Genomic DNA, 576716 nt, shown 5'->3' on the forward strand with positions numbered 1-576716 from the left:
CCTGGTCTTGGAGTTCTGCTCAGCTTGGTTGCTACGATGCCTGAGAGGAACTTACATTTTTTGGAGAGGCAGGTAATCAGCCGGTAGTTCAATGGTGTCCTACCCTCACAGGGATCCTTCATGATCAGGATTGTTCTGTGTTAACCAGTGTGGATGAGCACCTGCTTGCTATTAGCATCCCCCTTATTTTTTACTGCAAGCAGTCATGGTCATATATATACACACATATATATACATATATATATATATATATATATATATATATATAATTCCCCAAAAAGTTGTCCAGGTTACTTTTTTGGTATATTTATGTCACATGCTTCCAAATCTTCATGGCTTTAATAAGTATACGGTTAACCCTTACCGTAAGATTGTCTCTGTTGTTTCTGGGATGCATCGGGTTTAATGAAGCCTGAACAAAGTTTAGGCAATAGGCAGTGTAAATCTTTGGAAGGTTACTACTGGGTTCACAAAGCTTAAAACATTCTAGTCTTTATTACCCAATATCAGAGAAAAGGATTATTATACCAAAACCTTTTTGGAGGATTGCATGAAATATTGGGAAAGAACTATGAAAGATTTTATGAAAATTTGCCTTTGATATTGTCCTTTATTAGTACATCTGTGTGTACATGCAGGCTAAATTAGGTTGCCAGATTTGAGGCAGAACAATAAAGAAAATAGTTTCATAATAAATACACAGTGCAAGAGAATAGCGGTGCTTTGTGCCTCCAGTACGAGCACACATAATCAACAGCTGTGTACCTGGCTTGCTATTTTGATCAAACTTCAAATCCAGAGTGATAAATTCTTTTAGTGTTAAACAAGTTGAACTTCTAATAAATTAATGTACATTTTATATGAGGTTTATTCTCTCCTTTACATAACCAGTGCCACTGCATTATGTATTGTGAAAATGCCTGCCGGGTCAAAGTCAGTGTTAAAATATGCAAAAATCTTTTGTTGGTACTGTGACTGTAAAGATGTGATTGTGTTCTGCTGGAAGAGTCAAATCATTAATGCAGGGCAGCTATATTGTGTTATTAGATGCAATGTACTTAATTAGTGTATGCAAATAAGTGCGAGATCACACCTTGCTCAAGTATGAGACAGTGCAGTTGTGTGTTGCATATGTGTGTTAATTAGTGAGCCCACTGTCTTCTAAAGTGTGAAGAGGAGGTAGTGGGGCTGATTCAGGTTGAAAAGTGTTGTCTGACAGAAAACATTTGCACAGAAATTGCTCAGACTGTCCCTGGATTTAAATACTTGTTTTTTTGTTTTTGGTAATGCACCTCGATGCTGTACGTCTGCATCAGCATAAACAAACACATGCATATGATCCCGGCTTTCAGGGTGACACACCACAGGTAGGAAGCTGGTAGGACATTGTGGGGGGAATCTAAAAAGCTAATTTTCCCAGTGGCCTTCTCGCACCTCTGCCCTTCATATACAGCCATTTCCATAAAGTGCTCCCCCTGGGGAACCAACAATAATAAACAGTTATTAGTAAATGCATTATACCAGCACGTCCCTTTTGCCCTCTTGCCTCTCCTTAATAGTCAACCTACAAACATTCACAGTGCCACCGCAGCACCCAACTGGACCTGACACGGGGATGCATTTGTGTGTGTGAGTGTTTGTATTTCTGACCCAGCTCACCACAGAGTACTGAATTCGTGAGGGAATTGGGCTAATGCTCATAATAGCGGTGGCCATTACAGCAAAAAGCTTTGGACGCTGTACGCCTGCCAAACTCATAACTGTCATGATTTCATCTGATTGCCTAGTGCTTTTAGTTATGAAATCCATTCCTATCACTTTTTTTTTTTTATTTATCCGGTTATTTTGCACTTTCCATTAAAGTGGGCTAAATTGCTCTGAATTAAAATTCAGATGATATTATCCCTGATGTTTAGTGATTCAACCTCTTCAATTAGTGATCTGAGACTGGTCACCTGTGTAATTGGAGATGATACTACACCTGGGTTTGTACGCAGCCATATTGTGCCTAAAATACAGATGGATTGGGGTTTATTTTAATAAGCTAGCTAAGCTAGGCTAGGGTCCAAATTTTGGTCCAATTTTTTCAGTCTTGTTTTGTGTTTAAAGGTGACTGGTGACACATGTTTACAAGGCTAAATGTGCAGCACCAAAACAGTCTTTGCCATTACTGCTATTTTTTTTTTTTTTTTTGCATGTGTGTGTTTTTGTTGTTGTCATCAGTGCTCATGGGAGCAGGCATGCACACAAACACACCGGTGCACATGCAGCATCTCATCTCCATATGGCGAAATACAAGCGTCCTTTCAAAAACATCTGAACTGGCCCTTCGTCCACATGGAAGGATGGGAGCCGGGGTGAGAGAGGGGAGACAAAGGACAAGCACTTGGCCAGGCCTCTCTAGTGTGAGTGCCCCAAACAAAGGTCCCTAGATGCATGAACTTATTTACATCTCTATTGATTCTGGGAAACATAGGGAGGCTGGGGTGGTGGGAGGTGGGTGGATGTGAGGGCACACAGCGTGCCTACCTGAATGAAGCTGGCCTGTTGTGGTATAGCGGTGAAAGATTGGTCATCAGGGCAGCTGGAGATGCACTCAATGCTCAAAGATTCTGGTTTGTCTATGAGTGTCTGTGGACGTGTGCCTTTGTATGTGGGCCTATTCACCACATCCTCTACCTTAATCTGCTCTGCCCCCATCAGGCCTGTGTGGCACTTGTGTGCAGATATTGGAGTATAAAAACAGTTGTATTTTTTAGGACAATGGTGGCCTACCCACTCTTTATCCTAGTCTGAGGTTAATTTTGTCATCAGTACATGTCCTTAAATATATCTCTTTTAACACTTAGCATTACATTAGTTTTATAAATACTTTTTCAGAAACGTCATTATTTATTTTGCATGTGCACTTTGGTAGCTTACCAGTTCTACAGATTAGCACATTTAGCATTAATGTTTGATTCATGCGCTCAGAATTGAGCGAATTATGTTTTTTGACTGCCTTTAAAAATGCCTTTATATTTGGGACAGTTGCTTGTCTCCCAACTGTATGTGAAATTTAAATGTTTACCCAGTTTTGCTTGATATAGGACTTTAGCCATCCAAGGTCTTCTTTTACTTTGGTAGGAACGTGTGCAGAATGTGGTTTTGCTTTGCCTTATTGAAATATAAAAGACCTTCCTAAGAAAAAGACATCTGGATTTCACTTTGTGCAAGTTACCCACCTGAACGCGCTGAGATCACATCCATTCACTATTAGTATTCAGCCTTTTTCTCATTCTTTTAGTTACAGCATATAGGCTACTGTACATGCTGAAATCCCCATACTCTGTGGGATGCTCCTTTTGCCTTTTGTCGCTTCTGGCACACTATGCTACATGAGTACAGATGATGTGGCTCAACCCATACCAAACCCTGTTTCTTTGGTGGAGACTTTCTATTCCTCATCAATTAGGTTTGTTTTATTTATTCAAACATTACTACAATTCTCTAGGTTGTCCTCTAGCTCAGCCTGCAAGTCAAAGTTTTCACCTGTTGTGCAAAATATGATAACAGTCACAATCCTTCAAGGATTAATCATCACTCCAAGCACATGTAGTCATTGCTCTAGCTGTACTTTGTTTGCAAAGGTTAATTGTATTTGTATAATCTTCTTCATAAACTGATGTTGTGGGTTGTAAACCATCTAAAACTCTACTTAATTGTGGTGCAAAACCATCTCTGCTAAAAAGTGGACAATATTTTGCACCAAAATCTGCCAATTGAGCAAGAAGGACTGACTTGACTAGCAAAAATCTAGCTGCCGCCCAATACCAATCTAAAAGGATTAGACAATAGCGTGTCTCGCTTTAGGGTTAGAGTTTAGTGGGCCTTGAAAAGAAAACACTTATCCAATATCTTTAACAAGGATGACGAAGGAAGAATTTCTGTTTTGAAAGACAGTAATTCTTAAATTATTGCCACATATTTCTCAAATAATTAAACTCACTTTAGAAATTATGATAAAAATATTTCACTTTAAGAAGATCTTTAGAGCATTGTGGATTTTGGTTAATGGGATCTTCTGTTGTTTGCAACTGGAGGACAACCATTAATTACAGCAACAAAACAGGAACCAAAAAATGGTATTTGGGTTTTTTTCCCTCTTTTTTTTAGTCTGACCTACTCATTGAATTGGTCTGATTCTTCAAAATAATATATATATATATATATATATATATACATATATATATATATATATATATATATATTTTTTTTTTTTTTTCACATAAAAAGGATCCACCAGGTCAACAGTCCACCAGTGAGATTTATGCTTTTTCAAATGAGGCTGGAAATGCCTTACTAAAACATATCAAGACCAGTTACCTTGAGACCAATCGAAGAACGGAATCCATTCATGTTGGAGCAGATTAATCCTAAAATAAGATATTATGACTTTGTTGGCTTTTCCAAGTCAGATTTAATAAAAGGTATGAGTAGAAGTCTAACACTTGAAGATAGATTTTTAGTTCTAAGGTACACACACACACACACACACACACACACAAAACTTGGATACTGAATTTAGTGTGGACTAGAAGTATTCTATATGTGAGCGAAGATTTAACTGAACTCATCTTTAACACATCACATCATGAGAAAAAATAACAAAGACAAACCTCTAAAGACATTAAAACAAATGAAACACAGAAGGAGAGAGCGAGAGTAAGATGGAGCAGTGTGGTACAAGCAGTACTCATAAACCAATGAAGGTCAGGGAGGGAGAGACGGACAGAGAGAGAGAGAGGCGGAGTGGTCTAATTTGTACACGGCTGCTAAGTAAGGAGAGGAGGCTAATTACTGGCTGAACAGGGCAGGCACGGGCTGCTCATGTCAAAAAGGACAGAGCCACTTATTAGGCATCAAAGTGCATTCATATCACAGCACAAAGGAGATGGGGGCCGAGGGGGCACGAAAGAGGGGTGCAGCATTTGTAAATGGAAACATGTTGGGGAGTGGCTGGGGCCCCGGGGGGTTTAATGAATGTCATTGAGAGGTGCATTATGGGACCCTCTCCTTAGGCCCGTCGCTGTTTTAGGGCAGCGGGAGGGTGCGGAGGGTTGTGTTGCTTTGATTGTGTCCAAAAAAGAAGCAGAGGAAATGACGGCGGGATGGAGGGAAGAACAGAGGCCTCGTGGGAGGCATTTACAGAAAGTTAAAGGGCCAAAACACAAGAGAATTTGGCTCTCAGGTGAGCAGGAGAATATGATCTCGGCACAGTCTCAGTGGCCCAACGAGTCAGGGGTTTGTAAAAAAGTAAAGTGACCACAAAGAGAAGCAAAGCATCCAGCAGCACATTATTTCATAATCCATCCAGAACTTGAGTTGTAGAGCAGTCAGCCTTTGAGAGTTAAATGTATAGCTGAGTTACCTAAAAGCAGTGTAAAATATTATTTAAACTTTTATTTAACTAACTTGGTTAATAGAGTAAAACTCTTGCAGATTCACATCGTTGACCAAATCATTGCTTCCTTAACTTTAACTGTATTGTTGTTGGCAACATGTACAAATCCCGTCTTCCTTCTCTCGCCCCAACCGGTCGCAGCAGATGGCCCCGCCCCTCCCTGAGCCTGGTTCTGTTGGAGGTTTCTTCCTGTTAAAAGGGAGTTTTTCCTTCCCACCAAAGTGCTTGCTCATAGGGGCACTACATGATTGTTGGATTTTTTCTCTGTATTACTGTAGGATCTACCTTACAATATGAAGCACCTTGAGGCGACTGTTGTTGTGATTTGTTGATGTATAAATAAACCTTATTTGAATTGAATTACAAATGAAAGAAATCAACAAGATGTTTGCATCAGAAACGTAAAGAAGAAAAGGGGATTGTCATTTATGGTTCTGCAGAACTTTCTAACATCATTGTTCCTGACTGGTTTGAATCGAAGAGATCAAAACGTGATCAAGATGATTCTTACTAGCATGCTGTTTCTTCAAAAATGATGAATAGCTTCTCCTCATATGAATGAAGTGAACAGAAACACTTTGTAATCTCATGCACACATTACTGCCAAAAGTTTTTAAAAGGAGCAACAAGACGTTCTTCAATAAAACATTAGTGTTAAAACACTTAGACAAATTGAGGTAAATTTTTATATACTGCGTTTCTTTAATTGTCTAAGAATCAAGTATCTTTTGTCCTGTTTCCATCCCCTCACCACCAAATGTTCTAAGTTTTTTTTTTCCTGTTATAAGGGAGTTTTTCTTTCCCACTGTTGCCAAGTGGTTGCTTATAAGGGGTTGTCGGTTGTTGAAGTTTTCTCTCTTTTATTGTAGAGCTTTTACCTGACAGTATAAAGTGTCTTGAAGTGACTGTTGTTATTATTTGTCACTATATAAATAAAATTGAACTGAATTTAAGTTAGTATCTCTGTTGCTGTTTGTATATTAAGCCAGAATGAATGTTGATGTTTTTCCAAGCCCAGTAGCATAACCAGTGGATAAGGAATTGTGGACTTTGAAACCCTCTGCTAATATATAGGGACAACTCTTCATACGTGCATGTTGCTGAATTGGAGCTACTGGCTATAGCAGGATCATCTGTATCAGAGACGCCTCAGTGGATATTCTCCAGCAATGAAAGAGATGAGAAACCGACTGCCAGGAAGGAAGTGTGCCGATTTCATGTCACCGCTATAGTTGAAAAGCAGTTGTTTTATTTTTCTTGCCAGTGCCGACTTAAAGCTGCTATTACCTGACAAATCATTATTGTATATGTCTGTAACAGTTGTAGTGTTACAGTATATAATAATACTTTAGCTTGTTTTTGAAAACAGGGTATATGACCTTATGCCTTACGCACTCTTCTTTCTTTTTGGTTGTGTATAGACTTTAGTTTTTAAATTCTGAAGTCACATTTTATTGTCATAATTCAAATAAATCTCTATAAATACACAATGATAATATATGTAACTTAAAATAAAACTTAGATATGAACGTTTTCATATTTTTTTAATAAATGAATGCACAACTTTTTGATCGCGAGACTGAATGCCAACATTTTAAAGTTTACAGTTTACATTTTCATTCTCGGATGACAAACATAACACAGATATTCTTTATCAAAACAGGAACAGGAGTCATTATTTGATAAGAACTGTATTCTATTTGATTAGTGCCGTGTACCTAAAACAAGAAAAAGGTAAAGTATAAGAGAAAAACACATCTTCTATTTCATTACTTGTAAAACCAAAGATAGCATTTTATTTAAACCCTACAGTCAGCTGTAAATTGCCCCAGCATTCTTCTGTAATCTAATTTATTCAGTAGCTTATCAGTAAGAACGCTCTCTGCTTATAGTGTGTAAATATTTGGATGTTCTTTTTGTTAAAGGAATGGATCATAGCTGAATTCAGCCCAGTCAAAACAGCTTTCTTTTTGTTTTACACTGTGTTTTCTTTCATTCTTTGAACCTCTCAACATCAGGAGGTTATTGGTGAACTATCTCGGGGTAGTGACTGGGTTAGAGATAGAGGTGGAGTTTGGTTTTGGCCCCTTGAAAAAAAAAAATTCCATTTGGGTGATCAAAACAGGTAAAAAATGTGCGTGTGTGTATATTTGTGTTTCTAGAGAGACAGAGAGAAACTAAAAAGAAGTTCAAATGACAACAAACTGATGCAAAACAACTAGAAACTGATAGAAAATTATGCACGACATCTGTGATATACAGAGCTGGAGACAGAAAATGCTTGAAATGACATGGATCTCCCAGACTGCTGCAACTTTTACACCTCTGTATCCAGGAGCTCGTTATTTCATAATCCATCAAGATCTTGAGTTGTGGAGGAGTCAGCCTTGGAGGGTCAGATAATTCATCCAAATGTATTACGTGGGTAAGTGTAATGCCAAAATGTATGTGATTTGTAAAATTATAATGGGCTCCAGCTCCTGCGCGAACCTGAATTTGATAGGCGAAATAATGGACGGATATCCTAAAATTTAAAATTTTGTATGTTTAGCTTGTGGCTACATGAAAACCAGCCCTAATTTGTCCATGACCTGTTGAATATTGAAACGCTAAATAGTTACCTGAGTGTTGCGTCAATGACAGTGTTGCATCTCGTCACTGAATGCATGGCCTTTCAGTTTTGTATAAGCATTGTGCTGACAGGGTTAGCACTAATGACACACCCACCACTTGAGAGCAAAGGTATTTGAAAGCCTGTTGCGTACCATCTCAAAGAAATGTATTGTCCAATCCAGCAACCCTAGCAAAAAGCTGATTTTTTTTGTGTGAATGTGTCAGAGGATTCCAGTATGAGTTTGTTAGAAGTCAACACAGTACCGACTGGACAAGCAACAACAGGAATAGCAACTGTGTCATCAGTGGTAAGAAATCCGCAGACTCTCATCAGCAGCTGATTCATCTGGCAATGAAAACTGATGTTCTCTATGCCACAGATTCTATCCATGAATCCATATTATAATCAATAAAATTCCATTATGTCTTTACTTTGCAGAGTTCCCGCACAGCTGCATTCCCAGGCAGTGAGTGATTTCATCAAATCTGATGTTGCATTTACAGTCCCAGTCAAAAGACACTAAAGACAGACAGAAAGGGAGGTAATGGGACCCACATCCGCTGGTGGTAAAGCAGGAAAGTAGATCGTAAACTGTTGCTTCCATCCCAGAATCCTGGGTTTGCTGGATATGAAGCAGGGAACCAGAGGAACCAATAAATCCTGGAGTTCAACCCCTAGCTGCTCACACCCGGCCTGGGCTGGCATGGGATGAAAGGCCAGCTACAAACCCCAGGCCCAACCGCACACACACACACATCTAACCATGACTCACCCCCCACCAGCCCCCTGCCTGGACCCTGGCCTGCAGCCCAGTGCCTATGGAGCGTTTATTAGAGAGAAGACTGAGCACCATGTGCTGTGGCCGGGGCTCGAGGAATGTGCCTGGTCAACAGCAGATTACAGTGTGGAGCTATCTGCAAAGAAGGTACTTATTTGTGCTTCTTTGTGCGTGCGTGTGTTTGCGTACAATATTTACATGTTTCCTGCCTTTATGGTAGCAATAAAAATGTGTGCATATGTTGGTGTGTCCACATTAATGCACGCAGTTGCAGGAAAAAAAGCTTTACATCCATTTGTATATAACTGAATACGAGTATGGCCCATATGTATGCTATTACTGTGTGTTTGTGTTCGTCAGTGGGGAGGCAATGTATTAGAGAAGTCCAAAAAAATAAAGCCTTCATGTTACCATGAGTGCTTTCATTCATGTATGTGTTAAAGACAAATCTGTGCTTGTTTTTGTGCCAATCTTGAAGTGCATAATGCAGATTTTCCATGTATGTGTACTGAATGTTTCACCAAACAGCTGTATTCTGATTTACCCTGGAAGTGGGTTGGACACTGGAAAGTTCTAGAGATCTGCACTTCACATTTTAAAAGATTCCCACTGATGTTACTCTATATTTTATGTGATTCCTGTCAGGTTTGAATTAAACATTTAACGTTATGAAGTAAGTGTTGATTGCGCCGATCAGTTTATAGTGGTTGGTCTACAGAAGGATGCATGGCTGATGATTTTTGTAGGCCAACCTGCAAAATAATTCTCTTGGCTTTTGTCAACCCTGTGGGACATTTCCATAAGCACAGTTTATTTTCTCTGATATTCAAAGAGTTTTGTTAAATAAGACCATCTCCACTAAGCGAGGCCACTTATTATTTAAAATTAAAAATTATGACAGCACAGCAGTTGTCTATTGCTACTTCATACCAGAATTTAGTTTTCTGTTTACACTCATTTTCATCACAGAATCATACAAAGAAAACTTGCAGATGGCTGGAAGTCACAATGTGTTATTTTTCTGGGTGGCTGTGGCTCCTGATCATCTACTAAGGATGAGGTTAGTGGTCTGATTCCTGGCTGCTCCAGTCTGCAGGCCAAAGTTTCCTTGGGCAGGAAACCGTATGGGAATACTTGATAGAAAAGCACTTGAGTGTAAAACAAAAAGCAGTCTCAGATTAACACAGTATATTAGATCCCTGCAAGGATCAAAAGCTGGAATAAACAAATACCAGACATATGAATTCATTAGAATTCTGCAGCAGAGAGGTTCAGAAAAGGGGTGTGTGAAAATTATTGGGAAGCCTATAAAAGCTGACTGGATGTGGACTGTCATGTAAAACCTTAGTAGTGGATTGCGGTTGTTTTTTTGTTGCTGATTTCAGATGACTGCTACTCCCTGAGATCTGCTGGAAGTTTTTTCATGTTAACAAGGAGTTCTTTCTCCCCACTGTCACCACGTGCTGTTCAGCAGAGGTCGCCTGATTGTTGGGATTCTCTCTTTGGTATTATTTCATCTGGCTTAACACCCTAACTTGGGCAGATGTGTTGCCACAATGACACATGGGTGAAAAGTGTCAGCAGGAGGTTTTCTATTGCTACTGTATCTTGTAAGACTCAGTCTCTGTCATGTTGCTTCCTGCTTTATTTCGATGGTTATTTTTCCCTTGTCATATGTTCTGATTCAGTTCAGCTGTGTTTTGGCCAGTCTTCATTTTCAGACTGTTTAATTTTTGTCCTTTTTCCAGACAGAGCAGGGAAGAGTTGACAGGAAAGCAGAGGGGGAGAGAAAGGGGAATACATGCAGCAAAGGGCTGCAGGATGGACTCGAACCCAGGATAGCCTCTCTCCGCCATGAGGCTCATTGCAGTGAGCTAAACTGGCGCCCAAGTTTCAGATTTATCTCATCAGTTTTCCCAGTTTTCATGGGGTATGGTTTCTGGCTCGGCTGGATGAGGAGAGACAGAGCAGGATGGTGCCAACTGGGGCACCTGTTGGGGAGAGTGACATACACACCTGTGCTATTCTCTCTCCACATATAGTAGGTGCAGGGCCGGAAGAGGACCAAGATGACTATAATGAAGCACAGCACTACTGGAAGTTGATTTTAAGAGGTGAAATCCACGTAATGAAAGGTCCTGCAGGTCCCGCTCACTTAATGGGAAAAAATGTCAGCATTTGGAAACTTCACTGATTTCTCCTAGTTTTCCCCCCACAGTTGTTTTATAACAAATAACTATAATACATATATCCTAAAGTATTCTGTGTTTGTCTAATGTTTCCCAAGTTACCATGTGTTTATGACACACATTCTACACACTGGATGTCATTTCAACACATCTGTCAGCTCAACCTGGCAACCCACCACAAAATGATTCAAGGATGGTGTGCACAGCTGCTCTTGGGACAGGCAGACAGGCAATTTAGGATGCTTCACCACTTCAACTGTCTTTACTTAGCTAATAACATCAGTAACAATGGTTTAGAAGACCGTGGTCATGTTTTCTATGATGTTAAAAGATAAGAAATTACAATGAGTGCAAATTTATTGCAATTTCAAAATTTAAATGGTGACATCAGTCCTTGATAGAAAATCAAGATCGAAAAAATGACATCAGGAGATTTTTTTTTTTAAAATTTGGCCCTGATAAAAAAAACAAAAAAACATGTTGTTGGTTTTGTTTGTTATTGCAGCAGGTAAAAGGCAAATCATGATATGAAAAAAATCCACACATCTGTTCAGAGCACCTAATTTGTTCGTATATAATAATGCAATTGTTTATTTCCCCGCTTTATACAAGTGTTTAAAACAACAGACAACTCAGCAGCAGCTGGTTAAGAGATTACAATGTTCATGTTTGCAGTTAATTAATGAGACATCACTAACAAACAGCTTTAAGGCACATACTGTCTCGCTCTCTCACACACACACAAATCTATATGTATATACATATAGAAATTTAGTTCTGACGTGTGTGTAATACACACAAAACACATCTGTATTAGTAAATTGCCAGAACTAAATTTAAATACATACATTTGTGCGTATGTATATGCACGTGTGTGCGTATGTATATGCACGTGTGTGCGTGTGTCTGTGTGTGTGTGTGTGTTTAGGTGTGTGTGTGTGTGTATTAGTAAATTAGCATCCCTGCACTCTCATTCTCACTCTGGAATTTTCAGCCATCAGGGTCAAAACCATATTAGCAAGAGGTGAGGCTAAACAAATGAGATTATAGCTGAATTAGCTAATTATCATTATTTCCATCCCTAACAACCTGTAATATCGACGGCATAATGGTGCTTGTCAGATTTATTGTTGTGTTTGTCTGGGAAGCCTTTGCCCTCTGGTCTCACCTGCTGAAACACATCGTCCATCCATTAGAATGCATTATGGAAATGAAATCTTTGTTGTTGTTGTTTTTTTCTTCTTCTTTTATTACCAGCATTGATATGACAAGTTGGGTTTTTTCATTTCAATTGTTTTCTTTTTTAACAAAGAGAGTCGAGAAAGAGCGGGGATAGAGAAGGTGTAGAGAAAGAAAGACTACAAGTATATGGGCCTTCTCTCAAGGTTAGAGCAAGCTGGAATTGGTGAAGTAGTACCTATTACAGACAGACCTTTCAGAGGAAAATTGGACCCGTCTACCTTTTAAGGACGACATGCTAATTCATGTCAAAAAGGCTTTTAGTCAGGAGGACAGGGCCGGAGGAAAGGCTGTTGTGTTACATTCATATGGGCTGATGTGCACTCACTTCCAGGATAACGAAAGCAAAATATTGATGTCAAGATTTGCCTTACAAGACTAAAGAAAAAACACAAAGGATAAAAACGAGACATATTGTGTTTTCATTGCATTTAAATTGCATTTTATTAAACTTCTTATTCAAAAACACATCCAAGGTACACTGGAAATAAAATTGCAAATGATTGCTTTTCCAGTGAAAATCATTTATTTCTGCAGTTAGTGATTTTTTTTTTAAATGATCAATCAACATCTAGGCACTTTACAAATGCAGCATATGCTGAGAGGGAAACAGGCACATTAGTTACATCATAATTAAAGATTTTTTTAATTTTTTTTAAAAGGTTAGACCTTTGTACCCGTTAAAGCAAAGAAGAAATGCATAAAAAAATTAAGATAAACAAATAAAAATAAAAAATCTAAAAAGATGCTTTTTTAAATATGCATGATAAAGAAAAACCTTTCCTATTATGGTATTGCGGTACATCAGGCATTCATTTCTCACAAATAAATCAAGATCACCCAGAAGCTCTGATTGGGTAAACTACAGTTGTCATATATACTACTACTGTTACTTTTAACCATTTTGTATCCACTTTATCACTAAAGGTGTGGTAACGAGGTGCTGTGTGAGAAAGGTGCAGCTGACAGTATGAAGCTACTTCAAGTAATTGTGTAACACACATGAAACTAATCAATCACAAAATATTTAGAACTGGATATGAAGTTAATCATAATACTTAAAATACAGCCACTTTGAAGAAGTCAACAGGTCTCTGCTAGGCATCACTTTCTTTAATCACTTTCTTTAATTCCAGTCACTGTATCAGAATCATTGAGCCTTCAAAATGAGGACTCCAGTGGATAATGTCACAAAGGGCACATCCATCATTATGTTTAGTCTCCACTTCTGTGGCCATTTCAAATAGGATCTTCTGTTGTGTTTAACATGTGTTAAAAGTCAGATGGAATAGCTAACACTGTATAAAAACATGGCTGAAGTCCAGTCATTCCAAATTCACAATAAGCAGTTGCATTGACTTTTCTACACCGAAACTATTACATATCTATTCTGATAAAGTTGTGTAAACTATCTGAACAAGGTAACTTTAATAGCACATTACATATGTTATCCACCTGTGTTATCCACATTCAGCTCTACTGATGTTTATATGCTAAGTAACGTGGAAAGAAAATTATTTTAGGCTCAGCCATTTGGATTCTTTGAATCTGTGTCATGGGACAAATCAGCGCTATAATTCAGAACTTTTCTGACAGGACAGGCCCGGTCACGTTGTGCGACCTAAAGGTTGTTTCGGGCCTGCTGGCCCTGTTCAGCGTGAGCCCTGGACCTCCTGCGATCCTGCAGCTGTGAGAACTCAAACAAAGAGCTGAAGATAGGTGGGGGAAGACACTCTACCACAGCTGATAACCTCTTCACCTGGTGGGCACTGACAGCTCACACAGAGTATACTACTCATGCACATGCTCTGTAGCAGTCCATACTTCTACAACATCCAGTTAAAGGTAGCACAATATATTTGCTTTATTTTTAATTTTAATTAGTTTCTCTCTGCTCTTGTCTCCACCTATGCCCCTCTTCTCTCTTTTCTTCCACTGAGATAGAAAGCAAAGGGTCCTTCATTTTTTTCTGACACTCTTGTCCTTCAGCCTATTGATTGGCCACTGAGACGGCAAGCCCCCGTCAGCTGCTAATAGAAAGTGAAGTTCATCAGCCTTTCCCTTCCCCAGACACACACACACACACACACACACACTAACTGAGCCTTTCACCGCTGAGGGACCCTCCCATCAGCAGACAGCCGGTGATTTACTGTAGAAAGGCCAGCAAACTAACCTTTGTAACACTAGCCTTATTTCGTGCCAAACCTTGCTCTTCCAAGAAGACTGTATATTCATTTTGGATGGTTTAGTCCCTGAGTTCCTGTCTCCTTGTATTATATCAGTATCGTGACCACTGATTAGTATTTTTCACTTGAATTCAAGGACAAATAGAAATTATTGTCCTTATGTTAAATGTCCATGAATTTAAAAATAAGGTTGTTATGGGGAATGCTGGACTCAGAAGTGTGCCTCAATTTGAATACCGAGTTTCCAAACTAAGGTGATTTTTGTACACTTTTATATAGTACACTACCTTTTTTTTAACTTGCAACTGCAATTTTTGAGCGTTTGCAATTTGTCTGCTTCTTCATCAAAATGCTCTGTCTTCATGAGGTAGCTTCTAACTTTCTCAACTGCTGTTGAATGCAGTCCAGAAAAATGTGTTTACAGTTGCTTAGTAAGCTTAAACGTGCTACTTTCAGTACTTTCATTTTGTTAGGAAACTCTTTGAATTGATTCTAAGGAGTACTGAAACTTTCCAGCAACACCTTGCCGAGACATTTTGTTGTTGTTTTTTTCTGTACATCTGTACATCGTTTTTATGTGAGTCATTAAACAATGACGCTTTAGGGAACCCACTGTGTTCGAAAGCGACACCAAAGTTTCTCAAAAAGTGTCCATGTGCCATAATTTGGGGGAAGAGACTATTAATAGAGATACCATCAGCTGTGAAAAAATGGTAACATTAAATGGTGTGGGTAGACTGAGCTCATTATGTCATTATTGACATGAGATGGTCATGTTAGCTAAAACTGTACAGGCATTACTCTACACAAGCTTTTCACCATTTTAAGAGTGAAGTATCCAATCAAAGGCGAGCATCACTTGCTTATGGGTCACCTGGGTTGTCCTTTCATGGTAATCATCTTAAAACACAGATATCCACATACTTACCACTGCAGTAAGCATTCAAATTTGTGACATAATCAGGTGGAATGGCGAGAATACTGGGTTATTTTCTTGTTTCCTCCCAAAAAACAAAGGAAAAAAAATCCCTCTGAAATATCTTCCTGTCTATGATGACATTTAGAGTTTAACTCTGTAATCAATGTCATTCAGTCCAGTTCATGAAAACTGAATTATGCAGTGAACCAGTGGTATATCAACCAGTGGTGCATGGTCATTTATTCATATGAAAATGTCACATATTATTACTTAAATTCACAAAAAGTACCGAAGAACCCTCAGGCTCTAAAGAGTGCCAATTTACCATCACATCGGTTTTAATGAGCTCTCCTTGGCTTGCTGCGCTCCTACGACACCCACTGTGGCTTTGCTTACATTCTACAAGCAATCGTGGCATTGTAAGAAAGTTTCACCTCTCACTGAGCATTCATGTCTAAAGGACAAAGTTGTCTGCACTTTTTTTAAGGGGGTGGGGGCTGCTAAAGCTGGAACCCACCTTGAAGTGAGAGAACATGCTCACTCATTTTCTTCATTCTCAGCCTCTCCTCTGTCAGGTCTTGAGCCAAGACCAATGACTCCTATTAGTGAGTGTGGCAGGGCAGCTGACAGGCTAGTCAATATCCATGAGAAGGCCACTTCATTAATGATCCCTACTTGCTCAGAGAGATGGAGGGGCCAGAGAAAGTGGCCTCTGACAGGCCACAGAGAAACACAAAGGGCTTGGACTTTATTTTCAGTGAGACACAGTGAAATTGTCGGGGTATCTGACAGTTATATTTGAGAAAAATGTATATCCGGTTTTATTTTAAAAGCAAGAAACTATGTAAAAAAACAAATTAGATGGTACTTCCAAAATAAAATGTAGGAATATGAAATTGATTAAATTACAGAAAAACAGCTTCATGAAAACACTCAGCCCTTCGATCACACTCATCTATCACAGCATCTTCCTGTGGTTTTATCTCTGTGGTTGCCAAGGACAACCTTTTAAACTACACATAGCTGGAGTTCATCCACAGAATGAAAGATTTATTGGAGATAAATTTATTGCTTAGTTATGTGTCACCTAGCAAGTAGATTTGAGGATGAAAACCTTATAGATGGAATAATTGAATAAATAATTTCAGTCCATAGATGCAGGTATATATATATATGAAAACAGCTCTAAATACTCCTTCTGTATGAGGTCAGAGAGATTGGACATCCTAATATGGTCATCTCAGATATGGTTGTGAGCACATTAACCCCACCCACCAGCTGGTAATACCATCTTGTTTATCCTGCCAAGTATTTTAAAATCTACGTCCGTTATTTTAAAAGACATTTAGCCTTTAGATATTGGATCATCCTTTTGATATGCTGTGTATTTTACAAAATAAGCAGACAACACATTTAAATCCAAACACATTTATACTGGAGTCATGTTTGCTCATATGTTGCTGAAAGAAACTGCGATCTAAGGGAGCATGCTGCCCGTCCACAGACCTGAGCCAGCAGAGGAATGATGGGGAATTAGAGTGGTTTGGTTGGTTGTGGGATTGCAGTGGCGATACGGTTTCCTATAAACTGTAATACTGTGGAGTGCGTTCACTGGCAGCGAGTTCTGTACCGAAAAAGAAACTGATAAACCATTTCAATGGATCGCAAGTCGTTTAGATAAGTTGCTCTTTCCGGACCTTGGTGAATACACATCCCTTTTTCCCCACAAAAAATGCACAAACACAGCTCAGTTGCACACCCACCTGCCTTTGGGCCCTTGTTTTCCATCGTGTTGAGGCGCTCGTCAGCAGGTGTGTGTTCTGGAGGTAAAATGATGTTTCTGCCCTCGACGACATGGGAGAGCTATCTGTGTAATAGAATTATCTGGAGAGGCCACTCAAAATTAACATAATACAGACTCAAAATGTAAATTGTCTTTTCTGTGAAATGTAATGTGCATATGAATCTGCTCTCTTGCTCTCTGTCTTATCATCCTCTCTCTCTCACTCTCTCTCTCTCTCCCCTACACTTTCGCTTTCTTATTTCCTGTTTCTGGGAACTGATAAAAATCCTCTGTGTTGATGTGGCCGCACACACACGTCCACACATTTTGGGTGCAAATACTTGAGAGGTGTGTGTTCCGCTGACACGTGTGAAGCTAAATGCCAACGTACCATTTAAGAGAGAAAGGGCAGCAGCACATCCAACCTTTGTAGTGTGTCATTCAGCGATGTTCACAGCCGTTCACATATAAAAATGAGGTCTCCTCTGTCCCGGGGAGCAGCGGATCCCTTTCACCCCATCAGGCAAAGGAGAGGAGAGGATGTTAACAACCACACAGACATCTGTCGAATGGAGGGAGGAGGGACAAACAAGAGCAGGATAACTTCCCCCCCCCTCTTCATTATCCTGAATTTAATATGGTCATCTTGTTCCTTATCAGGATTTATTTCATCTTTTCCTTGTTTCCTGCATGCTCATCTCCTTATTCCCTTCCTGTCACACTGCCATGATGAGCACTTTCAGAGTGTTCAACTATTGCATTTAGCCATTCAGAGAGTTTGATAAAGCTACAATCCCCCCCAACCCCCCCTCCGTGCCTCAGAATTACACGGCAAAGGGAAAAGGCCACCTCTTTTTCACTAAATGCCTCTCCCATTCATTCACATGACAGCAAAGTAGTATGTCTTTTCCCACGGTAAAATGCCAGATTTGAAAGCCCTCTATTCGATTAATGTTTAGAGTAAGGTTGTGAGCCACCTTTAAACCTAGAAGTATTTTACAGTCAAATAAGAGCACCTCTAATTTGGGGGATGGGAAGCTGGATTGGCAGTGGAATCACAAATTTTTCCCTATGTCTTTTGTAAAGAGCACTTCCACGATGAATATATATGGATTTGCTTGGAATGGTTCTGAATGCTGTCAGCTTAGCATTCAGACTTTCTATGTATGTTGTTATTTAGCCGCCTTATTGTCTATCTGGTCATTGGTGATCCATCTAGGGTTCAGGCTATGTCCTCCTCTTGTCTTGTCTGAGCCAAAAGACTGCAATGGCAAAATGTAAGAGACTTTATTTGAAAGTAAATGGCCTGTATTTGTATAGCGCTTTGCTTATTGTATAGCGCTTTGCTTAGTCCCTAAGAACCCCAAAGCACTTTACACTACATTCAGTCATTCACCCATTCACACACACATTCACACACTGGTGATGGCAAGCTACATTGTAGCCACAGCTGCCCTGGGGCACACTGACAGAGGCGAGGCTGCCGGACACTGGCGCCACTGGGCCCTCTGACCACCACCAGTAGGCAAACATGGGGTTAGTATCTTGCCCAAGGATATTTGGGCAAGGTAAGATCTTGTCATTTTATATCTACGTATTTAGCATGAGGCTAAAACAAGCCTGAATCCTGATAAGGACAGTGAATTCTCTTCATTGAAATTAATGCTTGGCATAGATATCATGACTCTTCTGACTATCAAATGACAGAGAGGAGAGGCTCACACAAAGAAATGTCCTACAGTCAACAGATAGGGGCACTGATCTTTGTGTCATGCTGGTACAGACATACAAGACCCCAGCAAGGTAAACGAGTTAGCATTTTACCCTGTTTGGATATATCGTTGACCTATGGATCTCATACTGCCGGCTTGTCTGTAAGAGGGACTGCGCTCTATTGAATGAGAAACCAATATCTCTTAAAAGGTTTTGGCGGCAGTTAATCGCAATTTGAAGCATTTTTGAAGTCAACATGCCAGCCCCAAAAATGACTGATCATCATCTCTCTCTCAACCACATGGCTCAGAAGGAGCGAAACACAGTGACAGAACTTTGCAGAATATTTCTAGAAACAAAGGGTTTATACTCAGGGGTGCACATAAGTGGTCCGCAGGTGCGCATGCGCTGTCAAAATAAAAGACGTGCACCAGATAAGAAGTTGCAACGCGCGTTTGTGTACATATAAAAGGCGCTGTTTTTGTCCACCAGAGTGGGATTTTCATGGCATATTCTGCACTACATCTCTGTGCGTTCATCATTTGTTTGAAGCCAGCTCACCTCTTGCAACCACTTTTCTGAGAATACGTGCTTCTTTTGCGGTTCAGACTCCTTCTGACATTTCTTTGGAGGTGGAGGAACACCAAAGTAATTGCTTAAAGGAGCTTCTTCAAAATCTTTAAGAGTTCTAAAGGAGTCTGTCCTCCTCCAGAAAATCTCTGTATGCAAATGTGTGTTGCAACTTCAAATTTGTATAAACTATACAAATTATATATATATAAACTATACAATTTTCATAAAGAACCAGCAAAATGCAGAATTTCATTATCTGCAAATGACAACAGTTTTTTTAAATTTATTTAGCACATATTTAACACTGAAAAACATAAAAAAAACCTTTCCTATGCGAAAGAAAGTGAAAACACAAAATCTAATAAAACAATGCAAAAGAAGACAGAACAAAAGAAAACAAACAAACAAACAAACAAACAAAAACACTTGTTGAGTGTAGGTCTGTGTAAATAAAAGGGTTTTCAGTCTGTTTTTAAATGTATGCAAAGATATAATTGATCTGAGATCAGGAGACAGTTTGTTCCAAAGAACCAAACCACAATATCTGAAAGCACCTTCAGCACACTTGGATGTGCTTCTGAGAACAGTTTAAAGATCTGCGCCTGATGACCTGAGTTGTCTGACTGGTCTGTAAACTGTAACCACATCAGCGATGTACTGGGGGCTAAACCACTGAGAGCCTTAAGAACTAGTGAAAGTATTTTAAAGTTAATTCTATATTGCACTGGGAGCCAAAGAAGTGCCTTCTATACTGGGGTAATGTGGTCAGTACAGATACATTTAACTCATGTTTGGTTTTGAGCAGCTGGTGTTGATTCTCAGCTTCCAGTTCCTGTGTTTCTGTCCTTGAAATGCTTTTATGCTTTCATCCTTTCATCCTTTCATGGTTTTGATCAAACTTTCATTTTTGACCCATCATGTCTGGCTATAGTACGTGAGTGACCAAGCCACAGGTCATTCAGATCTTTCAGGTTTTTATTTTTCTGCCATTCAGAAAACAAAGCAAAACAGTAAGTCACACACTGCCTCTTTCACTGTTGCTCTATAATTCAGCACCAGTGTTTTTAAAAATGGTCTTATCAAAGACTGAAATAACTCAGTGCTAACAGTGTCTTTAAAGGCTTTTTAGAGTTCAGACCGAGCTCTTGTCAAGTGTTACTACCATCTTGATGAAGGTCAAGGGTTGTTTTTCTTCACTGACCACCCCCCACCGCCCCACCCCCCCGCTGAAAAGCAGTGTTTGCGTTCTTCACTTGTGAATAAATGTTGGTGGTGAACTGTACAAGCTTCTAGCATATAAACTGAAGGTAGGCTCTCTGTGCTGCTAAAATGCAGAGATAGGTTGTGTGTGCTAGTCAGGGCACAGCTATATCCTTCAGTCAAGGTTTGCACCGGTTCCACAATGCAAGACCAAGATGTGGGAAAAAAATGATTCCTTTACTACAAGTTTTTCCTTTTCCTCTTTTTTTTTTTTTTAAATTCCATCAACTAAATGACTGCACTTCAGGCAGAATGTGCGTTATCATTAAATAGCTTTAAAGCAAGGACCACTCATGTCATGAATTTGTACCTTCAATATCTCTGAAAGATAATGATTGAGGAGCTTGAGAGATGCATCAATTTGCCCTCCTTGAAATCACTGTATTTTATTGAATTGACACTTTGTCAAGAGGTTTTCTTCAGATCAAGGCATCTATAAGTTCCAACTCTGAATCTTTTCCTGAGTAACACTTATAATTCTATGTCTCACAGTTCAAAGGTCATCATAGGAAAATCTAATCGTAGAAAAACTCCAGAAAGAGGATATAAGCACTGATGCTAAAGGCTTTAGAGTTAGTGTACAAAAAAAAAGTGAAACTTTGATAGACATAAAGAAAAAGCAAACATTAGAAGGATGCAATGGAGATACAAAAATATACTCCGGTATTCTATTTTAAATACATCTCCAATTGAGATTAAATGTTTTCCGGACATGCAGGAAGTGTCCATGTATAGAATATATCCCATATATACCCATTTTAGAGAATCTATAGCCCTGCTAAGGCCTTCACTTATCTGTCAAAGCAATGACTTTTCGTACGTATGTCCTAACACAAAAGTTATTGTGGTTTCACCCCAAACATAACATTTTTGAGGGGGGTGAAAGAATTCTGGTCCTCACGTAGCCCTTGGTTCCTCTGGTAGAAACGTAGGTAGAAACTTAATTCCTCTAAAGGTTCTTCCCTGGGGACAGTTTCTGTGGAGAAAAGAGCGTACACAGTCTACTGGTTTTAATTCTCACAAGATAATCAATATCATCTCCATGCTATATGCTGTCTTCCATTCAGACTCTCTTAGTCTAAAAGTAAGTAATTTTTAAAATAGATTTTTATGATATGATAGCTGTCTGATGAGGCCAACATGTAAAACTGTAACCAATACACGAGTACTTATCCACTTTCGCTACTGAGTTGCTGTAGATCTACTCTCAAAGCTTGCGGAGGCCAGACTGAACGAACTGTAGGGCCCTCACAGGGATTCACGCTTTTTTGTTTCTCATTTTCCACCAATTATGTCCTGGAGACAAACCCAAAGACAAGGCTGAAATAAATACAGAGCAACACAAACACTCATTTGTCTTTGTTGGGCTGAAAAGAAACACTCACACATTTTTGTTGTTTGCGTTTTGAGATTTCTGATTGAAAAATTAGTCAAAGAGTATAAAGCAGTGAATAGGAACTCATACATTAATGATTTTTTGCTTTCACATTTACAATAAATCCTCAATACGCACACATCAACTGGAATTCCTAAATTGCTTAAAAAGTTCAATTCAACAGTGTTTTAAAGAGACCTTGTCATGTCAGGCTGGACAATCAATGATTTCCCTCTGGCATTAACGGTTAATCAATACTATTGATCGGCCAAGTAGGAAGACTTCAGGAGTTCATTCACTTGCATACATTTCTGGTTTTGACTTGGTGAAGCACTGTCCATTCTTGATGAGGTTTTGGCATTACAAGGCCAGAACCTAATAATTTCCTTATTCCAAATTAAATATTAAAGAGTAATTAGCCACAGGCTTCAATTTCCTTTTATCATTTATATTTTCAGGAGGCTTAAAATAAAAATGCTTTAAACTTAACAGCCAGTTAAGATTAAACTGTGGCACCACAAGGAAGCACACAATTTCTGGATTTTATTCATGCGGAGTGTGTTTTATGCATTTCTCCAATAAAGCCACAGAGGAATTGGATTTAATGTCTTGTATACTACATATTTGAAGGTGGAAATTAAAAGCTATGTACATTATTTAAAGCATTTTCACTGCTTTCTCTCCATTATGTGTATATTATACACAGGCCTTTTAAGAAGTGGCCCATAAATTACTATTAGATCAACATGATTTTACAGTTCTAAGGACAAAGCAGTTACAACGTTTGGGCCTGTTGTTGTTGTTGATAACAGACTGTAATTGTAGTGTCATTGTTAAAAAGGCAGTATCAAAGAGTGCTGTATCAAAGCTTATTGAAAGTTGACGGGAAGGGGAAAATTTGATAGAAAAAGATGCACAAGCAACAGGTATAACCAGGATTGTACAGAAAAGATGATTCAAGAACTTGGGAGAGCCTTCCAAGCAGTGGACTGAGGCTGATGTCAGTGCATCAACAGCCACTATGTACACAGCAGCTTCAGGAAAGGGGCTACAACTAATGTATTTGTAATATGGCTCTTTATGTGCCTACCATGGTGACTATGGGAAATGGGGAATCAGGGTTCAATTGCAGAGAGGGAGCCTAAGAAACTGCTACCACATCCAAAGAAAGCAGCAGGCAAATTACCCACTCCTGACTTGGGCAGAGAGTGATGAAAAATAATAATACAGCACAGTAGCTCAGGTGGTGGTACATGTCACCTACTAATCCAAAGGTTGGTGGTTCAATCCTTGTCTTCTCCAGTCTACATGCCAAATATTCTTGGGCAAGATACTAAAGTTGCTCTCTAGCACTTAAACAAAAAGCAGATTGAAAAATGTGCTTGTATGAATGAGACACGTTCTATAAAGCGCTTTGACGGCTCAGAGGAGAAAAGTTCTCTTATTTACCATTTAATATCAAACTACTGTTGAACCACAGATGTCACAAGGAGCCAAGGAGAAAAAGAAGTGGAGTGTTGCTCAGCGGGCCAAAGTCTTGTTTTCAGATGAAAGACAAATTTAAATTTCATTTGGAATTCATGGTTCTAGAGTCTGAAGCAAGAAGGAAAAGGCACAGAATGCAAACTACTGAAAGTCTACTGTGAATTTTCCAGTTTTTCCACTGTGTCCAAAGTCAACACAACAATGTACCTGGAGATTGCATCAAGACTGCATCAAGGTTCCTGCTGAGTGACACATGCCCAAACTGCCAAAATTACTACCAAATGGTTTCCTGATCATGTGCTTGACTGGTCAACCAACTCGCTGACCTAAACCCCACAAATAACCCAATGGGGTATTGTCAAGAGGAAGATGAGAAACACAAACTTTTTGTGAAACACTAGTATTTGAACAAACAAAACTCCTGTGCCATCGCCTGAGCCTGAAGTCTCATTGTGAAGCCTCAAGTTAAGCCTGTCACCCTTTGCCATGTTGGTATTCTGACCAGACATGAGTCACAATTCAGGCCCACTCTAAAGGATACCCTAATTAGTCATCTTTATTAGCTCTAATGTGGACTGTCATATTGAGTGTAAATAAATATCATGTTGTTTTTAACAAAAGTTGAACTTGTTAAACACAACATGAACCAGAACAGTGTTTGCTGAGGTCACAGAACAAGAGAGGGAAATGGTTGCTTTCCCAGGAAGGGCTTTTTTTATTTTGCAACCATAGCAGTGGAATCCTGTCGGACTTTAGAAAGGTAGTAAATTTGAAATCTAGTACACCAAACAGCACTGTCTGGCACTGAAATCCAACAAATAATTTCCTCATTAAGTTGATGTGAAAAAGAGAACCTAAATAGTAGTACAGTACATTCCTTTGATTTTCTTTTTCAAATCATGCTATAAAGAAACTCTATTGACAACCAAGAGTTTAGCCCAGAGGTGATGCTGAAGCTGAGAGGTTCTTTTTTTTTTTTTAACACATTAATGATACATCCATCACAATGACCTGAGGACTTACTGTGCACCTCATTGCACCTCATTAAGTAAACTCAACCATGTTTTCTGTGGATGATGTGTGCTACAGTGGGGCCATGACAAGGACAGGGCATTTTTATGGGTAGCTTCAATGCCAGAGATAAAAATAAAATAAATAAAAAAGTAATGTGAGCCAACACACTGCATAGATGTCGGCAGGTAAATCGACTGCTGCATTTACTGTTTCAATTTCAAATGATCATAGTAGCACATGAAAATGTTTGCCAGAACACATTTTTGGGGATATAGTAGATGTGTTGACATGGACATCTTTAACAGATTTGGATTTTTGTAATATTCTGTTTTTGTGGTTGCACCTGTTAACATCCTATCCAGACTTATGAAACTGAGACAAGTTGTTATGTGTGTGAACCATTGTGTGCATACATCTTATCCAGATCATGAACGTGATCAATTACAGCCAGGTTGTACAGAAAAGCAAGACTTGTGGTTTATATTTTTTGTGCTCTACACTCTTTTCAGAGTTTTGGTTTAAAATTAGCTTTCAGCTCCACATTTTCACTCTTTTAATCTTCAGTGTGCTCTAAGTTTGATATAGATTCTCTACTGAGGATTTAACTTTTTGCATACACTAACACAGCACAAGGAAGCTGTGCTGTAGAAATGTAGATGTAGTACGTGCTCTATATGTACTCTATCAATCAATGCTGACTGGAGGGAGAAATCAGTGAACACAAACAATAGAGAGACTCTGAATTTAGTGCAAGTACATAAAAAAAGTAACTAGAACGTTACATTATAAGAAATTTAAAGATTAAAAAAAATCTGCTTTTTGTATCAGTAGTTTGCTATGGCAGATGCAAACATTTTTTTTTTAAATTGAGATTTGGGCAGGTTAAATTCACTCAGTGTTTTTGAAGTAGCTACACTGTTAAAAAAACAAATCCTAAAAAAACAGTAATATTCCGGCAGCTGGGGCGCCAAAATAATACCAGAAAATAACAGAAAATAACTTTCTCATAAAAATACGGTTATTTTCAGTAATGACAATACAGTTTGAGCGGCGGAAATGAGCTTCCTCCAAAGGGTGGCTGGCCTCTCCCTTAGAGATAGGGTGAGAAGTTCGGCCATCCGGGAGGGGCTCTGCTGCTCCGCTGCTCCTCCACATCGAAAGGAGTCAGTTGAGGTGGTTCGGGCATCTGACAAGGATGCCTCCTGGGCGCATCCTGGGTGAGGTGTTCCGGGCATGTCCCACCGGGAGGAGGCCCCGGGGCAGACCCAGGACACGCTGGAGAGATTATATCTCTCGGCTGGCCTGGGAACGCCTTGGTGTTCCCCGGATAAGCTGGAGGAGGTGGCTGGGGAGAGGGAGGACTGGGCTTCTCTGCTTAGGCTGCTGCCCCCGCGACCTGGCCTCGGATAAAGCGGATGAAGATGGATGGATGGATGGATGGATGGACAATACAGTTTGTTGCCCTAATTTTACATGGGATTTAGCCTTTTTCAAGTGCTTTTAAACATTAAATTAGGAACATTTTAATCTGATTAAACAATGAAATTACCTATAAACAAGGTCACTGAATGCAGCAATATGAATAATAATACTTAAATGTACAGAAATATACAGTTGACAGTTGGTTTAAATAATAATGGATTGCATGCCCTGGGACAGACTGACAGAGGCGAGGCTGCCATATCGCACCATCGGCCCATCACCAGTAGGTGGTAGGTGAAGTGTCTTGACCAAGGACACAACGACCGAGAGTGTCCGAGCCGGGGCTCGAACCGACAACCTTCTGATTACAAGGCAAACTGCCAACTCTTGAGCCACGATCGCCCTAAATAGCAATTATTATTATTATTTGATGTAAAAAAAAGTTTATGAGAATCATTTTATATATTTTTCCATAGCATTACATTTTAATTTAACAGTTCAATCTTTCAAATAATGGACAAATATTTGTGAAATTATGATACATTTGTGAATGTATTTTAACAATCTAAATATGCATATGTACAGACAAATACATTTATAAAACAAGAAAATTATGTTTTATTACATTTACAGTGGTTTTATGTTAATTTACATTTGAAATGTAAAATCACAGTCTATTTATGTAGTTTTAATGATATTCTAGAAAAACAGTACAAAACTGTAAAATACACAGTAAAAATACTTTTATATTACTTTTTTTTTTTTTTACAGTGTAACATAAGCAGACTGACAAGGTAAGGCATAATGTAAGAATTTGTGTTTCAGCCTCTCACCTACTGTACAGGATGTATTTAACCAAGCTTGCCAGCACTTGCTCCAGTGATCCAAACTCTCATTCAGATACACTTCTTGATTCAAAAACCCAAAGTGGCAGATAGCCTAAAACCTATGGTGGACATGAAGGTGGTACACCTTTTATTTACTATCTATGATACCCACTAGTCAGCTGAAAATAGCTAAAAGCTTAAAATATTTAATGTAAAATAAAAAATGTAAAACTGGCTGATTTTCTCCACAATAGTCAACTGATATAACTACTCACAGTGATGTCAAGTCATCTGCCATTGCTGAATTAATTCAGCTGGAAGATATATATGTATACAGCAATATGAAATATGTCCAATGCAAGCTTTTCTTGTGTTGGCAGCATGTCACTGGTGTCAGGGATGTTGGCTTTGATCCAGGGGCACAGCAGGTATCTCAGGTCCACAGACGGCCTCCCACAAGAGGACCAATAAATCACCAGCTCTGACCTTTGCTGGCATCAGAAACCTTAGTGCCTCCAAATGCTAGAGATGAGAGCAAGATTGAGACTTGGAGAAGTGATGATGAACTGCAGATGGCTACGCTTACTACACACACACACACTACTGCATGCCACTCACCTCTCTATCCAGCTATATGTCTCCCTCTCTGCATTTGGCTGTGTATACTGGACTGTTTTTCAAATGGATGCATTCAAAAGCTCCGAATTTTTACCTATTTGGCATGCCCACATGAAACATTATAAGAGGAAACCTTTAAGGCAAAAATGAATACAAGTCTTCCAGTGTCTGAAATTTAGTTTGTTAAGTAATTGGCTAAACTGTAATCTAACCCTACCCCTAAGAGGTTCATCCATGACATGGTGGACTCTAACTAGTTAAAGAATCAGGTAAATGTTATGACATAATACCATTTGACCTGTTTTGATTACCAGTTGAGCTACTATTTAATGTAGGCCAAAATATTTCTCATAACGTAGGTCTACAATTAGGAGGGTGGGAATTCATTTGACTCATTGAAGTTGGAAGTGCAGAGTGGCAACACCAAACCCGATGCTACAAACCAAATTGGTGGTTAAGAATGTAAAGAGTGGTAAAACTATTAAATTTTATAGTTATTCAAAGCAGTGACCAGACCATGGTTGTGCCACTTTAATACCCTGGTGAAGAAAGCACATCATTGCTTCTACCATTTCAGACTATTAAAGACTTTAAACTCAGGGTGCTCAGGAACTTCTACACTTGCACTATAATGTGGGAGTATCACCACCTGGATGGGGACCTGCGGCCGATGAGACCAAAGGAGGGCCAAGTCCAACCTTCCCAATCAGCAGGACATTTACAAACAATGCCGATCTAGAGCCAGGGGGGTTCCAGGGGATTCCACGCACCCCAACAACAGTCTGTTCTCTGTCCTGCCATCAGGGAGATATCACCGTCTGCTGGCTGCCAAGACAGAAAGAATGAGCTGGAGCTTTTACCCTCAGGCCATCAGAAACTGTGACTTAAGACCCCCCACCCACTACTGAACTACTCAATTACTCACTCCTGGACTATGGTTGTACCACTAGTAACTGTAGTAATGTTGTCTGTTATTACTTAAAAAAAAGGAATGTTAATTACAATTCTTTTCTAACTTCTTTTTATTTGTTTATAGATCTGAATATTGTTTTTAGAAAAATAATCCCTGTTTTCACTCATTCCAGCAGCCTGAATGCTCGCTGCACACTCCTACCGCCAAAAATGTTCTTTCCAATGACCGCCATGAAACATATATTTTGCCTTTTTTTTGGCATGCTTTGGATCCCATCCTCTGATGCACGACATGTATTTGTTTCTTTCAGCGTAGCTCTCTAACTGGCCCCACTGCCCTCCCTGGCTCTCCCTCTCCACCGGTGGCAGAAGATTTCCATATGCGAGCTGTCATGGCCTGGCGGATGCATACTGTCAGGCGGGCGTGTCGTGCCCAGCATGGAACTTGGCTGGGCAAGATGGAAGGTGAGCCAGCCAACCACGCCACACGGCTGGTGGCCACATTAACCCTTGCGTGTCAGAGTGTGCAACACTGACGAGAGGTTGTTGCTCTGGTGTTGCTACATACGTTCGCTGTCTAACACTTCCTTCTTTTCTCCAGCACACGCACATAGATTAGAACCCCTGTGGTGCAGAGAATGTATACATTTATCCTGCCAGTAAAAGAAAGGGGTGAGGGGGGGCAACACGAGGTCTGGGGAATCAGTAAAGGGTAGAGAACAGAGAGAAGACTGGAAAGAACACAGAGGCTCTTTAAACAAACTCTGTATGGGTTGCATGTAAAGTGCTTTCCACATCGTTTCCAAAGTAAGTGCATCACAGTGAAGCCTGGAGTGTCTTTCTTTTATGTGTTTTATTATTGTGCACTGAAAATGTGGTTTTAATAGATTTTCTCACTTGATATTTTGTGTAAGAAACAAAAAAGAAGCAGAGAGAAGAAGTGGCAGCTAAGTAGAAAAATAATAAAGCAAGATTTTGCTGAGCTCAGTTTCTTGCCCTGCAGTTTCCCCCTTACCTGCTTTGATGTTCAGACCAACTGTAAATGATTAATCGGGTACAGCTATAAATATAATGACACTGATCAGGCAATGATAAAACAGGAAGTCGAGCACTACTAGGTAGAAATTAAGAGCAGATAAAATGTTGGAATGGATTTGAAAGTAAAAGCTTCTTTCTCTTTTTGTGGGTTGTTCAGTGATTCCATCAGGGATGTTTTTGAAAGCAGATTTTCAATTTGCGTCAGCTCCCTAACATCTACCAGGATCCTAGGTTGACCCAACAAGGTTTAGGGCTGAGTTTAGGATTTTGGTTTTGAGTTTACCCCTTTTTATTATAAAATTTGTTCGTGTTTGGAATACCCAATAGAAAAGCCTTCAATAGAAACAGAACATCTTGCAGTTTCTATTGAGTATGTGGCTCAGACAAAATCCAATCCAACTCTTAAATGGATCACCGGTGACCTGGAGGGTGTTAAGAGTCAAACCCATTTGGTACAACAAGAAATCTTGTTTAAGTATATTTATTTTTAAAGTTTATCATTTTTGATCTCCTGTCAGCATTAGTAACATGTGTTTTGCGTGTCATACATTTGATTCACAGGTTCAAGTCTAAGACATGATGGCCTATAAATAAAAGCCTATTTCATGCTGGTAATTACCCCTAGCAGAGTGACGTGAACGTTTTTGCCCAGATGACAGCTTGTATTTACAGGAAATTCAATATGACATGAACTCTGCATCACTCTTGGCATAACTGTCAAGCCACTGTTTATTAGGTGTAACTATTCCTAATCAATGCATATATGTAAGCTGACAATACATGGTGAAACCTGCCATTAGCTTATTTAGAACCAAGTGGTGGTTTCATTATATAAAATAAAGATTTCCTCACATTCCAGGTGCTATTTCTATAATTTAAGTTATGAATAAGTAATATGGTGCTATTAATCCAAATATATGTATTTGTTTTCACGCTGCATTATTCACCAAACAAGTAAAAGAAAAAAAAATATTGTGTTAACTATAAGTACTGACCTTTCCATCACACCCTCCACTGGACAGATCTGTCAAGATGGCATCTGAAAATAAAACAAGACAGAGAGAGCGAGAAATCAGAAAATGATGTTAATGCCACATGGAGGATTTGGAGCGGTGACTCATGACTAACTTCCCAACGACGATATCAACCAGCTGTCACCATGGTGCTGACCTTTACTGTGGCCCAGGGTGACCAGCGCTTTAGCGTCAATGTAAACCTGACCCCTGACATTTCCATGGCTCAGTGCCACCGTGAGGGAGTGAAGGGGGGCAGCAATCAGGAGAAATGGATGTGGTGTGTGCTTGTGTGTTTCAGCAAGATGGATGAAGAGCATACAAAGTTCATTACCATCACACCTGCAAAGAAACACTCAGCTCCACTGGTGTCTGAATTGTTAAGGTCATTCATATTTTTGATGTCCTTGTGATTTTGAGACACCACAGAGTCTGAAACTGACAAGCAGGGGAAGAGGATGAAAAATAATTTCTTCAAGTGTGTCTCCTCTCTGTAGAGATCTGCCTGGAGCTGGGTTAATGAGGACATAATTGTTTGGTTTCTTTGTTATTTTGAAACTCTTCTCCTAGCAAAGAAGCTATAGGTTCTTGGTAACATTCTCCAACAGTTACAAGTGGAGATGAGGAGATGAGGAGATGAGGAGTGGAGATGGGCCTCAGCAGCTAAAGCATAAATATCATTATATGTACATTAAAGTAAGTACTCATACTTGAACATACAGACACATAAACGTGCAGACATCCATTTGAATATACACACGTCCATACTTGTAAACAGTTGTTAAGTATGGCCCAAAATAAAGGGGAAAAGATTAATAGAAAACTAACCTATAAAAGTGTGTTTTCAGTAGCTGTTTAAAACAAATCACAGAATCAGCCAACCAGATAGGCTGAGGAAGGCTGTTCCAAAGTTTGAGCACCATAACCTTAAGAGCACAATCCCACATGGGACATGTAGAGTTTTATATGTTAATAACAGGATTTTTAAGTGGATTCTGAATTTCAAAGCCAATGAAACAACACAAGAATTGGTGTGATATATGAAGGCAACTAGTTTTTGTTAGCAGCCTTGCTGCCTTTTTTGCACCAATTGGAAGACTGAGCAATGCAATGCACCTCAAAAGTACAGCTGTGTATCATCTGCATAGCAATGGCAGAAAATCCCATCAAACTTTTTAGTAGATGACCCGGGAATAACATTTCTAAAGAAAACAGAAAACAGGTCCAAGGATTGGTCCCTGGGGATATGAGGGGTGCAGATGAGAACATACATTGGTTAATATGAATTCTGAGTATCTGTATATATAAGTATGAAAACTATTTGAGAGCAGTTGACACCAACCCAGGTTTGAAACCTGTTGGTAGGAGTATGCTTAATGGTATCAAAGGCTTCAGGTAAGTCTAGGAGGAACATTTATCATTACCAGCCACCAAAACAGGTCTCACAACGGTTTCTTCTTGGGGAAAAGCAAAAGGTGCACCAAGAAAACTAATCATAATAGAGTTTTAGCAAATTACCATGAAAAAAGCTTCATTGGTTTCCAGCAACCACAAGTTGAAATCTAATAACTCTGATCTAAACATGTTTGACAACTGTATAAGGATCAAAAACTTGGCCCAGGATGATAAACTTACAAGCGGACAAAGAGCCAAGACTTTGTCACCAGGACTAAACTCATGCAAGTCCATGTAAATATTCTGTAAACAACAACAAAAACTAAGAGAGAAATTGACTAACAGTGAAGCACTGGTTTTATTAAGCCTAGCTGCAGTTGCGGAAATATGGAAAAGTGCAGACTCACCAATGCATTGCTTGCATTTTCTCTCAACTTTGCTGCCTTGGGCATCGCCAACAAAGTTAAGCAGAGTGGAGCAAAAATGAAAGTGCATAAGCAGGAGAACTGCTCTTCCATCCATGCTAAACATAACATACCATGATATTAGCTTTCCACCCGTTTGCACTCAGTATCTAAGTTAAACCCTTAAACCCTTCATATTGAAAACCTATGACACACAACAACTGATCACAGTGCTGCGTCAAATGCCAACTAGCCATTGTTTCACTACAGCTACTAGAACTCTAGAACTCTAGAATGGAGCGCCAACTAATACCAAGGGGCCTATGAAATGTTATCTTGGTACAGTATGCGCCACCTGAAACCCCCAACAGGATAAAAACAGCAGTAAAGTTGAGATGATCTCTTGTTTCTCTTCCTAGTTTTCAAGTAGAGAATAGAAGTGAGGACGTAGCCATCTATGGAGCACATAATAAAGTGCGTGCACGTGTGCATATGTGGAGAGGTTTTTCACTTATGTCAAGACTATAACAGTGATCACTGACAGCATCAATATTGAAACTATGAAGATGATAAAAATGATGTAAGTGTAATAGTAATTACATTCATATATATCTATTTTTATTTTAAACCAATTAATAGCTTTATTATTGCTGATGATGACTCAGATGATAATGACAGACAGTATTTTATCTAAATAGACGCAAAATCTCCACGATGTTGACACTAATTGTTATGAAGATTATAATGATGACATTTGATTGGATGATTAAAATTATACAAGAGTGGTGGTATTGATTGTGATGAGTGTAAAAATGTTAGGGATGATGATGGGACTTGGAATGATTTTGATTACAATGATAATCGTGATCTGATGATCATGATAATCATTCTAATGAAATGATGATGACGCAGGATTTGTTTTACTTTGGAAATGAGAATTAGAGATCTCAGGCTTATAGATTCCTAAGTCATCACAGGTGACAACACTAACAAATGGGCTTTTTAGAAAAAAGGAAAGTTATTTTAATGTAAGCCAGAACCATTGATTTCTTTGGTTCATTATCAATAAAACTTGAAAAAATATTTAATAAACAAAATTTACACATTCTGTTAGACTTGGGGTTTTCACCGATGATGAATTAGAGACGGTTAAAATTAATAAATCACTTTCTTGAGAAAACATGATGAGGGAAAACTGAGCGGCCATGCCAGCAAGAGAAAAGTAGGGAGTTAAGTCAGAAAGGATAGAAGGAGAAAGAACATGAGGTGTAAAAGCAGCCAGAAAAAGAAAATGTAAGTGATATTAGTCCCAGGGATGGAGATAAAAGCTGTATTGCAAGAACCTAATGGTGGTCTTCACAAGAAGTACATGAATCACAGTCCTCGCCTACAGTGAGAGAGAGACAGAAAGAGAAGGGGAGAGAGAGAGAAATACATATGCAGTTTAGTTAAGTGGAAAGACCTTTGAAGTAGTAGTTAGTGAGTTGGCAGCTTCGTTGTCCTTTGTCTGCCTAACACCTCTGACAAAAGTGACCAAAGAAAAGGAGCTAAAGTGAAAGAAAAATACTAATTAACAAATATAAAAAACAAACAGAAAACAGATACAGACAATGTAAGCACACACTTCAAGTGTTTACAACTTTGATTTCATTCAAATGAATGTTTTTGGGGGGGTTTGGTCACTGTTCTTCAAAGTATCCAGAATAACAGCAAAATGTGGTATCTGCTGAGACACAGCCTCATGGCAGTGAAACAAACACAAAAGCGAGATAATAAGAGAAAATACCCCCCCCCCCCCCCCGAAAAAAAAAAATATGTTCAGCAAAACAGTGAAGGATACATCCTCAACAGTCAAGGTGGTGACGTGCTAGCTAGTTAGCAAACACTAGCAGATTTTCTCAGGCATGAAGGTTAGTGTTATGATTTAGGTTACTGTGTTGTCATGGTCAGAGGTGGGCTGTAATGCGTACCATACTCAAGTAATGAGTATGGTAAGGGATTACTATTGCAAAGAAGTAATTAGATTACTGTTACTTTCCCACTGCGCTACTAAACCGTGATTCTGTTTGTGAGAGTGTCTCATGACAATGATGTACAAGTGTGCGATGTCCGTGGCAGCAACAAACAATGGATAATATGCGGGAGAGAGCACGACCATGTAGCGTTCAAAACTTGAAAGTACTTACATTACTTTGAGTTTGATTCCTTAAAAAGTGACAAAAACATTAGTGTCCACTATACACTCTGCGTGGGAATAAAACTTTCTATAGCGAAATATTAAACTTCAAATCTGAGCAAGCACCTAGCACGCTGCCACGGGAATGTGAATTCACAGAGAAACCCCCGGATCCCCATCACTGACATGACCGCTGAAGCACTGGGCAAACCGGCACCGGCCCCTCTCCTGCTAAACAGGTGACAATAGATTTAAGAGTGACAGGACTTAGTGCTGCTGAATCTTTGATTTTATTTATTTTTTGCTGTGTTTTACTTGCATCTATTTGAAAGAGTGACTGTAAACACAAAACATTATTTTATATGCCGGAATATGCAGAAAATAGGTTTAAATGTTAAACAAACTTCTTCCAGTCATAGACTGTTGCATATAATTTAATTTTTGCTTGATGCAATGTACATGAAATTAACAGATTAAAACTAATAAAACAAGTTTAAAAAAAATGTTTTTTCATTTGATTGGATTTTATATGATGGATTATGCAGAAAAAATAGAATTGGGCTGCAAGGTCTAATAAGTAACTTTTTTAAAGTAACTTGACCAACACCGGTCATGATGCTGGTTTCCCTAACCTTGTTAAAGTGTTTTCTTTTCTATTGAAGAGAACAACTTATCTTTGTGTAAATGTATAAACAAATTTCATTACTATTTTACGAACTGCAGTAAAACAAGTCATAGTTAACATTCTCACCAGTTTCTGGCTTGTTAAACACACTTTGCATCAGCATTCAGCTCATGATTATGACAAACTTCTTAATGGCATTAATGAAATAATACTGGAAGCTCATATGCTCTTTTAAATTGAATGGATATCATGTCACTGCTTTATTGTATGTAGGATAATTAAACTGTTATTTAGTGTTTAGTATTTAAATTGACAGTGGATATAATTACATTTGCCCTTTGAGGTGTAAAATAATCTAAAGCAATTAAGTTATTTTAAAAAAATCCAGAATATAATAGTAACATCAACATTTGGTTACTGATGTTACAAGGGAAAATGTCACAAACTAAAATACTGTGAAAACTAGCTAAAAGTAGATAAGGACCGTGGGTATTCAACTACATTTTACCTTGGCCTATGGGCATTTTAAGGGCTAACATAATAGCCAATGCTCTTCTAGCTTGTGTAAATCTATTTGCCATAAGTTGCGGTTCCTTTTATCTTGCACTGAAAAAAAGGCCATGTTGGATTTACTTGATTCAATAGTGGACATCGGTTGCACACAAATGTTTTGCTTTGGCAGAAACTTAAACAATTGAGTTCAATCAACACAACTTGTTCATATTCAATAAACCTGTGCATTTTGTGTTCATAAAACGCGATTGAAACATGTTAAGATGAAGTAAGTTGAGCTCTTGGAATATTTTAATCCTTCACAATTTTGTCATTTTATTTCAACACTATTCAATAACTTTTACCCCAATACTACTTGGTCACTTAAATACTACATGTTCTCTTCATATTAGATAATGTTCAACAAAGTCTAGATCCTGGTTACCATAAAAATTGAATGGATGTACAACAACTACCATCCTCCCCTTTATCCTGGTTGCAGGAGGGCTGGAAAATAACCCTGACGTGATAGGCAGGGTACACCCTGGACAACTCATAAGTCTATCACAAACAACCATTTGCACTTACATTGACAGGTAATTTAGAATCACCAATTAACCTAACTCTGACAACTGCATGACTTTTAACTGTGGGAAGAAACCAGAATACCCAGAGAGAAACCAGTGCAAACTAGCCATACTGTGGATTTGAACCCAGGATCTTTTTACTGTGAAGCAACAGCACTAACCACAATGCCAACAATCCAGACTTAACAAAAGTAGGAAAGCTATGATTTCAAGGCTTGATGCAGAATTTTTTTGTACGTTTTTATCCTTGACAGGTTAAACCACAATAAATAGCAATAGCATACACGTGGTGTGTGTGTAATTGTCTGCCTCTTATAACTCCAGTGATTTTCCTGCAGTTTGACATCTCGTGCGATCTTGTGAATTTCATGAGTTCAGCAACTAACCACTCTTACTAGATTGTATCATGTCATCTCAACAAGAACAAGTTGTTGGATTTCATACAGATCCTTCATGATTTAATTACGTTTATAGAAACATGATATTATTGTGTTTAAATTACAAGTTAGACTTTTTTAATGTAACAACCACCCAATTTGCTCGATTTGACTGAGATGGATGCCTTCCTGAAACCACGATCCAAAGCGTACGAGACTGAAAGTTATTGACTTACTTCACTCGAACATGATATGAACAATTCAATCTAGCCTCTCTGCATATCATGTAGTTTCTACACTATATAGTTACACTTAACTTTAAAGCATGAGGCAATTGTGTTAAATACACGCAAGTTGCTTACATAAATCCAAGAGCTGGCCAATCCCTTTTTTTCAGTGCAGGCTGAAGTAATGTAGAGAACTTGTGGGATCCATGCAGTCCAACACAATGTGAGCCAGAGCAAGTAGCTGCTCATCTGGTTTCAAAGTACTTTGTTAGGAAATCAATGGAGATTCTACTTGATTTTAACTTATATACCAAATTGTTTGTATCTTAGTAACACTTGAATTCCTTTCAGTTCTATATTGTTGTTATGTCAGGGTTTCTGAGTCGTTGACCCAGTATTTTTAGTTCATGTTCACAGTTTATCTTCTGCCTGTTTCACTTCCTGTTTTATTGTGTTAGCCTTGGTCTGTGTGCATTATGTTCAGTCCTCTTCCCATGTACCATTAGTTCATTATGTTCAGCTGTGTACTCATCGGTTTCTAATCACTCATCACTCAGCCTGTGTATTTATGTTCCTCAGTTCAACCAGTCCAGTGTCGTGTCATTGATGTTATTGTGATGTTATGTTGTCGTTTCCGCCTGTGTTCAGTTCAGCCAGCCATTCAGTCTTTCAGTCAGTCAGTCCTTTCGTTCCTGCCCTGTTCATCCACGCTTCGTAATAAACCATCTTCAGTTCTTCACTATCCACGAGTCCTGCGTTTGGGTCACTTCCTCGCCTCCACACGACACAATCCCTGACATGTTAAGTACAATTAGAAATTTAAGCTTAAAAAAAAAAACTTTTTTGTTGTGGAGCGATACCCATACCTGAAAGGATTTTGTGAACTTGGAGAAAGAACTGAAAAAAATTAACTTATGGAAAAAAAATAGCCTTAGTTTTGGTATTTCTGAATTTGGTAAAATGTGTTGTCACAAACTGCCTTTTCTGGTTGCCTATGCTTTTACTGGTGTGTTTATTGAGGCTTCCCACAATGAAAAGTGACATCGGAGTGACGTCTTTTCTAAGTCATATTTGGACGTCCAGTTTTGGTCCACTGAAGGGGTTGTTTTGCAATGCCAGGCAACATCTTTTTTTCAACGTCTGCTAAATGTGTGGTGTTGACGTCTATAAGACCTCCGTGTATGGGCTATTTATAGTCCAAATGTGGTCGCTGTGGATGTCTTTTCAACGTCAAACTTAGACTCATTTTAGATGTCATTTTTATACTGCTTCTATAGTTTCTGTAGTACCATGTTTCCAGAGGGTAGAGGACATGTTTTTTGTACAGAAACAGTTATGTGTGAAGGAATGCAGAGTGATCAATGGACATCTCCAAGATGGCGCGGGCTCTTGAACTAAAACAAGAGTGAGCAGCTGCTCATTGGATTTGGAGCAGAAATGTCCTCAGCTCCTCACAGGGAGTTTGCAAAATGTCACATCGACAAAGACTGTCGAGCAGATAGTCCACTTCATACATACACACTTGCACAAACTTCTCGTACTTTCTGTCGCAGCTACTCTCAGTCCTGCCACTGATCACAACTACATTTACTTCTTCCTACAACGTTCTCACAATAAAACAGGATACTAACCTTGCTAAAATAAAAACGATCCATAAATAATGCAAATGCTCGTTTAAACTTATTAAACACATCGTACTTCTTTTAAAAGGAATGCCAACAATGTGTAACCATTCTTATAACATTTTTAATATATCAACTCATATTAATAAATGTCAGTTTTCACCTGGTTACAAACAAATAAGTTGATTAATTGAAATAAATAAGCCAGTTAAATAAGAACAGGAAAATGTAAAATAAGAAAAAAAGTACTGAATAAATCAATAGGCTAAAACATAATAAATCATGTTTGCTTATCATCATGTTGATAACAACAATGTTGATATTTGTAAATAAAAAAATATTACATTTATTAATTGTGTAAATTTCCTGTACCTGTCATAGACATCCACATGATTTCCCCCAAAAATTGCCCAGTTCAAATGTTGAACGTCATATTGACATCCAAGTTGGGCCATGGTTGGACATCCAAATTATGGACCAAGTTTGGACGTCCAGAATTGATCATGGACCGATGGACCCAACATCATGATTCATCTGCACATCTATCTGACGTCCAATGTTTAGTTGGTTTGTACGTCTAAAAGACTTTGAGTCAACAGCTTTGAAAAGTTCAGTTTATACTGTAAATCTATTTTCTAAATCTTGCCTCTGGCATTTGCCATAAATAAAATAACAATTAAAACAGACTAAAATAAACACTAAAACTAACAAAACCTAAACTAAAAATGTTCATATAATATAAGCTAAACTGAAACATGCAAACTCATCCTGAAAACTAGCTGAAACTAAACGGAATTAACCAAAAACTCAAAATCAAATCAAATAAAAACTAAAAAGAAAATACAGGACTAGAATTACTCTGGCCTGCCTCAAATGCCTCCTTTTGCTGTGGGACTCTTTTAAGCCCCTCCCAGAGACTAGCATCCTTACTCTATCTTTAACTCGGAGCTCAGTCACCACTTAGAGGAACCTTTTTTCTGCCATTTGTATCTGCAATCTCATATTTTTGAGTTTACATTCACCTGAAGTAATATTAATATTACATGGATGTCTAAGGAAGAATAATACAAGACGAGCCTATAGAAGCACCTAAACTGATGGGTAGATTGTGAGTCCAGAATTTTTTTTTGGAGCAAGGCAAGTGTCAATGTATAAAGTACCACTCCATAACCCTGGCATTAGAATCAATTATCTGAAAACCTGCACAATCATATAAACTCAACAGAGCTGCTGGAGTCTCTGTGCACAGTGCACATATTATGGCCTATCTTTAAACGTAATAACTGTGCCTTTTATTTGATTCATTAAACACACAAACTTCCAATGTCATTTTAAACAGGCTCTAATCACATTCATCTGTTTAAACAGAGGCGCATAGAGACAGAGTGAGAGGGGATGAAAGCCACGCGGAGTGAAAGAGAGACTGTGGTGAGAGGGCTAATGAAAGAGTTGACAGTGTTTACTCAAGCTGTGGAAAGTAGGCACGAATACAGAGAAACAATGGCGGAGGGAGTGGCGAGGATGGATCGCAGCAAGTAGTTGGTACCCATTCGTACTATAAATACAGTAAATTCTCAAATAGAAGCCTTAGCCTTTATTTACTTGAGCTGCAGAGAGGACCTCTTCATTGCCTTTCCACCCTTCTCTTTCTGGTATATTTTGTCCTCGTTATGTTTATTTAATCAGATTTTTACTGAATGCTGTATCTCTTTCAATTTTAACAAATGGCTACAGATATAACAACTAACCAATTGTTACATCTTGTTTACATATGTTCTGATCTTGATTGTTACTTTCATTGGTTGGTTCTTATAATTTTTTTTAATGTAGCAGGAAACACAGTGAAGAGGTTCACTTTCAGTGACTGGAATTCCTGAAGGTGAGGCCTAGTGTTGGCACACCTGTCAATCAAAGCAGCCATGGCCATAAGGTAACCTCACTGATGTTCAAATTGGGGGAAAAAAAAAAAAAAAATTACCCACCAAAGAAACTCTTCAAAATGGCCAAAAATATTTTGATGCCAGCCTATAACTTGTTAATCGGTACTTTCTGGCACTTTCTGTGAAGTTTGATGTCCTTGTGGAGTCAGGCTCAAGTGGCCGTTGGGGGAACTGCAGTTTTTGGCACTGATTGAAGCTTAAAGCAAAAACAGATCAGGGCTTGAGTGCATTATTTTACTGATGCTGTTTCTTTAGAATTTTCTATTTGAGGCATATACAAGCAATTTAGACTCTCTTTATTAAGTCTGCCTATCGCTTCCTTATATGGGCTTTTATTTTTACAGCAGCCTGTTGTAAAAGACTTTTACAACAGAGTGAATCAGTTTTCACTCTGGAAAACACTTGCTTTACATCAGTATCTGCTAACTCATTATTTTTCAGTGTGGTAGAAATGAATTGCACTTTGCATTGTGCAAGCTTTTAGGACTTACTAATAAATTAAATTAGTTTATGCTTTGCTGTACAACCTTTCATTCTGTTTGCATATGTGAGTGCGTCCATCGCTCAGTCACATATGTGTGGAGAGGAGCATTTCTGCACAAGGAAGTAAGATAGAGCAGGCCGGGGCATATTGTAATTACTCGCTGCATTAAAATCGCTCTGTGTTATGGATCACAGGGGGGACAGTGACGTCTGAAACGGCTGACAGCCGTCTGCTTCAGCGATTGTTACTTTATTTGACAGCAAACATACAGCACACAATTCAGACAGAGGGCAGCATAAAGGGGAACATTTTTATAGATTTATATCAAAATACCTCGATAACTTGACTTTTTCTGTTCAGCTTTTTCCATCCCAGAACTTCCCTTTGTCTGGCCGTTTGAGGAGAGCTTCTCCCTGACCTTCTGCTACAGAGAGTGATGACAAGGACAGCCCACACTGACCTTGACATTCACCATGCTAAATGGCTCTTTCCACAGCCAGTCAACATACACATAGGCAGGCAAGCAGGCAGGAAGGTGCACCTCTTCTGGATAGTGGCTATGTGGCATCTTACTGTGGGAAGAAAGATGCTATAAAGAAGAGGAGGGATGACTCTAGGAGGACGTTTTAATACTACCACGAGGGTAGTTTTAATAGGATCTTTTAGTTTATTGGTATGCAGAGGTTATGCACACAGTCATTCCATTTTTGGGCCGTTTTGTGTAGTGCAGTGAATAGAGCCAAGTCTCCAAACAATGCAGTGGTAACCACAGTGAGATAAAAATCACCTGCCTATCCCTCAGTAAACTCTGTACTTGCTGCACTTATGTAAGGACATTTTGTAATACACCGTTATAATACAGAGAAGTACCACTCGTGCAGTATTATGATTTATTGTTTTTCTGTTTCTATGTATTCACTGAAAAAAGACAATTCAGTTTAACATAGTTTCAACGCAGAGGATGAAACTTATGTGCTTCACACAGAGTTTATGGTTATGACTAATTTCTAAACCTTGTCCTTTGTTGGGAAGATTTTCAGCATTCAATTTCATAAAACCAAAATACATTAAAAATACACAACTAAAATAAATACACATATTAGAAAAATATAGTGTGATTTCCAAAAGTATTAAAAACTGTAAAATTATAATTAACTAAAATGACTACAGCTCTGATTTACCTTTAGTAAACCTTTGACCTTTACTGCAAAAGATTTAACATTTGTCATCAATTTGATTTCACTTGGAAGTGCAATCCATACACTGAAAGCCTTCATGGAGAATGCTGATTGTCGAAATGTAGATTTGCAATGTGACATTTTACAGCTCACCATGCTCCTAGTAATGTGATTCAAGGGATGTGATATGATCTTGTCTTCAAATATATCTAGAAAGACACTCTGGAAAGCTAATTAAAGTAAAACACAAATGAGTGAAACTCTCAAATGTGCGACAAACCATCAAAGATAACAAAAAAACTGCATGGCATTCACTGAGAGGTTGCCGTGTATACTTTTTCAGTTCAATTTCATTTCTTTTTTTTTTATACAGCGAGCGCCAAATCACAAAACAATCAAATGTCCCCCCCATGAGCAAGCACTTTGGCAACAGTGGGAAGGGAAAACTCCCTCTTAAGGGGATGAAACCTCCGGCAGAACTTCAGCTTTTGTATGTTATAACTTTGCTCTTCCCAATGGCTGGATGACAACAGCACAAGCTAACAGATTAGCTGTTGTGACAGCTGTAGCTGTTGGTCTGCAAAGTTATTCTGTACAGGACCAATGCAAAAGTACAAATAAGCCATTAACCTTGTCTATTTGATCACAATCTTCTTTTCAGCTAGAATAATCCGACATATTTAAAACTGTTGCATCCTAAACTAAGGTCAAGAGATGGTCTCATGGTCTTAGACAATGAGAGGCACAAGGCGTTTCCTGGCTATGGGCAACACATGGTACAGTAATACTGTTGACTCATAGCAAGAACTCTTTACCATCATTCACAGGCACATATGTTATGGTAATTATTGCTTCTAAACTGGCTGTAGGTGTTGATGGAAGAAAAATAACAAATAACCCATTAGTGAACACTGGTTGTTTTGAAACCTGTAATGACTGACGGTCAGATCTCATTGAGAAATTGCCCTTGGATGCTAATTGGCTAACAATTTCACATGGTAACGCATATTCTGGTGTACAGTATTTCTATACATTAATATAGTGCATAATTTACAAAATTAACATAATTTGATAATACTTGAAACTAGCAAACTAGTACCTAAATTATTTAGGTCACATCTGTAGAAGAATGATGTTATTGCCAACATTCACGTTGACCATACCTGTTTCTTATATAAGAAAAAAAAATTTCTACCAAAACAAAAGTTTATTGCTATTGCGTGTGACCATTCTAACTTTAAACTCCTTACATTCTCGAACACATCTCAGATCATCACAGAAGTGTCTTCTTAAACAACAAAGTATGACACTGCTGGTAATTTCTGGCTTGCTGTCCCTTGTCCCTAATGAGATAAGATAGTGTCGGGTGAAAACAGCGCTAACCTTTCTGCTTGTTTACACTCGTCGCTGACATTACCTGAGGATGGGCTGGAACGAGGGATGAGAGAAGGAAGCGAAGAGGTGACCTCTCCAAAGTTTACCCAGTAGCCCCCCTTGCTCTGTACCCCATCTCCCCTCGAGAGTCTGCGTTTGGGCCTTAATGAGGGACCCGGTGGAATAGTAGGGACGTCGTCTCAAAGAGCACTGGGATGTTGAGACCGGCCAGGCGAAGGGGAAGAAGAGCGAGTATGTTTGTGTATGTCTGGCTTTTGTCTTTGTTACCAGAGGAGCTTTTGGAAGGTAAAGCGCCCAGGGAGAGTAGCCATATTCACAATGAGGATGTTTCTGAAATATATGTTTCTTTAGATGATTGTAGAATGCGGTTTTATTTTATCTCAAAGCCTCAAACTTCGGAGTAACACTTAATTCAATAAACAATGCTTCACAGATTTCCAATCTTTTTCAGTGTGCGATAAATCCGGCCTAAGCAATGAAATCTTAACTTTTAGAAAGATTTAGGTTAGAATTAAATCCACTTACAAACACTAATACCATCTCCTAGAAATTAAGCTTTACACATAAATTCTTTCACCAGTACGTTTTGGTGTAATGTAGACAGTGTCTTCATCAAATAGAGGCCTGATTTTTTTGTTTAAATTAAGTCAAACAAATTAATTAATGACTTTTCATTTGTGAACTGCACTGGTTCAGTGGGAGGTGGCTGGGGTTTGATGACTGGTGCACAAAGCACACTCTCACACTAGAGGCTGATGTCTGTATCAAGACGTAATTAAGGCAACAAAAGAAGTTTGATTAAGGTTAAAGAGAGACTGGTTGAGGTAAATGCAGCACATATGTTGTAACTCACATTATAATGAACAATGAATGTATTGTGTCTGAATTTTGTCTTTTTTTTGTTACAGTTGTGTCTCTTCACTGCTAAACCTTCTCCTTTTAACTTTCCTGGGACAGTCGGGCTGTTTTGTTGATAACTAGAGGAACTGGAAAATCATTTAGTACAACTGGCAAAACATAAAGATAGAGCAAATATCTTGGGTTTTTTTTTCTTTCTGTTCTTTAAGGCCACAATAAGCACGTTCATACTGTCAATGAATAAAAGAAAGAGTCTTTCAGGAAATACCTTGAGTTTGAAATGTTCATCTGGTTTGTTTGGAAATGGCTTTTTGTAGAGACAATTGTGAAACAAATACCAGCCTTGTTCAAAGTTTCTTTCTGAAGTTAGTTAATATTTCTGAAGAGAGTGTCTACGCAAAGGAATTAGAAGAATGCAGATATCGAGAGGTCTGAATTTTCATTTTATTCAATGTGTTATGAATGGGGTTTTTTTAAATTAAAAAGAAAAAAGCAAAGGCTTTTTTTTAACCACTGAACTCTTCGTTTGTCCTTCACGCTATACAAAATCAATTGCCACTGACCTTAGCAGGTTTTTTGATTGTAAAAGTGAAGAAGTAAGTGAGAAAAGTAAACTGTTAAACTTCCAAAAAATGTCAAGATTTCCTTTTTCAACATTCAACGTGATGTTAGACTTTTGAATGTGAATGACGTCACAGACAAAGGGCTGCAGTATGAAACTTGAGCTAGGAGCAGCCCCCTCATTGTGTGAGAAGAGTTAAACAATCCCTGTATAGCCAAGAAGTGTGAGTGTGCGTGTCTTAAGAGCTCTGAGAGACTAAATATGACTCATGGCTTTATGAGGCTCTTTGATGGGCATCTGAAACTGTGAACCTGGCTGAACTGTACATTTCCTTAATTGCTCCAGTCCTTGTAACAGGGTAATTGCAGAGCTCTCCTTCTCTCTTTTAAATTCAGTCTGCTTGGATCTGTAGGGTCGCTTGTTCCGCTTGAGACCTCAATAAGGTAGACCGAGAGATGGAAAGAGAAAGAGAGAAAGAAGGAGCATATTATCCAGGAGTGATGCAGAGGGAGGGATGGGTGGAATGAAAGCAGTGTTTTATCTAAATTGATATTGGACGATGGTCATGACAGGTTTAGAGTTTGAGCTGAGTAGGACTGGAGACAGGTGGGGTGAGCTTGTTGGACATTTTTATATGCAGTTTTGAAGTACCACATAGAAATCAGACATAATAAAGAAACATACAACAAATAAGAACACATGGGTTTTTTTTCTCACATGCTCTTTTGGAAGACAAATTAATAAAATCCATGGCTTGTTAAGTTTTTAAAACATAGCAAGTTAACACTGTAAAATATGTTAACACTTTTTTGAGAAAGTTAAATGCATGGACTGTGTGAGAAAGATGGATATCTCTCCCAGTCTGCAAAGTGAAGTCAATGGGAAGACTCCTTAAACTGCTTTCTTTTTAGTAGCCAGCAGGGGGCAAATCCTCTGGTTGCAGTTATTTTGAAGTCTAATCATAAAACTCGCTTGATATATGAAGTCAATTAACATTTTGCTGACGGGTTTATGGGCTCAATTGCTAGTTTTGATGCAACATGATGTTCATTTTGTAAATTATGGTCCATGTTAGCCTCAAAAAAGAGGGTATTCCTTAGGGCAGGGGTGTGGAACTCCAGGAGTTCCAGATATCACCCTGGGTCAACACACCTGAATCAAATTACCAGGTCTCTGGAGAACTTCAAGACATGTTGAGGAGGTATTTTAGCCATTTAAATCAGCTGTGTTGGATCAAGGACACATCTAAATCCTGCAGGACACTGATTTTTGAGGCCTGGAGTTCCCCACCCCTGCATTAGGGCGTGCCAGTCTTGTCTTTACAAGTCGCAATCCTTCACCTTCTCTCTAAAATTTAGATCCAGCTCATCTCGTCCTATATAAAAACACCAAGATGTAATGACAAGAAACCATTACATCAGGACTTCACCAACCATGGGTGACATCCAGTGGTACATCCACATTTTAAGTACTGGCAATGGTTTAAGGAAGTAAACTTTAAACATGCGCCAAAGAAGATATCAGGTTAGCTGCTTCCCCTGTTTCCAGTTTTTAGCCTATTTTTCTTTTCAGTTAATATCTTGATATTTTTTTGAACTCTATCCATCATCCATCCATCCTCTTCCGCTTATCCTTGTCAGGATCATGGGGGAGCTGGAGCCTATCCTAGCTACCAGTGTCCCAAATGGCTAAATGTCATTTAGCATGGATGGCTAAATGATTTTAAACCATTTGTTAAAAAGGTACCTTGTACCTAATTATACAGGGGCTTCATTCACTCTGAGACTTTAGGTTACACACTCCAAATACTTCTTTGCTGCTTTTACAATCTTAAACAACTGTTACTCAGCTAATCAAGCTTTCTGGTTGCCTTTTCATTTATTTAAAATTAGCATGATTTCAACAGTTTAGTCAGAAACACTAGTCAAAGAAGATTTATATTTCTATTTGCAAAGATTTCCATTTGTTGGCTTGGAGTGCAGAACAACACCAACAGCAACACATGTGACACTAAGTCAGCTACAAAGAACAGAGCTGGATTGGAGGTGGTTTGCTAAGTTGCTTGGATGCGATGTTGTTCCATGCACAGCAACTCTGGGCAGGCTAAAGCAGCTTAAGTAGAAATCTGATATGTGATTCTCTAATTAGATGTGCAGAAGGCTAATCGCAGCTGCACGATAAGTTGATGTTTTCTTCAGGGGGGGGGATTCATGTGTTATCTTCATTTTTCACTCTAGATTAGCTGATTAGCTTCCACTAGATAAACTACACGACCGAAAAAGGGGCATTTCTTTGTCATTTTACATGGAGACGGTTTAGTAGTTTAGTAGGCATATGAGGCAAAGTTTACATGTGCCAAAGTTCTCTCTCCCATTACCGTTATTGTTTTACATAAACAGAAAAAAGCATCTGTACCTGCGGTCATGCCCAGAGGTCATGTTGGTGCCCTGACCTTGAGCAGTGACTCGAGTGTGTTTGCGCGTGCTTGTGCACACCATCAAAGGCAGCATCTGCGTCTTGGTGTGTGACTCTCCGGCGCTGAGACTGAGGACCATCAGGCTGTGCTCGCATGCAATTCAGATGAGCTCTGCAAATCCAGCATGAAATTAAATTTACGACTTGGACCACAACACACACTCCCTCTCTCCCCTCTGATGGCTGCCTTGATAACACATGGCCCTGTGTGCATATGTGTGTGTATGTGTGTGTGTGTGTGTTTTCGCTCTAACTCCAACAAAAGCATTAAGTGACTTTGCAGTATGCATCAATATTTTTGCACTGATGCCATGATTCATATTTGCTTTAACGGTTTGATGTGTGGCCTGATAGTGGCTTCATGATTCAGTTCAATGACAAGTCGAATATTACAGAGATATGTTTGTGTGTGTGTGTGTGGGTGGGTACGTGGGTGTGTGTGTGTGTCCATTTGCCTTGCACCTCCATATTTCTGCATGTTATGTATATTGCCCCACCCTGGCCTGCTGAATAATAGAACATTTCCAACAATAACAATAATACTAATGGCTACCAGCATTACACCACAATTGTGGCCACATCCATAACAAATGCCACACACATACACGCTCACACACACTTCAATCAACACCGAGTCTGGCCCAATCATGTCAGCTCTAGCTTTCCCCATTTGCATAAAACAATTACCCCGGGTGGACTCAGGGTTCAATGTCGTCTAGACGACATGTTTCACCGCGGTACCATCAAGCCTGTGTGTGTTTATGTGTGCGTACGTGGAGGTTGGGGGCGGTGGGGGGGGACACACACACTAGGTTGGTTGTAAATTAGCTAGGGTATGGTTGCTCGGGCACTGGCCGCATCACATCACCCTGAGGCGCATGGGGCTTGGAAGGATTTATTCACATAGATAAGACGCGCACACACACACAGACACACACACGCAAATGAGGCAGTCTGGACATGCAAACACACACACACCCATAGCAGTTAGGGGAGAACCAATATTCATATGGGGGCATAGGGCAAAAAGAAGGCAGTAGAAATGGGATTTTGTGTGTGTGTGTGTCAGAGAGCACACACACGTTTCCAGATCTCTTTTTCTCTCTCCATCTCCCTCTCTCTCTCTGTCTACTAAGCTTTCACCACCCCATTATTTTCTGCTACTGAGCCTCTGCGATCAATACACGCAACACACCGGGCATCAGAGAAAGAGAGTGAGAGAAAGGTTGGCTCTCGCCTCCCCCCCACACCTCCTCCCCTCTGGCTGACCAGAGGCCACGAAGAAAAAAAAAAACAAAAGAAGGAAGGAGCAATAACAAACGACAGGACACAATTTCTGCTTATTTGCCCCTGAACTGACTTTTGTTTACAAGAGCCGCCGTTCAAGACCAATTAGGAGACGAGAGCAGAGAGCGCCGCTTGTGTGTATCTAACGTGCGGACATGTGTGTACGACTCCTGCAATGTGAGGTCTGCCACAGACACACAGACAGGCTGGAAGCTCATTCCTGTTGACCTCTTCATATCCAACAAGTCGACAGCAAACCACTCAGGAGTAGGGCTACTTTTATATGCATTGGACCTTTTCTTATGAGAGTTTCCTTTACGTATGGCATACAAGTGAAAAGTCAACAAAACCAGCCCTAACTCCACCCCCTCAGTCGGAACAGATCAGGTCTTAGTCCCATCTTTGCTTAGTCTTTGTTTTGGTACTTTGGAACTTTTACCTGGCTAAATGCACATGTAGAATGTGGGAAGTATAAAGCAAGTCATTTTTTTACATAAAGAATTTAATACACATCTGACTGCTTAAACTGTTTTACTTATTTATATAGCTCAGTGCATGTGGCTGTAACTGTTACTTCCCATAAACAAACTACAGTTTGAATTGCTTGCTTCAGTGTGACACATTGCTATGCTGTGATTAGTTTTTATGAAACAACAGTTATTATTGAATGGGAGACCATAATTCCCCGTTTTGTTTTCTTTTTTTGGAAGGATATCCTGAGTGATCCTCATGCACAACCTCAGAGTGTCCGAGCATCCCCAGTTTGGGAAGCTGTAATAAATTATGCACAAGGGAGAATCTAGACATCTCCAAGCCAGTTCTGTGTGTGTGCGGTGCCTGACCTGTTTCATCCCATCCAACTTCACCTCCCAGTGATCGAATGCACGCAAGAAACGTGATTTGAAGGCTAATGCTCCACTTTCTGAAATGGTGCGGCTAAAATCAACCCTAACCCTAACCTTTCCCAAAAAGGTGGTTTGCGTATAACCTGGTGGATGTGAAGAGGTTAACTGCAATGTGATTCAAAGATTGAGTGCATTTTCTATGAAGAAAAGAGATGTCTGACAGGAGGAGGTGGTAACGAGGAGAAGGTTGGGGAGGGTAAATTATCCCTGGCAAAGGGGGTGGCGCAGTCTGAATGGAGAGGCAGAGCGAGTGGGGCACAGGATGACAATTCCTTGCCCTTCACACACACGCACACACACGCACACACACAAACAATAACAGAGATAAAGAACGGGAGTGCTAAAGAGAGGGCAGCAGAGGGAGGGAGAGGCTGTGCCATCCCAGACCCAGACTGCAGGATTAATGATGAATAAAAAAGAAAGAAGTGCACACAAAGGAGTCAGAGGGAGAGAAGGACTGGGGGTGGGGTGGGGGGGATAAAAAAAAAAGGAAAGTGAAAGAGAGAGAGAGACTGAAAGAGAGGAAAGAGAGACCCTTTTTTATCCCACAAGGATGGATGAAGTGGTATTGCAAGTCAGGCCTCCTAGGGGTACAGATCTATAGGCGTTCACATGCGTGCACATTTGCACACACATTTCAAAAGAGCACACACACACACACACACATAAACCGCATGTGAATGCAAGTCAACACAGTGATGGAAATAAACACTTCCTTATCGCTTCATCCCTTCATTACAGTCAGCTTGCAGCATGTACAGTAAGTATAATCCCCTTGCATTCGCATACACTCACACACACACAAACATATATAACACAGCCTGCTCGCACTCATGCACAAGTGCATGGCACTGTGAATCAGGGGATGCTTAATCAATGTCAGAATTCAATCAATAGCCCAGCCCCATGTGACGGAGGGGGCTCTCTCTACCCCACACCCCCTCCGCCTCACCCTCCTCCTGTTCGTCCACTCTTCTTACTTTTCTCTCCATTTCCTGTCATTTCCTTTTCCTCTGCCCTTCCCCATCATTTCCTCCCCTCATCCTCCTCTTCATTTCACCTTGCAGATACCCTAAAGTCACAAAGGGCACTCGCTCTATACTACACAACCACCACGGTTTCATCCCCGCCACACAAACCTGGGACAAAAATGCTGCTTGTGGAGTTGAACACAACAAATCTTTTGATATCATGAAAAAATATCACATGAAAAAGACTTCAGTCAACATGTTGCATTTTTTGTGTTTGTTGCCGTTATCGTGCTTGTTATTGTTCAATATTTGATTTGATGTGTTTTTTAAAAAAAATGTTTTTAGTGGAGAGGATTTTTTTATGCCTCATTATGCTTTTGAAATGTTTTTCATCCTGGTTCAAACATTTAAATGACTGAAAGTTTATATTCAAAATAAATACAGTTTTCTGCAAAACATTTTAGTCTGTTTTTTTGTCAATAACAGACTATTTTTTAATGTTTAAGCTTTTATAAGGCTTTTAGAGGCTACAGTAAAAACTGAATATAAAGATGAACCATAGTTACCACTTTTGAAGACAAAATATGGGATTCTTTTTGCTAAATGATGTAATTTCAAACTAGTCTGTGCAGCAGTAACTTCTAAAACCTCGAGAAACTTCTTAAACACAGACAAAAGGTTCTGTTATCGTTTATCTTAAATGTAATTATCTGCCATCAAGCAATTGTTTTCAATTCAGAGATATATACATGCTGTTTATTTAGAAGCGGGGAATAAAAAGTATTTTAGCACTTTAGCTAGAGGTGCTCATTCACTCAGAATATTCAGAAAAGTACTCTAATGTGCAGCCAGTGTTTGTACAGTAGGATCAACATCAAGTAGAATGGCAGATCTAGCTAACTTCTTTTATGGATATATTGATTGCAGTGTTTGGTTGTTTTGTCATACTGGTAGAGATGTATACGAGCGTACAGTGGAAGTGAACTGAAAATAACATGTCAGTTCAGAAACATTTCACGTCGGATTTTTCAGTTTTTAGTTTATGACAACAAAACTGCCAGGGTTAGGATAAGGGTCATGACTTGTTTGTCGGCCCAAACTAAATTTTTGAAATGAAAAATGAATGAAAACATTAAAAAAAGATGCACACATATGTCATGACACAATGCATCAGGATGGCAGGAATCCAAAATTAACAAGGATTTTTTCCCCACCACATGGCACCTCTGAGGCTACAATAGTTGGCCACAAACTAACCAGGTCTTACACCTCCATCAATAATAACAAGTGAACTTACCTGGTAGATGCTACAACTAAACATGGTCAGTTTCAAAGAATGAGCTCAGCATATATGTAAGAAATTCCCAGTGCAGCCCCACCTACTTGTTTTGTTGGTTACGTGCAGGCAATTAAATGAAAGATGTCATAAAGAGACAGGAAATGGAGTTAAAACTTATCTAATACAGCTGATGAGCCGAAGGGGTGCACCATAGACCAGCGCAGAGAAAAATAAGCAATTATTTTGACCTGTGAAGAATAAAAAAGATAGAGCTGGAAAGAAGCATAACAGACTCTTTTTAACTGTGACAAACTGGAATATTATTTTTATATATTATCCAGGCAAACAGAAATTTCAGTGATGGTCAACACCTATTACAGATAAAAGCAGGGACATTACTTGCTCATAATTCCTGATTCAGATATAGTTAAAGTTTCCTGTACCTGGGTTGAAAGAAAAAGCCTTATAACATATGCAGCAGGTAAAATGTTTGTTTACTGGTAACATATCAACCGTGTGTGCTTGATGCAGTAATACACCTCATCTCGAAAAAAATAAATAAATAAAAAAGACCTAGTGGATACATTTCAAAGATAAAGAGTATATGTGTGAATGTGTATTTGTCCCTCACGGTATGTAGACATGACAGTTTTGCTTTTCTCAGGCTTCCTTTGGGACTTCACTTGTGTGTGTCTGTGTGCCTGCGTGTGCACTACATAGTAAGTTCATGAATACTAAGGCTCGCAAAGAGTAGCTAGCAATAAAGTTGCGTTATTAAAAATTCAATGTTATGTGAGCTTAATGTGATTGTACCATAATATGTGCTTATGAGGATGTAAATGGTAGTGTGGGGGACTACTTTACATAGCTGTTATTGTTTTGGGTAGGTTTAAATGACAGAGAAATAACCTCTGCTTGTCCGTCTGGAATAATAGCTTTCCCCGTGTTCATAAAAATGCAATTTTTGATGAGCAGTTATGAGGTTATGTCTGTAGGAGAGTGAATATGGTATTATTTTGGAACTTGACCAAACTGCATCTTCAGAGCGCTGCTTTATGTAAGGTACTGCAATCTGAAGGAACTCTTTGAACGACCCCTCCAAGCAGTTTTACTCTAAAAAAGAAAAAGAAAAAAGATACAAAATTATGGTTTTTGGAATGTAGGTGTCACATGAAAATGTCTAGTAGTTCTACATGTCATTAGAGGATCAAAAAGCTTTTTTTTTAAAGTTAAAATTTTTCTTTTTTTTTAACTCATCCATTTAGATACTGTTAAAGCTTAAAACAGGACACTTTCAATGACAGTGGGCCAACAAAGGGAGCCAAAGTCTATACGTATCTATTAGGTTCCCTCTCCACTGATTCAGTACTTATGTGTGGAGAGCAAAAAAGTTTGTTTCCAGAATTTTTGTATTTGTGTGTCATCTTGTACTAATTCAACAGTATCTGTGCAATGCACCAATACAGTTTATGGATGCAGTCCTCTAACCAGTCCTGCTGGCTAAAGCTAGCAATATCCCACTGATAAAAACCTGTCACCTCTTTATGGTTATTGTTAATTTTTCTATAGTCACTTTGCAATGTTTCTGTAACTGTCTCATTTTGTGTCTTAACCTATTTGAACACTTACAGTGCTTTATAGTACAAACTCAACAACTTCCACTTCAGCAGCTGGAAACAAGTCTAACTTGACAAACCCAACAACACCCAAAGCAACGAGTTCAAATGCCTTCTCCAAGTAACAAAACACATTTGGACTGGTTAGAGAAACTCAAACACTCACTTAAGTGCTCTTAAGAGGGACTGACAAGTGATTTGACTGATCTACATTACTATTCTTACCTAAAGCCACGTACTGTGGAAGTCACCAGAGAGCAAGCTACCGAATGAAGAAAAGTTCTGTCAAACTGTCGCTAGGCTCACCCTTACAGACATGGTGATTAGAGCTACTGTTCTTCCAAATTGTAAGAGCATATTGAGGTGACTCGGGCATCCAACAAAGATGCTTGTTGAAAAAAAAATGGCAGCAACTTCTTTCATACTTGTTCAGTTTTCTAACAATAGAAACAGACAAATATTTAAATGAACCAACAGTGTGTCGTTTATTTATTTATATATCTACTGATATATCATCAATTGAGGCTGAATGGAGGTTGGGACATTGGGGAGAGGAGACACATTTGAAGTATCTTTGCTCACATTACATTTTACTGTAACATTCAGAGTTTGGTAATCTTTCATATCCAGTGAGCACAGACTGTTTGATTGTACATATAGTAGATATATTTTGCTTGCCTGTTCTGCCAGCAAACAGCAGGTGTTGCAGTGTTTCTGCATATTTGGATTCAGCATAGCTACGAGGAACACACTCCTCCCTCCGTCTGGCCTGAGTGACTCACAGCAAAACCAGTAGATGATCCACACAGCACACACTCACTACAGTGCCTGACAATTACAGTGTCTGACACATCACACAGAAGTAGCATAAACTAACAAATCAATATATGCACATGTTGTAGTCAGGCAAAAGTGTGTGTGCAGCTTGTCTGTGTGGCCTACATGCATGTACGGAGACCATTTTACCACCTATACCTCTCTGTGTCTTCGGTGTCAGAACAGATTTAGCAATTGGAAGAAGGGGAGAGAGAGAGAGTGAATGTATGCATGGACAATGTGACCCGCCAGTAGTTATGGCTCACGTGCGTGTGCGTGTATGCCTGTGAGACTGCACGTGCATGTGTGCATATCTATACGTGTCTATGGCTGTGTGTGTTTGCATGTGACCAGGTCGCCCTGAAGCAGCAGATTTGATCTTTGTAAAGGCTAACATCTGTCGCCTGTCATTTTAGCAAGATTGATGACAACTACCAGAATGGACGGGTAAGAAGGAGGAAGAGGAGGAGTGAGCTGATGTCTAGGACAGCGGAGACAGAGGAGAGTCTGAGAGTGGTTGGAGTTGGATGACCAGGTAATGACCAGGCCAAAGTGGGGTCATCGCAGACACGAATAATTAGTTGAGCCTCTGCATCTCAGTGATGTGGATGCTGACTGGATTGAGATGCCAGGGTTCTTTTTCTGTTCTCTTTAAGTTGAATCTGATCTCAAACATATTACATTGAGTGTATATGCTTTTGCTTTTGAGCCCTAAAAGTTTTATGGAGTTTTCATAGATTTGTGACAGCATTTATGAAGTTTTTGTCAGGCTCGTGTGCCAGACGGTGACCTGGAGGGCTTTTCTTTGGTGATTTTACTGGAGGTTTTTTGAATTCCCTTTTTTTGGAAAGTTTCAGGTTCTAATTCAACTTCAGAAAGTAATTTCAATGCTAAAAATACAATTGCACAAAATATGGTATTCTGAGCACTAGCAATAAAATAGCTGAATGAAAAAAAAGAAAAATTTAGCAAAAGACATTTTGATTGTCAAAAAACTTTAATGACTGTATTTTTATCTACAATTGCTGAGAAAACCTATGAAAGAAAATCTCAAGTTTTTCACTGCAGGATGTAGAAAATGCCTCATGTGTGAGAAGGCATTAATCATTTAAAGGCTGACATGAACAGAATGTAGGCTGACTGTGCCAAATTGCCAGAACTGCCACTTCCATACTACCATGATTTTTTTTGCTCAAGCACTTCCATTTTTTTTTTAAATGAGGGACGAGACCTATGCACAGTCCAGTTGTTCCTGTTCAGAAGATGCAGAAGGGGGTCTCTTCTGATGTTTCATATCATCATTTTAAATACTTGCTTGTCAGTTTTGATGAAGTCTCTGATTTGTGGATATAAAGAGTCAAATTAATTTGATTCAGTTCTTTTGTATAGTGCCAAATCACAACAACAGTCATGTAAAGGCACTTTATTTTGTAAGGTAAAGACATTTAACAACAAAGAGAAAACCTCAACAATCAGATGACCCACTTATGAGCAAGCACTTGGCGACAGTGGGAAGAAAAAACTCAACAGGAAGAAACCAGAAGAAAGAGCAGGCTGAGGAGGGCCAGTCATCTGCCCTGACCACCTGGGTGTGAAGGGACAAAGACAGGACAAAAAACCCCTTCTGTAACAGAGCCAGACACGAATAATAATGATTAAAGGCAAAATGGTGTTTAAAAATATGCATGAAAAGCAGTGACTGAAGAAGAAATGCCCAGGGCATCATGGGAAGCAGTTTGGGAAGACTATTGCAGTTAACTAAGGGAGGATTCAGCCCTAAGTATATACTTTACCAAAAAAAATTAAGTTTTAAGACTAATCTTAGAGAGGGGGTCTGTCTTCAGAATCCAAACTGGGATCCAAGATCTTGATTCTAGATTTAGATCTAGAATTTGAGCCGATGAAGAAGCTAACAGGGGAGAAATATGCTTTCTCTTCTAGCATGTGTCAGCACTCGCATTGCACCATCAACTGAAGGCTTTTCAGGGGTATTTTAGAAAATATAATCACATATTAAAGTTCCTCCATGTTCCCTTGGTTCATAGTCAAAGTTGTAACACTCCACCAGAAGAACAATACTTAAGGACCCTCAAAGGCACTCAAACACAAAATAAAAGGCAAACATAAGGCCTGGAACGACTGTCTTAAAGCAGGTCCTAGTTTAATGTACATAATGAGCCAATGATATGGCTGCAAACTATGTCACCACAATACTACATAGCTTAACATGCTATCTAACTTGTAAACTAGCCTTTGCGGCACCAGTGTTGGTCAAGTTACTTGAAAAAAGTAATCTGATTACACATTACTGCCCATCTCTGCTTGGCACAGCAAGAAAAATCAATAATCAATAAATAAACCAATTTTTAGCAAATTTACACAATGTCAATATAGGGTTTAATATATATTAGCAACAAATCACAATTTAACAACATTTACTACTTAAACTTGACTGAAGCACCACATTTAACACACCCAGGCAGTGGATCACTGAATATTTCAGTGGGGAGTTTAGCTCAAGTTAGCGTTAGGAAGGTGAATCTGCACCTGTTCATAGCATGGCAATGTGGAAGAAAGTCTGAATACATTAGCTGAAAAAAATTGTGGGGCTGAAGTGACTGTAAATAACTGCCACTTTTATGAGCTCCTCTTGAGCTCTTTATAAGCAGAAACCAAATTACAGTCCTCCTTAAAGAGCCGAATGCTATCTTAAAGTAATAAAAGTACTAAGGATGTGTATTCAGAGTTCTGTAACTGAAAATGAAAAGAAGAAAACGCACGACGGTGAGAAACTACATGTTAAGAGGCATTGACTACAATTCTGTGGCATGTTATATTAGCCACTCAGTATTAATTAAACATTGACATAAATGAATGGAGACCAATGTGTTGTAACACAATGGATTCAGGCTGCTGCATGACAGTTGTGTTATTCTTTGCTTGTCAGAAATGTAGCTTATAATATTTATTCTTTCAAGTCACAAGCAGTAAATTGAGAGTAATCACAAAGCTGCTCTCACCATCATGAATAGTCACCTGTTACATTAATAGCATTTACAGATATGTCGGAGAACCTGCAGCAAATCAAGTGAGGGAGGTATAAAGGCAAGAAGCAGATGCCAAAAAAAGCCATTAAGTCTTTTTTCTGTTTCTTTTTTTTTTTTTTTTTTTGATAACACCACTTTCATACTGAGTGTGAGGGGCAATGACATTACAGTGAATGTTACTGATTAATGATACAACAACCTGGCACTGGCAGTAAAATTTAAGAGGTACATTGCCAGTGGCCGGTGATGATATACTGTATGTTGTTTCACTTGGAACTTAGATGACTGATGATTAATATTGTGTAACTGCAACAGCCGACAGCATATAAACAAGATAAATAGAGAGCAGTAAGCAAATTTAGTAAACGAGCATATTGAGTGTGTAACAGAAATAACCATGCAGAGTTGTAGAGAAACAGAACATAAACGATGCAGGAAAATATTCAGATATAGAGAGGAGTCATTCAAACTGCTAAACTATTAATGTAAGAGTGTGCTTTTCATACTATTAGTGTTAGAGTATTAGTGTTTTGTTTTTGATCATATCATCATCGTTTGGGTCTGCTTTTTTATGCCCGATGCTCACGAGGCCAATATTTGGTGTCCATTTATTGATTTTTTGGTCTCCATCAAGAATCGCATCCATCTACTTTCTAAATCCTGCATTTACCTGCAAGTAGAGTTAAGCAAAATATGACAGTTTTCCTACTGGATGCTGTCAGTCCTACAATCAAGCATTGCTCACATAATCAGAGAAGTGCTTTCTGTATATGCAATGTATGTGTAGCATGCACTTATCACTGCTGAAAGCAATACAGAAACCTATTTGAAATCCTTTTGGCTTTCAGCCTTCTAAGCTACACTACAGACTGTCCTCCTTAAAGAAAGAGCCTCATGTGTGCAAGCACTTTCAAGACCAACAATTTCAAATTTCGTGACTTCTAGTCTGTGAATAACATGTTTCGCTGGCACTGACCTCTGTTTTGGTCACTCTGGGTCAAATAAAGTATGATTCTGTTTATGCTAGAAAACAAAGATCACCAAATTAATTTTTGAAGACATCTTTAAAAAATCAAGACTGTATATGTGAACTGTGGCAGCAATAGTTATACAACAAAACTTCCTGAGAAGTAAAGCAGAAACTTTGGCAAACTTGATGTTTTTTCTTTATTGAGTAAACTTTATTAAGCTTAAATTCAAAGGTCACTGAAAAATGCCAACTTTTCCCTTATAGGACTATTAATAAGTTTTTTAGTTTAGATTTCCAGTGCACCCCAGTTATGAAATTGTATTTAATGGTTCTTTTACTGTGTCGGTCATCTTTCAGACACCTTATTACAATCTACAAGGTAAATCTTCTGTAAAAGTGACCCCAAAAAACTTTGTTCTATTCTTCTGTAATCTACTACACAGACACAAAGACACATTGTCTGTGTGTAGATGGCACGCTACACCAACACAAATATACTGGAAGCTACCTGGGGACAGCTTTATTGAATGCACACTAGCGCCTGTGTCTTGGCCTTGTCAGCACCTTTGCAAAAGTGACAGTGACGTATGACCCTTGACCAGTGACCAACACAGGGGCTGGTTTGGATATTAAGAGATGATTTCTTCTTGTTTTCAGGGCATTCTTGTATTTTTGTGTGTGTGTTTGTAAGATGATTTTAAAAGTTCAATGAATCTTTTCACAACCTTTTGGGTTATTTGCACCAATGAAGCGTAGAAGCTGTGTAAGGAGCAGCCAGGGTTTATACCTCCCTTTTGACAGTCATGGCAGTGGCTAGAAGTCAAAAACACTATTGGTTTAACAAGAGTGGGTGTTATAACTTGCTTTATGTATTTAATAACCTTATTCATTTTATCTTAGGAACATGGTCTTAAATCAGGCGTGTCCAAAGTCCGGCAGTTTTAATTGGCCCGCAAGTAATTTTATAAATTGAATAGAATATGGCCCACACTTCAACTTTTGTTTGAGTGTATTGCACTTCTTAGTTTTAACACCAGGGGGAGCTGCTGTTGATCAAGGCAGTTGCTCCACCAAAAAGGACAATCACAGAAGAAATTTACCCCCAAGTTACTAAACATGGCAGAACCAAAGAAGCGAAAGGTCGAAAGTGAATGCAGAAAATTTCAGACACGGTGGGAGAGTGAATATTTCTTCAAAGAATTCAAGGGGAAGTGTATCTGTTTGATTTGCACTGAAACTGTGGCAGTTATGAAAGAGTATAATGTACGATGTCATTAGGCTGCAGGTCCTGATGGCATCCCCGGTCGTGTTCTCAGAGCGTGTTCTGGGGAGCTTGCAGGAGTGCTGACAGACATATTCAACCTGTCCTTGGCCCACGCTGTGGTACCGGCCTGCTTCAAATCCACCTCCATCGTCCCGATACCCAAAAACTCCAACCCATCTTGCCTCAATGACTACCGCCCAGTAGCACTCACCCCCATCATCACTAAGTGCTTAGAGCAGCTGGTCCTAGCACACTTCAAATCCTGTCTTCCCCCCACCCTGGACCCCCACCAATTCGCATACCGCCAGAACAGGAGCACAGAGGATGCAGTCTCCATCGCACTGCACTCTGTCCTCTCACACCTGGACCGGCTTGAGTGAACACTGGCGCGCCTGGCTGCCGCTACTGGCTGCCGCTACTCACCGGTACACTTTCGTTTATTCGGATTATTTGGATTCCGATTTGAATGTGACTTGAATGAACAGGGACATTCACACTCAGGACCATATCGATCTCTGCCAGGGATTGATTTGCACCACTTGTCCTCAACATCTGCTATTTCAGCTGAATGTGCTCTGACGTCTTCTTCTCAGTGAGCTGCACTAGCTTAACTGTTTGAGCTATTCTAGCCTACCTGTTCGTCGCTCCGGCCTGCTCGGCCCCTTTTTCTCCACATAATCGAAGATGTGGGCCAAGATGTTCCTGAACTGGTCGGCAGTATTTTGTATTCTCCTGACGCTCGTCTACCATCCTACGGCTGGACTGCTCCGCTATTCAGCCGCTGAGCTCCTCCGCCTTCGCGGGCAGCTGCCGCTCCCGTCGCCGGCGGAGCTCCACTACTACCCAGACATCACTTTCCAGCCTCGCCGGAGATACATCCATCGCGGGTCCCGCAGGATTTTCCATAACTCCAATGGAACTAAATCGTTTTGGTCTGCTACTCGCCGCCATCACAGGAACCCTGATCGGGCTGTCAACCATCGATCTCTAGCCCACCTGCCCAGGGCGCCCACCGCGATTAGCAAAAAAGAAAATACTCCACTCAACTTCGGTCTTCTAAATACTCGTTCACTGACAAATAAGGGACCTCTCATCCAAGACCTCCTATCTGACCGTAAGTTTGACTTTCTTTGCTTAACTGAAACCTGGCAACAGCCTGATGACTTTTCTCAGCTAAATGAATCTACTCCTCCGGGGTTTGTTTACTTTTCTAAATCCCGCTGCTCAGGTCGTGGGGGTGGTCTCGCGATCTTCCTTCGCCAGCACTTGAAAGTCCTGCCAGTTAATGTTGGTACCTTTAGTTCTCTAGAGGTCCTTGCATGTGAACTGACTGGACCCATTCCCACCATCATAGCTACTGTATACCGCCCCCCCCAAACCTAACCCTGTCTTCCTCAGTGACTTTGCTAATCTACTAACCCATCTTTCATCTCTCTCCCCAAATGTGATCTTGGTGGGAGATTTCAATATTCACATGGACAATAATGACCTTCTGCTCACCAGAGAATTTTCTTCCTGTTTGGAAGGCTCTGAATTTAAACAATTTATCGACTTTCCCACTCACTCTAAAGGACACACCCTGGACTTGGTCTGCTGTTCTGGTCTTACTCCCTCGAATCTTTCTGCTACTGAAATCCCCATAACTGACCACTTCCTCCTTTCATTTAACCTCACTCTCTGCTGCTCTTCTACCAAGCCAACCCGTCTCATCTCGTTCCGCAACATCAAGAACATTGATATGGACATTCTCACTACCAGATTGGACAATGTTCAGATTCCGGACTTCTATTCTACTCCTGATGATTTGTTGTTATATTATAATAATTGTCTACGCACTGTCCTTGATTCTCTGGCTCCTGTAAAAACCCACACTGTTTCCTTCGCTCGCTCTGCTCCCTGGTTTACCTCTGACCTCCGAGCTTTGAAGGCCAAAGCTCGGCAGCTAGAGCGTAAATATAAGAAATCTGGTTTAACTGTTGATTCTGAAATCTATAAATACCATTTACTTCAGTATAAAGACTCTATCAGCAAGGCCAAACAAAGCTTCTACTCAGGTATTATCAACTCTTATGAGGGTAATGCAAGGACTCTGTTTTCAGTTTTTAACAAACTAATTCAACCCCCCAACGCTTTACCACCACACTTCTATTCCTCTGAAACCTGCAACTCCTTGATGCTGTTCTGGACTACGAAAATCAATAACATCCACCAGCAACTCAGATCAAATGTTGTGTCTACCCTCTCTCCAGAACCTTTTCTCCTTTTGGAACCGTTTTCCACTTTTCATCTTCCTGATTTATCTGATATTTCTGAGTTCATATGTAAATCAAAGCCTGCCACATGTCATCTTGACCCCATGCCCACGGGGCTTGTAAAATCCTGCCTCTCTTCTTTACTCCCACTCATCTCTGCCATCATTCACTCTTCTCTCACCACCGGTATCGTTCCCTCCTTATTCAAGACTGCTCTAGTCACTCCTATACTGAAAAAACCTTCTTTAGATCCCAACAACTTTAACAACCTCCGTCCGATTTCCAATCTACCCTTCATTTCTAAAATACTCGAAAAAGTGGTTGCAGCTCAACTTCATTTACACCTGGGTAATAATAATATTTACGAGAGATTTCAATCTGGTTTTCGCTCATGTCACAGTACAGAAACTGCTTTACTGAAGGTCACTAATGATCTTCTAATCGGAGCTGACTCTGGTCTTCTTACCATTCTCGTCCTTTTAGATCTGAGCTCAGCCTTCGACACTATTTCTCACTCTGTACTTCTAAGCAGACTTTCCTCTCTCGGCATCTCTGACACACCCCTCGCCTGGTTTCAATCATATCTCCTTGACCGCTCCCAGTTTATTCAACTAAGATCATTCCGCTCTCGTCTATTCCCCGTCACCTCTGGTGTACCCCAAGGCTCAGTCTTAGGCCCTCTTCTCTTCATAATATACATCCTCCCTCTAGGTACCATTTTCCGCAAATTTGATCTCCAGTTTCACTGTTTTGCTGATGACACCCAGTTATACCTCTCTTGCAGACCTGACTCCTCTCTACCACCTTCCTCCCTTTCAGAATGTCTATCCGAGCTAAAATCCTGGTTTACCTCTAATTTTTTAAAGCTCAATGAGGATAAAACTGAGATCCTCCTTATTGGCACCAAATCCAACCTTTTGAAGGCGAACCATTTCTCACTCACCATCGATAACTCCACAGTTTTCCCTTCTCCTCAGGTTAAGAGCCTCGGTGTCATCCTAGACAGTTCACTTTCCTACAAATCTCACATCAATAATCTCACCCGTTCTGCCTACTTCCATCTACGCAATATTAACAGATTACTTCCTTCTCTTTCCACCCAGTCTACGTCCATTCTTCTCCACAGTCTTGTTACATCCCGTATTGACTATTGCAACTCTCTTCTGCATGGTCTCCCCCAAAAACCCCTCCATAAGCTTCAACTGGTTCAGAACTCTGCTGCTCGCATTATCACCAGAACCCCCTCCTACCAGCACATCACCCCTGTTCTTCAGGAACTTCACTGGCTCCCTGTGAAATCCCGGATAATATTCAAACTTCTTCTGCTCACCTTCAAGGCCATTCATAACCTCGCTCCTCCTTACCTTTCTGACCTGTTAACCACTACCTGTTCTGCCCGTTCACTTCGATCTTCCTCTTCTATCCAGCTTGCTGTACCTTCCTTCCGCCTCACCACCATGGGAAGCAGAGCTTTCAGCTGCTCTGCTCCCAGGCTGTGGAACTGCCTACCCCCAGAAATAAGAAACATTGGTTCTCTCCCCCAGTTTAAATCCCAACTCAAAACTCATCTGTTCAAATCTGCATATTCACTGTGAATCCACTGTTTGTTAATTTTATCTTGTGCTTTGTTTTATTGTTCTTATTTTTATTGTTTTACTATGTGTCTTCCTATTGTAAAGTGTCCTTGGGTGACTTGAAAGGCGCTTATAAATAAAATTTATTATTATTATTATTATTATTAACAACAACACCTACGCCAGAATGCTGTTTATAGACTTCAGTTCAGCGTTCAATACAATCCACCCCTCACAACTCATCAGGAAACTGACAGACCTGGGCATCAGTTCCCTCATCTGCAAATGGTTACTGGACTTCCTGACCAACCGCCCCCAACATGTCCGGCTGGATAACCACTGCTCATCTACCATCACAATGAACACCGGTGTACCACAAGGCTGTGTGATGAGCCCTTTCCTCTACTCCCTCTTCACCCACGACTGCAGACCTGCTGATGGTTCCAACACCATCATTAAGTTTGCAGATGACACCACGGTGATTGGCCTCATCAGTGACAACGATGAGGCCGCCTACAGGGAGGAGGTGGATCGTCTGGCTGAGTGGTGCGACACAAACAACCTGCTGCTTAACACCGAGAAGACCAAGGAGCTCATCGTGGACTACAGGAGGAATGCTGACCCACATCCACCCATACACATTAAGGGGACGGCTGTGGAGCGTGTGAGCAGCTTCAAGTTCCTGGGAGTCCACATCTCCGAGGATCTCACCTGGACGACCAACTGCTCCAAGCTGGTCAAGAAGGCTCACCAGCGCCTCTTCTTCTTGAGGACTCTGAGGAAGAACCACCTTTCCTCAGACATCCTGGTGAACTTCTATCGCTGCACCATCGAGAGCATCCTGACCAACTGTATAACAGTCTGGTACGGGAACTGCTCTGCCTCGGACCGGAAGGCGTTGCAGAGGGTCGTGAAAACTGCCCAGCGCATCGCCGGAGCACCACTTCCTGCCATAAAAGACATCTACAGGAAGCGGTGTCTGAAAAGGGCTGGGAAAATCATCAGAGACCCCAGTCACCCATCACATGGACTCTTCACCCTCCTGCCCTCTGGGAGGCGCTACAGGAGCCTCCGGGCTAAGACCACCAGGTACCGGAACAGCTTCTTCCCCACAGCTGTCAGACTCCTGAACTCTGCCTCCTGACATCTGACCCACATTAACACATGGACTGAACATACACACACCCACAATGGACAACCGTACCCTCAAACACACAATAATAACATGGACTGAACCACCACTCACAACCACTAGAACTTTATACAGCCTCTGTAGAAATGATCCACACTCTCACTTATCTTAACTGCACTACTGTATAGCTCTGTGTAAATAATCATTCTGTACATACAATAATTTTTAACCTTACAACTGTTTACAACTTGCATAGTTCCCATTTCTGTATAACTGTATATCTCATATTTCTGTAAAGTTATTTATTTCATATTCTGTATAGTTTTTCATATTTATATCCTGTTCATATCCTGTACATAGCTTGTACTCACTACAGCCTGTACATACCTATAGTTATAGAATATTCACAACATACTTCATACCGTGTACATTATAACATACCACAATAGACCCATTTCTGTAATATACTTGCATATCTATATTATTGCTAATATATATTGTAATATATCTATATCACTAAAGCACTTCTGGATGGATGCAAACTGCATTTCGTTGCCCTGTACCTGTGCATGTGCAATGACAATAAAGTTGAATTCTATTCTATTCTATTCATTATGAAACCAAACATCAGGCCTATGCATCCTACACTGGTGCTGAGCGAGAGCAGAAATTAAAGCAAATGCTAGCTATCCTGCGGGGTCAGCAACAGTATTTTTTTTCGTGCTCAAATTGTCCAGAAAAAGGCTCCAATAGCAGCTATGAGGTCGCCCAACTCATCGCAAGACATGGCAAGCCTTTTTCAGATGGAGACCTCATAAAACACGGCCTCGTTAAAGTCACCGAAATAACGTGCCCGGAAACAGTGCAGGACTTCAACGATGTCGGCATGTCCAGAAATACAGTTGTGCGATGCATTGAAGACTGTCAGCCAACATTAAACTGCAACTGTCTGATAAAGCTGTGCTTTTGATTTTTACACCATCGCATGCGATGAGAGCACTGATGCCACAGACACCGCACAGCTGCTATTTTTTTGCGGGGAGTGGACGAGAGCACGAGCACTTTAGGTAAGTAAAAAATATATTCCACAGTACCCGTGTGTTAATAAGCATGCATGTGCAGGTACACATGCTTCAAATATCAATAATGCGCATCAATTCTGTCACTACCCTGCTTTTGCGCACCACTTTCTTATATGCGTTTTTCTTGTTAACACACAGAGTACACACCGCTGTGCACAGCGCACGCACACGCAAAGTCAGCTGATCTCATCTGATGCAGATCTGCTCCTTGGTCAAGTGACATTTGTCTGGATTTTTGCCACGAGTGGCGTACGATGAGCACCGCGGCTGGATGGCCCGATTTAGATACCCAGCGCAGCTGATACTCCAGAATAATTTACTAAAATTATATGCACTCCTGTTATTAAGTCCAGTGCAGTCTGTTAATGTTGATAATCGTTTCAAACGAATGTTAATAGATGTTTTGCTAAGCCTAATAACTTAAATAACAAACTTGAAATCTACCCGTCCCATTTTCCCCTTTATTGTTTTTTCTCTGTGCTGTAAATCTTCTGTCTAAGAAGAAATCTGAGCTGCTGTTCTGAGAATGAGCTACCAAAGCTTTTTCTGAATAAATCAATAAAGATCCATTTATCGAAAGCTGTGATGAAGGCAGTTTTGTCTTTATTATATTCAACAATATAACACATTTGACCACTTTTAAGTGATTTTTAATACAGTAAAGTTAAAGTTATATACCTAATTTCTAGTAAGTGGCCCAGCCCCTCCTATATTTTTATGCATGTGGCCCTCAGTGAAAAAAGTTTGGACACCCCTGTCTTAAATGAAAGGTAGATTTCTTTGTTTTTGTTTGTCTGTGATCATCACCAGTTTATCATCATCATATCATTGCTCATTCAGATGCATGGATTCATTCCATTTTTAGATCAGGTAACTGAGTGGAAACCAGAGCAGGTTCCACCTTGGGTGAGGAAGTAGAACAAGTGAGAAGTGTTTAGACTCGGCGTGCTATCACAACCAAATTCACTTCCAGATCAGGTCGCTGGGCTGTTTACTGTGACACTGATAAGTGCATTTGTCATTGTCGCACGCTGTCACTGCAAATGTTAGATGCATATGTTTAGATGACCAGATTTGATCATAGCAGGGCTTTATTTTTGTGGATGTGTTTAATAAAGGGATGTAAAATTTTGCTTTATCTCATAGTGTGCACAGACATGCTCATGTTACAGTGTATGGGATGGAACAAATTAAAAGAGTGCACCATGTGCAGCACACTTCATAAAAGTTCTCTCCACAGACACAACCAGACTTACAGAAGAAAAATGACAATTTTGGTAATGCACGTGTCTAATTTTCACGTTCACAATGTAGAAAAGCTGAGAGAGAGAATTTAAGTCCTCGGAGCTGTCACTTGATGCCGCACAGACACATCAGCTGGTTCATGACATTCAGTGCTGGGCTCAGATGTTCGTTTCCATAAAGTTAAAGTGTCTAACATACTCACTAAACACATCATTAATGTAATTCATTTGTTTTTATAGAATCAGGAGGTCAGGACAGATGAAGACGAAGCACTTTTGTCAAGTACCAAGTCCTTAAAACATCAGAAGAAGACATTTTGGTGCCAATCTATCGTGCTAAATGAGCACGTTGCCATGGTAGCAGGAGGAGACAAAGTTGGGCCACTGGACTTGACATTTATGTTTTCCTATAGCAGCTGGCCTTTGATGATGTGCTTTGCATTAGTTTTGTTTTAGTTAAGTGCACTATCCCTGAAGATGATTTAATAGCAAGTAATAAGTGTCCTGTGTTCTTTTAATTTAGAGCATAGTTGGTATTCTCTTCAAAAAGAAGGTCTTTGATAAGGTGATGGCTGTAAAAAGGCTCCAGGAGGAGGATGTGATGCTCCTGAAAGAGATGATGCAACTCTAGAAGACTTTCAGGTAAAAGGAGCTGAGTTTGCAGAATGCCAGTGTGAGGCGCAAGGCAGTGACAGAAGAGAGGCTGTCCTAGCACAACTCCTCAAGTTTTTAGGCCCTGTCCTTAGAGGTTTCTAAGCAAGCCAAAATATTCTTCTGACTTACTGAAGCTTGAAAAAGTTGCAGCTATTTATTTATTTATTTTTTAAATGCCTGTTAGAAGGCCATTGTGGTATACTTAGGCCCGCTGCTTACAGTTTTTCTTCATCTTCCTGGCATTCAAAAACTCCAATTTTAGCTGTTCTTCAGGTTCTAAAACCCCGATGTTCAGTCGTTACTTTCATGTGGCAGTTTTGTCATGTGAAAAGTAATTAAAGTCTCCTCACTGAACTGCTGTGCCGTTTTGTGTGTAACGCTGATGTGTGAGGCCTGCCCTGCCAAGCATGCTTCATGTTTTTGAGACAGTGTCTAAACCAATCACATCATGTGACAGACTAACACATCAGAACCTTTTGCTCTGAAGTCAGTCGGTGAAGACCAACTACAGTTTCTGACGCCAAAATTTTGTGACTCCCTGTTCTCCCGAGTATTCTCTCAGTCATCACTGGTGATCAGTGGTGTGCAGGCCTTGCTTTAGCCGTCATCGCAGGATTTTAAAATCTGGGCAGTAACCTTAATTCACCTATTCATTAAGCGTTTTGTTCTTGTATGGTTAAATTGCCATATAAGTGTTATTTGCTTGAACAGTGTTTGTGTGTCTATGCCGTCATACTGGTGAAAGGCACTTTTTCCCAAGTAGAGGGCCTGGTCTTTCCACTGGAACAAAATGGAAAACAATGACTTGACAATGACAAAAAAAGGAAAAAGTGATTTACTTTGTCACCGATTCTGTGCGGAATTTTTATGGATGGAATTTCTAGGTGTAGCCAAGTGGTGGAAGGCTTTCACTTGGGTGGTTTCAGAATCTCATCTCTGCTTTTTGCAGATGATGTGGTTCTGTTGGTTTTATCAGGTGGCGGCAAAGGGTGGAGTGTCCACTCCGGGTCAGGGATGAGTTCCTACTCCAAGTGGAGGAATTTAAGTATCTCTGGGTCTTTTGCACGAGCGATGAGAGAAGGGAGTGGGAGATCGACAGGCAGGTTGGTTCTGCAGCTGCAGTGATGCAAATGCTGTACCGGTCCATCGTGGTGAAGAGAGAGCTGAGTGTAAAAGTGAAGCTCTCAGTTTACTGGTCGATCTATGTCCCTACCCTCACCCATGGTCACGAGCTGTGGGTAATGACCGAAAGAACGAGAACACGGATACAAGCGGTGGAAATGGGCTTCCTCTGAAGGATGGCTGGCCTCTCCCTTACGGAGAGGAGTTCGGCCATCTGGGAGGGGCTCAGAGCAGAGCCGCTGCTCCTCCACATCGAAAGGAGCCAGTTGAGGTGGTTGGGGAATTTGACAAGGATGCCTCCTGGGCAGATAAGCAGAAGAAGAAAGATGGATATACAATATAACAACAACATCTAAATAATATGAACTATTGAACTAAAAGCACCACAGAATCCTTAATAAAAAATAAACATTTTGTATTGTAAGCCCTAATAATAAATAATAGGATATAATGTAAAATTATGGTATTTGAATGCAGTGATTTTGCCTAGAAGCATGTAATAGTTTTGCAGCTTAGTATTTGTTTGATTAATCAAACAGATTCTCCTACCCTACTCAATTTGTGAATTAAGTTACATTATAAATCCTTAACCAAGCTCATCATTAGCTAAGTACTATTTACTAACTATTAGCTAACTACTGCTGATGATGCTGACATAGAGAGGTGTATGTACAGCAGTAAATATACAGTATATGGCTGTTTAGCCGGAAGCCACAAGTTTCTGTCATTTGGCTTTCTTTAGCGTTAATACTGTTGGTGGTTAGCCTTACACATTTTGGGTGCAGTAAGAACCTCTATGAACCACAACAAATAAATGAATGATATAATGCATAACTAATAATATAGTTATTGTATTATTCATTGTCATTTTGTCTGTGGGCCTTTTTGTCCGGTTCTGCTCTCAGATATTCGTTTTAACACACCATTTCATTAATAAAAATTTGGTCATAAAAAGGCATGGCATCTCTTCTCAGTGGAGTGTTTCCCTTAGATGCCATCCAAGAAGCCTAAAATCTTGATAAAAAGTGAAGCGCTAGTCACATTGCTTTGTAGGTGCATAATTGAAGGAAACAAAAAACATATATATTTTTTGAACTGGAGAACTTGTTGCTTTGTTAAACAGCCAACTCTTGGTTCAAACACAGGCTCCTGGCCAGCACACCTGACTCAACACACTACGCTGCTCTGCTAGCCAAGATAACTAAGGGTGGCTGTGGCTCAGGAGGTGTCTGAATTTTAGATAGAAAGCGCTTACATGGGAAAAGCATATCAAGAAGTGCTTGTATGAATGGGTGTGAATGAGGCAAGTTGTATAAAGACTTTTAGTGCTCAGAGTAGAAAAGCGCTATATAAAAACCAGTCCATCAATAAATGAAATAAAGTAAGGCTATAGTGGAATTTCTGTATAAAACTCCCCACCAGAATTTAGTTATTTACATTTTAATAATTTTTATCTGATCCACTTACCAGTGTTTTACTTTTTATCTCTTTTCTTTCTTCCTTCTCGTCTCCAAAGTACAAGTCCTCTATACTGTCATGGACTCTTTCCTTGTTCTTATTAAGTTTGTATAAGCAGAAACATGCAGGGCATTTTCAACAGGAGTGACTGGAGTCAGGTGGGACCCCCCCAGGAAGGTTATGTCTTTTCTTCTGTCACTATAAACTGCCACGGCTGTAGTTCAAGTTATGTCAGCCCTCAGGGTTACCCCCAATGGCTTGGAGCCTTTACCTGGTGGCATGTAGCGCCTCTGAGTGGAGAAAAGTGGCATACCAAAGGACCTTTAAAGTGCTGTGTCAAGGGCTAAAAACACAAACAGCTGACAAATGTTTCATTCATGGGAATGGAGGCTTCCACAGAGGTGCTTTATTATACGGGACTTATAACTGACAATAGGACTGCAGGTTTTTACAGAGCCGCATCATTTGTACGTGATTATCTTGGCACAACTTTCAACTGTACCTCAAAGTGGATGCCCCCACCACCTTCATGTGCTATTTAGCAATTACTCATTGCTTATGTAAGGTCATTGTTTACAGTATTAAATAAGGAATTAAATAAAAATCATGCTAAAAAAAGAAAAAAGTCTGCATTAAAATCTACAGGCAGTGAACTATAGGTCTGTCTTCAGTAACAGGTATTTTGTCCAATAAATAAAACCCTACGTGAAAGTTTGTGTATTGTTAAACTTGCAATCACTTCCTAAAAAATACTGATAAATACTAGAATGTTGCTCATTTTCTCCTACTTGATGTTTCTTTGATCTAGCCTTATTCATTCGATTTATGTTTAGTCTAAAACTACTGATGAGAAACCTTTCATGAACTGCCTTGAAATTTTGGAGGGTTTTTGCAAAAGATTATCTGAATGAGGAGCTTTATCAGAGCTTGGTCTCAAATGCCATTCAACTTTACTGTTTCTTGTTTCAAAGGTTAAAACATCCAGTTCCTATAGAATAAACAGTTTTCTGAAACCTGTTAAACAGAGACAGGTACTGGCTTCTAATTAATGGGCTAATGTGCTTCCTGTAAGAGGAGATAGGAGAAGAAAAAGCTCCATTTATAACTTTATATTGCAATCATTTTTTCTCCATTCGCTTTTCATTTGGCTTTCAGTGTCTCCACAGGGACAAGTCTCTGACCGCTGTACACACAGCTGGCTGAAATAAAAAAAAAAAATGAAAACTTAATTAACTCCAGAGTGGAGATATTATCCAAACAGACAGACAGAGAAGCTACACTCGTTTAAAGCCCAGTCAGCGCAGGTCATGCTCCATGAATTATTCAAGCTGCCCGCCGGTTTGCAGAGTGAGTTTTAAGTGGACAATGACCCTGTGCACACTCATTTAGCCTGCGCCTCAGCTAACAAGGCTAAGTATTCACCGACTCTCCACTATCCTCTACTAACAAGCTAATGGAATTTCAATCAAGAGGATGCACTGAATGGCTTAACATGGGCTAGCCTCGCTCTGGCCCGCTATACACACACATATCAATATTCAATTAGATCTGTGGGTTTTTCAGCCTGGCCTTGTTAAGTAAGAAGTTGGGTAAAGGGAAAGCTTGCAAAGGCCAAAAGGCTAGTTTCAACCAGGCGTTGATAACTTCAACAGAAGTCCTTAACTTTCTCTATAATCACAACCTTGGCTCAGATTAAAAGTGGCATTTGGAAAAATGTAGATAAATACAGTTCATACATTAATCAGCAACATTCCCAGTGTGCTACTGGCCAGGATTATTAAAAATAATCTCAGATTTTAGGGCTCAAAGCTATAAAAATGTTATTTATGAGCATAATTTTTTCAAGGTGAAAATTAGTGGGTTAATGAAATAAATGCAGCTCCTAAAGGTGCTTCAAACAAAATGTCCTAGTCTAAAAAGATCACGACTTCAGAGCAAAACACCACTGCATTCATTTCTCTGAAGAGCTGCAATAAACAGAGATGGTTACATACAATCCATGGACGTATGCAATATAAGGTATTTAGTATCTAGATCGGAAGTCGTCCATAAAATAAACATGTACTCAAGCACCTTTACTCCCCTCACATTTCACTGAGATAAAAGAAAGCACTGGAGTGTTACATGACTATTTTAGCTTTAAAGCGTAATTCTGGTTTTTTAAAGAAGACTTTACCATGATTTGTATTTGTGTACTTACCAAACTCACTAAGAAGGAGATGAGACTGCTAAACAGTGGACCAGGAACTGGAAACTAGCTGGAATCATACAAAAAACAAAAACAAAAGAAAAAAACCCCTCGATATCAGTTTTGCCACTAAATAGCATGGATTACATCGGGCTTGTGAAGATTCTCATGTGTTCAGATCATTCTATTTCAGAGACTTTAATGTTGACAGCTGGGCTTGCAGCACTAGAAGGAAACAATTCTTTAACTTTAAATTCTTCATCTTTCGATCAAAAGGAAGTGGCCTACAGTATGACACCATTTGTCAGCTACAAAGCAGTTCTGCAATCCCTCTGCAGGTAGTTTAAAAGTATTAGTAAGTTTTCACAAGGGCACTTGTCAGATGTTTTTTACTCATTTAGGGAGCTGGTTGTGAATTTTTCCATAAGTATAACAAAAATAATTAATAAGTGACAAAATGACAGGTGTGCACAGGTGAAAAAGAAGACATGGTTCACATAGTTCATAGTGATGGTGTTCCTTGGTTTGATAAATGCTAGTAAATTGGTTTTTATATAGTGCCTTTCTACTCCGCTGGAGCCTTATTTACCAATTCACACCCATTCATACAAACACTCTAACATTCACACATATTCATAGTCAGATGAACACATCGGAGAGAAACTTGGCCAAGGATACTTTGGCGCCAGAGCAGCCAGGGATCAAACCACCTACGTTCCATTTAGTGGATGACCTGAACTCCAAGAAAGGAGACAATGAGAAAAGAATAGTATCCACTTCAGAACCTTTTTAGTACTTACTGTTTTCTGTCCACACACTTTTACTGTCACTCACTGCTTATATTTATTAAATTATTAGATTATTGAAGATTTCTTGACTGGGTTTATGCAGTAAAAACTAATACATATCATTGTTTGAGGTCAAATACAGACGCTTTAAAAACCGAGGATGACAGAACTGTTTCAGTGAAGCCGTAACCGACGTCACCAGCAGCTTTGACTAAACAACACTGACAGAATTCCCGGGAAGGAAACAGATTCTTGCCACACAATTACTTTTTGAATATACTGTACACATTAGTGTAATGCCGTCAGAGGAAGGATCACCTCTTAACACTCGTTGAGTCTGATGACACAGAACATACGATGTTTTTCGAGCATGCCCACACATTAAGACTAATTCTCACCGATGTCTATGTGATTTTAACACTGAACAGATTAAATGCCTTGGCCTTAGCGACCGTCAGTGACACAGAACTTCTCTGACGATGGGTGACATGCTGGATCTGAATACTACTGCTCGATGCTTCGGCATCAGTATTCATAGGGGAAAGAAAAGTAACTAGTGGACCGGAGTTCAAAAGTACTAATTTAGTAAAGTGCTGAAAGACTGCTTTGGTTGGTAATATCGAAACAAAAGACGACTTTTTAAAGCAAACTGCAACTTTTTTTGTTGTGGCCATGTAGTACTGATAGATAGCCCTCTGCCCAAAAAAGCCTCACAATTAGCTTGAGTTCCTTTTTGAACTGTTGCGGCGCCTTAATTTCAGAGTTCATTGAATGTCAGATGAAAAGTCCTTGTAGCATTGCATTCTGGGGGAACGTCAATTCCGTCTTATGTGCCAAACTAGTTGATGTGTTCAATTGAACATCTAAAAAAATGGGACAAAGCAAGAGCGAGCTTTATTCCAATTGGCTATAAGAAACAAAAGCCCACTCAACCTTGTTGATAGAAATTGCACTTGAGAGCAGAGCTGGCAAGCGCTACAGTAAATACTGATTAATTTGAATTCCTAATGAATAGGCGCTGAGTCTGAGAGAAGGAAAGGTATTGAAGGAATGTGGCATGTATTCTTCATTGAGGAAAAAAAAACAAATGGATGAATAAAGGAGGGTGAAGAGGGGAATAATTAATTAGTTTGCCAGAGTGGAGTACGCATTCAAATTGAAGGGCACACTGACAAGGCTTGCTCGCACATCCGCTCGAGAAGGACAAGGTATGCTACAAAAGTTAAGCAGAAATCAAAGTCCAAGGTCTATGAGGTCTGTTTAAAAATGCCCCATCAGTGTCATCTTTTTAACCTTTTTTTCCAAATACTTTTCAAAGGCCTCGGCTTGTTAGACAGCATGGCAATAACACCTCCAGCAGCCAGGAAAGAAGAGCAAAATATGCAGGGAGAGGTGTAAAGATGTGTGAATATTGTTGTCTTTTGAGTTACAGTCTTGTCAGTTAGTTTATAGTTGTGGTGTTATGTAGCGAGGACATACTGTACTGACAGGCTTCCATGGTGAGTCTTTTGCATTTGATGTAATGACACAGGGAACCTATTTTGTCTTTATGCGCAGCACTTCTGTGTTTGTATTTCGCCCTGTTCTTCATTGTGCGACGCAGGTTGTGCACGGAAGAAAGGCTTGACATGACATCTTTTTGCATTTGAACAGCCGAGACAAAGGCAAAACACGATGCGTCTGCACTGCCTGTCTCCCAGGAGGAAGGAAAAAAATTGAGGGAGAAAGCGAGGGATAAGGGAGAAACATTATGCAAATGGGTTTTATAAGTCGAGTCGGGCATGTTGTCGTGACACTGTCTATATTTAAAACAGGTCACCTTAACCCCACCCCCACTGTCTCAATGACAGACATCGAGTGAGGCTGCGCTGACATCTGGATGCCGCACGACTGCGGCGACACACGGATGCACGGACACTAACACGTGCACGAAATCAAAGGCATCTTATTTGCATATTGAAGCACACACAGTACACACACACACACACACACACACACACAGTATGACAATGACCATGATCTATGTATATATGTAAAACTGGCCAGCCCATTCTCTGCAGGCCAGGACCCAATCATTCCAGCACGCTGAGCAGAGAGACAACCAGTCAGCCACTCAGCCCAGCAACAGGGGTGACAGAAGAGAATACCTGACCCCGGTGCATTCACCCATCCCTTCATTCACCCGTCCCTCCCGCTCCTCCTTCATCTGCTGGCCCCTTCGCATTCCCTCACTCCTCCATATTCAACAACAGCAGCATGCATGCATGCATACGAGCCCTGATTTTATGGGGCCATCGAGTGGCCATGAAGAATGGCTACCGCCTATTTACCCCCCTTCCCCTCCCCTTTTCTTCCTGCCTGGAGGCCCTCGGGCTGTCCATTTTTAATGGAGAAGAGATGGCACTGACCGGCACTCCCTCTTCATCCTTCCATCCTTCGCCCCACACCAAACCTCCATTTCAATAATTTTCATCACTTCATTTATTTCTTCTTCTTTTTTTTCCTTGTCTCTCTTGCATTGACCTAGATACCAATGAGGCAGGGTGACACTTCTTCCCTGGCCAAAGCAGGACCCTTCATATCTCTCAACCATTACTCCACCATATTGGCATCTTTCTCTCTCTTTATTTCCCTATCAGTCTCTCTTTCTCTTCTCTCCCTCTCTCTCTCTCTCAACTGTCCATAAAATATGCCTCGGCGTTATCTCTCCCCCCACGCAGGAGAATAATGAAAGGCAGTGGCATGACAGATTGGACATAGATGAGATTGCCGCTGTGACTATATGCACGTCTCGCCTCGGCCCCAGCTTTGCATCTGAAATGGAAAAAGGGTGGAGGGCGTGTGTGTGTGCGTGTGTGTATATGTGTGAGAGTGTAGGTGCGAAAGGCGGGGGTGGGGCAAGGGGTGACAGTAAGCTTGAGGGGCAGTGGTGTGGTGGTGGGGGAAGGGGGGAGGACTGTAGCGGGTGGCAGTGAGTGAGGAAAAAGAAAAAGGACTGGTCTGTGTAGTTGATGTGCTTGACGTTAAAGGGGAGGGAGTCTCCAGACAGTGTGTGTGTTTGTGTGTGTCTGTGTGTGTATTTAAAAATGACCATATCATGGGGCAAATTGAGAAAAATCCAAAACGAACCTTCACTGAATCATAAAAAATATGTAATCAATTACTGTCCTCACTCTTCGTCACACACGGTACAGGAAGAGTCACTATCAGTGTGTATGACCACTCTGAACTGACTGGCAGCTGTGAGATTAGGTAGATTACAGCCTGCGAGCTTGGGCGTGAGGACCCAACATGCTGCCAAGATGGCTGCTGTAGTGCGGTGGCGGCACGATGCCAGCAGGCAACATGTAGGCACCTGTTACTGCTACAGCCGGACATCATGCTCAGCCAAGGTGCCGGCAACTGCTGCTACAGCGGGGGGTTAACAGGGGCAAAGAGAGAGTGGAAGAGAGAGAGGGGGATGCCCGCTACTCTCCTGTAAATGTGAATTTAGAAAAAAACAACAACAAACATATTAACTTTTTAATATCCACAAGGTCACTCGAAGTTTGTCTGAGGGTTTGGGTTTTGTTTTAAGAATGTTAGAAACAAAGTTCTGAAACATTAGCATTCCAATTTCTATTTAAAAAGTGGTGGATGTTTATATGTCCAAATGAAAATCATAAAACAGAACTGAAAAGCCAAATTGCATGTAACGGTGTTGTCCACTGGTGACCTGGTGGATGATATGAGTTGACTTCTGTTCGATGAGTTTGATTTTGAATGTATCAAACCAGGGATGCACTGCTTGTTAAATTCTACACTGATACTGACGTTTAAAATGAAAGTTTGTCCAACAACAAATTCTGTTTGTTTTTTATTTTTGTCATTTCCCATTTTTAACAAAGGAACAAAGAAATTCTTTTAGAATTTTTTAATATTTATCCAGGGCCAAACAAATCTTACAAAACAGATAAATGCCAGCCACTGACACCTGGAAATGTCATCTTATTTGCCGATATACTGATATCAACAACAGGGCCAATGCTGACCGATACCAACATCCTGTTGCTATAAGGTCCCTTAATGCAGACCTTCTTTGTCTTTAGTAGTTGTCCTTCGGTGTGGTTGTAGTACTAAATTCATAATGGTATATTATGTACCCAAGCGAGTTTGATGGGTCTGGTGTGTTTGAATTTTACGATGCAAGAATGACAAAAAACCCCTAAAAGCAGCAAAGATTCTCATTAACACAGAAACACCGAGAGAAACATGACGTACATAATAACATTCATTCATTCAGTTTCTACTTTTCTACTTCAGCTTTCTACTTTTCTAAATTTCTACTACATAGCTACTGTATTATTACCACTGATAAGTTACTTTTTATCGAGTTTAACTCAAAAGTAATACTAAACTGCTTCTACTTAGATGATGGAGATCTGCATGGGTTTCAGGAAACAGTCGAGGGCTGGGATTGGAGCTCGGGATTGATCGCTTAGAGCATTTGTATTATGTACCCAACCTACATGGCTATAAGGTACCCCCCCCAACCACCACCACACACACACACACACACACACACACACACACACTGCACCCCCCACCCACTCCACTAAAACACTTGTGATGACATCAGATATTTTACCAATCAACGGTTCTAAACAAAAAAAAGATTTTACTGTTTATAATCAGAAGCTTAACCCATGAAATGTTTACCTTATTGCTTCAAAATTACTGTGATAATTACCCGATTAACCAGTGGACAGAAAAAGCAAGTGTCAACTATTATGATAATCTCTCAACTGACTAAACAGCTCTACATTTCAGTATTTATTAATGGATGAATAACTCAAACAGCTGTTTTACAAATAATTCCCTAACCCCTGTGTTTGTAATTAAACAAAAAAATGTGTCATCGCTTCCCAAATCTCAAGGTGATATCTTTCAAATTTCTCAGTTTATCCAACCTTTCACAACCCAAATATATTTAATCAACATTAATATATTAATACAAAAGAGAAACAAAAATAATTCCTAACATGATGAGTCAGAACCAGATCATTTTTACCATGTTAATTTCAGAAACATTCTAATTTTAAGGGTCAACAGTTTCAATAAACAGGTGATTTCCTATGCGTATGTACCTACCTGTTTCCTGTTAAACATGTTGCATCTATAGGAAGTTTCCACTGAGGGCAGCGTATGTCTGAAAGAAAAAAAAGTCAATGTATAATTGATTGATATTAGCTGGTGCAGAAGTGTGGTGAGTATTTGACGCATGATTGGAGATTTAGTGCTGTGAAAATGTTTGTTATGGTGAATTTACCAAGGAAGTCCTTTCACACATTATTTATTTTTATTGATGGTTATTATTTCAGGGTCTGTGATTATTTTTTGATTTATTTTTAAAAATACATAAGACAACATTAATATCAAACAATAACTCTAAAAATGTAAAAGAAACATAAATATGTTCCTGTAGCAACACACACTGAAACAACTAGTTTTTATTGTTTAGTGGGGTTTTTTTTTTAAGAAAAACATGGTAAACAAAATATTTAAATGCAGGTAAAGAAAAATCTTTTTGTCAATAAGGATGGTATAATAAAACAAACAGGTTTGAAAACAAATCAAAAAGGGTCCACAAACATTTGAAATATTATTGTTTGTCTTTCAGTATAGGTAGGTTATTGTTTGTCATGGAACATTTGTTTACTGTGACAACATTTATCTTAGTCAGTTGTAAGAATTTTTCAAAAATTAATTTTACTACAGTTGACTGTTAAAACTTTTTGCAAGATACCTAGAGGCAAAGTTGTTAACTTGTTTAATTTATTAATTAATGTTTAAATTCAAATAATTAAATTTAGTAGTGTTGTAGCATTTTTATAGTTAAGTTTGTTTAAACTTTGATTCCTGTTGATACTTTTCAATGTTTGTGTGTCAAAGTTTAAATAATACCAACGATTCCAATAGCAGTCAGTAACTCTCGGCAACCGTCAGTGTTCAAATATTAATAAAACCAATGTCCCTGTAGCTGTGCGGTGTATGGGGCACAAGAGTGTGATATGTGCCAATCTCTTAAAGTTCTTAAATAAACAAACAAAATCTGTTATATATCATATATAACATGTAGGAACTTTTTTTATTACAAATCTTTAAGTTGCATAACGTGCATTTAACTTCAAGAAAGTAAAACTCTTTTCCTTTGGTATTCTCTATCATGTGATTTATCATTTTTAAAAACAAAAGAAGGCAAAGCAGCAAATTACCATATTTCTCCCGTTTCTATTTATTAATGGCCATTTTATTTCTCGTTTATTGTTATAATTTTTGTTCAACTAAAACCAACTCAAGTTTTGTGAGGAACCTCTTTTGAGGTAATCATCACGCATGTTGTTATGACCTCCTCTCAGAATGTTTCATCTTTTAGAGTGCCAATCACACTGTAACAACGTTCCTAATTTTTAACGTTATTGGTAAGTTATTGGTGAAAAAAAGATTCCAGACATTTTCAGCTTCCCTTGGTTACGATTTCTCCTTTGCATTATCATACAATTAGACATTTTGGGATTTGGGCGGGTAGTCAGAAGAAGTACCTGCAGATTTACATTTTTTGATGTTACACAATAATTTTAAAAAATGTAATTTTATTAATTGATTAAAAAATGTTAGTCTCCATTTGTTCTGTAAATCTGAAAAAGATCAAGCCCTGTGGAGACACTGAGAAAGTAGAGAGAAAAGATGGAAAGAAGAGAGAGAAGAGGAGGAGGAGGGCAGTTAAATGTGGTGTTTTTGGCAGCGATGCTTGAGCCGTGTTGCGGCTATGCTGAAAACGAAACTGACATGACCCAGAGTGAGGCAGGTAAACAGGCCCAACCTGCTTTGCCTGGGGTGACCATATGGCTCTGTCTCATGGCGAAGCAGACTGCAGGATGCACGCACACAGTAATACACACACACACATGTTGGTGTACCCGGTGTCCCCTCTCTGCTCGCCTCTGTTTTTGTTTTTGTCTCTCAAAAGCTGACATGCTTTGGCTGCAAGCGACGGCAGGCATCAGGTAAGGGAACAAGCAAAACAGGTAGGTACACACACTCACAAAGACAACATATGGTGATCGGGCACAGTGTTGTAGTCCTTAAGTGTTGCTAACTTGACCTGAGGCAAGAAAGACAGAGAGTGAATGGGGTGGAGAAAGAAGCAGAAACCAGGAGGAGAAGGAGGGAGTTGGTTAGAATTGCTGCAAATTATTGATGTGCCGTTACAGACACCTGCTGGCACATATCTCTGTCACACACGCACACACACACATACGGACACGCAGCAAGTGCGAACATATTTCATCGACTAACTTTGGGTTATTCCTAAAAAGCCTTCACACTGTCAAGTTTTGATTTAAAACAACCTATCATCCTTCCAAGTCTCCTCCTTAAAAGTCTAATTAAAATTTATTCTGCCGCCATCAGCAACTTGTTCATTATGCAGAAACAAAGGAAGGCTCTTTGAATGAGAGCAGAAGAAAGGCTTTCTGCTGTTACGGCTTTGGCCTTTGCCAGGGACAGCATGTATTGTAATGTTTCACACAAGATAAAATATTCATAAAAATGAAGGGAGCAAAGTTCCAGGGATGGCAGAAGGGAAGGGAGGGGGAAAAAGTTAATGAATATGAGTAATCAAATTCGCTATCTCCTCCTTTTTTATTGAAAATCCTTTTTTTTTAGTTAATTAGAGCCTATTACTATTCTAATTGGCTGAGGCTTACACGTCCAGTTCTGTAGCGTCATTATGGAGCTATTAAAGAAGACCCACCGAGATGGAGGAACAGAAAAAGCATAATCAACCAATCAATTAGGATCTTTGAGGAAAATGAGCTTTGTTGCGTTATCAGGTTTGATCTTATGTCCTTGGTTTGGCTGCCATGTGTAATTTCTTTTTTCCTTTCATTTTTTTAAGTGCCATCAGCCACATGTCTAAATTACTTCACGGTCTCGGGAGCTGTGATGATAGCGAATGATGTATTTCTTTATTTTGTGAACACTAATAGAAGACTACATCTTTGTGTTTCTTTAAATATTTCAGGCCATATAAATTTTTCTGCTATGGAAAAAAGATTCAGTGCCAAGAAAATCATTTGATATTGCTATTGAGTAGAAGTAGTTAAAAATTTGTGAATCTACATTTGCATTCCCAACATATAGGCCACTGTTCCTTCATGGCCTTTGTCTGTTTTAAAGATATTATTGTATTATAATTTAAAATTTTTAGATAATTATAATTGTGGCATGAAAATCTTTGTAGTGACAGTCTTTAGACCTAATGCAAATATATATATTTATTATAAAGAATAATTTACATTATTGAATCACAATTAGTGGATTGAATTGAGTCTTCAATGTTACAGATAAAGATTCTTTAAACCGCTTGAACTGGCTACTATAGTGGTTAATATATTTTAAAAAGTTGTCATAAAAGCTTTAAAATGAGGAGTACAATATTTGTTTCCAAAATATAGGATACCAGAAATAGGAAGCAGCATAACAGTGCAAGGACTAAGTTAGGACTAAAACTGGTCTTGCATAGCAAGAGTGACAACACTCTACCAAATGTTTTATTAGTGAGGGCACACGAGGGGGGCCCAATCATGTTGGGTGCAGTGTGGTGTTGGTACCATCCTGTGACCCTCAATTGACCCACCTTGGCTGTGTGAGTTTGAACAGGTTTTGAAATCCACTCACAGTGGTAAAAAGTTTTTTGGGACCGGAGTATAATTACAGTGACACAATACTCATGCCCAGATCTAAAGAAACTCAAGAATAAATGAGAAACATGTAATTATCCTTAAATGGATAAAACTTGGAACAGTGGTGAACCTTACCAGAAGTGGCCGGTCTACCAAAATTACTCTGATTACAAGAGCACAGGACACTCTGCAGTCCTGTGAAAAACTAAGTACACCTTTACTACTCTGCTAAGAATTAAGAGTGTAAGTTGCATATAAGCTCATATGATTACTCATATGATTACTCACTTGATTAATTGGTGGTCAGCAGTTGTGACCTCTATAACATCTATAAAAACCTCTATAAAAGCAAGGGCTTTGGCAGGTTGCCTGTCCTGGGCTTCAGATGTGTGGTAACACAATGCCGCAGTCTTTCCAGATGAGGACAACCCAGCAAATTCACCCAACATCAAACCATACAATGATCAGAGAAATTGGAGAAAACCAAAGAGCTACATCTCAGAGTCTATAGACATCAGTTAAAATGCTAAATTTTAAATTTCACGACAGTACAATTAGAAAAAGAATGAACAAACATGGCTTGCTTTGAAGCATTGTTAAAAGTGTATTTTCTCTAAAAAAAACACAGCATAGCTTAGGTCTATAACTTTGCATATAAACAAGTCCCAAGTCTTCTGGAAGAATGTCCTTTGGACAGATAAAATCACAGTGGCGATGTCTGACCATACTGTACAGAGCCATATTTGGCAAAAAACACACTCAGCATATCTGCAGAAGACTTCATACCAAATACCAAGCACAGTGGTGGCGAGGCAATGATCTGCACTTGCTCTGTGGCTACAGGACAGGGAACCTTGCAGTCATTGAGCTGACCATGAACTAAAACCATCAGTCCAACAGCTAAACCTTGACCCAAATGAAATCAAAATCGAAACACAATGGAAAAGAATCAAGGTGTTGTAATGTCCCAGTCAAAGTCCAGACATTGACCTAATTGTAATGTTGTGGTGGGACCTCGACAGAGCTCTGTATAAATGAATGTCTGTAAACCTCAATGAATTGAAGTAATAGTCTAAGAAGAGTGGGTCACAACAATCTAAGAAGCTCATAAAGTCACAGAGAAAATGATTATGCAAAGTTATTGTTGCTAAAGGTGGTTCTACAAGGTATTATTATGGTCTGATTTTTCATAGGTCTACATAGAATCCCATGAAATACATACCTGTATTTTTTTACTTTGCATAATTGGTTTAAAAGCTTCTACCTGTATATGGCTTGTCATAACCTTTTTTATATATATATTGTGAGTGGGACAAAAAACAATGAAGACAACCAGAACAACAGAAAGAGATGCAAAACCCCTAACAAGACCAAACTAACAAAAAGACAAAGAACTAAAAATGAGATGCATAAAAACACAAAGGAAAAAACTCAAAAGAGGCACACAACGACTGCAAAGTTACCACAAAGACAGAACCAACTACAAAAAGAAACGAAATGACCACAGAGACACAAACAAACCAACAAACAAACCAAAAAGAAAAAAAGATGGAGTCAACTAAAAGCAGATTTATGGCCCTGCGTTTGATTTGCATCCATTAGAAATTCAGGTTTGTGGACTGATGGCGAAGATGTTTTTAGATCGAGTGCTGATTGGTTACAAACTTGAAGAGGTGACGGCAGAGTTCATCAAAGACAGAAGAGACACCAACAGCATCAAGCATGGGCGGTGTCACAAACACAGTTTTCATTGTTTTCAATAATTGTTTCAGCAAATGTTTTTAACCCCACATCGTTTCTTTGTAGATTACGACTTCTGTCTTCTCCACAGCAACGACTAAACTAAAAGACCAACAACAGCACAAACATCATCACTTTTCAATGCCCCCTGGTGACAGTACACATGTAGACCTCTGGAAAGCTCTGTGTAGCGCCTATGGTCTAAAACAGATGCAAAATGACAACAGAGACACACAAAACATCTATAAATAGACAACAAAAAAATTCAAAGATTCAAAAACCATACTACAGAAACAGAAGAACCTAAAAAAGACATGAAATGACCCAAAATAATGAACAAAAGATACACAAATTATCTGAACAGAAAAAACTGCCACAAAAACTGAAATGGGAAACAACTGCAGACACACATAATCTCCTGCTACTGTTTGTACTAGCTGAAAACACTACATAGAGTAGATATTTTTATGTCTTCACAATATAATTTTGGGGGGTTCAACTGGAAAGTCCTTCTATCGTCTCTTGTTGAACATCCACATCTTTCTGAAGTCAAAGGGAGCCGCTAGTAAGGACAGAGTGGATATTATTTGGCGAGGGCCAGCAGTTAGATGTAGGTCACCAAAGTATCAGATTAGAAGCTGCCAGTGTTCACATGATGTTCGCTCCTGGGTTATAACGATAAAAACTACAAGGTCAAACTTGGACTTAAGCTGAAGTACGGAGAGTTCTGCGCCTCTTCATACACATTTGGAGCAGATCGAGGGCGAGATAGAATTTAAACACAGTAGACGGGAGGAGAGAATCATAATGATTTAAGCAATAAATTCTCAGCCTGCTGAAATTACAGCAGGCCTCGGCAGCGGTGGCAGCGCCAGAATCTGTAATTATCCCTCGAATTCAATAAAAGTGAGGAAGAACAAAGAGCGGGGAAAATGGTTCACTGGTAACTAAAGCGCTTTAGTGAATCGCCACTACACTAGTACGGGATAACACCAAAGATAATAGCTTCTTCTTCTTCTTTTTTTTCCCTACCTGAAGAGCAACTTCACAGGGGTGCCACAGTGTTCGGAGGCAGAATCGATAACACTATCAAAGGGCAGAATCTCACCCTTAATGAAAGGAAAGAAAATACTGCAGGCTACAGGCACAGAAAGACCACTAGAGATCTATGTGCATCAACACGCCTGAGACTAAATATGAAATCAATTCATTACACCCTTTATTTCTTTCTCAAACACAGTTCGGCACTGAGATAACAAATTTACCTGCTACCCCCCTTTATTTTCCTACTTTTTCACTCTTTCTTTCTCTCTTTTCCCCCTCTTTCTCTCTCACAATTAATGAAGAGACAAGCAGTGGACACTTTCCAGCGACGGAAGAAGCATAAATAGATTAAATTGCAGAGGAGATTATAATTTATCATTTCTTTATTAAAAAGTAATGCAGGCGAATTAACTTTGAATTAAATTCTATTTGCATGGCATTACTGGAATCATCTGTGTAAATGGCTTAAAATCCCAAATGGGACATTGTTCCCTCCAACAGTATAATTGTAGAGAAAGAACTTTTTTTTTCTTTATCCAGGAAATTATAAGAGCCCGAGAATTAATCTGAAATTATCGGAGCAGTGCGAGAGGTGAGACTTTAATCATGCCACCCAAAAGTGTGAAAGAATGGAGCGGAGTTCTGTCAGCTTATGCTTGGGAAATTTGGGACATTCATCGCAGTTTTGACGAAGGCAGGTTTAAGTTAACATCAGCTTCATTTTATGAAACTTGCCTATATAGTATACCCAATGACAAAGATAAGGCCAACATGCATGTTTGCAATAACAATGTATTGTTTAATATTCACCTTAACCCTAAATGGTTCACCAGTGATCTGTTATGGTTAAGTTTATAAATTATTTGGCATGCCTAATATAAGAAAGGAAGATGGAACATCTTCCAGTGTCTCAAACTATTACTTGTTCAGCATGTGGCTAAAATACCACCCTAATAACTCTACCTCTCACCTATTTTCTGATTGGAATCATGTCATCAGTAATATTAGAAGCTATGTTTTCTGTTAAAATTACAGTGTAGTTCCCCAGACTATAGAAACTTGTTATTGTTGTACTTTCTCTTCCTGCCACAGCCAAGTGCTTCCTTAAAGGGGAATCTTAAATCACATATCCACGGACACAGCTCAATTATGCCTGATGAGGAAAATCACATATAGTGAGGCCAACTCTCTTGACCTTGTCATTATGAAAAAGGAAGCAGCTTTCCAAGACAAATTCCCCACGCTGTATATCTTGCAAATATTCATTCTTGCTGGAACAGGCTGGCCTTTAGATGATATGGATCCAACTCAAAAAGAAGTGCAATGATTTCCAAAACTGACACTTTCTGTTGTTTGTTAAAGATCTTCACCGTCCATCCACACGCCGCTGTAACACAGGCTTCCAGAAGTAAGTTGTGAGACGTGCTAGCTATCTCAGCAACCTCTCTGGGCAGTTATTTGGGTTATTTTAAAACACCTTTCTAAATAAATAGGAAAAGAGCCAACCTTAAATTTCTGTGGTTACCGGGACATTAAAACTGTATAGATAGAATACATACATTTTTAAAGACATAATTACCTGACTACTTAACTTGGGGTTGGTCTTAAAAGCTGCAGTGGGCTATGTGCAAGAAAAAAATATTTTTTATAATATGCTTTAACAAGCTGAGAAATATTACAGCCTTTTTTGACATCTGTGACTAATTGTAAAATGACGCAGTAATCAAAGAATATATTGTTTAAGTTGGTCAATAATGCATTCTGTAAAGTTTACAAGGAATGTATCTTGTGTCATAAAAATGAGAGTATGAGAGTGGGTAAAAAATCATGAGAGGCCTTTACCTTGCATTTACATTTACTCATATAACTAACAGCTTCACATGAGTATTTGGCTTGGCCTCTTGGGTGTGTGGCATAAATTAAGTAATTGGAGAGTGTTGATGAGGCTCTGTCGTGGAGTATACAGCCATTACTCTAAAATCACAACAAATGAGTTCCAAGAGTGCGCTAAAGAACTAACTGGCTTGTATGTTGTTCACTGTAACAACTGTAGAGGGCATACTTTTGTTTGCATAACTGTAATTTGATGTTTTTTAAGGCTTAAAGTCAGGGACAAAGCTGTTTCCACTGACGGAAGTGCCAATGCAGGCAGCTGTAACCAAAAGCTGAACTGGACCTAGCAACCGTTGTCAGTTCCTTTTAATGGAACTGACTGACAAACAGTCTGATAAGAGGCTTTGTAAGACCTACGTGCACTTTGGTGAGTAAATTCTAGTATTTGATCTCTTCTTTAGCAATAATTAGCATGTTAGAATGTTGCACCTGTGGCTGCTAACAAAGCTTGCTAGCATCACCTAATAACTTTGCAATCAACACCTGTAGTGACTCCTTCCTCCAATAACACCAACACGTGAGTCCAAAAACCAGCGGGTGATGCAACGGTGGCTATGCCCATGTTTTACATGCCATATGTGCTCATGACATACAGTTTGACTAAAAGTAATAGCAACCAAAAAAGCCTTAATTTTAAAATACATGTTGCATTAAGCTTTACAGCAAACATGGTACAACAGTCGATATAGAGGTGTTCTGCAATTACCTGTGTAACTTACTCTAAAGACACAGCTTTATACCCCAACATCCTTACAGTCATCAAAAAACAAGTCTTGCACCACTACCATCAGTGCCTCAACTGAAGTCTGATCAGGGAGACTTTAACACACTTGGCAACCCTATATTCATGACTTTGGTAGCGTCATGTGAAAAAGGGCTTGTTTCTTTCAAGTAAAATAAAATTGGAGGTTAGATTTCTGCTTGTAACCAACCCCTATACTGTGGGTTTATTAAGTACTTTTGGTGCTTTGCAGACTCCATTTGTCCTTTGTGGACTTGAATCAATTACTGATGTGCATTATTTGTGCCTGTAAGAAAAAGAAAAATGCTGGTAGTTGAAAGTAAGATTGCAGCTCAAATCCAGGCCAGACAATCTTGACATCTATTCCGTTACATCTGACATGATTTCAATCAAATGGATTTAGGCTACCTTTTCTATCCCTTACATGATATTCAGCATAACATGGCTAGCCAGCTTCATTAACTTTTCTTATGACACAGTTTAATGAAATGGCTTAAAACAAGGAAGGGAGCAAGAGACCAAGAAAAAAGAAAGGCAGACATTGATGAGCAATTTGATTGGCACATGACTCATGGGACATACCAAATGAGGGAAAGCCCACGGGACAGAAGGAGATCTGATTAGCTGGGCATGGTGAAAATGGAGTGTACCACGACTAATTCGAGACAGAACAATGAGAGATTGAAAAATCGCCTCAGCTTCAAACTCCTCATTGCAGTTTTTATTGAAATTCAATACTTCTCAGCAAATGTCTCCTTGCCTCTCTGCCTCTCTTTGTTTTTACAGTGGACACACAGTTACACACACACATGCTTAGTTCATGCAATGTGCAAATCTGCCGCAAACATGCACACCCACACAAATTCAAACACTTACACACACACACACTGAGGGTCTTATTTTTTTCTCAGAGTAGAGTATGTTTTCGGTTCAATCATCAGTCTTTGATACTGAGCCATTTCGCACATGCTTAAGGGCATGTGCTGAAGATGTGGTGAAAGTGTGGGGAACACTCACACACACCCAGCAAACACTCGCACACACAAGTACTCATACAGCCACTGATTGTGATTAGGCTGGATGGTTTGGGTGTTAAGGCAGTGGTGCAATAGTCTCGAGTACAGTGTCAGAGCTGAGCCCAGCCATGGTGACTATTGATATGGCTGGCACAGACAGGGGTGCCCTGGGGCCCCAGCAGGCTTCAGCTTTAGTTAAGTGCAGTTTAAACTGGCCAGAGAACAACTATAAGGAGTGACAAGGTTTGGCACAGTCTCCATACGTGCTGCTTTGCCTACTGTGGAGCGAGGTGATTGGACTCCTTTTCGTCATCCGCTCTGAAATGCTGGTTTGTCTTAATCCAGACCAAGCATTTATAATCTTTCCTCCCCTGAGAAGTTGTAAAAATGCTCTACTCATCTTCTGTTGTTGTAAAAATCTTCTACTCATCTTCTGGCACTTTTTCAGCCTTCGTTCACAGAAGTTTTTACATTTACAGTCTGACTTCTTTATTTAACAAAATCCGTCATGAGTGGAGAAGCTGTGCCTCTATTTCTCAGTGAACACATCATGATATATTGAACTTTTAGTCTCCCTGACTGTGCTTTGAAAAGTCTCTGCAGTGTGTGAGTGTGTCAGTCACTGTCCCCTTAGAAACCTTTGGTCTAGCCAAAGGAGTTGAGGCTCAAGAAGCCTTGTGTTTTCTTTCTTTAAATATCAGCTTGACGCTTTCTGTTAGCTCTGATGCCATGTTTTCTATTATCACAACGCTACTTAAAGGGCTTCCAGACAGCACACAACATGCACTGTGCCAACACTGTCAGGCTTTTTTGAGGGAACCATGGAACTTTGTAGCGAGACTATGGCATTATGTCGATGAAACATTCTATGTGAAAACCATAGAAGAAATTTCTATAAAAAGGGGCGAATGTTAACAAAACCCCAAACCTTACCCCTAACCATTACCCTAAAACCTAGATGGGTTACTAGTAGCCAGCAGTGGATGTTAAGTCGCCATTTAGACATAGGGTTGACTTTGGAGTCACCATCTGACCTAACACACTGCTGGTATTTTAGCTTAATGGTCTGTCATCAAAAAACATGCTGCACCATCAAGTACCATTTAAAATCACATATATATTTCACTAGCTGGGCCCACATCCTTTGACAGCATTTTAGTAGGTAAAGGTGAATGCTTGGACATGAATTGAGCTGCAGGCCTGGAAGGGGACTGGCGATGGCTCCCGGGCCTGGCAGATCCCCATGTACTAAACAGAAGTGAAGAAGTTAAAGAATTGAAAAGGGGAGGGAGGTTGGGGCATGTAAACAAGACTGACAGCTTGCAGAACTGGGGGAACTTATATACAGGGAGTGCAGAATTATTAGGCAAATGAGTATTTTGTCCACATCATCCTCTTCATGCATGTTGTCTTACTCCAAGCTGTATAGGCTCGAAAGCCTACTACCAATTAAGCATATTAGGTGATGTGCATCTCTGTAATGAGAAGGGGTGTGGTCTAATGACTTCAACACCCTATATTAGGTGTGCATAATTATTAGGGAACTTCCTTTCCTTTGGCAAAATGGGTCAAAAGAAGGACTTGACAGGCTCAGAAAAGTCAAAAATAGTGAGATATCTTGCAGAGGGATGCAGCAGTCTTAAAATTGCAAAGCTTCTGAAGCGTGATCATCGAACAATCAAGCGTTTCATTCAAAATAGTCAACAGGGTCGCAAGAAGCGTGTGGAAAAACCAAGGCGCAAAATAACTGCCCATGAACTGAGAAAAGTCAAGCGTGCAGCTGCCAAGATGCCACTTGCCACCAGTTTGGCCATATTTCAGAGCTGCAACATCACTGGAGTGCCCAAAAGCACAAGGTGTGCAATACTCAGAGATATGGCCAAGGTAAGAAAGGCTGAAAGACGACCACCACTGAACAAGACACACAAGCTGAAACGTCAAGACTGGGCCAAGAAATATCTCAAGACTGATTTTTCTAAGGTTTTATGGACTGATGAAATGAGAGTGAGTCTTGATGGGCCAGATGGATGGGCCCGTGGCTGGATTGGTAAAGGGCAGAGAGCTCCAGTCCGACTCAGACGCCAGCAAGGTGGAGGTGGAGTACTGGTTTGGGCTGGTATCATCAAAGATGAGCTTGTGGGGCCTTTTCGGGTTGAGGATGGAGTCAAGCTCAACTCCCAGTCCTACTGCCAGTTTCTGGAAGACACCTTCTTCAAGCAGTGGTACAGGAAGAAGTCTGCATCCTTCAAGAAAAACATGATTTTCATGCAGGACAATGCTCCATCACACGCGTCCAAGTACTCCACAGCATGGCTGGCAAGAAAGGGTATGAAAGAAGAAAAACTAATGACATGGCCTCCTTGTTCACCTGATCTGAACCCCATTGAGAACCTGTGGTCCATCATCAAATGTGAGATTTACAAGGAGGGAAAACAGTACACCTCTCTGAACAGTGTCTGGGAGGCTGTGGTTGCTGCTGCACGCAATGTTGATGGTGAACAGATCAAAACACTGACAGAATCCATGGATGGCAGGCTTTTGAGTGTCCTTGCAAAGAAAGGTGGCTATATTGAATTCAATTCAATTCAATTTTATTTATATAGCGCCAAATCACAACAAAAGTCGCCTCAAGGCGCTTTATATTGTACAGTAGATAGCACAATAATAAATACAGAGAAAAACCCAACAATCATATGACCCCCTATGAGCATATGATGGTCGCTGATTTGTTTTTGTTTTGTTTTTGAATGTCAGAAATGTATATTTGTGAATGTGGAGATGTTATATTGGTTTCACTGGTAAAAATAAATAATTGAAATGGGTATATATTTGGTTTTTGTTAAGTTGCCTAATAATTATGCACAGTAATAGTCACCTGCACACACAGATATCCCCCTAAAATAGCTAAAACTAAAAACAAACTAAAAACTACTTCCAAAAACATTCAGCTTTGATATTAATGAGTTTTTTGGGTTCATTGAGAACATGGTTGTTGTTCAATAATGAAATTATTCCTCAAAAATACAACTTGCCTAATAATTCTGCACTCCCTGTGGATGAGAACCTGAAGGAGCGTGTTTGGAGGCGTGGTCCCGCTCCTGAAATTCCAATACATAATCTCCAATTGAAGTCTGCACCTGTTACTTTAGGTTTTAAAGTCACACCTTTTCCACACCTTTCAAATATATGAATATGAGATAGCTGCAAAACTTACAAAAGAGTCAAAAGTCTGATTATGTTTTGCAGATCCTGCCCTCTTTCTCTGAAAATCTACAAGGATTTATAGTTTTGTCAAATGTCCTATTGAAACTTTTCACAAGGAAAATCCTTTTCTATCTGTGAAACAGTGTGATTCACATCCACTCACACCTACAGTAAATGGACATAAACACTACATATGGGCATCCATATGCGGAAGATGGGGGCAGTAACAGCAAACAGCCCTTGTCTCTCATTACACCCTCCACCCCCACCCCACCCCGCGATGCCTCTTTCACATCTATTTTAATCACTTTCCACACAGAAAGTTTTGTAACACTGTATCCACTCCTCAGCGTATTGTTCCCATTTCCTTCCTTCTTTTTCATTGCTTCCTCTCTTGAACCTGCTCCATCACGCACTTCTTCTTAACTCCATCTGTTCTTGAATACTAACACATATTGTATATGCCATACACACACACAGACACACACAAAAGCATGCATACTCAAACATATGGACAAGTGTATTCAAAATCACACTATCACGCACACCCTCACACATGCCCCTTGTGTCTTGTCCTCCCTCTCTTTTTGCCTTTCTCCTCCGTTCTCCCCCGTCTTTCTCCACATTTGCTTAGAAAATGTTTGAACTCTCTGGCTCTCAAAGATGTTGCTGAAACAGAATATAAATTAGCCCCCCCACCACCACCACCACCGATCTGTCCTAATGCTACTGCTGCTGCTCCTTATGCCTAAGACACCCCCCCACCCCACCCCAAACCCTCGCCCAAACCAACCACCATCTCTCCCCATGCATAAATAATAAAACAATACAAAAGGAGGAGAGGCCCGCAGTCGAGGCACACATGAAAGAAATGCTGGAATGACAGGATTGAAAACTTCCTCAGAGAGCGAGAGCAGGGTGTGGTGGGGAGTGGGAATGGGGGGGGGGGGGGAGGCTGAGGAAACAGAGCAAGTATGTTTATGTATGTAGAGTGAGTCTTTCCATCCATGCATACTGTAACTTTTTCTTACTGTATTTTTCTTTCAAAATCTAATTATTATTATTAATAAACGTCCTTTAGTGAGAATTTCAAACCAGATGAAACATTAAACTGAACATTTTTTAATTTAACACCTGAGCTAATTGTTATTGCAATGGAGTATTAGGGCCACATTAACAATAAATATTATTGATGATCATTTTGAGAAAAAAGTTAAAATCAGAGATTACCGTTGTTGTTTCAACACAAACTGCCATGGTTGATATACACTCTACAAAATGCCTTGTATAAATGAGTTAGCAAAACAAATTGTGAAGCTGTCTTGTGATACAACATACATCCTCTTTTTTGCACGTGAGTGTAACCATTGATGAACTTACATCTGTCCACTTCCAGCCATTTGATTTTGACAAACGTTTCCAAGTTCTTGTGATTTTCTGTCTGAAAGACGCAGCTTGCTTTTCTTACCAGCTAGTAGTCTAAAAAAACTGGACCATGTATACCAAGCACCAGATATTTATGAAGTCTGACCAATCATAGCTCGTAAAAAGTTTCCACTTTGCTAGCAACAATAAAAGTTAACCTAACCAAAATGTAATGTCAAATTTTCAAACTTTTGCTTGTTTTAGTTTTACATTAATAAAAAACATTCGGTTGATTACATATCTAAATTTGACTTAAACTTTACTTAACAGTGAGATCGTGATATTCTTGTGTCTTATTTACTTGACATTTTATTTGGTTGTTGTGATCAGGCACATTTAACATCCACTTCAGAAACACAGCGTCATTAATATTACCAGAAGTGTTTCTTTTAAAATACACAGGAAACTTTTCATGCCATTGATTTAATATATAAATATCAAATTATGCTTGTCATAGAGTTATGACTCTTTTGGTGTTGCATAGTGAACAATGCAAAAAAATATGTGAGTACTGTACTTTTAGGTGGTGTTGAGGACTAGCCTTGCCACTTCAATTTAAGGTAATTTTTAGAGATGTTTTGCTCATCTCACCTGGATTTACGTGACTAAAAAGGCCTTTGTGGAGCCACTCTGTTCATCCTCTGAAACCAATCATTTTAGCTCCCTCCTTTTTTTTCTTCTTATTGGCTGCCCCTTACAAACAACAGTTTAAACAGGAGATGGATGGAGTGCCTGTGCTCAAAGGTAGAGCTGTGTGTCTAAGATGACCATATTAGGGACGCTTATTCTCATTACACTTATATAGAGACAACAATATTAAAAAAAATGACAAAAAAAAATAGCAGAATTATCCATAATTGTTCCTTTTTTTATAATTCTAGTTTAATGATATAGTTTATAAAACAGAAATTCACTTTTATGGTTGCTACATCATCATCAGTAATATTCTCTTGACATATGTCGTCTTAGTCAATGACCGCTTTTCTTTAGAAAAATGTCTCTGTGTTTGCTTTTTTTTCCTGTCAAACTGCAGCGCTGCTGTAATGACAAGTTGCTGACAGCTGTATTATTAATAGTTTCTAATTACTGACCACTAAACTTGGTATCTTTTTGTCTCCTGATTTCTGACAAGCAGGGGACATCTTTTTTCTCTTGCATGAGACTTTTGTCAATGAGTTTTGCCCACAAATTAAACATAATGTGCTGCTTTACCCAGTTTGAAGGGATGCAATAATGCTGCTAATCAGATAGCACAAATGTGCAGCTCCTCATGAAAAGGCAGCATTCATCAGGTTGGTAAAAGGTACATAAGACCTACTGTGAGACATCCTCAGCATGGTGTAGACACTTTTAGGGATACGGTGTGGTGACTGAGTTAACTGTACTTTCTACCAGCCTTAGCTTCTGCTAATTTGAGTAACTGACCTGGAGTTCTCCACAGTGTTTGAGCCGTTGGTTCCTTCTAGAGCAGTTTCTATCTGGTAATTTATGGCTTGTGCGACCAACTGTATCACGCCAATTATTATAAATATTTTATAATGTATTATTGTATTACTTAAAAAAACTAATATCAATGCTTCAGAAAGTCCGGAAATAAATACATGATGTCAACATTCAATTTTTATATACAGTCTATGACCAGACTTCACCAAAATGCAACTACAACTTTAATCAATTATATAGAAAGGACCCTACATATTAAGTAGTCATGGAAAGTCCAGGTGTTTAAAAATATGGCATGACATAATTATCTGTAAGCCAAATTATCCTCTAACGATAGAATTATAAGATGAAGTGACAGCTGATAACAAAAATGTTGACAGTGCATAAAAATATAGCACAACTTCAGTTTATTACTTCCAAATAAAGATATAGGCAAGTTTAGCTATAAGTTAGAGGGACAAATAATGTTTTGTTATTGAGATTAACTGCAGTTACTGGTGATTTTCACACACACTGCCTGCAGCATTACATACTTGATGTGTGCTTCAAACACACAGTCTCTCTCATACATACACAAATCTTTTTATCTTACTATCAAAAGAATTAGAGGTTTACATTGATTTTATGAAACATGAAATTCACATACATCCTTTCACTTTAATGCTGACTTATTTATCATCTTCCTTTCCTACCTCCAGATGCGCTCTCTCATCTCCTCCCTCCTTTCTCAGGTCTCCCTCTCTCTCTTTTATGAAATCTGCATATGTATTAAGAGGGATTTTGTTGTCCCAAGACACCAATTTGCATAAAGTGCATGCCATCATCAGTTCAAGAGAGGCAAATTATTTCCCTGGCAACCTCACACTTTCTCCTTCTTTTATTATTTATTAATTTTTAACATGGTGCAAGCTGGGGCTTGTTAGGACCATTTAGCCAGATATGCTAAATATTGCTCTCCTTAAAGAGCCTCCATCAATGAACAGCGACAGGGGTGGGCTAGTACCCGGTAGAAATGATTGAATTAAGCGCTCGGTCAGTTGTTTAGCAATTCTCCCGCAGCAAAGGCATGAGCCTGCCTGCACGTGAGTCTGTGTTTGCTTTTAGTATGACACGGGGAGATGCTAAAAGGCCAAAAAGTATATGGAGACCCAACTCTGATAGTCATCTTAATAACTTGACACTTTCTCTGACTTTTTCTGGGTAACTTTATTGCATTGATTTTACTTTTTAGACTGGGAATCTACTTTTAAACACAGTCTACAGAGATCATGTTTTGTATCTAATAACCTCTGGATATCTGCTTGAATAACTCTCAGAATGTGTCTCTTTTAAAAAGGCAACCTAAAGCTTTACCCACACACGCAGTGATTTGCTCATCACCCAATACTTTGTAGCTACAAATGCCAACTGTAGCTATTTAACATATTTACCATCCTGTCGTCAATCAAAGGTATTTTTGGTCTCATTTGTAATTCTTTCCTCCTCTCTCCTTAGAGTTGAGATATGTTTTAGTCCAGACCTGCTTATTTCACTTCATCTTAAGTTGTCATTTTGGTGTCTGCCTGGATTAGTCTCTTGCAGTGTGGGTAGCCCTTATAAATGTACACACACTGGGTTAGGTTAGGCTTTCAATAGCTGCTGTTGCATCAAAAAGCAACATATGTAGAAAACAGTTTTCAGAAACTTTTGGCCATATGGTGTAAGATGTGAACATCTGTGTCTTTAAACTTTTCAAATACTTTTACAAGATTTTTTAAGGTATTTTATTCATAAAATTTACTTAAAAAATACAAATAAAGTACCAATTATACAAATAACTCTAATAAGATGGACAGATATAATAAACCCATTTCTAAGTGGGGAAAAAAATCATTCCATGTCAGTGAACATCTGTCAGTATTATAGGCTAGTGTGTCATTAGGAGCAGTGATGAAGGTACAAATGCCATCCCAGTCAAACCTCTTTCACTCCCTCTATTGGACAGGCAGCTTAATGTGACGTTATTTAGAATTAATGTAATTCACTGAGAGAGATCCGAAGTCCATTGTACCTTAGATGTGTCTTCTTTTGTCTGGGGGCCCGAACAATGCTCTGTCATTTTAGCAGAAGCTAATATGATTAAAGCACTCTGACAATAGACGGTGTAATTCATTTCATCATTAGGGATTGTGGACTGAGCCATGAGAGACGAGGGGGTAGATTATTGAGGCTGCATGCTAATTCAGCCATAGCGCAGAAGATCGACAGCCAAATGGACCTGAATCTTTAGGATAAAAAAGCAAATTTTTTGAAAAAGATCCACCGCAACGTGCTAAGCGTGGACTGGAAAATCATCAATCTTGTGAAAGGAGGTGATTTATGAAGTGTAATAATAGCAATAATCCGCAGTGCACTCCTGGCGAAGGATGGTGAAGGTGTACATTTCAACAGGGGACGATGCCAAAACACACGGGGAGTCATGCTTCTGGTTTTGAAATAGTCCATTTACCGATGATTGTGCTCTTTTACTGTTCTTAGTCACAAGAGATTGGACACTTAGCCTCTCCTAAAGGTCTGTTTCTCATAAGTGCATGAGCTGAGCTAGACGGTGCCATCTGACAAATCTTTCATCTTCGGGGAGTGCCTGGCACTACCTCTAAACTTCTAAACTCCCAGTCACTGGAGGAATACCACTTCACATGTTTGCCTATAAAGTTACATGCCCATTAGCCCACCGCAGAAGAAATGTGCAATATTTACTGTCTGGGCGATTAGGAATAAGCCTCAAATAATATCAAATTCTGCTACCCACACCAAGAAACTGGGTGCTAGCATGAGAACAAAAACACACTCCAGTATGTTTGACAAGTAAGGGCCAAATTATGACAGAAATGCAGGATAGGTGGAAACTTACTGGAGCATCACGAGTTGCCAATTTAACACTGAATGCACTTTTTTAACTTTAAAGAGTGGAAAAATAAGAAAAAAAACAGCAGCTAGTCTAAAACAGCATTTTTTGTAATTACTGACAGCAAGTAACATAAATTTCCTGCATTTGCAACTGTAAAGGCTTACATGACCTGATGGTGTTTGACTGGCTCTGCTATTTAAAAAAAAAAATGAAGATGAACCTGCCTGACTCCAAGGATTTCATGGAGTCATTCTGGGGTTACGTGATGAGACAGAAGGACTCAGAACAGATTATATAATTTGCGTGATTGTTCTGTAGACAACTGGTTTAACTCTAATGGTAAACTTGGCCATGGGGTTAATGGGGAAGAGTGTGTGTGTTCATACTTGTTTAAGCAACTTTGTAAGGCCCAAAAACTGGAATACCAGTATACTTGAAGGAGCCAACAGTCACTTGTGGGGACCAAATGCCAGTCCTCATGAATTTGAAAGCTCACAATGTGGTTTTAAGGTTAGGGTCATAATTATGATTAGTGTTAGGGTTAGGCATTCTTTTCTGATGGACAGGGTGGAAAGCCTACTCACTTTGCTTTTAGAAACTATTGTCTCTAAAAGTAAATGGATGATGAATGGATGATTTTCAATCAGCTTTTTTGTGTTTTGCTTAGACTGTATCTGTGAAACAAACCAAAATTCATCTACATTTAAGGAGCTGCTGGCATCACACCAACAACTTCATCAATGTCAGATGTGCGTGGAAGCATCCTTTTAGTCACAATGTTACACTGAAACAATGCTACACTGGAACATCCTGACAAAACACCAAAGCAATGGAAAGAACAAAAGTTTTATCTCGGGAAAAAAAGTTCCAGCCAAATTTCCTTTTCTTCAAAGTACTCCTGGGCGCACCTGCCTCTCTAGAGAGAATGTACTGGGTAGTGACACAATACCTGAACAATTTTATATGGAAAAAAGAGGATGGTAGGGATGGTGACAGGTGGGGGATGGGAGATGAAGGACGAAGGACAAAAAGCTCCAAAAAAGTTTCCGACCGAGAATCGAAAGAGAAAAATGTATGTTCTGCAAGGCAGGATCATTAATAACACAGCGGCTGGCGAATGTCGCAAGGAACAATGGCATTGTGTAGAGAAGAGATGACGAATCCTCCTCTCCTTTCTCTCAGAGACAGCTCTATCTATTAATTACTTTTATGTCTTCATTCATTATTTCATAGCATTCCACCGCCCAGACTGATTTTAAATCGTCCGTTGCTCACTGCGAGAGTTTCAGTACATTGTTTCGATGTACGTTTATTCCATGTAGTCAGCGTACTGCTTTCATTCAATACATTTACAGCACGTAAAGTCTGAGGATACTGTGCTTGAGTATCCCATAAAGCTGATTTGGTTCATCTTCAGACTGAAGACGTTTCTTGGCTGAGCGATGAAACGCTACAGCCAGATGATCTGAAACTGTTTATAGTATTTCCCCCAAGGCATTTGACTTGAGTAGCTTCAGTTTTTGCTAGTTTAGATTCATCAAAATTTAAGGGTTAAACTGGAATTTAACATATTTTATTTGAGAATGAGATTGTTCTTATAAGGTAAGCCAAGACGTTGTTAGCAGCACATAATATTACACAATAATATTGATACAAAAAGTATGACACATTAGAATTACTTTGATTAGAATTTAACTGAAAAGTCTTGGATCACTATTATGCTAAAAAACTTTTTTACTTTAGCAAAAGACAGCAAGAGTATGTTTACACTTTGGTCTTGCTGCTTTTATCACCATAAACACTGAATCCACGTATATATTTGCCTCGACAGCCTTTAGTGACTGTTGATTTTACGGTGCATCACATTTTATGAGCTGATCAAACAGAATGGAAAAGAGTTCAAATTGGCACCATAGACTTAAACCCGCTATATTAAAGTGTCACTCATATGTTAATCTATTAATTATAATGATTCATTAGTTCTGAATAAATAATGATGTGAAATGGAGCCATTTTGTATGATTTTTTTTTTATCTTGATGTTCATAATTCAAAGCAACTTGATGTAAATTATTTGTTATGAGTGACATATAGTTATGTTAGACTTTTACTTTACTTGCAATCAAAAAACTTAAACATGTGACAATTGATACTTTGGTTAAATAAATATTCTAAAGATGAACTGAATTTTCATGAAAGAAAAAAAACATGAAAGAAAAGCCCCAATCACAGACCAGTAGAACCAGTGTGCCACAGCAGTGTATATGAAGACTGGCCTGACAACAAGAGTTAGGGTTCTGAATAAATAATGAGGTGAAAATGTTGAAATAAACCATTTAATTGTTATAAGGGACAAAAATATAGATTGCAGGACTTTTAATTCACTTGTAATTGAAAACTTTCACAAGTTCCCATGACAGAAAAAGCACTGATTGGCACAGTGCTTTCATCTGTCTGGGTGAACTGGACATACTGGACTTACATGTGGCTCTATGAGCAGCCAGTAGAATCTGCATTACATCCAATCTGTAACAAAAAAGACATCTCAGCAGAATGTACGAAGCCCTGGCCTGGCATCTAGGACTTGTGGTCGACTACCTCCCCCTTCCCATACACACACACACACACCACCCTTCTCTTTCTATTCTCTCCATCTTTAACCCTCCACCCACTCCCTCTATCCCTCCCTGCCTCTCCGCCGCCCTCCCTTCACTCCCCGCACCCCCCAATTGGCTGTGGAAGATGGCTTCAGTGAGTCATCTTGGGACTGAGATCAAAGGCAAATTACAGCCGACGTCTATGCAAAATGTAATATGGAAACCCCCCAGCTATGTCCTCACTATTGATTTTTCTCTCTTCTCTTCCATCCCCTCTCTCTCACTCCGTCCCTTTCTCCTCATTTCTCCGCTTCATTTTTATCCAAGCACAATACAACACAGTGTGAAATTTGAAGAAAAAAAGGCCCCCGAACTCTCTTCCACATGAAGGGGGTTAAAAAAAAAGAAAAGAAAATGAAGGGGGGTGGAGTGTGTGATTTGGCTGTCCCTAGTTATGCCTGTTTGCATTTAGAGCCCATTTTGTGATGTAAGTAGTCCTGTTTCTTGTGCCGAGCGCCACTTTAGGCAAGGGTTTGATGTGAGAGAGGGAGGGGCTGCAATATGTTCCGCCCAGACCTTTCTCAAATTAAATAAACTCGTCAGGCAGCGCCCTCGCATGCAATGGAGTCATATTTGTGAAATATCGGGTTTTGGGGTTAAGATGTAAGTGCGAGGCTAAATGGAGTTCTGCGTCAGATTACTCGCTCTCTGAAGTCACTCGGGCCCTGCAGGAAATTGAAATGAATTGTGAAGCCATTCCCCGTATAAAAGGAGCCTGTGACTTTTTTTCAGATGTGAATACGTGGAATAGTGCTGGAGTTATGTATTTTTGACATGTCAGCTTGTTCACTGACAAAGCAACTATTTCACAGAGAAATGCACACAAACCTTCATAAATGCAGACACACTCGGGCTTAGCAGACTTCAAAATATTAAGCAAAGGTGTGGGCTTTTATTTCAGAAGGGACGGATACCACGACAAAGCCGAGTGTTCTGCAACCAAAAACAAACAATACCATGTTCATTTAATTAGAAAACAGTCCAATGACATATTATAGGTTAGAACATAATTTATTAGTTATTAGAATTTCTATTTTCGAAGCATTTAAGGAAAATTGCTCAATACTCTTTTTTCTGTGACATCTACTTAGGACAATATTATGATCAAGAGCCAGATTTGTTAACACCTTGCGATAGCACAAATTTGAAAAAGTACTGTTGGTATTTACAAAGAGAGCCTAGGGGCAGGGCTGTGTGTAAGAGGTGGCAATTCATGCCAAGAATTGTGTGCAAGAGATTTTTGGGACCAACCCTGTTGCACATGTAGTTCCTTTCTCAAGCCATTTCAATTGAGTGGACAAACTGATTTACTAGTATTTACGTGCATGTTCAGACCCATCATATTTGTTAACGCTAAGGCCATTTCACACTGAGTGTGTGGCAAAAAACTGACAAAAATTCAAAATTTTTCAGATCTGAATTTGTTGTGTAATGTATATGCAGACTGAAAGCACTTCATTTTTTTCATCTTCAAAAAATATACTGTGAAGAAATGAAGTCGACATCAAGCAATGAGGATTTTCCTTTGAAATTATGCAGTTCTTGTGAGCTAAGAATAATTATGAATACATGAAGAAGAGTTTGAAATCTATTTTTGTTGGACGAAATAATGAAATTAATTTTACATCACCAGTGTGTAAAGGCCTTAACCCTAATTTTCTGACAAAGGCAACACTCAACACTTTTTTTGTAAAGTTTTTTTTTTAATTCATGTCAGTTTAAAAATGATTGTTTCTGCTGCAAACAATTTCATTTTAAGAAATTGCACAAATTACATTTACTGATTACTTTTAAAGTTAGTGTTAGTGTTAGGGTTGGACTCTAATCAGAGGTGAGGATTGAGCTAATGTCAACCCTCTTTTTATGGAACTTTTGCCTACATGACCCAAACAGAAAAACTTATAAAACAAAAGCTGCAAGGCCAAAATGAATCTTTGAAATATAACAACTGTCAGTTTCTGAAAAATGGCGCTTGTGTAGTATTTGGCAAAAACATAAATCTTAATCCTAAACCTTAATGGATCTGCTGGATGTTAAAAATACTCAGTGTTAGTTTCCTGGAATCCAGATTCTGCCTAAAGATGAATATAAGGTTGGTGCACTCAAGGTTGTTGATGTCATTATGAATACTACACTGGTTAAAATCCAAAATGAGAAGAAACCTAAAATACAAACTGTGTGGAAACACAAAAGTGTAAAGTATTATCAGTAAAGTGTAATATTCGTAATTGGAAAATAGGTTATAAGAAAACTGAGCCTTGTACTTTTATCAAAAGTAAACCATCACTGTGTAAGTAATACTTTTATAGCTACTCAAGGTGGAGCTAGTTCCAGTTGTTTACTTCAAAGGGAAATGTGAAGAAGAAATAGGCCCAAACATTCTTCTTCTATTTAAATGTTCAATAATAATGTCAAATTTTGGGGCGTTTGTTGCTGTGATCTCTAAAGAACAGCTGAAGGCAGGCTAGAAAAGCGTATCATCCCCATCAGAAATGATGACGGCATTGTTATTATGAATAAAACACATCAGGTAAATAAACAAATAACGACAACATCTGCACTAATTTCACAACATGTTTGAACAAATCTCTCCTGGCAAAAATAGTCGAGTAATGAAGGTGTTTGTAATTTGATAAACAATGTGCGTATAGCTCTGAGCTGTTGATCTGTTTCATCCGAGAAGCACAAAAAGCTGCAGCGCGCGCATGCACACACATTGGTTTCCCTCGTAGAGTCTATGTGTGTGTGTGCACGCCTGTTGAACTGTGGGTAAATTTTGTGCCGGCTGAGAATAAAATGCTGCAGGGATGAAATCCAAGCAACACACCTGGAGTCCAGAGAGACAAATGGAGATATATAGAGAGGGGAAGACAGACGGAGACACTGAGAGGAGCGTGAGTGCTGAGTGAGTGGGCTGGAGAGTGTGCGAGCGCCTACATTCCCGTGCACGCCATCAACTCTACTCCTTGCTTTGGCGTGTCAATTTTGCTTAAGTGGATGCATGCTTTCAAAGAGTGTTTGTGAACCTGTGTGTTTGTGTTGTGCTGTGGGGGGGGGGGGGGGGGGGGGGTCAAAGACGTTAAAAAAGGAAAAAATGAAAGAAAGAAAAGCTTTTTTTTTTCCCCCCACTTGTGTTTGTGTCTGCAAGTGCAGCGGTGCCAGCTTCAGTGCCCTCAGCTATGGGCACAAAGACGACAGTGACAACCCATTCATTTCCCTGACGAGCTGTCGCCTGCGGGAGGATAGGTGACTTCTCCCAAGGTTATTTATGGCATTGTTGATCTCTCATTCGGTCCTCTCCGTCGCACAATCCCTCCCCACCCCCACCACCCGCGCCTTGCCATCCCACATCCCAAACAGCATCTTTCTCTTTCTATCGCCATTATCTGTCTTCAAGTCAACACTTCATTGTCATTAGGATTTAGAAAATTGATGGAGACGCACGTATCGTCCATACGTGTGCACATTTCACTTAAGCTGTCTCTCCCAAATCTGGGGCCCATATTTCTCAAGCTTCTCAAAACTTATTCATGGAGCTGGTCTGACAGTTAAACCTTTGAGGTCAAATGTGTCGTTGATCATGATGGGTAACTCTAACTGATCAAAATCAGAATATGTGACTTGTTGGCCTTCATATAGTTTTTTCTTCTCCTGTTCCGATAACTGGGTAAGTGTAGTGTTCACTTTAAGGTCACTTGGTTCTCATATTGGGTTCACATAGGTATGTTTGTTTGCTAATATTTTTTGAGGACACTGTCAGTATCAATGCATTCTCAGGCCTTTATCCTTAGAACTGCTGTCAAGTGCACTGTAAGTCACCATACGCTTTGACCCTGTTGTTTGGATGACAAAAATGCTTCCCACAGAACTGTGTCCTGTTTAAAAACATGTACTTTAAGATTTCCAGTGCATGACATGTAACCTGTAGCTATAACTTAAAAAAAGCCTTGCTCGAATACTGTACACCTACTTGGTCTAAGTTCACAATATATAAATAGCATAACCATAATTCTTTTTTGTTTTATTACTACTATTAAAAAAATATATCAAGATGAAAAAAATACACTGTTTAAGATGAGAGGGAGATTTTTGATGTCATATATATTTATGTATATACGAGTGTATTTATCATTCAAAGGTGAGGCCCAAAATGCTGTGATCATAACTCCACCAAGCCAGTGTAAGTACATGCTTACACCTTCACATTCGCCGGCATTTTGTGTTATGCAGACACACACGCAAGCACATAAAAGCCAGAGGAAACACTCCTTCCCACTCACACACACATAAAATGAAGGAGTAATGTGATTGAACCTGCTTGGCGAGCTCTGACGGGTACTCGACATGATTAAGAGCCAATATAGTGTTGCATAAAGCCAAGCTAAAGATGTCTCTTTCTCCGAGCCGCTCCTATTTGCCTGCTCCTTAAGCCCCTCTTTGCGTCTCCCTCAACATGTCTTTTAAGCGCTTCTCAAGCATCTCATAGTGAGAACTTTTGCACACATCATCCCGGATCCCTCGCTCAAATTCAGAACCGTATCAAATGTCAGTGAAATGGGGAACACTGTGGTAATAAGGTGTTTTTAAGGTCCTTTCCGGGAGGCGAAAAAGCTGGAAAGTTGAGACTGGGTTCATCTTTTGGGGCTTTTTCTTTTTCAAGTAACGCGCCCCCCCTTCCATCCTCTTAAGACCGATCATTATGTGCTCAGAATCAGCACTCTTTAGATGCTGAAGTTTGGAGATGTCCAGACTTGAGGCAAAAGAAGGATTGCGAGGAAAAGTGACAGAGGCAAGAAGGCACAGTTAAAATTCAAGCTTCTTGACCTCTCGGTTTATATCCAAGTGTACACTTCTGCAGAAAGGCTCTCTTCTGTGTGTGTGTGTGTGTGTGTGTGTGTGTGAGTGTGTGTGTGTGCATACAAACATGTGCATGTTCAGACATTTAAAGAGCTGCTGAGCTGTTCATCTACTCAAAACTTTCCATCTCTCCAGACCTCCTCCTCCCAGTCCTCTCCCCTGCTTCCATCAAATTCCTTTTCTCAGTTCTGCCTTCCTCGACTCCCCTCTCTTCCATTTCCATGTTGTCCTGCTGTTCACTTGTGGCGAGGCAGGCATCATCTCGTATACATGGCGTGGCGCATGATGTGGGACCACGGTAATGCAAGCATCTGTTCGGGGCTTTTGTGTTCAAAAGATTCAATTAAAAAATAATTACCAAAAGATTAGTGGTAGTCCGGTACGACTGTAGTGTTTGAATAGATGTTTCCTTTTCATCTGCTGTAATAATAGGATGCTTTTTTAATTAAAGAAAAAAAGAGGAAGCAGATGAAGAAAAAGAAGAGGAAGAAGAAGAAGGAAAAAGGCGGGCCTGTCTCAGTACACCCTGTCTGAAGACAAAGTTTGTTTGATGTGCAGCAAAATTAAATATTTTTTTGATCTAACAAATTAATTTTCACCCCCACTCCCCAGCGCTTCCCATCCTCCCCTTTCCTTTTTTTTCTGGAGGAGATAAAGACAATTTAATTTAGATACCAACATGGTGAGTAGCAGTGTGTGCACACACACACTCCCTTGGTCAAGCCTGATGAGGATCCACCACTAGCAACTAAGCCATATCTTAAGTGCAGCTGGGAGTGTGACGAGGAAATGGAAGTCTGCATCATAAGAATATTCGGACGGGCATAAAAGCTGTGCTATGTATTATAAAGGGGGATGTAGCTGCAGGCCAACCATGAGCAAATATTTCAGTAACTATAAATGATGTTTATTACAATAATATCTAACATGCGTCCAGCAACCCATCGGTGCTTAAAGACAGGTTGTCCGAGTCATTCTTATAGAAGTTGTACATGTTTGGAGTGTCCAACTGGATATATTTTCTCAGCCCAGCAAAATATATTTCTCAAAGCATTTGAGCAATTCAGTAACAATTACTGGTAATTATTGGTATTGAATTAACAGTCACAATTACCCCCCTCACCAGGAATTTGAAGGGAATCTGTTCAGCTCTGGCCTGGCTGACTCACCTGTTTGTCACCTCTGCCAGCAGGAGCACATTTATAGCAGCTCTGCAAGGATCTGGGAAAGAACAGGTATTGTTAGTTCCATGACCACATCACCACCACCGCCACAGCATCAGCAGCTATCAACCTGGAACTTTCAACAAAGCGCACAATCAACTTCATTGGGCCAGCAGCTCCTCCCCTCTTCAAAGTAAGGCGCAGGGCAGGGTGCTGGTCTGTCACAACAAGCGACAGACAAGTCCTTGTTGGCCTAGAGAGGCAACGGAGATTCCTGGACATCATCATAGACCCATCACTTGGGTCTGACATAGCTCTGTTGTTTCAGGTGTCAAAGCAAATCATCCAGCTGGAGTTGACTGTCCCACAGGAAGACCGGCTGGAGGAGGCCCAGGAAAGAAAGATGGCCCTGGTGGTTGACTGTTAGATTCAGGGGGGGAAAGGCAAACCGTGAATCCATGAATGTGGGGTGTAGAGGTTTTGTAGGACAGTCTCTACATCAAGTCTTAGGGCTCTTTGTGATCTATGGATTGCAGAGGAGTAAAGCCATCAAAACCATCTTCAGTGACTTTGGCTTAAGAGGAGTCATACATGAAATAATCCTCCAGGTCTTGTGTTGTCTGGAATATTTAAACATGGGTACAAGTTCTTTCCATGTAGCAGTTTTGGTCAGAACTCGTCTTAGGCCTGAGAGAGATAAATTGGCAGATACCAGACTGTTTACAAATGCATTAAGATAGAGCAAATCTTACTGACTTATGACTTATTTTATGTCCAGTAGGCCACACTCACAGGTTTTTGTCCAAAATGTCCAAACCAAAGTAAAACGTTCTACCAATCATTTAGGCCCACAAACCCACTGAACACTGATTAGCAAAAGTTAGCATAAGTCATTTCATGCTAAAGTGACATTTTCTAAACAGTTAAGCCAAAATGTTGCTAGCTTTGCTAATAAAAAGACAAAAAGTGCTGTCCTACTATGGCTCTCTGCACATATCAGCGCTCCCTCGAGAGTTCCCTGTGTCATGAGTGTCAGGCCCACCCACCAAGTTATTTGCTCAGTCTTCACACCATGACACCATAATCCCTCATTGTCTTAGGTTACACCACAAAATTCAAACCCTAATGGTCCGCTCTGTTACGAGAAAAACATTGCATTTCTCTACTTTCCATACTTGCATGGCAAAATTTTGGAGAGGGCAGCTGAAATAAAAGCAGGTGACAGAGAGACATACAGCAAAAGAGAGAGAGAGATGTCATTGACTCCTTGTCCCTGTGGCTTTGTTCCTGCCATGCTCTGCAGCACAGGGCTGACAGGCCCCAAAGCAGTGCCCACCATACGCCTGCGCGCACGCACACACAGGCACACACGGGCATACACTTGCACACTGTATTTGGCCTGTCAGCCACGGCAGCACCTGTCAACTGCTGACCACTTCATTGGACACCCCCAGAGACAGAAAGTGAATGAGAGGAAAAAATGGGCTACTACAAACACAGCAGGCAAAGCAAATGACTGACCTCGCTGTCCAGATGGGTCCTGTCCTACTTGACGCATACAATGCAAGCTTAGCCACGATACCAAATGGCGAGAGTTTGCTATTTCATTCATTTTATGGTCTTAGAAGATCACAGATTCCTGTTAAGGATGAAGCATTACACAAACAAGTAACAGTGACACACAAAACTTTACTTTAATTCTGCTCAATACGCCATTCTCCTTCTAAAAAGATATGTTTAAGCTACACTTCTGCACTGTTCCACTTGCTAATATCCAAAGTTTCGTTTAGGTTTCGATATTCTGGATGAACATATTGCGAATAGAAAATAATGACATGAAAATTTTGTTGCTGGTGGTTAATTAAACGGAGAGGTGCTGCAAGACACATGAATTGAATATATTTGCTTCTATCCAGTGGGAAGTTAATTCTCTACTTTCCGTATAATCATCCTATTCGTTTTTCTGAAAGAATGCCAGCAGAATACAACTGTCCTGATACGGTGTGTCTCTATATATCAAATTACTCTGTCCAATAAATCATTAAAAACTTTGCTTTCAATGATGTTTCCTCCTGTACCTCCCTTCCTAAGTCCCCCAGAAAGTGTTTTTCTGAAAAACAAAAGATAAATGAGAAAGGGGCTTGTTGCGAGGAAGCACACGTATACCCAGTTGAGAAAGTTATTATCAGGACAATAGACAGTTATTATCCTGGACAAACATCTTTATGATAATGCAGGAGCAACACCAACATAGGGATATCAGATACATCGTGTTTTGTCAGGGTTCTAAGAGGAGAGTGGAGTGGTGCAGAGTAAAACTGGTTCAGCATGTTCCTCCACGAAACCAATGTTTCTTGTAATGATATTAGACAAGTCACTCAACTCAGTGGAGGAGACAGGTTTAACGGTCTGGATGAAGCCAATAACCAAGTAGTTTTGCTTAAACAATAAACTTTTGCAGCACAAAAGTTTGCAGCACAATGCACTCCCATCAATAACTGAAGGTAAAGATGTACCTAGAGTTCCTCACTAAGCTTCAGTAAGTGATAGGTCGGGTGTAGGAACAAAAAAGGCATGCTCAATCGGTATAGGAATTAGGCTATCAGTTTCTTTAGAATATTTAAAATAGTTTTTGTTGACATACTGACAAACTGGTGAAAATGTAGAACTGAAGTTACACTGTGATACAAGGCCAGCCATTCCATGGGTAAAAGATTTAGGGTTGCTCACAGTATAGGGCTGTATAGGAGGTGATACATGGTTCTTGGAAATGCAGCCCATTTTACTTTAGCTTCACTTTAGTCAATGCATATACAGTATGTATTTGGAAACCTGCGTCTTTCTCTTTTTCAAAGATGACATGATGGAAAATAGTGTAGTTTTATGATTGCAGATCAAATAGTTTAGGTGTTGAACGCTGCTTAATTTTGAAGGTTATCGTGGCAAAAGTTAAATCTTGGCAGAAGCAGAAATGTGTAAAAGTTCAAATTTCCCATTAGGACTGCCTGAGAACTAGCTATCAGCAACTGCATTCCAAGAGTATGAATATTGGTACGTGCCCCATTTCAGTCAAACTCTAATCACAACGGCATTCTAAAATTGCTGCATCATAATCCTTATAATCAGGACAAGGTGCAATATTCTTGCATAGCAACTCCAAGGATTGAAAGCTTGTTAGAGCAGAATAATAAACAGCTTTCAGCTAATACAATCACACCACATTCAATCATTCAGTGTATGGAAATGACTGATTCAATTTCAGTGTAGGAATAATGATTATAATGTGTCTGTAATATGTTAATACAGTTTCAAGTCAGCTGTTCTTTTCTTTGATTAGTCACATTGTCACTGTTTTGCTCTCTGTGAGTAGATTACATTTGCTCTTTGGTCTGATGGAGCACTCATAAATAAAAAAAAAAAAGAATAGGATAGAATTAAGTAAGAGAGGAGAGAGCTTTAGAGAAGAGGGATTAGGATTCAGAGTGTTTGTTGGAGACCAAGAGCAGTCATGGCATTGTTTACCTCCGACTTTATTCCTGGTCTTATTGGCAAGGCTTCAGTCTTGACTAGACATTGATTCTTATTTAGAAGAGTGGAGTCTAGAGTGTGAGTCTCGGGGTATGCTGAAGTCTTGGGGTGTTGAAAAAAGGTGGATTTAACACAGAAGGCTATCTGCCAATCTGTGCAATTGTAATGTAAATCCTCCATCCTCCATGACACCTGCAGAGAAATGTGTTGCTGTGTATTTCATTGAATTTCCATTTACCCTCAAGCTTAGCCAATGGTATGTTCGATGATCTTTTGTTTGTTTGTCTTATCTTGAAGACTCCCATTGTAGGTCAGTTTTGATGACATCTGTCAATTGGTAAAGAATGCATCGTGTGCTTGAATAGCAGGCTTCCTTCCACTAACATTTGTTTTAAACCAATACATGTAATCACGAGGATCCTTCGCCAGTCCTGATGAGTGACAGTAGTGCTGGCCTGTCAAAGCACTACAGACTTATTGCCAAAAAATCCCAGTAATAATGTTGTGAAAAAACGCACAAGTTTTCATTTAAAGCAGCTGAATTGGAATTAGTGCGGAATGGTGTTGATGGTATATCAAACAAGAGTAAACATCACAAAAATGTCATAATGCCAACAAAATGTAAAATGCTACAAGCTATCATAGAACAGCAAACTGCAATGAATCAATAAAGCCAAGGTACAGAGCACAGCAGGGCAGTTTACCAGGGCAGCTTACAAGTCAAGTTCAAGCAATTGACAAATTCGTGATTAAATTAAGAATTTAGTCATTGCTAGTTTTTAAATCTCCAGATCTTCCATCAGCCCAACTGCACCAAAGTGAATAACTCTGTCTAACTAGCTGTTTTGTTGCAGGATGTGAATCTCTCTCATTGAGTGAGAGAAGTACTGCTAGAATAGCAGAAGTGTGAATGCCACCAGCAATATACACTTTACTTTTGTCACTTTATTAACTTCACTTTAGTTAAAAGTAAGTGTGAGTCTGAAACAATAAGACTGTAGAACTGGATTCTTTAAAATTGTTTAAATGTTAGTTATTAATTCTTAAATTTCACGGTTACCACCGATGTTGTTCAGAATATGCAAATTTAACTTCCTATTGGACCCCTGCATAGATAAATGGGGGGAAAAAAAATCATACGTTTAACTTGACTTTTTAAAATATCACTGAACCGAGTGAGTCCGAGTGTAGGGTTTGTTGTGCTCACAAAATTCTGTCCCCATTCTACAGCCTCTCCTCTTTCCGTAGTTGCTCATGGTGCTCATGGGAACTAAAGGCCATTTTGAGATAGTGTCACACCAATATTAAGACCAGTGAGTTCTTGGACTAAACATATTGTGGATTATATTTTGTGTTTATATACCAAAAACGACCTATTTCTGGCATCTACAGCGTCCAAACTTGATCTTATTTTTGATCTCAGATGCATACCTGTTAATTTGTGTTTTTCCTGTATCTTGTAATGCTGTTGATCTGATTACAGTTCAGCCAAACAAACACATAAGGCTCTCATTCTATCACTTTTTGGAACTCTCTAAAACCTTGTTTGCTTTTTATTCCTTTGGTTTATTTCATGTTATGTTTCTTTGACATATTTTTTTCATTTGGCATTCATAATTTGCACTTTAAGTTATTTTTCAGTATTTCTGTTTGGAAAGTGACAAACGGATCTGTGTTTGGCAGGGATTTAAGGAAAATGTAGATGGGGCCTTCTTTGTATTCCTTAGAAAAGTCAAAATCTAAATAAACTGAGCATCAGGTTAGTTCAGGCACAAAGTCAAGCTCAGCTGTGATCCTGGTATCAGCTGATCTACATGCTAACCACAAACAACTCCCAACAACCTTTATGCACATTCAACTCTAACCCTTATGGAGCGCTCTATTTAGGTGTTAGATGCTTCAAACCCCTACCCACCCCTGCTGCTCTCTTTGTATGTGTCACCAAACAGAAATTGCTGGAGACGGTAATAATCCTTGTTGGGAGGACTTTAGTACACTGACCGGTCACTTTATTAAGGTGATAAAGAATAACTCAGTGCATTTAGGCATGTTTGACAGACTGGTTTGAGTATTTCAGAAACTGCTGATGTGATGATTCTTGTGTGATTTCTTTTGTGAGATTCTCATGCACATAGTAATATGCAAAGAACCGTCTGATTAGACTTGCCATGAGTTCCCAATATGGTTTGGGTAATCTGAATAGGAGACAATATAATGTAAGTGCATTGTGAAAATCTTTTGGTTGTTGTTTTCTGCAGTGTCCAGTGTCTCCATTTTGAGATTCCTCTATGACACTAAATCCAAGAAAGGCGGACTCCATCAGGAAAAATAAAAACTGCTACTTATCAAATTAAACTTTACGGATAATAACAGTGAAAGCTGTTAAAAAGCTGTTAAAATGTCACTTACATATATTCTTTGAGAAGGTCCCACTACGGCGCCGTGGGCTATTGAACTGTAAAAGACAGAAAGGAATGCACATTTGTGCAAACAATAGCTGTTTTAGCAGGGAAAATGTAAAAATGACACTATCCATCTTTCTTTTTTCCTTCTCTGTTAGTAGAGGGATGAAAGCGAGGTGGGGGGAGTGGCAGAGTGGAAAGAGAGGGAAGATATTAATTAAGGAGGGATTGTGCATTGACTCTGCCTTGTGCATAAGACAGAAGGTTAAGCAAATGCCAGGGCAGTGGTGTCACTTCAAACAATGACTATTAGCTTTGGAATCAGCCTTGTGTCTGCTGAGGAAACACAGTTCATTCAGACTCCTGATTGCCACTCGGCACGGCGTCTGTGTAGTAGAGGTAGCGGTTGGTGTGTGCATGTGTCTGGGGTGTGTGTGTGTGTGTGTGTGTGTGTGTGTGTGGAGGGGGTGTGGGGGTGTGGGAGTTTGGTGTGTGTGTGTGTGTGTGGAGGGGGTGTGGGGTTTGGTGTGTGTGTGTGTGTGTGTGGGGGGGGGGTCATTTCATTTCAATCTGTGGTTAAATTAGTCGAAGGCAGCAGAGGTTGAAAACACACAATTACTGGTGTGAGTCAGGACTATACTTACAAAAAGAAGGCAGTTAAAAAGGTGGTACTGAAATATGTGGTGGTGGACATAGGTGGTTGGTGTGGTGGGTGGTGGGTGGTTTGCAGGGCTTTGCAAAGCCAGTCTGTGATAACAGTGTATTAAAAACTACTGTCAGAGGCAACTTTAGAGACAATAACCATTTGTTGTGCATGCAAACTAGAAAGACATCCATATTGCGACCCGGTGGCGACCACTTGGGCTAAAAACTGATGCCAGTGCAGCCTGAGGCAGTTCCTCCAATGGCCGCTTGAGGTTTGATTTAAAAGCAAATCAATCCCCATAAAGTCTCATGTTAAAATGCCTAACTTTATAGCTTTAAAAGCACGTATAAAGGTTTGTACAAGTGGTTTAGAGATGTATGGACAATTTCCCCATTCATAACATCTGTAGTGGGGGTTATTTAAAAAAACAAAAAACAGACAAACAAACCTCTTCCATTTGGATTTTGTTACATGTTGCCAGCTTGTTTGACAGGTTTGCTGATACAGAAGGCTGTAGTTGTAGAAATCTTTAATCTCAGTAACTTGAGTGAACTACTCAACCAAATTTCTGCTTTAATAAAATTATCTGCCAAATGTTACAGCTTGTTTGAAGGTTGGCACTTTAATTCTGTTGGTTAAAATTCCAATATTTTATATTTTATTAGTGTATTCTTGAGAGCTCAGCAGCAGATCCTGTCTCTTTTACATGGTCACCTTTCTTGGGATTGGGAAGAGTTGGGACATTGTGTTATGTTTGGGATACCCCTAGACTGGGGATATAACACACCCTGTCTTAGGTTAGGGTTATGTTAATGCCTCCCCATTTATATCTTCTGACCTATTTAGACCTCACAAATGTTTCTGAAATTAGATAGGATCCTACAAATCAAGTATTTTACATATATTTGCCTTATCCTAAAATTATGTTTTAAAATGACAAATGTAAAGAGGTAGATGTGAACCTGATCCTAACTCTTACCTGGTGAACGTTAAAAAGTGAAGAGTTTAAGTAGCAGTAGTAGTAGTAGGACAAAATGCTGCACTTCCCAGGATCAAAAATACAATGTTTAGCTACTGACATTTATTAAAAATTGTGATTCCAAAAAACAAAATCTATCTATGTAACAATCAGATTTTTCAATATAGAGTTAAGTGACAAACCAGGAAACTATCTAGTGAGAAAAAGTCATAGGGATGCATTAATTTTTATCCCATAGTTGTCAGTCACTCCTAACCTAACATGCTGTCTACACTAAACCAATAAAGCAGGCGAAGGCGCACTAAGTTGGAATAAATCGCCATATCAACACGACAAAATCAGGGTGGAAATAAACAAACCAGCAAAGCGGAGCAAGCCTAATGTTAGGGGCCTCTTTTGTATTGAGAGAAATTACAGGAGCGTTTGATTTGCGCCGAGGTGCCGTCCTGAACATATGGCGTTTTAATTCTTGCCGGTCTCATCTGGATAACTCGGGGCCTGGCGAATCTCGTACCACCATCAGGGAAATATGGGCACAAGCGGAATGCTTAACAGCAAAGGGCTCCAATTTCCCACCTTAATGGGCATTCTCATCCCCCCCCCTCACTTCTTCCCACTCTCTCTTTCTTGCTCTCTCTCTCTCTCTTTTTGTCTCCTAAATCCAGGCCTTTGTTTGTTTTCCATTTTTTCCGCCGTTTTCTTGTCACTCTTTTCACTCCTCCCATCCTCCTCGCTTCCCTTATTTGCATTGATTTCTCCACTTAGAGAAAGAGGGGACTCGGAGGGAAAATAGGCCTCTATCAAAACACTCACCTACACAATTTACACACACACACTGAAAACCATAAACCTCACACAGTCTTTCTCTCTCTCACACACACACACACACACACACACACACACACACACACACACACACACACACACACACACACACACAAACACCTGACACATAGCAGAGGACTAGCAGTGTGCAGAATATGTTTGTGGCTGTTCATTTTTTTTTTAATCGTCCAATGTCTTTTGTGTGGGTTGACAGCTTGAGACGAGTGACTAATAAGTCCAGGCCTGGTGCTGTCCTGCTGGGCTGAGCAGTCTCTTTATACACACACACACACACACACACAAACACATACACACACATATACAATCTCACACATACAAAGATAGAGACTCCAAGCTTGGCTTCGTGCTTCATGCACGCAAACACACACAGTTTCTCGCACAAAATACACACATAGGCCCCTAATCATCCTGATGTCTAGCACTCCGCTGGCGATCACCACTCCACCACACTGCCATCATGGGCCAATTAAGTGGCCATATATCTGTCTAACAGTCTCCTCTGGCTGAATGGACAGTGCTGGAGTAGCAGTAGTAAGCTGCTACATGAGCCCACCCGCGGCTAGCAGTCAATTTGTAGCTTAAAGCCTTGTTGCCACAACAATCCAGCATTATTAGGAGTAGTAGGACTATTGAGGATTGTTCTGTGCTTGTGTGAGAGGGAGGGAGAGCTTAGGAAAAAAAAAGGGTTGTCCACTCTTGTGTGTGCGTCCAAGCATGTTTGTTTCTGTATTTGGTAGGTTTGTGTCTTTTGTGTCTATGTGACTTTATCCCAAATGTTTCAGAATACATATTGTGTGTTAGTCTCCAGCTTTGCTTGTGTTCGACCTCTTACATCTACGGTGTTCATGGGCAGTTCTAGCATTAGGGTCAGTGTCATGTTAAATATAAAATATATTTTAACCTATTTGACATTCTTAAATACAAAAGCTCATGACCGAGAAACTCTAAGGCCAGAATGAATGCCTGGCATCATCTACCATTTGGTGATTAAATCTGCTTGTTTGGCTAAAACACAGTCAAACTTTAGTCCTAACTGTACAGTCATTGCCTGGATGCCCTCTGTTCTGTGTTTAGCTCTTGCAGTTTTGTAACGTGTGTTTGCTGTTGTCCATTTGTGCCTTGTTGTCCTTGTTATTCGCATGTGTGCACATGCACAAGAACCAAACCTCATAAGTCATAAAACAAACATTCAATGGGCCCCTTCTGGGATTGACCCAGTTGTTAAATCAAGCTACATCGCTGACACCTCACGGGAAGGGGGAAAAAAAGCCACGCTTTGGCCACAGCCCATCTAGTCTGTCCAATTCTGTTGCAAAAGTCTAACCACATCTGGCACCATGACAGAGGACTTATGGAAGATTGGTGGTGAATAGTTAATAGCTTTCATGTAAATGCTGGATGTACTTTTGTTTGAATTCTAAATTGAATAATGAGCTGTTTGGTAACTTTGGTTTGGTTAATCTTTGTATTTTGTCTTCAGACTTTCCACTTGTTCCCTTGACTTTATAATCAAAGCACCTCCTGTTATTATGTTTTGTTTGGATATGTAATGTTCGGTAATGGTAGTGGATCCCCCAAAACCAAAAACAAGCTTCACACAAGCTGGAGATAATAGAGTCAGGTCGTGCTGAAGATAGTTGAGGGTTATCAAATTGCTTATTTTTTTATTTTATGTTGATTTATCATTGAACATCATTTAAGCAATGTTAAGCTCACGGGACAGTCCATGTTATATTCTTCAACACTCCAAACAGGCAACCTGTGTTGTCTTCACATATTAACACAAACTCTGACGACTTTCTTTGGACAAATATAACCTCCGGTAATTTACTGGATTCCATACAGTCTTTGGAATGACTGGAGAATTTTTTTCTAGCATAATGCTTCACAGGTAGTAAGGAAATGTATCTTAGAGGAACAAAAAATGAATGGGAGAAATTACCAAGGACAATTGAGAAACCAAAAGAGAGGGACCTCTGCAACACACCTCAGAAAAAGAAAAAGCCAGAAAATGGAAGTGAGAAAGAAATGAGGTAAAGCTCGAAGTGCTCTAGAAGTGATTATTCTAATTTGGCAGCTGATGTAAATCTAAATGAAGTCACACCAGGAGTGGACACAACACAATCGCCCAGGGACTCTCCATCAGATTGTCTTTCTCCTTTTACTTTCAGTCCAGCCTTCCCCATCTCCAGCTCTGAGCCACTGTGTGAGGCTTCTGAGTGGGTAACCTCAGCAACACTACACGCAGCAGGGACCAACAGAGGTATTACTGTGTGTAGTATTGCTTTTTTGGGTTGAGGGAGAGAGTAGGGTGGGGTGATGTGAGAACAGGAAGGAAGTAAGACGCGGAGGAGCATGAGGTTAGCGAGCCTATCTGGGCTTGCTGACAAACACAGTTGGACTCATATTCCCATCTGGGTCCCAACAGATCGGGACGATGGGGACAGGGCAATGCAGCAGGTTGTGGGTCCCAAAGCCCACAGATGACTAAGTGCAGCGTAAACGCTGTGTGTTTATGCTGTCTGTAAATGTCCCAAAGCCATTAAATCATAGGGTAAATCAAAAATGTAACTGAAGCCCTGTATAAATGTGTAGAAGACTGCATAAATGCTTTTGTTAGAGGTAGTCTTACTGTGGATTATCCAGACAAACTGAGGTTTTTCTAAAGAGATTTAGCTGTAATGTTTTTTTAATAGTAATTATTTAATGACCCAGGAAGTAGAGCAGGCTGTCTACTAATCAGAAGGTCAGTAGTTTGATACCGTGTGTCAAAGTATCCTTGGGCAAGATACTGAACCTTGAGTTGGGCCCAATGCAACCATCACAATGAGAATGTCAAGTTAAAAGCACTTGGCTGTGAAAAATCAAACACTTGAATGTATGTGTGCACAAGTGATGAGGTTTGTAGTAAGAAAGCGCTTTGAGTATGCAAAAAGAGCAGAAAACAATATATAGCATTATATGTAAGAACCTGGTTGAACTCTAACCTTTTTAGATATTAATATATACGTGTTTTGGGCTCAATTTCACATTTAGATTAATTAGAAAAGTTGTTGCCTCCCAAAAGGAACATTTTGTTTTTAAATATATATGTGCAGGGTCTATATGCCCTTCCCTGTGTTTAAATATTTTTTTATCCCTGATGGGGACAAAAATTTCATTTGATTTTTAGTGCTGCAATGTAAAATAGTCAACATTGGAAACAACAATTTTTAAAAAATATGGTCGACATTGGAATTCCTTGCACAGGTGATTTGTGCAGCGTGTTTTTCAACTTGTTAAACTGCAGATACTGAAGCTGCTGCCTGCAACATCCTGCAGTTATGAACAGTCTAATCAGAAGGGAGAAGAAAATTGCAAACACAATTTTTTGGCTTTTTTTGGATAATGTAGACAATATGTTTATTTTGTCTTTCTTATTCTTTTAGTTGCGAATAATCCAAAACACTGAAATAGCAGTCCCCACTAATGTAAGCTTTTTTTTTGGTACTTTAGTTTAGGTACCTATTGTCTGTGTGTGCGTGTGTTTGTGTGTGTGGTGCACTGGTTTGGGACCCCAGGTGACAATGCGGCACAAGGTTATAGCACCTTGCACTAAGTGGTCATTCATCACTGAGAGCTCCAGATAACTCCAGCCTTCACCGCTCGGTCAGCAGACAGCCGTCTTCTGACCTGGCTGCCAAAACATTTAGCAATCACCTCCTACAGTTCTAGCCCAGATGAATATGTGTGTGTGTGTGTGCTTGTGACAGAATGGGCCAGTGACCCCATTTGAGCTATAACCCAAGCAAAGGTGACCTCTGATCTAACCTTTATCCCCTGAAACACAGCCAACCTCTCCTGCTGGCAGCCACATTCACCAACTAGTAAGCCAAAGAGCCTTCTACAATGGCTCCAAGTCAGCCTTGTTTTCATGTTTGTGCCCTTGCACCCACTATACGGACATAAACCTGTCATTATCAGCAAATCATTCAGAATCGTTCACAGCTGTCACACTGCAGGGTTTATACTCCTGCATCTACTTTTCCCAAGTCTACCAAGTTGGTCAAGACTCAGAGCAAAAAAATGTACCTTGCATTTTCATGTTTTAGCCTCAGTGTAAAGCCGCCTACAACTCGCGTATCAACCACCTCACCCCAAAACCCTTATCCTTGAAGTCCCCTGTCTCAATCTGAAGAGCACTAACGACAGGGGGCTGCAGAACAGAATAGAGGCAAAAGAGACTGATGAAGAACCCTTTTGATATACTGCTGCAGGCAAAGGAAGAGAAAATTGATTGAACCTTGATGAGAATTATATCAAGGGGAGCATTCATTTGTAGTGATGGTCCTGCTGCATGCGCAGGGGAGTAAGGAGTCCTGTACATATGTATGATCTGTGCTAGACTGTGATTCAAAGTTAAAGGGAAGCACAAGGGAACAGCACATTTCCATGATTTTTTTTCTTTTAACCTTATTCTGACATGCCCTCTGATAATACCGGTTTAAGTCATGTAAGTATAAATAAGTAACGAGTACATAGTGTAAAAAATGAATGTAAAGCTTCCTCACTATGAATCGCCATGTCTATCTTGATGCAGAAAAATGTCGTTTCCAGTATTCCAAAGAAATAAAATATTCAAACTCTAAAAAATATATTTTTTAAAAAGGTCCTTAGTCTCAAAGAAGAGTCTTCATGTCAGTGCAACTTTATTTATGTCACTCATGTTGACCACTAAAATAGAATGATGGTCTGTGGTACAAGCCATTAGTATGACCCAAGGAGCTCCAGGGTGTGTTGGTCGAATTGCGTCCTGTTACTGCCCATTGGAACGACAGAATATTTAGTTGGCAGCAGATAAAAAGCAATGAGCAGTGGCTGTCTGAACAGTTCTTTCAAATCTTAGCAGCCAATGGACTGGCTATTATCAGTATACAGGGTGGGCCATTTATATGGATACACAGTAATAAAATGGGAATGGCTGGTGATATTAAAGTCCTGTTTGTGGCACATTAGTATATGTGAGGGGGAAAACTCTTGAAGATGGGTGGTGACCATGGTGGCCATTTAGAAGTCGGCCATCTTGGATACAACTTTTGTTTTTTCAATAGGAAGAGGGCCATGTGACACATCAAACTTTTTGGTAATGTCACAAGAAAAACAATGGTGTGCTTGGTTTCAACGTAACTTTATTCTTTCATGAGTTATTTACAAGTTTCTCTTTGTTCACAGCCATTGACATGTCGAAGAGGTTAACACGTGAGGAGCGGATCGGAATTGTGTTGATATCTGGTGAACGCAGTAACCGGGTCATTGCAGCAGATTTCAATGCAAGACACCCTACGAGACCACCCATCTCCCATGCTACAGTTAGCGAACTGCTTGCTAAGTTTCGTGAAACTGGTTCAGCGTTGGATTTGCCAAAATGTGGATGCAAGAAAACTGTCACTAATGAAGAAACATCAGTGGCTGTCCTAGCTTCATTCAGCAAGAGCCCACAGCGTAGCACTCGCCGCATGTCACTGGAGAGTGGCATTAGTCGAACATCCCTTCGGCGGATATTAGCTACTCACAAATGGCACTCTTACAAACTCCAGCTACTGCAGCATCTCAACGAGGATGACCCAGATCGGTGCACAGAATTTGCAGAATGGGCAAAACAAAAATTGGAACAGGACCCTCAGTTCACGCAGAAGATTTTGTTCAGTGATGAGGCAAACTTTTATGTGAATGGTGAAGTTAACAAACAAAACCACCGCTATTGGTCTGACACTAACCCACATTGGATGGATCCCTCCAAGACTGTTGGAACAACAAAAGTGATGGTTTGGTGTGGTATATGGGGTACAACGATAGTGGGTCCATTCTTCATCAATGGAAACCTCAAGGCCACTGGATATTTGAAATTGCTACATGATGATGTGTTTCCCTCTTTATGCACTAAAGCTGGCACGTTCCCTGAGTTTTTCCAGCAAGATGGTGCACCACCACATTATGGGTGCCAGGTCCGAGCATTCCTAGATGAACAGTTTCCTGGAAAGTGGATTGGTCGTCGTGGGCCAGTTGAATGGCCCGCAAGGTCTCCCGATCTGAACCCCTTAGACTTTTATCTTTGGGGTCATCTGAAGGCAGTTGTCTATGGTGTGAAGATACGAGATGTGCAGCACCTGAAACTACGGATACTGGATGCCTGTGCTGGCATTTCTCCTGCGGTGTTGCTATCAGCGTGTGAAGAGTGGGAGAAGAGGGTTGCATTGACAATCCAACACAATGGGCAGCACATTGAACACATTTTATAAGTGGTCAGAAACTTGTAAATAACTCATGAAAGAATAAAGTTACGTTGAAACCAAGCACACCATTGTTTTTCTTGTGACATTACCAATAAGTTTGATGTGTCACATGGCCCTCTTCCTATTGAAAAAACAAAAGTTGTATCCAAGATGGCCGACTTCTAAATGGCCACCATGGTCACCACCCATCTTGAGGAGTTTTCCCCCTCACATATACTAATGTGCCAAAAACAGGACTTTAATATCACAAACCATTACCATTTTATTACGGTGTATCCATATAAATGGCCCACCCTGTACAATCAGTCCCATACATATTGCCAGTACCTAGCCTTTTGCATATAAAAGGCTCAGTAGGCATGTTTTCAATGACTAGTAAATCATTTGAACAAATGATGGTTTTACGGATTACACCTTAAAACAGCAAAGTCATAAGTCACGTTATTTTAAGACTTTTAGATATTTAGTTCAAGAACTTTCTCATTTTGTAAATTCACTTTTATTGTATTTAACAAACAAACTGCTTTGTTTGGTTATGCCACTGAAATTACTCGGTTAGAGTTAGGAAACAATCACAGCTAATAATAATTAACTTCAGTGATGCTAACGGCTAAGCTAAGCTAAACTTATAAGTAATCCTAATATCCGCTTTCTGTTGTTAATATGCTATTGTTTAGCCAGTAGACAATCACTATTGTTCAGTCCTTTACTTTTGCATATTAGCACAATAACATTATTTAACTTGCACATCATAGAACTTATTATTATAGCATTAGCATGTTATTTTTGCCAGTATTTGATCAAAAAAGATCACAATCAAAACAAAGTTATTACAACTCATGATGTATCGGTAAGTTATTAGGAAATTCATATTGCTGGGGACACTAAATAAAATGAAATGAAAAAGAGTGCATCTTTATGACACACTGTCTATACAAAATAAAAAAACAAAAACAAAAAACATCCAATTCTTGTACAGGCCCGAGTCACACAGGCCACAAGTCATTCACGAGTCATTACAGGCCTAGCATCCAGTTGATTGCCTGGAAACCACCAATCAATATGGAAAAAATTGTATTTCCCAACCAGTTGCAAGCGGTTACAAGCAGTTGCTGTAAAACAGTTAAAGTTCCAGTCAGACAGGCCTAAAGACTAGTCAATGATCCCCTGGTAACCTCCAGCACTAGGGAGAAATGTGTCAAAAAAATGGATGGCCGAGTAAATAGACATCGACCTTCCTCATGCTTTTATGTCATTTTGAGTAAGGTCAAGGAGTTAGTTATTAGTTATTATTGTTTTTAGTAGTAGTAATAACATTCCAATGAAAAGCTACATTGTAGTACATCAATTTATAAGTTCATACCTACCATTCAACAGATGAAAGGGCAGAGGAAACTCAAGGGAAATGTTCTAAAATGAAAGTTGGTGTCAAAAAAGAAAATCAAGTGGGTATTAATGGCTTATATCTTTGTTAAATACATCTGCAGTAGTAATATTGAACATGGAGCCGAACATGTAGGACAATTTATTAATGCTTAAAATTCAACATTATTTCCCAGCCGTCAAACAAACAAAGAGTAATTAATTTTACACTGGTTTCACAGCATGCATTTGATGCGAAGTTTGGCAGGTTGACAGAATCAAGACCATTCCATCAGACTGCTGGTGCTGGTGTGTGTATGCATGCATGTGAGGAAAAGAGGCAGGGTTGGGTATATATGCCATCTGGCAGTGGCACCTCACACTCAGCGCTACCCATCCCTGAGTGTCGGATCAGAACCGCCAGATCATGGATCCAGATCACTGCACACACCAAACACCAAAAATAAACACACATTACATATACCACTAATACACAGATGCTTTGAGAGAACATGCTAATTGCAGTCTGTGGTTGTCAATCAAACCTCCCCCATCCACCACCTTCATCTCATCGTTATCTTTTTTCTATATAGTGTCTATTCTCCCTCAACCTGCCCTACAAAGCCCCCACCACCAATGACAGCTGAGATCAATATGAGTGTACTTAGAAATATTCGTTTAGACTCCAGAAGACACTTAAGCTGCACAATAAAAACTATCCAAAGACGAAAATGTCAACTAAAGATTCAAGGTAGTCTTAAAACAGTAAACAGTGGTCAGAATAATTTTTTCATAGACAATGATTGTTGTTGGCCATGAGGCCAAATCTTCTTGGCAGTGCTTCCAAGGGATACACTGACGCTCCACATGTTAGTGCTCTTACCTCTACATTGCTCAAGAAACACATATGGAAATCAGTGGTGTTACTTACCAAATAAAGTGAATACTCATGTACAATATATACAAAATATCCCAAAATAACTTTGGGAATATATTGTGCTGTAATTGAAGATTGTGGATATTTGTCCCATCAAGCAGCCAAAGGACAAGCCAAAATTTCAGTGCACACCTGTATTGATATCTGCACAAAATAGCTTCTATGTCATCTGACATGTCATCAATTCTGTATTGTCAGATAAAGACATATTTGACAGCTTATGATATATGAATGTATTTTGCAACTCCACTAGCATAAACCTGACCTTATTACTTTTAGCCCAGGAATACACCAGGTGCACGTCTTTGACATCAAAGGTGCTTTTTAATTTGAAAAATGACCAGATTCTCTTTTCTCTTCTCTGTGCAGCTTGACGTGGTTTATGTAAAAATTAGACTTACAAATTGTGGGTTTTAAATGTTCAGTCAAAGCCAGGAAAGTATTCGCCTTCAAATATCTTAAAATATCCAGAATTACTTGAAGTGAGAAAATATTATCAGTTGTTTTTCACTCATGGACAGACCTAAATATGCAAAGGTAAAAAGGTGGAATCTAATCTAAAATCTAATTTTTAGGGGTTTTTTTTGTAATTCTCTTAAACAACTATGAACTGTTCCTAACATGCATGCATGCATACACACACATAGAAATAGAGAACTGTTTTCCACAAGAACAGGTACTAGGAATCCAAAGACATCTAACCACAGCATTTCTGACTGCATGGATATGTTCAACTTGTGATCTCTCTGCTGTTATATTTCCAGTTTTTCCATTTTGCTAAATGTCTAATTCCAAGTTTCAAATGAAAGAGAAAAGGTTGGAGTCTGCCCAGCTGATACTGGGCTAAATATGCAGTACAGCAACAATACAGTAAATGAAATAATTTCTTTAATTCTGATTGTACAGTTCTTCACTAGAACTTTATGAGATTCGTTCATGCAGACAATTTAAGTATTTTCCACTGTGGACAAAGTCCACTGACCACAGAAAATAAGGGGTATCTTGCCAAGGATAAGGGAGAAACAAGGTCCTTTTATATGATATTTACATTAAGTTTTATATCATAGGTTTTTAAGTTGTTGCCTATAATTAGAAGTTACCCCTTTCATGATTTTAGTTTTATGTTTTAAGTACCTAAATTTAAATCTAATATAATTTAAATGTGCTTCTTGTGCACATATTAAATGAATATTTATTGAAAAGATATTCTAAAAGAAAACCAACTTTCTTAAGGTGGTTGTCTTACCCTAAGTTGCCCGACTTTCATGGCTGTTTACAGAGTTCGATTGTAAAGGACTATGCAATGCCCTCCTGTCACGGTACAAGCTGAAAGAATCCCATTCTGATACTGTATAATTCTCCTGTGATCACAGTGTATACCTTATTAAAGTGCTCACTGAACACTCTCCACAGCAGCCTGCTGCTTAAGGCTTTCCCTCGCCAGCGCTCTGTAAACATTACACACATCAAGACATCAAGAAATTATCGTTGAGCACGGCGGCAGCAGTGGGATGCAGAATCAATTTGGGCTTCTTCAAAAGCTCCACTTGAAGCTGGTGGCGGGCGAGACTGAGTGGAGATGCTAATCGTCGAAAGGGTCTGGGTGTAATACCTTCCCTCCCATTCAGCCCGCCTGCCTCTGAAGCCGTCGTTCTTAATTATCACCGTAGGACATACATTACCAGACCAAACGCAAATGCCATCAAAACGACAATGGGCCTGTGGTTAGCGTTATCGTTGGCTGTTAATTGATCTTATCGTAATCACATTATCTAGTTCAAATAAGGTGCTTTAATAAGCAGCCTTGACCATTTAGGCCTGCATAAATATCCACCGAGGAGAAACACTCATCACATTTTAAAAAGGGGATATTTGTGCTGCGCTGTTGCTGCTGTTTATTGCAAATAGAAATGGATAAAAGAAGCTTTTAGAATTTTTTAGTGTAATCAACTTCACAAACTTCTGCAATATTTAGGTTCTTTATGTTTGAGAGAGGCATAAATTGTAAAGTGAAACCTCTCAGTGGGATAGGCTCCTGAGCCTATCACAAATGTTTTGCACTGTTTTCACATTCACAATAAAGGCAGAAATGTAAATGAAGCCAGCAACTGTTTTAGACACATGTTGCATATGTCTGTAACTCCTCTGAGAAAGAATGAAAGTGTTTTCTACTGCTGAACTTGGCTTGAAGAGAAGACTCTTGAAAATACACTCGTGTATTCTTCTCACTGTTGGCTACCTGAATGCTGATTTTCTTTCTTTTTAAACTTTTCTCTTCTATTTCTTATTAAATTCAGTACTATAGATTTGAATAAGTCTGCCCAGTATTTAGACCTCTGTGCACCTTTATCCTGTTTCAAAGCTTTCCACAGCTTTCAGATAGGACAGAAAAAACAAAGTCCTTTAACACATTTTTGGAGTAATCACAGTAAATAAATGAAATGACCGGTTTTAATCATTAGGCTGGGTTCACTTTATGAGATTAAAAATCAAGAAGAGAATAGTATGTGAAATTATGTGACGATAACTCTATAGTCTTGCCATATTGTGATGTTAAACTGACATTTAAATGCTGGAATATTCTTTCAGGCTGTCACTGAGATGTTTTCATCCTTGGAACTACAAAGACTTTATTTGTCACTCACTTTTTTCCTGCTGTAGTTTCTTTCCCACTTTCCTTTTCTATTTCAGACACGATTTCCTCCAGTGGTAGATAAGTCAGGTAACTGTATATGTCTCTTATACTCTAAATCTTCCCTTCTAAACAGACAAAGGAAAATCAGAATGTGACTTTTTGCTATTTTTACCCAAACAAAAATAAGTTCTGACTAAGTAACAAAATGAGTTATCGTTTAATCCGACAAATGTATGTGTGCTTTTCCAAAGTAGTTGAATTTAGGATTACACTGATTTTGTGAAATCAAAAGAATCCAAATATTTACATTTTGAAACATTCATTAAAATTCTTCAAAGTAAAACAAACAAACAAACAAAAAAACAAAGCAAACAGTTGCTTCAAGTATTTTGAGTATTTTGAAGTTTTGCGTGTATGTTTTAGACAAAAATACATATTAAAAACCACAAACAATAAAACAAAAAGTTGCAATAGAAACTATTACAGCCTATAAAATTTACACAACCAGAAAAGTTTAACGCCCAACACAAATGCCATAATTTTAAAATTTACTGATGAGATGTAAAAACTGAGCCACGAAGGCTAACAAAACATTCAGTGTCATAAAAAAAATATCAGATATGGCCTGTTGTTGCTGTTTTTTCTTTAATATAGAAATTTTGTATGTAATGTTTCTAAACCAGATGCAGATACTGACATTTAAAACCTTTAAAATCTTTCAAATCTACAATAAGAAACAACACTATTCCTTAATTAAAGCTTAAGTAAAGTGAAGTACCAGAGGACTAAGAAAGCATATGTCTGCTTGGATTTGTACTCCACAAACTGTCCTGGAAATGAAAATTGTTCTCTTTGCTCTCCGTATCAGGATTTTCAATGAATTCTTCAGAGACAGTATTAGGAACGCAGACAGAAGTTAATAAAAGTCTAATCAAAATAACTTCCAAAGCTTTGGCTTCTTTCACTTTCTAAATGAGATCAAAGCCAGAGTCGAAACCATTTAAGAATTACTAAGATCTGGAAGACACAAACAAAAACAACAATAAGAAAGAGAAAATGTAATGAATGGCCAGGCAACAAACAAATAAAATAATAGGAGAAGAAAAAATACAGCAAAGGGGAGGGATGGAACAATCCACCAGGGACACTTTCCCTTTATTGTCTTGCTTCTTCTTTCATCTCCTGTATTTTTGTTTGTTTTGTTTATTTCTCCATTTGAGAGATTTGGTTTCTTATGTGTTGTCCAAAGGGGCAGGAATGGGGGGGTTGTAGCCTTCCAGGGGGCCGACTTATTATTATTGTTATGCGTGTGTGCGTGTGTCCTTGTTTGTGTAATTATATTCCCCACATTTCCATAGAGGAAATAGGCTGAACTATAATTGGCTTGACAATGTGAGTAATTGTTGATTATTCTTTAGTTTTAATTATTCTACTGTCAGAATCTCCAGAGTTTTTTTCCCCTCATTCAGATTTGACTTAGGAAGGAATACATTTCCTTCTTCTCAGAGTATTACTGCCTGTATGACCAAACTCTAACTGGTATGTATTTGCTCTTTCTGAAAGGCTTCCTCTAGTCGAGGAATCTGTTTTTTTTCTTCTCCTTCTTTGTGGCACTCAAGTCTTTTCTTGTACTTTTGAACCGGCACCATTATGGCTTTTAGTTGCAGATCAAAGGTAGAATTACATCTCTTTTCATAAGTAGGAGCTGTTATTCAGACATCGCCTCAGCACCTTTCCTCTCCGCAGCGAGGCGTCCACTGCTGCAGCCTTTTCAGAGAGGTTGGCTGTACAAGGAGGGATGCTGGGTCAACACAAGAACAGAAATAGAGAGACAGAGACAGAGAGAGGGAGAAAAAAGTCGGCGAAGAAATCAATGTCAAGCTCGGTCTTTCTTTTCACCTTACGCTCAGAGAAGGAGGGGCAGATAGGAGGGAGGATGAGGAGTGGTGGCACTGGAGGGACACCTTAGGTCAATAAAGAATCAATAAGAGTGGGTGAAACTACACGAAGAGGATAAAAGACTGTGGAGTAGGCCTTGGCTGCTGCGTATTGTATGGGAGGCTCTGGCACCGACAGACAAGGAAGCGAGTCCAGGGGGTTACTCTGCAACACTTCACGGCCAAACCTTGCAGCGCCTAATTGCGCTAAACTGTTTTCTAACCCAGCAACTGAGAGAGAGAGGGAGGGATGTGAAGCATGCCGCTGTTTGTCCACCTTTTTAATCACAAATGCAAATTGCACTTCCTGCACTTCCTGGTAAATTCTAAGACACGCTTGCAACAGTTTGGGGTTTTTTCATTCTTCCAGTGCCATGATATGGTACATGTAAATGGTAAATGGACTGGTTCTCATGTAGCGCTTTTCTACTCTACCCGAGCACTCACTTGACATATATATGTGTATATATCTATATTTTTTTATTTTTTAAAACAACACCACACACAAATGAACTCATCATTAATGAACTCAACAAAAACTCATCATACTAATTGTTTGTTATGCCTGAGAATTCACTGATGGAGCTAACAAATCAGCTTCTTCTCACTGAAAGCACTGAAAACATGCCCAAGTCATTCTTCATTAAAATTTCAGTGAATATGTTGTGACACCCCTGACATGTGGAAAATAACGAGGCGAAGGAAGAATGATAGAAAAACAGTCTTTGAAGTGTGGCGTTCCTACGCAAACACTTCTCTTCCTCCCAGTGAGGAATAAAGCCACCAATTAAGCAAATAAAGATATCAATTAAGTGGCGTAATTGAGATTGTGTAGATATATGAAAATGAATTTCCCAAAGGTGTCTTGGGTAATGAGTTCTACTGAGGTATTAAAGGTAGGCTTGTGTCATATGCCCTGTGAAAAAGCAAGATACGGAAGGTTTTTATCTTTCTTCCCTTGTTGTTTATTCCATGGCTTTCTGAGCGACATTTGATCAAGAGTCAAACAAAGAAATGTTTTTACTTCTGCAGCATGAAAGAATGAAATAATAATGTCTTTGAAGCTGCCTGTGAAAACTGCACTGCCCAGTTAACATTCAAAGGTTGAAACCACGCCGTGTCATTAGTATAATAGGCGATACAGTTAAAACAGGATGACTGATGTGAAGAAAAAAACAGGCCTCCTGTCAGGCTTCAAATCCTGCAGCCCACCTGTGTTTGTGACTCTCGCCCTCTCTGGGTCAGAGGTCAGTGCGGTTAGAGTGGGCGTCTTAGCGAAGCAGGGGTTTCTTCACGCAAAAGCGCCTCGAGCAACATGGCCGTCAGAGCACGGGGGGGCAACCGTTACATATCAATTACAAATGCAAGCTGAGCCTTTGTTAATGATGTCCTCACGTAGATTTCTCTTCAGATTAATTAATGCAGCTGCTTGTGCTGGAGGATGCCCCCATACATACAATGTCAAAGCCTTCACTCCCACACAAGCACACAAGGAGAACCCATGTAGGAACAAGCACACATGCTCACAGAGAACATACAAATACAGTTGTATGCCTACGTATTTTTATCACCATCAAGTTTTTCTTCAACCGTACAACAGGTCGAGACCCGCAGTGGCCGTGGATCCTGTTCCTGAGTCCCCGTGTGCCAGGAATACTAGTTCACACTGTAAGTACTAGTATTCATTAGACCAGATCCCGCTGTAAGACTGGATTTTCTAAATTTGGTTCCTGGCCTGAAGAAGTTTAACAACCCCTGCACCATTATGCTGGAGGAGAATGGATAATGAGGACAAGGTTGAGAGACGGAGCACAGAAAAAGAACCGAAATACACAAAAGACAGGGCTTTGCAAGCACGGAAATCTGGTGAATTGCATCCCCACCCCCCACCCACCCAACATAACAAACACAAAAGATGCACAGCTCTCCATCTCTCTGAGGACAGACTCAGTGTTCTGCATATTGAATGAAACAAGACCAGTCAGAGATCTATTTTCAGTGCAAAACACACACTTTTCTTTTTTCTTTCGTTTTTTTTACCCTGGCTGAGCGGAAGAAAGCACTGTGGTGGTAGCCTGTGCCACAATGTCAAGGAAAGAGTTGGTTTGGGGAAAAAAAAAAAAACTGATGCTAAATGAAAGTGCCCAGTTATGCTGTTAAGAGCTTCACCTGTATGTGGGCTTTTAGGACTCTAGAAAATCATGAAATTTGTGATTAAGGTAGATGCCAAGGGAGGTATTCAGACCGTGTATTCAGTCCAGTAAAACAGTATTTGCCCTCTTTCTCATTTCTTTGTTTTTTTCAATAAAGAACACTCCTTTTTTTCATTGTAAATCTAAAACAAAATATATGTTACACTAAAATGTTGCAGATCATTAAGGAAGTCTTAATAGCAGGCAAAATGCTGTTTTTTTTTAAATGTATGATTTATTTAGGGGAAAAAACCTACCTGGCCCTATGTGACAAAGTAATTGCCTCCTAAACCTAATAACTGGTTATGCCATCCTCGGCAGTAATAACTGCAATCAAGCGTTTGCGATAACTGGCAATGAGTTTTTCACATCACTGTGGAGGAATATTGGCCCGCTCTTCTTTGCATAACTGTTTTATTTCAGCCACACAAGAGAATTTTTAAGCACAATCAGTCTGTTTGATGTCATGCCAAAGCATCCCAATCTGATTTACGTCTGGACTTTGACTAGGCCACTCCAAAACCTTCATTGTGGACTTGCTGGTATGTTTGTGCACTTGAGCTACAGGGAATGAACGGATAGGCAGACATTCTGCTTCAAGATTTTCTGTTACAGACTAGAATTCATGGTTACATCAATTCCAGCAAGTCGTCCAGGTCATGAAGCAGCGAAGCCATGCTGTCTTTGACTGTTGGCATGATGTTCTCTTTATGCACTGCTGTGTTAGTTTTATACTAGATGTAACAGGACTCAAACCTTTCAAAAGGTTAAACTTTTATCCTGTCAGTCCACAGGATGTTTTCCTCAAAGTCTTGGGGATCATCAGGATGTTTTTTCTGAGGCACGTCTACTGTTGCTCTGGGTTCTTTTGTGATGAGTCTCTGATGCACTCCCAGAGTCATTTTGGTAGTCTGGCCCAGCCACTCCTGGAAAGGTTCACCACTTTTCCATGTTTTCTTCATTTGTGGATAATGGCTGTCATCAGAATTCACAGAAAACCCGATACCTTAGAAATCCTTTGTAACCCTTTCCAGACTGAAAGATGTCAATGACTTTGTTTCTCGGCTGTTCTTTACTTTCTTTAGTTCGTGGCACGATGTGTTGCTGTTTGAGATTCTTTTAGCTTACTTCCCTTTTGATTGAACAGGCAATTCATTATTTGGTGGTAATTACTTTGTCACATAGGTTAGTTTTATTTTCTTAGAAAAAAAAGTCATTGTTTAACAACTGCATTTTACAGCATCTTGTGTAATATTAAAATTTTGTTGATGATCTCGCTCTCTCTCTCTCCCTTTATGCTGCAAGTCAATTAAAAATCTGGGATATTGATCTGGTCATTTAAGTAACAGAGGGCATTGTTAATCAGGTTCACCGCTTTGGTGTTAATGAAATTAAAAAGTTCAGTAGAGGGGCAAATACGAGACATCCACCAAAACAGTAATGCACAGTGGAGGCCAGTGACAACAGATTATTTCCTTCCTCATCTTTTCGGACTGTTTTTTTCACTAGTTTTACATTTTGCTAGTGTCAGTGTTACTATTGGTAGCATGAAGCAATACCTGGAGCCTACTGGTCTCCAGGATGACACATTAATACGTGACATTGCCAGAAGGTTTGCCTCCAAGCACAGTTTCAAGAAAAAATTTCATGACATAGGCAGTTGCTCTAGAGAGCTGGACAGAGCTGTAGAAGGTCCTTAGCCCATCAGTAGGACTGGTATCTGCTCCTTTGTGCAAGGAGGAACAGGATGAGCACTGCCACAGGTGGAAAGTAAGTAACTAATCCATAGCTTACTACAAAAGTTGATGGATTTTTAGGAGAGAAAAGAAAAATTATTAACTGTAAAAAGTTAAACCCTTCCATGAGATACAAAAGAGTGTGTAGAGAAGTTGGATGTAGCTATCGATCATCCATCAGTGGTATATGGAAGCATTTTGAAATCTGAAAGCATTTTACTGTTAAGCTATCAGCTAAAACTAACAACCTTGGATAGTGAGTTGCCTCCATAATCTGTACTGGTACATCGCACAGACACAGATAGCTGATATAGTGCCAATCAACTATAACTAATAAAACACTAGGCATTCACTGGAGGACACCTTAGGTCAATAAAGAATCAATAAGAGTGGGTGAAACTACATACTGAGGATAAAAGACTGTGGAGTAGGCCTTGGCTCTTGCATATTGTATGGGAGGCTCTGGCACCATCAGAAAAGGAAACAAGTCCAGGGGGTTACTCTGCAACACTTCACGGCCAAACCTTGCAGTGACTAATTGTCCTAAGCTGTTTTCTAATCCACCAACTAGAGCGAGAGAGAGAAAGAGGGATGTGAGGCATGCCGCTGTTTGTCCATCTTTTTAATCGTAAATGCAAATTGCACTTCCTGGTAAATGTGAAGACATGCTTACAACAGTTTGGGGTTTTCTCATTTGAGTTCAGTGACTCAGACTGGCAAAAGTGAAATCAGGCAGATGCTCTAGCTGCCCCTAATTTTAAGCCTTAACAAAACTCAAATAAGTATGTTAAAAAAAATCTCTTATGAATGGCTTCAAATCAAAGTGAAGTTGAACATTTAAAGGATAGTTTGTATGGATTGACTTTGTGAGTCCGTTTCAAGTGGCCACGAGAGGAACTACAGTTATTTGGCACTTCCGCATTGGCCTCATTTTCAACTCTAGAGGCTCAGTCTGGTTATAAGCAGCCAGACCAGTCTACCAGTTAAGTTCATTATATGTTCCTTCACAAAAGGACATAAAGGTGTGCCTTTATACACAACCGTGGTAACTGCATTCTCTATATCAAATCGAGAGTTTTAACTGGTTTATAGAATACTTGAAGGATTATTAAGCTGTGCTTGCTGGGTCCAAGAATTTTGACTAAATTAAGACTAATTTCAAACATGTACACAAGTCAGGACAAGGTCATTGTTTGCAGAGGAACCCTTGAATGTGGTGCTGGACCCCAGTGCAGCTATTCTATACAAATGTAGGAATCCTGGAAATTCCCCCAACTGTATGTGAGCAACTGTACAAAGAGCTCAAGTGATTTTCCCTGGATAAATAAATGCTCAGAGCTAACTGCATTAGTGACAACCAAGTACTCAATTTTCTACAAGTCATTCTTTGATACGGATTTTAATTGTGTGGGAGTGAGAAATGGACAAGTAGCACCCCCAAATCATGAAAAGATCAGTTTGATCATATTACCCACTGTGGATTCTGTTCCCAGTCAATGTGGACGATTGGCCGTCAAATGTCCTCTGGTTATGAAGTGGTCTCTGGGCAGCTCAGACTTTGGCAGAAAGGCTGGGCACAGCACAGCTCAGCACAGCTTGCCATAGTTGACCAGCAGCCCAGGCAGATGGCCAGCAACCAAACAGCCCTATTAGCATTTGGTCTGGATTAAATCAAATGCCCGGTGGAGAGCTATCTCTGGAATGGCCCTGGAAGAATCTGTAGGAGAACAGAGAGAAGAGCTGGTACTGGGAGTAAGACTGGGTGAGACCACAGTGTGGTTGGTGCTGGTTCGGAATTGGCTCAATAATTAAAGTGTGATAGTACAAAAGACTAAATTAGTCCTTATGAATTTTCTTTAACATTTTGAGTCTGTCATTAAGGCCAACATTTGTTAGAGTTTGAAATGCCTACCTTAGACATTTGTAGTCCTTTTAGACGATGTCATCTGTGAACTGAAATTTACCATCTTTTTTGAATATTATAAATATTTTAAAGGAAAATTTTTTTGATGTGGCAGTTTCCATTACAATCAGATTTATGATGAATTGATAAAGTATGCAACAACTGAAAAAACTGTTTCTTAAAAAATATGGGTGCAAAGTGGAAATTAATAATTAATCAGTCTGCAAATCATTTAAAGCCTTTATTGTTTTCAATTACTTACAAATACTGTAAATAAAAGGCTGATATTAAGAAATGTGTTATTTTGAAAGCTGCATGTTCATTTTGAGTTCCATGCCAGCAACACACTTAATCTTTTAATATGGTGAATAGACTGGCTCTTATATAACGCTTTTCTACTCCACCTGAATACCCAAAGCAATTCATACAACTTGCCTCATTCACCCATTCACACCCATTTAGACAAGCACTTTTTTATATGCTTTTTCTATGTACATGCTTTCTATCTAACATTTATATACATTCATACTCCGATGTCATCAGAGAAAAACTTGGAGTTGGTATCTTGCCCAAGGATATTTGGCATGCAGACATGCAAACCACCAACTTTACTTGTGGTTCCTAGGATATTTGGAAGTAGAATGGGAGGGAGAGCCATGGAACCAGCTCCCAGTTTGGATTTGGGAGACAGACATCCTCTTTACTTTTAAGATTAGTGTAAAACTTTTTTTGTTGATAAAGCATATAGTTAGGACTGAATCAGGTGACCCTGAATCCTCCCTTAGTCATGCAAAAGTTGCTGGGGACTTCCCATGATGCACTGAGGGTTTCTTCTTCATTCAGCTTTTTTAACTTTTTATGTGTTTGCACAGCACTTAATCATTAGTTATTATCAGTCTCTGGCACTCTTCCACACTTTGTTCCATCTCCCTCCACTCATCCCCAACCATGGTGACAGATGGCCGCCCCTCCCTGAGCCTGGTTCTGCTGGTGGTTTCTTCCTGTTAAAAGGGAGTTTTTCCTTCCCCCTGTTGTCAAGCGCTTATTCATAGTGAGTTGTTATTGGAGTTTTCTCTGTATTATTGTATTACTGTATTTTATTGAAAGGGTTTTACCTCGCAATAAAAAGTGCTTTGATAAATAAGAAGTGGATAATTAACACAATCATATAGAATACATTAAACAGGCAGCCATATGTATTTTCTTCCATTTGGTTGCTCCAAGTTCAAGATTCTACTGTTTTGTATCAGGACACGAGAAATGAGCCCCATGAGCCAACCGCAGGTAGTTGTGAATATAATTATTGACCAGGCGTCAGTATAGCAGTAGCATAAAACTAGGTAATTTAGAATTACTTACTTTGCTTAAATTTCACAAATATGTGAACAGTTCAATCAGACGGAACGTGATGTAGCGTTAGTAAAAGTTTTTTCAGGTATTTCACTGGTTTGAGTCTTGTGTTTCAAACTTGGGTTAAAAAAAGACTCTGACTACAGGGATGATGTCTGTTTTCCTCCTCTGTCATTGTCTTTTCTAACATCTTGTTTTCTCCATGTTTTTGTCCTGCTTTTCATCCGTCTCATCTTCTAGAAATACAAAACCCCCAGATTTGCCTTAAAGCTAACTTAAACCACTAACAACACTAACAAATTGAACACTTAAAAAATGCTATGCAAAAATAACTTTAAGCTCACTTTAAGCTCCAATAGGTGACTGTTTTTGTGTATTTCAGTTGAACTCTTGATTCACACTCTGCTCCATGAAAGCGGCCCCTGCAGTGTTTACAGTCTGTCTGCTAGCTTTGGCATGAAGGGTGTGTTTGTGCCACATAGCATGAGTGGGTGGCGGATCGGTAGTCAGAATACAGTGAGGCGAACATGTTCAAGCAAAGTTCCAACATCAACAATAACAACAACAACAACAACAAAAAAGGAAACTGTGATGCAGAGTCTAGTTTTAGCAAGTTGACAGGAATAACCTCAATTGTGGAGGCCTGAACACTACAGTTTCTTAGCTCTGAAACTTACAATGCACTGTTCTGCCTTTATAAGACATGCAAGTCTGACTCTCTAACTTCTGCCTAGAGAGAGCATTAAGCATCTTTTATATACAAAAGATTATAAGGAATCATGTGTAAAATTTCCACATTAAAATGTCAAATGATCCTGTCTTAGTAGTGGCTTGTGTGTACCGTAATATAATAGTACTGATATTGTTTTAAAAACCAGCATATGGCATTACAGGCAGTCCAGTGCCAGCATGTTAGGGCTACAAACTCACTTTCCAGTTTACCATAGCTCTCTTCCCTTCAGGCTACGTCCACACTAATGCGTTTTTGTTTGAAAAACGCATTGTTTTCTCTCCGTTTCGGCCTTCCATCCACACTGAGACGGCGTTTTCCTCAAGGAAAAACACAGCGTTTTGGAAACGCTCTCGAAAATGCATACATTTCAAAACGGAGCTGTCCCGTCGCAGTGTGGACGCTCAAAAACGCAGACTTTCTAAAACGATGACGCATTTTAGTCATGTGATGCAGTCATGTAACCAATTAAACAAAGATATCGGAGTGCATTATACAGCAGTTGTTTTAATTGCTCTCAATTTTGACAACCCTATAAAATATTAATATCAGTTTGTACATGCTCCAGATAGCTTTTCTTCAAATTATTTAATTCTCACTCGCTTTTGCACAGGACTGGAACATAAGCGTTTTCGGTCGTTTCAATGTGGACCCACAACTCTGTGAAAACGACTGAAAACGCTAGTGTGGATGCGGAGCGTTTTCAGACGAAAAAGCCGTTTTCAAATCTATCCGGGCTAGTGTGGACGTAGCCTCAGTAACACACTGACAGTAACTGCAGACTCAACTTATCTAAACATTTTATGACTGACTATAATACGATGACAGTCACTTTTCTTATCTCTCACATTCAAAGAGAGACTCATTTCCCACAACAGGTTGACTAAATTTAACTGTTTCATTCTTGCACATGTGGTCAAGCTATTATTCAGGTATTCATGCTTTAATTTTAATTTAAATATTGTTGCTAATTTTGTTGTCTTCTTTTGTTGTTGCCTCTTTCATTTTCTTTGTTTTCTGAGTGTTTGAGCTAACACTAGCTCTTCCATGAGACTGTGCTGCTGTCACAGCCTGTGACTGACTGTGGTTTGCTCACTGGTGTTCTTCAAGTTTGTGACTGAACTACTGAACTTCCAAACTACTGCCTGTTTCCATTCTCCATTCATCCATTTCTGCTGCTTATCGAGATCTGGGTTGGCAGTCTAACCAGAGATGTCGAGGCCTCCTTCTCCCTAGCTACACCTTCCAGCTCTGCCAGGTGGTCACCAAGCATTCCCAAGCTAGCTAAGACATGTAATCTCTTCAGGATGTTCTATGTCTGCCTCGGAGACGCCTCCTGGTAAAACACACCAGAAGCACCTCATGTAGGAGGCACCCTGGAGCCATCCTGGCCAGATACTCGAGACACCTCAACTGGCTTCTTTTGATGTGCAGGCGTAGCAGCACAGTGAGATCAAGCTAATTTCTTCCACCTGTATCCACAAGCTCATTCTTTTGGTCACTAACCACAGCTCATGGCTGTGAACATAGATCGACCTGTACCTTTTTACGACTGAGAACCATGGCGTCAGACTTCGAGGTGCTAATTCTCATTCCAGCTGCTTCACACTCAGCTACAAACTGCCCAAGTGCAAACTGGAGGCTCAGTGAAGCCAATAGAACCAAATCATCTGAATGAATCTCATCCACGGGCTCATGTTTGGATGCAGTGTTTCCACGTCTGTTTATTTATTATTCTTTATTAGTCTTTGTCCTTGTTAGGGAGACTACAGAATTAAGTTAGGAATGATTTGGCAGTAGTGCTGAGATCCAAAAGTGACCTTTCCAAAATTAAGCTGCTCCTGGAGTTCTCAACCACTGCAACTGTAAAGGTAGTCAATTCATCTAATGGTAAGTTAACAATTACCATCATTTCCACTTGAGCTACATTGTAATCTGCCAGTGATGGAGACAGTCATTTTCCCTTCATCCTGCCACATCACAACATCCAAAAACTATATCTTAGATTTTTTGATACTAATGTAAATACATACAAATATACTCGTATAACTGACCACAGCTAACAGCGCTGGCCAACCAACAACAGAGTTTATTACATGTTTTTTTCTACATTAACTACGCATAGTTAGCTCATCTAATGGGAAGTTCACAAATAACTTGTTGACATAACAACACTGGTGGCTGTTTCATTAGAATGAAATGACAATAAGAATATGTGTGATTAACTGTAATATGAATATAGCCGTAACATGTTTAATACAATAATGTAATTTGTACCTGATTCACATCAGCTACATTTTTTTGACACACACGCAGCTAAACTATGTCTTACTGTGTTTGGGTCATGGCTCATGAAACACTACAGCCTAAAAATGTAGACACAGAGGACAGCGTGGTATTTTATTTTGTAAAAACATTTTTTTCCTTTAACCTAAGAGCAAACCAGAGGCCAAGAGAGGTGAAGTGGCAAAGAGCTAAACCGAAAAGGAAAGTCAGTGACCTGCCATGTTTTAGTGATCCTTTTGCTTCACTGATATACACACACACACACTCACACAGACACACACACACAAGGACAGCGTGCCTGTTAATCTGAACTGATTGCATGTCCACTTACATAAATTATGGACTTGGGTGGATGCATTATTTACTCAGTAGAATTAAAAAGGCATGCCAGGTTGCTGGATGCTGTCACAACATCATGACACACACACACACACACAAACACTGGGAGATTTAGCAGGAATGTAGTTTGAAGAGAAAAAGTCACTGAAATAAGCAGTTATGCTGTATACCCCTTCTCTCTTTGGCTCCGTTGTCTTTTTTCTCTCTTTCCTTTCATCTTTCCTTCCTGCCTTGTTTACTTCAGTTTCTTTTTATTCCCTTATTCACCTACACCCATTCTTGCCTATCCACTCTACCACTTGTCTTTTTATCCTCAGTAAGTTCTGCTTTTTTTCCTCTTTTTCATTTATTTTTTCACATCCTTTCTAAAAACATTTCTACCCTCTGTCCTCTTTTCATCGCTGTTCTAATGTTTTTAGCATCCATTCTTTCTTTGCTTCCTTTGTCCTTCCAATTGCTGCCCTGTCTTTCCTCCTTTACCTTTCCACCTTCTTTCTATAGCCTCCCTATTATTTTTACCTTCTCTACTTCGTATCATTTTCCCTACTGTCATTTTAAACTTCTTTTATAATTCACTTATTCTACCTGCCTTATTTTCTGCTATTCACCTCCTTTCTTAACTACAATTATCTCCTCCTCGTCTCCCAGGTTCCTGACTTAATCTCTTAACCCTTAGGCTTCTCCGTCAGGTTCATCCTTCTCTTTTGCCTTCATTGACTCCTTCTTCCTTGTCCCCCGCCCCTACCGCCACCATCATGCTTGCCTAATCTTGTTTAATCCCATTCTCATATTCATACTGCTCTCTGATGTACTCTGTGTCCAACCCCCACTATTTCTAGCCATGCTTGTTTTCATTCCCCTGCCAATCATAAGATTCCCTTCATTCCCAGTCAGGTCCGGTTCACCTCATGGTAGCTGCTCCCGCTCTCTCTCTCTCTTTCCCTCTTAGTTTCTGTCCCTGTCTGCAGTTTGCATCAGAAGAGATGAGACTTGAAGGGAGGCCAGAAAACAGTAGGAACAGACTGCAACAATATTTTGACAAGGCAAACTTGTAGAATAAGCAGGGGGATAGTAAAATACGCAGGAAAGGAAAGAGACACAGACCTGAGGGAGTAGTGGGAATGTGCAATGTGAAAAAAAGAAAATATGTTAATATTTGTAGTGTAATGCAAAGCAAAAGATGATCACAAATAAAAAATTATAATACTCAATATTACAGTTTAAAGGTAGACTTTTTTTGTTTAGTCCAGCACAAGTTGAGTTACTTTGACTTGGCATTACACATGTTCAAAGTCAGCTTTTATGTGTAAAAATACATTAAACTGTATATAAGAGTCTTAAACTGGATATGGTAAGTTGTTTACTTGCCAGAAATAACAATTGCAAGGCTAGCCAGCCATTATATTTTACAAGGTCTGCCGACTGTCAAGGCTCTGACAGTTGGCAGATGAATGACTAAATTGTGTGATGATTTATACTACCTGAACAGCAACATATGTAACAATGCTGGGAAAAGATGTGTTGCTGTTAGCTAGCAAGTTAGCATTCAGTTCTCTTTGTGTCTAGGTTAGCATTAGTAGCATTAGCATCAGCTTTCTTTCCTCTTTTGAACCATTTTTTCGTTGGATTGTAGTATAACTGCGCTACAAAAGATAATGCTATCTTAGCCACCAACAGCTTCCTCTTGCATTGTAACCATACATGCAAAGATAATTATTAGGTAGATTATATTCAGCAAATGAATTGCTTTTTAAGAATAATAATTGGAAACTGTCATTATTTTCCATTAATGTTGGCTATTATAGGTCATGCTAACTTTGAAAAATAAGGTAATAAATAGTTTTCAAATAAATTACATTTGTCACATAACTTCATAGTAAGTACAGGTGAAATGTACATTAAAATGAAAGAAGTAAAAGAAAAAGAACATGGACAAAGTGTTTCTAGAAATCTGGACCAAATTAAAAACGTGTATAAATAAAAGCAGAGAAACAACCAACTCGTCTATGTTTCTATTAACTCCACTGTGGCTTTATTTTTAACACAGTGAGCCAAGCATATTAGATTCCAATTCACAGTAGTCATGTCTTTCCTCTTTTTCTCTCTCTTGAAGTCAGCAGCAGAGCTTAAATCACTATGCAAAGTGTCACAGTGGGGCAGTTCCTTATAGCAAAGCATCCCAAGCTTTGCTGAAACTTTTGGACACCAAGTGCCGCCTTCAGAGCCAACTGAGCAGGCCTCTGAAACACACAGAGAGAATTAAACAGAGAATATCAGCAGAGAGGAGAAAGTATGCTTCTCCCCACGCACTTCCATCCAGCACCCTCAATCTTGGCTACAACACGGTCGACTTAACACCTAAATATAGAGCGTGCTGGCTATTCATGTAGCGTTATTGCAGCACTAATGCCCACAATCGCAGATTTTGGAGGGCTAGCCGGCCTTATAGCACGGCCGCCGGCTCCTGAATATGCATGGTGCCAAGCAGGGAGAAGAGAGCGCCAGGCGAGACACAGAGGATTTGATGTTCAATAAAAGAGAAAGCCTTTGACATGGAATACGAGCACGGCCCAGCCTCAATATAAAAGAACCAGGAGGGGAATTAGATGGATGGAGAATTCCTTCAGAAGTACAGACAGAGGAGAGACAGAAAAAAAGAGTTATGAGAAAAGGAAAGGGGATATTTGAGTGTTTCTGGGTGTCTGTGTGTGTGTTGAAGTGTTGGAGCGAGTGACAGAAAAGCAAGCAGAGGCGCACACACAAAACACTTTTTTTATTTAAAGTGGAGACATTCCTCTCTGTGCCCTCTTTGACAGAGTATGGATAATACAAACCTACGATACATAAAAAGCAAGTCATTGAAAAGTCTCACTGTGGCGGCTCTTCTCCAACTCTTTAAAAGCTCCACGTCTCTAACTCCCTGCTCTCACACATCCTCCCAACAACTTTCTCCAAGCTTTTCGTGGCTTTTAAAGATTACCTTTAAAATCATTGAGTCGCTTAACAGGCTCTTCAAATTAGACAGGGCTTATGGGTCAGCCTCATTACACATGCCATTAGCAACCATGCACTAAGGCTGTACAAGGAAATAGTTGTTCAAGAGCTTCTAAATGATAGTTGGTAATCCTTGTAGAGATGAACGCTAACTGAACGGCCCAAATGAAACATTTTCCTCTATCGTTTCGTGTCCTAGTCGTTCTACATTTAAATAAAAAGTCAAAGATAAATGTGTACTCAATTCCCAGCATACAAGTGTAAGCATGAGATATGAAGCAAGTCTTTAAACCACCAAGCACAGCCTTTTGTCTCTGTATGCATCTTCATGGGTACCTTTATGAGTAACTTGATCTGATCAACAATAAGCGCTGTAAACAATAAGAGCAAACCAATCCCCAAAAATCATTCGAATCAAAGGATCTGCTGCTGACGTCCCAATATCCCTGACAGGTCAAAGGTATTTGGACACCAGGACGTAGAAATACGAAAACCCCTTTCACCAGAAGCCTCTGGACTTTTGAAGTCTAAACTTTAAGCACTTTGGCCCCCACCATGTTGGGTTTTTCAGAGCCAGAAGTGATTATATATTGACAACAGGGTGTGCTTAGCTAATGCTATCAAACTACCTAAGCATAAATAAAATATATATAGATGCCTTCTCATTAGTGCTGACTAGCTAACTGACTAGTAAAGTTGTACTTTACTCAATTCTGAAAAATCTAAGAACAAAATTTTTCGTTGCTCCGTGCCACACAGCCTTCTATATTATTTTTTAAATAATTCCCTTATAATGGTCCAAAAAGCACCAGCAGCACAAACACAGTTCGATGACTGGAATTAAAGAAAGTGAGGCTTAGGAGGCAATAATTGCGTCTGACAGCACTCCTGTCAATCAAAGACGCCAGATTGCAACCCCTAAACAAAATCTACACAGGCGAATTATTTTAAAAAAAGACAAAATAGATCAAATTAAATAAATAAAGTGACTGCCGACCTGTCCATCACAGGGTTTGCTTTGGAAAATTTGTTTTAATAGACATATTGTAGAATCAATACAAAAACCTGTAAAAAGGAATGGATGTTGGTGCTGGCCAGTTGCCTTGTGCCAAGACCTATTTTCTCCATTTTATGCCAGAATTCCAAATTATTGTATTTATGACTGTAAAACTGCAATACCTCATGCAAAGCTACGTACCTATTTGTATATGCTGGCACAGCAGGTATACTGATGGGTACAACCAACGAAAAGATCTGCAAGGACAGAACACAGAAAATGCTGTAGCAGCTTTTTAAAGAGGTTTACATTTGGATGAACCTGTCCTGAATACATGTGAGCAGTACTTGATGGAGGAACTGCATTGACATTCATGGTCAGATTTACATACATACTGTATAATGCACAGTCACAGATGCAGAAAGAGAGATGTCATCTTGGGCCTGTTGGGAATGCCATGCATGTACTTTGGTTTGGGCAAGTTCCATATTAAGTGTGTTTTCCATTGCAATTAAGGCTTTGGCCTGATCCCTTCTGACATGGTAATTGTCATTTCAAATGTGAATTAATAAATCATGAACTTCTAGTTAAGAATTAAAATAGGTCTCCACCACAGCTGCATCCTGGGCTAACCTTCACAGTCCAGTCCCTACACTCACATACGCACATACATCCAGTATGCACCCTCCCTGTATGTTCTCATTTACACATACATACTACACATGCTCTAACACAGACACATTTGTCCAAACAGTATGTGTACTATATATTCACACAAAGGAACTCACCAAATGCATCAGCATGTTTTCAATGCCTCACTTTGAATTTGTTGATGATTTCCAGTAGCTTCAAAATGGGTAAATATGATCAAAAATGTACATAATGGAATCACCTCTGAATAGCATGTCATTCAAGAGAAAACATAATTCATTATTACATGGAAAACAGGTACAGGTGAACTGTACCTGGAGAAGCTGAAAGGAAAAGGTGAACAGTGTTTAGTTCTTACAAGGAACTAAAAAGTTATATATATATATATAGAAGAGTGAGTAAGGAGACAAACCTGAGTGTGTAGAACAAAAGTAGGAAATGTGAAGACATACAAAGCTACTTTACAGACTTATTAACCTTATATGCTGCTTCTTTTATTTAGACTGATAAATTCTGTTCTGCTAGTCAGACCCAGTTACTGGTTGGTGAACAAAGGTGTCCCCGAGCTGTGCAAGGCTCTGACTTTTAGAATCAGGCTCTTGTTCAGTCTTTTATTAAACCTTTTTTAAACAGAAGATTCATGAACTTTTGTTTCACCATTCTTGTCATGTTTTCCTTTTATTTTGCTTTTGCTCTAATTGAACTTTTTACATTCTTTGTTATATTCTTTACATTTATATTCTACACACACTAACAGACAGTTTAACAGTGTAAATGTCTTTTTTTAGTAAGAAATATCAGAATTTTAGTTGATAAGACAAGAAAAAAAATAGTCATAAAAGGATGTTTCTTTCAATAACATTGTTATAAATACACAATGTATACACCCCACCTCTGCATAGACACATGCCAGTGCATATAGATTATGCACACAAACATCATGTGCAGCACAAACTGCAAACATCCCAAAGTCAAAGGCAAATATACAGTACATACATACATCATCTGTGCAAGTCTGCTGGTGCACCTTCAGAGGGAGTCATGGCAGTGTTTACAAAAGGCACTTAATAAACAGAAGCTGGAAGAGTGAGTATGGAGAAAACAAGCCAGAGAGTCTGCATAACAAAAGTAGGGAACATGAAGACTATAGAGCTACTTCATATGCTTTTGTTTTGTTATTTTATCTCTGACTACACCACGGCCTTCTTCTTTGCCTGGATGGTTTTCCAGAAACATTTTCTCTAACTTTCACTTTCCGTATTTCTATTTTCCTCTTCTGTCTCTCTTAATCTTTTCCTAACCTCCTCCTCCTGTCCATCCCTTCCATCCCCCTGCCTCTCGGCTTCCTTCCTCCCGTGAACTCTAATTCCTTCTCTCCTAGGCTTCATCTCGTTCGCTCTTCTTTGTGCATGTGAAGCCTGGAAGACTTGTGGCCCAATACAAAACTTAATGTACTCATCTTTAGACTGGTTTCAAAACAGAAAAGTATTGATGACATAATATGGAAGCTATGAAGAGGAAGATGGAAGGTAGATGGAAGAAGGCACAGCTGCCAAGAGCATGTCTGGACTGATGAAGTATGAGGTTTTATAAAAGCTCAGTGAGTTACAAAAGACAGCAACAAAATATTGTTCCCTTTTCTGAGCTGATGGCTTCATGGGTTAGATCTTATGGCACCTAGATTGTTTTACCTTTGAACAGCAACTCATAAAGATAATTGAAACAACTGGAGCATACTTCTACTACAGTATTTACTGTTGCTGACTTTTCCCAAGGATTCTTTAAGTGCTCTCCTTAATGCCTCTGGTCCAACCCATGCTATTGCAAATTCTTGTCTGTGAAAACTGTTTTCTCTAGTCTTTGTTTTACACAGCACTTGGCAAAGATGTGACTGAGGTAGCTGAACTGACTAAGGCTTGGACGCATATTTTTGCTTTGTCTCACATCCAGCTTGTATACACAAGCTGGATGTGAGACAATGTCAACAGATGGGCATAGTAAGAAATGAGTGACCATTTAGTCCATCAAAATAAGGCTACACTTTAGCAAAAATATGCGTCCAAGCCTTAGTCAGTTCAGCTACCTCAGTCACATCTTTGCCCTGTTATTGTTCTTTACCAGTTTGTGAGAGACACACTTGCCTCTTTACTGGCTAAATAGTCCACTATATTCACTTGCTAGTCACTGACTTTGTCTGTTTCCACTCATGTGGAGTTTAGGAATTGGTGTACGTTGATTTTTCTAGTACGTTTCTACTGAAATAAAGTTCCAGTGATGGCAAACTAGCTGGATGGCTAAACCCGTGTTTCCAAACCTTTTGGAGCCATGGCATACGGCATATTTCACACCACCGCACACCACCAAACAAAAATATCACAAAAAGCATATTGATAATTTTTTCCTGTGCACCAGGTATAGTGGAATTGGTTTGGTTTGTCCCCAGTATACCTTTTTTGCTTTCTTCTGACCACTACTCATGCTAGGGCCTTCATCTGGGTCGGGAATTTCCTCCAGGACCCAGGTCAGACTGACTGCTTTCTTTTCTCAAATATTTATCTATTGCCATTACACGCTGTTGTCTCACTCACAGCATGACTATTATGTAATTTCTTCTGTTTTACTGGCAGTTGGCAACCCATTTAATTAGGGCAGGTAGTTGCACTAATGCAATTGTTCTGCACGTTACTCACGCCGCTTACTTATAGGGGTGGGGTTTGATTATCGATTTTCCGATTAAAATCAATTCTAGCTTGAATAACGCGATATCGATTCATTAAAATCCTGAATCGATTTTTAAACACAAATGTATTTTGCCCAAAACGCCAGAATCTCAGGTTAAATGTTACAAAATTTCAACACCCACTAAACAGTTAAAAACGTAAATGAGAGCAGGTACATGGATTCTGCACAAAGACGTAAACACAAAGCGCGGACCCGCCGACGCATCAGAATCAGTGAGATGTCGGCTTTCTCACCCAACGACATGGACACGGACATGCCATCAGGGCTGAAAGCCGACAGCTCACAGATTCTGATGCGTCGGCGGGTCCGCGCTTTGTGTTTACGTCTTTTTTTGCGCTAGATTCTGAAGCTGCAGGCTTTGTCTCTCTCCAACCAAATTTGACTGAACCAGCAACAAAAGAAGATCCAAACTATGCTTCACATAAACATCGTCATGAATTCCCTCTGACTTTTGCTGTTTTGCTTCCACCACGATAAAATCACACTTCGTGCACAGCTCTCTCTCTCTCTCTCTCTAAAAATCTCTTTTTTCTGCATTATTCGCTTGCTTATTACGCACAAGTCTACCGTTGTGTACAGTGCTGTCGACCGCTGTTTTTTTGTTTTTGTTTTTAATTTAACTGACTTCGGACAAGAAAGTCTCAGTTCTTGTGTTCAATACTGAAGAAATTTAAACTTTTTAAAATTATGTGAAATTGCAAAATGCTTAGCTGTGTCTCTAATTAAACCTCTGTAAATTTGCTCTGCTTCACTTCAGCGGCATCAGGTAATGTTCATATGTTGATTCATGATTTTCTTCTGTTTTTGTTCTAATGCAGAATATTTTTAAGGTGGTTATTTGCTATAAAAAGACAGGCCAGGAAAATCTCCTTCATGTTTTTCTTTTTTTACGCTCTGTTACTTCAACATAAAGGCATCTTCTGTGACGCTTACACCTTTGATAAAGTCTCACAAGTGTCAGCTTTCTTTTTATAGATATAAAAATATGGATATGTACTGATAAATGATCAGAATTATAATATTTCTGACTGTCTGAGGCAAAATTTCCCCAATTCAAATCGAATCGATCGAATCGAATCGGGACCTTCTGAATTGGAATTGGATCAATTTTAGAAATCAGTGACGATACCCAGCCCTACTTGCTTAGAGTATCAATCAGGTGAAGCCTGTGAAGGTATAAAGGAAATAAGAAAACACATTAATCAAGCAGTTAAGGTTTTGGATAATATAATAGAAAACTTGTCAATTAGAGGTTTTTACAGCTGAAATGTGGTAATGCTCGTTGTAAGAAATTCTTCTGTAATGTTTTTTCATGCACAGTGGTCATAGCAAAAGAGCACAGCACAAGTGATATTAATGGGATTTAAATCAGGCATGCTCAATGAATTTCGTTGGAGAAGGTTCCCAGAGGTGTCTGACAGTATTTAGGAGACGGTTGTGATTTAAACAGTTACATATAGAGATAATGAAGGCATGGAAAGGAATTAAACTAAATGAATGCTTCAGTAAAGGTTGGAAGTTTGGATTATCCTTATTATCAATTGATCTTTCAGCAAATTACCAAATTCCCAGAAGCAACTAATCTTTGCTTGTGTTCTTGCCTGTACTCCCATACGTTGTCTAGGCTGCAGTTTCTATTAGGAAACACTTTTCTCTAGACGGAGTGTTCCCGAGTCTTAAAGGAGGCATTTCTTTATCATTGAGAGGCTGGACTGTGTGATGGTGTGGTGAAACTGTCTTCCAGAACTCCAGCTGACCCAGTTAAAGGTTTGCATGAATGTGCTTGTACATGCATACGTGGAGTGCGTGAGTGTGTTGCCTGTGGAGAGTGTTGGGGTGGATCAAAAGGGCTTTGAAATGTGTTTTGGCTGGCCATGACAGATCAGTGGGCGACAATCTGCAAAGTGGCCCCCGAGAACCCCCTGTGGATGACCCCACATCTAGACTGAATGCAACCCCCTAATCCAGTGTGTCACCTCACACACCCAGGCCCTTCACCTACTGATGGCACGATGAATAAAAGAGAAAGGGCCTCTTGCTGCCCTCACTCCCTGAGAAAATGCAGCAGCAGAAAGATGACCTTATAAGAAGGAGCAGATGAGATCAGATGGTGAGATGACAGGTCAGAGAAAGTGGAGGAGGTAAAAGTAAAAAAAAGATGGGGTGGAGAGAGAAAGGGAGGGATTAAGGGAGAAAAAGAAGTGGGGCGGAGAAGAGGCAGTGAGGGCAAACAGTGAGTGCAGAGCGTTGTAGTGTGGAGAGTGGGGACTGAGTAGGATTAAGTGGTCATGCCAGGCTTCTTGTGTGTGTGTATGTGCGTGTCTGGTTGAGTAATAGAGTGGCTACAATAGGGTTATTCTCATGTCACCAAACACAGTTCATGCACTCTGCAGGAACTGACCGTACACAAATACAGGCACGCAAGCAGATTTCTCAGACTGAGGACGTTAACTTTAACCAGCACGCAGCAAAATGATGCTGCTGTTCCTCTTCTTACAGTACCATAACAAACTGTACTGAACAAAATCTTGTTGGCCTGTCCATGAAGGTTAGCACAATCTCCCTGCAAAGGAACAAAATAGGTCATCTGAAACAAGGGATGAGCACATCAGTGGGGGCTTTCTGCATTATTGTGAGAATGATATTATAGAGGTTTGGTTAGGTTCAAGCCCAGAGATGGGAGGAAGATTCAGGCCTGTGCTAAAAGGTTTCAAGATTAAACATGTTACAAGTTAAAAGTTAAAGTTAAAAGACACAAGCGTGAAATGGCAAACTAATCCATGTCAAAGTTTTGTTGACCCATTCATCTACCCTAGCCTCACCAATTTAGCAAATATATTGCATTTTATTTACATAAAAAATCAGAACAACAGTTGCTCCAAGGTGCTTTATCTTATGAGGTAAAGATTCGGGAAGTGGGAAGGAAAACTTCCTTTTAACAAGAAGAAACCTCCAGCAGAACCAGGCTCAGGGAAGATCAGCCTCTGGACTGGACATGGGGACAGGTTCGGGGTCAGGGAAGGGAAACAGTACAAAAGACACACCTAAATAGAGAGCCAGAGATTAATAATAACAATTAATTAAATGCATATTGGTGTATAAAACATGGAGTGTGAAAAAGCAGTGAGTGAAGCAGAAACACATTTAGTGCATCATTGTAAGCCCGAAGCAGCCTAGGCCTATTGCAGCATAACTAAGGGAGGATTCAGGGTCACCTAATCCAGGCCCAACTATAAGCTTTATAAAAGGAAAGTTTAAAGCCTAATCTTAAAAGTATAGAGGGTGTCTGAAGAGGGGCCAGAGAGCTAAAGGCTCAACCTCCCATTCTACTTTCAATTAGACTTTACGGCTATGAAATAACACCTGGCACTGCTACTTGTTCCCAAATGGTAAAACTACACCAATTTTTGCAGTCCTTTAACACACCCATTAGTTGAGGTCCCCGCTCACCTGGCACAGAGGGACTCATGCACCAAAGGTTTAGAACTTTTTAGTGAACATTTTTAGTCTTTAAGGGCAAACAGCTGATTTCTGTATGGTTACATTTTGGTGTTTTAAGAGGAACATCAGAGTGCAGGGGAGATGAATGGAACTGAGCAAGTGTTTCTTGTACATATTTTTCAGTTCTTAAGTATTCTGCTTGGTTCATAGGTTAACATATACTCATCCACCAAATCTTCTGAAGGACCTCAGCAGCTGTTTGACTCACCCCAGTATAAGACAGTGTTTGTGTTTTAAACAAGAGTGGACAAAGCAACATTTTTAACCATCACAGCCTTGGAGAGATTCTTTTTTAACCATTATTGTTCAGAGGTTGTGCTTCCTTGAAGTAACTGATTGAACAGGCTCTACAGCGATGAATTGTGGTAAATAGACTTTGTTTGTTCTACTCTGGCAGCTCCAATAAAGAAGTAAAGATAGTTCAGAGCACTTCATAATGTACAGTTGTGTCCAGTGTGGTGACATGTTGCTAGGAGAATAAAGGCACAGGGATTCCATATGACTTCAGGGCAAAAGAGTCAGATAGCTATTATTCATGCTTTGAACGTGAAAACACTGTTCCACTGAATAGTGTGCAGAAAAGAATAGTGAGCCCTGAACTGCAGAACACAGAGGTGCCCACTAGAACATGCTACGGCATGAGCACAACAATGACATAAATGGAGCACGAACATAAACACAAGTCCCAGCTTTCCATTGGTGATAGTGTTTGTTTGTTTGTTTTTCCAACACATTTCCAAACATTTCTGATATATGAGTGACTTATAGTCCCCTTTCCCCTTTTCTTGTCTCTCCATGTTACAGTTTGTATATTTCTGTCTTGTAGGGGCAAAGTTACATTGCTCAGTCTCCATGAACGCAATCTAAATTTAGCATTAGGACTGTTATCAGGGAAGGTTAAAGGTACATTAGATCAGATTGTGGTAGTCACTAAATCCCAAAATGTGTCTTATTTTGTAAATGTTAAAGTTTGTTGGGTTTTAAAGGAAATCACCACAAATGTAAATGCTAAAATCAGTTCTCTTGTTTTTGGTGGAAGTCTCAAGTCTAGATTTCCCACCAGTGACGTTTGATTTTTGGGCAAAGCCAAACTAGAATGCAGTGCTACTAACCTGATGCAGGACAGGTCACGACCTGCTATGCTTTTTCACTTCAACTGATCATTATCATTGTGTCTGTTCTTACATTACTGTTTAATCAAAATAAAACTGACTGACCTAGGCCTATGATCACCAAGTATTAAGATAAGAGTTGCAATGAAAAAAATTCCAGTAAATTAAAAAAAAAAAAACCTTTAAATATGGCTGCTTCAGACTGCGTCCAGCGGCATTGCTATTGTTATATCGCTTCCTGAGGTCCCATGATAGCTGGATCATTTCAGTTGAAGAAAGCATACAGCATCATCCAGGGCTGAAAAATTAAGACAAAACAGATCTTCCTCAAAAATATATTTCCTCTAATGGCCAGTTGAGGTTGGCTCCAAAACCATGTCATTCTCCATAGACTCGCATGTAAAATTTCCTACTTCAGCTTCATGGAACATGAAATTCTCTAACAAATATGTCTATGAAGTTTAAATTATTGTGTTTTTTGTCTGCTATTTAGAATGAATGAGCAACCTAGCTTACATGATTCATCTACACAGTTTATGGATCTAGCTTTCCAGCAGGTATCAACAACTTTCTTCTTACTAGCTGACATACATGTCAGCTAGTAAGAAGAAAGTGAAGGCTTCCAAAAATCATCTGAAAACCAGTGTTTTCCGAATTAGCTGAAATAACTCAAAGTGAATCTGCTGCTATCCATTCTTGTGTGAATGGTGGCTGTGACAGTCATATAACACCACTACAAAAACATAAGATCGATCCACGAATCACCATCTACGCATTAAACAATTCTGTGTGTTGGGCTCTTACAGGCAACTAGTTCCAAAAGTGCAGCCTAGTGGCATTAGCAGCTGACTAAAGGACATGGTTGGCTAATTCACATGGGCACTGTAATCAATATATTTGATGGGGTTGAGGTGTCTGTGGTCTGTCACTCTCCTAAGTGTGCCCTCTTATATGTTTATTCAGTCAAATATGCACCTATTTAATAATAATAACAAAAAACACAGAATATCTGCTGGATTCCTGAGTGCAGGCAGAATATATACATATATGCTCTTGCCCCACCTACACACACGCATACACACACACTCAGTTTTACACATTTGAGTGCAAAGCGCCCTTCTCGGACACTAAAAAAAACTTTCTGCACAATCACACTCAAAGACGCACACACACACACAGACACACACTGCTGTGACCCCAGAGAGCAGGCCAGCTGTGTGTGTGCTGGAGCAGTAACCCCGGTGTTAATTATAAATCAATGGGCCAACTGTAAACGCACAAAGAGAGCATCTCTGGCACACATGACTTCTTCCATGCATGTCAACATCCATAGGGTATATAAGCCGTTTAAAGTGCCGGTGCCCCTGCAATATTCATGGCTGATTATAACAGATGGTAGGCACACACACAGTAACACACTGCACTGATACTGAACAATGATACAAACACAAACTCAGAGAGGAGTTGAGGGTTAGGGCTGGAGATCACATGCTGATAAGCACTGCATGAAGGATCAATTTCAAGACATTTAAATGTTTGAATATTGTGAGATTATCCACTGGTTCGAGGCTATTAGATGTCTATAATCACCAATGACTGTCGTGGTAAATTTATGTCTATGATAGACTATTAAGCTGTTATGTTTTACTGACTTGGGCTTTGCTGACTTGGATTCACTCATCATTTATTTACAAAATTTGTATGTATCTTAAGAGGCAGAGTCTAGGAGAAAATCACTCCCTTCTTTTATGTTATTTGTTTTGATAGTTTCAGGATTAACTCTTTCAGTGCCATTATCCTGCTGTGCTCCTTTCCTTGGTAAGAGGTGGGAAGTAATGCAGTACAAATACTTCATTACAGTACTTAAGTAGAATTTTCAGATATATTTACATTATTTGAGTAATTATTTTTCTGAAAGCTATTTTCAAAACAGGCTTGTTACTTTTACGGAAACATCAAGCCGATTTGAACCTGTAACTCTTGAAAGTCATGTCCGTGTATTGTTGAACTGGCAGGTAATTTCAAAAGCTGCGTTTCTGTCAGCTCAAAAAACATCAGCAAACACAAACTGTTTGTGTGGAGTTTGTCTTGCAGTGTGTTGCTAGCTAAAGCTCCAGCCGCTGAATTTCACTGGAAGAGAAAAGAAAGAGAGCTAAATTCACTCAGAGATGAAGAAAGATAAGAAAGAGGACAGGAGAGGGAGAACAGAGGTTAGATTTAAAGGTAAGCACTGCTCAGTGGTTTTTGATAAACTGGACATTTAAAGCTCACATGTAAGTCCTCATGTTTTTAAATCAGATTCTCTCCAACTTTGTTTCCTCTATGAGAGTTTGTGTTGTATTATGTTCAAATGTTTAAATAAAAAATGCATTGCTAATTTATAAAGACTTTGTAGCTATCTCAACTAGTAAAGAGGATATCGTTTCCACAACACTGCTTGCCTCCCGAGGTCCCTATATATGCATGTAAACCTGCGTCAAAAAGTTCACTGAACTCGATACGCAAAGAATGTTTTCCTTCATCATTTGGGTGAACTTAGCGCATCTGTAGGCTTTGTTTCTATTGGTCACACGAACGTACGTCATAGTGTGCAGAGTTCTCGCTAGCACGCTTGCGGAAAACCGTTATTGCACGGTGCAAGCAATAGAAATAAATGGGTTTCAGAGCGTGCCGCATCCTATTCTGATGCTTAGATTAACTGACTGAATTCCACCTTCATACCAACTTTATACCATCTAGAAAAAGAACACCATAAACAGTCTACTGTCCATTAGGATGGAAATCATCCAGGACAGCTCACCAAACATCTCCTCACATCATGTTGAATTTTGTTCTGTAAATCTTCAAAGAGCAGTAAACCTCAGAGCAGCAGCAGCAGGTCAACTGATCACAGACTACGTTAGGTAAATCTACTGGACTGCTCAATAGAGGTTATTGTGTTGTGATTCTTTTCCCCACACTGAGCCACTACAACTGATTTTAGCGTTCCTTCACCTGATGAATCCACTTTAACTCCTGACTGTACTCATTTTCCTGTTTAAACACAAAGTCACCTTCTACAATGTAGGCAACAGAAAATAGAGCCTTTTAAAAACATGCCCTTCTTTTTTTCTGCTCATGTTCTGCTTAACTGATTCAAGCTGAGTGCATTTATTAGAATTAAAATTTAGCCTAAAATACAGTTTGTATTCCCATCTACTGATATTATTTTATTATTACATTAATATAGCACAAGGTTCAGCTAGAGTTGCACATAAATAGCTGGTAGAAACGTCCTCCAAAGCTACTCCAAAGGCTTTCTAAATTTCAGTACGCTTCAAAGCTTGTACTTTTCCACTTTTACTTTAGTAAAGAAGTTGAATCAGTACTTTTTATTGGAGTATTTTTAACACTAGTCTGTCTGTACTTTTGTTACCTCTTGTTATGGCAGAAAAAAGTTTTTTTTAGTATTTCCTCAAATTTTATGTGCTATTTCCAATATATTTGATTGCAAAATGCTTTTATAGGTTTTGAATTGAGTCCTCAATTCAGTGGTCAAAGCAAGGAGCAGCTCTGCTGATACAAACCACGGGACATAGACATGGCACACACATCTGAGGATGTAACCAGGTCTGCTGTTTGTAGGGCCTATAGCATGAACACAAATTGCATGCATGTCATTCTATCCTAATAAAAAAACAAAGGGAATCAAGGAGGAAATATACACTGATATCTATATGATAATGCATTGTGTTTGCAAAATTTTGAAAAATTCTTTCCATATTGTTTGGTTATAGCCAATTTAAATCATGTTTAGGTCAGATACTGACAAAAATGATTTCATTTATATTCACAGTTTTCACAGATTTATGGATTAAAAATGCAGATATTTATTTACCTCAAGTTCTACTAGTTTTCAGGGAAAAAGCAGTGGTAATACACCAAGGGAACAAAAATACATAGTGTATAAACACACTTAATCTGTTTTCAGTCATAAAATAGTTTCATTTTTATAAGCTGAAACTTATTTAACTCCCCTGTGAGAACAGTGCAAGAGAACTGAGTACCAATTGAGCTTTGTTTAAATACCACGGTACCAAAGTATTACTGGTACTGGTATTATGTATTTTGAATGGTTTACACATTTCTAATGTGAGCCCCAGTTTGAGTCCGGGAGGAGACAGGAAGGGCATCCAGCATAAAAATCTGCCAAAACAAAATATGCAGCTCTTACACAACGACCGACTCCTCATGAATAACAGACGAGCTGAAAAAAACTTCTTCTTCTGTGAATTTTGAGTTTACCAAACAAGAAAACAATCAGCTAACAATGTTATACATGATTTAAACCTATAGTGATTTTTATTTTTCAAATTCTCTTAAGCCATTACAGTAATATGAGTATTGCGATTTTTGTATTTTTTTTAACGGAAGTCCTTTTGAAATGAAAATCTGATATCTTAACAGCCCTAAAAGTAAGCCAAAAAGTTGATTAGTTTAAAGTGAATGAAACAGTTAAACGTAACTCATAATTAAAAGTCTAGAAATAGAAATAACAAGAAACAAAAAGTAATAAATAGATCAAAAGTTACAGAGGATTTGGTTCTTATTCAGTGTTTTACACAACATGCCTCATTCAGGCATTCACACAAGGACTTTTTTCTATGCTTAAATGCTTTCTGTCTAACCTTAAAGCGGCGGTCCCCAACCCCCGGCCCACAGACCGGTACCGATCCGTGAGTTGTTTGGTACCGGCCGCAAGAGTTGAGGCTCGGGTGTGAAATCTATGGTTTTCAGGGTTTTTATCGTTAACTTGGTCTTGTTGTAGTTGTGTGTCGTATTGCGAAAGAAATATTTATGCGTTACCATAGCGACCCGAGAGCATTAAGGGGCAGAGAGGAGGATTTTACTCTCAATGTTGTTGGCACATTTCAGGAGGACGCTGCTAATAAAGTTACACCATTACACAGTGAAGTCGTGTTTATTATTATATTTAGAAAATACCACCGTTTTTGTCTTGGTCGCTTTATTTTGTTAGATTTGTCTTTGACACCTTAAATGCTGGTCTGTGAAAATATTTCGGACATGGTCCGTGGCGCAAAAAAGGTTAGGGACTGCTGCCTTAAAGCACACACTGACACTCTGATGGATGCGCTGGAGACCGATTTGGGGTTAGTATCTTGTCCTAGACTGGAGCAACCACAAATTGAACCACCAACCCTCCAGTTACAAGATGAACCATGCTACCTGCTGAGCTACTATTGATACTCTTGGTAGCACTGGTACTGCTACAAGTAAAACTAACCAAAAGTCATGGACAAGTGGCTTAAAGCACTAATGCAGTAATACTGCAGCAATAATTGAAAGTAATTATTGAAATTTTTTTTACTAAAAGAGTTTATGGCAGTTACTTAGAGTAAGTTTGTTCTTCTCTTTTTATTTGGCACCTGTTCTATTCAGAGACATTTCCTACTTTTGTAGTTGAGAAAGCATTTTAACACAGGATTTGTTCATGTCAATCAGTCACAAAGTAAGACTAAACGCTAAGGCTTTATTTCCCAGCAAATACAAGGCATGATTGGCAGGGTTAAATATAAATATGGTCATTTTCAGTTCAGTTCAGTGTGTCCCCATGCAAACACTTCACAGACAGTCACAGGCATCAATCATGCATAAAGAAACACACATGCCACTGCTGCCACTGTAACCTCAACATGTGCATTGTCTCTTTAAAGCAACATTAGGGTGGGATGGAGAGGGGAAGTGAGAGGAAGGCAAAGGGACGGCAATCAAGTGGCTGTACAAATTACATATAACTACTTGTACAATTATGGGTCTATATTACTAAATGCAGTCTGTCATAACAGGGAGCACTCATCACAAGAATAAGGTTGAAAATAGTGCGTGTATCAATGGAGAAAGCAATATCAATACAACTTTTCTTCCCCCTGACTCTCCTCCTCTCACTAGCTACGTTTCAGGCTCTCTGTAGGCAATTTTTGTATATGTATGAAACATGTGTTTTTTATGATCTTGTTTTATGCCATACATCCATTTCCTGTGGTGGCCACTGTAAATATCCAAAAAGAACAGTTTGTGAAAGAATGATGTTGGGCGAGGTCGCTAAGGTGTCAAACACAGATGTCTGAGCGAGGAGGAAACCGCTGGCAGAACGGCAACTCGCCTCGACAAGTTTTACACCTGACCTTGCTTCCCATGAGCCGGTGCACACTTCTCGGCTGCAGGCGCAAATACACAAACAGAAGGAAGTGAAGGAGACCACAGCATCAAGAGGCGACTAATAGAAAGAAAGCAAGGAGGAGACGGAGAGGGAGGGAGAGATAAGGAGAGGGAAACACACCGTGTATAAATCACTCTATCTGACAGTGAGGGGGTGAGTGAGAATGAGAGAAAGAGAGAGAGAGAGAGCCGATGAAGTGATAAAGAGTATCTTTTTCCCACATTATTCAAAGTTATGTAACATACTGTAGAGTACTGGTAGGAGTCATTGTAAACAAATGCTGCCACACGTACATTTATGCATTTATGCATCTATAACACAGACGAGCCACAGTGGGCATCCGCATTCTCCGTCTGTGTTCCTGCACACACACACACACACACACACACACACACACACACAGATTCTCACATATATTCTGTGGAAACACACAAATATGTGTATTGGTTCCAGCCTGGGAGACGTTTCAGGGTGATGGGTCTTATGGAAAGAATATGAGCAAGAACAAACAGAAGGAAGGGGAGAGAGCAGCTACGTGATGGATCAGAGTTTGTGTGTGAGAAAAAGGAAGAGCTGAGGAATGACAGGCAAGAAAGATGAGCGAGTGGAGAGAAATAACATGTAAAGACACACACACACACACACACACAGAGCAAAGCGATATACAGAAAAAGAACAAAAGATGCACTGAAAAGAAAGAAAAGTGGAGGAGACCAATGGCAAACATTCACTACAATGCTAATTTTAGCAAGCTATCAGTCAGCTATGGTTTTTCCTAGCTAGGCTCAGTGGCTTGGTACTGGAAGGTGGAAATAGTAAAAAAGGCTTGTGAGTTGCTAGTCATAGTTTTAATGTGATGTTTCATCATTCTGCGAATGCCAACATGGGGACAAAAACAAAACTCACCTGCACCTCCTGCTACTTTCTTCTTTCTTTCTTCTATCTTTACCGGGCTTGTTTAGCCAAAATGTTAAATATTTGTTTAGCTTGAAGCAATGCTAATGGCCAATGCTACACAAATGGCTGCTAGCAAATCATATTATATGTTACATCATACAAACGGCATCTTTTAAAAAAGACTGAGAACACTTGGGCTTTACGGCGTCACTACTTTGGTTAATCAATTTGACTGCTTTACATGGGCACTGCTCTTTCACTGTTAGTATATTGAATGTTTTAATGTACAGTTAGATTTGCAATATTGCTTAGGCTTGTTTCAGTTGCTCTGTAAAAGGTTAAAGTCTGTACTAAAAATTGTGCTTGTTAATTTACTATGCTTTGTAATCACTTTTTTAAGAGAGGATTTTATTGTAAGTGTTAATGGTGGTAGCAGTTTCAATGTAAATTCTCAGAACGCATATACTGCACATAAAAAATACATATTTAATGAAATCAAAATAATTGCGTGTTAAGAGTCTTAACATCCAGATTTGATGAGGTGTCATCTATCAGATGTTCTACTTACACAACAGGGTTCAAATAATCTGTCAGGAAAATGAGAATTGAAAGAAATGCACGTTTTTTAATAGCATCATTTTAAAAGATCCTACTCATGATGAAAGACATACAAAACCGTCTCTGATCTACAAATTTAAGTCTAGAAAATATGCAGTTATTACAGATAATATACAATGGATATAAGATGCTCTTCCATACCACTGGAATCAATTGTGTTCAAGTCTTTACGTCAAATAGAAAGGTATAAACTGCCTTTGGAACAGGGCTGGCCTCAATTTGTGATGTCACAAATCCTTTTGGCAGATGGCCTTTTTAACTTTGAAGTGAACTCAGGAAAGAATCTTAGAATAATCACCAGAAGAATCTTGGACTTCTGATACAAAACCTTAGAATCACATTGTGTATAGAGAAGGTCAATCATCAACTATAGGCAATAAAAATCAAAAACCTGAATGAAGTTCAGTATGATGAAGTTTTATTTGTAATTTCAAGTCATGTGACTCAAGTTCTTACTTGATAAGTATGTGCCTCTAAATCTACTAACATCTAGACAAGAAAAATCAATGAATTGTATTTATTTAACTTGCACGTATAAAAGCAAGAATAAAGACTCAGGAAAGGTAAGCGGGGGAGGAAAAAAGTGATTGATTTCATTTGTCTAGAAAAAATTAGCCTGTATGCTAAAATTGCAAAGCAGATGAGAAAAGAAAAAATAAGTGAGAAAGTGCAAAGATAGAGTGAGCTAGCAATAAGAGCTGAGCAAAAGTGCCAAAGAAAGGAGGAGGAGTGAAAAAGAACATCAAATGAAGGAGGGTAGAGGAAGGATGGAGGAAAAGAAGAGAGATAGTAACAAAGAGGAGAGAGGAGGCTGCCAGCGCTCTCGCTCTCTGTGAAGCATCTTAAGGCCTCAGACTCTCATGTATATTAATGGCGCTGCGATATGACAATGGTGACACAAAGCCTGTTTACAGGGAGCTGGCTGGCTGCAGCCAGGTTGAAGCTGTTTAGCATGCGAAGCTGCAGGGATTTATCACGCTGCACCCATGTTGGAGGCTGCTCAACTTAATACAGCAACACAGCTTTCTGTAAAGTGCATTTACATTTTACTTTTCCTTTTAAGGCATTTAGCTGACACGCTTATGCAGAGCAACTTACAATGTGAGCAAGATTTTTTTTTTTTTTAAACACACTCTAGGATCCATACTAAAAGATTACAAGCAGACTGGTTGAGGGAGGTCAAAGGTCAGGGGTTAAGAGGTCTTATAATACCGCTACATCAAACAGAGAAAAGTTTGAGAGAGAACTACAGTGAAAATCTGAATCTTCTAATCTATGGCATTTAAGAAAAACACTGATATTGGAACAAAACTTGCTCTGAAAAAAGGCTGTCTGGAGTTTCAAAGAAAGTCAGCGGGTGTATCAAAAAGAATCATCTAATTTCAGAGTGCTTTAATACCGCGCTGTTCACTAGTAACGACCTAAACGAGTACAGTTAGAAAGAGGGGGTTTTTGAGTTTCACAAATTTGCCTGTACATGGCATAACAACAGCAGTGACATGCCCACAAAACTATAGGACAGGTTTGACTATCGTATGGATATTTGCCACATCTCTGGAGGGGGAATAATTAACCACTGGTGAACAATCATAAGATAAGATAACCTTTATTAGTCCCACATGTGGGAAATTTGTTGTACATAGTTTCAAAGACCATTAGCTGACTTTTTGGCTAATGCTAACGGACACCTCAGACGGACACCTCAGACAGCGATGACGTAGGAACGACACCAACCCTAGTATATTACATTGTGTGATTTAAGATTTATGAACTTTGCCTATAAATCAATAAAAAATATCTTGGTTAAACTCAAAGCCTCAAATTTTCTTGCCTTGAAAAAGCACTTCCCCCATTAGCTTTAAGTTCACCTGTACCTGTAACCACAAAAATAAAATACTCATTTCCTCCTAGATTCTTCCAAGGTGCTTTCTTGCACAATGAATAAATTGCTATAGATTCAGAAATGAATATTTCTGTTTTGACTTCGTGCTGCTTTTCTTTTTTTCCAGCTGCCTGTTTTACAGAAAAGTTAAACTTCACTTGACTTTCTTATTCTGTGAAGCAGAGCCTGAATGTCCAAGATGTGTCTGAGAGTCTGTTTTCATTTGCTCTTTAGCGAGCTACTTTTTCATTAGATTTCAGTGTCCCAGTGAGGTTCAAACCCTGCCAAGAATGTGGGGTTTTTTTCGTACTTTTCTTTAAGACAACTTTTCAAAATACCTTTAGGCCACAGTTGTTAGATATTGATCTACAAAAACCTGTTGAAAGTTAGTCCTGCAACAGACACATGCTGTCTGTAACCCACAAATGCACACTTTAATTAACTAATCATTTCCATTGAATGTGTAGAAAAAAATGCATTCTATCTTATGAAGACTTTGAACTAAATCTGTTATTACAAGCATAACAAGTTTAACGTGATCCATTTTAATTTTTAATCCTCTGGAAATGCTTTTGAAAACCACCTGCCATTGTGAGAGATTATTTTTTGGACACTCTAAAAGCATTTTAACAGGAATACCATAAAAATACTGGGTAAGCGGCGCGCTCCATTTGCTCTGAAAACTGCCTCATTTCTCAATAATAGAAATGCTTCTTTGAGATTCTGCTCTAGACAGTAGGTACTGGTCTGCAGTTCAGCAAGAAGGAAAAGCTGAAAAGCTGCGGCTAAAATAACTAATTAAAAACCAACAAAGTCAAGCTGTCTGGCTCCATTCACACGTATACAGGTATTCTTTTAAAATGTGGATTTTATGCTTTTGTTCTGAAAAATAGTTCAGTCTACATCAAAGAACAGGAAAAAAAAAAGACGTCAAGCTGTATCAAGAGCAACAGCACAAAGCAACAGGTGGTGATATAACCCTAACCTTATAGAGATGTTGGCCGATCACAAGCCTACAAACAATAACGCTGATGTCAAAAGAGATAAAAGCACGCACCTTTAACACCGAAAGATAAAATATCTCCTCGTTCTTCTCGTCCACATGTAAATGTGAGTTTCTGAAAATGTTCCCCCTGGAGGGAGTTTTGCAAAAGCTCCATTTGTAGTGGCCTAAAATGTTGGTTACGTGTACACAAAAGCTATGTTTACCAAAATACCTGTGCATGTGTAGGCAATGTTTAAGCCCTGTCCACTAATATATTCAGAGAAAAATTAACTGCATTAGTAACACATATCCTTCTACCCAGAAGGCCTTCTCTCAGCCTCAGCTTTCTGACAGCATAGACAAACATGTTCTGTCTTCTCTACAATAGTAATATTTCCCTGGATGATGTTTCCTTATCATAAATATTGTACCAGCAAACAGCTGAGCTGTGTGGGTGAACTGTGACCCAAATGGTTAAAATTGCAATGGGCGCTACATGGATCACCATAACAGTTTTCTGTGTGCAAGCCCACTTTAAGGTGCCCATTGAATTGTCTCTTTGGAGGCCTGTGTAGGATAAGTGCCCTGCCAGCCCCACACTACCCCCACACCTGCCCACTGTGGGCCCACATGTGAATGCTTGCTGAGATATTATTTCATTTTGATTGAGCCAGAAGTTGCCACATTTAGATGAGAGGATAAACTGCAAAGTTATCAGCTGAGCTGCAGGTATGGACTATATACACCGTAAGACAACTCTTCCAAGAATAACAGGATGTCACTCACTTAAACTTAAGCATGAAGTTCTTTCGCGTAATAGGCTATTATATTTATTTAGTAATTCTAATAATTGCTTCAAAAGGAAGCAACACCATAAAGTCCAGTTCAGTGGCTGGAATTAGCAGAGGTGGGTCTAATAGACATCATGTGACTACAGCTATTAGTATTGGGACATCTGTCTGTCTCTAATGTTTAGAATTACAGCACTGTTGTGTCTCCAATAAAAATTAAATATATAAACAAAAATCACACAGCCTGAGAGTTGGGATTAGCTTTTGAAATCAGCCTCAGGTGACCATTTCAGGTTTTTGGCACTTCTGCCATTGCTTCATGTTTCAACACCAGAGGCTTCCACTGAGTGTTTCTGTATAAGAACAAAATGTAGAAACTGAAAAGTAGCAGCAATTCTAGGCATTAAACTCCAACTTTAAGTGTTTTTTAGTTTAATAGTCTTGATACAGTATTAACTGCAATAACACAGATTAGGAATCAAATTCCATTAGGCCAATCTCCTAAAATGTGACATGCAAGGTTGCCTTTATCACTCAGTGTGTATGGCGCTTTCACTGTCTAGGTAAACACACAAGTATTCGCCCACACACAAAAGTCTAATTTGTCTAGTTTGCCTCTAGCCTTCCACCTGCTTGGTGAGAACGAGATCGAGCTCTCACTCTCACGTTCTCACTCTTTCCTCATCTATGGTGATGCCCCAGTGGAGAGGAGGAGGGGGGTGTGGCTGGGATGTCTGGGCGAGACAGATTCGAGTCTTTATTGAAAGATCATATGGGATGACTGAGGAATCCCATTATTTGTTGATTAAGTATTGATCCTGAGCCATCCAAGTATTAACAAGTAAGCTAATATGGGCTGACCCATGGGACCAGTGGCTTGGGGTGTGTGTGTGTTTTTGTGTGTGTATATGTGTATGACTGAATGAGAAAACACAGAACAACGCCGGAGTCAGAGAAAAGAAGGGAGCGTGCCTGAAAGTGTGACAGGCTGGGGGAGCAGGAGTGAAAGAAATTATCACAATAAAGGCAGACGGAGAGAGACACCGATTAAAGTTCGAGATGACACGGAGGCAAAGTATGGAGAGAGTTGACTGCGAAAAGAGAAAGTGGAGTGAACTTGAGTGTTAACAGGTCAAAGAAAGAAAGAAAGAAGAAGGGGGAGAAGTATTTAAGTGGGGGGGTATATGGGGAGGTGAGATGCTCAAGGCTTTGGTTGAAATGTCAAGCGCTTACTGCCGAGTGGAGATCAATTCCTTCATTACTCTCTGCTCCTACCATTACCATCATCGCATGGCATTTCTGCAGTGAACTGATGTCCCCTCCATTACATACATGCATCCACATGCACTTCACACTTTTGAGTCCATACATTTTCCACAGAGTACAATTTAAAAGAAGTGAATTCATTATGAAAATGATGATTTTATCGAATGTAGGGAATGTCAGGCACAGACATGTGTCCAAAGAAAAGAGATCCTCACAAAAATATGCAAAACTACTACAAAAAGAAGCAAAATGACCAATATCATCTATTTATGTGAGTATCCTTTATTGATTTTGAAGAAAGAACCTTAATATACTGGTTTCAATCTCTATGAATTAACTATGAATGGATCTTAACTTATCCACAAGGATGGCAGCCCATCTTGAGTTAGGGTTTGGTTTTGGGTGTGGTCTGAATTTATCAGTGCTTCAGAGTTCAGAGTCCCTGCAACATGTAAGCTAAATGATGTTTTTCCCTCTGAGCTTATCATGACAAACGTTTGATAAATTACCAAATTTAGTTCAGCACCTTTAGATGGTCACAATTACAGCTCTCTATTTATTGTGGAATACTCCAATAGGTATTTATTATTCTAGCGAGTATCCCTGAGTGCAGCTATATAAATTTCAGCGTGTGTTCTTTTTGTCCAGTGTTACGTGCCCTGGCTAGCCTAGGGGATAGGAAGGACTAAGATAAAGTTTAAATAGTGAACGAAGAGTCAAGATGGCAGCTTTTAAAGGTTTGTTTCCTGCTAGTTTAAAGCTCTGGTTCAGACTGGCATTTAACTTCAGGGAGAGCTAAGGCCAACATAACAAACAAAACATCCCTAATAGAAAATAAAAGGAACTTACCTAACTCCAGAGAAAACAAATATACAACCTACTACCTAACCAGCACATTAACAAGAGAAAACAAAGGGTCACAAAACAAAGGCAGCTCTCCCCTACAGGCATGCTGAACACAAACACATAAGACTACAGTCAGTGGCAGTCAAAATGGCCAGAAGGCCCAGAAACACAGCTCCACACACATTATTTAGGGCTCTGATTGGCGATAAGGTCGAGTCAGGCAGCAGCACCCAATCAGGACAGAGAAGGTGGAGCCTAGACAAAACACAAGGCATTATTTTACAAGGGAAAAACTAATATCCTCCTGGGGGATGTAACAACAGGCTAACAGTGTGGTCTACTGATGAGTTTAAATATTTTTAGGAGAACAGTGCTGCTGTCTATATAAGGGTTATTGCTATGGAAATTATTTAGTTATTGACTGTAAGAAAAATATAGTATGAGTATTGCCGGTTTCCTATGGTAAACTTCAAAAGTAGAACATTGTTCTTAAGAAAATACATCAAGCACATATCCAGTACAAGCATATAAAAAAAGCATTGTTTATACAACTGAGTAAATTATTCTGAAATGCCAGAGCATGTGTTGTGTAATCAATCTTAAAAAGTAAAGCTCTATATACATACTTCAGTGTTTGGAAACAGTCCATGTAAATGGAAGAAAACCTGCTTGTGTGCATGGCGGCGAACAAATATACACACTTAAAAATTTCAGAATTTCCATATAAGAAAAGGAATGTGAAGTGTGTGGCAACAATCTACTCTAGAAGCAGTGTTCACTTTGGTTTTAATTAGTGATTTAACATTTTTCACATTCAACGCTTTTTTAAAACTTGGCCACACTTGCTGACATCCAGGTGGACAGCAGCATTGAAGATGGAGACTGCAGTTTTTAAATAAAAAATGGAGTGGTATGAACATGCTATTGAACTTTGCAAATCTCCAAAAGTTCACCCACCCTCTCTTCCTCATTCAGCGCTGGACCACACACTGCGCGTCCCCTCTACACTTCCATCCTTCATCTCCCCTCGCGGTTCTCCCTTTTGAACTCAGGGGTGGAGGAACTAAAGCTTGTGAACTTGAATACAGATCAAGTCTGAGCCCTAACACAGAATAGGCCGCAGGTTACAGCAAAGCTGAGTCAATGGGGCGGTGAGGGCACAAGTTTGAGTTGGGAAAGCCAAAAGCCAAAAAGAGGAAAATGCTGAACAATTTGTCCTTTACTCTCACAATGAAAGAACTATTATCAGTAGTCAGGACCTTAGTGCACAGCTGTGGAGAAGAAGAAAGTTTAAAGATGCACAAATTCTGACCTTGACTTTGTGTTTACTGGAATAATATTTCTCTCTCTCTTAAACTTTTTGTTTTTTAAACAAATAAGGAGTTATTAAAAAAACAACTCTTCTTTTAGCAAGGCTTTATTCAGGTATTAGCACAGTAATATTTCACTGAAGTAGTGATGTGTGTGTGAAAGCTGATGATGATGGTAATACCCCCAATTGGGTGGGGGTGTGGTGGGGGGGGGTGTTATGATTTCTCATATGTATTGTTACTTATAAGAGAAAGGTGGATATTCATGTTAAACTCAATTCAATTTTATATGAATTATGTCAAGTTACAACAGCAGTCATCTCAAGTTACTTTATATTGCAAGGTAAAGATCCCAACAGTTCTAATCAAGCACTTGGCAACAGTGGGAAGGAGAAACTCCCTTGTAACAGGGAGGAAACTTCCAGCAGAATCAGAATCAGAGAAGGGCAGCTATCTGCCATGCATATGTAAGTGAGTAATCCATGTGAGCCAAAAATGTATTTATCTTTTGTTCACATCATCTTGGCTCTGCATGATGTCAGTGAGAGCAGACATAATTAATGCTACGGTCGCAATGAGGAAAACAGTGGCTGGAGGCCACAGGAAGACAAAAATTATTGCAATCATGTGGGATGAGCTTTTCTGTCTCATTTCCTTTGAAATGGTCACATTGAAGACAGTGACCAGGTGTGTGACTACTCACACTAAGCAAACCGACTCCAGCTTCTTGCTATTTTATCAGTGTTGTGATGCACCAATTTTGCTTTGAAGATCAGTTTACAATTGAATGGGATAAGTTTGGCAATCACATACAATCTGTTAGTGATAATACTGCTCTAAACTGTGAGAAATTGGCAGAATTCACAAATTTGTTACCATCTGTATACACAGAAATTCACATCAACTATTTACATTTAACCTTTCACTTGTAAGAGAAATTCAGAAATGAATCCACCAATGTAAGATTACAAACCTAATGTAATTGCAAAATGACACTCAGCAACCTTCATTTTATTTATGAACACAATCAGAATACAACCTGTTGTCAACAAGTTGAGTCAACCAAAGAGACCGAGATGGTTTCACTTATTTACAGAGACTGACGCAGAATGATTGTACTGTGTTGGTAATCTCCGTTTTAAATGGAAACTTTTAACAAATTAAAAAATAGAATTAGAATTTAAATATAAAGTTGCACATATGACTGTTTTGCTACATCCATTTTTGTGGGATTTATAAATGTATGATTGTAAACATCAGGTTTTTCAGAAAAAGCTCTGTATGAAATATGACACATTTGGCATTACACGGTTAAAATGAGACTACAGTTGCAATCTGTCACCAAATGCAAAAAATTCAATGCAGTCACCAGGCAACCGGTCGTTTTACCTAGTCGCACAGAGGTTGCTGTCCTATATTCATCCTAGTGTGAGTAGGCCATAATATTTTGATATCAAATACACTGTTTACCAATTGCTGGGATTTAACTTGTGCCTAAAAACAAAATATATGTTGAAATAGATATTTTAATAAATTATTATTATTGTTATTTATAATAATATATTTAAATATTGGTGTCATTTTTACCTTTGCCAGTCACTGTTTCAGTAACTATTGGCAAAGCAAGGGAATTGCATAGAGCATATTTCAAATTTAAATTTTATTACACCAAAAAAAAAAAAATGTATGAGCTGAGTTTTACGTTGAGCAACTGATATTTGAAATTCATTCTAAACGACCTATTTGGATGAAAATCCCTATCAACGTTTTGTTACACTCAAAAATGTGGTCTTAGAGGACTTGCATGATGCCTAAAACATTTTAATAAAAAAATGAAAGTAAAAATGCTGGCAGCAACATGAAGGCCTTCAGGCTTCACCACATCAGAGAGACAGGCATTTAGCTGGCTGGCACCTCATATCACACTGGCACCTGTGATGTCTCCTGAGCAAGGCTGTACACTACATTCTGAAACTGTCAGAGGCAATCAATCTTCTCCGAGTGACTTAACGGCTCAGCAGTTAACTTCACTAAAGACTACATGAACTCGAGTCAGCCAAATCAATTAAAAATGTGTTTTTTTAATCAATCTATTATACCAGAGTAATCTATTTCTAATCTAGTCATCAGCGTACCCAAAGTAAACTCTGATAAACTTTACTGCAGCATTATTTTCACAGCTTTGATATCACCTGCTCTTCTTTTTTATCTTCTGTCCTCCAGCCACTGTAAATAATTCATTTTTCATTAAAAACTCATTACCACTAAAAACCCTGCGTTTATATTATCACAGAGTACGAGAAAAGAGAGAGAGAGGAAAAGAGTGTGTGTGTGTGTGTGTGTGTGTGTGTGTGTGTGTGTGTGTGTGTGCATGAAAAAAAGAGAGAGACTAGAGTTGAAATATGAAGCAAAGCCATAAATAGATTGTGTGCTCTAATGTGATTGTCATCCTGCGGTTGCTCTTTGTCTTCAGAGAATGCAGAGTGATGAGTCCAATGAGAGAGAGAGATCAATGAAAGACAGGGAGAGGAGAAAGAGAGGGAGGGTGGTGAAAGATGAGTGAAGACAGGGGGAGTGATGACCAGCTTTTCTGGATGTGTGGATAGGAAAGAGAAAGGGAGAAAGAGCGTGCATGCGCCCGCACGCTGCATGCTGAGAAAGTGAGAGCTTATGTACCACACTGTTTTCATATGCAGATCAGTTGGTGTTATTATTCACTGTTCACAAGCTTGGGTGTATGTTTATCTATGTGAATTTACAGTAGGGAATTAAAGCTTCCGTGTCATAAAGCACCTTCTGTAGCAGCCGTGTTAGAGGTTTTCTCACAAACAGCTTCTTTTCAGAGACGGTTCATTTTCTTCTTTAATTTGAGTGGGGGTCATAAACCCATTTTGCTTATGAACATATTGATTTTTTTTGTGAAAAAGATATCACAGAAAACACTGGAGAGCTAACTAGGTAGCAAAGCCAATACTAACTCATAGAACAAGGCCAGCCATTTTCTATATTTCTTTGTATCCAAATCCTCAGATCGAGACTCTGTTTCTCTTCTTTATGGAATTCTAATCATCTCCAAAAATTATCAAGAAATGCATTGCTGACCTGCACTGTTCTGGTGTTCTGGTAATGGGTTACATTATCACACATGCACACACACACTGTAACTCTTGTTGGTTCAAGCACATATACATCATCCTGTCCAAAGCCATGGGTATAGTGGCTTTTTCAGTTACAGTTCCTCCAGTAGCCACTTGAGGCTAGCCACACCAAGCAAAAAATACCTATTAAAACAGCATTCAACAGCTACAAAAAATCTTGCATACAGCAATAGATAAATACCATAACTAAATTGATAAAAGGAAAAAATAAGCATTTTCTTTCTTCATTACAACTACATAGGCAGTATAGGAAGCGACTGGGTATAGGAAGCAACTGGCAGGGTAAATAAAACTGACTAGGAAGCATGAGACAAGGTCTCTCCTAAGCTAATTAGAATCACTGAATGCAGCTATTAACAGTGTTTGTGTAACTGGAGCATTTTAGAATTATATGGCAACATGGATTTCTACAAGGTCTAAAGTGTCCAAAAATGTTGTACTTCAGTTTTGGTAAGTGAGATTCTAGAACTTATTAGCAATGTTAGGTTGAATGCATTACAAAGTAACATATTATTGTAGTCACAGTTGCTTCTATACTAAATTCAGTTATCACATGGCAGTTTCACTAGTGTTGTTACTTAAATCAGAAAGCTAGTTAAGAACCAGAGTGATTATAAAGATGAGTGTATGCAGACTCGAGCCCAGCAGCCAGAGCCTGATCTTTAACAGGTATCAAAGTAGTCAGGCTTGCAGCTTCCATTTCTACATGTTTATGGTTCTAAAGCAGAAACACTGTGCCACGTTCAAGTATCTTTGTTCTGGTTTTGAACTTTGCTTTGTGTTATCAGCTTTGTGTCCATGCATATAAACTAAAAGAAATATTTCATTTGTGTACTTATTAGGGTAGGGATTTGTGTCAGTATATGGGACTGTTGTCTAAGGTTTGTTTTGTTAGCTGATAATTGAGTGACAAAAGATTTCAAGTGATTTTATGGAGTAAAGCAAAGTAAAACACAATGTGTGATACATTACACTTTTTGAGTAATGACCCAAATACTGTGTATTCATCTGATAGGTAACACTTACTAGGGGGTATATTGGAGTGTGTGTTTCACCTGTAAAGTTTGATAGATGCAGCTCGCTAAGTAAGCTTGCTAGCACTTTGTCTCTCCAAGGATCATCACTGGATGGACAACACTTTTGCAAGTGCCATGTTGTGGGTTGTTCTGGAGCCAAAAAAACAACATAGCAATTGCAAAATCACTTAAAAACACAGAATCAACTGCCTAAAAAAACTGCAACTCTCTGGTGTTTCAAAATGACCAATTCTTATACTTTAAAATAAGCTGCTGGTCAGAGAAAGTACTGGAGACAAGCATGATCATAGTTTTACAGTGAAAACCTACATCAGCTTAGAGTACAAACGCATCTGAAATGACATATGGCATTAAAGGATATTATTGGTCCCCATAACAGAAAACCATGCAATTTACAAAACAAAAATGAAAGCTATATCTATAAAACAGTGATACATTCTTTTGGTTTTTTCCTTTTATCACTCTTAACGTTTTGCGCTAACTTTAAAAAAAATATATAAATTCAACACAACTGCTTCATCTTCATAAGGCAAATTTTAATTAAGGAAACAACATTTTTAACAATTGTTTTCAAGGTCAAGAACAAACTGTGTCAACTTTAGGGTCAAAATATAAATAATAGAACGTACCGACATTAACAGTTCCTTGACATCTAGCCTCCATCTAGTGATAAAGAGCTTTTAACATTATCGAAAACAAATCAGCAGACATATTAGCCTTCACTTATATTGTTTTACCACTAGTTGTTTGCTTTCAAGTTGCAGTTTCATTCTATGAAGAAAAATGTGCATATCACGGAGAGTATTTAGTAGTATTTTGTATGTGTGTCTTTTGTAAGTATGTGTGTTGTTTGTTGCATGTGGCATTTGATTATGTGTGCCTTAGTTCTGTTTGTGTTTGTTTATTGAGATGTAATCTCTAATCTTTGCCTGTGTGTCTGTGTTTCTCCATGTGATTGACCACGCCGGTGTTTGGCATTCGCCTCGTCTGGCGGCCAGTCAATAAGACGGCGTGATTATTCAGATGGGCCACAGGTTTAACTCTCCCCTCCTCATTGACTTGATGAAGGTTTTAGTCCTGTTAAGAAGCTGACACACTTCATTACTGAGAACATTCCTATATTGATTAAACCTTTCCAAGGTCTGGCCTTTCTTTCTCAGGCAGGATCACTTCAATAATAACTACAACAAAGCAAAGCTATTACATATACATGCAAGACTGTACGTACTGTACATACTGTACATCAAATTGCATATTTAAGTAGCAGCTTTTAAATATAAGTTGCTGCTGAGCAATGCTGTTTCTCAACATCTGTCATATGATTGGCAGAGAGCAATATATATATATATATATATATTGCAATATACATATATATATATATATATATATATATATATATTGTAGGAAAGAGAGAGTGAAACTGGAGATTCAAGGTTTTCTTTCAGAAATTACAAGACGTTCTTTAAAATCCTTACTACCATTAGTAAAGAAATACATTTTCAGCATTAGGAAAACAGTCCTACCAAAACACTGTGAGGCAAATTTCAATATGAATGATTTGTATCTTAAATAAAAAAATCTTAAATCTTGAATGTTGTTTTCTATGGCACTTTTCCACAAACACAAAACCAGCTAAATGTGTCATGGATGCTGCTGCTTTTTGTAGGCTCACACCATTTGTTAAATCACATTAAACGGTTGCTGGTTAATTGGTTAAATGAAGAAGGTTTCATCTTTGAAAGGCAACTGCTGTAATCGTGGCAATTGGGTCTTAGAATGTGATATTATAAGAGCCATGTACATGAAAGGAATAAAATGAGGAAAAAAAGAAGGGCACCTCTTCTGCTGTTGTTTATAAATGAAATATTTAATCCAAGGCCTAATACAACTACTTTCATTAAACTTTAGCACATTTTTCATTCACTGAAAAGGTGTTATTTGGTGGTTTTTGGCAGATAATGGAAAAAACGAGATGGTACTGTCACTCCCTCAATCATCATTTTTAAACATGTAAGGTTACTGTTGTGAAGTTACATTTCAATAACCCAAAACAAGTTGGCACTAGAGTTGTTTTTAGTGCCTAAACCTAACTGACAAAGGAAAGTACAAAAGTACAAAATAAAGCAGAGTTAATAACAGAAAGGTCCAACAGGACATAAACCACGGTTCTTATTCCACCTTGCGACTAATGACAATTCCATCCCTCCAATCTCCTTACGTTGACATTGTATATATGAAGAGTGGTGCCATTATCTCCTGTTGGCTGATACTTCAGCATTCAGTGCATTAAGGACACCTTGTCCCTAACAGTCAGACACAGGAGGCATGTAAAAAAATTTAAATGACTCCCTTAGGTAAGACTATGTTGGCATATTTGAAAGTTTAGAACTCTGCAGCTGAACAACATTATAGAAAGAACTTTCCGAGTGACATTCTCCACTTGTTTTGATGTAAATCCCATTTTCCAGTGAAATAAAGAAAAATTCTTTGGACTTCTTTAGTGGATACAACAAAATCTGGATGTCGTTTCATCTGAGCAGGTGTCATCAACCACTGTTCAATGCAGCTGGCTCAGTTATCACTTACCTTTATCAAAATATTTGTTGATGATGGTAATAATGGATAAGCAGTGTTGGGGAGTAACGGAATACATGTACCGGCCTTACGTATTACAAATACAAAATATGAGTAACTGCATTCAATTACAGTTACTGCTTAAATGGGTGATAATTAGAATATAGTTGGAATAAATGGATTACACTGCGGTCTTTTCCTGTTTCATAGGTTAGGCTATCCCCTCTCCATCCCCTCTCTAATTTTGGTAATTAAACGCATTGCTGGAAACCCAAACAAAACACACAATGAGAGGTTCTAATGTAGGCCTCCTATTAATGTCAGTGGCGCCAGTTACACAATGGACCTGAAGCCCGCACAACAGAGCCAGCAGTGCACGGGCAGGAATGCATTTCTTCGTTGGAAATTCCAACACCACTTCACATATAAAGAAGAAAGGGATGGGCGAAATTTGACAGTGCAATGCAAACTCTGTTTGCCAGGAACCAAGCTGCTCTCAGTGTCAAAAAGCTCCAACCTAAAGAAACATCTGGAAGTAAGTTCTTTTTTCAAAACTAACATTAGCCTACTGCAACTACCTTGTGTTAGTTGTAGTAGCTACCTGATTATGTGCCACTTCAGTATCTTCGATGTACTATTGCTGTGTGATTTCTTACTATTACTGAAGGCTGCATTACAACCTGCTAGCTGCAAATAATCATGTGCAGTTCTGAAAGTAGACCGAAAGAAAACATATTACTGATAATTACAGAAATAGTTTTCTATACGCAATCATTGTCTATGAACTAACCTCTGCTAACGCCAGGTAACAATGTTAGCTCGGTGGCGAGTAGCCTTCAGTAATAGTAAGAAATCACACAGCAATAGTACATTCATGTAGTTGTAAAAAGCATGACAATATATCAAGTAATCCAAAGTATTCAGAATGCGTTACTGACATTGAGTAACTTAACGGAATATGTTACAAACTGCATTTTACTTTACTTACTTTAATATGTTACTAACAAATATTTTAAGTTTAAGGCTAAAGTCATTCTTGCTGAGACCAGAAAGAAAAGGTTAGACTACATTAGTCCAACCTGGATCCAGTGTAGCAGTGCATAAAGAAAAATGACACCTAAACTTATTTTTTGCAGTAGCTGTCTTTCAATTGTGGACACGCTGTGACCAGATGACCCATGTTGTTCCTGTATCTGAGGTTTGTTGCTCTAGATTTGCCAGCTGCCTTCTAAATGTATAAGTGGATGTTACATGAGTTATTAAAGTTATTTAATAGTGCAAAGGTGAAATTTAGCTAGTGCTGCTAAAGAGCATCATCATCTTACAGTCAGACCTGGGCCACTCGAACTTAGCCCACTACTGTTAACATACCACAGTATGTTTAAAGTATTTCGTGTTTTACACAGTTATCATATTTCAGTTTGTTTTTCAGTTACATTTCACATTATATAGTGGCCAATTAAATTCAGCAATATGTCATGTACAGATTGGATCAATTTCTGAGTCATTACATTTACAAAGGGAAACTTTCAGGTTTCAGGTATCAAATGTCACTTACTGAGCAGTCCTTACCTTAGAAGTAATGTCTAATCTACCTCACTTGTCCTCTCTTTCTTACATCAGTTGTGAGGTCATGTTAACAATTTTTTCCCTCTTTGGAAAATACAGCAGCTATGCCATTAGCTAGCCACACTGACTATGTGCCAAGGTGAACAGAAAAAGCTATGTTTAGTGTATTACTTGAGCTGTTTAAACTTAGCATGTACCTATTATTTCAAAAAGTTACTCAGGTAACGTGACCACTGATATCTGCAGCATGAAAAATGACAGACATGAGAAGCAGCAAAAAAGATGTGTTGTGTGCAAAGGTGGGATATTACTTTATGATTTGTTGCCTCTCTTTAAGGCTTGAAGGGTGATTGGACTGCAGCACATGGAAAATTAACTGGCTATTTGTTATCATATATTAAATTCCATTTTGATAACTCATTAACTGAACGTAGAAGAAATGTGTTCCTGCTCACTTTAAACCTTTGCTGTTTTCCCACATACTTTACTGTGATATATTAACTGAATAGTAGGGATCGCTGAAAAGTTGGAAAATAGAGCTTTTATGGAATATGTACCTCTTAATAGTTTACTGTTGATGCTTAACATAAATAATCCATTAGTAAAACTTGTCAGTTAAAAGTCAACAAATGGTTCCCTTTTAGTATGCTATATGTTCAGGTAGGTAGATTTTAGCACACAGACAAGTATATACTCTGTGCACTCATCCACACTTGTACGCTAATGCACCCATACGCTGTTATATGCAGCACACTGGTACTCTATTTAAACCCACGAAAATGCAGTTGTCAAAGTTTAAAAGGTGTTGCCTTGTGAACCTAATCGTCTGTTTAACAACCTGTGAGGCAAGCTAAACTAGGACACACACACACGCACACAGAAAGATACAGTATGTGGTGCAGCACAAATGTACGTGCCGAGGGCTATATCAAATCATTCCAGAAAATTTGACAGCATATCTCATAATAACAAACATAAATAAGGAAATGGGGCAATGGAAAACACATTAATACACATGACATGGAAAACACATGAATAGCATATCACTCTGGAAAACTTTATCTCAGTATGTAAATATAAGCTGGAAGTGTATTTTTCTAAGCAAGATTCACAGGATTAGGGAAAACTGCAGCACATACCATCGTATGCCACCATGCCTTGCTTAACAAATGAACATAGCTTTGAACCGAGGTTTTTCTGTGTCAGCACCTTTAAAGACAAAGCAAAAAAGTTTACCGGTGTTATCACTGTTAACTGAAAGGTATTTTGCTGCTGATACAGCTTGAGTGAAATCAATAACCATTTAGTAAATTATGTGATCATGCCAAATTTGATGAGTCTCTTACAGACTTAAATTAGCTACATCCCCTCCCGCCCACACCGAGGAGCTTGTCTTGTCTGGCGAGATGCCAATTAATAATTGCTAAGTAATAATGTATATTACAGTATGCAAATATGCTTTCTATTCAGATACTGTCATTAAATTGTATGCACTTAACTATCTGTTCAAGGCAGATACTGAGTCTGTATTTGATAGATTCATATTTTAGTCAAAGTAATTAAGCATGATTTGTAGTTGATTAGATGGACTTGCTGTATGCTGCATAAAAATAATTTACAGTTTTACAAGATTTTTTTTCTCTTTTGGTTTCTTTGAAAGGTTGTTGAACAAAGTGTTTTAATGCTGCCAAAATTAGGCATAGTTGTCAAAGCAACATGGATTTGATGGGCTTTCGGTGTATCATGCGGATGCTCAATGGGATTGGATCTGAGGAGTTTGCCTCGAAGGCCTTGGGCTCTTTGTTGTGATTCTTGACCAAATCTAGAGCAGTTTTTGTTTCTGTGTCCGTGTGTGTGTGTGTGTGTGTGTGTGTGTGTGTGTGTGTGTGTGTGTGTGAGAGAGAGAGAGAGAGAGAGACAGCAGATTGTTCTTTGGGTTTGTGGGGTTCTTGGTCTGCAGCAATGTTTACGTGGGTAAAAGCATGCATGACTGAAAAGTTTTGGGAATGAATAAATGTAGCCAATCTTACATTCAATACCAACTTCTCATGTACCTCAGGTCAGCCACAATCAAATGGGAAAACTGGGTTTTCCTGTCATGGTCATGAACACAATTTTGCACCCTATCAAAAGATTATAAAGCCAGTAATCCGCAGCTTTTGGCTATTGGACCTCTGGATTATTTTCAACACAGGTACTATGTTTCGATCATGCCGAAGAAGTCAAGTGGACAAGTGGACAAAGTTCCAGAGAGTCAAAATGGCCCAGGACATGAGCTAAGGTTTTGCTGATGTTGCCAAAAACATTTCTGTGTTTTCTGTCAGGGCACTGGGTCTGTGACACAGCATTTTGAGTTTATTTTGTATATCAGATTTCTTATGATGTATCAGACTAATGGTAAGTTTTAGTGTTATTATTAGCATGTCTTAGTTAGGTTTTGTTTAGTTAAAGTTTAATCCGTGCTCCCTTGTTTATGTGTCGTTTTCTGTTCCCTGTGTGAGTATTTTGTGCTCTATGTATGATTCTGAGTTATGTCTGTGCCTTGTTCCCCTTCTCTGTTTCCATGTTCCTCTCCTTGTGTATCATTCCATCTCCCCAGTCTGCTATGTGTTTAATGTCTGCGTTGTCCATGTCGCGTTGTCAAAGTCTTCGTCTCATTGTTTCCTGTTTTATTTTGACAGTCTTGTGTTTCCATGTTCAGTGTGTTTAGTTTTGCTTCCCTTGTGGGGTCATATTCATTTGTGTCAGCTGTGTTCCCCACGTGTTTCCACTTCCCTCATTACCCTTATTTAAGTCATCTGTCTTCCTTTGTTCAGTGTCAGATTGTCTGTTGAGTTCTCATTATGTTTCCATGCCTCCATGTTTCCAGGTTTCATGTTCAGGTTTTTATAATGATCATGGTTTTGTTCTTTGTCTCTTGTGTTTAGCATTTAGTATTTCTTAGTTTAGTTCCAGTTAGTTTTGCCTCAGTGTGCATCTGCCTTTTGTTTTGTACCTTTTACCAGCCACAAATAAACACCTTGCATTTGGGTCCTCCTCCTCCCTCCACACAGTCTGCCAGTGCAAACCGTGACAGTTTTCAGTGTGATCTGTCCTGGTAGATGATGGCCCATGCCACACTACCGGACTTTCTGCTAAATGTTCCCTCTCAGACACATCAGGACAGCCTTGTGGACCAATTCACCAATTCAGAATCCAACAACTATAAAAAAAAAAGTGCCTCATTTATAGAGGTTCTTTTGGGCTTGGACTATTTGACTGAAACCTGCTCAGCTAAAGCACTTAAGACTAGTGAAGAAATTCTGACCACTTTGAAAGGAAAGGTGATGTTCACAAATTTGGTAGAACGGGACTTCCAGGAACCTGGAAGCTGTCCAGTTGTGCCTTAAAAGGTCATATCAAACAGAAGAATGGGTTGATTCGTAAAACTTTTAATTTGTACATATTACCCAGAGTTTACTTTAACAAGATGGTCAGTATATACATAACCTGCTTTTAATTATGTGGCCAACAGCTATAACTTCCAAAAGTCTATATTACATGGTGAAATGTATACATCTTTACGATAAAAATCAAGCATACTGACCAATCTTTAGTTGTGAGAAATACTGTCTGTCTTCATCTTCAAATACATTCCTCTAGGTTCTGATTCGAGCATTTTCTTGATCACTGTTAAGCTGCTGTCAATATAAAGGAATACTCTTTTTGAAGATTTTTTTTTCATATTAAAAGACCATCAAAGAAGATGGATTATGCCTTTGTAGTCATTTAGTCACTGGGAGGCTTTTAGTGAGAATTCATCTTAACAGCAGGAAGACATGGTGTCAGGTTTACTTTGCATTTAGTGCAAAAAGCACTGACAGCAGAGTAGTTCAGAAAAGAGGAAGGTCTCTTATTAAAGTGTGTTCAAATATATGCAAAGTCTGTTCAAATAAAGAGACTTGAAACTCATAAAAGCTATGGCCACCATTACTAACTATCAAGGTGTTCAACTACTTTGCAAACAATTTGTGTTTCAAAGACAATAAAGTGCTTGGTAGGGTGGTACTGAAATACTCCACAGTCAGCTGTCATTACTGTGCCTGAGTAAAGTGAGTTTTGTGTGCATCATCATTTAAGGTTTTCAAGAAGATTGAAAACGGTAATTGTCTGTAAGATAAAAATGTTGCCACAGCTGGGAGCAAGTGGACACAAACAGCACTGAATTGGACAATTATTATCTACACAACAGCACAACTTATTTTTAGTCAGTCAAAGTAATTAATTTAAAAATGGTTTTAAAACAACAACAAAAAAGGCAATTCAAAAGAATTTGACTCATCAAAATAATTCAGCAAACTTAGCAAATTAAAACATTTCCTAGTCCTTCTGCTACCTCCATGTCTTTCTCCCAGTATTAGTGGTAGTTCTCTTAAGGTTGGCTCCAAAACTGTGCTAAAAATGTCTTACTTTATGGCAGAAATAAATACATCTAAGGCCTGATTTCCAGTCCTTCACTTCCCCAAAGTTAGCACCCAGTTTAATGCTACAATGAATTATGGATATACCTTAGTAATAAAGCTAGGTAGCGAGCAATAGTGTTGGCTGGTATGTTCAAATACAGTCTTGAGCATTATAGAAACAGTCAGGATGGGGATGGCTAGAAAGTCAAATTCAAAGCTTTGAAACGGAAGTCCAAACCGGCAGATGACACTGTGGCTTTGTCCATATACAGTCTACACTCTCCACTTTTTCTTTGTCAGTCTAGTCCAGGGGTGGGCAATCTCAGGCCTCGAGGGCCGGTTTTAGATCTCACCTTGGGTCAACACACCTGAATCACATGATTAGTTCGTTACCAGGCCTCTGGAGAACTTCAGGACATGTTGAGGAGCTAATTTAGCCATTTAAATCAGCTGTGTTGGTTTGAGGACACATCTAAAACCTGCAGGGACACCGGCCCTCGTGGACTGAGATTGCCCACCCCTGGTCTAGTCATCAGTCAAGTTTATGACTCCAGAAAATCGTTATGCAGCCACTAAACAGATATATTCACCGAAGGTGTGGGAGAGGAAAATGAACACAAAATCCAACACAGAATATACACAACTGAAACTCAATTGCCGCTTGGAATGAATGATGAAGAGGAACGTGCTCGTCCATTACTCATGATGCAGGACTGTCTCTTCTCTCTTTGCATCGGACATGAGATTGCAGTCTGAATTACAGCCCTTTAAAAAACACTTTCAAGCCCTACCTGTGACCCATGCTTACAGTATTAGCCCGATGGGACTGCTGTTTGCCTACTTTATTGCTTGGTTCGTCGTTTTCTGAGGCTTTTGGCCAGCATTTCTGTGAAGGCTCCCCAAAATACACATGCAGGCTTGATTGTGTGGGCGCCACCTCGGTGATTGCCTATTTAGTGAGTAATTATCCCTGTCTTTCTCACTCTCAGCCAACACAAGCGCTGATTGAGTTCCTCTCATTGTGGGTAATGTCTTATTTATCATAAGAGGCCAGTGTGAGTTTTGTAGAAAAAAAAAGCACAAAGCATAGTCATCTGCAGCTATGGAAGATAAGGGCTACAAAACAAAACAAACAAAACAGCAGGTTAATATATTCTTAAAATGCCTTGGCATCGGGGAATGAAACTTTGCAAGTTCCAGAAAATACTTTGATTGTGTCATGTTTAAAAAAAAAAAATGCAAAACTGTACGTTTCCATGAGATGTGAAGACCAGTTTATCTCTATTCAAAGAGATACCAGTTGTCAGTGTTATTTTTAGTATCAGAGCACTTTAAATTAGAAGACTAAACTAAATTTAGCTAGCTTTCAGCAAGCATTTCAGAGGCCGTGGCGGGTATTTTCCTATCCTGGGCACAGTAAAGCATGGCTGTTGCCACCGCGGCTCTGCAGCTAATCTGTTTCTCTGTGTTTATTAGTAAATCAAAAGTCTAATCAGCTCTGAAGCCGCAGAGTAGAGGAGGAGAAGAAGAGCACAGAGGAGGAGGTGGAGGAGGTATGAGCTATTTTTCAATCTAATGGCCAATTAAGATCAGGCTAAACGAGGAGGCAGGAGAGCATTGTCTTGTGCAGACCTCATTGAGACGCTAATAAAATGTCAAAATACCACCTTTCTCCTACACACACACACACTTTGTCTTTGGATCACTGTCTTAATCTCCTTCATTCAATCTCTTTTTCCTTTGCATGAACTCTGCCTAATTTTTTGCTTCTCTTTTGTCTTTGTCATTCTTCTCAAAATACACAAACATTCCCAGTGTTGCACGGAAAAGAAAAAAAATCCCCCTGCCTATTTTTTTTTCTGCTGCTCCTTCTCTAGCTGCCGTTCTTGCACTCCCACACACTGGATTCCCTCTCATCTCTTTTTTATTTAGAAGGGCAAAGACAGAGAGAAAAGGAGAAGAAGAAAAAAATAGAGCTATAGATTTGAGCTGCATACTGTATCAATTTTGCCCAGTCTAAATGACCTAAATAAGGAATTCAATACTGCAGGGTCTGAATAGGAGAGCTTAGTCCACATATTTATTGAATCCAGCCTTTTTGTCCAGTGCCAGCGCACTCTGTGGTTTTAGACTCCACTCCAGTGATCCAATGTGGAATGGAAATCCGATCTCCCTCCCTCTCTCACTCTTTCTTTTTCTCACTCTCAGTTTGTTTTTTTTCTGTTCTTCTTCCACCAAGCTCAGGCTTGGCAGCACAGAGATAGAGGGAGGATGGTGAAGAAAGATAAAAAAGAAAAGAAACAAACAGAAGAAAAAAACAAGAGAGCTGCGGCACCAGTGACACCATACACAGGTGATGCCACAAGTGCAAGCGCAACATAAAGAGCTGCTATACTACTGTCTATAGTAACATGTCATAATTTAACATTGGTTCATATTGATTTTTATGAAATGTTCTCACTTACTTGTCTGTGCTGGCTCGATCTGCGGGATTCGTTTTTTTGCTCTTTCCAGTGCTCAGCGAGGACATCAGAGAAGGAAAACCGCTCGACCACTGCAAAGAAAAAAAATGTGCATGCATTAGTACTGCATTACTGTTATACTGCATGTTTTTACACCAGAAGTGGAATTTGAGCCAGAGCTAATTGTTTAGTAGGTCCCTTGGTCCCCAGTGACAAAACTTTAGTATGTAAGGACACGAGTAGTCAGCCAGGGAACTGAGCGAATTGTGCAATGCTTGACTTTAAGTCAGTGTTATCTACTCCTAAACCTAAGCAAGTCGTTTTCATCAACAAAAGTTGAGTGAAAATAACATAAATGCAAAATTACAAGTGAAATTCTCATGTACTCTTTCACACAGTGCACACATACAGTGAGTTTCAAGAGGAAAACATCTCAAATCGAACACGCTGAGTTGTACATTTAACAAAAAGGATGTTTACAGCATCTTATGATTGTCATGCTAGCTACTGCGTTTGTGAACATCTGGAACTTGTCACAATTCTCTGACCACATATTTTACTATATTCTTCTACAGTGGAGATGTTGTCACACATAAACACTAAACACAAAAGACAATGTGGGATTTTAGCCCTACCTAAATGGTAGCTAGCATTGATGGCATCAGTAGTGCTGATGTCTCTGACAGAAACCAGCATGCTAAAGCCCTGAGGCAACTGTTGTTGTGATTTGGTGCTTTCTAAATAAAATGAACATGAATTGAATTTAAACAAGCTGTTCCTTGCTCTTCTTTTCATTGCTACGAGTTATTGCACTCATGCGCAGATATGTGTAACAGCAAGTAAATGTGAAAATTACCAGAAAAAGTTTTGTCTTGCAAGCCATCTTGGCTAACGTATGTGATGTAGGAGTTAGATTGGAGTGTGAAGAAAGTATCAAAAATACATTTAGAAAATAAAAAACTCATATTAGCAGTGAAAGCCTTGATGATTGAGCGGGAACCTCAACTCCAGTTTAATAAAAAAAGACACTGAACAGGCTCAACCACAATCTATAAGTGATGACTTTTAACCAGATGAGTAAAGTTTAATCCACTGTTTTGCTAAATACACCACCTCAGCCCCACCCCACTGTAGACCTTATGGCTTTTACTTCAGCTGAAATTTTTTTTTTACATTTTATTAATATATTTAATATCATGTATTTAATCAATGCGTGGGTCTGGCTTTCTAGGTTTATTAAAAGCTCGTTTTAGACACACTGTAAACTTGATTTTATAGAATGTGACGCATTGAAAAAATAAATAATAAAGAGCTCAACTTTAAACATCAGTAGCAATAATAGTAATCTATAGAAGACTGGGGAGAAGTGGAGAACATTTGTCTGTAGAAAAGCTACTTTTTTCTTTTTTTGTTTTGCAATAATACACTGTGTATATAGTGTAGCATTGCTACTTAGTAAAGGAACAGCTCTAAAAAAAATTCCACCACAGCTCATTATTCTCAGCCGTTATGTTTCTAACGGTAAATATTTTGATTGTAATGATAGTAATGAAATTTTAGACTTCTCGAGGCAGGAAAGAGTGCACAGAGGTGAAGATGTGCAGAGAAAGTGTGTAAAAGAATAAAAGACAGACAGCACAAAGTGTTTTTTCAATCTTTACTTTTTTCTTTTCGTTTGTGTTAAACTTTTTTTGGAGGTTCTGTGTGTGTGTGCTTCAGGCAAACAAACAATCAAGGATTTAACTGAAAAGTCAGGGAATCACTGAAACTACTCTGCTTTATCCTGGCAACTACCTGTTGACACGTGAGAGTCAGTCCATACAGCAGCTGCTGAAAAATTGTATCCTGGACTAGAAAGTGGTTGTACAGTCACCCAGCCAAATGACACTGTTGAGCCTCACAGCTAGCTTTGCTAAGAAAGAAAACTTATTAAAGTATTTCTACAGTTTCATCACCATGAATTGATATACTGAAACTAATCAAAATCACTCTCACAGAAGAGCAAAACCACAGCCACACAGTTTCTATGAAAATTTGAGCCCAAATCAACAAGTGGTATTTGGCCACTACTCTATCGCCTCCAGCACTACAATCCTGTGTAATATGCAACCTTAGTCGACTTATACGTTTCAGTGTTTAGAACCCCACAGGAGGGAAGAAAGTTCTTCGAAAAACAGGTTTTATGTTTCTAATTTCTATTTGTGTGATGTTTTTAATTGATTTCTTTATTTTTTCATCCAGTGAGTTTTCAAAGTCTCTCATAGGCCCAAGGCGTCACAGATTTCTCTCAGCCAACAGACCAGTCATAATCCTTCAGTTGTAGTCAAATCAACCAAATTTGAGCTGGAGTATTTTCCCAAGACGGCAGCAACTTGGGCTGGTGCAGCCGTAAAGTTTGAGAGTTTCCCGTCGTAACCAGATATCATTAGAACAATGTGAATGATGGATTTGCTTTAAAAGTAACCGAAACTTCAGCAAGCTTAAAAAAATATGGTACAAAGTAGTAATTTGGCCCTAGATGGAGGTGACAAAGGAGGTCATCTTGGCACGTCCTTTTATATACGTCTGTATGTGACTCTGTGAGTGTCTGTGTGTGCGTATGTGACCTTTTTAAGATCCAGCCAAACTGCTAAGCACACTCCCTCTGTGCCTGTCATTTACAGGTTGGCTATCGACATCTTACAGTCTGAGCTCAGGGGATCGGCGCTCACATGCCAACATGTTACACATGTGGGGTCTGCATCAAGACGCACACGCATTTCCACGAAACACGCTCACATAGAAGCCAGTTGCTCGAAGCATATAGACAAAGAAGAAAACCATCACGATCTGTTGATGTAAACTCCGCATTAGCGCCACTGTTTGCATGTGGAACTGATTGCTGCTGAAATGCTGTCAAAGATTAGGATGCTAGAATATCCTTTTCCATTGTGTCTTACTGAAGTGGGATCACGAGAAAAGCACTTCACCGGATCTGCACATCTGCTTTTGGTATTTATTTTTGGGGGGTTCAGAAGTGCATGCACCCAATTAAAATCAATAACTGCGTTCACTTCAGCAAAGCCTGCTGGCAGACTCATGCAATCAAAAAGCATGCGGACAGCTGATCCCTGCAGCAGCTACAGGCTACCACATGTCCCTGCGTGTCAGAAAAACAATGGAAATCACTTCTGTCATGTCCTCGGGCTTTGGCCTCTCCGAGCTTTGTCTTTCAGACCAGGTTAACGTGTAAACATCACCCACCCCCCCTCTCCTGGTCAACATCTTCGCTTGCCAGCATCACCTTTGCATGGAAGTGATCATGAAACGTACGCCCACATACGGCAGACTGTTAAAATACCTTGAGGGGGTAATCTTGCCGTGGAAACCTCACATAAGCTCCTTATCACAACACATTAGGAAGAGAAGAAGAGGGGAGCGCTAGTGTCAGCTGTCGGGCCCTGTTGGAGAAGGTGAGCCAGGCTGACTGTGACAGGTCAGTGAACATCACTAGCCAAAGGCTTAGGAAGGCAAATGAAGACGCATACTGCCGTCATTTGGTTTCAACCCTTTTTCCTAATTGTAATGCATAACTTTTTCTTTTAATGAGGCATCACGAGGGAATGCAAATTAAACTTTTAGGATACAGGGTGTTATTTCTTGTACAGATTATATCTCCTGAGCCACTTTAACTTTGGGTTGTTTCACTAGAACTGACTCAATAAAGTCAACATGTACTGGACAGTACATGTTGTACAAGGTTTGTATCGGGTTATCATCCAGAACTTTTTAGATCATTTTTTCATTTTTTCATTTATTTATTTTTTAAAGCGATGCGTTTGCTAATTTTAATTTCCACCTGGTAATTTTAGGGTTTAAACAAATAACATCTCTTTGAAATAGAAGCTCTGCTAAGGTGCTAAGAGTCATCTTAGATGTTTGCAGTGATGGGAATAACGGCGTTACAAGTAATGGTGTTACTAACGGCATTACGTTTTTCAGTAACGAGTAATCTAACGAATTACTATTTCTATCGTTACAACGCCGTTACCGTTACTAACAAGAAAATGCGGTCCGTTACTATTTTTCAACAAACAGACGGTTGAAGCTTTGTTCAGCTTACCGCACCTTTATCAGTTGCACGGAAGTAGCTCTAAGTAATCTGGGAGCTACAGCTTTAAGCAGCTGTGCGCGCTCCCGCGGGCGGCAACCACTTTCTGCCCGACGATCACTTTTTGGCACAACACCTGGAGCTAGGGGGGGAAAACAATCGCATGAGTGCTGCTGTTTGACTGAGGACGACTAAAGTAGTCGTGGTAAGCCAATCACACGACTACCTCAAGATGATAAAGCAACAAGGTGATATATACCAGTTTTTAAATTGTGTCGATAGGCCACGTAAAACCAGAGTCATGATAAACAATGTATACGCAGCTTTTTCCTCAATAGTTTCATCACGTTTACTGTCTAAGGACAGCGCTAGCAAGCACTCTCTGCTTATGACAAAACAAAACAAAACAAAACAAAAAACAGCCCGTTCGTGTTGGTGGAAAAATGCACCATGTCGACCAAATTTGGTTGTTTAGGGGAAGTTTTAGGAGTGATGGCGAGAGAGAGAGGGAGAGCAGAAAAAGAGAGAGCAAGTTTTGAGATGTGAGAGATTTGTGATGTTTAGCATGTTTGGAGTGTGTAGTTAATGTGTTGTCTTGTGTAGTTAGTGTGTAGTGTTGTGGATAGTTTTGTGTTGTGTGTCAGAACAATAAGGCGACTGCTGTCTCCAGGTAGAAACAGGAGTGATACACCTGCTGCTGTCAGGCCTGCAGGTATCAGGCTGTGATGTTCTCCTTTATAGTGGACAAATATTTTGAATGGCACAAATAATTTGTGTGGCATCTTATTGAATGCAGAACACCTGATGGTTCTGTAAATAGTTTGAAATGGTTATTTAAAAAAGGGTAAAAGGTAAATGGCTGCAAATAACTTTGTTTGCAAAACTTGTGCATAGGATTTTAAAATTGACAATTTATATTTGCATTTAAAGTTATGAAATATGATCCAATAAACATGTTTGTGGTTGTTACAGTAAAAACTATAACTTTTTCTACTCGGGTTTAATGTTTTTTATCTGATTTAAGATCAATTGTGTTAATACAGTATGTCAAAATGAAAACATAACTGTAAATTCAGACACATGAGGTTGTGCTGAAAAGGATGATACTAAACAAGGCAAAGTAAATAGTTTTTAAAGGTGAAATGTGGAGGATAAATCAAAAGTAGTTAAAAATGGCCAATTATACCCTGGACCCCAGAGGGTTAAACATTTTTTTTAAAGTAACGTAATAGTTACTTTTCAAGTAATTAATTACTTTTAGAATCTTGTAACTCAGTTACTAACTCAGTTACTTTTTTGAAGAAGTAACTAGCAACTATAATTAATTACTTTTTCAAAATAACTTGCCCAACACTGGATGTTTGATGGTACAATTGGAAAAAAAAAATGTTTGTCATATTGCAATCCATTTTTTTTTAGTGTGTTGATAAAAAGGCAAAATCAGAGTCTTGCTCATAACACCAAGAGACAACTAGCAGGGTATAGGGTATGTGTGCATGTATATCTAGGTTTTTCACTTCCATTTCAGAGGTTCATATAGCCCTGTATAAAAGATATGATAATGTGAGATTAAGGAAAACTGTCTGGGCAAGGATCCAAGATTATGCTGACGTGATGTGGGCAGCATTTTGAGCCTGGATTGTGACTCGAGTAAAGCCGCTTCCTCCTTGAACAACTACCGTCAAGGTGCCCTTGAGCAAGACATCAAATCCTCTGCTGTTCTTAGTGAAGCTGCAGACTATCACCACAGAGGCATGGTCTGTGTTTAAAGGGTCACTTGATCTAAATTACAAAAAGCTTATTTTCCCAATTACTTCTAATGAATATAGAGATAGTTTTGGTTTTATTTGATTTTGATTTCAGGATTTTCTGCAAAATGAATGTAAGGATTTCAAAACATTCATTCTTTACTAAAGCTTCACATCATTATCTTTGGTACAGTACAGACTGGTAGCAGCACATTCCATGGATCTAAGCCTTAATTTAAACAAAAATTCTCAGATGTTCTTGCTGACATGTAATGAAGGTGTAAAGGATCAAACTCCAAATTGTCTCACTGTGATAGCCAACATATTGGCAACAAACTGCCAACATAACTAAAACCACTCGCCATTAGCTGTCATCTTTGAACTGAGTGTGGTGTTCACAAACAGTGATAAAAATGGTAACAAGACGGAGTTATTCTTTTATTGGCATTTACATAAAATCTGTTTGCAATCATGCAATGATTAGTCTAAAATGTGTTGCTCGCTGTTGCAAAATTGTTGCAGTCTACGTCAGAAGTGTAGTCTTATACCAACCAGGAGTGGACTCGCCAGTATCGGATTGCTCAGAATCCAGATCTAAACAGGGAAAATGTATGATTTATATATCCAGCTATTTTCATTCTACCAAGAGCAGCCTAAGTCTGTGGCTCAAAATTGAGGGAAAAGGTAAGTTCAGGTTTTACTCTCTGCAAACAATGTGACAGTTCAGATAACTGTGTTTGATTGCAAGTGTCTAAAAAGGAAAGTATGAAACAGGGACAAACAAATTTAACCGACATTAACCCTTAACCATTAAGAAATCAATCTAAGACGCTAACACAGTCCCATTAATACCTGCAATTTGACAGATATATAACAGATGCTCCTATTGAGGGAAGTAAAAGAATGAAAGACACATGAATCTGGTTTGGAATTTCTTTTTATTCTTCTGTTGATATAATTCCAAAAACAATTAAAGGCCTGTATATTTTTAATTTTCAATTTACCTTTGTTCATAGAGAGTGGCAACTTTAGAATACCCCGCATTGCTTCATGACAATAAGTGTCAGAATCACAACTAACAGCACACTGCTGCACATTTAAGGTAAAAGGGAAAACTGATATAAAAATCAAAAAGGAATATCTCCAAATACATCCAGCTTTGCCAGCTGGCAGGTATAGGTGTTGACGTTTATTTAGTCTTATTAATTAACATCTTTTTACCCCATTAGCATCACATGGCGCTGTTCTGGCATGGCCAGGCATCCTTTGATGAGAGTGGTCTTTTAAAAAGCAACAATGTCTGCCTATAGGAAGCTAGAAGGGTGGTGGAATAAAGAGGTGTCGGATTACTTAAAGGTAAACCTGTCATATGTCAGTAGACAAGGCTGAGAAAAGGTTGAGAAAAGTTAAACTCAGGACCCGCCCATGTCACCAGTGGTTATTTCAACCACTGGTCCTTGAAGTGACCTTTAACGGGTTCTTGTCACTATAGTCGCACTTTTCATTTTCGCTTTGACTCATTGGCTAGGTTTAGACACTAAAAATTATAACGTGAACAACAGGGATGAAAAAGTAACTGGTTAGCTTGGGTAAAAAGTTATGGTTTTGTTGTATACTTGTGTGCTGAAATGGGACCAAGGCGTCTTTTGACAAGCTAAAACTTAAGCTAAAAACAAGTATATAGCATATTTCTGTGTAGCAGAGGAGCAAAATTATGAATACTGAGGAGAGTGTCTGAAAAAAGTCTAGATTTTGTTTCAAGGGTTCACTAGATGTACTTAATATGTAAATTAAAAAAAATAATACATCACATGCTCACATTAACTGTAGCTGCATCTGTGTGACACGAAGACAAAACTCACCCCCCCTCAAAAAAAACCTACTGGATGTTTTTAAATTGCTGTGCACACATTATGTCCCCTGTGCATGTGTATGTGTGAGACTAAATTACGATGTGTCATTCATGTGCACTTTAGTTGCAAGTTTGAATTGCTTTGGTCTTCCATTGCTTGCCACAAATAATGCATTTTATGTCCAGAACACAGAGGCTAATTGAGATGTAAGATTCACACCACAGAGCAGTAGATGGGAATGCATAATGAAACACGGAGCTGGATCCTACGCTAAATATAATGACAGAGGTGAGGCTGCAGATCACATTGAATATGAGGCAAGCACCGTCTTCATCTGCTTGCCTCCCACACACACACACACACACACACACACACACGCACATACACAATACAATACACAGGTGCACACGGCTTAAACACACATTGAACACAGGGTAGAAACACATAGTTTCACACTCAGTGAAACAGCAAACACACACAGTGTGAACGCTTGCTGGAGCAGGCAGAGGTTTTCTGTTGTTGAGTTCAGCTGCATACACACAATCAAACACAACACACACAAGCGCAGGTCAGAGAGTCCCGGTGGCGTAGAAACTGGCAGGCATCCTTCCACTGTGCTCCAACAATCCAGCAGGCTTTTCTTTACCACACTGCCAACATGCTTTCCCCCTTCACACACAAACACACACACACAGCACACTGCTTTTCCTTTCTCCTCTCCAATCATCCATTATTCTAAGCCCTCACAGGCATTGCAGACAATGAGAAGTTGAATGGGAGAAAGTGAAGCTAATTTGTGGACATGCGCTTTGTTATTGTTTCAATAAAAATTCCCTATGAACATGACAATTACATAAGTACAACAAAGAGGCTTTTGGCGAAGCCTCCATCATGTTTCCTCTGTACAGACGTGCCCTTAGATATTCTGTAATGGATCATTACATAGAATATCTCCAAATAAATCACAAAGTTGTTTGCGATTCTTTTTGATCTCTGGCTGAAGAGGAGGAACAATGATGTTTGATACTAACTTTAAACTAAGTTGGTGAAACACACATTATGAGAGGAAAGGCATCTTTGCATGTTTGGTAGCTTAGTGGAAATGTTTTAGTCATAAAAACACTACCAATGTGAACTTTAATACACTAATCTATTTTAATTTGAAAAGTCCTCCCTGTAATCCCAGTCTTTGTAGTCTAATCAGTTGTGTAAGCACTTTGCTTTATTTTTCTAGCCCAGAGCATTTGCTATTTAAGCTAAACAGCACCGATAAACCACTTGTATGCTAACTCGCCATCAGTCTAGATGTTTCACCACTCAGCAGTCATAATACCTGAGAGTTAGAAGTTATACTTCTATAATGATCTTTGCTGATGCTGAACTGAGTCCTATATATCAGTTTTTTAATATTTATTCTTTTAGCAGTTAAGCGCAGAAAACCATAAAGTTAGCTGCTTGCTGCTCTATGGTGTACAAGATCAAGTGTTAAAACAGTTTGGGCTCAGATTTCTTCAAGATATTCTGAAGAAGCTAATAGCCGAGACAATGCTAAAAATAAGGTCAAGGTCAGAAAGTTTTAAGGCGAAGTTGCCTAAGCCAAGCTAAGCTAAGCATGCCTAAGGTTATGACTGTGAAACTGCCTGCTCATCAGACAATGAGCCATAATACCATGGACAGTCTTCCTTTTTTAAATATATAACTTTTTTTCAGTATGATCCAAAATGAGTGACTGAGTCAATAAAGTCATCTGGAAAGTCAGGCAGCTATTTTGCTAGCACAGCTGTAGCTTTCAGACAGAATGCAGGTTTAAAGCACTTTCACGGAAGCTACTTCCATGTTTTATACTATACTACTTTGTGATCAGATGAGTGAGTCAGTAAAACTGCATAGTTTTACTTTTCTTAATAAAATCAAGACTGTTAATTATAAGAGAAACTGTCTAGTATAATCATAAACTTTTAGCTAGTATAATTGCTAGCTTTCCTGTTTACCTAGCAGTCAACATCTGGCGGCTCTTTCAGGTTATCTTGTAAATTAGCTCAACAATAGCAGGTTGTAGTTTTTTCTTTGTAACTATTTTTTCATGAAAGCAAGTTAGTGCTGAGTCAAATGTGGTCAATCGATAACAAACTTGCATCACCCTGCAATCAGTCTGCCATGAGTTACAATCCAAAGTCACAGAAAACTACACGCATTAAACCAATTAACAACATTCTTCAACAATCTGACCCACATTTGCTTGGACTAGGTCACTTTATACCCTTCTTCACCCTCCCACTCACCCTCCACACAGACACACACACACACAAACATGCACCCCATTTTGGGCTGGGCAGCTCCTGGCTTCTACTTCAGGGTTTTGGCTGTGTCCCTTGCACTGTGACACACACACAGACACACACATACACACACTCCTCTCCCATGCTCTAAGATCCTGTTCATCAGCCTTTATTGTCCCAATCAAAGCTTTGCCTCCCTGACCGCCTTTAATATTCAAAACTGCAAGATGGTACATGAGCCATTTGTCTCAGTCTACATAACCCGGGAAAGGAGGATGGTTGTGTGTGTGTGTGTGTGTGTGTGTGTGTGTGTGTATTCATGAGAGTACATGTTTCCACACAAAGTGGAGCTGGATAGCTGCAAGTTGCCCCTGACACCAAACTTAATTCTCCAAAGCGAGGCTGGGGATAAATATTTCAAGGTCATTCTGTTTGCTGTCTGTTGTCTTGTTCCGGGAGCGCTGACTATAATAGGAATATATGCATGCCTAACTAGGGGCTTTAGAACAAATTTACTCTCTGCCTGCTGCTCTCTGTCTCTCTGCCTATAGGCACAGGCCAAGAGATGAAAGATGGCTGGCAAGCGTTCTGCAGTGGACATATAGGACCGTGTGTCTTCATCTGTACAGTCCATGGCAGTGTTTCTGTATCCGATTCTTAAACCGTTACATATTTATGAAGCTTATGTTGTGAGGAAGTGTTCTTGGTTTGCAGGTGTATTTAAATGGTTCTTCTTAAAACGAAAACTTGCATGTATCAGATTAAAGTCCTTGATCAAGCCACTTATAAATTACAGACAAAAGAAACCTTTTCACTCCTTTTCTGGTGGAATTTGTTCAAAGGCAACATTTTTTTTAGCTGAACAAAGGCGGCAGGAAAACACTCTAACAGCAGACACTTCCACCTTCGAGCATGGCGATCAGGGACCCTTTCAAGCACCCCTAACAGTTAATCTGCATCTACACCCATGATTTTTTGCCAAAATGTTATCTGCATGCTTTTAACTTCAATTTTTTTTTTTTCCTCCATATCTGGTAGTCAGGAGTTGAATAGCCTCTAATAAAAAGTAAATTCCTGAACACTTCCCCCGTATTTGAGGCACTTGTTGCTTCTCTGTGTTTTTTGTTTCTTTATGGGAACTCAAAAGAAGGTCGATAAGGCTTGAAAAGTTTGTTTGATTCACTAATGTGAATCAATAAATTTCTCAAAAAGATTCTCAGATATCTCACTGTGACTCTCAAGTGTCTTTAGAATTGGAATTTTTTTAGATTGTCTGAAATTCCTGCTTACTAGGACATATTTTAACAGCTGCAGTTTTACAGATGAATTGAGGCAACTTATGACCGCAGCTAAACCTGCGTTTGATTTTCAGTCTAGGTGTGGAAGGTGGGTGTGGCTATAGAGACACAACAGGACAGTGGTACCATTGCAGAGCTGAACAAAATGGAACCGGCAAATTTGCAGATAATAATAAGATAAGAATAACAACAGGGTGATGGGCCAGTTCCCTGTAAGGAGCTTTGTCGTTGCCACATGGCTACCGGTTCACCCAGTTAGATCAGCACCATCATGTGTTATCTTGTAAATGGGATTTTTTTCAAAATGTTTCAATGTATTCAAAATTCCTGTCAATGTGTTAAGGAAAAAGGATTGGGCGAGCTAAAAATGAAAGACGTGATGGGTTTCTTGGATTTTATAATGTGAGTTTTTGCATCCGTCATGTTGTTTTTTGGAGGGAGAATTGACCATAATTTAGACAGTGGGATGGAGTAGAAAACTATCAACTCACCAGCAAGCTTGGTTAGCAACCTGAATCCAGAAACTCTGAGGGTCACCTGTGTTGAGTAAGAGTAGCCAAAACTGCACAAACCTCTTGGAGTATCCATCTCACAGCAAGTCGTAATATTTGTTAGGTAATTCCATCAAAAATGCCACCAAGAGCACAACCATGTTCTTGAGATCCAGTTGAGTTAAATAGGTTAATGGTGACGAAGCTGCCCTCAGCTACAACACACCCATCAGGAAGCCACTCCACTAATTTTAGGCCTGTTTTCTTTATTCAGGTCTATAATGCTACATCTGTAAACAGTCCTCACACAGGTCGTCACAGAACAGAAAATGATTTCACTCATATTCATGAATATGACCATGAATATGTTCATAATTAGCTCCACTAACAAGGTTGTGTTTTTTCTGGTGTTTGTGTGTATGAGTCATTCTGTCTGTAAACACAAAAATCATTTAAAATCTGACTTACATCCACCAAGGTCTAACCAACAAGTATCATATCACATCTGACCTCTGACCTCTCCTTTAAGGGCAGTAGATTGCCCTAAAAGTCAAAGTGATAATAATGCCATACAGAGCAATTTGGTTGTACTGACACCATATTGGCATTACAATATATGGAGATTCTAAATATCACTCTGCAACCTTTTTTTTTGTGTTGGCAATAATGAGGAAATTACACCGGTATATGGGGATTCTAAATAGTACATTACAGTTTGCATCCAAATCTCATGTTACATCTGACCTCTGACCTCTGACCTCACTTTTACATTTCATATCTGGCATTCTTTCAAATTGACCCCACAATCATTATATATTTAAAGAAATTATAAAGAAATTATAGAGCTGCTTGGTTAGAAATATAATGTAATATAATGTTAAATTATATAATACACAAGTTATTCATCTCCAGTTATTTACAAATCACTAGTTATTTACAAATCAGCAGTCATTATCTGCTCCCAAATAACAAGGTTTGTGTAATAAAAGTAAACTTCTGTCATGCTTATCTGATTCTCACTGTACTACAAATTTCTTAACGTACTTTAAAAAAGAACAAAGAAAACAAAATGAATATATAGAAAACACAGTAATCACCCTGCCTGTGATAGGGTTACCGGGGGCCTCGCCCTGGAGCCAGGCCCGTCAAGGGTGCTCGAGGGCGAGCGTCTGGTGGTCGGGCGGTGGGGCCCGGCCGGTCACAGCCCAAAAAGAGGACATGGGCCCATCCTCCTGCAGGCCCACCACCCGCAGGAGGTGCTGTAGGGGTCGGGTACAATGTGCGCCAGGTGGCAGCCAGGAGCAGAGGCCCTGGTGTACCGATCCCCGGCTACCAAGACAGTACTATATCCTTAAAAGAAAATACTGCACACAGAGTGAGGTGCCTCGGTCGAGGTTTACGCTCTCTGAGTGCTGCTTGTTTGTATCTGTGAATGTTTATTTTATTCACTCATGCAGGCATGTATTATATATTAAGCAATTAAGGTACAGCAGAAAACTCAGCATGTTTTAACAGTAAGTTCTTGGTTTCTGGGGAAAGAATCTAGCATGTCTGTTTAAGTCCATGGATTTTAACAGATTTCAGCTCTTTGTGTGCCATGTTTCGACTTGGTTGTTCAGGTTTTGGCCCTCTGCTGGCTATAGCACACTCAGACTTGGACCTCTAGGGAAAAGTGTTGCCCACCCCTGCCTAAATAGTATCCAGTTAATTTTGAGCCACCCTCAAGTGTCCATTAAAGGAACTGCAGCCCTGGAGGTTTCCGGTTGGCGAAGAAAAGCAGCCAGTGACTCATTCTGAAACGGTGAACACAAAAACATCAATGCCTTTAGTAACAGCCAGGCCTGTACACACACTGAGTAGCCTTATTTGCCATAATTACAGCTCTGCTATCTCCCCTAAACAAAATAATTTCATCAACACATTTCTGAAAGTGTTTCACATTTCCTTCAGAGGTTAAAAAAAGGCAAAGGCGGAGGGAAGCGCTAACGAAGCATGGTCAAAGTGCGAGCAGGGAGAGACTTTTTCATCTTGGCGGGAGATGTAAAGTAATGAAGTTGACACCAGTGTCCACCCCATTAGGCTGGGCCTGCATGGACCATTACAGGCAGGGTGAGAGGACAGCCCAAAGCCAGAGGACCCCACGGAATAAACACACACATACACACACAATCACACATAAAAGCAGAGCATAATGTTTATTATGTCCACACTTGGCATTCTTTCTTAAGGGGTTTGTCGATACTTACAAGCTAAGTAACAAGCTGTGTCTGGGGAAGTGTGTGAACAGAAGCCCAGAGATAGTCGCACAGTACATTCCTGACCCCGTATCGAAAGCCCAGCATATTCTTTTCTATAATGTGTGTACTGCATATATGTGCGCACGTACAGCTTTCCTGAGTGACTGTGTATAGCAGCAGGAATAGGAATGCATATGAGTGTGTGTGTGTGCGTGTGTAATGGAACGGTGTGGTGGCAGCCTCGGTTCTCCCGCTCAGCCTGTCAGGGAAATATAATTTGCGCCTTCAGTGCTTTTCACCTGGCTCATATGCAGCATGCAAATTTATTTCTCTAATAATCCGAGTGCGCGACGGCCCTCCTCCAGGATTAATGACAGCATTCCCGGGGCCTCGCCTCCACCCCGGACCGCTGGAATATTACCACCGTGCACCCCACCACCAACACATCCCTTCCCTCTCTCTCTCTCCCACACACACACACACACACTCTGACATGGAAAAATTGTGTTAGTTCTACACAGAAAAACGCTGGGGTATTTGTCCTGCTAGACAATATAATGGGCTGGTGCATCATCAGATTGCAATGTCATTTCAAAAAACCTTGAATACAAATAATGGGGAGAAGGTGAGGTGGGGGGGTGGGGGGGTGCAGGGGGGAGGAGAGAGGAGGACTCGTAGGATAGATGGTGCGTTTTCTAATCCGGTGGACTAGTTATCCTTCATATCAGGCAGAGCGGTGTCACGATGACACATGCACACATGCACAGAAGAAAAACACACGGCTCCGTTATTCAAATGAAGTGTGCCGCATTGTGCAGAGCTTGCTGCTTTCCTGGGACACATCCCTTTTTCCCCTCTTCCACTGTTAATTAATCTTAGAGATCTTTTTTAGCATCCCTCCCTCTCTTTCTCACTCTCTCCCTCAACCCTCCCCAGCCCCAGCTCGCTGGCTTTTTCTAAGCAAACAGTATGAAATATGGATATGGGAGAAGTATTAATTATAACCCCATGTGTGGGTGTAGATCTGTGTGTTAGCAAGAGGGAAAAAAGAGAGGCGAGAGAGAGGGGAGGAAACAATGTGCCAGTGCCACCACCCACCGCCTGGATCTGTCACAAGAGGCTGGGAAAAGAAAGAGGAAGAAGCAGAGAGAGGAGGGAGAGATGTACCGAGACAGCGTGAAAGAGGAAGGCGAAGAGGAGTGTGCGCGTGTGGTTGTGTGTGTCCTTCTATTAGTGTGTTTAAGTGCCACCCTGGCTTGTGTAGCCCTTCACCTGCGAACAGAGAGCGCCTCCATCACAGGTGAGGCCATACAAAGCCTCGGTCGAGGCTGTCATCCGCTGCCATCCAGCACAAAGCGGGTTAACTTCAGCTCTGGCTCTGCACCCTGACAGGCCGCGACTGCTGGTCACTTATCTTTTTAATTAGCTTTTCACTCGTCCTCAGCCTCCCTGTGGTCCCCTTCCCTCTGCCTTTCCTCTTTCTCTCCCTGTCACTAATTCTGAGCAGACTTCCGTGAAAAAAAGTGACTGTGCACACTCATCTTTATACACTTACCACTGTGAGCCAGGGTACTGAGAAAAAAATGAATGTATATGCAAAATGTGGTTGAGGTATTATTCATGTTAATCTGTTAACATCCACCAGGTCATCAGTGAGTCATGCAGAGTTATGGTTGGGGTGGGTTTTTTTAGCCACATGGTATAAAGACAATTTTTTTCATTGCATTTTATGTATTTTTTTTAAAGACTTCTAAATTGCAAAGAGGCAAACATTCTATAAAGGGGTAGGTGTTAACCAAACCTCAACCCTAGATGGGCCTCCAATGCCTTTCTACAAAATATCATTTCATTATTTACTTTTTAGAACCAATCGTGGGTCTGTAGTCACATTAGGTTTTCTTGCAGTGACCCAGTGTAACACCTTACTTTCTTCAGGGAGTAAATAAGGGACTAAATCATGTAATTATACCATTTCTCCTCGTGCACTATGGGCAAACTTGCAGTAGAGGGAGGAGAAAAATAGCACAGCACTCTACATTTTTGTTGGGGCACAAATATTAGTTTCATTTTTATTAGACGAATGGACATGGATATGACAGTAAACTTCAAAACAAGCACAGGGCAGAAACCACTACTGGTGTTAAAAGTTTGCAGCATATTAGCATAAATCAACTACCAAAGAACATCAAACCTAGAGTGATGCTATAGTTGAGTACTGACCCTTAGCCAAGTTTGATTTTCATCTGGTAATAAAAACAGTAACAAGCAGTCAGCCGTGCAGCATTTTAGCCTTCATTTCCACCTGTACCTGTTTTTACTGTGGACTCTGTGACCACACCATTTTCCAGGAAAGTGCTCCTGGCCTGGTTCTGATCAACGGCTTTGTGTTCAAAATTAAACACTAAAGAAGCTGTGTCATCATTAGGATAGAGGTCTGTATTTAGGTTTATATTGTGAACTAGTAATTATATAACAATGTATCTCCGGCCATGTTGACAGAGTCATCCAAAAAAACGTAATAAGTAATGTAACAAATTACTTTCTTCAGGTAAATAAGTGACATAAAGTATTGCCTATAAAAAGTGCATCATATATTACTTTAAAAAGTAGAAGATTTTTTAATAATCGAATATTGCCTTAAATATTATCATGCGGTCAGAAATGAATGCTGTTGTGGCCATGTTTTCCACCACCTTCTAGTAGATCACAACAGCTAATTCCTGAACATCAGTCATTGTTAGCACCAACTCCCACTCCTCATGAGGGGATGGAGTTTTTCAGTGGTGTCAAACATGTGGCCCAAGGGTCAGAACATTTTAAAGATTTTATACCAGATGCCCTTCCCGACACCCTCCCATATATCATGCTTGGGACCAGCACTGGCAGTACATTGGCCTGTGACCCTCACAGTTTGGGTCTTCTCCCAAACTCCCATTGTGTTTACTTTTATGCTACAGAGTCAATGGGAGATGTTGTATGTGTAGGGTGTTGGTCCTATATGGGGCCCTGAACACACTGGTGAAGACAGAAGAAATCCTTATAAAGACATAATCCCAAAACTCCTACTTACATTGACTCTGACTCATTTTTACATGAATTTTACATATTTTTAAGATTCCCTATTTTCAAGCACAATAGATGTTTCTAAGTTCAAATCTGCTGGTAATCTGAGGAGTTCATGCAGGCATGAGATGTCTTTCACAAGTGACTTTTGTTCAACGCACTAAACAGAAGTCATTGGTTAACATTAACCAGATCTCAGACTTTTTTAGTTATCTCACAAAGTTGCTTTCAGTGTCTTTTCAGCATGTTTTTGCTGGATGGGATTTCAGTGCGTTTCAGCTTTGACCCTGGGGTCATTCACTATGTTGCTTTCGGTCAAGGATCTAACAACACTTTCCCTTAAGAATATATCTGTGGGTGGGTGGGTGGGTGGGTGGATGGGGATGCACACATAGGTACGCACATAATAAATACAAAGATGGAGGGATATAGAGTACATGTGATCGATTCTGTGTAACAAGAGAAGAATTGAGGGTAGCACATATACATACAGAGCCTTACAAATTTACAGGGCACAAATGTGAAGTGGCTCTTCCAGAGTTTATAGAGCCCTGCTGCATGGAATTGCAAAGCACACAGGGAAGCCAAGCAGTGTTTGTCATATGAATCATAATTTTACCACCACTGCCGAGCATTTGAAAAAAACATAAAAAATAAAAAAATACATTTGATTTGTTACTATGATGTGTCATTCCTGGCATTGGTACGTTGTTTATATGTGTAATGGTCTTGAAAAAGTGATTGAAAATGCAGACAGACAGAATGGGTATTCACAGTTAGGTGATCCAAGGCAAACAGAAAACAGAGATGCAAGGAGACATTACCGCTAGGACCAGACTTACTCATCCAATGATTTACTCATGTATTGAGCCAGTATTGGCTTTTCAATAAAAACAGGAAATCAGACAGGCTTTGTTGTCTCCTTTTAAAGTTCCAGTAAAATGAGCTCTTGAACTCCCGAGGAAACTGTTACCTCATAGAAAACTTCTTTAAATCGATGTTTACGCTATGAAAGTAAACTGCCTTTCTATCCATATCTAATTGCATTGCTTTATACTTGGACTGATCCTTCATTACCATAAGTCATTTGACCATTTCACTACACCTATAATTTTATAAGCTTTAATATTTTAGTGGTGTATAAGGTATCTATCCTCTTTACTGCCAGTTGTGTTTATATAAAATGGGTCCTGGGGATCAGTGCTTATGATCCATCCATCCATAGAAGATTTTCAGAAACTACAAGTTGATTTTTCTTGTATTCTCAAATCAGCCTGATGACTGCTAATTTCAAAATTCACAAGAAGTTGGACTGTGTCACATGGTATCAGTTTTGGTTATCTGGCTTCAGCATTTTACCAGATATCTGACCAGTTTGTTATAAAATGCAATGCCATAAAGAAAGAAGAGAATTTCTTTTTTAGCAGTTTTTTAACTGTTTTTTATAGCTCTACAAATTTGATTTTCCTGGCATCTATTGGTTGTTGCTATTACTTTTATGTAGATGCTGACTGGTCAGAATGTGTTGGGAGTTTTGTAAGATTTTCATAATAAAAACATAAAGCCGATGTCTGATGTGGACCTTTCAGAGCCAGTTCCAGACTAATGTAGAAGAACTCATTTGTATGGCTGCAACTTTCAACAAGGCATTATTATCTAAAAACAGTATCCTAAATTTTTGCATTTGGATTTTCTGGCCAATTTAAATCCTAAATCATATCAAAACAGATAGCCACCTGCTGGTTGTTCGTATTTAACTAGCCTACAAATGCTGTAAATACTAGTCAACCAACACTTTTTTCAATTGACTGCACGGAGTCTTCAGTGGCTAAATACACTTGTTGTAGGTTTGACTATTTCTTTTTTGGTACTGAGTCTACAATATAATGGTTTGAAAATCAACACAGGGTACTGCTGTTTTCTACCTTTATCTTCAAGCAGCTATTCTATCTGGACCAAATATGGAGTTAGCTGGTGATTTGTTGCTCGAGAGAGAATTTCATTTGGGGGTTGCAGTTTTCAGGTATGGAACATTTCAAAGAAATCTCTCTTTCTCAACCTTTACACCTTTTTTCCACATCTTCAATTAAACCCCCATCCTTTTTATATCTGTCTGCAGCAGTCAGGAAAACAAAATGGAATGGGTCATTAAGGGGATCAACCTCTCCTGATCCACATTTCAAATGTGAATTTCTAAGGTTGGAGTGTGAGGATGGAAGTTGTTTGGAACTCTTCAGGGATCTGAAGAAGTTCATAGGGAACGGACCGTACCATGGTCATCAGCATTCCTGGGAAGAGGACAACTCACTGGTGACCAATTAGATCGCAGCAGGGCAGGGCAGAAAATAAAAGGGCTGGACTGGCTGGTGAGACCCCGTGTGGCTGGGGTTTTGTTGATGTAAGGCATTAAGAGGAAGGTGTGTCATGATGCTAGGCCTCTCAAAGTCCACAAACACACATCGTCAAGAAGTAATAACCCACTGTAGACTCAATTGTGAGGTCACTGCATGCTGTCCTGCAGCAAAATGTTGAGAAATTATTCTCCCCTGCCCAAACACTGAGGTCAAATAAAGCTTCACACTACCACTGGATTATTTTTTGAAGGTTTACCCGTGCTGATGCTGTGCATATGGTACAGTCCACAAGGGCCAGTTAAACGCTTCAATCTCACTCATTTCTTGTCTTCATTTACATAATAGCTAAACAATGTTTTAATATTGCATGCCAAGTGAATTTTTAGCTCCATTTGGGTGTGTACTTTATTGTTCCTCCACCTTATCAAAGCAAGCTGATGTCTGCTTATAAAAAGCCAAGTTGTCACCTGTCAGTGTCCATCTAAGCCACAGATGAAGACGTGACAGCCTTTAGGGGACCAGAATACTATTAACGCCGCGTTTCATCCCAAATGGGCTTTTATTAAAATGAACGCCTAATTAAATTCCAAGATGAGGGGGCAGCGAACAATGCCAGACAGTGGCTACTTTGATTTTTTTCCCCCCTTGTTTTAAAGTAATTATGCGGGCCTGACATGAGTGAGCACACTGCCGGAGACCCCTCTAATGAGTTAAGCAAGAAAAATCGCCACAGTCGCCTTCCCTGGCAGCAGCTAATTGCCTGGCCACATCGGGCCACCACTAACACTGTCATTTAAAATGTACTTTTCTTCTTTTTCTGCTGGGTATTTTTTTCCCATTCAAATACGGTTAATTAACATTTCTGTAAAGGTATAGTGTAAATAGCAAAAAAAGTCCGTTCCTAGTACTTGCAAGATCGTCCTCCTGTTTAGAGAATTGCAGGTGAAAGTCAACAAACTTTTACTTTAAAAGCTGGAACTCTGCTCGGGGGAGGTTTGATCAGTCAGTATTATGTTAATGATCATGTTTAAAGGTATATTATTGGCTGTTTGTGACACAACAGGGATCATGAGAGCCCATTGAATATGTTGCTTAATGCATGAATGTATCCATAGAAGTGGACCCTAAAAAGGAACTGAGCAATGAAAAGGAAAAAGTTGAGAGATGAGTTTGATTTTATTCATCTGTCAGAGTATCTATTTTCTGTCGCTTCTCAGTGTCTGGGTCACAGGGGCAGCAGGGTAAATTTTCCCAGCCACGCCGTTCACCCCTTTCAGCAAGATACCTTGATGTTTCAAAGCTACCCAAGTGGCATCTTCTCTCCAGTGTGTCTTACCCTGAGGCCTCCTCCCAGTTGAACATGCCCGAAACGCCTCACCAAAAGGTGTCCATCAGGCATCCTACTGAATCACCTCAACTGGCTCCTTTCAATGGGGAGCTTCCTGTCAAATGACTAAGCTCCCTCATCCTGCTTTTAAAAGTGAGCCCAGACATCCATCTGAAGAAGATCATTTCTGGTGCTTGTGTCCACAGTCTCATTCTTTCAGTCAGTACACACACGTCTTGGCTATAGCTGAGGGTAGGAATGCAGAACATCCACTCAATCGGCAGCTCTTTCTTTAAAGCAAGAGCCTGATGCAGCATCAACATCACCACAGACATTGCACCAACCCATCTGTACATCTCCTGGGACACTCTTCCCTAACTTGTGAGGGAAATTTCATCAATGTAACATAAATCCATTTATTAAAGTATCTTTTTAAAAAAACCCAATTGAAAGAGAATAGTGTAATAGCGTAATGCAGGATTACCAGTTGTGATTCAGATATGACATTTTAGCTCACCTCCAGGCAGCAATGTCCAAATCTATATTAATCAGATTAAAAAAATATTATAATCACACCAAAAATGTCACAGCAACCCTGTCAGTCATCCCATCTCTCACGCATGCCTGAACACACACACACACACACACACACATGCACGCACACACAAAGATGCTGCAGCAATCTACAAATGCATCTACATCTACAATGCCATCGCTAACATTTGCAAATGTTTCTGGACCTCCAAACAAGGGAATCGGTGAGACAGCACATAATTATTCATATGTTTCACTTAACCTTTAACATGCAGTCCCATACAGTGCCCCAGCCAGCGTCTGCATATTGCTACCAGATTATTGCGAGAATGGCTGGGCATTTGTCCTTGTTTATGTGCTCTGTTGAAGCATCCTTGGTCGTACTTGCCTACACTCCAGATGAATAGCATTCCTTGGCCCCCGGAGGCTCCCAACTTCTCCTGAGACCTTTAAGTGTTTGTTGACAGACTAACAGACTTTGGCTTGTTTAGCTTTCTCCACTCTCTAAAATCCAAAAGGTCACCTGCAATTCCTTTGCCTGCTGTACCCCAGCCCCTCTCCCCCCAAAGAAAAAGAAGAAGAAGAAGAAGAAGGAAAGAAAAAAAAACGAGACCTCAGGAAAATGCCCTTATGAGCAGACCTCAAGAGCTCTCAGGGAAACAAATAGAATCCCTGCTGCCACAGTTACCAAGTTTACCAACATGTCTCTATGGCTACAAATTACAAAATAGCTAGAAAGATGCCCCCCTCAGCTAGAGATGCAAACAAAGAGGAAGAGGAACGGAACTTGGGATACCATAGATTACCCAACAGCGACATAAGGAAACATTGCTGACTATTTCCTTGGCTAAAAAATAAAGAGCCTAAAGAGTGCGATAACACACCCCACAAGGCATTTTTGGGAGGTCACTCTTAGTTTTGCAACATGAGGTAAAGCAGTACAATGGAATTATCCTGCATAACATGCATAATTCCCCACATTACAGCAAACGAGAGGCGCACACCCCGTTATTTGGGGTCTCTATTGTTGCCGTGGTGCTGCTCATTATTATGGGGTTTCTGGTTCAGGCCATCAGAGAGGCTCTCGCCACTGAGGTCTCTGTGGAAATCGGCAAGCCCATCTCACTGCTTAGCAACCAAGCCCTGGGGCCTGTTTTGCACAGCTTAATTCAGATGAGAGTGCAACGCACAGGATTGGCTAAGCTCGACCTGCTCCCACCCTTCCCCTCCCCTCCCGTTCTCCCACTACCTCACACACACACTCACACAGCCACTATCTCGCCCTCCTTCGCTGCAGCCTTACCTTCTGCTCTCTGACTATCTATCTACATTGTTCTCCTGCTTGCCTCAAGCCTCCACTCTTAATAAAGGTGATGATCGGACAGAGAGCTAAAAATGTCTTTGGTGCCATAAAGAACTCTGAGAGACGTTTCCTGTACCACCCACTGGGAGTGTCTCCCAGTATACAGTCATTATATTATTGGTGTAATTTTTGAACAAATATAAATAATAATTTTAAATCACGCTTCCAGACTTTGGTCCACAGTAGTCATAAAGTGACTGGGAACCAGTAACTCACTTTGCAATTTGTATTTCACAATTTTCAAACTGCATAAAGCATTACTGCAATTTGTTCTTTAAAAAAAATAGACAAACCTCGAGAGACAGATTTATATCAATAAATAAACAGTAAAAAAAAACCAAAAAACAATGAAGTTGGAGAGGATAAAATATCTTGATTTCACATCCATATTTATGACTATTCCCTGGCTGGAGATTACTTTATGTCAAACGTCACCTCTGCAGTTTAACTCAGACTGTTCTTTTTTACCTTTACATGGGTTAAAATTCTATGCAGCTCTAGTAGTTTTCCAGAATGGGAGCTGATGTAGATTCATAAATGGATAATGAATTATTGTTGCTGTTGTAATGGTTGGAAGAATATGTCTATATGTCTATATTTTGATCAGCCTTTCTGAAATGGTTCATGATTTGGGAAACAGCCTTAATGAGTTATGTTTGTCTAGGCTCCGTTTTTAAATTGTATAACATCAAAATAACTGATCTGAGAAGGAGTCAAGTTAATAACCTTGGAGGAACCAAAGGCAATGAGAAAGTGCAGTAAACCCTATTTCCAATGACATCATATTGATGTGATTATTATTGCCATCAGATTTATAAATCTCATCTAACGCATGAAAATAGTCAACTATCACTGGTTCATCAGTGTGACATGCAAATAAGTCTCAAACTGGAGTAGTTTAAGTATCAAATTAAAAAAAACAAACAAAAAAAAACAAACCTTTCTGTTACACAGCAGGACATGTCCTGTAGCCTACAATAAAAATGATGAGCTCCTCCTGGTAAACCCAAGGATATTCTCTGAACAGGAGTAAAGTATGATATGTTGGATGCTGGATATAAATGTACAATAGATTCCTGGAAATGTATTAAAAATGTAGCCTTTTTACAATTACAAATATTACTGCAATACTGTATCAAGAAGCCATAACGACATAATTAGGTGATACAGTGAAAATATGAGTATGCTGGAATGATGATTATTTCTTATTTTATTTATATATATATATATATATATATATATATATGACCCTCTCCTAACAAGAGCAGGTTTCCTCCAGAAAGCTTCCCAATTATCGATAAAGCCCACATTGTGTTTGGGACACCACTCAGACAGCCAGCAATTTAAGGAGAATATGCAGCTAAACATGTCACTCCTGGTCTGATTGGGGAGGGGATCAGAGAAAACTACAGAGTCCGACATTGTTTTGGCAAAGTTACACACCGATTCAATACTGATTTTAGTGACCTCCGATCGGCGTAACCGGGTGTCATTATTGCCGACGTGAATTATGATTTTACTGAATTTTTTTGTTACCCTTAGCCAGCAGTTTTAAATTTCCCTCAATGTCGCGTCCTCTGGCACCTGGAAGACAATTGACTATGGTTGCTGGTGTCTCTAGCTTCACATGTTTCAGAACAGAATCGCCGATTATCAGAGTTCGATCCCCTGCGGGTGTGTCGCCGAGTGGGGAAAAGTGGTTAGACACGTGAACAGGTTGGTGGTGTACCTGGGGCTTCTGTTAAGACTATGCTTCCTCCTCAACCTCACCCAGCCCTCTTGTTTCCCCGGCTGCTCGGGGCAGTCTGCCGGGAGGACAGCTAGCGAGGTTTATGCTACCTTTGGCTGCACCAGCTACAGGGGCCTGGCTAGCTACAGGTTTTTCAGGGTTGCGAAGACGAGTCTCCAATTCAGTGATCCTGACCTCCAGAGCTGCTTAACAGGCTACATTTATTACAAGTCTCGTTACTGCTAAAGGAAGCCGAGGAGTAACTAAACATCTGACACAATGAGAAGGAAAGTGCAGGAGGGTTCAGGTATAGAGGCCATGCTGCTAGCGAATTGGCTACGAGCTAAGCTAAGCTAGCAAAACCTTAAATGGTAAATGGACTGGTTCTTATATAGCGCTTTTCTACTGTTCTGAGCACTCAAAGCGCTTTACACAACTTGTGCATTCACCCATTCACACAAGCACATTGTTCTAAGTAACATCCACACACATTCATACTCCGATGGATGCATCGGAGAGCAATTTGGGGTTAATATCTTGCCCAAGGGTATTTGGCATTCAGACTAGGGGAAGCCAGGAATTGAACCACCAACCTTCTAATCAGTAGATGACCTGCTCTACCGCCTGAGCTACAGCCACTTAAATAAACAGCAAGTGAATACTGTGACTATAAATTAGCGAATGAATACACAGAGAGTGTGCTTCAGATGAAGCATGTGAAGATTACACTATGAAATAAGAAGAACTTGCCATGGATTGGATCATAACTATCACCTCTCTGTCTGTGATGTCATATTAAAGGCCTGTAATGTGGCCTGCACAGTGTGTTGGTCATTTAGCTCATACTCTTCAGAGCTAGAGGTTGATATCCTTAATCATACTATTAGATATTTGAACTGCTGCCTTTCATATACCAGAGCTCTCCTGTTATTCACAGACTGAAACTTGCTGAATCATGATTGTAGGAATGTCTTTATAACTAGGAGAGTTCTTAGAAAGCAACAGCAAATAGAAAAGTTGAGTCTGACTTTGATTGTTTTATGTCAGAATAGAGACTAGTATCTATAAGGATGCCAAAGAGAAAATGTATTCATCAAAACCACAAGCATAAGTACATATCTTTGAAGTACTGCCTGTTTCTGCGAATTTCACTTTCCTTTTTTTTTATCTGTGCTTTCCTCGCTCACACCTTCCCTCACTCTCTTTTTCCCCACTTGCCCTCTTCTTTTCACCTGTTTTCTACTCACTATCTGTCTCTCCCTCCCTTCCTCACTTTGTTAAGTGGGTGCGAGTGGGACGAGTGAGGAATCGACAATGGTGGCTGTGACTCAGGCAACCAGCTGCTGCAGTGTTGTGACGGTAATGAGGAAAGGGTCAGTGGATATAGACAGACTGAACGACAGAGGCACACACAAGAGGACAGGAAAAGGGTGAGAGAGACAGATAGATAGCTATGCAGATGCGTGGAAGAAGTAAAGCCGGGTTCATGCAGGGAGTGAAGAGGAGAGCGAAGACAGAAGGAGTAGGAGAAAGGGAGAGAAGTGGAGAGATAGAAGTTGACAGAAGCCAGCTGATAGGAGGACTCTGCAGCAGTGATAGCCTCACAGTGAAACTACTGAGCTAAGCAACTTTTTCTCTCACACTGTGGCTCGACTGAGGGGATGTCGAAGTGTACAAGTTGCAGGTTCATGTGGAGACTCTCGAAATAGATGTAGAATTCTACTAAAAGCGAGCTAATGCCTTTAACAGGTTGCCATATATTGACCTATCCACCTACTATTTAACCGACTGAAGCCTCTATTGTTGTTGCTTGTTTTCATCTACAGACAGGTCAACATATGTCATCCTCCTTTTGGGACAAATTAAGGGGATAATAATCATTTGAAAGCATTGTATATGCACAGAAAAATGAAACTGAAAAAATAATTAAATGAATGTTAAATCAAACATGGATACTGTGTTAAGATATACAAAAATGAATAAATACATGTAATGATTAAAAATTTAATATTTTTATATTTCATCTCGATCATGTTGTTTTCCTTCAAACGAACTGAATATATTTTTATAATTACTCAAGAGTGATAGGCCTCTGGGTGATAAACATGTTTTTCTATGTTTCATTTTGTTTGAGGTGGTGCATTAACTGCGAGCTTTTCAGCTGGCATTGAAACCATGAATCGACTCACAGCTAGCAGCTAGAAAGTACCTAATATGGCTTTTTAGGCAAATTATAAGAACTTAACCAATACAATTAGAAAGCAACCTCAAGATGGTCATGGTCACTTTTGACAGTTATGTCATGGTCCTGAGTCTGCCGACTCAGTGTTTTGTGTTTCTTTATGCATTTGTTTATTGTGAGTATGTATTCCGTTATGATTTGCCCTTTGTTAGGTTTCTGTTCTGTGCCTGCCCTGGTCCCACTTCTGTGATCCCTCCGTCTGTCTATGGTGTCACACTGTCTGCTTGTGAATCTGTCTGTTTAGTTCAGTGTCTTGTCTGGTTCTCTGTGTCTGAGTTTCCTGTTTTATTCTGAAGGTCTCCGTCTCATGTGAGTGTGTTCAATTTACGTTTCCCCTGTCCCGTCAGCTCTGATTTTTCCCAGGTGTGTTGCCCTCCTGTCTCTCATCCCCTGATTACTGCTGTGTGTATTTAAGCCCTGTGTGTTCTCCTGCCTGTTGCCAGTTCGTCTGTGTTCCACAGTGTCCTGTTCCTCATCTGCGTCTCGCTGCCTCTCACCCCGTTTGGTATCATCTCAGGTTAGTTATTTAGTTTTCCGGGTTTAGGTTTCTTTAGTTTATTGTCCTCCCTCATTGCCTGTTTTGCCACTACTCCACTTTGTAAATGGTAAATGGCCTGCATTTGTATAGCGCTTTTCTAGTCCATAGGACCCCAAAGCGCTTTACACTACATTCAGTCATTCACCCAGTCACACACTGGCGATAGCAAGCTACATAGTAGCCACAGCTGCCCTGGGGCGCACTGACAGAGGCGAGGCTGCCGGACACAGGCGCCACCGGGCCCTCTGACCACCACCAGTAGGCAAACATGGGGTTAGTATCTTGCCCAAGGATATTTGGCATGCAGCCTGGATGCAGCCTGGGATCGAACCACCGACCTTCTGATTAGTGGCTGACCTGCTCTGCCACCTGAGCTACAGCCAGTAAATAAACATCACTAGCATTATCATCTACTGCTTGCATTTTGGGTCCTTTCTCCCTCCAACACCACACGGCTCGCCCTGGCAGCCGTGACAAGTTACACATGAGTGAAAACAAAGGATTATGGATATGTAAATGTTTAAGTTCAAACTGATGATTTAACTGTCCCAATAGCACATCTAGTTGTTCTTAGACATAAATGTGTGATGTGATTTAGTGTATTTGACAAGAAAAATGTTGAATACACCAGTGTTTCCATCAGTGTGAGCCGCAAGGGACTCGGGGAATTACATTAAGAACACATATCTTGCCTTTATTCAAGAAAGGGAAAAAAAAATATATATATATATAGCTTAAAAGAAATGAGTACAACAGTCACTTTTTCAGTTTCGTGACTTTCTCAGTATTTATTGTTCACTTTTGTACTTTTAATTAAACAAAACTCAAAGATCTAAACATTAAAAATTTAAAAACATGTCACACCAAGCCTTGATTGCACTGAGTACTGCTAAATTTAACAGCTTAAGTACATTTCTTCAGTTCAGCAGTATTTTCTTGGCCTCCACCAATAACACACTGCACTGTCAGTATTCAAGAAATATTAAAATTAAAAACTTAAAAATAATGAATGCTGAAGGCAATACTTGTGATTACTTTTGATTAATTACACTATCAACTGTTGAAATATGTATATATACACACTATACTACTGTCCTAGTTCTGTTATTTTTCAATACCTGCTTAGTTAACATTCATATTCATAACATTGACTCTTAGAAACAACTATTATTGTGCTCTGATACAGTGATCCAGACTCTTTAGTCTCTAAGTTGGGCAACAGTTTACCAGACTACTATACTCTGAATGGATATAGTGTTGTGAAAATTGCAGTAGTAGGTGTAGTTCATCGGTCACTCCAAACATTACCAAGAAGTTTATCAGCAGTTTTTGGGACACCCCCAGAAAGTCACAATGAATGACTTCCACAGACTGGCAATGAACTGGGTCATTGATGGATTACTATAATGTGGGCCTCTGCATCATCTCAGATCTGGCACATCACAGTTGTCCTGAATGAATGAGAGAGTATGAATAAAAATGAATCAACTAATTCACAGGATGATTTTATACCAGGGGCGATTCTAGGATTAGAGCTTTGGGGGTGCTGAGCACCCAGAGAGCTGCCCAGCCAGGCAAGATAAACTTTACACATCACAATGAGACTTCTTCCCTGTCTCTGTCAGTCCCTGCATTCTTAAATGTCTCCAGTTGTCCCAAGTTCTCTCTGACTGTCTCCTGGGTGCATTTAAACCCCTGTTCCTCCCTGTCCTCATCGTCTGTTGTCTTCATTTCCGTTATCAGTCATCATAATTTTACCATCTCTGTGCAAATCTGCAAATTTCTTTCTTAAATCATATGATTCTTAAATTCAACAAGTCTCTCTGTGCCTGGGTCCTCGTCTCAAAACATGACATCACTGTTTTGTACATTTTAACACAATTTAATCCCACATTTGAGAAAGAAAGGCAAAACACTTTTTTTTGAAAAGTCTGTAACAAAACCATCAAATCTGATAAAGGTTATTTAAATGCTGCAAAAGAAGAATGGATTGGAATAAAAAAAAAAAAAATACATATCCTAACCTTAATTACTGGAGGAAAATGATGAATGATGCTCATAGTGAGTAAGAAGTAAACTGAGTGCATTTGGACAGAGATTCACTGTTAATGTGTATGTATAATATAATACAGATACATGAAAAACACTCCCAAAACAAAATAAATTATTACAAATAAAAATCTTTACTGCAGATACTAATTTGACTAATTTAATAATACTAATTTTGTGTTGTAAGATTTATGAGTTTCATGCTTTCATAGTGGTACTTGGGAGAGCTTGACATTTTTCTCAGGTGGTACACACTGTAAAGTTTGAGAAACACTGATAAGTGTATGTGTGCTTTTGGAAAACATTTAAAGCTGCTGTACAGAATCTTTGAAACAAGCCAGCTTAAAACACTTTTAGAATATAAACAGAGCACTCTGCTTCTCTTTACAGCTCCTCACTCCACCAGGGCTGTTTGGCACTTTCTGATACTGTACTGCGGCAGTCATACAGACAACTGGACGGTCCAAAAGTTGGCCTACCCATTACTGGCTGAGGTTTTAGTAGAGTTGTGGCTGAACAACATAAAAATATATCATTAATTTTAATCTCCCCAATCAATGATAATGTTATGTTGGAATGTTGTTAAAGAGGGTCAAAAATGTTTCAACCCAGTTTGTTTTTGCAGATTCTGTATAGCAGCTTTTACATAGGGAGAGCACAACTTCCTGATTGTGTGAGTAAAATCAGGTTTTTTCTCTTTGTCAGTTTAACAGTTTCTGTTTTGCCTGTCACTGTTCCCTGTCTGTTTTCTTACCTGGTTTTTCCTGACCTTGTACTTTCTCCTCACGTTCCCCTCTTTCCTCTCTCCCTCTTTGGACTGACAATCATACACAAATAGATTGTATTCAATTAGATGAAAAATTACATTAATATGAAAAAATACCATTAAGATCACTAACAAAAAGTCCTCTCTCAGTCTACTTTCAACCAAAAGGCAAATAACCAAACCACATGAACATCTAATAAAAGATATAAATATTGAAACACTGATCCAACATTATTTTTGATTGACGGATCATTTGATTTTACACTTTTACCTGAATGTGGCTCCTTTTTTTGAAAAAACTTCCTTATATCCCTTATGAACCTGGCTGTCTCTCTGTACACAAACAAACACACACACACACACACACACACACACACACACAACAGGAGTTATAAGGTTAATGGACATTCAGTCAGTTAGCTAGTTAGTATCCATTTCAAACAGGACAGTGGTAAGAACAGCAGGCTACAGACAATTTTAAGTTTTAGATTTTCAATTGGCTGTATACATTTCAATGGGAGCAACAGGACGGTCAAATGTCGCTGATTTTACTACAGAGCAGGACGGATTGTAGGGTAGCAAACATCGTCGGAAAACATGTTTTCAACACTGGAGGTTACCTGGGTGTGATGTTTTTCAGCTAAAAAGAAACATGTTATGACTCCTACCTAACTATATAAAGAGTAACTGCAGCTTAAATGCAGCTAATATGTCCTGTTTTAAGCCAGGCACTTACACCTCCGCTCTGCTGCGCCACTCTGGCAGCAACGGCGCTAGAGCCAGAGTAGGGGAGAGCCGAGCTGGAACAAACCATTTTGGGAGGGGGGGTGTTATCTATACTTTTGTTGTTAAAATGTTATGTCTCAACCAAGTACTGTATGGTTTTTATATTTTTAGCAGTGTGTCACACAGACAGCAAATATTGTCCAAAAAAAGTAAGAAATCTTTGGGGGTGCTTTGATTCATTTTGGGGGGTGCTGAAGCACCCCCCAAAATGGGCTAAAATCGCCCCTGTTTTATACCAATCATATCTCCAATGCATCATCTTCATCAGAAAGGTGGTTTATACTAGTCATGACCCAGAAGATTCTGCAAATTGTCATAATGCTTTTATGTTCTTAAGCGTCACCCAGTGTGTAGGAGTTATGTTTGAAAGTTATTTCTTATTTTAGTTACAACTCTGTATTTTTGTGGTTTTATAGAACAAACTACATAGGAATAAGTAAAAACTGATGATTTGCGTTCTAGGCAGTAAACAGTTCTGAGGCAACTGAACCCAAGTGACAAACAGAGATGGTTTGAATATGCACAGAGTGGGGATAGTGGATATGGTGGACAACAGATGTTGAAGGTTGAGCTAAAAGGCAGGAGAAAGAACAAGAAAAGGAAAACAAAGTGGGCTAATGCTAGAATTCAAAATCTCAGTTTGAGGTTCATGACAAATCTCTTTCCACTTTGAATTTTTTCAAATTTCAGCCAAAACCTTTGCTGACTTACCTGTATTCAGAGCCTTCTATTTGAAAGACGTCATCAGCTGAATAAGATGGCTGTCAAGCTTGGTGTAGAACATGTTGGGCATGCTCTGTTTGAGGGTTAGAGCTCTGACTACATCACATTGAAGAGAAAAAATACAGCAAAACTACTAAGTGAGTTCAAAATTAATTGACCTATGATAAAATGAAGTTATGGTTCTCCATACAGTGATATTTATTCTTCCATACAAGTTTAAGGGGTACTCCAAGTCTTGACCACCTTTTTGACCATGGTAAGAACAAAGTTACATGGTCAAAAAGGTAAGTTTACAATTTTACAGCTTGCAGTTTTTGCAGATTTTTAAATGCCCCAATAAATGTAATGCAGTAAAAAATGGTTATGTTGACTGTGTAATGTTTAAAAAAGAATAAAAGCCCCTCAAAAAACAAAGCAGAAAACCAAAAATTGTTAAATTTTGTGCATCTGTGAGCTACTAATACTCCATAGTCATTTCTCAGAATCTAAATCGACCCAGCTGATGTATCAGACTAAAGATTAGTGTCATTTATGGTTGGGGTCAAATTGACCCCAGGAATCAAAACCTTCCAAAAATGACTGCCATAAAATTTAAATAAATTAATTCATTTTTTTAAATAACAGGCACTTAATAAGCAAAAATAATATGCTGAACTAATTTAAAAGGAAGAAAATGTTAGATGATCTTAAGCTATTTGACTGTTTTTAAAAACTGAAGTTGACATTACTTAATTTATTTAATTACTTTGAGCATTTGGGTTTACAGTGCTGACATAACTTTTTTATAACGCATCACATTAATTTGATATCTAAAAGGTCATGAAGTCAAGATGAAAAACAAATCGGCTTACGTGCTATTTTGCAGTGTACGGTCTCTGCCTGGTGAAAAAAGGAATTTCAAACATTGTGTTATGTTGAGAAAAGGAGTAAAATAGAATGAGACAGTGGCGACATGGACTCCCACTATAGACACAGTGTTTAACATCGTCACCCGTGGCAGCTCAATTACCTGAGTGTAATTGCAATAACTCCAATACCTCTGCAGTCATGCTTGACAGTTTCCAGACCAGGTCCTGTAATTGCAGGTTGATATGCAACTGGAAATCAAAAGGGGCTAACATGTTAGTGAGAGAACAGCTAGCCTATGACTTCCACATCTGAGTGGTGAACTGGTAATGCAATAAAAGGCTGGAGTTATTAGCAGAGTTGTGAATGGCAAATTGGTGTGAATGCCAAATCGTCAGGGTTAGGGTTGAATGAGATGGAAAGTTAAAAAGGGAACTGAGAAGAAGGGGGGATGAGACAATGGATGATGTTCAACTGTGTGAGAGCAGGCTCGGTCTTATTGTAATGGTCCTTAAATACTGTCAGTAATTAAAAAAAATAAAGGTCTATTTTACTTCTAAAAAACTCCCTGCAGTCAATAGCAAAGTGCTAGGTTAGTCCAAGGATCATCATCATTCACCATGCAGACCTGAAAGTCTGTGAGGTTTTGTTCAAAGACGATTTTGCGCCATGTCAAGCAGAGGATAAATTAAAAGATGAATTAACCAGATGTAGTATAGTGAATAAAAACATTGCAGAATCTTGACATTTAATGGTCCCGTAATGCTTGAAAGGAAGTGCTTGAGAAATGTGAAAGAGCTTGTCAAAGTCTCCAATGTCAGACTTACAGTGAGATAACATTAGACAATTTTTCAAACTTTTAAAGCAAACAAAGGGAGGATTTGAGTCATCCACTGAAGCTCTCTGTTTAATTCTTTACTCACCTACTTCTGTTGTTTTGTGCGCATAGTTATCTGCAACACCAAGTTTTGTTTGAGAACTAAAGAGCATGTCTTTTTTTAAATTTATTGACATATACATATATGATCCTTCATTCCTGTCACATATGAGTAACAACAAAGAAGCATTATGCAAATTAAAAGACAATCAATTCTTTAGACACTAACAGGTGCAAAACTATGTATCAAAATTATTAAAGCTCTTTAGCTACTTTCATCATCTTTTTCAAAATGAAGTTTGACTAGTTTTTACAGAGCACCTCAAGAACTTTTTACATCTTCCATTAAAGGTAACCATAGAATATGGCTCAAAGCATTGGTAGCATAATTATTTACGCAGCAGGTAGTGTGTGAACATTCATTATTCATCATTCATGTAAAAATAAAAGTGTTCACAGGACTATAAGCATGCCTGTGAAAAACTAAGAAGAGTTTGCTTATTCTATTGGCAAGGGTTCTCTCAAGTCCTCTCTGAGGTTTGCCAATAGGGTCTTGAAGGACTGAAACTATAAAAATCAACATTCTCTGGTCTGAACAAACAAAGCTTCAGCTCTTTGGCCTGAATCCCAGATGTCATGTCTGGAGGAAACCAAACAATGCTCATCAACTGGTCAATACCATCTCTACAGTGAAGCTTTGTGGTGGCAGCTTCATGCTATGGGAATGTCTTTGGCAGCAGGAACTGGGAAACTAGTTAGGATTGAGGGAAAGATGAATGCAGTAATGTGCAAAGATGATGATAACCTGCTCCAGAGCACTCTGAAGTCTGGGCTGAAGGTTCATCTTCCAACAGGACAATGACAATACTGTACAATGCTATACTTTTGTTTATTATTTGTAATAAATTTCAAGCAAATGCTTTTTACTTTGTCATTATGGGATGTTGTGTGTAGAGTATTGAAGTAAAAAATGAACTGAATCCATTCTGGAATAAGGCCGTAACATAACAAGATGTGGAACAAGTGAAGTGTTGTGAATACTTTCTGGATGCACTGTAAAGTTTCCTTTTATGTGAAGCCAAGCATCATCCAGTTTGCTTGTCTAAAAAATATGTACTCGATTATCTCTGATTGTTTGAGCTCTTCAAAATGATCTAAGGAGAGACGTTTCAGTGATGGTTCAGCTTTTAAGATCTGCCACTGACTGTTAATTATGTGGCTGAGTTTCTGATGACAGTTGTTAAATTCAGTGATGAAAGTTATTCTTTCTGTTTCCACTTGGACTTTTAGTTATAAGCAGTTCCATTCTTCATGCTTTGTATTTAGTCATAACCAAACACAGCATAAGTACAAACACCTCATACCTGTCAAGTACAGTAGTTGAGGGGTTGATTTGGGCTGTTTTGCAGTCACAAGACCTTGGCACCTTGTAGCCATTGACCATGAACTCCTCTTTACACCAATAAGTTCTAGAGTTAAATGCGAAGGCATCTAAAACCTAAAGCTTTACTGAAAACAGACCATACAACATGATCTCAAGCACAGCAGCAAATGCACAAAGAAATTGCTGAAAAAGAAAAGAATGTGTAACGGCTTAGTCAAAGTCTAACTTCACTGAAATGCTGTGGCAGGACCTTACGGAAGCTATATATGAATAAATAACCACAAGGCTCTATTCAATGAAACAACCTTATAAAGAAGAGTGGACCAGAACTCCATAACAGTGAGAGACTGATTACTCACCTGTCACTTGTTTCTCTTTCATGGCTGTAATTTTGGTATTTCTTTCTAAATTAAACATCATTTATTTTTATTTCATTTATTAAGGGGGAAAAGCTATCCAAACGTATCTGGCCCTATGTGAAAAAGTTAGTACCCTGCAAGTTTAATAACAGCATTTCTTGCTTTCAGAGATGACACAACCAACCAAGCTTTCTTATAACTGGCTATAAGTATTTCACATAGCGGTGGAGAAATTTTGGCCTAGTCTTCTTTGCAAAATTGTTTGCAAATTGGAGGGTTTTGAGGCATAAAGACCTGTTTAAGGTCATGCCAACTGGATTTTGCCTAGACCACTCCAACTCTTTTCTTTCTTACTTTCTTTCATTCAGAGGTGGACTTGCTGTTGTGTTTCACCTCATTGTCCTACTGCATAACCCAAGTGGGCTTGCACTTCAGGGCATGAACTGATGGCCAGACATTCTCCTCCTGATAGAGAGCAGAACTCATGGTCTGAATAATAAAGGCAGCCTCAGATCATCACACTACCACCACCGCTGTTGACTGTTGGTTGCAGTGGTCTTTTTATGAAACACTGTGTTAGTTTTATGCCAGATGAAACAAAGAGTAAACCCTCCAGAAAGTTCAACTTTTGTATTATCAGTCCACAGAATATTCTCCCAATAGTCCTGGAGATCATCAAGACATTTTTTGGCAAAAGTGAGATGAGCCGTTATGGCTTTTTTGGTCAGCAGTTATTTTCACCTTGGAGCACTCCCATAGATGCCATTCTTGCCCAGTCTCTTTCTCACTGTTGCCTAATGAACACTGACCATAACTGAAACAAGTGAGGCCTGGAGTTCTTTAGATGATTCTCTGAGTTCTTTTGTGAAATGGAAACACTTTTAAAAGTGGAAAATAGTAACAACAAAATAATGGCAAAAATGGAGAGACGTACACTTACACTTAAATGGGTTCCCAGTGATCTGGTGGATGTAAGGAGGTTAAATGCACACATTAATATATAAGAAACTTCAAATATGTGAAAATGACACTTAAAATCTGTTTACTCATTTGCAATCTCATTCATAAATACTGAAACTATGCATTGTACATTGTTTATGTTAGCAACCCTCTTAAAGAATTCAACTTTTTTGTGGCTGCCAGACATTACTGTATCCCGATAAAAAATTTTCACCATGCACACCAGTTTTGGGTTTTTTTTTAATTTCATTTTTCTTTGCAGTCTTTAGCATTTTTCCATAGGATGTACTTCGACTTATGTGAGATATAGCTTAGTGTTATTGGTTTTACCCACAATTGGATTGTGTAGACTGCACCATCTTATAATATCAACACAACTGTTAGGTCGTGGTTGCTACCCAGTCTGTAGTTATTGTCTTAGATCATTTGCAGTAACAGCTGTCTTTATAATTTAGTTTTTCATTGCTTTGGCACTTTTGGGCCACTCGTGGTCAAGTTTGCTTTGGGCCCAGCGTTTGAGTGAAAAAACGTAGAACAAACACTGCTTTTGATTGATTGACGCTGTGGAGTCATGTGTAACCAGGCTGTAGAAAAATCAGTAAAAGTTCCATCAAGAAGACCACACTTAGCGCTACCACTCGACTTTAATGTGGTCTTACAGAAACCTGAGACGATCTGTGGTTGAGCCCTGCTAACTTAAGGGTTTTGTGTTATTCCAGCATTCCTCCATATGTCTCGGGACAGTCCAAAACCACAGGCCCTGACACCAGCGGTGGTTCCAGATTCAGCTGCCAAGATCCACTGTGAGGAATATTCCTGTTCTGCATCCAAGAGCAGACCATTAGGATTTATAGCAGGAGAACATAAAGTACTCAGGGAGAATATCTGTCTAGAAAAGACCCAACAGACAGACTTATAACAGCTGTACTCCACCAAAGAGAGCACTGGGTCTGTTTTAGAAACTTTGGTTACGGACAATATGTTTACCAAAACAGTTAGACACCCCCCTTCCCCTCACACCCGAGAAAGAAGAAAAAAAAAAAACCCTCCTGCAATGGAAATGGAAATGTCAAATATTCTAGAAGTCAGCCAACAAATCAAGTAATGTAGACTCTTTTGGAAAACCATCCTTATGATATAATCTGGTCATTTTATTTACATTTGGAAAAGGTAGTTGAGAGCCTACCACAACACTTCACTACATGTAGATAAAAGCCCCACAGAAGAAGCTCTGTCCAGATAGTGACTTAAAGACAACATCAACCCTGCAGTAGTCAATCAACACGTAGTCAGTCATAATACAAAAAGCACAAATAGATCACCGGCCCTGCATCGCATACTGTAAGACCAACAAGAATACAACTGAAGCTCAGACTCGGAGCAGCAGTATCCTAAATTCCTACCCCCTCCCACAGCAATTACACTTCCTTAAACAGACTGTTAGAGGAGGGAGAGAGGGGGGGACAAAAAAGAAATGTGGCGGCACGCTTGAAATAACTGTTGGCCGAGGAGCTAATAGGCATGGAATGATGACAGATATCATGGAGTGGACGCTTCGCAATGACTGGGAAGGAATTAATAAGCAGGAATGGGTTAATAGTGCATTAAGAGCCAGCAGGAAAACGGCAGGAGAGAGGAGGGAGAAGCTTCTGAAGTCAGCTGTGAGTAATCAGCCCATGGCGAGCCTTCAACGATTACCATAACAGAGCAATTGGACGTGAAAAATGGATAATAGTATGGACATAGAAATGTGGGACGAATCTGTGTGTGTGTGCGTAGTGTTGGCTGTGGGGGAGGAGTAAAATGCTCAAATCCACTGGTTTTCCAATTGTGAAAAGCAGAATGTGGTATTAATTTTTCAAACAAAAACACTCGTAACCATAGCGTTTGCTAATTATAGTGGAATCATTACTTTGCAGATATTATTCTCAAAATGTAGTTTTCATTAGGACAAGCACAGGAAAAGGGCTTGGAATAACCTAAATAAATATTGAGAAGTAAAATCACCATGAATACACAAAATTGTTGTATTGGTTGATAACTATAATGTTTTTTTATTTCTACAGAACACTTGTGACAACAAATTTTACACCCAGTGTTGGCCAAAAAAGAAAACAAATACATTTGCCAATGTCTCGCCTGCTAACTCATTATTTTAAACAAAATGTTTTATTTTTCTCAGTTTCATCCTTTTTGTAAATCTTAATAAGGGCAAGTATAACAGCATATCACATGAAATGTGTTAATGGAAGTAATCTTTTTCAGTTTTTGATCCTCACTCTAACAAATCCCACCCTGCAAACTTTGCATGTAACCAGCTCACAAATTTAAAACCGGCAAAACCAATTAGTTTCATGGGAGCAGCTTACTTGCTTATGGGACAAGGATTTGCATCATTTACCAACAGCAAACTTTATAGAAAGACGTCTATTAGCAATTAGGATTGCATATTTCATAAGATTTTAATGATACTAATGGTCTTTTGCTTCTGCTTAACAGGTTTTTTCATCACTGTTTCATTATCTGCAGTTTACCCAATACTGCCACCTGCTAATGGGAAATTCAGGCTTTACAGCACAACCTGACTCTGAAATGTGTCTACAAGGGTTGTGTGAATACAAATTCTAGGACATATATAAAATTGATTTAAAAGGCAGATTTGATTCAACTCTCTTGTCATTTCAGCCCCCATTCCATCTGCTGATATTATCTTTCTTCTGTTAAGAAAAGTGGACCTATTACTACAGTTTGTTTGACTGTTGTAATGCTTTAGCCTTCATTTCCTTGTGTAGCTGTGAAGAAAGTTTTTCTCTTTGGAAGAGTTACCTAGCTCAAACCTTGCTGTATCACAAACAGTCAGCTGTCAGCTTTAAGTTGAGCCTCCAACTGAGCCAAAACATCAGAAAATCTCTTTTATGTATGTGTTGGTATTGTTCACTTAAATTAGCTAACAGCCTAATGTTCCCTTTGGCATTTTTGCACGTGTAAAACTGTTCAAGAGATTAAAAAAACACCATAAAACATTTTCAGCTGTTATCCAGTTATATTGACTAATTAGGGCGGGTAACATTAATTTATTAACAAGGTGAAAATACAATTAAATGCTTTACATTTAGCATAGTTATTACTTAACTGTTACTGCCAACTAGTGGCTTAGTTGAACACATCCACTCTCTCATTATATGTTGGGACCAGTGGTAAATACTCACAATGCTTTAAGAACTGCAAAACTGTCAGTCTGTTGTATGGTCTTAACTAAACTGTTGCATTTGGCAGGTGTAATGAACCTTGTAGCCTCTAGGAGGACTTGGTGAGTAGTTACACTGTTGCGGAACTTATATTTTACCCTAGGCATTGAATTTAGACCATTTCATACACAGGAGGACCTCAAGGCCACCCTGCCTGCAAATTCTGAAGTTCATGAATTTTGACAAGGTTACAAGTGTTTCTTCTTTTTCTATTTGACATGTTTCATAGCTATGGAGCAAGAAACATACATGGAATAAGGATATGATGTAGCTGAAAATCGATATACCCTTGGCTTTACACCATTTGCTTCAAGTGTGCGTCAGAGAAGCATGAGACGTTTCATTTTGTGCACCAATTCTTTTGGTCAGGCTATTATCCCCCTGATAAGTCCACATACCTCCTCTAATCAAATGGACACTCATCCTTGGGAAAAGAGAATATTCAGTCACTCAAACATTCAGTTATTACATAATAGCTCAGTCATAATGTTAATTTTATGGGGGTATTATTGTAGGCAAAACACTGTAACTGAAGCCACCAAAAAGGAATCTATTACACTTTTGCACGCTAATTAATTAACAGTCCTTTTTTTCATTTTGGGGGACAAAATTTATGCACATAAGAAGAGTTTCTGTCCATGTAAAGGAACCCTTTAAGGATAAACTAAGGAGCTTGGAAAGAAAAGCGTCTGGACTTCTTGAGTTGCTTGAAGACGTTTCACCTCTCATCCAAGAAGCTTCTTCAGTTCTAAGGATCAGTGGTGGAGAGTCCCAGATTTAAACCTAGTGGGAGTTTCCCCCTTTAAGGATAACTCGCCAAACTTTACAGTTAATTCTAGGTAGCGTACAGCGGTAGAGCGCAAAGGAAGCAGTAGACATGAAAAGAAGGTGAATGATTTCTGCGCAATCTCAGTCTAAATACATGAAATCAAATTTATATAAAGCTATTTTAAAAGCCCCATAAATAGCTACTAAATGATTAAATGAAACGCTCTGCACATTAACTTTCTAAAGTGTAACAATTATTTTTACAGGACTAGTCATCGCTGGTGAATCCTAGCAGAGCACTAACACACTGTTCACAATAAAGCTGGAGTTCCACTTTTTCTAAAACGCATATAAATGTCTGCAAATCTGTGTGTTGGGTAGGTCACAGAGACTTGCAGAGCTGACCAGTGTAGATCATTATCCTCAGGAAAATGCACATCTGGGCACTGAGCAAGGTGATTGGTGCATTCTCCTTTTGGGAGATCGGTCTGCAAAGAAAAGACACATACCAATAAAAGATGCAGTTGTATGAAGTGTTTGTTTTGGTGAAAAAAATGTCATAAAAGTTCTTGTTTGTGCCACAGTGTCATAAAATCAAAAGCTTTAGCAGAAGAATCTTTTTGGATTTTAGATGAGAAATGAGAAATCTGGCCTTGCATCTCAGGGCATATCTTCTTTTTTAAAGCCATTGCACAAAAATTGTCAGGCACAAAACGGCAAGTTTCACCTTGCCTGGCCAGTACATACACTACAAAATCAGCTTCTTCTTCTTTTTTTTTTTGTCTTTCCTACTCTACAATGCTTTACATTTGTTATTTCCGTGTCTTTTCTTGAGATCTGCTACATACCTTGTGTAAGAACATACTTTGCCAAATAAACCTTAAACCAATTGTAAATGATACCTTCTTGGTTCCAAACATGTCTGGGATCAGAAATTATTCAGGGGAGACGAAGTTTACTTGTGAGCCCTGTATTTTTTTATGACTATCATTATTAGCTGAGACAATCTCCACACCAGGTGCACTTACAGAAGTTACAGAAGTAACTAGGAAAGAACACTTGCTTTTAATAAATTGTAAATATATTATCATATTACTAGCAAACCATTATGGTGTTCCTGATAGTGTCAACAGAAACTATATATATGCTTCATGAAAGGAGACTTTATGGCAGAGGTGTTCTTTTTAAGGTGTTGGGTGAAATTATATTTGATCATGTTCACAATTTTAAAAGGCACAATACCTAACAACTTAATAATTATACATCCCCGCATAAAATGACAAAATGTGGCAAAACACTGGCTGAACTTTTTGCTTCTTATTGGATGGCATACACCTTTAGTGTTAGATGCAGAGAAACGCAGATTAAGTCTTAGAAATCACAAGTAACCATCTGTTAACCTCCATGACCACAAATAGCCCACTGAAGAACAAGAGAGGCCAGTGGAGAAAAAAAATACAAAAAACTGAAAAGAGAAGGGCGTGAGCCATAAGTCACAATAGTTACAACCTTCCACCCTATTGTTTGGTGCCAAACCAACTCTTAGACTACACAAAATGCTGCATACCCTGCCAGCCCCTCAAAAACACACTCCAAAGCATTACTTTTAAGTAACAAAGCAAAGGAAAAACCAAAACGACAGTAACAGAGAGCCACGGAGTGGAACAAAAGAAGGTTTGCAGATACCAACTAAAGAAATCACACTTGCCTACAGCTCATTAACCACACTTGCCTTACATAAAGCACTTTTATTTTCAATTATTTCTCGGCATTGGCTGTTTTTGAAGCCTGCTGAGTCATTGGCTGTTCTGCTCTCGGTCTGTCCGGTGTCGCCCACGCTGTCACATTAAGACCCCGACTCCAAACGCCGAGCAGGTGGTGGAGAACATTAGGTGTCCATGGATCACATAGCAGCACAAACAGCACATCACATTTTCATAAATTACATAAGAATATGGACAATGAAGCAACAGAAAACAGGACAGCAGAGTTAGAAGGTGAGAGTGTCTCAGTCTGGCTGTGTGCGCGTGTGTGTATGTGTGTGCGTGTGTGCGTGTTTGTGTGTACACATTTCTGTGCATTTATGAAAAAAAAGTTTGCCTTTATCTGTGCACGCAATTTTGTGATTGTTTTGCTGTCTTTACAGTTTCTGTGCGTTTGTGTGTGTCTGTGGGTGTGTACCTATAGAGCTTGGGAACTGCAATGGATTCTGGGTAGTTGCAGATGTGCAATACCAACAGAAAGATAGATGCCAACAGGCAATAAGGAGGAAAACACACTAGCCTGTGTTAGTGAAAAAAAACCTCAGATGACCCGCTGATACAGAGAGAAGCTAAACAATAATAATGTATATTTTATTAATCCCATAGGAAGTTATGTGGTCCTCTGCGCTTAGCCCATTGACAGAGTGAAGTGAGTAGCTACCAATCCAGCGCTTGGGGAGCAGTGTGTAGAGACGGCACCTTGCTCAAGGGTTGCCATTCAGTGGATTTGAACTTCCAACCTTCCGAGCTATGGGGCAAACACTCTACCTACTGAGCTATCCCTGCACCGGCATGTGGTAAAGTAGTGTCATTTTGGGGAGTTATCCATACAGCTATTTAGATACAGCTAAGATAACTAAAAATTCGATGGTGTATAATGTAGCAACAGCCCTATGAAATGTAACTACATTAGTTGAATGTGTTATTCCTGCTTGTTAAATTAGTTTGTAATGTTCACAATTTAACATTCAAACCCAAAAGCAGTATCTGCCTCTGAATTTTGCATAATCAAGTCGGACTTGTGTGAACAGTGGTCCGATAATGCATTCCACTGGCGATGTCACGATCTAGCTCTACATGGCTGGCTGCTGTGGTCGTACTGTATTTGTGTCCCTGTCCCTGAGAGTGTGTGGGCCTGTAAATAGCTGTGGCAGCTGCACTGCTACTGTAATGCTATGTGTGGCCCTAGAGGGTCCAGATTACCAGATGGCCAACACATTACTGCCAACACTTACAGCAATATTAAACACACACACATACACACATAAGCCAGGGGGACTAAACCTCTGAAGGCCTTATTTCAGGCCTGGGCCACGGGTAGAGCATCAGCCCACTGGCAGTGCCCCTCTTCTGGGTAAACGTCTAGGCCCAGACAGCCTGGCAGCCTGCAGCTGCCGGGCCTCACGCATGCCAGCTGAAGACTGCTGGGAGTCTGAGTGCTTGTGTGTGTGTGTGTGTGTGTGTGTGTGTGTGTGAGATGGTGTGTTTGCCCCAAGCTTGTGTGAGAACTCCCCTTCCTCTGTGCACCACAGGCTCTGATCAGTGCTTCTGAGAGTCTGGGAGATTTGTACTAAGTTGTAAAGTTGTCCACATGAAACTCATGGTGGCCGCCTAAAACAAAAGCTTGTTGTTAGCCAAAGAAAAAAAAAAAGTTCAAAGACTCTGTGTGTGTCTGTGTGCACGTGTGTGTGTGTGTGTGTGTTTTCGTCAACAGATGTCGGCGTACATGTCGGTCCCTTGTGTATGAGACTGGGAGTTTCTGTCTTACCTGAGGCTGCTGTGCAGCTGTCCTGAGCTCATCTCTGTCCCTGCCACAGTCACAGAGTGTGTAAACTGGTGTGCGTGGTTGGGGATATTAGCAGGAGGGGCAAACAAAGACAGTAGATAGGGTCTCGTGGTGGAGCTGGTGTTTTTCATGTATTAAAGAAAAATCTAGTTTATTGTAATGTGGGTCTTATTTGTGTAGTTTTTGACATTATGACTAATCTCATTAATGGAAACATCTGCATACTAACTCCAGACTGAAAATATATTTCAACAGATGCTGCCAGTCAGAGCTTTGTCAAATCAAAAGAAATGACAAATTAAGTTGTTAATATGGAAAACCAACCTGAAGGACATAGATATCAACACTGTTCAGTGGGTTTAAACACTAAAAGTAAAATGCCTAAAGTAATAACATAAATGAACTTAGCTGGTATACACCTGTGTGGGAAACTAATCCTGTGAGTCCTAGGACGCACTCAGCATCTCACATATTTGTTAATTACTTATCAAACCAATTTTCACAAAGGCAGCTTTCACTGGAGAAGCATTGGAGATCAATGCTGGGGTGCGTATATTGATAACACTACATGTGTACTGTGCCTGATTCCACCGGAACTGAAGAATCTACAAATCAGAGTGGTTAAAGGAGCTAATCTTTGGGGATCAAATAGAGAGCGTCTGTGGTCTGTATGATATTTTGGAATATCCATCTGTTTTGACAGCCTAAATGTTAATTTTAGAGCTCAAATAAAAATAAAATAAAGTAATAGTGACATTTGAAATTATTTATTTATTAAGCAATAGAATATAGTTTGAGTTAGGAATCCATGGTGCTGTGAAAAAAGTATCTGCCTCCTTCCTGAGCTCTTATTTTTGCACATCTGTCACATGTTTAAGACCAAAAAGAACACAAAAGCTTTTCTCATATTTGTCAAAAAACAAAAACAAAACAACAACAACAAAAAAAACATAATTCCCAAATCTTTTGAGCAAATATTTCCTGAACTGATGAGACAAACGTTGAACTTTTGCATCTTGTTACATCTAAAATGCTGTGTAAAAGTTACACAGCATTTCATAAAAATAACATCAAATCAACAGTCAAGCACGGTGGTGGTAGTATCATGGTCTGGGGCTGCTTTCTGGCTTCAAGACCTGGAAGATTTGCCATAATTGATTTAACCATACATTCTGCTCTCTGCCTATGTGTGTGGAAAGAAGAAGAATATCCAGCCATCAGTTTGTGGCCTGAAACTCAAGCCCACTGGGACAATGATACAAAACACACCAGCAAGTCTATGTCTGAATGACTGATTGAAGGTTTTTCTTTAGCCAAAATCTGCCACAGGCTGAAATGCTTTAGCATGATCTTAAACAGGCCGTTGATACTAATTTTGAAGCCCTTTAATTTGAAAAATGTCCCTGTCTGCATGCAAACACAAAAAAGACTAATGCTCTAATGCTGTCAATTTCAAGCCAAAGCAACAGGTGACAATAAAACACTAAACCGTGGAGAAATGTTGACCAATCAAAAACCTTCAAACATTAACATGGTGGATAAGTCTGATGTGAAAAAGGAGATGTCTGATTTGATTCAGCAGCTCTCTCAATTCAAGACAATTTTCTCCTATTGATGATAACAGACACTAATATTAAATTAACATTCCATTTAACTGCTAAGTTTGTGTAGTTGCTGTTAAAAAAAATAGATAAATAAATCATTTGACTGTCCTTAGGCCGTACTAACCTCTTCTCATTTCCAGAGCAGATACTGCAGTTATGTCAAAGCCAAAGACATCTTGGAGGTGTCTTTTGACAACAATCATAAGAGTGTCATTTAGATTGAGAGCTTAGTGTTTTGCAAGTCTTGGGTGAGCCATCTAGGATTTTGGGTTCAGTTAAAAATTCACTTGTCCATAACTTTTATTACTTGGAAAAACAGCCCTTCAAGGTTTCCTGAGCAAGTGTGTGTATGTGAGGATTTTAAAAAACACTTCCTCACTGACAAAACAGGACTATCTGACACTGTGGGACTGAGGACAGGTTCGCCGTGTGAAGCATCTTTGTGAACGTGAGCTCAGGGCTCTGTGGGGTAACGCCATCTGTTGCGAGACTGTTCTTCTCGTCACTGAAGAAGTTCTTTATGACTGGAGGGAGGTTATGTTTTTTCATGATGCACGGTGAATCTGGAAGCAATCAGATGAGTCCCTGATGGTATCGTGTCATGGTTACAAATCCAAACTTAGAAAGAACCTAAAAGAACTTTTAGGAACTAAAGTTCTGTACATGACAGAAGTATATAATCTGAACTCAATAGACACAAAGCCCTTGATAAAAATGAACTCAATAAAATTATACCAGATTATCTCATCTGTTGTCTGTTGTAATGTCTGAGTATTTCTGATTTGACTGTAAAGGCCAGGTTTATCACTTGAGTGTTCTTCAAATGCCAGTGATGTTTCAATATTATTTAATCACCAGAAATAGATTTAAAAAATGGGATTTTACATATTTTTATCTTCTTTAGTTCATGTGCTATTACCTGTTACGAATCCCAGTAATATATAATCACGGTAGCAGTATTAAAGTGGGAGACAGATAAAAGCATAGATGACAGAAATAAAGGAAATCCAACCAATAGAAAAAAAAATCCAGAAGCGAGGTATAAATGGAGGATGAAGAAAGGTGGGGGTTCTCAAGCTTTACCCCTGACACCTCCCTGCAAAATAGCATGATAATTTTTGTAAAGGCCTAAAAAGCTGCGTGCTTTTGGATTTACAGCTCAACTATCAGTAGCCACAAGCTCTGGCGCGAGACGCTGTGACAGGTGTACGTTTCAGCAACTTAAACAGGGCGGATTAAGCCACTAGTGGCTCCTCTTCATATGCATTCCTTATGGGAGTTAAGGCCATTTGAAATGCAGGGCCAAAGGCAAGATTACCGGCTCATAGGCCCATGGAGAGAGGTGTGCTGCAACTAAAAGCCTGGATTTGAATAATTGTGGCAGGGCTTAGTGCCTGGAATCAGCACAGAACAGAACCAATGGATTATTACACACACGCACGCACACACACACCAACTTTGGAAGGCTTAGACTTGTCTGACTCAATAACTCTCAGTATCACTGTGTGTGTGTGTGTGTGTGTGTGTGTGTGTGTGTGTGTGTGTGTGTGTGAATGCGTTGTCGGTGGGTTGGTTTGTGTCATATCTCTGTCCATGCCATAATGTAAACACATGTGACTGATGTTCTGCTGCTCTGCTGTTTATTATCCACATCCAGAGTGTGTGTGTGTGTGTTAGCATGTGTGTGTCTGAGACAGATCATAGTTCTACAAGCCCGAACTTGTGTTTGCGTGTGTGTTCATGTGTGAGCATAGATGTGTGTATAAACAAGTGTGTATCCGTAGTGCGAATGACTGAATTTGTGCACATTTGCTTCTCCAAGTGTGTGTGTGTGTGTGTGTGTGTGTATGTGTGTGTGTGTGTGTGTGTGAATGCCACCACCTAAACACAGCAGAGCCACTGTTCCAGCTCCGTACGTTTTGACACTGGTTGAAGGCTTAGCAGCGCTCGAGGTGCCAGACAGACCGACAGATGAACAGAGGGAGGGAAAGAGAAACTGAGGAGCTGCAAAAAAGAAAAAAAAAAGAAGTGGTGGAAAGAATGGATAATGAAGGGAATGATGAGAGGTGGTCCCATATGAGTTTTGGCGGAAAGAGAGAGTGAGGGGAGACATTCAGTGTATTCAACCTGTTTTAAAAGGGGAGAGAAAGGGAAGCAGAGCAGCAGGTGTGAAAGGGGTGGGGGTTGGGGGGCTGGGGGTTCACCTCTGGGAGGTGGAAGGGAGGGGCAGGTAGACAGACACTGGACTGATTTGTATCTACGAATATATAAAGACTGCCTTTTAATGTCTAGTAGCTGTAAGAGGGGAATTATGAAATACTCTACAGGTAGAGCATTTCTACTCCCATGTTGGATTGCAAAGGTGGCACAGCGGCAAGAAGGTTTCTTGAGTGATCTACGGCTGGGGCCTTTCCATGTGAAGCTTTAATGTTCTCCCTGCGCCTACGCGGGTTTCCTTCAGGCACTCCAGACCCACAGTCCAAAGACATGCATATTAGGTTAAATGGCAATTAATGAATGGGAAGCAGAATGTATGGTTAAATGTTCCTTGCAGTCTAAGATAGTGGTCAGCAAAATTAGAAAACTGGATTCATCAGTGAATTATATCCCAGAGCTTCTCACTTTTATTCAAGGGCCAGTCGCTGGCATCAGTGCCTTCATCATCTGGGACCCTCCAATACAGTATGACCACATGAGGCCAAGCACTGGTTCTGAATATGGCCCTATGTAAAATGCGTACCTCAGGCTGCTGGAGACAGTAAACACTTCTGTAAAACATTAATTAAGGAAATAGTTGCATTTTTTTATTCATATTTAGTGTTGTGTTGTGTTGTGTTGTGTTGTGTTTGTTGGGGGCGATCGTGGCTCAAGAGTTGGGAGTTCGCCTTGTAATCGGAAGGTTGCCAGTTCGAGCCCCGGCTTGGACAGTCTCGGTCGTTGTGTCCTTGGGCAAGACACTTCACCCGTTCCCTACTGGTGGTGGTCAGAGGGCCCGGTAGCGCCAGTGTCCAGCAGCCTCGCCTCTGTCAGTGCGCCCCAGGGTGGCTGTGGCTACAATGTAGCTTGCCATCACCAGTGTGTGAATGGGTGGATGACTGGTTGTGTAAAGCGTTTTGGGGTTAATGTCTAGTAGCTGGAAAAGCACTATACAAATACAGGCCGTTTGCCATTTGTAACATCATTAATAACAATGAAAAAAAAGATGCACAGAAGTTGTTACAGTTATGCTGCAATAGGTGTAGGCTGCTGGGGGATTCCCATGATGCATTGAGTATTTCTTCTCCAGTCACCTTTCTCACTCACTATTTGTTAGTAGACCTCTCTGCATTGAATCATACTTGTTATTAATGTCTGTCTCTCTTCCACAGCATGTCTTTTATCACGTCTTCCTTCTCTCACCCCAACCAGTTGTGGCAGATGGCCGCCCCTATATTTTCTGCCGGAGGTTTCTTCCTGTTAAAAGGGAGTTTTTCCTTCCCACTGTCGCCAAAGTGCTTGCTCATAGGGGGTCATATGATTGTTGGGTTTTTCTCTGTATGCATTATTGTAGGTAGGGTCTACCTTACAATATAAAGCACCTTGAAGTGACTGTTGTTGTGATTTGGCGCTGTATAAATAAAATAAAATTGAATTGAATTAATTGAGTGTAATGGACCTGGATGGATGGTGACTTGGCCCAGTGTACCCTGTCTCTTGTTCTGTGACAGTTGGGATATTTTCCAGCCCCAGGATGGGTGGATGAATGTTTTTGCTTGTAAATTTTGTTTTGTAATTGTAGTGTCATTCATAACATTTAAAAATGACTGTGTTCCATTCAGGTGAGCTGAGAGTGTCACTGCTGTGTATGCTGTCTTATCAACAAAGCTCAAATTTAGGTTTTGATTTCCCAAAATGATGACAGACAGAGCAAACTATAGCTCTCATCTTCACTGCAGGCCTATATTTTCCAAGGGTCACGATATGATAGTTGTTCAGTGTAAAAATGTTTAATTGGATGTCATTTATCTGAGTGTGGAGGTAGCTGTCTGATGAAGGGGCATAAGACACTACAACAAAGGGGAAAAAAATAAGAATAAAATGGATGTGATAAAAGATGAGCCAAAAACAAAAAGAAGAGAAAAGAAGTAAAAATGAAAAAGAGCAAAATGTTGACTGTTAGGAAGTTGGTTTGAGATGTTGGACCTGTGTGCTTTGAGACCCTGAAATCCCAGCATATGCAAAACAGACACGGTGTGTCCTCACTTTTTAAATGGTGTGAGCGACACTTTGAATCGAGGCAGCATCAACACCTGCTACCGCAGCTCAACCAAGGAGAGGGAGAGAGACAAGAGGGCAAACACCAATTGTAACACTCCTGAGCTGTTCTGACACAACCATGATATGCATCTGTACACATACACAAATGCAAATATACTCACAAAACAGATTTTCTGATGAATGTGGTAAAGAAGCTACGTAGCTACTAGGGGTGCAACGATATTCGTATCGATATTGAACCATTCAATACAGTGCTTTCAGTTCGGTACGCATATGTATCGAACAATACAACATTTTTTATTTATTTTATCAACTTTTCTTCTGACGATGCTGTCTGTGTTGAGAGCTCAGTGGATCTGCGTTCGACTACTCCCCCTAGGCTGCACTGTTGAGCGCAGATCCACTGAGCACAGCGCAAGCTAGCGAGACAGAAGTTAAGCTCGTTGCAACATGGCAACTGCCTCAACGCTACCCGAAATTGAACCTCCCTCACCCTCATTCAGATCTGGCGTTTGGAACTATCTTGGTTTTCATGTGAAGTATGACCCTGAAGGTAAGCGCGTCATGGACAAAAGTAAAACAGTATGTCGGATGTGCCACACAATGCTCAATTTGTGGGAACTAGTGCGTTAGCGCAGTTAGCTTGTTAACATGTTGACGCCATCTAGCCCCAAGCACGGGGCGATCCGCGGTAACTTGTTATGGCGTTAATGTCATTTTAACGAGATTAACGCTGACAGCACTAGTGGGAACACAACGAATATGACTGCACATTTACGCCGACATCATCCTAGTGCAAAGACAAGTGGAAGCAGACAAAAACAACAAGCACGCATGCTACAAACTTTACCCGAGTCATTTAGACAGTCGTTAGCACATGATTCTCCTTATGGGGACCTGATATGTTTAATATGCTGCTGAGAATATAGCCCAGAAGAAGGGTATAGTACTTTTATTTTGAAAAGAGCCATTTCTCTGTAATAAACTCTCTTTTCCAAAGATGAGTGATTTCTCGATCAGATAGATTTATTTTTTTTTATTTTGTTGTTTCAGCAACATTAAATTTAAAAACTGTACTTTTGAGTTAAAATATATATTTATAATTTTAATAAATGATAAATTAAAAAGGCATAAACATTTTTTTGTATCAAAAAAATATCGAACCGTGTCACCAAAGTATCGAACTGAACCGTGAATTTTGTGTATCGTTGCACCCCTAGTAGCTACATAACCAACCCTGTCACAGTCACTGCTGTGCCACAGCACACTGCAGTGGCATGGGAACTTTATGGTGATGAGCTAATGATGATTTTTATTTAATTATATTAAGCTACTAGTATGTGTATTTTTGCTTGTGCTTAAAGTTTTGTTTAATCTACTGCTATTAAAGCAGCATGGTGGCTCTATGATTACTATTGTTTCCTCTCCACAAGAGAACTGTGGGTTAAAAGTTCTTTGGGGTTCTTTAAATGCTTGAGAATGTTGAAAAAAAAAAAACATGGATAAGGTCTTACAACATTTGAACCAGTAATTCCAAATTGTATGGACTAAAAGTACACTAGTGTGGTTTAACGCAGATGACTTTTTGATTTGATTAATATGGGGGGGGGGGGAGTCCAGTAATCACAGCTTATATTGGGCAAGAGGTGGAGCACATGATCGACATGTTACCAAAGACAGTTAAATGATATTCTGATTCTCATAGTTCTCTACAGTTCAGAAATATGCATCGATAAGTCAGTTTAGGAGACTCCTGCGAGACAAATATTTCAAACTGCTCATAATTACGGAAATTAAAAAAATAAATTCAAAAAACTGTTTTCTTCTTTAAAGCCCTCCTTGATTTTTACTCAAATTTGCTTCATTTGATTTGACAGCTCATACATTGCTCTTACAGATATTTTCTTATTCTTCACTGGGTTTGTTTGTCTTCCTTGTGTCCCTGGATTTGAGACATCATAAACTTTGATGAGGTCCCACTAGTGTCTTTATTTTTATATTCTCCAAACCTATAAATTAAAATAAAATGTAAAAAATTGTCAGTTTGATGAGGTGGACACATCAATGCCTTCTCTTGTCTTTGTTTCCTGTCACACACACAGATAGTATAAGTCTCTATAACAAATTATAAAATTAAGTGTGTATTTCATCTGATCTGTAACTATTTTCCTCTTCTATTGAGATCTGAACATTCTTATTCTTCTATGTTTTTTTAATTTGTGGAAAATGGTAAGTTTGGAGGCCAGGGAACATGTGGGCTTGAATGGCTGAAGAATCAAGTGTGGGGCCTCTATTCCTTTTATTGGACATAGGTCAAAGGTATCTAAAATCACAGGCTCCAAATTACTTCTTGTCCCGGAGATGTAAAAAGCTGGCTGTCCAAGCAAACAACAGCTCTGAGCTCCTGCGTTATCTGCAACATGACTATAATAGTATCCCAAATAGTCTCTGCAATTGGCTATGCGCCTTTCTCTGGGACGCTCTGAGTCGCTGAAGACAATGTATTACAGTCAGGTAAATTCATAAAAGCCGGAATAATACTGAATAGCAATAAGTGAAAGAAAGTGACATGGTTTGAGATTGAAATGAGATGAAGAAGATGGGCGAAATCATTCATTTCTTACCCTGGCAGATGAGCTCGAGGGGATCTTTGATGAGGAGGGCTATTTCAATTCTACAATGGGAAAGATGGAGACTTGCGCCTATTGTGTGAAGTATGAGGAGCGCCATCCACCCTCCAAAAAGGGACATCTTTTATTAAGGTGTGACTGCACTGTCCCTTTTTTTATTTTGGAGAGGATGATGGTGTGGTCTTCTCTCTCATCTTTCTACTGGACCCTGTCTTTTTCACAGGTCCCCAGACAGAGTCATGTAAATCTATCAAGTCATCTGAGAGAAGCACAGGCTTTGAGTGTGATAATGACTTACAGAAGACTACCAATGGGGAGAGGATGTGGCTGACACACACACACATGCATGCAAGCATGCACACGAACAGACACCAGTGTACCATCTACACCTCTGTACTCTAAGCTAGCTGAGCAATCTCCACACTCATCTTGTCCCTAACCCCCCACATAGCGTGCCAGCTGCAGATTGAGGTGGCAGCGCACGTCATAATGTGGTAGAAGGGGGGCTGTCGGAGGGCACTGCCAGTCCTACTGGAAGCCCGTGTACCCAGCCTGAGTTGCAGGTCTCAGTGGGTAGCTACAGGGAATGGGCCAGCCAGGGTGGTAATAGAGTAAATAACTCAAATGAGGCAGAGTGTGAATTACTTCTCTGATGGGCTGGAGGGGTCCCCACTGTGAATCTGACCAGGGGGTCCAGCTAGGATGAGACTCAAAAAACGTGGGGAAATGGGTCCAGGATGTGGCGAGGTAGCAGGGGGTGGCATGTCAGCAGGGATAGAGTGTGTGAGATATTTAATACAGGTGATGATGGAGGGGAAAAATTGCTTTAGGCAGCTGTGCTGCAGCAGGTTTGGACGAACCTCAGCAGCCCCAGGGATGGACAGTCAGACAGAAAAAAAGGGAAATACAGAGATGCATTCTATCGTAAACGAGCACTTTGTGGAGTTCATACTGGCTTATTCTTCCCAGTACATATATAGATATAGGTATTTAAATTCCTCAAAACCCTTCTGTGCCATACAGTCCACTAAAGAAAAAAAATCTCACGGGCTATGGAGCGTATGTAGATATTGTGAGAATGAACAGAACTTGTAGCCCTGTGGAGCCTAGATACCAAGCACAAAAAGAAACTTCAATGCCAAGGGATGATTGAAAACCACTTCAAAAATGAACCTGCAACCTTGGGCTACAAAGGGAAGCATATTGCATGAACTAATACAACTAGGAAAATATATGAATACATTTTCCTTCATTAGGTGACCTCGAACTAGGTTACATGGTCATTTCTATTCTGTGCCGACCCTCAAGTTCACAGACGCCTCAGAGCCACTGACGGGCAAACAAAGACTTCAATGACAGTCCCTCAGTGTAGGAAGACTCTACTTATCATTTCAAAGGGACAGCCCCTTTCACCCTTCCAACTCTATACCAATGGACAGGGTGCACTTGCAGAACAAAAAAGTCCAGTTGGGAACTCAGGTCTTGCAGCTGAAAACATGAAGCATCTGTCATCTCTGTGCTGTGTTTTTCAGTGAGAGGAATGACATGAGTCAGTGGCCAGTGGTTTTTCCTGTTTGTGTTCTTGTCTTGACCTTCAAGATCATCCATAATGTATTGCAGTAGGTCTGTAAAAAAGGTATGAAAGTTAAATGAGACAAAAGTTGTTGGATTGTCTGGCAGCAGAAGCGCATCTTTGACAGGCAAATCTCCGGTGTGTGTTTAGGAGGAGGATATGTAAATGAAGGCTGCATGTCAGTTTCGGGATGCTGAAGGCGACATTTTAGAAAACTGTTCCTCTGATCTCGCAGAAACTTGCTAGACGTCACAGGTGCAGTCGACTGACCTTACCCTCCATTTTTCTTCCACAGCCCTTGCCCTTCATCCTTCAGTCACAGTTTCCCCCCCTACAGTGGAGCCTCTCTGACTCTCTGTGAAAGTTTTCTTCATCTAACTTTCCCTCCTCCACTGTCTTCTTACTGCAAAGTACAGCTGGACAAGACAGGAGAGGCTCCAGGGAGAATCCAAGAGGCAAAAAAAAGGCTTACAACACAATCAGTATTCAGCTGCCCCGCTAAGACAGCACATAAAGTTCTAACAGTGATGGCTTCCCTACCGAGTTGTTAGATCCATTTTCTCCAGGTCTCAAATTGAATGCAGGTTCCAACATTAGAAGTTTGCTTAAATAGAGCTCAGATGGTGGTTGCAAAGCCTCCAGTAAGAGAGATCTCTGCTGAGGGAATATATTTCTTTGTTTGGTTGGATTTCAGGTGGATAGGCAGTAAGCCATGTAGTGTGCAGGTATATCCGGAAGATATGAGACTCATAAAGTCCCAGTTGATGTGGGTTGCAGTGTTGGGTTTCCTCTGTGTGGGTGCATGTGTGCATCGTTGTGTGTGTGTGTGTGTGTGTGTGCGTGTGCGTGTGTGTGTGCGCGTGTGTGTGTGTGTAAGTACAAGTAGCATGTTGAATTTGAATGGAGCAGCAGAAAAGAATCATCATAATTTTCTCTGGTACACAAACAAGAAGGTGGACGTGTTCAAGCAAGGTGTGATTTGTGGGCGTTGATGGCTGTGTGAAGGATGAAGAGGGAGTTGGAAAGAAAATTACTCAATTGGGAAAGCTGCATTTTTTTATCCTTTTAGAATATTTTTAGCAACACTAGATTTTTACCAAGACGTATCAGAAAGCTTTTGGACAGGATGTTTATCAGTGATGATATAAAATCAAGCTGTGATATAGAATGCTTTATTTTTAGAATGTTTTATTTATATAACACCAGTCACCTCTATGCACTTTAAAGACCTTACAATAACACAGAGAAAGCCCCAACAATCTGATGACCCCTTATGAGCAAGCTTTTTGGTGACAGCAGAGAGGAAAAACTCCCTTTCAACAGGAAAAACCTCCAGCACAGCCAGGCTCAGCGAGGAGCAGCCATCTGCCCTGCCCAGCTGGGGATGATGGGAGAAAGACACACTGTGGAAGAGAGCCAGATATTAATAATGACTAATGAGTAAATGCAGTGTGTAGGTGTGGTCCTGGCTCACCTGCAGGGGAGGGGTGGTGCAGTGAGCTCAAGGGGCGGTGCCAGGCAGGTGAGAGGACAGGTAGTATTGATGGCACTCTCTACTGTTTTTAGTGACACTGGAGTGCAAAGGAAGAAGGTTTCGGGACATGTGCATAACGCCAGGGAAGAGCAGCAGTGGGACGTGTGTGAGAAAGCACACTGCTGTGTGGCCAGGAATAAAGGAACGTTCTGTGAACACTGTGTGTGTTCACAGAACGGCCTTTCTACAAATATACTACATAATATAGATTTATTTAGATTTGGATTTATAAGGTGCGATACCTTACAATACAGGACCATAAAATATAGGCCACTTACTGAGCAGTTACTTCTTTGTCACTGAATACTTCTGACAGGGGTTTTTGTTGCAGCTGTCTGTACCCCTGCAAAGGCTGAACCATGAAATAACTGCCAGATCACAAAATGTAAAAAAAAAAAATAACTGGATATTAAATATCAATTTAAATATATGAGTTTTATTTTTTATCATTTTTGCTATATCTGGAATTTTTGTGGATTTTATTGCTCACAGTAGCATCACATGTATCTGATTGTATTTGAAAAAAATCACACTGATGATGTATCAAAAATCATACACTTGGCATTACAGGGCTACCTTTTGGGAGGTTTCAGAACAAAGACATACAGCCATATATAAAATAGGAAGTGATTGCAACAATTAGTTGAACTGATACCGCGTCACGGTGACCCCATTTACACCATTTCTATATAGGTGACATCTTTTTGATGATGACGTTCCTCATATCTTTTCTTGTAGTGGTGCTTTTGTCAAAGTAAAAAGTATTGAGGAAGTATAAAGTTCTTTCAGCTGACAGGACTGATGTGAAAAAAGGGCATCCGACAAGGACACCAGTAAACAATCAGCCCACACTTTTTTGAGAGATCTAAGGTCAGATGTGGACTATATTTACCTCCCCGCACTCGCAGGAAATGGCTGCCACTCGCTCTCTAATGTAATTACAGTTGTTTGCCTGCTGTTGTATCTGTGAATGTCTGTTTGTCACCAGCGCTTCTTTCTTCTTCCTTTTTTTCCCCAAACTAACACCAAATATCCTCTGCTTAATGGTGATTGAAATATGGGTGCTGCCTGTCTCAGCAACCACTTAATGTCAACATGTCAGAGGTATCAGGGGGGAACTAAGTCCAAAACTACTGGACTGTCAAATCACAAACGCCACGGGGAACAGATTTCTCAGGGATCTGCAAGCGATGAAAAGAATCAGCGGAGGTTTTGACAGGGATTTCATTTGGTATTGCTCATGTCTCCAAATTAATCCCGCCACAAAATTATGGTTTCTTTTCATCCCCAAAGTCCCATTTCCATGGCTACAGTGTAGGGGAATCTCAGGGAGGGGAGGGTGGTCAGAAGTAAAACACAAGGAAGAGGAAAAAGAGGCGCTTGTTCATCTTTGATTTGATTTAACGTTTCAACTTAGACAAGGAGGGAAAAAAAAGCTGACTGAATCTAATCTGAACAAAGCGAAAATTACATTTTTAACAGAGGTTTTATTGTTTTATGCAAAAAAGGGGGAGCCGGGAGAAAGAGTTACTCTGACAAAAAGATTCATTGGCTGGCTCGTAATTAAGCTACAAGTAAAGACATTTTAATTACTCCTGTTTTTTTCTGTCTCTTTCTGTTTCTGATGAAGATGGTGCAGCAGTGTGCAGGGAAATGGACCATTAACTATCCTCTAAAGCAGACACAGGCTGAGTTAAGCACATTTTGAGTCACTCCATTGCAGTGCACCCAGTTACCACATGAATGGATCCCATTCAGAGGACTTTGAGGGAATTTTTGAAAAGTTACATTTTTCTTTCTTTTTTGTTTAGCAGAAACCTGCTTGCATGTTTAAATTCTACAATAAAAGATTTCTAGTAGATGGCCGTAGCCAGACTTTCAAAGCCACTGCGGTCAGGAGATTCATAACAGCTGTCAGCAGAACAAAAATCCCTTTTTCTATATATGCTGGTAGTCGTCCAAAAACTTCCCACAAATCTGCGGTTGACTTTGTCACCATAATGAGGTCTTAAAACCAACATTGGTTTGTCAGAGAGCACCAGAACAACTGCTGCTGCCGGGGCCAGTTGACCACCAGCTGGCTGCTCAAACTGACCATCTGTGGCTGTGCAAAGGGCAGCCCACCTGTTATTACTGGACTGTGCATGGGAACATGACGTTTGACCAAACAATATTCTGGCCACCAGAAACTGCAAAAATTCTGCCAAAAAAAAAGTTAAGCTTGTGAAGTTGGAATTATTTCTTTATAGGAGCTGGAAAAGTTCTGTGTGCCTGTTACTGGACTTTATTAAGAAGGAGAAAAAAGCACTCTGAAGACTGTAGGATAGTTAAAGAGTGTTAGTCTCAGTTTGCGGTGCCCCTGTGTACAGGTAAGGGAAAGAAATTAATAATGAATTTAGACTGTTTGTGGCCAGCGCCTTTCCCCTTTGGTCACTCAGGTTCCTGAAAATATTTTAAAATTATCTGCAAATGATTTCATTTAGGCTAGATATCATAGGCCATAGCCAGGAGCCATCATTGGACATATGCCACTGGTTTAATGCACTCTGACTAACAGAAAATAGATGCTCTAAAGGAGATCATGAGCAAGAGGATAGAGGGCTTTAGGAGGGTTTTAATATAATATAGACTACTTTGTTGGAGTTTTCATCTGTAAAGAGCAGGTTTCCATACAGTTGGAAGACAAAATAAGCCCGGAGTAATTTTGGTAGTTTTAGTTAGAGAAAATTTTCTTAAAATGTTTTATGGCAAAGTGCCTTTAAGATATATATGCATATTGAGCATGTTTGACAAGGGCTTGTGATTGCTAGATGAGAAATCACAATAAGAGCATCTCCAAAACTGCAGTTCTTGTGGGGTGTTCCCAGTCTACAGAGGTCAGTATCTACTAAAAGTGATCCAAGGTAGGACAGTGGTGAACCAGCAACAGGGTCATGGCAACCAAGGCTCACTGATGCAGGTGGGGAGGGAAGGCTGGTCGGTGTGGTCCGATCCAATAGACGAGCTACTGTACCTCAAACTGCAAAAAGGGTTAATGCTGGTTCTGATAGAAAGGTGTCAGAATACACAGAACATAACTGTTTGTTGTGCATGGGGCAGCATAGCTGCAGACAGACCAGGGTGCCCAAGCTGACCCCTGTCCAAAAGCACCAGCACATGAGCATCAAAATTGGACTCTGGCCTGATCAATCATGCTTTCTTTTACATCACTTGGATGGCCGGGTAGTTGTGAGTTGTTTATCCGGGGAACATGTCGCAACCGGATGCCTTATGGGAAGTAGGCAAGCCCACAGAGGCAGTGTGATGCTTTGGGTAATGTTTTGCTGTGAAACCATGGATCAGGCCATCCATGTGGACGTTACATTGACATGTACCACCTACCTATTCCCTGATGGCTCTTTGTGTGCCTTGCCACAAAGCAAAAATGGTTCAGAAATGGTTTCAGGAGCACAACAACAAATTTGAGGTCCAAAGATCTCAAGCCAATATGAGAAGTAGAAGAACACAAGGAGAAGTAACAGAATCACAGTGGGAAGAATCAGTGCAGTTACCATGGTTAAGAGACCGTGATGCATATTAATGGCATTTATTACACACCTCCCAGACATGTTTACTATCCAGCCAATTTGCTCTCTCCACCAAACCAACTCCCCAGCCTGACCTTTTGCCAAGCCTCCATCCATCCATTTGCTTTATATCCACCATCTTTCCTTCTTAGGCTTTTTTTCTCTCCCCTGTTGAAATTCACATAACACAATGAGACTAATTTTAGTGTATTTACCCGAAATCCCAAGCTTTGTTGGATGTAATTCTACTCGTGCTGTGCTCACTGCATGGCTGTGCATGTGTATGTGTGTGTCCTTAGTGTAGCCACTCTTTTTCCCTGGCATTGAACTTGACCTTGCATGACCCCAACGTAATGAGTGAATTCAAAACATCTCCCTTTGGAATGGTCTGCGTGGAGTGAGGAGGCCATATCTGCCTTCATTGCCTCTGCTGTTTGTGCGTGTGTGTGTGTGTGTGTGTACATTAACCAAATAAAGAGCAACGCCCATCCTACCTGTAAATACTACACGCACATCTTGACAAAAGCACATATTCACTTAGGCACATGTGGAGAGAAAAAGGACTACATTCAGTGAGCCACAACGTATGCTCAGAAAACAGCTGGAAGATGTTTGGCTTGTTTGAGACAAACAAAAAATTTAAACATGACAGTGTTAAAATGCAGCAAGCTCCACTAACAAATCCTTTGAATGCTTTAAAAAACAGAGAATTATTACTTAGGATGTGTTTCCATCTGAATGTCTCTGTTCTGTGACCTCACTGAACGTGAACGTGCATGAGAGAACACAGAACTGATAACTAGAAGCTAAACTACCTTTGACCATACTGTGCCTAAAGTGTGGTCAAAGTGATGCATTTATCTTTTGTGTTTCTATGGATGGAATCAGATTGAAAAAGAAAATTGAGAAAAGCCACAAAATCAAGCACAGTAGAAATCCCAGCATCCCAGCCTGTCCACATCACTGGAAGGCTGTGCTGATACCTTTGTGTATTTCCAATTAGCAAATCTTATATAAGATGTGATAATCAGGGTACAGTTACTGCAAACCACTTTACAACACACCTCCACCCCAGCTCCTCCTTTCAAGGTATACATGAGTCAGTCAACATCATATCATTGATGTCTGCTCTGTTCTGTAGTATTGCCCTCCAGGTTATGCTGCTATATATAAAGTAGCAGAGTTAAACTGCTAATCTTCTTGTGACTATGGTGGTCATTTCTGGACAAAAGTACAGTCAGGACCCATTTTTAGCTACTGGACTTTACTTTCTACTCAACGTTCATCCAGCACCAATAGTTCAATTTATTTCAGTGATTTTATATAAAAAATCATTTTATTAGATGAAGTAAAAACAGTTGTCTGTGTGAAACTGATGATGTGTAATAATCTCTTTTACTCTTGCAGTGTTTTTTTTTTTTCCACATTTGAGTATGTTTTTTTATTTATGCCCTTATTGTCACCTTTGAGAAATACTTTTTTCATTTGGGAGGATGGGAGACTCAAACCTTTAAAGACCATGTGTGTGTGTGTGTGTGTGGCCATACGCGTCCAGTGAACCTGACGGAGTGTGACGTTGAGCTGTGTTTGATCTTAATCTTGATCCCTCATCCGCTGACACTGTCACCATCCGTCACACACACACACACACACACATACATATAAAGTCATATCAGGAGGAGGAGCTAGTGACAGCATACTGAGGGAGGGCTTATGAATAATAAACAGGAATAGAGAGAGGCCAGGTACACGTGCACACACACACACACCCACACACACACACACATCCCCCTTATAACCTCGCCCCTGTGCTGCCCTCACCCTCCTCCTCTTGCAGCTTCCATGTTTATGCATGGCACCCTGTTTCATATGTATCGGCTGCATCATTCCCCCTGTTGTCACGGGAACTGATGACACAGACTGCATTAAGAATGATGACCCACCTACAGATTACTGTGCTGTTGGTACACACAAGCACACATCGCTGCATACAACAAAAAATAGAAAAATAAAAAAATACTCAAACACACAGTGACTGATGCTGAACACATTTCCCTGTGGGACCTGATAACACTAGCATGGCAGCCTACTGCCAGAAATGAAACAAAAGTAAATAAAAAGACAGTGACCGGCCCAACCCCCCCCCCCCCGAACACACACATACACACACACACACACAAAAATACAACCCCACGATGACCTCAGCTAGTAAACCCCAATCAAAAAAACTGCACAGTGCATTTATGCTGAAAACAGCAGCCTTAACTGTCAGTTTCCGTCACCGTGCAGTAACAAGGAGAACACAACCATGTGAAAAAGCAAATGAATATTTTTGATCTTTGCTGATAGATTGAAAAGACATTTGCAGTGGCTGAAATATGCAAAGCACTAAGAGCAGGAATGATGGCGCTACTGGAGCTCTCAAAAAAAAAACCTACAGTCATGAGGATGAAAGATGATTAATGAACATTGAAACTGAATCTGGAATTGTCTATCTTCAGTGATCAAATTCTGCATGAATAATTTTATTAAAATTTTTTAAACAAATCATTGTCCTTTTTGTTCATCAAAAAAATGTAATTATAAGCACTGAAATAAAACAAAAGTAGGAAAAAAACCTAAAGAAAGCACAGGTGGAATTCCAGAAAGAGTTCTAACAAATGTTATAACGTATAATAATTAGATGCTTTTAAACCCTGGGTTTATTCAGTTTTGCTGTACATAGAGCTAATTCAGTTCAGTTCAGTGATTCTGCAAAAAGTAAAAGAAGCAATCAGATCGAATAGTTATGTAAAACAAACAGGGCTACATAATACTAAACATACAATGAGTTCACTTTAAGTTAAAAAACCAAACAATCAAATTAAAACTTTAAGTTAATGTCAGTGGGATAGTCTTTGAGTCATTTCTTGAGGCTATTTAATAGAAAATCAATCCTGTACTCATAAATGCACATTGACTAGTATACAATTACATCTTCTACAAAACTCATGAATCCTAATAAAGTATTCTAGAGGCTACAAGCTAGCCACATACGTAGGATGCTAAAGGTGGACGAGAAGAGAACTTGTATGCTGTGGAGACTTAAGATATCGTACCAGTGTCTTATCATCGGAGAAGGGATGAGGTAGACACGAGGGAAAGAGACTACATATCTAGCATCTGGAAAAAATATCATCTTCATCCTCTTTACCTCAATCCTCATCACTTGAATTGAAGTCAGGGCACACATGTTCGTTTTTTTCCTGATATTGTCGCAGTTACTAATTGGCAGCAGATTAAACATGCGAACCTACTATGTATAAGCTAACGTTATGCCATCTAATGTTAGGCTTGAGTGTCCTAAAAATCGTATTTTTCTTCTTCGCACACAGAATTTTCTAGTAAACTGAATTCAGCCGACTGTAACCTGCAATCTCGTGACATCTAGTGGTGAGATTTTACACACTGTACCTTTAAATATTAAGCAAATGTCACGTTTAAAATTTTAAAAAGCTGGAACAAAGTAGGAACTAATTGTAAATTAACTGCAAATGAGTTCTGCTAATGTAAAAGAAAAAGATCCACTTAAAAAAAATAAATAAAAACGTCATATTTTTCTAAGTCTTTACTTTTTTTTATTGTTGCAGTGCTGTTCCCCATTCACTGCGCAACTACATGAACCCTGCTTTTAAGTCAAATTTCAGCAAAAACCCTGACGATGAACTTCAAAAACAGCTGGAGTTCAGTCACACACTGTAGCTGTAACTTAACACAAAACCATAAAATCAACAACAGTCCTACAAGTCTTTGTACACTAGTGTGGAGCTGTTTGTACTCACACAATTGTAGTATATAATCAAAAGAAATTATCATGCAATCAAATGGAAGAGAACATATTTAAACATGTAAACTAAAACACTGAAACGTGTTAATTTTTCTTTAAATACACTGTTAAATAAATTTAATCTACTGTGTTTATGTAACTACTCTCCATTTATGTGTTATATTATACACAAATTGTATGTGAAGATCAAGTTTTTAGTAAGCAATGATCTATCAGAACATTTTACGCTATGTGTTGTTGATACATCAGAAATATATTACTATCTAAGCAGCAGCTTGATGTTTTAGTGTGGCAGTTTACACAGTGATAGTAGTAGTAATCTCATGAATGATGAGATAGTTTTTCATAAAATGTTTAATATCAGTGTCCTTACTAGCTGAAACGAATGAGCAAAAATCAAAACATTCCCTAATAAAATATGGTGGAACAGAAATAGATGCACTATCCAATTTATACAACTGTAAAAATTCAGAAAATGTTTGAAATGATTGTGCTTCAGAAGTGTCTGAAGTCTGATTCCTGGACATGCTTTAGAAAACTGTAAGAAATCATCCAAAGTGAATCACGTGGTCGTTCTATGCCACTGTGACTTTAATAAAGGCACAGTAAATGTGACATTATGCAAATATTAATCATTGTCAAAATAAGTTAATAACCATGCAATATAAGTTTTTCATGTTAAAGTGCAGGCAGAACGGTGACACCGGTGATAAAGGTATTAACTTGCTGTTTCTCCACTTACGGCACTGTAGCAACATGGTGGCAGTGCATTGTCTGTCAGGGTGATTACGGAGCGAGTCCAACGCTGAATAAAAATGACAGTTGATGGTCGTGGCAGTGCTCATGAGAGATATGGGGTCAGTGCATGTGTGTGTATTGTAGATTGTATGGTCCACAGAATTTTTTTTTTTCTGTTTTGCAGCGAGAGAGACATGAAACTGTGGTGGGGAGGGAAAAAAAAGGTCCTCATTCTGTACCTCTCTGTCACTGTGTTTCACATTTCCTGTCACTCGCCAATATAATGAAGTTTTTCCCTCATTCACTCTTTTGTAGTCAAAGTGAGAGATGCCAACTGATCCTTCCTTTTCTTCTTTTTTTACCTCTTTTTTTCTTCCCATTTCAAAAGATGTGTCTGTCGAAGGGAGAGAATACATAATGTATATTACAGACAAGCAGAAAAAAACAAGACAATATGAATAATTAATAAGCTGCGATGCATATGTATAAACATTTCCATATCAAATAAATATCATATCTAGTGTTATGACTCATTTTTTAATGCTTTGAATACTCAATTACTCATAAGGTTGTCTGATCATTTGCAGCGGGACGGTCTCTTGTGCATGTCGTGATCAAATGACAGCAGCTTTAGAGCACAGGAAAAACTACACAGGTGAAAATAACAGCACTTGGAAATATACTAATTTGGAGATGTCCTCACAAAGTTCAGAGCAGATCTCAACTCTGTGCTAAAAATATGAGAATAACTTTTAGTCTAGTAATATAATCTGCAAATCTTCAGACGATTATAAAACTCATGGAATACTGTATGAACTAATAGCATGAAAGTCACTGCAACCAGAAACAGAAGATATGTTAAATGTGTTTAGTTTTTCCCTTTAAACATGAGACTGTGAAAATCTGTGAATTGTGAAATTAGGCTATACGAGTAAAAGCTACTAAGTTTAACAGTCTATTTGTCAGTATTCTGTGGATGGTGGCGTTTGTAGTCCACAATAAAAAAGTGAATAAAAAATGTAAGTCTCCGTGGAGTCCCAGTGAATGTTCAAAGTTCAAATGATATATATGTATATGTAGATAGATAGATAGATAGATAGATAAATAGAATTTTATTTCGAACATGCAAATATAATTGAAATAACAGAAAAAAGCAACAAAAAAAACCAAAACTTAAAAATCATCAAGTTTTCATGTATATATCTTTCTCTACAGAATGCGTGTGCTCGAAAAGGAGTAGGATGAAGTTTACACTTTTTTTGTTCCTACCCCCTTATTTCAAATTTCATTGCTTACAAATCCATATCCAGGATTCAACATTATTTGATCGTATATGGTTAACTATGTATATGTATATGGTCAGGGAAAAAATTATTTGGGGCCCAGCTGATTTTCCTCCAAGCTCCTCCTGATCAGTTCTGAGCTGGTTCCACACCGTTCTCATTATCACTGAAAGATTGGTAGTTGTTTTATGGTTCTTCCATTTGCGAATAATCACACCAACTGTTGTCACCTTTTCTGTCTATTCTACTTATTTCGTCCTACTTATTGGTCCAGTCTATCATCTGCACCTATGCACCAAAAGATAGTTCAGAGTACCCGCCTTCATGGAGACCCTCGGTGGGGTGCTTGAGGGTGCTCCACCTGGGGACTGTCGTCTTTTTGTTTTCTTTTAGACTTAATTGCTCATGTGGGAAACAACAGTTAGACCTGGAGGGGCGTGACTCGAAGGAACAGCCTCGGCCTTTGTGATGATGAGGTGGTTCGGGCCTCTGATGAGGATGCCTCTTGGGCACCTTCTGGGTGAGTTGTATCAGGGCTTACCCAAGACACGCTGGAGAGATTATATCTCTCAGCTGGCCTGAGACACCTTGGTGTTCCCTGGACAAGCTGGAGGAAGTGGTTGGGCAGAGGGAGGTCTGGGCTTCTCTACCGCAATCTGGTCCCGGATAAGCGGAAGAAGATGGATGCATATACTGTATTTACTGTATTTTTCAACCTGGTCTCCTTATTTCATCTGCATAAAGAGGTTATGAAATATGATTTATGTCTCTTTATAGTATGTGTTGCATCATTTGTGCTGACATTGTTGTGTTACCCTCCAAACCAGGGGTTTTGTGGAATTGGTGTAAAAATATAATGCAATTTGGACCTGTAAGTTACTCCACAATTAAGACAGCTATTTCTTTGGTAATTTATAATTGGTGTGGTTAGGAATTAATTAATTTGGTGAATTAATTGCCAAAGTGGGAAAGCCATTCACTGAAGTGTAGTTTCCGAAGGACTGCATGATGTGAGTTGCTGATATTCTATGTCCGAAAAAAAGAGGTTATTCAACAACATTGGCCTGTCAGCCAACACTGGCAGAGCAGATTAAACTACCTACATTTTTGGAAATATTTGTGGGTCTTTTATTTGTTTGTCTGCTTGCGTTTACTGTAACATCAGAGTGGCCCTCCAATGAGATGGCAGTTTCCAACAGTGGCCCCCAGCTCTTTTGAATTTGAGACCCCTGCTTTAAACAGAGTTACTTGGCTTCTCTCTTTTCTTTTTGTCTGCTCAGCATAAAATCTGCTGTTCATTATAGTTATGACCAACAAGGGTAAAAAAAATGCATATAGAAAGCTAGAAATCTACTTTATGTGATATGTGAATATTTTCAAATGTGCAATGTTCTAAGTGGATTTCATGTACAACATCACACTAAATTCTAGATTATATTATATTGTAGACATGGACAACTGGAGACGTGATGGCCAAGTGGTCATTCGTGTTGTACTTCTTTCAACTGCTGTTGCCAGTAACCATTATGAAATTAAAAAAGATTCACAATTTTCAGATGAACAGAAAATGTTTTCCTATATTTCTATGTGGTGTAAAATTCTGGAATAGTTTAAGTAACAAACAAACACTTATAAAGAGACCATTTTCACAAGGAGTAGGGCTTTAGAGTGGTGTTAATCACAGGGCGTAAATGTCAGTGCAAAAATGCAGGTTGTTGTTTAGGTTTATGAAGTTTACATCGTTTAATGTGTGTACTGTGTGTAGACTTGTATATAGTTATATATGCATACGGTCTAATTATATACTGATTTAAAGTGCTTTGTAAATGATTACATATAAAATAATACAGAGATAATCCCAAAAAGAAGATGACCCCCTATGAGTGAGAACTTGGCGACAGTGGGAAGGAAAAACTCCCTTTTAACAGGAAGAAATCTCCCCCAGAACCAGGCTCAGGGAGAAGCAGCCATTCGCTGCAACTGGTGGAGAGCAGTCGTTGTAGTTGGTGAATGGTAACAGAACTTCTTCTGCGTGGTTAAAAAAAAAAACAAAAAAATAAACACAATAGAGTCACTGATACGGCAAGTACAAAGGACAAAAATATCCTACTGTCATTATACTTTCCAGGAGTGAGAGTCACAAAATAAGTGTCATCTTTTAATGTTCATGGTAAATTTTGTGGAAGGGTAAATTTTACCCAAAGCACAATGAGGGAAAGCAAATCAAAATTTAAAACAAGATGGTCATATGACTTGCTTTTCCAGCCACCTAACAAAGACATTATCACTCTAATATGCCACAGCGCATGCCTCAAGGCACCTTCTGCTTATCTGGAATCCCAGTGGCCTCTGAAACAATGTATTTGATTCACTGGGAATCTCATGTATCAAGCTTTGGATAAAAGGGTTTATCAGCCAAAGATATTATGACGAGTTTTTTTGTTTTGTTTTTTTTGAACTGGTCGCACAAGCAAACTGTAACTTATCTAACAGAAAACACAAGGAGTAGCCCTGTGTATCATCTGACCTGAGCCAGGAAGTGGAAATGTAATCGGTGGTCTGATTTGGAGTCCAGGATCTCATCCCTCAGACTCTCCAAGCAATGTAACTTCCAGGCCTTTCAACATTTGGATCCCATTACAGCTAGACAGGTGGGCGCTGGGGGAGGCTTTCCTGTACTTTCATACCCCCTCACATTTTTTTTAAAACTCAGACATCCATTCTTCTTCTCACATTGGTCTCTTTCTTAATCCCTCATTTATTTTTTTTAATTTGCATTATTTATCTTGTGTGACTGTTCTCTTTTTGTTCCCTCATTGTTTCCCTCTACTCTCCTTTCCTTATTTATGTCACAAACATGCTATCCATCTTTTCATACTCTTACTTTCTCTGGTTCGTACACACAAAATCTCTATCCTTTCAATTTATTCCCCTTACTTTTCTCTTTTACTTCTCTCCTCCCTTGTCTCACAAACTACAACTTACTTTTGACTCGCACATTTCTCTCTCTCCCTACTCTCACTTTGCTTCTTTTAGCTTAGCCTCGATTGACTTCTTTGTTTTTTCTTGGCAATTTTGTTAAAATGTTAAAAACTGACCCCCATAAACCACCCTGTGTGCACTTTTCGGCCTTTAAAGCTTTCCTCTCTTTGTTTACGCCTGTAACCTCTATACCTATCACTCGTTGGCTTTCTATCAAGGCACACACAAACACACACACAAACACACATACACTTTGGCCCAATGCCCATACACACATTTGGACCTGGCTGCATGCTTCTCAGTGTCTGGGGCCTTACTTTGTGTGTGTGTGTGTGCGCCTGTGTGTGTGCCTGCGTGTGTGTGTTTGCATGTGTTTCTGAGGCCAGTTAAAAACCAGGATTTGGCAGGACTGAAACTTCATGTTCTACTCTGTTCAGCCCCCTAGACCTACATGAAGACAAGGTTATCATGTTCCCCCATCTGTGCCAGACACACACACAAATATGCATGAATGTACATGCAGTTTCTGTCCCTTTGCCTTCCACTTACACACGTAAGTCTGTCTTGAGGGCTGGAAGTGTGTGTGTGTGTGTGTGTGTGTGTGTAAGTATGTAAGTATGTGAGTCGGGGGTAAGAGACAAAGGATGCTACAACCCTGCCTTCTGCTGGCCAGTGAGCAGGTCATACACATATATGGTTAAAGAAGACATTATCCAGCGTGGAATGGCTGAGGAATAGAAAAGCTTATATTCAGTTTAAATGACACAAAGACACAATGATGTCACCGTTTAGGTGAGTCAGCAACTGAAGCACAATCAATTCTTTGAGATGTGTTTTCCCACAACTAAAGTTACAACCACATTAATTATCAGTGATATAAGTAAAAAATGCAGTTGTCATCACTTCCAGTGATGATTCAAATTGCATTCATTCATCAATTTGCTAAATATAACCACATCTCCCAGAATGCATTGGGGGAAGGTGCTACCACTCTGTTGTATTGTTAAAAGACACACATACATTTACACCTACAGACAGTTTAGTTTGTACTTGACCTGTGATGAAACTGGGCCTGAACGCAAAGCCTAAATTTGCAATTTGCAATTTTCAATTGCAGATTTTCAGTTAACAGATTTTTTGCTCTACTCTTTGCATTTTATTTATATTGTCTTTTTAGATCACCATGTATATTTTTCTTTATTCCTTTTCTCTTTACTAAAAGGGGTAGCACGGTGGCACGGTGGTTAGCACTGTTGCTGCATAGCAAGAAGGTCCTGAGTTCAATTCCACCATTAGGCTGGGGTCTTTCTGTGTGGAGTGTGCATGCTCTTCCCCGTGTTAGCGTGGGTTCCCTCCGGGTACTCCGGCTTCCTCCCACTGTCCAAAGACAGTGCTGTTTGTGGGGATAGATTAATTGATAAATCTAAACTATCCATAGATGTAAGTGCAAGTTAACTGATTTTTTTTTTTTTTTTGTCTCTGTGTGTTAGCCCTGCGACAGACTGGCGACCTGTCCAGGGTGTACCCCCCCTCTCGCCCTATGATAACTGGGATAGGCTCTAGCGCCCCCCGCGACCCTATAAAAGGATAAGCGAATGGATGGATGGATCTTTACTAAAAGAGAAATAAGTGTCTTTTAAATAAAATGGCATCCATAGTGGTGACTATGCAAAAAATTGCACATAAATTAAGCAAAATCAGTGTTTCAATTAAATGATCATAAACTGATGTTCAAGGTTTGAAAACTTGAAAGCAGCAGCTCTAATAGCCTAGCTGTCGCCTCAACTAGCCACTACATTTAAAAGTCCCTTGTATTTACAGATGACTTTGTTTAGCAGATTGTTTCTGCAACTAGGGCCTTAACCTAAGGTTTTTAGCCAATTTGGACATAAGGACCTCAGTCACCTTATAAGCTCACGCACATTTTTGATGACACATATAGAGATTTAAGAGACATGAAGCTCAAAATAACGAAACGCCATAAACATAACCAGATACAGAAACATGTAACAGAAGTTGCATCTCTTAAGATGCAGTAAATTATGCTGCCAGTGCCTCTGAAACGTCTACATCTCCTCTAGGAAAACTATCTGCTGATGAATATCATCTGATTTGATAACATCATCCAACAAAAGGAACAAAGTGGACCTTGTGGTAATAGGATCTTCCCAGCTTCCAATCATTTAATAACGCATTAACTATGGACAATTTCACACTTCTCTGTGGATTTTCTGAAAGTGAAAGTAAGCCCAGTTGGTTATATTGCTTGATATGTTGCCTAGCAGATAAAGTACAATTAGATTTGTAATACAAACCCTACATTTTATTGTACTTTACTTCTTTCCCTAGTAGGTGATCTTTCTTTTCTCCAAAGACTTGAAATTTAGCAAAAATGATTCTGGGTAAACTGGATACGTGTTCGGATTCTGAGATTAACCACTACCCAAAGTTGAAATGGTGCAAACTATTTTCAGATACAAATCCACAGCAGTGACAGTTCTTCAGTTTGTAACAAGAGTGCCTGCACATGAATCAGAGTGGTTTCATACGACTATTTCTTACTTTTCTGTCACATATAGACAGAAAATTTAGACCCAGTTTAGATGTTTAGGCACATACAGTGGAAAGAGTGTGATGCGCATAGTGATGCAAGACTATGACAGACCAGAGCCTACAATTCTTTAGCAAACGATAGCTTGGATGTTAGCAAGTTTATGACCATCAACACCTTTGGTTGAAGGTTATAGAAGACGTTTGCAAAGTCCCAAATCTGACTTGTTGCCGTTATGTCAGTGTTCTTACATTTTTGTTTCACCTTTCATTTCACATACTCATATTTCCAGTTACATCAAATCAATGATTAATTTCATTTAGCACCTTTTTAGTGCCTTTTGTCTGAAAAGTGTGTTGAGTTGTCACTTCATCTAATCTGCCATGTAAAAGACACATTTAACTCATGCACGCTCACAACTCGAGTGAAGACTCAATTTTTAACACTATTACAAAATTAGAAGAAAAAAATTCTAATTAACCTGAAGCACTCGCACATATACCATATACTGTAAAATATGTAACCTTTGACTGTCAAATTAGTGTTGCAACATAATTTTCCAATTAACAAAGCTTTCTAAAAGCTGATTAAACTATCAATCTCGCACCTCTTCCCCTCTCAAAGGAATAATAGACGAGAATAACTATATTTCCAAGCAAGCTATGGTGAGAGGAAACATCTGTAGCCTCTATTGTTGTATTGTCTCTTTCTAATCACATCTTTCCAGAGAATAAGTGAAAAAGAAATGGTAAAAGAGAGAGTAGAGGAGGTGAATAAAGACAGAGATGAAGTGATAATAACTATGATAGAAGGGACAGAGAGGAGAGATAAATATAGCATATGAAGAGAAGAGAGCACTGATTAGACCTGGCTCAGGAGATGTCATTGTTAATTACCACTCCCTCACCCACCTGCACTACACGCACGCAGACCAGGGATACATAGTATACATGAATACATACACTGTAACATGTTTGAAGATCACACCCATGTGGACAAAAAAAATACAGAAATAATGAAGCTGTGGGGGCATGCAGAAAGACTTTTGCATAGACACTGGAAGTGGCTAAAAGTTTTTTTGTATAGTAGGTAAAATGGGTCATGTTTTCCATTACATAGTTAATACAAACATTATTATCATGTTATCTACTGTGTATGTAAACTGAAATGAAATTAGATATGATCAATGCAGATGTAAAGTTGGAGAAGTCACTTATTTCTGCATTTGACTATGGACAGTGTTTTAAGTGTTTTATGTAACAAAGGGAATAAATTGCTGTTTTTCTTACTTGTTTAATTCCATTTACATGACACATTTGTTGTTTGCGCTACATGATCACCACTAAGTCATGTGATCTAGGTAAGGGTCTTTTGTGAAGTTCAGAGGCTGTATTTCAAGGGTGGATGTAGCCATCACGTTGGCAGTCACTGTTTTTTGAATTCACTATTTAAATCTTGATGTTAGTACTTTGGTTACCACCATGTTGTTTTGTTGGACCCATAATTGGCCATTTTTTAAATGAGTTTGGAGTGCTAAGTTCAGCAGATCCATAAGTTGAATTTGTGCAGTGCGCTCTATATTGATATCTGCTTATCACTGCGACGTAACACACAAATGAAAAACTAGGGTTAAAAATTGGACCACAAGCTTCCACACAGTAAGCCATATTATAGTGATAATCCATTAAAATGTTTTTATTTTTTTAATGGCGCCAACAGCACAAGTCTGCTACAGCTCCTTGGGGAAGGAATGGCAGGTTTTGGCATTTCAGTATTGGCTTAATTTTTCAGATCTTGCGGTTGACACTAGGTTTAGTCCCTATCTCAGATTGCCATGGAAGTTTGATCAGAACAACAGATAAAATGTCGTCATAGATCATTTTCAATTCTTTGAAAAAAAGCTACAAGAACGCGGACATCAGCAGACCAAGGCAGAAGTGAACTATGATTCCCCGAGTGCAATGGTAGCAAAAACCCCAGACAACATAGAATTCTGTCAGATTTGCTTCCAATGACAGCTAAACATTACACAAATGGTGATAAACTGTCTAAGAAAGTATATTTGCCTTCTTTAAATGAATTATTTATAACAGTGATAGTCATGGTGTAGTGTTTCCACATACAAATTCTATGTTCTATGCAAATATGATAGAAAAAACACCAGCAATCTGCTAACTTTATAACAATTTGCGTACCGCCATAACCGCTCAACAGACGACGCCATCTCCACTGCACTCCATCTTGCCCTCACACACTTGGACAAGAAGGACACACACGTTCGAATGCTGTGCATAGATTTCAGCTCAGCATTCAACACGATCATCCCCCAACAACTGATCGGAAAGCTGAGCCTGTTGGGCCTGAACACCTCCCTCTGCAACTGGATCCTGGACTTTCTGACCGGAAGGCCTCAGTCAGTATGGATCGGGAACTGCACCTCCAGCACCACCACACTGAGCACTGGGGCCCCACAAGGCTGTGTGCTCAGTCCTCTGCTGTTCACAATGCTGACTCATGACTGTGTAGCAACACACAGTTCAAATCACATCATTAAGTTCGTTGATGACACGACCGTGATGGGTCTCATTAGCAAGAACGACGAGTCAGCGTACAGAGAGGAAGTGCAGAGGCTAACGGTCTGGTGTAAAGACAACAACCTGTCTCTGAATGTTGACAAGACAAAAGAGATGGTTGTTGACTTTAGGAGGACACGAGGCGACCATTCACCGCTGAGCATCAACGGCTCCTCTGTGGAGATCGTCGACAGCACCAAATTCCTGGGCGTCCACCTGGAGAAAGACCTCGGCTGGTCCCTCAACACCAGCTCCCTGCACAAGAAAGCCCAACAGCGTCTCTTCTTTCTGAGAAGACTGAGAAAGGCCCAGCTTCCACCACCGATCCTGACCACCTTCTATAGAGGAACTATCGAGAGCATCCTGAGCGGCTGCATCACTGTCTGGTTTGGGAACTGTGCCATATCGGACCGCAAGACCCTACAGCGGATAGTGAGAACAGCAGAGAAGATCATCGGGGTCTCCCTCCCCTCTATTGAGGACGTCTACACCACACGCTGTATTCGCAAAGCCACCAGCATTGTGGCTGATCGGACACACCCTTCTCACACACTCTTCACACTCCTGCCATCTGGAAAAAGGTACCGAAGCATTCGGGCACACACATCCAGATTGTGCAACAGCTTTTTTCCACAAGCCATCCGTCTCCTCAACAAAAAGGGTCTGGACTGATAAACACACACATGCGCACACGCACACAAACACACACACACACACACACACACACACACACACACACACACAAACATTATCACTCAGCTTAACTCAACTACCTCAAAGAATTGAGACTGGACTGACTAATCAACACAAGCGCAAACACACTGACCTACACCACCAAACTATCGTATACACCAACCTGTAAATGCTCTTTTGCACAATATTATTACTGGATTTTTTGCACTAATTTCTTTACTTCCTAGTCTTCCTTAGATAGTTAGATAGTTAGTTTCTGTTAATTTATGTTGTAATTTATGTTAGGTCAGTCTGTCTTGTCTCTGCTAGCCAGCTAACTAGGCCTCTTAGTTAGCTAGTTTAGTGTTTTCTGTTAACTTATGTTGTAAATTTATGTTGCATGTAGCACCTTGGTCCTGGAGGAATGTTGTTTTTATTTCACTGTGAACTAATTGTACATGGTTGAAGTGACAATAAAGCCAACTTGACTTGACTTGACTTGACTTATGTCTACAATACCTTGTATATCCTATTGCCCAGTAACCCATTGAATGGCTGTATGGCTATTAAAAGACATTTAATATTGTTTTCCCAATGCTGGTGCATTAGCATTTGATCTTAATTCAGCTTTAAACTGCATGTTTACTGTATTGTCTTACTCCTTGTGTAATGCTGTTGGTATAGTCTCCATTTGATGAACGTTTAGCACAGCCATGTTATACCAAGAGGATAATTAAAAGTATAACTGATTTAAAATTTCAAGAAAAATGCTCTTTCATTAAAACTTTGTACAGTGAACCTTAAAAATGTTCTTGCCTACTTTTTCTCTCCCTGCCATTTTACCACACTGCACAATTCAAAGCCTGTTAGCCACATTAGCCAACCCTGTTTCAGCGCTCAAACGGCCCAAAGAAACCCAGCGGAGTCTCAGGCCTTTCTCAAGCTGTGAATGAAATGGCTTTGCAATTTGTCCTGGCAGAAAACAGCATTTTGATCTTAATGAATGGCAAATGGCTACCATTAGAAGTGAGAGGGATTATTGGGAGGGGGTGGTTTATGGCAAATGCCTGCGTGTGTGTGCATGTGTGTGTGCATGAGTCTGTATTTGTTTGGCATTTTTAGAAGGGTCTGCTCTGAACCTTCATTAAAAGGCTCACTGCAGGACCTCTTCATGGGACCCTCAAAGAGATGGGCCACGTTTAGAAGGAATTTTAATAAATCTCCAGCACACACACTGTTGCACAGAATCATTGCTGGAGTTTGTGTGTGTGTGTGTGTGTGTGTGTGCATTGCTTCTTTATATGACATCGGTTGCACTGAACAGCAAGAACAAGATGGCATCCTGCCCAACCTTATGCATGTGTGTATCTATACCTATAGGTCTGTGTGTGTACTAATGACCAGCATGTGCTAATTACTGTCTCTATAGGTAGAATGTACTCTGTGCTCTCATGCTGTTCTTCTCAGCCAATCACTGCACAGTATTGACATCCCCCTTAATTGCATTAAACAAGGCTTGGTGATTGGCTTATACTGCAGAGGCAAAGAAAAAAACATATTCACTGACAGCTGGCCAGCTAGTTCATGGACCCACGGTATGTGTGTGTCTGTGTGTGTGTAATAATACAACCACCACTACTACTACTACTACTGCTGCTCCTACCAGGAGGGAACGCACTTCTGGACTAAGAGCCATTGCTCACACAAAGAAAACTGGCAAACTGTTGCTTTTGATAGGGAATCTTTATACACTACAGTAATAGCCCAGTGGTTCCCAAAATGGAACTTGGCACTGATGGAATGATTTGATCTTCTATTTATTTTAGATGTAGTTAGATGTAGGATAGCTAAGTCGCTAGCCGTCAATGCAAAGATTTAAAACTGCAGCGGCACATCAGTTTTCCTCTTTCACAAACATGAGGAACAATGAAAAACATAGTGCAGGGTGGTATCCTGGACTTTTGGCAATATACCACAGTTAGGTCCATATATATTTAGACACTGACACACGTTTTGTATTTTACATGTTCATTGAAACATGTTCCAATTATAGCTATATATCGGACATGGACATAATGTTTAGATTCTCAGCTTTCGTTTGAGCTCCTTAACATGTCCCACCCGCTTTTTAAATGGACCAAAAGTAATTGGACAATTGACTTATAGGCTTTTTCATTGGCAGGTGTGGGCAGTTCCTTCATTATGTCATCACAAGCTATCCTTAAGCTGTGAAAACAGAAAAAAACCCATCCAAGAAATATCAGGTATGGAAAAACCTATAGTTTGATGCATCCTGAGAATGAAAGAAAGCACTGGTGAACTCAGCAAAACAAAAAGATCTTGATGTCCACAGATGACAACAGTTGTGGATGATTGCAGAATCATTTCAATGATGATGAGAAACCCCCTCAAAACAACCAACCAAGTGCACTCTCCACTCTCTCCACACTCTCCAGGAAGTAGGCAAGCAATATCCAAGTCTACCATATAGAGAAGACTGCATGAAGGTAAAGACAGAAGGTCCACTGCATGAGGTGTAAGCCACCCATAGGCCCCAAGAACAGAAAGTATAGATTGGACTTTGCTAAAAAAAAAAAAAAAAAAAAAAAAACATCTAAAAAAGCCAGCACAGTTTTGGAAAAACATTCTTTGTACAGATGGAACCAAGATCAACCTCTACCAGAGTGATGGCAAGAAAAAAGTATGGAGAAGGCGTGGAACAGCTCATGATCCGAAGCATAACACATCATCTGTAAAACACGACAGACGCAGGTTAATGGTTTGGGCGTGCATGGCTGCCAGTGGCACTGGAGCACTTGTGTTTATTGATGATGTGACACAGATTGATTGGGTGGTGTTTCATAATACAGATGGACAATGACCCCAAACATACAGCCAAAGCAACCCAGGAGTTTATTAAAGCAAAGAAGTGAAATATTCTTGAATGAGCAAGTCAGTCACCTGATCTTAACCTTATTGAACATGCATTTCACTTGTTGAAGAGTAAACTTGGGACAGAAAGGCCCACAAACAAACAGCAACTGAAAGCCGCTGCAATAAAAGCCTGGCAGAGCATTACAAAGGAGGACACACAGAATCTGGTGATGTCCATGAGTTCAAGACTTCAGGCTGTCATTGCCAGCAAAGAGTTTTCAACCAAGTATTAAAAATTAACATTTTATTTTCAGTCATATAATTTGTCCAATTACTTCTGAGCTGAAATGAAGGGATTCTGTTAAAAAAAATAGTTACTCTTTAACTTTTAGTTAAAGCAATCTTTTTGTTCAGTCCACTGAAATAAAGCTGAAAGTCTGCACTTCAACTACATAAGTGTTGTTTTATTTAAAATTCATTGTGGTAATGGCAATTAGAAAAAAGTCAAAATATTTAAGGACCTAACTATAACCCCAGCAAAAGAAAAGCTGTACCGTTTCCTGGGAGCAAATCATCTGTATGCATCTAACCTTACTGCAGAAGGAGATTACTCCTGATGGGAACACTTCCAAACTTCTCCTACATTTCTACACAACTTAAATAGTTGTGATTGGACCTCATATGCAGAATATTTTCATCTGGTGTTTATTCATGTATTCATTAAAATCTAAATCGATTCTTCTAAGAATCTAAACGTAAGTTTTTGTCCTGGTTTTTATTTGGCTATTGTCTTGTTTCTGTCAGAATTTTTTTTTAAAAAGTGGTCAGTGAAGTTAACACTGCCTTGAAGCAATCTATGGTTCCCTGGAACTGGAGTGAATGTGATTATTGTGTTTGATTTGACAATTCAAGCTCTGAGTTTTGCATAAATGCTGAATTGTAACTGCACATGAAAAAAGAACATGTTATGCAGAAATGGTGGATTTTACACATTATCCTGTTTGTGTGAAAAATGCCCTTAAATGGAATTTGGAGTAAAAATGGAGATAAAAATAAAACAAACAAGCAGAAGATTCACATTTGAAAATGCACACTGTAGGACACACTTTGTCTGTCATCCAACCCCAGGACATTTTCTGCCATATCAAAAGGCTTGCTGCAGGCGTGGATTTAAAGACATCTCATCGCTTTCTTCTTCGTTTTTTTAACAAAATGAAATGAGTGTTGATGAAAGGCAGCCATTTTGTTATTTGCATTGGAATGTGTTCTCCTTTCCAGACTCCTCCTAAACTCGGCTGTGGCTGGAAGCTGCATTCAGTTTTGTATTTTGGGTGTTTTTTTTTCCTGCCACACTCCCACCCTTTGTCTTTCCTCTCTCATCTTGTGATCTTCCCACAACAGCACTCTGTGTCATTCCTGTTTGATGTGCAGAGAATGAATAAAGCAGTCTGTAATATCTACATAAGAGTCTCTTGTTTAGATATGCCAAGAATGAAATCCAGGCACCAAACTCCAAAGACACTCTAAAATGTGCATATGTGAATATATGCATGTGCATACATATAAACAACACACATACACTTTTTTTTTTTTTTGTGCTTTGTGATCACTTGCAAATAGTAGTGACCACCATTTTTAACCCTAGAACACTATCACTATAAATAGTAACACAATCACTAATGCCGGGTGATTTTTACCCGATATGACCAACAAAAAGTACTTGTCATCAAAATATATCAAACACATGACAAATCAGAGTGGTCAGCTTTTACTTTCAACTGTGCCATGTCTAACAAAATGAAAAAAAAGAAAATTACAGAAAAATCTGGAATTCAAGAACATAAAATTCCTAAAAAAAAAAAAAAAAAATGACGCTGGAAAGCTGGTCTTTGATACACCCATTCCTGGGACATTTGAGACTTCCCTGGTGAAGGCACAATCTCCTCGACACACTAAAAGCTGCAGGAGAGAGAAATCATGTAAATGTATTTGCTCGGGTGAAAATCACTCAGCGATAGTGTTCTAGGGTTAAATGACAACGCTTTTGTACAGGTTGCCTGATGGGAGGAAACCAGTCTCCAGACTATCACAATTTGACTTAAACTCACTGCAATCACCCTCAAAGATTTTGGACGAGGTATGGAAATAATTATGGAGGTATGGGTTGCGTAAGTAGCCGGGTGTAGAAGCTTGGCCATCAAACATGAGGAACATAAAGAATGCAATTTAGATGCCAGATACGCCGGGGTGTGGGTTAACAGTGGTGCTGTTGACCAACAGGGTGTCAGTGTAAACTGTGCTGAAATTTCCTTTGTTGTTGGCAAAAGACAAACAAAGACAAAAGGGGAAGGTGTAGCTCCAGAGGTAGAGCATCTACTAATCAGAGAGTTCCAATTGCATGGTTGGTGATGCAATCCCTGGATGCTTCAGTCTGCAGCCAGCGAGATACCGAAGGCCAAGTTGCTGTCCAATGCATCCATCAGAGTGTGAATGTTATATAGAAAACAGTTAGGTAGAGCACAAAAAAAGAACTTTTGTAAATGAGGCATGTTTTAAAAAACACTTTGAATTTTCAGTTAGAGTAGAAAAAGTCTACATAAGAACAAGCTAGGTTAATAAGAGCTTGTTCTTATAAGTTAATAAGTCTTCATACTGAGAAAGACCACTGTAGGTGTGATGTTTGCTTTGCGAGTGTTTATTTGTTATACTCCCTCATTTAACAGTAGTATAAGCTGTATACGCTCAGGTTTGGGTACGCGATAAGAAGCATAATAATAAGGATCACTGAATTAATATCTGGAAGCTTCAGAAATTCTAGAGACATGGTCCATTACGTTAGAAGCCCAACTCTTCCACAAAACAACAGAGATTTTGAAACGATGGATAAAGACCGAGGAGCACATTATAACTCAAAAATTATTTCAGTGACTACCTGAAATCACCCTTTGATTTGTAATACAGGTGAGTAAAACCTGATCTATGTTCATCCTGTAAATGTGTACCTTTTAATTGCAACAGTAAACATCTGGTAAACGTTTGTAGCTGCAAAGATGCAAACATTTGTCAAAGCACATGAACATGAACCAGTTAGAAGCAGTTCAAAATCTGGAAAATGTCTCTCTGTGAAGTTTGACTGGAACTTTCTTTATTTAAAACGCAGAGACATTTAGGGTCACAATCCAGAAAGCAATTAATGTGCTTCCCTTCTTATATGCATCCACAGAGAAAGCTGACTGAAGGGATTGATAACTCTTTGAACTGAGCACCACTACAAAGCACCCACAATGTGTGTGTTGACTCAAAATCCTCCAAAATGGTTTCAGTGAATACAAAACAACCAAGTGACACTTTGGCACCATCTCTTGTTTAGATGTGATATGTTCAGATGTGAATATAAAATGATAATAATATTTAAGCAAATAACTTATTTGTTTATTTGACAATAATGTTTCTTGAAACGTGAGCAAAAAACATCTATGCTAAGCTATGACATACTGACAGAAATACTAACTTTCTAACAACTGTTCCTGTCTTGTATTTTATTGTGATTGGCTTCATATCTACCCCTTTTTTTGTGGAAATTTTATCTAGTTGGCAAATCCAAATGCAAATCTTATAACAAATTTTAAGGTCAAAATCCATGCAAGAGAGCTGATTTACTTTTTAAACCAATCTTTGTTAAGTATGTGGCTCAAGTGCAACCTGACTCTGATCCTACTCTTGTGGCTTGCTGGCAACTCTTTCCTTAACTTACTTATGGAAAGCACTCCCCTGTAGTTCTTGCTTAGGTCTAGAAGGAGGCTGGTGGCTCAAACAAAGCACGGTCTCTATTTGTGCATTTCCAGACTTACCAACACTGCCCATTGACTGTCCTCGCGCCACGCCACACAGAGAAGGCATAGAGGCTGTGGTGTTGGAGGGGTTGTCGGTGGAAATCAGAGGGATCCAAGGGGAAATTAACCAGCACTTAGCTCCACACATGCACACCAGGCCTAGCTAGGAGACAGAGCTTCAGATCCAAGCATGGAGAACATGAAAGAGACACCATTTCTGCTGCCGAAGGGAGGAAATTCTCCCTCACCCCCTCTTTCACTATTGGTCTTTTACAGTCTCTTAATCTTCCTTGCATTTGCTCCCTGTCCTCATCTTTCAGTCTCCCTTCTTCCCTCGCCTTGCCTGCATCTCTGTCTCTTTTCTAAGGAGGTTTTTGAGCATGCATGTGTGTTTGCACAAAAGTGTTGTTGAAAGCTTTTATTTCTCTTTCTTTTCTTTTTTTTCTGGTCAAACAAAATGTCCAACAAACATCAAACATGTGGTGGAAAGGGAGATGTTTGGAGGGGGGCAAAAAAGAAAAATACACTATGTAGTGAACAGGCTTTACAAAGGGTAGCCCTTTGTCTAACATCCCGGGGATATAGTTTTACTCTCACACATACACACAGACTCATAGGTCCCCTATGAGTCAGGGGTCACTGCATTTACAAGGCACTTGGTGTACAGTGACATCATAACAGCCCTCCAGTAAAAAGAGAGGAGTGGGGGGGCTGAGATAGACATCATTTAGAGGTGCAATAATGGGCAAAACATTTGACATAAGATTATTTATAACCATGCAGAAATAATAGCTGAGAACCAGTATTTTTGCACTGTTAAGTAGTTCTAAGTTGTACAAAATGAAAGACAACAGTACAAAGTTTTCAGACGACTTCTCATGCTTTATCACGGTGAAGTATGTTATTGGCATTTTATACTCTATAACTTAGTTTTGATTAAAAAGGGCTATTGCACATTATGTAAATATTTATTGGAATAAATATTCAATAATTTCACTGTCATACTATGTCATCAAAATCATTAAGATCTTTTTTCTTTTAACTCAAATGGGGACTAAAAGTTACAGGTTACATGGAAGACATATGACTTGAAAATAACAAGTGACACCATAAAGTCATCACCAAAGTGTTCACTGAGGTCATAGATGAAGGGAGATATGGCTTTTTTTTTGTTTATAAACTTTTACAAGACTGGACTTTTTTTTTAAACTAGATCAACTCTCAATAACATCTTATAAAGAGGAACTCTAGCAGTGGAAGCTCTACAAACTGTATATTACCCATAATGGAACGAAACGACCTGTGCAGTCTTCGTGTGCATCCAGTAGAAATCTGGATATTCTGGTGATTTTCACAGAATTAGCAAAACTCCTCCTCAACCATGAAGATAATGAAATATCAGCTGATTCTAACATATGTAAGCTTTAGTTGTTTCAAGTTCATTCACTTTCCTAGTTTTAATTGGCAGAACTCATTTACATCTTCAGCATATAAGCACACTTTACAGGCCACAGCCCACAACATATTAAATGTTTTTCAAGTTGAGAGGCTGTAAGTGGAAACAAAACTATTGTGGAGGTAAGCATGGACGACACGGAGCTCTCAGTTCTCACTCCTTCTTTATTCCTCTCCAACATCAACTGAACACATCGTGCCACAAAACACAGCAACACACTTCCTCAGCACTGGGTGTGAGTGGAGCCCTCTAGTCGTCCACCACACTATCATGTAACTTACTTTTTAAAGTACACAGAAGGTGTCATGACTAATTAATCAAACTAGGATCAGAAAAAGAGCATCTTTAGTGGGAGTAAATTTGCATGCTTGACTTTAAATAAACAGACAGTGGTGGAGCCAGAAAACTTTGACAGGGATGCTCAAGCCTAAGCTACAATGGGATTTTCCTTTTAGCTGTATCAGAGCCATATGAGAGCGGTGACCAGACTTTAGCTTGTAGCCACTTCTTGCCACTGGAGTCTTTGCCCCCGACAGCCAACACTGACAAGCAAATAGAAGGAAAGGCAGGGGATACTTTTAATATCATAATGAAGGAATAACTTTATCTATTTGTACTAAATAGCAAATAAATAACAGGATGAGAGAACTTCAGGATCTTGGTTTACATTTTCAGTTTTTCTCATTGTTTATGACACCCCCCTCTTTCCTTTCTCTCTCTCCTCCCCTCCCCTCCCCTCTCTCTGCAAGCCCACAGCCCAGCAGTAATTCTGTGTTTATCAACTCTTTATTATGGCCCTTCGCATCATCATTTACAATGGTAGCATCTGCTCATTGCCTAGCCTGAGCATGGGGCAAATTGCTTTTATAGGGAAAAAACAGCCAACGAGGGGACTCACACATGAACACTCACAAACACACACACACGCGCCCATGTGCACACACACAGACAGCAGTGGCCGTGCACAAACCCAGACACCCGGCCTTTTTGCAGCGGTTGTTAACTCTCATGGCAGAATCACACACAAACACTTCTTCTAACAGGATCAAATGATTAGCTGGCCACCATCGGTGAATCAAAATGAGTCCCAAACCCAATGAGGGAGCAGTTTTGATTTTCCTTCTATTTTTTTTTTAAACATCTACCTGACGCCGCAGTGTGAAAAACAAATATCACATCTGGCCTTGGAGCTCTAATTTCTGTGTTTGGTTCGGTCTAATTTAGCCACTACAGCAACATGGGAAACGGTGGGGAAGCAGAAAATGGCAAGACATCCTGTCTTTGTTGTTCGCATTTAACACATTAGCGCTCCCTAAATGATGGGGATGAGGAGATGGTGAGGTGAACGTGTGGAGGAAAGAAAAATTAAAGCAGTGCTTGTTAAGAGCCATCCTTCCAATTATGAAAAGCTTCATCTTGCAGGGAAGTGGAGTGCGAAGGCAGCAGTTTGGTTTTGTACAGATGTTTATGTATAATTGACATGACAACTGAATGTGAACTGCACTGAGGAAAATGTGAAAACACGCTAGCTGATGTGATGGATGAGAAGATATTCCATGAAATGCTGCTAATAAAGGAACCCTAAAGTGTCTTTTGTTTTTTTATTTATTTTTAAGGTACCTGAGGAATTAAAATTGCTCTTTATAAACACCGTAAATAAATAAGAAAATGGTAGAAGACTATTGATAGCCTCTATCGCAAACTTGCAATAAATTGTAAGGTCCCCAGGTTTACCAAGTAATTTAGGTCCCTGAACATAATGATTGAAAATGTATAACCACCAGCATCATCTCCTAAAGAGGGCTTTATGGCATTTTCTGTTTCTCGGGTTTGACTTTTTCTAATTATATAACAATTTATAAATCAGAAAATGGTCAAAATACAGATTAAAGAATGTAAAAAATTATATAAGAAGCATAAAAGGTTTATTCTACCTCAAGTCACCAAAGACTCTGTAATTTGACTATCACATTTCACACTTACCATTCCAGTTCAATTTCAAATTCGCCAAAATTAGTTTAGTAAGGAATTGAATAGTTAAGGAAGAGTGCCCATTCCTGTGTTTGGGTCATTTTTCTAAAAGTTTAAAATGCATTAGTCGTTTTTAGTTTTAGGTTAGGTTAGGTTTTTAGGGTTAGTTCGTTTTTAGAAATAACAGAACATCAACAACAATTTTAGCATCATAAAAGAAATGTGAATTTTAGAGCGTTTATTGTGACACCAATGTTTTTTGCAGACTAACATTGGGTTGGAGCCTTCCCATTCACACATCACAGCTATTGGGGCTTCAGTGTCTTGCTAAGGATACTTGGCTACAATTAAAGGAATCTGCTTATTTTTGGATGGCATATTATTATGTTTTTAAATATGAAATGAACTGTGCCAGTATTTATAATAATTCAGCCTGACAACTCACACTTGATTTATTAGAGCATTTGAATATTACTACAGTTTGCCGTCTAGGCTCATTACTCTCTGCAAATATAGCAGACATAGAAACTGGGGAGTGATGAGTAAACATCCCTCAAGAGCCTACAGGTGGTTCCCGGAGTCGGTGCAAGGACTGAAACAGTAGGCAGAAATATAGGGTGACATCAACACTGACATGTTGGGTGTAATGCAGTTCTTACCTATAAGTCATGTTCTATGATATGGTACAACAAGTTTCTAATGAAATGAAATATAATCATATAGTATTTTGAGCAAGTTTCTGATGTGTCATTCCAAAGATATTTCATAAATAAAACTATAACAATAAGAGTGACATAAATAAAATGTAAACTAAACTCAATTTTAGCAACATTAACAGTACTAAATAGAATTTGGTGTTTTGTTTCTTTACTGGACAGTTTGTGTTTAGATCACTCCCTGTGCAGTGACAAAAACTCAACCTGTTAAGAATGGATTGTCATGGTCGTAGCTGTCACTCAGTGTGAAACTCTGACATTCTTCTTTTCTGTGTGTGTGTGTGTGTGTGTACTGATGGTGGGTGGCGGTGGGGGGTTTGGATGAAGGATCTTTGACATTCTCACACACACATGCACAGAAACTACATTAGGATGCTGCCTGATGCCATTGCCCAACAGGTCTTTAGCACACACAGTTACTGCTGTGCCCAGAAGCAACTGAATAATGAGTTAGCATTATGTGATGTTCAAACACATAAGTGCTGCATGTACTGTAAACAGCTGTTTTATATTTATCCCAGACACAATCCCCATTCCATCATACAATCCAGTATAAATCCAGACTAGGTTTATACTGTCACAATAAAGTGCTTTGACCTCTCAGTGTTAGATGCAGCTGGCGTAATTTATGGCCAGTGTGTATCATATTCATAAAAGCAATGACTGAGGAATGTATATTTTCATATGGAGGCTCACTTTTATAGCAGGAGCCTCTGTGTTGTGGATATTAGGTTTGGGAGTCCCCTCTGTTGTAAGAAGCGTCTCTGCTGGGACCTGGCTCATTCTCTGCGTGTTCAGATAAAAACACAGAAAGAAAAAGAAATGATAGTTATTCACAAGAGTGATGTTAAATTATAAAATGATTTAGATGTTATTACTCTTATTATGTTGTCTTTTACTTTCTTTTTGTTTTGTTGTGTTTTTTTGTTCAAATCTTACAATCTTATTTTTCTTGCAGTCTTCGGTAAAAATTAAATATCATCAGGATTCTCCTACAGCAAACACCAAAAGTAACCTCGCGGCTCTGAGAGAAGCTAAAGACTTAATTAAAAAAGAACTACATTTCTGTAATTCTTATAATCTTATAATTTAAAATCAAATTTTATTGTTAAGCTTGTAAAACTTTTAGCTGAGATTAAAAGCTGCTGCTGGCATTATCTCTTGGCACCAGACAGGTTATATTAAAAACAGGTTTTCCTTTTTCAGTCTGATGTACCTGTTAAATATTACCTGTCACCCCTGAGACCCCTCAGTTGAGAGCTATTAATTTGTCTGGATGCACGAAAAGCTTTCGAGAAACTAGAAAGACAACTAATAAAATTCATACTTTGGAAAGATTTGGGTTTGGCAAAACCTTTTTTTTTTTTTAAATAAATTACTGTATACAGGTCAAGTCTCTTGAATTTGTATTAATATTATTTATTCTTAAGATTTTGTAATAGCCAGAGGAACAAGGCAGGGTGCCTGCTTTCACCACTTTTCGTTGCTGCTGAGTCCTTTCATTAGTCATTTGTAGTACGCCGATAAGAGTTCTTAATGACACATGGTCATAGATAAGTGTTACATTATGCAGATGATTTTCTTTTATTTATATCTGACCCCCATGCTTTTTTACCTTGTGTCTTCCATACTCTAAATAGGCTTAAAATGATCAGGCTCCCGACTTATTTTGCAGAAAAATAAACTCTTTTCTGAAGAATCAGCTGGCTTGTAAATACCTTTCTGTCTTGCTGTGTGTTATTGAAATATTTTGTGGCCAACTCAACAATGGAAACCTTGGTATGGGTGCCCCCCATGGTCAAATTTAAGTTTTTTTAGTTCCATGCTTTTTAATCAACTCTCTTATTTATTTCAATAAATCTGAAAAAAAAAATCTAGAATATACAAAAACATAGGCATGAAAGGCACCTCAAAGCTTTTGATCTACTGCTGGGCTTCTATAATGCAGCAGACCCGGTTTTATATTGCTAATTGAAGACCATTGTTTCGTCTAACTAGCATATTGTTTTGTTAAAACATAATTTTGTTTAAAAAAATAACTTTTTTCGTGTTTTCTTCAAGCATAAATTAGGCAAATACTTTCCATCTATTAATGCTTTATATGTACGATGTCTTATTCATTTGTAATGTAACTTAAAAACTGAAAACTTCTTTCACCCTTGCCTGAGAAACCTCTGTGGAAGGGCTCTGAAGGAATTTTGTGGAATAACTAAAAGGTTGCAATGTTTACTCTCACTCTTGAGTTCCTTTCCTCAGTTCCATCCACTATTTTAAATAAAATAAATTTACTTAAATAGGTTTTAAAAGAGGATTTAACTGACAAATTAGATAATTGGATTTGAATCATAAATAAAAACATTATTGCCAGAATTTTATTTTTAATTTCCAGAATATTTAAGAAAATCAAATAGAATCATGTGGCTCGGTGTGCACTCATTTCATTCTTAGTACAGATAACTGTAAAGAGTTCTTACAAATAAAACAAGTGTCCCTGTGATCTTCAAACAATGATATGATAGAATTAACACAGAGAAAAGGACAAAAGGGTTCAATTTGGAAGGCTGTCCCTGTAAGTGTGTGTGTGTGGCCCATCAGTGATACGGTGCCAATCAGTGTCAGGTTTTGGGTTGTATCTGCTCAGCGTTTTGAAAACCCTCCCGGTCCCATCATCGCATACTTTCTCTTTCTGGGACGCTACACACAGACACACACACAAGGGAAAGTTCAATCTACACACCATCACACACTCAGACACAGACCTTGTTTATCAGACAGAATCCTCTGACTTGTGTGTATGTGTGCACGTGTGTGGTGTGAACCGGTGCGCATGTAAAGCTGACAGTGTTTCCCTTGTGGGGTGCAGACAACAAACAAGGTCCCTGGTGGTTTTTACTGAAAGAGAGGATACAACACCCTCTCACAAACACAAAGACATACACAGAACTCTTAGATGTCAGCTGCTTCATGCCAGCCATGGCCATCTGGTTTATGTAACCAGCTCTGGCATTGTACATTTGACCTCTCTGGCTGTCTTTGTGTGCATGTGTGTGTGTGTGTGTGTGTGTGCACTGCTAGGTGAGGGGCGAAGGATATCGGTGTACATTTGACCTCCAGATTCTTTATTGCGCTGCCACAACCACACTACTGCAACCTCCAGGGAGTGTCCTCGTATGTCTTCATTTCAGACAGAAGGAGGAGGGAGGACGTGCAGAAAAGAGCACAAGAGAAGCCAAAATGGCTAAGGAAAAGGAGAAGGCAAGAAATCACACTCTCAAACACACACACACACACACACACACACATGTCCTCAGATAGAAAATTAATAACCAGAGAGGATGAGCCTCCTAAGTGACCGTGCTGAGCTCAGGGTGAACCATAAACCATTCCTGTGTTTTATTGAAATGCCATCGTCTTATCTTTAAATCTCCCAAATAGCAGCCAAACTTCCAGAGACACAACTATGTGTGTGTGTGTGTGTGTGTGTGTGTGTGTGTGTGTTTGTGACCTGTAAAGGTAAATTTGAAAGCACTGAGAGAGCTGTAACCATTCTGACAAAGACTTTCAATCACCACTCCACTACAAGTGTAGGAGGCTTCATATGTGCAACTTCTGAAGGTAGCTGAGCGAGCCTTTTGAATGTGGTATTTTAAGAGCTGCAGTGTTATTTTTAATAATAGTATGGTGAAGAGACGTCAGAAAGATGACACGGGCCTTCAAAGCATTGTACGATGGATATAAATTAACAGAAGACTTGGGATTCACAGACATGGTTATGATGATTTTTTTTCCAAAATAGCTTTCACATGTGGGTCATGCCAGACTGAAAATGTTAGGACTGTGGACTTTAAAGCTAGCACTGCATTTGTATTGATATGTCTAAAGACGTATTGTACAAAATGTGGTGGATGAAATAAAAACAAATGAATAGTTGGAAAGACAGCAGAGTGAATGGGTTAATGAGCATAAAATTGATGTAAATCACATTCAGTGGGAGACTCAAAGAATGAGTTAAACTGTTTCAAAGTTATTCTACTAAATTTTACAGTTAGAAATTACAAAGATGAATTAATATTTGCCCTGCGAATGACTGCCAGAGAATCCTAGTTTTTTTTTTAATTTGTGGATTTTACTGAACCTTTTGACAACTTAAAAAATAAATTAAACATTAATTTGCATATATGAATTTAAGTGTATTATTTTGCTATATCCGGCATTGTTGTCTAAATTATTGCTTAAAATTTTATTTTGCAATTTCGGTTTTTCAGGAAACAAAATACTAATGAGGTCTTAAAAAATTACAAAAAATAATGTATCAAGTACATTACAGGGTTAAAGAATCAATCTAGATGAATTATTATTAAAAGACTGTTGCAACGGTAAATTAAGCTAACACTAGCTTATGTCAATACAGGAAAAAAAGATTAACTTTAAAGTAATATTTAAGATGTGAAAATTATATTTACCATTTCTTTGCAGTGTTGCTATATGTGTTATTGTGTTAATTGTGTACCTTATGTATTGTAAAAAAGCACACAGCTGCAAAAGCAAACACCAGTGCTTTTGACAAGACTGGACAGCTGTCTTACTAAAATTATATAAATAAATGTTTCTACATTTTATAATGTGTTTTAATACATATAAGCTGTACAAATGTAATAGCAGGTAATATCCCAGTATCACCTGCTTCTGTGCTACTGCTTGTGTGTTCTCTTGGGTCATCCACCAGGCAACCTATCTAAGGGTGAAGTTTTACCCCCAAGGTGCAATTTTACCCCCAGTGCAAGATTTCACAAATGACCCATCTTGGTAAGTGTTGGCTTTTTGTTTTATCCACATGTTAAATGGAAATATTTTTCAGAAACTAGAAGATGTTATATTTCAAGTGAAGTCATACGCTGAGTTTGGCATTAGAGGTTTCTGAAAAACATTTTCCCTAAACTTGAATGGATCACCAGTGACCTGGTCAATGTTAAGAGGTTAATAACTGGGAAATAGACAGAACTTATATAGTGTTTTTCTACTCTAACTGCAGACGGAAAGCACCTTTTAATAAAAGCCAGTTTTCAGTTTCATTTTGTTGATAAATTCTTAGATTGTGTCGTAAGTGTGCTCTTGTGCTTTTTTATGGTAGTACTAGTATGCTTTTTATGTGGAATTTGTAGACCATTTGCTTAGCAAAAAACACTTGTTGTAATCAAATGCAGCCTTGAGCCCTTTCCGTAGCTCGGTCACATATTGTCAGAAACAAATGCCAGAAAAGAGGGAGATAAACAAATCTAGCCACTCTTCATATTAAGGTTGCTACCAGCATAAATACAATGACAAAATAAACGACAATATCAACTTAAAACTGATATTTTTAAGTGCCTTTCTTTGAATCTACTAAAATACTGGCACCTAAAGGGTGGCTTTAGTTAGGGAGAAAGAGCAGGTCATCTACTAATTGGAGGGTCGATCCCTCACTGCTCCAGTCTGCATGCCAAATATCTTTGGGCAAGACACTGAGTGTGTCTGAGTGTGTGATGGTGTGTCGATTGTTCTCTGATGCATCTATTGGAGTTTGAATGTGTTAATGTAGAAAAACCAAAGATAAAAGGGAATGAGGGAAGTTGCAGATAGTGCTGAGGAAGAGTAAGAAAGCGCTGTATAAAAACCAGCTCATTTAAAGCTTTAGTGCAGGCCCTGTGATTAAGATGTCTGAGAGAATTAATTTCTGTAATATTGGCTATCTTTAGGTCCTGCATGAAACCTTTCTTGGAGTTGTAATATTTCTAAAAAAGAGGCCAGACCTGCCCTGCAGTGCTATCAACTGTTTTAATTATCTGTCTGAAAACAAAGTGTGACATCCCCCCTCCTTTCTTCTGAAGCAGCTTTTGACCTGATATGAAACTTTGTCTTGGAATTAATCAGAAATTTTGCCTTCTTGCATGCCAGTTGTAAAGGGGGATATATCCATCCAGGCATTAGCATTAGAAAGAAAGAAACGGTGGAAATGAGAGGAGAGGAGAGATTGTTTGGCTGCCATCTTAGCTGAGTGTGCCTAGCCAAGCCCAGCCAGGAGAAAAATATAAACCCCAGAGAATAAGGCTTATTTTGACTGGTGGCCAGTTAGGGGATAAGAAGCTACAAGGGTGTGTGCGTGTATACACTTTTGTGTGTGTGTGGAGAGAGGTGTGTGAATCATTGAGCATGCATGCCATAAAAGTAGCCACCCGTCTCAGGTGTATATGTGTGTCCAAATCTGCATCTAAAGCCTTTTCCACTCACTCCTCCATTTCCATAAGGATAAATGTCATTAGCCAGGCAGCTAGCGGCAAGACGCTACTTTTCTCAGAGTAAGTGTGAGGGGTGACTTTGTCCCTAAGAGAGAGAGAGTGAGTGAGAGAGAGGTCTGATACACAGACCAGACACAAATCCTCTTACTCGAAAAGAGAGAGGGGGGGAAAAAAGGTTTTCGGGTGGCAGCTTAAATCGGCCATTGTGGCTCTACTTTAAGACTTCCTCTGATGCCTTTCTGCCTAGCACTAATGTAAATAAATGAGCCCCAGTAGGAAACTGAGTAGGAAATGAGGGCAGAAGGTAGAGGGGGATCGTATTCCTTGCTCTGGCTGTGTAACGCACACAGCTGGCCTGACTGGTAACAGCACCTTTCATTGTGGATGGGGGTCCGCTGTGTAGGCGATCTTAGTGTGTGGATGGTTACGTTATCCTCCAAAGAGGAGGAAAAAGATTAAAGGGAAATTTGTCATAATTTTATGGACATCCTGATATGTTCTCCTGGTTGAGTGGTGAAGGCTAGAAGCACTTTTGTGAATTTCATATTGACAGCTAAATCTCACTACTACACCACTATCTGTAACAGTACGCACTGCACCAGTGATCATCATGATGAGAGAACACAGTTAGGTTCCCAATCACACCCCACCTACAGAAAGTGATTCTTTTTCCTCAACTACTACAAACACAACATAGCCTGTATTGAGCCATCACAACAAACAACAGTTAAGACAATAGCTTCATTGCATTTAAGATGGTACCCCATAAAGGCATGGTCACACCAGAGGCACGTGCAGTAAGTGTGAATACTAAACCATGGAAATTATCCAAGGATTTGCTCACAGAGGGGCCGTAAAGCCATGCTTATGTTTATGTTGCCCTAAATTACATGCTGCTGGTTGCAGCACAACTCTCATTTGATTAAGAACTTACTTTTTTTTTTAAAGTTCCTCCTGAACTCATTCTCAGTAGTTGTAATCAAAGCAATGTTTAGGAATGCCGGGATAGGTTCCTGACATGGATGGATGGCACTGACTAAACCTGAGCAAGTAATTAGCATTTGAAACCTACCATACTAAATTACTGACAAAAAAGGTGGTGTCAAAGTGGTTCCAGGTACTCTTATGCTTATATTTTGGTGGAAGATCTGGTCCAAGGTCAGATGATTGTGAGGTTTGTGTTCTTCCTCACAGTGGAAATGATGATAAATGCGAGTTCCTATGCCTAAAAAACTGATTTTAAAGGGAAAATATAATGAGAAGCAAGCAGGGGTTTGACCAAGTTGCACTGCGGTGACAAGTTAGGAGTGAAAATATGTTGCTCTGTTTGCTTTTTACCATAAGATAAATTTGAACTCATCTGTGGATTAAGGTTTGACTAAGTCATGGCTAAGAAATTTGGCAATAAAATCTACCCAATTCTATAGATTTAAGGACTTTAAGTCTTCATTAAGTGGTCCTCCTATAAATTGATCAAATTATAGCTGAACATGTAGGCCAACCTATAGTACAAAACTGCAAAACAACTTGTTTCTTTATATTTTGCTAGGGAAATGGAAATCAGGTGTAACAATCTAGTGAAATGTACGAACAAAGATGGAAATACTGTATATAAGGCAAAAACATAGTTCAACAAACAATGTGAATGAAGCTGAAAGGCAATATTTGGTATGACCACCTTTATTCTTCAAAACAACCTGAACTCTCTAAGGCAAACTTTCTTGTAATTTGATGATTGAGCATTCGTCAAGACTTTCTTGTCATTTCTTTAAGAAGTCGTCAGGAATAGCTCTCCAAGCTTCTTGAAGGACATTCAAAGCTATTCTTTGGATGTTGGCAGCTTTTTGTTCTGTTCTTTTCAAGATGATCCCACATCGAGGTCTGGGCTCTGGGAAGGCCAATCCATGACGTCCCCATTGTGTGTTTTTTAGCTTTAAAGGGTCAGTGAGGTTTGTAATCATTTAAAAATGATTCACTTTCTATTCACTTTGTTTCTCTTTGTGTAGAATTAAAATTTTGTTTGATGACGTGAATCATGTAAATGTGATAAACATGCAAAAAATAAAGTGGGTACACTCTTTTTCACCAGCATTGCATGGCAGGTTTTTAGCCAATAGCTCTTTAGCTAAATCACCCTGTTCACCTTGTTGCAAAAATACACTTTTATGTTTGTCAGACTGTTTTGTTTTTTTCACATAGATTCAACTAAAGAAATTGGAACAAATTGTGTGTTTTTGTAACAGGCTTCTAGTAAAAAAGTAAAACTTTGAAAGACCTTCAGAAATGCCTGGGGAATGAGACTACTTAAAAAAAATTACAAAAAATCCTGACTCCTTGGAAGCAAAGTGTTCAGTAGCTACTAACTTCACTGCTACATCTGGCCAATAATCAACCATCTGAACTTTTGTACTGTACATTGAACCTTGTTACCTCTTGAGAATTATGAATATTGTGTGTCCAACATTTTAATCAAAATATAGCTTTAGATATCTTTAACTCTGAAACAGTGTTGGTCTTCAGAAAAGTATTCCGTTTTAATCAGCGTAATATATATGGTGAAGATGTGTACAATCAGACATCCCAAGATATTTCTAGACGTTTACTCAACACCACAGTCCTTTGTGGTGACCCAGTGACATCATATATTCCCTTATTAAAACTGCTCTGCTCTGACTTTAGTGCAAACACTACATAAACAGCCTAATCACCACCGCCGTGGACGTAAGTGTAGCTGGAGGGCTCGCATCATCGCACACGCAGACAGAGACCATCATGTACTGTAATCATACCACTGTACCATATTTGTATTACAGACACACACAGTGATGTGCGATGATAAACCACATGCCACAGACAGAGAGGGAGGATCAATGAGCTTAATAGAAAGTGACATAAAACAATACCAGATGGCCAATCAGCACTCAGCAGAAGTTGAATGATACCGTGAGAAACAAGCAACAAAACGATGTCCTCATTTTTGCTTTATAGTATTAGCTCTCATTCGTCATGCCATTTAAAAACCAAACATCTAAAATCTATAACTGTCTAACTGAACGACTGGCCACCCATGCCAGCCATTCACTTTCTTTCAATGGCCTATTGCTACTCTTATCACAGTTCAATCTACAGTTCAATCTGACTGGGAAAAAAAAAACACTGTACTTATTTACTTTTAAAACCGTATCTTACAATTTTCATTGTTATGATCCAGTGTTGTCAGTGCTTTGTTTTATGCGTGACTCCTCCCACCAGAGGATGGCTGTGGGTTTTTTCCCCTTTCTCTTTTAGGAGTTGGACACCTGGGCGTGCCTGCTGAGTAGTTGGGTGGAGTCTCTTCCTGTCCTTGGATTGGATAATTGGATAATCACCTCCAGTATTTAACTACCAGATGACAGCCACCTGGCCCTCTCTCTCCTAACCTCCACCATCCAACAAAGAACCTGTGTTTGTGATTCGTTGCTGTGTAGAGTGTCTTTGCCAAATTGATTTGCAAGTATAACCTCGTGTGTGTGTCTGGCGTTAGTACCTCAATTTTGTAAATAGTTGTAAATAGTTTCGTCAAGTAGCAATCGTGTATTTTGTTCACCTTGTTCATATTCTTCACTGCAGCAGCCTAATAGGCATGAGAAGCCATTTTTGTTGATTAAGTTTTCTCCTGTTTTTCATGTAGAAAGTTAGGTAAGTGAATTGTCTTTTGTTTGGTTTTCATTTTGTGTAGGAAAGCGTAGGGACCATTAGGGAGTTTTGTTTGTTATTTTTGGCACTGCTCACTGCTGAAGCAAATAAATGGCTGCTTAGCATTTTAGAAGATACTATTGTTTGGGTTCTTGCTTGGGTGGTGTGTGAGTGGGCCAACTTCTTGTTGCGTTCAATACACGCCTAGACTAAGAACATCATCTATGAAAAACCTGCAGGGTTTGTTCATACACACTTTCTCACCTCTATTTGAAACACCACAACAGCAACACTCATCTGCTTCAGCCCTGCTCCCATCCTCATCCTCACCTGGTTCCTGCACCGCTCCACTCACTGTAACGGAGCACGATGTCAGACGTGTGCTCCTAGCAGTGAACCCCAGGAAGGCGGCCGGTCCAGACGGAGTACCTGGCAAGGTACTAAGAGCATGCGCACACCAGCTCACCCTCATCTTCACCAGACTCTTCAACCTCTCACTGGATCAGGCAGCCATCCCATCCTGTCTAAAATCAGCCACAATCATCCCAGTGCCGAAGAAGTCTCCCATCTCCAGCCTGAATGATTACCGCCCTGTGGCCCTCACACCGGTAATCATGAAATGCTTTGAGAGACTAGTCCTTCAGCACATCAAGGATTACCTCCCCCCAGAATTCGACCCCCACCAGTTTGCATACCGTGCAAACAGATCCACAGAAGACGCCATCGCCACAGCCCTCCACGCTGTGCTGAGTCACCTAGAGCAGCGGCAGAGCTACGTCCGAATGCTCTTCGTGGACTACAGCTCAGCCTTTAATACAATCATCCCGGACATCCTCATCACCAAACTGGTCACTCTTGGCCTCCCTCCTCTCACATGTGCCTGGATAAAGGATTTCCTCACAAACCGGCCCCAGACTGTGAGACTCGGCCCTCATCTCTCCTCCACTCGCACACTGAGCACCGGCTCCCCACAGGGCTGCGTGCTGAGCCCCCTCCTGTATTCTCTCTACACCCACGACTGCAGTCCGACCCACAACAACACTCTCATCATCAAGTTTGCTGATGACACCACGGTAGTCGGACTCATCTCAAAGGGAGACGAGGCAGAGTACAGAGAGGAAGTCCTGAAGTTGGCAGCATGGTGTTCAGAAAACAACCTGGCACTGAACACCAAGAAAACCAAAGAGCTCATTATCGACTTCAGGAGACACAGCACCGACTTGGCCCCCCTCTACATCAACGGGGAGTGTGTGGAGAGGGTCCACACTTTCCGGTTCCTTGGTGTCCTCATCTCTGCTGACATCTCCTGGATGGAAAACATCTCAGCGGTCATCAAGAAGGCCCAACAGCGGCTGCACTTCCTGAGAGTCCTCAGGAAGTACAAGCTGAACTCCAACCTGCTGCTGACCTTCTACCGCTCGTCCATTGAGAGCCTGCTAACCTACTGCATCACGGTATGGTACGGCAGCTGCACCAAGGCAGATAGTGTGAGGCTTCAGAGTGTGGTCAAGACAGCACAAAAGATCATCGGCTGCCCTCTCCCCTCCCTGTTGGACATTTATTCCTCCCGCTGCCTCAGCAGAGCAGCAAACATCATCAAGGACAGCTCCCACCCTGGCTTCAACATGTTCAGCCTGCTTCCCTCAGGGAAGCGCTACAGGTGCATCAGCACAAAAACCCAAAGACTCAAAAACAGTTTCTTCCCTAAAGCCATAACCACCCTGAACTCACACATGCGCCGATAACACAGCCCCCCACTTCCCACTTCCTCTATGGACCACCACTATTTATACCAATTCTATGTGCAATAACTGTATATACATAACACTATTTATACCAATCCCATGTGCAATAACTCAACTGTACATACATAACACTATTTATTACATATTACTTACGGCTTGTAAATTGTACATTTTATATATATATATATACACATCTTCTTCCATATGTTAATACTGTCCATATGTATATAGCGCTGCAGAACTGTACCCCCCCCCCAGCATGTTTACACTGAGTAGGAGATGCTCTGTATCTCATTGTACAACTGTATAGTGACAATAAAGGCATTCTATTCTATTCTATTCTATTAGGTTAAAATTCGGGAAGGCAAAGTTTACATTTTTGTTCAATTATTTACACTAGTATCTAGAAAAATCTAGAAAAAACTCAGAATTCACATACTTCAAAATTTCCACCGAATTTGTCAGCCTCTCTATTCATGCAATTTCTTAACCATTACCCCTGCTGTCTTAGACAGGGCTCTCATTTGCACCTGATCTATTCAGATTTAGAGGTTAACGCAGCAAGAATGTCTTTGGTATTACACTGGTGTATGCACACAGAATCCATGTAGGTATAGGGAGGACACGCAAACTCAATCCAGAAACTGAGAGTCTGAACTGCTGACAGTTAGCAGTTCAGACCAGTAAGCAACCAACTCATGTATTGCTGCTATGCTACAGTTAAATTTTAGACTGGATAATACGGACTTTGAAAACAATCATATTGTGAACATAACTGTTTCCCAAATACGAACAATGTCACAATGTCACAACAAAATAAAGTCAAAATGAAAGTTACAATTAAATGTAGCTATTCTAAATACAGTTTTCATTCTGAACTCCATTAACGAGTTCTGTTAAATCCCAACACTAACTGGATAAATGTATAAAGTAGTGCAGCGCTAACGCGTCAATGAGCTAACCGCGCTAACGCGTTGACGCCGTGCAGCCCCACGCACAGGGTGATCCCCGTTAACTCGCTAACGGAGATTTGCTGCGTTAATGCGGTTATGGCGTTAGCGTCATTGTAACGAGATTAAAGCTGACAGCACTAGTATAAAGTCATCATCATGGATGTCAAGAACTGGATCAAAACCAGAATCAGATATAAACTTGCCTACTTTGATGTAAGTTGAAGTTTCTTAGAAGAGTATTCTCTTGTTGTTTTCCAAATCACAGTTTGGCCATAACGAACACCTTGTTCGAACATAAGAGTGTCCATAAGTGCACGTGGCACCAGGACGCTCTAGGCCGCAGGTCGATGATCGATTTTGTAATCGTATCACCAGACCTGCGACCATATGTTCTGGACACTCGGGTAAAGAAAGGGGCTGAGCTGTCAACTGATCACCACCTGGTGGTGAGTTGGATCAGGTGGCGGGGGAGGACGCTGGACAGACCCGGTGCACCTAAACGTGGGGTGTGCTGGGAACGTCTAGCAGAGGCCCCAGTCCGTGAGATCTTCAACGCACACCTCCGGCAGAGCTTCAACAGCATTCCGAGGGAGACTGGGGACATTGAGTCCGAATGGACCATGTTCAGCGTCTCCATCGCCGAAGCTGCTGCAGTGAGCTGCAGCCGCAAGGTGGTTGGTGCCTGCCGTGGTGGTAACCCCTGAACCAAATGGTGGACACCAGAGGTGAAGGGAGCCACCAGGCCGAAGAAGGAGTCCTATCGGGCTTGGTTAGCCTGTGGGACTCCGGAGGCAGCCGACAGGTATCGACAGGCCAAGCGGAATGCGGCTCGGGCAGTGGCTGAAGCAAAAACTCGGGTGTGGGAGGAGTTCGGAGAGGCCATGGAAAAAGACTTTCGGACTGCCTCGAAGAGATTCTGGCAAACCGTCAGGCGTCTCAGGAGGGGAAAGCGGTGCTCTACCTGCACTGTGTATAGTGCTGGCGGAGCGCTGCTGACGTCGACTGAGAAAATTGTCAGGCGGTGGAGGGAATACTTCGAGGACCTCCTTAATCCCACTGACACGTCTTCCGAGGAGGAAGCAGAGTCTGGGGATGAGGGGAATGACCCGCCAATTTCCGGGGGCGAGGTCACTGAGGCAGTTAAACAACTCCTTGGTGGCAGAGCCCCTGGTGTTGATGAGGTCCGCCCCGAGTTCCTGAAGGCTCTGGACGTTGTAGGGCTGTCCTGGTTGACACGCCTCTACAATGTTGCGTGGAGATCAGGGGCAGTACCCCTGGACTGGCAGACCGGGGTGGTGGTCCCCATCTTTAAGAAGGGAGACCGGAGGGTGTGTTCCAACTACAGGGGGATCACACTCCTCAGCCTCCCTGGGAAAGTCTATGCCAGGGTGCTGGAAAGGAGAGTTCGTCCGCTAGTCGAACCTCGGATACAGGAGGAACAATGCGGTTTTCGTCCTGGTCGCGGAACACTGGACCAGCTCTTTATCCTCTCAAGGATACTTGAGGGTGCATGGGAGTTTGCCCAACCAGTCTACATGTGTTTTGTGGACCTGGAGAAGGCATTCGACCGTGTCCCTCGGGGTGTCCTGTGGGAGGTGTTGCGGGAGTATAGGGTGTCTGGCCCATTGCTACGGGCCATTCGATCCCTATACAACCGTTGCAAGAGTTTGGTTCGCATTGCTGGCAATAAGTCGGACTCGTTCCCGGTGGGTGATGGGCTCCGCCAGGGCTGCCCTTTGTCACCGGTTCTGTTCATAATTTTTATGGACAGGATTTCTAGGCGCAGCCAAGTGGCGGAGGGCTTTCGCTTCGGTGGCCTCAGAATCTCATCTCTGCTTTTTGCGGATGATGTGGTTCTGTTGGCTTCATCAGGTGAGGACCTCCAGCTCGCACCGGAACGGTTCGCAGCCGAGTGTGAAGCAGCGGGAATGAGGATCAGCACCTCCAAATCTGAGGCCATGGTTCTCAGTCGGAAAAGGGTGGAGTGCCCACTCCGGGTCGGGGATGAGTTCCTGCCCCAAGTGGAGGAGTTCAAGTATCTCGGGGTCTTGTTCGCAAGTGATGGGAGAAGGGAGCCGGAGATCGACAGACGGATTGGTGCTGCGGCTGCAGTGATGCGGACGCTGCACCGGTCCGTCGTGGTGAAGAGGGAGCTGAGTGTAAAAGCGAAGCTCTCAATTTACCGGTCGATCTACGTCCCTACCCTCACCTATGGCCACGAGCTGTGGGTAGTGACCGAAAGAACGAGATCGCGGATACAAGCGGCAGAAATGAGCTTCCTCCGAAGGGTGACTGGCCTCTCCCTTAGAGATAGGGTGAGAAGTTCGGCCATCCAGGAGGGGCTTAGAGTAGAGCCGCTGCTCCTCCACATCGAAAGGAGCCAGTTGAGGTGGTTCGGGCATCTGACAAGGATGCCTCCTGGGCGCCTCCTGGGTGAGGTGTTCCGGGCATGTCCCACCGGGAGGAGGCCCCGGGGCAGACCCAGGACACGCTGGAGAGATTATATCTCTCGGCTGGCCTGGGAACGCCTTGGTGTTCCCCGGATAAGCTGGAGGAGGTGGCTGGGGAGAGGGAGGTCTGGGCTTCTCTGCTTAGGCTGCTGCCCCGCGACCCGGCCTCGGATAAAGCGGATGAAGATGGATGGATGGATGGATATACAAATATTCTACAAATTATAATATTTTTTACATTAAGTCCTTTCTTTGAGCTGGGATAGGCTCCAGCTCCCCCACAACCCTGATAAGGACGAGTGGAGGAAAATGGATAGACGGACAGATGAAGTTCTTCCTTTAGACAACTGTTGCAGAACTATGTAAGCAGAATGTACAAGTTTTATGATTACTTAACTGTTACCATTAGAAAATTCACAACTTGTTGAACCTTTGCCTTATTCTAAAGATATCAGCCACTCGACGCCGAGCTTTAGATTGACACAGCAAAGCCTCTTCGCTGTTGTACTGTAGTGTAGCCTCTCGTGGTTTATTCCTGAAATATACAGTGAAAAGTGAAGGAGATGACATATGATAAGAGCTGCGAGACAGGTCTAAATTTGTGGTATTGAAGTTTAGACTTGTGAGCCAGCTGAACGCCCCGCCAACAGCCAAAGTTTTGGGGGTAAAGATGTTTTATAAATGCTTTGTAGAAGATCCCTCTTCAGCTGTCAATGTTGTCAACCTTACATTTGCTTTCTGCAATTTCTCTTTTGTTCCCGTCATGCACCGACAGCAAACCTCTGGAAATGAGTGGGGGATTCATTGCCCTTTTAGAAATTCTGACAAACAACTACTCAGCCTTACAGAGGAGCCCAGCTACGGCCTGTTGAGTAAAGCAACTTCATCGCCATTATAATGTGCACGCCATTCATTTTAGAGGCGAGTATGTTTGCTTCCCGCCGTCTTTCTCTCTGTCAGTCCCCCTCTCTCTTCTCTCTCTTTCAGCCCCCTCATGTCAGTGAGGTTCACATCATCCTCGTTAAGCGTTTGTCTCCAGTCTAACTCACAGATGATTATTCATTTAGCCGCTTTAGACAGCTCCCGTCAGCCACAAGGACTCCGCTCATCCACCAAGGGACAAATCAACACTCGTTTTTTTGTTTTTTTTCTCTCGTTCTCCTCCTCCTCCTTAGTTCTTTCTCCACTTCCCGTCTCTCTCCTGGGCTATTACACTGAGTGTTATGTTTACTATAACCCGCATGCTTGTTAATTATAAATCACTGGGTCCTCTTACGTTCTATTAATTGGTACCTCCTCTCTCAGTCTATACAGGAGCACTGGCAAATAAATTCAGGTAAGGCTTCATTAAGTGGCACTCTCACAACAGATCTTGACACACGCTACGGAGGCAATAAAACAAGGCTGTTGGAGGGGTGGAAGGTTTTCAACAACTGTAATCAGTGTTTTACAGTAGTCGACGGCACAATCTGCAAAGTGCCAGGTCTGCTACTCCCTGTAGGACCAAGAAAAGGAGTCAGCACCAGAGAAAGCGATGAACTGCGATACAGCCGTGACACGGTTTGACTTGAGTTCATTTGACCATTTTCAAAAGACTGCGCAAGAGTACTTTGTCAGTCATCAAAGGCAGTTCATCAAAGCCACCAACTTATTTCTGATGCAGCTGTTGTTTGACCTAGAAAGGTGTTGGAGAGTATTCAAAGTTTAATGACAGAGGGGAATTGATGCCATATTGATGCTAAATATTAAATATGAGCGTCTTTTGCGCAGGGCAAACTTTAAAGTAATACTGATGCAACACTCTTCCAGTGCTTTTGTTTGTTTGTTTGTTTCATCATTACAATATTGGGCATGTTCAGGTTCTCCAGAATCATTTTATGGTGGTTGTGCTAACCTCGCCTCAGAATGACTAAAGTTTATTTGACATAAACCAGGCAAGTGGTAAACGACCTAGGCTTAAGGTTAGAATGCATTTCCCTCATGGGCTACAAAGATAGAAACTAGAAGATGTTACCTTTCAAATCAAATATGTTAATTCAGCTTAACCTTAGAGTTTTTCTGTTATAAACTTTACATTTAGGTATTGCAAAGAAGAAGAAAAAAGTAAATGGGAAACTTACCAAAATCCCCACCCCTGAACTTGTCACTAGATGGACGTTAAAGCTCTTTTTCCATTTTAGCTACTAGTCGTTATGGCAACATGGCCGGGCGTCCCGTGACGTAATTAGTGTGCGACAAGATAGCTACAAAAAAAGACGGACATCAAGGAGACGATATACCTGCTACTTGGTCCGTAGCTTTTTGTCAGACTCGGTTTCCAAAAATGGCAGTTTTGACGTAACAAGACGCTCTTATGACTCATCAAGTGACACCACTGACAATGTCACATTTTAGTAGCTGCTTGGATTGCTTTGCGACCCCTGCCGAACAGGAATTTTTACCAGGTACTATTATCTAATGGAAAACTCTAAATACCATAGTGAGTCGATCCGAGTTGGTACTAATGGAAAAGGGGCTTAAGAGATTAATTAGCAAGTCGATCAATTACTACATCATTTATTAACGATATTAAAAAGAGGATAAGATGCATAATGATCTTTCAGATTTTGCGCTGCGTGTTACCTGATTGATTGATCTATCACACCATACATTCAATATTCTGTAGTAATTTATTAGAACGGCACATTCAATATCAAGGGACATAGGTGAACAAAAATGAACATCCATTTTTCAATGCTCCGCTATTTCCACGGCATTGAATAATGTTTTGTCAAAGCCATCATTATCTCACATTTATGCAGAAGGTGTCCTTTTACTGTGCTGCATGATGCGCCAAGCTCTGGCAATAGCGAGATCCATCTGGCACAACTAGTCATTTTTGCAGGGGTCAAGGGTGTGAAGGGTCAGGTTTGACCCTAAACCGTCTTTCCCTATTCCTGACCAAGCACTTTTTAGTGCCTAAGCTAACCGGGTAGTTTAGTGCTTAAATTAAATAGTAAATGGACTGGTTCTTATGTAGCCCATTTCTAGTCTTTTTAAAGTCAAGTTTGACTTGACTTCGACTTGACTGACTAGCCCTTTTCTAATCTATTTGAGCACTCAAATTAACTTTAAAAGAAGCATGTAAAGCTGATGACAGGACACCTTCACCTGCAAATACAGTAAGTTGTTATTCATTGTTCTGGAACTTGAGCTGAGCAGGAATCCACGGTCTAGATCAACAGGAGAAACACTGAGCAGGGGACCTGGTCAACCCAGATATGAACCAAAATGAGAGAGAATGTTTTTTAGGGCGGTTTTTGACTTGTTGACTCAATAAGTAAATTTTCATTCAAGTGTGTGAGCATCTGATCCTGGTATCCAGTTCTTGTAATACATCCACGAACCTGCCACTCTTCAACCGTAAGCCCGCTTCAGGCCATCTGTGACATTCCATACTAAAAGAAATGTCAGACGACTAAGTACAACGATGCCTGTTTGTGGTGTTTACTTTGATTATAAGAAACAAAATAACAAATCGTGTGTAATCACCTGTAGTTTTGAACTTGTAATTTGACAAAATATTTTCCAGACTGGATAATTCATGCAGAAATGCAAAGAGTCAGACGTGCACGGAAGCAAAGCAGAGAGACAAAGCAGTCTCAGAGATAGAGCAACTGAGGGTTTGCTCATGGACCTGAAATGACTGGGTACAGTATCACGCCAGAGAGCTCCATTAGAGATAATTGGATGGATTTCATATTAATATATGCTCTGTCATTTAGCATTGCACACAGGCTTAACCTCTGCGAGGGATTTCATCCCCTGCCAAGTCCTGCAATCATACACTTCACACTGATCATAATGGTTGGAATACTGTTCCAAAGCAGGCAGAATGTTAAAGAAGTGTTAGAAAAAAAGAAATAGAAAAAAGGGGAAAAAACATGTTTCTTTTAATACCTTTTGCACTGACTTATTTAATCTTCTAAATTTAATTGCAGCATTGTTGTTACATTTCAAAGACACTGTTGTACAGGTGGACACATCTCACTGCTGTTTCTGATCTACAGAGTCATTTTTCCTCTGAAATTGTATTTAACATATATTCTTATATAACATTTATTTAAGTGAATATATGTTATATATGACCTAATAAAGATTAATAACATTATAAGCTGGTATTATTAGCTTTTAACAATTGTTACTTTATATACTGTTTCATAATGTTAATAAAATCTTTGCGGTTCTTGTTAGCTTTTTTTAAATCAATGTAAAGTCATTTATTTACTGAGTTCAGCTAGTCTGCCCATTTTATCTTTGCTAAACTTTGTCGAGCTTAATTTTTTTTATTAGGATTGACATGAATTAACAGCTTTTTGCAGCATGCAGATCTAAAGTGGGAACATTGCTTTATTACAGTTAATAAATATTATCTGTTCTGTCACAGCTCCCTCATCTAGAATTAATGGTTATTAACAAGTTATTTTTTTATAAGAGCTTAAGCAAGTCTTATCATATTATAAATATTTTTCAGAGTCAGTGTTGGTGCATGATTAAATGTGCTATTAGGAGAAGGTTTGCATGATGGATGGTCATGTTGAGAATCTGCAGAATTTTTTTTCTTTTTTTTTTCTTGTTTTATCTTCTCTTTTTGACCACATCAGTTGATGGTAGCAGATTTGTTGGTTTTGGTCACACACACAAAAAAAGTACTGAAAGTGGAAAATGTTGCCTTAAAAAATAAAGTCTCATACATTTATTTTGAGCACTGCAAACACATTTTTATTTGAGTGCTCCAAATAGGTAAAAACTTTGTTAATAAAAAAATGAATAAATAAATAAATCCAACCCAAATCCTCTCTCTACCTCCAGTCCCAGGTGGATCTGGAAGTTAAAAATAATTGACAAAGGACAACAAAACTAAAAAAAAAAAAGAATTTAAAAGATAAATTTAATAATTCAGTAGAATTGTCAAATGCCAGTGTTTTTCTCTGAGTTTAAAGTCAAACATTAACACTTCTGATTTCTTTTCCACATTCACAGTGATCAAAACCAATTCCTATTTCCACTAGAATCCACTAGACGGTTCTTTTGTCACATTAAAATGCCACGCAGTAACAAAACTACCTAAGTGATTATGCAAATGTGGGCTAGTAATTTAAACTGTCTGTGATAAAGATATCTTCCTCCTATGGGCATTTATGAGAAAAAAAACACACACACAAAGTTTAAGCCAAGATTTATTTGGGTGGAAAAGAGAATGTTTCTTTGATCACGGCTTGAGTGTCAGGGTTAATTACACAGGTTGCAGAGGCTAACGCTTAATCCTATTTCTAGCCTTTTAGCATCAGCCCTCACCAACAGCAACACCTGCTTAGAACAGCATTTCAACTCAGTGACACCACACAAAATGTCTCCAGTACACCGGGAAGTCAGCAGTGGCTCTCCCTAAATTGGCAGGGGCAAGAGAGGCCGGAACAGTAATAGGAAGATCCTCTTCAAAAAGCCCCTTCACCTTTTTTTCCCTCTCACTCTCCCTCTTCCTCCTCCTGTTTTGCTCATCAGAGAGAAATCTCTTTCAACTAGCCGAGAAGGTTTTGGACAACTGTGCAGTCTGACATAATTATCAGTGGCTTGGCTTTAATCACACTCTCCTCGGACTCCTCAGCGCACATTATCTGACACCAAACACAGACGCTCTTCTGCCTGAAACAGGCCAATTTAGCCTCCTAATGCCACTCAGAAAGCCAGCCGTCACAGACAACTAGAGATGGACAGAGAAAAAGCGGCAGAAAGTGAGAGCGAGGGAGAGGCGAGGCGTAATTATGCACCATATTTTGGCTTTGTTGTTTCCTTTCCCCCCCCTCCTGTTATGCTTTTTTTATTCCTTTACTTTGCGCACTTTTAATAAGTCTGAAAAAGTGTCAGTTTGATTCAAGTCTAACAAAGCTGTGGATGATTTATGTCAAAAGGTTGCAGGAGAAAAAAAAGGAGTTAGGCAAGATTTGAGAGACAGTTTCAAGGTAGCAAAGCTTCAATTAACCCGAGTTGCCTGTATAGGATATCATTTGAATGACTGCTGAATTAATAAGTGCTTTTTGAAAATCTCTTGAAATGTGTTCTTGAGATACATCAAATGTAATCAAAGGAAATTAAATTCTTATACCTGGCTTAGGATAATTTGAGGTCTTTTCAAATCCATGTTGTAGCTCATCAGAACTTCGTACATGAGCTGGAACCGACTATAATTGTTGCGGAATTTTGCCTTGTTTAGCTTCACAATTACTTACAAGTCTGTAAGTAGCAATTTGGCTACTCTCAGAACTGTGTTTTGGCTCATGATTTGCATGTAGAAGTGAAAATTAGTGACCACATCCCCATGAACACTTCCAACCATTATTCTAAAAATAAAGAGGGACCTTCGGCAATGCTTAAACCACAGCTCTAAGAGATGTTAATATTTGTTCTGGCTGTCCCTTCTCCATACTCAAATGGGTCAGAGAAAAGAAGGAGTGGGTGGTGGAGTTGTGGGTGGAGTGAAAGGAGATAACTTCAAAGTGATAGAGAGAGAGAGAGAAAGATCACAAACAGTAGCACTTGCTAATGTGTTCCCAGGATGCAGCCATTCCAACCAGACCCCCGGACCTTTGATACCGTCTTTGACAGAACATCCTGCAGAAGAAAAAAAAGGAGCCATCAGCGAGCTATCAGCAGGACGCCGCACTCTCTTTGGGTAATAGGCGATGAGCCCAGACAGGGTCGTATTATGCTTCAACCTCTCAGATACTAAGAGGACGCTTGTGCTTGCATGGCAGATTTTAGATAATAGCAATGTTATAAAATAATATCAAAGACTGGAAATCTGGGATGCGACACACGGGAATGAGCAAACTGTGATCGTGACAATTTAGTGTTGATGAGTGACAGTGCCATTAACGTGGCAGTATCTTACAAAGAATTACTGAAGTTACATCAGTTTTCTACCATTCAGCATACCAGAGCTGCCTCAGGGGACAGAAGCAAGGTACATCATGGACAGGTCGCCAGTCTATCACAGATGATGCACACAATTTAGAATTGCTAATTAGCCTCAAATATACAGAAAGAACCCATACAGGCACAGGGAGAATGTACAAGAAAAGCCCAAGTTGATTTGAACTGAGACCTTTTTGCTGTGAGGAAGAAATACCACCCACATTAAATAGCATTTCGTTAAATGATTAAATGAATCTTTGATATTTTATTAAAGTACAACAACAGTTAACTTTGGGTTCAGCTTTTATTACAAAGCCACCCCTCCCTAACTCTGAGAAAGTAGGAAAGGTGTTCTGTGAATCCAAAAAGTTGTGTTTTATTTTTACCAAAAAATAAAACAGTTGTATGTATTTTCGGTCAGACAAATTATTCAGGCAGTACAGCTTTTCGGTTAAAAGCCGGAATTTATATAAAAGGCTGGATCCTAACAGACCCCAAACCCTGACCCTGCACTGGTTCTGACCTGGTGGATATTGAAAGGGTAAAATAAGAATGTTTAAACTCATCTACTGGATTGTCTCCAGTTTCAGCTGTTGTCTAAACTACTTAACTAAACAGATTTTCTTATCCTGTTTCACACTAATTACTGGAAACATTCCTAAGAACTACTCACACAACACAGAGACACTGATTAACAATCTGAGTCTATCAGTGGAAGAAAACGGTAGTTTGACAGACAGTTGACGTTTGGGATATGTTTGCGCGTTTTAAAAAGTCAGATGCAAAAACACTTTATTTTAGGATAAACACCCTTAAAGTGATGCACACAATTCCATGAGGAATCTAGAGGACCTAGAGATGCTACACTTGTTCCAAGTTACCCACAGCAGTACATCTGTTGATTAGAAAGTGAGGAAGAAAATGTAGGCAAAAGAAAATGCAAGCCATGAAAACAAAGGAAGATGTGCTCATCGAACAAGTGAGAAAGGGTAAGAGATCGTTTTTCCACCCAAACGCAGTGGCAGCAGTGACCGCTCTGCCAGCTTGTGCCACATCAGTTTGAGGAGGTCAAGTCATCCCCTGGCAGGCTGCGTCTGGCCTGGTCTCACCGCAAGAGGAGTACTGGTCCAGGGCCAAACCTCGAGGCCTGCCGCCTGCTCTCCCAGTAGAGGAACCCGCACTTCACTTGCTTTTCACTGGGGGCAAGTCAGGGAACCGCTGGGGCGTGGGCTTCCAGCTCCAGAGCTGCACCCCTTCAAACCACCAGGAAGTGCATGAGGTGACCTCGATCAGCTCTAACTGTCAACTAGCCAGCCAGAGCACAGGAAAAAGAGAGGTGACAGAGGCCAGGAGGAGAGAGGAGAGGAGAGGGGAGGAGAGGGAAGGAGAAGCCGGCGAGGAGAGGAGAAAGATGACAAGAGGTTAGGTGTGAGCTACCCAGGGAGACATTTGTCCAGCAGCCTTACAGTATGAAGCAGCTCTACTGAGTCGGATGTTCTTACAGTGATCAGTGCACCCTGTACTTGAGCACAAAGATACAAGAGTTTTCTAAAGATCTACAAGTTAAACATTTAAAACTACATTTCCATGTTATTTTTCCTGCTTAAATCTACTTAACACAAAGTATTCCCGCTAACTCCTTGTTTAAAAAAAAAGTTACGTCTTCTCTTTTAATATTGTCCATCCTGTTCTGGAATGCAGTGCACAGAAATATACTTAGCTTACTCTCTGTGCTTCTCGCTAAAGTCACAACACACAGCTGAGCACAGTTATTCATGATACATTGTTGTGACAATAATGTAGCTAGTAGTTTCTCTGAGGTCATCACCTGTTATATTTTTAACACACAATGTTAAAAAAACATCCTAGAAAAACAGTAATATTCCGGCAGCTGGGGCGCCAAAATAATACCAGAGAATAACAGAAAATAACTTTATCATAAAAATACGGTTATTTTCAGTAATGACAATACAGTTTGTTGCCCTAATTTTACATGGGATTTTGCCTTTTTCGAGTGCTTTTAAACATTAAATTAGGAACATTTTAATGTGATTAAACAATGAAATTACCTATAAACAAGGTCAATGAATGTGCCAATATGAATAATAATACAGAAATATACAGTTAACAGTTGGTTTAAATAATAATGGATTGCATGCCCTGGGACAGACTGACAGAGGCGAGGCTGCCATATCGCACCATCAGCCCCTCTGGCCATCACCAGTAGGCGGTAGGTGAAGTGTCTTGCCCAAGGACACAACGACCGAGAGTGTCCGAGCTGGGGCTTGAACTGGCAACCTTCTGATTACAAGGCGAACTGCCAACTCTTGAGCCACGATCGCCCTAAATAGCAAAAATAATAATAATTATTTGATGTTAAAAAAGTTTATAAGAATCATTTCATATATTTTTCCATAGCATTACATTTGAATTTAACAGTTCAATCTTTCAAATAACGGACAAATATTTGTGACATCATGATACATTTGTGAATATATTTTAACAATCTAAATATGCATATGTACAGACAAATACATTTAAAAAACAAGAAAATTATGTTTTATTACATTACAGTGATTTTACGTTAATTTACATTTGAAATGTGAAGTCACAGTTCTAGAAGAACAGAACAAAACTGTAAAATACACAGTAAAATGCTTTTATATTAGGACTTTTTCTTACAGTGCACGTGCCAAGAAATGTAGTGTTAATCACTAAGAAAGCCTGGAAGTCTTTGATGGTTAGCAAACTAAGTGATAATTTAGACTTTGAAGTTTAGGTTTTAATCTGAGTAATAAAATCAAAAACTTTTTTCCATGAGTCATTAACATTAGCAGTAAATGAGAATGCATGGTTTTGCACAACATGGTTTTGTCATCTCGGACAACAAGAAAAGGGTACCACATGAGGTTGGCGTACAGTCCTGCTTACTTGCACGTACCCTACACTGTAAAAAAAAAATCCTAATATAAAAGTATTTTACTGTGTATTTTACAGTTTTGTTCTGTTCTTCTAGAATATCATTAAATTTACATAAATAGACTGTGATTTCACATTACAAATGTAAATTAACGTAAAATCACTGTAATGTAATAAAACATAATTTTCTTGTTTTATAAATGTATTTGTCTGTACATATGCATATTTAGATTGTTAAAATACATTCACAAATGTATCATGATTTCACAAATATGTGTCCGTTATTTGAAAGATTGAACTGTTACATTCAAATGTAATGCTATGGAAAAATATATAAAATGATTCTCATAAACTTGTTTTACATCAAATAATAATAATTATTATTGCTATTTAGGGCGATCGTGGCTCAAGAGTTGGCAGTGCGCCTTGTAATCAGAAGGTTGCCGGTTTGAGCTCGGACACTCTCGGTCGTTGTGTCCTTGGTCAAGACACTTCACCTACCGCCTACTGGTGATGCCCAGAGGGGGCAATGGTGCGATATGGCAGCCTCGCCTCTGTCCCAGGGCATGCAATCCATTATTATTTAAACCAACTGTTAACTGTATATTTCTGTCCATTTAAGTATTATTATTCATATTGCCACATTCATTGACCTTGTTTATAGGTAATTTCATTGTTTAATCACATTAACATGTTCCTAATTTAATGTTTAAAAGCACTTGAAAAAGGCAAAATCCCATGTAACATTAGGGCAACAAACTGTATTGTCATTACTGAAAATAACCGTATTTTTATGATAAAGTTATTTTCTGTTATTTTCTGGTATTATTTTGGTGCCCCAGCTGCCGGAATATTACTGTTTTTGTAGGATTTTGTTTTTAACAGTGTACAATACAAAGCTCCAGTAGCCACTGTTTTTGTTCTCTATGGCTTTTTGTCATTTTGAATTTTATATGATGCTTTCTGTACTTCAGTTAAGTCTATATCTCTTTTTTTTTTTGTCCGCTTTTGTCTTGTGTGCCTTGTTGTTGCTTTGACTTCCTTTGTTATTGTTTTACTTCGTTTTAGATGTGTTTTGTTACCCTGGTGTTTCCACTTTCCTTTATTATTTCCTTTATTACCTCGTGTGTGTGTGTGTGTGTGTGTGTGTGTGTATAGCCTTGCCTTTTGCTCTTTGTCTAAGCTTCTGTTACCAACCCCTGTAGTAGTTGGTGTTAACCCCCTTGCAATATACGTCTTTACGTCTTTTAGTTTGAATTCACAAGATACTGGCATATATGCGTGAAACGCAAATAATTTGATCATTAAAATATGGTTTCCAATCCTATCAACTCTATGGGTCCCTTTAATCCTTTTCAGCATATCCAATTGATTGATCAGCCATAAAGAAGTGTAAAAATTTACCGCTTGGGAAGATCGTTGATGTTTGTATAAAACTTGGTGCCTTCCTCCTGACAACCACAGGAACCTACTAGTAACCAAAGCAAATGCAAGAGGAAGTGTATAGTCCTTGTCAGTTGGTCGTGTAACACACACTTTTCCCTGACGATTGGTTGGTGCCACAGGGGTCACTGAGACATTAGCAATCATTTTCAAATCAAATCAAATCAAATCAAATCACTTTTATTGTCACGTCACATGTGCAGGTACACTGGTACAGTACATGCGAGTGAAATTCTTGTGTGCGAGCTTCACAAGCAACAGAGTTGTGCAAAAATACAATAACGTAAAACAAGCAAAATATAAAAATGGCTAATCTAAAAAGTAATAAATATATGTACAATATATAAAGGTATATACATTACTGAATGTGTATACTAAATATGTTTTTCTACATGTGTGTGTGTGAATGTGTATATAGTGTGTATATACATGTTTTACAAATGAAATAAAGTAAACAATAAAATAAGATATATAAAATATACAGAGGTTGGGACAGCAACTGCCAGTCACCACATGCAACCAGTTGGGGAATGCCCACTTTTCCTTAGCCATTGGTAGTTTCCAGATTGTTGCCAACTTGTGTGTAGGGCTGTGTGAATGGGTGCTAAGTCTTTGAAGGCAAGGGAGCAGGGAGTCAAGCATGTTCTGCTACTGTATGTATTATGCCATCATAAGAAGACCTTTGATTTCATAATCAGGCGCCCTTGCTGTCCCCGTCAATATAGCTGTGATATTAGATTAAAGATATTTTGTAAGTCTGGTGTTGCTACATAGTGTTTGTCCACTTTCTGTACGCTTCTCATTGCCAGCTTTGGTGGTGAATATCAGAGTAGTGGTCACTGTTTTATCAGCATTTATGAATCTCTTGTTCCTGTGAGCTAGTATCCAGTTCCTATGTGTGTAGGCTGCATTTTGTTCATTTTTTCAGATGATTATTATTTCATAGACAAACATTTCATAACAACACATAACTATTAACTAATGTACACTTTACGCCATATATCACAATATGTTATACAAATCCTTTTGACGCAAATACTCATGGTTCTACCCTTAGGGCTATTCTATGATTACTATTTCATTGTACATGTACAACGAAATTGTAATCCACACAACGCCTGTCATCGTCACATGTTTATATAATTTCTGGTCAAGAAATTTTTGTTCGTTGCTTGATGTTCATGTTTCTTCAGATATGGGAGAAACCCAGTTAGCAAACTAGTATCTTTCCGATTTTAAATTCTTATTTGATCTGAAGGAGGCATTTGATGTCCAGTCCTTCATCTGATTATTCAGAATATATTTAGTATAGAAATAAGATACACTATTAAAGGATATCTGAGGCTAAATGATCATTGTTGTTAGCATTAACAACACATATTGTCATACATAATGTAAATATACAAGCATTATGTAAAGGAACACACTTTATATTGCATGGGATGAAAGAGCTTGAATAAGAAATCTGTTAGCGTTAACATTTACGTCTTAGTTTTCTGTTGAGATCACTCAGCAGAAGTTATAAATAAATGAAAGAATATTTTAGGTAATATTACTCATCAGCAAGGACAAAAGCTGAACAACAAAGCCTCTTGGTAGCAGGTGCGAATATGTGTGTCTGTGGAGAGCGTTTCACAGGGTGAAAGAGAAAATGTGTGTGTGTGTACGCCTGGATGCTGTCTGCATAATATGCTTGAGTGTGTTTATTTGTACACTGTGTGCGTAGATGTCCATGAGACGGATGTGCGTGTGAGCGTGCAGCTCCCAGCGCCCGGCGGTGGTGGCCCGTTATTGAGCCTTTGAGAGGCAAAGAGGCTGATAAATTCAAACTCTTTGTGTAATTGTCTTTCGCATCTGAATACAAATCCCCACTGCTTATGATTCATCATATTTATTTTTTTATTTCCTCCGGCAACATCTTTTATTAGTTGTGCACTCAGCGGCGAGATTTAATTTCTGCAGGAGGGGACAACAGCGTCGGCTTGATGATTATTATTGAGAATGTGATACTACAGAGGCTGAAATAAAATCTATAGTGCATTAAAGTGACAGATTAGGAGGGGCGAAGGGTTCATTTACAAGTGTTAAGACATCAGTGGCTAATGCCCTGCAACGCCAAATAGCAATCCACCCTGGTCATTGCTCTGCAGGAGTGTGTTTGAGGAGAACAGCATGAGAGAATGTATGAAGGGTGTGGGTGCATGCACGCGTGCGTGTGGGTGTGCGTCTGTGTGTCTGCTTGCAGAAGGAGCGAGTGTGTATGTTATGCTCAACAGGGAGCCTCTAGTGGAGATATCTGAGCATTGCTTGAAGGAAGGGAGACTGTGCAAGTCACAGAGAGATAAGAGCTGGCCCAAGATCTTAAAATTACTCAACAACATCAAACAGTGGAATTATATCCCCTGCTGCCTAAATACTCGGCTTGTTTTAAGGAAAACATGCTGTTGTGGAATATCAATGACATGTTGAGCTTTGTTGTTTTGTTTTGTTTTGTTTTTTTTTGGGGGGGGGGGTCACGTAACATTTACATATAAGGAGAGTTGACAAATGCCAGCAATGTTTTTAACTATCACAACTTGCTCCCTAATGGTGATTATTGCTGAACATTACAAAACTAGTAACCACTCAATTTTTGTTTTTGTTTTTGCAAGTCACACTGGCGTGCGGATGACCATATCCATCCCTTTGTGATTTTATTCCTGCTTCCAGAAGGATGATGCTCAATGTTAAAAACCTCAAACAATGTCAAAGTGTTTTTTTCGAACATCACATTGGATGAATGAAGAAAATGACAGAGAAAGGAGGACGGAGGGAGCAAGATTAGTGAATCAGGAAGTAAGGGCAGCTGTGAAGAGGAAGAAGAGTGGAATGAGACAGATGAGATGCCTGTGGAGATGTCTAGGAGAGGGGGCAGTGGACTTTTTCACCACAATTTTGAACTCAGGCGGGAGTATTCATAGACTTATAATGTTTGCAGACAACACTGTAATCTGTAGTGAGAGCAGGGAGCATGGATGTGTTTGTGGATGGTAGTCTGGGGAGGTGGAGGGATGCACTAGAGAGAAGAGGAATGAAAGTCAGTATATCAAAACACAGTACATTTATGTTATTGAGAGGGAGACAGGTGGAAAGGCGAATATGTAAGGAGTAGAGATGGTGAAGAACGATTAAATACCTGGGGTACGTATACGTATCAGAGGAGACTTGGAAATGGAAGGTTTGCAAGATGGTAGTGAGAACTGCTATGATGGATGGTTTGGAGACAGTGGCACTGAAAAAAAGACAGCAGGCCAAGTTGGAGTTGACTGAGCTGAAGATGTTAAGATTTTTATTGAAATTTAGCAGAATGGACGAGATTGAAAAATCAGTACAACAGAGAGACCACTCAGGTTGAGCCATCTGGAGACAAAGTTAGAGAGGGTAGACCTGTTCGGAGGAGGGGTAGTGGATATACTGGACAAAGGATGGTAAAGATGGAGCTGCCAGGAGCAAAAGAGGAAGACTTCAGAGGAGGTTTGTGGATGTTTTTGAAGGAGTACATGCACAAGATGAGATGGAGGCAGATGTCTACCGTGGTGACCCCTAAAGGAGGCGGCCGAAAGAAGAAGAACAACATCACAATGAGTTCACTGCACTCAAATGAATTCGACCATCACCAGATCTCAATCCAATAGAGCAGCACAAGCCAACAGAGATTTGCATCATAGATGTGCAGCCAACAAATCTGCAGCAACTGCATAATACTATCATATGTCCAACCCTTATTAGACAGCATGCCATCTGCAATCTTCCACTTATATATGCAAATGTATCAGAGTTTAAATCCACCCAAATTAACTGGGCTCTGAAACCTTTTTCAGAGAAAGTTGGTTTGTTAATTGTTATATTCTGAGAGACTGCTAGCAAAAGAAGTACAAAACACCCAGTAAGCAAATACAAGCTATTGCTGAGACTGAGTATAAGAGGACTGATGTGGACAGAGGTGGCTGGAAAAAATGCTGTGTTTCACTTTTAGCAGCACTGGCTGTCCCAGCTTTTGGCTCTGTCAGTGTGGACAGCTGTGCCAAAAGAATCCAGAAACTGTTCCAAAGCTCAGCACTTCTCTACACAGGTAGTACTTAAGTTATCACAGTGACATCACAACAATTATTACCGCACCTTCTTTCAAATGTTGCTGAGATTTAACAGAAAATTACAACATTTTTAGAGCATACACAATAAATGATCACAGTTTAAACACTAATTTTAAGATTAATGAAACAGGTTGAGCCCTATCCCCATGTTTAAATTTGGATTTTTTTTTGCCCCCAACACTCTTTGAAGACGTAGTAAGTCATTTTCTTAATTGCACCAGAAAGTCTTTTGTGATAAAACCAAAGCAAACGAAACCAAACTAACTATCTGCATGCCAAGATACAATGGACAATGGATACTTTGGACTCCTTGATAACTTTTACCACTTTTGGCATTTTTTATGTCATTTACTGAAATTAATAGCACAGTAACTGTTGCCTTTATGAAGAGTGACCTGCTGAGATCTTTCTGAGACTTCTTTTACTTCTAAATGGAAGATAGAACTATCATCATTTCTACAAAAAAGGAAGAAAAATGTCACTGTCACTGCAATTCATTCTCAAACATTGGTGTTTGAAGCTGGTTGAGAATGATGACAATGGACAGTCGTGAACCATCTACATGCGCATCCTCAGTAAATGACTGAATAACAATGGAGACACAAGAAGAGGAAGATGAAATTAGCTCTAATGATATAATGGCTGCTCTCTTTAGAGCTGACATGTTGAGTCACTCTGCGACCGGTCAAGTCGCATCGATTTTCATCAGGGGTAGAAACCTGATCTACACTCGGTCCTCTTTAACCAACTTGTCTCTCTCTTAGATGCCCCCAGATATTTATGTCTACTGTCTGATTCTGCCAAGCGGGGGCTTAATCAGATCCAGAATGAACACCATCAGTATTCAAGCCAGCTGCTGGGAAGAAAAGAGAGATAAAGTGAGCTAAGACACTGAGCAGGAGAGTAGACAAGGACTGAGCGACAAAAAACATGGAGGGCAGAGGCACATGATAAAGCCACAACAGAATGCATTAGAGCACTGATGAAGGATGAAAAACCACATGACTTCAAATGGTTTCTGAAAGTGAAGGAAGGTTTTGAAAGAAGTGTATTGTGTCACTGAAAACATTTCTTTGAGTGTCTGGTTACTCCCCAAGGCTTCATCCCTCAAAAAAAACAAAAAAAGGGAAAGGGGCAGCTTACCTGGGTCCAGTTACACTAATTATTATTTAATCATTTTAGTTGTTAAGGCCACTTTAAGTGCACACATGACTGTGGACGCTGCCCAGCATTATGGAGTGTTTTGCTAATAGAATAAAATAATTTTTCATTCAAAATCATTTTTTAGGATAAATAACACATTAAATTTGAAATATACACACATAAGAAAGACTTCCAAATACGATCTCAGATTTTAGTCCCTAATGTATGTGTGTTCTTTTCCTAAATCATATGCTTTAAAATAAAAACCCAACAACTTTGCAGCACAAACAAAGGAGTTCTGACTATCAACAAGGAGTCTTCAGGTGACACAATAAAAGTCAGTCAGTGTGTTTTTCTCTTCTACATTTGGCACATGTCAAATCCTAGAGACAAAGGTCAGAATCCTAACAACTGTAACAAGCTGAATTTCACTTACCTACCAATAAGATGTGTGCAGACAATTTTCCCTCCACTGTGTGATATCTGCCTGTGCAACTAAAAAAAAAAACATTCAAACTGTCAAGGTATCACTTTTAACATGTTTGAAAATTAGAGGACATGAACTTCCTGCTTCAGCCCTTTCTCTCATTTTCCCCCTTCACCGCGACCGTTCAGCTGCCACCTGATCTGCAGTCATCCGCCGTGTAATTGTGCGATCTGATTGTGATTTCTTTACCATGTTTCGCTGTGCTGCACTCTCCCAGTGAACCTTCACTGATCTGTATCGAATCTGCAGGTCAGCTGGGCTCTCAGAGATCTCCCCTGCCTTAAAGTTGTGTTACACAAATGTGCTGGATACATATTTCAGTTGATTAGGTGCACACAGGATGGGTGTAGGTACAAGAGTGGACACGGGGCTACAAAACATTTATCACAGGGCTACTTCCATCAGTGCATATTGGCATTATAAATATTGGTATGCTTTACATCTAATTTTCCATCTCTTCCTTTCCAAAACCACACACACACACAGACACACACACGGCAGAGCAGTGTTACAGGCAGAGTGAGCTTCTATTATGTGGAGCCCACGGTGCATTAACAGCAGCAGCAGGCGTCGGCTCTCACATCTGATCACACTAAATCAGACAAATGTGGACGAGAGGTGAAGGGAGAGAGGGGAGGGAGTGGGAAGGCGGTGGAGGGGTGGTCTGGAGGGATCTGCGAGGGATGAGCTGACTGTCAATGTCTAAGCGTGACACGTACGCCAGTTGCAGGAACCAAACAAAAGTAGCACACTTGCGAGACACACACAAACACACGCGACGCAAACTCTGTTGCTAGACATCAACACCAAGTTCACATGTCACATGCCAGGGACGTCTGCTTAGCATATTGCAGTCAACACCTCATCTCAATTACTTCTAGCGGGTAAATATATAAATAAAAGGAGAGCCGACATAATCAGAAATCAGTATGTGAGCCCCCGCCGTCCCCGAAGACCTAAGCTCCTCAGATCTTCTTTGTCATTTCTGGGGCTGGGAAACCAGTGGGCCTGTGGAGGTCACAGAGCTCAGGCCTCATCAGCAGGGCTAATTTGATTGTGGCGGAACAATGGCTGGCGTAGCTGAGCCTGGCACTGGCCTGCTGACGAGGTGCATATTAATGCGTCGTGGATGCTGGGGCAGCTTTGCCCTGCACAGGAAGGGCATACTAAGGGTAGTGAGGACTCGGGGCCTTAAATACTCCTGCCAACGCTGCTGCAAGGGTTCAATTCTGTGTTTTTTACTTGGGAAAAAAATTTATTTCTGTTTTACTTAAATGTAAAACTAATTTTATTTTAACAATGTTATAATCAAGGGCTAAAGCCAGCCAGAATGATCATGAACAGTGTTCTAGTCATTCACCCCCCAATCCCTGTCATGAGGTCATGTGGTCAAAAGTTTTACAAAAAGGTCACAGTCAAGTGACCTAAGCAAACTAAGCGGGGCAGCCATTAAAGGACTTGTTTTTGCAAAGGTACAATGTAATTTCAAATACATTTCCAGCATGGCTCATTACAGGTTGCCAGTTCTGAAGCTTTTGGCATGTGACACACACTCCTTCAGTGTTGCATTCTTTTGCCGATCAAAGGAATCTTGGAACAAACAAGTGGAAGTCTCAATTCCCCTTTTATGGATAAAAACATTTTGTCAAAATGCAAAATTGAGTTTGCATCCTTGAACTGACAGAGTCTGGGTTGACGAAACAGTAACAGAAGCAAAACTTGTGGTTGTTTCTTCCAGCTGTTTAACTTTATTAAATACCATCAGTTCACAGAAGCCATATGCAAGTCTTTATAGTGACAGAGTTGCATCCATTTACACATTGCAGCTGAGGTTCTTCTAGTTATCTGATTATCACAACTCATATAAAGCTCTTTAGCCTGCCTACAGTCGGTCCATTATAAACCATTATGCAACCCATCTTGGCCCCAGCACATCCTTATTTCATTTCATTAATACCTGCTCTGTTGTGTACTGGGGGCCTTGCTGCCCCTCTTCCCGACTCCTGGCTTTGTATGTAAACACAGGGAAGCGCAGAGATGTCCCAGACCAGAACTACATTAACATATATTTCCATCTGCAATCATTTATATCAGCCTTTCAGCCATTGTGGTTCCGACTGAACACAACTATAATCTAAGATTTTACGCTTTTAGCTTTTCAAATGGACTTGTGAACACATCGGTTAATATTACTGAGCGATGTCCAGCTGGCCTGAAGGTAAAGGAGCATTATTTACTTTAGCCTTTTTTTTGTTACAGTTTTTTTTTAGCTCTATTTGTGGGATGTGACTGTCATTTTGGCATTGGTCATGGAGCAGGATGTATATAGTGGGTTTCTCTAAAAAGAGCATGGAAGCACAGTTCAGGCTTGCAAAGTTGCATCTGAACGATTCAAGACTTCTGGAACAAAGTGCATTGGACAAACAAGGCCACAGGACCTGAGCACCTTAAAGTCACTGAGTCAACCATGGATTCTGCTGTATACCAAAGTATTCTAGTCAGATGTGAGGCCATCTGTCTGACAGCTAAAGCCTTGCCAAAAGTTTGTCGTACTACAGGACAGTGATTCCAGTTGTACAGCTGAATGAATAAAAAAGAAAAGAATCAAGGTTCCAAAGTTCACACCTCCTAATGATTGAAATAATGGCTGTGTCCCAATCCAGCGACCGCACGCTTCGGAGTACGCGCAGTTCGCGTACTACGTACAGCGCGTACTACGAAGTACGAGAAGTGCAGAAGTGAGAGGCTTGTGAAATGGGATGGTCTGGCCTTCGTTGCGCTGCTCAGGTTGCCTCGCAACCATGATACTAACCGCGAGAAACGTTTCATACAGCATTGTTTGACAGACATGGAGGAGAAAAAAATGTTTTTATGTTGGTTCATTTTTGTATGACATCACTTTGATTTGTTGAGTATCTGAGGCTGAGACCACGGGACTGTAAAACACAAGTGTAACTTATAAATACATGTTCATACTTTTATTACACAATCAGAGAGAAAGAAAAAGAGAGTGCAGGACAGACAGACAGGTGACAGTCTCAGGTGTATACACTGCTACAAAACAGCACAAGAGAAGGAAGATTTAGTGTTTGTGTTATTACAAGTGCTAAACAAGAAGAGTTCCCAGATGGTACAGTGGACATATGTGTGACTCCTGTGATTAAAGCATCTTTCTTTCAGCTTAACGAGTGAACCGTCAGCTCGTTCAAACACACGTTACAGTCCGTTTGGCTCGACACCACCGAACAGAGGCAGCAATATAATGTAGCTAACATTAACAGTGCAGTGAATCCTGCTTGTGCCGTGATATTCGGGACTGAAAACCGAGCAGCATCACTGACTTTCAGCTTGTTGTGTTTGTGGATATATGACTGACTTTAATTATCCATAAAATCATCACATTCTCTGTAAGATTAAGGTCGACTATTGAACGGCATATACTTTAAAGTAAAGGCTTTAACACCAAGTTAGTACAAACATCACTAATGTCACATAACTTTGCAGACGTGGCCAACAGTAATGTTTTAATGTTCTTCATTATTAAACATTCGCACATAAATAAGTGACATAATATTCAGTACTTACTTTTGAAAGTTTACTCTTTGGCCGCTCCGCTTCAGCGTCTGCCGTATTTTTCGGCAAAAGTATCCACACCCACCGCCGCGCTCTGAATTGTGGGATATATGGGACCACGAAGCGTACACCGGACCACGCTTCAAATTTGGGGAAATCGACGGCGCATTTGGAGTACACTTCGGATTGGGACAGCAGTCGTCGCGTTGTTGTGACGTAATAGGTCTCAAAATGCGTACTCCGGAGAATGCGGTCTCTGGATTGGGACACAGCCAATGATGCAGGACCTTTAGCATGCATGAATTAATGCTAAAAGGTAAGGTAACGCAGTATTATGAAGAACAGTGGGCCAAAATTCACCCAAAACAAAGCAAGAGACTCAAAAAGTCATACAGAAAATCATTACTCCAAAGTAATGCTGCTACAGCCAACTGAATCATTAGGTGTGCTACACAGAATTCCCACTTCCCTCAAACTAAGGCAAAATCCAGGTTATTCCTAAGTGTATGTTTAGTAGTAGATAAAGCCTATAGAAAGGGGTGGATCAGGTGCCACTGCAGTAGGTCTAGGCTACTACAGTCTTCTCATGATGCACTGAGTGTTTCTTCTTCACTCACCTCTTTTTATACACCACTCTGTATTAAACCATTAGTTATTGTTATTTAGCTCATTATTTAGTTATTATTAATCTCTGACTCTACTACACAGGGGTTTGTTGGTCCTGTCTTCCTCCCCTCACCCCCAACCAGTCAAGGCAGATGGTTGCTCCTCCCTGAGCCTGGTTCTCCTGGTTTTCTTCCTGTTAAAAGGAAGTTTTTCCTTCCCACTGCTGCCAAATGCTTGTTCCTGGGTGGGTCGTCTGATTGTTGGAGTATTCTGTCTATTACTGTAGGGTCTTTACCTTACAACATAAAGCACCTTGAGGTGACTATTGTTGTGATTTGGTGCTATACAAATGAAACTGAATTGATCCAAACTGAATAATGTTGATTGTTAGCAAGAAACCAAAAAGACAACACATAAATAAAACAGGTTGCAAACTACCAGAAGGTTCTTTAAAGGTAATCACATTACTGCCAATGCTGCATTTAACTTATATTAGTGTAATTAAATAAACTCTAAAAGTGCAATCAGCTGTGCTCACAGTCCACCACATCCCTCAGTGGGGCAGGCATGAACAAAACCCAGCACTGCATCTACTCCTGAGATGTGAGCATACTAATGGCTAGTGTAGCTTAGCATAACCCCTTAGTCCCACACTGAGGCATACTAATGTCGCTGAAGCCAATCGCGTCCCTGCCTCACTAAAGAGCATACTAATTACCATGGCTGCCCTTCTTTGTGACCTTGGCAGGTCACTTAGCAGTGTGATCAGTCCCTGACTCCTAATAAAGACACTTTAACAGGGTGAGCCACAAGGGCAGAGAGCTTTTTTACTCCACGCTCTCCCTCACTCACTTTCAATTCACTTTAATGGTGTGGTTTTAGTTTGAGAGCAGCATGGTATAAGGTGGTGAAAAAACCAAACCATTTCATTTAGCAAGACAAACATTTGTAGAAAAGAACCAAATGATTTCTAATTTATGTTCAAAAACTTGCTTCTTTGCATCCATTTTGACACATCATTGCATGATAACCACAGGTGTAATTAATGTCATTATTAAAGCCCTGGTACATCCTTGGTACAATGGAATCGCTAAACACACCATAACTGATTCTATCGATTACACCTGTGTTTACTCAACTAAGATCTGTTCAAATGGCTCAAGAACCTACTTTTTTAACCTTTCATTAATTTTAAACCCTGCTTTGAAACTAATGGTGTACCAAAATACCCATGAACACATAAACATTTGCTTTTAATTTTTTTAAAATTCAAATACTGTTTACTGAACAGATTGTATACTGAAGTATTTCTAAAAAATCGAATGGCAAATCAAAAACAATTTACTTTAATAGTATAAAGAGCTGTGAAAAGGGATTTTCTGGTCAAATTCATCATCCAGTCATCAATTATGGAAGTTGTCCAGGTCCTTAAGCAGCAAAAAAGCCCCAGATCATCACTCTAACACCACTATGTTGGACTGGTGACATGTTCGTTTAATGAAATGTTATGTTAGTTCTATGGCAAATGGGCACAAACCTTCCAAAAACTTCCAACTTTGGTCTCATCAGTTGACAGAACATTTTCCCAAAATTCTTGGCGATCACCGAGATGTTTTGGGGCAACAGTAAAATGAGCTTTTTCTCTTTGTTATTTTTGAATTATGAACACTGAATATAAGTGAGGCACAGAAGAATAGGAGTTGTTTAGATGTTCTGGGTTATTTTGTGACCTCCTGGATGAGTTATCAGTGCACTCTCGGGAGTAATTTTGGTAGGCCAGTGTTACGAGTTCAAAGTATTGGAGATGGATACAAGAGGAAAACCTAAATAACAACATTGGTCCGGCCGGGTTGAGTCAAACGATGATTTTTAATGAACAGATGCGTGGGAGATGAACACTGTACGCAGACAGCATAAGATCTCAAAATGGTGGAGCATTGCTCAAACTCTTATAGCCTCTAGTGGCCCCCACCTAGTCATAAAAGCCTAAACATTGACATTCTTTCTCTCACACGGCGCCTAAGCTACGACCTTGGCTCCCTGTCTATCTGCTCCTGCTGAGATGGGGCAGAAAACCTCTCTGGTATATTCTGCTCTCTTCTAATCAGACAAATAAGATCATGACTCTCTGAAAACAGTATTTCTTATAACTCAGCCGTATAATGCATCATAAAACAATATCATTCATTCACAATAAATCGGCAGTCTAATGTAATGCAATGCAGTTTAACAAATGTAATAGTTATCACCTTCTTCTAATTCAGGAGAATAATGCAAACTAAAACTACATAATATTTTCACAATCTTTAATTAGGGGTATAACATGGCATAAGGTAATATTATAATCCCACACCAGCCACTTCTAGATTTCTTCATTCGGCGGTAATGGCTCTCACCTTGGCTCACTGAAAGCCTTAAAAGTGGCTTCTAGACCGACACGTGTCAATAACTTTGTTCTTGGCTGTTTCTTTAGATTTTATCCCAATGTGCTGTTTTTTTGGGGGGGGGGGTTAGATCTTTTACCCTACTTCACTTTGTCAGAAAGCTTCTATTTAAGTAATTTCTTGATTCAACAGGTCTGGCAATAAGCAGGTCCAATTTATCTATGATTTAATTACTTCAAATTAAATTACTTTTTCACATGAGTTCACACAAAGTTTTAATCATTATTTAAGAACTGCATTTTTTATTTTACTTGTGTTGTCTTTGTGAACTATTAAAAATTGTTTGATGATCTGAAACATGGAAATGTGACAAATATAGAAAAAAAATCAGGAAGGAGGCAAATACTTTTTCATACTACTATATGCAAGAACTACAAAAGGTTTTGTAGTTCTTTTTATTAAATGTACTGTATATTTTTGAAGAAAGTGATATGCATTTAAAATAGGTGTGAAGTTAGACGTGCACTTGAATGATCTCATAGGGTATTCATGGGCAGAAACACCTGGCTGACTTCTTAGAACTGATGGAAAGACACCAGTAGCTCAGAAATATTACTCTTCACAGTGGCAGCGAACAGCAGAGGAGTGCACTTGTCAAACCTTAAGGCAGATGGGCTAAAGCAGCAGAAGACCACTCCTGTCAGTCAAGAACAAAAATCTGACTTTGCAAAGGTCTCAAGCTCACCAAAACTGGACAGTTGATGGCTGGTCTGACGAACTGCCATTGAGACTGAGACTGGAGGGGCAGAAACTGGTGTCAGTGTTAATAATCTATGGACCCATCCTGCCATGTGTGAGCTTTCTAAGGTGGTGGTGTGGAAAAGATCTTTCTTGGAAAAATGTGGGACTCTTGGAGTATTTGGCTTTACATCTGCAGTTTTTTATGTGTTTCATGCAGGTTTAGTTTGGCCACATCACTTTAGTCTCAGGTCCACTTCATACAGGCCCTCATCAAGCCCAGGACACAACATCTGGCCCTTGTCTGGCAATCTATTAATATTTTCCTTCAGTAGGCCTACGTTATATTTTGTTAATAATTCCAGAACAGAGTCTGTCATGTGAAGTGCATCAGGGCACTAGTATGAAAGATAGTCAAATGAGAGACAGAAAAGCTCCATAAGTCACAAAAAGAAATCATATAATTACACATGGTCAGAGCTATTAATAGCACCAGTATTCATAACATGAATAAAATGTTTTTTTTATTCATTATTAGGGCAGTATTATTTGCTATTAATATCGGTTTCTTTTTGTGTTTGTGAATTAACTATATTAAACTCTGATAAATTCATTTTTATTATATAGCACCAAGCCACAACAACAACTGCCTCAAGGTGCTTTATATTGTAAGGTAAAAAACGTACAATAGTTGACCCCAACAATCAGACAGCCCCCACTTGGCAACAGTGGAAAGGAAAAACTTTTAACAGGAAGAAAGCTATGGTAGAACCAGGCTCAGGGAGAGGCAGCTATCTGCTGCACCACCAGCTGGTGGTGAGGGAAGAGAGACAGATCTGCACATTTGCTTCAAGTTCTTTCTTTTGAAATCTCTCTGTGTGAAAAGGACATTCACATAAACTGGGCATACACTTTACTAAAAGGTGTGGCTATAAGAGACCTGCAGAAATTATGTAATGGAATCGTGTCAACTAGAGCAGGGCGATATGGCCAAAAATATATATCACGATATATATTTGAAAATTTATGATAACGATATAACTGACGATATAATTTCTGCGAGACAAAATACTCCACAACTTTACTAGCGCAAAAAAACCCCCCATCCATTTATTTTCACTTAAACAAGCAGCTGTTTTTTTTATGTGCATTACAGCTATATAAAAATTTAACAGTGCAAATGCAAATTCCTTGCTGAAAGTTTAACCAAAAGGCATTTCCAGTAGAAATGGGCTGACATATCCTGAGTATAACCATGTATAATATCCACTGAAGTTAAAAAGAGGTGCTTTGCAACATTAAACTGCAGTGTGCCAAATAAAAAAGTCAAATACGTATTTTTCAGACCATAAGGTGCACGGGATTATAAGGCACATTAAGCGAAACAAAGCAGTCAGATAAATCAAACTTTATTCAACTCATTCTTCTTGCTACCTCCACTTCTGTACCATTGATTCATTAATGCTGTATTCTATCACAGCTCCTCTATTCCCATGTTGTCGCAATATATTAATGACTAACCTCGTATTGTGGATGGATTATCTCAGTTGTTCTCCTGACTGAAGTTTGGTCCGTTTACAGCATCCTGCCATGCGATTGCATTTGTCTATAACCATCAGGAACTTTCACATTAACTTTTATCGAGTGGAAAAAAACTTAGCGTTCATCCTGCAGCTTCACTGTTTATGTTATGCTAACATAGCTGTGTCGCTAGCGATCACGTAGCATATCGTTATATACCAACTAGTCCAACTTCAGTAACCCTACAAACGTCACTGCTGTTTAGTTTCCTGTCTTCATTTATGTTGGAAGTGATAGGAGAGCTGTACGTTTGAATTTTTTCAGAAATCTCTCAGTCAGAACATGCTATATCATGCTTAGGTAACTAGCGAAACTAGCGAGCTAACTTCCGCTAACTTCCTGCTAACCGAAACCCTGGCTGATTAGGACCCACACCCGCTTGGCTCATGTGATTAGGTAGAGGATCATCAGGGGGTCCTTTGTCCCCCTTTGGGGGGGAAACTCCCACTAGGTTTAAATCTGGGACTCTCCACCACTGATCCTTAGAACTGAAGAAGCTTCTCGGATGAGAGGTGAAACGTTTTCAAGCAACTCAAGAAGTCCAGACGCTTTTCTTTCCAAGCTCCTTAGTGTACGATGACCTGAATGACTGAGAACCTTCACAGACATACTTCCTGCTAACTTCTAACTCCGTTAAATGTAATAAATTCTGTTTTCATGGATGCCTGGATGTTAAACTTCATAGTTACACCTGGTAAAGCAGCAATGCTGATCGTTTTATTAAAGATGAAAGAATTTAGACAGTTTTTAACTCTCAGTGATGCTGCAGTGTTCGTTTGACTTTGGGACCTGAAGGGGAAGGAGTTTAGGACCCAGGTTACTCCCAGATTTACGAGCACAAATACGGCAATAACGACGGCCCGCTTGCATGTTCTACAAAAAAAAAAGTGCTTTGTGTGTATCTGACGGACAAACACCAAACCAGTTCCAGATCACTGAAGTTGCACCATTTTTACAAACCAATTCTGGTTCATCCGTTTCACTCAACAATCCACTTTCCCCCTTCTCATTCTCCGTTGCTGCCGTGCTTTTTCGGCCATGTGCGTATGAAAACAAAGGCACTGCGCATGCGCATTTTACCTATATTCTATCGTGATATTTCATTTTCTTATCGTTGCCTAACATTGTACCGGTATTACCGTGAACGGTATAATATGGCCCAGCCCTAGTGTCAACCAGTGTTGCCAATTCCTCAGTAAGGAAAATCGCTATTGGCTGTCCTAAAAGTCGCTAGAAGTCGCTAAATGACGTCATCACCTAATTTGCATAATTGGTCATGCTAATGTAACTGTAACCTACCTTGTTGGAGAGAGAAATAACATTGTGGAAGAGACATAAAGTGAGTAAAAAACGTCCTAAATGCATTTAAAATTTATTTAGAACTACAAATTAAATTTCTTTTAGCAATTATTGTTTTTTAATGTCACAATTCCAATCCTGCTCCTTTATCCGGGCTTGGACCGGCAAAAGTGACCTGAAATTGGCACTCTGGGGGAGTTACTTTCTGTGTGTGTGTGTGTGTGTGTGTTTATTAGTAGTTTTAAACCTTGTGATCCACAAAACAACATAACAGTAAAAGAAGAACTGACTGCATTACAGTCAGTGCGGGAGCAGCGGCTTCGCTCATGTGCGATTCGGATGCATAGGGGTGTACATCTCCTGCCCTGATAGCAGCTGGGGGAGGACTATCCTCCGCCTGTGAGCGCTTTGGCACAGGTGAGGTGCCCACCGCAGCACCGCTGCTTGTTGAGAGTAAGAGCGATAGGCGTTTTCACGTCAAAAAGTCGTCATAAATAAGTCTCCAATAACACCAGAAAAAGTCGCCAGATTTGTCGCTAGTCGCTTTTTAGAAAAAAAGTCGCTAAGGGGGTCTGAAAACTCGCTAAATATAGCGACAAAGTCGCTAAGTTGACACTAACACTGGTGTCAACATAAAACAAAATATTCCATGGAATGAACAAGTGTTCTCTGTGTTAACTTCTGCAATGATTTTTGAAACAGTTCATGAGTAGGCAGCATAACTGCTAACAGGCTTTTTCTCTGCATGTGCATTGTGTGTTTTTTCCCCACTGTACTGTACATTTGTTGACTCACATCCTGTGTTTGATACTTTAAAAAGAAGCATCAAACATTTCCACATTTTCCTTCTCTCCTCAGTATTACCTACTACATTCACACAGACACACAGTTTTCTGTCCCTCTGCCTTGATCCCTCTCCATTTCCATCTGTCCCTCTCTGTCTCTCTCCCCCACCCCTTCCATCCATCCTTCTCTCTAGTGGTGCTGGACACACAGGTAGTGAAGCAGCAGGCGGTGTGGTGCTGGATAATTACCTAGTGTTTGGAGCTCCACAGGAGCCTGGGCCTTCCGGGGAGAGGAGGAGGGGGGACAGCGGCAAGCCTGGCTGTATTTATAATGCACTCCGCTAACAGTACACTCCAACACTTTGCCAGTGGAAATGCGGGCCCAAATAAATGGGCTTTTGTTGCCACCTGAAAAGGAAACGTAAGAAGATGCACTTTTCATCCGCCTTTTTACCCCTCATTTTTCATGCTGCTGACTCTCAGCAATACCCACCCCCCCACTCCTGCTGTTTCTCCCTTCATTTACCTGCAAATTCCGCCCTCAGACAGTTTTACACAAGACAATTTTACACAAGAAAACACAGTGTAGAGATGCTTATGACTGGGATTAAGTTTGTTTGTTTGTTTGCCTGAATGGTGCTCAGGCTTTGTGCACACCATGGGAAATATGATCCATAGCTGTCAAGAAAAGCAGATGAGGTGATGAACAAATACTCATAAAAATGCACACAAACACACACACACACACACACACACACACACACCAGTCACATATCTGTGACTTCAGAGGACATTTAAATTACTTGCATTAATTTCCTGGAGACAATGAAAAACTGAGTTATGCTATCAATACTTGCTTTTTGCTACCATAAAATACATAACCATAATTTGACTGTGTGAATCCCAGGCCATATAAAAAGACCAACATAGCCATGACATTGCCACATGCCTTCTGAACTCCACATTTTTAACCTGCAAGAATTATAAAAGAAGCAGCCGAAGGATGCAAATAGAATTTTGGCTGCTTTCATGTTGGGTTTTTTGAGCCCAAAACATCTCCCAAGGACAGGCAAAGTGCTAAGTTATCAGCTCAGGATATAGGATAGCTCCATAATTGGTGCAAAGACACAGATCAACAAATACTACAATTTCAAAGCACAAACTTTAATGTTCTCATACCTAGCAAGACATATTTTCAGTCAAATAACTTAAAAAAAATACAAGGCCTCCAAAAGGCACCAACAGCACAAACACAGTAAATAGGTCCAGTTTTGTAACTCCAGTTATAATATAGTTAAGACCAGACAGCAGACCATGTTCCTAACTTTAAACTTTAACACAAGGTGGATTTGGAGTCAGAAGTTACTATATTTGGATTACAGGTAAGTTATTAGCTGAGTCGAACAAAGCAATATTGGTTAGCAGGTTAAGTTAGCACACGCACAGGCATAGATAGACAAAATATTTTTTTTTGATATTTAAATTAAAATGGCCCAAAACAATTTACTTGTGGGACCTATCTACCTAACATATATGTCAATCAAAATAATCACAACCTTACCCAACCCAGCCAACACACTATTGTAATAAAGGTGGAAACAATGATCTGAGACATTTTTTTTTGCACCAGGCTATAAATATGCTTTTAATGTTTTAAGTTTCTCACTTTAATATGGTTGTTTATGGGGACTGACTCACTTTTGGAGCAATCTCAAGTGGCCACAAGGGAAGGTGCACACACACACACACACACACACACACACACACACGCACACACACACACACACACACAAATCTGGAAAACCTGGCAATCTGAGTATGGCCAAACAAATCCCAATAAAAAGGCATTTTGTTTGGTGCTCATCAGCCAAACGAATAATGGAGCCTTCTAACTAGATTCTCAGTGAAACCACAATGCACCTGACCCACTGAAGTGGAGTGGAGTGGGCAAGCGCAGCGCCAGCAGCAGCATCCGGTTGGCCAGTTGTCCAGGCTCCATTAGCCTAGAAGAGCCATCAGTGAGGATTAGACAGGAGCCCTTTTCAATCCTCATCCAGCGTAACATCCAACACGCCCCCCCCCCACCCCCCATGCTCTTTGAGCATGAGCCAGGCTTTCCTGACTGGGCCACAAGCTCGGCCAGAGCCCTCATGTCTCTGGAGCCTCTGCCACTCTCCGCTTTAGCCTCAGCTGCTGGAGATGTTGTCCCTAATTAACAAGGGATTAAGCCATCATCTCGGCTTGTAATACAGCCTGGATGGGAATTCCAATATGAATGCTGGGATGAGGGGGAGAGGGGGCTGAGGGTAAGGGAGATTGGACTGGGTAGAAAGAGAGAAAGGGAGAGAAACTAGTGGCGTTTAGCAGCTCAGTAAATTACTCTTGACCCGTAGGACTGAGGGGAGTCTATCGGCACGGCAAGCCGGCTGCCAATTACAACAGCTCAGGCCTGCCAAAAGTTTTATTGGGTGGAGGGCGGGGGCAAGTTAGGAGGTGATTGCTGTGCATATGCGTGTGTGTGTGAGCATGTGCGTGTGTGTGTTTGGGGGGTTCATTTTTAATGGCCTTTCACCATATTACTTTCTGTCAGGATTGGAAGTGTTTGCATTTGGAGGGATATTGACATAATTATGATGAGAATTTGATGGAGGTTGAAAATGAAAATAGAACTTTTTTTTACAGTCCCCACAAGCCACTGTGTTCATTACACTGTCAGACAGAAATGTTTTATTCAGCTTTGTCTCCACTGACTGCTAAAATTTGGTATATGCTATCCCCCCATCATTGCATTTATAATCAGTCTTACCACTTTTGTTAGTATTACAATTAGTAATAAAGTTACTGTCAATGTTTTTATAGCAATAATAGCACTTTTAATAATCATTGTAAATATATATAACCCAAACTAAAAGTCATTTAATTATTTTTCCACAATGATCTACTGTAAGCAAAAGACTTGTGCTTTCCCTAATGCTTCCTACCAACAATCAAAAGTGAGGGTGTCGAACTAAAGTCCATACAGTATCTTAATAAGGTTGGGCTGCTATTTGTGACCAGATCTTCATGCAAGTCTCTTGAAGGATGTTCTTTCAGCAGTATTATGAATTTCACTGTTTTATGCTTGAATATTTAGTATAGTTTTTAACTGACCTAAAAAACATGATGCATTCATTTTTGTACAAGGACATTCTTAAATATTGAACATGATTCAAATGATAAACAAATAAATAAATGGGAAAATACAAGTGAGGTTGATGGTGGTCACTCGGTTTGCTGTTGTTGAGTTTGGCCCACACCGGGGTGTGATACTCAGGGGGAGGACAATAGAGAGCCAGTGTCCGCTGACCACCAACAAGAGAACAAGTGAGAGAATATCTCGCTTGCAGGGAAACAAAAGTAACTGTTGATGGGATGATCCTTCCTCAGGTTCACCAAAGAAAACGTTTATGAATTTATTCCTAGACCTTGCTGACCAATGGCTGTTTCATCTTAGCATGAGTTGAACTACACAGGGAGTGAGTTTGGGTTTGTAGGAAGAGCTGAAGTGCACTGTTGTAAAGAAAGAGATGTGCTTGATCAGAAGATCAGTACACTGAGATAATGATAATGTCCCCCCATGGTACAATGCTGGATTCACCAAATTCTGACGCTACCATTCAAAGGTGGCAGAAGAAATCTCCACTGTTTTTCATCGTCTTCTACTTTCTAATTTTGGTGCAGGGAGTCATGTCTGGTTGGGTCGTCTTCTGCTGTAGCTCATCTGCTTCAAGGTTCCCTGTATTGTGCATTCAGAGCTGTTCTTCTGCATACCTTTGAGTTACTGATGCCTTCCTATCAGCTTGATGTAGTCTTGTCATTCTCTTCTGAACTCTGAGATCAGTAAAGCATTTTCAGTTAGAGAACTACCGCTCATTCTGAAGCTCAGATTGTACTTTAGCAGGTATTTTTGACCATTCTTAAAAGCAATCAGTTGCTTGCATGTGATTGGCTGTTTAAATAGTTGCCTTAACGAGTGGATGAAGGTGGTCCCTGCCTTACCTTCCTCCTAAGGGGACAGCCGGAACCAAAACACGCCAGCAAAATAGAACAAATTAAAAGAGACACTGGATTCCCTGACTGTACCAAGGTCATGCTACTGCGTGAGTAGGCTTGGAGTGTAGGTTGGACCAACCTGAGGAGGAGTTTTTCCACAGCATATTCATTCTGGGTAGATTTTAATCTTTTTTTCATTTATTTTTGAATATTACTTTAATACCTCTGTAAAGCACAGATGATTACTCATCTGTGTTGGAAATGGGCCACATAAATAAATCTGCCTTTCTTGGCCACAGTTACAGAAAAAAAAATGCTATGATGGGTTAATAAAGAGTTCTTCTGATTTACTTCCCTATAACATTTTTTCCTGGCTAAAGCATGACCACCTTTCTCTTCTTTTCAACCCTTTCCTGCTCCAATGTATTTCGCTTTTTCTCAATAAATTCTTGTAGTGATTACATTGGATACATTTCAGTATTTCTAAATATATATATTAATTTATATTTATATCCATTTATATATTATTTATATTTGTATTTCGATATACATTTCACCCAAAATATTTCCAGTTTTAGTTTTGATCATTATGGGTTATAACTCTGAAATTATTCAGATCTTCTGTACTTAAATAAAATTTCAGTTTTAACCTCCTAAGACCCAAGCTCTTCCATGGCATATATTTTTAATTTATCTTTGATATTGGGGCATATTGGGACCCAATGAATGTAAAAACAAAGAATTACCAGATTTTTTTTTTTTACCTGATTTTTGTTTTTAAGAAAAATGAGAGCCACATATGAGGATATTTGTTTAAAATTTTGATAGAAGAGTGGCAGTATAATGTCCTCGTAAGTGGATATCAGGCCCTTGTAGAGCAAAAATTAGTATTTTGGTCTGGACAACCACGGAATGTCAGTGGAAAATTGAGTTTTCTTTATCACTGAAAACAACACATTGGGTTTGTATCACATTCACACAGGTTCACTACTGCTCAGCGAGTAGTTTGGAAGACAAGTGAGCATATTCTATACATAGCAACAGCAGCAATCTTGAGGAGGTTTTCTATACGCCTATACCAGTGTGTCCCAACCACTGTGCCGCGGCACATAGGTGTGCCATGAGAAATGATCAGGTGTGCCATTGAAGATTATTTGGTTCCACCTGATTAGTACTCTAAGCAATCGGTGTGAGTAACCGGCAGAACAATTACATTCTCTTCCACTAGAGGGCAGTACAACTACCTGCTCTAATTAAATGGGTTGTCAATTGCCAGTAAAACAGAAGAAGATGAAGAAGAAATTACATAATAGTCATGCTGTGAGTGAGATGACGTAATAGCAATAGAGTTGTCAATCTGACCTGGGTCCTGGAGAAAAATCCGACCCATGTTAAGGCCCTAGCATGAGTAGTGGCCAGAAGAAATCAAAAAAGGTATACTGGGGCCAAACCGAACCAATTCCGCTATACCTGGTGCGCGGGAAAAAATGATCAATATGCTTTTTGTGACATTTTTGTTTGGCAGTGTGCCGTGTGATTTTTCTAATGTGAAATATGTACCGTGGCTCCAAAAGGTTGGGAAACACTGCTCCATACAACCAAAGCAGCAAACAACCTCCCCCAGCCACAAACTGGCTAGGTAACACATTTAATAGTAGCAACTGTTGGTTATGATGTTCACTGGTCAGCCTCTAGGCCTTTGTGACTGGGGGTTCAGCAATCCGTTTCACAGCAAATGTAAGCAATTTCCAGGAACCACCTTTTCCCTTACTGGCCACCAGTGTTGGTCAAGTTACTTGAAAAAAGTAATCAGTAACTAATTACTGATTACTTCCCCAAAAAAGTAATCCCATTACTTTACTGATTACTTATTTTCAAAAGTAATTAATTACTTAGTTACTTAGTTACTTTTTAAAAACACGATTTACAACCTGAATAGATAAAGCGATAGATCTTTCAGCCCAATTCTACTTTTTCTGCATAATCCATCATACAAAATGTAATCAAATGGAAAAGTCTCTTTTTAAAACTTTAAACTTTAAATCTTTTAACTTTATGCATCAAGCAAAAATTTAATTATATGCAACATTCTCTGACTGGAAGAAATTTGTTTAACATTTAAACCTATTTTCTGCACATTCCAGCATATAAAATAAAATATTTTTTTGTGTTTACACTCACTCTTTCAAATAGATGCAAGTAAAACACAGCAGAAAATAAATAAAATCAAAGACTAGCGGTCCTGTTGCTCTATTTTCACCTGTAAAGCAGGAGTGGGTTAGGCGGAGGTTTACCCTGGTGCAGGTGTGCCGGTGCTTGCTTGGAAGTTTACTGCCCATCTCTGCTGGCCACACGGGTGCCCATCAGTCTGTAGGCCTCTATGATTAAAACCAAGGAAATATTGTAATGTTCTGAGAGGTAATATTTCTAATTTTTCTATTTAATCTTATCTTTTAATCTATTTAACACTATTCTGTGAGACCAGAGTGGACAAAGTTGGGTCTAACAGCTTTTCTGTTATGCTTTTTTTTCCTTTATGGTTAAGAATTCAAATCATGTGTTACAGAGACACACCTTCAGTCCCCCCACCACCCATCTATGGGCCTGTTTTAACTCCTCTCTGAACTCACCCCTCACAGGGAGCAACCCGAGGACCTCAGGGTTTCACTCGAGCTCACATGAGGTTAAAAGTACATTTTCATTGAACTTAATTCACCATTTAGAGTAAGGAACTGTAAAAGCACTACATGTAGAGTGACGATCTGAACACTGAAACTGCCCTCACAGCTTGGTGGTGGTGGTGGGGGGGTCCAGCCCGCCACTGTCTGCTGCTGATGTAAACTGATGCAACCTTCATTCAAGACAAAGCAACCAAAAAGAAAAAAATCTCAAGGATCAGTGTCCACTATGAAAAGCAATACACACAGTGTGTTTGGTGGCGAGTTGCACTGGGGTTTCATAAACCAGACCTAATAATTGATGACGCTGTTGGATAACGATCAAGCTGAAGCATCTCCGCAAGAACGTGTGTATGTGTGTGTTTTGGCGGGTGGTGGTGGTGGTGTGTGTGTATGTGTGTGTGAAGGGGGGCTGTGTTTGTGTGACATAAACAGTGAAAGTGGAAGAGACAGTGTGTGTCAGAGTTTTTTTGAGGAAGACTAAAAGGAGAAAACGAGGTTTGGAGAAAGGAGTGTGAGTAATGTGCAGCAGATGCACACACATGGTCACAGATATACCCACACGCATGCATATTTCAAGCCTGTCTGCCGAGAATGATGTTCATAAACAACTAATTTGCAGTAGTAACAACTATAATGCTGCAAGGAAGACATTTTTATCAAACAGAGACATTCATACTGAAAGTACGTGCAATACATTTCATTTGTTTTCTTATAATGTCTGTTCTTGGCAACCAAAGCATGATGAATTATAGTTTTAAAAAGAACACCTCTACTCTTTATGCTTATACTTACTTGCAGAGGGTAAGATGAGACGATTGGAATTAGTTTAATCTTTCTAACCTCCAGTTTAACCCTGTGTATGACAACTGAGGGGTAAGGGACTAGTTAGATAGACACTAACCTCTTTGAGGAATTTTGGCCTATTTGGCAGAATTGAATGAAAAAGCTTATGAAAAAAGAACTGCAAGGCCAGTGCAAGGACACCATCTAGTTTTTTAATAAATGTTTGTTTACTACGTGGATAAAACAAATCTATTAGATTATTTAGATATTCTCGTGTTGCCATTTCTGGCAGCATTTGATTTGAGAATTCACATAATCTTCACATCATCACAGCCATTCACTCTTTAATTCTATGACCAGAGGTATTCATTATTTTTTGCCTGAATATTTCACGTTGTTTTTGTTTGGTGATGGGGAGAGCAAGATTTTAACATTTCCCCCAGCTTTTTCTCAGTCTGTAGAGAACACAATTGTTCATTATGTCCTTATAGTTGTTGACATCTTACAGAAAGAGGAAATTCCAAAATATCAACTCAGGCATCATCATCATCACCATTTAAAAAAAAATGTGAGAGCAGTGAAAATGCTAAGTTGGATTTATTAATATTTAACCAATCACCATTTTGTTGCCGGCTTTCACAAGTAATTGGTTCGTAACAGATGATGGGCTCACTGAGATGACATTGGTGATGTCCAGAGAAAGGTTATCTTCCAACGAGCCTCAGTTGTTATCAAATTTATTATTATTATCAAATATTCTTCACTACCTCCAAACTCAAAAGTACTTTTCCCCTCCTATGCTTAAATGTTTTCTATCTAACATTCACACAGATGGATGCATCACAGAACAACTTGGGGTTAGTATCTTGCTCAAGGATGTTTGGCATGAAGACTGGAGCAGCCAGGGATGGATCCACCTTCCGTCCGATTAGTAGATGACCTGCTCTACCTCCTGAGCTACAGCCACCTCATCAAGATTTGTAAGCTGTCTTCTCTCTCTACCATGAGATGCTAGTCGGTCTTGTGGTTGGAATAAATTTCTATTGCCATTCTGTTCAATGCATCTTCATCCTTAGATGTTAAACACAGTCATTCTGTCAAATATATGCACAAGTTGGTCTTTCCAATACATGCCTTGATTCCAAGTGATATCAGTCCTCTTATAGAGAACGAAACAGGCCACATTAAAGGGTGTAAGTCACAAGTTTGTCAGCCATAGTTTATGCCTTGCGTGAGAAGATTTCCCACTTTTTTCATTTTCACTTGCTTTTTACATTTCTGTTTACTTGCTAGTTTTTCCAAACAAAATATTTCTCATCACAACATGCTGAAAAGTGAGAAAACAGGGTGTTGTTAGACAAATAACCATATGTGAGTAGGTAGGAGTGACAGATCTCAATAAACTCAGCATTAACACCAAAGGATGCTTTTGAGGCATATACCAGTATCTGTCGCAGGGCGCCAGTATTTGACTCCGTGGAAGAGAGATCAGACCTCACAAAACAAGTTATCTTGTTTTGTATCAGATCTTGGTGTTTCCCACCCTGACCACACTCCAACCTCAGTAAAGTAATCTACAGGGTGGGCTCGATATTATATTATAACAAATGTTGATAAACTCGTGTTTATCAACATTTGTTATAATATGCAGGGTTAATATGGTTGCTTTTCCATTGCATTCTATAAACGGTTTGGTTTGGTTTAGGAAGAGGTTGTGGTTTATGTAAAAATACACTCCTGTTGTCAAATAGCCAATGGGGCTGATTGTACAGGGTGGGCCATTTATATGGATACACCGTAATAAAATGGGAATGGTTGGTGATATTAAAGTCCTGTTTGTGGCACATTAGTATATGTGAGGGGGCAAACTCCTCAAGATGGGTGGTGACCATGGTGGCCATTTAGAAGTCGGCCATCTTGGATACAACTTTTGTTTTTTCAATAGGAAGAGGGCCATGTGACACATCAAACCTATTGGTAATGTCACAAGAAAAACAATGGTGTGCTTGGTTTCAACGTAACTTTATTCTTTCATGAGTTATTTACAAGTTTCTCTTTGTTCACAGCCATTGACATGTCGAAGAGGTTAACACGTGAGGAGCGGATCGAAATTGTGTTGATATCTGGTGAACGCAGTAACCGGGTCATTGTAGCAGATTTCAATGCAAGACACCCTACGAGACCACCCATCTCCCATGCTACAGTTAGCAAACTGCTTGCTAAGTTTCGTGAAACTGGTTCAGTGTTGGATTTGCCAAAATGTCGATGCAAGACAACTGTCACTAATGAAGAAACATCAGTGGCTGTCCTAGCTTCATTCAGCAAGGTCCCACAGCGTAGCACTCGCCGCATGTCACTGGAGAGTGGCATTAGTCGAACATCCCTTCGGTGGATATTAGCTACTCACAAATGGCACTCTTACAAACTGCAGCTACTGCAGCATCTCAATGAGGATGACCCAGATCGGTGCAAAGAATTTGCAGAATGGGCAAAACAAAAATTGGAACAGGACCCTCAGTTCACGCAGAAGATTTTGTTCAGTGATGAGGCAAACTTTTATGTGAATGGTGAAGTTAACAAACAAAACCACCGCTATTGGTCTGACACTAACCCACATTGGATGGATCCCTCCAAGACTGTTGGAACAACAAAAGTGATGGTTTGGTGTGGTATATGGGGTACAACGATAGTGGGTCCATTCTTCATCAATGGAAACCTCAAGGCCACTGGATATTTGAAATTGCTACATGATGATGTGTTTCCCTCTTTATGCACTGAAGCTGGCACGTTCCCTGAGTTTTTCCAGCAAGATGGTGCACCACCACATTATGGGTGCCAGGTCCGAGCATTCCTAGATGAACAGTTTCCTGGAAAGTGGATTGGTCGTCGTGGGCCAGTTGAATGGCCCCCAAGGTCTCCCGATCTGACCCCCTTAGACTTTTATCTTTGGGGTCATCTGAAGGCAATTGTCTATGGTGTGAAGATACGAGATGTGCAGCACCTGAAACTACGGATACTAGATGCCTGTGCTGGCATTTCTCCTGCGGTGTTGCTATCAGTGTGTGAAGAGTGGGAGAAGAGGGTTGCATTGACAATCCAACACAATGGGCAGCACATTGAACACATTTTATAAGTGGTCAGAAACTTGTAAATAACTCATGAAAGAATAAAGTTACGTTGAAACCAAGCACATCATTGTTTTTCTTGTGACATTACCAATAAGTTTGATGTGTCACATGGCCCTCTTCCTATTGAAAAAACAAAAGTTGTATCCAAGATGGCCGACTTCTAAATGGCCACCATGGTCACCACCCATCTTGAGGAGTTTGCCCCCTCACATATACTAATGTGCCACAAACAGGACTTTAATATCACCAACCATTCCCATTTTATTACGGTGTATCCATATAAATGGCCCACCCTGTACAATCAGCCCCATTGGCTATTTGACAGCAGGAGTGTATTTTTACATAAACCACAACCTCTTCCTAAACCAAACCAAACCGTTTATAGAATGCAATGGAAAAGCAACCATATTAACCCTGCATATTATAACAAATGTTGATAAACACGAGTGTTCTCTTCTTGTCTATGCTACGACAGGAGCAAAATCCTACAAGTTGAATGTATTTCAGCCATGACATAAAACACAGTGCAAACATCTGTAGCCAGTGTCAGAGTATAGTGATTTGTTCACCCAACCATTGACAACCAACCAACCAGTCAGCACCAATTACACTTTCAGCAAAAGGTACTTTATGAGATAGAGTTCACACATGAAGAATTTCATCTTCTACATATCTTCAGCACTTTTCTAAGTGTGTGTGTGTGTGTGAAGTCATTGTTTTCTGGTCAGTGAAGCTGTGCTAGGTTGACGTATTCCCCATCAAGTGCAATGACAATTAAACAGTAACTAACCAGCTATTTCCCTTCATTACCTCTCAACGCATCGTGCTGTGAGTGGATGTGGGGTTTGTACATGTTTGTGTGTATCTAGGCCGCATGCTGACAGGATGAAAAAGAAAGAGTTAGCATTTACAGAAATACGGGTATAAATATGATATATGAAAATATACAAACTCCCTGCAAGAAGAGACTTATTTGCATGGTGTACCCAGTTACCCCTGGCTGATCAGTGAGAATAACTTACATGGTAAGCACATCCTGCAGGTATAGACCACCTGCCTATGGCAGAATTTATTCCTGTAAACATACTTTCAAAAGAGCATCTTATCATGCCATCCTGTCTCTTTTCTGTATCTTTAATATGTTTCCTGCCCCCTCCATTTTCCTTCTACTCCTTTTTCATTCCCCTTTCTTTCTCTTCCCTTTCTGTATCTTGTCTTTTTCCCCCTCTCTTACTGCCACCCAGCACCCACATAAGGATACAAACATTGCCATTTTTCTCCTCCTGCACAAGGCCCACCACATAGCCATTTGCATAACAATCTCCACTTGTTTTTCTGCTTAGATGGAATTCACAGCATGGTGCCAGCATGACTGAGACAGGGGTCATTGCTATGTATATCAGAGAGAGAGGAAGAGAGAGAGAGAGGTGGAGAGACAGCAGCGTTTATGGCAGCGTGAGGAGAGGTAGGTTGCAGTTGCAAAAATACACATCTAGACACACAAACACTTCCACAAAGAGACTCATCGGCATACATGCACTGACTGATGGAGAGTGGTGGATATACACCCTGAAAATACAGAGGATGCAGATGAAAGCGTCTGACTGCATACCAGCTTTTCAATGTAAAGCCACATTAAAGGACAAAAATGAAACTACTGAAGAAATCAGCAACAACCTCTGCTCGTTGTTTCTTTTGTTATCTACACATCACACATTATGTGAAAAACACAGCATTTCCCAGTATGAACTGAAGCCAAGAAGCCATTTGTTCTGTAGGATGTTTTCTTCCATTTAGCGCACATTCTAACACAGGTTTCTGACTACGCAACTCTTTTCTCTGATAAATGGTCAGTGTGTCAGATGAGGAGATTGTAGAGTTAGGTCTCACCTTACCTGGGCTGAGAGACAGTTTGGTCTATATAGCTACATTTGTGCACTGGATTAAATTATACAAGAAAACAATCAAGTCTGACAGGTTTATGTGATATAAATTTTAAGAATTGGATGGAAACAAGGAGGCAGTGTGGCATGGTTAACATTAGCCTTTTATTTAGTTCACATAATGGAACTTGTTGCTCTTACACTGCATGTTGCCCAAATGTGGCATTGATTGTTGTCAACTCTGATACACTAAACAGAATAACATGATCAGCTGTCAGGTCCAACACTGTAATATGTTCTTGATGCTCAGTACTGTTCAGGTCAAAATGTTTTCATGATGATATCACATAATCAGGCACAACCAATTTTTTGTCCTGTTTTATTGTTGGCTTTACAGATAATGTAGAGTTTCCAAACTAGCTGGGGCCATTTCTAAGTTTGCTTTCAAATCAATTCTATACAGTTTTATTTATATAGCGCCGAATTACAGTGACATTTGCCTCAAGATGCTTCATAGACTGTACAATATGTAACATGATTTGGGAGAAAAACCTAAATAATTAGAAAACCCCCCGTAAGGAAGCAGTTGGTGATAGTGGTAAGGAAAAACTCCCAGCCAATCTGCTACAAGCAGTTGGAGGTGTTGGTGATGAGTTCTGGCCTTTGTAAATGTAAACACACAAATACACTTATCTACATACCAGCCACATTGTTAACTAACTTTGTATATAATTTTTAAAAAATTACTTTTTAATTATGGCTATCAACCCGTTATCACGGCAAAGCATGTAATAAACATGCTGGATAATATATACACGTTGCTGCTGACCAAGAAGGTACGAAATTAGGGGTAGGTTTAAAAAAATCGATTTTAGCTTGAATAATGCGATATCGATTCATTAAATCCTGAATCGATTTTTAAATATAAATGCATTTTGCCAGAAATGAATCTAAGCTTAAAGCAAACAAAACTACTACAGCAATCACTAAACAGTTAAAACAGCAAACGATTAAAAAGCAGGTAAACAGACTGATATAGACCGTCAAGTCACGTACATGTGCAAGTGATTAGGAAGTGATTAAGCTAGGTAGCTAATATTGTATTTACATGTAAATTTTTTAGTAATGTCTATTTAAACGTTTCCCTTTACTATTTTCATGTCTTGTAATAAAATATCGCCCTCTGCTGGTTCTGCAGCGTACTGCAACTTATTGCAGCATATTGCAGCTTAAGCATGTGTGCCTGTTTCATGCTTAGGAGAGGCAGTGTGACACACATTTGACCCATGTTTCTATTACACGCTTTACCACAACACTGTTTTGAAAGTATAGATATGTAAATACTGATATATAATTATACTTGTGCAGCTCAAAAAGATAATTTATCAAAAGGTTTTTTTCTTTCATTATTTTGTTCAAAAGGGTAAACTTTTATATATTCTCTTTTCATCAGTGAAAACATTTTAAGACTTTCTTTGTTCTTGTGTGTGATGAAAATCGCACACCAAGTATCACAAATTATAAAAATGTTACTTTTGAATAAATAAATAATGCACAAGAAACTGTGAGAGGACTGTCAATAACAGCAAGGTTCAATCCTGCCTGGCTGCCTGGATATCCATGGGCCCCACGTCCTGAAGGAACCGAAGGAAGCGTCTCACAATCATTCAGCTATGAACATGAACACAGAGAAGTACCTACTGAGTTATCAGACTTCTTACCCTTTCATTCAAATCTGACACTTTTCATTCTTTTGTCTTCTTACACATTTTGCAGTAGTTAGCTGTTTTAATGAAAAACTAAACCTAAAAAAGATGAAATCATTGCGCTGTGTAGTATATTGAGAATTCAATATACTACACAGAGGTGTCTTTGTGTTCAAAGTGTAATGCAGTTGCATGCAGGTGATTCTAAACATGTGTACACGACAGCATTGCGCTGTAAATCATTCCCTACTTCAGTCCAATGTCTGAAATCAGTAACAAAGAGACTGAAGTGCACACGTATGCAGATTTAGATCCGCCTATTCTTACATGTAGATATGGGGTTATGAACACAAGTAAATATGTAGTTAGAAACATGCACAGCCATATGCACAATAGCAACATTCCAAAGAACAACACAAAGAAAGTGACAGGGTGACAAAATAGAAAGAATGACAGCACGCAGGAAAAACAAACAAGACAGACGACGTGGGTGATCAAGGAGAGTGGGAGTCATTTTTTATCCTTTATTTAATCAGGTACTCTCACTCACATCACCATTCATTCCTCTCAGACCTGAGAACCCGAAGCGTCCACTGAGCAGTGACAAAGAAAATTCCCACACAGTCATAGCCGCATTCCAGTCTTCACTCGGCAACTGATATGGCGTTAAGCTATCGTTCATTGGCAACATTTTCCTCCAAACTTTGTCATAACTGACAAAACATTTGGCTGATAAGAAGCACCATTAAAGCGATTCTCCATGTTTTCAATAACAGAACAATGCTGTGATGCATAACATACCAGGCATCCACACGCAGAGAGCAGGGAAGTAGATTACACTGCTTCCGGGAATACACTGCTTCTCTGGATGATTTGATGCTTTTTCTGCTGTGAAAATTGTTCACTATTGCCATCAGTTGTATTCACAGTGGTACAAGATTCTAAACATTGTTTCAAAGGCTGATTTTATTTTAGAGAAAATTATTTTGTGCATTTTGTTTAGAGGTTACTTTGCAAGGGTATAAACTGAAATGTTATGCCTCAACAAAGGGGGCATACTGAGAATCATTCAGTGAACTCTCTGCTCATCTGTGACACCAAGGTCTCATTTAGATACATATTTGACTCCAGTGTACCCCTTTTTCACTGACTTGTAAGAAATATAATTGCAACTAGATGCTGTTAATATGTATTGTTAAATTAACTTGGGCCTGCAATGGACTGGATGTACGGTCCTGCCCAGGATGTAACATGTCTCTTGCCCTGTGACAGCTCACTGTGACCCAAAATTGAATAAGTGGTTAAGACAATAGAATTTCAATTAAGCTGAACTCGAGAAATTTTGGGGAAAATGGGTTGTTTGGTAAATATGTGTTGTCAGTCTGTGCAGGAGACAGAATCTATGATTACTACATACTTGCTTTAACTTCAACAGACCTTACAGACAGTCGTCCTGACAGGGAACCTAATGGGAGAAATAGGATTCTCACTATAATCTGAGTAATTATGAATTCCACAGATTCATACAATGTAAGCACCGCATTCTCAAATTAAAAACATAATCTTCCAGGTATCCTATGGAATTCTTGAACTTTTATTTAAGGACATAAAAGTGTTAAAATCCAATTAATATATTGCCAGAACTGCATGCATCTAAATAAATTTGTGGTATTTTACAGTATAGATTAGAAAATTTAGATTCTTAGAATTTTAATGGATTGGTCCTGTCTCCTTCCTCTTACCCCCCAGCCGCACACGGCAGATGACTGCCTCTCCCTGAGCCTAGTTCTGCTGGAGATTTCTTCCTGTTAAAAAGGAGTTTTTCTTTCCTACTGTTGCCAAGTGCTTGCTTAAAGGGGTCATCTGATTGTTGGAGTTTTCTCTACAAGGGTCCTTCTTTTTTCATATAAATAAATTTGCACTTTTCAACTTAATAAACATCATTTGTACAGTGACTTCTTTCCAATGCTCTCTACCTGATATTCACACTCTCATGAATACATCAGGAGTAACTCAGGGTATGTATCTTGCCCAAGGACAATGCAGTATGCAGACTGGCGCAGACAGTGATCAAACCAACAACCTTCCAACTAGTAGATGACCTGCTCTACCCGCTGAGCCACAGCCACTATTTTTAAAGACTACAGTGCAGCTTTTATTTTGATTTACTGAAGCTTTTTGTACAGATGGCATATCCACACTGCTTACCTCCTGATGAAGAGGTGTGCAACCTTACAATTGCCTTCAGGTTGAAATGTATTTGTGTGTCTTATTGAATATGAACGGGCTACAAGGTCTAGAAAATGGATAAATGGGAGGGATCAACTGGGACTTTCAGAGCACCTCTTTAAAATGCTGCTTTAGTTGACTGTATCAGTCACATGATGCAGTTCACTCTTAGTCCTTGATACACGAAGAGTCGACTCTTTCAGGTTTGTCACTATCACATACATACAGTGTAAACATGGCACATGCACATACTCTATGACCTAAGAAGTGCATATGGTGGAAGAAGATATGAAAGTAAAATTCTTCTCACTCTTTGAATTCTCTGTCAGCCTCTACAGCTTCAGCTACATAGGAGTAATGTTATAATTATATTGTAATCAGTCTGGTTGCTGCTCACAAGCATTAAATTATTAGCTAGTATTTCTCATAAATAGCTGTCATTAATTTGTGGGGGATGCCCGTGTACATTGCTAATAAGAAATGGTGGGGGATCCTGCATTTGAACAACAGGATTAGTGTAACATGCAGCGAGTGAAACATATTAGCCTCTATTTAGACGTTCTCATTTGTGAAAGGACAACACTTCACTTCAAATAAGCACTGTTCTTTCTGAAGAGTAGTAGAATCTACCAGCAGGAGTGTGGCTGCCCTTGGAATTAATATTTAATGTATTGTTTACAAATAGCTTGAAACTCGTCGAGTAAACCACACTGGAGAAGAGGTCAAGAAGTTAACTGCAAAAGACCGAACAAGTGCAATGCAACTGGAATCCAAGGCTGCAGCCCAAACCATGGGAGGATGCTGTATCTTTATTTTACAGTGAAAAACAGTGTTTTGTAATACTGAACATTGTATAAATAGGTCTGGGTAGTCTTAGCATCAAAGGCATCAGGGTAATGTGAATGCTAAAGACAGTTTTTCTTGCCAGTAAACATAACACTAATACTAATTCAGTGATTTGTTTTTCTTTTTTCAGGTCTTCTCTCAGTTCTTTGTTTTTATGTACACACACACAAAAAAAAAACCTGCCACTTAAACACATCTATATACATCTGTACAAGTGTAAGGCAAAATGAAGTTTGACATTTTTATTATTGCTCTTTAGTATTTGTTCTTTATTTTCTTATATTAATGAAACACTGCATCCCCTTAGACTACTTAAAAAAACACCTGAAGAGTTTTCAAAAGTAACATAATGACAATGTTTTAAAATAACAATGACCTGTTCTATGTGCTATATGTTAGTCTTTTCTTTTGAAAGTTACATTTTTCCATTTCTGCAGGCTGGGCATGTTCACTCTAGAGGGGCGCTGCAACCTAGAGGACCAACTCAGTTCAGTTTTAATTATATAGCACCCAATCACAACAACATATTGGAGGATAAAGACCATACAGCAATACAAAGAAAACTCCAACAACTAGACGACCCGCTAAGGAGAAGCAATTGGCAACAGTGGGAATGAAAAATTCCCTTTTAACAGGAAGAAACCTCCAGCAGAACCAGACTCAGGTTGGGGTGAGGGGAGTCTGACAGGACTAAAGACGCACTGTGGAAGAGAGCCAAAGATTAATAATAATTAATAACTACATCCAGAATTTGTAGCAGGAAAAAAGCAAAGGACACAAAGCAGAACAGAGGCTACTGTCAGCAGCTGTGAGTGACACTGACAGTGACCTGGCTGCTCTGTGCACAGGAAAACATGAGGCAGGACTGGACAGTGGTAGCTTGTTAGCAACAACCAGCCTAACCAAGCTAGCAGAAATAAATGTATTTGATCTCCATGGAAGAAATTTTAAGTTAAGTGTGGAGCTGCAAAAGAAACTAAATACCATAACTGTCATCGTAGGAGGTAGTGGTAAGAGAAACTATAGATCTGTAATAACTAGAGAAGCAATGGAGCCTCCTGCGTGTTTTAATTTCTCTAACTGAGCACTTCTCGTCAGTGTAGGGTGGAACGAAAAGGCCTTTTAATGGAGATACACTCAGAGCTGATTGCAGGTCATTACACCACCACAGGGAGAGACCGGAGGAAGGAGCTTAATGGCTGAGAGAAAGCAGCGCTCGTAAACCATCACACACACACACATACAGCGAGGCTTCCACTTCTCCAGTGAAGACGTGGTATCACTGGGTGCTTCCACACACTCTCCAATCCAAATTTCACTTCCCACAACATACGCAGAGGCAGTGATACACACACCACACAGTAACAGACTCCACTCTCCTATGTTTTTTTTATGATTATTCTGTCACGGCAGAGTTTGTTTAAGAGCCCATTAGAATCAAAAGGGCGACGATTTTCTTAATCAAGCCTAATTTATTAAAACATCAGCCAGAGCTATTAACATTAACAGGATGAGGCAGGAATGCAGTGGGAGGCTCTAATGCAGGAAGAGAAAGAGATGGAAGCTAAAGAAAGGGAGAATAAAGAGAACGTTCTTCCTCCATCACTGACAGAGGTTTACTGTTACTGTGTTGCTGCACAGTGAGTCCAAGAGATCACTGATGAAATGCAAATGTCAAACAGGCAAGCAGCATTTTAATGAACACCAAGTTCATCTCTAGGGTTGTTTTTGTTTTTTGTTTTTTTGTTTTTTTGAGGGGGGGGGGGCTTACAATAATCCTGTATTTTGCACTGCTTTAGTGGCACCTTATATATTAAAATATAATTAATTGAATGTTCAAATCTCTGGTCACAGACCAGTAGTTGTGTTTACTTTCATTTTATTGATAAACCTGCTTAAAAAATTCTACACAAACTGAGATTTAAACACTTTGCAGTCTTTACTCGAAACAAACTAGAAATCAAACTTTGATATATGGATGAAAAAATCCAGGAAAATATGAAGTTGAACTTAACTATATGGCATTAAAACTTGAATACAGAGAATGAAACTTGGGTATATTGAATTAAATTTGAATATATGGAATGGAACTTGGATAAGAGAAGTCACTTTGAGCTGCTCACTTATTCACAAGGGGTTGTCAGAGCAGGAAGCGCTGCATCTTTTGATTTGGCAGATTTTTGCACCAGTCGCCCTTCCCAATACAATCTCAAAGGGATATGTGTCCTTCCGGGAATAAACCAGGAATTATTTACTTATTAGGCTAATGTGTAAACCACTACACTGTGGCTCCACAGACTAAAACTTGACTATATGATATGCAGCTTGTCTATATGAAAATATAACTTTCATATATAGAGAACGAAGTTTGGACGCTCTGAATAAAACTTGATTATATAGAATGAGGGATATATGTAATAAAACAATGTATGGAATTAAACTTGAATATATGAAATTTCAGTTGGAAAACTGGAAATGTGAAGTTGAACAAAAGCCCAAAATAAATGTAATTGATACATTTAAACGTTATTTACTCAAAAACATTAGTCTATTCAATTATGCAATTAGAGTGAAACTTGACTATATCAAATAAAACATGAAAAGTTGGAATTTACTGACAGAATTTTAGGACTATTTTAATGACATCTGAGGAATCCATGATGCATAGTATCAACGAAGATTCATCGCTGTTGAAATTTTGAGTTTGCAGAAAAAATAAGGTTTTGATGCATGTATTTAAACAGAAAAAAAGATTGTTGAGTCATGAAGTTCAATGGCTTCTATTGCTTAATGAAGCTGCTGCTTGTACTTTTAATATGAAATTATTTTCATCACGCTTGCACAGGAAATAGAGCACTCAGATCATGCAGAATGATCACTTGTAAACCCATTTTCCTACACAGCTCTCTTTGTACACATATCCATTCCCCTTTAATGCTCCTCTCACTAAGTACTAATGCTCCTTATGTGTATTGACGTACATCATTGACAAGTCAATTCAATTTACCTTAGGAAAATGGTTGGTGTTTTTATTAGGTTAATTAACCGGCCCCCTGCGGGAGTTGTGGGATGAGCAAGATAGATGAATTCACAGCTCTCCTGTTATGGCCAACAGGTTAAAGACTTTCAGAGAATGGTAATTTGTCATCATAGTATCATTGCATCATATGCTGACACTTTATACACACAAGCACACAATTCATCTTTTATTTATTTATTTATTTATTTTTGGTTTTCAACATATACTACTATTACTACTAATAATACTAATAACAATATATCATTTTATACATATTATTATGCTTTAAGATTTCTGCACCTGTCCGACTGATAAATATATAAGTTTAAGACAAAAATCATTTGTGGCTACTGAGATGGGAATCTGCAATCTGAAAAACATCTCATGTTTGACCAATATTTGATCAATAAAAAACTCAGACTTCAGCTTCTGCTGATTCAGTTTTGGTGTATTTCTGTACCCATTACTATCAGGGCTAAGGAGAGCACTAGCTTTCAGTCAGTTTCCACTTCAGCTTAACTTTTGCTTTTGGAATCAAGGAAATACTGCTTTGGTACTTTTTATTTTATCTTTGGAGTTTTCTCAACCACAGGCTGGTTTGAATGGTCGGTTGACTCATATTAAGGACTCCCAAAGGATACAGCCTGCTCACACTTCTCCAATCGGAACTACATAAATGATATTTCAGTTTTATTTAATTTTTTTTTTAAATTGGGTACTGAACGGTGTGCAGTGAAATTTTGTACAAGTACCTATTCACTGTCTTGCAAAGAAATAAAAAATAAATCTAACTGATTTCACTGAGGTTGACACCACCTGCAAGCTACTGTTCATAATTACTGTATTGTGTTATTTGTTTCTTTTTTTGATTAGCAACAGCTAAGCCACAATCATGCTTTAATCAACAACCCCACGTGGATAACACAATATGGGAAGATGGGATAATGGTAATATATTGCGGACATTTGTACAGAAAGACAACATGTATGAAAATAACACGATGATGTCAAATAGTGCTGCTTTAGTACCTCATTCCTGCAGAACTATTTTCAAAAAATAATAATTATGAAGTTCTTAAGGGCAGCACGGTGCCGCACAGCAAGAAGGTCCTGAGTTCAATTCCACCATCAGGCCGGGGTCTTTCTGTGTGGAGTTTGCATGTTCTCCCCGTGTTTGCGTGGGTTCCCTCCGGGTACTCCGGCTTCCTCCCACCGTCCAAAGACATGCAGCTTGTGGGGATAGGTTAATTGGATAATCGAAATTGTCACTAGGTGTGAATGTGCGAGTGAATGTGAGTGTGAATCGTTGTCTGTCCCTGTGTGTTGGCCCTGCGACAGACTGGCGACCTGTCCAGGGTGTACCCCGCCTCTCGCCCTGTGACAGCTGGGATAGGCTCCAGCGCCCCCCGCGACCCTGAAAAGGATAAGCGGAAGCGAATGGATGGATGGATGGAAGTTCTTATGATCAGATTGCATACAAACTCATCAGTGATCCTAGCATACCTCTCAAACACCAACATATTACATTTTTATGTCAGTGTGTTTCATTCAAGAACAGTCTTGGATGTCCCCCAACTTGAAGGCAAGTACAGTCGGAGTGCGTCTTTAAAGAAGTAGAATGTCTAACTTGAATACAGAAGAAAGTGACAAAAACGGAGCATCTAATAACTACCACAGAGTTATATAAGTAAATTCTTTTCAATTGGAACATCAGTGAGAAAAACATTTGACAGACTGATGCTGAGGCCTCCATTGGAACCAAAACATTCCAGCTGTCAAACTCATGTGCATTTGAACTTTAAGTGACACCTGTGAAAGTGCAGATATTAACACTGAAAAACAAAAAAGTAATACCCAGCTCTCCTATTAGCGTACAGCCTTGGGTAAAAACCTTGCATTTGACATGAACAATGTACACACACCAACATATCCCCTGCTGAGCACACGCACACAGCAACACGGAGGTGGGAACAGTGGACAGGCGGTGTAGGGCTCCCTTGCCAAAAGCCTTATTGATTGGGATAAAGGTCTTTTGATGAGGAAGATTGCTCATCAGGCTGGAACGACATGCTTCTCAGATGTGACGCCTTTACAGACCAGCCCAGGGGCGCATCGACCAACGCATGGCCATCCTATCTGTGTACGTGTGTCTGCGTTTATGTGTGTTTGTCTGCCTGTCTTTAGTAATCACACTTAAGACGAGCTCACATTGATTGGGGAAAGGCTCATATGGGTCACCCTGGCCCCACTCTGACATGTCCTCTGTTGGGGGAAAGGACATGGTTGGTGGTTGGCAATGAACTTCATGCTCCAACCATGATGCATGTCAGACAAAAATTGAAAATGCAATTGACAAAGCATGCTACAACTATATTTTATTTGGAAGTAAGTCATGGGCATGGACATCCGAAAGTGTTGCAAGTTTAGAACTAGTAGTACTGGTTGTCAAGGGATTTGCCTATTTACTGGTTCATGTGAAAGAGAGCAACTCCCTTTGGTGTAGAAGGGGTTAAACAAAGGACAGTGTGATTGTGTACATAAGAATGGACATTGCTTCAATGATGTCATCCGTTGGTTAGTGAAGTCCCATTGGTGTTTTGACCAAGAGACACTGCACACTCATATAGTAGCAACTGGTCAATCACACAATAACTTTAATGACCAATATAATTTACAAAATCACGATCATGTTGTAGTCAATAAGATTTTAAACTACTGATAAAGCCTTAGAGCGCTTGATCTACCTCATAACCATGGTCAGTTTAGAATCACATATTAACCAGAAATGTACAGGGTGGGCCATTTATATGGATACACCGTAATAAAATGGGAATAAAGTTACATTGAAACCAAGCACACCATTGTTTTTCTTGTGACATTACCAATAAGTTTGATGTGTCACATGGCCCTCTTCCTATTGAAAAAACAAAAGTTGTATCCAAGATGGCCGACTTCTAAATGGCCACCATGGTCACCACCCATCTTGAGGAGTTTGCCCCCTCACATATACTAATGTGCCACAAACAGGACTTTAATATCACCAACCACTCCCATTTTATTACGGTGTATCCATATAAATGGCCCACCCTGTATATGTTGGAACGTGAGAGAAAGCTCACACATAAGTATTCTGAAATGAGTCAAACATGCAAACACCTCCAAAGACCCCAGTCAATCTGAGAGATCTGTTACTGTCTGTATGAATCAAGTGTTGTGTGAAACATCAGCAATGCCTTCTGGGGTACCTCAAGGATCTGTTTTAGGTCCGATTCTTTTTTTGCTTCATATACTCCCTCTAGGCCAAATTATCAGACGTTACAATAATATTTCTTATCATCTCTACGCCGATGACATTCAGTTATACTGTTCTTTTGTCTTGTTTAAATAATTGTCTGTCTGAAATCAAACAATGGTTAAATGACAATTTCCTCCAGTTAAATACAGATAAAACAGAAACTTTGATTATTGCTCCTGATCACGTTCTCAGAAATGAGGCAGCATATCAGGTTTTTAGACCTTTCATTTCAGTCGAGTCTCAGATTAAGTGTTATATTTGCTATATTTGAGAAGCACTCTAAACAACTGGTCCGGAACTGTTTTTATCATTTAAGAAACATTTCTAAACTACTGGTGTCAAAGGCAGAACTTGAGATAATTATTCATGCTTTTATCTCTTCTCGTTTGGATTATTGTAATGGTCTTTTTATCTGTCTCAACAAATCACCTTCAGCCGTTTCAGAATGCTGCGGCAGGACTTTTAACTGGCACAAACAAAAGGTCACACATTACTCCAGTTTTGGCTTCTCTTCATTTGTTGCCCATAAATTTTAGGGTTCATTTTAAAATTTTAGTTGTAACTTTTAGAGTTCTGCATGGTGAATCTCCCCAGTACATCTCTGACCTGTTGAAACCTCATGCTTCATCCCCAGCACTTAGGTCTTTAGGTCAGAGGTTACTGTTGGTCCCACGTACTAGGTTCAAAAAACATGGGGATCGGGCTTTTCAGGCACTGGCACCAAGGCTGTGGAACTCTCTTCCGTTGTCTTTACGCTGTCTAGACTCCAATGACTCCTTTAAAAACGCATCTGAAGACATTTTAATACAAACAAGCTTTTAATAAATTTTTTCATTGTTTTATAGTATTTTATTTATATATCTGGTTTTATTGTGAAGCACTTTGTGATTTTTATCTGTGAAATGTGCTATATAAATTAATTTTGTTTACTTACTTACTTACAGTCAGATTTTGTACACCCTCAGTGTACACTACCTATACAGCAGTATAACAATTTTAAAAATAATTTTATTTTTGTGTATTTTGCATCATTTTAGGAAAAATCATCAAATTTTGGGCTGAAAGATTGACATTTAAGGTATTTGTTTCTGCTGCCAAATGTAACATGGGTTAAATTTGGTCCAGATAATATGTAAAGGTTAAAGCCTTTCTGCAGTGTTTTTTTTTTTCAACTCGTCTTTATTTACAACTATCGTTTTATTGTGGCTTTAAATGGGTGTGGCCCAAGACACTTACTTGGGTACATTTGGGGAACTTTTCTCAGTTCTACTCACTTCCTTTGGAGATTTACTCCACTGACTAAATATCAAGAGTTCTGAACATAAAATTAAGACACAAAAAAAACTTCTTTTTTTTTAACTTGAAGACACACATTACATTTTTTTCTCTTACAGCATCCTCACATGCATGGGTAGTTTAAAAACCGGGAGTTTTAAGTGGAAAATATCTCCTTCCACATAATGCAAAATACAACCTCAAGCGCTGTCACGAGCATGCCAAACAAAGAAACAGGAGGCTATATGACCCTAGCCATACAGAAATGGTGGCCAAATAAAAAGCTAAGAACATGGTGTAGTTTGCTGGCAAAAAAAGAGAAAGTCCCAACCACACAATTTTCAATTTTCTTCGTCCAAAAAGTTCAGAAAAATCTGTTAGCTATATGAACTCTGTAAGGCCAGGATCTACTCAACTCATGTGAAAGGTTCAGATGGTATACAGTTCTATCCACTAGAGGACAACCATAGTGATTATTGCTCATTTAAAGTAAAAAACAATATCACCAGTTCAATTCAAATTCTGCATCTTTTTTCTTCATTTAATCTTAATTTTTTTTTTAAAAAGTTATGAAGCGACACGAAAAGTGTGGGTATGTGTATAACTTTATAATCAAAGTGTCTGAGAAACCAAAGCAAAACTGCAAAAAAATGCAAAAGGTCCAACGATGAGATCTAAGAAACATAAAAATAATGTGATGAATTCAAACATTTCATTCAGTTTGCTAATGCCTCCCACTTCACTCAAAATTTTAGCAATGAAACAAAAACTACTGTGAGTTGCATAGAGGACAAAGATACCATCGTCCTATGAGTAGGATGGTGGTGTCTTTCATTACATTTTAGTAGCAGAGGTGAGCCAACCACAATGTAGAACTGTCCTTGAGCAAGACACTGAATTGCATCATTTTAAATAATTTGTCATCCAATTGAAAATGTCATAATCAGCTCAGCTCACTCACAAAACCAGATCATATATATTGATGGGTTATTTTTCCAGAGCTTTTGTTTGTTGGTTTGATTTTTTTTTTTTGGGGGGGGGGGGGGGGGCAACTGAAGGTAGCAATAGGACTGCCTGCTCTATTTGAGTTGCTGAGCTACCCAAGCTCTTAATAATTGATTAGGATTGATTTTTAACCCAGCCCTGACCTGAGCCAGGATGGACAGGCAGTGCTGTCCAAGCATGAATGTGTGTGTATGTGTGTGTGCGTTTTTAATATTCATTTGTGTCTGTGTTGTTTGTATTTGTGTGTGACAAGTGCACTCAGAGTGTACGCCTCTACCACCAACACCACCTTCCAAAACAGAGGAGCGTGTCTTTGTGTCCACAATCGCTCATTGCAAGAGAAAAGAGGGCAGTGTGCTCATCTTTAAAAGCTTCAGATGTGTTCCCAGAATTAAATATTTAGGCTGACGAAGTCTTGGCCTCCCTTGCTTGCAGAGACTCCTGGTTCCCATTGATTTCTCACAAGACAACTGGGACGCCATTACAACAAAATGCACTATAGCTGGCCACACATACCCTCTGACACTCTCGCCAGTTTAACGCCCTCTAAACCACCACCACCACTATTGGCCACTGCTCCTGTTCATATGTGTCTGTGTCTTGCAAATGGGAACAACTCAAGGTCTTTCCTCTACATCTTGACCTGTAAAGTTATAAGCACTTGTGACACAACCAGCCACAAACCACCACCTCATGTGAGTTCCATTCACATACCCGACTGAAAGCAGATTTGAGACAGGCATCCACCTGAGACTGTGACAAAGACAGATTAAAAGCCAGTTACTGAAAGAGATCAACTCTATATTGTGTATAATCCCCTGCGTTTAACTAGGCTTTATTATATCAGGTATTCAAATAAAAGTGACACAAGCTGAAAATAAGGGATCTTAACTGCTGCAGTGATTCCACTTTTTGTTTAATACTTTTCTTTATCATTCCCTAACTCTGCCATGTTGACATCTTGCTTGTCAAAATGTAATCAGGAGACTTTGGGTTGCACTCAGGAAAAACTCTGTTCTTGCTTAAAGTGAAAAAATACATAAAATGTGGAATAAACAAGATAAACGTTCAATTGTCAAACCCTCTTTTGAGCATTTGTCAACAATCTTCTAAAGATTTTATTGTAGTTTTACTCAAGAACAGCTCTTCAGAACCAGGTAAATTACTCTCAGAACAGTATCTGTGAAGAAGTTCCAGATTACTAAAAATGAGTTATTGATTGCTGTGTGCAATATAAACTAGGGATATGCACAACTAGTCAACCAGCTGACAGTACCAGAGATACTAGTAATTTCAGCTATTTGTTTTACATTTTAATTGATACCCACTGCTGGTAAATAGTTGATTCCTTATGTTATGCAGCTATTTGCCACCAGGTGGAGTATCGTTGTTGGAAAAGGACCCAGCTGATATGGGCGTATTCTGTGTGTTCCGACTGGGCGTGTTCTCCCTGGAGGAGACCTGAGACCGTCTGGACTGGCCTTGTCGTTTCCCTGGATAAGCTGAAGAAAATGGCTGAATGAGTTATTGTTTTGTTAATTTAGATTTTAACTTTAATTAAAGTGGTTTTCGTAAATTTTCAAAACTTGTGCATCATTCATAATGATCGCCACAATGGGTCACACTTTTCAGTCACAGTTTATTCATTTTTTGGATGATAATTTTTCATATTTTACAAATATCTGAACATATTTTGTAATAACATGTTTCCATATAATATTTATAATCGGTTTATTTTAAGTGTTGTTTCTTCTTCATTGTCTGTTTGCCATATAACGTGCAATGGTGGCACACGGTTAAGGCATCATTGTTGAAAACTTTGATTAACGGATTCTGAGGCCAGTTGTTATGTTGTTATGATAACAGCTGTCAAATTTAAATTAATATCTGAGTGTGTCTTAGTTTTAGACTAGTCAGTTGGTCTAATGTTGTTTTTTGCTGGTTTAGTCAACTAAGGAGTTTGTCACCAGGAACATTGCTAACGTAAATATTACACAGAGATACACTGGTCCTTAATTCGGGCTGTCATTTTAGTGTGCAGTGTGGCTGGTTAAAACCTTTATTTGGCTGATGGCAGAGTCCAGAGTACTCTGCCATCAGCCTGACTGGGTGATAGACACTGAACAAGTTAAGAGTCATGGGAGGCCAAACCACTGAAAGCTTTATGAACTAATAGAATGATAATAGATGATAATTTTTATTGAACGGGGAGCCAGTGAAGTGACTTCAGTACTGGGGTAATATGTTCAAATATCCACGTATGTGTAACAACTCTGGCTGCTGCATTTTGAATGAACTGAAGTCATCCTCGTGAAGATTTGGACTGTCCTTCAAGTAGAGCATTATAGTAGTCAACCTGCTTGGTATAAATGCATCAATTTCCCAGAGTCAGCTTAAGAGAGGTTTTTTAGAGCTTTTAACATGTATATATTTTGGTCACCTTATTAATTTTTAACAAAACTGAGATCATTGCCCAAAATGATGCCATAGTTTCTGGAATGACCCATTATGACTGGACCCATAATTTAGATTAAAATAATTTTGACCCCATTTACTCTGCTGCTAGCTGGACTACACCCCAACAATACATCACGATCACGGTAAGAGAATATCTTGGATAATGACAGGTGAATGGCAGAGAAACGTCATCAAACTCTAAAACTTCTTTACCCACAATGACAACTCAACACCACAGAAAAATTACACTGTGTTAAAGAGGACACTGTGTGTGTGTGTGTGTGTGTGTGTGTGTGTGTGTGTGTGCGTGCGTGTGTGTGTATAAGCACACAACATTTAGACCATAATCTGTGCCCTGTACGAAAGGTTAATCACAGTGTGGATTAAAAAGCCAGTGGATGTGCCTCAGTTTGTCTGACGATGACAGAGACACAAAAGCAGCAGCATTTTAATCCCAACTCACCTCACTCCCTGCTCTTTCCTCAGACTTTATTTGTTTGGACCCTTATACTCACTTTTACATTACTTATTTAAACTCTGATTTTTGTTTAATACTATGGATCCATGTGTGAAACATTTAATTCAGTTTAACTTTTCAATTCAACTTCATTTATACAGCACCAAATCACAACAACAGTCGCCTCAATGTTCTTTTTATTGTAAGGTAGACCCTACAATAACACATTCAGAGAAAAACCCAACAATCATAAGACCCCCTATGAGCAAGCACTTTGGTGATAGTGGGAAGGAAAAACTCCCTTTTAACAGGAAGAAACCTCTGGCAGAACCAGACTCAGGGAGGGGCGGCCATCTGCCGCGACCAGTTGGGGTGAGACAATTTACCCTTCTTTTACTGTCAATAAACATGCCACTGACTCCCAAACGATTCATGTGCTGCTGCCCTGTAGATGTATATGGCCTCTCTCATACTGAGCTAAAATGGCCATTTTTAAAGCACAGATATTTGAGATATTATTTACTAGTTGCTGGGGTCTTTCTGTGTGGAAAGACCCCAGCAAGTAGCTGTTCATGTTCTCTGCAGGTACTCCAACTTCCTCCCACAGTCTAAAGGCATGCAATTACTGTGGTTAGGTTAACTGGTGATTCTGAATTGCCCATGGGTGTAAATTTGGGATCGAAAGGTTGCCCATCTTGTCTGTTTTAGCGGCAGGTTGGAGACCTGTCTAAGGTGTACCCCGCCTCTCACTCTATGGATAGAGTGGATAGGCTCCAAATCCCCCTATCCACGATAAGGATAACAATGGAAGAGGATGGATGGATGGATGGATGGATGGATTGATTGATTGATTTACTAACTGTGTAATGGTTCGAAAACAGAGACCTTTTTCGCTATACTAATGTCCACACAATTCTTGTGCTGCAGTCCCATCTTCCTGTGTCACAATCCTGATTATTAGAAAAGGGGCTGATACGACACAGAGTCAAATACATTACACGTGACAAGCTAAGCACAACAACTCAGCTGAAATTAAACAAAGACAAGCCAGGAAGATTATTTAAGGCTTTTGGCAGACCAACCGTAGCTCGTTGTATCTTATCTCTGTATCTATATCTCTGTAAAATCTCACCGTATCTTAGCAAAGCTTTGTGATTATATGCACCATCTGAGAGTCGGTTTGAACATCAAAAGAAGATTTCATGTTAGTGTGCTACGGTGAGCACATTATGTTATTATGTTTTAGTTGCTAAAGCTAGTCAGCCATGTGAGGTTGCCTGCTTAAAGCATGCTAATCTGGTGAAAGCTGTCACGTTTAAAGATCATACATGTAAAAAGTGAACTGGAAACTGGTTAGAACAGTGGAGATTATTTTTGTTTAGGATCAAGTGATCAAGCCTGGCGTTTTAAAAATTTATCAACACCATTCTTCACAAAAGAATTTCTTTTTTTTAATTTTAGTTTTAATTAACTGGTAGTAAATTTGCTCACTGCAACTTCCCAATTCAACAAAAACTAGGCTCCACCCTGGGCCCTCTTCCCCATACTTTCACCATTACGCAGATGACACTTAGCTATTCATAAATAACTGGACTCTTTCTGAGGAAAACCTGGACCTGGGGGACCTAAGAGAGATGGCATCCACCCCATTTTTAGAAATCTGGCCAAATTTATGACACCCAAAACATGACTTTCTAGAGATGGGTTATTGTTATTGTTGAATTTTCACCAGCGGGATTTACTCTTTGCTCACCAAAGCCAAGCAGATGTTATGTCTTATTTAAACTAAAGAAACTTACTGGAGCTCTTATATTTCCCATTATACCTCTGTGGCTGCTCCAGTATTCTGATGCCCATCTAGCACCTTCCCTTCATTACTGTTCATACTGTGCTTGAGATCACCAATGCTGGTCCGTAATAAAGTAAAGACAACTGCTGTATCCTCCCTCCAAGCCACAATTAAACCCTACATTCTGAAAGAGCTCCTATGCCTCTGAAACCGAGGGGCCTGTGGTCATTCACTTTAATCCCTTTGGTCTGTCTTCACAGTTTTGGAATATTATTACCAAATATATTAACATGTATAAATACACTTATATTTACACTTGAAGTTTTTTGGTTTTTTTTAAAGTGTCCACCAAAGTAATGTACTCTATTGCAAAAGGAGGTCTATTGTAAGAAAGCACAACTTTGTGCCCAGGTGTGTTTAATGATACAGTGTAATGTATCTGCTAATCCTGGAAGTGATTATAGTTTATATTGCCCAGCTCTAAGCTGCATTATTTGCGCTTCAAAATAATTGAATAAGCTCTTTTGCCCATTTTTTATGTTTCTGCACCTTTTAATTCATTTCCTCCCTGTAATTTGTCACCTATTTTTCCAATACAAAAAACATTGTGTGTGTCACACACAAAAAAGCAAACCCCTCCATGAATATCACAAATCATGAATAGTGACCACTCCTCACATTAAACGCATTCTCTTAATCAAAACAAAACAGTACCACAGTTATTTTCAGCTGGACAAAAACAACTTTATAAACTTTTTTACCTCCCAGCATCAATTCCTGCTCCCTTTTTCTATTTCTAACATACCGGGCCTCCTGCAGCTCACATTCCCTGGACTAATCTCCGTCGGTTCAATGTTGTTCAATTAGATTCCAGTTGACATGCATTGGAAGTAGGCACTCCTCCTCGTAATTCAGCCCTCTTTATAGCCAATCTATTTTTTAATAAAGGTTCAGAGGAAAACATTAAAGTATTGATCTTTATTTATCGACCTCGGCCCAAAGCATAGTTAAAGCTGACACAAATCAATCAAAATAAATTTAAAATGATGATAGCACATAGGAGGAGCCTGGCCTCCTGTTTCGGAGAGTAATTAGGGGACTACGCAGAGAAAACCCAAGGCAATAAGAGTAACAGTAATACACACACACACATGCAGCAGCAGCAGCAGTCGAACGAGCTGCAGAACTGTTTAGCAGACTGCAGATTAGAAATTTGTTTTGTATTAAATGGGACGACTAAGAGGCAAGGTTAATGAAAGGGCACAGCACTTTGGGGCCGTAGTAATCCACTGAAACCCTCTCTTCACTGAATCTAATGCGCAGCTCACACACACACACTCGCACACATACATCCCTGGGAGGCAGCCTCTGGGACATCCTCTGCTTAGCAAAAACAATGGGTATTAATTTTAAAAAGTGAGTGAGAAATGGCTGGTTGGTGGTTGTCTGTGTGAAAGTCAAGTAGCCCCATGTGCATTAAATGATTTTAATCTGCCTGATGATGTCCACTGAGTAGAGAGGTCACAAAGTGTGTAGGTGCACCCAAGGGACTTAACTGGAACATGATGATCCACCTATGCTGCCCTCGCACGCTGCCTGCCCTAGTTTAGGCACGCTCAGTTCAAATCATCACTGAACATTCTTCCAAATTATTGTGTGAAACATGCATCAGGGGTGTGACATGTAATAAATCATTAGAGATTAGAGAAGATTACATTAGATCACAGTGAATTTCTTCTATATTTTTATGCTGTTTATGTCCTCCCCTCACCCCCAACCAGTTGTGGTAGCTGCTCCAAGTTGCCAAGTGCTTGCTCACATAGGGTCATCTGATTTTTAGGGTTTTCCCTGTAGCGCCTTGAGGTGACTGTTGTTGCAATTTTATGATATATAAATGAAGTTGAACTGAATTGAACTGAATTAAATGGTGTTAAAATAATTGACTATGTATTTGTATGTTGTGTGAAATGCACTGTATATGGAAAAGCCACAAGGATTCAGTGGGGTACATGATGCTGGAGGAAAAGTGGGACAGGGACATAATAAGAAAATTCACGTTTTTGAATAAAAAGCCACTTTATTAAACATTATTATTGTTTAATAGAGAAATCAAATAACTATGTGTGTTGCTAGTCAGAATATTATAACCTCAAGTTTTAAACCTAAAATGAGATTAGTGTGATATTCCCATTCTTGCTTGGACATAGTTTGACTCATAATTTAGGGCTAACAGTAAGAACATGGTAGACATTCCGAAGACCATAATAGAGAGCTAAGCTTCCAGTTAACCTTTTCAAAATAAAACACCAGTTCAGCGTGTTCATTGCAACAAGGCAGTGAGATATCTTGACTTCTTTATTTAACCATCTGTACGTGACTATTGAAGTTAGAACGTAGGCACAAAAAAGCAGCTGTTATCAGGTGGATTCAATTTTAAAAATTCCTACCTCTGAGGGGAGTAGTTAAATGCCTTCTCCAAGTCAAGATTTACCCCATTAAAACTAAGAACTCCCAAAATTATTAGCAAAATATGATTTGGTTGAAAAAAATGTTATTAGCTAAAGAAATGTGTTAATTGCACTGTGTGCCACTGCATTTGGACACCTTGCTCAGATTGGCTGACTGGACTGCCAAAGAGAAAAAGCACAGCTGAACAATATTCTTTTTTAAAGCCATCTCTTAAATTCCCTCACAAACTACCTCTGCTGCTCTCTTTTGAACATAGACACCCTGCAGTCCGCCATTACCAACACCTCAGCTCCAGTCATCTTGCTACTTTTAATTCATATCTTCTTTTCTCAAGAAAAATCTTTCCTTCTTCTATACCAAGGAACCACTGTCAAGCCAGGCATTTCAGCCCGGGTGAGATATTAATGAGTTTACAAGGACCTTCCCGGTCTAATTATGTCGAGCAACTGCTGTCTCTTACTGGGCCACAGCTCCCGGAGGAGAACACAAATGTACCAGGCAAGCAAAACTCGCCTACTTTTGACAAAACACTCGACACACGAGGATACAAATAATGCCGGGCATCCTTCATTACCACTGCTGCGATGTCGTGGGCAAGATTAATACCACCGCCCAGCATCGCCACCCCAAATTTAACCTGAAAAATACTTGACTTTGGCATTAAGACAACGGCTATTAGTGAGGGTAGGGTTGTGGAAGTGCAGAGATGAGGGACTACATCTTCGTGGGGAGAGCGTGTAAGAGAGCTCCAAATACTGTAAGTACCATTAAAGTGATTGGATGTGACCTTTTTACAGACTGAGCTATTTAACATGTTCATGAAAGTTTCTCCACCTTGCTGACATTTGAATAGTGACACCAGCACTGGAAAACAAAAACTCGAAAGCTATCTAATTCTGCCTCTTCTTCAAAGGAAAAAAAAAATGAAATTTGGGGCTTCTTTGAATTTTATATTATATTGCCTTGTAGTTTTTTGATTTGGCATGGTTTATGGGATGAATAAAAGCAAATATGAAGCATTTTTCTTGGCCTCAAATGAGCTGAACAATTCAATTATTTATATAGTGAATGATCAAATCTCATGGCCCCTATATTCAGTGTTGGGAAGGTTACTTTTAAAATGTATTCCATTACAGAATACTGAATACATGCCCCAAAATGTATTCTGTAACGTATTCCGTTACGTTACTCAATGAGAGTAACGTATTCTGAATACTTTGGATTACTTAATATATTATCATGCTGTTTACAACTACGTGAATGTACTATTGCTGTGATTTATTACTGTTACTGAAGGTCCGCGGCTCCGAACCGTAGTAAAGGGACCTCTGGCTAATACAGTGGGTTCCGTGTCGGGCTGGTAGCCGAAAAATAGCTTTACTTTGTTGTCTGGGTTAACTTTGCTTGCCAGAGACAGAGAGAGGAGTTCAAAGGCTGCTCCAACGGAACTTATTTTTTCCGGAGGAAAACACGAACACAGTGTACAGTTGAGTCTTAATAGCTTACTTACAAATGGGCTCGTCAGGCACTCTTCTTGGCTGCAGTGGTTATTATTATATTTACATGCTTCCAGCTCCCGTTTTTGCTCCGTGACAGCTCGGACTTTTCCTTTCTCTCCCTCCCTCGCTCACAGACACATAACGTGTATGGCAGTCCATTCTCGCTGCAGCACGGACTACACTGCCCATGATGCTACATTCTTTAGGGCCATGCCTGTAGCATTCTGCCTTTTAGCTTAGCACAACAACAACAACAAAAAAGCGCTCTCTCACCCAGGAAACACGCAGAGAGAGAGCGCGTCACCCTGTAACCATGGCAACCATAACGCTGCCGCCTGGAACAACAGAACATAGCTATCAAACAAACCCAAACAGTCCTGACCCGCGAGAATATGAAAGAGGAAAGTACTGCAGTGTAATCCATTTATTTCAACAAAGTAACTGTATTCTAAATACCACCTTTTTAAACGGTAACTGTAACGGAATACAGTTACTCATATTTTGTATTCTAAATACGTAACGGCGGTACATGTATTCCGTTACTCCCCAACACTGCCTATATTACAGTTTAATATAAAAGAGAGAACTGGAATAATTAAAAAAAAATCTTAATTAAGAATTAAGGCATATTTTTCCATTAAAATGCAAATACCTATGGTAGTTCGGAGGTACTGGTGCCAAATCCAAGTATTTTCATCTCACCAAAGTCATATCTAGCCAACTCTGCTGCAAGAAAGGAGGATAAAACAAGGTTGAAATATCAGCCGATCCTGCTGACCACAGGGTAAAATGTTTCAGGGCCCCAAAGCCAGAGCATCTCTTGAGTGATTATTAAACATAAATCAAAAGTGGGAATGTAGTGGTCTCTCTCCCTCATTTTTTTCTTATCTGCAAATATCATCCCACTACATATATTGTATTATAGATATCTACCTTAACCAAATGTTTTATTTTTATAGTATCCCCCTAGTTGAAAGCCTAACTACATTTTCTTTGTATAATATACTTAAGCCATCTTGAGTGGCACCTTAATGACACCTTATTCTTTTACACTATTATGGTTGTATAGGTAATATCAGCCAAACTTACCAGATTCCTGCAGAATAGCTAAGAGCTAGCTTGTGTGTCATCCCCTCCATTCTTGCTAACATTATCTTTAGGCTAATCATATCTGACTGGAGATGCTTATTGGTTAGATTGTCACATGATTTCACCTGCTTATGTAATCCATGAGAATACCTTATGTAAACTAACAAACAATGCTGGTTTTTAACGGCTAACGCATTGCGTAATAGTACATCCACTTTCTACAGTAATGAAAGTTGGGGGTGGTTAGTCAGCTAGCTGTTGTCAATATAGCTAGCAATACTTAGACTTAGATCCTCCCATGCTTTATGTGGCATATCGGACGGCAAACGAACGCCACCAGGCTCGATCTTGTGCCCGGGTTTCAGCTTCTTCCAATGATATATTCGCTGTCTTTAGGTCTTGATGGAATGACCTTCGCCAGGTGTTGTGGGGACGTCCTCATGGTCTTTTAACGCCCAGGGGTTGCCAGCGCATCGCTGTTTTTGGAATCTGTGCGTCATCCATGCAGAGGATATGGCCGGCCAGTCGGAGCCTTTTGCGTGCAACGATGTTGTGAAGTTTGACTGTGCCACTCCTTCGCAGGATCTCTTCATTGGTGATGTGGTCGGTGTAGCGGATCCTCAGAATCCTGCGAAGACATCGCTGCTGAAAGACGTCGAGCTTGGTGTTGATGCAGGCCGACACCTTCCAAGTCTCGCTGGCATAAATGGCGGTTGGGATCACGATTGAATTAAACAAGCGGAGTTTGATCTTGAGGGAGATGGTTGGGGAGGACCAGATCTTGTTCATCCTCCGAAATACTGCAGCTGCCTTTCCAATGCGGCATTTGACATCCACCTCCGCATCGCCATCGTGGGAAATCACGCTACCGAGGTAGGTGAATTTCTCCACTTCTTCTAGCTGCTGTGTCCCGATGTAGATCCCTCGTCGTGGGTCCTTGGAGCTGACATGCATGATCTTTGACTTTTCAGAGCTGATCTTCAGGCCAATCTTGCCAGCTTCTCTTCTTAGATCGGTCGTTCCTTGCTGTAGCTTCAGCTCGTCTTCCTCAAGTAAGGCGATATTGTCAGCGAAATCGAGGTCGCCAAGAAGGTCTTGATCAGACCAATGGATGCCAGCTCCTGTGCGGGCACCGGCTCGCCGCATGATGTAGTCGAGGGCAATGAGAAAAAGTAGAGGTGACAGGATGCAGCCCTGCCTGACGCCGGTGGTGATTTCGAAGAAGTCGGTGTGGCCATTTCCAGTCTTAATGCAACAGTATGATCGCAAGTACAGGTCCTTGAAGATGTTAATGAAGATGGTAGGGACACCGTACAAGCGAAGGATCTGCCAAAGAGAATCGCGGTGGATGCTATCGAAGGCCTTCTTGAAGTCAACGAAATTGATGGCGAGTTGTTGCCGGTACTCGACGCACTGTTCGATGATGTTTCTTAAGACGAAAATCTGTTCCGTGCATGATCGGCCTATCCGGAACCCAGCTTGCTCCTCTCGTAGACGTTGGTCGAGGGCACTCCTCAGTCGTCGAAGGAGGATGGTACAGAATGCCTTGCCAGGCACAGAGAGGAGGGTCATGCCTCTCCAGTTGGTGCACTTGGAGGTGTTGCCCTTCTTTGGTAGCTTGACTATGGCGCCCTTCCGCCAGTCCTCCGGCACTGTGCCACTTTGCCAGCACTTGTTGAACAGGGTCGTTAGTTCTTCCACCATGACTTGGCCGCCGTGTTTCAGGAGCTCTGCTGGTATTTCATCTAGGCCGGCCGCTTTGTTGTTCTTAAGGCTCTTGATCGCGATCTTCACTTCCTCGATGGTGATTCTGCCAGTATTGACCCCAAGTTCATCTTGGGAATCCTCCGCCTCGAAATTGTACGTCTTGGTGGGCTCTGGCTGGTTAAGGGTCTCTTGGAAGTGTTCGGCCCATCGTTTGTTTTGCTCTTCTTGGGCGATCAAGAGCTTCCCATTTTTGTCCTTGACCGGGACGTTTGCATTGGTCCTTGATCCAGTAAGCTCGTTTACAATGCGGTATAGGATCTTAGAATCATTCTGATCCGCTGCTTCCTGAGCCTCGGCACCTTTTCGTTCTAGCCATTCTTTCTTGTCTTTCCAACAGCTTTTCTTCACTAGCCGATCTAATTCTGTATAGTGTCAGGTTCGTTCCTCTCTGGCTTGTTCGGTTTTGGCCTGCTCTCTTTTGAGCTTTGCAATTTTTCTCTCATCGATCAGTTCCCATGTTCTTCCTTGGATCCACTGTTCTCTTCTCTTTCCTCTGCGTCTTCCGATGGTGTTTTGGTCAGACTCCACAGTGGCGTCCCTGAGGCCAGTCCAGAGGTCTTCAACGTCTTCCCTTTCTCCAAGGAGGGTGAAATGATTTTGCAGCTCTAAAGTGAAGGCGTTGACAACGGTCGGGTCCTTGAGCTTCTCGATTGCAAACAGTGCATTTGGTGCGGGCTGTCTTTGGTTCCGAAGTTTGAGTTTGACTTCCGCTCTGACTAGGTGGTGGTCAGATCCAACATCCGCTTTTCGATAGGCCCTTGCATCTTGCAAAGCCGACCTCCATTTTTTGCTGATACAGATAAAATCAATTTCATTGAATGTACGCCCATCCGGTGACCGCCATGTCTTCTTGTGGATCTCTCGGTGCTGGAAGTATGTATTTCCAACGCACAGCCCATTGTGCTCGCAGAAGGATACTAATCGTTCGCCGTTGTCGCTGAGATGAGTTGAAGATGCATGCAGTCCAACCACTGTCTCCAATCACAATCGGTCGCTGCCAAGCTGGGCATTAAAGTCTCCGATGAGGATCTTAAGATCGTGATTCGGGATGTCATTAAAGATGTCTTGCAGCTGATCGTAGAAATTGTCCTTGAAAGCGTCTTCCGTATTGTCCGTTGGCGCATAGACTTGCACAATGGTCGTCTTGGCGTGTCCAGATCCGAAACGAGCTGTGATGATGCAGTCGTTAACAGGTTTCCAACCAACGAGTGCTCTCACGGCTTTTTTGCTCAATACGAGCCCCACTCCATGTTCATGTCGATTTTCATGACATGAGTACAAGATCGTCTTGCCATCGCTGATAATTCAGCCACTCTCTATCCACCTCATTTCACTGATTCCAAGGATGTCTAGCCGATAATCGTCAAACTCCTTCAAAAGTTGAGCCAGCTGTCCGCTCTAATATAACGTGCGAATGTTCCATGTCCCAATTCTTGTGATGGCTTTGGTGGAGAATAATGCTTCCATCGGGCGCTGGATGCCATTTTTGGTTTCTTCCAGCACCGTCATCCCGTTTGAAGTAGAATTCCAGCCACGTTGTCCAAAACTTCTGCTTTCGTTTGTCGTTTCTGTAGCGGTAGGGTTTTTTACAGGGACGGGTTGCTAGCCTGACGCCCAACCCTCCTCCTTTCTCATCCGGGCTTGGGACCGGCCATGGCGGTAGCTAGCAATACTCAGATACAATTCAGTTCAATTCAATTTTATTTATACAGCACCAGTTCACAACAACAGTCTCCTCAAGGCACTTTATATTGTAAGGTAGGCCCTACAATAATACATAGAATAATAGATAGAGAAAAAGGCAACAATCCTACCCCCTATGAGCAAGCACTCTGGTGAAAGTGGGAAGGAAAAACTCCCTTTTAACAGGAAGAAACCTCCAGCAGAACCAGGCTCACAGAGGGGCGGCCATCTGCTGCGACCATTTAGGGAGAGAGAAGGAAGACAGGACAAAAGCCATGCTGTGTGAATGGAAGTCTAGTCTTTCACTCACTGTACAAGAGACATGACGTACGCTACATATTACATGGCAAGAAAAAAGGCTGAATACATATTTTAAGTAGGTATATTGGGCCAGAATTAAAGAAGTTGAAGAAATTATGTAAAGTAATTATGGAAATAAAAGAACTAACAGTAAAAAAACAAAAACAAAGATACCATTTCTCTTTGTTTTCTCTATTCTGTTCTTCCACCTGTTTTCAGTTCTCCACTTGTGACATGTTGATCATGCTGTTGCAGTGGTATAAGGCCATCATTACAACCATGAAACTCAAATTAACTGAATTTTCCACTTACATCAGTTTCAGTCTAGCAGCAGTAACTGATACAAGTTTGATCAAAGTTTGAACAGAAGGAGCTGAAGTGCTGCGGCTTGTTCAGAGTATGTCCACTTTGCAAACAGTGAATGATCATTGAAATGCGGCTCTGAGGACCAAATGACATCAATGCCATACCTTATGCAAATATCCTGTAGGATCCATTACACAGCAGGAGAGATAAGTGCGTCCAGAGCGGAGCAAGGCCCACTCACACTCACAGCTAACCTCTTGTACATTATATTTTCACTCTCTCACTATACACACAGTGGGTAGCGCATTAGGCATAAGTTTGCTCACACACATATACGCACACTTATCTCTCCCTTCTAATACAGAAATAAGACACTTGACACTGCAGTGATGGCAGTGACACTGTGCATGGTGGAGGTGATGGAGTATAATGGCCTTTTAAATTTGTATTCCCAAAGAGAGCGAAAAAGAGTAAGGTTAGCATCAAGCTACCTCTGACTTCATCTGTACTTAGAGGTTGTATTTACATCCAGCACAAGCTAACCGAAGGATGGCAGTTTTATATTTGCTTTTGTAGGTCAGCTAAAAGCAAAAAGTGTCATAGTTGCATTACTAGCTAGCTCCATATTTTTAACAACAGGCTATAAAACTGTTGAACCCATGCCACAATTTATTTCACATAAAGATTTGGGTGTGTTAAAAAAAAAAACTACACATGGCACCTAGTTAGCAACATTATTTTTACATAAAGGTTCTTTTAGAATTAGTTTTATTTACCTTTAATACTTAATTTTCTTTATAACAAGAGTTTGATTTCCTTTTTAACATTTGGTTAGGCATCGGACAGCAACACTTCAATCTTTCTTTTTCCTTTAAAATTTTTAGAAATAAGCTCATCATTGGTCTTCCCTCTCCTTTGACGGCATATCATGCCATCATCTTGTTCATTTCCATTCATGGTTTTCCATGAATGGAAATGTTTCCAATGGGCTTTGGTCCACTTTCGTGGGAGTCAAAGTCACGCTCTTCTTGCCTCATAAGTTTCAGTGTCTGTGGATTTCCCCTTGTAGACTTTAACTTTATTACTTGCAGATTAAATTAATGAAGTTCTTCCAAGAGAGAAAATATGAGGCCCCAAACCTGCATCACTTAGCGCAAGAGATGAAGATGGAAGATGCGGGAGGTTTTTTTTAGTAAGTTGAGAGTAAACAGAGCTGAAAACATTTGTGCAGAGTTGCAATTTTCCTAAAAAATAATCTGTAAATGTGAAGTTAAATGTTTTTTAGGAACCAATAAGAGATTAATGGCTACTTTAAATATTGTTAAGGACACCTCAACTATAGGTTGACTTAAGTTATATGAGCCAACAATGATCTGTGTAGTAGCCAAAATATAAATCTAATCCCATTATGTATATCTTCTGTAAAAACATATACAGTGGCTTGCAAAAGTATTCGGAACTTTTCCACATTTTGTCACATTACAGCCACAAACATGAATCAATTTTATTGGAATTCCACATGAAAGACCAATACAAAGTGGTGTACACGTGAGAAGTGGAACGAAAATCATACATGATTCCAAACATTTTTTACAAATAAATAACTGAAAAGTGGAGTGTGCGTAATTATTCAGCCCCCTTTGGTCTGAGTGCAGTCAGTTGCCCATAGACATTGCCTGATGAGTGCTAATGACTAAATATAGTGGACCTGTGTGTAATCTAATGTCAGTACAAATACAGCTGCTCTGTGACGGCCTCAGAGGTTGTCTAAGAGAATATTGGGAGCAACAACACCATGAAGCCCAAAGAACACACCAGACAGGTCAGAGGTTGAGTTATTGAGAAATTTAAAGCAGGCTTAGGCTACAAAAAGATTTCCCAAGCCTTGAACATCCCATGGAGCACTGTTCAAGCCATCATTCAGAAATGGAAGGAGTATGGCACAACTGTAAACCTACCAAGACAAGGCCGTCCACCTAAACTCACAGGCCGAACAAGGAGAGCGCTGATCAGAAATGCAGCCAAGAGGCCCATGGTGACTCTGGACGAGCTGCAGAGATCTACAGCTCAGGTGGGGGAATCTGTCCATAGGACAACTATTAGTCGTGCACTGCACAAAGTTGGCCTTTATGGAAGAGTGGCAAGAAGAAAGCCATTGTTAACAGAAAATCATAAGAAGTCCCATTTGCAGTTTGCCACAAGCCATGTGGGGGACACAGCAAACATGTGGAAGAAGGTGCTCTGGTCAGATGAGACCAAAATGGAACTTTTTGGCCAAAATGCAAAACGCTATGTGTGGCGGGAAACTAACACTGCACATCACTTTGAACACACCATCCCCACTGTCAAATATGGTGGTGGCAGCATCTTGTTCTGGTGGTGCTTCTCTTCAGCAGGGACAGGGAAGCTGCTCAGAGTTGATGGGAAGATGGATGGAGCCAAATACAGGGCAATCTTGGAAGAAAACCTCTTGGAGTCTGCAAAAGACTTGAGACTGGGGCGGAGGTTCACCTTCCAGCAGGACAACCACCCTAAACATAAAGCCAGGGCAACAATGGAATGGTTTAAAACAAAACATATCCATGTGTTAGAATGGCCCAGTCAAAGTCCAGATCTAAATCCAATCGAGAAGCTGTGGCAAGATCTGAAAACTGCTGTTCACAAACGCTGTCCATCTAATCTGACTGAGCTGGAGCTGTTTTGCAAAGAAGAATGGGCAAGGATTTCAGTCTCTAGATGTGCAAAGCTGGTAGAGACATACCCTAAAAGACTGGCAGCTGGAATTGCAGCAAAAGGTGGTTCTACAAAGTATTGACTCAGGGGGCTGAATAATTACGCACACCCCACTTTTCAGTTATTTATTTGTAAAAAATGTTTGGAATCATGTATGATTTTCGTTCCACTTCTCACGTGTACACCACTTTGTATTGGTCTTTCACGTGGAATTCCAATAAAATTGATTCATGTTTGTGGCTGTAATGTGACAAAATGTGGAAAAGTTCAAGCGGGCCGAATACTTTTGCAAGCCACTGTATTAGTGTTTTCTTTGTGGCTTGTAAGATATGATATAGATATGAGGCCTGTAAGTTTACGATCGGTAACATGTCTGTGTTCAAGGTTTGCCTTCTTATTAACATTATGGAAAACAAGATTTTCAATAATGCTGAAAATGTCCCAGTGGAATGTGGTGATTTCTAATGTCACAAATATAATCTTAGTTTATATTTTTTTGGTCTGCTACTTTTCAAATTTACTTGAAATCTACCTGATCAGATCAGTCACGGCATCACAGCTAACTTTTCTAGATATTCTTAGAAAAGTGAGAACACAAATGAATTAGAACATTAAAATAGTTTTCAAAAATACAAAGTCCAGTTGCACCAGTGTGAGAACAGTGCAGATAATAGAAATCGGTGATTTCAAAGTGACACAGTACTGCATGTGGACTACCTGTGTCCTGCACACTATATCGAGGCAATATTATAACTTAAACCAAATATATATGTTTATATGATGTTTCCAATAATGAGAACACATTTGAGGCCTCAGTCACACAGACTTTGACCCTAGTTGGCAGCCCCCTGGCAACTTCCAGTCACTAGGAAAAGTGGTTGCTGGAAATTGTTGGTTTTCACTGGATGACACTGGTCACAATATGACAAACAGCCTTCTTTACCTTGGTCGCTAGCAGATTGCTGAGGTTGCTGCTGATCTGTCTAGCTCTAACTGTAGCAAACTGGTAGGGACCAAAACAATCAAAAAATGGCCTTTCACAATCACTTCCCAGGGAATATACCTTTATATCCATTTTCTCTATTAATTGGTAGCTATCGGAGGGTCACTCACTGGTCTCTAGGCTGAGTGACAGGGACAGGTTAGCAGTTGATTTCACAGCGACTGCTGGTAACCACTAGCGACTACTCAGTTCCCAGTCAGTTGGGGAATACTCATTTTTTTCCTGGGAACTAGTGGCTACCAGGTGGTTGCCAACCAGTTTGCATACCTGTGTGCAAACTGTCTCCTGTTTTGTGATACATGTTGAAAAAAGCACCATCAGACTTGTTCTATCCTATTGTCTCAAGTGCAAAAGACTGGAAAGAAATAGGAAAGGGAGAGATGTCATATTGTCTAACAATAGGTAATAACAATGCATAATATAAGACAGTGGCTCCAGGAAGCTCAAAGTGTTACACTGGATCGTGCATATGTAAAGACACAGCAAAGGCACAGCTGGTTAATGACTCTGTGATGTTAGTGTAATTGTTGGATTCTTGGTTTCAGAGAAATCTATACCCGGTGCCCCATAAAGCATGCTAAAGATGGGTTCTGAATGTCATAAAATTCCAGGTAAAACTATATTTGGTATTTTTTTAAATTATTTTTCTAATTTTCCTGTGGAACCCATTGAAATGAATCATGAGAACCCATTTTAAATATGACAAGTAAACTAGCCTAATAAGGACCTATACTGTAGGTGCATCTTTACCAAAACATGAAGTCATGCGTTGTTGAAGAGCTCCGTGTTCCAATATGCTCTGTTGTATAGTACACTGAAAAAAAAAGTTCTTTCAATTTACTTGATTTTATTGTGTACATCGGTCCCACACAATATGAATAAGTATGACTGACTTAATTTTAAAGTAATTAATGCTTGTCAAATCAAAGTATTTTATTTACATCAGATTACTTTAAAAAATCATGTTTGATGTACTAATATTAATCTGTTACCATAATATCAATGTATTGCATAATGTCAATATATTTTAATGTTTAACACCAACTTATTTTTGATTGCCAGTGGTACGCAATGATATTGTGTAATGTAAACACATTGCAATTATGTTCCTGCAACACAAATTATGGCTTTAAATCCTACTTATTTTTTTCAATTGAAATATTAACTGATCATTATTGAAAAAAAGGCAAAGGCTGTGAGTGCTGCTGAACAATTCACCTTTATTAAAGTGTAACAGCAGTGAAAGGAGCAAGCTGCCATGAACAAGTCCAAAATCACATCAATAAAAAAATTGTTAACACATTTTTAAAGATCGCCTGCAGAAATAACTAAAAGAAAAATTTAAAACATTTGAAATATTTCACAAAAAACTGAACTTAGCAGCAAATAAAAGAAAGTGCTTATAGATGATCCTGTCATCTCTTACATATAACATTTGTATTAATTACACAATTGAAAATTTAAACTAAATTAAAACTACCTGAAAAAAGCAACACGCTTTTATGAATAAACAGATTTACACAAATATAACTTGTGTATTATCTGACAACAGTTTCAGCTTCTGTACAAGTATTTACCTGTACAAGATTTCAACTAAGTTGAGCCTTAAATGACATTGTTACATAACTAATACCAAACACCTACATGAATCTTAATCTTCCTTTTAAACATATAAGCAGGACATTAAGGTTGACTCAGAACATACTGCTAAAAATCGTCAGTAAATATTTCTTACAACATGATACCAAAAGGAAAAATCTTCCTGCATTGCAGTCACATGAGGGGAAAGCAATAAAAACATAAGCTGTATAACGTTACTGAACACAAAATGAAAAACTGCAAAGAATTGCAGAAGTGCAGTCTTTGACTTCTCAATGAAACTGATGGTTTTTGAAAGCAAGAACTTTAGAGAGTTTAGCTCCATCCAGTTCCATGAAAACCTTCTGGAAAATGTCAAAGTTGTAGCGGAGGTCAGCAGGGTAGGCAAGGTTTAATGCATACATGAGTCCAAATAGCATTATCACAGCAAATGCTACATTATCCAAATTCTTCGCCACCCTGATGCCTGCAAGGACAACTCTTGTTCTTCTGCTGAAGCTTGCTCTTTAAGATAAATTCCAACAGTGATGTCTTCAACAGTCTCATTGATGGCACGTTCTTCCATGCCCTGTAAAAAAGAAGCCATGTTAGTCATTTCATGCCAAGTAAGTAATATGACACACTGTGGAAAGTCCCCAAAAAAAAAAGAAAAAAAAAAGAAGTACATACCACATACTCCCGGATAAGCATGTCAGGGTCTTCACCCATGTAGATACACACTCCCTTGACACACTCACGTCCAGCATCAACATCTTCACACTGAAAGGAAATGTATGCAATTAGCATCTTTATTCAGCCCTTGTCCTTCATTTAAGTTTTAATAGTGTACTTTACATGAATGTTTTTAAAGTAAAGGCACACAAATTAATAATAGGTTTACTGGCAATTAATAAGTTGACAAAGTGAAGGTTAAAAAAACAAGCAGATGTAAAAATACAAAATGAGAGAATTTATCATGGGAAAACATCTGAAATCTTCCACAATTATAAAGTTTCATCCAAAGAGGATCATATTAAGTGAGTGTTGAGGCTTTATCACTTACATTATCCATTTGTGCCGCAATTCTTTTCGGTATTAGTCCAAGCCCTCCTCTTCTGTTGACCAACTTCACCAGGTTGCCCAAGTGGAGATCCAGCTGAGCCAGGAACTTTGTTTGAGGGGGGATGGTGGCAATTCTCTTAAACTCAGCGTTGATCTGAAAACATGAGCACAGAGGAATGAGCTTCAAAGGTTTAATACCTGGAAGAAGGCTGCAATCACTCATGCTGAAGAAATGGGCTGTCAAATAACAACTGTTCCTTAACCATTTAAGGCTAATACCACAAGAACACCGTGTATGAGGCAAACCTTACCTCATGGAAGTCAAATAGAGCAGGCCATCTTGCCATGAAAGCCTCCACCATTGGTGCATCACGAACAACTTCATGTCTTCTGTATGAAAAAGTCTTTTCCATCTTCAGTTTCACCAACTCTGTTACTCTTTTTATGTCCATGTGGTGGGCTTTGACATGTCAATAGCTTTAAGAGTCCCTTTGTCTGCTACTTCTGAAACTGAGGTAAGGTTAAGAAACTCATTCCCAAACAAGGAATCCATAAACTGAAGTCTGAAACTGCCCTGAAGACCACACTGTCTCTTGACTTCAACGATGAGATCCTCAGTTGATTCAGGCGCTCCATTAGAGAGTGAGCCTTCGACAGGTTCCGTCAGCCAAGACAGTCTTTAGGACCATAGGACTCTGTAGGCAAAAAAGAATTACATATCAGACATTCAGAAAGAATCATTTCAGTTTAGTTTTCATACAGCTATCCATACCCAATAGTCAAAGTTATAAAGATCAGACATAAAAAAGGAAGAATTTATCTAATGAAATACATGTGACTGAACCTATTACACTTATCTGAACACCTTTTATTTCTATATGCCTTTTTAAAGTCACAATGTGGACTGATCCAATCTTATAGTCAACCAATGGATAAGTATCAAGGAGTTCACAGAGTGAAATGAGAGTGAATATTCTTGTGGATACTGGGCTGAGCTCAAAAGCTCTGTCGTGCTCTCTGTACCAGCCACCAAGCTCTCTGACAATGTAGAATATGCTGTGGTACAAGGCAGATATGGTTTTTCAGTATTCTGGCAATCCACCTGCTGCCCTGTGGGACAGTACCATTCCCTTTCTATAAGTTATAAAATGGTAAATGGCCTGTATTTATATAGCGCTTTTCTAGTCCCTAAGGACCCCAAAGCGCTTTACATATCCAGTCATCCACCCATTCACACACTGGTGATGGCAAGCTACGTTGTAGCCACAGCCACCCTGGGGCGCACTGACAGAGGCGAGGCTGCCGGACACTGGCGCCACCGGGCCCTCTGACCACCACCAGTAGGCAACGGGTGAAGTGTCTTGCCCAAGGACACAACGGCCGAGACTGTCGGAACCAGGGCTCGAACTGGTAACCTTCCAATTACAAGGCGAACTCCCAACTCTTGAGCCCACGATCGCCCACGTTATGCCCTTTAATGTCACACACTGTGCAAGGTTGACCTCTAGAATGTCAGGGAATATGTACCTAATGACTTAAGCTATCTCCTCTTTAAGCAAATCCACTAGAAAGGCCGATACAGCTGAGACCTCTAATTCAGACTTGCCAAGAGATGGGGAGTTTAGATGGTAAGCTATCATCATCTGATGTTTTGACTTCTGTGATAATAAAGGTAAAAATTCCACCATCACAAAAAAAATTAATTTTAATTGAAAAAAGGTATTCCAGTCCAGAAGAGCATTAATGGTTTCTTTAAAGTACCGATCTTTCCCTCATTTATACATAATGTTTTGAGAAGCAGCTCACATATGTTCCACACAAAGTAGAAAAAAAGGGGGAAAAAAGGGTCCTAACTTTTGTTAGGACAATGTTGGAAAATTCACAATACATCACTTAATAAGACATACTCTGTTGAACGAACTTATCTCCTTGTAGATATCTGCTGTATTATTTGGGCTTGACAAATAGAATAGTCAATAAGTGACACTTCACCTAAAACAATGACTAAATGGAAAAATGAAAATGCACAGGTTCTTAAACCCACGTCTAAGGTGGCATTATATTATAACTTGAGTGCGTATCAGCAGCAAGAATTAAGCTATGGCACTGTGGCCCACCCAGCTTCTTAAACTCTGACGGTTACAGCCAGACTAATTAGCCACTGTAGCCATAACTAGCACGAGTAACACAAACACTATTGCGCTCTCTCAGTGACTTTTTAACTTGCTAAGCCATCAAAAACGCCAGTGCTCTCTGTCACATACATAAATTCCATATCTGACCGACAACAGCTGCTTTCTCCCGACTATGTACAATTTGTTACTATTTTTCAGCTTTAGCCACAAAGCTAATACCAACCTTAGCTAGCACTGTAAAAACAACATGTAGATGCATTACAGATTACTTTTCATATAGCATGCACTACAACAACTCTGTGAAAACGTACCCAACTAAAACAAATGTATTTAAATTACTTACCTTCTCAGTATGCCTGACTCAGTGCCAAAGGTTGCATACAGCTAAACAGTCTTCCAGAATCTGGCGGTCAATTGCGCTCTCCTTAAATTATGTTGTTGTCTTATTGGATAAGACTCTAGGTCTTATTATCCAATCATATTTAGTTGTTGTCTTTGAATATATTGCATCATTTCCGGTTGTGGTCAAACATGATTACAATGGTTTTAGTATTCTAATTTAGTCACTTTAAATCAATACAAGAAAAATGAGTAGTCTCAGTATTGTTTATAATCAAGTAAATGGTACTTTATTAAATCATGTAAATAAGAGAAACATGAAAGGCTTGTGTAGCATTAACTAAATTCATTTGTGCAAATTCAAAAGCCTGCCAATTCCCATTTTTTCAGTGTAGTTGAGCCCACAGTTCAACTTTATCCTAAGACCTTCTAATACATTTATCTGTCCCTGTCTGATGTTTTTCTAAAGCAAAGAATATTATGTATGTATTAATGGCAAGACGTAACAGAGGAAGCTCAGTGCTGAACCCAAAGAAAAGTAGATGTGATTTGCTCTTCAGATTGAGTTATAATAAATTAACAGAGATTAAAAAAGGATACATTACAAGGATACTGAAGTTTAAAAAGGATACACACAGCACCTTTATCTTTCAACAACATCAACCCTTCCACTGGAATGACTAGAGATATTAAAAGAGAGGGATGAGAGAGGGGTCAGTGCTGGCCACTCTGTTTTTTTCTCACGCCTCAATAATAGATGTTTTAAAGTTTAAGTGCTGCCAGAGGGCTGCGAGCCCTGCTGTTCATTAAGTCAGCCACTGCCATGGAGCAGCATTTACATCGACAGTGCTCTGAACGCCTGCTCTGTCTGAGCAATTACATCTACTCTAAAGTGCTGGATAACAGTCAGGGACAGGAGAGGAGTGGAGAGAAGAGGAGAGAAGGATGAAAAAAGGAGAGGAAGACAAGAGTAGAGATGCTAGGCTGAAAACGAAGAATGTCATAATAGAGAGAAAGAAAGGAATAAACAACTCTTACCCATACCAACACACACGCACACATGCTTCGGGTAACATTAAAGCGCCATGAGACACCAGCAGCTCACACGACAAAACAACAGCCTTCACATTCGTCACCGCACACTCCCTCTGAAAAACACAATCAGTTGCTTATGTAGCCACGAGACGGGAGGCAGGGAGGATGGCCCTCGGCGACATATGTGTTCCATCATGCTTGTCACAACAACACGTTTCATCTGCTAAATACACTCCACCAGACAACAAATCCGCCAGAACGCTAAGAGCAACACAAATTTGTTTACAGACGAAGTGACGTCTCACAAATACATCCAGAGGTAGACGGCAGACAACAGAGACAGATAATGCTGGTGCTGCTAGCACTTCTTTCACTTGTAATCCCTTTGGCATCTATTGATGAACAAAGAAACAGAATTCAAAGATCTTTGAATTTGCTGCTTTTTAACTAATTTCACATAGAATGCTTCATGTTTTATGCGTTCTTTTTAAGTTGCCACTCCTAAATTTCCATAATCAGGCAAAGTAATGGCAAAGAGGCAACTAAGGGGAAGTCAGAAAGGAACTACACATTACACACACACAATTCAATTCAATTCCATTTTATTTATACAACACCAAATCACAACCACAATAACACAACAGAGAAAAACCCAACAATCATATGACCCTATGTGCAAGCACTTTGGCGACAGTGGGAAGGAAAAACTTCCTTTTTAACAGGAAGAAACCTCCAGCAGAACCAGGCTCAGGGAGGGGCGGCCATCTGGCACTGAAGTGAAGGGAGGAAATATTAGCAGACTCTATGTTTTGTATATAACTACTAAATACTCTATGTTCACATTAGTTGGGGAAGCACTAAGGGGTGGGGATGCATGACATTTTAGCTAAACAAGCGTAGTTTTAGAAACTAGAAGGCGTTTACGAGTAAAAATTAACCTAGCCCTAATCCGTAAATATAGTTCCTGTAACTATGTCTATTTTTTTGTATTCTCTGGAGGATGAAGGAAGATCATAATTAAGTCAGGAACAACAAAAATTTTATTAATCAAAAATACGTTTGATTTTTTTTTCTGTTGGAGTGTGGAGTCCCTGTCAGAACAGAGGCAGGAATCAAAATCAACATTTATGACAATGCTCACATACATTCACATGCTGCATGAATGGAGGCGGCCTAGCGGCCTAGCCTAGCATAGTCTCTATGAGACTGGTGAATTGGATATGTAGAAGTGCATCGGTTCACTGCACTAAAATTAGTTCATCTCATTCCTGCTGAACTAAGATCATGTTACCTACCACCAACACAATTTTGAGTGACATTTAATGTGACTTGTTCAGATGTTAACATGTACATTGATTTAAAACACCTAATCGCTTTTTATGTAGCCAGCCAAGAGAACTCATAGGTGTTTGTGTGCCATGGAGACTCATTTTAATTTGTGTCTGCACCTTCAGACTCAAGTTATAAAGGTTCATAACTATGTTTTATCATTGAGTGGGGTCCCATTCAACAAAGGAGCAAAAATGCAAAGGAAAAGAGGCAACATAACTGTTAGATACACTTCAAAGAAAGGTTCACTAACAGCAGCTAACAACTGCAAAAACAGCACTACACTCACTACAGATGAATGGCAGCCAGAGTTGTTTGTCCTGCAGCACTCACCACAGCTAGGATTATACACTTGAACTGGGAGGAGTAAGAAAATAGATCTGGTCTCCTTACTGAGAGTTTATGAATCTTGTGTTTGATTAGAGCCACCATTATCAATAAATGTAACATAAAAACACTAGAAGGCTCCCAGCTGAGTTTCCTTTGCCATTTTCCTTAACCATTATGTGTCATCATGTTCTTAAGAAGTGAGATTTGGTTGTGACAGACTCACTGTAGAAGCAGGTCTACACATGGGTGTATATAAGAAGGGATTGGCCAGGGGACTGGGATACCCAAGGGCATGCGTTAGAAAAGTAGAGAATGACAGGGCTTGAAAAGTTAAGTGGAAATACATTAGGCACAGGGTAGAGGAAGAGGTCTCGGGAACAATGACAATCTGAACAAATAAATCCAAATCTTTCTCCATGGATAGATACAGCTAGACCTACGGGAGAAAATATCTTTTTTGGTAAATTGGGTGAAGTGACCCTTTAAGTGATTAAACGATGCTCACTGACATGAAAAATGAGGAGGAAAAATGAACATTTCAGCATCAAGAAAAAGTGCTGACAGGTTAATTGGTCAGTGAATGTTGAGCAGCTTCACATTAGACAGACAACAATTGCACTCTGTCCAGAACAAGTCCTGTTTCATATTAGTATAATTGATGGAATGCAACTGATGGGTGGTCTGTTTTTTTTCTTTTTCTTTTTTTATGACAGAAAAATGTTGCTTTAGGCTCAGTGCTCCAAACATTATTGCGCTGTACAAATTTGCCACACCACAAAACTCATTTGTCCATGTTGTCTCAACTTGGCTGTATGCCTGAGCGCATTTGAAAACCCCATTTGGAGATGTTTTTCGGGAATAAAATAGTACAATGCTTAAGAAAAAAAAATCCTATTTAGTGGGAGTTTGTCTTTGTGAGCGTGGCGTCATGCTAAAAACCCTATTTTCGCCGGGAACGGCCACCCTATCACAAACTCTGCAGGGGAGCCACATTAGAGGTAATGTCATCCACAGTTTAGCCCTCCACTCCTCATTCCTCCATCTCTCCCCTAATGAACTCCCACTGAATTACCACTTCACCAGCGCCCTGCCTTTTTATGATTCTATTTGTTTATCTATCTCTGATTTCCTCCCTCGTCTTCCTCTGCCGCCCGGGCACACACCGGCTCTTTAATTTTATTGGCCACCGTTAGCGAGCTGCGAGTCGAGGCGTTTGGCTCGTCAGATAACCCCCCACCACCGCCACCACCATCGCCACACACACACATCAAAACCACCTCCACTCCGTTTGCTGAGATTAGCATTAGCAGATTAGGGTGCTCATCAGTCAGACGAGGTGGTGGTAGTGGTGGTGGTGGTGGGGGGGACCCCCGTCGTGACAGGCCGCTGCAAAATCGCACAAACCTCTCTGGAAGGCATTGTGGCGTAATTGAATGCGCAATAATTTCCCTCCATTAATACATCTCTCATATCGCAGCTTACGCACAAAATGTCCACATTATCTGTTGCACTTTGTTAATGTCTTCACTCCTTAACAGTACATTTAATAGCATGAGTGAAGCGGAGTGAGTGAGCAAGTGCAGAAAGAACATCTGAAAGGCGTTTCATTTTTCATTAATCTATTCTAAGTAGGTGTCAAAGAAAATGGAAAGAATGATCACAACTCCAGCTGTTCATGCGATGGCTGCCAAACTTTTGTGGATTCGCTAACGCTGACTGATAGCTGCCCGACAGGGGACAGCTATTAATGTGGCTTCCTGTTTAGTCTGAATTATTGTCCCTTTTTATGTTTTTAGGGCTGAATCGAGAGAATTTAAAATCTCTTCTGTTCCCACAAACTTTTTTTTTCTTTTTTTGTTTTTTAATAACTACTTGTCTTATTGGTGCATGAAGCCATGAACAGAAACAGCTGCAGCAAATATAAAACAGCAGTACAGACACCAGAGACAACCCAAATACTTACTCATACTCATACACGAGTATGTAGTTGTATATTCATGCTGGCTTTCACCTTAAAATCACTCCGTAATGTTGCAGTGCATGAAAGCAACTGTCCAGAATTTTAGATTATGTTCCTTTAGCAGAGTAGCAATGTCTATTTAGATTTGCAGGCTCTATTTACATTGACTATATTCTTTTTCAGGAAATGCACTCAAAGACTGTCCAAGCATATATGACTAGCTTTGACCGCCCCTCTGGTGCATCTTAGGGATTTATGAGACACATGTGTAGTTCATTTACTTTTGAATGTTCTCATTAATAACATCAAAGGTATTTTTAATGCATTTTTATTATGAAATTGAAAATATGTTTTGCAAGAGTGTCCACAAAATTGCATACAGCAAAATATACAAAATCAGATGGGAGCAGATCAAGGATGGCCTTCTGAATAGCTGCTGAATCTTTGGAAGGATTTTGTATTATCTGTTGTATCACAGCTGATAAAAGAGAATAAATATGACATCCTGAAGACTTGGCACATAACTTTTACATTATTCTATAATGTGGACTAATGATTAGGAAATGTGACTGTCATTTGCTGATAATGGTTTTTCAACTCATCACTGATCCCATTCTCATTTAGAGCACTTCAAATACTGTTGACAGACATAGTCACAGGGTTTACTTTAGCATCAGTGCCGTGACACAATCGTTACTCACTATTCAAGTCATTCACAGGTAGACACTTGGAAGTAGGGCACCTCAGGGTTAGGGTTAAACCTAGCTCTCATAACAAACTAGATCCTATTAAGTATAATTACACCAAATACAGTGCTATGAGCATTTACACTTTATCCCTTGAGCTCTTCCTAAAGGTAAAGCTAGTTTGGGTGCTTATAAAACTAAACAGTGAGTGAAATGCATCAAGGACCATACACATCAGTTTCCATTGATTAAAGATAGTAAGTAAACATTAATTGTCACTTAAATGTAAATAGCAAATAATTATGAACTAAAGTTCAATCAGTTTACTGGTAATTAAGCATAAATTAACACATAATTATTGTATATATATGCTCACCATTATCCGGATAAGAATATGCCATCACCAGTGATCCAACCCATTGTCCAGTATGCACCCTGGTGAAATATGGTCCAGGTGTGGGTCCAGCCCACCACAGAGCTTCTCATTCCAGCTTGGGTCCTAAAATCAAATCAAAATAAAAGCATTTTTAAAAATATATCTAAAGGCAAATTGTAATGATCCGTGCTGTTATTTTAGAATGCAATTTGTAATGTAAAAATAGTTTGTGCCGGTGAAAGCCAGTAGATTTGTATATGACACTGACTTTTCTCTTATAACAATATAATGTTTTTCCTCAAACATCTTGACATTTTCAAATTCCTTTCATAGACGTTTACGCCATCGTTTAATCAAAAAGCAGAAGAAGAATCCTTTTCAACAAAAAGTTAAGATGCCTGAAGCGACTCAAAGGCTCCCATAAAACTCAGGTCTTTGTTTTCTGTTTGTAATTTACCGTACAGCTTTGTTGCCATTATGCGTGCCATAACTGGATAATAACTTCACCTAAGCATCCATGGATCTCACTGTGCTCTTCTCTAATATCTGCACCATTGTTTTGTTTCTTTTTTTTATTGGTTTTGTTTCCATCTGCTCCATGGCCAACTTAGTTATTGTGCCAAGTTATCTACAGTCTCCATGCTTCAACGTGTTCATAAACACACAAACGCCAGAGTAAACTAAAATCACACAGTTGCCACTTGTGCTTGATCCCGTAAATGTTGCCATGGTTTTGCAGCCTAGCGACCTGTGTGTGTGAATGATTTACACATACACACTCACCTTTAATTCTTTCCTTTCAGCAGCCTGCAAACACTCAGGGATAAGTGCTTGACGTGCTGGTCGAACAATAGACATATTACCTCTGGCGGTGATTGCTGGTGGGAGTATTGGTGTGTTTGTGTATATATGCTGCTAGCTTGTGTGTGGACAGACAAATAAAAAAAAGAAAAACAGGTGGGAGGTACTACACGTTGAAAAGGAGATAACAGGACAACTTATAATTAAAATGACTGATTTTCTTCATGCAATTGTTTGTCAGATAAATATTTTTAATTTTTTTTTTTTTTCGATTTGCTGTAACCGGGACTTTAATAACATGGTTTAAAAAATAAAACATTTGAAGATATGTTTGCCTCATAAAATGTAACGATTTCATTAACTGAAACTCAGATGTAAGTGTTTCACTATTACAGTTTGTCCACACCGATTGAAAAAGGTTAAGTTTAAGTTGCATTGTTGAGCAATTACAACAAATGGTGTAGGTACTGAAAAGACAAAACCTGGAATCTGACCACATTTCTTTTCAAAGAGTTTCTTGGGTGTTTTGTTTTTCAATCTAATACACAGCAACAACATGCGAACAGCAAAGAAAATATATACAAAAAACTCAAAATGTTATTATAAACACAAAGAGCAGAAAGATAAAGTAAAGAACCAGGATAGTGGTCAAAAAGACAGCTACCTCCATCCATGACGATGAGGTAAAAGGATACAACTGAAACATAACACAAGCCATGATACAACTGTTCTGTTTGTTTTCTGCTGCCACCTGAGGAGTGCGCTATGAAGCAACTTCAACACCCAGTAGCTCTTTGTGTTAGTTCACAGATAACATAAGGGGTGTCACACTGGAGGTTGTAAACTTTGTTTGTCTCTACTTCAGTTTGTATGCCCACTTAATCTATTGTTTGACTCCTCTTCTGCATAAAATGAACTAATCACATGATCAGAGAAACTACTGATAGAGATCTATAAAGAATATGAAGGGAAAGAAGAAGACAAGAGAGAAATTATTTGTAATGTTTCTCATGTGAAACTTTAAACCTGATTTAATAAAACATTGCATGTGGGTCTGACACTGTCACATAGACTGATGTACTGTGTTAAGTCTACTCTGTGGCTATGGTGTAGCCCTTTGAACAAAATGTCTGCAAGCACTTCCAATTATGGAGTGGTAGTGAAAGCTAAAAAAAATACTATGATGCAAACTGGAAATAGAGAAAGTTAACCTTCAAAGTAAAAGCCTTTACCACTGCAGCAACACACTTGCAAAAATGCAACTTTTACTTGAAGGGAAACATTTACATCATTTACATTACACTTTTCACAGTTTCACTAATCAGTGAGTTTGCAGAGCAGGTTTCTTCTGTTCAAACTACAGGTGGCCATGGCAACCTACTAGCAACCAAAGCAGTTACAAGAACCTTTTCAGTGCAGTACTGTGTATCTCTTGGCAATCGGTTTCAGCTTGCAACTGTCAACAACCTCCAGCAACCACTTGCCAACCTGTCAGGCAATGCAGGCATGTGTCTGACCGGTCTGCAGGCTAATGTGTTTAGTATGAGTTATTGTGATGATCTCACCACCTTTGTGATGCTGACTTTGGACTCAGCATACCTTACTAAACCACCAGCTCAATTGTGGCCAAATAACAAGGAAGAAGAAAATAAATGAACAATGCTAATAACAGAATGCACATTAAAAACAATATACAAACCGTACATATAATATATAAAAGATAAATTAAGTGCAACTGCATAAAACTGTACACCAAACAGGGATGTGCACTAGAAACAAAGGGAGGATGTGAATAACTTGCATTTATCAATCAGCAGTAAACTATAGTTAACAAAATTAGTAAAAAACCCAACACTCGTCAGCTTATGTAAAATTCTACACTCATAACCTGCATTTTTCTCAATTACTAAGTTCTTAAGTTCGCTCTATTAATATGAATGCAGAGAGTTATCAAGAGAGCAAGTCTTTATACAAAGTCATCAGAAGTTGGGACTGATCTAATTGGTGCATACCTGAATCTTTGTCAAATTCATTAACGAAGAAAAAGCACAAATTCCATGTTCATAGAAACCTGAGAGTCTGTGCGTGACAACACAAAACTGTATATCTGCAATAAAGGTGAGCCATCTCACATTCAAGGCCACTGGTCTGCAACTTGAATGGACGGATGTGGAAACTAATCCCACCATGAGTCCATTCAGATACCTGTTAACACATCTGTAAGCGTGAATTGATAAAATTCAAAAGAAAAGGTGATAAAACAACTGCTTTAAAATGGCATTCTACTCGGATAAATACATGTGAAGTTTAGTGATGGAGGTGTGTAAATAATTCTCTCTTAGTGTGTTTCATGATTTCCTCAGTGAATTATCAGCATACATTTGTGCGCCTGTTTCTCTGTGTATTTGGGACCGTGTTGTTTGTGTGTGCAGCACATGTGTGTGCGGCCTTGCTCAGGGAAGCGCACCGCCCCGCGGATGACACTCAGAATGCATTATAACCATTAATGAAAAAGTTAATGGGGCATTTTCTTACATATCAATTTACATTTGACTATCTGGGCGCACAAATGATGTCTGGGCGGTTGCGGCCAATGCCACTCCGCACCAAAACAGAGAGGTCTAATGTGTTTTTGTGGACATCAAATGTTGTGAATAATGACGCATCCAGTGAATGCAAATCAGATGACACTTGATAGGCCACGATCAACAGTGCCTGCGTGCAAACTTTCATGAACAGACACAATGAAAGAGAGGAAACAGAGAGAGTTGCTACTGACAAAACACGTTCCTGCTGCATTACACCTTTCATACATAGACTGTACATAAAAGATGAACATACTACTGTGTCATTGCACCTTAGTTCTGGATGTCACATTCTGAGGTCTCAACATTCACAGATTGGATGCCACATTGTTTTTGGAGGCAAAAATGACCAGATTTGGACAAAGAGCAGCATGGCAGCGTGGAGGCTAGCACTGTTGCCTCATAGCAAGAAGATCCTAGGTTGGAATCCACCGGTCAGCTGGGGCCTTTCGGTGTAGAGTTTGCATGTTCCCTCTCATGTCTGTGTGCACTCTGTCCCATAGTCCAAAGATATGCTTGTTAGGTTTATCAGTGATTCCAAGGTATAGGTGTAAATGAGCATGAATGGTTGTTTGTCTTCTTGGTAATCTCTCCAGGGTTTACTTCTGACCCTTTGACAGCTGGGATCGACTCCAACCTCTGTGCAACTATGAATTTGGATAAGCAGAAGAAAATAGATGGATGGATGCATGGCTAAATCATTTGCTAAGGCTAGCAAGTACAGTTAGCAAGTTGCACTCATCAACGTACGGGTGCTGTGCTTTTTGTGTTACCAACTAGTAGCTATTGAACTGCTATAATTTTACTAAACAAACCTCAAGCACAGACTTTTTGGATAGTTTATTAGTACAGTTAGAAACAGAGAAAACCATACAATTTTTCAGGTGCTCAAAAGGCACCAACAATACAAACACAGTCAAACGGTCCAGTTCAATGGCTTAAATAAGTGGAGTTGAGACCTGGCAGACAATGACAGGTTGCCTGACCAAAGCCTACAGCTTCCTGTGTCAATGACAAGCAGCAACAATGTCCCTAACTTGCAATGAAGAGGAAACTATCCAGACAGGCTGTAAACATGCTGTTAAATACTGTTTTGTTCGACATTTAACATAAGAGTCTATGCATATCCTTTTGTGAGTGGAGAAAGTGCAGCTTATAGGACTTAATTTTTCAGATACTGCCTTTTGCTTTCACATATCCAAAGCAATTTTTGTTATCTTGCTTAAACGACACATTCACAAATCAAAATGTGTGTGGAACACCACTCTCTCTCTCTGACACACACACATGCACACACACCAGCAAGCACTCTATGTTATGCTTCTCAAAGCATGACAGTTCTGTATTCAAATACATTATTGTCATAATTATTATTATTCTATATGGGAACATTATGTGGTTCTACATTTTGTACCCTGTAGGGTTCCCCTGTAGGGAATTGGTGAGACTGTCTATTAGGGAACCATTTTCCCGAGATGTGGTGACATACATATGCATGTGTATCAGTGTAAAGTTAGCAATTTGAGTGCAATAAGGCAATCCATTTGTTATATCTGACATGATCATCCGGGAAGTCACAGACAGTCAACACCAAGAGGTTCAGACATTTTTCATAGTGCACGTCTGTCTTTTTATTGTCTTTTCCCAAAAATGTATTTAACACAATTCAGTGAACTGCACACTGATCTTCAAGGATAGAAACAAAATTTTCATCCTACTGCGCTATTATCAGTCCATTACCAGTACCAGTGCTGGTATCAATGCTATTGAAATTTGGCTCAATCCGCCCACCTCAGAGACAAACACCATTATACAGCAGAAAAAAGATGCCAAAAAACAGGCCAAACTTTAGTCAAGAGAGCCATTGAGAAGTTTTATCCAGAACATGCGTTTAGTCAATAATATATTGGTGCATGATCTGGATTAGTTGCTTTAAAAAAGTCCTGAGCCTAGGCTTAATGTGCACACTGAAACCCAAAACAGAAATGTTTCAAATATTTGGTGTCTGGGATGCTGTGAGCACATGGGCTGTAGAGTACGGGGACCTTCTAAAAAAATAGGATGCTCAGTCATCCAGGTAAGGAAATCCCGATTGCTACATTGTAGCTACAATGTAGCACAATTGAGCACAATTGTGCTATAATGTAACGCAATATATGATAAAACCATGGACACTTTACGACTAATTTATTCAAGTCACAACGCTGAGGTCTGTTTTTTCCATTGGAATCAGATTTCGTGTTTTCGACCAGATGAGTCGCCCCTGACAACATCACAGTTATTACAACCTTTTAAAAAGACTTTCAGGAGGATACCTGCAAGAAAGACACAAGTCACTAGAGTTTGGTAATGTAAGTAGATTTCTTATGTGAATCCAATTCTATTTATAATTAGAATTTATGGCTGTTGGTAAATGGGTGTCTCAGTAATTATAAAATCTGGCACTCTGGTTATTGTTGGAACCTACTGTCGCTATATCTTTCTCACAGGTTAAAAACTGTTGCTCCAGCTTGGACTGGAATGGTTTGTGGTGGGAATGAGAATTAGACACTCCAAGTCCGAGGCCATAGTTCTCAACAAGAAAAGTTTGGAGTTCCCACTCTGGGTCAGGGAAGAGTTCCCGCTCCAAGTAGAGAAATTTAAAGAGTTTATGATTCTGTTCACGAGTGGGGGAAGAAGGACACTGACAGACAGAGGTGGATGGGAACAAATTGCAACAGACTGCACAGAAAAAAATATTTATTGATATTTGTTGAGCTGTTGCGTTGAAAAGGACCTGCCACAACATGTCACTCCATTTATGCTCGCGCCTCTTCTACAGCTAGTGTTGAAGTATCGCAACTTATGGAAATCTGTAGAGAAATGCCATTTCAGATAGTTCCGGCCCACTTTAACTCCTGAATATAGCGCCATCAGTGTTGCATAAATTACATAGTTTTGTTTCATCTCTTTGTGTACAATAAGGTCTGGTAATATGCTAGAATTGTCTTTTATGTGTTGTTATTTCCTCCATTTACACTCAGATCAGTGAAATGTTTGAATGCATGAAGAGATGTGAAGTAGAATCTTCCCTCAAATACGTTAAACCTTGATTAAGAAGCCTATTTTGAAATATATAAGGGGGGAAAAGTACAGATATCTGTGAAGAAGAAATCAGAAGTGCAGACACCTAAAAAAATCTGTACTGTAAAAAAAAAAGTATTTTTACCCCAATACTTCCCATTTCTGCTTTTTTTTTCATTTTTGTAGAAATATCTGAAAGCATAAACAGTGAACTGTTTCTGTTTTGTAATTTGTGGTGTACTATAATATGCAAAAACAGGTACTTCCACTGTTAACGCCGGGAGGTCGGGAAAAAAGGCAGAAAGAGAGAAACTTTACTGATGTTTTCCAGGTTTCACAGTTGTCTAAGTTGATTTAATTGCCCAATAGCTTTGAGAAATTCTACCCATTTCATATCTCACATTTCTGTTGTCATTTTCATTACCTTGTATTGCTACTTATTCCCCTAAAATGGGCATCACACCTGATACTTTACATAAACAATTGCAAATGAAAAGCCACCCTGCAGTTTCCTTTTTTCCTCCCACCACTCCCCTCCCTCACACTCCTTCCAGGCTCACCTCTCTGTTATTATCCCATTCCATCACTTGCTGCACCCCCCCCCCCCCCCCCCCCCCCCCCCCCCCCCAACACACACACACACACACACACACACACACACACACACCCATGTACGTTACTTGCAAGTGGGTGAGAGCAATGGGCAATAACCCAGCACGCTGCTTTTCGACTTAGCGCTACCTGCTATGCTAATATCATTAATCAATAGAGCCCAGATTGTCTTTGCTGCGATTCGGAGGATCTAAGGGTCCCAGCGGTGCACAAGTACCTTTTCATTTTTTTTCCTCTTCTCAACCCCCCTTCTTCTCACTCTCTCTTTCTTTTACCTAAAAATGAAAAGAAAAAAAGAAAAAAAATAGAAAGCTCATTTGCTAAGGCCCCCAAGATGGCTGACTTAATGACGGCCACAGAAGTTTTTCCAACAAATTTCATGGGGCATGATCCAAAGATAATAGCTTTTCAGCCCCAATGACAATCCAATTACCGTGCCAATCAAAGCCCACGGCATGCTGTCTAATTATGATCAAATCTGGCTGTCAGCTCAAATACTAAAACAGCAGCTTTAAGTTCAACAAATCACAGTTTAGAGACGGAGCCCAGTTTGTTCATCCATGATCGGGTAAAAGTAGCGTTTAACTTTGTTTGACAAAAAAAAAAAGACAAGAAAAAAAGAGATTGTCTTGTTTTGTGTGAGTGCACTGATGTGATATTTGACACAGCACACTCAGTAATGATTCTGAATAACATTTTTAATAGACTTCATTATTCATTCATTGCAGGGCAAGTGAGGTAAAGAGTTTTTTTTTTTTTTCAAAGCAATGGATTAAAAAGAGTGATGTTTATTTTGTCTCTCTCTCTTTTACACACATATGCGTGCGCTCAAACACAGATATGTAACATGCAAAAAATAGACATATAACAGTCGTTCACACTTTCTAACAAACAAAAAGGCAGCATCAATAACACAAATGATTAAACATTCATGGCCTTTTCAGTGGAACATCTGCTGTGTATGGGGCTCTAGCCTCGGGGACTGGGCGAATCAAGAGGATTTCTCCCCGAGAAGCGAAAGAAAGCAATAAGATGGGGGGTGGCAGCAGGAGATTTAAATGCACGCACACACATTTTCACACACACACACACACACGGACACACTATTGCCTGCATGTGAGGACAAATAGTGCCACACATATGCAGAATTAGGAGAAGACAGTGCAGGCTGTGACTCCGACAAGCAGCGTTTGCGGTGGCTAACCTGAACAGCACAGACACACAGGCCACTGCACTACCTTAATCAGAGTTGATGAAAATCTCCTTTTACATTTTACCCTAACTTGCACCAACTTTACTCTTCACTTTCATATTTTCTTTGGAATTTGAAGCATTTACGACACAATGAACTCAATTTAGTCAATGAACTTGACTAATTTTCTACCAATGTGAACTTGGTGTACGTGGAAATTACATACATATTTTTTAAAAGTTGAACTGTTGCAATGACCGTATTGCTAACAGTTTAATATCTGATGAACTGAGAGGCTCAACATAATGAAACTATGTAAAGGTACAATTAAAAACATCTTTAAATGTAGTATGTGTCTGAAATGCTTGTATGGCATCAGAATACAACCTCAGGAGAACCAGAAACTCTGAGTATGAGTATGAAAACAGTCACCATTGTATATTTATTTATTGTTTATGATATATTAAGTATATTCTTAGTTAGCTGATGGAAAAGGTGGTTTTGATTCAATTATGTTAGTGTAAACTATATCAATTGTGAATACTATGTGTTCATTTGGTTGACCAATAATTTTCATCAAAGTTTTTGCCAGCGACCATTTTTTTCTGACAAAAGCAGGCTGATAACCCAATAAAAACCAATGTACAAGTGTAAAAACTGATGAAATATATTGCTATATTGAGAGACAAGATCCAATCAGAACTAAGGTATGTAAAATGGAGGGACAAGTTTGGAAGTGATCCAATCAGAGTTTAGAGTCATACATTTAATCTGCCCACGCGCCGGAGTTGAGCTAACTCACATTATCTTCTCAAGAAAATGCAACTAAATGTCAACACTTTGGAGGAAGAAAGTAGACTTATGGACACATTTTACATTTAATATCAAGGACAATTAGATGCTTTGTAAACCAATTTCATGGGTAGAACAGATAAACTTCTACACTTTACATTTTCATTAACTAACTAACAACTAGCACTAGCCTCAAACTAAAGGAACTCAAAGAACTTAGATGCCTAAATTTTTGTTAAAAACAAAATTACGTTTTAGTCATTTAAAAATGTAATGTAATGTAATTCAGCTGCAAATGTAATTGCAATGGAAGTTTGGGTATTTTGTGCAAAAGGAACTAAAATTCACAGTTTTTTGTCAAGGTCACTGCTGTTCCTCCTGATTTTCTCTTGTGTATTACCAGAAGGTGGCTGTAGCCAAGCCTACAAAATCATAGTTTCATGGTTATAGCACAAAAGAAATGCCATAAATGCCATAACTAGGAAGCTACAACACACACCTACAGTATTCTGGCACTTCTCTATGTTTTAAGCCATAGAGCTTGACTATAAAGCACTTAAATCTGGAACATTTCCACATTTGTCTCAAGTTAAAGTATGACTTAAATGAGAAAACAACTCACTTCAATCCATAAAAAAAGAAAATGTCAGCACTCTGAGAGTTGGTAGCTTCTGACTTTAGTCCTACTAAAAATGCAGTCGGATAAACACAAAAGCTGCTCTTTATGACAGAATCTCCTCAGCAGTGCTGCAATAATTCCAAGATGAGTTACGCACTTCTGAAAAAGAATGCAGTGATGGGGTTTTTGGCATATTTTATATTTTTGAAGGTGAAAAGTGAACATTTTATTCTAACCTGTTATTTTTCATATATTTTGTAGAACAAATACCACCTATCTAGCCCTTGAGTTCTAAGCTTTATCACAGTAAAAGCTCTTTACAGCAAAAAAAAAAAGCTGTAGCAACCTGAAAAGGAGATTTCAAGGATCCAACATGGCTCCCTTGTAATTCTCTCCTCAGACATGTGAAGTGTACGGAGGTCATACTTGTGGCTGAAAAACATGACTGAATGTGGTTTATTCAACCACTTATCCAAAGGCAGAGTAACATTACAGGACTGCATACGCCATTCCCGTTGACTGCATTGTGGTTTTCCTGCTACATTAACACCATGCAAATGAGCACATAGAGCTAACCTTTTCTGAGTTACAGGCACCCAGTGACACAGCAGAACAGCCCGGTGAATTATTTCAATTCATAAACTTGCTCATGTCCAGATTTCATTAGCGGCACATTAGCTGCAGTTTATGCTTTATGTTTATTACAGGCCTGACATGATCTATAAATAACAAGTTAAGCGGGTGCGGACACTGGGGACGGCTGTGGCATAATGCTAAAGGGATCTATCACTACAGCTGACAATTGCTAATAGCCAGCCCTCTGGGTCAATCACTACAAATTACAGTAGCTCAATTACATGCCATCATTTCTGGGCATCCAGCGAGTGAGGTGTATGGCATAACACCCTGGGATAACCACAATGAGAGCATTTATGAAGCAGGGTAAATATCGGGGCAGGTATAATTCCACTCAGGAGTGTGATCTGTTAAAAACAACTTAATATTTTGGCTGGTAGTAGAACTTTTTTTTTTTTCAAAGGTTTAGCTACTCTTCCATGTGCTTTCTATTATCACCACACGTATACATGGCCACTTCTTTAACGATAAGTCAGGGTCAGAAGTTTTACATTTCCACCAACATTTTTGGGATTGGGCGTGGCTATAAATTAAAAAATAAAACAGAATTCCTTCACAAATAAATGTGTGCAGTTTTCTTCCTGTATTTGAAAAAGAAGAGATTCATTCCATGGAAAAAGTAGATTCTTCTGCATTTCCTAAATATTTAAATTCACAACATTATGATCACAGGTTGGAGAGATACACTGTATGAAACCTGTATGGAACCTCTGAGAGAGTCACTTTGCTACTGTGTTGGATGATAATGCCAAAATCTGCAGATTTTAAATCAAAAGCCAGTTTGGGCAGGAATATTTTCCCCCATTAAAATAAACCAATGAAAGCACCAGCTGTGAAGCACGGTGGTGGTTTAGGTTTAAGATACTGTCACCTTTTAGCCATTTATTCCCTATTGAATTGTGCCTCATTTTAAGGAGAATGGGACGTATGCAGTGGTTGTAACCTAGCTGTGTTGTTTGTGTATTGTTGCCAAAATCTAAAGTTTAAAGATTTGTATTTGATGAATTTGTTTTATTAAATTCGATTCCTGGCAAAACGTGCCTATGGTATGAGTTTTCCCAGTTGTTTCTAGAATGTGCTGATTGTAAGCAGTTTGAGGGTCTTTTCATTCCCTTAATAACATTTTTAAAAGTTTTTCCTATGTTAACATATTAAATTTTTCTTTCGAAAATGTTTTTAGTACTAATTATTATTTGCTGTTTCCTGACTTTATATGCAGGCACTGTAGTTCCTCTTATGATTCATTGTGTGTCAAATGAAGACAATATTGGCTGTACTGTTAGGGGCTCAGCTCATATGGCGTAGAGCAGCTTCAAGTTAAAGACTAGTTATTTTCTTTGGTTTGAGTCTTTTTCTTAGATTTGGTTTTTCATCAGTTTTCACCAAACTATCTTCACTGTAAATATTGGATACTGGGCCACTGTTGTAAAGGAAAAAACAGATTGTTCTACAGTTTAAACACTTCCTTTGCTTTTCATTTCTGCCTTCACTACTCGGTCATCCCTCACCGGCTCTTTCAGCAGAGACGCGAATCACAGAGGAAAGGCATAAAAAAGAAAGAAATGGAGGGCTACATAATGGAAAATCAAAAGAAAGCACATTTGTATTTGGATTCATTTATGAGGGCTTTAAGCACTCAGTCTGGTCAAATAAAATTTACTCAATTGGTATACATTCAGTTTATACCAAGAATATTTTCCTAAATGAAGAATCATTTGAACAAAAGAGCATTTAATTTTATTGATTCCTGTTCCACTTTAGTCAAAATTACTCCTTCATTAGGGCAAAGTACATGAATGTTGCATGAACGAGTAGCCTAAAACTTTTATCAATATCAGAGAATGGCAAAGAGTAAGCCAGAGCCTTCCCATTGAATGATCTTCATCTAAATATCACAGCCTACCTTAATGTTGTTGTTGACCATGTCCATCTCTTTGTGACGACAGTGTGCCATCTTCTGATGGTTGTCTCCAACAGGATAATGTCCCATGTCAAAAAGCTCAAATCATCTCAAGCTAATTTCTTGAACATCACAATGAGCTTACTGTACTCAAGTAGCCTCCATAGTCACTGCAACTCAATCCAATACAACATCTTTGGGATAGGATGTAACCAGAGATCCACATCATGAGTGTGCACAACTGTGTCACGCCATCATATCAGTATGGACCAAAATCTTTGAGGAATGTTTCCAGCACCTTGTTGAATCCATTCTGCAAAGAAATAAGGCAGTTCTGAAGGCAAAAGAGGGTCCGACCTGGTAACAGCAAGGTGTACCTACTGTAATTAAGTGTCCTGTGTGCATAGAGTCCACATAGAAATAAAGGCATCTCGTGCTTGTGCAAAGCTTAACCTAACATGTGCTGGACCGTAAACTCTGACTCTGCTTTGTGAAAGTCTCATTAAGAGAAACTGGTGTATGCTGTATGCTAAGAGAAAACCTTTGATTCAGTGAGAAGATTGACAGATGTTCTATCAAAATCATCATCGAATGGAAGTTTCATGAGATGCACATTTCCTTGAACTTGTAGTAGAACAGCATCACTTTCCGTATGTTATCACTATGATATTAAGGAATATAGAACACTTGTGATACGAGTCAATTTGCCCTGGAAAAAACTCATTACCTTCCTTCAAGCCTCAGTATAGCCTTAAATGTCTCATTGGGTATTTTTGCAATGTTCCCTGGGATGAAAGAACCCACAGATAAACAACCAAATCCCCCATTCAGCAACATTTGGCTACTAGCTTACGGTAATTTTATGCCGAGCTTATAATAAATGATATTTATCATTACACTTTGATACCATAAAGCAGCAGAATGTCATGGATTGGGATTGTCACATAAATCACTCTTCTATATTTTGACACATGATGTGTATAATGTGCAGATTATGAGCTTTCCATTTTCGCTTCCTCTGTGTCTTTGCCATCCAACAGAACAAACACCTTTAATAAAGTCACAATCACAAAAGTGAGGGGGCCAAATCCACTCCCACACACACACATATAAACCATCCCTAAACACACAGCCACACATGTATGCACACAGTCACCGATGCTATTGTCATTGGAGCCACATATAGAGTCAGCTTATGTGTGAACATGAGTAATCACTGGGCAAGCAACAGATATACACACCTTTAAAACACACACACGCACAGCAACAAAAGGCTTGCATTGATGTGATTAACACTGTTTGCTTGAAAATATGGCCAAGAATGAGCAGCTTCACCTCTCTGCCTCCTGCCAAGGCTTCTAAAATGCTCTAAAAATGACTTTAATCACAAACACCAGTGGAATGTCAGCGAAAGATTTCTGAGAGGTTAAATCGCTCTGAAGGCTGATATCAGAGCCAAAACAATAACCTTTAACTGACTACGTGGCAAACTTGCCTGGCACAAAAAAAACAATAGTTTACATGAAAAAAAATAGTTTACATGAATACACCAACATCAACGTCTTTGATGTTGGTGTTGTGGACAACAGATAACTGTGCCTCCTGAGATTCGACTGGTATAGCTAGTTTAAGAAAATGAATGGATAAAATAAGTAGAATTCTTCTTAACTAAGCTGAATGTTCAGCGGCTTCAGAAGGATAAATAGATAAATTAACACATGATATCGCTGAGATTCAGTAAAACTTTATCGGAATGTGTTCATACTCAGGCTATTAGAAAACTAAAGACGATGAATCTGATAGGTCAGATAACTACTCTGTCCTGCCACTAGGTTTCACCAAAACATAGACCAAACAAACCTGCAGAAGTTCTGGACATTTTCATACATCAGTTTGAAATCATTAGTGACATAAAAAGTTTTGCATCATTGCTGGGTGTTATCATTTACAGGTTTTTCACCAATGAAACCTCCATGAAACACCTTAGTGTTTCTTCTTTTTCTTGTTTAGAGGCATCAGGACCAGCTCATCATCTCCTGATGTCGCTTTTTTGAGGACAAATTCTTTTACAAAATCGCAACATTTGTAGTGTGTATATACTAGTGCTGTCAGTGTTAATCTCATTAAAATGACATTAACGCCATAACTGCATTAACGTGGCAAATCTCCGTTAGCAAGTTATCGCGGATCGCCCCGTGCGTGGGGTTGGATGGCACTAATGCGTTAACGAGCTAACCACGCTAATGCGTTGAAAGTATAAGTTTGCATCTGAAAGATTAAGAATTTTGTGTTATTTTTTAACATAGTGCTGGGTGTGTACTCTGCACTATCAGTTGTGACTGATAGTTGAATTGGACTGTAATGTCTACTCAGTGGAGAACTTTTAATACAGCTTAGTGCGAATCGGTTATATTTTTGTTCTTTAAAAAGTTCTTCAGCAACTTCAGTTTGTGCACTGAACTACAAAGGAGGTTGTCAGTATGTAGTTTAAAACAGTTTTGTTGGAATAAATTGGCTATAGTAAAGTTATTCTTTGCACAAGTGTTGTGGGAGTCTTCTAACCAAACATTAGAGAGTACCTACATTAGAAAGACTGCATTTGAGGACTACACATCTTACCGGCAGTTACATGCATCTGGCTTTGTTGTATTGAGTAAGTGTGTTACTTTAACTGTAGTATTATTTCCAGCCTGAAAGGGGATCGATGGGACGCAGTACCAGTAGTAGTCCAAGATTTCTGAAGTTTTTGTACCTACCATGTGTGGGCACTGGATTGTAAAGTTTCCATAACACAAGCTCATGCTCATTTTGAATCACAAGCTTTCGTTATTTCATTAAGTACGACTTCTGCATTCTACATAGGCACGTCAAAACACAAAACACCTTCTGAAACCAACCATTTGTTGCTTCTCTGGATGCTAATTTAGAGATGAACTGGTAGAGCTAGAGTTGCTAGAAACAGCTTTGGTCACTTGCATTTGCTACATTGTAGGTTCTACATAGATTAAACGCAAAAATATCAATTAAACTTAATGCTGCATCAGACTTGATCCCAGAGCTAGTAAATTGACTTTGTCATGCAAAATAGATGGAATGCTCCGTCGAGGTTGTCAGGCTAAGAAACTGAGTTGTTGTCTATGTCTCTCTAGCAGTGTGCCTGCTAAATTGTTAATCAGGCGTTTTCAGTAAGTTTAGTTTAACCTAAACTTACTGGAGGGGCTGATAAGTTAGGTAGAATTAATGATATGACAAAATGTCAAAGTGGAACATGATGAACCCACAGAAATGGTCTGAAACTTCCAGAGAGCAAGATGTAAAATGTTCCCAAGCTTGAGGGAAATGTGTAAAAACTGGATTGAACCAGGATGACAAATGAAGAGAGGGGGGAGAGATAGGAAGGGGTGACAGAAAGGTCAGAGATAAGCCAAGGTTTAAACTAACAGGGATTAATAACTCTGATGGAGATCTGTTTGACATCGTTTTAGCCACCTCACCTCAGTACCTCCCCAACAACACTTCAACGTGAGTGCTTCCTGCTAAATCTAAATAGCATTGACACGTTTACCTGCAAGCTTTTACAGCTCTGTACAGCACGTATCTTGTCCTCCATTAACATGAGGAAAGTAACCTATCAGGCCACATTTGATGAAACTTGATGAAGATCTGAATACCAATGAACCCTTGAAGTTTGCTGCACATAAGCTTTGCCCTTGGCCAAAGAGTGTTATATTGTCTATAGTGCTGTACAGAAATGTGTTAAAGACTGCAGGCCTCAAGCTCAATAAGTCCACAAATGACTGAATTAGAAATGTAATGACAAAACCTAAATTCATGAGAAATGTACATCGTCTGACAACAAATGAGACCAGGAAATTTTTAGCCTGTATTGGATCATTGTGACATGCAAGAGCTGCAAAACCTCTGTAGGACTGACACTTACAGCTTGTATGTCTTCAAATTAAACAAACAAAAAAAAAAAACCATCTCATAGGAGACAATAGCTTCAAAGGGCTGCATTTGTGTGTTATGTGTGTAGGTGGCAACCACCGGTAGCTATACCCCAGGGAACAGCAGGCCCTCGAGGTGCAGGAACAGCTGGCCACTAAACCCAATCAGGAGCAGAAAGATGAGCCATTAAGAAAAATGACAATTTGTGGAAATATGCAGGCTTGTCATGCCACATAGAGAAAGGCAACACTGAAATCATTCTTTGCTAACCCAAAAAAAGTGCAGGATAAATATATCTGCTACTACAAATCTGCTTACATGGACTGGTATTTACATAGTACCTTTTAACTTACTTGTCTTACTGCCCATTCTAAAGACACACACACACACATCTTATTATGCACTGAGAGCAATTTGGAGGTTTAATATCTTGGCCGAGGAAACTTCAACACCAGTATTAATTTTGACAGAAAATTTTGATTTAGTTGTTGTCATAATTTAAGCATCTAATTTCTTTTATTCAACCAAATATGATTAGATTATAGTAGACTAAATCTAAAGTTGATTCAGCTGGCTAAAATATAAAGTTAAAAAAAACTTTACTGGTCAAAGTTCCTCCACACGGTTACAGAGCATCCCTTTTAACTTGTTGTGAAATGTGTCCGTATTTCTACTCTTTACTTTCTCCAAATAATTAACATTTTGTTGCTTTTTCATAAAAAACAGGGAGCATGGAAGCTAGTTATACACCTCCCCCACCACCACAGATCAGATGTACATCTAACCTTAGAAGTAGCCTAAGAGGATTACTTCTGCTTGGATCTCATTTCTCCAGAATTTTTTTTAATTGTTGGCGAAATGCATTTCATCAGATTTTTTGCCTTCGTTCATTAGTTTTAATTGTCTTGTTTTGATCAGAAAAAAAATGGTTGTTGATGAAAATCATTGGTCAATGAAATTAACACAAGGACTGGATGTGACAGAGCTAGCTCCTGTCCTAGCTACAGTGCCACTGTGATGATTTTGAATATGCATCTGACCATAGATAGTCAATACTTTCCTGGTCTTTTGACACCACAAGGTCATGTCTTAGAATTGTAGATGTTAAGTACCTATGGGCTGATTGTTTTTGCAACTCAGCAAAGCACAAAAATACATGATTCTTAATTTCAACATTTTTTTTTTATTTATCTTTTCTACCAACAAAATTGTGATGTATATAAACATAATACATATCTATCAGGATGTGATGAAATATAAACATACCGTTACAAGAAATATGTTTGTGTGATGTGCTCTATAGCAGTGTGCGTTGGGCCTTTATGCTGTCTTATGAACTGCTTCATGGGGAAAAAAAACTCCCCATTGGAAAAAAAAGCAGCATTGAAAATGGTTTTAAAGTCTGGTTTATTATTTCCGACATTTAGTTTTGTCCCTTAACCTAAATTAGCCAATCACAACCCAAGCCGAAATGTGAATGCATCACTCTTTTTGGCACAGATGAGTTAATCTATTGGACTGAGAAGCTGCAAGAGATAGCAGAAAGCTGCTTAAGGCATTTCAGCAGCAATTATATGGACATTTACCATGTCTAAGCATATGATAATACCACCAAAGCAGCACTGGTGTATAGTGTTTCTTCACTGCATCTACCATTACAATTACATTGTGTGTTATTGCATTATCTGTTGTTTGTTGATGTGAATAAAGTGGGATGAGACGTTGCTCTGTGACTACCAACACTACCTGTTAAATTGCTTGAGAGTATCAATAAAACTGAAGTGACTCAAATTTTATTGTATTCGGTAGTATGGGATAATAGCTTTACTGGTGAGCTGGGGGATTTTCTCAACAACAACAACAACAAGCACCTCAATTCATTCTGCTCCGTTCTTTGGCATGATTGTGCGAGGGATCCACGAGGGAATACAGGGTTCCTCTTTCATATACTTCTCAATATTTCAGACTAACGTCCATATGCCTCCATTTAACAAGATCTTCCCTCTCACTTTGATCAGGAACGAAGGGGGTGGGGGGGACTGATGTAATTAAATATGCATTAATGCATGGCTGAATTTGGGACTGATTAAAAGTGCAACTGTCCCCCCCCCCCCAAAACAGTTTAATGTCTTCTTTGGAAACTTTAATCATCACTTTCTTCACAGTCTTTGGACTACATTAAGTGCTACATTTATATTTTCATTTGACCCTTTTGTGCTTATACTAACTTACTGGGATACACACAGGTATCGAGATGAAAGAAAAGATTTAAAAAAAAACTTTGATAACTTAATCTTGACTTTATGACATGCATATTATTGAAGACCTGTCTAAGGTCAGACGAAAGGACAGTTTGGTTAATATTCAGTTCTCTTTTTATATATACAATTTTCACCTGTTTGGAGCACACAAATGCTATAAGCATTAAGAGAAAAAAAAAGTCGTACGAAAGTCGTACTAAAACATTCTGACAGATTTTTGAGCGCCATGTACCACATAAAATCGGTTCGAGACCAGTAAGCACAACCAGAATTCATACATAACCACATTATAAGGCGATTACTTTATTTTACTTTTATATATTTTAGGTCATTTGGTCAGCCAAAAAGAAGGTCAAAACTACATATCTTTTTACTTCTAGATTCCTCAAAGTTGCAGAGCTGTATCATTGTATCTCCAGCTAGCTTCACGTGTTTCTATAGGGAGCTATCAGAGCTCTTCCCCAATGCTTTATGTTGGGAACCACACATGGAGATTCCAAAACCATGGCAGTTTCAAACATTACCACAGGACTGTTTGATTAACAACAACACTGATACAGCCACTAGTATTAAAGTCCACTAGCTTTTAGAGAGCCTGAGCTGTTTACTGGAAATCATTCCTGTTGATGACCTCTGTGTTCAGTTCAATTTTATTTATACAAAAATAAACAAATAAATAAAAACAATTGGTCATTAATTCCCAGACTGGTTTTTACCAATGTAAACAGATTTACATCAGTGACCTTATATTTTGCCATACGGTAAAATTCTGTATATAGGCATGATAGCATACTAGATTACATATCACACTATAACACTGTTCAAGTTACTGTAAAGCAAAAAAGAGAATGTAAATCAAACATTAAAGATATCCAAGCATATGAAATATAAGACAGGATATGAACTTAAAAACTTAACTGCTAACTTAATAGCTACTAACTATAAAACACCACCTACAACCTAATGCATCTGTGATAAAACAGTTAATACTATGTGACACTGACAGAGGGTATTCACTTTGCATAATGGGTGCTTTTGTTTTTGAATAACTGATGTGTATTTTGCTTTAAAATTGACCAATATTTACAAAAGTAAACGTATTTATTGCTGGATCAGAGGATGGTAAATGGTAAATGGACTGATTCTTATATAGCGCTTTTCTACTCTCCCGGAGTACTCAAAGCGCTCTATACAACATATCGCATTCACCCAATCACACCCATTCATACAAGCACTTTATCTGTACTTAGTGCTTTTCTAACTACATTCACACACATTCATACTCCGATGGATGCATCGGAGAGCAACTTGGGGTTAGTATCTTGCCCAAGGATACTTGACATGCAGATTGGAGGAGCCAAGGATCGAACCACCAACCTTCCGATTAATAGGTGACCTCCTGAGCTACAGCCACCCCGATGTGAATCCTTCAGTCAAACATATGGCAAGAAATTTACATTTCCAAGTGCTCTGCCACCTATTTCCATTTATAAAGTCTCCACCTTACAACCAACTGTGAATCATCCCAGCATGTACAAATTGGTTTTTTTTTTTAATGTAATGTGCATTTATCGTTGATGAAATGATGTCTGTGCCTTTAAAGTTGCGGGAATTCTTAATGTCAGTTTTACCCACTCCTCTAAAATGCACTCCACTTTTACTCATGCCAAATTGTAGTCTTTTGTCTCTTTTCAGACATTATTTAAATTGAGTAAGGGCCATTAAGAGAAAAAGCACCAATCAGCCTTTACAGTCGTTCGTCTTTATCAAACACAAGGGAGCTCAAACAAAAACCTACTCAGGTTGTAAATGGTCGAAATGTCAATTAGGAAAAAAAAGTCATCATTAGGTTTATTACTCAAATTAACAGTTCCTCTCAACCATTTAAATCATTGTTGGTGCTCGCCGTTAAAAGGGAGCCGATTTTTTTCTTTTCTTTCAGTCTTAGTAGTCAGACACATCTCCCTTTGGACTCTGACGGAGTGATTTTGGAGGTATTATATTCATGAGGGGTTCCAGTAATTGGATTAAATTGGTTCCAGAATGTAGCAATTTATATTATAATATCCCATTACTTCTAATACTGTTCTTAATTAATTAGCCTGATTTTTTTTCTTGGTCCGTGTTCCTGATAAGTTAAGTTGGCTCAGGAGGAGATCCGTCCCTCTGTGACGTCTCGTGGCACTACATCAGTCACACACACCTGGACACAGCACACGAGGTGGAGGAAAATTCTGCTGAGAGAATGACTTTCATCTTCGCTGAAATGGAGGAAGTGGATTTGGATGGAGATTTGGATCCATGTACACACCTGAGACAATGTGTCCACTGATTTAGGAAACATTTTGTACAATTTGTGTGTGTGTGTGTGTGTGTGTTTTTCCAGCAAGCCCCAACTGAACAAAGTTCAATATCATCACCTGTCACTCTCACAGCCTTTGTCTGATTTAGCTTTAATATGAGAAAGTAATTCTCCTTTGAATATAACAAATTAATATCATTTTCAAACAATTTCCATATGCAAATATGATTTAATCAAGTAAATGAAACTCTCAAATGCAGTGCCTGAGGGCTAAAAGTGAGCTGTGTGTGGGCGGGTGGGAGAAAGAAAGAGATTTTGTGTGTGTGTGTGTGTGTGTGTGTGTGTGTGTGTGTGTGTGTGTGTGTAGTTAATCTAAAGTTTCAGGGCACCAGTGTTCAGACACAATGCTTGAAGCTGTGTATGGCAAAGCAAGCTTCTAAATCACCTGCTTAAATAAAGTGCATGATTTGTGCACAGCATAATTTCTTGATAATGTCAACGCCTGATGATTCGTGCTCCATTTGGCCGTCGAGCCTTTATATTGTGCTGCCACAAACCCGCAAACACCCTCACTATTTGATAGATTGCAGCAGTGTCAACAAGAAGGAGAGGAGGGCACAAAAACGAGAGGGAACAGGCTTCTGTCTTTATTAAAACTTGCACTCTAACATGATTCATCACAGATTAATATAATGTTGGGTTAGACTAACCTGACCTTTGGCCTCCTCATTTGCGGTATCTTGAATTTTTCAGTGATTTAAGTTTATTTACACTGTCTCTTTTACAACTGCTATATCTGTCTAAGCTCATTTTCTTCCATAGACAGTATAAGAAATGGAAATAGCTAAAATTATATCGCCCACTGGTTTGTGAGATTATGAAGCCTGCAGATTAGTGTCTTTGTTGTTGCCATCTTTGAGTCCTATAACACTTGCACTGCCATAGAAGGAAAACACCTCTCTGCCCTAACTTCTGTAAAAAAAATAAAAGAAACTTTACAGATGGGTATTGGTTCAGTCACTCGTTTAAGATTATACCCCATAAAAAAACTTTTACCCTATATTGTAATTTTGCTGATTCTAATTGTCAGAAGGGAGTATTATTCAGGATATAATCATTAGCTAATGGCTTGTGATTTACAAGTCATTAGCCAATCAGGGTCTGGTTTCTCAGTTGCATATTACAAGATGGCTAGGGCAAAAATGCCTATCAAAATAGGACTTCATTGACCAATGAGTGACATCACGGCATCTATGTCCACCTTTTATACCGTCTATGGTTTCCACTAGACACCACTTGGAAAAATCACATGCAGCACTGTAATAAATAATTATTTGATATGTTCATGATTACATTTCCTAATTTAATTTCCACATATAGGTTGTCCTGGTGTCCTAGGTCACAGGTCAATGATTGGACACTCCGGTGGGGCCAGCCAACTGTCAACTGTCAACAACAATATTTCTTCCCAAGTCCCCTATGTTAAAGTGGCTTTTAATGTAGGAGAGCATTCACTCAAGTTTGTGTCCTGTGGTCACTCTCTTTAAGCTGTGATTTGGTCTCCATCAGGGAAAACATATTTCCTCATAATCTCTGTGCTGGGTGAGCTGCATGCTCCTGATACCTTAGCAAGGGAACCCTCATGAAATCTCATTCATAGTGCATATTGTGTTTGATCTTCTCACATAATGCCTCATCCTTTTTTAGTTATTACCTCATAAGTCCTGTTTCAGGTAGGGTCTGTCAGGGTTCACACAGGCTGCGTGTTTTCCGTCTGATTTCCTCTACAGGTGGATTGGTGGGCAGTTTCTGCCTGGTTCCTGGCCTTGAGCTGCTTATCCCAGATTGTTCTCCGCACACCTGATAATCAAATCTCAATGAAGGCTGTGTATTTAAGACCAGCTGTGACTAAGATTCTCAGCCAGTTCATTCTAGTCACTTCAGTGGTGAAACTGGCTTTCATGTTGTTTCCTGCATTTTGTCCTCACTTCTCAGTAATTTCTGTTTCCCATATCCTATTTGGCTCCTGCCTTTGCACCACCGGCAAATTCACCTGTTCTAATTGCTTACCTGGTCCCCTGGATTAAACTCTCCTTGTCCTCACAGCCAGCTGCCTCACTGTGGTAAATACCTCGCTTTGGATACCAGCCTGTCTGCCCACTCTCCATCGCAACCTCCTAGTTTCCTCTGGCTTACAGCCTGCCCACTGACAGTCCTCTCCCTCTCAAGTACTTGTCCCCAGACCTCAAGTAAGAGATTCACACCACACACGCCAGTTCTCACAGCTCCCTGCCATCCACTTTCACTAATAGTCTCTCTACATTTCCACAGACCCTCCCTGATCACCTGCCTAGCAATAGCTCCTGCTCAGTACTTCTTTGTTTGGCACAGTTTTTTTTCTTAGGAGAAACTAGTTCAACTGAAAGGTTTTTAATGTGCTGATAAAAGACATAAAGACCCATCAGTGTTGCTTCACACATTTGGAAATTGGATTTTACAGCATGCACTATGCACATGTCACAGAGTCAGTCTTCAATAAGAGGTTTACATCCTTTGATCTGATCCCACCTCACGGCCTGCAGCAATGGACCCAGACACAGTCCCATTTTTTAACAGAGCTTGTCATACCTTACTATGAATTATTTGGCGCTATTCTTGGGACTGTGCTATCGCTCTTTCGACCGGATACAGCAGTGTGAGGCATGTAGGCCATAAGGCGTCAAAGCCAGGCACCTGCTTTCCCAGCTCATGTAGCACATTTTGCAATTTTGAATTTGTCTTGATTCACCGTGATGTGGTAACAGTGAGATGAAAACAGCACCCTGATAGCAGGTGGTGATATTACCTAAGCTGAAAGTAAAAGTGCTGAGCTACTAACCTCCAAAGACAAGGTCTGTTTTATTTCTATCATGCCAAATCACAGTTGCCCCAAGGTGCTTCATATTGTAAGGTTTATATTATAAAGACATTACTATAATAAAGAGAAAACCCCAGCAATCAGATGAGCAAGCACTTGGTGACAGTGGAGAGGAAAAACTCCCTCTTAATAGGAAGAAACCTCGACAGAACCAGGCTCAGGGAGGGGCAGCCAGTAAGGTATGTCTATAAATTGCCACTTCGGTCTGCGGATGTATAACACGGAAAGAAAAGAAGTGCGTAAAGAAAATAAACAAAACTAGAAAATATACTTCTGAATATGTACTTCATCAGTTATGTATTTAGATCATGAAGAAAACAAGGTGCCATATTAGTGATAAGTTCAAATGATGAGCAGCATTGCATCGCAAAACATTTTTTAAAGAATTTATGAATTTTGTGAATATATTTTACCTTCTATTCTATCTTTGAGTTTTACATATGAAAATACATATTATCATAAACTAGTGCTGTCAATAGATTAAAAAATTAACTAATTAATCTCACAGTTTTCTGTAATTAATCGCGATTAATCGCAATTACTTGATCAATAGCCTGGTTGCAACTTTTTTTTCAACTTTATATTTAAGCTTGTAACTGACATTTATGCAAAATAATGAAATAAATGCAGAATAAACACAAAGAATGCATGCTTAAATTCAAAGGGAATTTGAATAGTTTTCTTCAATCTTTAAGCGCAGGTTCTCTCCTGTGAAATACAACTTAAAAAAAAAAAAACCTATATACTAATAGGTAAGTATACATTAATATATATTAGTTCTGTCAAACAATTAAAATGTTTAATCTGATTCATCACAGGGTTACTACTGTGGATTAATTTTGATTAATCACGATTAAATATAATTCTTTTTTTTTCTATATTAATCGCATTTAATTTTGCATGAGCAAATAGACTCGAGAAAAAAGGGGAAATATACGCACTTAAAATGTTTATTGAACATCTTGCCCATTCATGTTAACAAAAAACTCTGTAAACATTTATCCACTCTCTCGCTGTCACTCTTGGGGAGGCACTTGAAATGAGGAACCAAAGCTATGTAAAGCGCATGTTCTCAACGATAATAATAGGTCTGCGGTTTGTTGCAATCTACTTGGCAATTGTGTCAGTCAGTATGTCCGAGGTAGACTTACTGAGCCCCCGATGCTCCGTGAGTGGTGTGTCGCAAGCTGGGTGACGCGTTAGCCAAATTCCAGCAACATCCCTGACTAACGTATGCTTCGCGTCAATGTGATATTTTAAGCTGGAGGTGCTTCGGTAAAAAGAAAATTCCTTCTTGCACAATGTACATAATACTTTATATCGGCCGACTGTTCCGTCTTGTTATTCTTTTAATACTCAAATTTCACATCAAGAGGGCAAATGTCATCTCGTCTTCCAAATTGAGTTCATTGCTTCAGCTGCCTGTCACTACCAGATCAACTGCCCATTTGCGCATGTGCGAAGGTAACTCTACTTGGACAAACTGCCTGAAATGCGTTGACAGATACATTTCAGGGATTTTGAGTCATTCTGCACTCCAGATGCATTAAATGCATTAAAAAAAATGTATCACGTTGACCGTGATGGCGGATTAATTTGCATTAACGCGTTAATTTTGACAGCACTATCATAAACCATTGCTTGTACAAAGGACAATTTTATAAGATTTTTAGATTTTTTTACCTTTTTATTTATTTTCATATAAGTATAAAAATCACCCTGGTTTATAAAATTATAACTTAAACACACACATTCATACTCCGATGGATGCATTGGAGAGCAACTTGGGGTTAGTATCTTGCCCAAGGATAATTGGCATGCAGACTCGGGAAGCCAGGAGTTGAACCACCAACCTTCTGACCAGCAGATGACCTGCTTTACCTTCTGAGAACTCGAGAACACACAGTTTCAAATTGATACCATAGACGTATCTATTAAAAATCTTGGACTTTGAATCTCAGTGACCTCAAACTCAAGGTCAAAGGTCAACTTTTCTGAAAATTTTGTGAATGTGACAACTTGAGAACAAGGTGACGTACGTTTTGATACCAAGCCGCATTTACTAGGACACTGAGGGGTACCACTGGCCAATGCCAGTATTTTTAAGTGTATTGGCTAAAGCTGAAAATGAAACAAGAGGTAAAGTGAATAACTAATCAAGTTGCATAAATAATAAACACTTTCTGTCACTTTCAGTAATATACTGACACCAGAACTGGCTACATCAAACATTATGTGCTGATGTTAAGATCAGTCTGATGGCTCTGTTTTGTGCCATGTGCACTGTTACGCAGGTCTCTTGAACCAAAGTGTCCTTTTCACACTGATTAATCATACCTTCTGGCCAAAGAAAGAACTTGCTGAATAGCACCAATTTGGACCAAGACAGAATCAAAGTCATCCATGACATGTATACTGCTTGTAGCCTTCCCACCAAGGGCCCATGTACAACTAGCCTCCTTTACCTGCCTTCAAAAGGTAGAGAACAGATGTGAATATTTTTGTTTAACAGTATAAATGTGTTAAGGGTGTCGAGCTACTTTTTCTTCTTAAAGACAGAATGCTTGTATAGTTACAAGAGTTTGCCTTGGCAGGTGTATCTTGAGGTCCTTACGTCAAGTTCCTATTGAATAATGGCAATTTTAATAATAGCTTGAACAGAAGACTGAGAGAAAAGAATTTAAAAACAACAAAAATCCACAGCAAGCTCCATGGCCACCTCCTAAGTAAAGAGGACGGCAAGCAGGAAACAAAAAAGGTAGCACCTCAGCCACGCAGGACCACATGAACTGCGTTGCCTAGGAGAAGCTTATCTATTGTCACGCCGATGAGCAGCAGGAATGTAATTCGACATTACATGAGGTCGGACACTGGCGGCTTACTGGTGTGACATATCCGTGACATGCTTGGAATTAACATGCAATGGTGTCAATTAAAAGCATGAAATGCACTTAGGGGGGAAGCTGGAATGTTTTCCCTGCTCCGGAAACAGCCTGACAAAGTGGGCAAGGACACATGACAGCTCTCTATCACACTGTTTACATGAAGTGTGTGCAGAAGTGACAATTAGCAGCAATTCTTAAGCAATTCACACACTGTATGATGTCCACTTGAAATGCAACTGAAATAAAGTTCCAAAGAAAAAAAAATGCTCCAACTGTCTCAAACAAAACAAAACATTAAAAAAAAAAAAACAGCTGCACGTTCAGTTTGATTACAGCCACCAACTAGTGTCCTGCCAGGAGTGGTAACACTTTGAAGTACAAGACAGGAGCGTGCACATTCGGTCAGCCTTCTCACTAGCATTTCAGAGGCACCACATGGCACGGATTTGCTCTTTCATCACACTAAACAGCAGTGATATCCTATCCCCCCCCCACATCCCCTTGTCGTTGTCTTGCTGCGTATCAGCTCACAACCGGGACTCGGATGAGTGTGGAATTGTGTCTCTGTTTGATGTGTTGAAAAGAAGAAAGAAAGAAAAGTAGTTCAAGGGATGGATAATGACGGATGGACAAGGAAGCGACATGTTTGCATGGGAAGGAGCACGAGAGCGGATGTGAGGTGGTGCATGTGCGCGTGTGTGTGTTCTCACCCCCTACGCTATGCACCGTCTCAACTTCTGCAGCTCATCGTCGGTGGTGTAATAACAATATCACTCATCTCATATCCTCGGCTTACTTTGCCTCCCCCCGCCGCCACCGCCCCCTCGCTCCACATTTATCATATTCATTTGATATTCAGAAATAAATGTAGCAGAAAGAGAATAATGCACCTCCTGTACGCGCCGTTCATTACAGATACATTTACATGGGGGTTTGCCTTCATGGTTTCAAATGGAGCACTGTTCACTGGTGTTCCTCACATTTGTTGAGACGGGGTTGTGGTGGGGGGTGGGAGTGCTCTCTTCACATTAGCACTATCAGTGAGCGGTGATAAATGGGTCGATCTATCCATCTCTGCTGTCACATTCATAAAAGAAATTTGGCCTTCGTCAAGGGAACCAAGCGCAGAGCTGTAATATCTGCAACACGTATCCATCAAGCCTAACTTGAGACGTATCGAAAACACTATAGCGAATATACCTGAGTGAATAATATTTCATTCATGATAATGCAGCAAATACCTGCTGGAAAAAAAAAGAGAGAGAAAAATATATCTGCATTTCTTCCTGTCTCAGCTGCAGAGGACCGCAGAGGAGGCGGGCTACTGATCATATTCAATCTGGAGGCGATCATGTAAATAGCCCTCCATCTTGGGAAGGCGATATGCAAAGCAGCCCGTCTCCCCTGTGTCAGGATCAGATTAATGGAAACCTAAAAGTGGGAATTACGGCCCTTATCCGGCGCTGCGTTCTGGGGAGGGGCCGGGATACGGGCCCTGGGGGGATCTGCCTGGTTCAAAGCCCATTCCTCTGGTTAAGGAACTCGCTAAGATCCATGCACCGAGGTGAAGGGTAATTTCCTTTGATATTCAGCAATGTATTACTGTATGTAGTGTGCACGCTGCATGCCCCACTGGCTCTGAGTGCATCTGTGTAACATGCAAATGTATGCAAGGAAAAACAGCCACAGAAAGAAGCTGCAGCAGTAAACAGCATTATAAAGAGTGGATGCAGCACCGTGTGGCCGTGATATTACGCTAAAACTGGCCCATCTGTGCCAAGACTCTTCGCCTTGCCAGGCAAAGTGTAATCACCCTCTAATTTACGGCTGTATGACTGTTGGTTGGAGGACAGACCCAAGCCTCGGTTACATCCAATTCATCAGGGATTTGATGGCAGTTCGCATGTTAGCCTTGGCCCACTTAAAACTACTACAGGATCAGTGAAAGCATTCATTAGCAAAAATTTTCAAACCTCGAGAGCAACGAAACCTCTCACACAAATCCAAACTGATAACCACACTGGAAACCCAACAGGACAGAGTTTGAGCTCCAAACTCATTTGACTAGTGTTATTGCTGGATAACATGCTAGGGCGTGATCTCTAAAATGTCCTGGCCCACTTAAAGGAGTGCAGTTCAGCTCAACTCCAGTGCGGCTGGCAGACCCAACCACAGAACCCAGTGCCTGGTCAACAAAAGCTATCTCTGTAAAGCAGTGGGGAAAAAAACATTATAGTGAAGTAAACAAGTGCTTGTATGTGAAAGAGTGTGTGAGAGGAGAAAGAGTTGAGATGCTGAGACAATCTGAAGCACACATGGCAGGCCCAAATGAGTAAATGTGAGTTAAGAGTACAGTTGTTCATGCCTGTGTCAGTACAGCTTAAATTAATACCTTTACCTTAAACTGCACATGTTTTTGAAGTTAAAGCCCATATGAAAGTATCTTAAACTTGCATTATTCCTAAAAGCCACCAGGGGGCAATTCTCTTGATGCCATAGATTTCCACGGCATAGAAAGGAGATAAATAAACCATACATTATATGTGCTATTTGCTAAACTAAGAAGCTCAGGTCGTATAAAGTGCATTTAACTTCAAATTAAAGCTGCTTTATGCCTGCGTGTGTGAGGAGAGAGAGTGTGAGATCAACAAAAATAATGTAGAGGGAGTATTGGAATAACCAATATCAAAGGCCAACTCTTCATCTGGCTTGATCCTCGGGGTTGCAGGCTTTGCCTGCTCTGTGTGGATATGACAACAAGCCCAAATCTATTACCTGGAGCCCGGCGTGTCTATCTTATCGAGGCTGCCCACGGTGTGAGACTCTGCAATATGTGCTGCCATCTGACTTGCAGGTGCTCACTGAGGATGGGTAATATGGAATCAAACCGCTCGCACACACTCACGTAGACATTTACACAAACAAAGCTCACGAACACACTTCATACTCCGGTAAACTCCAAAGGCTTATGTAGAATAACAAAAGGAAAGGCAGCAGTTGGATTTCATTAGAGTTTGGATGAAGTATTACAAGAGGCTATTCAAACAACTCCTACGATGGCATGTATATACACACACACACCCACTGTCTCCTGCCACCTCCCTCATGCTGTCTGTCTTCAGTTTCCTCCACCCTCTTTTCTTCCATCAGCCTCTTTACTATTTACTGGGATCCAGTTGAGTGTTTGGCACTCCTCCAGCTCGTCCCCCCCCCCCCCACCCCGTTTCTTTCCCTCCTTCAGCTTGCTTAAATTTGAATATCACCCACTTCAGAGGAGACCAGCACAAATACACATACTGTGCATTCATATATACATAAACAATCTGACCAGCTCACAAGTCCTCTTGTGAATGAGCACATCTGCTCATTCTATATTGTGAAGAATTTATCAGCCAAGGCCAAGTGATGCTCCAAGATGCCTGCATATATTTCTGTTGCATTTTCCATGATAGGCATTACATAGGTGTGTTTTTCCCCAGTATAAACACTTAAACTGTGTGTCAGCGCACCTGTGTGTCTATCTATGTGTGTTTGTCTGTGAGAGTGTGAGTGTAATGCAGTCAGAGCATCTGGCTCCTCTCTGCTCCACGACATTAGCGCAGACAAGAGAATCAGTGGACTATTGAATGCAATTACAGCGTGTGGGCCAGACAATAAAGATTGATAGTGCTTTCGCCTTTTATCACACACCAAACACAGCAGAGGTTAAAGCCTGCGAGCCTTGAGCTGCCAGCATTCTAATAATGATTGAAAATATGCGACCATTGCGTTGGGAGGCATACTTATATTTTATTTTATTTTATTTTTTTTAAACAGGAATGCCTAAAAAAGAAGGGAGGGTTTTTTAAATTTTTTTGTTTGTTTGTTGATATGAGATGATTGGATGATTTAACATCGGTCGGGGTGTTTTTATGTTTCCCATACGTTTTTTTAAATAAAACTCATAAAAAACATAAGACTTTTTTTCCATGACAAGAGTTAAAGGGAAAATACTTTTCATCACAATGTTTTCACTCAACAATTAAACTAAAAAATGTTTTTAAAAAACGCCACAAAAAACTTTGACAAACCTGCGTGCTGGTTCACGCTATAGCACTGGTACCGGTAAACAGAAGCAAAAGTTGGAAGTGCTTTAATTCCACAGTCGTTCACCAGTAACGATGAGAACATGTCACTTTAGTAGTTACCACTGTTTCACTGCAGTGGCAACAAATGTAATTACATTTCTTGCAGTTTCAAAATACAAAGTGTGAGAAGGAACTAATTGGTTGGACTTATGTTTGCTGTAGTTTTTCTTTGACTGATCCATTTGAAGTCAATACGTCTTTTGTAATGAATCCTTTCATGTGCAAACTTTACTTCCCCTACAGTTTTAAACATATTAGTTACTGCACTTCTTGTTGATTAATGAGTTCAAAGTAACTTCATGAGTTTGGTCAAACGACTGCATTTGGTTAAATGAACTTCAATCGTTAATGTTAGGATATTAAATGGAGCCAACATTTTAATCGTATGGATACTTGTTGCATACTGCTTCTCTGCTTACACCTCTTCAGTTTACTCTGGTCTTTGGTTAGGATAAAGAAGTCATTATAGGAAAAAGAAGACATTTTCAAGTCAAGTACAAAGACGATACATGAGACCGCAACAAGTAAAAATCTGTGGGGCTGGAAAATTGGAGACAGCGTGACTTGGTCAAAAAATGCAGTTCCTCTATTGACCATTTGAGGCAGACTCTAAAAATATTGTAGCGGGCCAGGGCTGTTCGGGGTTTTGTTATTGACAGTTATGTTCTGTTGTCATGTTGCCATGGTTACAGGTGACGCTCTCTCTGGGACTGTGTGTTTCCGGGAGAGAGAGCGCCTTTGTTTGTTGTTGTTGTTGCTGCGCCGAGGTGGGGGTTAGTGTGTGTGCTCTTCGCCCGAAGGCTAATAAACGGCTGTGCTCCCTGGCTAGCTCATGGGAAGCAAGACCAAAGGAAACCTCTGTCTCCTCCTTGTCTGAGCTCGCCACAATATATTTGCTGACAAAGACAAGCTGCTTCCTGTGAGGACTCACCTCCATTAACTGAAGTCGCTGAGCTGGATCTCTGTAGATAACTTATCAAAGTTATGTCAAAACATAAGATCAAATCATAAAAGTTTAGAGTTTAACATTTATTAAAGAAATGTACTCAGTTTCAGTGAATGTCAACTGTAGTTATTTACATGATATTGATGTATTCATTATATCATTATTCTGACATCCTTAACTTGCACTCTATGCACAGTCATCCTATCCACCACTTCTAAAAACGTATAAAAAACAGTATTTCCTGCTTTTTTTCCCCTCCAAAGTAAAAGAGCCAGATAATCAACAGCCCAATCACTACCAGTGCAAGTATACACATTCATGCTGCCTATTTTTGCCTTATGTTTTATTTAATTTACTTGTTTTAAAACGTGAACTGAAGCTTGACGTGGTCCTGTACCCTGTCAGCCCCCAAACCTGTTCACATGTGTCGAAATCGTTTCTCAGAGGCACCGAGGTTGATGCGTTTCATCGCAAGCGCGTCATTTATCCTGACGTATCGACGCCGATTCTTTTCATCCAGGTGTTCACAAGACAAAAATGTGGCTGGGAACAAGGAAGATGCATTAAAATAGTTGGTTGCCAAAGACTTACAATGCATCATGATGAATGAATAATGGGTGACAGTGACCAAGGACAGATCTGAGAGAGGAACGAGGAAAAGAGCGAGACAGAACAGAGAGAAGAAAATGACAGGAAAAGGGAAAAAAGGACAAAAGAGGATAAAGCACAAGATTTTTTTTATTTTTATTTTTAGTAGCAAGAATAGCAGAGGATGAGTGACAGGGTGATTGTTCTATTATGTGGCTGACTGGCCACAGCCCTCTAACATATGAACATGCATGTGTGATGGCTTTCTTCAGGCGCTGCTGTTGATTATTTTGCTTCTATTAGTGACATTCTCCTTCTGTCACTCTTCTGTTTCCTTTAGTCCGTGGCTGAGCAGAATAAATACACTTTACATTGCCGTTACATTGTTTGTTTCTTCAGTCCTGTTTGTGTTCTACAGAGAATGCTAATCAGGCCTCTTGAATGTGTCAGTCTGACCATTTCTTTATTTATTGTTTGGGTTTTTTTTCCTATGAATATGATATTTAAACACACATGAAACACATCACTTCCTGTTCACGGGTATAAAGTTAAAGTGAACTAACATAGTTTAATCCAAGTGTAATCTTACAGTCAAAACATCAGCAGCTACAACAGTAAGTGCTCAGCGTTTGCAGCAATTACACGATTATACATGGAGACGACTATTTCAGATCTGCGAGAACAGAAGAACAGAGGGAGTTGCATGCAGACACGTTCCTTTACCCCGTTCAGTGCATGCACACCGGTTAGCAAAAACAAGAAGACAAGCATGTAGCCATGGTTTTTCAGGGAAGGGGTTTGATGAATGCATTAAATCGGCTGTGCATAAGTTTTAGATGTGAAGATTTCTGTCACGGAGACATCTGATCGTTCCTGCATAAAACACAGAGTTCCCATCTCAGTAACATGGAGACAATCTGGGATAATATAAAGATGGGAGTAGAGACTAAGACTGTGCTCTAGGTGCTTTACCAAATTCATTAGAGCACCTGTGACAAAAACAAGAAATCACATGTATTTTAGAAATGTGTCAAAAACTTGTTTCAAATTTTAAAAAAACTTTGGCAAAAAACAAACTAAATTCACGTTTTAGTTTGAGCCGGCACCCTGGACTTCTCTGTAACAGTAAGATGGATTGCTGTTGTTCAGTAATATATCTTAATCAAAAAATAATTATCAGCTTTAATATTTTATCTTTTTTGTAAAGAAGTACATGTGAAAAATTCATGGATAGCAACAATAATAGTATTTTATTTAAAGAGCTTGCACATAGTGGTGGATTAACCATTACAGGAACATAAAAATGATTTTGGTAATCACTGTTTATTTAGGGCAGTTGTGATGTAAACCTTACCTTTAGGTTACTGATAACTTTGTTAAGTATTGTATGCAAGCAGTCCAAGATGCTCGGGATAACCTACATGTCAAGATCTGAGTATTAAGAACATTAGAAAAATTTGAATTTTCTGGGTAAAACATACATTGGAATGTTGAAGCCGATGCTATTTAAGAAGACTATTTCTTTGCTTGCACCACTTCAGCTTAACTTCATAGAATTTCAATATTATAAATGTCTCACATGTAGCTGTAAAGAACCAGTGAATTGCATATCATTGTTCAAAGTCTGCATACCGTAAACGTCAGTTTAGTAAGAACCATGAAGCCTTTGTCCTTGCTGACCAGTGATTACAGGCTGATCCATAAACCCAAGGATAATTTGTTTGTGTTAGGTAAACACAAACACAACGAGCAGTCGACGCCTAATCAGTCCAACCGACAGAGGTTACAGTAGACATTTTGCAACAGGACGGTCACAGCAGTGTTTTCCCCTGTTTCCTAAACATATTTGCAAATGAACCGGCGTCCTCAGATAATTCTCGGAGAGATTTCAGCAGATTAGAAGAGGCTGGGATTAGTGTGTGGTGTTATGGCATGTTTCGATACGGTGCGAACTGCGTGTGCTGATGTAAATTGTGAGCAGAAACACACGGGCGCACACTCCTAACCCGTGTTCCTTGCAGAGATACAGGAAGCGGTAGGACGAGGGTTCACAGATTGCCCGATAGCAGTCAAATCCAGACACCTATTTAAAAGGCTGATATTTTAGTAGTAAACATGTAGGATTCCTTCATTATTTGACAACTTCTCCCATCTGTGTAGTTGGGAGCTTTCTGTTAAGATGCTTATCTGAAATGTCAAAAAGAATTATGCTGATAGCAGGCTGTATGAATAGGGCCTCAGCCGTCCCTGATAAGGACACGTGTGGACTCTGCTGCTCTTCTCACCAACACTGGATTTCCTGCACATCAAAAAAGGGCCTAATTCCACACTAATATGAATATGCCACCCGCACCACCAGCCCCCTTCACCACCACCTAACGGAAAGAATTATGGTCCCCGTGAACCGATCCTCGCTCTCCTTACCTCTGCCACGACAAAAATGCCACAGTAATGTCAGGGGAGATGTAACGATTTAGATTCTGATGATTGTCCCATGTCATCCGCACATCCGTCGGCTTGGACGAGTTGATTAGAGTTGGGATATCAAAAGAGGCTCAGGTTGGAGATAAGAATGGGGAGTGTATGGGGTTGGGATGGGGGTTAACGTGATTCCCGTCAGGATTTAAGGCACAGGAGGAGATTCTTCCAAAGTTCTGTCTGTCTCGCCTCCTGCTATCTTGAAAGAGCTGGCAGTGACTCTGGCTTCTTTGCATAGGAGCTGAGATAATCTGAGGCTGTTTAGATCAATTAATGGAGAGATAGGGAGTACAGTAAGTAAACTGACGAGGGCATGCAAAAGTCAGCCGAGTGCTTGCGAGTGTGTGCTTTGCATTCGAGTTCTTCTGTACCAGCAAATGTCCACGCAAGGAAACTGAGGACTGGAATTCACCGCAGTGATGCTGTTCAGAAGCTTACTTGCAAAGTGCAAGTTTGAAGTTAGCAGTTGGGTGCAGCAGGGAAGGTTAAGCTGTTTGGGTACAATAGGTGCAATAGGAAAAAATACTTCATTTACACAGAGATAACACAAGGATCCAAAACGGGTTTTGTTTGCTACCAATAACAGATTTATGGATTAACAGCTGTGCAAATAAAGTACATACACATAAGAAAATTCATTTTTCTCCTTTTCAATCTCTTAGTGTGAAAATTCTTTATTTAAAACTAAAGATCATTTTGAAGATAATAAAATAAATAAGAGCCCTAAAACATTGAGGCAGTAACATCGTCCAAAAAATATATTGGGCTGCTCCTTTACCAAATTTGATGAAGCTCAACAAATGCATCATCCTTTTTACTCATACTACATAGTTCATGGTATTAAACAGCAGTGTGCAACACTTGACAGTCAGTGAATCTTTAGTGCTGAAATGTTTCACTGAAAAGATTCATTTTCAGAAAATGCTGATAGATTATGCAAAAATCTCTAAAACTAGCTTTTATTATTCTGAAATCAAGAATCTGTCGTGTGTGTGTTTGTGAGTGTGTGTGTGTGTGTGTGTGTGTGTGTGTGTGTGTGTGTGTGTGTGTGTGTGTGTGTGTGTGTGTGTGTGTGTACTTATAGTAATTGTATAGGCTTTGGGCTGATGAACAGAGAAAACAAGTCATTTGAAGATGTAAACTTACTGTAGAGTAAAAAGTCAGGTTTCAGATGGCTCTGATTTGAACTGTTCTTTATGTTTTTTATGTTTGAATCTGTGAGAGCCGATATCTCTAATATGTTCATCGCATACATAGACAGCTCTGGCTTCTGATTACAAGGAACAGCCAGTTAGAAGACATTTGGCTTAAAAGGAAGTTAAAAGGAAGAGTTATGACAACTTGATAATCTTGATAATATACTCACACTGCAAAATAGTTGATGGAGAGTATTGCAAATGTGTGTATTGTAAATCAAAATAACTTAAAATAAGCAATTGCATGCAATCAGTTTGTGACAATATGACAACTGCATAAGATAAATTAGCAAAAATAGCAAAACTGTTACATAGATACACAGATATTCACATTAGCTGCTTACATTCAGAAGCCAGCCAGAACCTCATAGATTATAAAACTAAATCCAGAGATCCAAATATATAAGAGCTGTGATATAAGGAATATTACCAGAATCCAGCCAGCTGAGACATGTGTCCCACTGCAACGAGTAGCATTGCAGATGAGTTGTACTCAGACTGAAAAAAACATGTTGGCAATCTGGTTGTGTCTATAAACTAGACAGAAATTATTTCCAAACCTTTTCAAATCACTCTGAAAGTAATTGTAGTCAGTCCAAGATGGATCATGACTGGTGACCTGTGCAGCAGCCTTGCAATTAAAAGTGGTTGCCTAGAGATTGAGGGTTTGGACACTCAACACCTGGATGACCAGTTGGTCACCGCAGCTACTTGCAATTGGCCACCAAATGGGGAAAAAAATCGGCGCAATTGCCGAACAACCACTGATTTTTCTGTTTCCTTAAAATTTATTTTCCTAAATTGCAAAATATCTCACTGTTTTATTACAGCTCCTGTATTTCTGTGCATCTGTGAGCGCACTTTTCTTCCCTACAGTGTCTGCCCTTTACCAATTCCCATTCCCACTTCACCTTCAGTATCTCAGTTTAACACTGCAGCCCTTAGAGGTCAAAAAGACACCCTGGCGCCAGCTGTCCATCCTAAAGAGGATAGTGTGTGATAATATATGTAGGGGGAGAAAGGGGGAAGAAGGGGGTGGGGGCATTAATTATACATAGGCAGTATTTTGCATAACTCCCATCCTATTCCCCCTTCACACCACTGTCAGGCTTTAGCAGGTTCAGAAGCAAGGGCTGCATCCGCTTAGTGATAACATCTCCAATAACAATTAAGGTGGAAACATGTAATTTGCCAAGGAGGGGAAAAAGCTGTCAATAGGCTCTATTTCCTTTGCATACTAAACACAGAGGGTGGATCTGCTGCTGTGGTGGAGAGGCCTATGGAGCTGTGATTTCAAGTTACAACCTTGATGCATTTTTTTGCTATGACCTTTAAGTCTGAAGATACAACTTAAAAACAAGCTGGTGTATTTAAGTAATGCTAACCTAAACATCGACTGTTTTGGTTAATGTCTACTTTAAATAAAATTGTCAACTATTTGGAACATCCAAACGGAAAGCATATTCTGAAATAACAAAATGTCACATTTCAGACTTTTTTTAGCTTCTAAAGTTGCTCCTAGTAAACCTAAACCTTAAGCCCTGATCCTGTAACAATTAACCTGGTGGTTGTTAAGAGGTTAAATAAACTAGTTTTATAACAGAAGAACTGTTGGACGAAAGAGGTTAAAAAGTCTATAAATACCATATATATGACCTTTTTACATAACCCTAACTGTAAAAAGGTCACTAATAACTCAATGAATATTAAGAAATTCATTAAGTCTACACAAGCCCGCCACCTTGTTGTAAAGGTAGAGAAATGATCAAAGTTTGAGAAAAACTGAAAAACTAAAGTTCAGATAAGTTGAGGCAACACAAGTACTTCACAGGTTTATAATACAAAGTACAAATAAGGTTAAACTCATTATTAATTAATGTGTAAACCACATTATACCCCCAACTTAACAAAGAAATGTGTTTTTGTTTTGTTTTTTTCATCTTGCCTTTGATTCACACATTGCACATCGTGACGTGACAAATCAGTCTTTCACATAATAGCCAGCACTTCACCTGTGTCATTCAGATTGTTGAGTCGTAGTATGAAGGAGAAAACCAACACCAGAATAACTTCATTCATTCGTAGGTCATTGTCAAAGCCCTCGCTTAGTTTTCTCTGAATACTGTTGAATACGTTTGTGTTTACATGTGGGGGCGTGTGGGGCAAGTACACATTCAGATTGTGCCATTAAAAACTCAACTAAAGGCTACTGAGCTGAACTGAATGTAAAAGTCGAGTGGCCATTGCCTTTACAAAACTTTATGAATTGCAAACAGAGGCACAACTACAGGTCTTCATTCTTAGCTGTTTTGTGTTTCATTAAATATAACTGAATCTAATGATGTCTGTCTTGTATAGCTATCTCCCTCAACACATCACGGAACAGCAAGTCCCGATGCAGGTTTAAGTGAATTCCTCATCTGTTATTTCTCTTTCTTCCACCCTGAAGAAAAGGCAAGGTACCTACTGTATATCTTTAAGAGTTTCATCTTCCCACCACTGGGGAAACACCCTGATCCTTTTAAGCATGTATTGAGGCTGACCCCATCCTTTCATCAAAAGTGATAAAAGCTTCCCCTTTAATTCTGATGCCACCTTCCTCCCTTAGCTTCCCACCTCCTTACCTACAGTCACTCCACGACTGCTACGGCAGAATCAAGAATGTAAATGGGGCTGGAGCCTCACAAAGCCTGGGGTGACCTATATTACAGCTAATGATGGGCCACAGTGTCGGAAGCAGAGCCAGAATGAAAGAGAATTTGAATGAAGCTGACCCACATACAAAGGCACGACCAGTCGGAAAGGCATGTTCCCTTTCCCACTAAGTAGGCCACAATGGGCTTCAGGATTATGCACAAGTTCTCCTTTTCTCAAATGGATGAAAACGGGAAAAGTGATGGGGAGCCCTTGGTAACAAGAGTCATTCCTTAGACATATTGGTAACAGGTTGGAGGTAAGGTGGGAGTCTCAACTCATTAAATGGGAATTTGTTTTCTTCCTCAAACAGGGCATGCAAGTGATATATATATATATATATACATATATATGTGTATATATATATATATATATATATACATATATATACGTATATATATGTACGTATATATATGTACGCTTCATTCATCCCATCCTCGTCGCCAACGAGAAGCTGGAGAAATACCAAGGGCTCAGAGAAGAGCTCGAGAGGATGTGGAGGGTGAAGGTAACGGTGGTCCCCGTGGTAATCGGAGCACTAGGTGCGGTGACTCCCAAGCTAGGCGAGTGGCTCCAGCAGATCCCGGGAACAACATCGGAGATCTCTGTCCAGAAGAGCGCAGTCCTGGGAACAGCTAAGATACTGCGCAGGACCCTCAAGCTCCCAGGCCTCTGGTAGAGGACCCGAGCTTGAAGGATAAACCGCCCGCAGGGGCGTGCTGGGTGTTTTTTTTTTATATATATATATATATATATATATACATATACATATATATATGTGTGTGTGTGTCTTTATGCTAGATTTAAAGCAAATATTTTATTAAAACCTGATTAAATGGTAGATGGCCTGTATTTGTATCGCACTTTTCTAGTCACTAAGGACCCCAAAGCGCTTTACACATCCAGTCATCCACCCATACACATTCACACACTGGTGATGGCAAGCTACATTGTAGCCACAGCCACCCTGGGGCGCACTGACAGAGGCGAGGCTGCCGGACACTGGCGCCACCGGGCCCTCTGACCACCACCAGTAGGCAACGGGTGAAGTGTCTTGCCCAAGGACACAACAACCGAGACTGTCCAAGCCAGGGCTCGAACCGGCAACCTTCCGATTACAAGGCAAACGCCAAACTCTTGAGCCACAGTCACCCAGATTAGTGCATAAACACAACAGAAAACAGAATAGATGAAGATTCTTGTGATTTCTATTGTTGAAAAAAGCAAAAAGAAATGATTTTTTTTTACAAGGAAACCTTTAGTCTAAAGGTTCTAATGGGGTTAGAACCTTCTAACCACTTGAGGTTCTAACCACAAGAAGAAGCATCTTACATGGATCTGTACAATCTGAGAAAACATACCTACTGAAATATTTACAGCTTCATATATTTTATCCTCATTTTTAATCTATCCTATGTTAAGAAATCAGTTTTATAAGGATTTAAGAGTAAAAAAAAAGTTTTAAATATCTTTTTATAGGTGTGCTCTGACTCTGATCATTCTCTTAATTTCTGGCTTTCAAAATCAAATCAATCAAATTTTATTTATTTTATTGATATAGTGCCAAATCACAACAATAGCCTCAAGGCACTTTATACTGTAATGTAAAAACCCTACAAAATAAATCCACAATCCAGTGATTATGGATTCGTCTGAGCCATAGATGATACATTAAAAATGGAGGTGGCCATCCACTGATTTGTGAGATCCAAATCTGAGGGTTGTTGTTATTGACTTCTTTATGTTTTAACAACCATGCATGAAGAATGAGGGACCGAGGGACATGGCACACTCATATGTTAGAAACTTGCCAGTCACAAGGTAGGCCTGTCCTAAAGAACAACCTGCTTTATTTTCCTTTTTGAATCTAACAGGGATCATTAGTTACAAAATTAACAACATATTGAATTGAATAAAATGGGAAACTAGTGACTGAAATCATAAACACATCAAAGCAGTGTTTACTGAAGTGAAGGCCAAGTGTCATTTTCTCAAAAAATTCTATAACTGAATCTTCTTTTGCAACAAGAGGAGTAACCCCCTGCTGATAATTAGTATGACTGCAGGTTTAACTAATTTCTTTCTTGGTTTTACTTTTCAAAACCAGAGGTTGTGTTAGTCTTGTATACAAAATCATATAAAATGTGAACAAGGAGTATCAAACACAATAGGGCATTACTTTGTTTGAAAATACAAAGAACAAAGAACTAAATGTAAATGATGCATCACATTTTTAAGGAAAACAATCAACTGCTGTAAACAGAACATTTAGGCATTTGACCGATATAACAAACATGGGTACCCCAGTATGAGTAAAACATCTTCGACTGTATATGTGATGTTTTTTCAGTTTGAGTATAGAGAGTGCTGGGGTGTCTCCATTATGAGAAACACAGATAGGATTTTTCCTTCCTGAGCTCATGTGGCAAGCAGGTAGTAATTGGTGTGTGTGTTAATCCTGGGATAACAAGTGTTTTCCAAGGAGAGTCAATGATCATCTTACAAGGTCAGTTTAGAACCGTACACTGCATGCATAATGGAGAATGCAAAGGCTAATAGGAACATAATCACATCAAACACAGGCAGAAACACACACACACACACACATATTTTGCTTTCATTCCCAAAACTAAGGTGATCTTTAACTGCCATCTTCCCTGGAAGCTTTTCAATCAAACAGGGCCACCCTGCGATCTAACCAATGCTTTACCATCATCTTAGTAGGGGACTCTTCCCCTCTAGCCAATGGGATTACAGTTGGGAGGTGGTGGCTGCCTCAGCGACCACGCACCATGACCCGTCCATTTTTTTACGACTTCATTATTTTCCCTCCCCGCCACGCTCGTTTTCATTTGCCAGAGCAGGGGTATAATGACTGCGCTATAAAAACGCTGCTTTAACGTTTGCATACTGTTCTCATTTGGTCCGGCCCTCAACCCTTCAGCTAGCATATGGCAGGTAATCAGGTCTGCAATCAGGGCTGCACGTTACGCAGGGCCCCGCTTTCAGCACAGGGGCCATTACCCATCTGTCTTACGACACACGCGCGCGCGCACACACACATGCAGATACACTTGTATTCATACAAGCACGCAAACACACAAAAATGGTACAAGTAGGTACTTGTACACAAATTCATTCTCCACGCAGATGCAAATGCTTACACACACTCCACAAGCACACAGCCTCACTCACATACACAAATGTATACCAGTACCTCATCATCTCACCGCTAGAAAATTACCATATAAGAGACTCAGGCTAATGATATTTTCTATGAAATGTGCAGTAACTATAAGTCCCCTGGCTTTTCTAACCATATGTATCATTAATAGGAAAAAGACCTGTGATTCCACAGCTTTATAGCTGCATATGACAAAATGCCTTCACTAGTATGTGGCGCTTATTTAACAAAATCCTTTTGCCCCTCACCTCTACATACCCTGGAATTGTCATTGCACACATAAGGTATATACATATATATATGTATATATATATATATATACATACATATATATATATATATATATATATATATATATATATATATATATATATATATATATATATATATATATATATATATATGCAATAGCTCAGGCATATGGTTCCATCATCAAATATAAAGTGCATGCAAAGCCTATTAAAACCAAAAAAAAAGGGAACCCTAATGGTATGACCCACAGTTTACTCATAAGGTAGTTTTGGGGGATTTTCTTTTCAAATGTCATCTAACTTGTTTCAAATGATTGCATAAAAAAAGAAAAAAAAACTATATGTTAAATTGTAATACAGCAGCCTAAGCTGGACTCCCTTTCGAGTACACTCTGGGGGCTTTAAAGAAAGTTTAAAGGATTAGGTATGTATTCATGCTTGTCAGCACCTGTCATGCAAATGGAATTAACGTACTTGCCTACATACTTTGTGTGTACCTGGAGGACCACAAACTACGTTCTCTAGAAGCCAGTCAGCAAAGCCTTATCCCTGGGCAACAATCTTTCCCGGGAAGCTCAGAATTCCTGCAACACCTGTAGGATAAATAATAACTTTATTGTTCAGCCAGGTTTGCCCTTGTGAAGAAATAATTGTATAAAATGAATAGTATTAAACTTAGATGATATTATAATTGTATTATTATTTTATATTATAAAAACACACTTTATGTAAAACAGAATGTGTGAACACAGATTATAGAGTTCCCACACAGCATAAATAACTAAATAAAGACAGCTATTATGTCTTTGTCAGTGTTACACTGTAATCACATTAAATTTTTCAGTAACAGAGTAATGGAAAGCATTACTGTATTAAAGTCCTTACACCACAGTTACAGTTATATTGTTTCTTGCATTATCGAAGTATCTTCAGTTCTCTGCACGCAGCATACTTTTTTCTTCCTGCACACATGCACGATTCAGTTTGTGTGGAGGAGGAAGAAAATGGTGGAGTGGAGATTTGGCATTGCTTGGTTTTTTTTATTACACAAAAGGACAAGAGCGCAATGACTGAGGACAGAAATGAGCGCATTATGCTGCTAACACAGTGCTGATTCTTTGCAATCATCTACACAGACAGCATGCTAACACAAAGCTAGCTAAGAGTCCAGAGTGAACATGAGGTTGAGTGCATGCAGACCCCAACCCAGCAACCAGACCCTCAACTTCAACGGCTAACAAAAGCAGTGATGACTTTCTGTTTCTATTGTAGCGTCATTATGGTGATTGCTATGAAGTCTCTTTGTGCTTGTTTTCATTTTTTCTTTTTAATTTGGCCTTTGGGTTCATACATAAACACTAACAGACAGATCATATGTGTGTCCTCATTAGTATTGAAGTGTGGGACTTTTATTGTTAACTGGTAATTATAAAACAGTGCATTTCAGGACAGTTTACTGAGTAATAATAAAGTAATACAACGAGTACCAAAACAAATTACTTTCACTGGCAAATAATTAAGTAACGTATTGATGCATGCTCAATCATCCAGATAAGTAAATCTCCAAAAGTTGATTCTAAAATGCTACGTTTTTGGAGAATTAAGTTACGTACTGCATTACTTAAACGTAAAGGTAAAGTGTAATGCACTACTTTTTTTGACTAACAACGCCAACACTGGTCTTTGCGCAACATTCAAGTATCTATAATTAATATTGTAGCACAAAAGACCACAGCTATCTGTAGATAGAAACCATAATACTACACTAATAAGTGTAGGAAATTTGATACCATTATCAGTGGGTTTATTTGAATTTGCTTACTAATTAGACATAATAAGACCTCAGTCTGATATTATGTAACCACCCCAAATTAGATCCAGTGGCTCAGTTATTATAAACCTGTGAAGATCTACTTTAGTCTTTCTCAGACTATCTAAAGAGTAACTTATGGATCCAATTTAGTTTTTGGCCTCCCACCAGGAGATCAGAAGATATTGCCGTTGACACACATATTATGCCTGGCTGCCTGTTGTGTTTTAGGATGGAATAAGATGGCCTATGTGAAGCTCATGGGCTTAATGTGACTGGCGTACAACTGTGCAGTCCAGAGGTCACAGTTACAGACAGGAGGGTAAAATGAAGAAGGTCTGTTTCCTTTGGCAGGCAAAGCTGGAACTTCCAAAACTCCAGCCAAAGACAAAAGAGACATTTCAAGTCAGCATAAAATATTACGAAGCCAGTCCCGTGGCCAGCCAAGACAAAAGATAAAACATGGTTGTCAGTAAATACAACGGTGATGACAGGACAAACCCAATCTGGCAACTTGGATGGAAACCATTACTTTTAACTGGACTGGAGCTTTGAAGATTGGAGGAATCTTGTGGTGAGAGTCCCCCCCCCATCCAACCAGCTAGGCACCTCAGCAGAATCCACCAGTACTCTGTCATTTGTACAGATGTCCAGCCAAATAGTATGCGCACATGTGTTTGTGAGTGTGTGTGTGTATGGGGCATCTTTCCTGCACACACAAATCCACAATGTACATACGCATTCTCTACCTCGGCTCCCATGTTTCATCCTCCCCGCTCTCCCCGTGTTGTGTTTGTTGAGCTCTCAGGCCCAAATCCATTATTACCTCCTGAAATGACAACTCATTTCCACAAATGTAATCCTTTCCCTTGCCTGCATGAGGCTGTAAAGTAAACACAGTCTTCTCTCCAGAAAGCAGAGAGCAAGGAGGGTAGGGACACGCCACTTCAAATTTGCAAAAGGGAACTCAGAATGGTGAACAGCAGACCTGTGGAGTGAAGATGATAAAGACTAAGAGCATTTGAAGGGATTTATTCCAAAGCACCGCAGCGTCTACAGATATACTATATAAAGTACATACATAAAGCTCGTGGATAGGAGAATTTTCCACCTTGAAGTGTCCACTTTAACAAGAATATTGATCTATTTCAGAGTCTCTGTCATGGTCCCTGGGTCTTGGGCCCATGTTTTTAAAGTTTTTTTGTTAGTTCATGGTTTGTTTTGTTTTGAGCATGATTTTTTTGCCTTGCTGCTTTAAGTTGATCTCTGTGGTATTCCTTAATATGGTGAGCATTTAGTTCTTGTTAGTTTTGGTCACTGATGATTTTCTGGAGTTGTTTTCAGTCAGAGGGTCCCTCTGCTCCCTCTGTCCTTGTTCTGTCCCTCCACCAGGCTCGTCTAAGTGGGTTTTTCCTTTGCTTCAGTGTGTGTGAATTTAATCTTGCTCCCCTGTGTAGCTGTGGCTTACTTCCTGTTTTATTTTGGTAACAGCTGGTCTTTTCTGTCATGTGTCTAATTTTACTTCCTTTGTCATTTTCTTAATTAGTTTCAGCTGTGTTTTTGTAACCCTGGTGTCTCCATTGTATTTAATTACCTCTAGTGTATATAAAGCCTCAGTCTCCCCTTCATTCACTGTCAGTGTCTGTTTCTCTTTTCTGTTTGCCATCCCTGTGTGTTTTAGGCTTCTATTAGAAACATTTTAGATTATGATGGTGGGCTTTTGTTTCCTACCTAAAGTTGTGTACCCGTGTTTGCGTCTTATTTCTACCAACCTTTGACAAAATGTGGAACACATCTTGATCTAATCCTATCTGTGTCCAGTGCAGAGCAACTGGTATGAGACTCGTCTGCCTTTCTTCTCTTTTATCCAGAAAGGACCAATTATCCTAACGGACTGTATTATTCAAATTTAGGACTGCAGAAATATTTCTAATAGTAAATTGTCATGGGGCACATCCTAAATTTGTCTAAACAACAGTTCAGACAGAAACGATCTAACGTCCCAGAGGAAAGAGGTTTTATTTTTTTTCCTTTTTCTTTTTTTTCTACTGTAAACAGAGGAAGGATTTTAGCGAAATGCAGTGTTTCCTACAAAAATATTGTATTTTTGGTGGTAGCAGGTCAAGGGGCACATGCAAATGTGCCCACACAAAAAGCAACACCCACACTTTCTTAAACAAATTAATAAAGAGGCCAAACACTATATACTAGTACTTTGAGTCAATAAAACACAAAAAATGAGCTGCACACTCAAATTGCTAGACATACAGTAAAGCTCTACTGGAAAACAATAATTGCCATTACTCAAATCATTTTGTGTGAAGTATGTTGTGCTGTAGGACTTTCTCTTGCTTCATTTAGTTTTATTGCCATTGTAATACTAACAATTTTTGAAACACTTATTAAAACAATTGCAGATAAAGCTGTAAAAGCAAAGTGATATTGAAACAGTCAGAATGTAGGTTTTAAAAAAGATGTTTTTCTAGCAAAATGTAATGTTTTATGCCATTTATGTGGCATATTATTAATGAGGAAATAAATATAAATTTTTTAACTACAGGCTGAAACTTCACCATCACAAAGAATAAATAAATTAAGACAAAAAAAAAACAAATTATACAATTGAAAGTGTCATAAAAATATTTGTTATTTGTCACAAAAAGCAAACCACCTGTTTACCCTTCTCCCACAGATATACACCTTTTTTCAACATTTGTCTGTCCTCTGTCCCCCTTCAGACTGTATTTGTCATTTCAAACAACCTCTGAAAAGGGTTTGGATGGTTAGTTTGTCTTCTGCATGTTGCAATATTACGATCAACGACACGATAAAATTTCAGGGGCTGTAGTTTCATGCATAGTTCACTGGTTGGTTCATAAAACTCTAAACACTGTTTATATTCCCTTAGAATTCTTCTTAAGCGTAAAAACTGATTTGGTGTGGTTTGTATGTGTTTCTTCAAACCCCCACACAGTAGATATGTATGCAGATATTTGGTAACAATACATTATGTGTAAAGGTTTTAGATTTGAAGACATTATTGGTAATATGCAATATTGCTATAGTTTTAGACATGTTTGTTTTAGCATCATTGTATGAGCTTTCTAGTATAATGTATGGTCATCACAGACTAAAATCAATTTTCATACACACTACTTCAAATAACTGACTTTGTTTTATTTGCCTGTTGCATGCAATAACCCCATTACAATGTATTAATGTCAAGCTATTTCTTTAAAACTTAAAACTTAAAACTAACTAAGTTGATAATATATTATCAACTTAGTTAGTTTTAAGTTTTAAAAGTCAAAACGTATTATTTGCTTAGGCAGTAAGTAATACATTACACTCTGCCATCTATTTTTCATTTTGGCAAAGCCACATTCAGGGCGGTAGTGTTATCATACAATTCTCCTGATGCTTGGTTCATGAGGAGCGCTGAACTATAGCTGTCTGTGAGCCGCAGACATGCAGCAAGAACATGCACACTGTCGTGTGTGCCTGCAAAAATCTTGTACTTTGTCAGCATATTGCAGTTTAACCCAATCTACTGTCAAATGCAGGAGCTTGTTAAAACTCCAACCTGATATTTTCAGAACACAGCAGATCCATATACTGAGGCATGTGACCCAGTGAAAAGAGCCTAGTGACATGGTCTTTATCTGCAATAGCTATTGCAGGCCTTGCTCCGTTTGGCAGCCTCAGTGGACCTTAGTGTAGAGTAGAAGTGTAGCCGCACATGAACCTGTTCTTCATGCTTTGGCCCTACAGCTCTGCTCAGGGCAGAGCTCCATGTCAAAACAGGGAGTGCTACTGGTCCAGACTCAGGACAAGACACTCGAGTTTTTCTACAGATCAGCCTGGTCTTAAAATAAGATCAAAGAGATTACCTGCTAGCAAGCTGATTATGTTCTCTTGAATCAACAAAAAACATGCTAGGATGAAATGGGATGGGAATTTAGCTAAATTGACTCCATTATCAATATCACTTATCGATTCAATTCCTTATCAAGGGTTGACGTGCCAGTCTGCGTATGGAAATTAGCACCAACTAAATCAGCATCTGTTCCTTAAATGCCCACTATTTTACATATAACTGATGTAGCAAATTGTTTTTAATCACTGGGCTTCAGATTGCCACTGGCATCCCGCAGATCTCGGGGCTTTAGTGGCTTGACATAAAAATCAAATCAGGAAAAAGGCCTACATATGGGGGGGGGGGATGACTTCCAACCCAACAAAAAAGAGGGTTCATGTCCTGTTTGGGAGCTTTGCTCACTGCTCTATGCTTCTTTTTGGCTAGGTTTAGGCTCTCTTGGTCCGGCTCAAAATATGAAACTATAGGCCAATATCCAAAATATCGCTCTTTGCAGCGTTAACATTGCAGGATAAAAAAGAAAAAAATGACCCTGAGGGGTTTTGACAAAGAGCCCTTTATGCAAAATTCATAATAAGACTGCCCTCAAATTACTTGGACAGGTGCAACTTGGCACCAGCACCAAAGAACATGTTTTGGTATATCTCTGAGGCGCCAGCAGCTTCCACAAAGCTGCAGTATTTTACATTGTAGTTTCATTACCTTGATGCTGGTGTTTTTAGGGAACAGTGAAAACAAGAGCTGTACCTGTCACATTTCAGAATGGTAGAGGAAAAAGGCTAAATTAGACTAAATTAGAGATTTTAAGATTAAAGATAAATTGGCTTTGGCTGCCCAGACACATCCAATCAAACCTGTTCTGTATTATATAAAGAGACAATTAAAGGCAGACATGCTTATAGCTTCAACTAAAAGGCAGGCACCCACGCGCACAAACACACACACACACAAGCTACATCAGATAAACAAAAAAAGAGAAAATCAGTCCTCCATCAGCGTGCCCACCAATCTATCCCTTACCCTCAGCCACATCATATGTGACTGGTTTAATCGCAGGCCAATCATTGCCAGGTCACAATTAATAAAAGCCACAACAGCCGCAAATAAACAAGTCCAAATTGCTGCCTTAATCGAATGATGCAAACATTGGTGAGTTACAAAAGTTCACTGCCGCCACTGACAATTTCCTAATTGTATTCACTCATTCATGGCAATTTTATTAACATGGAGCGGATGTCTTCTGCCCTTCCACTGTCACAGCACCAGGGATCTAATTTCATTATTTTCCACAAGATTTGCTTGACTACTGCCGCCATGCTAGTGGCGCACCACGGCCAGATGTTTATGCTATTTAAATGAGGAAGCAAAGCCTGTTGGGTAAACATAATTAAAGAAAGTTGAAGCTTTGTTTTTTTTAAACTTCTCTTCCTTGCCCTCTCTTTGTCTCCCTATCTCTCCTCCAAAGTCTCTCTGTCTCTTTCTTTCCTAACTTTTACTTCATTAGACAAATTTCAATTAACATCAGAGCCACATGTTTCTCTGAGCAGGAGAACGAGCTGCACAGAAAGGTGGGCATGCAGACAAGTGTAACACAGTGGACAGTGCACACACTCATAGTGTATGCACAGATGCTTTAGCCTACAATTAACATACAAATATGCAAATTTTGTGCACAAAAACACAAACACAAGTGAGTGTTTTCTTCGCTGACCGCTTGTTAAAGCGAACCTGGTGACTGGGATGCTCTTGAATCATTCACAACTCTATTCCTACCTGTGCATCTGATGAATCCAAACACGGTTGACCTGTGGCCACCTCTGCGGGTGTGTGTTTATTAAAATCATCACCCAGCACAGCCCAATCACACAGGCATTACTGCCCACGCCTGTTGCATGCTAAATAGGAGGAGAGACAGAGAGAGAGAGAAAGAGAGAGGGTAAATTAAATCACTCATGTCATGGTGCTAATAGGCCAGGCTTGCGCTCTGTGTAATTCCAGGCTGGAGCTACAAAAAATAAGTTGGGTTAAAAAAAAAACAGAGCAAGAACATTCTATTAGGGCCAATATCACAGACAGTGTGTTACAAGAGGTCATTACAAGATTATGTAAACCAAGAGAGCACATTTCCATGCCGTGGTCATTTACATGTGATTATTGCATCAGAGTTATGCAGCGATTATACGGGGCTCGCCTCAGACATGCCAAGCCATATACACACAGGCTCAGGCTGTGCACACACACACACTAAATTATGTCAAGATTATGGAAGGGGCTTGATCGTGAAAATAAAAGCAAACTCACAACAGCACCTGTCTGTGGCCTCTCTGTTTAGACTGAAGATTTATCCGCTGATGTCCCATGTTGCGGCATGAATCGAGGGACACCCTGCTCATAAAAGCCTTCATTCCAACTACCGTAAGCAGAAGAATTCATTTACCCTGTTTGATAGAAAACATCCTATCCGCCGCCTGCATTACTGCCCCGTGTTGCTGGGGCTTCATGGCTCAAAAATGCTTTGGCGCTCCAGTCATACAAGCACTTTTTAAGTATGCAGCATGCAGCACATTCGATACCCTTTAGTGCACACGAACTGAGTAGCTGTCAAAAATACAACAGGCATCTCAAGTAATTATGCAGATTTATGCAAAACATTAACAAGAAGAATTAAAGGCACAAATGAGGTGGCTACACTTGAATTGTTAAGATTATGAATAATTACCATGAATCTTTTTGCTCTTAATATAACTTGTTTTTGATAAACAAAGCCTTAATTATCGGAATACTTTGGAGGATTCTGGTGACCTTCATTAATCTTAGACAACAAGTCTCCAGTGAGACTTGAGATGAGGCCTGTGTACGTGCGTGTGCACACACACACGCACGTGCACACACATATAGGGTAAACACGCATGCATGGCGGCGCATATGCTAACTAGCCACTTCAGCCCTGGAGCAAGCAGACAGACAGGTACACCTCCTAGTTAAGCCAAGAGAGCTCCTCACACTCCCCGGTGTGTCCCAGTATGGTAAGCCAGGAGGACAGATGCACAGGCGCACACATGAAGCAGGTGACTCAGATGCTCCTTTGAGAATTGGCAGCACCAGGTCCTTCACTAATTACAATTACATCTCACTTCCCTCCCCTTTCCACTTTCCTCTAACTTTGGACATGAATATTCCAGCAGAGCCATTGTGCATTGGACACGCTGCTCAATATGTCCCATAATTAAAAGCATGATGTGCGAGATGAAAATACTAAGGGCGCCCAACTCTACTCACAGCTCGCTGTCACCGAGAGAACAGAGAGCAAGAGATTTAGATTTTTTTTCAGATTCCTTTTTTTTTTCTTGTCCCAAAATTTAATGCAGTTGAAGAGAAGAGGTTAATCTGTGCCTAAAATTCTATGCTAACAAAAATGTTATTTTGTATTTTGAAATGATTTTGACTTATTTTACTGAAAAACTTGAAGCAACAGGAGGAAGACAAATTTACATGCTGTGATATGAAAAAGTGTGAAAATTTGCCCCATCACTGGTTTTTAAGTTTCTTGCATATTTGTCATACTCACATGTTTCAGGGCATCAAGCAAACTTTAACATTAAACAAGGATGACCTGAGAAAAGACAATATATAGTTTTTAAATGATGACTTCATTTATTGGGGACCTACCTGTTCCTATGTGAAAAAGTAATAGCTCCTAAAAATAATAACTGATTGTACCAACTTTTGCAGTTAAAAACTGCAATCAAGCATTTCCGATACCTGGCAGTAAGTCTTTCACATTGCTCATCCCACTCTTCTTTGCAGAGTTGTTTTAAAGGGTGATTTGAAAGGTCGTGCCAAAACATCACTACCAGATTTAAATCTGTACTTTGTTCTTACTTGATCGTACTTAGATCACTCCAAAACCTTTATTTTGTTTTTATTTGGCCATTCACTGTAAATGGTAAATGGTAAATGGACTGGTTCTTATATAGCGCTTTATACAACTTGCCTCAGTCGCCCATTCACACAAGCACTTTTTTTCTATGCTCTATGTAAGTGCTTCTGTCTACCATTCACACACTTTCATACTGATGGATGTATCACAGAGCAACTTGGGGTTAGTATCTTGCCTAAGGATATTGGGCATGCAGACCAGTGCAGACAAGGATCAAACTACCAACCTTCCCATTAGTTGGTGACCTGCTTTACCACCTGGGCTAAAGCTACCCCAAGCAAAGGGAGTGGACTTGCTTACTGCATTTCAGGTCATTGCCCTGGTGCGTAACCCAAATGCATCTGACCTTCAGGGAACACATTCTGATTCAATTATTTCTAGTAGATAGCAGAGTTTATGGTAACATCAATTATAATAAGTCGTCCAGGCCCTGAAGCAGCACGGCAGCTCCAGACCATCACACTACCACCACCATGTTGAAATGCTGTGTTAGTTTTATGTCAGATGTAACAGGATGCAAACCTTCCAGAAGTTCAACTTTTAGAAGGTTTGTGGAACACCGCTTTCCTCTGACATGTGAACAAGACCCCAAGACACTTAGATTTGTCTACTTAGGGCAGCAACTCATCCCTGAACAGGAACAGCATTTTCATACTCACCCGTTCACACACTGCTGCAAACTGCCCCAGCGTGAGCTGAAAGCCTCCACCTAACGAAGCCAACAGACCCACAATATCTGGAAAAAGAGATGATATCTTGAGGCCAGCAAAGTGGAAACCTAGAGTTACTTGGCTATGCCTTGAAGTTCTTTGAAGCCACTTGGCTACACTTAGAATAAGTGACAAAGGCTCTCTTCATTTCTGGTATCATGACATAGCTGTCATGCATCCACCTTGCATCCTTGGTGCTGCAAAGTTCTGCCAGGAATGGAAGATCTTAGGCCAGGGCCTCTGCTAGATGCCCCCAGTGTATCATTATATATTGGGCATGATGGGCCTGTCCAGCATCCTCACTGAGCACCAAATCCAACTCACCACCAGGTGGTGATTGATTAACAGCTCAGCTCCTCTCTTTAACCAGGTGTCCTGACACATGACCACAGATCTGATGATACAATAACAAAAAAAATAACAGGCAACCGAAAGTGTCCAAGTATCACATGCACTTATGGTCGAATATGATGTTTATGGACATACTGAGAATTCCAATAACAGAACAACACTCAGGTTCAGATCTTGCAGGCTGTTCCTTCCAGTAACACCACTCGACGTTTCACTCACATTGCCCACATACATGTTGAAATTTCCCAATAGGCCAATGGAATCTCCTGATGGGGCACAACCCCACCCAATGAATCCAAGGAGGCTGAAGCCTCAGTGCATAAGTGTAAATGACAGTCAGGTAAAAACTCAAACTCTGAGGATTGCACTGGCTCCAAACCCTGTTTCATCTTGGTTGTAGCCATGGTTGATTGCCTCCAGGCTACTTCAGATTGGAATAAAGTCCAACCTTACCCCTAACCTGTTAAGGCTATGGTTAGGTTCATGTCAAAGATCATGACATATGACACCTAGAAAGTAACCACAACTCCATTATTTATTTCTTCAGGAGTTCCTCAGAAAGGTTCTTGGTCCCTCTTGGAAAGTTCCTGACCAGGAAGCAAGAAAAGAGAGAAGATATAAGACTAAAGATTAAAGTCATTATACGTAGGGTTGGATACATTAACTAAGTTAGATAAATGTTAGATTTTAGTAAGCAGCATGATCCTGAGGCTCAGCTCTATCAAATTCCAAAACCACTGAAACTAAATACGTTACGGCACTGACAGTACAAAGATAGATAATAATAATTTTTTTTATGCATATTATAAATCACATTGTAGCAACTTTGGGTTTGGCTTTACAACTCTGCTAATGCTCCAATGAATATGTAATCATCAATAATGTAATCAGCATTTAATACTATGCATATCTAATAAGATGAGATTAGGTTTGATTATCTTGTGTGTTAAGCATAGCAAGTGATGACTCTGCAACTTCTGGGTGCTTCAACAATTAGGTCTGATCCCAAGGGTGTCAGACACCCAGGGTGCTGCCAATCAAATCTCTGTTGATTGTTTTGGTTTAGTATCTATATTGTTTCTATTTATTCCCATCTACCTAATGAAATGCACACACATCTAAACACAAACACACACTTTCTCCATAAGAAACCACAAAGAAAAGCTTGCTACACACGCATGCTGTTTAAATATCATTTGGTCAAATTGAGCACAGAAAACGTCTCTTTCTGACCTATCACAGCTGACTTTGGGTAAGAGATGGGATACACTCTGAACAGGCTGCCTAACACGGGGCTAACAGAGGCTGAAAACGGATAGATGATGGATGAATCAATAAACCCCAGTTCTTTATATGGCTGGTTGAGCTTTTCCAATGTTTTTTCTACAGAAAGTTTAACTTCCAGTTCAATGTTTTTAATTCTAAACAAACATAGTTTCAGACACTAGAAAATGTTAGATATCAAACCAACTTTCCCAGAGCCATTCTGGCCTTACAGTTCTTCTCATCTAAGAATTCCTTTTGGCTTGTCATACAGGCGATAATTCCATATAAGGAGGTAGATCTGAATTCTAAACAGGTTACTGACAACCTTGAGGACATTGAGAAGTTTACATCAGATCAATGTGGATGAAACACCTCCACATTACTACATGGAACAAATGTTTTTTTCCATCCTTCTTTGTTTTTACTAATTCTTATTTGTTGACCTTTTTAATGGCTAATTAAACAAATCAATGGCTTAAGTATCATGACCTGAAAACTACTTTTCATGTAACGATAGAGTCAGTGTACATTAATCCATACAGATTTTCAGAAAATGTTATTCAACTATCAACAGTTACTTTTTAGTTTAGTTTAGTTCTCTGAATGGGATCTGAGACCAAATGAAAAGTTGAGAAATCCATCATATTTTAATGTAAACATTCAAAGACACATCTAGGGTAGACATCAAATTGAAACAGAATACCTGTACTGCCAGTAGTAACACTCAAGTGGATCTCATCAATTTATCAGAGGCTTGATCCAGTAAAGTTTAGGCCGTTATTCACCTGTTATGAATCTCCTGTACTCCAGCATTGTTTTCTGAAGAGCTATGATAACGTTAAACCATCTTAACATCAAACTGTGTCTACACTAAAGGTTAGGCAGACCAAAACTTTCGACTACCAATTACAACCGGACAGAGGCACAGCGTATACTGTGAAATATTACTGACGAAGTCCACAAAATCATGTTGCATGTTACTAGAACTGACCATTACAGACTACAGGACCACCAAACCCTCCCCCACATCCTCTGATGCCTCCTTCCTCAACTAGCTCAACAACTTTTATGCTCGTTTCGAGTGAGGGAACCCCACAACCACAACCAAAACAGACGCGACGCCAGACCACCAACCTCTGACTCTCTCCCCCACCGATGTAGGAGTGGTGCTGAGCAGGATCAATGTCCACAAGGCTGCAGGTCCTGATGGCATCCCCGGGCGTGTTCTCAGAGCGTGTTCTGGGGAGCTTGCAGGAGTGCTCACAGACATATTCAATCTGTCCTTGGCCCACGCTGTGGTACCGGCCTGCTTCAAATCCACCTCCATCGTCCCGATACCCAAAAACTCCAACCCATCTAGCCTCAATGACTACCGCCCAGTAGCACTCACCCCCATCATCGCTAAGTGCTTACAGCAGCTGGTCTTAGCACACTTCAAATCCTGTCTCCCCCCCACCCTGGACCCCCACCAATTCGCATACCGCCAGAACAGGAGCACAGAGGATGCAGTCTCCATCGCACTGCACTCTGTCCTCTCACACCTGGACAACAACAACACCTACGCCAGAATGCTGTTTATAGACTTCAGTTCAGCGTTCAATACAATCCACCCCTCACAACTCATCAGGAAACTGACAGACCTGGGCATCAGTTCCCTCATCTGCAAATGGTTACTGGACTTCCTGACCAACCGCCCCCAACATGTCCGCCTGGATAACCGCTGCTCATCTACAATCACAATGAACACCGGTGTACCACAAGGCTGTGTGATGAGCCCTTTCCTCTACTTCACCCACGACTGCAGACCTGCCAATGGTTCCAACACCATCATTAAGTTTGCAGATGACACCACGGTGATTGGCCTCATCAGTGACAACGATCAGACTGCCTACAGGGAGGAGGTGGATCGTCTGGCTGAGTGGTGCGACACAAACAACCTGCTGCTTAACACCAAGAAGACTAAGGAGCTCATCGTGGACTACAGGAGGAATGCTGACCCACATCCACCCATCCACATTAAGGGGACGGCTGTGGAGCGTGTGAACAGCTTCAAGTTCCTGGGAGTCCACATCTCCGAGGATCTCATCTGGACGACCAACTGCTCCAAGCTGGTCAAGAAGGCTCACCAGCGCCTCTTCTGCTTGAGGACTCTGAGGAAGAACCACGTGTCCTCAGACATCCTGGTGAAGTTCTACCGCTGCACCATCGAGAGCATCCTGACCAACTGTATAACAGTCTGGTACGGGAACTGCTCTGCCTCGGACCGGAAGGCGTTGCAGAGGGTCGTGAAAACTGCCCAGCGCATCGCCGGAGCACCACTTCCTGCCATAAAGGACATCTACAGGAAGCGGTGTCTGAAAAGGGCTGGGAAAATCATCAAAGACCCCAGTCACCCATCACATGGACTCTTCACCCTCCTGCCCTCTGGGAGGCGCTACAGGAGCCTCCGGACTAAGACCACCAGGTACTGGAACAGCTTCTTCCCCACGGCTGTCAGACTCCTGAACTCTGCCTCCTGACATCTGACCCACGTTAAACTCATGGACTGAACACACACACACCCACACACAATGGACAACTGTACCCTCAAACACACAATAATAACATGGACTGAACCACCACTCACAACCACTAGCACTTTATATAGCCTCTGTAGAAATTATCCACATATCTCACTTATCTTAACTGCACTACTGTATAGTTCTGTGTAAATAATCATTCTGTACATACAATAATTTTTAATCCTACAACTATTTATAACTTGCATAGTTCACATTTCTGTATAACTGTATATCTCATATTTCTGTATAGTTTTTTATTTCATATTCTGTATAGTTTTTTTCATATTTATATCCTGTACATAGCCTGTACATAGCTTGTACTCACTACAGCCTGTACATACTTATAGTTATAGCATATTCATAACATACTTCATACCGTGTACATTATAACATACCATAATAGACCCATTTCTGTAATATACTTACATATCTATATTATTGCTAATATATATTGTAATATATCTATATCATGGCTAAAGCACTTCTGGATGGATGCAAACTACATTTCGTTGCCCTGTACCTGTGACATGTGCAATGACAATAAAGTTGAATTCTATTCTATTCTAGTTCTTTGTTTTTTAAAGCTAGTTTTTTTTAATTATTTCAGTAGGAGACCAGTTTGGAGCTAAAACTACGTAGTTGGCTTTGGGTCAGACTGAGAAGTTGGAATTGACTTATTTCATTATTGCCATAGCATCATGCAATGCTACCAAAGCCCACCTTGGGCTTTAAGATAAAAAACAAGACAGAATGATAATTAGATGACCTTGGAGTGAGCACAGACTGCTTTTGGGGGAGCTGTTACTTTCCAGTGTGTTTTCATTCGCACATAAAAGAAAAACACTTGTGAGAGGCAGAAAATGTAGCACCTGACCAAGTAACTCCTATTCATCATACAAGTTCAAACTTCTACAAATATGAAGGTTGTTTTTTCTCACTCTGTGGCTGCATTTTCATTAGATCTGAACTTTAAAACCCAGGCTTTTTAACCTCATCAACTTTGTGCCAAAGCTGAAAAGTGGTGGATCGCTCCATTTAAGATTTGATCGTTCAGCTGATTGAAATGTTGATGTGTTAAATCCACGGGGTCTCTGGAATCATAGTGTAAATCTCCTCATAATGAAGTTATTTGTCGAGATTGCTCCTCTCATGATCATCGTCAAATGGAGGTCACTCTTTCCCTGTCATTTTTATTTATAACAACATCACTGATATGTGATAATAAGCATATGGAGGCATGAAGCATGTTTGAAATATTTCATCTGAGCATATGTTTCCATAGGCACTGCTGCTGGACCGAGTCAGAATCGTTTCCTGGGATGTCTGATGAGATGATAGCTGCAGATGCCAGGTCTGTGTGACTGCTCTGCTGTCCCTAATAACAGTAACTCTAACAGTAACTCAGGCCTGCTCTATTGATCATGAAAACAGAGCATCGCTCATCTAGAGGAGAACAAAACAAGCCAATATAGCTTTCAAATGCTTTACTGCCCTCTAGAAAACATCAATGCTGGAATATTGGCCCAGTTTACATAAAAGAGCAAGGCGAGAGAGAGAGAGAGGAAAGAAAAGATGGCCGACGTTAAGCTGTTAGTCAAGAGAGCCAGATTTACCGTTTCTATTTCTACATTTTCCCTCTACGGATCGATGGAGGAGTCAGTTCATTTTCTCTGACATCAATACTGCGGAGCCCGGTACAGTTCGCTCCCCTCCAACTGCCTTTCATCCTGGCCACACTGGAGCTTGTGGATGCTGTTAGGCCAACGCTCGAGGTGGTGGCTGCCCTCCCCAACACGGGATCAGCACTGGCTCACCTTACAATGTTGTAACCTCAGCCGCGTGGAGGACGGAAAGGAGGAAGAGAGGAGAATTTTTTGAAAAAAATAGCTGACCTCTCCTGAGTGTTTTGGGGTGATGTCTACCTCCTTTTGTAGTTAGTTACTGGAACTTTCCAAGACCTTTTTCTCACTTCCTGCTCAGCAGCAGGATGCTAAATGTTGGCCCAGCTACTGCATTTCCTGCCCTGGCATATGATTGTGAAGGTATCTGGCGGGGGAGCTGGAGCTTTTCAGAACTCCTTTGGAAGTGTGTGTTGCCCTCGCTGGCAGCTCTCTACAGCCCCCCACCCCCTCTAACCCCAGCTCAAACCTTAAAGCAGCACAGGGAGAGGAGGCTGGCCTGAATCGCAGCGCTAAGGGGCAGCCCCAACCTCCATCTCAGTACCCTGACCTCACCTCCCGCGGGGGGACTTGGTCGTCAAGGAGGCCTGTGGAGGAATGGAGGGGGAGGATTGGGGGGGTGTACTTGGCAGGCAACTTTAAAAATGCGGTACAAGGTGCTTAAAGGAACTCATGCCCCAGGACAGAAGCACTAAAGTCTGTTTACGCGACTTCTTCTTGATGATCATGTTCCTTTTTTTCCTTTTCTTTTTCTTTCCCCCTTTTGCCTTGTTTGATTTTTTTTTTCTTTTTACAAAAACTGGGCACATGTCCACTCAGAGAAATCAATGCATTTAATAGGTTTGAAGTTTCTCTTTGCTGACGGTACAGCAAAATCCAAGCATCCAAAATAAAAAAACATCTTTTGTCTTTGTTACATTAGGAACAAATTGCTGTCATCAGAATTTAAAGTTGCCACACATGACACAGAGTGATCTCTATGGCCTGATTGGTCCCGGAAAAAGGACCCAATCTGGCCACAGAGTGATCTCTATGGCCTCATTGGTCCTGGAAAAAGGACCCAATCTGGCCTATTAGATGACAGTGTGTAAATAGCAACAAAAACATGAATATATTTTCAGTAAGAAAAAAAACTACTTCTGGTGTTCTGACACCTTCCCTGATTAGTGCAAATATGTCTAAAGTTTAAAAGATATTTTAAGCTCTAAATTGGTTTTAAGAGGTGATTTTTTAACCTTTTTTTAAACTATAATTTTAATGTTTTTGAGAACCTGCAATAGAACTGATCAAATTAAACTTAATTGCAGATAATTGTTTATTTTTTATTTATTTTGGTGAAGCAAAAAACGATATTTAATAGTGGGCCAAAAATGTTTTTTATGAGAAGAAGATCAGTACTGTGCTGTACAAAGATCCACTCAAGAAAGTCTTTGTTATAATCTTAGACCAGGACATGGCTAACTGGGGGACTTGGGGAGAAACTGATTGACTTAATGTATATAATGTAAATAATTTATCTGTCCATCTTTATGCAGGCAATTAGCACAATTAGCAGAATGCTAAAAAATGTTATCAGCTGAAACAGTATCACTACAAGTCAAAGTAAAAATAAAATGTGGGGTTTTTTTCCAGTTCAAATGAATTATCATAGCTGTATTTGTGAAAACTAAAAAAGAAATTTATTATTTCAGCAGTTTAGCTAAAATTCATTAGTGGTTTTCTCACAAGCGCTCTCTGTTGCTCTTTTGGCTGAACTGCAGCAAAAACGATTTCAATGGAATTTAGAGGAAGCAAAACTGCTTTGCTAGATCAGCTCTGTTTACATGGGCAGAATCTGGAAGCTTGAATAAACACAGTGCACTTCATACAGAAAGTGAATTTAGACTCACAGTTTAAAAAATGTTTTCCATTTCATAGTAACACATTTCTTCAGATTGCCAAACGTGACATGCAGAATCTCCTTTTAGGGTCTACATCTGTGCCTGAGCAATAGAGCCAATGCTCACATATCCCATAATCCACTGTGTAACCACAGAAGCTTATGTACAACATATTGCTGAGACTCTGACCCTGGCACCTCCTAATTAGGCCTAAGTGAAGTGTTGTTGTTGTCTTTGAGCCCTTCTGCCCTCGCCTGCAGTTACCTGCGCCGACATGGACTCCAGAAGGAACTGCCATTCAGTCTCCGGTGTGTTTGCAACACACAGGCACCACACGCTCTATAAGAGTCTGTCCCCACCTCCGGGCAAACAGATGGAGGCAGCACGGATGTTCACAAAAAAAAGTCCTCGGAGTGGCTGTGTTGTCACTGCAGCTCGTGATTTTCATTCATGTGACAGAAATCCGGTGTGTCGACTTTTACTACAAGGACACAGAATTTAAGTTTTGGTTTTTTTAAGCATAAATCTGACAGTAATACACCGGAGCCCATTCTCCTAATTTTCCCAACAACGTGGGGCTAGTATTAGCATGGACAACAAAAACAAAATGAGAAGAACATTTCCTCTGTCAAAACTTGAAAGACTGTTGAGGTTTTTTTGTTTTTGTTATTTTTACTTCATGCACACTGCTGTCAGTGTGAGACAGAGGTTACATCCAAAAATAGACAGCAGGTTTTTTTTTAGTAAGAAACAAATAATACAGCTCACGCTTTTGCTAGAAAATAGAGTCAAAAAACATCAGAAATCATATGCATCTATATTTAAATGGACACATTTTCCCTGTCTTTCTCTCTCACACAGGCAAAAATCACACTTTTCAGCATCCCTCCGCCCCCCCTTCATTTGTGAATTTTGCCATTACAGAAAGTTGTGTGACTGTGTGTGTGTGTGTGTGAGAGAGAGAGAGAGAGAGAGAGAGAGAGACTGCGTGCAGTTCATTTGTAAGAGAGCCGCGACCTGACAAATGTATTCGGCTCCCAGCAGCACTGCCGAGCCCCAAAATTCATGTAAAACACCAGTAACTCCCGGTGCTTTTTAAAAAGGGATCGGCTGATACAGGATAATGATGGAGACTTCAGCTTGATTATAGGAAACCATCTCCATCAAATATTCCATTCCCTTTTTTTATATTCAGACTTTATGGTGAAAAAAAAGAACAAGAAAATCAGAACGATGTACCTGGAGCTGGAGGCATTCAGGCGTGAGCAAAGTGTGGAAGAGCCAGAAAAAGGAAAGTGGGTGTGTGTGGAGGTAGAGAGGTTTATTGTAGTGAGAAAGGGGGAAATATGAAGTAGAGTCCTTTAATACAGTAAGTCCAGAAAATAATCTCTTCTCAAATACAGAATTCTAATCTTATTTTTTAAATGGATCAAATTCTTTAACCATATTTTCCAATGTGCAAACCCATTTAGTTCTCTGTAATCGTTCTCATATAGCAACTGTCCACCATGAGATAATTATAAAGTGGTCATATGGTCCCTTTAAATAAATCTTTAAATATCTGATACAAAGTATTCAATAACCTAAAATTCGAAAGAAAGAAATGAGCAAACATTGTGCTCTGTGGCATACAACAGAGCTGCATTTAAATACTGGATTAGGAAAGTGATCATCTTCTATTATGTAATGTCCTCATATGAGGGTTTGGACAACTCTAGATAACCTTTAACAACTTACAGAAACCTACATTTTTAATTCATTTTAAACCCATTTCAAATTTACCCATTTAATCTAAAATTAAAAGAAAAAAACTGCAAATGATTTATTGTTTGCAGCCGACTCTGGACTTTGTTCTAGTCAAGATTTGAGTTCTGCACTGATGCATGCCACTGGTGTGGCAGTTTGACTGTTAATCAAACACATCCTTTCTTTTGTAAATGAAGACTTATTATCTTCAGAGACTCCTTTCATGTAGGGGTTAATCCTTGGCTCCATTTTATCTTTCTGTTTCTAGTGTGTCAGATCATCTGTAAACACAATAACACAATAATTTTCAGTGTTTTGCAACTTTATATTCCACTGACCGATAGTTACTTAAATACAATCTCAAAAGTTGTGACTTGTGCAATGTTAAATTTTGGATGTCACAGAGTTTTACAATTAGTAATTTTGCTTGAAATCTGAATGTGATCTTTGACTTTGAGCTTTGTTTTGATATACAAATCACCAAGGTTGGACAGTCATGATTTTGCCACCGTTTTGAATATGTTTTGATGCCTGTGAAGCCCTTTGAACCTCCCCATGTGGCACTGGGCTATACAAATACACTGAATTTAATTTAATTGAACTAAGAAATACTGCATTTTGTTAAAAGCTCTGGCAGACCTTGAAAACCCATCCATGAAGAGGTTAAACACATTACAGAGTAAAAGTAAAACAGCTTTTATAGGCATGTCAACACAGGTAAACCTGGAAAAAAGCTACTAAGAATAAAGTCTAGACTATCTGAAGCCAAGAAAGGAAAAATAGCAAAAATGCTGATTGTGTAAGTCAAGATGGAAAACGACTGTAAACAGATGCCTCAGCTCGGCAGATATCTGGAATGGAGGATGCCACAGAATAGGCTCACCTTTCTAATAAGGGCTGCTTACGACTTGGTAACAAAGTAGACTGCCTACTATGTGGGAACAGCATGCAAACCTACAGCACATCCTGTCATGATGATGCAAGATATTACTGTCTCTAGGATGCTAGGCTCAAGTCCTGACTAAAGTGGCTGAAGTCCTAAAGAGATGGAGGGTGATGATCAAAACCCATCCACGGGGTTTTGACAGGTCTTGCTCCATCCAGCAAGACCTGTCTCTATACAGTCTCTATAAAGCCAGGACTTACCCTTGGAGGTTGGCTGTCGGGGCCTCGTAGGCCAAACAGTTCAGCCCAGCCACTCGGGGGTGCTGGAGTGACAGAAAGCCATGAAGGAGCTAGGAGAAGAAGCTGAGAAAAAAAGTTTTTGACTGTGGGTTTGGAGAAAGGATGGCAACTGGGGGGCCATCCTGAAATTCAAGTTTTTATAGCTCCTTTGAGATGACCATGAAGAAAATTAGATAAGATCAACCCTTATATGATACTTTAATTTATCGTTCACCTGGTATCTCAACATTTCTTCCTGTGGACTTTCAAAAGTTCTTATCTTAGACTTTTAAATCGGCAGGATTATTATTGTTGGGGACTTGAAACATAACTACCAAGGAGTTCCGAGCATCATGGAGTCTTTTAATTTCACTCAACATATACTGCAGCCTACACACACTGCGGGACACACTGCAGGACATGCAGGTTCTCGCTACTACCTCTGGCTTTGCATTCCACTTGTTTTCTTTATATTTATCTGATAGGACCTTTTCTGTTAGGATAAACAAGTTCTCCTCTAATATGACCACCCTAACCTTTCACAATGGTCAGTCCTGAGTCTACAATTAATTTCATTCTACTATGCTGATGACATTCAGTTGTATATATGTCTTTTAACCCTCAATAGCTGAACAGGCTGTCCACCATAGTCCCCTGTTTTACCCAGATTAGTGAATGATTCTTTAGCAATTATCTCGTCCTAAAAGTCACCAAGACTGTGACCACCATTATAGCAATTCCTGAATTACATCCTAAAATCAGTCAGACTCTGCTTCTTTTTGTTCAACTGCATTTGAAATCTTGATGTAATATGTATGTAATATGAAAATTGCAACATATGCTCTCCTTGGTTGAACTGGAGAAAATTATTCAAGAATTTGTGTCATTGTGCTTAGATTGTAATGCCTGGTAATGTCCTCTTTGGATAAGGTTTAGGTAAATCATCTCTTTCACATCTCCAAGTGATACAAAATTTTACAGCCAGGCTATTAATGTATTCTAATATGCAAGCTCATATTAGCTCTATTTTATATTTTTTATGCTGAGTTCCAGTGGATTTTAAGACTCAAAGGTCTTGCACTTATATACAGAGAACTAGATGGCTAGGCTCCAGACTACTGGAATACAAATAATAAATAAAAAATAATTGGCTTCTGGGAACTTCAGACCGGCATTTAATCTAGTGTTTTACATTGATTTAAGATATGAAATCTAATTTAACCTTGCAGGTCAGGTCAAGTGAGATACATACTGTGTATCTTGACGTTTCGACTTATATTTGAATATCAATATAATATATCATCACAGTGCCTGGAAGTTTAACTTTTTTCTACCAAAATTGTTTTAATGTGTTTATTCTGAAAACAGATGGTGATAGTTGAGACATCAAAGATATTACATATTACATAGTTTAGCTAAAAATAAAATGAGATCAGCATGCTGAAAAATATTTGAAGCAACTACTAGAACAGATTAACTCCAGTATGTTTTTTAATCCCAGTTCTATTCAATTCAATTCAATTCAATTCAATTTTATTTATATAGCGCCAAATCACAACAAAAGTCGCCTAAATTCTGAGGTAACAGGAACATAGCAACTGGTTTTTAATTTCGGATTCATTTCTAAGTTTTGAGTCAAATTGCGTTTTGTCCTTCCATATGTAACCACGGATACAAAGGTGCAAAACAAGGGGTGGAAAGAGGGGGGGTAAGAAGGAGAGGATAAAGTAGAGGTCAACAGCAAGTCAAGGTAACCATCTCCTGTTATTTCCCTCTGAGCAATTTAGAGTAATGCAAATGTCTGCTTGGAGAACCTATTGGATTCATGTTGATAACCTATGAGATAAATATGCTAAAACACGTGTCTGCGAGAAGGAGAGTGAAGAAAAACAAGGGAAGGGCGAGGGAGAGAGAAGAAGGTGCAACAGGCACACACATAATCAGAAGTTGCTGGTAATGTGCAGGCATTCACCCAGTGGACGAACATCTTTCACTTTATTAGCATGACAAAGAACACAATCATTTTGGATATGCCTGAATGCCGTTTTCATTAACTTCCCAATGATTTATTAACAAAAGTGTCAGAAATGGTCTGAAAGCTGTAGGCCTTGGCTTAGTCCCCAAAAAAAGAAAAGAAATTGAACAAGAAACAGAAAAAAATAACGCAAACCAAATAAAGAAATGTCATGTTAGAAAATGAATAATGAGAGAGCAGAAAGGGTGAGCAGAGTAGGGGTTCAATGAGGGGTTAAAAGGTAGACAGTTTTATAAGAGATCCAATTCTAAATGGAAAATGTATCCAGTTAATTATGACATTCGTTATGTTTTAACACAGCACATTCAAACTGAGACTCCCAGCTGGGAAACGTTCTCCTGGCAGCTAATGGGGAATTCCATCAGCCGTGGCGGAGATTAAAACTGGGTTTATATTCTGTTTTACAGAGTCTGCTTATATGAAAGACCCCAACAAGACAAAAAAAAAGACAATGTGGAATTTGCATAAAAAATAGCCACAGCCCATCTCTTAGAGAAGAAGAATTTAGACATCTTTTCTCATTCAGGTTTTTCTTTATTGTAGTTTTATAATGGAAAACACCAAATTTGTGAAATAACAGCAACGTTATTTCTTCCAATGGGTTTACAGAGAATCAAAGAGCTCACACAGCACTTTCATAGAAAAGTTCACTTGTCAGTTGAGTCAATATGACCATAAAAAGACTTAATCCTCAATCCTTCTTAAAGTTTGGTTTCCAAAACCCACCAAAATGCTCAAATCAAGGTTTCAAAACAAGAAGTGGCTGTGTCCAGTACAGATGGTGAAATTTCTCATCTCATTTCTCATCATCATAAAACCTTCGAAGTCACAGAGGTAGCTCTTTCTTTTAACCGTGTACTCTTGAGGATTACACTGAGGGGCTGTTTTAAAAAAGTAACAAAGCATACAAAACATACTCACATGTTTATTGCTAAGGTCATTAAATTGCAAAAAGTTACTTGTGGCAAAAAAAGAATAATTAAAATAATGTTGCCCTTTCATAAATACAAAAGATTCAAAAGAAATTGTACCCTGATGCCTACTCCAGTGTTAATACTTGTGAGCAATAAGTGATTTGCCAACTCAAGATGACAGCTGCCAATCTTAGCTCTGGAAATTCCAACCTTATTGATATATAATAGGAAAACAGGATAGATACAAATATCAGCTGTATTTTTACTAAACAGTGCACTACAAGCAAGGACTTTTTTAAAGAATTATTTAAGATCATTATTTTAACAACAGATGTTTAGTGTCAAAAGTTGTGTTTCTGTTGAAACCTCTGCATGTGCAGAATATTTTAGTGAGGTTTAAATGTTTTTTACTATTATATATGGCATTTTTCCTTAAAAATAAATATGCATCCTGGTCAAAATTACAGCCTGGATGATTACAATAAACTGTGAATATGATATGAATGTCAAACCAAGGCTCAGGCATGGTATCTCACTGGTACTAAGGCAGACCTTTGCAGATGGTCTATATTTTGTACCTGTGCCGCCACTTAAGGGAATTATTAAAATTTTCTTAAACTGTACACTCAAAAACATAATTTTTCATCCTCAAAAACATAGAATAATAATTTTAAAATATATGAAATCAAAGGTTTATTTTAAAAAATAATTACACTAAGGCGCCACGAGTGGAGGAAAAATAAGACTTGGAAAGAGCTGCTCTTCACTGTTACAGTTATCTGTGCTGCTGGTCTTTCTTTCTCTTGTGCTTCTTTTTGTTTGTATTGGACTGTGATGTCATCATTGCCTTTCTAATTTTAGCGATCAGCATTCGTCCTCCACATAACATTAAAGCCCATGGAAGACGGTCTATTTCGGGCTTTGTTAGCCTTAATGTTGACTACATTTCTATATCTTTCTCTTTGGATAGGCAGAGATCTATGCAAATAAACACCAATGCAAGACTACAATCTTTAGTCCTTGATATAGATTCAGCTTCAGAAACATTCAATCTTTAATTCTCATAATATCACATATTTGGTTTCACTAGAAGTTCTCAGGTAAATATTTGGATCTTTTAATATCCCCCTTATTTTTTTTTTACAAATCTGTCAGCTTCGTCACTGTTTTAGCGAGCAAATGGAAGGTGCTGATCTGAACTTAAGATTCTTCGAGCAGCGACTAGTACAGCTTCATTCTGAAGACAAGTAAGTCATGCTATTGAGTCACTGGGTAATCTGTCACTGGACAAATTTAGTCCCTCTAATAATACTGATTGTCATTTCATTGAAATGTGAAAGCCTAGAGCACTTTACTGTCTGGCGGGTGGTATTTGATCACAGTTAGCTTTTAAATTTTGCACTTACTGTTTTGAATCTTTAAATAATAAGCTAATCAGGCACAACTTTAGCTAGGAGTTATAATACAGAAATTTTGCTTGTTGTGCTAGTGAACATTCCAGGCACCTATTGAATTGATAATCCTAATGTGTAGTTACCATATGTGAATTAATAGTATGCATTCATCACTCAGCTGCATTCATCACTCATGTCAAAGCTGAGAGGAGTTTAACTCAATAATGGTTGTGGTTCCTACATTTTGCTTAGTTTCGAGTTGCTGGATGCTGTCAGTACATATTTTTCTGTTTTTTTGTTTGTATCTTTGTACCATCTTAACGTAATATAGCTGAAGTAGCTAACATTTTTTCCTTTGTGTGGTAGCTGGGTGTAACTGATTGATTGATTGATTGATTGATTGATAATACTTTATTTATCGCAAGGGAAATTCTACCTTAAAGCATGGTACTAACCATTTGCTAAGTTACTAACATGCTCCAATTAAAATCAAGTGATATCCCATCTTACTGTGTCCATTTTAAGCATAGGGTGTAAGATTGCTAAAAATGAACTTGGCCTACATTTTATGATCATGTCGTTGTGTCACTTTGTGTAAGTTGGGTTCTATTTTGTTGAACTGAATCCCTGATTTTTATAGAACAAGAGACGGGGAAAAACGTTTTTTTTTATCTGTAAATGGTTACAGCTTTATAAGTTTGACTGAATATAAGCAAATGCATCACAAAAATGTGAAGATTGAACTTATTTTGAACCTGAGGAATTTTTTTTATGCAGTGAAAGAAATCAAAATGATTTAACAGCTACCTTAACACACAAATGCTCATCTATAATGGACAAATATGTAAGTGCAGGAAGGGAATATGAGGTGAAAACTGGTGATTTCATTGCTTTCTGTCTGTCATAAAGTACAGTATGAGTAACTTTTGAGGAGGGGGTTCGTAAATGAGTCATAAACCTATTTTGGTTGGATCCGTTTCTGATCACGGTATGTTTTTATATGGACATTTTTCATTGGTGTTCTTGGCTGTGAGGCTGTGAGGTTGTAACAGCTAACATTTCTGATTCCAAAAGGTCTGCCTGACAGTTCCAGTATCACCACCTTCACCTACCTACCTACAAAACTAAAAGTAACAGTGGAAAGAGGGGAATCTGAATTCTTAGAGAAAACATGTTGTGGGTTTTTTGGGGGGGGGGGGGGGGGGTTTAAGATCAAGCTCGTCATCGTTGAGCTGATGAATAATTCTTATCCTTCCAGACCCTTTAAAAGAAAAAGAAAAAATAACAGCCAAGAAAATAAGCTCAACTGTGCAATTTAGAGACCCTTATAAATCAGTCCTGGTGAGTACACATATTTCCGTGAGGGGAGAATTTATATGTTTAATTACTGAGCACAGGTGCCAGGCCCTGGCTTTACTCATTACAGTAAGATATATGAACAGCAGCGAGAGCCTGGATAGTGCAGGACAAAAAGGGAGGACAAAGTAATTAGCTGGCTGTTATTTAATGGGACCCTTCCTCAAGCCATTCATGGCTCCCGTTGCGGCTCCTCGTCCATATGCTTCAATTCAGAAATCATTTCATAAAGAACCACTGGTGGCAGGTAGCACAGCGGCAATTAACGCTGGCGGGAAATGGAATCGGCAGGGATTGAAAATGAAGTGTTAAACACTGCAATATTTGATTGTCCAGCTTTTCTTAACTCAAACCCTCTTTGCTCCCTCTCCCCCTCTTTTCCCTCTCAGATAGATTTTCCAAGAGAGATGGGGAGCCAAACATTGGGATTCCCTACTGAGTGGGACTGTGCTCTAAATGCCTTTGGCCACAGAGTGGCTGAGGTTGGTTTTGGCTATGCACGTGTGTGTGTGTGTGTGTGTGTGTTTGGCCAAAGTGTGCGTTTATCCTCCCATGGCCTGTAAGTGGACTTGGCTGTAGATCCAGCTTTGGCTATCCTGAACCCGTGAAGCTATAACGTGTGTTTATGTGTGTTTAGACTAGTGGCACCTGGACTGCTTGCTGAGGCTAGGAGAGATGTTAGCTACTGCACAGCCAGTGTGCTAGTGTGCCATTTTACCTCAAGGAGTCTGGATGTGTACCAAGCAGAGTCATGCCAAAAAGAGGCAGTGACCACCCAGAGAGCTGGGGATGGGTACTGGGACTGGGCCTCTTTGAGTTTCAGTCACATCTACACTGTGAGGATGTTCTCAATATTTGTTGAAAGAAAACAATAAAATAGTCAGAAAAATGTGTATCCTGCAAACTATTACTATTAAAAAAATAAAATCATAAAAGATAAACAAGAAACTAATAATAAGAAAAAGCACCCTGAGAGCACAAACGTCTGCCAAGGTGGCTCTGTGGGGAGTATTTCCTTTTAAGGAAAAAGTGCTGTATTTTCTATATATTGATTTTGTCTTCTTTATTCTTTTTAAATGTACTTTAAGAAATTTGTAGTGCAGTAAGAATCAGGCTAGCATGACAGATGTGTACTTTGAAACATTATGTAGGACCAGATAATGGGTAATATGTACTGATTTATAAATAAATGGACATGTATAACGTATGTAACATAATATAATAATCTACTGCAGTATATTAGTAGTCAGCTTATTGTCTTTCGCTTGACAACACTTTCTTTAAGGATATAAACCATTTTGGGTCAACTTAAAGCAAACTATAATGTGACATTTGCAAAGCAAAGCGTTTAGTTTTGATAACACAAAGTATCTTTACCAGTTACTTTTTCTGAGTAGGTAACACTATTATCTAGGAGAATACTTTTAAATGTTTGTAATTCTGTAAGGTAACAATTCACACACTGCTGGCATGTTTAAGGAGAAACATAATCAATCCAGAACTCTAATCAACATCTCTAAGCAGTAAACAGCAAAGTAAACCCACAGTGGACAGGCGTAGTTCCTCACTCTGTCTACACAGAAACCAGTCATGTTGAGTCAGTCCAGCCAGCCCGGAGGCGTTGTTTGGCCAACAGTAAACCAGGGTATCCCTCACTGGACACCACTTGGCTGCTCCTGAACTCTGCACACTAGCCGTCTGGCCACAGGCTTGTAGCAATTGGCAGGCCATGTTCTCCATGTTCACTGGCAACTGTCCACTCTGAGTTCATAGCTTTTGACCTGTGTGTTGGAGGGATGCATTTGGCTCAGACTGAGCTATATAAACATCAGAACGTGTAGCCGAGGGCCAGTTTGGCCCTAGCAGTTATATTTAACACCGTGACACCGGTTGAATTTAAACACCTGATGTTCAGAGTCTGTCTGAGAGCCAGTTACAGCCACTGTCCTTTGGCAGTCTGGACGGCTGTTAGACATCATGTGATCTCACTAAAAAAGAGCACTATGCACTAAACGCATTTATGAAAGCAAGTATATGCTGCTCAAAGGGGTGCCTCATTATCAACATAGCCATCTTTTAGCTAATAGCATTTACACAGAAGATATAACTCTTAGGGTACGTTCACATAAGAACAACTTTTTAAAAATTCTTATATTTTTCTTACTTTTTCCATCACTCTTTTCCTGAAAGAACTTTTTGCTTTCAGAACATATCTACAATAAAGCCAAAAAGAAAAGCAATTCACCAACTTTTATAAGGAGTAGGTAAACAATGATTTACTCTGAGACAGCCATTGTGTACACAACAACTTTTGTTCCTTTCTTAATGGTCCTGTCAGGACCAAGCATACTGGGGGTTTTTTTTGTTGTTTTATTTCATTTTGCTTTTGTTGTTGTTTTTAGTAAAAACAAGTCTTAGCATAATGAACATTAGCTTCAAAATATATATTTTTTATTCTGTAAAAATATTAAGTTCCATCTTTATGGTGCCACTGTTGATTATCTTATCCTTTTTAAATGTGTTGCTTAAAAAACTTTATTGTGCAATTTATAGGTTTTTCAAAGGGGAAAAAAATCACACTGATGGTATAGAAGTCTCAAAACCTCACAAGGAGCTAATAGTTCAGTTGTACTTTAATGTTTTGTTAAAATAGCATGTTGTCTTAGGTGTATGCTTCCTGTTATGTAAAAATAACAAAGCTGTGACACCATGAGTGCAGTGGGTAGCTGTTTTATAGACTGTGCTATAGAATGAACGCTTAAATATGAGTAATTCCAGAATGGCAACTGAGCACCAGGGCCTACCTCGCTGACCACAGCCTGATCTCTATCATGTAAACAAGTGCTGATATGAGCTTCATCTGGGTGTCTGGGCTCAACCTTTGAGATAGAGTGACCTCAGTCATTAAGCAGGGACTTGGTGTAGAGCTGCTTCTCCTCCGCTTTGAGGACGATGTGTTTCAGGCATTTTCTACCAAGAGGAGACACTGGAAAGATTATGTCTCTTTGCTGGTTTGTGAACACCTCGGTGTTGCTGCATAAGATTTCGACTAGAAGATGGCCAGGGAGAAATCTGACTCTGAATCTCTACTTTGACCCCTGTGACCTGGACCCACATAGCATGAGAAAATGGATGGAGGGATATTTCAATTCATAGCTTGCCTGAAAATCTATGCATTTTTAAGCTGTTTTCAGTCTATTGAAATAACCCAGTGTATTTGCATTATAAACACAAACTGCTACTAGGTGAATCTTAAAAAAAGTTGATAATTAAAATAGCACATAGCCTGACAAACACTGAGGTTATGAGCTCCATATTCGCTAACAAGAAATCTACTGTGTCATATTCACCACTGAAGCGGTGACAGATAAAGTAATGGAAACAAAGCTGTAAATCTTTACAGCGGGTAACAAACTTTGAATGTCAGCGAGCATGACGGCCACTGATTCAGACAGACGTACTGGGGGGGGGAGGCAGAGTTGGCATGGATTCCTACCTGTTTGACAGTGGTTGGCGATGCTCCAGTCAACGTGCCACCCTGGCTGCTTTCTCTCCTCCCAGCACTCCCACCCATGCCTGCATGCCCCATTTCCACTCACACTGGGGACACAATCAGAAAAACACCAGGAACAGACATGAGCAAATCCAGTTACTAATCAGGTAGCCATGGTGGTATGACACAGTATCACAGCAGATATATTTTTTCAAGTTTGAAGGGTGAAAAACTCACATATTTTGAGGCTAGGTGGGTAGTGAAGGTGTAATCACTCCACATATCAAAGAACACTGATCAAGTCTAACTGGGAACCCATTGTTCGTACCCTTTCTTATGGATTACTCGTATTTCCTTTAACTTTTTACTTTAATTGTTATTCATTATTTGGTCAAATTTTGGCATTCAAACTTTTTAGTTAGGTTTAGAAAAAGATAGATAGGACTAAATTACAGCTGTCAGCTTTTCAAAGCTCTGTTTTCTTCGCTGCCAGGTCAAGAATTTGCCCCCTTTAGAGAATTCTGAGAAACATATGTGGTGCAGAAAGCAAATTTTCTTCAAATTGAAACATTACTTTCACTTTAATGCTGACAATAAAACAAATTATAAACCAATGCAAAAAAAAAAATGAAAATTGGCATAAAACATCCAGGTCCAGGCATTCAAGGTAGGTTTGAAAAACAGTAATAAAAAGACTTTAATGTAAAAAAAAAAAATAAAAAATAAAAAAATCAATCCTTATGCACTTACATCACAGTGTAGAGATACAAAGACACAAACAGAGAAGACAGTAGAGAAGACAGCTATTTTTGAGGAGTTCAGATATAGACATTAGTTTTATTTTTTTTCCATGGAAGGACAAGAAGGGGACAGTAAAATGCAAATTGTGCAAAGAACTGAAACAACTATATACTGCTCTTTAACTTATATTTGTCATCAAAGATCCCATTTCATCTCCCACCACTCGGCCTTCAACATGCAGTCAAGTAAATTCTCTGTGGTGATGGTTGAGAAGAGTTTTTGGGCTGGTTTTCACCAAAGTTGCTGTTGATCTTGTGGTATTATCCCAACCGTAACCCTAACCTCCAACCTAGGGTAGGGACTTATTATTTATTAAGTGTGTATAGGCTAACGACTATATTGTTAACCTGTAATTATGTGAAAATGCATCTCAGGTCATGTTATTGAATGGTACAAAGGAAATATAATGAGTAATGTAACTAATAATTGTCTCCAGGGGGTAATGGAAGTACTTAAAGTAATGTATCTGTCACGGCTGCCGAGGCGAGCCGTGTGGTGTTGGAGGGAGAAAGGACCCAAGATGCAAGCAGTGGAGGATAATGCTAGTGATGTTTATTTACAAAGTGGAATGGTGGCAAAACAGGCAATGAGGGAGGACAATAAACTAAAGAAACCTAAACTGGGAAAACTAAATAACTAACCTGAGAAGATACCAAAAGGGATGAGAGGCAGAGAGACGCAGACAAGGAACAGGACACCGTGGAACACAGACGAACCGGCAACAGGCAGGAGAACACACAGGGCTTAAATACACACAGCAGTGATCAGGGGATGAGAGACAGGAGGGCAACACACCTGGGAGAAATCAAGGCTGACGGGACAGGGGAAACGTAAACTGAACACACTCACATGAGACAGAGACCTTCAGAATAAAACAGGAAACTCACAGACACAGAACTGGGCAAGACACTGAACTAAACAGACTGATTCACAAACAGACAGTGTGACACCATAGACAGACAGACGCAGACTCATAAACAGGCATAATGACATCAAGGACAGACGGGGGGAACATGGAAGGAGGACCAGGGCAGGCACAGAACAGAAACCTAACAAAATGGCGAATAATAATGAAATACCTAATCAGAATAACAAAAGCTTAAAACATAAAACACTGAGACGGCAGACTCAGGACCATGACAGTATCACTTTTTAAAAAAGTAACATTACATACTTTTTTGAATACTGAAAGGATGGGGTTCTTTTAATCAGTATGACTTATAACTTTTTGCAGCAGAAGTATGGAACAGAGGTCAATCTGTAGTGCATTAACTTCAAAACCGTTATAACCTGGATTTCTTGCAAGGAAATTTAATGACAAAGCCCCATGTCCTCATTGTTTTCTTTTTTATTTTTCATCCATGTGGGATTTTATATGCAATTCTGTTTGGATATCCACTAAATGATAGCATTTCAACCTGGTATCCTCATAAAAACTGCTTTTGAGCTTACATATTATACATAGACATACTTCATATTGGGTAAAAATAAAACAGAGACACCAAAGTACTGGACCACACCTTTCAATCTCTGAATTCAGGTGTTTCAGTCCCACCGATGCTACTGTTTAAATAAGTCAGTTTGTAAAATTTCTTCCCTCCTCCTTATTCTTTGATCAACTTTATGCAAACTGGAAATGTTCAGGAACCACAGGATAAGGTCACTCACAACCTGACAGACCACATAAAGTTCAGAAAAGTTACCTAGGGTCACTCTGTTGACTCACTAACAGGTTTCAAACCTGTTCTGGCTTTAGGATAAGCACAGAAAATGTGCATCAGAAGCTCCATGGCATGGGTTTCTACCAGCTCCTTTAGGTGTAATGTGTAGGTGGCCCAGTACTTTTGTCAACATAGTATATGTTCTCTAATTTGCGATACTGAGTTGACACTGTTGTGGAGACTGACAAAAAAGACCTTCAGTTGGGTTTTGAAGGAATTTGCACTTTACAAAAAGCATAAAAAACAACCTCATACCTCAAAACATTAGCGCAAGAAAGGGATATGGAAAAATAGAGTAAAAAGAAAACCTCAAACTTGTGCAGCCAGCAAAGATTAACTTCTCTTTCATCCTGACCTTAATTTTGTGATCATAGCTGATTCAAAGCTGGGTCTCCTGCTATGACCATGCAGTTTTCAGTTGAAGAGTCCACCCTTTCCAAGCTGGGAAACAGAGTTTCAAGCGTGGAGTGAAACCAGGAGCATGCCGTCATTCAGAAATGACCACAAGTGTAATATGTGCCAGACTACTATCCTGTGCCAGCACAGAGCAAGCAGAAAATGCATACGTTTTTTTCGCCGCACCAACACAAACTTTATTTCCAGCCTTCTGTATATCTGTATACCTTCTTCATATTTGCCTTGTTGTGACCTTGTTTGGTTCCCAAAATGTAAATCAAGTTGAAGCGTCACCTTTTTCAGACACTGGAGCATGTCCAGAAACACATTGCAGAGGTACAAGTAACAAAGTACTTCTACAAAGTGATCAAAAAATAGCAGCCACCATTAAAATGTTCATGTATAGAAGTGTACAAGATGAGGCTCTTGAATGGGAAATCGAGATTTCCAAAGATTCTCATAACCTTTTTTTTACGCCTTGTAAAATTGCCATCCATGTAACCTTGCAACCATCCATCCATCCATCCATTGGGGTGATGGAGCCTATCTTAGCTGGTACAGGGCGAGAGACAGGGTAAACCCTGCCTAACACAGAAAGACAGACAACCATTGGTCCTCACATTCACACCTTGTACAACTGCTATAAGGAAAAACAACTTCTTAACATTGTTAATTCTAGCTTAGAACATTGTTGAGGATCCGTAACATAAACCTACCCTAACCCTAAATCTTTTTATAGAATTTTCATCTGATTGAAACACCCAAACAGAAAGGATTTTAACAGGAAAAACTGCAATGTCAAAATTGCTTCATTCGAAATGTTACATCTTCTAATTTCCCAAAATTTGATTATTTAGCATGTGTCTTAAACAAACCCCTCTGGATGCCCAGAGGTTAAAGCAAATGAACAGAAGGCGAGGAAGACAAAGAGAAAGAGAGAAAAAGTAATAGGAGACAGAGTTGGGGGTAAAGCTCAGAAGGAGGGGCGATGAATTCCCAAATCTAATCTGAGTATAATCAGGGCACTGCCCCAGTGTCCTAACCCCATCTACACACACTTACACACACAAACCACAAGGCTGTTGCCTATCCATAACCCCCAGTGTGTGGGCTGCGATGTTCCCATGACCCACTTAACACATCTGGGTCAGCTGTATTCAACTACCAACTAATGCATGTACACACGTACACATCCTGCCAGGTACATTAAGACAAATGTACACACACACATGCAGGTTCAGATAAGGCATGAGTTTTTTTTCACACTCGTTTGAGTAAAAATGATTGCTTATCCACTCCTCATTACTGGAAAGAGCCCCAAATATGTCTCATTATGTTATAAACCGCAGCATTGTTCAACAACTATTCACTCCTCCAGAGTTCAGCAGCGGTTATTTTTCAGAGCATTTACTCTTCTAAAGGCCCAGCTCGAACTGGAGCAAAGGCCGAATGTGTGGCCCCACTTCACTGTATATAAAGAGCACTTTGAGACGAACACCTTTGAGAGCCAAAAGGTTGTCTCGCTAGTTGTAGCGCTGGATGTAAACTAGCAAGTTTTTCTGGCGCGTTGGGGCCTTTTTGCAGAGGCAGGAAGCGAGAGAAGGGCACATGAAGAGAGTGGTTAGGCTCTTTAAACGCAGGGGTAGTACTGGCTGCATCGCTTCCAAAAATAAAAAAGGAAAAATGAAAAAAAAAGAAAAAGAACTTTTGAAGTGTGTTTGTGTTTGAGGCGAGGGAGCAAAGGTGTGCTTTTGCGTTTGAGGCAAAAGGCAGGAGTATCTTCAGTATGTGTGTGTGCGTGTGTGTGTGTAAGTCCCTCTTGCCAGTTTTAAAAACCATCCGTAGCCCAGGTAAATGGCATGCTGTCCTCTGCACATGCCCAGTGGCTTTCTCTTTCTCTTCACAGGAAAGAGTTCAGAGGGCCAGTTAGCACCGTTCACAGCGGACCCCGAGGCTTCACTCAAACACACAGCCCAAAACACACACAACCAAATTCATGCACAGAGAATTCCTTAAGCACACACAGCGTACAGGAGGCCACAAACACATTCACACATGCTTGCAGGCTCGCGTAAATTCATGCAGCAGCAGTACATGCATACATACGTATGTGCATGCACACACATGCGCACACATAGTTGGCCCATGGCTAGAGTGTTCAAACAGGCGTGATATTGAAATCCAGCAGTAGGGAGAACAGTGGGTTTTGCTGAGGTCCATAGCAGGTTATTGATCAAGGTTAGTTTACTGTGAAAACTGTGCCTGTGGCCAAGGGCCATTCATACCAGAGGTGTGTGTGTGTGTGTGTGTGTGTGTGTGTGTGTGTGTGTGTGTGTGTGTGTGTAGGCAAATGAGTAAGAAAAAGACTTAAACGTGTAATTTTGAACATACATGTATATTGAAAGTTTATGGACTGATTGGAGTCTAGCTGAGCTTTTATCAGCTAAGAGAGCTTGTTCCAAAGCGCCCCTAAAGCAGGGGTCCCCAACTCCAGGCCTCGAGGGCCGGTGTCCTGCAGTTTTTAGATGTGTCCGTGATCCAACACAGCTGATTCAAATGGCTAAACTACCTCCTCAACATGTCTTGCAGTTCTCCAGAGGCCTGGTAATGAACTAATCATTTGATTCAGGTGTGTAGACCCAGGGTGAGATCTAAAACCTGCAGGACACCGGCCCTCGAGGCCTGGAGTTGGTGACCCCTGCCCTAAAGGGTAACAGTGGGAATCATCATCTTTTTTCTCCACTAATTTTGCATTAACTTGCAATATTTTGCATTCACCCAATCCATAGACAGTGGCTGAGGTATATAATGATATAGTATGCATTATGTTGTAACATTATGCATTGTGTTGTGGTCACTGATTGTGACCACAACAGGTGGGTGTACTCTAAACTATAGTCTGATGCATTGTAGTTAGAGAATTAGCTAAACAAGTTACAGTGGAGCTGAAACATGAATTAAGGCTAATTTCCACTACAGAGGCCTGGATTTTAAAAAAAGATGGATTAAAAGAAAGTTTTTAAAGTTATAGTTTTTAGAGCGCTGTAGTGCCATTGTGTGTCAGTACAAAACATGACATCACCACAATACCTGCCTTTTTGGAGTGCTCAAACCCTTACACATACTCATTTCTCTTGCTCATTTCTTCTTCCAACACCAACTTACTGTTTACCTGCTTCCTGATCTAACGCATTACTTACCAGGTACTTTTGTAATGGGATCATCTGTTTTATTTACTTCCTGTTGTGTATTTTGCCTAGATGGAAAATACAACTCACAAATGTACTACTACTACGTTTACTTTTGACACTGTTGTATTTTGAATGATAATATAGAACCGATTTACATTTCCTACTGACCTCTAATATATACAGTATCACATCGTAGGCTAGCAGGACGTTTAAAGCACAAGAAAGATAATGATTCATGATCTTCGGTTTGTTTGCTTGTCACATGATCAAACCTGTCAGAGGTCTCTGTAATTTATTTCCAGAGGAAAAAAAGAGGAAAAAAAAACGTTTGACCTCAGTGTGGTAGAAAGGATCAGTGAATTCAAGATCAAATGAATAAAGGAATGACTGCATTTTGAATAGTCATGCATTCATGGGTTCATAATGTTACAATTACAGTTACAATTCTTTGTGGTAATGCCAGTCAACCTTTAGAGTTCAGAAGCTTTATGTTGTGGGACTACTCGCGCTGTTACAAGTTCTGTGAAACTACCAAACTTGGCTGCCACTCTGTTAGTCTGTCTGACACACTATCCAGATATTCCAGAACAGACATTCTCATCCCCTTTTGTCTCACACTAACAAAAGCAATTGTATGAGATGTGTCTGTTAGTCTATTCAGGGCCTCAGAGGCCTGCCAACAAATGACCTTCGTATGGAAATTTAAACACCTATGCACACATGCGTAAATGAATGTGGGAGAATTTCAGCATAACTTCACTCAATCAGACAAAATGTGGTAAATGTTAACCACAGACACACACAAAGAGAATCCCTTTTAGCCGATATAGATACATAACCTCATGCATACACATGCATAACTTTCACGAAGCTTGAATGTAAGTGGGTTAGGGTTTTTTGTTTTTTTTCCATATCATACCAGAAAGATGTCAAAGCAGAAAGTTGTGATCCCATTCTTTGCTTTTTTTCTCCCACTTTTTCTTATCTCTAGCTCCCTGTCTTCACAACGTCATCCATCCTTACTCTGAAGTACTGAGTCAAAGGGAACTGGATTTATCATGTAGGTGCTGAGAGGATTTATTCACTGACCTCAAAGTTCTTGCATACTTGATTTTGTGTTAGGAAGACTGAAGGGTGCAACAGAGCTTAATTCTTCATTGGGGCCTGTTGACCAGCACCCCAAACATGTTTGATGTTCAGCTGCATCTTGCTGGGAATTAATTTTTGATGATGTGTAAGAGTAATGATCTGAAAGAACCACAGGCTTGCATGGCACTGCTTGGTAGCCAGTGACAGGTCAGCTTCATGGACTAAAATTTTGTGTCTGTGTATTTTTACTAACATGTTTAATATTGTTTATACTTGATCTTGACACCAATATGCATTTAAACAGGTGATGGCAACTTTTTTTTTTAGTTCAACGACTTTTTGTCAAAGAAATTGGCAGGCCTACTGGTTGTGAAATGTCTTCAAGCTATCTGACGGTTAATATGTTGTAAAACCTTTTATCTGCTTGAGTTCTCTTGTAGGTGTCCTCAGCTCTGCAGTAATAACGGCAAAAGGAGCGCTTAAAATGTGACATCAACGTACACAATGCTGTTCCTTCACCTGTTAATTAACTGTATGTCTTGTAACTGCATTACAATACAAATCTTCAGATGGATTACAGATGTAACGCTTTAAATTGACTGGGCGATATGAGGAAATCTAATATCACAATAATTTCTGCTGTATCACAATACATGATATATATAACAATATGTTTAAATAACCTCCATTTTTCTTACTTTGAATACAAAAAATCTGAATAAATTGAAATGTTTTATTTTAACCATTTTAACCATCAGTTGCACACAGAGGTTTTTCACTAATGACAATACTGTCACAGTAAATCTCTTTCTGTGGTCAACACTGGACCTTTAACAAACCAAACATCATAGCAACAAAAAAGTACATCAAGCAAGAATTCACGAGACAAAATACAACCATTTAAATTAAAATGGTGCTTATAACATATAAAAATGGTAAAATAAAAAATGTGATGGCCTCAAATTACAGAAACAAAAGTCTAGATAGTGACTATTAAAAGAACTGACCAAGAACATTCACAGGTATCACAGCTGGTTTATTTAATGTGTTTTTTTCGCGGGTAAATGCTGACATGCAGAGTTTAAAACATTCTTCATTTTGCAGTGGATGACTATTCAGCTGGTGGAATAATTTCGTGGTACTGCTACCTTTAGCGACTATCCGATCTTTAAGTGATGACGTGATAACCCTGCTTCCGGGTCCAAACTACTCTGCATTTATTAAGGCTGTTGTGTATTTAACATGTTTTAATGCTTTGTATTCTATTTAATCTCAACAAGCCCCTAAAAACAGTCAGTGATCACTGTCGGCCTCTCTCAGTTTTTATTACAACTATTCATTTTAAAGCTCAGTTTTTAAAACCTTACAATGTCACTACAGCCCAGCCCATGCAGCAGTATATTAATGACTAACCTCGTATTGTGGATGGATTATCTCAGTTGTTCTCCCAACTGAAGTTTGGTCCATTTACAGGATCCTGCCATGCAACTGCATTTGTCCCTAACCTTCGGGAACACTCATATTAACTTTTATGGAGTGGAAACAAAGTTAGTGTTCATCCTCCAGCTTCACTATGCTAATGTGTTTATATTATGCTAACCATAGCTGTGTAGCTAGCCACCACATAGCATATCATTATAAGATAAGATAAGATAAGATAACCTTTATTAGTCCCACACGTGGGAAATTTGTTTTGTCACAGCAGGAAGTGGACAGTGCAAAAGTTATGAAGCAAAAATTCATAGAATAAAATAAAATAAGAATAAATACAGTACACAACTGTACAGAATAGAATAAAATAAAATACTATATACAGTAGAATAAAATAGAATAAAATATACAATAAGATAAGATAAAAATAGAATACAATAATATATATATATATATATAATATAGTATATATAATATACCAGCTAGCTCAACTTCAGTAACCCTACAAATGTCATCACTGTTTAGTTTTCTGTCTTCATTTATGTCGGAAGCAATAGCAGAGCTGTACATTCTAATTTTTCAGCTCTCAGTGATGCCACAGTGTTCATTTGACTTTGGGACCTGAAGCGGAGGTTGGACCTGAAAACGGCTAATGACGTCAGACTTAAAGACCAGATAGTTTCATGGCATGTTTTGCAAATGACGCATTTTGTTCAACATCCTCCTTGTGAAATTTAAACGACTGCGAGTTGTATTTCCTCGCTTGTCTAAAACTCCCGCTGTCGCCATATTTTTCCCTATCTGGGAAAAATATAAATAGTATTCTCAGCGCAGTGTGCCAGGTAGAAAATTTTGCGAGGTGGGATTAATGATGCATTCGCAGTGTGTAGGAGAAAAAAAAAAACTCACAGTGAGTACATGCAGACAGCTTCATACAGGGAGTGCAGAATTATTAGGCAAGTTGTATTTTTGAGGAATAATTTTATTATTGAACAACAACCATGTTCTCAATGAACCCAAAAAACTCATTAATATCAAAGCTGAATGTTTTTGGAAGTAGTTTTTAGTTTGTTTTTAGTTTTAGCTATTTTAGGGGGATATCTGTGTGTGCAGGTGACTATTACTGTGCATAATTATTAGGCAACTTAACAAAAAACAAATATATACCCATTTCAATTATTTATTTTTACCAGTGAAACCAATATAACATCTCCACATTCACAAATATACATTTCTGACATTCAAAAACAAAACAAAAACAAATCAGCGACCAATATAGCCACCTTTCTTTGCAAGGACACTCAAAAGCCTGCCATCCATGGATTCTGTCAGTGTTTTGATCTGTTCACCATCAACATTGCGTGCAGCAGCAACCACAGCCTCCCAGACACTGTTCAGAGAGGTGTATTGTTTTCCCTCCTTGTAAATCTCACATTTGATGATGGACCACAGGTTCTCAATGGGGTTCAGATCAGGTGAACAAGGAGGCCATGTCATTAGTTTTTCTTCTTTTATACCCTTTCTTGCCAGCCACGCTGTGGAGTACTTGGACGCGTGTGATGGAGCATTGTCCTGCATGAAAATCATGTTTTTCTTGAAGGATGCAGACTTCTTCCTGTACCACTGCTTGAAGAAGGTGTCTTCCAGAAACTGGCAGTAGGACTGGGAGTTGAGCTTGACTCCATCCTCAACCCGAAAAGGCCCCACAAGCTCATCTTTGATGATACCAGCCCAAACCAGTACTCCACCTCCACCTTGCTGGCGTCTGAGTCGGACTGGAGCTCTCTGCCCTTTACCAATCCAGCCACGGGCCCATCCATCTGGCCCATCAAGACTCACTCTCATTTCATCAGTCCATAAAACCTTAGAAAAATCAGTCTTGAGATATTTCTTGGCCCAGTCTTGACGTTTCAGCTTGTGTGTCTTGTTCAGTGGTGGTCGTCTTTCAGCCTTTCTTACCTTGGCCATGTCTCTGAGTATTGCACACCTTGTGCTTTTGGGCACTCCAGTGATGTTGCAGCTCTGAAATATGGCCAAACTGGTGGCAAGTGGCATCTTGGCAGCTGCACGCTTGACTTTTCTCAGTTCATGGGCAGTTATTTTGCGCCTTGGTTTTTCCACACGCTTCTTGCGACCCTGTTGACTATTTTGAATGAAACGCTTGATTGTTCGATGATCACGCTTCAGAAGCTTTGCAATTTAAGACTGCTGCATCCCTCTGCAAGATATCTCACTATTTTTGACTTTTCTGAGCCTGTCAAGTCCTTCTTTTGACCCATTTTGCCAAAGGAAAGGAAGTTGCCTAATAATTATGCACACCTGATATAGGGTGTTGATGTCATTAGACCATACCCCTTCTCATTACAGAGATGCACATCACCTAATATGCTTAATTGGTAGTGGGCTTTCAAGCCTATACAGCTTGGAGTAAGACAACATGCTTGAAGAGGATGATGTGGACAAAATACTCATTTGCCTAATAATTCTGCACTCCCTGTATTTCCATGTCAATTTATACTTGATGGTTACAATAAAGTAATGTTAACCATCGTGCGTGGAAAAACTTGCGATACATCGAGTATATTCGATATATCGCCCACCCCTGTGAAGTAGAAACCGCAACCAGCAATCCTTTCAACTTGTCTTTTGTCATAAGGGGGTCACCACAGCATGTAGCGCTGCATGTTTGGCTTGGAGTTTTATGCTATGCCTTTCCTGAGAAGACCCCAAATTTGTGTGTCCAGCTGAAAATGAACTACTGACCTTTCACCTGATGTCACTGTGCAAACCACTACACTTTGGAGTCACCACATTCTTCTTTGTAGTTTGTTTCAAAGGAGCCAGTGAATAGACTTGAGCAACAGATTTCCAGGATTTCTGAAAGCCTTCCATTCAACCATAGAGACAGCACCTAACGCAAGGGATGTCCAGTAGTATTGTGTCTACACAACATTAGCAAAGAACTTATCAAAGAACCAATATTCAATTCTATCTCAAACAATTTAAATCCATAAAAGCATAATTTGTTTGCATCTCTTTAGCTGAATCTATAAAAATTGCAAATATAACCGTTTGAAAGGCATAAAATAGTATTTTTGCGCCTACAATGCAATGTTCAAAGAGTCTTGGGTGAAAACATCACATATCTTGACATGGTGTGCAGTGTGTGCTCAAAACATTTTTTAGGAAACTGGACAAGTGGAAGACCAAAAAAAGTGCAGGCCTAAAAATATCCACAGCAGATCAACAGAATCTGAAAGCTGTGTCCTTAAGAAATAGGGGAAGAAATCCAGCAAAGATTTAGCCCTTTAGTTAATCCAGCCACTTCATCAGAAATCCCTCTGTTTTATCTGAAATAGTCTCAGTGGAAGGTTGGCTTGGAAGCAGATGATCTGCTCCTAAACTCCTGAAGGGATCATCCAAAAAAAACAAAAACAGCTACTACACTACAGCTATGTGTAAAACACGGTGGAGGCTCTGTTATGGTTTGGGATTGCATTTCAGCAAATGGTGTTAGGGATCTATTAGCAAAAACTACCATCAGAGTTTGATTCTTCAACAAATGCTTCATTTCTTCTTCATTTTTCAGCGTGACAGTGATCCCAAATACACTGTCCATGCATTAAAAGCACACCTGGATAGAAAAACATATAACAGAGCACTATCATTCATTGAGCTCAGACCTCAATATTACTGAAATAGTGTGGAATTTGGATAAAGACAATGTAACAAAAGGCAGCTAGCATACAACGAAGAGCTTCGGAATGCCCTTTGTGAAGCCTGGACAACTATTCCTGCAGACTACTTAAAGAAATGACAAGAATGCTTACATAAAGGTTCAGGCTACATTAGAATGCACTGTTATGCAAGATGGTAAATTCTAGAAAACAAAAAGGGTTATCAGAGAGGGTTATGTTTTCTTTTCATTTTACTTAGCACTTTAGGTGACCCAAAGCATTTCTGGATTTCTTTAACCCTGAAATCAAACATCAAACTAGTTTTTGTGTAAATAATGTACAACCAAACTGTCCTCACTTTCCAAAAAGGGCTACCATCTGAAGGTCCAAAATTGAAAAAGGATAGTAGTGCAACAACAAACACACACACAGTCCCCTCCATCCCCTCTATTTCTCCCTTCCTGTGTCCGGTCAGAGTAATGGATGGCAAATCTGTTGCTTACTCATGCATACAGCTGACAAATTGTCCCTCTCTGATCACAGCCCCGCTGCTGTGTGATTTGTGAAAGACAGCACACGACAAGATGAGTCGGCAGCTCAGATTGAAAAAGGGCACTGGGGATACAGACAAACTAGTCCAAAAAGGTGCATTTGAAGAAAATTATATATCTGAGGGCTTACAGGCCGCCGGAGTGCGGATGAGCTGCTTCTGTGGGTGAGTGCATGGACATGTGAGTAAGATTACAGATACGTGAGACATGTTTTTTTGCAATGACCTTGGTGTGGTGGAAAATTTTCATCTCAGTACATGTGTATGATGGTATACAAATTCACACAAAAAGCTTCCCAACAAGGGCAGAATCTCTAAGATGCACATAAACCATAAAGCGTGACTTTTGGAGACTGGATTTACATGTAAGACAGGCCACATATTGTGCACCAGTCCCTATTTAAAGTGTATGATATGACCCAAATACAGTCCAGCAGTCCCTGCTTACAGTATAATTTAACCCACATACTACTCGCTGCTCCCTGGACCTGGTATTATAATATAACCCACATTCTCGCAAGCGCACTCTAATCCTGCCCCTGTTGCTGGCACTTTTGTGCATACACCAACAAGCTCCCCCAGGTTAAATCTTAAAAATCAAAATATTTCATAAAAGTTTAAATTTGCATGAAAATAAATGAGAATGCAACCATGTTAAATGGCTACCACATTTATAATATCAAGTAACTTAAGGCTGCTTAATGAATCCTTTTATCAAAAGTTTATCAAATCCTTCCTTCTGAATTTAAAGAGTTGTTGTTTTTTTGCCCTGCTTTACTGAGTCTGCATCTTTAGTACAAAGAACACTGCTTTACTTAATTTTACTTGATCAGATCTAGAATTTTCTAGGGCAGCAGTTAAAGTTAATTTGATCCAATTACGACAGAAATTTGGACAAATTTGGCTGATTGGCAGCGTTGGTTCAGAGTCATATAGGTGCAGTATCTTTCCTTAGCCCAGTGTAATATCTCTGGGTCAGGGATGTCAAACTCATTTTATCTGTTTGATAAAATATTTGATCTTAAGTGGCCTGAAACTCCCCCTTTCTGTTAGTCTAAAGAACTTTAACTACACATTTAACTGGGATATTTTAATGCAAGACATAGAAGCACAATTTCAACAGTACATCAGTTTCTCTACATGATAGAAAAATGGTGCTGTCAATAAAAGAAATTTGTCAACATATGACTCTTTGGGCTTAAAATTGTAAGAAATAAATGTGTAAAATTACAATTTTAGAGAAAATGTTCTGCTAGCTCATTGCTCAGACTGAAAGACTGAAAAGGAAAGTTTTTGTTAATTCACAGAAAATGTCCTTTTTTTAAAGAAAAAAACTGCTAATCCATTGTAAAAACAGAAAATTCTTTAGCAGATAGTGAAAAAACAGGAATTTCTATGTCATTTAAATACTTTGGTGTAGTATGAATAGCCATGGGGAAGGTCTTTATCAGTAGGGAAAGCTATAAAATTAAAAATACAGTTAAAAGTCCAAAATTTATTAACTTTTTCCAAAGCTGTCCAGAAGGCCGGATTAGAGTCTTTGGTGAGACAATTCTGACCCTGGACCTTATGTTTGACACCCCTGCTTTAGGTATTCTTTTCAGGCTGTACAGGCATTATTCACCAGTAAGCTAGTCCAGCATGTATGAAACCAGAGAGGGAAAAAGAAAATGCACCAAAGCAGATACAGCTGCACACTGTGTGCAGCTGTGACTCAGACATGTGTGCATTTACTGTGTGCAACTTAGATCTTCTCATGTGGAATGAAGTGACTGACTAGTATATGAAAAAGATTTTTGTCACACAACCTTTAACAGCAAAGGTAAGCTGATATTTTTAACACAATAAAGTCTCCAGTCATCACTCCAAAACAGTGTTCCCAGCTCTTAATGTTAAACACGTTCGCTGGTCATAGAATTTCACTCACCAAAGTTGAAGGACAAACTTCTCAGAGGGGCTGTACCTCACAGTCAGCCATATTATTTCAGACAGTAAAAAATCCTACGAAAGGCAACAAAAGCACAAATATGATCAAGAGGTCCAGTTTGGTCATGTGAATTAGCAGAGGCGATGCTTACCAGCCACCAATTTGGAGAACAGCTGTCAATGAAAGCAGACACTGCGCTAAAAAAAAAAAAAGTTATTCTATTCTATTCTAATTTCAATCCAAATGGATGACTTATAACGAAATTGACAGTTGTTGCGTTGGGGGAAATTAGCTATAGAGACCAAATCTTTGTTTTTACCAGTCTTATTGCTTGGTGGAAAAAAGGTATAAGAAAGATCCACTTCTTAGTAAAGGTTGATTTGGGACCAGTTGCAGAATACACACACAGAACCCTCTAATGTGCACCTGAAATGGTAGGAACATAAAAAAGATACGCTTTAAGGGTCCAACAGTGCACTTGAATGTTATATGGCCATTACATCACTGCACTTCTTCCAACCATAAGAACCTAATTGGTGGATTCGTGTTTTAAGGATTGAATGTTTAAGTATAAACTTCAACTTATAGTATTAACTAGCAACAAAGGAATCATATATAGGTGTTTTGAGCATCTTTGAATCTTTAGAAACGAACGTGTCCTGTGCACTAAGTAAGTCAGCATAATACTGACCCAACGTTGTGAACATAATTACAGCCTAATCATCTGGCACAAAAGCCAAAAAGAAGCTTATGTTCCTAATGTGATCCTTAAAATCATAGGCCAACGCAGTCAAGCTTCCATAAATTAGCCTACTTTATGACGAGCCGTGAGCCATTAGGAGGAAGGGGGAAAAAATCAAAGAGTGGAAGATAAAGAAAATAAAGGGGAGAAGGTACAAAGGGGCAGGAGTGGGGGTGAACGAGGCCTTTGCTAATTCAGAACACTAGTCGGAGCATTGTGCCAAGTCTGCCTCCCCTCTGAACCCCCCGCCTCCCTCCCTCCAACCTCTCTCTTTCTTTCAAAGGGCCAAGGGGAGGCTGCAGCTTTCTAGTCATAAACATCTCTCGGGTAGGTCTGCACTGGGCCTTTGCCACTTTACATATTTGCTTATTTGAGAAAAAAAACAGAACAAAAAAAGAAAGCTATTCTGGCTCAAAATCTGCTTCTCTCTCACCCTCTTTCATTCTCTGTCTGATCATTCCTCAAGGCCAGAGTTGAGGCTGTGATAGAGATTAGGACAGCAGCGCTACTGACAAGGCAGCTAAATCTACACCGGCTGACAAACCTGGCAGTCGCAGTGTTTGGGGAAGGGTTGTTAAAAAAGAATCAGAGGGGGGCTTTGACTAATGGCGAAAAGAGAGAAAAAGAAAGAGAGAGATGAGGGCCGGGTCAGGAAATGGAGCATTTTGGATGGGGCCAAAATGGTTGATTGGGGAGACTGATCAGTCCTGATTTAAGGCAGATGTAGGGCTCTCGCACGGTTGATTTAGCTTTACTAAAAGAATGTGTGCATTCCTGCATGTGTGTATACATTAGCAGCAAGTACAGTACATCATGCATGTGTGGCTGTTTAAGACTGACTAAACAATCTGTGTACACAAGAGGGTGTGAGTGGTGCGCAGCCCATAGGGACTCTCCCAGACAAACAGTCTACACTTGCAAAGTGCTGAATTCACAACACTTCAAGAGCTACCACTTTACCGTGGTGAAACCACACGGCAGTAGTCGCCACTGTCAGACACAATATGGTGTCCATATGCCCATGATGACATCCAGATGACTTGATTCAAGGGAACTTCATGGCAAGGAGCCATGTTGGGTCTGATTAAACCACTCGAGCAGGGCACATTTAAAGGTCCACAGCTTTGTCTTGAAACAATAAGGTTTCCATATGTGGAAATGTAGGAATGTGATTCCAGTAACAGAGATGGCAGATCTTGACTTGTGACATGTAATACAGGAATACGGCAGAACTATGTAACTTATATGTGCTGGATAGTTTATCACAGCCTTTCCCAAAGTTGAGAGTGCAGCGGCGTCCTTAAAAGGAGACAGAAGATTCCACAGGCCCAATCTTAAATCTAATCAAAGTCTAACACTCACACTCTAATCAAAGTACAAGAGAACTTCATGGATTTGATTGAAATTCTTATTTAAAAAATGCAAATAACACAGGCTGCTGGCTATAAATTGGTAATGCGACCCAGTCAAATGCAAAGAGTTAAGGGCAATGTGTGACTCACCTGCCACTGGGACACAAACTTCAATACAAGAGCAGTAAATTTAGGTCAGAGTAATGAGTAACATCACCAACTAACCAGGGTTTTACTTCACTTTTTATAGAAATAAATACATTTATATACATATGAAAATGTATACATTTTTGATCACTTTCAAACTCAATTTGTGTTATTACTGCAGCCCTCCACCAGGGGGCCTTAACTTAACGAAACATATAAGCTCAGTCTTAGTGGTTGGGTTCGCATGAGGTTAAAACGCCACTCTTTCTTTTATTATTTCACCTGTTTGGAACTCCTGGATGGAAAAGCTTTTACAGAAAAAATGTCTGCATCTTCTTTTGTAACATTTATCTTGTAGTTTTTCAGCATGCCGCTAAAATGAGACACAACCCTAACCTTAGATAGGTCGTCTTTCTTTTTAACACTCCAGTCCAGGCACTTGTCATGGTGACATGTTACCCCATTCTCCCACAAGCTGTAATTTAACATGCTGTTAAACTAAATTCAGTAACTACATTACAGTTACAATTAAGTTGATACTTGCGTTGCAATGGTTCTTCCGTTTTCTGCACACCAGTCGGATAGAAAGTAAAAAAAGATCAAACAACCTACTTTCTAATTTCAGTTTGTGTGCAGGAGCTGGAAAAATGCTGGAATGGTCTACAGCGGAGTTATGGACATTGCTTTTATTTTAATTGCACAAAAGGACAAGAGCACAATGATAATGTACAAACTGTGTCCAGGATAGAAACAACTTGTTTATAAATCAATTTTATAGTGCTAACACAACATCAGCTCTGTGCAAACTTGCAGAGACATCATGCTAACACAAAGCTAACCAAGAATACTCAGTTTCTTTGAGTAATGACCCCAACACTGCCCACCACACAACAAAAACTGCTAAAGAACGTCTTAAGGAACAGGACTAAGAGCCCAAGGCATTTCCCCAGCTCCAAATTTCCCAGGTCTCAGGCTGACTCAGCATCTCCCGAATCCACTAAAATAAACCATTACACCTGAGGCTCTGCCCTTTAAAGCACATGAAACAAAAAGTCTGCTGTCAAGATGCTGGTGCCAGGTAAGTGGTACACTGCAATATTTCCTTGGCCGAGTGCTGAGGTATTTAGGTGGAATGACACGAACGGGAAGGGTGTTTTAATGTTGTGGGCACATAGATGACAGTTTCCTAATACACAGAAAATTATTGCTTCTTTGATGATACCTTAAAGTGGTTAATGCTGCATTTACACTCCTGGATTTTTGTCCATATGTATAGTTGGTTTGCCATGCATTGTGCGTCATTCATTCAGAAAGTTAACAGCGACTGCACCTCCGGTGGTCCTCCTTGGACTCAATCTCCATGATTGCTTCAAGTCCTGGGGGGCAGGGCTACGGTTCCCCACACCTACCTACCTACCTACTATTACATAGTTACATGGAGAAACCTTTTGAATATGAGCACACTTACACACACAGGTGTATACACGGGCGTTCACCTGTTTGTACTCACAGACACACGGTATCTTGGTTGGCTCCTGCCTCTAAACATTTAGTGCGTTGTCGGTCTTGTGTGCTGCTCAGTAACATTCAGTATTTAATATTTATTGTAACTTATGCTTATGTTGGTTGTTGCTGTCCTTTCCCTACTTTTTTCTTCTCTTTTTGGTGATCAAACAGATTTTTAGTGTCTTTTCTCTCCTTCTCTTCTTCTCCTCGGTTTTTCTTTCCCTCTCCTTCTGTTGAGTCTCTTCCCAACTTCTCTTTTTTTTCCCTCTTTCTCTTTCCCGTCCACTGGTCCTGTCCATTCTGACTGTAATAACTTAAAAGTAAAATAAATTAAAAAATAATAAAGATCGAACAAACTATGACAATCAAGTGGACCAGTATGGCAAAAGCCATAATTATCCACTTGGGCATTTTTCTTGGCCTTTAGGCAATAATTCTGATTGCTACAGTGCCGGACAGGACAAGTAAAAAAAAAAAGAAAAGAAAGTCAACAGCATTTAGCCCGACAAAATTCATATCAAATATCGAAAAAACATTAGTGTGAAGCACAGATCACTTTAGTGCAATGGATAGTTTTCAATGTTTCATTCCACTACCAAAAAGTTCTCTGTTTTGCACAACGTCTGTGTTCTCTGCAGGAGGTACTAAAATAAATAACGAACAAAAGCACAAATATAAGCAATAGTAGCTGAAACAGCTGATTTTCCAACACTGTATGCTGTGACAGAGCGTACCTACAGCATGTAGATGTGGAGCTCCAAATCACCGTGCTGGCACTTTAATGTATTTCACTCATTTTGATTTGATCCAAGTAACGCTATAGTGTGGGTAGCGCTGTTGCTTCTGGTTGAGGCTTTTCCATTTGTAGTTTGTATGTTCTCACTGTGGCCTTTGCTGTATGCCTTTGGTTCCAGGTACGTACCTGAATGTATCTTAGGCAATCTTTACTTGTATGTTTTTCAGCTTATTTCACAGAGCTCATCCTCCAGTTGTAATTTCAGATCGCCAAAGACTTATCTGCTGTATGACCCCAGCATATTGACAGAAATGAGAAGAAAAGCTTTTGTGCGTTCTTTTCCACATACTTGGAACAGTTTGCGGAGGGAAATTAAATTAAAGACCTTGGTTCCCTTTACTCAATCTAAGGCGTTTGTAAACTCCACAGTAAATGACTTTTCACAGATTTTAGCTCAGTTTAGCTTTCTTAATACTGGCAGTTTTTCTGTGCCGACTATTTTCTTGCAGCCTCCATACAATTACTTCTAATGCTGCTATGCAGGCCTGGCCTCCTGTAAGAAAAAAAGATTGCTAACCTCACTGCTTAAAAGTGTTAAATTAGATTAAAAAAACAATATGAGGCTCCAGCAGTCAGAGCTGGGTCAGTATCAAATCTCTTCGATGTGTTTCCGCAGAGAGACACAACTCCGCGCTCATTTAAGACAGAGGAAATTTCATGTTAAGATGAATGTAACTTTGGAAGATATTCAGTTGAATTATTACCTTTAGATAAGAGTTTGAAGCAATACTGAGCCTTTCTGTACCTTGGAGGACATTTTGAAGTCTCAATAGATTAACTCATTCATGCTCATTGTGCACAGCTAAACCAGAAAGTGTGTAAGTTTTTTTGTTTTTTCTTGTTTTCACTAAAATATGTTAAACCAAAACAACCCCGATCTCCTGACTGCTTACATTTCTTGTCATAATATAATTTTGACAATGTTATCCTGTCCCCAGATCTCAGCAATTAACTTGGCAAGTACAAGATTATCATTACTGGGGTGATAATAGTTAAGAGAAAGAAAGACCCAGAGTGCATATGTTCAATCTTAACATTGGAAATAGTCTTTTGACCGACTTGCTAACAAGTTTTACAAATCATTGGATATAAAGACAATGTTCAAAAACTCTGAGTTTTAGGAGCTTTGTGTCAACAGACCCAGGCTCTAATAAACCAAAGTTATCCATATCACTTCAATGCAATGAATGCTTATCAAAAGCAGTATTGCCACAACAATATGCAAAATGCTAGTCTGATGCGGTTTGCATTTATTATACAATAACATAGCAGCAATTTCTATGATAATGTAAAACAACAGAGGATTGTAGCCCACCAGATCATTCACAGGCAAAACCAAACCACTCTAATAAGTATAATTTGTGTGTTTGTGCATCTCTGTGTGCTTCTTCTCACCCTAGGTTGTGTATTGTCAGTCTGTGTGTCTGTCTTTCTGCTTCTCTACACCCACTACCTCACAGTTGCAGATTAGGATGCTTAGCGCTCACCGCAGGGTGAGCTAATCACCAAGGAAAGCAAGCAGTTGGGGAGGGGAGGGGGTCGGAAAGAAAAGGAAAGGGGAGTGGTGCTTAAGTGCCCCCCCCACCCCACCTCCCCATCCAACCATCCGACCCCTTGCCAATCCTGCCTCTGTACTGCCCGCAGGGCATCGTCACGGTTGCAGCGGTGTGACAGTAATCTTCCAGTGACACTTTTCTGCTTTTCTTTTCTCCTTTTTTCTTTTTGTTTTTATTTTTTCATATAGGCTGGGATCGGGGTCACTGTCAACAGCCTCCTTCCTGAATCCCCCCCACTCTAAAACATGCAAACAAGCATCCAACCCACAGGTACCGTGACACTCAGATGATTGCCCCCAGAGAAGGCAACTCCAAGTGTTGTGTACAAACTCTGGCAGCCAGCAGTGGCAAAATTCCTTCCATCCCTCGCCTCTAAAGATACTTCCCCACAATGCATCTGATAATAGGTTTATGCAACGATGCACCAGCACATGGTAATGTTTCCAGCCCTACATCAGCTGATTGAGGAAAAAATTACACATGCAAAACTGTTGAGCTGCAGCATGTAAAACACCTGAAATTTGGAGAATAATTGGGATGAATCGGGGTTTAGAGGATAAAGATGCATGGTGCATGTCTATGACTTGCTGTCAACAGATAACGGGCATTCACATTTTTAACCCTCAACAGTGGGTCACTAACATGCAGCTTCATTAAAACAGCTGAATATTGTGGTCGTAGCAACTGTTACAGGTGCAGATTCATACAGAGCAAAAGTGTACGGCGACTAAGCAGTTCTTCCACAAAAAAAAAAACAGAAAGAAAGCAAGCTGTGGGGTAAAATGAGCCAGAGCCTTGTGGATTGGGGGGGAGGGTCAGTTATTTAGTGTTATTATTTGTGCAATCAAATATAATTCATAAACAGCATATAATTTTGCAGTAGGTATAGTTTTACTTTTGTTATTTTGAAAAGCATTTTCCATACATGACATGTTTATGTCACCGGCTTTATGGCCTCATACAAATACAGGCAGCTGAATTAGTTGGTTAATTCAGTTTAAGGCCAAAAAGTCTAGTTATTAATAGACATGAAAAACGATCCTTTCCTTCAGGCTTGTAAAGAAACTAGCATGATCTAAATGCTAAAATAAATCTTTAATTTAAAATAGTTCATTTAAATCTTTTTTTAGTTTTTGCAAGTTTATTTATGTTATATTATGTCCACATACTGAGGAGCATAGCTGTGCATGTTTTTTCGTCAGTAATTTGTATTATGGAAGACATCAATGGCAGATAATCACAGGACTATTAATATTTAACTGTAAATCATTTATTTAACATTTTTCAATATACTTAATATTGTTGGGGGGGGGCAGTGCAAAACTTTAGGCCACTCAGATTTCTGTAACATTTAATGATTCCTAGTCAGCATTCATGTTCAGGTTACTATTAAAACGTTCAGTGTAACTAAGCTGTGTGTGGGGTAGAGCAATGCAACAGAAACAGGGATTTCTCTCTTATGACATACGTCATTATAAGCACTCCACACTTTCATAGTGAGATTTTCTCAAAGATGAGTTTGCATGAAATGAATTAACCAAAAGGAAACAAAATAAGTAAATGTGCATTAAGTTGTGTTACTTACATTCCTTAAGTTCAGCACACAAACAAATACGTTTGTATTACTATGAATAAACTGGTCAGTTTTCATGTTCAAGATGTTGTTCAAATATTAAGCTGTACTTCCAATAGCAGTGCAGTGTAACCCATAATGTGCACATGCAGTTTTAACATTCTAAAAAAAAAAAAGAATCCAGGCCAGTCAGAGCGATATTTTCTAAATTTATTTATCAGATTTGCTAAACTAAAACTGTATCATGAGCATTCCACTTCAAACAAGGCAGCGCTCTTTTGACTTTAATAAACTAAAAGTTCCAATGACTTTTTCTCTTTAACTACTGAACACTTCAATAAAAACCAAGTGAGTATGCATCATTGCTCTTAAGTTTTTTGTAGGAGCAACCTTCATCAGATTTCAGAGTGTAAAATTTTTTCCTGATCACCGATGAAGTCAGCAGAATTTTGGATGCAATTAGTAATAATTTGTATTTACAATGTATTGAAATGGAGCAACATAGACAGCCCTGAGTTTATTGCCTAAATTGGCCCCACTGCTAAGATTTTAATTGCGTACAAACATCCCAAAGATATGTTGTATGCACATTAGTCAAATTAACAAAAATTTAAAAAAATTAAACAAACGCTTATGTTATCCAATCAAGATGGCATCTGTGAACAATAACAAAGCAGTGTTAGAACATGTCACTCACAGCATGGCAGAGACACGTTGGACATATACACTCATTGTTGCTAATCTCAATTAACCACTTAGCGGTACTCGCCGATGATAAGAATCTGAGCTTGACGGGGCGAAATACAGCAAAGGAGAGAAAACAAACGAGAGAGAGGGGTCGCGGGGGAGCTTGACCTCTGGCCGCATGCTGCACTGAATAACGATGGCAAAACCACCTGTTTATTGTAAGTTATTCTCTGTGCTTGTTTGAATTGGCAGGTGGCTGAGAATTTATCTCCTCGCCGAGCACAATGAGGAGCAGTGTGTCTACGCATGTGTCAGTAAGCAGAAGGTAGCACTCCAGACAAAAGGAAAAGAGCCAGATTTAAGAGCAGTGTCGCTCAGTGTGCGCCAAGCGTCTCCATAAATCCTAATACACATTCCACATTCCCTGTGGAACCAGGAAAAAAGAGAGAGAGAGAGGGGGGCAAAGAAAGGGAGGGAATGAATGTGTTTTCTTCTTATCTATCTGTCTTTCACTCTCTTTCCCCGGTGAGAGAGACAGAAGGGAATAAATGGCTCCCCCTCTCCTCTCCTCTCTCCTCGGTGTGGGCTGACAGCGCAGCAGATGGTGGTTTAAGCAGTGAATTTATGAGCACCACAATCTTAATGTTGCAGAAAGAAAAGAAAAGGACTCGCATCAAACGCCACTGACAAATGCACTTGCTAATATTAATGCACTCCTCATTCATCCAATATGCTGCCTAATTGCCTTTCTGTACACAGTAATATGGCACCTGCTGCTCAAGTCCGGCGTCAGGAGAGGGGAGATCGAGGAGAGGGGGTGGGCGTTGGTGGGGTGGGGTGGTGAAAGGAAGTGTCCCTCACTCTCTCTTTCCATCTTTCTCTCTCCCTTTTTTTTTTCTGTGATGGATGCAAGGCTGTGGATCATGCGCCAGACCTGTCAGTGTTCCTAATTAAAATTTTATACTTACAGGCTCGGGAAGAAAAAAAAGGTGGAAAGCACTCAGTAAACAATCAATTATGAGAAGAGAGGAAGAGAGAGGCCATCGCAGACACATCCACGCAATGCGACACACACGGTGGCTTTAAATACAACTCAACACGCTGAAAATCCTTGGACCTTATTAGAGGCCGCCTCACCCACAGATCAAACCCGAAAGGCCTGAAAGAAGCCACCCACCTTTGCTATACGGTCTTCATGAGCTCATGTGTGCCACCTTTCAAGCATCAGTATACCGAAACCTGCAGGGAAGTTAAAAAACAATCGTGTCCGGATTGGTAGCTTTGTATCGCGTGTGGCACTCGTACTTGCTGGGCTCTCATCATTAAACATTCAAACTATTATTTCGATCAAAAGTCAATTGAAACCAATCGATACGGTGCGATTGTGCAGATATTATGAATTATTCAGAGCTGATATCTTTCACATTATCCCTGTCAGGTTGTAAAAATACAATCACGTGCATTACCAGAAGCTCCCCCTTTTCCCGGTATCAACTTTCTTTTGTGTTGTTATTTTATTCCCTCTGTTCTCTCCTGGAATCATTTAAAATGTTTTGCTTTTTGTTTGGAAAGTCAGACAGATGAAAATCATCATTTTTTTGTGCTTTGCATCATGTTTGGGGGGCCCATCTGGGGCCTGTGTTAGCCCCCTATAGCCTCACCATTATCTGCCCTCCAGCTGCTGTTAAATGCACTAAATTGTAAAATAATGAGTTTGTAAATTGCACGCAATTACGGATGCAAATTGAATAAATCCTCCAAACTATAGATTGTCCTTTCTCCTCACATCAGCGCTTAATTGATGCACGTTTGATGGAGAGGAGCAGGTATTTCCTTGAGCGCTGGGGTGAGAAACTGAAAATGCATTTTTGCTGTGTGAGGCGTCGGAGTGCTGTGAAAAGATGAATTGTGATTTGATGGAACAGAGCGTGCCAGTTTGTGCAACGAGGAGTGCGGCGCAGAAAGCCGGTGGCTCAGTGAGTGATCAATGCCCGTGATGAAGGAGGGCAGCAAATTAGATGTACGGTAAGGCAATAGGGGTCAGGCCCGTGGATGTAAAACTCAGATGAACGTTATTTCCACTGCACAGAAGGACACACATTGTTATTCTCTACAATAAATCGTATAAAATTCTCTAAACAGTACTTAACAAAGACATCAAAAACCTTCAATCAGGAGTCAAAGATCAAACAGTTTCAAGCAAACAAAAGGGAAAAAAGTACCTCAGAGCTGGAGCTACTATACATCTGTCATTGTAAGATGACATTATGTTCACTTTTTATTGATGACAAATTCGTATAGGTGTCATGAACCAAAGTAATTTCACTCAAATGATGATATTGTGTCCTTGATGCACATATAATAATATGGTAAATAAGAGTGTAATAGTTTTCACACAATCTCACTTCCTGCCTCCAACTTCTCCTGTTTTGAGTTTTATTCATTTGCCAAATACAAACAAATATAAACCAAGTTGTAGATGAATTTGACTCAAAGCATTATTGCCCTGTTTTCTGATTTCTTAAAAATATTAAGATAATATTGTTACCATGTTGTTGTTTTCTTAAACAATGATAATCGTGATGTGATATTGTTGTGTTTAAGCAACGTCACGTACTGCACTCATATTACCAGAAAATATGATTTCTGCAAAATATGCTAAAAAAAAAAGGGGACACAAAGGAAGCCGAAAGGAGGAAAATCACATCATAAACCTTCAAGGTTACAATCTTAAAAACCCAGGGTAACACAGGTGCCACGATGATGGTACATTTCAAATTTACCAGACGTTCTGAGTCTGACATAAATGTAAAACTATGTTTGGAAACGGTGTGTGTGTGTTTCTGATTTGTTTTCCTTCTATTTTAGATTCAGGAGATCTGCACTTCAGCTCTTATAGCTTAATATGAGATAAGGTTAATCATTCACGTACACTGTTTTTCATATAGTTGAACGTAGGTTTGACAAGCTTAGGTGACATGACAGTTACATGTTTTATTAATAGTAGTAGCAGTTGTTTTTTTTTTCACTGTCATCCTTTGCTGGAAAAGGCTCAAACTGAATCATTACATCAATACAAACAAAAAACCCACCCTGGTCACTTCAACATTCTAGAGTTTTTACACACTTTTAATCTTTAGATTTGTTTGTCTTAAAGTTGCATATCTCAAACATACTGGCTGTAATACGATTAAATTATGCTGTGAAATATCAAACCTGTATGTTGTCATAGATTATATCTATCTATCTGCACACAGTAACTGCATATCCTATTTTTCCACCATCACGTGCATATAATAGTAATCCATTATACTGTATTATATATGTGTCTGCTAACACATGTTAGCACTGTGCTAATTATAAACCTCCTTCCAAGAGAATTATACTCCGCTGGAACCTGATTTAAACGTCCTTTTTCTCAACTAAAGGAAGATCAACTATTAAACTGAAAAACAGCATATGTAAGTTGTAATAATAAGGCAGCAGCAGACACTGACACATCACACACACAGTCAATCACGCTAGATTCACTGAGCATGTGACACACACACACACACCTGCTCTTACCTCTCCTTTCTTCCCAGTGTGTCTGTGTATGTGGGCGGATGTTTTGCATGCATTTTCCTTGTCCCTGCTTACGTGTGTGCGTGTGTGTATGTCTGCACAAACTAACTCTTTTATGCGTGAAATGGAGAACACTATGCACCTGAAGGCACACGTCAACATGCCAAGAACAGACATCAGCTCAGGACTTGAGTCATATCCAGCTGTTCACACACAAACACACACAAACACACACGGACACACACGGCCAAGACAAAAATGCTTTCTGCTGTATGCGTGCGCACACATAAAAACACATTTGACATTAGCAAAGCAATAAAAAATGATATTGTTCAGCGCTATTCCACCCACTCATTACAACTAACACAATCAACTGTGATTCCCCCCGTGAGACAAATAACTGGTATTAGTTTAATTATTTCTAACTCTAAACAGCACCATCATACATTTGGTTATATTAAAGAAGTGTGTGGTTATAGTTACTGAAATTAGAGATTAAGCAGAAAGAAAAAAGAGAAAAGAAATATTCGCCGTATATTCAAGCCAGCGCTCTCCTCTCACCTACATGCAACGCAGAGGTCACCACTGCTCACTGTTTTTTTTTTTTTTTTTTTTTTGAGAGTAAAGAACAATAAAGGAGTCTCGGAATTAATCACGGACGCATTTGCATGTTGTAGCAGTACCGGACTAGCGCCATCATCACCATCTTCGCTGGAGATCCTTTTTTTCACAAGCTGACTAATTAGCCACAGAAAGGTCAAGTAAAGTCAGGGTGTGATTAGAGAGGGAAAGGGAGTGAGAGAGCATGGGGGTGGGGAGGAGGAGGGAGAGACAAGAAGTAGAAAAAAAAGACATACATGTAGTTTTGGATGCATGCCAAGACATGCCTTTCTCTCCCTCTCTCTCTCATATATATGTTTTTGGTTTGTTTTTCCCCCCACCTGAAACAGACAGGCTCAGAGCTGACCCATGAGGCAAGGCTTTTTAATGACCAGGAAGGTCATTTAAAAATGATCGGCCCTTTATAGGTGCAAAAGCCCCGGCCTCCAGAATCATGCAGCAAAGAAGAGCGTGTGCTTTTAGGGAAAGCCCGTGTGCAGTTTATGAATCATTTGTTGTCTTCTTACTCCGTTTTCTTTAGCATCTGTAGTCATCATCGCTCTACTCTGCCTGAACTGGAGGTCACGGATATTGCTGTTTACCAGCCACTTTGTTTAACACTGGGCCGGTGTGTGTCTGCACAGCAGTTCTGCTCATGCGTGCATCTAAGTGGCAAGTGAAAACATGGTGAGAGTTGCAGGGCCGCTGCTATTCCCAGTGAGCCCGGTACGGTGGTCTTGCCGCAGGCTTCTCCCCTGGCTCAATGTTGAGTCAAAACATCTCCTGTGGTATGAAAAAAGAAAAAAATACAACACAGGAGCGCAGCAGAGTGCGCTTCCCTGTCAACAGCAAAACACAGCCATGTGCTGGATGACAATGACACTGACACTGCACCTACTATGCACTGCCAACCCTTGGGAATTCACTGGAGAGGAGAGCTGGTGTTAAGTTAGCGCCACAGATCCAAATGATGTACAGTGTGTGTCATTCAGCGGGCTCTTCTAAAGCAGCATATGCTTTTCTACACACTAACACATAGCATTCTCTCTCCCTTTCTTTCTGTCTCTCTCTCTCTCACACACACACAGAAACAATGGCTCTACACTTGCCCTTCTACCTGAATTAGCCTGATCCCTGAGGGGAGTGGTGTTTTAAGACATTCAAATACACACTCATACACACACACATTGAGAAGCATGGTAAGTGGACCCGCAGCCTAATGGAGTTTAATTACTCCCAGCACATCCATCAGGGGCTCCAGTAGGGGAGTGGAGTATTTTATCACCACTTTTAAGGGGTTATTAGTACAAATACACTGTCACCCTGCATTACCACTGCAGCGCTTTAGGGTGCCATGCCCTCACCACATTCATTACAATCTCTATCAATATCTATCAGAACTAAACGCTCCCTCTTTCTCCCTCCACCTTCCTGCTTCCATGTCCTCTCCACACACACTTGCTGCCATTAAAAGATGAAGCTCAACTCCCCCAACTCTCGTCCTCCTCTTTGTGGCTCCGTCTCTCTTCACTTCCTTTGATTTGACTCACACGTTTAAAAGTTTCTCTCCATTAATCGTCCGGAGAGCTTCTGGACCCCTGACTTGATGGAGTATGGCTGGAAAGGACACAGCTTAGACTTTAAGATCCCAGTGGTCATTCCAAAAAACGGTGTGTGTGTGTGTGTCGGGGGGTGGGGGCTGGATCAGATGACTTCTTTTCAGGGTTCCTGAACACAGATTATTCACTTCTCGCCATTACTGAGCGTGCTAAGGTGAGAGGATTAAGAGACGTTTACTTCTTCCGTTTTTTATTCTTGTGTAGAGTTACTAAAGGAAAGGGTCAGTGTGCAGCGTTTGGCGAGTGGAGGATCTCAATCAAGCTGTATTCGACCAGAGATGGGCAGTAACGCGTTACTGTAATCTGATTACTTTTTTCAAGTAACGAGTAATGTAAGGGATTACTATTGCAAAAACGGTAATTAGATTACCCTTACTTTCACGTAGGAACGCTGCGTTACTGCGTTACTAAAACCGTGATTTTTTGCGAGAGTGTCTCATGACAGTGACATAAGCGAGTGCGACGTTCATGACAACAGCTGTCTGCAGATCAACAATGGATAATATATCGAGTGGGGAGAGAGTATGAGCGTGCAGCGTTTAAAGCGTGGAAGTACTGACCTTATTTTTAGTTTGATTCCATAAAAAGTGACAAAAACATTAGTGTCCGTTGTGCGTGGGAAGAAAACTTCTTTTTACAGCAAAAAAACCCCCTAAACTTCCAAGCAAGCACCAAGTGCGCTACGAGAAACTCGCGGATTCTTCAACTGACCGCTGTGGCACACCTGCACCAGGGTAAACCTCCGCCTACCCCAGTCCTGCTTTACAGGTGAAAATAGAGCAACAGGACTGCTAATCTTTAATTTTATTTATTTTCTGCTGTGTTTTACTTTCATCTATTTGAAAGAGTGAGTGTAAAAAAAAAAAAAAAAATTATTTTATGTGCTGGAATGTGCAGAAAATAGGTTTAAATGTTAAACAAATTTCTTCCAGTCAGAGAATGTTGCATATAATTTAATTTTTGCTTGATGCATAAAGTTAAAAGATTAAAACTAATAAAACAAGTTTTAAAAAGAGACTTTTCCATTTGATTACATTTTGTATGATGGATTATGCAGAAAAAGTAGAATTGGGTTGAAAGATCGCTTTATCACCTATTCAGGTTGTAAATCATGTTTTTAAAAAGTAACTAAGTAACTAAGTAATTAATTAATTTTGAAAATAAGTAATTAGTAAAGTAACGGGATAACTTTTGGGGGGAAACAATTGGTAATTAGTAACTGATTACTTTTTTCAAGTAACTTGACCAACACTGTATTCGACACCTATGGAGTCCATTACTGACTGGCATTTTGAGTCATTTAAGGGGACGTTCTTTTTCGAATCTTTTACCCAATGTGAAACTATGGTGTGTTAGTGTCCACATTAAAGTTAGTCCATTGGAACTTATCTAATTAGCTATAGATATTACAGGTATTGAGGTTGAGAAATGAATTTAAATAAACAAGTGAATAGTCACTATAAATTATTCAATTATTCAGGATCAAATTTCACCTAAAGACATTAAATAAAAAAAGTCAGAAGTTCAGGTTTAGTAGGCCAGTACTTTACTTTAGATAAACTTGTCTGAAAAATTTGCATCTTTTTTAATATAAGCAGAATTACTAATACGCCCTGCTAACCTTAGCTAGCCAGAATTAGCATTAGAATTAACTCCATCCCAAGTTCCACCTGCATATCCAGTATAGTCCACCTGCCGATTAGCAGTCAGGTTCCAGAAGTAAAATTCCCATTCATAATTCAAACCAGTAACACGGCAAAAACATGCAATAGACACGCCAGCCCACTGTGTCAATTTCTCACTTTGCCTCTTCAAAACGTGAAATGGACACCCATGCAGAAGTTGTATTACCAGGGGGAGGTAATATGTTTAAATCTAAGAAGTCAGTAGTGAACAAAAAACTTATTAAGTGTATTGCAGGGTCCTTAATCGCCAGAAACAATTAAGCTAGGCGGCTAATATGTATTTACATGTAAATGCATTAATAATGTCGGTTTAAACGGTTTCCCATGATTAGTTTAATGTTGGCTTGAAATAAAATATCTCCCTCTGCTGTTACTGCAGTTTACTGCAACTTCTGCATGCGTGTACATTTCATGTTATGGAGAGAAAACGTGTGAAATGGACACAGTGCATAACTCCCAAAAGGCACTTTGACTATGAGTCATAAAGTTGTAACCAAGACTTACTGTTAGCTATGATATTGTGAAAATATCACATGGTAAATTTACAAAGTCTGTATATCAACCATGTTTTAACAAAAATAAATTTTTTGGCAGCATTGTTGCAACCTTGCATACAAACAGAGACCTGTTCACATACAAACTGTAATTCTATATGTTGGCAGTCAGCCTTGCAAACTGGCAAAAGTGAAAGTCAGCCACTTCAGACCAAACCACCAGATCTCTTCTTTGTTCCGTCTGAACATGACCTAGCTAAAGGTTTTAAGAAAGATTTATCTCACTCTCTGCCACCGCACAAACCATATGACTGTGCCACAAACCTCTTTCCATTCTTCCATCCAGGTGTGTATATGATCAGACCCATCCAAAGTAACAAGCTATGGAAAACTATATTCTCTAGTGACAGGTATCGTTCATCCACCCGCCTCACTCCTAGAAGCTGATTTCTACTTCATAAAACAAAGGATGACAAAGGACCCTTCCATGTATCTATTTTCATATACTAAACATTACTATCAAAAATACATATGGACTAAGCGACTAGCCCTCAGCAACTCTGCATTTCAAATATCTTGTGATGCCTTTTGGACTAACTAATACCCATGCTATCTTTCAGGTCTTGGTCAATGATGTCCTGCAGGAGTGGCGCAACCAGTTTGTGTATGTTTATCTAGACAACATTGTTATCTTTTCAAACAGCCTGGAGTAGCACCAACTACAAGTAAGGATGCTCGAAAATAAGTTGTTTTTCAAAGCTGAGAAATGTGAATTCTATGCGTATTTGTTAGTTTTCTTGAGTTCGTCATTGAAAGGGGACAGGTCAAAGCAGATTTAGGAAAGTTAAGGGTAGAGTGGCCTCATCCTTTCAGTGGCAAGGGACTGCAGAGACTTCTGCAGTTCTGCAAACTTTTACCGCAAGTTAATCAAAGACTATAGGAAATTTGAGTTACCTCAGTCAGACTCACCTTGCTCGAAGTCCCTTTCTCTACCAGTGCAACAAACCTTAATTTGGAGAGGAGACATCTAGACTGGTTCCCATCCACCCAGACCCCTTGTTACGTTTTATCATTGAAGCATCATTGAAACAACGTACTTCTGACTACTGGCAATTGTTCACGATTTTTCTAAGCAGCACACTTCGTTCTCTTAACTTACCTAAGTTACCATCCGCTTTACAAACTGCAGATGCCATAGTGGACCACATGCTCCTGCTACACAACATGCTGACTGAAATAGTCTCAGATTTAGGACTTAATTTCACTTCCCAGGTATCGAAAGCTTTCTGTTCAGCGCTACAAGTACAAGAGTAAGTAAATTTATCCACAGGTTTCCATCCACAGACAAGTGGACAGAATGAATGTCTAAATCAGTGCAGTCTTCAATAGCCCATTTACTTGGAATGCACACCTGCCATGGGTAGTATGACCTCTTTGGCCACCGGTTTTGAAGTCTCCTTAGGATACTCGCCACCCATGCTCCTAAATCTGGAAGACGATATTTCTGTACCTTCAATTTGCACCACTTAAAACACTGTGACAAGTTCTGTAAGGACACCAAAGAGCCCATGTTTTGAACAAATCAAAGTAAATGATTTGCTGATCAGCAGTGGACTGCACCCAGCAACCAACCAGGTCAATCAGTTTGGTTATCTTCAAAAACCTTCCCTCTGAAAACTGACTTCTAGAAGCTCTCTCCCAGGTTAATTGGGCCAATTGAAATCAATCTAATCTTGGTTTGTGGCATCTTGAAACTATATATTAGCAAAATTATGTAATTGGTAGAATACTGTATTCTTTATTTTACCTGTCCTTTTCTCCCCTTTGTTGCTGATGTCTAACTTTTATTAAATTTTTTTGTTAATCCAATTCAGGATCAAAACAATGCTGTATGCAATGCATCTAAACCTGATGAGACATTCAGTAAGATAATATGCTAGCTAATCTTAAGTTTAGCTGCTCACAATCATAGTGGAGTCATGATATAAAACTTGGTTGGATCTAACAAAGGGAACCAGCCTGCCCTCACCAGCGGAGGAAATATTTCTGTTTCCTTGCATTATTAATATATGTATGTAAATCTATATTTATTGTTTTTGTTTTGTTTATTCTTTTGCCAAGTGGACACATCTCAAAAAAACTTTTCTCTAGAAAAGCTCTCTGAGCTAAACTTCATTACTGTTACTGGTACTGGTGCCAGGAGGAAAAAGAGGACATTGTAAGAGAAACAAACAGAAGTGGAGCATGACAATGACTGTTAAGGTCCACCAAACATTTGCTCCCAAGGGTCTGTAACTTCATAATGTGGGTATGTTTAAAATAATTGATATCGTCTAACTTTTTATGATTAGGTGTAATAATTCGTTTAAAAAAAATAGCACTAGCAAGTTAGCCTATTGGCTAGACTAACTTGAAGAGTTTTTCATAAACATTAAGCTAGCATGACAGTTTACGACTTTTAGACAGTGTATAATTGTTAAAGAGAAGTTGGCTACCCTGGAAGTAAAAGTGAAATTTGTTGTTATTTGCTAACATCCTAGCTGGATACAAAGTTTAACCACCAAAACTTTTGTAAGTCAGTCAGATCATTTTTCCTTCAGAGCTTCTCTGCCTCAGAGAAATGTCATGTACAATATTATCCAGGCAAGATGGAAGATTTGATCCTCACCATCTAAGGTACATTAAATACAGTGCTCTAAGTCCTGATACTACTACGTGGCAGCTGTTAGCTACAGAATCCAAGGCTGGGGAAGGTTATTTGGAGGTAAACCCACACAGCTTGGGCTTGCTAAGTGGCACAATTATCGTGCTTACACAGGGCTTACATCCATAGCACACACCTGGCACAATTGCCTTGGTGTCCATTAGTGTAAACCAACCTTTGGAAATGCATACAAAACCCCAAACACCCCTTCATGAAAAATAAGAGGAGCGATTTAAGTTTGAGGTTGATATACAGCAGGTACCTTCAAAGGCCGTAAAAGAAGAGAGATTTTTTTTTTGTCTGTATGTACCCACACGTGTGAATCTGCAAATTTGCATTCAAGCACATGCACAACACGATCATTTAGAAGCAAACGCTACCATCTCATGAACTCCATATGCCCCCCCCAAATCCACACACACTTTAGAAAAACCCAGCCACTTAGTCTTTTTTAAGCCCTTGTTTAAACTACCCATCTGACCAGGTAGCTGTTTATTTTCTCTTAATTATTTTCTTCATTTTTTTCCTCCCGTGGATCAGAAAATAAAAATGTATAATTGGACTCCCCAAGCTCTCGTTATCCAGTCACACATATTTCATAGTGAAATAAAAACGATAGAGTAATGAACGCTGGAATTTGACCCCTACACTGTTGGGGCCAGGCAAAGGTCAGGGAAATTAATTTTGCCCACTCTTGCAGGAGAAAGATGGAGAAAAGGAATAGGAAATGGAGAGAAGCTGAAAGGTTATAAAAACAATAAGACATCCTGTGAAACTTGAACCTTTCAAACTGTCCTATTCATAGCTGATGAGTTACTTCCACGATTCAAACGCTCGCATGTCCCTCGGTTACTGTCGTGCACGCATCATGAAACATGAACTTGTACCTTTGCAGATGTGACCGTGTACATCTTTTCTGTTCTCTCCCTCTAAATTTAATCTACCTCTAAAAGAGCGGTTAAGTGTATGTGTGTGTGTGTGTGAGTGTGTTTGCGTGAAGCACCTCGAGCGCTGCTGTCATCCTTTTGAGAACAAAAGCACTGAGCATTACAAGCCGGTCCAAGTAGAGTTCTGCCCTGTTATTTATGGAAAACATGGAGTGTATGGATTAAACAGATGATGCCAAGACGAACAACAACAATATATAAAAAAAAGAATGATTCATTTCCCAAACCATGGAAAAGGGCCAAAGGACAAACAAATCAATGGCAGTTTGGATGATATCTGGCCCCGAGCACTGACAGGCCCTGGAGTGTTTGGCATGAATGTAAATGTGAAAAGTGAAGTTTTCTTTATATGTAGTGAGTCAGGCCAAAGCTGGTATCTACATATATATATATATATATATATATATATATATATATATGAATATATATGTAGATGTACTATTTTGTCCTGATTAAAGCTCGTCAGTACGTGCATTTGAGGCAGCAGCAGGAGTAGTGTTCTAAATACATACATTTTCCTCATTTTGGCGGAACAGATTAAGCAGGAGAAGCGATGCTGATGATTGAGACAACAGCGAGATCCATCAAATTAGAAAGCAGCCAAAACAATAAAATAATGCACTGGATAAATGATGTCATACTGTAAGAAAAAAAAAATCTATGGCTTATTGTCTGGGCAGAGGGCCAATTCACATCGCTACACTGGTTATGCAAAGCAGTGGGGATGCTTGGAAACGTGAGCTAGTCGTTGGTGGAGCGACAGCAAGAGCGTCTCGCTGCCATTTTCCCGATGTAAATTTTAAAGACGTGTGTTTACGTTGTTAAAACAGCCACATGTGAGGGGAGATGGAGGAAGACGAGAGGCAGAGGGAGGAAGGAGCGGCGGAGAGAGACGAGCCCTGGCCGGCTGCCACTCATCTGGGCACCTTCTCTAAGTAAGGCAGAAAATCAAACACGCCAGGAAAGATTTAAAGGAGGAAAAGAGAGCAAGGCAAAGGGAGACAGAGAGAGAGAGAGAGGAAAAAAAGGAGAAAAATGATTTTTCTTATAAATAGCAGGGCTTGCCAGAAGGCAGAGGAAATGAGAGCAAGTGAGTGCTGGAAAAGAAGGGCTTGAGCTTGACACGGGGCTTAAAATTGAGAGGGGGCGGAAAGAAGGGACCTACTGCGCGAAAATGTCTCCAACCAAAGCAAGGATTAGTGTTCCAACCTCCTCCACCGCAAAGATCCGCCAGTACAACTAATCACCTTCACAGCTCCTCTCTGTCTCCCTCTTCTCTCCGTCTCTTTTTTTCACTCTTTTCATTTCCCTCTTCTTCTCTCTTTTTGCCTCCACTCTCCTCTACTCTTTAAAGTATCATTTTGCCCTTCTTGCCGTCATTATGGCTAAAATTAAAGCAGAGTGTGTTCTGGCGAGCACGATTAGCCGCTGCAGCCTAACTGGGCGCAGTGAGGTGCTCTAGGTTTTTTTGGGGGGGGGGGGGTTTTGTTGTTGTTGTTTTGTGTTTTTTTTGGAGTGTACTGGCGCACGCCGCATTACTGGGTTCAGGAACAAACTTCAAAAGGCATCTACATATATGATGACAAGGGATGTCGCAGATAAACCTCCCCACTCTCCATCCTCTCAGCGTCAAATCCCCCTCTGTCATTCTATCCCCTCGCTCTTTGATCCACCCTCCTCCTTTCCCACCTTCTCCACCTGTCAGTCCGTCCTTCCCCTCCTTCCCCCTCTTCTCCATCTATCCATCCGTCCGTCTCTTCTCCTTCCCTAAGAGAGCTCCTCATCACAAAGATGGCGGCGGCGACAAGAATGCCGGTGCGTAAACATAAACAAGTCAAATTGATCACACAGAAGATGAGCCAGGCGGCAGTTATTTAAGGGGGTTTGTGATAGAGAAGGGTGCTGTCTGTGTGTGTGTGTGTGTGTGTGAAAGACAGAACAGACAAGAGCGATTAAGCTCCTTTCTCTCTTTTCCTCTTGTAGAAAGATTGGAGGGGACGGTTGGTGGAGGGGTGGGGGTACAGTTGCAGATCCAGAAAAGAGCCACTTCATAAGCAGATGCCTGGCATGCGATTGCAGCCGGGGGAGTGTGCGTGTGTGTGTGTGTGTGAATTCATTCTCCTCTATAAATACACGCCGCATCTCTGTATAGGTGCGAGTGCAAAATGTAATTAGGCAGCGAGGCAGAAGAGCGAGCTGCCTTTTCCTCAATGTTTGCATATTTTGTCCACAAATAATGTACTACAAAGGCGAAGAGAGGAGAAATCTCTCCTGAATATTCATTTACAAAATAACGGTTTGCTGATAAGGCCGAGGCATGTGATAATCAATTAGCTAAATGTTCTACAAAAACCTGGCAAGAAGGGGGAGGTTTAAAAAAAAGAGGAGGAAAAAAGGCAATAAAAATAAATATGCACGCGCATGTTAGTGATGTTGCGAAATGACGAGTTCAGCAGAAGTCTAAATATCGTACAGCATTAGCCTAGATAAAATATCACCCCCCCCCCAAAAAAGAGGGAGCAGGGTGTGTGTGTTTCTAATGAGTTAGTTTGTTTCCAGCATTCAGACAATATAAAGGAGCTTGTTTAACATGGAGGGAGCCTAAACGCACCTGCTGTTTCCTGTGTGGTGCACACGGGATTAGGGATCTTACAGGAGACTGTGTGTGTGTGTGTGCGTATGTGTGTGTGTGGCAGTCAGGACCAGACCTGGTGTCGTTTTCACAAGTACGCCTGTTTTTGTGTCGTTTTTTTGTTTTCAGACTCACAGAGATGGAGAAATGTGCAGCATTTCAGCCATGTGCTGCGAGGCCTTTGCGCACATGCTGAAGGAAAGTGAACTTTGCCGGGATCCAGCTTGCGATTATTTTCTTTGGCAATTATCCTCGTGATTATCTTTTATTGTAAAGGAAACTGGTGATAGAAATGCTGCAAAATGCCCCTGTTTCCGGGGTGACGTTTGCAACGTTTTAGCTGTATAAAAATACAAATGGAATTATATAAAAGTATAAATATTATACTTTTATAAAAATATAATAAGTTTATTTTAATTTTATATAAAATTATATAAAAGTGTTTGCTACAATTCCCTGTTGAGATCGACTGCGATCGAGAGCAGTGTTCTAAGTGCTCTACACTACAACATATTTCTCACATATTTTAAAATACAGTTTTCATCTGTGAACAGGGGCATGTCCAGAGGGGAGGTATGGGTGGTCCCACAGTGGACCCAGTTCTCAACCACAGCTGATAAGTGCATGGACAAAAGGTGGATGGTAACTTGATTTATTAATATTCAAGGACATTACTCGAGTAGATATAACTACAGCGTTGGTGTTGCCTTGTTGCAGGAGGATCCTAGGATCAAACCCAGGTAAGGCCTTTCTCTGAAGAGTTTGCAGGTTTTCTCTGGGAGCTCTGGTTTCTCCTGTAATTGTTGGGTTAACACTGCCTATATGAGCTCGAGGCACTCTTGTGTACTTAACCTTTATATGCTATACTTTATGCTGCTTTCTTTTTCTGCTCTAATATATTTTACACCACTACATCTATGCCCCACTTTGCATTTAATCATTACTTATTCTAAATCTCTGGCTCTGTTCCACAGTGTGTCTTTTGTCCTGTCTTTCTCCCCTCACTCCCAAACTGTCATGGCAGATTGCCGCCCCTCCCTGAGTCTGGTTCTTCCGGATGTTTCTCCTGTTAAACGCGAGTTTTTCTTTCCCACTTTTACTCATATGGGGTCGTCAAATTTCATCGTAGGGTCTTTACCTCATATCAAAATTGACTGAATTGATATTTAGTATCCAGTTATTGTTCTTTATATGCCATGGCATTTTAAAAAATGTTGCATATTTTGAAATATCAATGTACTTATATGTGCTTTATTATTAAAGGTAAAACTACCCAACAGTATATAAGAAATTAAAATCATCTCCACCTGAAACATTAAAGTGATAAATACATATAATAATAAATCATTAATCGTGATCTGATGATATAATATGTATAGTCCTTTTATTTTAAGCACGATAAGTACATTGTGAGCTTTTGTACTCTTACTTAAGTATGTTTAGACTTTCACTGAAGCCACGCTGCAAATCAGTATTTCAATACAAAATTCTTACTACTTTTCATGTAATGCGTCTGAGCCTGAAGGGCTGCACATGAGCATGAAACATACCTACATGTTTTCTAAGCCAGTTTTTACACTGTATCACCCTATTTACTTTTTAAAAATCAAATATTCTATTTCACCTGATTTAAAAATTCTGGAAACACTCATGATATAGAATTACAAATTAATATGCATGTTTTTGGACTCTGGGTGGAAGCCAAAATTTACACGCGAGCTTAAACAATGAACTTCGTTGCTGTGAGATGACACCGCTGCTCTACCGTGGTGCCAAGCGTCCCTCTCCTGGTTTCTGTACAGTCTTTTTCAGCTGAGATGATAAAACAATGAAGACAAACAGGGATCCTGCGAACACAGACTCAACTCAATTCTGTTCAGTTCCCGCCGCCTCACCTGCTGGCCCCTGAGCGGCTCCACTGGGGGTTAAACACCTTGCTAAAGAGTACCTCCCTGCTGTTTATAAGGAAGAGACGAGCTGAAGCAGCGACATTAGAGCGACGCGTCTAGTCCCAAATGCCACGTGAAATAAATGTTATTTTGCATTTTCTTATGCAATTAATCATTTATCATTTAGTTGATTTTCTGTCTGTTGACTAATCAATTATTCAGCTCTTTCACACCCAGATCTCTGTATCACATCAGATGTAATTGAATTCTACAGGCAGTACTGCAGCATTATGTATTACAGTGCAGTGCTACTGCATGTAAAACCAATTAAAATACAAGCGATTAGACTGTTCTCTATTAATAACCGCTAACAAACACTGGTGTTAGATATAACAGCCCCTTTTAATGTGAACAATAAGTGTCAGCTCCTCCAGGCCCGGAGCCCCTGCTGCTGTGCAGGGCATGTCGTCCTCTACTGACCGCACTGTGAATTACAGCTGACCCTGCCTCCTGGAGCCAACCTGGCAGGGAACAAAGAGGCAGCGCTGTGCCAAAGAGGCCTATCACTCTCTCCTCTAGAGGGGAGGTAGAAGGGGGGCGCCTCCAGGAGAAGAAGAAGAAGGAGGAGGGGGTGTGCAGGGTTAAGGGAGTACTGCCATACTGGAGTAATGCAGCTGTGGACTCCCACCGAACGAGGGGCAAACTGTTTCAGGAGGAGGCTGGGGTACTGGCGGTGGTGGCTGCTGGCACCGACGGGGTGGGCTGGTAAGACATCTGTCATCCTATCATCAATGCTGTCACATCATAGAATAAATGGGCTGTGGGATTTTTACAGCCCCCCAAAAAACAGGGAATGGCAAAAAAAAGGTGTCAGTTAGCATGTGATCTATCGCTGCTCTTTTGTGCCTTTTTCAATAAACGTCGGCCACCGCGCTTCACCCCATCAAAGGCGGCGGGGAAACGGTTAGTAAGTGAGAGACAGAATGCAAATATGACAAAATCAAAACGAGCTCGGGATCAGGACAAAGTGCCACACGTGCTTGGCTGAGGGCCCAAACCACGTTTCAGGGTCTGAAGCGTAATGCTTAATCCCCCCGTTTACCCCACCACCATCCCTCCTCTTTTTTTATTTCTTTAAAGTGGAGCTACCGTACCTACGCCTCGACTGTGAAGAAGTTTATCCACGTGGCGCCCGCATGACAAGGCGGCCAGCTTTGTTGCCAAGAGAGCGAGGCAGAGCTTTGAGTGACGGTGCACCCAGCCACCTATACCCCCTCAGCGAAACTCTTCCCTGTGCACCGGCTTCGGGCTTGGCGGTGAAAGGAGGCAGCAGCAGTTGTAGTAGTAATGGTGGCGGCGATGGTGGTGGAGGGGGGGATAATTCTGACATCATGTTGCCCTCTTTTGGTCAGCACTTGCAACTGCAGCCCACTGTCCTTTCACCTCAAAGGCAGCCCGACTTTCTCATGATGCAGCGACGCGATGAGATAAGAGCAAGGGAGGTCTGATTGATGGAACAGCCAGTGTGACGAAAAATCATGGACATTGCACCACCCTCTTTTTTTTTAAATTAGAAAATCTAAAGAATATATATAAGGCCAAGCTGGGTCAGATCTCTGCGATGGGGCAAGAAAAATTTCAACCCATCAAATGTGTTTTCCCTCCATGATTATCATACAGCTTCTCACATCTAACAGCTCCACATTTTCACACGTGTGAGTCAAGCCTGGATTAGAAATTCTTTTTTTTTTTTTTTTTTTGGCAGTATCCTGTCTACTAGATTTCAGAATCAACAAGGCCAGAGTTTGGTTTCTGTCCTCATCTTTCTCTCAAGTTTCCTCTTTTTAACCAGGTAAAACACTAAAAAATTAAAAAAATCTTTTTTAAATTAAAAAAGAAAGAAGCAGAAAGATGGAGTACAAACCAAAAAAAATAATGCATGCGAACATAAACTGGGATTAGTGTCAGTTTGAAAACAGGCGACTAAAAACGAAGAAGCAATAAATCAAAAGGTGAGATGGTGGAGGTTTTTCCTCTCTTTAAAATTGACGGGAATTACTCACAAGGTCTGTGCATTGTTCGCGGTGTGAAAATGACACGTTTAAGTGGATCTTTAGAAGACTGTGAGGATGCAAGACATATATAGGTGTGTATGTATTCGAGGAGGAGCAAGTCTCAAAGTGAGATTTGTGTGCAGGAGCGCGCACTCAGCGAGAGCAAAAACCACAGATGGAATAAAATGTGGGCTTCATAAACATACTGTGATATTCTTTGTGTTAATTGTTTCAGGAATGTTGGAAAAATAAGAAATTAAAAGTTTAATTTAAACAGTGACTTGTTCAATAGCTTTAAAAAAAATTTTAAAAAGAAGGAAAGGGTTCAAACACAGAGAAAGTTCACATCCAGACAACAGTGACTGCACCGGCCGGTGTCAGAGGTTACGTGAGGAGAAAACAAGCGCGAGTAGATAAGCGAGCTTAATCGCTGAGCACAGAGTGGCTTTTAAGTGTAAAGTGATGCTGAGTGTGGATTGAGGGTTGAGCCTAGCGTTGTGCTGTCAAGAGCGCAGCACGCTGGTAGCGCCAGTCGCCAGGCAGAGCTCCAAGCCATTTCCCCTAGATGCATCTCGACTGAATCAATAGGACCCTCACAGCATATCATTAGACGTAAGTATTATAATTACTTGTGTTATTAATTTTGCCTTAATACCAGGGATGATATGATATGTAATTCAACCCTGTTGAGGAAGGAGAAAATAAGATAATCACAAATGCATCTCTTATGAAAATCAATGCTGAAATGGATATTCCAATAAAGCTAAACCACTGCCCCTGTGTGTGTTTTTTCTTCTCCATGCATATCAGCCAATCATTTTATGCATTCATGTGGAAAAAAATATATAAATATGTCCGACATATTTCACATTGGCCACCCCTGTCCGAGGCAAAACAATATGGATTTGTGTTGCCTCGCAAACAATTTTAATAAAAAGCTATTGATTGGGGATCGAGCGGGTAGCCTGTGGGCGCTGAGCACCAGACCCCAGTGGGTCCAGATCATTAATGTCCTCAACTGCTGGCTTCACTGGCGCAAATTTGTTCAATAAGGGTCTGGCACGCATGCTTCGGGGGTTTGATTTTGATACAGACACATCAAGCTGTTTGCCCCCCCCCCAGTACAGGCCACAAAACTAAGATACAAAAAAACATGAAGGAAGCCTGTTTTCTTTTTTTTCTGTGTTAATATCACAAAAAAATCTAAATGGTGCACATGACTTCAAAAATAAATACGTTTTAACACGCTCGCTCCTGCTCGGCTGAAGTGTTCGCTGCAAATATTGCCTGCGTCTCCAGAGAGAGAGACACGGCACACGGCAATCCACACCGTGCAGCGCGTCATCAGGCATCCTCCTGACAGACGGGGTAAAAAGTGTAAAACACACTCTCACATCCTCTGCTGTGTGCCACCTAAATGTATGCAGCCACAATATGTACATCCAAGCAAGAAGCATGTGCGCGCGCACACACACACACTCACTCACTCACACATACACTCGCGTATACTTTTGTTGAGCAGGTATCAAAGCCTCGGTGTGGCAAGACAGTTTTAATTACCAGGTACTTTCCTTATGCTTATGATTTCAATTTCTCTCTGCAAAGCTGGTAATGATATTCAAAAAGCCTGCTGGCAACTCCAACTCCTTCTTCTCCCCCTGTCTTTCCTTCCCACTAAAATGTGAATACCCTAGTTTATGGGCTTATTTGTCCTCCAGTCACTTTCTAAAATCTTTATTCTGTCGAACATGTCTTTTTTTTCTTTCTTTCTTTCTTTCTTTTTTTAATGTGAACCTCACTGGAAGGAATGGCAATAAAGGTTTTTTTTGGGGGGGGGAGCGGAGTAGGGAAAGGGGTAGGGTTGGGTGGGAGGGGGATCAATGTAGAATGTATTATCCTGCACTACTGAGACCTACTTCAATAATAAAAGAATTGATCCTTTAAAGTGAAGCTTTATTCCAGGCCTGGCATAGTGAAGGAGGATGGTCCATTCCAACACTGCACAGGCCAGATGGAAACTCACAGCAGGCAATTTCACCACCCACCCAAAATTTTTCACATTGTATTTTAAATCTGTGTTAGAATCAGTCGCACAAGCACAGAGGAATTCTTGCTGAAATACATGCATTATAGAGAAGCATGTCCAATAACGCAGCATATGTTATAACATATTCTGCTTGTGGTACTCAGGCAAAGCCAAGCTCAAAAGAGCTTTTTCTGGAGGCTTTAGGGATTAATACATAGGATAACTTAATGTAATATTTTATAGCTTGTTAGTCATAGAATCTGATTAATGTCTACATTAATCTACAGTGATGGCATAAATTTAATTTCTTTTAAATTTCCTTTAACTCTCTGACATCTTAGTCATCATCAGTGAAAACCCTAACCCCTTTTTTTTGTAATTGTTTAGGGTTAGGGTTGGGGTAACCACACATGATAATTTAGGGACAAGCAACCTCCCCAGGGTTAGGGTTCAACATTTTTTTTGCAGCTATCAGTTAAAAATGCAAATTTTCAAAAACTACAAGATGGCACATTTTGGCATTATTGTTTTCGACATTTTCTTAAAAAAAGGCAAAGCTATTAACCAAACCCTAACCATGACTAACTCTGAATATGTCGATGGCAAACTGCTGGATGATGATAACAGGTATAAATATCGTGCTGTCAAAACAGGAGCCGGACATGTCAGATCCCAGCAGTGCTTCTGTACACAGCCGCCAGTCGTAAAGCGCCAGCAGTAATCAAACATGAGGGGTGTATATGTAACAAGCGCACTTCACAGTATGCCTTAACAAGCACACTCCACACGCTAATCAGCTCAAGTGGACTTGCATCCATGGCTTTGGTTTCCACCCGGCTCAGATCATGAAACTATCTGGACGGTATCAACAGACATAACCAATTCGCGCAAAGGTTCGTCGTGGTGTGGCTGGGAGGGATGATGCCTGTGGTGCCCGGTGATTAAAACAAAGCATTGGATGCAAAGAGAGGGTCAGAAGTAATCGGAGAGAAATAACACACATACACAGGGCGTGCTTTTTCTCAGCAATCTTCAATGCTACCTGCATTGATTCTCCCGCAGGCCTCCAAAGACTTCTCTTCTCGCAGGACAGACAAATCGACACAGCGTCACACTGGGAGCTCTGCAGTATCCACAACTGCACGGCAGCAAAGGCCACAAACACCATTGTGAAGTTCACCTGACCACTCAGCAATTATGGGATTGATCTACCCTTGGCAAGAAGAAGGCCTTACAGGAAGGAGTTACCGCTCTGGAACAACAACCAGCAACAACCACCTCACTCTTGTCTCAAAATGGACAATTTAGAATACCTGGAGTCCCTATTCTCAAGGACTTCAGAAAGGCTAGTTACACTCCAATGTAGAAAGAAAGAAAGAAACCCAGCAAAATAGTACCTGTGTGTCCTTAAGTGCATAAAGACATTTGGCTTGAATCTTTAAATCTGCAGGGACTTCTACCAAAGACAGCCGTCTGATGGACTGCTTTACTGCCCGATATGTCAACTACATCAGCAAGGACCATGAGGCTCCACAGAGGGTGGTGCATTGCTCAGCACATCATTGGGTGCAAGCTGCGCAAGTCTGCGAGAGCCGTAAACCCAGCAGTGCCTCAGGAGGTCCCCGAGAGTCATAAAGGACACAACACAACAGCATGTTGTTCCTTTATACACCACGCAGTAGCAGACTGAGGAACAGCTTTCTTTCACAAGCAATAAGACTACTGGATTAATAACACAAGTGCGATCCAGCCTCTGTGCACTGCCATTTTTATATGTAGTATGTATTTGTTCTTCCTGCTTAAAATACTGAACCTTTTAATATCCACAAATATTATTATTAGTGACTCATCTATATTCAGGGTTTGATTAACTTTTACTTGTTTTTATAGATTTTAACAGAAATAAGCTAACATATGTGAGACTTTGCTGAAGTGTGACATTTTTTAGTTTCTTATCATTTTGCCAACCTAACTCTAATCCTACATTTATTTTACTTTAGTAATTATTTCTTATTTTCCAAGAATCATGCACAAAAATAGTGATTTTATAATAGAGAAAATGGATTTTAGCAGATTTAGCTACTAACTAATTTGCATACACAATCTCTGAGCAGGTATTCACAGTATTAGAGTAATATAATAAAATACAAACACACAGCTTAAAATGCCAAAAATCACATGCACTGTGAAACCATTACACACACCCGTATTCAATAACCACACTATGCAAACACTACATACACACAGTATAGAAAGCGGCATAATTTTAAGCATTTAATCATTGTTATTATTATTTATGCATTACTATGGAACTTCCCAGCCTTAATATTTCACAATTATGTGAAAAGAAAAATTATACCGATGTGTAACTGAAGTGTCACCAATGAGCTCAACGTGACTTCTTTCAATGTCTTTTTTTTCTCTTCTAATGAATATGATGATATCATAATATACAACACGAAAAGCAGCAAGTCCTCCTGTGTGACAGGCTGCAAACAGCACTGATGTTGCTCTTCATATCACGGATGGGTGAAACAACTGACACCGATAACTGAGCCTTAGAAACGGTGTGCTGTTGTTTCAGCGCCCGTGCAGCTGCTTGAAGCCTGACAAACAAAAATATTTCCAACACTAAAAACTAATTTAAAAGAAAAAAGTTAGAAGGGTAAAATTCAGATCTGGAAACCTGATCTACTGACTTGTATTCCTTTTGCACCAGGGTGCACAGCGTGAAAAGTAATAACAATTTGCACATTAAGTCACATAAAATATCTGGTTTTGCAGCCTTAATTTAAAAAATATATATATATTAAAACTTCCCTAACAACACACACACATACACACACAAACTGTGACCCCAAATTCCACCCATAGAATGGTGGTGGTGAGGGTGTGTGTGTGAAGAGAGGGGACAGATGCCTGCCTCCTGTAATCCCATCAACTCATGTCAGACAGCAGTCTGGATACAAGCCTATCTGTGAGGCCTGTAATCCATAGGCTAAGACTTCACACGCAGCACTTATCTGTCCACACACACACATGAAGACACACTCTTACGAGATATTTGGGGGGGAAAAGTGATAGTACATGGGTCCCCCACTCAGTTTGTGTGAGGGTAAAGAGAATCTGCATGTAAGCGAGGTTAAAAACATCTTTTAAGATTCCAAATCCTGTAAAATAATCACAAGTAAATGGATCAGATGAGCTTTAAAAAGTAGTTGAAATGGATCTTAAAATACAAACAGAAAAGCAAACAAAAAAAGGATTTTTACTAAGGATGGGGAAAAAAGAACAGAAATTTGATTACACTGTGAACAAAATCTATCTGACTTTGATGGAACTGAGAGCGCCGAGCGTGTTGGTGCTGACATATTGCATGCAGAATAATAAAATAAAGAAAAGATGCTTTGTATAATTTGTACATTAGAATCTGACTAGTGGAAGAAAAAGAAGAAGCAAAAAAAAAAAAAACACGTCTTGAGATAGGAACGAGAATAAAAGCCACAAACACTCCCACTGCGCTTAAAAATCGCAGAATATGCTATTCAGATAAAAAAAAACATTACACATTCATTCAAACAGTGCTCAAAAAGGACAAAAACACAAGATAATCTACAAGCGTGCATGCACAAATTCCTTAATGCCGTCAACACAGTTTTTTTCTTTTTTTTTTTTTGCTGTCAACCCATTCAATCAATCAGCGGTCCAGAGAACAATATGTTCCATTATCATTCAGATGCATACAAAACGCCACGGAGAGAGAGAGGAGGGAGAGAGGGGGAAAAAAGAAGAAGAACGAGAGAGATAAAAAAGGCAAGTCGGACAAGGCACCCCTGCTCATGTCTTCCTTCAAAGAGAGGGAGAGGGAGGGAGGGAGTGAGGGAGAGAGAGAGAGAGAGAGACTCAGGGTGCAGGACCCACACGGTGTAGTTCCAGCCAATTGCGTTCCAGAGAAGTGACCATGGCCAGTGATAAACAAAGCACCATAGATCATTCTTCTCCCAGACGGAGCCCGGCGCTGGAGGCAGCGGAAGGGAGAGAGCGGTCAGACAGACAAGACAGCAAGACAGAGAGAGAGAGAGAGAGGAGACAGAGAAGACCACAGAGAGCTCACCGCCTATATTGCCCCTCTGCTATCCTCAGATGCTACATTTTGACGCCCTTTTTTTTTTTTTGCAACTGGAATGCCATTAAAGCCGGCCGTGTCGCACGCCTGCAGAATTTGTCTCTGTGACAAGAAGGAGAGAGCGAGCCAAGAGAAAGACAGAGAAAGAGGGAGGGAAGCTGCTTCCTTCTCCCACTGCCACTGTGCCGATGCATCATATTTAAAAAAGAAAGAAAGAGAAAAAAAAGCAACAACAGCCTTAAATTGTTCCCACTTCCCTAAGAGAACTGAAAAAAAGGGCATTCAAACACTTACCCACTCCCAGATACAAGACTCAGAGTCAGGGTTCATTTGAGCCTAATGTGCGTCAAAACAGAAACCTCAGATATTCCTCAAAAAAAAAAAAAAAAAACAGACGTGCAAAGAGGAGCAGTGAGGTTCTCCCTCTTTTGTTTGTGAGCTTGCCTGCCTAGGTTTCTCTATTTGCATCAGCCGGCTTTTTTTTTTTTTACAGCTTTGAAGCAGGTGGATGACAAAAACATCAATCTCTCCAGGCACATTGTGTGGCATGCACGCTTTGACACACTCCCCTCACCAGCTCTATACTGTATAATCACACTTTCCCATTCTCTGCTCGCAGCACCGCGAATGAATACGGGACTCAAAAGGAAACTGAAGGACAAGTGCGCATTGTCGGGGAGCACTTCTGTAGTAATCATGTTGTCATTGGATTAGAATAGGAATTTGCTGGATCTCTAGAGTTTCATTTGCCATATGTTGAGGTGATTTTACTGGTTGCTGGTTAAGGGGAGACGCCGGTGGATTTAATATATGGAGAAAAGTGTTCTTTAAGAGCCCCCTATAGAATTATTTGTGCTTTTATGGATGGAAAATGGACTGATTCCTATATAGTGCTTTTCTTCTCTACTTGAGCACTCAAAGTACTTTATACAACATGCCTCATTCACCAATACAAACACTTTCTTATATGCCTTAATGGTTTCTAACTAACATTCCCACACATTCACACTTCACATCGAAGAGCAACTTGGGATTCAGTGTCTTGCCCAAGCATACTTTGGTTTACGGTTGGTGATTGACTGCTCCAGCCACCAACCGTACGATTAGCAGATGACCTGCTTTACTTCATGAGCCATTCTGTAAAAACACAAACCTGCTAAAGAGTAATGGTAAGGCGGTGTCAAATTTAAGGAAAACCAAATTTAAATGGTAGCTCAAGCTTGACCTTAAAGTTCCATTAACTTTACAGACAATGATCAACATCTCTGCTTTTAGTGGTAAATACACTACCAGTCAAAAGTTTGGACATATCTTCTCATTTATTTGTTTTTCTCTATTTTTATAGCGTTCTACAATGTAGATACATACTGAAGAGATCAAATATATGAAGCAAGATATATGGAATTATGTACCAAATGAAAAATAACTTCAAATATGTCATATATTTTAGAATCCTGAAAGTAGGCACCCTTTGCTTTGTTGACCGCGCTGCAAACCCTTGGCCTTCTCTCATTGAGCTTAATGATGTAGTCACCTAGAATGGTTTTCACTTCACAGGTGTGCTTTGTCAGGGTTCATTTGTGGAATTTCTTGTCTTCTTAATGGGCTTGGGACCATCAGTTGTGTTGTGCAGAAGTCAGCTTCGTACACATCTGACAGCCCTATTTGACAACTGTTAGAATTCATATTGTAGCAAGAACCAATCAGCTAAGTAAAGAGAAACGACAGTCCATCATTACTTTAAGAACTGAAGGTGAGTCAGTCTGGAAAATTGCTAAAACTTTGAATGTATCCCCAATTGCAGTCACAAAAACCATCAAGCGCTGCGACGAAACTGGCTCACATGAGGACTGTCCCAGGAAAGGAAGACCAAGAGTCACCTCTGCTGCTGAGGATAAATTCATCGGAGTCACCAGCCTCAGAAATCACAAGTTAACAGCACCTCAAATTAGAGCCCAGTCAAATGCCACACAGACTTCCAGTAGTACATCTCTAAATCAGCTGTTCAGAGAAGACTTTATGGTCAAATAGCTGCTGCGCCATGGCCTGGCCTCCACAGTCACCTGACCTAGACCCAATCAAGATAGTTTGGGATGAGATGGACTGCAGAGTGAAGGCAAAAGGGTCAACAAGTGCTCAGCATCTCTGGGAACTCCTTCAAGACTGTTGGAAAACCATTTGAGGCGACTACCTCATGAAGTTCATCAATAGGATGCCAAGAGTGTGCAAAGCAGTAATCAAAGCAAAGATATAAAAAAATATAAAACATGTTTTGAGTAATTTTACACTTTTTTGTATACTAGAGCAGATACTAAGCTATAGCTATCTGTTGGCGCATGTGTCGATCAAAGTAGCCATGCGGCCAGGTTATTAAAAAACAGCCCCCCAAAACAATTAGTCACTATGAGAGGTAAAGTATTCACGAAAAAAAACAAAAAACATTTTAATAGAACAATTTAGATCCACTCTCAAGTGGCCATTAGAGTAACTGTAGTTTTTAGCACTTGGTTGCATTTCTCAGTCCCACAGCATTGCCTCTATTTTATTTTTGGTTGTCTTCCTTTTCCATGGCTTTCCTTTGAATGCGTCTTCTGTTATCTGTATGGATTGTCCATCTTTCATGGTACTTTCTATTTTGTTTTGAAGGTCAGGCTTTCTGTGTTTTTACTCCCCTATGTTGCTCTTGTTAGTTTCTGACTAAGTTTGTCTGTTCTTTGTTACTCTTCTTTCTTTGGCGTGTTTTTTTGTCTGCATCTGTACAATACAATAAAATACCAGAGAGTATATATAACACCAGGATGTAGTGACTTCCACAGTTGAAAATTTGAGTCATTTTAACTGTGCGTTTTAAGCTTCTTGATCTGAAAAATGAAGCCAATGTGAGGTGCCTCCAGTCACTGGTGTGTGACCTTTGTGGTTGCAAATAGACTTTCATTGGATAGGACTCTGAGGGAAAATAGAGCTGTTAAAATGGCTAGCAAGTTAGCCTTTACAGTCAGATCTACGCCTTGCTTATCGCCTCTGTTTCCAAAATACCAAAATACTGACATCTAAAATACTTAGCTTGGAGTTTACAAACCAGCGGTTGATGGTAAAAGGACTGATTCTTATGTAGCACTTTTTTTCTCTACTTTTGAGCTACTACAGCCCACCAACCTTCATCTGTTGTTCTACAAGCTATTGACTTCACAGGACTACACAGAGTCCTATGAAAATTTTATTTTTCACATAACTGTATCTAGTAATTAGCAATAATAAACTAATAACATACTAAGAAAACATTAGTAACTGATTCACTAAAATTGAAGCACAAATTTCTTGAATGGGCTTTAAGACATAGCAAGCCATATTTTTGACAGATAATTACATTATAAAAGCTCCACAGCAGGGAGATCCACTTCAGTGGCTGTAATTAGCAGATCTGAAGCAAAGAAGAAAATAAGGAGGTAAAGCTGCCTGTGTCAAAATACCTGTCAATCAAATAGACAGGTATCCAGAATGATGGATTTAAAAAAAAAATTGTATCCCTATAGAGTTGTTACGAAGTGGTGAATATCCATAGTCTAAAACAGCTTTTTGTACCTGGCTGTAGCTCAGGAGGTGGAGCAGGTCACCTATTAATCGGAAGGTTGGTGGTTCGATCCTTGGCTCCTCCAGTCTGCATGTCAAGTATCCTTGGGCAAGATACTAACCCCAAGTTGCTCTCCGATGCATCCATCGGAGTATGAATGTGTGTGAATGTAGTTAGAAAAAGCACTAAGTACAGATAAAGTGCTTGGGTGATATGTTGTATAGAGCGCTTTGAGTACTCCGGGAGAGTAGAAAAGTGCTATATAAGAATCAGTCCATTTACCAAAATATACTTTTAATATTGTAATATTTGACACTCCGCTCCTGAATCTAAATCTGTAATTGGTCTTAGTGATGAGGGGGTTCGGGCATATGCAGAACAGCAACGAGGACAGTGCATCAACTTGGTATATTCCACACTTGATGACTTGATGGTATCTTGTGCGATTGCCTTGGAGTAGGCCTCCAGTGTAGTCTTCCACAGCCTCACTGAGTTGCTAATAAATGTTGTTAGCACACTATCAACCTTGTACAGTGTCAAGCATTCCCGTATCCATGATTGGCCTGCCTGGTCTTAGAGTTCTGATGTACTGCTCTGTCAACCTGCTTTGGCCCTCTGGTGTTATTTCCAATGATTTGTCTACAATGCCTGAGTGTCCCTTAAAGGGATCTTTTATGATGGGTCTGGATGGATCAGTCTGGATGAGTACCTCATTGGGTGCTGTTAGGTTCTTCAGCCAGTAGGTGCAGATGATGTCAGGTCATTGTGCTGTTCAGCTCTTCATTTTGGAAACTTCTTGGATGTCTTCCTTTGTGATGTTGACTGGCTATGCTCTGGGAGGCTGCTGTGGTCTGCTCTTAGGTCCACTAGGCACTTGGCAGGGGTGTCACCTCTTTCTCTTAGATTTTTGTCCAGCATTATTAAGTTTCAGTGTTGGGTGGATTTGGCCTTTTGCTACTGTTTCCTTGTAAATAAGAATACATCCTAGATGGATCTTTGGAGAACAGACCATTTATTCTCCTGGCCTCGGTGTTTCTGGTATATTGCTTCAGCTTAATGGCAAGAGTTATGAGCCTTTGTTTGGCAGCTTGTAAAACGTCAATAATCGACATCTCGTTGTACCTCTTTTTGATCCTGTCTCTCATGACACTTTTGTCCATGAGTTAGTATGAAAAAAAATGTTATGAATAAGTATGGAATAAGTGTGGGCAAATGGCTGTAAAGTGAGAGAAGGTGACCTACCAGGAGGCAGAACAGCAGATATAGGGGACAGCTACAAGTGTCTGAGTATTCCACTGTTGGGAAGCAATCATGTAATAAGAGTGTTTTGCAGGTTACCTCTGCGGTGGCCATCTTGTTTTCCCAGTAAAAAGGTGGCCTGCCTCAATTGCAGCTCTTTTATAGGGCAGTCTGATTGGAGAAGGCGTGGTCTTTAGGGTATTTAAAGGGAGCAGGAAATAGATTGGGGGCCATTTTGAGAAGTTGCTATCTGTATATGCATGATATCGGCATGAGATAATAAAGCAATTACTTCAGTTAAGACAGTGTGAAGTCTAATGTTTCCCTCACCGCATCTCTCGGCGTAACAGTGGTGGCAGCAGTGGGATCTGGTTGCACCTGCGACTGAGGGAGAGAATACGCTGTATGAGGGGTGTAGGACGTGGAAGAAACCGTGGGACAAGGAAGAACCCCCTTGCTGACATGGAGGAAAGAGAAGGTGGACAAACAATTGAGCCAGATCCACCACCTGAAGGAGCAATGGCTGATGAGGATGATTTTGAACCAGTAGTACGGCCTAAGCATACTGCAGTTGGTGTTGTGAGTAAAGAACTTTCTGAACCGGATATCTTTGATGAAATTAGAGCATTTATGCGGCATTCCAGAAGAACAGAAGCAATACTGTTTGAACAGATTAAACAACTGAGTGACAATATACCAAGGCTGCAACATGATGTACATTCTGAACTTCAGCCTTCTGTCCAGAGTGACATTTCCACAGCAGCTGTTTTCCCAAAGCAAGAGACTGGGCAACTGCCTCCACTATCAGCTCTGCAGCCACCTCACGGAGTCGCTGAGCACCAAGCTGAGCTGCCTCCTCCATCTCAACCACTGCATGCACAGCCTCAAATGCATGTTGTTCAACCTGCTCCAGTGCAGAGAGCAGAAATGCACCATGGTGCTAAGCCAAGAATACCTGACTTCAGGGAAGGTGAGGATCCTGAAAGTTTCTTTGTACGATTCGAACGTATAGCTAAAACGTGGGGATGGCCACAAGTTGAATGGGCAGCTAGAGTGGTCACGTTATTGACTGGAAAAGCCCTTGAAGCTTATGCTGGCATGGATGAAGAACAGTCTGACTCTTATGATGCCATTAAAGCTGCAGTGTTATCCAAGTTTAATGTAACAGAGGAGACCTACAGATACCGGTTCCGGAGCACCAGCGTCCCAGTGGGTGAGAGTGTGCGTGAAACCTACAATCGGATAAAGGGACTCTATAAGCGATGGATGCATCCTGACAGTCGGAGCAAAGAAGAGATTGGTGAAACCATTATTTTGGAACAGTTTCTTCGTGTGCTGCAGCCAGATGTCCGCACATGGGTGAAGGAGCACAACCCAAAGACAGGAGGGGAGGCTGCAGATCTGGCTGAACGTTACCTGGCTGCTCATCGTGAACCTTCTAAGTCAAAGATGACTGTGGGGAGACCAAGGTTTGGGGAGGTAAAACCTCCAGGGGTGGCTAGTGTTGAAAGCTTGGACACTAGGGGTGGTAAGAAGCCTATACATTGCAGTCAAAGGTACAACCTCATTTGCTATTACTGTCAGCAGCCTGGTCATAAAGCTTCTTTATGTCCCCTAAGAAAACCAAAGTCAGTAGAGTTGTGTGTAGTTCCCTCCACAGGCCTTGAGGGTGAACTAACTGGTGATGGTTTAGTGCCACATAAGCATGTGGTAGATGTTTCAATAAATGGCCAAACAGTAAAGGCTCTTGCTGACACTGGTAGCTCACAAACCTTGGTTAAATCTTCTATGTTGAGCAATGTATTACCTGACTTTAACAAACCTGTAAATATTACTTGTGTTCATGGGTGTCAAAAAGATTATCCAACAGCAGATGTCACTATTGAAGTTGAGGGCCAAGCATTTATGTTAACTGTAGGAGTGTTGGATCAGTTAGCATATGATGTCATTCTGGGAGAAGACTTGCCAATCTTAGACAGTTTGGTTCGCAATAACTCTGAAGCCTATTCCTGTGCTGTTGTCACTCGTTCAATGAAAAGGGGTTTAGAACCACTGCCAGATGTAGATGAAGACTTATTTGAAGGAGGAAGTAAAATTAGGAAAACAAAACAACAACGTAGGCAGGAGAAAAATAAAAACAGTGGTAGGGCAAAACTTCCGGAACCAACCTTACCAATGTCTCCACCTATTGATCTTCAGTGGGAGTTTCCCAATAATTTTAGAGAAAGACAGGAAAATGATCCATCTTTACAACCTCTCTTTAAGAAAGCATGCAACGTGGATGATGGAAAAGAAAATGCAGTAGGGCTTAAAAGAGTAACTGGAGAACCTTTCATAATAAAGGATAACCTTCTGTATCTAGCAGACATGGAAAAACCCAGACTTGTTGTACCAAAAGAGTACCGATCAGTAATTCTGCATTTGGGCCACACTGTACCATGGTCAGGACATTTGGGACAGGCAAAGACTTATAATCGTGTTGCTCAACGTTTTTACTGGCCAGGATTATACAAAGATGTGGTTGACTACTGTAAAACATGTCATGAATGTCAGAAAGTGGCTCCCACCAAACTTTCAGACCGAGCCCAGTTGCAAACGTTACCAATAATGGATGTACCTTATGAGAGAATAGCTATGGATATCATAGGTCCTTTACCTAAGAGCAGTAATGGTCATAAATATGCATTAGTCATTTGTGATTATGCCACAAGATATCCGGATGTTTATCCACTGCGTTCTCTGCAGGTCAAACACATTGTTCGATGCTTAGTAGACCTTTTTTCCAGAGTTGGCATTCCAAAGGAGATCCTGACAGATCAGGGTACCAGTTTTATGTCACATTTGGTAAAGTCTCTTTATGACCAACTTGGTGTAAAAGGTATTCGAACTACTCCCTACCATCCAGAAACGGACGGTTTGGTGGAACGATTTAATGGTACATTGAAGCAAATGTTGAGAAAGTTTATTGATGATACTGGCAAAGATTGGGATAAATGGTTGCCTTTTCTATTGTTTGCATACAGAGAAGTGCCACAGGCTTCAACTGGTTTCTCCCCTTTTGAGCTGCTCTATGGAAGGCAGGTTAGAGGCCCTCTGGATATGCTGAAAGAGAACTGGGTGGCTGGAGTGGCACCGGGGTCTACTGAAGTGGCTTCGACGACCAACATCGTTTCCTACATATTGCAGATGAGGGACAAACTGGAAACATACAGAGAAAAGGTTAGAGACCATATGCAGAAGGCGCAGCAAAAGCAAAAGGTATGGTATGACAAGCATGCCTGTGAGAGAGAACTAAAGACTGGTCAAAAAGTTCTAGTACTTTTGCCTACTGGACCAAGTAAGCTGCTGGCTAAGTGGCAAGGACCTTATGCTGTGGCCAGAAAAACCGGCCCAGTGACATATGAGGTCGTTTGTCCAGACAGACACAAATCAAAGCAACTGCTACATGTAAACTTGTTAAAAGAGTATCATGAAAGAAATGCCCCGGAACCAGTTGTAAAGCAAATCCTGATGGTACGGGATGTTCAGCCTGAAGACAGTGGCATTTCGGAGGTTGGAGAAGTTGAGATGAGTCCATTCAGAGACATGCCCAAATCTGAAGACCCTCCTGAACATCTGACTGAAGATCAGTGGCATCAGTTGAATGAGGTGAGGCAATCTTTTCCATCTTTGTTCTCAGACAAACCGGGCCGAACAGATGCCATAACACACAACATCATCTTGAAAGACACAAAACCTGTTCGTCTTAAGCCTTACAGGATCCCAGAACGGATGATGGGACCGTTGAGGAAGGAGGTTCAGATGATGCTGGAACTCGGAGTGATTGAGCCGTCAAAGAGTGAATGGTCAAACCCCATTGTACTTGTTCCAAAGAAAGACTCCCCTCAACTACGATTTTGTTCTGACATGAGAAAGCTAAATAGTATTTCCTGTTTTGATTCTTATCCAATGCCACGGATTGATGAGCTACTGGAAAGACTAGGAAAGGCTAAATACATTACAACCTTAGATTTGTGTAAGGGTTACTGGCAAGTGCCTTTAGAGCCGTCCTGTAAAGAATACACAGCCTTCCAAATTCCAGGAATGGGCTTATTTCAGTACACTGTGTTGCCCTTTGGTCTTCATGGGGCACCTGCAACTTTTCAAAGGTTGATGGACATTATCCTTGATGGTTGTTTCAAGTTTGCAGCTGCCTACCTGGATGACGTGGTGATTTACAGTGAGTCTTGGGAGGAACACCTGCAGCATCTAAAGGTTGTGATGGCGAAGATCCAGAAGGCTGGTTTGACTCTGAATGTGAGTAAGTGTGCCTGGGCACAAGAAGAAGTGAAGTATCTAGGATACATTGTTGGCCATGGACAAATAAAGCCGCAAGTTGAAAAGGTAAAGGCTATACAAACAATTCCCAGACCTAAAACCAAGAAGCAAGTGAGGTCGTTTCTGGGCTTGGTTGGCTGGTTTCGGAGGTTTATTCCCCATTTCTCAACCTTGGCAGCCCCTCTTACAGATCTCACGAGAAAACACACTTCTAAAGTGATGTGGAATGACGACTGTGAACATGCCTTCCAATCTTTAAAGAGACAGATTTCTGAAGCACCTGTTTTGCAAAGCCCGGACTTTTCCAAACCATTTGTTGTGCAGGTAGATGCCTCTAATGTTGGACTTGGAGCAGTGCTGGCACAGGGAGAAGCTGGTGAAGAAAAACCTGTGCTTTTCTTAAGTAAAAAGCTGTTTGACAGGGAAAAAAACTATTCCACAGTGGAAAAAGAAGGACTGGCAATTAAATGGGCAATTGATTCATTGAAATATTATCTCCTTGGAAGAGAGTTTATTCTTCAGACAGATCACAGACCCCTGGTGTGGATGCACTCCAAACAACATCAAAATGCGAGGATACTGCGCTGGTGCCTAGCCCTCCAGCCATACCAGTTCAACAAAACAACAGAACAAAAGAGGAGCTATTCTGGATGACCAAGCCCATGCATGGTATGTATCATTGACAGACAGAGGAAGTGGCTGACATCAAGAAATCCTACCAGCGCCTAGAAAAGGCCTGCTTAAAGGAGAGCACAGAGGATCTGATCATAGCAGCACAAGAACAAACCCTAAGCACCAGATCCATAGAGACAGTGCAGAGGAACATCTGTGCCACATATGGACTAGAAGTCCCCAAGTCCCAATGGGAGACAACACCACAAGTGGTTAAGAACAGGGCTAAGGTTTTAGACCAGGGGTGTCGAACTCCAGTCCTTTAGGGCTGGTATCCTGAAACTTCTACATGTGTCCCTGCAGCAACACACATGAATAAAATTTGTAGGTCATTAGCAAGACTTGACTGCATGCCGAGGTGGCAACTGCTAACCCTACTCAAGTAAATTTAAATAAAAGTGTAAGTAAAAAAAAAAAAAAAAAGTACTTCTAAAACTACTTTTATTGCACCATGTTCATTCACTCTTGAGCTGCTGTAACATGAATTACCTCAGCATGCAGTCCAGTTCTATGGACTCTTGCTAATGACCTACTAAATTTTATTCAGGTGTGTTGCAGCAGGGACACATGTAAAAGTTTCAGGACATCAGCCCTCGAGGACTGGAGTTTGACACCTGTATTCTTGGCCAACCAATCACATGTAGTGGTGGTTGACAAAGCAGTGATAGATATGCAGTGTTGGGAAGGTTACTTTTAAAATGTATTCCACTACAGAATACTGAATACATGCCCCAAAATGTATTCTGTAACGTATTCCGTTACGTTACTCAATGACAGTAACGTATTCTGAATACTTTGGAATACTTAATATATTATCATGCTGTTTACAACTACGTGAATGTACTATTGCTGTGATTTATTACTGTTACTGAAGGTCCGAAACGTAGTAAAGGGACCTCGGGCTAATACGTCGGGTTCGTGTCGGGCTGGTAGCCGAAAACTAGCTTTACTTTGTTGTCTGGGTCAACTTTGCTTGCGGGAGACAGAGAGAGGCGTTGAAAGGCTGCTCCAACGGAACTTATTTTTCCCGGAGGAAAACACGAACACAGTGTACAGTTGAGTCTTAATAGCTTACTTACAAATGGGCTCCTCAGGCTCTCTTCTTGGCTGCTGTGGTTATTATTATATTTACATGCTTCCAGCTCCCGTTTTTGCTCCGTGACAGCTCGGACTTTTCCTTTCTCTCCCTCCCTCGCTCACAGACACATAACGGGTATGGTAGTCCATTCTCCCTGCAGCACGGACTACACTGCCCATGATGCTACATTCTTTAGAGCTATGCCTGTAGCAGTCTGCCTATTAGCTTAGCACAACAACAACAACACAAAGGCGCTCTCTCACCCAGGAAACACGCAGAGAGAGAGCGTCACCCTGTAACCATGGCAACCGTAACGCTGCCGCCTGGAACAACAGAACGTAGCTGTCAAACAAACCCAAACAATCCTGACCCGCGACAATATGAAACAGGGAAGTACCGCCGTGTATTCCATTTATTTCACCAAAGTAACTGTATTCTGAATACCACCTTTTTAAACGGTAACTGTAACGGAATACAGTTACTCATATTTTGTATTCTGAATACGTAACGGCGGTACATGTATTCCGTTACTCCCCAACACTGTAGATATGGCAATCCCAGTGGAAAGCAACTACTGGAAGAAGGAGCACACAAAATAGAGAAGTATCATGGGGTGAAGAAACAACAGATGTGGAAGGATAAGTCAAAAGTGGTCTCAGTGTTAATAGGAGCATTTGGAGCTGTTACCACAAAAGTGGAAGAATAGCTTTACCAAATTCCAGGCACAATTTCGGAGGTCTCTGTCCACAAGATTGTAGTCCTAGAAACAGGACCCTCAAATTCAAGGCTGTCTGGTAGAAGACCTGAGCTTGAGAAACACACCATCCCTGAGGGGATGGGAGCAAGATTGTATATAAAATAAAAATTATGTTTCTGTCAATTAGATGCAATTACATAATGGGCAATAATGTCAGTAATTTTCAGTAATTTCAACAGTTAAAACTTCTATACAGACCGGCAGTTACTCAGTAAAATCATCAACACACTAACGTTTAAACGTCACACCAGCAACTGTCAACAAACTTCAGAATTACGATACTCTTTGGAAGTCTTTGAAAGCAACTGAATGACGTCGACTGTTTTGGGTTTAATGGCGGGATATAGAGGTTGCGATTGATTGTTCTTCGGATCGGGTAGCGACAGTTCTGTCAACAGACCTCTTGCTAATTCTGCGTTTAACAGCTTTAGCTTGAATATCTCAGGTTTGGTTGAGGTCAGCGACTAATCAGACAGTGCCAGTCTCTGCTGTCCAACTCAAGCTAATAAGTAGCCACCCTGCTTTAAGAGCGGAAACTTGGGCGTAAAAGGTCATAGAAAGTTTTATGGAGAAATCACTGGTAAACGATAACCCGTTGCTTTTACCTCTCAACAAGCAGCAGACAATCTACGATGGATTTATCACTGTTCAGGTAAAATAATGCGTTTGTGTGTCGTTTTTCGTTGAGCGTAAGTCAGCGTCATATTGGAAAAACGATTAATTTAAAGATTTTTCGCTTTGCAAATACTTGCCTGGAAACCATATATTTAGACATCTAACTGATTTATATAAACGTCTGGTAAATTCGTCCTGTTATTTTAAGCAGCTTACATTAGTAGCGGCAGAAGAATCGTAATTTTATTAGCGCATGAAACGACTTCATAAGCTGGTATATAATCTTGAAAGCTGTTACTTACTACGAGTTTCATGCCGTATTAAAGCGATGAAAACAAAGTTGAAAACGTGGTCTAAAGTAAATTTCCATTATTTATGTGTCTCTTGAAACACCCAAAGAAACTTAATATTATCCAATTCCTTAACGTAGGCTAGTTGGTCACGTGTTCTTCATTAGCGCGTTAGTTGTAGAAGTTATTAACCTCTGTATCACATTGATCGCAGAGCTAGTAAACTGATAATGCTTTGTCTTTTTTTTCCCCAGGAAAGAGACTTCAGGATGAGAATAGTACTCCCACCAGATCGACAGCTCAAGGAGGCCAAGTACAAGCATCTCCTTGTATTCCCTGTACAAATGTTTTAAATGTGATACGTGATAAGGTCTAATAAGGGAGTTGTAATAAAGTGCCGCTATAATGTAGTAGTTAACAGATTTGCTTAGTAAACCTTTGGGGTTGCATCAGGAAGGGCACGCTGGGTAAAACTGTGCCAAACAGAAATACCTTAAAAATATATAATTTTCATGAAAATGACTCATAAAATCTTTTATGAGACATAAGGTGTCAAATTCCAAAAGTGTGCTTTTACATCAGTGCTTTAAAAGAATAAAAGGAAAATAAGATTTATATGAAATAGCTTAACTTTCCCATATGTAGTTATGACCAATATCATCAAACAAAGGCTCTTTTCTGGCAGAATAAACTTCATTATAAGGAAGTAACAGTATTTTAGTGTATCTTAATTTGTGAGAGCTAACTTAACAGTGTTGTTTAGTAATAACATTAAACTGTGTTGTTTGGTTCCTAAGACATATCCTCAGCTTTCTGCTGCTTCCCCATACACCAAAACTGAATTTCTGTTGCTGCTATTTCTCCTGATTCGCGTCTGTCCCTGCTCAATTTTACGCCCCACAGGTTATTAATTATAAGACTGTGGTCTGTCTTGTGTATTCCATTCAGTTTTATTGATATAGCACCAATTTACAACAACAGCCACCTCTGGGCACTTTATATTATAGACCTTACAATAATAAAAAGAAAACACCAACAATCAGATGGTGACAGCGGGGAGAAAGAACTCCCTTTTAAAAGTAAGAAGCCTCCAACAGTACCAGGCTCAGGGAGGGGGAGCTGATATAGAGAGTATCTTGAACCAAAACATTCTACTTTTAGCCACAAGTAAGCCTGCAGTATGAGAGTGAAGTTCTCTGTTGATATAATATGATACTATATGGTCTTTAAGTTATGACGGAGCCTGATTATTCTGGACTTTATTTGCAAGGAAGATTTTAAATTCAGTGCTGCATTTAACAGGGAACCGATGAAGGTTTAGGGGAAATTGGATCTCTGCCTCATGTACATTTGCTGTATGTATTCGTATGATTGCATCTCACCCTATCCTGAGGATCTTAAGGATTCACTAGATTTTTAAATGTTGTCTATGGTCTTCCTCTTTTCCTCATGCATTTCAGCTCCACATTTTGCATCCTTTGTCCTATCTACATACTGTTACTAGCTTTGTTAAATAAAATGTAACAACAAATACATGCAGAGTTATAAATTTACTGAATTGGTATTTAAGTAAAATAATTAATGACAACAAGATGGAAATTCTTGTTCTGGACACCCTCTCTACTTTTAAGATTAGGTTTAAAACTTTCTTTTTTGATAAAGCATATAGTTAGGGATGGTTATTACTCTGCAATAGGTGTAGGCTGCTGGGGGCCTTCCATCAGTGTTTCTTCTTCACTTACCTGTTTTTCACTTTCTATGTGTTTATACACCCCTATGCAATCACTTGTTAGTTATTATCTGTTAGTTATTATATTTTCTGGTTTATAAAAAATATAAGGCACCACTAAAAAAGCGTTTTGACCTTTAATCAAGGTTAAGTTATGGCCAGCACTAACAGGAAAATGTATGGATTACTCTTAGGTAAGGTAACTCGGCCAATCAGCGATACGTGTGTACGCACCATTGAAAGCACATTTTGAGCCAGAAAAGATGCTCTTGAAACTTGTGCCTGGCCACAGGAGATGTTCTCAGTAACCCATTCACAACTTTGTCCTTACAGGCTGCACTGCTGCTGGCAGTTGAAGCACCTGTTGCGTGGATATGAGCACATAGTGAAGCAGGTAAATGTGCTGCATGTTGGTATTTAGTGATACGTTGTCTCTGTCTATGAGAGCACGCTGTTTTGTGCTGCGTGCTTTGTATTTGGCTCCTTTGTGTTGCTCCTGCTCCCTCTGTCACCCATCAGGCTCGCCTCACTCACAGGCAGAGAAAAAATATTTTTCACTGTTTAATTAACATCGCCTGGAAAATGTCCCTATTTGTTATGTGGCCCCTCAGGGTTATTTGGATGAGATTGATATTTCACCCCGGGCTGCAAAGTTCATTATTTTCACAGCCTTTAAGCTATCATTAATTATTAAAGCTGGTGGCAGCCCCCATTAATCACAAACACTGTGTTTGATTTGAATGGCTGGCTAGAGGAAAAAAATAGACACTGTCACTTCATTATCCCTCCATTCAAGGATGTCTTTTCTCTCGTTTTTGACTCCTCACAGAGGCTGCAGCAGTCGGCTGATCTTGTCGGTTTCATTCTGGAGCTGAAGACTGTCTTGGTAAGGAGGAGAATGACATGGCGGCTGGCACAGTCACTTTGACATTGTAGCTTCATGAATAGCAACTAAATGGGAACCTCCAGCCATTATCAATAGCCTTGCTTGAGAGGCATATGCACGTGCATGTGTATTTTGTGCCATAAAAATAAAGAAAACAGTCATCACGGCCCTGATTCAGCTTGCTCTGTAGAAAGATTGCTCCTGAGAGTAAGTTGTGATATGATGTGCATAGTAATCTGGGCTTAAAATAAGAAGAGCTTTGTGTGTGTTGTTGCAGGAAGTGGTGCTGAAGAGCCACCCCGAGTGCCGCTCCATCCCGCCTCCACAGTATTACTCTCAGCTCATCTCTGAGATGGAGACCCTCGGGTGGGACAAGTAAGTGGGCCTGTAAGAGTACCAACACATGCTCCGGAACCAGGGCCTTATTGGTGCGTCAGTTATTAAGCTGTGAAATGTTTGTCAGCATGTTTGCCAGCTCTGAACGGCACTTTTACTGGTGGTTTTCTCTGAGTCGCAGCTTAGATTTGTGTCTGCTGATTATAGGACACCACAACAACACACAACGGCATTCATCTCCAGGCGCTTTATAATGTAAGGTAAAGACCCTTCATTATTGGAGAGAGAACTCCAAGAGTCAGACAATCCCCTGTGAGCAGCACTTGGAGACGGAAGTATTTCCTTTCAATAGGCAGGAATCTCTGACAGCAGCAGGCTCCGAAATGATCTGCTAAGGCAACAACACTGATCGTGTTATTACAATGCAGTCCTCTGGAAACATCCTACAGTCCTGCTTATGGTGCATGCTACTGTTTCAGTTTCAGTTTTATTTGTCATATGCAAGTTAGCACAGGGTCAATATTGCAATGAAATGTATTTGACGAGCAGCAGACGGTAACTCAGCTGTATAGTAAGTGAAAAAAATAGTAAGAGCCAAATGTTTATAAAATATAGTAAAAAGAAAAAAGTTACAGGATACAGTGGCTTGCAAAAGTATTCGGCCCCCTTGAACTTTTCCACATTTTGTCACATTACAGCCACAAACATGAATCAATTTTATTGGAATTCCACGTGAAAGACCAATACAAAGTGGTGTACACGTGAGAAGTGGAACGAAAATCATACATGATTCCAAACATTTTTTACAAATAAATAACTGCAAAGTGGGGTGTGCGTAATTATTCAGCCCCCTTTGGTCTGAGTGCAGTCAGTTGCCCGTAGACATTGCCTGATGAGTGCTAATGACTAAATAGAGTGCACCTGTGTGTAATCTAATGTCAGTACAAATACAGCTGCTCTGTGACGGCCTCAGAGGTTGTCTAAGAGAATATTGGGAGCAACAACACCATGAAGTCCAAAGAACACACCAGACAGGTCAGGGATAAAGTTATTGAGAAATTTAAAGCAGGCTTAAGCTACAAAAAGATTTCCCAAGCCTTGAACATCCCACGGAGCACTGTTCAAGCAATCATTCAGAAATGGAAGGAGTATGGCACAACTGTAAACCTACCAAGACAAGGCCGTCCACCTAAACTCACAGGCCGAACAAGGAGAGCGCTGATCAGAAATGCAGCCAAGAGGCCCATGGTGACTCTGGACGAGCTGCAGAGATCTACAGCTCAGGTGGGGGAATCTGTCCATAGGACAACTATTAGTCATGCACTGCACAAAGTTGGCCTTTATGGAAGAGTGGCAAGAAGAAAGCCATTGTTAACAGAAAACCATCAGAAGTCCCGTTTGCAGTTTGCCACAAGCCATGTGGGGGACACAGCAAACATGTGGAAGAAGGTGCTCTGGTCAGATGAGACCAAAATGGAACTTTTTGGCCAAAATGCAAAACACTGTGTGTGGCGGAAAACTAACACTGCACATCACTCTGAACACACCATCCCCACTGTCAAATATGGTGGTGGCAGCATCATGCTCTGGGGGTGCTTCTCTTCAGCAGGGACAGGGAAGCTGGTCAGAGTTGATGGGAAGATGGATGGAGCCAAATACAGGGCAATCTTGGAAGCAAACCTCTTGGAGTCTGCAAAAGACTTGAGACTGGGGCGGAGGTTCACCTTCCAGCGGGACAACGACCCTAAACATAAAGCCAGGGCAACAATGGAATGATTTAAAACAAAACATATCCATGTGTTAGAATGGCCCAGTCAAAGTCCAGATCCAAATCCAATCGAGAATCTGTGGCAAGATCTGAAAACTGCTGTTCACAAACGCTGTCCATCTAATCTGACTGAGCTGGAGCTGTTTTGCAAAGAAGAATGGGCAAGAATTTCAGTCTGCAGATGTGCAAAGCTGGTAGAGACATACCCTAAAAGACTGGCAGCTGTAATTGCAGCAAAAGGTGGTTCTACAAAGTATTGACTCAGGGGGCTGAATAATTACGCACACCCCACTTTGCAGTTATTTATTTGTAAAAGATGTTTGGAATCATGTATGATTTTCGTTCCACTTCTCACGTGTACACCACTTTGTATTGGTCTTTCACGTGGAATTCCAATAAAATTGATTCATGTTTGTGGCTGTATTGTGACAAAATGTGGAAAAGTTCAAGGGGGCCGAATACTTTTGCAAGCCACTGTATATATAAATGTATGTACACACTTGGGGGGGGCAAATGGGATATTGCACATGAGATACAGTGGTAAGAGTGAGCAGCAGTACAGACTGAACAGTATAAAATTTTGAGTGGCAGTTAGTACAGTATTGCACGTAGTAAGGTTTTTATTTGTATAAATACTAATAAGAATGAAGTGACCAGTGCAGAATGTACTTGTGAAACTGTAGGACCGCTTCTTGGTAAATGGCCTGTATTTGTATAGCGCTTTACTAGTCCCTAAGGACCCCAAAGCGCTTTACACAACCAGTCATCCACCCATTCACACACTGGTGATGGCAAGCTACATTGTAGCCACTGCCACCCTGGGGTGCACTGACAGAGGCGAGGCTGCCGGACACTGGCGCCACCGGGCCCACTGACCACTGTCGAGCACAGATCCACTGAGCACAGCGCAAGCTAGCGAGACAGAAGTTAAGCTCGTTGCAACATGGCAACTGCCTCAACGCTACCCGAAATTGAACCTCCCCCACCCTCATTCAGAACTGGCGTTTGGAACTATTTTGGTTTTCATGTGAAGCATGACCCTGATGGTAAGCGCGTCATGAACAAAAGTAAAACAGTATGTTGGATGTGCCACGCAGTGCTCAATTACATTGGTAGGAACTTGTGCGTTAGCGCAGTTAGCTCGTTAACGTGTTGACGCCGTCCAGCCCCACGCACGGGGTGATCTGCGGTAACTCATTAACAGAGATTTGCCACGTTATGGCGTTAATGTCATTTTAACGAGATTAACGCTGACAGCACAACGAATATGACTGCACATTTACGCCAACATCATCCTAGTGCAAAGACAAGTGGAAGCAGACAAAAACAACAAGCACGCATGCTACAAACTTTACCCGAGTCATTTAGACAGCCGTTAGCACATGATTCTCCTTATGGGGACCTGATATGTTTAATATGCTGCTGAGAATAAACTCCAGAAGAAGGGTATAGTATAGCTTTTATTTTGGAAAGAGCCATTTCTCTGTAATAAACTCTCTTTTCCAAAGATGAGTGATTTCTCGATCAGATAGATTTATTTTTTTTAATTATTTTGTTGTTTCAGCAACATTAAATTTAAAAACTGTACTTTTGAGTTAAAATATATATTTATAATTTTAATAAATGACAAATTAAAAAGGCATAAACATTTTTTTTATATCGAAAAAATATCGAACCGTGTCACCAAAGTACCGAACCGAGCCGTGAATTTTGTGTATCGTTGCACCCCTAGTTTTTAAGTCTTGTTGCAGAGATAACTCGGGGCTCTCGTCGGTGCGGCCATCTTACTTCGCAACCGGTTAAAAAAAAAAGTAAAAAAAAAAAAAAAAAGTTTGCAGTTACCTTTTTCAGTGGAATGAAAGATTATCTATACTTAGCTGGCCCTATGTGAAAAAAATAATGCCTTCCTAAACCTAATAACTGATTGCTGTTCTTGATAACAAAAGTGGCACAATCAGATATTTTTGCTCTTTTCTGAGTTAGTCTGAGATGGACCTGCTGTTTGTTTTGTTGTTTTGTTTTTTTTGTTTTGTCCTCCTAGATCAGTGCTTTTGAATTTCTCAAACTGATGGCTGGACATTCTCCTTAAAGATTTTCTGGTACCGACTAGAATTCATAGTTCCCTCAGTTATGGCAACTCATCCAAGTCCTGAAGCAGCAAACTAGTACCAGACCATCATACTAACTGTTGATATGATGTTCTTTTTTTTACACTCGATATAACATAGCCTTCCAGAAAGTTCAGATTTTGTCTGGTTAGTCCACATGACATTTCCCCCAAATTCTTGGGGATCATCAAAATATTGTTTGGCAAATGAGAGATGAAACTTTGTGTTCCTTTTAGTCAGCAGTGGTTTTTGCCTTGAAACTCTCCCGTGGATGCCATTTTTGACCTTTCTCTTTCTTATTGTTAAATTATGAACACTGAATTTAACATAGGCAGTGAGGCCTGAAGTTCTTTAGATGTTGTTCTGGGTTCTTTTGTGTTCTTTTGTCTCCTGGATGAGTCGTCAATGCTCTCTTGGAGTAATTTTGGTAGACTGGCCACTGATGTGAAGGTTCACCACTGTTCCATGGTTTGCTGGAGGCCCAAACACTTTAAATTGGCTTTGTAACCCTTTCCAGACCAACGGATGTCAATGACTATGTTTCCTGTTTCTTTAGATCCTGTGTTGCTTTGTGAGATGTTTTAGCCTGCTTCACTTTATCAGACAGCTTCTATTTAAGCGATTTCTTGATTCAACAGGTCTGGCAGTAATCAGGCCTGGGTGTGGCAAGTGAAAGTGAACTCAGCTTTCCAAAAAGTGTGGTTAATCACAGTTAATTCATCATTTAACAATGGTGGGGAAATTACTTTTTCCACACAGGGCCAGTTAGGTTTGGATAGCTGTTTTTCTTTTCCTGTAATAATCACGTAAAACTACATTTCGTGTTTTTCTTACTTTATCTTTGACTAATATAATTTGTTTGATCTGAAAGATTTAAGTGAAAGAAATGTGAAAAAAACTAAGGAACTAGGAAGAGGCAAAATACTTTTTCATGGCACTCAACTGTTTTCTTACCAAGACATCACTCCTTCACATGTCACTGTTACCTCTCATCTGCGTATATTCTAATACAGTTCGTATGCATTTCTTCATACTTGCTGAAACAATTATCATTCTTTCTCATGTCTTAAAATTTAGAAGAAACAGACATTTAGTTAGTTGTTAACTCATCATCAGACTAAGTCTAACCAGAACCAGCCAGTTACCATAGTTACATGTTCTTACAAGTTTAAAAAGGCGTACCTTATTAAAGCAATCAAAATGAGTCTAATCCAAATAAGCACTTGCTGTGAAATGCATCCAGCCTTATGGTCAGGCTCAGCTTCTCTGATCGCCCGCTCTCTGTCTCGCACAGACTTTTGCACAGCACAAAGAGGTTTGTGGTTTATGAATTTTATGGTTTATTTATTGGCTGTTTTTACTGCACACTGTCCTCTCATGACTTATAGGTTTATTAATTACTTAACAGTTGTTTTCACGAGCAGTCTGAGTCGTGAAAGCATAGCAATCACACCACCTCATTTAATGGAACTATTCCTGGACCCACATCTTAAAGTGGTTCAGGGCACTGTATGCTTAAGTGTTCCCTGTGAGTTTATGCAGTGGTCCCGCTAGTCTGAGGAGAACTTGATTTTGTAGGCCAGCCTTGCTCAGGCACAGTAAGGTTCATACACTGGGAGTAAACCCTCTGTCACTTCTCAGCGTTTGAGGTCAGGATGACCTTCATGAGATTGATCAGATAATATTGTGGAAGTCTGTAGGTGCATGTGGTGATTCTAAAGCTGTAGGTGTGATCATCAAGTTAAAATAGTGCAGATTCAATCCCCACTCAATGTAAAAGGCTGTTGAAATTAGCTTTGAGAATATCAAGTCATAATCAAACAAGTTATTTTCTCTTAATGAACAATGTAGTAACATGGTTCCATTCCCCACTTACATGGTCCCAGGATACTGTGGTAGTAATTTGCCTGTGGAATTGCTCGCTGATGGAGCTCCACGTATCAACTCGGTGGCTCTCCTGTTCCTCTGTCAAAGCTTTGATATATGTATTTTTACTTTTCTGCGTTTTCCCCAGGGGCAGGATTAACTTATTGTGGTGCATATATGAGCAGAAACCTCCACTGCTTTAAATGGCTATATGGAGCACTTTTTTTCCCCCTTTCTTCAGCAGCGTAAACTGATTGGAGAGCCTACAACAACACAGTTCTACATTAACAAATGGCTCTTAATGACTTCCTTATTTTTAGTTATTGAGTTATAGTTAAATCCAGGTCACATTTAATAACGCTCAGCCCACGTGCGCTGACGGGTCTGGCTAATACCGTTTTCTCCGCTCATCAGGAGAGAACGAGGAGGAGGAGGAGGTGGCGGCGGCGGTTAGGAGAAAGATATCTATTCTCCCCCAGCTCGGATTAAGCCTTGACTACTACACTCATTTTCCACTTTCCTATTAATGACCGGAGCTACAATTATGATATTAGCAAAATGCAAATGGCTCTAATTGAAGACTCTCAGGTTTTAATAGGAGTGGGGGGGGTGAAGGTATGCTTTATGCCGAAATGGGACCAACATCATTTTCAGTGTCGTGTTACGGTTAGGAGGCATTATACACAGTGGGCCTCAATCTCCAAAGCACTCGAGATTCGCTTAGCGTCTTAATTGGTACGGGCCGTGCTAATAGCCACCAGGGGTTTTCAGCTGTAATTCTGTCTGCTGATTGGGCCAGGTAAGTGAGCAGCTCTGTCTCTCTCCATGTCTCCATTTGTGCATTTTGAGAGTGTGGTCATCTTAATTGGCTGGAGATGGCAAACCATGTGTTAATTAATGGAAAATGAGGTCAAGTAGGTCAGCTGCCATCACTCGGAGGCCTCGGTACGTGGCCCTAGAAGCTGCAGGGCTCATTATGGGCACAGCTGGCACTCGATGTTCACAGCCTCTTGGTGGACGTGCAGAGCACCGTCTCTTCTTATCTTGGTATTATCATGCGGTCACACTGCGTTGCTGCTCTTCTGAGGCCAGATACATCGGCAAGCTTCTGATAGGCCGGAGCTGAGGGGGGACGCACGGTTTCATCTCTGTTTTCGCTACATTATTAGGCCAACTAATAAATTGCATGTAAAATCCTGTTCTGTAAAATTACACAATGTTATCTGGGTTTGCTGTAAGTAATGAGAATGTCCTAAATAGCACAGTTAAAGTGTAAACCAGGCTGTAGCCTCTACCTTATTAAAGTTGGTGTTTTTATTGTTAGTATTATTATTAGTATTTATTTATTTATTTTTGTACGGCTTACATCGTTCTCTATCCGTTCTTGTGCATGCCATCGTTTTGCATGTGTGTTTCTGATGCAGTGCACACAAGCATTACATATGCGTTGATCTCACCATTCATGAATCACTTTGTCAATACGCACTCCCATATTAAAAAAAAATAAGACACATGCGCACACACTGATGTGTGTGGTGTGCGCTGTCTGGAAGTGTGGAGTTGCAAATGGGATGCTCTCATCAGTCTTCCCAGCAGGACATCTGACTGTCACGCTGTTTCCATCATGGCCAAGTAGGGGCGGCAGCTAGTCCCTGCTATACGGGGTGTGAAACCCCAGAGGAGAGGAGCTGGAAATGTGTTTTAGCAATGCACCAATGATTTTTTTTCTCCTGATATTCTTTGTCAAGAAACCAAAATTACAAGTTCTTTTTCTTATACTATATACTGGTCAGATTTGTTCTGTCGAGATTATCTCTTTACATTCTGCCAGATTTATAGAGCAGAGGTCAACTTTAGCAATATTCTTTGATGTTTTTTGAGCTTTTGTTTTACAGCTTAAATATCCAATGGCAAGTTTGCTACTGTGCCAGCCTTACTTCTTTCTCATAACTCTTTGCATGCACCACATTAGAGAAAACATACTTAAGTGGTTTCTCATGAATACTATGTACTTGCATTGCACACTATTGGAAGTCGTGAACAAGTAGATTTTGAAGTAGAGTGGTTTGCCAACATTCTTGAATAGGCATTAAAAACAAACAAACAGGTATTCAGTAATTAAGTATTTCTTGCTTTAAATTTTTTTTCTCTGTTTTAAAAAAATTGTATACTCTTCTCTTCTTTGGATGTTAGCTGCGTTCAACACTATTTCACAAATATTGAGGTTCTACCTCTAGGGAGGCCAGACTGATGTTTTTCTATCCAGGTGCGTTTTTGCTGGGCTTTGGATTGTGGTCTATTGCCAAACTTGTGCTCTGTAGATTGTATTGCATTGTGGATCAAAATCTGACAGTACTTTTCTGGGTTATTCCATCGGATAATTCCATCAGTTTTGACAACATTCCCAGACCACTGGCTGAAATGCAGTTCCAAACATGACACAGCCTCCACCCTGTTTTACAGACTGCACACACTCACAGTTGTACCTCTTCTGACCTCCTCCCCACAACCTGATAGTGATTTGAACGAGAAATTTCAAATTTGGATTCACAACTCCATACAACTTGTCACCAGTCATTTTCAGTTTAGTTCTTTTGTAATTCGGTACACAGTCAGCCTTTTCTCTCTGTTTTCCTTCTTTAAGATCTGCTACTTGACTGGGTGAAGGGTCAGTAAATGGTAGATGGATAAACAGAAGGGCCAGATGTGTCTGTCAGGTTTATCCCTGGATGTGCCATTTTTCTTGTACTTAAATGATTCCTAGTTCAGTGGTCAGGTACTTGGCTAAAAATCGGTGAAAAAGCAGCCAGTATCTAAAGAAAAACTTTAAAATGACCTTTAGAAAGATTTGAGGACTCAAGGTCATTTTAAAAAACATGGCTGGCATTTTGTGAGATATTAAAAAAAAAAAGAAGGCTGACCAAGACTTTTGCACAGTACTGTAGCTGTAGATAGTTGTACAGGTAGAACAGTAAGATGTAAAAGATTCATTTTAATTCCAGGTACCTACAAAAGTGTTATATCTGATGGTTGTTAAGTTGAGTTCCATCCAGCCTACGAGACTGTACGAGCTGTAGAAATACAAAGGGATCTATCGTGGGTTACTCCAATATCAAATGTGAAATCGTTTTAAAAACATTGAGAGGTTTTCCTTTTAGACAGACGGTCATTCTTATGTTCATGCCTTCTGTAACTTGCTGGCACTTGATTTTAACGATTCAACTTGTTAGCCATTGATTTGTTCTTTCGGACACCTGTCACCTTCATCACCTGAATAGGTTTGGTAACTTGTCATGCTTGCCATTATTTTGTCTTTATTCCTGTGAGCAGCAATCGGTGTTTTATGACTGTCCTTTTGGTAAAAGTGGAGGATATAAAATAATCAGAGTAGTGCCTGTTCAGGAAATTCAGTGTTTCAGCAGGTAGCACCGATTTTTGGTTCACACAAAACTAAAATTGTGGCTTTGTCAGACTAGCACGATGGTGACATTGTGTGTCTGTATGCGTAGATGTTAGTTAGCATATGGCATTAAAGCACGGACGCCCTACTCCGGCGTTTGATTGAAAGTGAGTGAGCAAGCAGACGCTTTTATGAGTTGGGCCCATCGGACACCGTCTCCCATCATTCCATCACTTCCCTAAGTGTGTGTGTGCGTGCGATTCATTCTCTGAGCACAATGCTCACATCAGTCCTCTCTAACACACTTCATAAATCCTCAGCTGATATACAGCCATGTCAGCCTCGGCATAGAGCGCCCGTCGTAATGTACTGTAAATCTGGAGGAGGACTGTTCAAATCCTTTGTCTCGGATCAGTCTTTTATCTTTGGGTCTCAGTAGACTGGTGTTGGTCTGGCGAGGGGGAGGAACTGACTCCTTCACAGTGTGCTGGAGCAGCAGAAGGAGCAGTAAATCTGACAGCAGTGTTGGTGAATGCTCCAGCCACATCAGTGTTGTGTCCTTAACCTCAATAGGTTATAATTAGCTCAGGAAGGAGAAGGTCTGATTTACAAGTTGATTCAGGCTGGAAAAAATATCTCAGCCTAAGGTCATCCAGAGACGCATCATTTTCTGAGAGCTTCCTCTCACTGCTGTAACTGCTAAAGCCTCGCTAATGTTAGGGTCACGTTATTCCTCTGGACAAACTGGTGTTGGCTGTTATTTGTTTCTGTCAGCTGCCACTTCATTTGCTCTGAACATTTAATAAAAATCTGCGTCAATACTAAAGTATATACAGACTTTATTATACTTTATTTTGGGGATAATTGCTATTAATTATTTGTTCAGTAAAAATGAAGTCTTCTTGCAGAAGACTGAGACTGTGCAATTTAATTGTTATGTGATGTATTTTTTTTAAATGTCTTGTTTAATCTCACTAACCTAACCTAATGCTAATATAAAACTAACTTCTTTGCTAACGCTGGTTGAAAGGTGGTCTGGGTCTGGGACTAGCACGACTCAGCTAAATGAATTTCATTTTTTTTTTTAACTTTATTTTTGGGAACTTTTACAAAGAGAAAAAAACGACAAAAAATAATGGAAATGGGCAAAGCCATCAGTCATATACCAACAGAAATTATGAATGGATTGATCACATACCTGTGCAAAAGGGGGCCACAGTTCATTTTTGCCCACCATCTATTTTGTCTTCCTTGTTTTTTTAATACCCAGAAGTTCCTTATAAATCTTATCCACAGATGGAATTCTCCAAAAAGCAGGAAGACCCAATATTCGTATCCAGCAGACTGTTACCAGGTTCTGTGCCGACACAAACTGTGTGTTTTGTTTGTTTTTACTAAGAAAAACCCACCAGACAGACAGGTTTTGCCAAGCTGGTAAAGCACTGGTGGCACTTTTTTTTAAATTTTTCATTCTGTATTTAGTGGTGAATACAAATATATGTGAACATCATTATAATTATTGTAAGATGACTAGTCAGCTGTTTATTAACAGGGTGAATCGGCAAATTAACTTACAGGATGGTACAGTAAGGTATGGGCCAGGACTTTAGATCACAGGTGAGGACTGAGTCAGCTGAGGTAAGGCAGTGCATGTCAGGTTACTGTGGCCACAGTTTGCTGCAGAGGAACACCGATTAGCAGAAAATGATCCATAGTTGTAGGCCATGACTCCAGAGTTGCAGTCTGATGTAATGTCACTGTGTTGGTACCCAGAGTGATAAATCTCAAGGTAGAGTTTATGTCTCAATATTGCTCTCTGCAGCTGTGATTAATGACTGATGATGGCTGCTGTCAGGTTACAGTGTTGCGTGTGCCCTTCTCTATGAATAGAGGTTGATTTATGGCGTGTGCTTTGTGCGTGTCCATCTTCAGGCTGCTCTTCATCGACACAGAGTTCCGAATGTTGAGACTGAAAGCGGAGGACTCCGCTGGAAGGCAGCACATCCTCACTGTTAAACTCAAGTCTAAGGTAAGGCGCACTCTCATTGTGCACACTGAGAAACACACAGTTTACCGTAAGGACTGGATCATTTTCCACACTAAAAGAATTATTCATCATCAAATGGAATACTCTACAACTTGATGTTGACCTACAGCCAATCCAAATCCAAACAGGCTGACTTCACCAAATGCATGTGGGGTTGTTCACTTTGCTGATGGCAAATCAGTGATTTACATCTGTGCCCCTAAATCTGGGTCAAACTGGAGAGGGTGTGGAGAGACACGATAACCCACTGTGACTGAGATGTAGCACAGATAAAATATCTCCACATAACCTCAGCGTGATGGAAAATGCATAGAGAAAATCAGTACACCCACACTCATCTGCATAGCTGCTGTCTCTGCTCTGCTATTGAGAGAGATACACAAAACCTCTACCTAGTGTAGGTTAACCTAAATGCAAGCTGTGGAATTTCCATATAAAACAAAAGTTAATGATTTGATTGTAAGCTTTACAGTGGTGAGGCTACTTGATTTCTGATCATTGAAATGTTCTTCTCGTTTCGCTTGCAGCTTCCCGTGATTGACTCTGAGTTCGCTGTCACTGCTCAAGCAGAAAAGCTTCACTATCTGAAAGCATGATTTGTGATATCTTAGTCTCAGACTAATGAACTACTTACAGAAATGAGATGTGCAGCTTCTCCTCTGCTCGTCCAGTAAGATTGATCTTACTAGTAAAGTTTGTGAGATCTGGTTTTAAAACGCTAAACTTTTAAAAACCAAGTTGAACTTTGAAAAATAATGAGACAATTTATTTTTCAAATCAGGATAAAGGATAAATTTAAATGTCATCATGCATCGCTAAAGTGGAAATTTAAACGAGCGCTGCATAGGTTGCATCTGTAAATTAATTAAAGTCAGCACAGTGCTGCTCACTAGTGTTTGTGCACAGTAGGATTGGGCGATATGTAAAAATTTTCCAACTGGAAAATCAGTCCAACAATCGCAGATGGGTGATATCTTCGCGAATGCGCACACTTTTTGATGAGCAAAGCAATGTAATCACACACGGACTGATTTGCGCGTTTACAACACAGAAGTCCAAACATGGACGAACTAATTTCCAAAAAACCCAGCTTAAACGCGGTCATCACAATTAACGTGATTAAAATTTTTAACGCCCTCAAACCATCTGGAGCGCAGAATGAACAATCTTTGGACAAACTGCCCGAAAAGTGTTGACAGAGACGTTTCAGGGATTTTGACTCAGTCTGCGCTCCAGATGGGTTAATTGTCAGTCGCGTTAACAATTAACCCATGTCAGTATGTCATCGGTTCAGTGATGACGGCACGTTAACTCTGACAGCATTAAAAAATATAAAGTCACCAATTTGGGATTTCTTTGGCTTTAAACAAGATGAAAGAGGTAAACTTAAGGATGTAACCAAAGCGGTGTGCTGCTTGTGCAGACATAGATTTTGGTTTTGCTTTACACAAAAATTTTATAATTCAAACACTGGCAACAAAAAAATATTTAAATATATTTAAAAATAGGTTACATGATGCACACTTGAAGAAATGAGCTCTGCAGCTTATCTTCCACACATACAATGAGGCTTTTTTTAAAAAAAATGTTTAATTTTGAGATTTTGACAGTAGAATTACTTAAAACTTTTCAAGTGTTCTTTCTTTGATAAATAAGGAGGCAACCTCATTGACCTCTACCCGTTGGCTAATGACGTAATACCTGTTGCACGGAGACGGGGAGTTTTGTTATCTGTTCGTAGCCTTCTGTCTGTTCTCATTCAATAATTCAGTTATACCAGTAGTACTTATTGAACTACATCTTTTTTTTTGTGTTTGGTTGTTTGTTTGTTTACGTACTTGGACTCTGCTTTGAAACATCCCAGCAATTACATTTGGATTTGGTGGCTGATACACAGTTTCATAACTTAACAGTAAGATAAGGGGTTTCATCTTACTATGCTATGGCCACCGGAGCAGTGGTTCGATTGCTTCAACACCTAGACTGCTATCATAGACAGGAGGAGTAACACTTTAAATATGTTAAGTTTGAAGAGCTCGCTGCTTGTTCTTGTTCTTTTTTTTGGCAGCCATTTTCTGTTGTGGGGAGGGTTTGGGGAGGGTAAGGGTCACTGCTATGAACCTCATACGCTGTTCTTTTTTTTAACCTGTTCCAAACTAATTTCCACCCACTGTAAAGTTATTCTGTTCTTATCATCTAAGGCCAGTGTGAATATTGTCTTTGCTCTATAAATCAGATGAGCCTGCAATTAAACTTTCTAAGCTGGAATGTTAAAGGTCTAAATCATCCAGTCAAGAGAAGGAGGGTTTTCTCACATGTTAAACACCATAACACTGATGTGGCTTTCCTGCAGGAGACCCACGTCAGGGCCTCTGATAATGTCCGTCTCTTCTCACGTTGGAGGGGCCAGTGTTTTCACTCACTTTTCCAAGCTAGGGCACGTGGGGTCTCTATATTGGTCAGGCAGAACATTCCTTTTGAGGCCCACAATGTCGTAGCAGACAAATAGGGCAGATATGTCATAGTCAGTGGGAAACTGTATAACAGTCTTGTTGCCCTAGTAAATGTCTATGCTCCTAATACAGATGACGAGAATTTCTTTAAACAACTATTCTCCTCTCTACCCGACTTAAATATCTACTCTCTTTTTCTGGGGGGTGATTTTAACTGCTGGTTAGACCCAGCCCTGGATCGCTCATCCACTAAGAGTACTGTTCTAAGCAAATCTGCATCTGTCATTCATGCCTTTCTATCAGAATATGGAATGTGTGATGTTTGGCGTACCCTAAATCCTCATAAAAGAGATTACTCCTATTTTTCACATGTGCACCATACATATTCAAGAATTGATTACTTTATCATTGACACTAATTGTCTGCAGCAGGTCCACTCCTGTGCCTACCATAGCATAGTTATTTCAGATCATGCCCCTCTTACTCTGTCTTTGTCTCTTCCACACCCTCCTGTTAAAGCTGCACAATGGCGCTTCAATTCGACCCTTCTGTTGGATGAAAATTTTGTAAAGTTTATCCAGGATGAGATACGCTTTTACTTTGCCACCAACTCTTCCCCAGAGACTTCCAGCCTTGTCGTATGGGATGCCTTTAAGGCGTATATCAGAGGTCAGATTATTACTTATTCAGCAATAATTAAAAAACAGTCCACCCATGAAAGAAATAAGTTAATGCAACAAATTAAGGAGACCGATGAATAGTATGCTCTCAAACAGAGTCATGAAATATTTAAAAAGCGTGTAGAACTTAAAACAAGACTTGACCTACTCACAACGTACTCGACTGAACGTGTACTCTTACATGACAAATCCAAATTTTATATGCATGGTGACAAACCTGATAAATTACTGGCGAGCCTTCTAAAAGGTTCTAGGGCAAGGCAAAGTATTCTTAAAATTCGACAACAAGATGGCAACATTGTCACAGATCACGAAAAAATCAATGAAGTGTTCAGGGATTTTTACTCACAACTTTACACCTCAGAGTCCCAAACCGATTCCAATGCAATTAATGAGTTCTTAGCTAAACTTGACATTCCTGAAATTCCACCAGAACTTAAAACAAGACTGGATGAACCCATCTCTCAGCTAGAAGTTTCCTTGGCTATAGCTTCAATGCAATCTGGCAAGTGTCCAGGTCCGGATGGCTTTCCGTCAGAATTTTTCAAACACTTCTCTTCATTACTGTCCACGCAGCTTAGTGCAACCCTTACGGACTGCATCAAACAAGGATCTCTTCCTCAATCATTCTATGAAGCCTGTATTACACTTATTGCAAAGAAAGGAAAAGATCCGTTGGAATGTGCCTCCTATAGACCCATTTCTCTATTGAACACAGATGCTAAAATATTAGCCAAGATACTTGCCCGTAGACTAGAAATAGTTCTTCCAAAAATTATTTCAAAAGACCAGACAGGCTTCATTAAAGGTCGTCATTCATATTTTAACATAAGGAGGCTATTTAACATAGTTTACTCCAGCTCTACAGACTCTGATGAATGTGTAGTCTCGCTTGACGCTGAAAAGGCCTTTGATCGAGTTGAGTTCGATTATCTCTTTGCAGTCCTTGATGGATTTGGCTTTGGAGCGAAATTTACTTCGTGGATTAAATTACTCTATTCTCAACCATCTGCTACAATAAGAACTAACCTCCAATTGTCAAAACCTTTCAAACTCCACAGAGGCACACGCCAGGGATGTCCTCTCAGCCCCCTGCTTTTTGATCTGGCCATAGAACCCCTTGCCATTGCGTTCCGCAGTTGCAAAGAGGTACACGGCATTTGGAGAAACAATACAGAACACAAGGTCTCGCTCTATGCAGATGATCTCCTGCTTTTTATTTCTAAGCCCTTAGCCTCACTGCCATCTGCATTGAATCTGCTTAGTCAGTTTGGTCAGATCTCAGGGTATAAACTGAACCTTAATAAAAGTGAGCTCTTCCCGCTAAGTAGCAAAGCAAGTATGTTAGACTTCACCTGCTTGCCCTTCAGAGTTGAAAGGAAAAAATTTACATATTTGGGAATCACAGTGACAAAAAAACATAAAGACCTTTTCACAGAAAATGTCAGTGCATTGCTGAACCAAGTGAAGCGGTCCCTCACCCACTGGACGCCACTCTCTATGTCTCTGGTAGGACGTATCAATTCAATTAAAATGACCATTTTACCCAAATTTTTATACCTTTTTCAGGCCCTACCCATTTTCATTCCCAATACTTTTTTCAATGAGCTGGACTCTGTCATCTCATCTTATCTATGGCAGGGTAAACGCCCAAGGCTTAATAAGATGCATCTCCAAAAATCTAAAATTGAGGGTGGGTTTGCACTTCCCAACTTTCGTTTTTATTATTGGGCTGCTAACATGCGATGTTTGGTGTTTTGGTATTTTTACCACAATCGGAGTGGTTGTCCTGACTGGGTGACTATGGAATTGCATAGTGACAACAGTATATCCTTACCAGCTGCACTTTGTTCTCCACTCTCATCCTCTTCATTCAACTCCATTCCCAACCCTGTAGTGGTGCACTCATTAAAAATATGGGGCCAGTTTAGGAAATACTTTAAACTTTGTGACTTCTCCCTTTTCAGCCCCATTGCATCTAACCATCTCTTTAAACCTTCTGTCCAGGATGGTGGGTTTGCGGAGTGGCACAGGAGTGGAATAACTTGCTTTAAGGACCTATTCATAGCCAACAAACTAGCATCATTTGAACAACTTGCTAATAAATATAGTCTTCCACCATCACACTTTTTCAGATACTTGCAAGTCAGGCACTTTATTTGTTCCCAGACCTCAAGCTCAAGCCCTCCACCAGAGCCTACACTATTAGAAACTATCCTACAACTCAATCCAACCAATAGAGGGATGATTTCCTTGCTTTACAATAAAATGTTAAATTTGGCACATACCTCTTCATCCAAGCTCAAGACACTGTGGGAAGGAGACCTAAACGTGACAATCTCTGACGAAACATGGGCTTCTATACTTAGACATGTCAACACAACATCATTATGTGCCCGCCACTGTTTAATCCAGTTCAAAGTGGTGCATAGAGCCCATTTCTCAAAATCCAGATTATCCCGTATCTATCCTGAAATCACTCCATATTGTGACAGATGCAAAACTGCTGAAGCCTCACTGGTCCACATGTACTGGTCTTGTCCCAATCTCATTCAGTTCTGGTCGGACGTTTTTCATACCCTATCCAGGATTTTCAGTGTGACGCTGGCCCCTGGCCCCCTTCTCGCTCTGTTTGGCATCAGTGAGAATGAGGTGCTTCTACCGGCCTCTAAAAAACAGGCACTATCTGTTGGCCAGGAGGGCAATCCTACTGAGGTGGCGGGACGCTGCCCCTCCCACTCACAAACAGTGGTTATATGACCTCATGGCCTGTCTAAAACTGGAAAAGATAAGACACTCACTTCAGAACTCCACTGGGAAATTTCAAAACATGTGGGGACCCTTCCTTGATGATTTTCAAAATCTATAAGAATTTTTCAGCAAATTCTCTTAAGTCAGGTGTGGAAATACAGTGTGCAGGTCTAGGACAGTGACCTGGGTGGGAATGAATGGGATTAGTTTGCAGGGATTATGTTACTTTGGGATACATCATACATATGTTTATATTTTTCTTTCTTTTTTCTCTTTCTTTCCCTTTTTTTTTTCTTTCCTTTTATTTCACAGCTGAAGATACATTTCTGAACTCATTTTACAGCCTAAATGTACTTGTTAAACTTAATGTACAGATCATCTGTAACCCTTCTTTTTTCTTTCTGTTTATATGTATAATATATATGTTGATGTTTGTGTATAAAAGGAAAACCTCTTAATAAAAAGACATTGTTTTAAAAAAAAACTTTTCAAGTGAATGTTTTACTTTTTGTAAGTCAGAGTGGGGATGCATATTCTGGGCATGGTGGGTGGATATCATGGTGAGCTGGTGCTTAGCTAAGCCCAGATGACATCCACCGGGGACAAAGGAGGGTGGTGGGACCCCACTCTGTGCCCACCTGCCTACCTGGCCCTCCTCACCTTTTTGGCACTGTGAAAAAGTAGCTCCAAGTCCTCTCTGTGTTCCAGCTGCTTCCGCCAGATCCAGCGCCAGGTCATCCCTCACCAGGCACAGCCAGGGAGGAGGCAGCACTGGCACGGATGCGTAGAGGCTTGGAAGGCAGGGGAGTGAGAGAGGATGAGGACAGAGTAGTGTGATGCTGAAGGTGATCAGGATAAAAAAGAGCTGCTCATATATATTGACCAAAATGTATTTTTCAGCTCTTTAGAAAGTTGAGCCAGTAAAGTCGTAATAACTCGACTGTTTTAAATAAATACAGGGTGGCTGTTAATGTCAGTTATGAGAGGCTATTGACCTATTATAGCAGACTCTTCTAGCATGTTGAGAAATCCCAGTTTAAGCCTAATTCCTAAACTATGATGCCCAACTTCCTGATGCATATTTATTTAATCAGAATTCGGGGATCACTTTGCTTTTGTATTTAAATGAATTCTTAATATATTCAGTATTACAGTATTATCCCATCTTCTTAACACACAGCATCCTGCAGAGGCTCCTGAATGCTCAGCTGACCTGCCTGTGCCACTAGCTATAAACTGGACAGCACAGGTAAGTAAATATACACTGCTGCACACACATTGTCTGTCTAAAGAGGTTTTACTTCTGTTCAGTGAATGTCAAATGCTACTTGGTTGCTTTTTATCACACTTTTGACTTTTGTTTCAGAAACATGTCATCTAAAAGATTTAACTCACAAAAAATATCTGACACATCAAAAAAAATATCTCCCAATATTTTAAATGTATGAAGTCAGTGAAAGCTGCCTTAAAAAGCAATACCACAAGAATTCATACTGACATCAGATTAAACCTTAAAATGCTATTTTGATTTCAGGCAAGATGAACTGGGATTAAATTTCTGCTAAGGATACACCATAATGCATTAAAAATGTTTGGTTACGCTTCAGGGTGTAATATTTTTTTATTTTTATTTCATGCTTTTTATTAAATTTTAGTATAATTTATCCACCCATTCTTACTTTGTGGCAAAAGATCTTGAAGTTCGTAGTTCATTATGACAGATTCTAAAATTACTGAAGATTTACATTCAGAGTAAAAGATGGTGAAATCCCTGACTACTACACACCTACTACTGGATTAGAATGAACATGCGGATGACACATCCCCAATTTTTTTTCATATAAAAAATAATTCTAATAAAACTCAGAAACTGTGTAACGTCTGTAAATGTGCACAGATAAATTAAGCCAGTCAAACTCAATGTAAAGCACTGAGTTTGAGCAATATGCAAACACTAAGTAATATGCCCTCTTCATTAAGCCAGTGTATAACTGTCAAAAATCAATATACAAAAAACACCCACCAAGTGAACTGTCTTCTGTTTTTTGCTGCCCCTCATTGTCATGCTGTCAAGTGCAGTATTATTTGTGTATGAATCCATATAACATATATCACATTTAGTTTTATGATAATAAGGTTTCGCTGACAGTGGACTGAGCATGCACTTGTAGAAGTAGTGCTGGAACTGTGAACCAGGCATTAATAGAATAGAATAGAATAGCTTTGTATGATCACTGTTACAAGAGCAGTGAAAGGCAGTTTGGCATTTCTCCATGTGTGTGGAGTACACAATAGCATAAGTATTTACACAATAACAGACAAATTTACATTTACACAAGAAAGATACAGTTAAGCCCATAATTATTCATACCCCTGCCAAATTTTGACTTAAAGTTACTTTTGTTCAACAAGCAAGTTCTTTTTTGAGCAGAAATGACACAGGTGTCTCCCCAAAGATAATAAGACGATGTACAAGAGGCATCATTGTGGAAAAAAATATTTCTCAGGTTTTATTTATATTTTAGCAAAAAGTATCATGTCCAGAATTATTCATACCCTTCTCAATAATCAATAGAAAAAAGCCTTTAGTGGCTATTACAGCAATCAAACGCTTCCTATAATTGCAGACCAGCTTTTTGCATGTCTCCACAGGCATTTTTGCCCATTCATCTTTAGCAATGAGCTCCAAATCTTTCAGGTTGGAGGGTCTTCTTGCCATCACCCTGATCTTCAGCTCCCTCCACAGATTCTCAGTTGGATTCAAGTCAGAACTCTGGCTAGGCCACTGCAAAACGTTAATGTTGTTGTCTGCTAACCATTTCTTCACCACGTTTGCTGTATGTTTTGGGTCATTGTCGTGCTAAAATGTCCACTGGTTCCCAAGGCCAAGTTTTTCTGCAGACTGCCTGATGTTGTTGTTGAGAATCTTCATGTATTGCTCTTTTTTCATGGTGCTGTTTACTGTGATTAGGTTCCCTGGTCCATTGGCTAAAAAACACCCCCAAAGCATTAGGTTCCCACCACCATGTTTGACAGTGGGGATGGTGTTCTTTGGGCTGAAGGCTTCTCCATTTTTATGCCAAATGAAGGCAACATCATTGTGACCAAATAATTCAATTTTTGTTTCATCAGACCATAACACTGAAGACCAGAAATCTTCTTCTTTGTCCAGATGAGCATTTGCAAAGGCCAAATGAGCTTTTGCATGCCTTAGAAGTGCCTGGAGAAGTGGCGTTTTCCTTGGTCTGCATCCGTGGAACCCAACAGTGTCCGTTGGACTGTCTGCCTTGAGACATTGCCACCAGCAGAGCCCAGATTCACCAGAATGGCCTTGGTGGTGATCCTTGGATTCTTTTTCACCTCTCTCACTATTCTCCTGGCCAGCACAGGTTTCACTTTTGGCTTCCGACAACGTCCTCTGAGATTTTCCACAGTGCGGAACATCTTGTATTTTTTAATAATACTTTGCACTGTAGCCACTGGAACTTGAAAACATTTGGATATGGCCTTGTAGCCCATTCCTCACTTGTGAGCAGCCACAATGCACAGCTGCAGGTCCTCACTGAGTTCCTTTGTCTTAGTCATGAATGTCCACAGACCACCTGCAGAGAGCTGCTGTTTTTCACCTGTTGAGTTGATCAAAACAGCTATTTCCAATTAATCAGGGTAATTGGGATGCTTTAGAACAGCTTTGACTATTTGGAATGGTATGGAACTTTGGATTTTCCCAGAGACTGTGACAGTTTGTAAAGGGTATGAATAATTCTGGACATGATACTTTTTGCTCAAATGTAAATAAAAGCTGAGAAATATTTTTTTTCCACAATGATGCGTCTTGTACATCATCTTATTATCTTTTGTGAGACGCCTGTGTCATTTCCAGTCAAAAAATAACTTGCTAGTTGAATAAAAGTAACTTTAAGTCAAAATTTGCCAGGGGTATGAATAATTATGGGCTTAACTGTATGTACAAGTTATACATGCACCTGCAAACATACACACACATATTTCCACATACACGCTTACATCTATATACATACACATACATGCCATCTAACTAGCAGGTGCATTGAGATGTGCAGTGTGATCAGTGATATTGCACATTGTGATATTGCACATTGAGTGGGGGGGTGCTGTTGGAACTATACTAAATAAGGTTATAATAAATACAGTTTAAAGAGGTAGGGGTGTTGGTTGCATTGAAGTATAAACAGAAATACGATTTATAAATAAGGTGTAATATCCATGAGTGTTGGCAGTGCAGTTATCCTCCAATCAGGGTGGAGGTAGGGCATGTTTGACAGCCTGTGGGTAAAAACTTCTGTTGAGTCTGTTTGTCTTTGACCTGATGGACCTGTAACGTTTACCAGAGGGAAGGGGGGGAAAAGTGAGTGTCCAGGATGTGAGGGGTCTTTGATAAAAGCCTGTAATAAACATCTAGTTACAGTATTTTAAACAGAGTTTTCACAGAATGCAATCCTGAGAAAAACTAAGCACACCTTTACTGCTTTCATAGAAATTAAGAGGGTGAGTAGCAGCCAGGTGTTGCTAATCAACGCTCGATTAATTGATCATCAGCAAGTATTGGCCACGTTTATAGAAACAGAACTTTTGATACATTCGTGATCTTCCCTGTAAGGAAAATTTAACCGAAAGTCAGATCACGCAGTGGTCAGACAAATTGTAAAAACAAGACAAGAGATACACGTCAGACTCTGATGCCTCATTTAACATGTTAAAATTAATGACAGTGCTGTTAGGAAAAGTCAGAACAAGATTGGCTTGTTGGGAGGGCTGCCAGGAGAACTCATTTCTAAACAATCATGGCAACATTGCTTAGGGTTGCAAATTTGCATCTGAACAAAGCAGAGATCTCTGAAACAGTGGTCTCTGGACATTGGAAAGCATTAAAGAGTTCATAATGCACAGCGCCATGTTTGTGCTCATATGCTGTTTGGTTTTGGTGGTGGCTGAGGGTTGATGATTTAGGTTTATTTTGCAGCCACTGGACCTGAGCACCTTCTCATTTTTGAGTAAATCATGAACTGTGTATATCAAAGAATTCTAGATTCAAATGTGTGACTGACAGCTAAAGCTTGGCTGAGATTCAGTCATGCAACAGGGAAATGATCCCAAACACAGCAGTACATCTACAACAGAATGGCTGAAGAAGAAAAGAATCAAGGTGTTGCAATGGTCAAGGTCCAGACTTAAACTCAGCTTATCTTAAAGGAGTTGTGCATTCATATCCATAAACCTCCATGAACTGAAGAAATGTGGTAAGCATGAGTAGGCCAAAATTCTTTTACAGCATTGTGAGAGGTTGATAAAGTCATACAGAAAAGTTAATGCTGCTTTACCCTGTCGAGGATACTTGGGTGCATGGGAGTTTGTCCAAGCAGTCTACATGTGTTTAGTGTAGAACCATTGCAAGAGCTTGGGTCGCATAGCCAGCAATAAGTTGGACTCGTTCCTGGTGGGTGTTGGACTCCACCAGGGCTCCCTTTTGTCACCGATTCTGTTCATAATTTTTATGGAAGCGAAGCTTTTGATTTACTGGTCGATCAACGTGGAAATGAGCTTTCTCTGAAGGGTGGCTGACCTGTCCCTTAGAGATGGGGTGAGGAAGTTGGGCCATCCAAGAGGGGCTCCAAGTAGAGCCGCTACTCCCCCACATCGGCTGGCCTGGGAATGCCTTGGTGCTCCCCTGGATAAACTGGAGGAGGTGGCCAGTGAGAAGGAGGTCTGGGATTCTCTGCTTAGGCCCCTGTCCCTGCGACCCGCACCAGATAAGCAGAAAAAAATGAATGGATTGATGAATCTATATTGGTATTAAATTGGTTCTATAAGCTGTTGAATTATGAGGTTTACTTAGTTTTTTACAGGGATGCATAGAGTCCTGTGAATAACTTATGTGACCGTGTAATGTCACAAGAATCAGGCTTTTACATGGCGTGTGTGTGTCAGTGCTTTTGTAATTGATATTTTAGAAATTCTTTATTGTTATCAGAGTTTTGTACCGTGATATATTGAGGCTCTCGGAGACTCAAACTCTGATTAAGGACTACACTGATCCACTTGACTCATCTTCGGCTGCTTATTGCATAATTTGACAAAACACATCTCCACCTGCTCTATTAAAACATTTTCTTTCAGCCCCTCAAATTTAGTCCACTATAATTGGCATAAAAGTGCTTTGATGTAAAACCAGCTGTGGACTCTTTGTATCTCTTTGGCTCCTCATTATTGTTGTTTGCCGTCTTTCTTCTTTCACTCTGGTGCTGCTTTTTATCTCCGTCACTGCCTCGGAGTCGGATGTTGCTCATTCTCTCTCTCTCTCTCTCTCTCTCACTCACACGCACACACACACACACACACACACACACACACACAAATGTTTTGATTTATTTATTTATTTTTTCACAAACAGTCACGTAATCCGTCGTTAAAAAAATACACTCGCACTCTGTATCTCAACATTGCACGTCCTTTGTGCCAATTTGATGTCCACTTTTGTAAAGACCAGTTTGACTTTTAGACCCCAGGAGTGAGGATATGTTTGGAGAGTGACAAAAAAAGGAGCTGTGAAATGCGTTATGTCAATCAGAGAGAGAGGAAACACCAGCGACAGAGAATTTGAGGAGAGAGATGCTAATGCATGGGCGTGTGTGTGTGTCTGTGTGTTGGCGAGCTGATACATGGCAGGCGTACAGTGAGGACCAGCTTAGAACAGCGCTACCGTATGGAGCCTGTCTGCCTGCTGGGCCGTTGATGGATCTCTCCCACACTGCAACATGAAGTGTGTGTATATGCTTGTGTATGTGCGCTTGCATCTGTGGCAAGTGTGTTTTTGTCTGATGTGTGAAGGGTGTGTGTGGCGGGGGGAAGGGCTTGTCTGTCGGCAGTCCTGACATGTTCATTTGAATGAGTAATTATTGCCTGCTCTGTTGCAGGGCCAAGACGTGCCACTCTGTGCATTTGTGTGGAACCAGAATGGGAAGGGAAATAAAACCTTGGTGTGTATGCCGTTTTTGTGTGCTTGAAGGCTATACAATGGTTTGTGTGTGTGTGTTTTCTTTTGTTTTTTCTGACGACCAAAAAGTACAAGCATGAGAGATGATGAAAGTTGTGTGTGTGACTGGCTAAGCAGTGGACCCAAAAAGCCCCGCCTGAATAAACATCCTTGCATGAAAATACAAAATTGCTGTTAAATGTTGGTGCTTGCTTATTGTATAATAAATAGAAAAGTTGCAGTCATGGTTGGTTCAGACCATGTACTCTATAGGCACCTTGGCATTACCCATTAGTTTTGAACTCATTTTCATATAAATGGTAAATTGCCTGTATTTGTATAGCGCTTTACTAGTCCCTAAGGACCCCAAAGCGCTTTACACATCCAGTCATCCACCCATACACATTCACACACTGGTGATGGCAAGCTACATTGTAGCCACAGCCACCCTGGGGCGCACTGACGGATGCGAGGCTGCCGGACACTGGCGCCACCGGTCCCTCTGACCACCACCAGTAGGCAACGGGTGAAGTGTCTTGCCCAAGGACACAACGACCGAGACTGTCCAAGCTGGGGCTCGAACTGGCAACCTTCCGATTACAAGGAGAACTCCCAACTCTTGAGCCACGATCGCCCTAGGTACTGTGGTGTCACTCAAGTGTTTGTGAAGCCCTGTTTTGAAGCCTTTAGCATTTTCAGGCAAGGGACTGCTCTGACTGTGAAGCTACACTGAGCGCATCCTGGATAATCCTCCTCTCTAATATTTACAATGACTAAAATTTAGTAAACTGACTCATTGTTTATTCAGTATGACCTGAAAGAAGTGACCCAACGAATAAACTCATCACTAAAGTGTTTACAGAGGTCAAGTTCAGCCTCGTCACTTCTATGGGACAGAAGTCTTTTTGGAAGGAGCCATGGCTTTTCAACGGGGCTAAATTCAGGCTGCATTCTTTCTGCTTAGCAGATCCACAAAATCCACCTTTCACTCCTTTGTACCATGGCACCATTTTCCACCACACAGAGGACCAAAACAGTCAAGGACAGAGGGATTTGGGTGACATACGTAACAGGTGTATAAGTCAGACAGAAAATGCTGAGGGTGCCTCCAATCATGACTACAGAGAATTTCAGGTATGTAGGTTTAATACTTGCATACCTAACCTACATCCTTTTTTATATATATATATATATATATATATATATATATATATATATTGTCTGTGTGTTAAACGTTAGCGTTTTGGCTGCTGCCATGTTGGCTCTTTGGAGCCAGAAGTAACTATATTTGGTCAGATTCGTGGGTTGCTAAGTTATCACGTAATGACAGCAGGTGTGCATGGTTATGTTCAGTGACTCAAATTACCAACGTGAGAGCGGTCTGCTATAGCCTGTCTGTTTATATCTGTAAAAGCCTTACTACCTCTGCACAGGTGTCATGACGGATGCGCTTAGCCATGGGAAAATGAGGTAAAATAGTTGACAAACTTATTGGGGTGATGTGGAAGCTGTACTGGATATGTCTATGTTCCTATACTCAACTTTGGTCACAAGCTTAGTGATAGGATGAGGACTTCAGTCATTCTAGATGGGCTCGAATGAGTGTACCCACAAGTATTCCCTGACAGTTGCTGTTGGTGCTGGTAGTCACTGTGAAATCAGTTGGTAAAGCTGCAGTTAAACAGAGCTTGAGATATTCCAGTACCCTTACAATACTCAGTAAGTGGTGGTTAAACTGATGTGCGTGACCCCCTGATGGTTAGTCCTTCTTTGGCCTGTTATTGGGTCCACCCACAAGCCTTGGGGTTTTGGGGATCTCCCGACCCAATCGGCTGGACGTCATCATAGTTGAGTACTGACCATTCCTAACTTCAGGGATCCTAGTAAGGGTTGCAGGAACAGTTCACAACCTCATAGAACTTGACATCCACAATTGTTATAAGACAGTCAATGTTACTTGCTTGCGTTGTCTGTGAGTGGTCATACTCCTTTGGGTTATCTATGAAGTTGTAAAATCTGAAGATCACATGTAAATAACATTACATATAATGAGCAATTTAAAAAAAATAAAATAAAATTTTGTCCATTGTTCCACAGAAGAAAATGTTAATGCTGGCAACATGCTCATGTCCATTCTCAGTAAAATGTCACGTTGACGGCATTCTTTTGCAATTCTATAAAATTACAGAGTGAAAGAAATTACAATAGTGAACAAATAAAAGAAACTGTAAAAAAAGAGGTTAAAGAAAGTGAAATTTAACAGCATCCAAGTAAAGAGAAGTGAATTCTTTCAACCTGGCTGCTTTTAGGAGTTAAATTGAGGTCAGTCATAAATAGATAAAGAGGACTGATTGAGATGGCCAAAGAGCAAATCTCAGCTCAGACTCACTCTCTTTTATACTTCCCTACAGTTTTCCACTCTTATGCGTGTTCTCTTCTCAGATGCAGCAGGAATTCAATTACCAGCTCTTCTTCCTTTTTTTTCCTTCTTCTTTCTGAACTGGGTCTAGCGCAGTTATCCTGAGCTGTAACCGTAATCATACCACTGGCATTAATTGGGCTGTAATTGCTGAGGCTCTCGGCACCTGGACGATGCTTAATTGTGTGCACTGTGCTGGCACAATGACCCATAATTTTTGGTTCATTTTTTCCTCTAATTTTTTCCTTCTCATTCCATCTGTATTGCTCTCCCACACCTCTATCAGCCTCCCTTTCTCTTCTGTGTGTGTGTAACCATGTGTGTTCACCTCAAGTTTATACAGTCTTCACTCACTGTCCATTTGCTGTCTACACTTTGAGTTCACTTCAGTTTTCAAATGAAACATGGCAGCAAATGTCTTCTGTGCATTTGCCTTGGTATTTAACAACAGTATATGTAATTATTAACCTTTTTAAATGACATATTAAAACCTACCCTGTATCACTGACTTTGACTGAAAACCAAACAATTTATCCAGTAAGAACTCTGTGTTAACTGTTTACGGGAACCTGCTTACAGATAAAACCAGAATACTAAAACTGGTTATATCTTAACTGAATATTGGGAACTGTCTAGGAGATTTTAAATGGGTTTTTTTCTGAGATTGATTTAAGATCGATCCCAGTCGTTTTTAATTTGAACAGCATTAGAAATGGCAGCTAGTTCCTATTTACCCCTGCTAATATATCTCAAACTCCCTAATAGATCGTTATAATTTTACAGAAATGATAAAGATACAAAACAAAGTAACACTGAAACAGACAAAGGACTGGAATGACACACAAGCCGTGCTCCAGCCATGTGAAAAAGTACACTCCACCATTAGATTGTAGAGCCACTTTAGCAGCAATAACTTAAAGAAATCATTTTCTAAGACAGAGTCAGTGTCTCACATCATTGCTGAGGAATGTTGGCCTGCTCCCTTTCATAGCATTGCTTCAGCTCATTGAGGTTTGCAGACATTCATTTATACACAGATCTCTTAAGGTCCCACCACGACATCTCTGGACTTTGACTGGGCCATTGCAACATCGTGATTCTCTTCTTTCTTTCTTTTTTTTCAGCCATTCTTTTGTAAATGTGCTGCTGTGCTTGGGGTCATTGTCCTGTTTCTTGACTCTAGCTTTAGCTGTCTGACATTTGACTGTAGAATACTTTGGTACTCAGAGAAGTTTATGATCAAATCAATAACTTCAGGACGCTCAGGCTGCCAAACAAGCCCAAATCATCCCCCTCCTGCCTGTGCTTGCGTGGATATGCTGTGTTAGGTTTTTGCCAAACACGGGGCTGTGCATTAGTCACACATCTCCACCTTGGTCTTAGATGGGCTCACATTTGACTCTGTGATAGATGAATGTCCAAATGTTGCTTTTTAGGTTTAAAAAAAAAAAAAAAAAAAATTAATCATTTGTAATTTTGCTGGGATAACCTGGATGCTTCAGACCTGCAAACTGTCAAAAACCTCTGCTTTTATAGTGCTCACACTTCCTAAGTACATTTGATTATCAGCACCTGGCGGCTAATAATCAAATTTAAGCAGTAAGGAGTGCTCATAGTTAGCAGGTCAGACTGGGACCTGTGATAATAGAAGCTAGTTGTATCAAAGTAACTGCTGTTACAGCAGTATAATTCTTCTGGTCTGGTTTATTAGAGCACTCTGGAGCAGCTCCACAGCCAGTTCCTGCTGGTTTTGGAGTCCCTGACAGAGTTCTGGGACGTTCTGGATGAGATTGATAGCAAGACCTGTATTCTGGAACCGGAAAAACCATGTCGTTCAGACACCACGAGGCGGATCGCCATTGGTACTGCTCCACACATCACCAGATCTTGATGCAGCTTCACAGACTAACGATAAAACCGAATATTATACCCACTTAACTACCCACCAGTCTTTATGAGTGCATCTGTGTGTGTGCGTGTGTGCAGGAAACAACGTCTCCATCAAAGTAGAGGTGGATCCCAGTCACCCAAAGATGCTCCCAGAATGCTGCCTGCTGGGAGCAGAGCATGGTGGGTATGACCTGAGAGTCAAAGTGTGTTTGCAGGCAGCACAAGAGCACATCTGCAGTATTATGACCCCAAAACTGACTGACAATGATACAGCATGGGAAATACACAGCTGTCAGGTTACATGCATGTGACAGTCACTAAGACGCCCACGTTCAAGCATTTCTTCTTGGACTTTAACTTAACTTTAACTTAAATGAGTTCAATTAAAAAACAAACTAGTAGTTTCATAAATGGGATCTTCCTAAGGCCTGTGCATCCTGCCTGTCTTCACACAATAACGTAGCAGCTGAGGATCAGACCAGGCAATAAAGTCTAAATTCTGTCGTTATTCAGATCAGATCAGTGAGAAGCCACGAGCTGTGAAAGAAAATAGTGCTTTTCTTTTTGCTCTCCACACATCTCTGGTTGTGTTGACTGTTGTGTGTTGTTGTGTCAGAGGATCTGCTTCCAGAGTGGCACATCTTCATTCCCAGCGCAGCAACACCGGAGCCAGTCAGCCTGCGAGCTTGGGCTCCGGTTTCTATTTAAGTCCCCGTCAATTGTCGGCCATTGTTTCTGTAAACCCAAGGTCACGCGACTCCTAGCCTGTTGCCTAGCAATGCAACTCAAAAGATATTAAACACACGCACACTTCAGCCACCAAGACGGGAGGCAGGCAGCGACCCTCAAATACAGGGGGTCGCATAGAAATATTGCTTTTTGCATGTAGGAATAACAAACAGTGAGAGTGATGAGTGCTGCACGGAGACAAAGCTCCCCTGTGGAACAGCACAAGCAACGATGGTTCATATCTGACAGCGGTGATGCCGCTGTCTGTGCTGATCTGGGCCTTTGTCCAATAAGAGACGGTGTTTGAGGATATGCAGAGTGCTTTTTTTTTTTTAAGGTAGTCTAATTTTCCAAGGCCTTATATACAATAATAGTGTATCTGAAGCTGCTTGAAATGTGACTGCAGATCTAATTTAAGGCTGTTATTAGTATTTTGATTTCCATCCAATTTCACATGATTTCTTTTGTTTTGTTTCAGTGGTGACTCCGCTGAGGAATAAGCTGAACGCTAACATGCACTTGTGGTAAGGTTTTCTCAGTCACTGAGCTTTCACATGCTAATTCAGCAGAATCTCTTTGAGCAGAAATTGAGCTCTGAATGTCACACACTTTCTGAAGAATATGGTGGATGTCACGTATAATGCGATGTACTGTGATATAATTTTTGCATTACTGTCAACAAATCAAATGGAAAAAAAGCAAGCCCATCAATACTTGCACAACACTTACTTATTATTTAACTCTGTGGCTGTCAGCCTTGGGCCCATTGGTTCCTATCAAAAACATACAAGTTATCATGACCGCTGTGAATAAAGAGCACACTCTGAACCTGCAGAGCATTCTCATCCACGTCTGCACCATCTATTTATCTTTCTATCTTAGCTTTAGCATCTTTTTGCTCATTATTTTTGACCTGCACAGAGAGCATTTTGATCCGCTCTCAGAGCAGTGAGCTGTTTTTAGCTTAAAAGCTTAGAGGAACTCCCTGAATGGTACCTGCCCTTCACTAAACAGCACACAGGCCTGAGGCCTCGTCTACAAAAATATTAGATTATTTTTTTGAACTTAAGCCCTCTTCTCTGTTGTGGAAGTACACACACAGCTGCAGACACCATGGAGTAGTTGTTCCAGCATGAATATGTGACAAAACGGCATTCTTTGAAACTCCCGGATGAGAACATTGCCCATAAGGTGTCTTTCACTGCTGCCTCAATGGACCGGCCACTTTTCCCACTTGCTTGTTAGATAATACCTAAAAAAAACTAATACTTGGTTAGATTTATGAAACCATTGTTTGAGGCTGAAATATGCCCGTTCACACCTCTGTGTTGATAAATGACAGTTGGGAGTGACATTCCTGACAGAGTGGTTACTTTCAGTTTCTGAAAGATATTGCTTGAGTGAGGTGTTCCCATTACAGTCCATAATTTGCAAAATGAGCATCATGTTAAGTTCAATAGAGCTGTTTCCATGCTGGTGGGGAATTGCTTTGCTGACCTTCCAGGCTCTGGTTCCTGATTTCCTACCAGGTCATATGTCGGTTCCTGGTATCCTGTGCTCTCACTGGCAGTCACTTCAGTCACCTCAAAGCTGAGAAAAGGTTATCTCAGGACCCACCCACTTTGTTTTGCCAACATTTTTGTCCTGTCTCACTCCCCCCAGTTCTTCCTGCTAAAAGGGAGTTTTTTCTTCCCACTGTCACCAAGTGGACTGGTAAATGGACTGATTCTTATATAGCACTTTTCTACCCGGAGTACTCAAAGCGCTGTATACAACATGCCACATTCACCCAATCACACTCATTCTCACAAGCACTGACTCTAAACTGAGTGCTTTTGTAACAACATTCACACACATTCACACTCCGATGGATGCATCGGAGAGCAACTTGGGGTTAGTATCTTGCCCAAGGGTACTTGGCATGCAGACTGGAGGAGCCAGGGATCGAACCACGAACCTTCCGATCAGTAGGTGACCTGCTCTATCTCCTGAGCAAAAGTGCTTGCTAAAAGGGGATTGTCTAATTGTTGAGTTTAGTGAGTTAGCCAACTCACCCACCCAGACAGAAGTCTTTTTATTTATTTATCTTTTGCAGCGAGAGGGGTCACCCCTGCTGGTCATGGGAGGGAATGTGCCCATGTTTTATACAAGCACGTGTATTAGGAAAGGGTAAAACACAAGAACAACTCATCTGTGGTGTTTGCAGCTTTTCCATTGTGTCCACAACAAAGTGTCATCCGTGCTTTAATTGTTGATTTTGGTCTTTTCTATTTGTGAGCATATCTGCTATTCAAACTCCAATTCTTTTTATCTTTACATCCAGGAGCATTATCAGTGTCGAAGTGGATCCCTGCACAGAGAGCAGAGAACCATTTGATTAACACTCAGGGGAAGGAGGGAAAAAAGTCATTTCCAAATGAAGCTGGGTACAGATTTAAATTTCACCCCAGGTTTTAACATTTGCCTCCCTGCATGACACACATCTCAGTAAATTCTCTCTCCACCACTGTACAGTCTGAGGCGGCTCAAATGTTCCTGCTATTTTTTTTTTCTTACATTTTATATAGCAGTAGTGAAAGTCTCCTAATCATCCCCCAGTGTCTTTGCGGGCTCATTTGCATGTGGTTAATTAGTGTGTGAAGGAGCTGTCTGTGGTCTGCTGGCAGGAACCCGGACTCCAGCGTCTTGCACAACCTCCGGGATGTTTTGGAGATCGAATTCCCATCACCTGCCACCCACGAAAAATCTGTATGTCACATAGTTGCCCCATTTTCCATTTCAAACATGTCCCTTCTCTTCACCAGTGTGTGTGTGTGTGTGTTTACATCTCTGCATACATTCTCCTGTTTGAGCTCAGAGTTCTAAGGGGGCGGACATACACTGCTGCTTATTTTCCTGTTTCTTTCCGCATTTTTCTTTGTGTGTTTTGTTTTTCTTAGAGGTGGGCTCCAATTCTCCTTTAATTGGGTTGTTTACAGATAAGATCATTAGAATAACAAAGATGGCAGAATTCTCTGCACTATCAAACCACTTTAATCACGAAAAACCATTTGTCTCCCTCTTTCTTTTTTTTTTTAAAGCCCTCGTTTTTCTCCCCTCCTCTCTCTGCGGATGGGTTGAAAGGGTGTCGTGTTTATCCACTGTCGCCGCGGTGATTAATGCCTCCGCTTCATTAACATTCAGAGGAGTGCAAAAAAGTTGAGTTGACCAGATGTTGATTTTTGGGGGGTTTTTTTCCTCTGACATCATCTCTTTTAATGGATAGCTGCAGGAAAAAAACCCAAAGAAAACAGTAGTTACTCATTACAAAATGCAACGAGGAGCAGGGAGAAAGGGAAGGAGTTATGGGGTGACGTGTGGGGTGTGTGTGCTTTAGTGTGTGTAAGGACAGTTTGTGCCAACAAGCGTGCTGCACATGCACATTCACTGCTCTCTGTCCATGTAGAGTTTCAACCTTGAGTGTGGCATCTGCTATTCATATCGACTTGAAGCTGCCATCCCTGATCAGGTGTGTAATGACCCTCGCTGTGGGCAGCCCTTCCACCAGACTTGTCTTTATGAGGTATGAACACACACACCCCCACAGAATTTGAGGTTTACAACAGGGTTCCTTCCATTTTTAGACTGAATAATGAAATCAGACAGCTGTGTCCACATCAGCTTTTTATAACAGATGAGAGAAAAAAAATGCAAGCTGCAAATAATGGCTCATCATTGGCCTTACATTAAAACTGGATATGAACTCATTAAGTCTTAATAAAATATATGTGTGTATGAATTATTTGACACATTTGATACAAGTTAATATGAAGGATTCAAAAATGTTGTAAGCAACACAAAACCAAAAACTTTTGAAACACGTTGGACTTCAGTGGATATGTATACACGGTAATGTTTTAGGAACAAAAGGATGCAACATCATTTGATGGAAATGAAAATTATTAACCTACAGAAGGCTGAATTTGTAGGCATCCTGAAAATCAAAGTGAACAAAAAATTCATACAGCAAGGTAGTCCATTTTGTAGCAGGTCCACACTAATGATGTAACTGCTGATTCTGGTATTCTATGGCAAATGCAAATGCCATAGAATACCAGAATTGGGCTCCACGGTGGCACAGGGCCCACTAGAGGACGTCAGCTGTAAGACCACCCTCATGAAGTCTGTTTCTGTATTTGTGGCGTGCAAGCAGATACCAGTCCTGCTGATCGGTTAAGGGCCTTCTACAGCCCTTTTTGCCCTCTGCTACTTAATTGACCAGATCAATGTCCTGGAAGTTTAACAAATTGATTTTTTTTTTTTAAGGAGACTATAGACTGTGTATATAAAGATGTCTGACATGACAACGGCCCAGATGTGAAGCCACAGTGTTATGACTTATTACGGAAATGGTTTTTATATATATCTGACATATCTTGATGTACAAATATTCAATTTGAATATCTTTGCTGACATACAGTATGTGATTTCTCAAGAATAAAATGACACAACAGCGGTCAGTGGAAACCCAAACTATCAAAAGTCCTTTTTTTTTCCTTTGAGCAATGTATATATTCATAGAAGCTACTTTGGGTTGTTTCCTTATTCAGAAAGGGTCACCACAGCAAAAGTAGGTTTGTCAGATTTTGAAACACCTGATGGTCTTCCTGATGCAAAGGGATTTGGGTTTTCTCTTTTGTTTGTTAGGTGAACGTGGAAACCACCACACTGTATAATTATGACTTTTGAAAAAGCATGTGTGGCTGTATGTGGGTAAAAAACTGAGCATGAACTCACTGCTCAGGGTGTTTGCGTTCATATGACATGTGCCCAACAACTAGACTGTCACATCACCCATATTATAATCTCAGAAAGTTTAAGATTTACCCCAGACTACTTCAAAGCTACAAAATGACCAAATGACTGTGATCTGGTTATAATAATTAAAAAAGTCCCTCCGTACCATCAGTGTGCCTCTGGGACACAATTCTCCATTTATTGACTTGAGTTTAAAGTGCTCCCTCATCAAACACTGTAAGGGTTCCTCCTGAGGAGTGGACACAGTTGTAAACATCCATTTTATTTATTTATTTGCTTAAATGAACAAAGTTTTGCGCATTACATTTGCCGTTTTCACTCAGTCATAATACAAAGCCTTATCCTGTTGCCTTCAGAGAGCTGCATGTGGTCAGCGCACTGCAAGTACAGTGTGTTCATTTGTCTAAATACGCACATGAATACAGGTTATTCCTTCCTGTTTCCCCTCTGAGGACATACATATTGTAAAGTGTTTCTAAACAGCATTTTATTTAATCAGGCATAGAAGATTTGCGTTCATTAGCCATGAGTGTTTTAGCGTTTCAACAGGTGGGCTGCTCAAGGTGAGTGACAGTCAGATATGATCAAAGGTAGAACTGGACCAGTGCAGCCTTGCAACACACAGGAAATGAGCACAGATGACTATGTTTGGACTCTGTCCTCAGTGACACGCTGCTGCATGGCCAGATATCTTTGAAGCTCAGAAACAAATCGCAGGATGCTAATCGACTTTAAAAAAAAAAAAAAAAAAAAGCCCTTCAGTGCTTCAAGGGTGCTGGATAATCTTAAACATAGCTGTACAGAGTGTATATTGAAAGTGCTGTTATGAGCCACACATCAGATTCAAGGTAATGATTTGATCTTTTCTCTTTTGCCTTCAGTGGCTGCGAGCGCTGCACTCCAGCAGGCAGAGCTTCAACATTGTTTTTGGAGAGTGTCCTTACTGCAGTAAGGTATGTGCGCGCCTCACAGTGTGACTGACAGCTGCCTTCAGAAAGCCCTCAATAGATATTCAGCTTATTAATTAGCATGCCTCTATACATCCTGTAGCCTTTTCTTCTGCCACTGCGCTTTCAACAATGTGCTGCATTCATACACTTTGACTGAAGCTACTCCTCGTCTGATAAAGGAGTAAGCGTGTGATACTGCGTGTCTGTGAATACAGCTCGCCACCGATTCAAAGTCAAAGACGGTTTTATTCGAGCGTGTGAGTCGCAGTTAGAAACGAGAGCCCATTTCATCTTTTTATCATAAAGAAATCTTTCATCGCATGTTTACCTTTACAGAACATCTAATAGGTAGAATAAACTGAAGCTTGTCCTTCTATTTCAGCCCATCACTGTGAAAATGGCAGCCCAGAAGTCCTGATGAGAGGCTTTGTGTTCCCGGCTGCTCCATCTCCACTTTGGGAAGAAGCTTTGAAAGGAGCTGTTAAAACTCGTAGATCCATTAGCTCCTCAAAGGGGCTTCAATGTACTTTGGCAAACTCTGACAACAGCAAGCAGTAAAAGAAAGGCGCCCAAACAGAGTAACCAGGACGTCAGCCATCCTCTCTGTTGGGGACCGGCTTCAGGACTTGACTTTTTGGGACCAGACTCTTCCCATTTACCCAAAGCATCTCTGTAATAGAGCTGGCTATCCCAGTACTTTGGATGGCTGTACACCGCTCTGTGGTGTGTGTGTGTTTGCCTCTCCATATCACGGTTTGCTCGATCTTCTTTTCTCCTTTGTGGGAAGACTCGGCGCTCCGTTCTCGCTGAGGTCAGGGGCACGTCATCTGTTTTGCTGCTTGTCCTTTTGGGGTTACGTTCCTGTTAAAGAAGGTAATTCAAGTGTGTGCGCTTTGAAGCATTTAGGTGTCAACTTTCAATTCTGCTTTTTCTTTGCAACCTTTAGAAATCTGGAGGAACAACCTAACTGAAGAGTCTACAGCACATTGTAAAGATTTAGTCAGGTGTAAATAGTTGTTTTGTAGCCTTTAGTGTAAAACAGGTTCATTCTGCCCAAGCTATGGCCTCACACCTGTTTGGGTTGAGCTCTGGGCTTTACTGGAGGACCTCTGAGATAGCATGCAGCAATGGGTTTGGGCCTTTCTTCCTCTTCCTCCTCCTCCTCACTGTCGATGTCTTCATAACTGCACACAGGCCTTTGCCTCGGGGACCTTCTGACAGCAGGGAGAACTTCTTCCGTCTATATTCAAACAAATAAAAGGCAGTTTGACCATTCAGAAACTTAATCATTTATTTGACAGTGAATTTTAGTATTTTAAACAGCCACAGATCTCAGGTGCATTACAGGTAGAGGGATGAACACATCAAAGTACAGCATCTAATGGCAAACGCACAAGAACCCGGGGTGCTGTGTTGTCTGTACTGTTCCACTACTGATTTTTAGCTGTGGGTAACTCCTGCCTGTGCAGATTCATAATAAAACAAAAACACTCTAGCCAAATTATTCTTCATCTTCATAACGTGCTTATAGTGCAATCCATAGGGGACAAAATCCACTAACCAACCAGTCGAGGCAGCAGTGAACAGCTCCTGTTTTATGAGGTAAAATGACTGTTTTTGTCAGTGGAGGCTGGTGGAGTGTAATGGCTTGTCTGACAGCAGGTAAAGCAGTAAGAATGTTCTAATGTTGGCATCTACTTAAACCCATATTGGTTCTTTGAGGTGTGTAAAATCTGTGCCTGATGACTGTGTCCACAGCAGCGTGAGGTCTTAGATTCAGACTCTTGTCTGTGTGGGAGATCACTTCAAAGAAACCAAATTATAACCTGCTGAGTGAAAACAGTTTACCCACGTATTACTTTTAACACAGAGAAATATACAGCACAGTTCTGCAGCTCCTGACTGAGAAACCAACTGCTTTTATGCATGACCTGCAATATTACACGTCGTACGTCTCATGCTGATCACTCTGTTTTAACAAAAGTGCCTGTGACAGATATTTGAATGTAATTCTGTCTAAAAATACAAATTTTTGATCCATTTTGTGTAAATCTTCCAGTGTTTCACCTTGAACATGTTACATGACAAGTTTGCGTTAAAAAAAAATCTGAAAAATAAGTTAGTGTGTTTTGTGTGTAAAGGTCTTAAAAGTAGCACAAAGGCTGAAAAATGCTGGACTGTAATTTCCTCAAGGAGTATGAGGAATGTTATGGTGTTCATGTCATCATATACACACAGAGGTGCAACATCAGGTCAGTCAAAGCTGATCTCATCATTAGGTTAACTCCAGCTGATCTTTCTTTTAGACACTCTTTAGCAGGAAGCAGAAATGTCACACACAGTAAACTGTTACACAAGCTTCTGAACCGTTCTGATGAAATATTAAAGTGTAATTCAAATCTAGTTTCAAAGTTATTTTTGTATTTACAAGAGATGTGGGACTCGGGTTATGTTGTCTCAGCATACTGTTTCATAAAGGGTGACAGTTAAGGTGTTTGAGGCCTTACCTGTTCTGACAGAGGTTTATTGATGGGTGGTCCTCTGATGTAGCGAGCTGGCACTGCTTTGGACTTTCCCCCTTCATAGACTTCATCATGGTCCTGTAGAGGTGTAGCTTTGGCTCTAGAGACTCCGCTCGCTCCTCCTGCTTTCTGCTGACGGAAACAAAAAGCAGTTTTATTATCTCTGTGATGGCCGATGTGAGGCTGACACGACTGCTTTCTAACTGACCTCATTTCAGTCACAACATTATCTGCGAGCTTATTTCTCCTCCTTTTATGCAACGCAGCTGGAGGATAGATTGGATCAGATATGAGATCCTGCCTTCTTCAGTGTACGAAGCTATGCAGTGCAATTTAGTTTTAGTTTTAGTTAGAGTGTTCTGCGTTTACTTCACCGTGTGTCACCTGCTAGCAGGAGAGCTAACATAGCATTAGCTGAAGCTAGACAAGCATCAGCAGTTTGTCTCAGATGAAGGTAAGGCTTTCACTGTCCACTTCCTCATCTCAGCTACTGGCTCTCACTCATTATGTTTGGTTTGTTTCTTTTACTGGACTGCTACTGTTGTCAAGTCCAAAATAAAATACTCAAACTCAATACCAATATCCAGGAGAATACACAGTCCCATTTTTCATGTTACACATACGCAGAACGGATAATATTTGCTGCCTGACGTCAGCCCTAACATTATTCACTACAAAAGTTGCTGCTGAGGCCAGATTCTGTGTGAAGCCTCAGTCTAAAGGCCATTTCCTCTGAACTCCTGATCTACAGCTGTGCATGCTTTGCTCCTATGTCTTTTAATGTCACGTGAAATCTCTTTACCCCGTAAGCCCACCTTTGAACAGTGTTTCTTAAATAAAACTTTGCCTCAGTACAAAACTATAATCCTCCATAAAATAATTCCATATTTATCCAACACTAGTGGCAAATGATTGTGTGAATATACCCATTCAGTGGCCTTTATCTCAGCTGACATTTACTCTCCTCACTAAACCGCCTGTAAATGGCCACTTCTGTTTAACTAGGGATCAAACTGGCCAGCACTTTAGCATGGAAATTAAATGACACAAGGAGAGGAGAGGAAATCAGGAGCATAATTGGAGACACCCTGTGCTCTGTAGTGTGTGTCATCAACTCCTTCAAATTGGGCCGTTGATAGTAAGGGAGGGGGGGGTCAAGAAGTTATTCGGTTAAATTGAGGCAGAATCGCAGCCCTCCAGCTTCAGACCTGACCGCCTCTGGTTCACATGCTCATTGGGGCAGGTTAACCCTCCCTTTCACTGCTGTCACATTTCAGCACTCAGGGTTAAGAGACTGAGCAGGGGAAACAAGGATCTTTGCGGCCAAACACTTAAGTAGTTGAATGTTGACTGAATGGTAAAATTCTGTCAATTATCACCAGTCTTAGATCTAATTTTTTTGGTGTATTCTCAGCTTCTGTGTCATAGTGGTTATTCTCCAATGCACGAGAAACATTTTAGGGAGGGCCAGTCAATGGTGAGAGTAATCAGACCATCCCAAAGATTCCCACTGGGGTTAAACCCAGCAGTCTGTGGTGGTGAATCATGCTTTCATAATCTGCCTGACGAATCCTGGCGTTGTCATCTTGGAATACGCCTGTGCCTGTGAAGTGACCACACCCACTGAGAAAGTGAGCTGCTATAGACAGATGTCTAACTGAGCCAACATTTCAGTAAGAAGCCAAATGCCTACTGGAGGATGAAGATGGGTTCACAGGATTTCAGTGCATAAAGGAAAAGTGCCAAATTTTTCCACACCATCTCACAGGTTTTGAGTCCTCACCTTTTCCTTGGCTCGAGAATCTTTGGTGGACGATTCCCCTGCAGCTCCCTGTGGCTTGGACAAATCAAGTCCTCCCCTGACAGCACTGCCCAACAGGTTTTTAAGATACTGGTAATCGGGCTTCTCTTGGTAGCCCAGTTTGTTCACATAAAGGAGGAATTTAGCCACCTCATCTGAAGACAGGAGCAGAGTGGACATCAAGAATCAGATATGTTAACTGATACTGATTTGATTAAATCTGGTTTGATTTTACAAAGTTACTATTCCAGAAAGTGTGCATCTTCAGAAAATGAAGCACCCCGTATATTTCTGAGTGTGTGTGTGTGTGTGTGTGGTGGTGGTATCTCTCCGCAGAGGAGATCAGGCGAGCACGTGGCTAAGGACCTGCATGTGTGGAAGTGTCATACTCAGTCAGTCCTGATGCATCACACACTGGCCAAGTGACGTGTATGACACATACTGCAGTAGCACGGTGTCTCACACACACACACTCGCACACAGGGTTGATGCATACCCCGGCTCTTATCTGTGGCGGACAGCCGGGCTTTGTCAGTAGAGGAGCATCTAGTCCCAACCATACATCACACACACCGAGCCATCCCACAGGTGTGACCTCTCCTTATAAAGAGGAGAGATAAAACACGACTAACTTTGAAAGGCATGTCAATGGGACAGCTGTTTAATTGCTACAAAGTTATTCTGGAGCTTCAGGTGAGAGGAAAGGAGACGGATTGTTTTATTCTGGGCGGGACATTTTCATGTAGCCTGGACTGTCGCAGCCTCGTCTCTTCTTATAATCCAGTTTAAAGATTGGCTTAAAAATGCCTGAAGTGAAGACAAACTAAGTTTAGCCTCTTCATTGAGCTCAGCAAATAACCACACAGCTACACCAAGTTTATGTGTCACGTGTCATCATTTTGACCCAGCTAGCAAATGATTTTGCACTCTTTACATTATTAATGTACCGGAATCTTAATTTACATTGGGAATCTAAGGTCACAACACCATACTGTAAATACTCGGCCATGCCGCTTAATCTTTGAAGTCAGGAGTATAAAGTCAAGCAGCTAGCCACACAATTTGCCTACACAGTGCGTAAAAGTCATCCACGCTGTGCTGACTCAGTTCTTGGATCAGATTCCAAGCAGCATGTGGAAGAATACGATATGTTCTCCAACCACCAGAAACACCTGTAGAGTTCGGCTGTAGCTATATTCCATTGGACCTGAACTTGCCTTCAGTATATCTCTATAAGTAAAAAATCTTTGAAATATTCATATTTTCTCTACAAATGCACTAAGTAATGATATCATTCTAATGACTAGAAAAGTCGTCATCTTACATGTGTTGTTTCTACATTCACACATACTGATTTAAAAAAAAAATAAAGAAGTGCTGCTCTGTCTAATCTTGTATTTTTATTAACAGAGATTCTCAGTAAACCCAAAGCCCAAAAGAAGATTTTTCTCCTGCCCTCCAAAGGCTTGTAGTTTTACTTTCAAATTCTCTCGTTAACCTGAGAAGTGGAGAAGAAGTTCGCTAACCTGAAGATGCCCTTTGGCCTTGGCTTACCTGTGCTGGCTCCGCTCACTGACAGCTGCTGGACTGAATGTGGCAGATTATCCATCAGTCTGAGAGAAGAAGCGAAAACAGAAGAGGTGAGAACAGAAAAGATGTGAGAGATGGACTCGGGGGCAGAGCAGGAGAACGAGTTGAAATGAAGCCAAAGCACACAACATTAGTTTTTCCTCACTCTGACATCAACTACACACACTCAGCATAATTATTAGGAGTAGATTATGTATGCAACGCTGCTGTGGAGTACATTCCATATATATCTAGCCTCATATCAGACAGAGCTGTTAAGTCATTACACTCTTATTTGCACTTGTAGTCTTTGTTTCTTTTTAATTAAATTTTTAAAAAAAAATTAATGGAAACTTTAAAAAGACCATAAAAACCTGGAGAACTATTGCTGAAGATCTCATTAAAAATTACAATAAAGTCTTCTCTTATAGAAAGCTAATTATAAGGAAATTTGGCGTGGCTCAAGACTTTTGCACAGTACTGAAGCAGTGGAGACTTGGCAGCCACCCTAGCATGAATCCAAGCCCCAATCAAAATGAATGAGAGCTCCATGACTATAAAAGCGCACAGTAAAATCTGCCCTCAGGTATAACTCTTCAACAACAGATAAGAAAACTTATCCTGTTTAATGAAATATGCTCAAACGGTGTCCTGTAAGCGAAACAGACTCAAAGCTTTGATACAATTTTACCACTCCTTAAACCAGACAGGTGGACTGGGTGATGTCTGGGTTGACATCATTAAAACAGACTACACCTGTGCTATGCTGCACATGCTTCTTTAAGGCAGAAACAGGAAGAAAGGTAGTAACGATTTATAATCATGTTATTAAGTGAAATTCCAGTATCAGACTTTGTGTGTGTGTGGTACTATATGTTGTACTGTTAGAGCAAGAGATGCTGCAATGCAATTTAATTATTATAATTTAATTTCACTACAGAAATCTGCAACATCAGTCAACAGCTTTTCATGGCAATAAAGAGACTCTAATCCAGAAAAAAAAAAAGGTGTTTAAAATCTTCCATCCTTCTGTAGAGAGTACCCGAATACACGTTCAGTCTCAGTTACTCCCTACCTGGTCTTTGCCTCCTGGACCTGAGTTGGATTTTTGAGGACATCGTCCCAAGGCAGAGACCCACATAACCAGTGAAGGAGACAGAAACCCAAAATTTGGAGGTCACCACGTCTAGATGCCGCTGTAGAGGAAGAAAAATGAGATGATGGTGATGGTGCAGTACTGCTAGCATAATTCCATAAAGACAATTTAAAGAAGACAATGAAAAAGTAGGAGCACGTAAGTCAGTAGTTAGAAAATACTGCTGTTTATCGTTCAATCAAATAGTTGGGTTTTTTTTCCTGTAGCATAGCCGAGGTTGGACACAAGTACTCTTTAAATTTTGAAGTTAAAGCTAACACAGTAGAAATCAATCAAAAAGGCTGAAGCACATATACTAATTCTTACACTGTGTCATCTGTCAGTGGGTTATTTTGTTTGGCCAAACAGGATGAAAACTTATGAAGACAAGAAAGTGTATATCAACTAGACCCCTCTTTTCAATTATAGTCTCTAAATGAGACTGAATACTGTGTTATACCATCATGATGATTTTCTAGTGGGTGGGTTCAGCTTCTACTTCCAAATGGACTTGTGTAGCTTCCCACACTTACTATGATTAAAAAACTCATTCTGGAGTACTCTTGCTGACTTATTTGGTCATTTTTTTCTTTAGTATCTTTAACCTCCTAGGACCTGCCATCCACATATGTGGACATCACATTTTGCGTTATTTAGACCAAAATACTCAATTTTGCTCTACATGGGCCTGATATCCAATTATGAGGACATTATACTGCTACTGTTCTATCAAATTTTTAAACGAATACCCTCATTTCTGGCTCTCATTTTTCTTAAAAACAAAAATAAGGTAAAAGAAAAATAAAAAAAAAATCTGGGAATTCTTTGTTTTTACATTCATTGGGCCCCAATATGCCCAAATATCCAAGAGAAATTGAAAATGCATGTCGTGGAAGAGTTCGGGTCTTAGGAGGTTAAATGAAACCATACCCGTGCTTCATCCAGACACTCAAAGTAAAACTTCACTGACTGGTTGTAAAACACATCCCAGTTCAAATCACTACCACATGTTACAGAAGTCAACAGTAGTGTACTGCTGACCCCATCTCTGCTCCTCCAGTCTGCTAACAGAAACATTGTTTTGTTTTTTTTAAATGGTGGAACTGATTTCACTTTAGTCTGAAACTGGTGGGAAAGTGAAAGGCAGATCACAGGCTCTCTATATAAAAGTCTGTATTTAAAAGATGGACACAGCCACCATGACATCACCCAATTGGTTTTGGACTCCACATCTTTAAGCACCAACACTAGTGGTTTGACTGCAACATGTTGGTTTTTTGAAGCCAAAAGTGACACATGGTCAAGACACCTAATCAATTGGTGGGACATAACAGACTGATTACTAGAACATATTCATCAAAACTAAAGGACAAGCTTCCAGGAAATATTGTTTGTCTGATAGACTGCTTAACTACAGACACGAGAGCGCAATCCAGTGAAGTGACTCAAATTAGCAGAGTTGAAACCCTGCAGGGAGCACAGCCGGCTGTGTCGGCACACCTGACAACTCCAAGGTGAGACATGAAAACTATTTAAAAGCACATACCCTCAACAGTTGTTATTAAGGAGGAACCAATCTAAAGATTACAAAATATGTGTCTCATACCAGACTGTAAAAATGCTTTACATTGCTGGTAAGCTCGGCATTTAAACATTGGAGTCTGTGGGGACTGTCTCCAGTTGAAACCTAGGTCAATTAAGGCAGACTAGGGCAGACCTGAGTAGAGGCATCAGGAAAGCTAAGGCTGCCTATAGGAGGAGGATTGAAGATCACTTTGCTGACAACGACCCCAGAAAAATGTGGCAGGGGATCAATCACATTACCAACTACAGAAGCAATAACCAGGCGACATCTAGGACTGATGCCTCGCTGGCTGAGGATCTAAATCGTTTCTTCGCCCGCTTTGAGACGACCAGGCCCTCAGCTGTCACACCACTTCCACCCGCCCCCAGCACCGGCACACTAACACTTAGGGAGCATCAAGTGAGGTGTGTTCTAAGGTCAGTGAATCCCAGGAAGGCGGCAGGTCCTGATGGAATACATGAAAAGGTTCTCAGAGCATGTGCTGATGAACTGACCGGAGTCTTCACTAAAATCTTCAACCTTTCCTTGTCATTAAACACCATCCCGCCCTGCCTCAAAACCTCCACCATCATCCCCATCGCCAAGAAGACAGCTGTGGTCAGCCCAAATGACTACAGGCCTGTTGCACTTACGCCTGTACAGGGAGTGCAGAATTATTAGGCAAATGAGTATTTTGTCCACATCATCCTCTTCAAGCATGTTGTCTTACTCCAAGCTGTATAGGCTTGAAAGCCCACTACCAATTAAGCATATTAGGTGATGTGCATCTCTGTAATGAGAAGGGGTGTGGTCTAATGACATCAACACCCTATATCAGGTGTGCATAATTATTAGGCAACTTCCTTTCCTTTGGCAAAATGGGTCAAAAGAAGGACTTGACAGGCTCAGAAAAGTCAAAAATAGTGAGATATCTTGCAGAGGGATGCAGCAGTCTTAAATTGCAAAGCTTCTGAAGCGTGATCATCGAACAATCAAGGGTTTCATTCAAAATAGTCAACAGGGTCGCAAGAAGCGTGTGGAAAAACCAAGGCGCAAAATAACTGCCCATGAACTGAGAAAAGTCAAGCGTGCAGCTGCCAAGATGCCACTTGCCACCAGTTTGGCCATATTTCAGAGCTGCAACATCACTGGAGTGCCCAAAAGCACAAGGTGTGCAATACTCAGAGACATGGCCAAGGTAAGAAAGGCTGAAAGACGACCACCACTGAACAAGACACACAAGCTGAAACGTCAAGACTGGGCCAAGAAATATCTCAAGACTGATTTTTCTAAGGTTTTATGGACTGATGAAATGAGAGTGAGTCTTGATGGGCCAGATGGATGGGCCCGTGGCTGGATTGGTAAAGGGCAGAGAGCTCCAGTCCGACTCAGACGCCAGCAAGGTGGAGGTGGAGTACTGGTTTGGGCTGGTATCATCAAAGATGAGCTTGTGGGGCCTTTTCGGGTTGAGGATGGAGTCAAGCTCAACTCCCAGTCCTACTGCCAGTTTCTGGAAGACACCTTCTTCAAGCAGTGGTACAGGAAGAAGTCTGCATCCTTCAAGAAAAACATGATTTTCATGCAGGACAATGCTCCATCACACGCGTCCAAGTACTCCACAGCGTGGCTGGCAAGAAAGGGTATAAAAGAAGAAAAACTAATGACATGGCCTCCTTGTTCACCTGATCTGAACCCCATTGAGAACCTGTGGTCCATCATCAAATGTGAGATTTACAAGGAGGGAAAACAATACACCTCTCTGAACAGTGTCTGGGAGGCTGTGGTTGCTGCTGCACGCAATGTTGATGGTGAACAGATCAAAACACTGACAGAATCCATGGATGGCAGGCTTTTGAGTGTCCTTGCAAAGAAAGGTGGCTATATTGGTCGCTGATTTGTTTTTGTTTTGTTTTTGAATGTCAGAAATGTATATTTGTGAATGTGGAGATGTTATATTGGTTTCACTGGTAAAAATAAATAATTGAAATGGGTATATATTTGTTTTTTGTTAAGTTGCCTAATAATTATGCACAGTAATAGTCACCTGCACACACAGATATCCCCCTAAAATAGCTAAAACTAAAAACAAACTAAAAACTACTTCCAAAAACATTCAGCTTTGATATTAATGAGTTTTTTGGGTTCATTGAGAACATGGTTGTTGTTCAATAATAAAATTATTCCTCAAAAATACAACTTGCCTAATAATTCTGCACTCCCTGTAGTGATGAAGTGCTTTGAGAGACTGGTCTGTCAGCACATCAGGGCCAGTCTGCCTCCCACTTTGGACCCCCACCAATTTGCCTACAGGACAAATTGATCCACCGAGGATCCTATCACCATAGCGCTCCACACTGCGCTGAGTCATCTGGAGCACCGAGGAAGCTATGTGAGAATGCTCTTTCTGGACTTCAGCTCAACATTCAATCATATCATCCCAGAGATCCTGGTCCAGAAACTGTCTCACCTGGGACTCTCCACCCCCATCTGCCTCTGGATCAAGGACTTCCTGACAAATAGACCACAGTCTGTCAGACTCGGCCCCCACCTGTCCAGCGCCATCACACTCAGCACCGGGTCTCCACAAGGATGTGTTCTGAGTCCCCTCCTGTTTACGCTCTGCACATCCGACTGCTCCCCTACCCATCTCTCAAACACCATCATAAAGTTCGCGGATGACACCACAGTGGTTGGACTCATCTCAAGGGGGGATGAGTCGGACTACAGAGATGAGGTCAACAGACTGACTGAGTGGTGTTCAGTTAACAACCTCCAACTGAACACCACGAAAACTAAAGAACTTATCTTGGACTTCAGGAAGGGCAGAGCAGACCCGGCCCCACTTTACATTCACGGGAAATGTGTGGAGAGGGTACACTCCATGAGGTTTCTGGGCGTGCAGATCTCTGATGATCTCTCCTGGACTGCAAATACCACGGCGGTGGTAAAAAAGGCCCAGCAGCGTCTCCACTTTCTGAGAGTGCTCAGGAGGAACAACCTGGAGGAGAGGCTGCTGGTGACATTCTACAGAGCCACCATAGAGAGCATCCTAACGTACGGCATAACAACATGGTATACAGGGTGCTCAGCTGCAGACAGGAAAGTTCTGCAGAGGGTCATCAACACAGCCCAGAAGATCACTGGCTGCTCTCTGCCCAGCCTGGAGGTCCTCTGCCCAGCCTGGAGGTCATTGCAAACTCTCGGTACCTCAGCAGAGCTGGCAATATCATCAAGGACTACTCTCACCCCAGCAATCAACTGTTTGAACTATTACAGTCAGGCCGACGGTACAGGTCACATAAAACCAGGACAAATAGATTCAGGGATAGCTTCTTTCCCAGAGCTATCACCGTAGTAAATAAGCACAAAAACAATTGAACCTGCTTAGCTATACCATACTGTCACTGTCATTATATTATGCTGCTATTCATACTGTCATTATATTAATGCTGCTATCCTGTATATATCGTACTTACTATTGTTTGTTTTATTGTACCTTTTATATTTTACATTTATATTTATTATTGTATTTTGCACCAAGGGAGTGCCACTCCAATTTCGTTGTACTCTGTACAATGACAATAAAGGCTATTCTATTCTATTCCATTCTATTCTATTCTATTCTACTCCGTGTTGAAGCCTGCCTCAGATGGCTGTCAGAGGAACTGGAGTTCTGGCGCTTCCACACTGGCTTCATTTTTTAGTCCTTGCTCTTTTACAACACACCATAATGTCCAAGTACTCCAGTAGCACTGTAGGTTAGAGGCTAAACATGGGTGAATGAGGTCTGGTATTTAAAAACAAAAACAAAAAGGCTCATTTAATCCTGCATTTTTTTTTTTTTTCCAAAATTGCCAGTTTTATAGGAGTGAAATGCTACATTAGCAGACTCTCTCTTTGTCTACACAGTTTATTTTTTTTCACCACCTACTGCATTCTTTCGAAAATGTTTCCTTTCTGCTATAGAGTACAATTAGAATGGATCAGCTGTTGACTTTAAAGAACTATTGTGCTCAATATGTGCCTTAGACCTAAGAGTCCTGTAATCAGCCATCTCAGCACTATAAATATCCCAACACAAAAAAGGTTTCCACAAACCATAACCAGGGATCTGAACGGCACAATTTGATGTTAGGGAACTAAATAGATCGTACAAGTGTGGCTTCCCATGTACTAAAGCTTCTTTAAGAACAAGTCCAGACTGTGTTTGTGTCTTGTTGTGTGTGCGTGACTGCATGAGTCTACGTTAATGTGTGAGGTCTATCAATATTTAGCGACCAAGTCCATCCAGAGGGGTCGAGCCCGAGGGTTTTAGCAGCTCAATACTGTAACAGCCGCCACACGTCTCGGGAGAAATTACCTATCGACTGACTCCATCAGAGGGGAGAAATCTCCTCCCTGAGTCACAGCCAGCATTGATCCTCTCCAGCCAACAGTCTGGTCTAAGGAGGAAAGCGTGGTCACTGGCACAGAAGACCACATTATGTGGGATGGGAGGGCAGTAATCTGATAACGTGCAAATTCTTGAAATGCAAGTATTCAAATGTACGAGTGCAAGGTTACATCTTCAAGATGAAGATGGGCACAGATCGCCTATAAGTACTAAACATTTCAAGGAAACAGTGTTGTGTCTGAGTCAGAAACTGCAAGGCTACCATAGAATACTAAAGTGGACCCAGCAGGAAGTCTAAATAATCAGTGAGGCTGATCAGAACAGGAGTAGTGGTGAAAGACTGGATGTATAGGAAGGGGGTTGAGAAAAGAGGTGTTAGATAATGCCTCCCACCCAACAGCATGTGCCGTTTCTATGGAGTATTTAAGAACAGATTATATGGATATACTATATAAACCATTGCAGATATAGAGGATGCAGATACCAACTTTTCCACCTGTTTTGATATTTTTCAAACCTTAATGTTTGAATGCTTGAGAACAGGTTCAAAGAAAACGCACTCTGACAGCCTAATCTAGCAGCAGCTGACTCTGGCTTACACAAATGTTCCAGTCTCAATAAACTTGAGATTTATTGAGATACACACCCTGTGTACGGGGTAGTCTCCGTCTATACAGCTACCTTTTGAAAACCCTGGGAACTACTCTGATAGCTGCCCAACTGTCTTTATTGATGTATACTAAGGTGTCAAAACTTGTCATTAAGGGTAAAGGGAAGGTCAACAAATTTTGTCTTCATGAGGGAAAGGGTTAAAGAGTTCAGAATCTAAAATATTTTTTCACACATGATTTCATTTTTAATTTAGTCTTTGTTAAAATAAGTAAACCTGGGAAAGACGGGATATGTTATAAAGTCCTAAATAAAGATGACTTTAATGACTTCTTCAAATGGTAGAACCAGTCCTGACTAACATCTTTAATGGCTACTTTTTAAACAAAACAGATATGCACAAAGCTACAGAGAAAACAGAAGAAAGAGTAATCCAACATTTAAAAAACTGTTGTCATGTGCCACGCTTCATCTCAACAACTCTGATAACAAGAGTTAGATGTGTTTGCCCTTGTGGGTGTAAAGTGTGCATTAAGTCAGTGTTACAGTGAGGCTGCCTATTGTTGTAAATAATTACACAGCCCTCCATAGATACCAGGAGCCAGCTGAAAGGAAATAAAGATGAAAAATACATGTGATACTGACACTAGAAATAAGTGTTGCAACTTCCAGTGTGCTATAATAGATTAACAATTAAAAAGACAACAACTATATTAAGCGCTGCTGACCTTTGTGTGTTCTGTTATCGCAGTTCAAAACAGCATTTTGTGTGTCTGCTCCTCTGTATTCATGTAAGCATTTCCCCTCATAATGCCCTTAAAAGCACAAGACAGCACAGAGACAGCTGCATCTGAGTACATACCATCACACATAAACACTTCTCAACGGAAGATTGGACACAACATAAATACGCAAGACCCTCGTGCATATGTGGCATTCTCTACATGCTTTAGACAGGGAGGTGAGGAAGTGATGCTGTTGTTGTTAATTATCTCCTATTGTTATTCAGATTCTCTAAAGCACGCTGCAGTGTCACACTCTTAACCCTTCTGCTTCACAGTCTTGTCGTCCAGAGACGGTCTTCTGTCTGCCATCCGCCCACCAAATGGCGGTAATTACACTATTTAACTCCAAGTTCATAGGCTGGCACTCGCGTTGCGAGTTCACCAAAGCTCACCATGGTAACCTGTCAACATCTTTGTCGGGATTGTTGCCATCAGGGTATAGAAGGGTCAAGCTCTTAAACTATATCTCCAAGAGCAGTGGCACGTACTCTAACACTCACCGGTCCATCTAAGCAGGTATTAAATATAACAATATCTAGAATGTTAAGCATGTCAAATTTTTGTGTAGCTCAGGCTCCAGTCAAAAAAAAAAAAAAACCAAAAAACTTTTTTATTGCCGTTGGCTCTAAGAGTCGCTTGATGTGGTCACTTTATGTTTTTTCTGAGAAATCAAGTTTAACAAAGCAGAAACACCAAAAAATTAGTCCAACTTGGAAGTGCCCAAAAATGCAGTTCTTGGAGAGGTCGCTTGAGACTGGCGACAAAAATCAAGCCCAGTGTAAAATGTCAAACTACACAGCATTAAAAAGCATGTTTACAGACTGGTACAAGAAGTGGCTTTGGCTTCTATGGGTAGTTCCTTCCTTCAATAAACAGCTATAGACTATGTGCACCTTAGCAGATGCTACTTCCGGTGGGGAAACTCCTGTAGGGTGCTTCGTTTCCGGTGTGATATTCGCGTCTTGTTTACGGTCGGGTTTTCCAAAAAAGGTCAACCAAATGGACGAATTTCTCAGTATTTGTATATAGAGTTCCCTCGTTTATCGCGAGTGTTATGTTCTAAAAATAACCAGCGATAGGTGAAATCCGTGAAGTAGCCAGCTTTATTATTTACAATTATTTTAGAGGTTTTAAGGCTGTAAAACCCCTCACTACACACTTTATACACTTTTCTCAGACAGGCATGACCAGTTTTACACTTTTCTCTCTTGTTTAAACATTCTCAAAGTTCAAACCTTCTTAAAAAAAAAAAAAAGTCCATTATAGAATGAAACCGAAGATCAAAACCTGTTTTCAGTCCCAAACATTTATTTGAGAAATAAACCTACAGTATATTTGTTTTCCTATAAATAATAATGACAGATTTTAGAACTAATGAATTTAACTTTAAGCTTAATTGCTTAATTTAAGCTTAATGCACCTTATAATCCGGTGCACGGTATGGTTAAAAAAAAAATTTAAAAAAATACGGTAACTTCTACCTTCCTTTAGCATGTCCAGAAGTCCAACTTTTTGTGCGATGGTTAGCATCTTCCTCTGCCTTTTGGGTGCTACCGCAGGTGCCTTTGATGGTGCAAAACATTTCGTCGACATTGTTGTGTTTGTTGGGGAGAAAACTTACAAACATACAGTACAGCACTTCAGAGTCACACTGCTAGTGATCGATGTAGCGATTCTGTACTGTACAGGAGAGCACGGCACGGCATGGAGGAGATCGACAATGATCTACAGCCAATCGGGACGCAGAACACAATGCTGAACATTTGCCTGTTTAAATCATAAGAACTGTCACTATACAGAGATGTGCTTCTGAATGTGGATGATGTGTCTTCTGCATGCAGTAATGCAGTTCTGCTTGTGTTGAGTGATGTAAACAAACAATCTAACTATGCTCTTCAAACATCAAAATTGATCATTTGATGTTTTTATGACACAGCAATGGTGAGTGTTCCCACCCTCTGCTCTTTGTAACTTAACGTAATCTTTCCGTTTTCGTATTTTGGACATGATTTTGGAGCTTTATTTCGCAGTAGCAATTGACTTGCTGAAAACTCAGACATGATCTTATTTAGATTAAAAGGCGAGATGCACAAGTCCAGAAATCAATGAGAGAATTAACCGTCTCTATATCTAGCTTTTCTCTACAGTCTCTGGTCCTGATATGTGACCAGTTAATTATTCTGTGGATTTTTTTTCTAACAATTACGTACCTGGAAAAGTTTATAAGTACCAAACTAGAATGTGTGTTAAACTGTGTCTTGATTTTTAAAACAAAACAAACAACAAAAAAAAACCAGACAAAATATTATCAAGAAAGTTAATAAGTACTTTGCTTGCTAGATACCAACTAAAAGAAAAAAAAATGTGGAAAAAAAAAACGGTATTTTTTTTCCTGCTGCTCCATCTTTTCCTTCTTCTAAACATTTTACAGTTGACATGCTTTTCATGTGATAGTTTTTGCTGACAGGACACAATCTGAACCTCTTTCATTTATCGATTATGCGACAGAAACTCTCCCATGGAGATTAGGCAGTCTGAGCCATGCTAACTCACAATATTGAACCGGTGGGTAGTGGAGTTGGCCGGTGTGGAGCTCACAGGGGTTATCTGTGACTTGCTCTAACCAAACATCAAAGCCCTTAATTAATGGGGGGATGAAAACACGATGCAGGTTATGACTTTAGCTAATTAGGGAATTGTTAAACAGAGATGGTGCTGGGGAATTCAGCAGGGGCCGCAGATGGAGAATCAATGGTCAATGAAGAAAGGGAGCATTTAGGCAATTTGCCAGTTAATGTGTTCCCAATACCAGCAAGGAAGGCAGACAGTGATGAAGTGGACACTACTTTACATCTATTGATAAAGATGGAAAGAAAAGAAATTATAGTAGCCTTAGTAAAGATAACGTAAAGCACTTCGTGAATTTTGAACACCTTTCATTCTAAGTTGTAAAATCTGACATACTTAATCAAGTTAATGTCTCTGTCCTGGTAGTTTGCATAAGAAGACCATATCTGCAAGTTAAAATGTGGGAGGGGGCATTTTTCAGTCTTTGTTCGTTTTACTGTCAGTATCCTGGAAACTTTCCTCATTATTTAAATGAAAAAATACATCTAATAATAATAATAATAATAATAATAACAACAACAACAATACGAATAATGCGACTACTACTACTACTAATAATACATTGTGGCCAGTAAAAACAAAATACATTTGTAATTTTTGATCAGTTTCAGGAGCACTATAATATGATGTCAATGATGTAATCTAGAGAAACGCTGGTATGTAGCATTCATCTACATATTAGCAGACGAACGCTACATCTGCTAATATGTCAGAACTCTTTTTAACTAAGAGTATTTTTTACTAACACAGTAAGTAGCTCAAACTCATTTTCAATCATGCAACTTTGTTCATGTTTAACATGTTTAATGTTTCCATCACAGAAATAAGGGTGGCATTCAGGTATGATCGTTTTAGCCTCTATAAGAAGTCCCTGATCAGAATGTTGTTCGTTGGTCATGCATGCTATCATTTTAAGCATTATTATTCCACAGGCATTTTCAGAGAGACCGCAACATTTCTTTGTTTGTAGTTTGTGTGCAGCAATAGCCAGTATAAGGCCGCCAGCAGACAGACAAGTCCAGGATTTGTTGCCCATGTTTGCAGAGAATCAGATACAATAGGAATTTGGAGCATCAGACTTTTGATGCATCAGTGGACTAATTTGCTTAATCTTCTCAGGGCTTTGGCCCTGCTGTGGAAAAAATTCACAGGACATTACACGGCAATTGGCAAAATGATGAAGACTGTTTCGAATCATCATAAGCTTCAGAAACTTTGCTGTAGGTGGATGTGTGCAAGTGCAGACCACTTTAATTAATACTGACACAATTGCCCCTGTAATAAGCAGGGGTGTCTTCTTATAGCAATATAAGTACCTGGTGATATCTTATTTGTTCAATTTCCATTTAAGTAGGCCAGTAATAATTAGAATCTGGACTTAAGTTGAAGATCATCAAGCAAAGATGTGTGGAAAATGGTTGAGAATTCAATTTGCACAGGACTGCTGACTTTTAATTGAACTGAGCATTTAACGAGACAGAATGAGCCCCTTTACTTTGAATTTTGTACTCCATAAAAGTTACTGACCAAAACAAAGATGTATGGAGGCAAATGGACTGTGCAAATGTATGGTGAAGGTTTATTTAGCTTACCTACAAACCAATTATTTTGTGGGTCATACAGTGGCTTGCAAAAGTATTCGGCCCCCTTGAACTTTTCCACATTTTGTCACATTACAGCCACAAACATGAATCAATTTTATTGGAATTCCACGTGAAAGACCAATACAAAGTGGTGTACACGTGAGAAGTGGAACGAAAATCATACATGATTCCAAATATTTTTTACAAATAAATAACTGCAAAGTGGGGTGTGCGTAATTATTCAGCCCCCTGAGTCAATACTTTGTAGAACCACCTTTTGCTGCAATTACAGCTGCCAGTCTTTTAGGGTATGTCTCTACCAGCTTTGCACATCTAGAGACTGAAATTCTTGCCAATTCTTCTTTGCAAAACAGCTCCACAACTGCCCTGTGACGGCCTCAGAGGTTGTCTAAGAGAATATTGGGAGCAACAACACCATGAAGTCCAAAGAACACACCAGACAGGTCAGGGATAAAGTTATTGAGAAATTTAAAGCAGGCTTAGGCTACAAAAAGATTTCCCAAGCCTTGAACATCCCATGGAGCACTGTTCAAGCGATCATTCAGAAATGGAAGGAGTATGGCACAACTGTAAACCTACCAAGACAAGGCCGTCCACCTAAACTCACAGGCCGAACAAGGACAGCGCTGATCAGAAATGCAGCCAAGAGGCCCATGGTGACTCTGGACGAGCTGCAGAGATCTACAGCTCAGGTGGGGGAATCTGTCCATAGGACAACTATTAGTCGTGCACTGCACAAAATTGGCCTTTATGGAAGAGTGGCAAGAAGAAAGCCATTGTTAACAGAAAACCATAAGAAGTCCAGTTTGCAATTTGCCACAAGCCATGTGGGGGACACAGCAAACATGTGGAAGAAGGTGGTCTGGTCAGATGAGACCAAAATGGAACTTTTTGGCCAAAATGCAAAACGCTATGTGTGGCAGAAAACTAACACTGCACATCACTCTGAACACACCATCCCCACTGTCAAATATGGTGGTGGCAGCATCATGCTCTGGGGGTGCTTCTCTTCAGCAGGGACAGGGAAGCTGGTCAGAGTTGATGGGAAGATGGATGGAGCCAAATACAGGGCAATCTTGGAAGAAAACCTCTTGGAGTCTGCAAAAGACTTGAGACTGGGGCGGAGGTTCACCTTCCAGCAGGACAACGACCCTAAACATAAAGCCAGGGCAACAATGGAATGGTTTAAAACAAAACATATCCATGTGTTAGAATGGCCCAGTCAAAGTCCAGATCCAAATCCAATCGAGAATCTGTGGCAAGATCTGAAAACTGCTGTTCACAAACGCTGTCCATCTAATCTGACTGAGCTGGAGCTGTTTTGCAAAGAAGAATGGGCAAGGATTTCAGTCTGCAGATGTGCAAAGCTGGTAGAGACATACCCTAAAAGACTGGCAGCTGTAATTGCAGCAAAAGGTGGTTCTACAAAGTATTGACTCAGGGGGCTGAATAATTACGCACACCCCACTTTTCAGTTATTTATTTGTAAAAAATGTTTGGAATCATGTATGATTTTCGTTCCACTTCTCACGTGTACACCACTTTGTATTGGTCTTTCACGCGGAATTCCAATAAAATTGATTCATGTTTGTGGCTGTAATGTGACAAAATGTGGAAAAGTTCAAGGGGGCCGAATACTTTTGCAAGCCACTGTATATTCCATTGTGTGTAATTTCCCAGGCACGTAAACCAACCATTAATATCCTGACATAAAATTTGAACATTTAGACATGTTTTTATTTTCTGTTATGTTTAACTATTTAAAAAGTCAAGCGCTTACCGAGTCCTTTGTGGGCATCGATGCTGGTGTATTCAATGGTTCCATTATGGCCCTTCTTGGGGTTTTCCTTGTATTCTTTGTGGACTCCATCAGGGCAGTATCTATAGGACAGCCCATAGTCTGCAAGGTAGACCTATAGCTCCCAACAGGACAGAAAAAAAAAAATAGTCTTCCCATCTTAAAGATATAAACTTGTATATAAATTATTTGCATGAGAGCAAAAGTGAGGTTGTGGGACGTCAACAGTTGCAGGGGAAAAAAAAAAAATTGTGAAACCTTTGAAATGTTTTTTATTTCTGCATAAGCATCGCTTAATTTTGAGACAATTGCAAAGCAGGAAAAGAAAAGCTGATTAAACTAAGTGAAAATAGTGGTGTTGATATACAGGGGGAAAACTCCATTACCATATATCTGCTTTCAAGAGATGAGGTATAGTTTTTTCCATTCTCCAAACATGACGCTCTCTTTCAAACAGCTTTCTGGCTTTTCATCAATATCTTTAGCAAATTGCAGACAGCAGCAGTGACTTGAGAACCGTACTTTCTCCCTCCAGTCGTGACATGGATTATTTTATATTCTCCCAATGATAGACTTAGGTATCCTATAGATCCCTGTTCTTTAAAAAAGAAAGGGCACCTCCTGAAAACTGTCAGACATTCACTAAAATGTCCCTTCTCACAGATATTTAATATTGGGTCATTGTCCTATCCTGGGATCTGCTGGAGCCAGTCGTCTAGCTTGGAGGTCACCACACTGAACACTCCGATTACCATTGTTACCACTGTTACCTTCACCCTCCACATCTTCTCAAGCTCTTCTCTGAGCACTTGGTACTTCTCCAGTTTCTCGAGTTCCTTCTTCCTGATGTTGCTGTCATTCGGTATCGCTACGTCTATCAACCTCCGCTTGTCTACCACCACTATATCCGGTTGGTTAGCCATCACCATTTTGTCCGTCTGTATCTGGAAGTCCCACAGGATCTTAGCTTGAGTGATCTTCTTGACCACCCTAGGGGGTGTCTCCCATTTTGACCTCAGGACTTCCAGGCCATACTTGGCACAGATGTTTCTGTACACTATGCCGGCCACTTGGTTATGGTGTTGGTTATGGTGTTCCCCGTTTGCTAGCATCTTGCACCCTGCTGTTATGTGCTGGATTGTCTCAGGGGCATCTTTACACAGCCTGCATCCGGCTTCTTGCCTGGTGTGATAGATCCCAGCCTCTATGGATCTTGTACTCAGAGCTTGTTCTTGTGCTGCCATGATTAGTGCCTCTGTGCTGTCTTTCAGTCCAGCTTTTTCCAGCCACTGGTGGATTTCTGGATATCAGCCACTTCCTCTATCTGATGGTGGTACATACCGTACAGCGGCCTGTCCTTCCATGATTGTTCCTCTTCTGCTCCTCTTTCTTGATGTTCTGCTGCCTGAGGTATTCACTGAGCATGCAGCCAGTTGTGGCCATCTTCCTTATGTACTCGTGGATATTTGTTGTCTCACTGTGGTACTGACACACAGTAGTCCTCGGCCTCGTTCCTCCCGCTTTCCTAGCGGCCTCTTCGTGGTTCCCATTTGCCTGTGGGATTCCCAGGTACTTGTAGCTGTCCTCAATGTCTGCAATGTTGCCTTCTGCTAGATCAAATTGTTTGTTTAACTGAATCCTCTATATCTTTTTTATAACTTTAATGAAACTAAGATGTTTTGGGTCATACTTAACCTCCTAGGACCTGCCGTCCACATATGTGGACATCACATTTTTGGTTATTTTGACCAAAATACTCAATTTTGCTCTACATGGGCCTGATATCCACTTACGAGGACATTATACTGCTACTGTTCTATCAAAATTTTAAATGAATATCCTCATTTGTGGCTCTCATTTTTCTTAAAAACAAAAATAAGGTAAAAAAAAAAAAAAAAATCTGGAAATTCTTTGTTTTTACATTCATCGGGCCCCAATATGCCCAAATATCAAAGAGAAATTAAAAGTGCATGTCGTGGAAGAGTTCGGGTCTTAGGAGGTTAAGATCAATACAGTTTAAAGAAAATCAACGGGTTTTATTCTCTCCTGTAACTGTACCAGGGATCTGCAGTGGACTGACCTGTTCAGGGTCCCTGTAACCCAGCATGAGGTTGGCAGCTTTAATGTCAGCATGGACGTACTCATTCTCATGTATGTACTCCAGTATATCCACCTGGCACGAGAATCAAAAGCATACAAAACAAGAATTTTATAGGCAGACAGTAATGCAGTAAAACGAAAGTTTTGGTAAAGTGGGGTCATAATTTGTTAAACTGGCCTTTAACTGTGTTATTGATAGGCGATCAGGCTGCCCCAGCTTATTTATACTGGTATTATTGAACAGGTCAAAATATGATAATTATCTCACCAGTCTCTGTCCAAGCTGGAGAACAGTGGTCTTCTTCAGTCGGCCTCCACTGGACTCACAAGCTTTCTGAAGGTCACTTCCCAGTCGATCCATGACCATGAAACGATACCTGAGTGAGACAGGAAAAGCTCAAACTCTTGTCCTAATTCTGACATAACACAACACCAGATTTACTAACGACGCACACCGAAACTGTACTTTGTATGAAAGACTATGACAGGATGTTTTATTTACCAAAACAGTGGAACAAAATGTCAAAAAACAGATGCTTTTCACAAACAAGAGTCATAATATAGCAAACAAAGATGAAAAATCAAATAAAAGAATCAGAGAAAACAACAGAAAAAATACAATACTGACAGTGATGTGAAAAAACCCCCACATTTTATGACTTAAAGCAGATATTTTATTGGAAATAATTACTATAGTTGCCTTAATTCTAAGGCTAGATGGTTGAAATCTGATATTAAAGCAGATAACAGAGCTTTTAAGAAAGCACACGCAACCTCCTTGTTAAAATCAGTTTATCTGCTTGATTTTGTTTTATTTTTTTAAACTTTGGTTGCTATACATGTGGATTTCACACTGGTGCATAGAATTTACTTGATATACAACAGCACAAATAAATACTGATGTCCACTTTACTCATGTGCAGAACACGAACAAAAGCCAGCTGGGTTTCAAAAACCCCAGAGGTCCTTTCCTTTACCTTCCAAATATTTTCCCCTGAACACACCGTTTCCTTTTTAAGTTCTGCCCAAAGAGTCTACTTTAGAGCCAACTTCATGGAGCTAAATGATGAAAAAAAAAAAAAAAAAAAAGAATATTTTTTGCTAATCTTCTGGTTAGATTAAGGCTAAAATACAGCCATATGCAATGAAAATACATTTTTTCAGTTATGCTTTATATTCAGGTTCTTGTAATAAGCATTAAGTCAAGAGGTAATTAATCTTCTTTATAAGTTATTAATATGTGTTAATAATACTATATCAATGTCAATATACGTCTCTAATTAGCTTCATGTAGACAGTGCACACATCATGAATAGACGCATGGAAAGGCAGAGAGGAAAAATAGCTTCGAAACTGACACGAAGACCTGATCTGGTTTCATAAATGAATGTAAAATATCATATATAGTTGTTTAAGGAAGATACATAACATAATACCAAATGTGTCAATTTCTACAAAATACTACACTCATTCCAGTTAGGCCGTCTGCATTATTATATTTATTAACATTAGAAACACACTGCTCTTTCTTCCTGCTTTATTTTACATTTATGAATCTAAACACAGCATTGTTCAAGTTATTTTGTCCTTGCTTAAAATTTGGTGGCTGCAAAAAAACAATCATAGCAACCTATGAGTTAATCAAACCTATTAGTGTTGACTGTGTCAATACCTGAGGTTATTATACTCTGCAATTCCTGACCCCCAGTACGTCGGGATGCCCAGGAAGTCCAGCTTCTTGCTTCTCTTCCATTTTTGCACTGGAACAAGTTTAGGAACAATCACAGGTATGCATCTACACATCTATACAAGTTGCTAACATGGAGCTATTGTGTCTGAACAAAAAAAACAAAAACTGAGCTCTATGAAAAGTAGACAAATGTTTTGCCAAAAAAGAAAAAAAAAAAAAAAAGATTTGTCCTTGTAAGTGTAAGAATGTGTGCATACAAATATCAATCTTATTGGGACTACAAATACACACACACACAGAGGCCCCAGACAAAGCAGTGGGCCTGGCTCAGGGCTTGATGGCGGCTGGCCTGACTGGCTCTCAACCAGGCTGGCAGGTGGTCAGGGGCTCAGTGGAGGCCCGGGCATCATTACGTGTGAGCAGCTTCCTCTCCAAACGAAGGCGTTGGAGAGCTCAGACAAGCACGGAGAGTGGGGCCCAACTGCCACTGAGGTGCATGTTTGCTTTGGCTTATTATTAATTACTGTGCAGCACTCAGCAAAGCCTCTGAGTCTGCAGCCACTTCATCAGTCAAACGCTCTCGTGCTCCAGCGAGCTGCCGGGACACTGGACGGGTGGTGCTACTCACTGCTCTCAGGTTTGGCTGCCCTCTGGTAGAACTTGAGCTCCGAGAACAGGGGGCCATTCTCCTGGTACTCCTGCATGTATGAGCACACAGTATTAGCACAGTGCAGCTTTAACCAGTGACCATGCAAAAGTTAATTGTCTGTGTCTAATTCCAAAAGGTAAAATTATGAAAAAGATTTGTGTCTCGGCCAGTGAGCATCATGTCACTTACATGCCTGTTTCAATGCTTTGTTTCCTGGTTGTTTATGTTATTATTCCTTATGTATCGGGAGAAATCATAAAAATATCTGGATGACACATGAATGTTGTCCAACTTTAGTCTAGCAAACCCATCTGAATAGCCCCGTGCAACTCTAAATGCTTTTTCTTTTCTTTTTTTTTAGCTCAAGTCCATGCCCAAACTTATGTTAACCGCAATTGTCACTGATAAGATCTTTTAGAACTACTTCACACAGTAATACATACAATAACACTGCTAGCTGACAAATAGAATTAGAATAATAGCATTAGCTTAATTTAGTATCAGAGCATAATAATTAATTGACTATTGATTGATTAATTGACTTATTGAGCTTGCTTAAGAGAGGGATTAGTTATTGTTATATCTCAAATTAAACAGCTGACAGTAAAACATCAAACGATATTTTTTTCTTGCCATTTCTTTCACTGGAACATCAGGAAGCAGCAAGAAAGTTTAGCATGTATAGGACTGGTTCAGAACTCAGAGTTAGACCCTGACGAAATGGCAGAAGAAGTAGAGCCATGTAACATGAGGTGTACAGACAGAACCCTCTCAACCAGGTGAATGGGGATGCGATGAAATTAAAGAAACAGTAAAAACTAGTATTTGTGATTGACTGTTTCCTAACTGGAACCACAGACCTCCTAAACTGTTGGTGTCATTGAGAGTTTGCAATGCAACCAGCAGAGATTCCAGGAAGTTACTGCTCCCAGCCAAGACACAGTCCAGGACATAAGCCCTTTTAAAACCAAAATGTGTCAATATTTAAGCTCTGACGTTGGTTGGGATTCAACTGAATTTACTGTGCATTTTTTCAGAACGGCACATAGACAAACAGGCATTAATTAGACATCTCTGATTCCTGTTTCAGGTTTCAAAGCATCTTGGGGACACTAATTCAAGTCCAAAGTATTTCTGCTTGCAAGTAAACAAAGAATGCGGCTTATGGCCTGTGCATTATTTTAGCGTCTTTATTGAAGGGATAAACAGATAGAGATGCTGTCACCAGAGTTTTGTTCCCTTCACTATCGTCCAATAACTGGCACAAAAAGGCGCACGTCAAGAAATGACAACTTCCAAGCAAGAAGAACATGTGCAATCCATCAAAGGCCATTCTGTTAACACTAAACATTACTTCTTGTGCAAAGTTGGAGGAATCATCACACCGATTCTGGTTGCACTTTGTTCTCATGTTTATTTTTGGTCCATGTGCTTTCATGTGAGAAAGTCAGGTGATATTTGGTGAAATAGAAAATGAAAAAAAGAGGAAACATCATTTGCTGTATAACAGTCTAGTCATGTAATATCCATAATCACAGTTACACCTGCTTTCTACTTCCAGCAGCATAGTGCAGACACATTCAAGTATCACAGCATTAACGTCTCCCTGAAGGTGGACAGGTCAGCTGTGTGCGCTACATATGTACTCACCACTTTGATGACAAAGTCAGTGTCTGTTCCAACATGTCTGTCAATGTCCTGGGAGGCTGAAACATAACAGAAGACAGAAACATAACAGAAGACAGAGAATGAAGATAAGACAACATAATTCTTGGATAGGAGCAGGCCTCTTGGATCTTAAAAATATATCCAAGACCAGAAGGAAATGTATACGAGTGTTTTCATCATTGGATTTGTGCATGTAAGCAGTAATCTGTTTGGAAATTAAAGATCTATACACAAAAAAGGGACTGAAGAGAAACAGTTTATAACAAACATCAACATAGTACCAGCGTGCCTGTGCACCTAAAAACTTGCCACTGAATTTTTTACAATTCTGGCAGTTTCATGGAATATTAGGATATTACTTTAAATAAGATTATTTTTGCATAAATAAGCAATTATATTGGTTTACAATGAGGCATTCTGTCAGAAGTAAAACAAATATAAAAACATTTTAATTTCATCAAGAAATACAACATAAAGAAAATGTATTATTTATTAGAAAAAATACACAATAAAAATCTGAAACATTATTAAATGTTGTGGTTTGTCAGCATATGACTTCATCCTCAATCTGTGTTTCCTGTCCTTGAATGTAGCACAGTCTACTGTCACTGGGAGGACCAGATTATCCTCCAGTCACACAAGAGAATATGGTGGTTGACTGTATGGAATGAGCATGTGATCTCGATGCCTTTGAAAAGGTTGCTTTGAAGATGGCGACCAGGTTTATAACCACTCACATTCAGTTGCCATCTTGTTGGTGCATTTTAAGACAGAGATAAAACAGCAATAAGAATCAGCCTGTTATAAGTTTGTTACTGAATATGGTCAAGTTGACAATTACGTGCAGTCTGTCTGTGACAATACAGCAATTAGCTGCGAAAAATCAACAACAATCACAAATCTGTTTGTCCTCCATATGCGGAAATTCAAAGACTGACTCATTTTGGGCTCAACTGCAGTACACTGGCAGACTGTAGAGAGCTAGGGACAGCCCATCTACCTGCAGAGCGCATCTGTTGTCAGATTGAGGTAGTGTCCAAAGTATGTGATACAGCTGGTCTGTGGGCAACTCTTGTGTGGGAAAAAAAGCAGTTATGACATGCAAAGGCTTGAGGTGAAACCATTGTTAAAAAAAACAAAAAAAAAAAAGGATCCACTACAGCAACTTTCTGTGCTTTTCATACTGCATTGTTTCAACTTTAATGATTTTTCAAGCTTTTTCTAGAAATGGAATGAGAGAAGCATGTCACCCACAGCTACGTGTTGCTGGGCTTCTGGGGGACTGCCCCTCCATGGTTGAAAACATAGGTGAATACCCATGAACAGAATGATAAAGCATAAAACAAGCTTTTGTGTGTGCGTATGGGTAAGTTTGTCATCAGACACGTTGCTCCTTACCAAGATAGATCAGTCCAAAGCCACCTTGCCCGATGATTTTCCCCAGCCTCCATTTCTTCTTCTCAGTGTCTGTTAGTATGAAGCCTTCTGGAAGAGGTTTGGGTAGCACTGTTTTTCGTGGAGGTGCCATGAAAACTGAGAATGTTAAAAAATAATAATAATAATAATATTGAAAGAATATCAAGCAAATATTTGCATACAGGAAAAACATGAAAACATATTGTAATGTGCCCTGAAACCACAGAACGCTGTATGCCTATGAGGAAAAGGAATGAGTGCTGTTTATGGACTTACTCAAGGGCTCTGGAAAACCTCTAAGGGAGTTAATGACGCACTCATACACGAGGCTGAAGCAGTTACTGAAAATCAAAACTGAAACAACTAGTGTAACTGACCATTATTAAAGTATAGTTCTATATTTCACAAGTATATAACACTTAACACAATACACACACATAAAACGTTAACGACTAACTGATTGTGTATATCACATGGAGTTTTTGGTCAGCTTGAATGTTTGCTATGACCAACGGCTATCTAACATTAGTAGAAACAGTTAGCTAATAACACAAGTACCCTAATAAAACATAGAATGACAGCTGAATACAGCACAACGCAAGACCGATAAAAACACTACAGGGTTGGCTAAAAGTTACTGGCAGAACTCCTCTGCAAAGACATTTACTGTTAGAAAACTTAATTAGCAACCTGCTAAACTCCGCTAATGAGAAGTTCTTCAGTATGACTCACGGACTGAAATGTTCAGCAACCGCCGAGAAGACGAAAAGCCGCACGTCGTCACTTGGGATTCTTAACTAAGAACACACCGATAAGTAATTTAAACTACGTTTTCCTCGCTGGGTTCCAGCACAAGCTGCTGCCCTGTAAAATGGAAACAGAAACAAACCCCTTTTCACTTCCTGAACGTTATCCCTCCCGCTACGCCACACAGCCAATTGCATGCGCCAAAAAATTCTCAACAACCAATAGGGATGCGAAGGAGGCGCGAATACAAAATAACGTAGGATTAATAATAACGATAATAATAATAATAATAATAATAATAATAATAATAATAATAATCGCAGCCTCTTTGTTTCGTTTAAGTGGGATAATTCACAATACATACATATAAACATTGCTTCGAGTACAATGTATGTATTCCCTGTATTCACGTGGCTACAGGGAATAGTTTTTAGCTCTTGGCTCCGTTTATATGCAGTGTAGGGAATTAAAGGTTTAATCAAGATGTTTCAAGCTAATTTACTCAGCTTTGCCTATCTTGCCTCTCTTACTTTATATCGAAACCACTCGACCTGAGCTGTCCCCCTGATGGACTCTTCATCCATTCTCGTCATCTTAACATCTCCAGCTCAGCCTCCTTCTCTTTTTGTCAGTGCCACCACCTCCAAACCATATATCACAGCAGGTCTCACTATAATTTTGTAAATGTTCCCTTTCATTTTGGCTGCCGTCCTTCTGTCACAAATCACTCCTGAGTCCTGACATTCGCTAGGTACTCATAACTGAACTCATCTACCTTCACTAACTTTACTCCTTGCATTTTCATCTATCTAACTGTCTCTTTCTTTCACACTCATGTATTCAGTCTCACTTCTAGTGACTTTCATTCCTCTTCTCTCCAGTACATACCTCCAGGTGGCTCTTTTTTACCTGCTCCTTATTCTCACCACAGATCAAAATTTTTTCTATAAACATCATAATCAATGAAGACTCTTGCCTGACCTCATCTGTAAACCTCTCCATCACCAGTTCAACCAAGAGGTTCAGAACAGGATCCTGATGTAATCCCACCCCCACCTTGAACCCATCTGTCACTCTTTCTGCACACCAAACCACTGTCCCACTGTCCTGTCCTCCCTCACCAATCTCATATACTTGCTGCTCCTGACTTCCTCATGCAGTACCACAGTTCCTCTCTGGGCTTGGTTATGGCTCATCAACTTATCCGTTTGTATTTTTTACAGCTCTTTACATTCTTATTCTTGATAACTGGTACCAGTATACTTCTCCATTCCTCAGACATCCGCTTAAGTTTTTCCTCTATTCCCATATCTTTCTCCTCGATGCAAATCTGAGAAAAGTTCCAACCCGACTCCTCTTCTCCATATCCCTACAGTTTTCATCTCTTCCCTTAGTGTACAGCCTCAATTACAACTCAATATAAGACCCTTCGTTTGGCTTTGCTACTTTTCGCTTTACTGTACGTCTAACTTCCCAGTACTCCTGTCTACTTTCTTCATCTCCCTGACTATCCAGTTTTTTATTTACTAACCTGCTTTGCACTTCCTTATTCCACCACCAAGTCTCCTTGTCCTTCTTCCTCTGTTCAAATGATAAACTAAACACAATCTTTGTAGTTTCCCTTAGCATGGCAGCTTTACTTTCCCTCTGTGCAGTGACTTGATTCTTCCCTCTACAACTTTAACCATTTAATCCTTGGCTCTTCCTTCACTTGCTTTCCTTTCTTGGTTTCCAAAGTACACAGTGCTATACGATGCTTCCGAACTACATTCTCCCCTGCCACCACATTACAGTCTCCTATCTCTTTCACACTGCACCTTCTGCAGAAGATGTCGTCCACATGTGTGAACCTTTGTCCACTCTTATAGTCAGTGTTGGGGAGTAACGGAATACATGTACCGCCGTTACGTATTTAGAATACAAAATATGAGTAACTGTATTCCGTTACAGTTACCGTTTAAAAAGGTGGTATTCAGAATACAGTTACTTTGTTGAAATAAATGGATTACACGGCGGTACTTCCCTGTTTCATATTGTCGCGGGTCAGGACTGTTTGGGTTTGTTTGACAGCTACGTAATGTTGTTCCAGGCGGCAGCGTTACGGTTGCCATGGTTACAGGGTGACGCGCTCTCTCTCTGCGTGTTTCCTGGGTGAGAGAGCGCTTTTTTGTTGTTGTTGTTGTTGTGCTAAGCTAAAAGGCAGAATGCTACAGGCATGGCCCTAAAGAATGTAGCCTCATGGGCAGTGTAGTCCGTGCTGCAGCGAGAATGGACTACCATACACGTTATGTGTCTGTGAGCGAGGGAGGGAGAGAAAGGAAAAGTCCGAGCTGTCACGGAGCAAAAACGGGAGCATGTAAATATAATAATAACCACTGCAGCCAAGAAGAGTGCCTGACGAGCCCATTTGTAAGTAAGCTATTAAGACTCAACTGTACACTGTGTTCGTGTTTTCCTCCGGAAAAAATAAGTTCCGTTGGAGTAGCTTTTCAACGCCTCTCTCTGTCTCTGGCAAGCAAAGTTGACCCAGACAACAAAGTAAAGCTATTTTTCGGCTACCAGCCCGACACGGAACCCACCGTGTTAGCCAGAGGTCCCTTTACTACTGTTCAGAGCCGCGGACCTTCAGTAACAGTAATAAATCACAGCAATAGTACATTCAGGTAGTTGTAAACAGCACGATAATATATTAAGTAATCCAAAGTATTCAGAATACGTTACTGTCATTGAGTAACGTAACGCAATACGTTACAGAATACATTTTGGGGCATGTATTCAGTATTCTGTAATGGAATACATTTTAAAAGTAACCTTCCCAACACTGCTTATAGTTACACTATGTCCTCCCTCTTCTTGACCACAGCTATTTCCATCCTTTTCACAAAACCCATTACCATCTGTGCTCTCTCCTTAACATCATACCTACCCAACACTTCCCATGTTTCCTTCACCTAAATGTCCGTTAAAGTCTGCTTTAATCACTAGTCTCTCCTCCTTAGGACACTCTCTACCACTTCATCCAACTTACTTCAGAGTTCGTGGGTGATCGTGGCTCAAGAGTTGGCAGTTTGTCTTGTAATCGGAAGGTTGCCGGTTCGAGCTCCGGCTCGGACAGTCTCAGTCGTTGTGTCCTTGGGCAAGACACTTCATCCGTCGCCTACTGGTGGTGGTCAGAGGGCCCGGTGGCACCAGTGTCCGCCAGCCTTGCCTCTGTCAGTGCTCCCCAGGGCAGCTGTGGCTACAATGTAGCTTGCCATCACCAGTGTGTGAATGGGTGAATGACCGAATGTAGTGTAAAGTGCTTTGGGGGTCCTTAGGGACTAAGTAAAAAGCGCTATACAAATACAAGCCATAGGCCATTTACCATTTCCTCATTCTATTCTAACTGGCATCCAATATGTGGAGCATATCCACTGACAACATTCAGAATTCTAGCTTCAAACTAACTCAGTATCCTGTCTGACACTCTTCCCCCATTGTTCACATACTCTTCTTCAAGATTACCCCTACTCCACTCCTCTTCCTATCTATATGAGAACAGTTTGAATCTACCTCCAGTGCCCGGGGACTTGCTTCCTCTCCATCTGTCCTCCTGCACACACAATACATGTACCTATCTTCTCTTCATCATTTCAGTCAGCTCTCTTCCTTTACCAGTCATAGCCCCTATATTTAGTCCTTACTCTCCACTTTTCTTTCTCTCTCACTGTTTCCTAACATGCCTTCCCTCTTTCCTTTCCTTTCCCTTTGTCATCAGCCAACAGTTTCCACTAGCACCCCATTGGCCAACACCACCAAATCGGTCATTGTTAAACCGGGCACCGGTCGATCCGGTATAGGAATTTCATTCTTTATGATACACATCTTTGATTTGGCCAAAATTCTATGTCCTCCCCATTTATTTGGGCCTGGGACCAGCTCTAGGAGCCTACTGACTTGTGCCCCCCCCCCCCCCCCCCCCCCCCCCATAGTAGGGTTGAACAAAAATGAAATTAAAGCAAATTATAATTTTTTTAATCATAAAAAATAATTTACATAACAATATAAAGTAGTAATTTGTTATGCTAGATTAATCATGGTCCAGTGTCCAACTCAAGTTTAGGTATTAGATGTTTTAATGAATTTGGTTTGCTAATAAATATTTTTCAACATGTGGCAGATTTCTATATGCTAGATTTTAGTTCATTTTTTTCCTTGTTTCTATGACAGGTGGTCTCATGAACTTGTTAAACAGCATTAATTTTGATATTAAATAAATATGAATAATTATCTGCCTTGATCCCAATTTAATATGAGCTAACCTACAGTAAAGCTACATTGAATGTACTTTTATTGATCAGTGTAATTTTTTCTCTAAATAAAATCAATGCCATTTAAACCAGATGAAGTCCTTCCCTTGGAGTAGGATACAAGTCCGCTGTATGAAAAGAGAATGTAAAATATTTCATGTATTCATTAGTGTATTGAGGAATGACTCTTTTTCATTAACTTAAAGGTCTAATTATGCCACTGAATAGCTGTGGGTTACCCTGCTTTGCCAAGCAGATGAACACCATATAATAAATTAATTAGTCACGGTCTAAGTATCTCCTGTTGTATAAAAAATGCCATTGAAGAGGACCAAGAGTACATTTCTAAGTGTCCCTTATGCGGCTGCGTTGTGTTGTTATTGATCTTATAGGTAACTTTCGCTTTAAAAAGAGCCTCCTGTGTATCAGCCTTGTAAAAATATAGCAGGTTCCAGTTGGGCAGGTGCTCAAAGTGTCATCTTTAAATTCCAGCTTCACACACACAGCCTAGCACACCCTTGTTACACTTAAAGTGGACTCCACTTGTGCATAAATACTCCAAATAGTCAATAAGGGCAGCCGGTGTGAGCAGCAACACACTGTAAAATGGAAGAAGAGGTGGTGCTGGATTCTGACACGGGATTGGGCCTTCAAACCAGCCTCTTGTATACTGCTTATTCAACTTACTTACACAGATCAATAGCAGTTTGTTTTCGGGAATTCAAGCGTCCCTGTTGTAACCGAGCTTGATCTCCGTTTTGCTGTACAACACGGTCAATACCACGGCTGGCTAATGAACACAGTCTGCAGGAACAAAACGCTGGAAACCGAGGGTGATGGTTGTGGTGGACACAAACTCACACATTTCTCTCCACTCATCGCTCTCAATCAAGCGTGTTTTATTGCAATGAAAGGAGAAGCAAAATGCCTACTCTTGTTGTTCCTGTCGGCGTGCACCTGCAGTGAGCCTATCGATCTACCGGCACCCTTAGGGCCTAATTTAACTCTCAAGGATTCTGCTATGAAAGGAAGAAAATAAAACATCACTGGTTGAACATCAGGTAGTCGTAGGAAAAAGGGGGAGAAACTGGGTCTGCTTTGGATTGGAGATCAGCTCTAAGTCATGTGTGCTGTTTGTCTGAAGATCAATGGAACAACACTTATAATGAATATAGTCTAATTATTGCACTACAGAGCTCACGATGTGTCTGAATAGCTGCTATTACTGAGCTTATATCAAATGGGATAAGGAATGCTTTTAATTGCATACCTGTAGCCCTGACTAAACGGCATTTTACAAATGTGAGAATCATCACTTTAGTATATTATTAGATTTTGTAAATAAAATGGCCATGCAAGTTGTCCTTAAGGACATTTGCTCCTATTTTATATATTTTCTGTCTGTAAACTAAACACTTAACGTAACACTTAAGTTATTTTACAATGTGGGCCACACAGCCACTCTGAAAAAATCTGAAAAAGTCGACATCAAGTGAGGATGAGATTGTCTTGATATTTTTAAACAAGAAAAGGAAGACACTGAGACTCTGAGTTTATCCAATTCTCCAGCAGAGGGGACAATTACAGCTGTACCACATATCTCACATATTTCAGGATGTAAGTGGGGCAGTTTGAGCTCTTGGTGATACAGTTGGGACCTTTGACGAGGAGAGAAATAGTTTCAGAGAGCCATTTGAGCCGGAGCAGTGTGTAGCTGTGTGTCTTTGGTAAAATAGCATTATTTTACTATTTCCATATCATTGTATAATCATTACGGTGCACATTTTAAGCTATGAGCACATTTTTTGGTCAGATCTGTTTATTTGCATGTGAAAAACATCTGAAAAATCCAGCTCGATCCAACAAAATAAAAGCATGAAATTCATCCTGTTACACGGTTGGTGTGAATGGCTGCTCTAAGTATATGTGAGTCTGAAAAAAATATTTTAATTCTCTGTCATTTAGTTGTGTATTGCTAAATTACTTTGGTGTACGATGAATGGGTATCGGGAGGTCTTTATCAGTACAAAACGCTATAGAAAGTCAGAAAATGCAGTTAAAAGTCCAAGATTTATGCCCTCCTTCAAATTTTCCAAAGCCACCCAGTGAGGGAGATTGGAGTCTTTGCTGAGCTGAATCTGGCCCTCGGGCCTTATGTTTGACACCCATGTTATAGAAGAATACTAGGATAATAAGAATAACTACTATAATAAGGAATATAGAGATCATGGGGCCTTTATTATAAAATGTTTGTTCCATTTCTTGTTTGTTTTTCTGTGTAAAGATCACTGGTGACTTGATGGATGTTAGTGTGCCACCCGCTTCGGATTTTATTGTGCATGTGCTTAGGTATATTTATAAAGATACTGACTTTCAAAATCAGTATAGAGTGAGGAAATCCACTAAAGTTGAAAGGTCACTGAATGTCATCTCTTCCTCACAACTCAAACAAACCTATTAAAAGCCACAGCGCAGGCCAGCAGATCAGGGCAGCCACCTCCACACTGCACTGCTGTCCTGGAACAAAGTCCTCAAAATTAATCACACCCTGTATTTTGGCAATCTGCACCAAAGCACGAGATTCTAAGCAGAGTGATGCATTAAGAAATCATGACTGTTTGAGCTGTTAAAACATTTTCCAACATTATTCCTTTAAGTAGCCCTCTGCTGGAAGAAGCTGTTAACTTGAGTGGGACCAGCAGAAGGTTAAACAACGTCTTTGTCCTTCTCCAGTAGGATACAGTAGGTAGGTAGACAGCCTCACACCCGATCGATCCAGAAGTCACCAGTGTTAACTTCATTGATACTGTAACCTCTCGGTGTGGCCCAGGTTTTAACCCTCACCCTCCTCCATCTCTCTGCCATTTCCTCTCTGTTGGCTTCCCTCTTTTCACTTGTCCTCTACCTCCCTTGGTCTCTTCTCTCTCTTTCCTCCCTTAGTCTGCAACCTCCTCACCCAGGGTAATTGTTCTGTGGGCTCAATGGCATCGGCTGAACGACACTGTGGTTTCCTCTCGCCGCCTCTCATAGTCTGGGCTAAGTGACACCAATCTCGGCGAGGGCGCGACACCATTTTGTGTAACTGGCCCTCGTGATGGAGCTGGCATAATTGTCCTAATTAGGAAGGGGAGCGCGGATCGGGGCGGCCGCAGCTCTGACCCACCCCGGCCTGAGTCCATATGGTGGGAGGCTGATAATGAGCCAGTTAATGTGCTGTGTCCATCAGTAAGAGATACTCAGTATGGACGCGGTGCCAGAGAGATGGAGGAGGTTTGACTCTCTTTGCCCTCCTTTCGATTCCCTCTCTCAGTCACACATAAATTTACATTTTGGCTACAATCTGAAACTAAATTCACTGATGTATGTTTATGTGCTTAATTAGCTACAGTAGCCATACCTGTTGGGACATTAGTGGGCGTTACATTTTGTCGGTAATTATGGACATCCTTTCCTCGGATCATAAATGACATTTTCAAACTGTTTCATTTTATGAGTCATTTGTTTCTGGCCTTGACTCTCAGCTCCCGTCATGCAGCTGTGTCACTATTTCATGTTGCGACTTTGTTCCCTTTATGAATATGAGATGTATTGCTGGTTCAAATGAAAGTAATACAAATCTAATGGCCAGTAATGAGATGCTGTTTCGCTGTTCTTGGGCGTGGGCTGTGTGTGTGCGTGTGTGTGTGTGCATTGTCAGTGCTGTGTATGATTTGATGCTAATAAAGCCATACTTTCTGCTCCAGGGAGCAAGCACTGACCAGGATTCAGATTAGGCCTTAATGGCTTCCAGGCCTGAGGCTAAATTGAAATGTAAAACTCCAAACCAAACATCATTTAGTTCTTACGTTTCTTGATGTGGCCCAGCAAGTGGAAATTGGAGACGTGTAGCTGTTTAAACTGTAATTTGCTTTCTTTAGTGCAAACATTGAAGTGCACTGAAGAGACTACACCCAGTGAAACGAAGACGCACGTCTGGATTTGTGTTGTGATGCAATAACAGTTCATTTGTGCTAATCTGCGTCCACTCAACAGCTTCTTCCCTATGAATTCAACTGCTTAAGCACTTATGGGTTTTCTCCCTGGTGTGTGCTATCCAGAGAAAACTTATCAAGCAGCGGATTGAATGTGCTACAGAACATTTCAAATATAAGATGTTCAGCACTGACTGGGCTCAACTGACCACATACTGATTTTTTGATTTGTTTATCCATGTTTATATGCAGTGGTATTCAACTGCTTGTTAAAGCAAATATCTAATCAGCTGATCACATGGCAGCAACCCAGTGCATTTGGCTGGCTAGCTAGCTGGCTAGATAGATAGATAGATAGATAGATAGATAGATAGATAGATAGATAGATAGATAGAGTATCAGAATGGGGAAGAAAGATGATTTAAGTGACCTTGAATGTGGTGTGGTTGTTGGCACCAGATGGGCTGGTTTGAGTGTTTCAGAAACTGCTGCTCTTCTGGGATTTTCCACAGAACAATCACTAGAATTTGCAGAGAATGGTCTGAAAAAGAAAAATTATCCAGCGAGAGGTCAAAGTACAATGTCCCTTGAGCTGATAGAGAGGCAGCAGTAACTCAAATATCTTTAAAACCAAGGTATACAGCTGAGAATCTCTGAACACAAAACACACCAATCGTGGAGGCAGACAGAATAAATTTGATAAAATGTTTTTTAACGACATATCGATGTTTCTAGGCTCACCTATTGTAATTTGTATTTATTAAGTTTTTGTATTGTTGTCCTAAATGCTACAACATGAGTACTGACAGGGACTAGAAAGAGAGAGCTATTTCTCCTATATTGTCTTTACTGGCTTTCTCTTAAATTCAGAATCAAGTTTAAAATTTAAAACTCTTTTTATAACATTCAAGGTCTTGAATATTCAGGCCTATCTTATTTTAAAGACCTCATAGTACCATATACCTGCAATAGAGCACTTTGTTCTCGGACTGCGGGCTTATTTGTGGGGGCCTGAAAGCCCTCTTTTGTGGAACCAGCTCCCAGTTTGGATTTGGGAAACAGACAGGATCTCTTCTTACCTGGACATACCTTGAACCTTATTGACTGGATATGTTTTAAAGTCATGCCTTGACCATGCCCTCCCTCTCACTTCTCATTCTTCTATGCTTTACTTCATCATAATGCTTTTTGTACCCTCTGTCTTGAATGAGAGTCAAAAGTTTGCATGAAAAGAAAATCACAGTGACATCTCTGCAGTGTGTTATACTACAGTTAAAAGACCTAGACCTGGGCATTGTGTTGCTCTGCTTGAATGCAGACATAGCTTCAACACAGACTGAATATTTTCTTGTTAGGACAGACAGTCACTGCAGTTTCTTTTGAATTTCTAAATATAAGACCACAGCTTTCAAAGGTATGTCAGGGCAAATCTTTTTAATTATATTTGAATCTAAGAAGACATCATGCTTTACAAAGGGCATGACTATATTATTAGATAGACACTGCTTTTAAAATCAAATCCCACACTATCAGTGTAGTAGTTAGTGTCATACAGCAGTAGTAAATATTCAGTTTTATGTGGTTAAAATATAAGTATGATTTTGGTACCTGCTAATGTCTAGTAATTTAGCATTCTTAATGTTCTATGGGTTAGTTTTTTAATGCTTTCTAATAAACCCCATACTACATCAGGCTGTACAATCTGTTTCATACATTGGTATAGGTCTTCAAGCAGCTTATTAACATTATCCGTCATTGGTCCTCAGAGATTTTAAGAGTGATGAATCAAGCAGCGAACAACACCCAGCAATGCTAATTTTGTCTTTCAGTAATTTTAACAATATGTCATCTTTCATGTTGTAATTGCTCCTATGGGGGTCTTAGAGGATGATTCAGAAATTATTTAGCACAAAGCAGCCTACAGAATGTAAACAGACTTCAACTTTTAACCCAGTAACAAAAGGATATAGTGTATGTGTTATAACCTGACGAGTAACACATACACATGTGAGCAGATAATATGCCTTTGCATTTAAATTACACTGTCCAGATTAAGTACATACATATAAACTCTGCTGCTGTTGAAATTTTCTTTCAACATTAATTTCAAATACAAATACACATTTGCATTTTAAATTACAAATGCAAATGCTAATAAATGTTAATAATGGCAAGCTAATACTATCACAGCATCAAACCATTTGTTTAGATGCTGTAATTATTACAGTGGCCATCAGTGTCATTGCTAATGACATTAAACACACAGAGAAATGGTTTTACTTGTGGTTACTGAAAAAATTTTTTTTAAATGGAGCTGGATGAAGTCTGTGTGTGGGTGTTCATAGTGCAGCTTAAAGATAACTCTAAAGGCTGAAAAGTGTGATTTCTCATTTGGGGCAGTAAAAAGGATTACTTAGAAATAAGTCACATAATGATTTGTTTTGTGGGTTCCAGAAGTGTGTGTGTGTGTGTGTGTGTGTGTATTGTTATCAGCTGACCTGTGATGCTATTCCTATATTCACTGCTCTCTGTGGATTTAACCAGCTGAATCCAACAAGATATAAGCAGATGTTACACAAGGACGTTTCCAACCCCTAGACACTATAAAGCTAGTATAAAAGGTTGAATTCAGAGATTAAATCTAATCGGCATCATCACCTTAAGTATAAATTGATGCCTGTTACCCTTGATGTAACCTAGGGACAGGGCTATGGGTGTAACCAGCAAAGCACCGAATTACTGTAAACTTGCAAACTAGCCTGTGCTGTACTGCCCGGTATATTCACGGGAGCTTTGAATAACATAAAGGTAACATGGGTATAATAGCTAATAACAGTCAACTCCTGTTTGTTTTGTTAGATGTTTTACAAAAAACAATCTGATCTAATAACTCTAAAATAAATTAGCACATTAAATGTAAAATTAAAAATTTCACTTTATAAAAATTCCACTTGCTGAGTAATGCTTAACTTTGAAAATTTGAAACTTTCTTCCATCTTTCTCCATATATCACACATTAACATTGTGTTTTTTTCCTCTCCCCGGGAAACATAGGAACTATTTCTTTACCTTACAGACACATTTTCCAACGAACTGCTCAGTGGTTTGGAAAGTTGCATTTGAAATGATCTGTCGCTTAAAAATGATTCCTTTTGGGTGCTGGTTTAGCTCAGTCGGCTGAGCAGGCAACCATATTCCGCACGGCTGAAAGTGGCTGGCCCGGGTTGGAGTGTGGCCTTTGGGTTGAAAATACAACTGTAGAGTTATGTTGTCATTTTAATGATATAGCAATACTGAAGCTCAAAGTCACAGATTATACAGAGGGAGCTGTTGAACGGTTCCAAAACAAACAGTCTAAAAAACACTCGGCAATGTCTTTGCTTCCAATATTGACTTCTTCTCTTCCTATATCAGTGCTGATGTGGCTTTATCAAAAAGAAAAGTTTTAAGCTTAATCTTAACAGTAGAGACAGAGTATGTCTCCTCTATCCAAAGTGAAAGCTGGTTCCATAGTAGAGAGGCCTGATAGCTAATATTATTGCCATTGAGTGGCAATAAAAGGCGTTGGATGTTAGTGTTGCAGTGTGATGGTTTTTTTGGGGGGGGTGATGAAAGACATAAGGATAAAACTGGCACATGTGCATCATTTAAAAAAAAACTGTTTGCACGTTTTTCTGCTGCACTGCTTCTGTGAACACCTGAAGCTGCTTCACACATTCACCTCACACTCAGGAGAGTGGCTGCTGGCCTGCAAGCCATTCACACTAACAAGACTCACCTACTTTACCTCCACTAAGTGTCCGACATAAAGCTGCCGTTCAGACAAAAAAAAGTAAAAATAAACAACAAAGGAGCACTGCTGGCAGAGAAGAACATATTGATTTATTCTCCATGCTAACTAGACTTTGTAGATGCACAAACAAACAGCACTTTGCTTTTCTTTTCTTTTATCCCAAGTCCCACCCCTAAATCATTCTGACCCCAATAAACAATATACTTTTGAAAAAACAAAAGACTCTCTGATGTTGATCCCAAATTTTCCATCCAATTTGAGCAGATGTGTGTGCATGTATGTGCATGTGAGTAGACTACAGGGATGAAGAGTTTTGGCCTCACTGTTCTCTCACCTGGGGCTTCTAACTAGCTCTGAGAGTACGGTCATGCAGCTCGCAGGTACTGCAGGGCAATTACACAGCTATCATTTGCTCGAGACTACCTTTTGTCTTTGATGTTGTTCCTCAAACAATGCCTTCCTTCTCTTCATCTCCCCACTGGTACTTGCAGAGTGTTAATTATCAAGGTGATTACCATCTGCATCCAAACCACCGTTGCCCAAGTGGTGGACTGGGATGCCGATGTGGGTCATACACAGTTTTCAAAAGGACTTTAACTTTGGTAGAAAATGGATTGTGATATTAAATTATATACTTGTACTCACTAGAGCTACATCTATCTATCTATCTATCTATCTATCTATCTATCTATCTATCTATCTATCTATCTATCTATCTATCTATCTATCATCTGCAGTGGTCAGTATCTATCTGCAGTGGTTCAAAGAAGAACCAGTGCTGAAGCAGCGACAGGGTCCTGGGCCAAGGCTGGGCCGTGTGGTTCAATCAAACAGATGAGCTGCTATAGCTCAAACATCCTAGTTTGTTGTGTATGGGGCTGCATAGACAAAGACCAGTCAGGTTGCCCGTGCTGACCCCTGTTTACTTCTAGAAAGCACCAACAATTGGCACATGACTATCAGAACTGGACAATGGAGCAATGGAAGAAGATGCCCTGGTCTGATGAATCATGTTGTCTTTACATCATGTGGATGGCTGGGTGAGTTGCTTACCTGGGGAACCTCTGGCATCTGTATACATTATGGGAAGAAGGCAAGACGGCACAGGCAGTGTGTTATTTTGAGCATTGTTTTGCTGGAAAATCTTGGTTCCTGTCATCCATGTGGATGTTACTGTGACTCGTACCACCTACATAAGCATTGGTGCAGACCATGTACAATCTTTTATGGAAATGGTATTCCCTGATTAAAGGATCTGTTGCTAATGTTTTGGTGCTAGATATCAACGCACACCTTCAGCAGTCTATGGAGTCCATGTTGTGATGGGTCAGGGCTGTTTTGGCAGCCTAAAGGGGAACAGACACAATATTAGGCAGGTTGTCATAATGTTTTACCTGATCATTGTTCATGCACATAATTCTCTTTAGAATAGAATAGAATAGAATTCAACTTTATTGTCATTGCACATGTCACAGGTACAGGGCAACGAAATGCAGTTTGCATCCATCCAGAAGTGCTTTAGCCATGATATAGATATATTACAATATATATTAGCAATAATATAGATATGTAAGTATATTACAGAAATGGGTATGTTTTAATGTACACGGTATGAAGTATGTTATGAATATGCTATAACTATAAGTATGTACAGACTGTAGTGAGTACAAGCTATGTACAGGATATAAATATGAAAAAAACTATACAGAATATGAAATAAAAAACTATACAGAAATATGAGATATACAGTTATACAGAAATGTGAACTATGCAAGTTATAAACAGTTGTAGGATTAAAAATTATTGTATGTACAGAATGATTATTTACACAGAACTATACAGTAGTGCAGTTAAGATAAGTGAGATATGTGGATAATTTCTACAGAGGCTATATAAAGTGCTAGTGGTTGTGAGTGGTGGTTCAGTCCATGTTATTATTGTGTGTTTGAGGGTACAGTTGTCCATTGTGTGTGGGTGTGTGTATGTTCAGTCCATGAGTTTAACGTGGGTCAGATGTCAGGAGGCAGAGTTCAGGAGTCTGACAGCTGTGGGGAAGAAGCTGTTCCGGTACCTGGTGGTCTTAGTCCGGAGGCTCCTGTAGCGCCTCCCAGAGGGCAGGAGGGTGAAGAGTCCATGTGATGGGTGACTGGGGTCTCCCCATCCTGCAGTTTAACGTTTTGTTTGTGAAGGGCAGCCAATAAGAGGAAAGTTAGCTTTAAGGAGGAAAGCTAAAACAGCTCATTTTAGACAGATAATAAATGAGGATTATTTTGAACTCTGAATCATGCAAAGCTAGTCTGGTAGAGTCAAAGAACAAAAATATGGAGTTGGAAATCCTGGTCCCCATTAAAAGGGAAAACAGGCTTGCATGGCTGCTTCAGGCTACAGATGATCACTATAAAGACAGCACACCATCTATAAGAACACAAAATTAATATTTTTCAAGCTGTCAGTTTGACTGATAAAAGGTTTTAATGGTTCCAATAAAACACTGGATAAACTGAGTTATGGCTGATTTACCTTCCATTATAAAACAGACACACATTACTTTGTCACCTTGATGCCAAGAGTAGATATGCCCAGTTTTTTTCCTCTTCTATTTTTTTAAGGCTAAGCACATCCCCAGCACAGTGGGAATGCATTATTCAAATAGATCTTTGTTACTCCTCCAAGATGATTGTGGCACAATCAGCCATGAAATAAGTTTGCTGTTTTAAAAGTGTTATTCTCCCTCCAGGTCTCTCAGGTGTAGCTTTGTATTCAGGTCGGCTCGTCTGCGCCAAAAATCAATCTCAATCAAAGGTGGCGAGGAGTTTATCATAAATTATCATGAAAAGGGTTCCCACTCAGTAGATGCTTAATTACAATCTCATTTGAATAAGTTTGCATATTAATGAGTTTGGAATGAAAATGGTTTGTGGGGTTTGTGATGGGGGGCCGGAGGGTAACCCACGGCGATAATGACGGTCCTTTAAAATGTATGCGATATTATTGCTGGTGGAGAGCTGCACACTTCTCATGCACACATACACACAAACACATAGTCATGCACATATGCGAAGGCCCATGGACACATGCAGACATATGCTCAGACACACTTGAAAAAGACACACACATTAGTGCAAGCACTTGCACACACACACACAGGGGCGTTATAATATGATTAATGGAAGAGTGTCTCTGACATTAATAAACTATAACCAAATTAAAGACTTCATTAGTCTCAACTTGGGCTCAGTGTTTGGTCACACAGTGAATCAGCGCTGTGTGATATTTGCCACGCATGACTTTTCCTTTTTCTTTTCACGCCACAAAAGTTTACTTTCAAAGAGAAGTCAGGTTCTGTCTGTTTGGGAGCTGAGTCACGTGATGCTGATATCTGTGAAAAGATGGCTTTGCTTTTCGTCTGGATGAGGTGTGTGTGCGTGAAATTGATGCTTGGAGATATTCATCTCACAGTTCAGTCTGTTCTTGCGGGCACATGTCAGAAATAAAGTTCACACAAGTTCACACAGGAGAACCAAGTTGTGAACATTTACTCTGTAAAATATGTTTTACAGGAGGAAACACTGAATATTTTAAGTAAATCATAAGATTTAAAGAAAAAAAGACATGAAAGGTGTTAGAGTGAATTGTTAAATGTTTGTCATTTTTATGCTTACCATCTCTACAAAAGGAATTTCACTGTCTGAGACTGAAGAAGTCACTTGGATGAATGACGAAACGTTTCTCCCACAAAACGCTACGTCCAGATGAACAGATTCAACTTTTGGAAATTTCACTGTCCCCCTCCCCAGATTCTCGAGGTTCTGGGTGGGGGGCTGTAGTCTTTTATTACAGGCAACATCCTTGTGAAGGTCTTTTTGATGTAAGCTTCCTGCCCAGCAGGAGGTCTCTCCTTCACACACACACACACACACACACACACACACACACACACACATTCTTACTTACATACAGAAGTTCACACATATACATACAATGCCTTAGAACCATGTGGGCGTTGCTTTGCTGTGTTTTGTGTGAACTGTCTCTCAATAAAAGGCAGCGAGAGGAGGCCATCGTCGGGGTCATTTTCGTGCTGGACACAGATGAGGCCTCCCTTGTGCAAGTAATCGATCGAACGCTGTTGCCTTGTTTTCTTTCATGACGAATAAGTCTCTAGAACTAGCGGGGTTTGTGGTAAGACAGACCCAACAAAAGGTCTTCCCCCTGTTCCCATAGTTTGCGACTGAACACTGTGAAATCCAATTTCCCACATTTTCAGCCTCACAAAAAAGATAGTGTTATTCTAATTTTTATAGGAGCACTAGCAGCAGCGTAGACTTTTTTCAAATATGTACTTATGCTAATGTCAATCCAATTCAGGGTCACAGGTATGGATCCTATCCCGGCTGTTATAGGGTGACACCCTGGATAGATCTCTTGCAGGGTTAACACAAGAGACATTAAAACGTTGCTTCATCACTGCAAACCAGAAATGGACTGTAATGATATGATTCAACAGAAAAATCAAAATCTTTAATCCCATAAATCAAGATCAAGACAAAAACATCAATTCAGGTGAAAGGTCAGACACAAGGAAAGTAGAAATCACAAGGACAAAGAGAAATTGACTGCAAGTAGTAACAAGACCATCTGGCAAGTAGGAGGTGGTACTGAGGTGACTGTTTAGTTAATACTCATGAAGGAGTTCTGACC

The 576716-nt window shown here is 39.9% G+C and overlaps 2 protein-coding genes and 1 long non-coding RNA gene across 25 annotated transcripts; 1 reads left to right on the plus strand and 2 right to left on the minus strand.

The window, feature by feature from the left end:
- Window positions 1–19872: 19872 nt before the first annotated feature.
- Window positions 19873–482449, minus strand: LOC106098758 (uncharacterized). Of its 15 annotated transcripts, none has more exons than XR_003213587.1 (9): window positions 480913–482449; window positions 433446–433549; window positions 264580–264669; window positions 179787–179875; window positions 141922–141977; window positions 105656–105707; window positions 77981–78038; window positions 30387–30430; window positions 19873–21996 (listed from the first exon to the last, which is right to left on the minus strand). It is a non-coding gene; the product is annotated as an uncharacterized LOC106098758 (long non-coding RNA). The 15 variants fall into 15 exon arrangements; XR_003213589.1 differs by lacking the exons at window positions 19873–21996; window positions 30387–30430; window positions 77981–78038; ... (2 more) ...; window positions 179787–179875; window positions 264580–264669 and adding exons at window positions 351660–352626; window positions 352728–352817; window positions 353101–353253; ... (2 more) ...; window positions 403753–403859; window positions 410727–410848 and having other exon boundaries at window positions 481219–482437; XR_003213588.1 differs by lacking the exons at window positions 19873–21996; window positions 30387–30430; window positions 77981–78038; ... (2 more) ...; window positions 179787–179875; window positions 264580–264669 and adding exons at window positions 351660–352626; window positions 352728–352817; window positions 353101–353253; ... (2 more) ...; window positions 403753–403859; window positions 410727–410848 and having other exon boundaries at window positions 480913–482437.
- A 10418-nt stretch (window positions 482450–492867) lies between these two features.
- On the plus strand, window positions 492868–531860 carry fancl (FA complementation group L). 4 transcript variants are annotated; one of them, XM_003452328.5, is made up of 14 exons: window positions 492869–493210; window positions 493718–493776; window positions 495526–495586; window positions 496022–496078; window positions 496356–496453; window positions 507489–507585; window positions 514668–514736; window positions 524630–524780; window positions 524905–524988; window positions 526016–526061; window positions 528204–528285; window positions 528983–529099; window positions 531216–531287; window positions 531667–531860. In XM_003452328.5, exons 1-14 carry the CDS (start codon window positions 493124–493126, stop codon window positions 531700–531702), a joined length of 1116 nt encoding a protein of 371 aa, XP_003452376.1. In that variant the 5' UTR covers window positions 492869–493123; the 3' UTR covers window positions 531703–531860. The 4 variants fall into 4 exon arrangements, with proteins under 4 accessions (XP_019222213.1, XP_003452376.1, XP_013131230.1 ...); XM_013275776.3 differs by lacking the exons at window positions 531216–531287; window positions 531667–531860 and adding an exon at window positions 529843–531087; XM_019366668.2 differs by lacking the exons at window positions 528204–528285; window positions 528983–529099 and having other exon boundaries at window positions 492868–493210.
- On the minus strand, window positions 530576–561821 carry vrk2 (VRK serine/threonine kinase 2). Of its 6 annotated transcripts, XM_019366665.2 has the most exons (15): window positions 559948–560135; window positions 559492–559569; window positions 559198–559332; window positions 557782–557837; window positions 556111–556180; window positions 555465–555552; window positions 554061–554169; window positions 553773–553865; window positions 551675–551807; window positions 538252–538372; window positions 537162–537220; window positions 535590–535762; window positions 533792–533938; window positions 532357–532524; window positions 530576–532145 (listed from the first exon to the last, which is right to left on the minus strand). In XM_019366665.2, exons 3-15 carry the CDS (start codon window positions 559325–559327, stop codon window positions 531792–531794), a joined length of 1701 nt encoding a protein of 566 aa, XP_019222210.1. In that variant the 5' UTR covers window positions 559328–559332; window positions 559492–559569; window positions 559948–560135; the 3' UTR covers window positions 530576–531791. The 6 variants fall into 6 exon arrangements, with proteins under 6 accessions (XP_019222210.1, XP_005457095.1, XP_003452375.2 ...); XM_005457038.4 differs by lacking the exons at window positions 559492–559569; window positions 559948–560135 and adding an exon at window positions 561494–561821; XM_003452327.5 differs by lacking the exon at window positions 559492–559569 and having other exon boundaries at window positions 533792–533935.
- Window positions 561822–576716: the final 14895 nt, after the last annotated feature.

The sequence above is a fragment of the Oreochromis niloticus genome, linkage group LG13 (genome assembly GCF_001858045.2).
Source record: "Oreochromis niloticus isolate F11D_XX linkage group LG13, O_niloticus_UMD_NMBU, whole genome shotgun sequence".
In the NCBI taxonomy this organism is placed as follows: domain Eukaryota; kingdom Metazoa; phylum Chordata; class Actinopteri; order Cichliformes; family Cichlidae; genus Oreochromis; species Oreochromis niloticus.

Bases quoted from the DNA above. Each gene is read 5' to 3' on its own strand.
- fancl (XM_003452328.5), top strand. From the start codon at position 493,124: ATGGAGAAATCACTGGTAAACGATAACCCGTTGCTTTTACCTCTCAAC. The intron at 496,079-496,355 runs GTAAGGAGGAGA...GTGTTGTTGCAG, and splicing joins TGGAGCTGAAGACTGTCTTG to GAAGTGGTGCTGAAGAGCCA. The intron at 496,454-507,488 runs GTAAGTGGGCCT...GTCCATCTTCAG, and splicing joins GAGACCCTCGGGTGGGACAA to GCTGCTCTTCATCGACACAG.
- vrk2 (XM_005457038.4), bottom strand. From the start codon at position 559,327: ATGGCACCTCCACGAAAAACAGTGCTACCCAAACCTCTTCCAGAAGGC. The intron at 538,373-551,674 runs GTAAGCGCTTGA...CTTCCTCTACAG, and splicing joins CGATGCCCACAAAGGACTCG to CGGCATCTAGACGTGGTGAC. The intron at 533,939-535,589 runs GTGAGGACTCAA...TGTTTCCGTCAG, and splicing joins ATTCTCGAGCCAAGGAAAAG to CAGAAAGCAGGAGGAGCGAG.